Source organism: Cervus elaphus, chromosome 21, assembly GCF_910594005.1.
Source record: "Cervus elaphus chromosome 21, mCerEla1.1, whole genome shotgun sequence".
In the NCBI taxonomy this organism is placed as follows: domain Eukaryota; kingdom Metazoa; phylum Chordata; class Mammalia; order Artiodactyla; family Cervidae; genus Cervus; species Cervus elaphus.
Window position 1 is genome coordinate 46304694 of NC_057835.1, and position 498424 is coordinate 46803117.

The 498424-nt window shown below is 41.1% G+C and overlaps 2 protein-coding genes, 1 long non-coding RNA gene and 1 pseudogene across 6 annotated transcripts; 2 read left to right on the forward strand and 2 right to left on the reverse strand.

The window, feature by feature from the left end:
- Positions 1-26321: 26321 nt before the first annotated feature.
- ZBTB10 (zinc finger and BTB domain containing 10) lies at positions 26322-58212 on the forward strand. Its single transcript, XM_043879529.1, has 6 exons — positions 26322-27929; positions 37436-38324; positions 49328-49426; positions 52498-52674; positions 52876-53048; positions 53287-58212. Exons 1-6 carry the CDS (start codon positions 26979-26981, stop codon positions 53590-53592), a joined length of 2595 nt encoding a protein of 864 aa, XP_043735464.1. The 5' UTR covers positions 26322-26978; the 3' UTR covers positions 53593-58212.
- Positions 58213-143049: 84837 nt separating this feature from the next.
- LOC122679102 lies at positions 143050-144672 on the reverse strand (annotated as a pseudogene).
- Positions 144673-151493: 6821 nt separating this feature from the next.
- LOC122679620 lies at positions 151494-249817 on the forward strand. Of its 3 annotated transcripts, XR_006336460.1 has the most exons (5): positions 151494-151689; positions 220957-221003; positions 239077-239203; positions 246529-246629; positions 249679-249817. It is a non-coding gene; the product is annotated as an uncharacterized LOC122679620 (long non-coding RNA). The 3 variants fall into 3 exon arrangements; XR_006336459.1 differs by lacking the exon at positions 239077-239203; XR_006336461.1 differs by lacking the exon at positions 220957-221003.
- ZNF704 (zinc finger protein 704) lies at positions 176354-423525 on the reverse strand. Of its 2 annotated transcripts, XM_043880467.1 has the most exons (9): positions 422913-423525; positions 368709-368950; positions 231730-231833; positions 226258-226490; positions 210835-210935; positions 202545-202812; positions 200176-200280; positions 189999-190096; positions 176354-189086 (listed from the first exon to the last, which is right to left on the reverse strand). In XM_043880467.1, the coding sequence occupies exons 1-9, from the start codon at positions 423393-423395 to the stop codon at positions 188975-188977; spliced, it is 1746 nt and encodes a 581-aa protein (XP_043736402.1). In that variant the 5' UTR covers positions 423396-423525; the 3' UTR covers positions 176354-188974. The 2 variants fall into 2 exon arrangements, with proteins under 2 accessions (XP_043736402.1, XP_043736403.1); XM_043880468.1 differs by lacking the exons at positions 176354-189086; positions 189999-190096 and adding an exon at positions 198329-199180.
- Between the last annotated feature and the right edge of the window lie 74899 nt (positions 423526-498424).

Below are 498424 nucleotides of genomic sequence, written 5' to 3' on the forward strand. Positions count from 1 at the left end.
GGTCATCTGTCCGTGGGTTTCTCCAGGACAAGAATACTGGAGTGGGTTGCCGTGACTTCCTCCAGGGGATCTTCCCAACCCAGGGATCGAACCCAAGTCTCTTAAGTTTCCTGCATTGGCAGGCACCACCAGGGAAGACATAGCTATCCTAAAGTACAGTCAATTCAAGGAAGTCAAGATAAATCTTTTGACTTTTTTTCTTTATTAGCTAGTGTTCAAGCGAAGAGGAACTAAAGAGCCTCTTGAAGAGAGTGAAAGAGGAAGAGTGAAAAAGTTGGGTTAAAACTCAACATACAAAAAAAAAAAAAAAAAAAACAAATATCATGGCATTCAGTCCCATCACTTCATGGGAAATAGATGGATAAAAAGTGGAAACAGTGATAGACTTTATTTTCCTGGGCTCCAAAATCACTGCAGATAGTGACTGCAGCCACAAAATTAAAAGACACTTGCTCCTTTAAGAAAAGCTATAACAAACTCAAAAGCAGAGACATCACTTTACTGGCAAAGGTCTGTATAGTCAAAACTATGGTTTTTGCAGTAGTCATGTATGGATGTGAGAGCTGGACCATAAAGAAGGCTGAGCACTGAAAAATTGATGTTCTCGAATTGTGGTGCTGGAGAACTCATGAGAGTCCCTTGGGCTGCAAGGATATCAAACAAGTCAATCCTAAAGGAAATCAACCCTGAACATTTATTGGAAAGACTGATGTTGAAACTGAAGCTCCAATACTTCAGCCGCCTGATGCAAAGAGTCGACTCATTGGAAAAGACCCTGAGGCTGTGAAAAATTGAGGGTGAGAGGAAAAGGGGACAACAGAGGATGAGATGGTTGGATGGCATCACTGATTCAATGAACATGAGTTTGAGCAAGCTCTGGGAGATGGTAAAGGGCAGGGGAGCCTGGCGTGCTGCAGTCCATGGGGTCACAAAGAGTCAGACACGACTTGGCAACTGAACAACAAGAAGTTAGTGTTCAAACAATGTCGGTTCTCCAGCAAAAGTAACCAATTAATATTTTTTGGTGTCGTTATGAACTCATGGATTCTAACACTGAACTGCTTCAATCCATCACATTTATTATTTTCATTGATTTTAAATTGTCCATCGCTGGACAGTGGAAGACTCTTCAACCTGAGAGGCCACATTTAGACCATTGTGCTATCACTGGCATGATCCAAATTTTAGTTTACAATCACAATGATTAGGAAGTGATTGACCTTATTTTCTAGATCAGAGGTTCCAAAAATCTGGGATTCATTGGCCCAGATTCTTTCAAGTGCTCACCTCTGTGACTAGCAGCTATATGTGGGAACTTGGAGGCTCTGTTAGAAATTGAGGAAGGGCCTGAACCAGAAGAATGAGCACTTGGTAGACAAAACAATAGATATCCAAAGATAACATATTTAAACTATTACAAAGAAAATTTTAAAGCACATGGTCCTCATGTCATTGATTGGTTATTTTGTTTATATACCTGTTAAGGAGGTATGATACTCATAGAACTGTTGTTCTGACTATAAAAGTTAGTTCAAAGAAACATGAACCTGTGTGAAATTCTTGAATCCTTGAAGATTTTTGACTTTATCAAACTGAAAGAGAGTGAGTGCTAAAAGAAATTTACATCCTTTAGAAAGTAGAACAGAAGGCACAGTTGCACATACTTAAGAAGACAGAGCCTCTTTTTGCTTCATGTGAGTTTAAGGAAGATGTACCTTTTAATCAGACTGTATTTTAGCTATGAAAAGTTTCACCTTAAACAATCTCATCTTAAATTCATCTGTGATAAAATTAAACGGAAAAAAGAAAGAGTTCTAACCAAGCAACTATGGTCTCTCTTAGTGTTTTCTTACTGAAGTCTCAAGGGCACTAACAATGATCGAAAAATCCTACCAATCAACCACAGTGGCAGATAGGTATGTAAGTCATGTTTATATGTTTGCATAATTTTCAGGGAGAAAACATATGAAGAACTTGTTTTCTAGTAAAAAGAGAATGCACAACAACCAAAATATTCAAAGAATGTGTTGTTAAAATTCATCAGGTATTCCAAAACAAGCAAAGAAGTATTTCCATGATTTTCTTTTTAAAGACAAAAATATCAAGAAAGGTATCAAACCTGATGTTTAATGTAGTTATCTTGTCATATTTAAGGTTTTTCAGTAAAATCCTTGCACAAGTACATATGTAGATAATTTAATAAACAAAAACAACTATAAAACATGCTAGTGGGGGAAAAAAAGTAATGAACTTGAGAGAATAAACAAGGAAAGTTATTAGGCAAAGAAAGGCAGAGATTCTGAGACCCACAAATGAGAAATTGTTATCCTGTGCATTTTATATTAGAATCTTGGTTATCAATTTTTTGAGTAGTGGGGTATGAGAAGGCCTAAGAGATAATTTAGAAAAATGAAAATGTTATAGACTATATTTGAATTTTTTCATATAAAATGGAAATAATATAATACTATGGGAAGAAAAAATGTATGCTTTTAGAACTTAAGTGATCTATTTTATTGAAGGAAAGAATGGGGCATAACTAGTCATTCTTTCTATTCTTGTAACACTGATGATTCTAGTAGTCCTGTGCTTTCAATAACAGTAAAAAAAAGTAATTTTTGTGGATTTTCCTTCTAAGAGGGGCTTGCATTTCTCCAAAATATATATGTATATATATTTATTCTTCAAATACATATATATTCTTTTAGTCTAAAAACTTTCATTTAGAAATGTGTTACTTAACAATCCTGATTTGGCTAGCAATGTTTAAATACATTACTTAGTCATTTATGAGAGTTTGGCACTAAAGTTAAGCAATTATACGTATTCATGTTTACTATATTCATTTCAGCATTATAGGCTTCAGTGATTTCTAGGGAACTTGAAAGTACATCGAGAGTTATTGTCCTTGCTTAGTCACTGTATTTTGTATTATCCATTTCAGTTAATCTGTTGCAAATTCAAGGTTATGATATCATTACTTCTACTTGTGTTCTATTGCATGCACTCATAATGATACTGTCATTTTTTTAGTCAACATCTATGGAAAGATTACCAGTGCGAGGCACTATGCTAGTGTGCTATGGATCAAATGAAATTGTGACATGATGTCTTTTTAGAGAGTTCATAGCACAGTGGTACAGACAAATCCATACATAGGCATGTTAATAAAATGTGCTAAGGGCAATGATAGATATGAATTCTAGGTATTACAAAGGCACAAAAATAGGTGTGTGTGTGTGTGTGTGTGTGTGTGTGTAGGAAGGTAGGTAGGTAGGTAGTAGAGAAAGACTTTCTAGGAAGAGGTGATAACTGAAGTTGGTTTTATTAAAGAACAATTAGGAATTAAACAAATGATGAGGAAGAAGGTTGAAATGGGGAAGGTGTTCCACATAGAGACAGAGAAGAAACAGCATGATTGCTAGAGAGGAAAGTAAAAGACAAGACACATAAAGAGATGATGAGGGATAAAGCAGAAAGTTAGATGGGTGCCAGGTCACAAAATTCAAAATGATAAGATATGGACAGAGCTGGAACTGAGACTAGAAGACTATTTTCGAGGCTTTTGCACTGTTCAGGGCGAGAAAGAATTAGGTCAGTGATAGCAGAGGTGGAGAATAGGAAAAGCATTCAAGAACTAACTAGGAAGGTAATTAGAAAGTCTCTGGTGAGTTGAATATGGGAAATACAGAAAATAGAAGAGTTAGTGGCAATTGTGGAGCATAGCATCAATACCAAAGACAATAGCCATTACAGGAGAAGGAGGAGGTTTGACAGGAAGTGATGACTTCAATAATTTGAGACTTGTTGAGTCTGAGGTGTACCAGGAGCATTCTTGTAGCAAACAGTCAGCAGCTCTGGAGAAAGTTCTCGGGTGTAGCTGCAGACTTGGTGTCATTACCAAGTGATACTCAAAATCATGTCAATGGTTCAAGTAACTCAGAAAGAACGTAGAGCTGGTGGAATGTTTCTCAACTCACTGTGAAGTTGCACTTTTATTTTTTAATAAAGGTTGATGTGGACCATTTTTAAAGTCTTTATTAAATTTGTTACAATATTGCTTCTTTTTTTTTTTTTTTAATTGTTTTGGTTTTTTGGCCACAAGGCTTGTGGATCTTAGCTCCACAAACAGGGATCAAACCTCCACCATCTGCACTGGAAGGAGAAGTCTTAACCACTGGATCACCAGGGAAGTCCCTGAAGTTACTCTTTTAGAGCATTTATCTCACTATTAACTGTAGACTTTAGATGCAGTACCTATCACGAGTGGATCAACCAACTTATCATTAATTTAACTATCTTTGGGGTTATTCTCCAAAGTCTTAGACATTGAGGTTCATGTTAAGTGAAGAAGCACAAAACTACAAGGCAAAAAAGCAAATGAACAAAAGCATCTAAAATGGAATGTATTGACAGTTTTTCAGGACCATTTCTTACATTCCAGGGACTGGACAATACCCACAACATACTAATTCTTCAGTTTGCTCCACCTCTTAGGTCAGCTTTTATACCAAACTTTATCCATTTGACAAAGACGTCACTAAAGTTCCAGTGATTGAGTTCTTTGTCTAGTACTACATCTTTTGACAATATGCTGTCAGGGTAATAATTAGCAATAACACTGTAAGATTATTTGTGGAAATTTTTAAGTGGCAGCTGAATTCTTTGATTAACTTAACAAAAATCTCACTCAATCTCTATTATTTTCATTGACTTTTAAGTTAAATCAAAACTATTTTCTGAGCAACTTCCAGGAAAGAATCGTGAACAAAATTCTTGTAATGACATTTCAGAGCCATGTGTGGCAACCATGCAGATTAGCACTGACACAATTTCCAAGAGTTACTAAAAAGAGGTCTTGTGCAATTGGACAAAATGAGTGGGTGCAAAGATTTTTTTAAAAGTAGGGCCACGGCCTGCAAGACTTTCTGTTGTTTTTGCTATGATCCATTAAACGGAAGAAAGTGTTCTTTTCTTTCTTATAGCAATAGTCTATGAGTAGTGTGGGATCGAGGCATTGTCTAGGAATGAAGGCATAGTCTTGTCATTGCTTTTAGTGGCAAATATGAGCTACCCTCACCTCTTCTCCTATGCCTTATGTCCATGGTAAACAGTTTGCTACAGCAATTCACAGTTCTAAGTCCCAACAGTTCCAGTTGGCCACAGCAGTTTTTTTTTTTTTCTGATAGCTGTTATTATGGTTTATTGTTGGCCACAGCAGTTTTTGATGGTCCATGACACTGCTTCAGGGTACTTCTAATCACAAGGCTCAGGAATAAGTAAATTACCTATCAATTTGAGATGACAAGCAAGATGGAAGTCAAGATCCATTGTTGGTCAAGACCTTCCTTTTCTTTTTAAAAAAATTAATTAATGACTGCACTGGGTCTTCTTTGCTGCGTGCAGTCTTTCTCTAGTTGCGGCAAGTGGGGGCCACGCTCTAGTTGTGGTGCTTGGGCTTCTCTGTGCAGTGCCTTCTGTCGTCATAGAGCATGGGTTCTATAGCATGTGGGTTTCAGTAGTTATGGAGCATGGGTTTAGTTGCCCTGTGGCATGTAAAATCTTCCCAGACCAGGGATCAAACCCATGTCCCCTACATTCACAGGCAGATTCTTTAAGCACTGGACCACTAGGGAAGTCTAAGACCTTCCTTTTCTACACTGGATTTAAGGTAGGCATCAAATGTGATTTTCCTTGACATATAAAAGTGGGCTGAGAATATAAAGACAACCAGAATTGGGCTCCTCCTTCAAGGAGCTCACAGTGGAGAGAGGGTGATACACATGGGATAAGAGAAGTAAGCGAGGTTCCTTCACATTTAGAGTTTAATCTGATTTCATCATTTAAACAAGGGGATATGAAAAAGAATATGCTCTTAATTTATGTCATCCTATGCACGTGCATAGCATACAAAGCTTTTACTTTCTGCCCAAACTGATGTCCTTGAGACCAAGGACAGATAAACTATATCATTTGGTCATAGAATGGTATTGAGAATTATCTCTCTGAAACAATACAGTCAAAATGGACTGAGCATTAATAATACAAAAACTTAGCTAGATAGACATAAATAGCAAAAATAAGATGGTTTACTAGAAGTCCTGTATTTCACATCGAGTAGATCCAAGCATAACATTGGGATATATAAAGCTACCATATAAGAAATTTAAGAAGGTTCTTCCATAATTGTCAAAGTGAGTCTTGAAAGTACAAGGTCCAGCCAAGGACTCCAAAGTTAAAGAGGTTTGTGGATAAAGTGGAAGAGATTCAACAGAGAGTCACAGAGATGATTAAAGGGTTGGAAAAATAGGAGCTAGAAATTATTTAGCCTAAGTTAGAGAAGACTACCAGGTTTCTTAATAACAGTATTCAAGCGAAGGAAAGGTTGTTATATACAAGATGATGAACAGCTGCTTTCTATCTCAACTGGAGAGTGGACAGAAGAAGCAGACTTTGATTACAGCATGACAGATATAAGTTCGATATAAAGAAGAACTTTTTGAGAATGATGATTACTGGATGAGAGACATTCTCAAGATCTTCTTCTTGCACTTCTCCCTTAAATGATGTGTTTCACTGGGTTCTTTTTTAATTTTCTATCTCTTCTCACTTTACATGTTCTCCTCAGTTTATTTCATTTATTCTGGCTTTAATTACCCATTCATTATAAGCTGATAATTATTCATCTCTAAATATTTCCAATCTAGACTACTTTCTAAATGTCTCCTGAACATCAGACTCCTTTTACTTGTTCATAACTGATAACCTCTATATCTCCAGTTTCATTCTCTGGTCTATATGATGGTCAACCATTTCTATCTAAAAGCCAGCCTACTGTGTCATTTCTTTGTCTATCGGCTTCTAACGGGCTCCATTACTCACTTGCTTTCCACTATTTAGTCCCTTTACCTTGCCAGTATCATCTCCTGTCCCAAACGTTATTAACCCCAAGATAATTTCACTTCCTTCATCCCACTGTGCTTTTATGTATTTGTGCTTTTTAAAGTCCCTGTACTCTTCACTCCTTCTAGAACACACCTTCCCACTTGTTTTTGTGGTCAACTTCTACACTTCGGTTCCAGGAATTTTTCTCTGACCATACCATGTTGGACTTGTGACCCTCAATAAATGTTCATGAATTTCCATGAAAACTTCCTTTGACTACTTTAATGCTGAAGTTATTATGAATAAGAGGCTTCCAGGGACTTCCCTGGGCTTCCCAGGTGGCGCGAGTGGTAAAGTACCTGCCTGCCAGTGCAGGAGACGTAGGAGACTGAAGCAATTGAGCACACTCACATACAGGGACTTCCCTAGTGGTCTAGTGACTAAGACCCCATGCTCCCAATGCACGTGGCCCAGGTTTGTTCGCAAGTTAGTGGCTCAGATGGTAAAGAATCCGCCTGCAATGTGGGAGACCTGGGTTCGATCCCTGGGTTGTGAAGGTCCCCTGGAGGAAGGCATGGCAATCCATTCCAGTATTCTTGCCTGGAGAATCCCCATGGACAGAGGAGCCTGGTGGGCTACAGTCCATGGGGTCGCAAAGAGTCAGACACAACTGAAGCAACTTAGCATAGGACAACACAGGGAACGAGATCCCACATGCTGCCACTAAAAATTCCACATGCCGAAACCAAGTCTGAAGATCCAGAGTGCTGCAACTAAAAACTGGTGAGACCAAATAAGTAAAATTAAAAAAAAAAAAGCCTTCCAGGCTTCAGATTCAATAACTGATTATTTAGAAAACATCTCAGTGAAGCAGCTCACTAACAGATCTTGTGACCTTCAGATGTGGTATATACACCAGACTATTCACATCACACTGGATACAGGATGCTGCTCCTCTACTACTGCTTGTAGCATCCGCTCAGGCATTTCCCTATTACTCTTCTGGTACTGAACCCAAGACCGTTTCTTTATTTACTCTCTTGTAGCTTAGCACAGTCATTCACATCTACTTAGGTACTTTATGTTCATCATACAAGATTCCTCCGAAGCAGGTTTAGTACGCCCATTTCACAAGTGAAAAAGTCACCACCTATATGATGCAGATGACGTGTAATGCAAGTGTGTGTACATTTACATATACACTTGTTTATGATACATATATATCCCATGTGCTCTAGCCATGAAACATCTCAAAAAAAAAAAGACCTTCTAAATCAAATATCCAAAAGGATGAATTCATAATTTTACCCCTAAACTTTGTTCTTCTGACTAACCATCTTGGGGAATGGCATCAGAAGCCTACAGGTGATCCTCAAAACTTTTTTAAAAAATTTATTCATTTGGCTGCACTGGATCTTAGTTGTGGCACACAGGATTTTCTATCTTTGTTGCAGCACATGGGATCTTTAATTGTGGCATTTGAACTCTCAGTTGCGGCATGTGAGATCTAGTTCCCTGACCAGGGATCCAACTTGGACCCCCTGCATTGGAGAGCATGAAGTCTTAGCCACTGGATCACCAGGGATACCATACTTTGTCCTTTTTTAATCTTTATATTCAATCCATCACCAACTCCCATGAATTATTCCTCCTAAATATCTCTCAAATATGTCCAGTTCTCTTCACCTTTACCATGATCAACGTAGCCCAAACTTTTATCATCTCTTTTTTTTTTTTGGCCATGTCTCATGGCTTGCGGGATCTTAGTTTCTCAACCAGGGATTGAACCCACACCAGTGGAAGCGAGGAGTCCTAACCAATGAACCGCCAGGAAATTCCCTCATCATCTCTTCTAATAGCTTCTATTTCCTCTAGTCCTACTCCTATAGGTTTTCTACAACCAAGATGATCTCAACATCCAAACCTGCTCCTGGAACTTTCATGCTCCTCTTCCCTCCCATCTCATTCAAAAGCCCGTCAGCAGGTTCTCATTGTTCTTATCAAAAGGACAAACTGACAACTGCTACACAATGGATCCCACCCACTTCATCTCAAGCCCACCTTATCTCCCATGCGGCTCTCCCCTCAGCTGCTCCAGCCACTTGGGCTTGCTTTCCAACCTTTGAATCTGTGATGGCCCACCCCTCTGCAAACCTCCACACAGGCTGGAGAACCATCTTCTCCATGTCACGGAGTTAACTCTTCACCGTCCCGCTGTTGGCCGCTCAAGAGACACCTTCCCAGAGAAATTTGCTCAATTGCCCTTGGGAGTCAAGTCAAATTGTTCTATTATAAGTTCCAAAAGCATCATGTTCTCCACCTTCTTGTCTCCACTCTTCTCTTTACTTTTGTTTTCTGGGATTAATTAATTGCCAACCTCCTGCCTTAGATTGTAAGCTTCATGAGAGCAAGAACTGTGTCTGCCCTTGCTTGTCATTTTATCTCCAGTACTGAGTGCAGCACCTGGCATGCAGTAAGAATTTGAACAGTTGAGTAAATTAATCTGTTGGTTGATATTTGCCCCACATTGAGTCAAGTGCTTTACATATATCATCTCATTACATTTGTGAAGCAGATTTATGAGGTTACTACCATTCTATGATTAGCTCCATTTTACAAATGAGTAAATAACAGGATGGGGAGATAATATGTGATCTTCTCAAATTTCACAATATGAACACTGAAGCCCTCTGCAGTAAAACTACATGTATGACCGCTGCCCATCGTTGGTAGATGTCTTTGTAGATGTAAACATATTAACTGAAGGGCCATTACTGAGCAGCAGGTGAGAAGAAAGAAATCTCTGAATCACAAATAGATCATTTATGTGTCTCTTGAGCAAACCTGAAAATCCTGAAACATGTAAGCGTCATCAACAGAATCCCACAGCTGTTAGATCAGGGTACTTAAAAAACAGAAGAAAAAAGTGGGCGGTACCTGAATTGTACTTGTTCAATGAGCCTGATTGTTTCGCTAACCAGTGAGGCATAATAACTTAGCAGACACAGCACTGACTACGACTGGCCTGGGGAAACACATCTCAAAGGGTGAAAAAAATATTATCAAGCCACAGTTTAATAACTTGATAGTCATTGAACCAACAGGAAAAACACTTACCTCGTTTACGCGGACTATCTTCGTACATGCCCAGAACACAACTGAGCCACTGCAGTGTGACAACCTTGAGCAGTCTATCCAAAGGTACTTAGGCATTTTTACTTCCCCACCCACACTGTCTAGTCCAAACCTTTCGAGAACACAGATACAACAGCACAGTTACTCTTAATGGTTCTTGTTTCAAGAGTTATAACTCAAACTTCAGGGCAAATTTTATGTTAGTTGATCACAAATGTTTAAAAGAGTTTCCTCTTCATTCCCGGAAGTTGTGTTAAGGATTTTTTCAAGTATGACATCATCTTTTATGAAATTATTGCCGTTGTGACTGCGGAATTCTCAGTATACCTGAGAGGTAGGAGGCTGATGGGTGTGTAGTCTTCAGGGTACTATAGAGAGGGTTGTTAGAAGTCTTATTAGGCAGGACTTCAAGAGGTGGCAATAACTAGATCTCAATAATACCACCTCAGATCTCCAACTCCAGTATGGGGATCCCTAAACTAGACTTGACTGCTATATTTAAAATCTACTAGGGGGACTTCGATGGTGGTCCAGTGGTTAAGACTCCACACTCCCAATGCAAGGGGAGTGAGTTCGATTCCTGGTTGAGGAGCTAAGATCCCACAGGCTGCAACTAAGACTTGGCACAGCCAAATAAATAGAAATAGCCTTTAAAAATCTATTAGACTTTGGACACTACCTCAAACCAATCAAATTTAGAAGAGACTGACAATTCATCATTTTCAACAGAACATTTATCTGGCAGGATAACCTACCTCTTAAATAAGGAAATATCTTCCTAGTGGATGACTACATAGGAGACCCAGTGAAAAATCAGATTGTTGGATGAGTCAACATTAGGAATTAGATGTTAATTAAGAAATATCTGATTCAGTCATTCTTTGGCTAAAAAATCTTTCATTTCCCCCATTGCTTTCAGGATAAAGTACAAACTCTTTTTTTAATTTTTCCCACTCTTTTCTTTTCAAATCTCAAGTCAGGCATTTTTGTAGTACACACACACATTGAGCTATTTAAAATTTCCTTACTGGTAAGATACATTTTCTTTTGACTACATTCATATCTATATCTCAAAACCCTGCTCAAGGATCCATATTCCCTCAGTTCAGTTCAATTCAGTCCCCCAGTCACATCTGATTCTTTGCAACCCCATGGACTGAGCATGCTAGGATTCCCTGTCCATCACCCAACTCCAGGAGCTTGCTCAAACTCATGCCCATCGAGTCAGTGATGCCATCCAACAATCTCATCCTCTGTTGTCCCCTTCTTCTCCTGCCTTCAATCTTTCCCAGCATCAGGGTCTTTTCAAATGAGTCAGTTCTTCCCATCAGGTGGCCAAAGTATTGGAGCTTCAGTTTCAGCATCATTGAATATTCAGGACTGATTTCTTATAGGACTGACTGGTTTGATCTTCTTGCTGTCAAAGAGACTCTCAAGAGTCTTCTCCAACACGATAGTTTGAAAGCATCAATTCTTTGGAGCTCAGCTTTCTTCGCAGTCCAACTCTCACATCCATACATGACTACTGGAAAAACTATAGCTTTGACTAGATGGACCTTTGTCAGCAAAGTAACATCTTGCTTTTTAATATGTTGTCTAAGTTGGTCAAAGCTTTTCTTCCAATGAGAAAGTGTCTTTTAATTTTGTGGCTGCAGTCACTATCTGCAGTGATTTGGGAGCCCAAGGAAATAAAGTCCTCACTGCTTCCCTTGTTTCCCCATCTATTTGACATGAAGTGATGGGACTGGATGCCATGATCTTAAGTTTTCTGAATGTTGAGTTTTAAGCCAGCTTTTTCACTCTCCTCTTTCACTTTCATCAAGAGGCTCTTTAGTTCTTCACTTTCTGCCATAAGGGTGGTACATCTGCATATCTTAAGTTATGGATATTTCTCCCAGCAATCTTGATTCTGGCTTGTGCTTCATCCAGCCTGGCATTTCGCATGATGTACTCCGCATATACGTTAAATACGCATGGTGATAGTATACAGCCTTGACGTACTCCTTTACCAATTTGGAACCAGTCTGTTGTTCCATGTCCAGTTCTAACTGTTGCTTCTTGACCTGCATACAGGTTTCACAGGAGGCAGGTAAGGTGGTCTGGTATTCCCATCTCTTTAAGAATTTTCCAGTTTGTTGTGATCCACAGTCAAAGGCTTTAACATAGTCAATGAAGCAGAAGTAGATGTGTTTCTGAAATTCTCTTGCTCTATGATCCAGTGCAAGTTGGCAATTTGATCTCTGCTTCCTCTGCCTTTTCTAAATCCAGCTTGAACACCTGTAAGTTCTCTGTTAATGTACTGTTAGAGCGTTACTTGGAGAATTTTGAGCATTACTTTGCTAGCGTATGAGATGAGTGCAATTGTGTGGTAGTTTGAACTTTCTTTGGCATTCCTTTCTTTGGGATTAGAATGAAAACTGAACTTTTCCAGTCCTGTGGCCACTGTTGAGTTTTCCAAATTTACTGGCATGTTGAGCGCAGCATTTTCACAGCATCATCATTTAGGATTTGAAACAGCTCAACTGGAATTTCATCACCTCCACTAGTTTTGTTTGTAGTGATGCTTCCTAAGGTCCACTTGACTTTGTACTCCAGGATGTCTGGCTTTAGGTAAGTGATCACACCATCGTGGTCATCTGGGTCATTAAGATCTTTTTTGCGTAGTTCTTCTGTGTATTCTTGCCATCTCTTCTTAGCAGCTTCTGCTTCTGTTAGGTCCATACCGTTTCTGTCCTTTATTGTGCCCATCTCTGCATGAAATGTTCCCTTGGTATCTTGGATTTTCTTGAAGAGATTTCTAGTCTTTCCCATTCTATTGTTTTCCTCTATTTCTTTGCAATGATCGCTTACGTTCCCTTGTGGCTCAGCTGGTAAAAATCCACCTGCAATGTGGGAGACCTGGGTTGGGAAGATCCCCTGGAGAAGGGAAAGGCTACCCACTCAGGTATTCTGGCCTGGAGAATTCCATGGACTGTATAGTCCATGGGGTCGCAAAGAGTTGGACACAACAGAGCAACTTTCACTTTCATATCTCTCCTTGCTTTTCTTTGGAACTCTGCATTCAAATAGGTATATCTTTCCTTTTCTCCTTTGCCTTTAGCTTCTCTTCTTTTCTCAGCTATATGTAAGCTCTCCTCAGAGAACCATTTTGCCTTTTTGCATGTCTTCTTCTTGGTGATGGTTTTGATCACTGCCTGCTGTATGATATTATGAACCTCCATTCATAGTTCTTCAAGCACTCTATCTATCAGATCTAATCCCATGAACCTATTTGTCACTTCCACTGTATAATTGTAAGGATTTTGATTTAAGTCATATCTGAATGGTCTAATGGTTTTCCCTACTTTCTTCAATTTAAGTCTGAATTTTGCAATAAGGAGTTCATGATCTGAGCCACAGTCAGCTTCCAGTCTTGTTTTTGCTGACTGTATACAGCTTTTCCATCTTGGGCTGCAAAGAATGTAATCAATCAGATTTTGGTATTGACCATCTGGTGATGTCCACGTGTAGAGTCATCTCTTGTGTTGCCGGAAAAGTGTGTTTGTTATGACTAGTGCGTTCTCTTAGCAAAACTCTGTTAGCCTTTGCCCTGCTTCATTTTGTACTCCAAGGCCAAGCTTGCCTGTTACTCCAGGTATCAGGTATCTCCAGGTATTTCTATACTCCTTAGCAATTTAATTTTTCACTCATTCTATCTGCCATGATTCCATAGCAATTTGTATTGATACATATCCCTATTAATACTTAACTGTTATAACCATTAATTCACATATTAATCTCATTCACTGAAATGTGAGTTTTTTGGGAGTTGGGCCAATCTTATTTAGCTTAAATTTCGGTGTTTAGCATGTGTAAAAACTTAAAAAGAAAAAAAAAGCCTTTAAAGTGCTTGCTGGCTATGTCTGTTAAGCTAGGTGGTAAACTGATTGTCTTCATTCCTCAGCAACTCCAAAATACTCTATTTTATAATATATTCCTTTTTACATTCTGCTAACCAGTGGTGATTTTCAGGGTTTTGAATTTTGCAAGGGAGTAAAAATTTTTTTTTAATATTTTGGGTGGCAAAAAAGAGCATTAACAGAAGCTAACATCCATTAACATCTTAATTTCAAAATATATATATATGTTTTATATATATATATATATATCACGGAATATATACAATTTCAGGGTAATAAGCAATCTTAAATTGAACAAATTCAACTTTATGAGACGTTACCTAGATTATCTTTACATTTCATTTCACCACCAACTGGTGAAAAATAGCTTTTAGGAAATGTTAAACGATGTAAGTATTCCTCCCCAAAATAATTGTGAAAATTATGTATCCCTGAAAATATTGACACCAAAAAATAAAATTATATCATCTTAGAAAATCCAATGGAATCTTTATATCATATTTATTTGATATCCACCATCATTCATTTAAAAATACTTGAACATGCTTCCCTGGTGGCTCAGTGGCAAAAAATCTGCCTGCCAATGCAGGGGACATGGGTTCAATCTCTTGTCCTGAAAGATCCCACATACTGTGGAGCAACCAAGCCGGTTCAACACAACTACTGAGCCAGCACTCTAGAGCCTGTGAGCTGCAACTACTGAGCTCACGCACCGAAACTACTGAAGCCTGAATGCCTAGAGCCCATGCTCTGCAACAAGAGAAACCACTGCTATGAGAAACTTGAGGACCGCAATCAGAGAGCAGCTCCTGCTCACAGCAACTAGAGAAAAGCCCAAGAACAGTAACGAAGACCCAGCACAGCCATAAATAAATTAAAAAGTAAAAATGCATGAAAACACAACACAATATTAGCCAATATTTTATAGTAACTATACATGGAGTATAATATTTAACAGCTGTGAATCACTATGTTGTACACTTGAAACATAACAGTACTGTAAATCAACTATACTTCTATTTAAAAAATAAGACTAGTGAAGGAAAAAAGAAAGATAATTTAAAAATATGTGTACAAACAGCTGGAAAATCTACATTATTTCTTTATTTCCGTTCTATTTCCCTACAGTTTTATAATATTTACACTTAGAAACATATTCGTGCTAAGTTGCTTCAGTCATGTCTGACTCTTTGTGACCCTATGGACTGTAGTCAGTCGGGCTCCTTTGTCCATGTGATTCTGCAGGCAAGAATAGTGGAGTGGGTTGCCATTCCCTTCTCCAGGGGATCTTCCTGACCCAGAGATCGAACCCATGTCTCTTACGTGTCCTGCATTGGCAGGCAGGCTCTTTTAAATTTAATTAAAAAAAATATCTATATATGACCCTTAAACGTCGTAAAATATCCTGAAATGAGGTACCATTATAATTATTAGTGTGCACATTTGGTCAAAGTAACATAAATATATTGATATTAAATATAAACATTATTGGGAGAGCATTTATTTTTTTTCTTTTGGAAATACATCTTAATTAACCAAATTTTTTCAATTAATTAATGTACTAATAATTTGTTTCCTAGCTTCCCAGGTAGTGCAGTGGTAAAGAAACTGCCTGCCAATGCAGGAAATATACATTTGATCCCTGGGTCGGGAAGATCCCCTGGAGAAGGAAGTGGCAACCTACTCCAGTATTCTTGCCTGGAAAATTCCATGGACAGAGGAGCCTGGTGGGTTACAGTCCATGAGGTTGCAAAGAGTCAGATATGACTGAGTGGCTGGACACGGAGTGAAAAAGGGTTTGTCATACATTTTATTCCTTTTTTTCTTCTTTTGAATATGTGTTGAGAACATTTATTCACAAAAAAAATTATGGATGATGGGAATAGAAAGAGTTTTAACTACATCACAACATTCTTTAAACTCTTGAACAGTGATGCTGGAGAAGACTCTTGAGAGTCCTGCAAGGAGACCAAGCCAGTCGGTGGTCTAGTGGCTAAGATTCCATGCTCCCAATGCAGGGGGCCCAGGGCCAATCTCTGGTCAGGGAACTAGAGCCCACATGCCACACCAAGAGTTCACATGCAGCAACCAAAGAGCCCACATGCCACAACTAAAAAAAGTCCCTCATACCATAGCTAAGATCAGGCACAACCAAATAAATAATAATTAAAAAGAAAAAAAATTCTAAAGGAAATCAACCCTGAATATTCATTGGAAGGACTAATGCTGAAGCTGAATCTCCAATACTTTGGCCATGTGATTCAAAGATGCGACTCATTGGAAAAGACCCTGATGCTGGGAAAGGCTGAGGGCAGGAGAAGGGGGTGACAGAGTATGAGATGGTTGGATGGCATCACCAGTTCAATGAACATGAACCTGGGCAAACTCCAGAAGATAGTGAGGGACAGGGAGGCCTGGCATGCTGCAGTTCATTGGGTCACAAAGAGTCAGACACGACTGAGCAACTGAACAAGATACATGCAAAAAAAAAAATCCCTGTGATCGATCGTAGGAGATTATTTTTAATGATCAACTGACACTTCAATTAGGGTCTTCTTTAGTTCTGTTGAAAGCAAAAGCTGGAAACTATTAGCACTACAAAAGTGTGGCTACCAAATAATTAGGGATATTCACTTTTTCAGCTTGTCTCTGGTGCTCCTTTTCCATTCTGGGGCAATATAAAATGATACAAGAAGATCAGGGATGAGTAGGTGATTTGCCTCTTTCAGTGCCGTGAAAGAAGGGTGATTGGGCAAAGGCAGGTGGGAAAGGAAAACCAGCTTGAGAGGAAAGATCTCCAACAGCTCAGTTTTGGAAAATGAATGTGTGTGGAAGTTGAAAGCCTGACTTAAGTGCTTACCTGTGCTGAGCTTAGTAGCTCATTGAGTCCAACTCTTTTCGACCCCATGGACTGCAGTCCACCAGGCTCCTCTGTCATGGGGATTCTCCAGGCAAGAATACTGGAGTGGGTTGCCATGCCCTCCTCCAGGGGATCTTCCCAACCCAGGGATCGAACTCAGGTATCCTGCATTGGAGGTGGGTTCTTTACCAACTGAGCAACCAGGGAAGCCCTAAGTGCTTACATATCCCTTGGAAATTCAGTGTATACCTCTAGGGCTAAGCACACCCCAGTTTGAAGGTCACTGGGCTAGACCTGAAAGCATTAGTGTTTTCTCTGAAGTAGTTACATTCCAATCCTGGGATGTACCCTCAATCTTGAAGATACCCTAATCACAGCTTTGGGATGGTATGTTTCTTCTGTAAAAACCGATCTCATGATTGATATTGATTCTCTCTGCTGTAGTTTCAAAGTGTGGTATTTTCTGACCTTGACATTACCTCCAGATTCTGGGAGAAGGGAGTTACCTTATTTGGAATGTAAGACTCCTAAGAGTTGCTGCCTGCAGTGGTGTAGAAAGTCCTGCTTTAGGGTATTTGTTTATGGCATTGTACGTTATGGCCTTGGCATCTTTCTGCTTTCCATGTTTCCTCACCTGACCCTTCTGAAGGTAATTGGTTTGCATTTATAAATTTATGAAAGAGGTGGATTAGTGTGGAATGTATGGCTACTGAACAGAGCCTAGTTATTTAATCAGCCTAGGTCTGTGAACCAAACAGTATCTGTAAACTAAATATTTGGGATGGATCTTCTACAAAATCAGTAATCCATATGTGGTTTTATAATTCAGTTTTCAATAAGTGTCAACCTCCTACCCCACTGTTCTCCTTTGTAGCCTAAAAATTCATATTGTAAAAAGACTTATTTTTTGTACAATTCACATACACTAAAGAGGCATTTTACTTTTTACTTCATCTCTCTGAGATTAGAGTGAACTAACTCCTATCTGTGATTAATTAGAATAAAGACACTACAACCACAAAAGGGTTCAGTTCAGTTCAGTCGCTCAGTTGTGTCTGACTCTTTGCGACCCCATGAATTGCAGCACACCAGGCCTCCCTGTCCATCACCAACTCCCGGAGTTTACTCAAACTCATGTCCATTGAGTCAGTGATGCCAACCAGCCATCTCATCCTCTGTCGTCCCCTTCTCCTCCTGCCCCCAATCCCTCCCAGCATCAGGGTCTTTTCCAATGAGTCAACCCTTCGCATGAGGTGGCCAAAGTATTGGAGTTTCAGCTTCAACATCAAGCCTTCCAATGAATACCCAGGACTGATCTCCTTTAGGATGGACTGGTTGGATCTCCTTGCAGTCCAAGGGACTCTCAAAGAGTCTTCTCCAACACCATAGTTCAAAAGCATCAATTCTTCAGCGCTCAGCTTTCTTCGCAGTCCAACTCTCACATCCATACATGACCACTGGAAAAACCATAGCCTTGACCAGATGGACCTTTGTTGGCAAAGTAATGTCTTTGCTTTTTAATATGCTATCTACGTTGGTCATAACTTTCCTTCCAAGGAGTAAGCGTCTTTTAATTTCATGGCTGCAATCACCATCTGCAGTGATTTTGGAGCCCAGAAAAATAAAGTTTGACACTGTTTCCCCATCTATTTTCCATGAAGTGATGGGACCAGATGCCATGATCTTAGTTTTCTGAATGTTGAGCTCTAAGCCAACTTTTTCACTCTCCTCTTTCACTTTCATTAAGAGGCTTTTTAGTTCCTCTTCGCTTTCTGCCATAAGGGTTAGCTATCATTAAATCTGGGTTTCCCAGTGATACAGAATCTACAAGCCAATGCAGGAGATGCAAGAGACTTGGGTTCCATTCCTGGGTCTGGAAGATCCTCTGGAGAAGGAAATAGCAACCCATACCAGTATTCTTGCCTGTAAAATTCCACTGAGAGAGGAGCTTAGTGGCTACAGTCCATGGGGTCACAAAGGGTCACACAAAACTGAGCACCACCAACCACCATCATTAAACTTAGAATTTAAATTAAAAGCATAACTTCACAGATAAAGTAGTTTTGCATATGTTTTAATGATCTTGTAGCTTAAATTGAAGTTAATACTCACTAGTTTTAATTTTTTTCAATTTCCAAACCTTTCTACAACTGTATATTTTATGGAAATGCCTTGCATTGTGAAACATGCAAATATTACCAACACTTAAAACCGACCATATTTCTGTTCTACCAGCTTATTCAGTAAAAAATCTGTTTTAGTCTTTTGTTGAAAGTTCAAGGTTGTAAGTACCTAGTGCCTGCCAATCTGCACACTGATATACTGTTGATTCATTTGACAAATTCTTCCTGATTCTCTGCTATGTCAGAGTCTCTGCTTTTAGATACTGAACATACAATATTGAGCAAACCCAGAAATGGTCCATGTTCACATGGAGCTATCAGTTTATTGGAGGAGTATGTGATAATCAAATAATTATACACATTTAAAAGCTGCGATTTTGACAACATAGAGCTTCCCTGGTGACTCAGATAGTAAAGAATCTGCTTGCAATGCAGGAGACCCAGGTTCGATCCCTGGGTTGGGAAGATCCCCCACGGAAGGAAATGGCAACCCACTCCAGTATTTTTGCCTGGAAAATTCCACAGACAGAGGAAGGAGCCTGGTGGGCTACAGTCCATGGAGTCACAAAGAGTCAGACACAACTGAGCAACTAACACTTTAAAAACTGCAGTTGTGACAAATGCTGTGAAAAAGAGATGAAAAAGTGCTGGGAGAACCTACAACAGGATATACGAATGTTGGGGAGTGTGGGTGGTCAGGGAAAGCCGCCCTGAGGAAGTGATGTAAGAATGAATGTAGGTTGATGAGAAGGGAAGGAAGAGTGTTTATAGACAGGGAACAGTGCAAAGGCCAGACAGAAATCAAAGCGAACCTGAAGGACAGGAGGAGTCTAGCTTTTGGAAGAGAGAGTTAGAGGAAGAGGTGAGGCTGGAGAAGTGGAAGGCACCCAGACCTTGCTGGGCTCTGCAGGCCTCTCACGTGTTTTGATATGTAGACCAACAGAAAATAGTTAAAGCCTTTTTAGGGTTTTAATGTTGGTGGGGTGATAAAATCAGATTGGCATTTTAAAAAGATTACTGACTTCAGAGTGAGAAGGGATTAGAGGGCAGGGCTAGAAAGTTTGGTGAGATAGAAGCTTCACTGAATGTATATGCATGTAAACACAAGCTTTTCAAAAATAAATCATGTTCTAAAGGGATTTGGAAGTTTTTAAGGAAAGAATCACTGGTTTTTTATCTTTTAACTCTTTGTGTTTATTTTTGGAGGCAGGGTAAAATGGGTTCACAAATAAATGAAGAGAAAGAAGAAAGAACAATATTTTCCAGAGGTCCTGGGGGAAAACATACAGAGGTAACTGTGTTAGCTTTATTTTTCCGATCATATACTCAATATAAATAATAATTTCGGTATATAAGACAGTATGGAGAGTTCATCCTCTTAATCACTTTTCATACTTATAGTCACACACAAACTTACATGTACTCAGCAGCATGGCTTAATAAAGACTAGGTAGGTGTTCAGTAGCTATGAATTGCACTAATTAATCATTCCTATTATATTTGTTAATATACTTATTGCTTTTCACTTAATAATAAGACTTGGGTTACATAACCTTTTTAATAGCTGGTCAATAATTCATTATAGGCATGTGTCATAATGTATGTAAATAACCCCACACTGATGGAAGCTCAAGTTTTTTAGGTTTATAATCCTTGTGATTCAACGAACATCCTAGCACAGACATTCAAATAGTTGCCTGGGGTAAGTCCCTAGAACTGAAGTTGCTGGGTAAAAAGATATATACACATTTTACATTTTGATATATACAGCCAAAAAGCCTACCAGAAAGTTATTCCTACCTCCATTCCCGATTATATTCATTTTCTTATACCTCTGGTGGGTTGAGAAAAATCACACCTCCTGGAGTTTTTTATGCACTTTTCTCTGATACCTGGCCAATTCTGCACATCTCATAAGTTTACTAGTCACTTATATTTCTTCTTACATGATTTTCCAGTAAATGTCCTTTGCACATTCTTTTAATCTTCTACTAGGTATGTTTATCTTATTGACTTAAGACAACCCTTTGGAGATAGTGATATTAAGCCTTTGTCTGTCATATATAGCCTGATCTCTTTTTCCTAGTTTAATAAAAATCTTTATTATGTTTTTGGAAAACAAAAGTTTTACAATTTATATAGTCAGTTCTGACAATCTTTTCCTTTAAGGTTTCTGGCCTTTGTATTCTGCTTAGAATTAAATTTTTCACTCCCCAATATTACAGAAATACCAGCCTAATAACATTTTCTTTTGGTACTTTATTTACAGTTTTGAGAGCATTTCTGGAGGGCAATCAGGTAGCTAGTACAGGACTTTATAAAATGTTGGTTCCCTTTGCCAGAAATTCTTTTAGAATTTATTCTAGAGAAATAAGATGCAAAGCTTTAGTTTCAAGGATATTCACAAAAGAGCTGTTTATAATTGCAAAAAACCCCAAAACTGTAAACAATGAAATGTTCAACAATGGAAGACTGGTTATATCAATTATGGTATATTTATCCCATTAAAATACAAAAACAATTAATCATATTAAAACATATTAAAAACTAAAAGCAAAAAAAGAGGCCAAGTCCAACTCATAAACACCAAAATTTTCTTTTGGCTATGCACAAAAAAAGGAAGCCTGTGTTTACACAATAATCTTTTTCTTTTCTTCTATGACAGTATTTGAATAATAAACACATTTAAATTTTAGTATAGCTTCCAATTATGCAGATACACTGTTAAGTGTACCATTTGTATTTTAGTAGCTAAAGGTGCTTTAGACTACAGGGTTTTTAAAGTCGCTCAGTCGCGTCCGCCTCTTCGTGACCCCATGGAGTGTAGCCTACCAGGCTCCTCTGTCCATGGGATTTTCCAGGCAAGAGTACTCGAGTGGGTTGCCATTTCCTTCTCCAGGGGATCTTCCCGACCCAGGGATCGAACCTGGGTCTCCAGCATTGCAGACAGATGCTTTACTGTCTGAGCCACCAGGGAAGCTAGAGGGTATTACCTTCATATTCAATTTAGGTATGCCTCAGCCAGTAACTTTAAGCAAGTCAATTAACCTTTTCGTTTCCTTATCTGTTGAATGAGAATAATACCTACCCTGATTTAACTCATAAGGAAGTTGTGTAAATTGCAATTCACTGTAGGCAACATAGAAAATGGTGCTAATGTTATTTATCTTGAACTACATTATTATCATTGCTTTTGCTTAAGTTTATTAAGGTATGATTGACACATGAAAAGCAGTACATATTTAAAGTATATAACTTCATGAGTCTGGAGATAAGCATACACTTATGAAACCATTACCACTATCTGTGCCACAAACATTTTCATCATCTTCCAAAGTTTCCTCCTGCCCATTCTATTTGGTTTTTTTTGTGATTTGTTTGTTCAGTTGCCCAGTCATGTCCGACTCTTTGCGAGCCCATGGACTGCAGCACGCCTGACCTTCCTGTCCCTCACCATCTCCCAGAGCTTGCCCAAGTTCATTTTTGTGATAAGGACACTTAAAATCTATTCTCTTTTTGAGTGTACAATACAGGTTAACTACAGACACTACACTATACTAAGTATATATCTCGAAGACTATTCATCTTGTATAACTGAAACAGTAACCTTTGACTAATGTCTCTCATTTCCCTCTCCTTCTGGCCCAGGCACCATTCCACCTTCTGCTTCTGTGAGTTTCACTAGATTCCTCATTCTGGATTTCATTGTATTTTTCCCTTTGTGTCTGGCTTATTTTACTTAACATAATTGTCCTCAAGGTCCACCTATGTTGTTGCAAATGGCTGGACTTCCTTCTTTTTAAGGGCCGAATAATACTCCATTATATGTCATATGATGGTTGTTGTTTTTAATGTAAATGCAATGGAAATAGTGGGTCAATATCTTCAAAAAGAATATTTTTTAGTTATCTAAGGGAAAGAAGACAAAACAAAAGAAAAAGTGGCCTACTAAAACAAATTGTGAGGGAAGATAATTATCCAATAAATATTTACTAATTGCCTACTTTGAGCTGGGTTGGGGTTGGGGTAGGGGAGAGTAAGAGTGAATAAATACACAGTCTCTATTCTCAGGGACTTTATTCTGGTGGATGACACATGTCAGTGCCACATACAGAATCACAGCATATTGTCCCTAGAACCTAAAGAGGCAAAGGGCTGTCGAGGCAAAAATGCCTCTCAAAGGCAACAAATAGTCAAGTTTGATCATCAGAGATCAGCTGAACCAGGTAGAGGAGTTTAACCTCGTCAAAGAGTTACAGGGGAAAGCATTATCAAGGTAACCTGCAGCAGTTCTACACAGCCTAAAGTGAAATTAGGGGACAAATTGGCTGGGGATGCCCCATTCTGGAGGGGTTCCCCTGGTAAGCATGAGGGGGAATCCCCTTGAATATGGTAGAACCCCAACAGCAAATATAGGGGCTTGAGGGGAGAACAGATCCCTGCCTGCTAGTAGGAGACTGGAAGGGGTGGGGGAATTCTTAAAAACTCCATTTACAGAACAGGAGATCCCCTTCTGTTACTCAAAGTTCCCTTGTTCAGGGTATTCTGAGACATTTGTGGATTACTATCCTCTTGAACTTTGTTTCTGATTTGATCTTCCTTCAGGGTTAAGAAGACAACTGAATATATATTTATACACATATAATGATAAAAATATACACACACTCATACATCATACACTCACACTGTTTGGCTGTGAGGTCAGTGACCCTAGCATTTAAGTCATTTATTTGAATCAAGTGTTGTTCATCCCTAATCAGTGCACGTTTAACCAAATCTCCAGACAGAAGATGATGTGAATTTTCCAAAACAGAAGGTAAGCTACATGTCTGAAAAAAATACAGTTTGGACACAACTAACAACTTAGTGGAGTAAAGCATTTTTGGTGATTCTGATGCTACCAGAATCAGGAAAAAAAAAAAAAACTAGCATACTAGCACAGATATATATTGCCTGTTAAGTACTAGGCAAATAAGATGAAAACAACAACAACAACAAAGATATGAGTTTAACAGTTTGGGAATGGAAAAAATCTTTAAAGCCGAAATAAAAAATTCTTAAGAACATTTACTTCCCATCATCTTAACCCTGGATAAGCGATTAACTTCAGTAATTCTTCCCTCTTTTTCTGGAGAAGGGAGTGAGAGTTAAAACTGAATAAATAATGTATTTATTTGCAAGTGCCTGGAATTTTAAAAAAATGCATTAAGGACAAAGCACAGCATTATTATAACATTCTTCCATATAGTACATAATACATACAGCCAAGTGGGCAGAACCCTCTCATTTCTCCAACATACAAATTAGGTCATCAGAGATTCCACTGTCCTAAGTTTTCCAACAACTAAAACAAAGCAGGACACATTTTTTTTTAATCCACAAACTCTACCAATCTAAGGACCTATATTGCAGTTTCAGGCTGTTTATCATTGGTGACCAGGTGACAACATGGATATGTAGCAATCTGATCATTATCAACAAAATAACTGAAAGCCAAAATCTCTTTGTGGCAGGTTAGTACTATCATTCTTTACATTAAAATTACATTTCATCTATAAGGTAGAACTAACAATTTCTGTTTGACATACAACACTGTTCATTCATTACAGATACTAAAATTACAGTGAATTAAGTAAAAGTTGATATGAATAAATCTATACAATATATGGGTATGGCTGTGCATGAGTTTAGTCCATTCAAAAATATTAAGGCAAATAGTATTTTATAATATGTCTGGGATAACCTTTTTTTTAAGGTTAATCTTGAAAAAATACCATATTCCATATTCCACATGATATATTCAAAGTTTAAAATGCTGTTTATTTTAAAAATAGAAATTATTGAAGAGAACAGAATCATAAAACTAGAAAGCCTAAATATTGTAACACATGTTGTAACACATGTTATTAAATACATATAACTTTCCATTAATATATAACATAAAAGATTAAAGCCTCTAACACATGATAATCTATAACCGTAGAGTTGTGTTTTTCTCATTTTTCCCCATGCACATGCTGACATACATTAATGTAAAACGTAACATGTCCTTTTTTTCCCTACTCAATAATTATCTTGAACGTATTTTGAATGTTTGTGATTAACTTTTTAATATACAGTTTCAACTTCTGTAATTTACTGAGTTATTTATTTTTACGGTTACATATACTGTTTCATTTAGTCCTCTTAACATATTTATTAAAAGAGTAAAAAGCTCCTCCATAGTTTGAGAATATCTTTTTTTAATCCGAAATAACTTTGAATAAAAATGATTTGATTTGTTTCACATTACTTTTTTTAAACTTGTTTTTTAAAGTTTATTTCACGTTTCAAAGAGTAAAATGAATCTCAACACTTCAGAATTTGCTAAATTTAGCATATTAAAAAATATTTTAAAATACGAGTATAAGGGCTCCAAATTGGAAAATCTTTTTCTGAACAAGTAGACTACGATTATTATTGTAAGAGTTTCATTTCCAGCTCCATCTGTTCTTCTAATCACTCTAAATTCCATGTGCAGTGTAAACAGTTTAAAAAAAAAAAAAAAAACACCCCAAAGTCTTAAAAATCAATTCTTGCCTTAACACACACGCTCTTCAGAGTCGCACGCAGCGTCTGTGTGAGCCGACTCCTCCCCACTCTCGGGGAAAACCCTGCCTAATATTTATAACGTTCTGACACACTGTAATACTCACAAGGTGGTTGTAGAAGTATAAACACGACTGGAGCTCTCTGATTGGCTGCTGGTGATGTAACACCCATGTCAATACTTCCCACTGAACGCACGTGTTCGACCTTTTATTTAAATTTCCATTTCATCACAGCAATAAGACACTCGGGGCGGTGCATTTTCTGTGAAATGATTATCGCCCAGAGGTGCTGCATCGAATACACAATGCAGCAGACGAGAAGGTGCCCGCGGTTGTAACCTCCTCGCGCGAAAGGTACAGCCTGGTCCAGTCTTTGTGAAGGAACAAAAATAAGTTCACTTCCTCGGGCACCGTTACCCCCCACCCCCACCCACCCCACCTCAGCAAATGACAAGGCTGGAGCGCAGCTCCCACCGCACAGTTATTTCTCAAAGTCCCAGGTGAACTCGTGGCGAGGGAAGGAAAATGTGCGTCCCGGGCGCGGGTAGGTGCGTGCGGGCAGCGGGGAGGCGGCCAGACCTGACACTCGCCAGCTGTTTGTCCTCCGCGGAGCCCGGCCCCGGCCGCACACGCCCGCCCCCTCCCCGAGACCCCCCAGCCCGCCGCCCGGCCTTTTGTCCCCCGCCCCTCGGCCGACTTCCTTCCCCCGCGGCCGCACCCCCGCCCCCAGGCCGGAGGCGCGGCCCGGCCCCTTTCCCGGTCCCCAGGCGCCCCCACCCCACCCCAGCCCAGCCCCAAGCCCAGCCCCCTCCCCCCGCCCGGCCCCCACCCTTTCCCCCTCCAGCGGTTACTGCTACCCCGGTGCATTGTGGGCGCACGGTCCGTTGTTCATTTGCCATTCGACCTCCGCCAGGGCCTGGTCGGACGGAAACGCTCCGCCGGCTTTATTGTCGGTTCGTTATGTGGCGGAGCCCGGCAGTTTAACGTGCCTCTCGCCCTCAGCGCTTCGGAAGCCGGCAGCCGCGTCGGGACTCCTCGGCGCGCCGGAGGAAGGATATCTTGTTTGGAGGGTCGGTGTGTGCGCGCGGCTTTAAAGAGGGGGCAGTGGAGGGTCTCCCCTCACTCCGCCTCTCAACTTCGAAGGCCTCACGCGCGCCGGCTCGCTGCTCACCTCTCCGCCGCCCGCCCCCCCCGTTCTCCGCGCGGGACGCTGCCCGGAGCGCCGCGGGGCGGGGGTGGAGGACGAGGAGGCGGCCGGAGGCGGCGGCCCGGCGGGCGGCGGCGGCGGCGGCGGACGCGTGAGGCAGCCCCGGGGAGCGAGCGCGAGCCGGGCGTCCGGGCGGGAGGGTGAGGCCGAGCCCCGCGAGACCGGAACGCCCGCGGTGGGGGCGGGAGCAAAGCGGAGGGGGAGCGGCGGGGAGCGCGCGGGACGCGGCCCGAGGCCGGGCGCGAGCCGGGGCACCGGGCGGCGGCGGCGGCGCGCGCCATGTCGTTCAGTGAAATGAACCGCAGGACGCTGGCGTTCCGAGGAGGCGGGTTGGTCACCGCCAGCGGCGGCGGCGGCTCCGCGAACAATAACGTTGGCGGGGAGGCCTCGGCTTGGCCCCAGCAGCCCCAGCCAAGACAGCCCCCGCCGCCAGCGCCGCAGCCGCTCAATGGGCGGGGGGCCGACGAGGAAGTGGAATTGGAGGGCCTGGAGACCCAAGACCTGGAGGCCTCCGCCGAGGAAACCAAGGAGTTGCTGCTCCCCCAAGACGCGGGCGGCCCCACCTCGCTGGGCGGCGGTGGCGCCGGGGGCCCCCTGCTAGCGGAAAGGAACCGTCGGACTCTGGCCTTTCGAGGCGGCGGCGGCGGCGGGGGGCTCGGCAACAATGGCAGTAGCCGCGGCCGCCCCGAGACCTCGGCGTGGCCCCTGAGGCATTTCAATGGGCGAGGGCCGGCGGCCGTGGAGCTGGAGCTGGACGCGCTGGAGGGGAAGGAGTTGATGCCGGACGGCGCGTCCCTGAGCGACAGCACTGAAGACGAAGAGGAGGGGGCGAGCCTGGGCGACGGCAGCGGGGCGGAAGGAGGCAGCTGCGGCAGCAGCAGGCGGTCGGGCGGCGATGGCGGGGACGAAGCGGAGGGCAGCGGTGTGGGAGCTGGAGAAGGAGAGACTGTCCAGCACTTCCCGCTCGCGCGGCCCAAGTCCCTAATGCAGAAGCTCCACTGCTCCTTCCAGACCTCCTGGCTCAAAGATTTTCCCTGGCTGCGCTATTCCAAGGATACTGGCCTTATGTCTTGCGGCTGGTGCCAAAAGCCCCCCGAGGACGGAGGAAGCGGGGATCTGCCCCCAGTGGGGCACGACGAGCTTTCGCGAGGGACCCGCAACTACAAGAAAACCCTCCTTCTGAGGCACCACGTCTCTACCGAGCACAAACTCCACGAAGCCAACGCCCAGGTACGATATATGTTGCTCCTGCTTTTTCAGATCTTTGGGGGAAAGGTTTATCAGTTAAAACTCACTCTCCTGGGTGAAGACATCTTTTCTTTTGGGAGAGAGGTGTAGGGAGCTTAGGCGTGGGGGTTCAAAAGCCTGGGAATAAGTTTTCAAAAGTTAACCGGGGGAGTTGGGGGGAGGGGAAGGAATGACAATTTTCTAATCGTAGCGCTGAATTTGATTTAATTTTTTTCATGACTCAGATTTTTTTGCCCGTCAGACTGAATCAGAAGGAAAGTTTAATAAGCGAGATTGAAGGTTTTAACCCCGTAAGGTTGGCTTTGTGGTTAGAATGTTATTAGCTGTGATTTTAGAAAAGCTGCTTTAATGTTGGTAGTCTTTTAACGTGGTGTTGGAAGTCAAATCTGGTAACTTTGAAGAATTAAACTCTTTCCTTAACCTTTGACGCTACCCCTTTTAGGAGAACATCCAACCGAGAAAATTCTTTTTATCATGTCAGAATAACGTGAAATATGAGAGTAGTATGTAAATGTAGAGGAAACTCTTTGGATAAGACTTCGTGAATGATTATACTAAATTCATCTCCTTAAACTTTTTGTTGAACTTCTCTTTCCAAAGGTATGCTTTTGGTAAATTGTGGTAGTTTTTACTTGCTTCCTTCTCTCCAGATTTCTGTGCTGAGATTTTCTGTAATCCCCTTTTTCAAAGAGTTTTCATATAAATGTGGTTTACTTTAAACTTAGGATATTTGAAGTGCTGAATGTAAAGTTATTTCTACCAACTAGTTGATTCGAACTGGTAGAGAATGTATTTACCAAAATCATAAGTTCTTAGTTATAAAACAGGTAAACGGTACTTCAGTTCTTAGATCTTATCTTAGTATTTCTGGACTAAAGATAATAGTCTTATCATTTTGATAATCTCTTTTCAAGCCAAGCAGATGTTAATCAGTCCTCTTAAGACAACCTGTGGTTGTGGTTGGAATTCATTCTTTTGTATCGGTAGCCAGGCGTTGATTTCAGAAAGTCACCTTTGAGATACTAGTCCCTTTGTGTGTTGGACTGATCTTGCTGTTTAGAACACTTTTAGTGGAGTTCATTAGACACTATCTAATAACCCTACAGCCCAGAAATTTCTCAGAAGTTGAGACTTTAACGTTAAAAGCATAGGGTTGTTTTTCTCAGGTGGGTAATGGTAACAGTTTTTGCACAACTTTTAGTTGCCTAAGCCCTACAAGGAAGGTCATTTAAAGATGTAAGGCCCGGAAAGGTTAAGTAAATTGTCCCAAGTCTTACAGTTCTTGGTTATAAATGACACTAGCCTTTATAAGCAATGTTGCAATGGAGGAAGGAAAAAAAAGATTTTGGGTTAAATCTAGGTTCACATCTCAGCTTTCTGCAATTACTAGTTTTGTGAGCTTGGGCATTGGAGTGCCAGACTTGTCTTCTGTATGCCAAACACAGATGTCCCTTATTTTGGCAAGTAATTATTCTGCTCCCATTTTACAGAAGAGAAGTCTAGAGGCTTCAACGCAGTATATATTCCTGAAGTTAAGTAGTGTGATGAGGTGGAGGGCTTGTGAAAATGAAAGTATGCTTTTCTAAGTGATGAGTTGGTTATTTAGAAAAATCCAAAACGACAATCAAACTGAGTTTTCTTAATTCGGTGGACCAGTTACTCCTCTTCTTTGTAGTCTATGTAGGCAGATCTGAATGGGAGTACAGATTATTACAATTAGCTGCTTAGTGAACCTGGAATCAGAGGAAGGGGGAATTAGTTGGATAACCTTATGATAGACTTAGCATGGTGTATTCCTCTCCCCTAGGCATATATCTGGATTAGGGAATTCATCCCTAGGTAAAACCTTTTCTAAACTTAATCCCTGAATTATCCCTCCCTTACCCTTTGCCCCCTTGAAACTCCCTTTTTACAATATAATCTGCAGACCAACTTCTTTCTCTTAGGACATTATTTCATTAGACTGAGAATAATACAATTTAGTAAGTCATTCCTGTTTGTCTAAGGCTATTTATTGGTTCCCTTGATTGGATTTTGGATGATTCCATCAGTTTCCATCAGTTCCACTCTGAACTGATTCTAATCATTTCTATTTTCATTCTAAGATTAGTTTGGGGTATTACCTTGTAGTTGACCCCAGGTACCACCTATCGGATCTTTTTGTCTTGTTAATACATGAGTGACAGGTTGAAGAACTGACTTATTTCTTCCTATGCACAGTTAATCATTTTTTTTACATTGCCCTGCAGCTTTTGATTACCTGCAGGAGGCAGTATAACACAGTCTGTAAGAGCATTCTTGAGCTTAAAAGTAGGGGGACCTGAGTCCTAATCCTCTTTCTTGATAGGCAAATGAGTTAATTTCCAGTCATGTATGCAAAGTGTATATGCCAGCACCTAGTCACTAAGTAAATGATAACCATTATTTATTATCACCATTACTTATTGTCTTTGGAAATAACTATAACTCTGCGGTGGGGGTAGCTGGTACCTCATGTCTCAGTGTTACCAATTTTCTCAGTTTGCAAGCCACTTAATCTCATGGAATCACTCTTGATTCTAGAGAACAAACCAGTTTTTTCCATGCTTTTAGAGACTTTGGCCATTCAGGTTCTTTGAACATTCTCATCGCACTTGCAGTTTTTCTCATCTTCATGAAGAATATCTTGCATGAGTTTTCTCCTGCCTTAAAATTACTGAAATAGTTTTGTAGTTCCTCAGGCAAGAATTAAGTTTGAAGTTGGGACTTAGTTCACTCCCTTTATTCCCCCTCCCCACTTTTTTTCTTTAATTTTAAGGAGTCTGTTTTTTTTGTGAGGAGTTTAGCCACATCTTAGTATGTGAATAAGGGTTATTTTACTTTTTCTTGTGATTTCTGTAAGGGAAAAATCATGGTGGTGGCCAAGAGACTGTGGCGTATTTTTGGGGTGAGGGGGCTGCCTTACTACTTGTGGTTGGGATCCCTGACTAGTGATGGAACCTGTGTCCCCTGCAGTGGAAGTAACCACTGGACTGCCAGGGAATTCCCAGTGGCCCATTCTTAAAACCTTTGATATCCGGTTATTTTGATGTTGATTGTTAAGGATTGCTCATGCAAGAGTCTACAGATGCTCTCAGAATCTGTTCTGTAGCGTTCTCTTTCTGAAAAATCCTTGTAATTTATAAGGATGTAAGGGACAACATATAATTTCTATTTTGAGTAACAACTGACTATATATATCTGCTTCGGTGATTAGCTTATATAAGATTTGACCATCTGGCCCAGAGGACTTTAAAATTGCTTTAACAACATGGATTACCATTGTATCTTGGGTCAGATCACTTTCTACCCAGTTGGGAAATTTTCATTGCTTAAATCACACATTCTGTCAACTCTTTCCAGTTTAGTAAGCCTAAAACATGTGTTCAAGTGTGTTATTGTTACAAACTTAGTTAACCTTTCCAGAAAGTAAATACTTAATTCAGATCAGTGATCTGATTAAAATTACTAATTGGAATATGTTGGTGAGCAGCAAAAGCAAAGGTGAGACAGCGCTCCCAGCCTTCATTGCATTCGGCAAAAATTAAATTGTTTTTTAAGGATTTTGAAAGAAAGACTGAAAACCTTTCACTGGGAAGGAGAAATAGGTATTACAGACAACCACGGAGCCTACGGTCCATTGAATAACCGATTTGTATAATATTTATATAGGTTCTAGCAGTCATTCATTGTGTTTGTAAAAACTGATTCCTTTTCTCTTGTGTTTTTGACTATGCTTTATAATGTGTCTAGGGACTTCTTTCTCTCTCTTAAAATATACCTATTAGGTAGATTCCAAGGCACTGAAGATAAACCTATGTAAATAAGACATTTTTCTGACCTCAAGAAACTTGTATTCTAGTAAGGAGAGAAAGACATTGCAGTAAAATGATAGCTACCATGTTAGAAATATATTCAAGTTACAGTTAAGACGCTAAAGGAAGTCATCATTCTATTTGTGAAGGTTGGGAGAAGCTTGTAGAATTGGCTCCTAACTTGTGTTAAATGAATGAGTAAGTGTTGAAGAGGGGAGGGCATTCTAGGCATTGCAGTTGGAAACAGCTTGAGCATAATGGAAATTGATGCCTTGATGTGTCTGATAAGTAGATGATTTAATTCAGCAGGATGAAAAATTAAGTTTGAGTGGGTAGACTGCAGGTTATGGATGATCCTTTCATGTTGAAATGATTGTATTTTTTCTGTTGGGCAAACCATTTAGCAGTTTTAAGGAGAGGAGAACCACAATGAAATATGTGTAAGTTGATGTGTAGAAGCACCTGTTGGTATGTATGTGGTTTTTGAGGAGAGCTGGTAATAAAGCATATTTTTGGCACATAAAATTGGCTGAAAGTTGTAATCACCTGAAGACATCTACAATCCCAGACCTATAGATCTATAATTTCTGGGGATAGTATTAATAGTTAAATTGCAAGAGAAAATGTCATCACTCAAGAGAAGAGATATTGATTTCAAAGGAGATATTCCTTTCTTTATCTACTGACTTACATAATTTGTCAGTACTACTGGCAGGCATTTGCATCATGCTCACTATGGCCTTGTTTGTCCTCATACTAGAAATGGAGTTTGAGTTTTAGAATTTGGGTTTGTAAATGGACATTGATATTTTTATTCTTTTAGTATACCATTCCAGTGGGTTGCTGCAACAAAAGATTTTTATGTTTTTAATGCTTTTATTTTACACTTTATGTTTGAAATATATTTTTTACCTACTTATCCATTTATCAAAAGGGGACTGGAATTCTAGGTAGGGAAGTAAATACTAAATACTTGATTAGCCAGTAACATTTTCTAATCATTTGTGAATTGACTACAGATAGCTAACTGCAGCTGAATTTCTCTTTCCCCCTGTCCCTCTCAGAAGAATGGGGAGACTGGGTAGTGTGATCTTGGGTTCTCTACAGTAGCAGGTGTTATCCAGTTCTCCCAGCTGGAATGCTGTGAACACCCTATGATCTCCCTCCACACCTCTGCCTTGAAATCTAATTAATCACTCAAGTTTGGATTTTACTTGAGAAATTTTCTGGGCTCTGCCTCACTTCCCGTCCCCCCATGACTGTTACCTGTCTTACCCAGTTAAGGTCCTTGTTTGTTGTAGGTCTGCTGCACACCTAACAGGGGCTTGCCCTGGTCACAGTATTTCCAATGTCATTCCCTAGTAATTATCCTCCACTTTGCTGCCACAGTCATCTCTTTTATCAGTTAATTCAGTCAGATCATTCTTCTGTAGGCACCTATACCCTTGGTCTTTAATCTTGTGCAGGATTCAGATCTCTAGATAATCTGGTGCAAGTTATAGACACTTAGCTCCAAAAACATTAGGAGCATATTTGCATTTCTTGGGCTTTTTTGGATCACCTTGAAGTTCTTCATAAATCTAGAATTGTGAGGATGCTGTAGACATCCTTGGTTTTTTCTCATGCTGTCTGATTTGCTTAGAATCTCATCCTCTCATTCCACTCTTGCATCCTTCAAGGCTCTGCTCAGATCTTTGTTTCAAAAAAAGATCTCACCCAAACCCCTCCAAAAACTGGATTAGGTGCACCACCTCTTTGCTCTCTTAAAGTTCTTGTTGTATTCTTCAGTATCTTAAGAATCCTGCTCAGTAGTAATAACTTCAGGCTGAGAACAAAATCATTTTGGGTTCCCACTATAGAACCTGTCTGATACAGACATTGATTTAATGCTTATTTAATAAGTGAGTAAAGTCAAGATTTTTCAAGCTTTTAGCAGCTTTTTCTCTGATTAAAATATTTACTTTTGGCCTCTCTGGAAATAAATTTGAAGATAATAAACAGGATTTTAACCAAATGTATACTTCTATATTTTCTTAATTTTGGAAGAGTTAATTAAGGTCTCTAAAAATAATTTTACTTATGGGCATCTCCACAGATAAAAATAACAGGAGACTTTTCATATTTATAGAATCTCTGGTGTAACACATTGTCTTTTTTTTTTTTTTAATCTGAATGTCTGTTTCCTTAGTCTCTCCTTGTTTATCTAGTTTAGACTAATGCTTGGCTAAGTTGTGTTTTCCTTTTTGGGAAAGGGAATAGAAATTTTTCCAACTAGTCTTTAAAAAGTTCTGGAAATACTTAAACCTTTTTATCAGTGTATTTTTATCAGTGGTATCTCATGTTTATCAATATACTAAGAATGGACATAGAATGTTAAAGAGGGAACTGGAGAGACAGAGATGACTTGAGTTCTTAGGGACCTGTTATTTTTGTCTTTAGTTACTAGGAATTTATTTGGTTTAGCAAGTAATATTGGCAGTTTATTTTAGTGCTTATCTTGCTTTATTTTACCCATATCCTCAAATAATACTCCCCTTGTAGAGTACATGTACTCTTGACTGGTAAACTCCTTGTGGAGAGCATATATAACATGTGCTACAGAAACATGGCACAGTGCTCTGATCAGTACTGAAGGAGAAATTGCTGGGGCTGTTTGTAGCATGTAACATTACTATTCTGTTTCAGTAGTAATGAAGAAAAATAGTTGTTGAATAGTGTGTTTGGCTTGTATACCTTGTGTCAAAAGTGGAATGGACAAATATTTTGGTGGAAAGGCTTTTCTCTTTATTTTCAAAAATGAGGACATTTGGTGTGATAATGGCAGAGAATTACAGAAATTGGGACTGGCCCAGAAATTTCAGAACACATGGCCTAAAATGACTGCTATGACATAGCCACTTCCTTCTTAAAGTGTTTTGAACTGCTTAATGAATAAACTTAAAGCACTTTTTGACTTGTAAAGGCTAATTCACTGCTTCCACAGACACTTTACAATGTGTTGCCAAATTTTTTGCTCTTACTGTTACTACAGTATCTGTTAGAACTTTGAACCAAATGAGCTTTGCTGGGCAGGTATGACATGCACAGCAAAGCTTACTTTTAAGCCTGCATCGTAGAGCAATGTAGTTTGGAAATTTTCTGTAGTCAGTAGAGAGCATAAGCAAATTAATAATAAAAAGTCTTATTTAGATAGCCTCATAAACAGTATGATAAGTCTATAGAAAATTATAGCAGTGTTCTTTATATAGAGTCCTAAACATTTCCCATCCCTTTACTAAGTAGTTGGAAACTTCACAGCATACTGGTTTTATATACAAGGTATAAAAGTTAAAATATCTTTTTACCTCACTTACTTTCTTCCGGCCCCCAGAAGCAAAAATTTAATCATGGATTACTTGATTACTTTTTCATCTGTGGCTGTTAGCAATTTTTGCTTACGATTGGGTGTCTTTAATAGGAGGAGAAAATAACTGATTTAGAATATGGGCCATTTTGGTATGATAGAGCAAGAATGTGGGGGTGGGGTTAGAGTATAAATGTAATTAATGATGCACTCCCCTGGGAGGCAATAGGGATGCTGCCAAGGGTCAGTTGGAAGTGCAAAGGGAATTCTCTGCTTCCTGTGCTTCATTCTGTAGTGACCATATACTCCAGATTTGCAGGATTATCTGTAATGTTTCATTATTGCTGTGAAATACTGATGTGTCCTGAAATTCTGGCATTTTTATTCTGTTTCAGTTGACTTCTCATACCTGGAAACAGCACGAAAATTCTTAGGTGGATCATGTGATCTGGTTTAGTTTCAGGATTATTATATGCCTGACCCACTGTATTCAGAATTCAGAATGGAACCTAATGTTTGTGTGATTAAGCTATACCCATGATGAGGTTGCTTCCCAGGTTATGCTAGTGGTAAAGAATCATCTGCCTGTAGTGCAGGAGACCCAGGTTCAATCCGTGGGTCAGGAAGATCCCCTGGAGGAAGGCATGGCAACTCACTCCAGTATTCTTGCCTGGAGAATCCCACGGACAAGGGAGCCAGGTGGGCTACCCAGTCCATAAGGTAGAAAAGAGTCGAACATGGAGAGAGTTGACACAGCTGAAGAACCTGAGCACAGAACAGCACACGTGGTGGGGTTGAATGGAGATGTGGGATTGCTTGGAATCTCACCACCATTTGCAATATTCTATGAGAATCTTTTTGCAGTCCTAACAACTTTGTTCCCTACACCCTTCTCCCTGCCCCCATTGTCTATTCCTCTCCAAGCATATCAGTCCTCCCAGCATCCAACAATCGAGTATGTATGTTTTCTCTGTTTTTCTCAGACTCTGTCTACTCCATAGACCTGTATATATGTGTCTTATTATTTTATAGTATCAACTTGTATTTAATATTTTGTGCCAAAGAAAATAATGAATCTTTAACACTTAATATTAGACACCTGCCTAACTTAGGGAGCTTATCCACCTAGTGCCTGGAGAAGGAAATGGCAACCCACTCCAGTATCCTTGCCTGGAGAATCCCATGGACAGAGAAGCTTGGCGGCCTACAATCAATGGGGTTACAAGAGTCAGACACGACTTAGCGACCAAACCACCACCACCCACCTAGTGACTGTGAGTAGGGCCTGAAGTTCTTATTTAGAAACACTCCTAGTACTTACTGCTTTATTAGTTTAAGAAGGGACACACAGTTAATAACTAGTGTAGGCAGCATTCCAAAATCTAGATCACATTCCTTTATTCTTGCTGTCAATACAGGAAATTACGGTAATGTAGTGATGCTAAACTGAGCTGTAATGAATAATTAAGATTGATAAGAGGGAAGATTATAAACATTAAGTATTTTGAGTTCAGGAATTTTACCTGATGGGTAGTATTTATGATCCTAAAGAGATAAGTCATTTTGAAAATTGATTGGGGATGTATATAACTGGGTATTCCTGTAGTTTGAAGCGCATTTTTTTAAGTTAGGGTCTTACCTTACTTTCTCTTTCAGTTCAGTCGCTCAGTCATGTCCGACTCTTTGAGACCCCATGGACTGCATAGTTAGATATGATTAACTTTGTTGACCTAAATTGTCTGACTCAGTATTTGCCAAGACTTTTAAAATTCACTTTTTTAATAATGTTAAATAGAATGAGATACTGAGCATATTTTAATTGAAATATTTTAAGTTCAACCAGAAAAACTACTCTGTTATTAGCAGTTACAGAGATAAGGCAGATTAATTTGATCACTTGACTTGTTGGATCTCAGTTCCCTGACCAGGGATTGAACTTAGGCAATGGCTGTGGAGTCCACCAGGGAATTCCCTGTTTTAATTTTGAATAATTCTCAATCCATGTCTTCAGCTATATTTGGAAAGATAGCATGATATGTGATACACAGTATTCTTTAAATGAAATTCTAGTCCTCAGGATGTTTCTTTTTTTTTTTTTTTTGTATGATAGTGGATTGCAGCAAGCTGTTTACACCCTTTCTCTTAATAGTTAGATGGTGAACACCTCAGTCTCAAAATATGTAATGATTACTAACAGATTAGTGTATTTGATAGTGCTTTTAAAAAGTTACATTGACAATTGTTGTTGTCTTTGTTATGGAAGCTTTAAAAAGTAAATAAAATTTAATGTTAATGTTTTCCATCTATTGCAGGAGTCAGAAATACCATCAGAGGAGGGATACTGTGACTTTAATAGTAGGCCAAATGAGAACTCTTATTGCTATCAACTTCTTCGACAACTAAATGAACAGAGGAAGAAAGGTATTCTTTGTGATGTCAGCATCGTGGTGAGCGGAAAAATCTTTAAAGCTCATAAGAACATCCTGGTTGCAGGCAGCCGTTTCTTTAAGACTTTATATTGCTTTTCAAACAAAGAAAGCCCTAACCAAAACAATACTACCCATTTAGATATTGCTGCAGTTCAAGGTTTTTCAGTCATCTTGGACTTCTTGTATTCTGGTAACCTGGTGCTCACAAGCCAAAATGCCATTGAAGTAATGACAGTGGCCAGCTATCTTCAAATGAGTGAAGTTGTTCAAACTTGCCGAAATTTCATTAAAGATGCCTTAAATATAAGCATTAAATCAGAAGCTCCAGAGTCTGTAGTTGTGGACTATAATAATAGAAAACCAGTTAACAGAGATGGCCTGTCTTCATCACGGGATCAAAAAATTGCCAGTTTTTGGGCAACACGAAATCTTACCAATTTGGCAAGTAACGTAAAAATTGAAAATGATGGTTGTAATGTCGACGAGGGCCAAATAGAAAACTACCAAACGAATGACAGTAGTTGGGTCCAGGATGGTTCACCTGAATTGACAGAAAATGAGTCTCAAGGCCAAACAAAAGTGTTCATTTGGAATAATATGGGCTCCCAGGGGATTCAAGAGACTGGCAAAACAAGGAGAAAAACCCAAGCTACAAAGAGATTTGTTTATAATATACCACCTAATAATGAAACAAATTTAGAAGATTGCTCGGTGATGCAGCCACCTGTTGCCTATCCAGAGGAAGATTTGTCATTCATCAAGGAAGAACCAGGTAAATACTATATTGAATATATACAGAGGTGTGTCAGTTTTTATTCTCATTTTGTTTGGATATAATCTTGTGTGTATTATTAAAGTCATGTACATAAGAAATAGTAAATTTGAGTCTTTGTAATAGAAGGGAAAAAATGACTCGGACAATCACATATCTTATATAATCTTGTATCAAATGTAAGATTTGATATATCTTAGTTTTTTCTCTACACATGTATGTTGTGGGTTTCTCAAAGGTTGTGTTAACTAATCAGGAATTTGCCCATATTTTATGGCATGTGGACTCTATGTGTAGTTCTTTGATTTTCCTGGTCTGTAGCCTCTGCTCACTTTTTGTACCCAGTGCTGGAAAAGATAAAATCTTTGGTTGTAATATGTGATTCGTTTGTCATTTCAGAACGTTTTTGAGATTTAGTTAGCATTCTTTACTCTCAATTTTTTGTAGTTAAATATTTGTCTTACAGAATTTTCCAAAAGTTAATGGGATTCTACTTTGTTTAGAACCACTCACTGTTCTGTTCTTCCCATAAATCTTACAGAAACTGGAATATTTTAAGTTTGTCTCACTGTTTCCTCATTTTCATTCTCATTTGCATTAGTTAAGTAAGAGAGGCCTCTGAGACCTTTCTCTTGACTATAAGAACCTTTACATATCACATCTTATAGTTTTTTTTTTTTTTAAATGAAGTGAGGCGGACCATTGTTGAAGAGTGAAAATAGATTTGAAACTTTAACTTAATTGTCTGTGTGTAGCTTACTTTTATTTGAAGTAGTCCAGTGGCTTTGAGGTTTTCCTTTGTGGACCCCAGATTTGACCATGTCCACCACTGTCGTATATCATTTAGTGCTTGTGTTGCCTCAGAGATCTGTAACTGTTCAGTGTCTGATTTATGTGATGGTGATCACCTGGGGATGGAGTGCTTTCTGTTTAAAAGAATCATTGTTTTTAGTTCCCAAAGGGCAGAATGCCATAATCCTGTGAAATGGTTTCCCTGGCTGTTTAGCTTTGGGTTTAGTTTTCATTGGTAGAAATCATGTGGAAATCAGTATACATGTATAATGAATACTGTTTACTGAGCTTTCCCCTCCAACTTGTCGAGTCTTTAGCAATAAAATCCCAGAGGTGGTTTCTTAAAAGTATTAATGATAGACTTAGCAGCACTTTGTTTTGGCTTAATTTTTAATGTAGAAGATATTGAGTCAGTTCTATCAATGCACTAGGTCTATCATAATTTTTGGTAGTCTAATATGCTTTTTATCTTTGATAGCTTATAAAAGATAATTCTATTATGTCATTGATGCCACCTTAATATCTGATGAACCTTGCTTAACTGAAATTTGATTATATCAGTGATGTGCTACATTCCTGCTGTTAAAACTTTAACAACTTTTTGGTGCCTCTGAATCCAACTTCATTCAGTGGCAGAAAATCCTATAAGAGCTAGAACATGATATGATACAGAGCTAGAAGATTTTTACTGTAAAGCGCCAAGCAGTAAATATTTGGGGGTTTGTTGGTTGTGAAGTCAGTTACTTAACTGTCAGTGTAGTGTGAAAGCAGTTCTAGAAAGTATGTAAACAAATGAACAGGAGTGTGTTCAGGTAAAGCTTTATTGCCAGCCCTTGGTGTAGAGCAGTGGGTCTTAATCATGGCTGCATGTTGGCATTGCTTGGGAACTTTAGCCATCATGATGCCTGACTGTCCCTGCCAGGGATTTTGGTTTATTGGTCTGGAATATGGCCTGGTAGTTAATTTTTGTCAGCTCTACAGGTGATGGTGCTGTGAGTCACTGATAGAAGAAAGAGCCCAAATTGAATCAGGTTTTGTAAATGAGTTCTGCTATTTAACTATGTTACCATAACCAAATTAAGCTAAACACTGGCCCCCAGTTTCCTTCTTCTTGGACTATGCTACTTTTATAGGGTTATTTTGAAAAATGACAAAATATAAAAACATAGCTGTCGTGGTCATCTTAGTCCCCCTTAAAAATTAAGATTTTTTTGAAATCAGTTTTCCAGTGCAGTGTTCTTTGTACCAGATTCTTGATAGGTGGTCTAATAGCCTCAGCTTGACCATTTGTTTTCATGTAGGATGAGTATGATTATAAGGAAGTTACCTTATATTGAGCTAGAATTTGCTTCTCTAATTTTGCCATTTTTAGTAGTATAATCTGAGCCTAACCTCTAATCTCTGATACCTGATAACCTTTCAGGTATTAACATTTAAAAATTTCCCCTGATGTCCCCTTCTTTTAGGCTAAGTGCTGTACCTCCCTCCCGCCTTGTGAATTCCAAACCCTTTTTACCACTTTCTTAACAGTCATAGGCAGTTTGTTGGTGCACAGAATTGACTAGAACTCTCCAGGCAGATTCTGAGCAAGAAAGAAAGAACATAGTGGGTCTGTATTTACCAAGGTCTTTCAGTTACTGAAAATAGAGGCAGGTTCCATCTTTAGGACTGCCCAGCATTAAAACCTTGGCAATTTATAAACTAGTGACCCAGTCTTTTAAAAAATTGAGGCTCATTTAAAACTTATAGAGGTCTACATTACTGGTTAAACTTTCATTTTTATTTATTGAAAAGACAGTGAAAACTTTCAGTGAAGTAATGCTTTTAAATGTTTAATTTAGAATTCTTTACCTAATCATCTGAAAAGTTACGGTGAATTATGCATTTAGTCTACAAGCAGTGCTTGACATGTTTGGATTTGTGGGTCTCTTGTAGGAACTGTGATTTCCCAGATTCTTAAGCCTACTGTTTGTAGGCTATAAATAATGTCTTCTTGCCATATACTGTTGAAGGTGGTATTTGGGTGCTTCATAAAGAAATGTAAGATACTGAGATAGGGTTTATCAGAGGTTATATTCATAATGGTATTTCTTTAAAAATCTTAGGCTGGTATACCTATTAGCTGACTCTGCTGGGATTCCCTTCAAATCATTTTTGATTTGTACATGTAAACCTAAGATTAGAAATTAAATTGTATAGTGGCAAAAAGTAACCAGTGCCTTAATTGTTTTACACAGTGTTTTCATCTATACTGTTGGAACAAGTCAGGTGTTAATCCAATTTTTTATCTACTCTGGACTCATGGAACGTGGGCTTTCTGAATCTGTATTTTTGTATTATTTATGCCAGTCACACTAGAAAGTTGCAGCCATTGTCTTCGTGTAATACATTTGTATGTATATGCATTCAATAAGATTTTGAAATTTCTGACAAGAAACAAATACAAATAAAATTTTTAGCAATAATAAAATGAGCTAGTCAAGAGTATTAATATGGTTAGCCTAATTAAGTTTTTTATTGGCTCTAAGATAATAAGCAGCCCTTCAGAATGAGGAAACAGTGGTTCTACAGGATGACAAACTTTTCTGGTACTGAATTCTGAAAGGAATTCCTCCAGTCGGGTTTTATATAATTGACATCAAGACAGTTTTCTGAAAAGCATTTTCTAGTAAATACAGCAGTAGGTTATAAAATTGATTTTTGTCTTTAATAAAAGCTGGTAAAATTTCATATAGATTGAATTTTTCATAATAATGTACAAATACTCAGATGCACAGTGGTTTTATTTGATCAAAGGATATAATTTAGAGTTTGTAAACAATCTAAAAGCTCCTTTCTCTCATCTGTACTTTTCTTTTTGTTTTGTGGCATTTGTGAATTTTTATTGATCCTTACAAGTAGAGTTGAAATCAGGTTTAAGCTTTAACGTCTTCAATTTGTGTAATTGGGTTTTGATTGAAAAGCATATAATTCAAATGTATAGAAAACAATTTTGAGAGAAGAATGCTCAAACTATATGTCTTTAAGATACCCTAATGAGTCATATTTGAAGTAGTGAATTATTACTTCTACTAAAGTTGTCTAGCAACCAGTACTTAGGCCCCTAATGTATTTTGAGTGACACTTGATACAGGGGATCCCTTCAGAGGTTCCAGAATCTTGAAATGCTTTCTTTCTTTATTTTACTTAATTTGGCTGAGTCAATCTTAGTTGTGTGGGACCCGACTAGGCATGAGGGCTCCAGAACGTGACGGGTTAGTAGCCCTGCAGCATTGGGATCTTAGTTCCCCAACCAGGGATCAAGCTGGTGTCCCCAGGTTATCTGCAAGACAGACACTTTGCTGGACCACCAGGGAAGTTCCTTGAAATGCTTTCTTAATGATCGGGGGTTTTTTGTTTGTTTGAATTTAAAATATTTTTACAGCTTTGAACACTGGCCATCTGATTTGAGACTTTTCCATATTTTGGCCATGCCATATAAAGTTACTGTATGAACTACTTAAAATGTTTAAAAACCATGGAACCTAGACTTAGTAAAGAAGATTTGGACTTGGTTCTGCCACTTAAGTTGGCTTAAGTTTATCATACAGAATGTCTCTATAATTAGAAGGAAAGAAAATTTTATAATTATGAAATCTTGAAGGCTGTAAAAATTAACCAAAGCTTTTAAAAAATCATTTTGGCAACAAAACCTGATATTCAATTGGCAGCAAAACTAGTTTGTATTTTTTGCTTCTTTCCTTAAATGTGAACATCCATATGTTTTGTTGCAGAAATAACGCTTTGATTACAGGATGCCACCCTTGGACCCTTCTGGGGGTATATCATAGTTATTACTTTTCCTAAAATCTGAAAATGTATGTATCCTACATCTTAACCCAAACGTTCCATATAGCAGGTTTATGGGCCTGGGTTTAGTTCTTTCTTAAGGGATTCCAATATGTACTGCCCTATCTTTCAGGCATCCTTTTGAGTATATTATGAAGAACGAGTTTCGAGTGATTTAAGTCACTTTTCTTTAGAAACTGTTACAGTTGGGTAGTCAGTAGTTTGAAGGGCTGATGCTCATTTTGAAAAATAAATGTCCACCATTAGCTAATGGACTGTCAGTTACACTAATATGTAACACTTCAATATTTAATCTTAAAGGATGATAATAAGTAACTGTATGGTAGTAGGAATATTCTGCCATCTTTTTTTCCTTCTCCTTCATTTTCCTCTGCCTAGTGTTCCTTTCCATCCCACTCTGCCATACTTGATCCACGGGGTGGCTGCATTAGTGATTATTCTTTTCAAGTTATAAGCATTAAGGAAACAATTTGTATGGTCAGACTGAAACTGCATGTTGAAGAAGCCTTTTGTGGATCAGTTTTAATGCTTTCTACCTGCTGAGGATGTTAAGTTTTCTAAAGCCTGTTAATGTCAGCCCTTGAGAATTTTTTAAGACTGAATTTTTTATTTCTGATGTAGCCTTAATATTCTGGGGTGACCAGAAGTGTCATAACCAAATACTACTTTTCTGGGACCCCAAAATGACTTTCCACTTCATAAGAGGAAATTTGGTAGTAAAATTTTTGAGTCCACACGAAACTGAGCGAACAGGGTAAATGATATTGCTGTTAAGATTGAGAACTTGTTCACATTAGGATGGCTGTGAGGTAGAAACGTGTCAGTGTAATGTGATAAATGTTAAAATCAGAAGTATGGCAGAGTGCAGTGGGGGAGGTTCCTGATTTCTCATTAAGAGTTGAAGGAAGCTTCACAGAGTTGGATCTTCTTTTGTGTAGGAGTTTGCCAGGAGAGGGTGCAAAGTGGCAAGAAATTGAAGGGAGTAAGTGAATAGAAAGGGGAGTGAGTAGGGATAGTGAGGTGGGGTCAATAGGTTAGGGCCAGGTTGTAATTCTCTGACATGGTAATAAATTGTGAATTTTATTTCACAGACTGTGAGCAATGAGAGGTTCTCAATTAGAGGTGCAATCTTGTTTATTTATTTGCCTTTAACATAAAAGCATTTGGAAGGTGTTATTCGTGGATTAAAGTGGAATAAGTTCTGAAGAGACCTGTTAAGGCCTGGTCATGAAAGAAATAACAACCTTGTTTGAATAGGAGCAAAGAAGAAACAGTGAAGCCTAGTCTGTCACTTGAATCATCACTGAGTTTGGGGGTAAAGGGAGACTACAGTTTGAGTCTCAGCTGCCATAGAACTGTCAAGGGTGCTTTATATAATACGTTTGCAACTGAATTTACTCATCACTGAAAAATGAAAAAAATCTTGACTGCAGTGAACAAAGGGGAAAAAAATCTATAACAGTTTATGAAATAAAATTAGACTTAGTCCTCAGAAGCTGTCTTCAGAGAAATTTATTTGCTAGTATATATTTACAAGAAAACAAAAATTGAGTAGATCTTATTGAGTTTTTGTAGGACGGAGCTGTCATTGTTTCTATAACCTCTATAACCTCTATTTCTGATGTGCTCTCGTATGTCATTCTTTTCAAGAATATTTGTGTTTTAAGAAAATCTGGATTAGTCTGCACCTGCCTCATGTGTGGAATTTTGAGAACCAAAAACAAGCGGTCAGGAAGACCTCCTTCCCAACATAGTTTTGTTGAGCACTTACAGGCAGGTGCTGTGCAAAGCACTGGATGCTTCGGAAGTGACGCTTGTGCCCTCTGTGGTCCAAGAGAAACCTATAACCACATGCCCCAAGATTAACCTCATTTAATGACATCATGATTTATGTTCCACTTTATAATTTGTATGTTATTTTTGTTTACTGATGTTACTTTTCATAGCAACCTTGTGAAGTAGGTAGATACTGCTATTTATTTCCTTGTGGAGAAAAAATAAAGTTATGATTGTTAAAATTTTAGGAGAAGGTAAAGGCTGAGGTTTCTACCGTGTCGTCCTTTCCATTGGTTGATAATCAGGTTTTTAAAAACCCATGAATGAGATGTCAGAGAAGAATGAAAAATGAATTCAGAGGTGGAAGTTGCTTCAAAGAGACAAAAATGTATGTAAAGGACAATGACAGCTTATAGCTAGGTACACTTAAAATTTTGGAGATTTTTTTTTTTTTGAGGGGGGGTTACATTGGATCTTAATTGGTGTGTGCGATTGTAAGCAAGGATTGAACCCCAGGCCTCCTGCACTGGGAGTATGGAGTCTTAGTCTTTGGACCAGCAGGGAAATACCCAGAGATGTTTGTATTAAATAAAGAGATTAATAAAGTGAAGGCTGGTTTGCTGCAGAATGTTGATAGTTTTTTGGTTTTTTATTTTTTGTTTATTTTCTAAATTACAAAAATTTTTTTGGACGTGCCACATGGCATATGGGATCTTTGTTCCCTGACCAGAATCGAAGCTGTTTCCCTTCTTCCCTTCCATTGGAAACACAGTCTTAACCCCCGAGCCACGGGGGACGTCTAGTCCCTGTAGATAGGTTTATTTATTTTAACTTAGCAGTATCACTGAATGGTATTAGTATCACTGGAAAAGTAAGTGAGTATAATTTAAGATGGGTATACTTCTGCACTCTCTCATTTCCAGCATTGCAGTTGTACCTTTTTTAATTGCCTGCTTTCTTGCCAGGTTTGGTGCTCATGTTGTCAGGAGGCAGTGTAATACTGTTAAAGAACAGTGCAGCACTCTGCAGTAACTTTAGTTTCCTCTTAAGGTTGAGGATAAGCATATTCTTACTGCATAAATATGTAGTGAAATTTAATGTGTTGTATAGGAAGATTGCATAAAATCAGGGGTGTGTGCATAAAATCAGGGGTGTATTTTTTGTTTGTTTTGTTTAGGGGGAGGATCACCTATTCACTGGCAAAAATGCATTTGAGAAGGATTTCCATGGGAAGGTCATGGATGTCGTTTATCAGGCTTTATTTTTTAATGTACTTGCTTATGTGTGGCTGCGCTGGGTCTTTGTTGCTGTGCAGGCTTCTCTCTAGTTGCAGGGAGCAGGGGCTCCTCACCCCAGTATGAGGGCGGCTTATTGCAGAGCGCTGGCTTTAGAGCACACGTCGGTAGTTACGGTGCACAGGCGTAGTTGCTTGGTGACACGTGGGATCTTCTGGACCAGGGATCAAACTCATGTTCCTTGCATTGGCAGGTGGATTCTTTACCACTGAGCCACCAGGGAGTTTATTTTTTAACCCTATGCTTTTTTGAGAAAATGATGAATACAAAGAGTTCCTGGCAAAGCAGAATATGATTTCTTACATCAAATGAAAGGTTGGTTGCCTGGTTTCTGTCTTATTCACATCAACTCAGCTGATTACAAATAAGTTTCCAGATGGTTTGAGATAAGATACAGCAGTGATAGCATATATTGATTCCTGAGTTAGGTGTGCTTTTATGAAAGCTATTGTCAACCTGGAGGAGCTCACTTGTTTTGAGATTTATTTTTGATATCAAGAACCAAGTAGTTGATGCCTTTCAAAAGGGTTTTAATATCTGTAGTATGGATATGACTTGTTCTTGTACACAGAAAGAGTTTGTTCAGTCACGAAGTTGTCCCCAACTCTTTGTGCCCCATTGGACCGCAGCACGCCAGGCCTCCCTGTCCCTCACCATCTCCCGGAGTTTGCTCAAACTTGTGTCTGTTTGAGTCAGTGATGCTATCTAACCATCTCATCCTCTGCTGCCCACTTCTCCTCTTGTCTTCAGTCTTTCGCAGCATCAGGATCTTTTCCAGTAAGTTGGCTTTTCACATCAGGTGGCCAGAGGACTGGAGCTTCAACTTCAGCATCAGTCCTTCCAATGAATATTCAGGGTTGATTTTCTTTAGGATTGACTGGTTTGATCTCCTTGCTGTTCAAGGGACCCCCAAGAGTTTTGAGAGTACCACAATCCGAAAGCATTGATTCTTAGTGTTCAGCCTTCTTTATGGTCCAACTCTCACATTCATACATAACTATTGGAAAGACCTCAGAAAGAATTTATTAGCCATCTAGTAAGGTTTTAGGTTGAGGTGAACATTCTGTATTAGTGACCATGTAGGATTAAAGATCACAAACTAAATCCTAATACTTCATAGATAGGGTAGGAGACAGGAAGTGTCCATTAAGAACTAGCTGAGGAAAGTCTTCAACAATTAACTATAGAATGTTATATAAATAGAAACACCCTATATTTACAAACCTACTTGGCAGAATTTTAAGAAATGCCCTGTACACACTTTAGAGTGACTTTTTGAAAGATACTGGGAAGAGTAACATTGTTTGAATGATTTTCAATTTTTTTTGAAGTTTTTTTAGTATTTATTTTTGGCTATTCTGGGTCTCCCTTGCTGTGTGCAGGCTTTCTCTAGTTGCGGTGAGCTGGGGCTATTCTTTCATGTGGTTTGTGGATTTCTCATTGATTGTTGAAATACATTTAACTTACAAAGGAAAGCAGAGTCATTAGATTTCAATTAATTTGTGGTTTATGGATGTTTTAGTATTATTATATACCAGAAAATTGACAAAATTATTCTTTTCTTCCCCTTATATTTTTGCTGTACCATGCAGCTTGTGGAATATTAGTTCTGTGACCAGGGATTGAACCCAGGCCATGGCAGTGAAAGGGCTGAGTTCTATCCACTGGTCTGCCAGGGAGCTCCCGAGATATGTGAAGTTAAAACTTAATAACAGGTTGCAAAGGTCAGACTATTCAAGCCAACAATTAACAGCACCTATTGAAAAAGCCTTTTAAAGTCATGCATTATGATAAATACTGGGAAAATAAAATCCTAGTTAGTATCCCTGCTATCAAGGAACAGGAAAGGATGAGTGTCTGTTTACTGTTCCTTCTTTACACATGAACTACTTGTTTATTCTCCTGACTTCCAACCCTTTTACTCTAGGGAGTAACTTCACATTCTACATTTAATGTTAGAGAAAATAAAAGCCAATAGACATGTAGTTTTTAAGTGTCTGTCCTCAAACCTCTCTGTGTATGTATACTGATTGTCTAATGCTTCTGGATCCCAGACTTTCTAAGAATCTTACAAATTTGATAATTCCTTCTCTTTGCAATATTTCTCTTTGCAGTGTCCTCTCTTTTTCTTAATGACTTCTTCCTTTCAGCATTTAAACATGTTTTAATTTTCACCTTAAAAAACCCAAACTCTTAACCTGTATCTCACTCTATCCCTTTACAGCCAGATTTTTCATTGTCTGTCTTGTGTCTCTAATTCATCTTCTATTCATAACACAAGAGTAGACTGTAGCAGTGGGATGATGCTAGATTCACAAATTATTGTTGTTTAGTCACTAAGTCGTGAGTGACCGACTCTTTTGCTGTCCCATGAACTGTAGCCTGCCAGACTTCTCTGTCTGTGGGATTTTCCAGGCAAGAATACTGGAGTGGATTGCCATTTCCTTCTCCAGGGAATCTTCCCAACCCAGGGATCAAACCTGAATCTCCTGCATTGGCAAAATAGGAACCTGAATATTAGGAAACTTGTATTGTAAATTAAAGAATTGTGAAGATTATCCTAAAAACTGGTCAACCATTGAAGATTTTTAAGTAAAGGAGCACCATAAAACTTGTGTTTTAGGAAGATCTTTCTGGCAATGTTGTGGGAAATGAAGAAAGTATTGTATCTTGGAGCAAGGAGACCAAGAAACTGTTGAAAAGAACTGTTGAAAGAAATCCAGGAGAGTAATGATGAGTTCCTGAATTAAGGCAGTGGTAGAAAAAGATAAAATAGATTCAAGGGAAATAATTACATCTTCCTTTTACAAATGTAGGAATTAATCTTCTTTTACAAATCTAGTATTAATTGATCTTTCCAATTCTGAACCAGTGCAGAAACAGTAATATTTTATACACCTAGCACTTAGTACTAGCAGCTGCAGCTATCTTTTGGATATCAGACACCATACTTGGCTTGCGTTAACTGATTAAATTTCTGTATCAGATCTATGATACAGGTGGATGCATATGAGGCTATTGAGGCATGTGGTCATACAGATGGAGCTAGGGTACCTAATTCACCTTGGCTCTGAGGCTCATTCTAATCCAGTGTGCTGTTACTCCTGTGGCTGAAAAACATGTCTTATGTATGCTTTTCTGCCTTGTAGTGTTAAGCACATAGTAGTTACTCAGTACTTGCAAATAGCCTCTATTTAGTCTGCATAAGAAACATTTCCAAGAAGAGAGGGGTGTTTTGGGTGGTGGCTGTGGTGTGGTTATAAATAACATACTTCTATATCTCCTTTTCAGATCTGGATGGTGCTCTACTCTCAGGGCCAGATTGTGATAGGAATGTCAGTGCAAATTTATTGACTGAAGCCAGCTCTGGTCAAGAAGGAGGTGATGCTGGTAGGTACAGTAGAATTTTAGCAGGAGTACCTTTAAGAGGATTTGAAGTTTGGGAATGTGTATGTGTTTATCAAGGACCTGCAGCAGTTTCTTTTCCTTAAAGGAAAGTGTTAGGTATTAATATAAGCACTTTCAATCTGTGGCAGCTAATGTTGATTATAGAATTTAGAAGACTGGTAAATATATGAATAGGTGTTTCTTTCTCTTTGAAGGAGACATGTTAAAGCTCTTAAATATCAAAAGCAATTAAGTTAATAGATTGTGGCTTCTAGCTAGTGTATAGATGGTGTGAGAATGGTAATTATCAGAATGGTTGACTAGTGTATTTTAACTAACTTTGATGTAAAATAATAGTTTGGTTGTTGATGACTATAGGAAATACCAATTCTAAATAGTGATATTTATAACTGCTTTGTGGAAAGTGTCCTGCACAAGAAGGCAAAGAATCCATGGGTATTCCAAAGAATAATATAGGTACATTAAAAAGGGAGAAAGCTTTCTTTATAGAATGTCATGCTAATAAATATAGAAGAATGATAAAATACATTTTTTTGCAACCTCCGGGGAAGTAGTTCAAAATCATTATTAGATAGTGAGCCACTATTGCTAGGTTCATCCCGTGATGCCTTGGTGAAGGTTTGTAACAGTATATTATTCCATGGTCTCAGTATCATCTATCTTGATTATATCATTGATCCAAAAAAAGAGATATTTGCTTGGAGATAGTTGGAAAAGTGAATATGTAGTATGGTTTAAGTGATATTCCTAAAAAATTCTTGGATGTGATAAAGGCACTATAGTTTATGTAAGAGAAAGTTCTAAAAGATACTGTGTTGAGGGGTAAAGTGATGAAGCAGGCAAGTTGTTTTCAAATAGTACATAAAAGGTGTACATGTGCATCCATAGAGAGACAGCATTTGGCAAAACTAACATTTGTTGAAGAAAGTGATAAAATTTCTATAGCTTTAGAAGTCTTTTAAGCAATTGGGACAACAGTGGTGCTCCTTACAGAAAGCTCTCAGGGGCTTTTGAATGTGCAGTGTGCACGGACCAAAATTAAGCTATAATTCTGAAGAAACTGCCTTAAGGTGGTTTCTCTTAACTGTTGAAAGAAGTTATAAAAAAAAGTCTGTTGTTTTTTTTTTTTTTTAATTGGCTGCTCTGGGCCTTCTTTCCTGGGCACGGGCTTTCTCTAGCTGCTGAGAGTGGGGGCTTCTCATTTTCGTGGCTTCTCTCGTTAGGGAGCAGAGGCTCTGGGTGCATGCTGTGGTGCAGGGGCTTAGCTGCCCCGAGGCATGTGGGGTCTTCTCAGATGAGGGGTCAAACCTGTGTCCCCTGCATTGGCAGGCGGATTCTTAACCAGTGAATCACTGGGGAAGTCACTGAATGGTGTATGTCTTGGACATTAAGAAACACGGAGATGAGTACACAAGCACAGTCCTTGCTCTTAGAGCTTACTTTGTTTTGCTCTGATTTGGACAAGATCTCTGAGTCATAAAACTCACAGCTTTATTTAGAAGTGTGAAACTGAAAATTGATTAACCTTCACAGGCTACTACTCCTAACCTTCCTCCTCCTCACACACACAAATGTGGTGTCTCACTTTACCCCAAAGCAGTGTTACATTATAATTAAAATATGTAATTGTGGGTTCAGAGGACTTTCCTAACATTAAAAAACAGTAAGTGAAAGTAGTCCCGGTACAAAACAGTTTACAGTAGTAGTAATGAATCACAATTTTTAAATACATTAGAGATTTTTTTGTATTGTGGATATTAATACTTTCACTTTTTCCTTAAGAGGGAAATCTTTAAATTCTTTTAATTTTTATAAAAGGCAATGTATTTGGCAAATAGATATAGAAAATTGTATTTTCTATATTTTCTATAAATTCTTAGAAAACCCATTTGGCAGGCATTCTTTTATAAAATTGTGTGTATGGGAGAAAAATTGCTAAATTCCTACACAAGTGTGCTATGCATATATCCTAGAAGGAGTGTTCAGGCAGAGGACGGAGTAAGTGCAAAGTGCAAAGGCTTTGAAGTAGTAGCCATTTTACCAACGTGGAATAACACAGAGGCTAGTGTGGTTGGAATAGAATAACCAAGGGAGTAGTTTGGAAGCAAGGGCTAGATCAGTTAAGGCTTTGTAGTATATTGGTAGTCTTTGGCTTGTACTGTGAGTAAGATTGTTAGTCTTAGCAGACTTTTTAGTTGGAGTAGTATCTGGTTCTGATTTAAAGTTTGGTTGTTTTTTTTTTTACTTTTTTAAAAATTTTTTTCATTTATTTTTATTAGTTGGAGGCTAATTACTTTACAATATTGTAGTTTAAAAAATCTGACTGCTGTGTTGAGAATGAGCTCTCTAGGAATGCACCACAGTGTGAGCTTGGAGACAAACTGATGGCTATTGAAACTAATCCGGAGGCAACAATTGATAATGAGTTAGGATAGGGTGGCAGTAGTTAATGGGGAATTCTGGATATGTTTACATTGCCAAAGGAGTACTTTCCAAATTTTTATTTAAGGATGAAGTTAGATTTTGGTAAACTCCCAAATTCATTGTTACCTTGCCCTCCAACGTGTTTGAAACAACAAACGGGTCTAATAATATAAGAATTTAACTTTCATAATTACCCTATGTTTATACTCATCATCCTTAGCCCACCTTTTCTGTACTGATAGAAGACTATCCCATCCCACAGCTGGACTTCAGGGTGGTATAAGTCTTCAGTGGGAGAAACAGCAACAAGTAAAAGGGTAGTTTCATGTAGTCTCAACATACCATTAAATGGTATTTTTACTCTACTGAATTTTTTTTTCCTGTGTTTAAATTGTATTTTAAACTTTAGTTTGTTATTTATTCTAATACCAGGATATTGTAAATTAGGATAATAAGGTATGAGGCCATCTCAGTTTTAAACTAAAATAGTTTTTAATATATCTATTTTATATTAGGCTGTTGCTCATATCATGATGCTCATAAAATAGTTTTATATCCATCTTTTTAATTCCAGTAAGAGTCATCTTAATTACCATCATTATATCAAAATCACTTTTTAATTGTATTAGGTCCTTCACATGATTTCAAGTATGGCCTGATGCCTGGCCCTTCTAGCGATTTCAAGTATGGATTGATACCAGGTACTTCAAACGATTACAAGTATGGATTGATACCAGGTGCTTCTAACGATTTCAAGTATGGATTATTGCCTGAATCTTGGCCAAAACAAGAAACTTGGGAAAATGGCAAGTATTAGTCAAAACATCTACAGAGCTCTTAATACTGTTTTTATCAATTAATTAAAAGCTTCCACATTCTGGGTTTTAAAAAACTCAGATGGTAGTAGCCATACAATAATCCCTATTCTCAGGAATAGGCAAGCTTTTGACGAGTTTTGTATAATGTATAATAATGAGTGCTTTTTTTGTTGTTTTTAATTCTCAAAGGTGAATCATCTCTAATCATGAACAAGTTAAAATGCCCTCATTGTAGCTATGTAGCCAAATACAGACGAACACTAAAAAGGCATTTGCTCATTCATACGGGAGTCAGATCATTTAGCTGTGATATTTGTGGAAAACTGTTTACTCGAAGAGAACATGTAAAAAGACATTCCCTGGTAAGTAACTTTAAGTGATCATTGAGATAAACTGTGTTTAAGGTATTTTAACACTATTACCTGCAAATTTTTGCTTTAAACAATGAATGTTATTTGTGAAACCAGTACTGAACTTCATACAGAAAGATAATAGTATATTTACGCTTTGTTAGATGGGAGGTTTAATTTGAGTGGTTCAAATGTATTATATTGTCTATACTGTCCTGACATTGGATTTTTTTTTCACCTTTTCAATTAGGTGCATAAAAAGGATAAAAAATACAAATGTATGGTGTGTAAGAAGATCTTCATGTTAGCAGCCAGTGTTGGAATAAGACATGGATCTCGGCGCTATGGTGTTTGTGTAGACTGTGCAGATAAGTCACAACCAGGAGGACAAGAAGGTGTAGATCAGGGACAGGATACAGATTTCCCTCGGGATGAAGAATATGAGGGGAATGGTGGAGGAGAAGCTGATGAAGAGCTGGTTGATGATGGAGAAGATCAGAATGATGCATCTCGATGGGATGAATCAGGAGATGTTTGTATGTCTCTTGATGACTAACTGACCTGCTCTACTCCTCAAGGATGCTGCATTTGGACATAATATGAATCAACAGTTTGGATTGTTGAACTTGAAGGCTTGCAAAATATGGTACATGCTGGATGGTAGTTACATTGCTGTGAAAACTGTAGGGTCAAAGCCTTATAGCAAAAAAAAATTTTTTTTTATATTTGCACAGGACTGTACAGCAAACAACCTTGTGGGTGAATCACATGGAGTTCACACATCTTCAGTCAGTTATCAGAGTAAAAGTATTTTTTATTTATAGGGTATACAGTAAGTATTTGGATCCTCTGAAAATATAGTACCTGTCCTTAAAAAGCTTACATTCATGTGCCACTTTAACATGAATGAAGAAAATTCGTTTATTAAGAGTACAGTGACAGCTGACCTAATTACTCTGTCCATCAAACCACTCAGGCTAGTTTGTACTAGTAGAGTTTTGTTTCTATTTTTATTTTTATTAATTTTATTTTTTTTAATACAGATTTTCAGTGAGGGGCCTTTTCAACCCCATTGGTTCTACTTTTCTGTATTTTTCACTTTATTTTGCTTCATAACTTAAACCAAGTCTCTTCTAGTCTTAGGTATTATTTCTCAATTTGTGCTGATGGGCATGTTTATAAGAACTGGAGAGGTAATTTATTGGAATGAACTAACTGACTTCCTCCATTCCCCCTTTCCTTTCTGACATGAATTTTACTACTTTACAAATGAAGAATGATGTTGCAAAGTACCATGGCGAGGTTGACAAATACCACTAAAATGATTATGATTTAAAAGTAACTTTCTTCTGCTGCTCTAATCTGATAAATGGTTACTATATGACGTTTTCTGACAAGGCATTTGGTTTTGGGTATCTGTTACTTTGGCACTACTCCTGTTTGCTTCTTTTTATTTTTGCCAGTGTACTATACCTCAGTCCTATTTCAAAAGACAGAAGTCTAATTGAAAGAAAAGTCATAGAAATAATAAGTAAAATGATTTGTTTTATAATTTATCCTCCATGTCCAGTTTGGTTAGCTTGTTATGCAATATAAGTGAAATATCAGGTTTTTATTCCTGTGCCCTTTTATCATTAAAATGAACACAAAAAGCGCGTTCTCTTTTGTTTCATACTTATGGGGTATTCAGGGTTTGAAATTATGATAGATAACTAATTTATTTTTCAATTCCTTGAAATCACTACATCTTGATATATATATATAGTCTTTTTAGTAGTCACCATGATTCAACAAATCTGAAAAAGTCTTACAAATAAAATATTACGAGGCTTTACAATTTATTATTCTGTTCACTAAATTCTTCAGGATACAAGGGATGATGTATTAAGTTGAAATCACCAGATTTATTTAGTCTGACAGATGAATTAACTGATTGACTCACAGCAGCATTTCACATAATTGATATGAATATGCACAATGTTTATCAGGAACATACTGTATATTATATAAGATTGAGGGATATCATATTTTCAGCTTTCTTTTAAATAGAAATTGAGTATATTTTCCTATTTTATATCAGGTAACTAAATTATGCTAGTCGTCTGGAAAAAGTACACTTTGACAGACATAATCCTTTTGGTGCTCTATCTGATCAAAGTTGAAAAGACTGGGTTTTTTAAGAGACAGACTTTAACTGTCTCTGATTTCAGTAGAAAGATGGTTTAACATTAGACATTGATGCTTCTGCTTGGATAAATCAAAGATAGAGTACAGTTACATGATGAGATGCATCATTTGTCACCTATACTTCATCATAGTTTCTATAAAACTGAAAAACTGACATGAATAGTTTTGGTTTGGTTTTTGTTTAAGACTGAAGAGTACATCTTTTTCTCAGTGTTCTGGACAAATGAGTAAAATGTAATTCTCGTGGGGTCCAAAGTAGACGTTAGTTGGGCAAAGATACTATGAATGGAAAAGTATTTTAAACGTAAAATGTTCTGCTTTGTGAATATGTAAGTATAGTATAAAGATTTCTTTCATCCCATTTATCCCTCTCCTTTAAAATAAACCATAGTTTACAATTGGTAGATCTGTCTATATATAAATATATATTAAAGAGAAAAGATATATATCTGAAAATCACCTAAATCTGCTTTATTAGACTACAGTTCACTTATTGCATAGAAACTGGACTTGGCTTTACATTCTTAATGTACTTTTACTTTTCCTTAAGATATGAACTTACTCTCTTTAAACTGAATTTTCTTTACTACTTAAATTGTTTATGTATATCTGGTAAATTATGACCAAATTTTTGTTAGATTGCATACAGTAAATTGAAAATACACACTTGGTACACTACGGATTGTTGTGCTTTTGTTTTGGTTTTAGTTGGAAACAAGGTTTGATGTAGATGGCTTGTTACTGTTAATTTAAAATATTCTATAATTATTGTCCATTACCTTCTGTGTTGTGTTGTGACAGATTTGGCTATATTTTTAGTCAACTGAAATAATGATACTTTAAGAATTTGATTTTAGAAAGGTAATCCAAAGGAAAAATGTTTATACTCTTGAATATATTAGCCTCAGCCTATATAAAAATTTCTTCTTTTAAAGTAAACATTTTACCAGAAACAGAATTGACAGATTTTTCTACTTGCTGACTGCCTAACTTATTTTGTTTCGTGATCTTGAAGGGACTGCCTTTTCCCTTCTAGGTCTTTTTTAAAAAAAATAGTTTAGTACTAAGGTATACTACTGGATGTTTCTATTTTTTTAAGTATATTCTTTTTCTGACTTACAGTACAATTTCAGGAAGTTGATAGATACTAAGAACTCATGATTGGTCTCAGAGAAGTAACAGTGGAATACTCATAATTTTGTCCGTGGTGCCCTGGCGGAATTATGTGTTACACACTTGCTGAATTTTTCTCTTGTAACTTATATTTTAAATGAAAAATATTTTAGATCTTTTATTTAATGAAGGGGGAGAGTATAAACTGTTTATTTCCTATTCATTTTGTAGTAACAGACCCTCTCATATAAATCAAGAAATCATGTATTATTTCTTAGGAGTTTCAGAGGCAGTTACTTCCATACAGCCCCTGCTTTTTCATTGTTATTGGCCCTTATTTTTCACATTCACTAGATATTTTGCTAAATTTCAGCACCCTCGCAATTAAGAGCTAAAAAAGAAAAGCATTATAAGGGAAAGCAGAACAGTAATGAATAGTTTTGAAATTTGGGGGAAAGCATGAGCTGGTTTTTTGGTAGAGCCATCCTGCTGAAGAAGAGATGAAGAAGTCTATTCATATATGTAAAGCACTTAGAACACTGCCAGGTGCATAATAGTGACATGACACATCTTAGTTGTTTAAATAATACATGGGAACCAAGGGGGAAAGGGGTGGAGGAATAGAGAACGGGAATGAAAAAATTGGGACTTAGAAATTTGTATTAATACAATGTTTTATAAAAGGCCTGAAGATGACTAGTATAATATTGGGGAAAGTCTGATGGAAGAAGGGTCTTAAAAACCATAAAATTTAAAACCAGTAAGCTTTATTTACATTTTTAGGGTGTTGTCAGCATAGGATGAAAGTTATTTTTCTGAATAATTCCAAAAGCTAGCTTTTTTTTAGTGCCTGCACATGCCATTGCGCTTTACCTTATCAAATCCCCTATAAGTAGGTGCTATTGTCTCCATTTTATAGACAAGGAAAGGCTCCATGAAATTGCCTAATTGAACTAATGTAACAGTCACTACAAGGTAGAGCTGGGTTTTGACCAGGTCTGATTCTGAAGCCCATGCTCTTTTTAGGGGGCTCTCTTGCCCCTACTTTTGTAGGATTTTAGCTCTTTAAAGTGGTCTGTCTATGGAGACATATTTTCCGTATAAAACAGCTATGTTAGGAATTTGAGTGTCTGTCTAATCCCTCCTCCCCCAAATGTCCTTAACTACTCTTGCCTCTTAATACAGCAATTGTTATACCACATGACTGTAAACAAGATACCTTTCAGTGTAGCCCGTGCTATTAATTGGCTGTAGCATTTTCATTTTAAAAGGATGATTTGTAACTGAAGAATTAGACATGAATCCCAGTTTTTGTGCCGTTCAGTCACCCAGATCCTTAAACTTAACTATGGTACATAATATACATGCTTAGAACTAACAGGTATTTTTTCTTAGTCACTTTAGGATTTTAAATGGAAACCTTTTTTTTCCCTGCTGTATCCCTACTTTCAAGTGAAGTTGAGCCATTCAAGGTATTTAGTTTAAAATGTTTTAGGGATAAGCACATTTTAAAAGATCTTTTGTAGCCCTGAATTTTATGACATTGGGTACTTAAAATTTGTGGAGTATGCTGCCTATTAAGAACAAAGTTGGATTAAGGAGAGGGTTGGTTGAGGCCATTATGAGATGGGAGAATCAGCATTTTAAAAACACTGTAAACAAAAGAACACTTTCTGCCTGCTGTTTGTAAAAGCTCTTTGGGAAGATCTTTTACGAAGACCAATTTTTAATGTAATTTACCTACCTAGTATAAGTGTCCTAAGACATGTATGTAAACTTCCACAATGTTTTTTGTTTTTTTTTTTTTTGTCTGTGTATTTAGAAAATACACAAGAATCTTTATCAAACCTAAAAATATAAACTTGTGAGCACTGAACTGCTTCTGGCTTTGTGAATTTTGTTGACTCATATTTAATCCAGATTGCTTTTAACGATAATAATTTAGACTAACTGGGTATGGGAACTCCTTTATAAACTTTAGCTTATGTATAATTCAGATTCCTTTGTATTGTAGAATATTAAGGTTTATCTCTTTTTATGTGAAGTGCATAAAAGACTCAAACTACCTCCTAGTAGTAATTCTTGGAGAGCTGCTTTAATGAATAGAAAGCAGTGATTTATAATTAGCATATCATTTGTCTTTTATCTTCATTACTTTGAAATTCTCTCCAGGTTGTAGAAAACATTGAAATATTTTCCCTGAAAGTACATACTTTGCTTCACTTATATTTATTGCATATATAGCAGATTAGTGGGTTAACAACTTTGAAGTCTTTGAAACTTTAATAATTCAGAAAAGAACATTTTTTTGTGTGGTGATGGTGTTAAAGTAATAGAACAAAGGAAATCATAGAATGACTGGATACCCAGACTTTTAATTATTAAATGACAGTTTTGATTTAGTTTGGAAAGTGAAGAGGGGATGCCCATATTGCATACAATTCCTAGTGTCTTTTAAAGTTCTAAAAGAACTCTCATGTGGCAGTAAGAAACATTCTAATGGTTTGTGTAGATAATCTCTGTGGTTCCAAGGGGTTAAGATTGGGACAAAAGATGAAGTAGGGATTATTTGAGGGAAAAAACCAACCCCTTCACCCCAAATTTCAATTTCAAAATGAATTTTTTGTTTGTGATTTTTCTAGACCATTGTAGTTATCAACTTCTTGTTTTGCTTACAACATTGTTAAAAATTATGTATAAATATCTCATGAAGGACATTTTGACACCAAAATGGAACACAGCTGAAACGTAGAAAGTCATGTTTAGTTTTATGGAAAAAATTGTTACTTGAACTTTTTTCTTTTTCACGAAAAATCCAGACCAATATTTGGAAGATGGTGTAGGAAATTCAATGATTGGATCTGTAATTGGATAAGAAAATTAAAGCTCTTTCGAATTTTAATAACTATCTGAAATAAAGGAAATTTAAAAATGGAATACAGGAAAATTAAAGTGAATAAAAAATAAGTTCTGTAGTTGCATGGTGCCTTACATGCTATTAATATTACCTTTTGAATTTTTCCCCCATCTAACAGTCAGTTTGGCAATAAAGTACTACTCTTCCAAGCATAATTAGGTATGTTTTAGTCTTAGTGAAAGATATGCAAAAGACAGTCTTCTTGAAACATATCCCCAACAGTTGTTGAGAGGACAGTATATAAGATGGTCTCATTAATTATTAAAAAGATTCTTAGAAGTAAAGACACTTTATAAAGTTAACCAATACAGAATCAATTCCCAGGGAGGTCACTACAATGACTTTACAGTCAGTTTTAGATCAGGGCTCTTCAACTTTCAGTATCTTACCTGTAACCAATTCATTCAATAAATATTTAACATTTGTGAAAACTTTTGAAATTAAAGACTACAAATTATATTCAAATAACAGTCCTGGCACTTAGAGCTCAAAGTTATTTCCTAAGTGAATGATTAAAGACGTAAGAAACATTTCTAAGGCTTTTGCCTGCTGGTATCTCACGGCATACAGCTTCCAAGTCAACTTTCTTTGATGGTTTGTGTTGTGCCATGTGTGGGATACATGAGGTCACACTGGGCCCTAGGAGCCCTTCAGTACCACCACCGGTGTCTCTACCCAAAGACATAATAACCAAACCCAACCTTTGGCAAATACTACCATAGAGATCTCAATACAAATAGTGATTTTTTTTTTTAAGCTGCACCATCTCTATAACTTGAGCGACAAGATCAGACACTTGCTGCAAAATTTTAATGACTGGCATAGCCACCACTAACATCTAAATATCTTAATAGTGTATATAAGGAAGATGTGAAGAAACTAGAAAGAAAACCCTATTGGAATTTTTCCTTCATGTAATGTAGGCTGCAACAGTGGTATAGATGTGTGGACCTGATGTTTTAGTTACTGATAGAATTTTTTGTATTTGTGAAGAGGCATATTGGGTGTTAGCATTTGTATTTTACAGTGGGAAAGACAAATATGTTTATCTGTCCCTTGTTCTTAGTTATCTACTCGAATTTTGGTAGCTCCTGGATTCCTAAACAGAGATGGTAGTATTTACATAGAGACATAAGTGATTCCCCAAAGCAGGTTTTACCACACTGAATTTTCAAGTAATTGCCACTTAAATCATTAAGACAATTAGCTCATTCCAAAGAATGACAGTGCAATTGGATCAGCCTCCAAGAGTTCTAACCCAAGGTCTTAGACTTCTCTTCTATGGCAAAGAAAGTGCAAAGAACTTATTTTAAGAATTACTTTGTGTGTGTTAGTTGTTCAGTCATGTCTGACTCCAACCCCATGGACTGTAGCCTGCCATGCTCCTCCATCCTTGGGATTTTCCAGGCAAGAATACTGGAGTGGATTGCCATTTCCTTCTCCTGGTTGGGATCTTGACAACCCAGGGACTGAACCTGGGTCTCCTGCATTGCAGGCAGACTCTTTACTGTCTGAGCCACCAGGGAAGCCCAAGAATTACTTTAGTTCTAGGTGAGCAACTAGAGTTTTATATGTGTAGGTATAATTCAGTTGGTAGTCTTAAATTTGCTTCCTTATAAGATTTTATTATTTCATAGGCTTCGGGGCGTTTACCTTGGAGTCCTGCCTTAGACTTCAGGCCGTTTTTTTGAGCCATTAATCGTCCTAAACTTTTGCTGTGTTCCTGCCTTCTGAACATCACTGACTTCTGGGCACCCTAGTTTGTTTGCTGGCCTTTGTTACTAGTGGTGACCTATATCACACTCACAATGTAAGTTCCCATTTCAGTCAATGGACTCTGTTGTTCTTTGGTCACACATATGTTCAGCAGATATATTCAATACCAGTTTGTGAGAAAGTGATTACCTATGATGGATAATGGGGTCACACTGCATTCACTATTTTACTCTAAACGATTTGGGATGGGAAAAGATGCAAAGTTAGACAATCAGGGAACTTTATCAAAGAGGCCTTTAATTTCAGTGATTTTTAAAAAGTGATTTAGTGGAAGGGTCGAATGGCTGAAAATAGAAAATGGTGCAGATAAAGTTAGTAATGCATACACAGCACTTTGCCTTGTTCCTCTTCAATGTAATAAAAAGCTGAATATTTTCACCTTGAAAATTCACTACTTTCTAGTGCCTCCCAGTTCTCTGTCAGCTTACTGGACAAGTGTATAGTATTAGACAGGTTCTTTTTTTCAGAAGACCTGACTGTACTCAGGGAAACGGACACCTTAGTGTAGAGTTCCCATACTGTTAGGGGGACCTAGATGATGAAATGACTTGACCTAGAGCTTTCTTATCCAATAAAAGTAGTTCACTCATATGCAGGAATTTGGGGCTGATGTTCATTCCACATTTTTTGAATAGGGAAAGAGCATCACCTTTCCTCAAAGGGTGAAATCACTAGCTTCTGTATTCCTCCACGCCCTCCACCCCAAGTTATTAAAGTAGTAATACCCTAAGATTTTTACTCAATTTTGATGTACCTTTTTTTTAAGCATGGCATATTTAAGTGAAGTAAAGTTGCTCAGTCATGTCTGACTCTCTGCGACCCTGTGGACTGTAGCCTGCCAGGCTCCTCCATCCATGGGATTTTCCAGGCAAGAGTACTGGAGTGGGTTGCCATTTCCTTCTCCAGTGGAATCTTCCCAACCCAGGGAAGATTCTGGGTCTCCCACATTGTAGGCAGATGCTTTACCTTCTGAGCCACCAGGGTAGTCTGGCATATTTATGCGTCACTAAAGTTAATCTCACCTCATTCAAAATTCCAATCATCTGATTCACATTGCATGTCTATGTGTGTTGTGTATTTTACAGTTTGCTTTTCAGTCAGGATTCTGATAATCTATAATAGGAGTCAGCAAATATTTTCTGTATAGGGCCAAACAGTAAATCTCATCAATATATATACTAAGGAAGGATGTGCCTCCTTAACATCAATGAATTATTTCCTTTCTAGGATTACAAATCTGGGGTAACAAACAGGATATAACACTTTGATGGCACCATTTTATTTTACAGGTTTTTTTGATGTGGACCTTTTAAAAAAATTTTTTGTTTACTGTGTTTTATTTTCTATTTATTTGTCTTTGGCTGTATTGGGTCTTTGTTGCTTTGCGCAGGCTTTCTGTGGTTGCAGCAAACAGGGGCTTACTCTTAATTGCAGTGCATGGCTTCTCCTTGTGGTAGCTTCTCGTCACAGAGCACAGGGCGTAGGCACGCCAGCTTCATTAGTTGGGCACACAGGCTCAGTAGTTGTGGCTCATGGCCCTGGTGCACAGAGGCTTGGTAGTTGGAATCTTCCCAGACCCGGGATCTAACGTGCATTCCCTGCATTGACAGGTGGATTCTTATCCACTGGGCCACCAGGGAAGTCACAGTGTGGACCATTTTTAAAGTCTTGATTAAATGTGTTACAATATTGCTTATGTTTTCACGTTTTAGCTTTTTTGGCTACTAGGCATGTGGGATCTTAGATCCCCAACTAAGCACTGAACCCACCCTCCGTGCATTGTAAGACAGTCTTAACCTCTGGACTGCCAGTAAAGTCCTCCTGTGCCACAGTTTTAGGTGCCACCTTGGCTGTGATGAAACCAAAAGATTTTAACAGGAAATCAGATAAATATATCCCAGTATACAGTGTCCCCTCCCATTCCCTAGTTGCTAAATGAGAGAAAAGTGAAAGTCGCTCAGTTGTGTCCTACTCTTTGTGACCCCATGGACTGTACAGTCAAGTCTATGGAATTCTCCAGGCCAGAATACTGGAGTAGGTAGCCATTCCCTTCTCCAGGGGATCTTCCCAACCCAGGGATCGAACCCAGGTCTCCCACATTGCAGGCTGATTCATTGTTACCCAAATAAGAGAGAATATGTCAAATTCAGAAATGTATTCAGAACTTTAGGAAGAGATTTTAACTTGCTGATAAAAGTATGTACACTTCTAATTTAGACTTTTTTATTGCCACTTAATCCTACCCTTACCCTTTGTCATAGGATTCTTTAAGTCAGACTTCAACCTTAGTTGAGTACTATGACATTGAGTTTCCATAGCCTTTAGAATATAAGCTAGGAGTCTTTCATTAATACCTACACTTTAAAAAGGTGTACTTGAATCAGTTAGACTTGTGAGTCATCTTGGACACATTTTGAAAATACTAAGCTTGTAAGTAACTGAGCCAAGATATGTGACCTGAAAAACACATTTCTGTCAAGCTGAAGAAGAAAATTTCCCAAACTAAAGACTCTCAAACTGAACCAGAAGCCTGTGTCATTGTTTCAGACACATTTAATTCCCCATTATGGGCCCCACTGAGGATGCTTCTCTTTGTGTTGCTCGGTCTCTTGTAGTAGACTCAAGTACGTGGCAAATGAACAAATACTGAGCACAATTATTAGTCAAAATTTCTCTTCAAGCACGTTTTCAACATTGGTCTAAAGTAGTTCCAAGAGTCTTTCCTCAAGGTTAAAATTAATCACAACAGATGGTCCTATTTTAAGAGATTTGGGGAAAGTTTTGTTGCTCTGTTAATGTGATACTGTCCCATCAAGTGTGTCGGTAGATCTAGAAAGGGCACAGTGATGGAAACTCTGAGAAGAACATAGGCACTTGAGATGACAGCAAGGGTTCTTATCTGGGCATCCCATCCACTCCTCAGCTCACTGCAACCTAGAATGCAAATTCAGTATTTAAAACTGCTTTCTTAAAGGCCACTAATGAAGTTGCCAGAGCCCCACCTCTGCATCATTTCACACTGTTAGTGACTAATTTCCTTCCCACACCTGTCCTCTTACTTGACCCTGTACGCATCAATGTTCTTTTCTTCGCAGGGCACTCTCTCTGTTCTTTCCCATGGGGGGGTGTGTGTGTGCGTGCTCAATTGCTCAGGCATGTCCAACTCTTTGCAGCCCCACGGACTGGAGCCTGCCATGCTCCTCTGCCCGTGGTGTTCTTAATTACAGATGATCACAGTGACTTAAACCTTGGTTGACCTCTGTCTAGAGCTTAGATGTATTTGTTGAAATGACACTGCATTGTTTGATGCACAAGATTTTCAATCACATTCTAATTTGGATCACTGTTCTTCAGTTTCTTGTGGATGACCTCAAGGGTCTTTAGATTTACATTTTTGGTGTATGGAGTCTCATCATGATCATAGCAAAGTTACTTTTAGAAAAATTAATAGCCTTAATTTTTTTTGAAGCTATTCAATGTATGCTAGCCATGTAAACACAATTTGATGAGGTGATGTCTAGCTGACTTGATCATGTCATATCAATATGTATGTATCTCTGTTAACTATGCAGACTAATAAAACCTTCAAACTGAAGGGACCTGAGAAAAACTGTACACGTTTGTTATCCAGTCTCTGCTTGAACTCCTGCCATCAGTGTTCGTCTCCAGCTCATAGAGCATCTGTGTTAGGTTGAGATCCTTCTTTTCTCTAAACTGAGTTGAGCTGAAATTTGCTTATTCCATCTCCCAGTGCCACATGAAATCTACATAATGCTCTATATAACTGTGGAAACTGAAAAGCAAAAGTACGTTATATTTTAGGACTACTTAGGGCCTTAAATTTTTTCTCCTAGAAAACAGTATGTTTTCTGTCCTGTAAGTATAAAGTCAAAAATCCATACTGTTCATTCTTTTCCAGTTTAATGTTTCATTCTTCATTTTTAGAGCTAAGAATCAAATATTTAGTATGAAAAACCAATGCCCAAAAAAAGATTTTAAAGTACCCAGAAATATTTCTTGTAAAGTAGAATATTAATTTGCTGGCACTGGTATATAACACTTAAGATTAAACTTGCTTCTCCAAGATAAGATCAAGTTTGCAGCTTGATATAAAAATTTAAATGTTACTTAATCCTAGGCTTTCAAGAATTCATAATTAATTGATTTCTTAATGCAGTACAATTTTAATGTATAAATTTAATGATTCAACTCCCTTTAGAAAATGTATTACAAGGGAGATATGAGTTATTTTTTCCTTTAATTGCATTTCAGATCATATTCTAAAAACAGTGAGAAATATTTTTATTAAATTTTTATAAAACTACAGGTCCTTCAGGTCCAAGCCATCCCTCTCCCTAAGCAGCAGGACAGATTTACAATTATGGCTAATTTGTTATTTTTATTCTTAGTTTGAAAAATATTATGAATACAGTCCTGGTGCATTTATGTCACGAAGATGGAAGACTGGGAATATTGTCTTTATTAGGTAGCCAGTTTAAGTCCCAAAATTATTGAATGCTCATTGGCATAATACTTCTTCTCAACGTTTGAACCCTAAAAATATATGGATTGGGAATATCCATAAAAATAGTTATCCAGAATGCATTTTGTGAGGTTTACTGCATGCTCTTTGAAAGTTACCATGTATCCATGTCTGAGCACAAAATACAGGAATATAAGCTGAGGATCTGAGGACATTTTGCCTGTGTAGGTAATTAATTTCTTTGCAATTTTTCACCATTTATGGATATGAGAAAGAAAAGAAGGGGGGCATGTTTTCACCTTTTAAGCATTTCTCACTAACATCGTGACAGTTTGTTATAAACTTTTGTGTTTAATGTGAGCAATTTCTTTATAATATCATAACTCTAATCTAGACCTCAGAATGGCAGGAGCTTTTTAGTTTTTTTTGTAAACTAACCTTAAATGATGCAGATGTAATTTGCCGGCAAAAATGAATAAATTTGCATTGGATAGTTTGCCACTGTAAAGGTCCATTTTCTGCATATAATGAAAGTGAAGAGACTTGAAAAATCAGATTTGAGAATGTTTCCAACATATCGTATTGCCATCAATGCCCTGCTTTTTAAATAGAATCTTTTTAAAACATGTTCATTGATTCATTCATTCATCTTCAGCTGTGCTGGGTCTTCGTTGAGGCACGTGTGCCTTCTCTAGCTTCGGTGAAGGGGCTCCTCTCTGTTGCGTTGTGGTTACTTCTCTTGTGGAGCGCAGATTTGGGGAGTGAGGGCTCCCGTAGTTGCAGCTCCCAGGCTCTAGAGCCACAGGCTCAGTAGTTGCGGCACACTCGTTTAGTTGCACTGTGGCATGTGGTATCTTCCTGGCTCTGGGATTGAACCCATGTCTTCTACATTGGCAGAAGATTCTTTACCACTGAGCCATAGAATAAGTCATCAACCATCTTATATTTCCACCTTTATTAGTATATTAGTATAATTAATTGTTGGAAATGAATAATGAGGCAACTGCAAAATCTCGCATTTTGTATTTTCTAAGGACTGTCGGGCCTCCCTAGTGGCTTGGATGGTAAAGAATCTGCCTGTATTGGGGGAGACCTGGATTTGACCCCGGGGCTGGGAAGATCCCCTGGAGGAGGGCATGGCAACCCACTCCAGTATTCTTGCCTGGAGAATCAGAGGAGCCTGACAGGATATAGTCCGTTGGGTCACAAAGAGTCGGACACAACTGAGCGACTTAACACACACACACAGAAAGCAAAACTTATGTTGTTAAAGGAAATTGTAAGCACTTGAAATTGTACTATGTAATTGAGTCCCATCATAATAATTTATGTTCAAAGTATTTTCATTGTAGGATTAATAATTAGACTATGGTATATATTTAAGACCTTTTATAGTTTAGTTTCAGAGTTGAAAGCTTTCCAGAGCTTCTAAAAAGTAAGGGTATAACTCATTTATGTGGCTCTCATTTATGGACATTAGAGAAGGGACGTTTATATAAGTCTTACGAAGCAAAATGTATTGAAAAAGAGTATTCCTTAACAAAAGATTTTATGATCTGTAGACATGATGTAGAAAGGTTTCAGAATAAAATATAGGATTTCATAGGAACTTCACTTGTTTGAGCAGGTAAATTTGGAAACTAAAGAGTGTCTTTCTTTAATAAATCCAGTCTACTTGGTATATTAGATAATTATTATCATTCAGTTCATGTCTGTTTCTTTAGCTTTATTAGAGACCCTTTGTTCTTTCTTTAGTCAACAGTGATCTAAATTATCATATATGCTGCTGTATTCTACAGTGATTAATTAGCATAAACTATTCAAACACACAAAGGCATTTCTATTTTAAAATCCATCCTTGAAGAGAAAATAACACTTTAAGATAATTGCTAGTAACAGTATTCATTTTCTATATATCTATTTAACTTATTTACAATGTGAATTTTAAAAGTGAGTATTTTGTTTGCACATTTCGCTTCCCTGTTTGCATTTTTACTCCACAGTCTCAACTCACTCTTTCCAGTTCCTGCTTTAAGTCCTTGCTTACGTTCATCTGATCTTCGTCTGACTCTTAGGAGTTATTTTTCTCTAGCTAAGTTCTTTTAAGTAAATCTAGCCATGTTTTAGATATAAATACAAAACTATTCAAATTTGAATTTGAATCCTTTTTTTTTTCCAAAATCCAATTTTAAAAAATTTTTATTCTAATGGACAATTTAAAGTTACTGCTTGATTCTGAGTACTTCATCTCCAGGAACCGTTTCTTCTTAGTGAATTTCTCTCTGCCTTAAATTTGGCTATTTTGCCCTGACTGTGACCTTTCTTCTTTCAGCCTAACTGGCTAGCAAATGCAAAGCAAATCTCAAAAGAGGACCATTGTTTTCACTTCTAAATAACCACCTTCAGGGGTTTTCAAGCTATGCTCTGGGATCCTAAGAGTCTTTGAAGATGCCTTCCTGGGAGTAGGGTTAGAGTAGGTGGGAGCCTTGGGCCTTCTGCCAAACAGCTTCACTTTTATCCTGCTATGTTTTCAGGGCCCAGTAATTAAAAAAAAAAAAAACAACTTTTTTTAACCAGCAACTTAATTTAAAAACATTCATGAATGATTCATATTATTAGTAATTAGTAATAGTAGCTTTTGTTTATAGAGGCTTGTCATGTGCCAGACTCCCAAGTATTTTCTAACGTTAATCTATTAATCCTTAACCCTATAAGATTAAGCATTTTTGCTATTCCTATTTTACAAAAGAGGAAACTGAGATTTAAGGGTATCAAATAACTTTCCCAAGGAACCACAGCTACTAAGTGACAGACTCTGACTCAAATCTGGGTGTGCCAGTTAACATCTTAGTTTAAGTCAAGAGTGGCGAATACTAGGTAAGTATGCTCCCACCCTGTGATCCCACACTTGAGGCAGACAGAACTAATAGCTGAAAACAGTGTTTACTGATCACCAACACAGCCTTAGAATCCTTCTCCACAAGGTACTGTGGGCAGTCACTCCTAACCCATTGGTGTTGGCCTTCAAAAGGAGACCCATCTTCTTACCCTATTTTAAGGTATTGGTTGTAGAAAAACACCAAATTATCTTTGATTCTAGATGAAACTATTTGATGAACAAAAATCTGTAATGGTACCATCATCATTCTTGCTAACTTCTAATAGAGGCTGTTTGTAACTTGTATAAATTCATAAGTTAGTTATAAACACTATATAACCCTCAAAATCAGGATACTTAAGGTTCTTTAAGCTCCTCTTTGCCGCCTGCAGGAACAAACACCTAAAGTAAATTTATATTCTTAACCTAATATTTTAGATGTGAGGTGGAGGTGGTGAGGGAGAGGGTGGAGAACTTATGATTGAGGTAAGTCTGCCAGTTTCCATATTGTAGAGTGGAGAATTCAGTGGTTTGAATAACTTTCACTATTTCCACTACCAGCATGCCCTGCCCAGGAATGTCAGAGCCACAGGATTGGGTGAATGCCCAAACATTTATAAAAGGAATACCCATGCCCAACCCCCAGCTGAGTTTTCAGTTGTTCTTGCCAGGAGGTAACCAGTAGTTCCTGTGCTGTGTCCATTCTTACCAGAGAAAGCTAGGTGCAATTTAACTTTTTCCTTTTAGGTCCAAGACTTTTAAAATGACTCATAGTAGTTTCTGCTCAAGACACATTAAGAGAGATCCAAGACTATATTTAGGAACTTGCTATGAAATTACCTGTCAGTTGCAACCAATTTTTCTAATACAGTATATATAGAGAGTCAGTAGCAAGTAATTTATAATTTTCAATACACAAAAATAACTTGTCATTTTTTGTTGTTAACTGGTATCAAAATCTAGATTTCCTTAAATGGATGGACATCCCTTCAGTGAAATTATATAACATTTGTTTAGCATACACATTAGTGTACTGGAATGACCTTCATGTGACCATTATCATGGAACCCATTAACTCCTTGTTCATAAGAATGTTTGAATATGTCTTAAAAGTGTTCTCTATTTGAATAAAGTTTCTTCCTAAAGGCTATTTTTGATGCATTCTCTAATTATTTGTAAAATTATAAATTGCCAGGCAGTGATAAGAAGAGTAAATGACAGTGACCAGGTTTGATTTGACACTTGGATAAAGTGAAAGTGTTAGTCACTCAGTTGAGTCCAGCTCTTTGTTACTCTATGGACTGTAGCCCACCAGGCTCCCCCGTCCATGGAACTTTCCAAGCAAGAATACTGGAGTGGATTGCCATTTCCTTCTCCAGGGGATCTTTCCAACCTAGGAATCGAACCGGGGCCTCCTGAATTGCAAGCAGACTATGTCTGAGTCACCAGGGAAGCCCTATGGTTACTAACTAGGAAGTTATCTGGACTTTAAAAAATCAACCTCCTGCTGATGAGGATGTTGGAAAATTCTATGCGGGTGGTGTATGGCGAGCTCCACGTACCTGGCTTTTACTTTTGTTAAATGAGAGAATAAAGCAGCCAATTGTAAACTGTCCTATTCCTAGGTGATCAGGACTTGCTAAAAAAATAAAAAAGACAACCAAAGCCATTGATTGAATTATGCAAGAGAGTTTTACTTAGGATTAGTAGCCCACATGAAGTGGAGATAGGAAAACTGACCTAAGAATTGTGTGATGCTAAGATTAAGATTTCCAGAAAGGAACATTTTAATTAAGACTAGAGATGATAATAGGGTTATATTAAATGGTGATTGGAAGTAGTTAAGGTTTGGTGAGAAAGGTTTAGCTATGTGTATTTCTTTGAAAATCTTCTTCCACTTCATATTTCTAAGTCATTGTGTATTAAAGCATCAAAGCCTAAACATTAAAAGTTGAATTTTTTTTAAGTGAAAAAACATGCCACTGAGTCACCCAATGCTACCACATACTAACTGCATGAAAAATATTCTACAGAGATTAAAAACCCTTTTGAATGTTAATTTACAAACATGTATCAGTGGCAAATACCATGAGCTATAAACTGACCAGACAAGAATAATGGAGTGGGTTGCCATTTCCCTCTCCAGGTTTTTAGTGATATATGCTGATAAATAACCATATCAGTAATTTACAAATGGTGTTTTGGTGGTTCTGTGTTTATACCTACAGGTGGCAAAATATGTAGACTATCACCCTTTTCCAATCTTTATCAATCCATCAATCTATTGGTTTGATATACATATATATATATATATATATATATAAATTGATATAAAATATTTCTATATTTTTAAACGTGCAGTCATATTATGTGTTCTGTTTTACAATCTGCCCTTGTTTTATTTAACAATATAGTGACTCAGTGGTAAAGAATCCACCTGCCAATGCAGGAGATAGACCCAGGTTTGAACCCTGGGTCCAGAAGATCTCCTAGAGAAGGAAATGGCAACCCAATCCAATATCCTTGCCTGGAGAATCCTATGGACAGAAGAGCCTTGTGAGCAACAGTCCATGGGGTTGCAAAAGAGTCAGACGCAACTTTGTGACTAAACAACAATAAACATCTTTTTATGTTAATAAACATGTGGGTCTACATCGTCTTAACAACCGAATTGTTTTTGATTGTGTGCTTGGCCAAACTTTCTCCACTTCCAAAAACATTAAACTATCCATCCACCCTGCTTTCTGTTTAAGCTTATCTCAAGCACAGTAGTCAGCAAACTTTTTCTATAAAGGGTCAGATAGTAAATACTTTTGATTTTGTGAGCCATACAGAAGGTCTCTACCACAACTACTCAACTCTGCCATTGTAGTGGGAGAGCAGACACTGACAATACTTAAAACTAATGAGTATAGCTATGTTCCACTGAAATTTTATTTGTGCACACTGCAATCTGATTTCACATAATTGTATATGTCCCCTCCCCCAAATAGTTTTCAACCATTCAGAAATGTAAAACCATCCTGCCTCCTCTTAGTCTGCCAGTTCTACAGAAACAGGTGGCACGTCAGCTCTGGGCCGCAGGTGCCTTCCTTCGCAGGTTTCGTCCCCTGCCATGAAGTATATCAGTGTCACACCAAAATTTCTTTCAGTTAGATACTAGCCTTCTTTGAAAGTGTTCTCTTGATGGTACCGAGAATCCCTAAGGAATAAAGCGAAACCACCATACCTCTGACTTAGCTGCCTGTTTCTGTCCAAAGGGCTTCCCTGGTGGCTTAGATGGTAAAGAATCCTCCTGTAATGTGGGAGACCTGGGTTTGATCCCCAGGTTGGGAAGATCCCCTGGAGAAGGGAATGGCTACCTGCTTCAGTATTCTGGCCTGGAGAATTCCATGGACCGTACAGTCCATGGGGTCGCAAAGAATTGGACACGACTGAGTGACTTTGACTTCTGTGCAAAATCTAAAGTCATAAAATTCTGAGGTAAGATGAACACCTTCATTTCTATTTCAGAATAACAACTATTTCACTTTCTCCAGAAACTGTTCATTGAATGTAGTAATATATTTTATAAATTCTCTTTCTTTCCTTGTAAAAGTTTCCCATTGCTTTATAGATTTACTGAGACAAAATTGACTTGATAGTGAAGATCTTATGTGCGTGTTGTCCGGTGGAAGCCATACTCCATTATATATGCTTCTTTTTTATAATTTGTTTTTTAATTGACTGCCACAAAGAAATACTGCATATTAGTAATGACCACATATTTAGAAATGTTTTGTTTGCCATGTACTCTCTCAAGGACCTAATACAAACATTATCTCATTTAATCACCATAGAAACCTTTGTGTAGTAGGTGTTTATGTCATTTCACAGATTTAAAAAATATGGGTCACCCATTTCTCCAAAGAAAACACACAGATGGCTAACAAGCACATGAAAAGATATTCAACATTACTAACTGTTAGAGAAATGCAAATCAAAACTATAATGAAAAAAACTATAATGAGATTTCACCTCATACCAGTCAAAATGGCTATCAAAAACAGTCCTCAAACAATAAATGCTGGAGAGGTGTGGAGAGAAGGGACCCCTCCTACACTGTTGGTGGCAATGTGTTAATAAATTGGTACAGCTACTATGGAGAACAGTATGGAGGTTCCTTGAAAAACTAAAAATAGAGATATCATATGACCCTGCAATCCCACTCCTGGACGTATATCTGGGAAAAAACAAAACAAAAAACCTTGTTTGAAAGGATACATGCACCCCAATGTTAATTGCAGCACTATTTACAATAGCCAATACATGGAAGCAACCTAAATGTCCATCGACAGAGGAATGGATAAAGAAGATGTGGTACATATATACAATGGAATATTACTCAGCTATTAGAATGAAATAAAGTCATTTGCAGCAACATTGATGGACCTAGAAATTGTCATCCTGAATGAAGGAAGTCAGGGAAAGAGAAATATCCTATGACATGGCTTATATTCTGAAATCTTAAAAAAAAAAAAATTGATACAAATGAACTTATTTGCAAAACAGAAATAGACTCGAAGACCCAAAGAAAGAACTCATGGTTACCATAGGGGAAGGAAAGGGAGAAGGGATAGTTAGGGAGTTTGGGATGAACATGTACACACTGCTATATTTAAAATGGATAACCAAAAAATAAATAAATAAATAAAATGGATAACCAACAAGGACCTACTACTATATAGCATGGGGAACGCTGCTCAATGTGATATGGCAGCTAGGATGGGAGGGGAGTTTAGGGGAGAATGGATGCATGTATATGTATGGCTAAGTCCCTCTGCTGTCCACCTGAAACTATCACAACATTGTTAGTTGGCCATACTCCAATATAAAACAAAAAGTTAAAAACAACAGCAACGAAAACTATGGGTCAGAAAGGTAAATAACCTGTCAGCTAGCACGTGCAAGATCAGAACTTAAATCTAGTTTTGTGAGTCTTTAAAGCCATGAATGCCCTTGAGCAGTGCTAGCCTGCATCCTTACAGTTTATTTGCCACCCTGATGAAGTATAATTTTTGATACAAATAAATAAAAATTATTTTAAATATTAAGCCCAACAAACTGAATATTCAAAAAGCCTCTCCCTGAAAAGTCGTATGTTTCTGTTTTACAATAAATATATAAAAACTTTTAAACATTTATTTTATTATCTTACCTGTTTGGTAGATTTTAAAATGTAAATGTATAGATCATTTTTTAACATGGTCAAATAGATCATTTCTGTTTTCTTTATGGTTTCTACCTTCCCCAACTCAAATTTATTAAAATAGTCTCCTGGGACTTCCCTGGTGATCCAGTGGTTAAGACTCCACACTCTCAGTGCCGGGTGCATAGGTTCAATCCCTGGTCAGGGAACTAGGATCCTGAATTGCCCTGAAGCACAGCTAAAGGAAAAAAATAAGACTCCTATTTTCCTTTCAATGTTTTTCAAAAAGTAAACCAATCTCCAAGCCGTTTATAAGATTGCTTAGAGAGTTATTTAGAAGAAATCTATGTCAAAGGATCAAATTTAGTATGCTTTTGCCTTTATTTCAGTCCCAATAATTTAGATAATTTTACAGTGACAGTCTTTTCCCCATTACAAGTCTTGATACCTGAATTTATTAGCTCAAATTTTTAACTTCACTTTTGAACAGATTCAATTACCTTTGAAACTATGTTTCATGCTTATCAGTTGCAGAGAAACCCATGAACTGTGAAAGAGAGCTCCTTTTCCTAGAGATTAAGCTTAGATTACTATCTAAATTCTTAGCTCATATCTTAAATGATTTCTTAAATATTCTTATTAATTCCCCATAAGAGACTAAACTTAATTCAGAAATTGTATCACTTCTCTGACAATGATGATCCATATGTTGTGAAGGAACTGGCTAAAATTAGTTCTTTAGGTATTACTGTAATTGAAATTTATAATCACCAAGTGAGCTTTTTTGGTTTGTAGCTAGGAGCTGGCCATTAGGACTTCATAGTATCTTTTTTTTTTTCCTTCTTTAAATATTTCTTGATTCCACACAGATCCTCTGATTCCACAGCCTTCCTTGTCTCAAGGTGGAATACTACTGAATAATGCATACATTTAATTTTACTTATATTTCTCATGTGTTTTTATGACTAGAAGTACAAAACTGTAAGATTTTAAAGTAAGTGAGAAAGAGGCAGTATATGTAACTATAACTGATAGAGTTTATGGATTTTGTGGGGAAAAGTATACATTATATATATATATATATATAGTTATGACAAACCTAGACAGTGTATTAAAAAGCAGAGACATCACTTTGCCAACAAAGGTCTGTATAGTCAAAGCTATGGTTTTTCCAGTAGTCATGTACAGATGTGTGAGTTGGATCATAAAGAAAGCTGAGCGCCAAAGACTTGGATGTTTTCAAATCGTGGTGCTGGAGAAGACTCTTAAGTGTCCCCTGGACTTTAAGGATATCAAACCAGTCAATCCTAAAGGAAATCAACCCTAAACATTCGCTGGAAGGACTGATGCTGAAGCTGACGCTCCACTATTTCGGCCACCTGATGTGAAGAGTCAACTCATTGGAAAAGACCCTGATTCTGGGGAAGATTGAAGGCAGGAGAAGAGGACGACAGAGGACGAGATGGTTGAATGGCATCACCAACTCAATGGACATGAGTTTGAGCAAGCTCCGGGAGATGGTGAAGGACAGGGAAGCCTGGCATGCTGCAGTCCATGGGGCTGCAAAGAGTCAGACACAAGTTAGCAACTGGACTGAATTGAACTGATATATATATAGTTAGTTAAGTCACTCAGTCGTGTCCAACTCTTTGCGACCCCGTGGACTGTAGCCCACCAGCCTCCTCCGTCCATGGGATTCTCCAGGCAAGAATACTGGAGTGGGTTGCCATTTCCTTCTCCAGGGGATCTTCCCTACCCAGGGATCAAACCCAGGTCTCTCACATTGCAGGCAGACGCTACTGGAAAGATCATAAAGTTTGAAGTGGTTATTCCTGTGTGGTGGGATTAATGTTTATCAGTTTCTTTATACTTACCTTTGTGGTTTCAAACTTTTAACATGAATATTTATTATATTAGAAAATAATTACAGGGTTACCTGTAATCATTTTATTGTACTTCATAGATACTGCATTTTTTGCTAATTGAAGGTTTGTAGCAACCTTGAGTCAAGCAAGTCTGTCAGCACCATTCTTCCAATGGCATTTGGTCACTTCAAGTCTCTGTGTCACATGTGGGTAATTCTTGAAAGAATTCAAACTTTTTCATTATTACTATATTCCTCACAGTGATCTGGGATGGTGATGTTTGATGTTATTACTATTACTTACTGAAAGTTTGGATGATGGTTAGCATTTTCTAGCAATAAAGTAGTTTCAAATTAAGGTATGTAGTACACTACTTTCTGGGCTTCCCAGGTAGTGCAGTGGTGAAGAATCTGTCTGCCAATTCAGGAGTCGCAGGAGACTGGGGTTTCATCCCTGGGTTGGGAAGATCTCCTGGAGTAGGAAATGGAAAACCACTCCAGTATTCTTGCTTGGGAAATCCCAAGTACAGAGGAGCCAGGTGGGCTACAGTCCACGAGGTCACAGAGTCAGACACAATTGAGCACACATACACACACACACACTGTTTTTTAAGACATAATGCTATTACACACTTAATAGGCTACAGAATAGTGTAAATATAAGTTATATATGAACTGGAAAACCACAAAATTTAAATGCCACCCACTTTGTTTCGATATTCATATTTGTTTATTGCATGGTCTGGAACTGAACAAGCAGTATTTCTGAGATATGCCTATATTTGGGGGAAAAAACAACAACATAGGTCTATTACCTTTTACTTAAACATACAGATATTACTTGGCATAGATAGTACTTGGTATAATTCTAAAAACTTTGCTTCTGACTAAAAACATATATGTAAAAAAATACAGCAAAATATAAATAATTACTAAGCCATTGACCTTATTCTATAGCATTGTAGAAAACAAGGACACAAAGAAAACTCCAAAACGTGGGAACTGAAAGCAGGCAGCTGATGGACCAACGGTGGGAAGACATAAAGATTTTGAGGATTCCTTCATATCCTTTTTCTTCTTTTTTCTTTTTCTGAAGGAATATTTCCTAGAATGAGAGAAAAATCATGAAAAGCAAAAGATTTCTACATTTATTATTTAGAAGATTAAATGAACTCTTTAATTACAAGCACTGGTGATTATGATTTATCCATTTTGAGCAAACATTATTGAGTAAGGATATGTAGAAATGAAGAACGTGTCTGCCAGTGAAAGAGACATAAGAGACATGGGTTCAGTCCCTGAGTTGGCAAGATCCCCTGGAGAAGGGCATGGCAACCCTCTCCAGTATTCTTGCCTCCAGAATCCCATGGACAGAGCAACCTGGCAGCCTGCAGTCCATGGGGTCGCACAGAGTCAGACACGACTGAAGTGACTTAGCATACATGTACACATATATAGAAAGAGGCCCTAAAAGGGGCTCAACAAAGCCAATCAAGACCTAAGTGAACAAATACAAAATTCAAACCTTATATTTCATTTCTTGACCTTGGTGATAGTTACATGGGTGTTTCCACTTGGTAAACATCCATCGAACTCTGTATTGGGGTTAAAATGTGTGTGTTTTCCTATATGTGTTACAATTCAATTAAAAATTTTCTACTTAAAACAAATAAACCAACCAACCAACACTTCGCCATAGCTCTGCTTCTGCCTTTCTGAGGTGCATTACTGTGACCCCCGTGCTCGGCTCCCCAGAACGTTTCCTCCACACCCCAGCTCTGGGCCCGGCCAGTCACCACCGCCCATTTCCTGGGCTCAGTGATGGTGGGGATGGCAAGCAGGGCCACAGGTGCCCTTCCTAGGCCGCTCTCTGCAAGTTAGGGGATTGTTTTAAAATATGGAGATAGGGTTGGTATATTTTAATATTTCCCTAGATTTTAAAAATTTATTCAGTCTTTTAAGGATTGGTCTATGTACAAATTTAGCCAGTCTGAGTCAGAACATCATTCCTCACTTTCTCATTCCCTCCTTTTCTCAGTCCTCTGTGGGGTGCAAAGGAAAGCCTTTCATATCCTCACGTTATCAGCGTCTTTTCTTGGTTAAAATGTTAGGTTATTTATTTAACCTGAGAAAAAAGGAAAAGGTCCTCCACGATACCTTTTACTTTATGGGATCCATGTGACACAGGAGTCTTGGACTTCTACAATGCAAAAAAAGGGCAAGACTAAAAAAAGAACACTTTTTTTTCTACTCCTGCATTATCAAGCACTCAAATAACAAACACTATTAGCTATATGTCATCTGTGTTTGTAGGATCATTTGCCTTAGGCAGAATGAAATTAAATAATAGGTCTGAACCAGTTCTGAAGCCTTAGTCCCTCCAACCCAGGCTTTAACCTTTCTGAAGCTTTCATTTCTAACCTTTTAATCCTCTTCACCCTGGGAATGATTTATTCGAGGAGCCCACTGGTCAGGACCATTCAGCTGTGGCACTACCTTCAGGCCTAGAAATAAACTAATTCGTCTATGTTGTTCTTTTGTGTTTTTCTGGATCCTCTTTATATGATCCATACCACATTTAACAATATATGTATCAACCAACACAACACTGTAAAGTAACTATATTCCAATTAATTTTTTATATATGTTTACTGATATATATATATACATACATATAGATAGATATATATCAAACAACACATTATTTACTCAGTTCTGATTGCTATAAGCCAGAGGGCTTAAAGGAGAATAAGAAAAGAAAATAATAGACACAGTGCTACATGTGTCTAATTTTAGTTATCTCAATTGCATTTAATATTATTTCCTCTACACATAAGCACCCTATCTGATATTGGAAAAAATTTTTCATACATTTCTTAATCTTCATTCATATTTCCCTTGTTGTGGTACCTTGAATAAATCATGCAATATTTGTTGATATATTGTGTATTTGCTATTTCCAGGGAAAAGAACATTACATCATCTCTATGAAAAAGAACTGGTTTATTTACGTATTTAAACACCAGAATAGCTGATACATGTAAATAAAAGCAAATTAATAAGTTGAAATTACTAAAAAAACAAGAATTGGGTTGATTTATATATCAGCCTCTACATTAAACATTGAATCCTATAACCAAATATATGGGTGACTTCCTTCATTTCTAGTTTTTCTATACACTATACTTCTATAATATCTATACATGAACCCTCCATGGATAAGGGTCCAAAGTAATTGTGTGTAATATAAATGCTCCCCCCAAATCATTAGGAATGCATGCTGTAAGCATCATTCAAAGAGTATCAGAAATTATTCCATTCACATAAAACTTCTAAATATAAAAGGTCACCATAAAAAGGCAATGATTGCAAATTTATGACATAAAAATTTACTCTTGTTTGTGTGTAAAGAATTCTTTTAAAACCATAAGGAAAATACAAACAGAAAATAGGTATGGGCCATAAACTGGCAATTCACAACAAAAGACGAAAAATATAAATGACCAATAAATGTCTGGAAAATATTCAGCTTCATTAGTGGTTGCAGCATTGCCACATAACAATAGGATGCATTTTTCATGTAAAATCAATGAAATCAAGATTTTTTTTATTAACTAACTACCCATGATATGTAAGGGGCTTCCCTCATGGCTCAGATGGTACAGAATTTGCCTGCAAGGCAGGAGACCCAGATTTGATCCTTGGGTTGGGAAGATCTCCTGGAGAAGGAAATGGCAGCCCACTCCAGTATTCTTGCCTGGAGAATCCCATGGGCAGAGGAGCCTGGCAGGCTACAGTCCATGGGGTCCAAAGAGTCAGACACAACTGAGTGACTAACATATGATGTCTAGGATGCTGGGAAATGAGCACTCCTATATACTGTTAATGTAAGTAAAATGCTGGAAACTGTCAGGAAAACAATTTGACCATGTGCATTGAATTCATACCTTTGACCAAGTGATGAAGCTTCTAGGAATCTCTTCTAAATTATCATAGATTAATTCAAGGATGTATGTACAGATAGAGATCGCAGTATTGTAGACAGTTGTGAAAAATAAAAACAACCTCAATGTCCAACAATTGCAAATAAAGAAAACTCGGGCTAAGAAAGTATTTAAGCAAAATTTCCAAACTCACAGGAAATAAAGTGCAGGGCTGAACTCAAACACAGGTCTATCTGCCTCTAGCTCCCCACCCTGATGTTCCTCAAGCTTGTGGTTTCCCTGAAACTTTCTTTTTTTTTTCTTTCCATTTATTTTTATTAGTTGGAGGCTAATTACTTTACAATATTGCAGTGGTTTTTGCCATACATTGACATGAATCAGCCATGGACCCTGAAACTTTCTTGAGGTGTCTCTCAGATTCTGGCATTTCTATTTTTTCTGAGCTCAGGATTAGATAGTGGTTTCCTGCCTCTCCTGTGGCCCAGCCTCAGTGCTCTGGGGTCCAAGTAAGATTTCTTGGGGTGGGTGTGGGAGGGACGCAGAGTGGAATAATGCTGCTACTTTGACACCCTCCATCACATTGGGTTGAGTCCCATTCTGCACCAGTATGAGAGGCAGAGGGAACCTCTGTCTCCTCAGACCATGCGGCGGCTGAGTCCCAGTGCTGGCAGGCTGGCAGGAAGACACCCTAACCCAGGACTGTGTCATCAAGATGGCACACCTCAGCACATTTACTGCTTTTAGATTGCGATTATCACTCCCCTGCCCCAGGAACCAAGAGCCCCTGCCAGCCTGCCCTGTCCCTCTTTTCTGTTTTATTAACAACAGTGTTTTCTCACTGCAGAAGCAGTACTTCTAAAAGCCTCTACTGTAGTTCCTTTGACAAACACCCTGACAAGGAAAGACCATGGCTAAGGTGCTTCTCACAGTCAAGAATGCACAGGCGGAACTGTCATCTCTAAGTTGGATTTCTGGGTTCCTCAATACCTGAATCAGCTGTTGTAACTGAAAATGCCAAATGTCTTATTTTCCCTGCCCTGATTTAAATGCCAACTAAATTTAATTATCGTAAGCCAGTGATTTTCAAAGATGGCAAGATCACCTGAAACTTGTTAGATATGCAGATTCTTGGGCCCTACTCAGAACCCACTGGGTCCTCTGGAGGGAGTGAGTACAGGAGGGTGGGGTGCCTAAATACAGGTGGTAACAGACCCTCCAGCGGATTCTGATTTCCTCAGGTCAGAACCATTGCTCAAAGCTTCCACCCCTTCCATTCCTCACACCGCTGGACAACTTTAATCACCCCATTCTATGTGGCTCCACTGCGTTGTTATATTACGTTATGATATTCAGCTGTGAGTCTGCATTCCCCCGCCCCCGCCACTGTGAACTCCTTAAATAACAGAACCTAGGTTTTTCGGTGCTCATATTTCTAGGGCAAGCACAGCACCTGGCACTTACTGCTGCGTCACTTCAGTCGTGTCCGACTCTGCGCAACCCCACAGACGGCAGCCCATCAGGCTCCCTGTCCCTGGGATTCTCCAGGCAAGAACACTGGAGTGGGCTGCCATTTCCTTCTCCCGGCACTTATTAAATGTGTGTTAAGTGAATATTGAGTAAATTGAGGCATTAAGAAAAGGAATCTCCTGGTGGCTCAGACAGTAAAGAACCCGCCTGCAATGCGGGAGACCTGGGTTCGATCCCTGGGTTGGGAAGGTCCCCTGGAGAAGGGAAAGGCTACCCACTCCAGTATTCTTGCCTGGGAAATTCCATGCACAGAGCAGCCTGGTGGGCTACAGTCTGTGGGGTTGCATAGAGTCAGACATGACCGAGCAGCTAACACTCCAGTTACCACAGACAAGAGAAAGTCTGAAGCCCGCAGGCGTTAGTGGGAGAAGACTATCCATCCACATAGTGTACAACCACCTACAGTCATGTTCTCAGGTTTCCAAAAGCTGCTTCCCCTATATCATCTTTCATAGGTTTCACTGTATTTCTTACTGCATCTGAATTTTTAGCAACAGTTCCCGTCTGCACAATATCTTGAGCTGAAATTAGTTCCAGTTTTGTCATCTTGATCACATCTTTCACAGAGAGCTTTTTTTTTTTTCATGTTGGAAATCTAAGACATTGTTGAATGTGAAAGTGAAGTGAAAGTGTTTAGTCGTTCAATGTGTCCAACTCTTTGCAACCCCAAGGACTGTAGCTCACCAGGCTCCTCTGTCCATGGAATTCTCAGGCAAGAATACTGGAGTGGGTTGCCATTCCCTTCTTCAGGGGATCTTCCCCACTCAGGGATCAAACGTGGGTCTCCTGCATTGCAGGCAGATTCTTTACCGTCGGAGGTTAGCTAGCATTTTCCTTGGTGGCTCAGAGGGTAAAGCGTCTGCCTGCAATGAGGGAGACCCAAGATCGATCCCTGGGCCGGGAAGATCCCCTGGAGAAGGAAATGGCAACCCACTCCAGTATTATTGCCTGGAGAATCCCATGGATGGAGGAGCCTGGTAGGCTACAGCCCACAGGGTCGCAAAGAGTCGGACACGACTGAGCAACTTCACTTCACTTCACTCATTTATTTAAGAAATATGTATTGAGTGTCTACTACATGCCAAGCATTGTTCCAGGTACACTATGAAATAGAAGAGACAAAAACCTGTGCTCTGTGTCTGGCTCTGGGCTGGGTGTTTTCTACACATATCTTGTTAAATCCCACGTTGTGAAAATTAACTTGCCAAGTGTCATGATGCGCTTTAGCTTAGTGGGGGAAAACGTCTGATTTACATTCACCTCTTTTAACTCTATTTTGAATGGCAAAAGGGGCCATCATATTATCACTAACTATGCCATATCCCTGTATAGATTATAAAATTTACCAAACCCCTTTTGTGGCTCTCAGCTCTTCATTATCGAGCATGGAGTAGGCTCTCATGAAAACTGCACCCTAACCCATGGATTTCATCCAACTCTCCCTGTTTATTGAGTGAGGTGACTAATAGTATTTAGTGCCCGGGCAGCAACTTGAATAAGACCGTTAAAGGTCCTGGGTGCCTGGGTTCTTGTAACTCTTGTTGTTGTTAAGATGACAACCACATGGCATAGGACTTCAAGACTCTTCAATTTGATTTCTAATCCCTGTTTACTCTGGGAACTACTGAAGAGTAATGATGAAATTTTAAATCTAAAAATTTTCCTACTTAAATAGTATTTTTAAAAACACACAGTAAGATATTGTTTTTCTGTGGTTTAAAAAGAAAGATAACATAAAATTTACCATCTGAACCATCTGAAAGTATTCAGTTCAGTAGGGTTGAGAAAAGGTTGTGAAATAGATCTCCAGGACTTTATCATCTTGCAAATCTGAAACTCTTGTACCCATTAAGCAACTCCCCTTAACCTCCCTCCCTGGAATATTCTTACAGGGCTTTCAGATACAGAGTTTATAGAGTTTGACCCTTTTTTCTTGTACAGGTCTCTAAAAGCCCAAGGAGAAAATAGCATAGGCAAAACACTTCTGTGTTTCTCTGTGAGTTATCTCACTCATCTGTAAAAATCAGTGGCTGTTGGAGAGCCCCCTGAATGCCTTCAGGTCTTTAACAGATAACTCTGCCTTTAGTCATGCCAGGAAGTTGAAGTCTTTTGCCTGTTTGTGAGTTTTGGAAGAACATCTAGAAACAGGTTCTAGGAGACAAAAGGGCCTTGCAGCTGTGGGCTCACCCACTGCCTCCCAGTGCTGGCGTTCTCACCCTCACACTGCAGACTACAGCACGTGGCTTGCACTTACATCGTTCCAGTGGCAGAAGTCTCACACCTGAGGCCAGCGCTCCTTCCTTGCCTTTCCTTTACGGTTGCTATAGATTCTGAGAAAATGTCACAAAACTGCTTTCCCACATGCCTGAAAGTATTTGGAATTACCTGTCTGGTCTGATTCTGTGTCTTAACTGCTTCAGGCTTGCTTTCTTTTCTCCTAGATGCAATCAGAAAATACTGAATTTAGGAAATAGTAAAAGAAAATATTTCCAATGAGCAGAATATTAATATGTGACAACTGAGCTTTCCCTATCGGTAGGGTTCATTCATGCATTCGACAGACAGCAATACAAGTAACAGCTTGATGCGGGATAGAACCTAAAAGCTGGGAGACCTACTAGTGGGATACATTTCTTTGTTTGGCTTGGGTTTTTTAAATTTATTATCTTATTTATTTAATTTTCGGCTGCACTGGGTCTTCATTGATGCATGCAGGCTTTCTCCAGTTGAGGCAAGAGGGGGCTTACTCTCTAGTTGCTGTGCTTGCTCGGGCTTCTCTTTGCAGTGGCTTCTCTTGTTGCTGAGCACCGGCTCTAGGGCTCTTGGGCTTCAGTAGTTGCAGCTTGCGGGATTTAGAGTGCGGGCTCAGTAGTCGTGGTACACTGGCTAGGTGCTCTGCAGCATGTGGAATCTTGCCAGACCAGGGATCGAACCTATGTCCCCAGCATTGGCAGGTGAATTCTCAACCACTGAACCACCAGGGAAGTCCTGGTTTGGTTTCTTGTCTTCTCAAAATCTCCAATGACATCCTCCCTCCCATTCTTAGTCCATATGATTCAGGTAAAGTTGCCCCACAACTGCCTTTATAGGCAAGGATGTCATCCCCACCATGGTACTGATGGAAGCCACCGCATTACCCCTCATCCTTGGCTAAGGCTTTGGGAATTGCCTCTTGCGAGATATGGGTTTCCAGAGAAAGACCCAATACTAGGTGCCAGAATGTAAATTTTAAATACAGGATCATGGTCAAAGAGAATCAAAGTGAACAGGTTGCAATGAAGGTCACTGGCTCAATCTGATTGGAAGGATAGCTGGGAAATAATTAGATATACTAAGTAGTATAAAAATAAAAGTGAGATTTTATTAAGAAACTACTAATGGATAAAGAAAATATAAAGGCAGACCTAACCCAGAAAACATTTGTAAAGAATTAAGAATCAAATAGAAGTCTTATATATCTGAAATGTATTGAAACTTTATTTTTTCACACAAGAATGTAACATGCTATTTCCATATTGAGCCCCGTGTGTGTGTTTTGTCTTTTTTTTTTTTTTTTTTTGCAGTGTTGCTACAGTAATACCTTCTATACAGACAGTTGATGTATCCATCGCCTATTTCAAAAAGTATTTGTGGACATTTCAAAGTGAACGGTGCCTCTGAGTTGAAGATTAACTTGTTTAGAAGACTATGTGCTGCCAAAAATACCAAACCAAAAATAATTTAAAAAAAATAAGCAGCTCAAACTTTGCTGATCTTTACGCTAACCTAATCTTTCTTACGGCTATCTACTTTTGAAGCTCCATTAACTCTATCCTGCACAGGCTACTAGGGAAGTAGCTTTCCAGTTTTTTGACCCTGACACACATACAAAATACTTTATATGGAAGTTTAGAATAGACATTTACATGTATACATATGACAGAGAAAAAGTGTTATGAAATACTGCTTTCCTTTACTATTTGCAAGTCACTAATATTTTCTATTCCATTCCCTTCTACTTCATCCTCTTCTATTCCCTCTATTTGTTTTGGTCTAACCTATTTCACTTTAAAATGTCACTTGGGGGGCTTCCTTGGCGGCTCAGTGGATAAGAATCTGCCTGCCCATGCAGGAAACATGGGTTCAATCCCTGATCCAGAAAGACCCCACATGTGCTGAAACTCCTGAAGTCTGAGTTCCTGAAAGCCGGTGCTCCACCAGAGAAGCCACCACACTGAGTAGCCCGTTAACCACAACAGAGAAAAGCCCTGTGCAGCAAGGAATACCCAGCACAGCCAAAGATATAAATGAATGAAAATTAGTTTTTCATGTCATTTTTGACTCACGAAGTTGATTTCACAACTTACTAGTTGATCTTCATGAATAGTTTGAAAAATACTGCCCTAGTCTATGGTGCAGCAAAGGATGAAAACCAGAAAGGTTTTCTCTCTGGACCTGGCTCAAGAACTTTGCCAATATATTTCAGATTATTTCCATACTTCTTTTTCATTCATTCACTTATTCCCTCATTTCACTTATTAGAGGAATAGCTATGAAGTCCCTACCATGAGTTGGGCACTTGAGTCCATTATTAGGAAAACAGTGATGGGCAGGCTAGATTCCAGAGCTCACAGAACTAACCAATTCTAATGAAACTCGAGTCAGAGGAGATCTAAACCCCAAGAGAGGTGCAGTGGTGGTGTGAGGAAGGAGGTCAAATGTGCCCTTACATCACGGCACTGGGGGAATCACTTACTCAACAGTTTCTTGGTGGTAACAATGAATGCAATTTTCAGAAAAGAATGCAAATACAGAAAGCTGTATTTGGTTCTGCTAATAGACGAGGAATGAACACAGTCTCTTCACTGCTGCTAATCTGAAAATGTTGGGTGGGGAACACAAATTATTACAATAGTGCAACAGATTCACATAACCATTTTGAGGTGTAGAGAGTTAAGGGATAGTTACAGAGAAGGCAATGGCGACCCACTCCAGTACTCTTGCCTGGAAAATCCCATGGATGGAGGAGCCTGGTAGGCTGCAGTCCACGGGGTCGCAAAGTGTCGGACACGACTGAGCGACTTCATCTTCATTTTTCACTTTCATGCATTGGAGAAGGAAATGGCAACCCACTCCAGTGTTCTTGCCTGGAGAATCCCAGGGACTGTGGAGCCTGGTGGGCTGCCGTCTATGGGGTCGCACAGAGTCGGACACGACTGAAGCGACCTAGCAGCAGCAGCAAGGGATAGTTAAATACAGGGGAAATGGAGACTGTAAGTAGGAGGAAACGGCAGAAAATGAGGGCAAACATTGGGGAAGGAGCCTGGTTGTGGGCAAATATTTTTGCAGACTAGGAAGAGATTTGAGTATTTTTATCAGGTTGAGGGAAAGGAACCAGTGGAGAGGTCAAGATAGGTTATGATTAATTGATGTAGTAAGGTGTTGGTGGATCTGGGGATAAGGTGAGGAAGGGATAGAGTTCATCTGGGAAAGAGTAACTAGCCTGCTGACCATTTTATGGATAAAACAAAGCATTAACAGTCAAAGTCTGCAATATTATTAAATTTATTACAAAGAGCAAAAAAATATTATTTGATATGGTGGGCATGTTTTCATTAGCTACCTTTTCTCATTTTCTTGAATGACATAGTGGTAGCAAGTTGTCCTGAAATTACTTCTTCAGTTATAAGTCCTCCTGCGTCATCCCTTTATTTCATTGATTTTTTTTTCCTTTGGGCCTGCCAAAATGACATCATCTTTCACGCGTAGCCCTTTATTTTTAAACTTGTACTTGAAGAATAATATATACATAGCAATGTAAAGGAAACAAAAGTGTACAGCTTGATGAATTGTTCACAAAATGAGTACATCTGTGTACAGCATGTAGCCCTTTTAAGAAACAACATTACCAGCACTCCAGAAGATTGACATCTCCAGACCCCTACCAGTTATTCTCTCTCCATCCAAGGGTAACCACTACCCTGACTTCCAACAAGGGGTACACTTCTTTTTAAAGTCTTTATTGAATTTGTTACAATACTGTTTCTGTTATTTATGTTTTGGTCTTTTTTAGCTCCCCGACCAGGGGTCCAACCTGCAACCGCCTGCATCGGAAGACAGAATCTTAACCACTAGACTGCCGGTTAAGTCCCAAGGGGCACACGTTTAGACAAGAAAATAATCTAAGCTCTGTAACAGATAAATAAATCCACGTGCATGAAGGTATTTCTTTAAAAGTTGTCCAAACAAGGAAACTATTTCCAATCTGTTCTCAGTTGTTTACTCAAATGCTTCCCTCACTCCTATATTGTTTGCCCAGTTGGAGTAAAAGTGAAGAGTAGACCAATCAGAAGGCTTTTTCCTGGAAGACTCCCCTTAGAAACAAACATTTTGAAATGCAATGGGAGAAAGAATTGAAACCAAATGTGAACCACCTTTTATATAATAAGTAACCTGTATCTGGCTATCGTATACATCTGCATTTTGGTATCTTTTTCTAAAGCCCAGGATATATTTTCATATTACTTCCAAAATGAAACTCTAAAAACTACAGAAAAGTCAAAACAATCCACAGTTACTACCTAGAGAAACCACTGTTTATAACAGTGAAATACAGGAAACATCTTAATGTCCATGAACAGTAACATTTCAATGCCCATCAATTTGTAAGTGAAAAAAGTGTCAGAACTATTAGGATAAAACTATTTCACTCATGTTAAAAATGCACAGGTGAAAAAAAATTTGGACATTTATTTTTTTAATCCAAAACCACCTTCTTTGATCTCACATAGACATGATTTAAATGTTTTTTTCAGAGTAATTAAGAACACTTTAATACTTTGAGAGACAATGCTATTTGAGAACAATGACAAAGGCTTATTTTTCATTTATTCAATGCACATGTATTAGTAAATAATGCTTTGGAAGCCAACACTCAAATGTCTTGTGGAAACATCAGGTATTTAGATATTACATATAAAATATATTATGTACTAATTCATAATTTTCAGCATGTCATTCTCTTTTGTCATTAAAGTGTTACCAAGCCAAGTGTGACTTATTCAGATATATTATATGAGAAGCTGACCTGGAGATTCAACTAGAGTAGTTACCAGTGAGGAGAAGGGAGTGAAGAAGAGGGAGTGGGGGGGGGAGAGGAGAAAGAGAGAAGGGAGGATCAAGAATGAGATGAAATTTTCTTTCCACATAAGTATCAATATTTACCTGTATTATTGCATTTACACATATAATTGTAATTGTTTACTTCAGGTCTCTTCCACTAGATTACACACTCTTTAAAGGTAAGGATAATGCCTTACTCCCTACCTTCTAGGATACTGCTCAGCACTATACCTGAGCCAACATTTACATAATGGTTCCTAGAAACCCATAGTAGTACCTGAATATTTTCAAAAGCAGGTCCTTTTTTAAAATGGATATTTCCATCTGAATGATTTATTTAGCAACTGTGGAAGATTTTCTTTTCCAAAGATGACCACCAAGATATGTTCCATCCCTCACATCTCCTTGTTTGGTAAGGTGACACTCCTCCCATCAAACAGTGTGGCCAGTGTCCCCACCTCTCAAACCTGGGCCAACCTCTGTGATGGCCTCAATCAATACAATCCAGTGGCGAGTGGTGCCATATGATTTCCAAAGATAGGTCAGAAAACGCCTTGGACTTCTGCCTTGTCCTCTTGGGACACTTGCTCTTGGAAGCCGGCTGTTGTGCAAGGAAGCCAAGCTGGCTTACGGAGAGGCCACATGCAGGTGTTCCAGCCAACAGCCCGAGCTGAAGTCCCAGTTTCAGCCAGCATCCACTGCTAGACGTGGGAGTGAATCTCTGGATGACGCTCCTGGCCCCAAGCTGCTCTCAGCTGATGCTGCGAGGAGAAGGAAAAGGGTGTCCTCCCTGTGCCCTATCCAAATTGTAGATTCAGGAGCATAATAATTGTTTTAAGCCACCTATACATACCTATGGGCTTCCCAGGTGGCGCAGTGGTAAAGAATTCACCTGCCAACGCAGGAGACACAAGAGATGTGGGTTCAATCTCTGGGTCAGAAAGATGCCCTGGAGAAAGAAATGGCAACCCACTTCAGTATTCTTGCCTGGAGAATCCCATGAACAGAGGAGCCTGGCGGGCTACAGTCCACGGGGTCACAAAGAATCAGACACCACTGAACATGCACGCACTACACCCTATACTTCCCTGTACTAACAGGTAGCTCGCTGTGCCGCAGTAAGTGAGCAGAACAGATCCCACTAGTTCACACGCCAATGGAAACGGAGGGAAGGCTCAGGGCCTTCAGAATCCCCCCCAATTCCTTCTCTTTCCTGTTCTTAATCCAGGTGTATTGAGGAGCATCATGGAAATGGAAGTAGGATTAGAAACAGCAGGATGAGCCAAAACTAGGACAAACAGTCCCTGGAAAATTAATTAGAGCCCATTAAATTTCAAACAGAAACACTAAAAATGCATTTGTGATGCCTGGATTTTTTTTTCTTTTTTTCCTGAGGGAGGAGGCAGAAAGCAGTATTTTCAGTGATCACCAAATGATTGTGACAACCTCTTCTAATGTCTTATTGATATGTTAAGAAACATGTTATAGGTATGGGAAGTTTAATTATCTAATGCTGGTATTCTGTGATCTTGTAATGAAGGACCTGTTGACTTGCTGTGGGACGATTTGCCTAAACTAACTGAATAATCAGTGTGGACAGAATGTGGTTACCGACCTCATCAACACCTTTGACACAGTAAATCATATTGTGCTGAAAAAATGACATAGGAGTGAAATGTGCGACACAAGCACGGATGAGTTAACTGGCTGGCTCACGGACATAGGCTGCTTTCTTTCCTGGGAAATTACGTGTGACAGTTAAATTAACCTTAAGGGACTTGGAGGCTGGCAGAGATTTGCATATTTTTTTTCCTATTCTTTATTTATGAACTGCCAAGTTCTTTCTAGAGTACAACAGTGGACTTTTATATTAACAATGAAATACATTATTTGGGAGGAAGCACTGAAAAATGAGATTGAAGAAACCAACTTGGGTCTTATCAACCATTTCAATCTGTGAAAATACCGCAGGGTTTAACCTTGGGTGGAACTGCTTTGGCTTTTCAGTGAAGATAAAATGTAAGCTATTTTTTTTTAATTAAGAACAAAAGGTCTAAATTAGATCCTAATTTTCCTTTTATTCCCATTTAAGTCAAACTACCTATTTTTGACTTTGAAAATGGCAGCTGTCAAGTTCACAAGTAGTCTGACTTTGGCCAACAGGGGTGTACTTTAGTCATCCAACTGAACAAACGTGAGCCTTTCTACTTACTCTCTGGAAGTGGGATACCCGTTCTGATAAAGTTGGAAGAATTGGACATTGAGACCCTCTGCTCCTCCCTCTAATGTTTCCTTCCTGTTTTCTGTCTTCAACTCTGAGTGCAAGCTAATTTAAACAAACTACAAATCTGAATCCTAATCACATTTTTAAAAAGAATGTCAAGAATATTGCATTATGTGGCACTTATATATTATGGTTATAAAGAACATTTAGCAACTAGAGAGATCTTATTGTATAGAACAGTACCCCAAACTGTAAGTAATTGTGATTACAACTACACAAAGAAGTTGATTGGAAACGGAAGGAAACATTTTAAAATGCTAACAATGATTGCATTATGATAGTATATTAATTTTTCCTTATTTTTCTCTACATTCTGTATATATATAAATGATAACGTAATTGCTAAGTTAACTGTACCTGTTAATAAAACTGGAAGAAAAGGAAAGGTGGGGGGAACCAATTGGTAAGTACTTAATGCTTAAATCCAGCAGGAGAGAATAGAGACCATTTTGAGCTACAGGCTAATATTAAGTGACACACCAGGATGGAGAAAGTCTTGACAGAGGTCCTTCCCGTGTCGTATCACTCAGATTCAACAGGCACACACACACAGAGACGACTTCCATCGTAACAGTGGGCACATTCCCCTTACAGATAAACTACTCCCAATCCTAATTTTCCTCAAAAGAGTCTTTGCCTGACTTCTCCAGCTAATACCTCCACATTTTCAACCCTTCACACAAAGTGGAGTTTTAAAAAGGCATTCTGTTTATAAGGAGGTATGAATGATATCCTACTTTTTCATTTAGAAAAGGGCAAATGCAGGGATTGCAAGGCTGTTTTTGAGGAAATGAGAATCAGTCTACATGAAGAGCAATGAAGAATAAATGAAGATGTGATACTGTCAGAGCTAAGTTTGGTTTTGAGAGAAAAAAAAAACTAAAACTAGCATAGGAAAGCCAGTAAGTGGTAGAAGTGGAATTTGCAAAATAGATGTAATTGAACCACAAACTTTAGAGACAAGAGTTGATACAAACAAAAGTTAGGCTTTGAACAAAAATCAAATTAACCTGAAGTGGTTGGGAGAAAGGGGGTATTCTGTGTTTCCCAAGTGGTCTGGAGCTAGGTATCTGCAGCCTTTATGATCTGCTCTTCTCTCACAACAAACTGTGGAAAATTCTTAAAGACACGGGAATACCAGACCACCCTACCTGCTCCTGAGAAATCTGTATGCAGGTCAAGAAGCAACAGTTAGAACTGGACATGGAACAATGGATTGGTTCCAAATTGGGAAAAGAATATGTCAAGGCTGTATACTGTCACCCTGCTTATTTAACTTACATGCAGAGTACATCATGTGAAATGCCAGGCTGGATGAAGCACAAGCTGAAATCAAGACTGCAGAGGCTAGTACAGCCACCATGGAGAATTGTGTGAAGATTCCTTAAAAAACTGGAAATAGAACTGCCATACGACCCAGCAATCCCACTGCTGGGCATACACACCAAGGAAACCAGAATTGAGAGAGACATGTGTACCCCAATGTTCATCACAGCACTGTTTACAATAGCTAAGAAATGGAAGCAACCTAGATGTCCATTGGCAAACAAATGGATAAAAAAGCTGTGGTACATATACACAATGGAATATTACTCAGCTATTAAAAAGAATGCATTTGAATCAGTTCTAATGAGGTAGGTGAAACTGGAGCCTACTATACAGAGTGAAGTAAGTCAGAAAGAAAAACACCAATACAGTATATTAATGCATATATATGGAATTTAGAAAGATGGTAACAATGACCCTATATGCGAGACAGCAAAAGAGACACAGATGTAAAGAACAGACTTTTGGACTCTGTAGGAGAAGGCAAGGGTGGGATGGTTTGAGAGAATAGCATCAAAACATGTATATTACCATATGTGAAAGAGATAGTTAGTCCAGCTTTGATGCGTGAGACAGGGTGCTCAGGGCTGGAGCACTGGAATGACGCTGAGGGATGGGATGGGGAGGGAGGTGGGAGAGGGGTTCAGGATGAGGTACACATGTACACCCATGGCTGATTCATGTCAATGTATGGCAAAAACCACTATAGTATTATAAAGTAATTAGCCTCCAATTAAATTAATTAATTAAGAAAAAAAAAGATTTCAGGGGAAATATCAATAACCTCAGATATGCAGATGACACCACCCTTATGGCAGAAAGTGAAGAAGAACTAAAGAGTCTCTTAATGAAAGTGAGACACAGGAGTGAAAAACCTGGCTTTAAACTCAGCATTCAAAAAACAAAGACCATGGCATCCAGTCCCATCACTTCATGGCAAACAGATGGGAAAACAATGGAAACAGCGACAAACTTTATTTTCTTGAGCTCCAAAATCACTGCAGATGGTGACTACAGCCATAAAATTAAAAGACGTTTGCTCCTTGGAAGAAAAGCTATGACCAACCTAGATAGTATATTAAAAAGCAGAGATATCACTCTGTCGACAAAGATCCGTCTAGTCAAAGCTATGGTTTTTCCAATAGTCATGTATGGATGTGAGAGTTGGACCATAAAGAAAGCTGAGCACCAAAGAAGTGATGCTTTTGAACTGTGGTGTTGGAGAAGACTCTTGAGAGGCCCTTAGACTGCAACTAGATCATACCAGTCCATCCTAAAGGAAATCAGTCCTGAATATTCATTGGAAGGACTGACGCTGAAGCTGCAGCTCCAATACTTTGGCCACCTGATGTGAAGAACTGACTCATTGGAAAAGACCCTGATGCTGGGAAAGATTGAAGGCTGGAGGAGAAGGGGACAACAGAGGATGAGATGGTTGGATGGCATCACCGACTCGATGGACATGAGTTTGATCAAGCTCCAGGAGTTGGTGATGGAGAGGGAAGCCTGGTGTGCTGCAGGCCATGGGGTTGCAAAGAGTCAGACATGACTGAATGACTGAACTGAACTTCTCTCATAAGCATGTTATGAAACTGTAATTTATATGTGTACTTGGAATACAAATTCAGATTTTAGAGATTATCAAAAAGAAGTTCTTTCTCTCCTTGCTTAAGTAAGTTTAATCTTGGATGATTATGGTTTTCCTGTTCAGTATACACTTGCTGAAAAAGATTATTCTGGTTACAAGTAACTAATAATAGGTTAACACAAAATTTATATACAGTGTTGTTTTAAAATGTTCATTTTGCCTCCTACCCTGCATGAATTCAAAATAATTCCATCAAAATCATATTCACTTTCAAATATGAAACCCAGTATTCCTGAAATTCTAGCTGACATCTTTTAAACTTATCGGTATCATTATTTTGGGCATACATTTACTATAAAAACAAAGGACAAATCACACTATCAAGCAATGCCTTGCTTGAAGCCATTTTTTTCCCTGAAAAGTATCATTAAAAAGTATTTTTTTCTTAGCAAATCCATTTCATAGTCCTGATATGTGGCTGTACTAGTTCTTTGTTAATATCAACTGGGTATAACAAATTGTTTATCCATTTCTCATCCCACAGTCATTTCTCTCTGACAAAAAAGTATGGGATAATTGTTTGCAGAATACACCCTGTTAACGCTTTTTAAAAAATGTCCTCTTCTCCTTCTTTAAGTAAACAGTTCTAATCAAATTTTCCTCACCTTCTATGCAACAGTCATTCTTTCCCCTTCAGAAACAGCAGACGTGTTCATCCAGAACTTCCAGTTTTTCCCCATGGAAGTTCCAGGCTCAGGGCTCTATATGTACATGTGTGCATGCTAAGTTGATTCAGTTGTCTCTGTCTCTGCTACCTCATGGACTGTAGCCCACCAGGCTCCTCTGTCCATGGGATTCTCCAGGCAAGAATACCGGAATGGGTTGCCATGCTCTCCTCCAGGAGATCGTCCCAACCCAGGGATCAAATCTGCGTCTCTTAAGTCTCCTGCATTGGCAGGCGGGTTCTTTACCACTAGCACCAGCTGAGAAGCCCGGAGATGTACAGTCTACACCAATTATTTAATGAAGGACTACAGAGAATCTACTGAGTGCATGTCTGTCATTCAACTGTTACACACATTTCAAACACGAGCCAAGTATTTTGGAGATAAATCACACATGAGTCAGGTACTTGACTCACACTTACTTTTGACAGTAATCCTTCTTAATGCTCTAATTTTATGATGTAATTTTAGTGGTGGAATTAACTTGGAACAACTCAAAATTATGTAATTAATTGCATTCAGCTTCAATTGTAATTACTGTTTGATCTCAGCCTGACACCCCAGCAGAAAGCCAGTACACACAGTGGCAGTCATGGTGGAGGGGGGAGGCCTTTCCAGGGGCTGGTTTGTATGGACTCACTAATTATATAAACTATATTTATTTTTGCTAAAAAAAAAAATCTCAGGAACTAATCAAGCATATGCCATTTATTTGGACATAAGGGCTTAGAGAAGTCAAGAGACAGAGAATAAAGGGAAATACTTTCAGCAATTCCTAATTATGTTTCCCTCAATATTCATTTTGAAAGGGTTTAGTTGATGTAATTTTTAAAAGTTTCTGTGGTCACAGAAATTTGGTTTATGCTGGATTAAAAAATTAAATAAGTTTCTTTACTATAGTATTGCTTGGTCTTTAATATGTTAATATATGTTGTGAATCTCCAAGATGTGAGAAGTAAAGTGTTTCTCAAACTGTTTTTAAACAGAGAACACCCTCTCCTTTAAACAACAACTTCACTGAAGTATAATTTGCATGCCATGAAGTTCGCTTGTTTTAGGGTACAACTAAATGACTTTTAGCGAATTTACAGAGTTCTACCACCATCACTAAAATCTAAGTTTCGAACATTTTCACCACCTCAAAAACATCCCTTCTTCCCACATTTGCCATTACTCTGAACTCCCACCCCCAGCTCTAGGCAGTCACTAATTTACCTTCCGTCTACAGATTTGCCTCTTCTGGAAGTTTTATATAAATGGAACCATACAATATTTGGTTTTTGTGTCTAGCTTCTTTCACTAAGCATGGCTTTGAGGCTGATTTATTTTGTAGCATGTATCAGGACTTCATTTCTTTTTACTGACCAACAGTATTCCAAATAGATATACCACATTTTTTTAATCCATTCATGAGTGTATGGAAATTTGGATTGTTTCCAGTTTTTGGATACTGTGAATAATGCTATGGAACATTCATGTAGGAGTCTATGTTTGAACAACTTTTTGTATTTCTCTTGGGTATATACTGCATATTGAAGTTGCAAATCATACGATGAATTTATATTTAACTTTTTAAGAAACTTCCAAACTGTTTTTCCAAAATGGCTGCACTATTTTTTGCATTTCCATCAGCAGTGAGAGTTTTAATTTCCCTACACCCTCACCAGCTAGTCATCCTCGTGGTTGTGTACTGTTATGCAACGGCGGGTTTGATTTGCATTCCCTGATGGCTAATAATGTTGAGCATCCTTTTATGTGTGTATTGGTCATTCATATGTATCTTTGCTCTATTCAAATTTTTTGCCTGTTTTAAAATTGGGTCATTTTCTTGCACCGCAAGAGTTCCTTGGTCTTCTGGATATGATTTGCAAATATTTTCTACCTCTTTATTTTCTTTTGGTGTCTTTTTTTTTTTTTTGGTGTCTTTTTAGGCACACATATTTTAAATTTTGCTGGAGTTCAGCTTATCAACTTTTTTCTTTTACTGCTCGTGATTTTTTTTTTATTTCTAAAGTCATGAAAATCTACTCCTATGTTTTCTTTTTAAAAAGTTTTGTCATTTAGCTCTAACATTTAGATGGAATTTGAATAGGGTGGGATACTTTATTTGAATATATCTTTTTGCACATGGATATCCAATTGTCCCAGTACCCTTTGTTGAAAAGACTACCTTTTTCCTATTGAATTCCCTTGACACCTTTGTTGAAAAGCAATTGAGCATAAATATAAGAGTCTTTAATATGTTAATATATGTTGTGAATCTCCAACAGGGAGGATACAGAATGTTTCCCAAACTGTTTTTAACAAGGAATTCTACCTCCACCCCCCCTGCTATTTCAAACACAGGCTTTCACACCGGTTCTCACTGCTGTCCACAGCACAGACTTTAGGGAATGCTTCTCTAAGGTGCTCAGGGCTCTAACTTTTACTTGCAACTAACCTTGTTGCTTGTTTTTAGAGGCTGGGAGCCCGAGGCTGCAAAACCAAAGACATAATTTCTAGCAATATGCTTACAGTAAGTACTTAAGACAACTCACTATGCAGACATGTATGTAAAGGCTGTTGGAAATATTTGGTATTGAATTAGATTCATATTTTACACATAGAAACAAAATGAGTTTTCTCATAGGCATAATTGATAAAACTTTGGAAGTAGGGAGAATTTTGCAGTTGTGTTTTACATTTTTAGGGCAATGCAGCTTACCTGATCATGACATCTGACAGGAGTAAACATCAGTAATAAGCTGTCATAGTGAAGAAGATCTATTTACATACACTTTATCATATATATACATACACACCTACAAACACGTTATCTGTTGGAAATGTACTTTTTTCTTTTTTCAAACTAGCAGATTTTGTCCTAATGCTTTTATTTAATCAACTATAAGGCACAATGTTGGATAACTGCTTAAATGACTTTGTTAGAATGACAATATTATCACTTTAGCATTGTATTATTCAAACACACACATGTACAAAAATAAAAAGTGGAATTAAAATTACTGTCTTTATCATCCAATATTTATCTGCAGAACAAGAAAAATACAAATAAAAGTCAACAATGAGGGGAGAAAAGATGAACAAAACACTTTCATGGGTAGAATGTGTCATCATAAATGTAGAAAAGCAGACCCAAGGCGCTCTGTCAATGCTCTAAGGACAAAACCTGGTGGATGTCACTGACGGACAGACAGGCAAACTACTCCAGTGAATGCCTGAGGTTCTAGAAACCCACGTAAAACGACAGTATAAACCAAACATGTAGGCGTGCTACCAACATAGGCTGAGGCGCATTCAGTACCCTAACAGCTATGTTGATTTCTCTCACCAAGCCTCTTTCTGTTAGTGATGTACTGTTCTTTTTAAAAGCCTCATTTTCTTTTCTGAAGATTTAAGATGGCATTATCTTGCCTTGTATAAAAGAAATCATTGCATACCTAAGTTTCCAAATACATAATAATATTTTTCTTTTGGATATTCTATTATGCCAAACAAAAATTATAGCAGAAAAATACATTTTCTTGTAAAACTGTAGGCATATTTAGGTCAGGATTCAGAAATGTAAAGCCTTGCCTCCCTCTCGGTCAGGGTTTGTGTTCTATCTAGTTTTGAGCCTTAATAGCCCTTGTCCATTTCTAGTCTCCCTACACTTTTAAAGTAACTTAAGAGTTTATTTTAGTTTAAATCTGAAACCTTTTTCAGATTGGATTTTAGTAATTAGCTATTTTAGGACAATTTACTTGTATTTTAATTTTTTCATTTGTTAGTGAAACCAAGCCCGATGCTTGCTCAGCATTTTAGACTTTTTTCCCCCCAAGCATACTTGGAAATATCCAAGTTCCTTCCCTCTAAAGTGCCACTTACAGATTTTGTATTTATCTGTTTTTGGCCTGTGTGTGTTCTCATTCTTTCTCCTCTTTTAGGTTATGTTAGGCTTACCTACGAGACCCTGCCGTCGAGGGAGAGGCGCTCAGCGTGGACGGTACCAAGTTGAACAGTTTTTACAAGTCTTTCCTCCGTGACCTTGTGAACCTCGGGCTCGCGGTGGGCGGGTGTTGATGACGTCACGGCCCAGATGCTCGGGCCGGCAGTGACCTCCTACGAGCCCCGCGGGTGTGGGTGGGTGGAGCAGGGAGGGAGGGAGTTAGGATTTCACACCGTCGTGGGGCATCCGTGTTTTTGCCCACGGGGTAAGTCTCGTTTTAGCCTGGCCCCCATCCCTGCTCCAGGAGGAAATAAAACTCCCTCCCATGTGCGCCCCTGGACAGTTTCAGAATGAGAGTGGGTAGGAGGGAGATCAGAGCCTGGTGCGAGCAGGAAGTCATTCCCCAGGCGCTGGAAATAAAGGGCAGGAATTCGCCGCCAGCTCCCAAGAGTATCAGTGTACAGGAGATTTTCCTCCCCGAAGTAAGCTACCTTCAGTGGGACTAAAGAGATACCTCGCAAGGAGCACCCTGGAGCCGGCACCCGTGTAGGGACCAGGAGAACTTGGATAATTTGGGGAAACTTCACTCAATTATGGGGATATTCTGTTGCACACCCGGCTAAGATTTTTACGAGAGTAAAGAGGGATAGGAAATAAATCTATTTGTAGTCATATATCAACCAGATAGTTTACAATGTTTGTAGTTCTTACTCTGCAGTGTCGGTTCAATCATTACTACCATCAGTTACTCCTTTTGTTGTCTTTATAAAGCTCTGGTGTAAAGAGCTACCATGTTGTTACGGATACATGTTTGGGCTGGCAAAACTCCCACATCACTCTAAGTGACTAGTAGGCTGTTTTTCTGTCTGTTTACCTCAGTGCTGCACCTAACTAGCACCTGCAATAACAAATACAATGAATGATGACATGAGTGAAAAATGACCAGCAAATGGGTAAAGTAAATTACAGTAAGCTGACAATAGCTTCGCATTTAGTGACTTGCACTCTTCACATCTCCATTCCTTCTGTTTACTTTGGGAAGAGAAAAGCCCTTTGAACCCAAACATTTATTGACCCCAGAACCAGACAAGTCACAGAAGAGGCCAGAGGGAAGGCTACTCTCTCCAGCATCTACTTCTACCCTGAGTAGAATTGCAGGGAGTGACTGCTCAAGGAGAATTTAAGCAAAGTTGGCAGTTTTCCGTGACACAGCTAAAAGAATGGACTTGGAAACCACCCTCATACAGCCAGCTATTGAAAACATAAGTACAATATATTTACTAAATTGAATGTGAGTGATGTTTGAATTGTTCTCACTGCTGTTCTTTCTTGTAGATTCTCTTTAATTACCTGAAATAAATGTATGTATTTTGGTTAAATAAAAAGAAGGAAGGAGGACTTTCCTGGTGATCCAGTGGTTAAGAATCCACCTGCCAGTGCAGGGGACACGGGTTTGATCCCTGGTCTGGGAAGATTCCACATGCCCTGGGACAACTAAACCCATGTACCACCACTACCGAACCCAGGAGATGCAATTACTATAGCCTGAGTTCCTAGAGCCTTGAAAAGAGGCCGTTACAATGAGAAGGCTGAGCACCACAGCTAGAGAGGAGCTCCTGCTGATCACTTGAAAAAGCCCATGTGCAGCGATGAAGACCAAAAATTAATTAATTAATTAATTTTTTAAAAGGAAGGAAGAGGTAGGTTGTGAAATGATCAGAAATAGAGGCACCTATCTTGAAAGTATCCTGATACTCTGAGGTGGAAAAAAGAATTCCCCTACTTATATATAACCTGTTTATTGATGCTTCTTTTATTATCTGTTTTCTAACTTTTAGAAGTGTGGACAGCAATTTGTTTTCAAGGATTACAAAATTTTACACTTGATCTTAGCCAGAATACTGAGAAGCGGTTGATCAGAAAATTTTAAATTAGTCTGAATTTCTCGGAAGTTGGAGAATTTGAGAATATCTACAAAGTGAGGTTCGTGGTGGTAAAACTTGGATTTCAGTGTTGTTTGAAAGGCAAGTAGTATTTCCATGTACTCATGTGTATATTACTCTATAATCACTTACCATCTGTCTGAACCAGCTCTTAACCTCAGTTTTACACTGCTTTGGGGAAACATCATGCTTTTGATACCCAAGAAACTAAAGTTTATTCCAAAAAGTAGTAAATAGGTTTTGAAACTCTCAAAGTATTTGTTCTGCATAGAAAGTGAAAGGAGCTCTTTTGTTTGAGAAACTGTGGTGGATTAAAGATGACTGTAAGTTCTGTCATCACCTCCCTTCCCTCAAAGGTGGAATTTATTTCCCGTTACTTTGACTAGGGACTGACTGTGCATGTGTGTGAGCTCGGTCTCTTGTTGTGTCTGACTCTTTGTGACCCTATGGACTGTAGCCCGCCAGGCTCCTCTGTCCATGGGGTTGTCCAGGCAAGAATAGTGGAGTGAGTTGCCATGCCCTCTTTCAGGGGACCTTTCTGACCCAGCTATCGAACCCAAGTCTCCTTCATCTCCTGCATTGCAGATGGATTCTTTACTGCTGAGTCACTGGGAAAGCCCACGGGCTAATTCTTGGACTACTTAATTAATAGAAGATGGCACAGAGAGGATGTGCCTGGTCTAGGCCTAGGCCTTACGAAGGCCTGGTGATTCCCATTTTGTATTTCCTTTGGGGAGCCCCAACTACCACACAGAGAGACCATATCCCCTGCATGGAGAGAAGAGAGACTCAGCCTGCCTGCCTGCCTCCTGGGGTGAGGGGAGGTCTCCCCATGCCTCCAGTTCCAGCCATCCTTTGGATGACTCCAAAAGAGACCAGCAGAACTGCCAGTTGAACTGTCAACATCTAGAAAGCAATATCTAGGAAGCAAACAAAGTGGTTGCCGTTTTAAGTCACTAAGTTTGGGGTAATTTGTTCTGTAGCATGAAATAACCAAAATAGGAAGCAAGCCATTCACGGTCACCTGTAACTCTTGGCTCATAGGGAGTGGCTTTGCCTTATAGAAAAGACAGCTAGATAGGCTTCTGGCTGATACATTATTGTGAGTTGCAAAGGACTTGGGCAAGAGTTCCCTTAGTTAGGGAGGGTATGGAGATGGACTCAGAAAAGATGGTGCAGAGAGTTCAGTAGCGAGTAGGGGGCAAGAAGTGACCTTCTGGGCCTGGGATTCTGGTGGTAGATATGAGGAACCAAATAAAGAGCTGTAAATGAAACCAATGACCAAGGAAGAGTATAAAAGGTGGGTGGGTGGAGGGGTGAATGATAAAAATCTATGCATGATTATTCACATAAAAAGTTTATTCAGGGGCAGTGGAGAGATAAATTAGGTGTTCGAAATTAATATATACACACTACTATATATAAACTAGGTAAACAACAAGGACCTACTGTATAGCACAAGGAACTATATTCAATATCTTGTAATAACCTATAATGGAAAAGAATCTGAATTAGAATATATATATATATAATAAATATATATATATATCTGAATCACTTTGATATACAGTTGAAAATAACATAACATTGTAAATTAATGATGCACCTCAATAAAAACTTTATTTATATGTTACATTAAATTATTTACCCCACTACAGTTTTGGAAATGCTGCCTAGAAATAACACCCTTTTTATACCTCCTGACTCCTTCTGAAGAATTTCTTCATGAGAAAGTAAATACATTGGGATTTTCTCATTTTTTAAAAGACTGAGATATGTTTTCTTACATAATGAAACTCAGATCTTTCTTCATTGCTCCATGTAGCAGTCACACTTAGCCCCATCAACATGGTTACACAGACACATTCACATACTGAGAAACAACACACACAAACCCAGGCACACACACAGTCCCAAACATACATTCTTAAAATGGATGTTTTTCAAATTGGCAAACAGGAAGAAAATTTATCAATTTTTATACTTACAAAATTTCCTAATATTTGTCAATTTAATAGCAATTTTGAGGGAAATAAGTTTATTCATGTTTTTCAAATATGTCAGCATAAAACTGTATAATTTTAAAAATCATATATATCCTTGATTTGCATAACTGCCTTAACATTTAACTATAAAGTTGAGATTTCATGGCTAGCCTTTTTTGAAAAATCAAAATGAAAGTAGGCTCATTGGAGAAAACAATTTTTCTTGTTTTAAAAAAATTTCAAATTTTCTCATCTCTTGAAACCTTGGGTTATGGACACAGCAGCATGTAATTTTGCCTGAGACATATTAAATAATTCTTTGAATCACACTGTCTTTGCTTGTAAAAACTGTTTTTATCTGCTTCAGAACAGGATCACTGCCATAGGATAATCCATGTTTAAAGAGCTCCGTAAACTACAGAAGAGAATAACTTGGTTAAGTCTTAAAGATTTAACATACAGTGTTTCATTTCATAATTTTAAAATTATTTATTGTTAAGACTGTTTTTTCCTTTACACAGTGGTTACAAGAGCATTTTCTTACAATTCTTAAGCAGTTCATTATTTGGGCTTTGGTTTTTAAATATACTGGATTTTTAAAAATTGCATTTAGTCTGAGTACTATCTACCCCTTTTGCATTTTATTATATGATAGATTTCTCCTATTCTTTTTATATATTTATCATGGATTGGTGGGATTTTAGAACTGTGAGCGGTCATGGCAGTCCCTTAGTTCTTATCCAACCATTTTATTTGGTAATGGTGACCCAGAGAGAGTCATTTTTGCATGTGATTTCTCCAAGATATCTCATTTCTATGATGCAGCAGCTCTTTTAGCAGAGGGAACGTTGTGTCCCAGAGGTGAACCACAGCCCAGACACCATCACTGACCTTTCCTGGAGCAAACCTTCTCCAGAATGCAGAAGATTTAGAAGAACACCACATGTTGAAACCTGATCATCCCAAGTCCTGCCCTTGGAAACATCTGTATGATTGCATGGCACCGTGGCATGATCACCGTGGCAGAGTGAGCCCATCACTAAAGATTGCCCACCCTGAGCTGAGACATGCACTGGTGGTGAAGTTCCTGCTCTTCCTTTTTTGCCCTTTGTCTTGGTCCCTGATACACTTGGGTGGAAAGCAGCTGTTACAACTGAAAAGGCTCTGTACAGAAAGTTCTGCCACCTGTGAGGTGTGTGACCCCAGGCAAGGCACTTAACACCTTTAGTTCTTAATAGACTGGATTGGTATGGCAGGGAGTGAAGAGGAACTAAAAAGCCTCTTGGTGAAAGAGGAGAATGAAAAAGTTGGCTTAAAGCTTAACATTCAGAAAACTAAGATCATGGCATCTGGTCCCATCACCTCATGGGAAATAGATGGGGAGACAGTGGAAACAGTGTCAGACTTTATTTTGGGGGGCTCCAAAATCACTGCGGATGGTGACTGCAGCCATGAAATTAAAAGATGCTTACTCCTTGGAAGGAAAGTTATGACCAACCTAGACAGCATATTAAAAAGCAGAGACATTACTTTGCCAACAAAGGTCCGTCTGGTCAAGGCTATGGTTTTTCCAGTGGTCATGTATGGATGTGAGAGTTGGACTGTGAAGAAAGCTGAGTGCCGAAAAATTGATGCTTTTGAACTGTGGTGTTGGAGAAGACTCTTGAGAGTCCCTTGGACTGCAAGGAGATCCAACCAGTCCATCCTAAAGGAGATCAGTCCTGGGTGTTCATTGGAAGGACTGATGCTGAAGCTGAAACTCCAGTACTTTGGCCACCTCATGCGAAGGGTTGACTCATTGGAAAAGACCCTGATGCTGGGAGGGATTGGGGGCAGGAGGAGAAGGGGGAGACAGAGGATGAGATGGCTAAATGGCCATCATCACCAACTCGATGGGCATGAGTTTGAGTAAACTCCGAGAGTTGTTGATGGACAGGGAGGCCTGGCGTGCTGCGATTCATGGGGTCGCAAGGAGTCGGCCACGACTGAGCGACTGAACTGAACTGAGCTGAACTGAAGATAAATGAGAAAAAAACAACTGAAGCTTGTGTGTGTGTGTCCTCAGTTGTGTCTGACCCTTTGTGACACTGGACTGTAGCCTGCCAGGCTCCTCTGTTCATGGGATTTTCCAGGCAGGAATATCAGAGTGGGTTGCCATTTCCTTCTCTAGGAGATCTTTCCGACCCAGGGATCATCTGTCACTGTTTCCATTGTTTCCCCATTTATTTGCCATGAAGTGATGGGACCGGATGCCATGATCTTAGCTTTCTGAATGTTGAATTTTAAGCCAGCTTTTTCACTCTCCTCTTTCACTTTCATCAAGATGCTCTTTAGTTCCTCTTTGCTTTCTGCCATAAGGGTGATGTCATCTGCATATCTGAGGTTATTGATATGTCTCCCTGCAATCCTGATTCCAGCTTATGCTTCATTCAGCCCACCATTTTGCATGATGTACCCTGTATATAAGTTAAATAAACAGGGTGACGATATACAGCCTTGACATACTCCTTTCCTGATTTGGAACCAGTCCATTTTTCCATGTCCCGTTCTAAAGGTTGCTTCTTGACCTGCATTCAGATTTCTCAGGAGGCAGGTCAGGTGGTCTGGTATTCCCATCTCTTGAAGAATTTTCCACAGTTTATTGTGATCCACACAGTTAAAGGCTTTGGCATAGTCAATACAGCAGAAGTAGATGTTTTTCTGGAACTCTCTTGCTTTTTCTATGAGCCAATGGATGTTGGCAATTTGACCTCTGGTTCTTCTGCCTTTTCTAAATCCAGCTTGAACATCTGGAAATTCTCAGTTGTACTGTTGGAGCCTCCCTTGGAGAATTTTGAGCATTACTTTGCTAGCTTGTGAGATGAGTATAATTGTGCGGTAATTTGAACATTCTTTGGCACTACCTTTCTTTGGGATTGGAATGAAAACTGACCTTTTCCAGTCCTGTGGCCACTGCTGAGTTTTCCAAATTTGCTGGCATATTGAGTGCAGCCCTTTCACAGCATCATCTTTTAGGATTTGAAATAGCTCAATTGGGATTCCATCACCTCCACTAGCTTTGTTTGTAGTGATGCTTCCTAAGGCCCCCTTAACCTCACATTACAGGATGTCTGGCTCTAGGTGAGTGATTAGATCATTGTGGTTATCTGGGTCATTAAGATTCTTTTTGTATGGTTCTTCTGTGTATTCTTGCCACCTCTTCTTAATATCTTCTGCTTCTGTTAGGTCCATACTATTTATGTCCTTTATTGTGCCCATCTTTGTATGAAATGTTCCCATGGTATCTCTAATTTTCTTGAAGAGATCTCTAGTCTTTCCCATTCTATTGTTTCCCTCTATTTATTTGCATTGATCACTGAGAAAGGCTTTTCTTGGGCTCCAAAATCATTGCAGTTGGTGACTGCAGGCATGAAATTACAAGACACTTGCTCCTTGGAAGAAAAACTATGACAAACGTAGACAGCATATTAAAAAGCAGAGACATTACTTTGCCCACAAAGGTCTGTCTAGTCAAAGCTATGGTTTTTCCAGTAGTCATGTATGGATGTAAGAGTTGGACCATAAAGAAAGCTGAGCACCGAAGAATTGATGCTTTGAACTGTGGTGGTGGAGAAGACTCTTGAGAGTCCCTCAGACTGCAAGGAGATCAAACCAGTCAATCCTAAAGGAAATCAATCCTAAATATTCATTGGAAGGACTGATGCTGAAGCTGAAGCTCCAATATTTTGGCCACATGATGAGAAGAATTGACTTATTAGAAAAGACCCCAGTGCTTGGAAAGATTGAAGGCAGGAGGAGAAGGGGACAATAGAGGATAAGATGGTTGGATGGCATCAGAGACTCTATGGACATGAATTTGAGCAAGCTCCAGCAGTTGGTGATGGACAGGGAAGCCTGGCGTGCTGCAGTTCATGGGATCGCAAAAAGTCAGACATGACTGAGTGAACTGAATTATACTTCGTTGCCTTGCCATAATTCAGCCTTCCTTGCTGCCCCTTATGTTGTTCAGTTGCCCAGTCATGTCTGACTCTTTGTGACCCCATGGACTACAGTACACCAGCCTCTCTGTCCCTCACCATCTCCCAAAGTTTACCCAAGTTCGTGTCCATTGCATTAGTGATGCCATCTGGCCATCTCATCCTCTGACGCCCTCTTCTCCTTCTGCCCCTTAAGCCAGAAACAAAAAGAATGGAGGGGGGAATTCATGGAAGATTGTGGTCTATCTCGTGGAAGGATGAAAGTGTTGTGAAGTTGGGGCTATGGAAAGTAGAGAACACATTTATTATTATTTTTAAAATAATGAGAATGAGTAGCAATAAGCATGGAAAAAGGGGAAAAAAGCATATTTTTGAGAAGGAAGTCAAGATATGAGGATTTAAAACATGATGTGGGGATTGTGTAGGAGACTGCCTTTCTATTTCATCTCAAAGCCCTTTCTCAGAGAGGGACCCTCCTCCCTATATGAAATCAACATCCTCAACTCTGGGTGACTGGCTCAGGGGCGGACACGTGACTGAGTTGATCAATCTCATATTTGCCCTCACATTTGGCTATGAGATTCAGTGTGTAGTGTTCCTGGAACTAAAGTGATGTAAATTAAACTCTTCTCTGACTTCACTGATCACATGTTCAGAGGAGCAGCAGAACAGGTCTGCAGAGATGAAAAGGTAAGGGCTCCTGAAGAAAAATAGAAACAAAAGGCAGAAATGGGGAATGCACTCTGTCTCACTCCTGACGACCTTTGAATTTGGAACCAAGTCCTTTCTGGGCCAGGGTGCACCTGCCCTTGGGTGCCATGAAATATGCTTATGGCCCTGAATCCTGACAGTAAACTCCCTGGGTAAACATTGTTAAGGCATCATATAAAAGGGGGCGGGAACATTCTTGTCTAATTTAGGCTAATGGGGAAGATCAGTACAGATAAAACATGTCCTTGGTCTGGAAGTTTGGTTGTTAGACAGCAGAAGAAAGGGTGGAATCCCAGACAAATTGAAGCTGTCAGTTTCACAAGGTCTTTGCAAAAGCTGCCCCAAACCAGCCCCACCCCCCACATCCCCATCTCTCTTCCATCCCAGCTCTGCTCAGGGTTGGCGCCTTCTTAACCAGTGCAAGTGTTAGTCCCTGAGTCCTATCTGACTCTGTGCGACCCTATGGACTGTAATCAGCTGGGCTCCTCTGTCCATGGGATTCTCCAGGCAAGAATACTGGAGTGGGTTGCCATTTCCTTTTCCAGGGGATCTTCCTGGAAGATCCAGAATCAAACCTGGACCCAGGGATCAAACCTAGGTCTCCTGCATTGCAGGTGGATTCTTTACCATCTGAGCCACAGGGAAAGCGCATTAAAGCAGGTGGAAGTCCTGCTAAATAAAGTCAGCACCTCAGGGAGACCTTCCCTCCTCCGTCCCAGTGCTTCTATCCCTGATTTTCCTCAGACCATAAAGAAATACACTAATGATTTCCAAATAAGCACATTCCACAAAATGAGGATCATTTGATTAGATTTAATAATAAACTCATTAACATTGTCCTCCATCCTTATTTCAAGTTTCAGCTAGCAGATTAGCTAAGCATGTTTCTCTCCCATTCTTCTTCAGCTCACTCCTAAGCAGTCATCGCCCCCTCAGTTCTATTAGGTCGAAACTTTGGTTCAGTACTGAAAACTACAGTCAGTCTCCTGGATTTTTCTAAGCATGTCTTGGATGCTCAAGAGATAACCTCTGCTTTCCACTCAAATCTAGGTAAAAGAGATGATATTATCTAAAAACTTCTCTCTGTAAGGAAAGCTAGCAACACCCCCCAGCTCTGATGCCTCCCCCAGTGATAAGAGTAACACAGAGTACAGGACTAGGAGCTCTAAACAGCTGAAAAGTGCTTGTCGAGGTGTTCTTTACCATGGAGGTCTCCATCCACCTCCCCCACCCCCCCAACCCCCCTCCACACACTAATCACTGGGATGGAAGGATGACAAGGGAGAAAGGAGAGGGAATTCCATCTTTGCCACCTCTGTCCTGGGTGTGCTGGGGTCAGTTATTCAGCCTATGCCATCCTCAGGCTCCTCACCCGTACAATGGGTCAGCGTTCGTCCTTCAGTCATCCAACTCTTTGGGACCCCATGGACTGTAGCCTGCAAAGCTCCTCTGTCCATGGGATTTTCCAGGCAAGGATACTAGAGTGGGTAGCCATTCCCTTCTCCAGGGGATCTTCCCAACTCAGGGTTTGAACTGTGGTCTCCCCATTGTGGGCAGATTCTATACTATCTGAGTCACCAGGGAAGTCTATACAATTGTGCAGTAGTAATAATACAGTGGGTGAGAGAGTCTTATAGGGTCAATATGAGGATGGCAAAAAAATAAATATATATAAGGATGGCAGATAATATATGTAACTTTATTGCCCAGCATCTTGCACACACACAAAAAATGCCAGCTATTCTTCTTTTTATCCAAGCAGAGAAGCCCATCTGGACACTCAGTCTATCACTCTTGTCCATTCAGACTTCTCTCCTAACGTAGGCCGCATCCTGAGTCTTATCTTCTGTCTCTGGACAGTATTACAGCTTCCGCTAAATAATGTGTCCTGCCCAATAAAGTTGTTTTCTAGTGTGACAGTGTCCCAAGTCCCATTTTATAAGTTTTTCCTCTTTTCCTCATGGTAATGAGGTCCAGATATAGTGTTGTTGCTTTTATTTTTCTAAGAAAATATATTGCTTCCTTTCTATGTAAATAGCACATGTGCTTAGAATTATTTGGTGATCAATACTAATTAGGTATTCTGTTCAGTGGATGTTTAATGCTTTAATTCTAGACTTTCATCTAGTTAATTTGAATTGGTTAACCCAAACTCTATATGGATTAAATAGTCTTCTTTTTGTTTGATCTCAGCTGTGAGTATAAAAGAAAAAGCAAGGCATGCAATAACGTTATGGCAAAATGTTGTCTATAAATTCAATTAACATGAATTCTATTGAGACAAAACCTAGAATCCTGTGAAAAATTCTTATCATCTCTCTTTCTCTCCCTCCCTCATCCCTTCAATCTTATTTTCTAATAAATGTTATTCAGACTTGAAACTCTACTGGGAAATTTCACTTTTGGTTTTGAGAAATGTCATCTGCCAGTGGTGGGAATATCACAGTTTTTAAGCAGAGATAATAACCTCTCTCACACATGTTAAAAAGAGTCACAGGGCATTCTCCCTCACTGCTAAATTCTGTAAAAGGAAAAAAAAAAAAAAAAAAAAGACTACCCCCTGGACTAAATTAATGAAAAAGTGTTTTCCTAAGAGGAAAATCTTTTTAGAAAATTAAAAGAAGCACAAAGATTTGAAATTGCAGTCACTCAGCAGAAGAACAGAACTGCCCCATAGCATCTGCTTGGGTAGAGCTCATCAGCCCCCTTTCTTTCCTTCCTCCCTTCCCCCTTCCTTGGGACAGGTCATCAGGGAAAATGGCTCTGGCCATGACCAAACATCCTTTTTTCCCCTTCAGTTTCTCAATTCAGTTCAGTTCAGTTCAGTCACTCAGTTGTGTCCAACTCTTTGCGACACCATGAACCGCAGCACGCCAGGCCTCCCAGTCTATCACCAACTCCCGGAATTTACACAAACTCATGTCCACTGAGTTGGTGATGCCATCCAACCATCTCATCCTCTGTTGTCCCCTTCTCCTCCTTCCCTCAATCTTTCCCAGCATCAAGGTCTTTTCAAATGGGTCAGCTCTTTGCATCAGGTGGCCAAAGTATTGGAGCTTCAGCTTCAACATGACTGATCTCCTTTAGGATGGACTGGTTGGATCTCCTTGCAGTCCAAGGGACTCTCAAGAGTCTTCTCCAACACCATAGTTCAAAAGCATCAATTCTTCAGTGCTCAGCTTTCTTTATGGTCCAACTCTCACATCCATATATGACCACTGGGAAAACCATAGCCTTGACTAGACAGACCTTTGTTGACAAAGTATTGTCTCTGCTTTTTAATATGCTGTCTAGGTTGGTCATAACTTTCCTTCCAAGGAGTAAGCGTCTTTTAATTTCATGGCTGCAATCACCATCTGCAGTGATTTTGGAGCCCCCCAAAATAAAGTCAGCCACTGTTTCCACTGTTTCCATGGCATCTATTTGCCATGAAGTGATGTGACTGGATGCCATGATCTTAGTTTCCTGAATGTTGAGCTTTAAGCCAACTTTTTCACTCTCCTCTTTCACTTTCATTAAGAGGCCCTTTAGTTCTTCTTCACTTCCTGCCATAAGGGTGCTGTCATCTGCATATCTGAGGTTATTGATATTTCTCCTAGCAATCTTGATTCTAGCTTGTGCTTCTTCCAGCCCAGTGTTTCTCATGATGTACTCTGCATATATGTTAAATAAGCAGGGTGACAATATACAGCCTTGACATACTCCTTTTCCTATTTGGAACCAGTCTGTTGTTCCATGTGCAGTTATAACTGTTGCTTCCTGACCTGCATACAGGTTTCTCAAGAGGCAGGTCAGGTGGTCTGATATTCCCATCTCTTTCAGAATTTTCCACAGTTTATTGTGTCTAGCAGGAGAAATAAGGAAGAGTAAGTCTGAGTAAGTCCTAGGACTTCCTTGGTGGTCCAGAGGGCTAAGATTTTGTGTTCCCAATGCAGGGAGCCTGGATTTGATCGCTGGTCAAGGAATTTGATCCCTTGCCTCTGGAACTTGAGTTGGAACTCAAGTTCCCGCATGCTGCAAGCAGAGATCCTGCATACGACAACTAAGACCCAGTGCAGCCAAAGAAATAAAAATAAATAAATCTTAAAGAAAAAGAGAATAAGGCCCACCCTCTGAAACTTCCTGGGGGCCTGGCTTCTTGGGCAGACATCTTATCTCACCTCTGGTGAGTCAACCAAAATTCAAGCTTGACTTCTAAGCCAAGCCCAAAAAGAAGCTCTTGCTTCTAGTTAGCCTGAAAATTGGACCTTAGCCTTCTTACTAGTTCTCATCTCATTCCCCATCCCTCCTCCATCCTGAGTCTTGCGCATTTTGAGTCCAGCATTTGCTAAACCAGCACATGAAAAAATCAGGTCTTTGCTTACTTCTGTGGCAAATGTTCCACTTCTGTTTCTTCTGTATTCCTTTCATTTCCTTTTCTTCCTTTGTTTCCTTAGATGGGTCAAGTGAAGACTGGAGAACTGATTCAGATAGGAGAAGAGAAAAGATTTCAGAGGCAAACATTTTAAGGGTGGGTATAGTCTCATTGGGGACTTCCCTGGTGGCGCAGAGGTTAAAGCATCCGCCTGCAATGCGGGAGACGTGTGTTCGATCCCTGGGTCGGGAAGATCCCCTGGAGAAGGAAATGGCAACCCACTCCAGTATTCTTGCCTGGAGAATCCCACGGACTGAGGAGCCTGGTAGGCTACAGTCCACGGGGTCGCAAAGAGTCGGACACAACTGAGCAACTTATTCTCCTATTCTATAGTCTCATTATCTACTGACAGAGGCTAAATTCAGCAGAAGACTGAATGTCTTGGAGTGTGCAGGTGATGCTTATCCATTTCTCCAAATTTGCAGATGACTAAGAATTTAAGAATTTAAGGTTGTTGTCAAATCTTAGATAAAAAAAATAAACAAGTCAGTATAAGTAACAGGACAACCCCAAATGTGGGGAAACTTGCATCCATCCAGGTTCTGGATAAAGAAAGAAACTTAAGGCAAGGGTAATCAAAATAAAACCACCTGTGTGGTCTATAGACCCTTAAGTTTTCCTGGCTTCTATGGCTGTCCCTGGAGTAGGAAATGGCAACCCACTCTAGTATTCTTGCCTGGAGAAAATCCCATGAGGAGCTTGGCAGGCTTCAGTCCATAGGGTCGCCAAGAGTCAGACACAACTGAGCATGATATAACAAGAATGGCTGTCATCTTTCCAGCCCCCAGCCACAGACTCAAACTGGAAATACCAGGGTCACTCATGATTCAAAATTCACTTCCTCTGTTCAGGTGCCTATACCCCTGAATAGAAAATTAAGTGAGAATGAGGCTTTAATCAGCATTCTTTCCTTAACTCTTAAAGATATTGAAGAATTTGCCACTAAAACAAATAAAAATCCCTAGACTGTCTGGCTAAAGTTGTTCTTGATGATAGGATAGCCCTTGATTATCTGTTAGCTGAGCACAGAGGTAACCATCTGTGCTGTGATTGACAGTTACTACATTTCTGGAGAAGTTGAGACCAAGCTACATAAAGTCACTAAGCAAGCCACTTGGTTTAAATAAGTGGCTCCTTCAGCAGACTTTTTCTCTGATCTGCTTGATTTAAGTTGTTTTGGGTCATAGGGACCATGCCTTCAGAGTGCCCTCCAATCATTGGGTATTATTCTGCATATAGTCTTTCTAATCATCTTTCTGGCTTGCTGTATTCTCTCAAAAGCTTTACATGCATGCATGCAGTTGCTGATGACCAGACAAATGATCTCCCTTTGCCTAGAATGCCAAAAATGGGATGAAGAAAGTCAGCTCAGAGAACAAGACTTTGATATTCCAACCTTTTTTTTTTTTCCAGTTGGAGATTCAACCTGACTCCAACATCAACAAGTGGTAGCTCAGAGTGGCACTAATACCTTAAACTTTGACTACGACTGAGAAAATTGATCAAAAGGGGGAACTGATAAAGTTAATTTGAATATTGGCACCCATAAAATGGAGGCCAACTCAGTGGCCCAGCCCATGTCACAAATCTAAACTTACGTCAGCCTGCACTTATGGGAAACCCCTGTCAATGAAACCTAATATATATCTATCATAATCCTCCAACCCAGCTTTAGCTAGCTTAACTTACCCTAGAAAACAGGACTTTCATGCTTTCTAAGGAAATCCCTGATCTCCTAGTTAATCATGCCATGTTTCTATATCACCTCTTTCTAACTCTCTATAAAACTCCCTCTTGTCACAGATTCCTAGAGAGCAGTACTCCTCTGCTTAGGAGGCACAGTACTCCATGATTCATAGATTGTTTTCTCTTGAATAAAGGACATCAAACTCTATTGGAAAAAAAAAGTATAAGCAACAGGGTATAAACAACTAAAAATGTTTGGTTTATCATCGAACTCAGAACATATGCTTTCACATGTTGCCACAATTCTAAGTGCTCATGTGAAACTACATTAACAATTTGTACTTAGTAGGTTTGGGCCTGGTAGGTTGCTGCTTTTTATATTTCTGAAGTTTACAATATAGTACCAAGATTTTTTAGAGGAACACTTAAGAAATAAAAAAAATAATAACTTGTGAATTTACCTGTCTATCTAATGCCAGAAAAACTAGGTGAAATTGAGAAATTCAGTTAACCCATACACATATTAATCCATACATGTATTGATCCATAGTTATATTCAGTATTATTCTAGATGAGATGAAAGAGAAATCCCACCCTTGGGGAATGTGTGGTCAGGGAACACACTGCTCTGTGACAGCTGGCTTGGTGGGTCTTCATCCCAACCTTTCGAACTACAGTTGTCAGGATCTGCACATGTTTTATGCCCTCTCTAAGCCTCAGTTTCTTCATCCATAAAATGGAATAATATTAATATTTACTGTCTATGTAATTGTCTGTGTCTGTATGTCTATGTAAGACTAAATAAAATGCTAATGTCTATAAATTTCTGAGAATAATGCCTGGAATGCAGTGAACTCTCAAAAACTATTACATACCAACTAGTTGGGAAGTAAAGACTAGAAGTCATTCGTTTTATGTCAAAATAAGTTAACATTTAGAACAGACATACTTGGAAGTTTGCCTACGTTTTCATCTTTTCTTTTTGGTCAAAGAGTTGAAACCAGATGGGATATTGTACAATTACAAGCCTACAAATTTTCCTGTTTCTTTTAATTTGATACCTAATTTGGGAATATGTGGGGAAAAGAAACCAAAGAATATTCCTCTGAGTGATACCTGAAAACAAGAGTTACAGATTAGGGTTTTCAGAATAAACAACAAAACCAAAGCCCTGGCTATCTACACAGAAAGTGTTCTTTAAGGCTTGACAGGATTCTTTGACCTTCGTTTTATGAAACATGGACAATCTTACATTTGATTGGTGAATTTTCTGCTGGCTTTTTTTTTTCTTCTTAAACCATGTTCCCTGCCTGCAAAGCTAAACCTATTTATGGTGAGCACTGTTTTTTCAATTAGGTTTATTTTCATTTTCCCATAGGCCAAGTTAGCTGAGAATGTCCCAAAGTTTATTTTCCTTTCCTTTACTTTGTATAATGGTTTTTAAAATTAAAATATACAGCTCTTATAGCTATTGATTTTTTTAAAAATAGTCTAATTTTTTTTTCTTTTTTGCACATTTAATGCTCCGTCATGAGACGTATTATTCAAAATGCTTTTCACTGTTCAAAAATGCTTCTCAAGAGTGTAATGGTGGTCCATTTTTGTGGTCAGCTCTTAGAGAGCAAGGATCAAGTGCATTCCGCCAACTTTGTGAAATGTCTCGTACAAGCTGGTGCTCAGCAGAGTACTTAAGAAAGCTGATGTGTTTGTGACTTGGCTTTTCCCCAAACTTTTCAGCTGGATGTCAGCATTCCATCCAGATTGTCAATTTCTCAAGCTTAACACTGGCAAGACATCCTTTCCAAGAAGCCCCTCTTTTTGGGGGTGTGGGTGGGGATGGGATAGGGAGAAGGACTCTAAGCTCTGCATCAACTTTCTAATAGTTTTGTAACACTATTCTCTGGTGAGAACCCTGGGTGAGAGCGAGTCTTAGCTAAGAACTTTGCTTTCGGGAGAGCGCTTCAGGTTTACAGCCCTTAGGGAAGAGGGTTTGCTCATCCCTGGAAAACTGCGGGCGGCTCTGGGGCCGGGGAGCTGCGGGCGGCTCTCGGGGGCTGGGAAGGTCAGCGCAGCTGGAGAGGGGCCCTCTAGCCTCGGGGGAAGGGGAGAGTCCTCGTTCGCTCCCGGGGCACTCCCCGCGGGCAGGGGTGGGCGGACCCCCGGCCCCCGGAGCTCCTCCCCGCGCGGCCTCCAGCCTGCTGGCCGCGGTCCCCGCCCGCGCCAGCGCTCGGCCGCCGGCTCCCGCCCCTCCTCCCGCCCAGAGGCGCGGGGGCAGGAATTCGGCCGCCGAGCTCCCCGGGGCACCGCGCCCTGGAGGGCTGGGCCGCGCCCTCCTCCCCGGCTCCTTCCCCCCCGAGCTCCCCTCCTCCCGGCCTCCCCCTCCCAGCGCTCTCCCCTCCCCATCCCGGCCGCTCCGGACTCCTCCCGTTCCCCTCCTCCCCGCACTCCTCCCTGCCCCCCACCCACGCTCCCTCTCCCTTCCTTCTTTTCTCGCCTGGGTCCTTCTTCCTGCTCCTCTCTCCTCCCCGCTCCCCTCCTCTCTTCCTCCAGATCCCCATCCGCGCCCATTCCCCACCCTCCCCTCTTCCTCCTCTGCTCCCCCTGCGCGCGCCTTCTCCGAGCCCCCCCCCCCCCCTTTCCTCCTCGGTTCCTCCCTGGACCCCCTCCCTTCTCCGCTCCTCCCCTCTTATTCCTCCTCTGCTCCCCGCCTTCCTCCCGGGCTCCTCTTTCCCGGTTCGCGGAGCTCCCACGCGGTTGCTATGGAGGCGCCCGCGGCTGCTAGCCGCCCGCCGGGAGCTGCCCTGGGGCCCCGGGGACAGAGTGGTGACTCTGCCCGAGTCCGTGGCGCCTCGCCCCCTTGGGGCCCGGGAACAAAGCGCGCCCTCCCCCATCTCGGGAGTGCGCTGCGAGACCTTCAGGCGCCCCGGACCCGGAGGGCGAATCTGCTGGCCCCCAACCTCTGGGGATCGGACCCCAGGGGTCGGGGTGACAGCTGCGTGCTACCGAGCTACCTTGTGGCCCCCCGAAGATCACTCTCGCGCTCCCCATCCCTACCCCCCATCCCGGAGGTGTCTCTGAGGCCGGGGGACGACCAGATGGCCTCATTTAAAAGGATCGTCCCCTTTTGTTGGGGGGCCGAAGCAGCGCCTAGGCCAATTTACATAGGAAAATGGGGTTTGTGTCCCCAATTCAGGGCGGTGCCCCGACAGCTGGTGGTTCTGTCATCGTGTCAGGACCCCACAGCGTGATGTTTAAAATGACTTGATGTGTGCAGATGTTTGCGTGTGAAGAGCAATTGATTGAGAACCGGTAGCTATTAGGTCAGGCTTGGAGAAACTCAGTTCACAGAGAAAATTTTTATCAGCCTGGGCACAACGTAAGATGGTAGAATGGAATTATCCTGCTGAAGACTTTGGATGTTCACTTAGAGAATTTACAGTTTATCAAAATCTAAAAAGCCCAATAGTTGAACCTGAAGAGAATTTTGAAATCCTTACTGTTCATTTTGGTTGTTCCTTGTCAGAGTTGTAAGGTTGAACATAAAGAGGTGAGGAGGACTGCTAGGACTTCAAAATGACCCATGAAAGATCTAATCTAATTCATTTTATTAAAATAACTCAGCCAGCTGCTATAGCCTGTAGCAGACTGAAAGTTGTTGCTAGTTTGAAATCAGTAGTTTAAACATGTATATGTAAATGACAGACTGTTTAGAACAGAGGACCTTCAATTCTTATTTTACCAGTAAGGAATTTGAATCTCAGAGAGGTTAAGTGATTTTCCCAAGATCATAACAACTCTTGGAATATGATCTCAACGAAGGAAAAGGAAACTTTAAGACAGATTTAGGAGCCCTTGAAAATACCTTAATCAGGACGCTCTCAAACCTTTCCACCAGTCCGCTGGAGCCACCAACAGGTAACTCCCTAGAAGACAAGGAATGGAGAGGAATTTTTTTCCCTCTGTCTGCATTCATCAACTTCAGCTCAAGTCTGTTGTTCTTGTTGTTTAGTTGCTAAGTCGTGTGCAACTCTTTTTTGACCCCATAGACTAGCCTGTCTGTCCATGGGATTTCCCAGGGAATACTGGAGTGGGCTGCCATTTCCTTCTCCAGGGGACCTTCCTTACCCAGGAATCAAACCAGCGTCTCCTGCATTGGCACGCAGATTCTGAGCCACCAGGAAAGCCACATGGCTTTGGAGCCAGTTTCAGCCACTAGACTCTTCCTGAACCCTGAACTGAAACTTGTGACTTCATTTCCATCAGAGTGTTCATTTTGTGATGAAATGGAAAGGGACTGGTTAGAATTTGTATGAAATGGGAAATCAAAGCTGGGCAGGAAGCCTTGGTCTCATTTTCAGGAAGAAGGCCAAAGTGATCAGTGGAACCAGTGTTCACCTTACTAGAAGGTAGGATAGCTCATTTGGAAAGGCTTTGTGGTTAAGACTTTATACTCCCAATGCAAGGGGTGTGGATTTGATCCCTGGTTGGGAAACTAACCCTACATGCTCCAAAAAAAACATTGAAAAGAACATTTGAAATGTGGTCTCCTTACTTCAAGGATTGTGTTGGAAGAGTTTTATCCGCTAAACTTGCCAGTAGACTTATATTGGAAAAAACTTCTGCTTTTAAACCTGAAGTAACTGGGAAAAATTAGGAAAGAGTGTTTCTGGGTAAGATTTTAGAAGAGTTGTAGAATGCCACATAAAAGAAGAACATGAGTTCACACACTGTACTTCAAACATGAGAAATACCAAGAAATGTGCAGCTGGGTTGGAACTGGACATGGGTGTTAATTTATGCGCTGCTTCTTCTACCAAACAAAGCAGCGTTTTTTTTTCTGCCTCCTATTTACATGGACCCAAGTGGTACTAAGATGAGAGTGCCAAATATGTGATGAGTATATTAGGTAATGAATATAAGAACCTCTCGATTCTTAGAGAGTACTTTTAGAATAATATGCTATATTTAAAAAATAACTATACTCAAGAAAATTGTTTGAAATGGACTCCCACATTACTACCACATACGTACTCTCTTATCTCTCTTTACTATTTTGACTACCCTTTAGTACTTGGTTAGTTATTGAGGTGTAACAAACAACCCCCCAAAACACCAAAAAACAGCTGTTTGTTAGTATAGCTCATGCACCCATGGGTTAGTAGGAGGTCAGCTCCTCTAGGTAGGGCGCACTGGTGGCCCTGTTAATGCTGGCTCAGCTTAAGCATGCATCTCAAGGTCTCCTGGAGCTCTGCTTTAGACTAGGTTTGGCTGAGGAAGTTTAGCTGAAACAGCTTCACTCCATGTCTTTTATCCTCCTGGCGGACCATCTCAGGCACCTTCTTCCCATGGCGATGACAGAGGAGCAAGAAGGGCATGGGAATCATGGGCTCTGGTGGTCTATATTTTACTAGAGTCAGGAGCTGGCACCCTGCACTTCTGCCTTATTCTACTGGCCAAATCAGGTCACATGGCCAGACTTGATCAAAAAGTCACAACGAAAGAAGGAAGCCTAGCTCACTGCAGAAAACGGGACAGAGGGAATGGGTAGAGGTAGGGTAAAGAATTAGTGCCTTGAATGCAGTCAAACACAGCTCTTGTCAACATCTGCTATAGTATTCATTTTACTTATAAGTTTATTCAGAAGTTTGTTTCTGTTCCTGCTAGAATGTAAGCTCCATATGGGCAGGAATTTTTGTCTGCCTTGTTTGTTGCTAATCCTCAAAATCCAAAACAGTGGCACATTTTAGATGCTTAATAAGCCTTGGATGCATCTTTAAGGAGGTTTACATTAATTATTTGGCTTATATATAAAGCCCAAATTCCCTGGGACAGAATGTAATTTTATTAGTTTTTCTTCATCTTCTGATTTAAATATCATGGTTTGCTCACAATGGAAACTGCTGTCTGTTTGGTATAAACATTATTTCTTAAGTTTTTAAAAAATTTCCAGATCTCAAAGTAATTTAACATTTGTCTAGAACATATAAATAGGTACTATGTAAAAGTTGATTATTAGGTGGGCAGAAAATTTGCAGGAGAGGGAGGATTTTACATATATTTTGGCAAAGAATACGTTGATTCTTCCGATGTGGGAATAATACTGATAAAAATTTCAAACTTTCAGAATTTGAATCTGAAAAATAACCAAGATCTTTGAATTTGAAGTGCTCCAAAATGTGTAGGGTACAGGATAGTTGTTGTCATTGTTCAGTCACCAAGTCGTGTCCGACTCTTTGTGACCCCATGGACTGCAGCATGCCAGGCTTCCCTGTCCCTCACCATCTCCTGGAGTCTGCCCAAGTTCATGTCCGCTGAATCGGTCATGCTATCCAACCATCTCATCCTCTATTGCCCTCTTCTCCTTCTGCCTTCAATCTTACCCAACGTCAGGGTCTTTTCCAATGAGTCAGCTGTTCGCATCAGGTGGCCAAAGTAGGTACAGGATAGTACCTATCCAAATTATCTTTGTTGGCCTTTTGGGGCCATAGAAATTCAATCATTTCTTTCTCCTCTCTACCCCTGTTTACCCTATCCAGAAGACATAGGGCAAAGGAGTTTTCTTAAGGTCATGCATTAAAGGGGAATTCCTGTGCAATATATTTTTTTATTTCCTTGAAATTTGAATTTATGCTGCCACTTTTTGACTGTGGCAGATGATGTGGTAGGAGATAAAGTAGGCGTTAATGCTTAGTTACATAAAGGGGAGCTTTGCAAATGTCCAAACTTAGCAGCAGGTTAATTTGGGACTCCCATGAGAAACCCAGGTCTTGGGCACTGGAGTGAGTGTCTGAATTGTCATCACGTCAGGTGACTAACTCCACAGACACGCAGGTGTTAGTTAGACCTGAAAGCTCGATTCTAGGTGGATCTATAATTTTCGAAAAGACAGGAACCTGGAAAGTTAAGGGCTTAGAGACATCCTGAATTATAGTCATTTCCTTCTCTGTCTCCCTCCCAACCCCCTCCTGTCTCCACCCCTTATTCCCTTCACATCACTCAATCGAGTCCCCACACAATGACTATTGTGTTATAGATCTGTAAGTTGTGAATATTTCTCAGAAAGGTTTTACTTACAAATTTATGATTAGGGGCTTCCCAGGTGGCGCTAGTAGTGATAAAGAATCCGCCTGCCAATATAGGAGATTTAGGAGATGCAGGTTCGATCCCTGGGTCAGGAAGATCCCCCGGAGAAGGAAATGGCCACCCACTCCAGTATTCTTGCCTGGGAAATCCCATGGACAGAGGAACCTGAAAGGGTGCAGCCCATGGGAACGCAAAGAATCGCCTTTTTAGTAGTGAGTCTCTAAAAGCGCACACTTTGTTTTGTTTAACTTTGGTCTTTGGGGTTGCAAATTTGGAATTTAGAGGTTTCTACATTCAGCAAACAGCAGCCTGGTGAGCTACAGTCCATAGGCTGGCAGAGTCAGCCTGGCTGAAGCGACTTAGCACAGCAGAGCACATTCAGCAAACATTCATCAAAGGGCTCCTGGCCGCACTAAACACAGTTAGATGAAGCCCTGGGCCCTGAGAGAGCTCAGAAACTTGGGAAAGATGTGCAGGTTGATGGGCAGTTTCAGCACAGGGGGATAAAGGCTGTGGTTGAGGAAGACTTGGGGTGGGAGCTCAATGGAGACGAAGTAAGCAAGCTAACACTGGTAACTGAATAATGCCTTCCGATTTGCAGAAGTTCTCTTGCATTCATCTCTTTTCATCCTGGCAGTTTCCCTACCTGCAGGCTGGGACAGGGTATTATCCCCATGATGTTCAGAGGAGGAGACAGCGAGAGCCATACTCTTTGTAAGGGGTTAACCAGCCTTCACACTTGCCTCCCCTAAAGCTCTCTTTCCAGGCTCTTTGCATCTTGGTTCTGCTCCTGCTCCCCCTCTCTGCCAGACTTGCATGGTTTCCAGAAGTGTGATCTGGTCCAGGCCTTGCATCCCTCAGGTGTAAAATGAGTACATGGTTCAGAATGATTTCTAAGATCTTGCGTCCCTTTGTTGTTACTGTTCAGTTGCAGCGTCCTGTCCGACTCTTTGAGACCCTGTGGACTGCAGCACACCAGGCTTCCTTGTCCTTTGCTGTCTCACGGAGCTTGCTCAAACTCGAGTCCATTGAGTTGACGATGCCATCCAGTCATCTCATCCTCTGTTGCCCCCTTGTCCTCCTGCCCTCAATCTTTCCCAGCATCAGGGTCTTTTCCAATGAGGGTCCTTTGCACCCCTAACTGTCTCAGATTCCAAGAACGGTTGCTTTTGTAGTCAGTCTGAGGAAGTTTAATGTGAAAGTCCTGTTAAGTTTTTATTCATGTTTTGCAAAACCCTTTGTGGCAGGTTGGTCTTAATTTTTTTAAAAAAGAAATACCTGTTTCAAGATGAAGATATTGAGGAAGTAGCACCTGCCACTTCTCTGTGGCCCCATAGTGTCCTGGCAGGGTCAGCATTCACGCTTCTGGCTCCTGAGTTTCTGATCTCCTATTCTTGTCTGTGAAATGGCTTTCCTCGTAACTCTTAACTTTTATTTTACTTCCTTTTCTAATGGGTAATGTTTAAAACTCTGTTCTGTTATTAAATGTCCTAAGTGGCTTCTTGCTCTGGATGTTTTCAAGTATGTGTGTATGTGTGCCTGCGTCTGTGTCCTCCATAATTTGTTCATTGCTCCAAAGAGAAGCCGCACACTGAAGGTTGGAGAGTCAAACATTTACTTGCAGACATATTTTTGTAAACTTTTTTACTTTATATTGGAGTAGAGCCTATCAACAATGTTGTGATGGTTTCAGATGGACAGCAAGGGAACTCAGTCATGCATATACATGTACCCGTTGTCCCTCAAACTTCCCTCCCATCCAGGCTGTCACATAACACTGAGCGGAGTTCCATATGCCATGCAGTAGGTCCTTGTTGGCTATCCAATTTAAATATAGCAGTGTGTACACGTCCATCCCAAACTCGTCAACTATCTCCTCTCCCCAATCTTCCCCTTGTCAACCATAAGTTCATTCTCTAACAGATAGATTTTAAAATATTGTTTTATTTTGAATAAATTACCCCGAACAATGGTATACATTCCAAAACGACTTGTATAAATATTTTTAAGTTTAAGCTGATATTTAATGATTGCGGAATTTCAAATATAAAAATCTGGGTTTATGACTTTTCATGAAAGTCAGATCTGGCAACTTGGCCCAGATTTCCTATTATGTCACCAATCAGTCTTACCTTCTTTGGGTTAACTGTGGGCTCCTCAGACCTCACCCCCCCCCCCCCCCCCGCCACTCCCAAGTCCTCACCGCTGACAGCTCGGTGAGTCATTTAAATCCCTGGTTGGCCCCTTTAGACATTAGTGGTTGGCCTGCTCACCTCAAGTATTTGTACCTTAGATGTCCCACCAACACACAAGGGAGCCTGGTGGACCTGGGGCTGACCTGCTCTGAGGCAGCTGATGGCGAGGTGTCTTTCACCTGCAATATCAGGATGAAGTGGGTGGAATCAAACAGGAGGCCCAAGAAGAAAATGCCAATCAATCAGGGGGAAAGCTTGGGATTGGCCGGGTTATTTGTCCTTTGGAAAACAAGCAAGAAAACAGCAGTAACAAATAAAATGGGAAGACCAAGGGAGAAAGAAAGGAAGAACAAAATAGGGCCTGTTGAAGGACAAAATGTACCAATGAGAGCAAACTGAAGCAAGACACGAGATGATGAACATGAACAAATTTCTTATCATTATTATTAGGCTCGCAGGATCTCGGTTTCCTGAGCAGTGATTGGACCCCAAGCTGTGGCAGTGAAAGTGTGGAATCCTAACCACCAGGCCACCAGGGACTCTCCATGAACAAATTATTAATTTCCTTAATTCTCAACCACAAAATGGGGTATTTTCCTTAAAGGGTAGTCAAGAAGATAACAGGCAGTGTAATTGAAGACTTGACCGCAATGCCTGGACTTTGACAGATGCTAGACGACTGAGTGATAACTCGTGAGTCTCTGTGTAATGGCTTTACTACATGCTCTAGAGAGTAAAAAAATACATAGCTTTTTCTGGATAAAATTCTATTTTTAAATAAAGCATCTGTACTTTGGGGAGGCTTTGAGAATAAGCTTTTGAATATGGCAGCGTTTCTCTTCCCAGTTTCATGGGGGCCTCCTGGTCCCACAGGTTACACAGGGCCTACAAAACAGGCAGCTACACAGTCAGGGTGACATCTGGAATTCCCAAAGTAAGCTGACCTCACCAGTCTCCTCACCACGGCAAGGTTCTGGCTGAGCCCCAGCCGGGGTTCAGAGTTTGGCTGTGTGTGCCCCTGACAGGGGGTCACCAGCTATTTGAATGGCTTTATTTGATGGCATCAGGCTCTTCACAGCTATTCTGCTTCTCTTCCTTCCAAGCACATGGTAAGATTGTACTTTCCTGTTGTCTTGAGTTTGGGCACACCCGTGACACTTTGGTTGATGAAATGCATTTAGAGGTGATTTGTGTCACATGGAGCAGCTGCTGGGCCACAAAAGCCAGGGGAGCATGTTAAGATGATACTTCCATCAGCTTGGTTTCCTAGGTAACCCAGGTGAGCAGAGAAACCCCCTGACTGCCTGCACTGAACACACAGGAGACTCAATTTATACACTTTTGCTGCTACTCACTGTTAATTTTGGTTTGTTACTGCTGCATAACATGGCCTATCCTTACTAATAGAGTTGGTATTCTAGAGCCTTTTTTTCTTTTTTAACTGAAGGAGGAGAGAGGTTTTTTGTTTGTTTCTCTTTCTTCTTTTATGGAGAGAAAAGGAGGGATGAAAACAAGGATGGTGGAAAGAGATGGCCTTGGTGTGTATCTGTTCTCCATCTAGGCCCTTGACCTAGTTGGAAGGCCCCACTGGAGAAAGAAGTTGAGCTGGAAGCTGAAAGAACCCTTCTTTAGGTGATTTTCAGAGAATCTTGCCATAAGTTTTCAGGCCTGAGTGACAGAGAGGTGCCCTGAAATCAGCAAGAGGCCATGCTTGCCCTTCCCCCACGCCCACCCCCACCCCCACCCCATGACATCTCATGCACTGTGGTTCTGGGAAGATCTTGACATGGCCTTTCTTTGTCCCACACTGGGGAGCAGCAAAGGCAGGTATGACATTCTGAAGGGACAGCAGGAGCAGGGAAACGTGAGTAGATTTGATAGGACGTGCCCTAGGTATCACTCTGAAGGCTCCCAGAAATAAGCGAGGAAGATTTGGGAGAAGCGATAGCATCCTGGCATCACACTGGGGATGCCAAGAGCCACTGTCATTTGAAGTTAATATTAGTAGGACCTCAAATGGATATTCAGGCTTGGGAGGTGTGAGGACAGTGAGTCAGCTGCTTTGGTTCAGCTGGCCCTGAGGTCTGGCTACCCGCTGGTTACTATACACACCTACTGACCTTTCTGACCGCCCACCAGCTTTTTGTTCTGTCATTTTCCCACATAAGCTACTTTTTAAAAAAAACCATTAAAAACTGAAGTATAGTTGATGCACAATATTATGTAAGTTAAGTACACATAGACTACTTTGATTTGACCTTATGGATCAATGTATATTTTCTTCAAAGTCAAATTGATGCATGAAATATTCATTCCTTGACGAAGAAAACCAAGCTGTCTGATATTATTTTAAATACCACTGTAATTTCTAGACTTTGTTACAGGACTAATTTTCCTTTAATTTTCTTTTTTATTAAAAAAAAAAGAATTTCTTTTTAGGCGAGAGTTTGGGAGGCAGTTTGCTAAACTACACTGAAATTTCCTTGTCAAAGAACTACCTTTAGGAAGCCAACATATGCTCCTAAGGGAGATTTAATAATGAGTGAAGAGTGTTTTAGAGGAAGAAATAGAGAAACTGCTATAGAAACAGATATCTGTGTGAGTCTGAATGATGCAAAAAATTAGAGATTATTTTATTATAATCAAACTTAAACTGGGTTGGGGGGAGTTCCATTTTAACACTCTTTACAAATCCACAAATTCAGTCCTACCACCTAGGGAATGTTATTAACAGCTTTCACTCATACTCAGATAACACGGGGGGTTATCTGCCCCCAGGAGGTGACCTAAGAGGATTGACTGCTCCTCTCTCTCTCTCTTAGTTTTATTATCTTTGTCCCTGTCTTTAGGCAGCAGCAAATTTCCTGATGACACCTGCAGTGGTGAAGCTGGCTTTGAGAATCCATTAATTCTTCTCCATCTTCTTGGATCGATGGCCTAGGCAACCCTGGGCATTATGGTCTTGTGCACAGGGAAGCCATCTTCCTCTTGAAATACAGTGCAAAAATCTGGGACAACATCAACATGGAAAATAGTTTTCATTCTCTTTGTGTGTGTATGTGTGCGTGCGCACTCAGTCGTGTCCAACTCTTTACAACTGCATGGACTGTAGCCCGCCAGTCTATATGTGTAATTCTCCAAGCAAGGATACTGGAATGGGTTGCCATTTCCTACTCCAGGGGTCTTCCTGACCCAGGGGTTGAACCAGCATCCCTTGTGTTTTCTGCATTGGTGGGCGGATTCTTTACCACTGCACCACCTGGGAAGCCCTATTCTCTTTATAAGCAGTGGCAAATTTTCGTACTTGTTAATACAGTCACATTTCTTTCAGATATTATAACTTAAAATTTATAGCCATCTTTCAAATACATTAATACAATTTCTCACCCCTAAATGGTGAAGTCCTAAGTCTTTCTCAAGGTCACCAATTAGAAGCAGAAATGGAATTCAGACTCAGGACTTCATGCTCCTTGATTGTCCCCCTCCTCCCTTAGTCTGGGGACATTGGTAAATGATTAAAGGGGTGATGTTTTCTATAATGCTTTTAATGCTTCAACACTGTTATTTTGCTTTTATAGAAAGGATTACAGAAAAAATATTTCTCTTTTGATGTACAGTACAATGGTATGCTACCAGTGCATGAATTGCTATATTTGCCTGAATAAAGCTCTCTTTCTTAAACTGGCAAAACAAGTCTGTGTTTCTATAAACCACCCTACAAATTCATCCAAAAATCTAGTTGCTGAAGAGCATATATAAAGCAGATAGCTAGGATTTGACAATTAAAGAATATTGAGAGAGAAGTAAATAGTTGCCTTTAATTAATCCAAACCCTCCCTTATTAGTTTTAAAGAGAATAATAATAATAGACTGTCAGCAGCAGCCTTACTGAATGACTATTCTGAGGTTAAGTGTGGCACTCAGCCTGATACTCATCTCCTGTCATTTAATGCTCACGATAACCCCTTGACGTCAGTACTATTTTAGCCCCATTTTACTAGTGAGGAACTGAGGTTTATAGAGCTTGTGCAACTTGTCCAGGTTTAACTGCAAGCAAGAAAGCAGCTGAGTGGTATTTAAAACATACCACTGCTTTTTACTCTTCTATCTGAGGAAACCTCATTTCTGGAAAAAGAAATTTTTTCCACACACACATAAACAAATTCAGCCAACAAAGAAATGAGTTGAAGAAGCCAAGAGACCTATGTAACCAATTTCAGCTTCACTTATTGGAACCTGGCTTCAATGGAGACTTATTAATCTTGTCAATTTCCTTGGAAAATTAATTTGCTTTGAAGCAAAGCCTTAGGACTATGTATATTAAATATTGCAATTAAGCTAGACCCAGTCTACATTTAGCCAGGCACAAATTGTATAATTTAGAGGGAAAAAAACAGTAAATTAAGATGAAGCAACATGAAACATTTTTCATTTAAAGAAAAGCTAACAGCTCAATATATTATTTTTTCTAGCTACAGGGGCTTGACCCTTTGGGGATGTTGAAAGGAAAGGAATAATGGAATTGATTGAAGAAAGGGAAAAACAGCAACTTGAAAATGGTTGTGGCAGATTAGATGGCATTATAATGCCTGTCATGACTTCCTCCTGCCAAAATGAGATTCATTAAAGAAAACTCTTAACTAAATGAAAACTCTTCTCACCAATATTCTCCCCTCCAGATGTGGACAGCAGACTGTGGCCTGGTTAACAGGACTGTGGGTAATTGGCGGAAATATTTCATAACATGCTAATAAGAGGAAGACAAGAAACACTGAGAAACATTTTATTTACTTTTAACCCCAAATGACGAAGACAGCTGGTTGACTGATGACTTCTTGTATCAGGAATCCGCAAGGAGACAGCGAGATGTTGTCTCCGTGAGAGGCGATTGCTCAGTGGCGGCCACTCTGCTCTAGCGCCATGCTGTGGTTGTTGCCTGACTTACACACAGGATGAAAAGAGGGTTTAAGAGTGGCAGCGAGGAGGAGCAGTCGGCTCAGAGAGCATCAGTTCCTTGGGTGAATTGTGTTCTGTTCTGGACTTTACTGGGATCATCTATACTGTGGGAAACAGCAACAACTCCTCCTGTGGGCATTTCAGTTTATGGAACGTGGTAGAAAACAGAACTGTCCATGTCAAACAAAATACACTTCCAGTTCTCTTCTATTATTATTATTTAAAATATTTATTTAGTTAGCTGTGCTGGGTCTTACTTGTGGCGTGCAGTATCTCGTTCTCCACTCAGGGATCGAACCTGAGCTTTCTGCGTGGGGAGCGTGGAGTCTTAGCTACTGGACCACCAGGGAAGTCCCTGTTTTACTGTTTTTTTGAGAGAGCTCTCAAAAACTTCCTGGGTGGCTCAGATGGTAAAGAATCTGCCTGCAATGTGGGATACCCAGATTCAATCCTTGGGTTGGGGAGATCCCCTGGAGAGGGAAATGGCAACCCACTCCAGTATTCTTGCCTGGAGAATCCCATGGACCGAGGAGCCTGGCGGGCTACAGTCCGTGGGGTTGCAAAGATTGGACATGACTGAGAGACTAACACCTTCTCTCAAAGGGCACGTTGGATTATTGGAGCTGCTGAAAGATGCAGCTCCCGCGCAGTGTGGCGGGTGGAGTTCTGCTCCCGGAAGAAGATGGCGTAGGTCACGCATCTTGTGTTTCATTTAACTCTGAGGGGGCGGTTTAGGGTTCCTCCCTCTGTCACCTAAATCCCAGGGAATAGGAGTGTCGACGTGAATCAAGGTACTATTTGTTTCCTTGAATCTTGAAGAATTTTTAAAAATTAATTAATTGAATTTTCCTTCAACCTACACTGCGTTGACGTTCAGCACTGTATTTTTTTAAGGTGTACTGCGGAGCGATTCGGCTTACGTGTGTGTGTGTGTGTGTGTGTCGCTTCAGTCATGTCTGACTCTTGGCGACCTTATGGACTCTAGCCCACCAGGCTCCTCTGTCCATGGGATTCTCTAGGCAAGGATACTGGAGTGGATTACTATGCCCTCCTCCAGAGGATCTTCCCAACCCAGGGATCAAACCTGTGTCTTTCATGTCTCCTGCGTTGGCAGGCAGGTTCTTTACCACTAGCGCCACCTGGGAAGCTTGATTTCACTTACAGACACCATGAAATGATTATCACAGTAAGTTTAGTGAACATCTACCATCTCATCTCATGGATGCGAAATTAAGGAAATAGAAAAAAATGTATTCCTTGTAATGGGAACACTCAGGATCTACTCTCTTAACAATCTTCATGTATAACATACAGCAGTGTTAATTATATTTATCCTGTTGTACATTACATCCTATAACTTATTTATCTTATAACTGGAAGTTTGCACCTTTTGACTGCCTTCTTCCAGCCCTCTCCTTTTACCAGGTCGCTGGCCTCTGGTAACCATAAATCTGATCTCTTTTCCTGTGAGTTTGTTTGAAGCTTAATTGACCTATAATATTATGTTAGTTCTATTACACAACATAGTAATTCAGTATTTCTATACATTTCAAAATGATTGCCAGGATAAGTATAGTTACAATCTGTCACCATAAAAAGATACTGCATGGTTATTGACTGCATTCCCCACATGGTACTTGTCATACCCAGGACTCATATATTTAGGAACTGGAAGCTTGTACCTCAACCTTCCCCACATATTTCTTTTCTCTCCCAACCGTCCTGCCCCTCTGGCAACACCTGTTAATTCTCTGTATCTATGAGTCTGTTTTTGTTTTGTTTTTTAGATTCCATATAAATGAAATCATACAGTATTTGTCTTTCTCTGACTTATTTCACTTATCCTCTAGGTCTATCCATGTTATTACAAACGGCAAAATTTCATTCTTTTTTGTGGCTAAGTAATATATATATATATATACACATATATTTATATATCCCATCTTCTTTATTCATCTATTGATGGGCACTTAGGTTGCTTCCCTATCTTGGCTATTATAGATTATGCAGCAATGAACATAGGAGTGCATATATCTTTTCTAATTAGTGTTTTAATTTTATTCAGCTAAATTCCAAGGAATTGAATTGCATAATCATTCTATTTTTAATTTTTGGAGGAATCTCCATACCATTTTCCACAGTGGCTCTGCTGATTTACATTCCCACCAATAGTGCATGTTGTTGTTCAGTCGCTCAGCCATGTCCGACTCTTAGTGACCCCATGGACTGCGGCACGGCAGGCTTCCCCGTCCTTCACTACCACCCAGAATTTGCTCAAACTCATGTCCAGTCAGTTGGTGATGCCATCCAACCATCTTATCCTTTGTCACCCACTTCTCATCCTGCCTTCTCCCTTTTCTCCACATCCTTGCCAACTTTTGTTGCTGTTGTTGTTGTCTTTTTAATAATAGCCATTCTGATAGATGTGAAGTAATTAGTTATGTTGACCATATTTTCATGTGCCTGTTGGCCATATTTGCTTGAATCTTTTGCTAGATCATGAACTCCTTAAAAGCAGGGACACAACTTGTTTAATTATATTCTCAACTTCTAGTTTAGTGCTGGCTCATAATAGGAACATAAATATTTTGAAGGAATGAATGAGTTTAGATCTGACTATAAAATGGAGTTCAGTTCAGTTCAGTTGCTCAGTTGTATCTGACTCTTTGCGACCCCATGGACTGCAGCATGCCAGGCTTCCCTGTCCATCACCAGTTCCCGGAGTTTACTCAAACTCATGTCCATCAAGTTGGTGATGACATCCCACCATCTCATCCTGTGTCGTCCCCTCCTCCCGGCCTCAATCTTTCCCAGCATCAGGGTCTTTTCCAATGAGTTGGTTCTTCACATCAGGTGGCCAAAGTATTGGAGATTGTTTCAGCATCAGTCCTTCCAGTGACTATTCAGGACTGATTTCTTTTAGGATGGACTGGTTTGATCTCATTGCTATCCAAGGGACTCTCAAGAGTCTTCTCCAACACCACAGCTTAAAAGCCTCAAAAGTAAAGTGGAGGAGGCCACTTTGTTCACTATCTTGGAGGATGCTGCACTTAGGCAGGAGGCAGGGGTGCCTTTTGCCAGGGTAGAGTCTCACCCTTAGGAGACAAGTGTGTCCCATGTGTGCACGAGGGGGAACGGAGGTGTGGAAAGGGCTGCTTTGCTCACCCTGTCCAAGAGCTTAGAAAAGGAGATACTTGTGGTTTTAAGTTTATCCTAAAGCCAATCTGGAAGCCATTTGGAATTCTCTATTCTCCCTAAAGCCATTTGGAATTCTCTATTCTTACTGAACTTCAGAAGCTACTAGGAATATTTTTCTTAAAATACAGATGCCTACTCCAGACTACTTAAATCAGAAGCTGGGATGGTGATACCAAAGGGAAAGAAAACTTCAGAAAGTCTCTAATGTGTAGCCAGAGTTGGGCCACAGTTCCGGTTCAGTGGTTCTGAGCCCTGTGGTGTTAGAATCACTGGTGAATGTTCAAAATGTGTAGCTGCTTGGCCCACTTCCAGAGGTGGGATTCAAGTGGTCCACTGGGCTCACACTTCTATATTGACACAGGGTTTGGAAAAACATCAAGGGCTGAGAGAACTCCTTGGCTGATGGTTTCACTGTTCTAAGAACAGTCTGAGGTGCTTGTTGGTGGCTGAGTAATATTCCATGGTGTATATGTACCACAGCTTTCTTATCCATTCATCTGCTGATGGGCATCTAGGTTGCTTCCATGTCCTGGCTATTATAAACAGCGCTGCGATGAACATTGGGGTGCACGTGTCTCTTTCAGATCTGCTTTCCTCAGTGTGTATGCCCAGGAGTGGGATGGCTGGGTCATATGGCAGTTCTATTTCCAGTTTTTTAAGGAATCTCCACACTGTTCTCCATAGTGGCTGTACTAGTTTGCATTCCCACCAACAGTGTAAGAGGGTTCCCTTTTCTCCACACCCTCTCCAGCATTTATTGCTTGTAGACTTTTGGATAGCAGCCATTCTGACTGGTGAGGTGCTTGTTGGGAACACAGATTCTGGGTCCTCCAGCACCTACTGTCTTGACTCTAACAGAGGGGCATGAGTCTCGCTAACTTTAAAGGTGCTCCAGGTGATTCCAATGATTAGGGAAACATCACTCATTTTGTGTTTCTCAAAGTGTGGCTCCCAGACCAGCAGCATCAGTACCACGTGGGAATTTGTTAGAAATACAGGTTCTGGGGCTCCACTTTAGATCCCCCAAATCAGAAACCCTGGGAGGAAAGGCTTCCCTGGTGGTTCAGTTGTTGAGAATTAGCCTTGCAATGTAACAGTTTCAATGCCTGATTCTGGAAGATCACATATGCCTCGGGGCAACTAAGCGTGAGCTTCACAGCTGCTGAGCCCTGGAGCTGCAACTACTGAAGCCTTTGAACCCTAGAGCCTGTGCTCAGCTACGAGAGAAGCCACTCTAAAGAGGAAGCCATGCATAGTAGCTAGAGTAGCCCCTTCACTCACTGCAACTAGAGAAAGCCCACTCGTAGCCAAAAATAAACAAATATTAAAAAAAAAATAAAGAAAGAAACCCTGTGCGTGGGACCCACCTCTCTGTTATCTCACAAGCCCTGCAGGGGATTCCAGCACTTCTAAAACTTGAGAACCACTGCTCTAGTTCCTGTTTCTCAAAGTGTGGGACCCAGACAAAGGCATTAGTATCGCCTGGGAACTTGCTAAAAATGAAGTATCTCAGTATCCCCGCCCCAGACCAAATGAGTCATAATCTACATTTTAAAAAGATCCCTGGTGATTCCTATGCACATTAAAGTTTGAGAAGCCCTCATTATTATCCAGATAAATATCACTTTGCTGTGGAAATAGAAAAATGTAAGCTGCTTTAATAAGAAGCAGAACCAAAATTAGTAATATGTCTCCCTTTAAGAACAGAAGTGACTTTAATTAAAGAGAAATTAGGAGGCAGATCATTTAGAGCTGTATTAATGATAATAAATAAATCCCAGTTTTGTGTTGTTAACTGGGTTAAAGAATTGAAGTAAGATTAAATGTAAAGATATTCTAACTCCTATTTTGTATTATTTCTCTCCATAGTGTTTCTTAATTCAGTATACTACTACTACTACTAAGTCACTTCAGTCGTGTCCGACTCTGTGCGACCACATAGACAGCAGCCCACCAGGCTCCCCCGTCCCTGGGATTCTCCAGGCAAGAACACTGGAGTGGGTTGCCATTTCCTTCTCCAATGCATGAAAGTGAAAAGTGAAAGTGAAGTCGCTCAGTCATGTCCGACTCTTAGTGACCCAATAGACTGCAGCCTACCAGGCTCCTCCATCCATGGGATTTTCCAGGCAAGAGTACTGGAGTGGGGTGCCATTGCCTTCTCTGTAATTCAATATAGGGTCTATCAAATTGTTTTACTCTAGAGTCTGACTCTCTTCCTTTGGAATATAAATTTGTGCTGTGTGTATGTATACATGCACTCATACACACGTATTAATGTGTTAGGGTTCGCCTACAGTTCAAAATCTGTAGGGCAGACTGGCAGCCTAGAAATTTCAGCAAGAATTGACACTGAAGTCTTGTCTTCAGTCTGGAGACAGAATTTCTTCCTTCTTGGAGGATGTTATTCTTTTTCCCTTAAGGCCTTAAACTGCATATATAGAGAATAATTTATGTTAATTAATTAGATTAAATAATTAATCTCCACTTTGTAGAGAGTAATCTATTTTACTCAAAGGCTACTGATTTAAATGTTAATAGCATAAAAAATATCTGCACAGAAACATCCAGATTGGTGTTTGACCAAACTTACTGGGTACCACAGTTGAAGCCAGTAGACACATAAAATTAACCATTTGTATTCATAAAACATATCTTTGAAAGTTCTAGAAAGTCATAAAATACGGCTACAATTAGAGTTAGTGATAATTCACTAGCTTTCGTCATGCATTTTAAATGTAATTGAGCTCTTTGAGTTTTTCTTCTGCCCCCCTCCACCCCAACTTTGCATTAAACTTCTGTTCAGACAGTATAAACTCTTAGTGCAACCTCTCTGCTGTTACACTGGCTCGTACTTTGTTAATAACAAATTTGATTTAAATAAATAATTTATGACAGTTGTAAATTTTTAAAAAATGAAGTATAGTTGATTTACAAAGTTGTGTTAGTTTCAGGTGTATAGCACAGTGATTTAGTCATATATATGTGTGTATATATATATATGTATATATATATTCTTTTTCAGAGACAGTTGTAACTGAAAACAGACTGTGGATAGTCATTTATCGTCCACATTGCTCTCTTTAGGGGTTTAAGTCAACTTAGCCTGAACCCATTTTACAGGTAAAAAGTCCTTCTTACTCTTATTTTGAATTGCCAGTCTAATTGCCTCACTTCTCCATTTGCCTCCACTTCTGTATCCAGGTGTTTAGTTATGGCCCCAGCTGTGCAGAAAGATAAATTTGGTCCAGACAAAGGCAATGAGATAGCCCTCTTGGTGACTGTCATCTATTAATTTTGAGATCTTTTCCATTAGCGTGTTATTTCTTTAATGAGATAAGTGATTTCTGTATGATAGCATGGAGGTAATTTTGTATAACCAAGACTCTGAAGATACTGTGGTTCTGCATGGCCCAAAGAAAGAGAGAAGAGAATGTCTGTGTGTGGTCCCGGGTAGCTTCCTGGATTTGGACTTTGGCTTGTCTGAACTGCTATGCAGATGAGTCAGTCTAGAGGACAACGGAGGTAGGGATGGCTGGTACCAAAATCATGCAAAACTCTGTGCAAATGACAGCGAGTCCACAGATGCCTTTGGCCACCGTTTAAGGTGAATGACTTTCCTGGTGGCTCAGAGGGTAAAGCGTCTGCCTGCAATGCTGGAGAGCCGGGTTCGATCCCTGGGTCGGGAAGATACCCTGGAGAAGGAAATGGCAACCCACTCCAGTATTCGTGCCTGGAGAATCCCATGGACAGAGAAGCCTGGCAGGCTACAGTCCATGGACTCACAAAGAGTCGGACACAACTAAAGCAACTTGGCACACAGCGTGTATGAGGCTGAGAGAAGCTTCAGGCACTCGGGGATGGCTTATCCCTTGTCATCTTCTCAGGCTTTGCTATAAGGTAAGTGGGGCCTGATGCTGACTGAGCTGAGGTCAGGTGAGTGTCACTCATGGTCAAAGAGGGAGCAGGCTTTCTCACCTGCTTCAGCAGAAAAATCTCTGTTGAGGACTTCACTTGGCCCCAGTTGTGTTCCATGCCCATCCCTGAACCAGTCACTAAGGCAGAAAGAGGGTCTTGTGACACTCAAGCTGGGGTCACATGTGTACATTCTTAAGGAAGGGGGTTAGGGTTTGTTTCTAGGGAAAGTGGAGACAAAGTGGGCTGGGCAGATTAAAAACAAAAGCTATTGGGGTTAACCAAGAATTAATTAACTTATTCATGGATTTTAATAGCTCTATTGGAAGCCCCTTCTGTGAGAAAGATCTGCTCTTCTGTAAAAGGGTTTTCAGCGTTTTGTTGTATGCTTCCCAAGGTAGCCATTTTCTCCCATGGAGGGTTTTCACGTCCATCTCATATTTATTTATTTTCCTTGGGGAACTCTTGCTATGATGACAAGATATTTTATTTTGTATACATTGAGGTTCTATTTGATGATGGTATTGCATTATCTGATAGGTGATATAATAGTTATTTTAACGGTTTTGTAAGTAGATACTCTTGTACTTTACTTAGCCAACCCTGTGGGACACCTAAAGTATTTCTACTTTTTTCCTCTTGTAAATGTGGCAGGATGGAGTTATCTTTCACCTTCAAACCTACCTTTCCTTTCTCTCATCATCTTTTGTGAGAGAAGACATTTTGTAGACAGAGTAGAGACAGATTCTGTTGAATAATAACTTCAGAATTTTGCTATGGGAGGTGGCCAATGTGAGGAAGAAAAAGGTTTGTTTTTCCAGTAGAAGTTCTGCTCTAAAGAATATTAAAGTCCAAAACTTCTCCCAAGAAGCATGATGAGAACCTCCTGTGACCCCTCAGGTCGGAGAAACTAAGGACTTTGTGGAAAATGCAAGAAGGAGCAAGTATGATGAGGGGGAAAAAAGGAAATTAAAAAAAATTTTTTTAGCTTTTTATTTTATATTGGAGTATAGCTGATTAACAGTGTTGTGATAGTTTCAGGTGGATGGCAAATGGACTCAGCCACATATATATATATATGCATCTATTCTTCCCCAAACTCCCTTCTCATCCAGGTTGCCACATAACACTGAGCAGAGTTCTCTGTGCTATAAAGTGGGTCCTTGATGGCTATCCATTTTAAATATAGCAAAGGTGGACATGTTGATCCCAAACTCCCTAACTATCCCTTTACTCCTTCCTTCCTAAAAAGGGAAAAATGTTTAAGAAGACAAAGAAGTGGGGAGAACATAGAAAAAAGAGGTTCCTGAAAACTTATCCTTGGAAAAATCTGGAGGGATAGTAAGGGTTACATAAGGTATACACAATAGAAATCAACTATGGATAACTTAAAGATTGGAGAGGTATGGATAAGTCATGGGATTTAAAAATAAATTCATGAACTAGACTCAGAGAGGACACTTGGAAGAGCAGCTCTACCCTGTGAGTAAGTTCTCGCTGGTTACCAAATTTGTATATAGTAATGTGCAAAGTAGTGTCATTTCCCCTGGAGAAGGAAATGACAACCCACTCCAGTATTCTTGCCTGGGAAATCCCATGGACCAAGGAGTCTGGTGGACTACAGTCCATGGGGTTGCAAAGAGTCGGACACAACTGAACGACTGAGCACATACACACACGTGAAAAACCTGTACACTTAAAGAGAAAAGAAAGCATGGGACCAAGGAGAAATGTACAATAACTAGTTTATGTCTTAAAAATGTGAATGCAATCAAATACTTTTATGTAAGGGTGATAATATATTTGATAGCTACAGGTGGAAAGATTTTGCCTTTTAAAGATAGTGAAGATAGTGCAAGATGTTATAAATATAACAGTTTTAAAAAGAAAAATAACCTTATTATATGTAAGAAAAAGAATACATGATCTCGTTGAAATAAAAATATGTATTCAGTGGTTTTACTCTATAATTGAAGCTGTTTAAAACAATAGCCATTAAACTGAAGAAGAAGAAAAAAAAAAGATCAGCTCCAGAGACCTAGGGAGCAGGAACCCATGAACAGTCTTCAGAGCTAGACTCAAGGATAAATTACTGGCTTACCTGGGTGTGGTCCAGGGATTCTTGGAAAGTCACACCAAGTCTTGGCACAGTGGTGCGAAGGTATTTCTCAAAGCAAACTCACAGTGTTTGTACCCGAAGAAAGGGGCATGGATGTTGTCCAGGCAAAAACAACAGTCGAGGAAAACCAGACCCTGAGCAGGGCGCTCATGCCTCACCACTCCTTTGATTTTGCCTGTAAAAGCACCGACCACTCTCCCAGAAAGACGTTCCCTTACTTCCTACTTATATTCCTAAAATTGTTTCAATTGGCAAGTTGGGCCTTTCTTGCCCTTGAGCCCTAATAGAAAATTGCTGATGGGACCTCCTCTGTCAATGCCCACCTGTCTTGGGTTAGACAGATTCAGAGATGGTTTTATGTATATATTTTAGTGAAGTATAGTTGATTTACAATATTGTGTTAATTTATGCTGTATAGCAAAGTGATTCAGTTATACATACATATATACTTTTTAAAAAAATATTCTTTTCCATCATATCATAGGATATTGAGTATAGTTCTCTGGGCTATACAGTAGGAAACTTGTTTATGAGATGGTCCTGTAGCTGAGCTTGAGAAGGTATTGAGGAAACCCTGGACAAGTCTCCGCACGGCAAATCCCAGATGGCCTCAGACTTTCCAAGCTCGCAGAGGTGATTTCCTAACAGCCTGGTTTCTGATTTCCAAGGCCAGCACTTTTATTTTGATGTACCTGGTTGTGATGGTTAATTTTATGTGTCAATTTGACTTGGCCTTGGGATGTCCAGATAACTGGTTAAATATTCTTCTGGGTGCCTATGAGAATGTTTAGGCTTCCCAGGTGGTGTTAGTGGTAAAGAACCTGCCTGCCAATGCAGGAGACAAAAGAGACATGGGTTTGATCTCTGGGTCGGGAAGATCCTCTGGAGGAGGGCATGGCAACCCACACCAGTATTTTTGCCTGGAGAATCCCACAGACAGAGGAGCCTAGTCAGCTACAGTCCATAGGGTCGCAAGGAGTTGGACATGACTGAAGCGACTTAGCATGCAGGCACGTGAGGTTGTTTCCAAGAGAAATACATGATTTGGTGGACTAAGTAAAGCAGATGGCTCTCCCCAGTGTGTGGGGGCATCATCTAATCTCCTGGGGGCCTGAAGAGAATGAAAAGGCAGGGGAAGTTTGAATTGTCTCTCTGCCTGACTGCTGAGCTGGGTCATTGATTTGGGAGCTCCTGGTTCTTGGGCCTTCAGACCTGGACTGGAATCTACACCACTGGTTCTGGCTGTAAGGCATTCCAACTACACCATCAGCTTTCTTGGGTCTCCAGGATGATGGTGTGGGACTTCTTAGCCTCTGTAGTATTATGAGCCAATATCTGATAATAAATAAAGAATGCATGTATATAATCTCCCACTAGTTCTGTTTCTCTGGAATACCCTGACAAGTACACTAGTCATTACAAATTCAGACAGAAGGTTGTGCTCCATGGATGTGTTTTTGCAGAATTTGAGAATCTCTGTGAAAAGTCAAAGAATAATTAAACCAAATAGTTGGAAGGAGAAATATTATTGATGGTAAGGGGGCAAGAATGGGACAGAAACATTTCAAGGGAAGTCTTAGATTTAGAATGTGGCTATTGATGGGACATAAGGCAAGATGCTGCAGGCAAAAAGATGAAGCTCTTTATAACTTAAAAAAGTTGTATATTTATTTTAAAAATTATTTATTTATTTATAATTTTAGCTGTGCTGTGTCTTTGTGGCTACATGCAAGCAGGGGCCACTCGCTGGTTGTGGTGCATGGGTTTCTCATCTCAGAGTACGGCTCTAGGCATTCGGGTTTCAGTAGTTGCAGCATGCAGGCACTAGAGCAAGGGCTGTTGCCCCTTGGCATGTGGGATCTTCCTGGACCAGGAATGGAACCAGTGTCCCCTGCATTACAAGGCAGATTATTAACCACTGGACTACCAGGGAAGCCCGATGGAACTCTTTAATCCTGAGGCCGATTGATATATTACAAGCACAAGATAGAAATCAGTGTCCACAAATCTAAAAATAAATGATACAAATGAACTTACAAAACTGTAAGAAACTCACAGACTTCGAGAAAGAATTTATGGCTGCCAGGGGACAGGATGGTTAGGGAGCTTGGGAAGGTCATATAATCACACTGCTATAGTCAAAATGTATAACCAACAAGGACCTATGGCATAGCATGTGGAACTCTGCTCAATGTTATATGCCAGCTTGGATGGGAGGCAGGTTTAGGGGAGAGTGGATACATGTCTATGTATGGCTGGGTCTTTTTGCTGCTCACCTGAAACTACCACAACATTGCTAATCAGCTATACCCCAATACAAAATTAAAAGTTTAAAGTTTGGAAAAAAAAATCAGTGTCCACAGAGAAAGTTCACTTTTTGATACATATTTTGTTCTCCCAAGATCCATAAAACACTCTGTCGTAGTTCAGAAACAAAGAGTAAGGGGTAACTATAAACACAGATCCTGATAGAAGTGAGGACCAAGAATCATGCAAAGGTAGGCTCAGGCTAAGTGTCTGCATACTCCAGACTCAGGTCATTTCAGGGTGAAACAGGAGGGAAAGACAGATGAATGGGATGCTGTCTAGAAAACAAAGCAGAGAGATTTAAAGGACTATAGCCTGTTGGTTTAGAACCTACATAAAACACAATTAGATGATGTGGCTATCAGACACAGCCAGAAACTACAGTTACACCTGTTCTTTAGTCTTGCAAACTTTGTTTAAAAATGATATGCTGAAAGAGTACAATAGTAAAAAATTTAGTGCTCTCTGTTACAATTCCTTAAATTGAAGTTAAACTCTGAAGTTCTCAAGTTCTGAAAACTAAGGTTAAAATTTTGTTTTCAGTTTTCATAGAGAGAGCAAAGCACAGGTGATTTGGAACAGCTGAAGGGGTGTGCTAGCCTAACTGTGCAGCCACAGAGACCACATAAGAGCCAGGACTACAAAGAATTAGAAAACTTTAGATGTGGATGGTATGTAAAAAGTACTCACAAAATCTGCTCTGAACTGACCTAAAGCTTTTTTTTTTTTTTAACTTTACTTATTTATCCATTTGGCTGTGCTGGGTCTTAGAAGCAGCATGTGGGATCTATCTAGTTCTCTGACTAGGGGTCAAACCTGAGCCCCCTGCACTGGGAGTGCAGAGTCTTAGCCACTGGACTACCACGGAAGTCCTATTTAAAAAAAAAAAAAAATTTTCCCATTTAGTATGATAATTTTTTCTGCTGCAGAGTTAAAAAAATTTTTTATTGCAGTATACTTGATTTATAATTTGTGTTAGTTTCAGGTGGATAGCCAAGTGATTCAGTTATACATCTATATATTGTTTTTCACATTCTTTTCTCTGATAAGTCATTACGAAATACTGAGTATAGTTCTCTGTGCTGTACAGTAAGTCCTTTTTGGTTGTCTATTTTATGTACAGTGCTGTGTACACGCTAATCCCAAACTCCTAATTTATCCCTTCCCTGCCTTTCCCTTTCGGTAGCCATAAGCTTCTTTTCTGTGTCTGCTGATTACAGGCAGCTTTTGGGCTCTCCTTTCACATACATTCTATTGCCCAGGACTTAGGAAATAGTCATTCTGGATACTTCTTAAGGTTTTCTCTTCCTGACCCTTGATTTTGGCCTACAGCAGATGTTTCCATTATCCCAGAGTTGTGTCCCAAGATAGGATGGGAATGGAACAAGTGCCTAATAGGATGAGCAAAAAAGAGCGAGGGTAACTTGCCACGTCTTGATCTTTCCCCACTTGCCTTCTTTTATGATTCTACTTCTTGAGTCTTCGTTTGGAGTTCAGTGGAAAACTCCCAAGTGAGAAGAAGAATTCTTTCCCATCCAGAACTTTTTCCCATCCAGAAATAGTAAATCACTTTCTATCTCTGTTATTAGTACAACTTCGGCATCCCCCGTCACACAAGCTCCCTGCCCATGCCTCCAAGGACTCTTCTTTGCACCTGGAAATTGTTACTTGCCTGAGCCTTGACACGTTCTTCTCCCTAACATGACCTTGTTTGTGAGTACTCTAATATAAGATATGTCCAGATATTAAAATATATAAAGTATATAAAATATATAAAGTATATAGAAAGTGAAAGCGAAGTCGCTCAGTCGTGTCCGACTCTTTGCCACCCCATGGACTATAGCCTAACAGGCTCCTCCTTCCATGGGATTTTCCAGGCAAGAGTACTGGAGTGGGTTGCCATTGCCTTCTCCAGATCTTCCCAACCCAGGGATTGAACCCGGGTCTCCCATGTTGTAGGCAGATGCTTTGCCATCTGAGCCACCAGGGAAGTCCATAAGGTATATAACGCAAGCATAATTAATTTGCACACAATATATTGAATGAGATCATGAAAATAACACATTTCCTGGCATTCTGTTAAGATTCCATACCACATCATCAGGATGAGCATGTTGTTGATGATGACAGTAGTTATGATCTAAAAGCCAGACTCTGCAGCCAGCCTTGTCGTTATACCACACTCATTTCCCTTACTGGTGACCCTGAGCTCATCTTGTACTTTCTGATGCTTGTTGTTTGGGTGAAAGCAAATCAGGTTTTCCCATTTTCTTGGAATCTCAAGGATCCAGCTGAGTTCCAGCCTCTCTAGGTCTTCCTCTGGATTGTATCGTCATCCAGGGAAGTGGCTTGGACAAAATCATCCCAGGACTGATGATTTTGGGTAGCACAAACTTAGAGGTAGAAAAGCCTCTCTGATTTATCCTAGAACCGTGGTTATATTCTCTCTTCATACATCATAACACTACTTACTTCTTTTTTTCTCTCTTTCAAGTAAGCCCACCTTTCCCATCCCACAAGAGAATAACAAATTCTAACTCTGAGGATACCTCCACAAGTTCCAAATCTACTGCCTTCTTGGTGCTTCCAAGAGCAAATTCAAATATTATATATCTTTGCTCTCCCTGGAAAACATATAATCTATGAATTATTTAGCTTCTTAACCCACATAGAGTGTTCATACATTTTATTTCATTATCATATTAATAACCAGTGCTTATTGCAGATGAATTAGAAAATATGCATTTTCTACATATGAAAAAAGGAAAACAAAATTATGTGTAATTTCAACATCCAGGATTTTCTCTGTTAGCATATTAATGTGTGGGCTTCCATATTGCTTCATATGGTCCAGTCCTTGAGATGGGATCATTGCATACATACCATTTTTAACCTGATTTTAAAAATTTTAATTTAATATATTTTGAAAATCTTTACATATTAATAAATCAAATCCAGTGAAAACCCATCATTGAGGTTTGATGATGGCAAAGAGGGGACATATGGTATGTAGCAAACAATCTTACTGATGGTTCATTAGCATCCACATGGAACCCCAAAATACACAAACATCACTATAGCCAAGGCCACCACATGTCTTGCCTTGTTGTTCTTAAGAGCTCTTATCTCTGCTTATTTTTTTTTTATGTGTCATTTGTGGGTTGTCTCTCCTCCCAGAAGAATATAAGCTTTGTTTTATTTATCATCATATTGCTGGCACTAGAACTATATCTGGTACAAAATCTACTACTCAACCCAAATTTGTTGAATAAATTAATGAATAAACCCCACATTAGTTCATTAATTAATTAATAAAATTCATGTCACAATCTGTGATTCCCTCCTTGCTTATTTATCTGGTATCTTGTTTATTGCCTAGGTAAGTGAGAAATAAAACTCTGTGGCAAGGGGGCGGGGGGTTGTTAAGCCACTGATTTTTAGAGTTTTTCTTTTTAGGACTTACTGTAACATTAACCAAGATTATCCTGACTAACACATAGATAAAGCCAGAGCTAGAAATTTGCTCTTTGGCCATGGAATTAAACAAATTCAATTGATATAAACTAGGATTTAGGCCTATGGTTTTCACCTAATGGTCTTATTTTCTTTTTTGTTATTAGAATACTCATCCTGCACTCCTGGCCTAAAAGCAAAAGATATAAACCCTGAAAACATTCTGAATACAAATTAGATTTCTTCAGATATTTGTTGAGCTTGAAATAAAATATTTCAGTTTCGTATGCTATCTAGATTGTCTCTATTGTAAATTCGAATTTACCAAACACCAAACCCATAGTTGTTTATAATACTGAATGGGAACAATTAATTCCCTTAGAGCTGGAGTAAGAAACAAATATTTGTGCTCTTTGTGGTGGGGGGGATCTTATTTTTAGGCTGACAGCTTCAGTGATGGTAAATTTGAGGAAGAGAGAGTGCTGGAGTAAAGTATTTACCTGCTTCAGATTTTCCCAAACTTTCTAGGCTCATGGTTATAGTCAGCTCAGTTATTTATTCATGGGTATATGTATAAGGTTTTAGATTATTAAGTAGTTAGATCCAAAGTAATTTACTGACTGTAATTTGTATGGCACCCAACAAGTGTTCTTGTGTTTTCCTCAAAAGTTTAAAATGTCCTAAAAAAATAAAAAAATAAATAAAATAAAATAAAATGTCCTGCAAGGTTCATCTGATTCATTGCAGTGACCCTGGGTCCCTCAGCTCACATAGTTTGGGAATTACAGATCTCTGACTTGATAGGTGGAAGGATTTGAGGAGCACTATATTTGGAGGAGATCATTGGGGAAGTTCCTAGCTCTGCGTGAGCTTCTGTTTTGTTTTGAGGAGTCTATATTTTATTTATTTAAGTCATTTTTTTAAAGCTCTAATTCACTGAAAATTCTTCAGTTTGTGGTGGCTCAGGTGGTAAAGAATCTGCCTGCCATGCAGGAGACCCCAGTTCGATCCCTGAGTTGGGACGATCCCCTGACCCACTCCATAATCTTGCCTGGAGAATTCCATGGACAGAGGAGCCTGGTGAGCTACAGTTCACGGGGTTGAAGTCAGACACAACTGAGAGACTCTCTCACACACACACACACACACCCCAGGGTGGAATAGGGTGGGGGCTAGGGGTCAGGGGGACAGGCAGTCGTGGGGACAGGGTTGGGGCGAGGCTGAGGCTGCCCCACTCCCACCCCCTCACCGCCCCCCGTCATTCTTCTGCTCTCTCATCTCCATGTCAGCCAGCTGTTATCCTGCAGCCACTGCGGCCTGGGCCTTTTGCTCACCTCCTCAGCCAGCCTCTCAGACATGTTGGCACAGAGCTTCTCCCCTCCAGCTGCTTGTGGATCTGCTGCGGGCACATGGCCAGCTGAACCTTGGCCGCCTTGTTGCTGGGTAGAGCTGCAGGCCCTTCTGCAAGTCAGCCCGGGCGTTCACCGCCAGGTGGGCCTCTCCGTCATGGACGAGGCCCTTCTCATCATTGCTGTCCGCTTCCTGGGCCTTGTTACTGTTTTCACTGGCAGCTGAGAAGACTTGCAGCTTCAGATGACACATGGCCAGGTTGAGGTGGGAGGCCAGCTGAAGGGCCTGCACCTTCTTGTGCGTCCTCCTCAGAGAAGCTCCACTTTTATTCCAGCCAGGACACAATCTTTTTAAAAAAAAATTAGTTATTTATTTATGGCTGTGCTGGGTCTTCCCTGCTGTGTGCAGGCTTTCTCTAGTTGCAGGGAGTGGGGGCCACTCTCTAGTTGGGGGGCACAGACTTCTCACTGCCGTGGGCTCTCCTTGTGGCAGAGCACGGGCTCCAGGGTGCTCGGGCTTTGGCAGTTGGGGCGCACAGGCTCGGCTGCCCCATGGTATATGGGATCTTCCTGGACCAGGGATTGAACCAGTATCCCCTGCGCTGCAAGGCAGGTTCTCAACCATGACCACCAGGGAAGCCCCAGGACACAGTCTTCTTATACTGCAGCACAGCTTGCTTGGACTTGGCCTTCCTTGAAGTTCACAGTACCTCGCTCCTTCACTACGGTCCTCTGCTCCAGCGTCTCGGAACTCATCTCCCAGGACTCAGCCCTCTCAAAAATTCTTGTGCTGTATTTCATACATCAGCTCAGCATTTGGTGGGATCCGGAACTTCTCCTTCCCAGCATTGCTGAAAGCACACAGGTATTAAGATACACAATGGAATGTTCTCTTTTATCCACACACTGAATGGCTTTCTCCAGCCCACAGGGCAAGATGCATGCTCTCTCCCTCACCAACTTCAAAGCTGAGCTCCCGTGGGTCAAAGATCTGGTCCTCGAAGTATCCTTCCAGTGCAGCCTCCAGGGTGGCGCTGTCATTGGACTTGGCGTAGCCCTCCTCATCACCTCTGTATTCTCCTGATGATCCCCTGTGGTCCTCTTTCTTGAACTCCAGCAACTCCACCTCAAACACAAGTGTGGCATTGGGAGCGATCTTGGGAGGGCAGCCTGCTGAGCCCTAGGCATGCTCTGACTTGCAGGTGATGCGGGACACTTCGCCTGCCTTCATGGTCGCTACAGCAACCTCCCAAGCCTTGATGACCTTCCCTCTCCTAAGGTCAAAGGAGAACCTGTCCTTGCGGTCCAGGCTGGAGTGGAACTTGGTACCATCAAGCAGCCAGCCCCTGTAGTGGACAGAGACTCAGTCCCCGATCACGGGCATCTCTGTGCCAGGGCCTTCTCGCTTGATGAACTTAAGCACACCCTCATCCTGCTTGGGGCTGAGGTCCACTCCCTTGAGGGGCTGCGGCACCAACTGCGCCCTACTCTTGGCTGCCTTCATCTCCTTGGTGGTCATTGAACTGTTTCTTGGGCAGCGGTTGTCAGTGGTTGGCCCGGGCTTGTGCCTTTTTTTTTTTTTAAAGTATTTATTTATTTATTTGGCTGCTCTAGGTTTTAGTTGCAGATGTAGGATCTTTCATTGCAGCATGTAGGATCTTTAGTTGAGTGTGTGAACTGAAAGATTTCAAAACCAAGGATCAAACTGGGGTCCTCTGCATTGGGAGTACAGCGTCTTAGGCACTGGACCACCAGGTAAGTCCTTACATTTCATCTTACTTCTTTAAAAACGTTTTCATTTTACATTGGAGTGTAGTTGATTAACAATGAAAAAGTGTTAGTTTTAGGTGTACAGCAAAGTGATTCAGTTACACAAATACATATATTTATTCTTTTTCACGTTCTCTCCCCTTTCAGTTTATTACAAAATATTGAGCAGAGTTCCCTGTACTATATGAGCTTTTTTTTTTTTTTTTTCTTCCGGTAGAGAAATCTGAGTATCTATGGAAAACATATCCAAGGGAAGTAACTTGAGCTTCCAGTGAAATTTGGAGCATTGTTGCCATCACTTTGAATATTCACATTTCACTGAAAGAAGTCACCAGCATAGATGACACCAGGTGAGGTCAGTAGATAAAAGACTAAAGTGGGTGAGCTCGTTCCTGGTGCTTTCAGCCTTTGTTCTCTTGGCTTCCAGAGTCCATGCTCTTGTGGATTTCCTGTGACCTGCTCTGGATAATCCTTCGCAGCTTCTTTGATCAACTAATCCTTGCTATGGAGCTTTTAATTGTTGACATTCTTCGGGTCTTGGTCTTAGATTTCAATTATAGTCTATGAGCAGATGGCTCTCCAAACCTTTAATTTTTTTTTTTCCTTCCTATTGGTGTTTTCCTTTTAAAATCACCCCAGTCCTTTAGTAAAAGAAAATCAACCTTGACAGCCATATGCAGAGACCTTGGGGAGATAGAAAGGCAGGGCAGTCTAGGGGTCCCTCCGTCTAGCCCCACAGAGAGACACGGAACTCTATGAAGGGAACTCAAATATGGAGGTTCAGGGGGTCCCCAGCCATTCAGTAAGGACTCAATGGAGGAGACACATGACACCCACACACAGCGTCTGGGGACCTGACTCCAGAGACATTCAAGAGGCAAAGCTTCCACTTTTCCATGGTATGCTAGATCAAGGGTTCTTCACTCTGGATAAACAACAGAATCACCTGGGGAAATTGCTAAAATGCCAGAGTCCCACCCCGACCAATAAAGTCAGATTTAGAAAGAAAGGCCTGGGTATCGGGGATTTAAAAAAACTCCTGGAGGGATTTCAATGAGTAGTCAGGATTGAGAACCACTTTGCTAGAGGAGGCTGACTTGAAAAACTGGTGGAGACATGATGGAGCAGAGTGAATGTGCACTGCTCCTGGCCCACCAGCAGGTTCAGAGGAGGGGCCTGGGTCTGTGGGCAAACATCTTGCCACCATGTGAAGCATAGGAATTAACCCACCATGGAGGACTATAGAGCCAAGATATGGAGAAGGGCCACATCTTGATGACACCCCTGAAGTTAGCACGGTGTCTGAGAATTTCAGTTTTATTTCTCATGCTTCCCTGGTGGCTCAGTTGGTAAAGAACCTGCCTGCCAATGAAGGAGAAGCAGGTTAGATCCCTGGGTTGGGAAGATCCCCTGGAGAAGGAAATAGCCACCCACTTCAGTACTCTTACCTGGGAAATCCCATGGACAGAGGAGCCTGATATATTTCAGTCCATAGGGTGGCAAGTGTTGGACATAACTTAGCGACAAAACCATCACCACCACCACTCTCTGTTTACTTAAGCCAAAATCCACATGGACAGAGGAGCCTGATGGGTTACAGTCCATGGGGTAGCAAAGAGTCAGACATGACTGAACAATTAGGCACAGCACATAGAGAGACAGCAGAGGGCTGTCACTCCCTGCTCCCCCTCCTCTGCCAACAATCTTCAAGGTACCTTCACATTTTATTTTTCGGCTGTGATGGTCATTGTTGCTGTGCTTGCAGGCTTTCTCTACTTGCGGTGAGAGGGGGCTATTCTCTAGTTTTGGTGCTTGGGCTTCTCATTGCAGTGACTTCTCTTGTTGTAGAACCCTGGGCTCTAGGTGCTTGGGCTTACAGTAGTTGCAGCTCATGGACTTAGCTGCTCTGGGGAATGTGAGATCTTCCTGGACCAAGGATCAAACCCACGTCTCCTGCATTGACAGGTGAATTCTTAACCTCTGGACTACCAGGGAAGTCTGACATTCGCATTTTGGACCTTCTTTAGGTCTTTGTTTTTGCTTTGGTCAGTAGAGACTACTCACTGTGTCCTATTATTTATTTTCCCTTTCTTCCACAGCAAAGTTTTCTAGCTGAACTTCCCAGAGAAATAAAGACTACAATTCTTAGCCTCCATTATAGCTATGGCCATACTAAGTTTTGGCCAGTAGGATGCAGCAGGATAATGTGATTTTATCCAGAATCCTCAAAGCAAGAATAGACCATTTTCTCCATCCTTTCTCCATTTTGCTATCTGAAACATAAATGTTTCTATCTTTGACTTGACGATGAGGCTGTATCTTAGGAATGGGACAGACGGGGAGCTTGAGTCCTGGGAATTCCAGGGGGTGGAGCCACCCCATTGACTCTGGCCTGACACTTCCAGAGTTCATCTGTGTGAATGAGAAATATCAAATTTCTCTCTTATTAAGCCAATGCTATTTTGGGTTTTCTGTCACTCAAAGCTGAATCTAATCCTAACTAATATACCCTATTAAGTTTCACCTTGAGATATTTGGACCATCACTTTGTGTCTTTGGGTACTAATGTCATCATTCAACATCTCTATGCCATCCAGCTCTCTATCATCGGTTAATGAGATGGGCGTGCCATCTGTGCTTCCACCGTCATTACTAAAAATAGGATCAGGAGCGGGTCAAGGACAGCAGTCACCAGTCTACTTTGAAGAGCTCTCTCCTGGTGATCTAGCCACCTTCTCTTTGGACACAGGTGTGAGGTGGTGCGGAGGGAAGCTGAGGGGTGTCATCCACAGATCAGTGGGTCTCAAGCTTTAGTGTGTAGCAGGACCACCTGGAGGGCTTGTTAAAGCACAGATTACTGGGCTTCAGCACCAGAGTTTCTGATTCAGGATGTCTGGAATATGACCCAAGTATTATTTTTTAAATATATTTTATTGAAGCATAGCTGATTTACAATGTTGTATTAATTTCTGCTGTACAGTGAAGTGAGTCATATATAAATGCATATATACACACACATATTCTTTTTCATATTCTTTTCCACTATGATTTATCACAGGATATTGAAGAGCTGATTCATTGGAAAAGACCCTGATGCTGGGAAAGATTGAGGGCAGGAGGAGAAGGGGATGACAGAGGATAAGATGACTGGATGGCATCACTGACTCAATGGACGTGAGTTTGAGCAAACTCCAGGAGACAGGGAAGGACAGGGAACCTTGGCGTGCTGCAGTCCATGGGGTCACAAAGAGTTGGAGATGACTTAGTGACTGAACAACAACAATTGAAAATAATTCCCTGTGCTATACTGTAGGACCTTGTTGTTTATCCACTTTGTATATAATAGTTTGCATCTGCTAATCCCAAACTCCCAGTCCAGCTCTCTCACCGCCCCCCCCCTTCCAAGTATTTGTGTTTCTAACAAATCCCAGGTGATACTGATATTGATGGTCCAGGGACCATACTTTGAGAACCATCATCCTAGCATATCATCTTTCAGTTGGAAGATGATTTATAAAAGAGAAAGAATATTTAAAAGTTGTTTGCGGATGGAAAGCAAGTCTTTGAGGGGACAAAAGGGGTGGACTGCAGAATATCATGGAGGGTTGGATGCTGGCAGGACCAGAGCACTGTCTTGTGGCTTCCAAGAAGACCAGCAAGACAGGGAGCAGGTAAAGGCAGACTGGTCCATTTGCTTTGAGGAGGCTGTAGGAGCTTCTGTCTAGGGTCTTTTGTTTTCTCAGTGAAGAATATACAAGGGCATTAACTGAGGCAAGGGACATTAGCTGAATGAGAAATTTTGAAATACTTTTGGCATATCCAATATCCCAGGGGAGTGTAATATGCACCAGGAAATGATAGGAAGACACAAGCAGGGTTGATAGCTGTTTAACGAGCTAATTAACTAGTTTTTTTGCTTTAGCATATTACTAAGAACATCTAAATGTTAAACCTTAAGCAGTTCCACGGAAGATATGGTACTAAATTCACCAAGATATCTCCAGACCCAGAAAAGTGCTTAGTGAATGTTCAGATCAGATTTAACAGTAAATAAGCAGGTGAAATTCAATTTGTAGTTAAGATTATACCCTTGGGGGAAAAATGACACAAAATGACAGCTCATTACTTTTTCAGTTAATTATTTAATTAATTATTTAGGCTGCACTGACTCTTTGTTGCTTTCTCTAGTTGTGGTGAGCAAGGGTTATTCCTTGTTGAGATACATGGGCTTCTCATTGCAGTGGCTGCTCTTGTTGAGGAGCACAGGCTCTAGGCATGCAGGCTTTAGTAGTTGCAGCCGTGGGCTCTAGAGTACAGGTTCAGTGGGTGTGGCCCAGGGGCTTCATTGCTACATGGTATATGGGATCTTCCTGGACCAGGAATTGAACCTGTGTCCCCTGCATTTGGCAAATTCTTACCTACTGAACCACCAGGGAAGTCCTAATTAGTTTTTACATGGATATATTTTTTGTTACTTCTAATGAATTAAAACAATATTCTGTTTCGTGGCCAGGCATTATATAATGTGTGATTGTCTTAATAGAAATAACACTTTGCACATTGTTGGAGTCTCACATCTTTAAAAAAAAAAAGAAAAAGAAAGACTACAAGTGTACAGCTGCCAAATCCTGAAATGCAATTTTCTTTCTAGAGTTACAAGAAATTCCAACAGGTTCTGCTACATGGAAGCACATTCCAGCTTACTTGTGACACACACGAGCAGTTAGAATCATTAATTTGCTAGGCTTCTCTCTGGGGACATGAGAAGTCAGGTAATAAATCTAGGGACACTTGGAATAGCTTCACACACCTCCACAGAGATGGAGACTGGCTTCAGATTGCCACTGGTTCTGAGAGCAAGAAATTAAGACCAGGAGACATCCAGAGGACAGGTCTGTCACTAGACTGGGTCCTCAGAGAAGAGGGTGGTGACCCACTGTCCCAATTTGCCTGGGTCTTGGGAAATGCCTGGGATGTGGGGTTTTCAGTGCTAAACCTCTGATGGTCTAGGACAAACCAGGCCAAGTTGATCACCCTAGCAGGGGCTGACCATTTTTGGGAAAATTCCCCAATATAGTTAGTACAGCAAGACTGCTGGTTTGATTTATGGTGGCTTATTTAGCTTCAGCAGTGCGCGAATGGTGTAGTGTAGTCACCCAGGGCCGCACCCTCAGAAGGGCCCAGGCTTGGTAGACTAAGTCCCCTACATACCAACCTTCAAGTTGCATACTTTCAGAGGTGGGAATGTGTGTTCCACCAAAGTCGGGTGTTAGCGAAATTGCAGCTTGCCCTCCACCTCATATTGCTGACGATCCTGCAGCTCTACCATCTCCCATCTCCACTTTCTCCTCCAGTCAGTAACTCTTCTTGCTTGTTCACTCGATGGCAGCCCTGTAGGCCAGCTGCTGTATTGAACTAGGGAACTTTTCAAGGTACTGTGATGGAAGCTTTAAAATGCTATCTTTATTTTTTTTTGTATTTGTATGTTTTTGTGTATAATTTGTGTGAAAAGAATTGTAAACATACTATAAACAGAATTATAAGAATTATAAACTGTACTATAAATTATACGCAGTACTATTGTGTTAACTGGATATCCAGGTTAACTTTGTTGGACATACGAACAAATTGGACCCATGAACACACTCTCAGAACGGAACTTGTTGGTATATAGAGGACTCACTGTTTAATACTTTGGTATCGTCACTTGAAAGTCTTAATAACATTTGAAGGAAGTGTTCCTCATTTTTATTTTGTATTAGGTCCTGAAAATTGTGTCGCCATTCTGCAAATTATGTAGGAAGGGAGCTGGGCCTTCTGTTTTTATTTCTTTGTGTCTTTCCTGACGAGAGATGGAGACAGTTTTCTCTCCCCGCCCTGCCTCTCTCCCTCTCTGCTTCTTCTCCTCTTTTTGGTTAAGCCAAACCTACACAGGGTATTTCTTTATCCATTAATTTTTTTAAAAGGCCATGCTATCTTATCACAAATGTTAGTGTCTGAAAAATTAAACTTGGCTCAAATGCAGCCTTTCCACCCTGGATGTGTTTCTGCCAGTAATGAAAAGAGAGCAGGGGAAGGAAGAAGGAAAGTATTTGGAAAAGCTGAAAGTGTGGCAGAAATACCAGCTGGGAGTCTCCACAGCGGGAGAAGCCACACACAACTCTGGATCAAAGGAAGAAACCTCAGGGAAGATGAAAGGGGGTGATAATTGTAAGTGGAGACAGAGTTTCATAATAGAGGTGATAATAACAGGCATTTATCTGTGAACCTGAGGGAGAGTTAAAATTGAGCAGGGTGGGTGTTGGCCTGAGGACGGTCCCTTGACTTACCTCTTCTGTGGAAATTTTCATTCTTTCCAAGTTATGTCTATTTCTCCTCTTGGGTGTTAAAATCAAACTTTTCCCAACAAAAAAATATTTCACTGAGGTATGGACTTCTGCTTTTAAACATGGACCGTAAGGAGGACAGGAGATGGTTAGCTGAGAGAGAGTAAGGAAGGCTGAATTTGGACTGTGAAGCCAGTGGCTGAGCTGAGTGTCAGGCTGTAAAGGTGACCTTCAGGAACTGGCTGAGCTCTGCTGTGTTCTAACCCTGACCGCGTCTCGGAACAGGACCCAGAGGGCGGGTTCACCGTCCTCGTCCCCAGGGATGGGGTGTGCGGGGGCCTCATTCTCCCCTGGCCAGGCCGCCGAGTGACAGTCGTGTTGGCCGTCGTTGCTCTGAGCTGCTCCGGGCAGCAGGGAACCAGACACCGCAGCTTAGAAAGGTAGGTGGAGTAGGGCCTGCTGTGAAAAACACAGGCTCTTGGAGATTTAAAATGTATTTTTCTTTCTGTCTTTGGATGGATAGATGTAAAAGCCGTGTGATAGATGAGGCCCGGGAAGGGGAGTTGTCATCAGATGCAGAGATTCTGCCCCCAGGCGCTGAAAGGATGCTCTGGTCCCTGTCGTCTCTCTACCCCCATCCTTTGCTTGGACGTAATTGGATTAAGAATCACTCTGTGGAGATCTGGACAAATCATTCTGGGCTTCTTAGGGAGGGGAAAGTATTCTGTAAATACAAAGTCTGACCTGGCTGGAAAAGAATAATTTTTAAAGCTTAGAAAACTTGGCAGCATGTGTGTGTTTGGGTCCCGAGTTTTATTAAACTAAGTGATGAATGACTTCCAGGCAATGAGGCAGAGAGGCTAGAGAGAAGTTTCCAAGTAGCTGCCAATATGTCTAGAGCAAGGACACCAAATCCAGGTTCCCCAACTGCTTTTTTGCTCAAATGCCCTTACATTGTAAAAGTTGCTCTTTTTTTCTGTTTTAACAGTATTCAGACTCAGAACAGGGTTGCTGGGATGTGATTTGTAAAATATTGTGCATACACATGGCATCGTTGACACAATGGATGTAAGTCTGAGCAAACTCCAGGACATAGTGAAGGACAGGGAGGCCTGGCAAGGTGCAGTCCATGGGGTCGCAGTCGGACACGACTGAGCAACTCGACAGCAGCAACAACACAGTTCTAGAAGCACCTTGTTATGAAATAGTATGCATTTAAACTTTTTTTGGAGTGTTTGTGAAGTCAACTCAGGTCTGCTTTAGAAAGTAAAACTATATTTATGTGTTAAGGTAAACAATTCTCAGCAAGGCAAATATTTAAAATATTTCAGGAAATGATGACAATATCAGATAGAGGTCATTGTTGTTGGATGGTGGATATTTAAATTCAAAAGACAGATATCAACTCTGTTCTCTCCTTTAAAAAACACATCTGAGCCTTAATTAAACATCTATTTTTAGCAGAAGGTTTTACTAGTGTTCCACTAGAGGGCAGCATTTGATAAGGGTTTGATATATGGATTCACGGTGTGTAGCTATCATAGAAGTTTAATTTGTTATTTAAACAATGATAGTAGTAGAAAGTACTTATCCTGCTTTCACCAGCACAACTAAAGTAAAGAAGCTGTGCTGTGCTTGGTTTGAACATGGGGTAAATAGTCCTTAAAGCAGCGTATCCTGAGTTGAAGAGGGTGTGTTTGTTTTGTAGTTTTCAAGATGAAAAAGCCATCAAAGGAACTAAAAACAATTTAGGTGGTACTTTACAAGGGCTGGATTGATCCCATTGGCTTGCTAAAAAGGAGTTTGGTTGTTTTAATTCAATCTCCAACACACTATTTACCCTCCCTGGGAAACCATCCAAATTTGGCTGCATTCCATATGCTAGAAAAAGCTCGGAGCAGGAGCCAACTGTGGGTTTGACTGAGGTGGCAGAATAGCCCAAGGAGAGGTTGCAAGCTGCTTCCCAGGGGCCAGAAATGTCCTAGCCGCACCCGTGGGGCTGTAGTGACTGGGAAGAGGCAGAGAGGTGTGCCTGGCTCATGGGTGTTAGTCAATAAAGATTGTTTTTCTTTTATTCACTTGCTGTGCAATTGTATCCTGTCTTGTGGTTCTGCTTACCTTATTACAATTTTAAAAATTGAAGAAACTCATGCACATGGTAAACAAGCAATGTAAGATGGAGCATGATTAAAACTGCCTTTCTGAACTCCCAAACCAGACCCACTGTCCAGAGGTAACCACCAGCAATATCATGCAGGAAATGATTCTTACAGAAAGATGCTTATATCATTATATGTGTATGTTATACAAATAGGTGCAAATTATATTATATAGACATTAGTCTATACTTCGTTTTTTCTGTTCCACAATGCATCTTGGAAGGCCTCTATATCTTATGGCTTAGCTTTTCAATTTTATTTCTCTAGTGAGACATACTTCTCAATGGCAGGAACTTCATTTTTTCCCTTTTCCTTTTTTGCCTCATAATGTCAGAGGGACTACTGTCATTAGTCTAGGTGTTTAATAACCATTCTGAGGATAAAGAAGATGTCATGTATGTGTGTGTGTATGTGTGTGTGTGTACGCGTGCATGCATGGTAAGTTGCTTCAGTTTTGTCTGACTTTTTGCGACCCTGTGGACTGTACCCTGCCAGGTTCCTCTCTCCATGGGATTCTCCAGGCAAGAATACTGGAGTGGGTGGCCATGCTCTCCTCCAGGGGAGTCTTACCCACCCAGGAATCAAACCCATATCTCTCACATCTCCTGTATTGGCAGGCAGGTTCTTTACCACTAGCACCACCTGGGAAGCCTATATATATGTGTGTGTGTGTGTGTACAATGGAATTACTCAGGCATAAAAGAGTGAAATAATGACATTTGTTGCAACATGAAGGGAGCTAGAGATGATCTTGTTAGGTGAGGTAAGTCAGAGAAAGATAAATATCATGTGATATCACTTATACGTGGAATCTCAAAAAATGATGCAAATGAACTTATTTACAAGACAGAAACAGACTCACAAACTTGGAAAAACAAACTTAGGGTTACCAGAGGGAAAAGGGGAGGAGGAGGGACAAATTAAGAGGATGGGATCAAAGATAGATACTACAATATATAAAATAGACAAACAACAAAAGCCTACTGTATAGCACACAGAACTCTATCCAATATCCTATCATAACCTGTAGTAGAAAACAACCTGAAAAGCAATGTTTATATATTTTCTCTTATTAATATATATATTCTGAATCACTTTGCTGTATACCTGAAACTTTGTAAATCAACTATACTTCAATAAAAAAAATTAGAAAAACGAAAATAACTATTCTGGGATTGTTAGGCTGGAGTGTTAGTCTGCTCCTGGTGAGAAAGAAGGAGGAAGGTTTATAATCATATTAAGGAGTTTGTTTTGTTCATTTCCAAAAAGCAAAAACTGGAAAGGGTACAGTGGATCATCTTGTCTAGTACTTTACTCAGCTTCTTATGCTTGAAATTGACTGCAAAAGCCTTGCATTATTTTGGTCTGCGGGTTGCCCCAGCTCTTTTCATTTGCCACTCAAGAGTGAGCTGTGCCTTTGAATTGGCAGGTGTTCATAATCTCATTATTATGACTGGATGCCCTGTGCTAACAGGGTATAAAGGGATCCTCAGACCCCAAAGATGGCGTTCATGTGGGTCTAATATTCCCATGCTATAGAGCACTGACGGTGGTCCTTCATCTTAAAGGTTGTGTGTTAGGACAGCTGAAATCGCATGCCAAAATCTTAGTAGTTTTTACATTTTATCCTTTGCTTAGCTTTTATAGCCTTGATTTGAGAAAACTTTCTGTTCCCAAAGGATCTGTGAATCAGATCATTTAGAAATAATCATATCTAGAGACTTGATTGTTGTGTAACCTCTCAATTTTTTCCCCAAGTCCTTGCATAAAGAACTAGAGGGTGTTATGCTAAGTGGCATGTCAGACCGAGAAAGACACTATATGATTTCACTTGTGGGTGGAATCTAAAATACAAAACAGAGGAACAAGTGTAACAAAACAGAAGAGGTGTTATAGATACAGAGAACAAGCAGGTGGTTGCCAAAGGGGAGATGAGTGAGGGGAGGGAAGACATAGGTGAGGGAGACTTAGAGGTACAGGACTCCAGTTGTGAAATGAATGAGCCATGGGTATGAAATGTACAGTGTGGGGAATACAGTCAATAACTCTGTAGTGTCTCTGTAGGGTGACAGATCGTAATTAGACTTGAGCTGATCATTTTGAAATGTACAGAAATGTTAAATCACTACATTGTCTAACAAGAACTAATATAGTATTGTGGGCCAATTATACTTGATAAACAAACTTAGAAAAAGAGATTGGGTTTGTGGTTACCAGAGGTGGGGATGGGGAGAAAGGGATTTGGATGGATGAAGGCAGTCAAAAGGTACAAACTTCCAGTGTTAGATAAGTAAATACTAGGGATGTAACGTACAACATGATAAATACAATTAACAGTGCTATATTATAAGTGGAAGCTGTTAACAGTGTAAATCCTAAGAGCTCTCATAGCAAGCAAAAATATTTTTTCTATTTCTTTACTTTTGTATCTATATGAGTTGATGGATGTTCTCTAACTTATTGTGGTGATCATTCCATGATGTCCATAAGTCAAATCTCTACACAGTATACCTTAAACTCATACAGTGCTGTATGCCAATTATATCTCTATAAAACAGAGGAAAAATAAATAAAAGTATTCTGATACCACTTTGGAAATTAAAATATAAATGGTGAACCACAACCACTTCCTGCTAAATAAAGGCAAAGTCTCTTAATTTGGGGCAAGATCATGGTGAATTTTACATGTCTATTTTCCTCCAAGAACTCATGTGTCAACAAAATGGACTGTTTCCCAAACCTGCTCCCACTTTCTTGCTTCTGGGCCTTTTTTCCCTTGTTTGTCTTTAGACAAGTTTCTTAAGGCACAGTTTTGGTTCTATCATTTGCATTCAAGCCAGCAGACATTGAAGGACCTCTGTGTGCAGAGATGCATCACGGATGCCTGGCTCTGGGGAAGACAGTATAGATAAGGCTCAGTTTCTTTCCTTAGCAGATCTGAGGGTGATGGGGACCACAGCTGTATGGACAGTACTTCAAGGGAGGCTGCAAATGTGCTTCAGGAAGAGACAAAAAGAAGTGATGAGTTCACACTGGGGATGACATTGTGGTTTCGAAGAGGTGATGTTTGAGTTGGTTTTCCAAGGGTTTGAAGGTCTTGGTTGACCAATTACAGTTAGTGGAAAGATCTTCTAGATTTGCAGACACTTTCTAATGATGACACCGTTGAAAATGACAAACAGTCTGTGTCTAGAGGATCGGGTGAGTGGAAGAGGCTAGAGGCAGACCATGTCTACGTTCAGAAGAGCTTTAATTATCATGCTCCAGAATTTGGATGAAAATCCTGGAAGAATGCCATGCAGTGGATGATTGGATGGATGATGATTCTGTTAATCAATACAGGTAACATAGAGAATTCCCTAGTAGTTAGGACCTGGCACTTTCACTGCCATGGACCTGGGTTCGATCCCTGGTTAGGGAACTAATATCCTGCATGCAAGCCACTAGATACCACCAAAGCAAACAAACAAACACAAACCCCCAAACCCAAACAAACCAGGGAACATAGGTGTCCAGGGAGGGAGAAAGGATAGAATTACGTGGGCAGGGTCTTATACATACTGAGTTTAGGGCACATCAGAGACTTTTCATTGATGGTTTCTGATAAGATTTGGGGAGTTCAAGCGGGCCAAGAATGGCAATGCGTGAGTAAAAGATGAACAAAGCATGTTCTTCTTTATGAGAAAAAAACAAAATGGCCTTAGGTTACTTTTCTAGCTCTGCTTGCCTGGCAGTCTGACCGAAATGGATGCTAGCTGTGTTACCAGGCAACACTGCTTCTGGGAAGAATGGCCCATGGTTGGTAAGCTGCATGTGGACTAGGATGTCCGTGAATGAATATAACTGCCTGGTGAGCAGGCACAGCTTTGGGCTTCTCCTCATCGGGAGCAGGAGGCTGTGGCTCAAGGACTGAAGCATGGGGCTGCTCCCCCACCTGCATGTTGCCAGGCTCCCATCTCTGACCTGTGACATACACCCTTACAATTAGCCTCTGGTCAACTGGGAGCATCGCGACTGGGATACTGCTTCCGGTCTGGGATCCCTAGTACAGCCAGCACCAGGTGAAGCTTCTTGGGCCCTGTATGTTCCCTTAGCTGAGCCAAAACTACAAAGAATGGGCATTGCAGGAATAAGTATTGGATGTATTCATATATGACTGGCCAAAAAACTTAATTTCTTCTTTCTGCCCCTGTAAGAATATTCTGGCTTTGTGTGAGCAACGTATTCCTCCACTGAATCCCAACAATGATTCAGGTGTATGTCCTTAGCATCTAGCACAGTCAGGGGTAGTCTCATGGCAGACACTTAGTCAGTAATTGTATAACTAATATCAATAAGTAAATATTACATTCCATATATTTCAAGTACTCTGTTAGTTGCTGGGACACAAATACATGTCAATATAGCCCTTCTCTCAAGATCTTCACATTTTACTAGATGGAAGGTTGTATTTAAACTCTCACATTTTTCTATCTTTCTCTCTATCAGCTTCTCGCTAATTATCCTCCCCCGCATTATCATAGTTTGCACTTACTGAGCACATATCTGCCAGAAACTATGCTTGGGGCTTTATACAGATTATCTAACTAAATCCTCATAACAGCCCTATGAGGTAATTTCTATGCTTCCCCATTTTACAGAGGAGAAAACTAAGTTTGTGGAACCAGGATTCAAACCCCAAAGTGTGACTCTAGAGCCCACTTTGTTTTTTATTGTTCCATTTTTTAAAAGATTGAAGTCTACTTGATTTACAGTGTTGTGCTAGTCTCTGGCATACAGTAAGGTAATTCAGATACATATATATATATACTCTTTTTCAGATTCTTTTCCACTATAGGTTATTACAAGGTATTAAGTATAGCTCCCTGTGCTATGCAGTAAGTCCTTGTTGGTTATTTATTTTATATATACTCATATGTAGCTGTTAATCCCATCCTCCTAATTCATGTTTCCCCTCCCCTCTTTAGTAACCAGAAGTCTGTTTCTGTTTTGTAAATAAGTTCATTTGTATCATTTTTTAGATTCCACATAAAGTGATGTGTATCCCTCTTTCTCTGACTAATTTATTTCAATTAGCATGATAATCTCTAGTTCCATCCATGTTTCTGCAAATGGCATTATTTCATTCTTTTTTATGGTAGATCCCAGCTTCTTCATTACTCCACCATTCTGCTTCTTCCTGCCATCACTTCAGTGATACTTTTGCTAAGTCACTTCCGTCATGTCCGACTCTGTGCGACCCCGTCCCTGGGATTCTCCAGGCAAGAACACTGGAGTGGGTTGCCATTTCCTTCTCCAATGCATAAAAGTGAAAAGTGAAAGTGAAGTCGCTCAGTCATGTCTGACTCTTTGCAACCCCATGGACTGCAGCCTACCAGGCTCCTCCGTCCATGGGATTTTCCAGGCAAGAGTACTGGAGTGGGGTGCCATTGCCTTCTCCGTCAGTGATACTTGGGTGACATATATTTTAGGCATTTATCTGCTTGGGCCATAAGAAGGACAGAACTGCATCTTCTGTATGTCTAGAAGGAAAGCAAAGCCAATTATTCTCTGACGGTTTCATGTGTACAGTGGGTTTAGGACTGATGTCATAAAAATGTCTAGTTCTCATTTACAAAATTGCTAAGTGGGAAATCACTTAAAATCTTGTGTAAGGCTTTAAAAATACACATGAGGCAAAAAACCAAATTATCTAATTTTCAAATGGGCAAAGGACCTGAAGAAACATTTTTCAAATGAAGACAGACAAATGGCTAACAGGTATAAGAAAAGGTATAAACATCACTAATCATCAGGGAAATGTAAGTCAAAACCATAATGAGATATCACCTCACATCTCAAAAAATGAAAACTAGAACTACCATATGATTCAGCAGTCCCACATCTGAAAATGTATCTGAAAGTAAATAAAGTCAGTATTCTGGAGCAATATCTGCAATCCCAAGTTCATTGCAGCTTTCTTCATGACAGCCAAGATATGGAAACAGCCTAAGGGTCCATGGATGGACGAATGGATAAAGGCATGGTAGGTGTATACAGGGGGATATCATTTAGCCACAGGAAAGAAGGAGATTCTACCATTTGTGACAACACGGATGAAGCTGGTGGGCATTACACTAACATGAGATAAGCCAGACAAAGATCAGTACTGTGTGATCTCACTTATGTGTGGAATCTAAAAAAGAAGAAGGAGAAATTTGTTAGAAGAGCAGATCTTGTCTTCTCACCACACACACACACCACACACATAAGGCAAAAACACACATGAACAAAGAAAATGTTGAATTCAAAGTTAGAAATTAATGCCTAATATATTTTAGATAGGGCTTCCCAGGTGGCACAGGTTGTAAAGAACCTGCCTGAGAATGCAGGAGATGTAAGAGACACGGGTTTGATCTCTGGGTTGGGAAGATCCCCAGAGGAGGACTTGGCAACCCACCCCAGTATTCTTGCCTGGAGAATCCCATGGACAGAGGAGCCCGGCAGGCTATAGTCCATAGGGTTGCAAAGAGTCGGACACGACTGAAGTAACTTAGCACACATGCACGCACATCCTTTAGATAAGGCTCAGGCTATAGGACGTTTTGGTTTCACCTTACCTTCCACATGCTGACTTATTTTATTTTATACTGGTGGAAATCTCAGATAATTTTATTTTAAACTTTAGTTATGCCTTGAAGAATTTTTCAAGTGTTGGTATGGGCTTAACTGCTATAGAAGGTTCTACATACTAATACTGAATTTTTTCAAGCACAGGGAACTGGAAAGATTTTAATCTGTCTAATTTTTACTGGTAATGCTTGGAAATGCTGGAGAGACTCTATTTCTCTTTCCTTTTTTCCTTGACAGGCTTTCCTTACTCTGTCTCCCCTCTTCCGTCCTCCTCTAGTTTACTTGGGAAAGACGGTTTGGTCTCACTCCTGTCCCAACCAGGCCCGTGTGAAGGCCCCACCATGTTGTTTGGCTCCTCAGCTCCTGGGTCTGCCTCTCCCTCCCCCAGCTCTTCTAGAGACTTCTGGGGAGAGGAGACAGAAAGTCCAAGTACAGTCCTGTCCCTAAATCACCATGACACTGTGAACACAAGGCTGTGTGCTTAGGTAAGGAGTCCAAACGGGACACTTGTGAGAGTGTTAGCAGTTATACCAGGACGTCATACAGACACAAAATGGCAGTTCCAGGCAAGCTGAGATGAACGGTCACCTTAGTACTGGAGGCATTTCCTGAAGGTTTGTGGACAACAAGAGGGAAACACAGGGCAAGTAACAGCTTGAACTTGACTGTCACTCACTCATGGCCTTCTGGAAAGTTCCTCAGTGTCCCTGCTCTGGGAGCTTCCTGGTTTCCTCAGACTGTACCCTGTTGCTCATGGCTCAGGTTTGGGGAGGAGGAGGGATAGATCTGAGGGGTCCTCTTTTCTGCAACGTCCATTAGGGCAACCACTGGTCACATTTGGAAATTTAAATTTAAACTAAATGAATAAAAAAATTCAGTTCCCTGGTAATATCACCACCTTCCAAGAATTCACAGGCTAACGTGGCTAGTGCCTATCATGTTGGCTGGCATAGATGTAGAGCATTTTCATTATCTCAGAGTCCTGTTGGACAGCACTGTTCTTTCCTCTAATCTCCCCACTTCCATTTCTAGTCCCAGGTCCTTTATCCTTTCCTCCTTCCACACACACACGCACACACACACACACACACACACACATACACAAGTTCAACTGTGCAGATAACATTTGTTTGTTATGTGGGCTTCTCAGATGGTATTAGTGGTAATGAACCTGTCTGCCAATGCAGGAGACGTAAGAGACTCAGGTTTGATCCCTAGGTTGGGGAGAGCCCCTAGAGGAGGGCATAGCAACCCACTCCAGTATTCTTGTCTGGAAAACTCCATGGACAGAGGAGCCTGGCGGGCTACAGTCCATAATGTCACAGAGTCAGACACAATTGAAGCAACTTAGCATGCACATTATGTACAAAAATTGGCTACCCAGTCTTGCCCAAAGTGTCTCTTTTCTTTCTACTAAAAAGGACTATCAGTGTTCCCCGAGGTGTTTTCCTCAAAACTAAAGACCCCTCTAGCTAGATATGTAAGATCCCTCTCTGCCACAAGGCAGAAATATCTACTGTTGGTTCTGGTTTCTCTAAAGTTATGACACTGATTTTCGAACATGACATTTGGAAACATTTTTATTACTTTATCATCATATGGTGAAGAAAGAAGTAGAAGAAGTTCTAAATCAAACACTTTGTTTATTTGGCTATAAAAAGTAAAGAGAAGAAAATGAAAAAGAATTACAGCTCAACCTTCAGCACAACATCAACTTTTAAATAGAAGATATTTGACTTGTACTGGGGAAGAGTCTGCACTGTGTTAAATAATCTTGCCAGATGGCCGTCCAAACAAATGAAGTGAAGCAAAACAGGCCAGATTTACAGTTTCATTGCCGTCAAAAATAACTTTTCTATTATTGTTGCTCAGCCGCTAAGTCTGTCCAACTCTTTGCAACCTCACGGACTGCAACACTCCAGGCTTCCCTGTCCTTCAACATCTCCTGGAGCTTGCTCAAAATCATGTCCATTGTGTTGGTGATGCCACCCAATCATCTCATCCTTTGTCGTTCCCTTCTCCTGCTGGCCTCAATTTTTCCCAGCCTCAGGGTCTTTCCAATGAGTTGGCTCTTTGCATCAGGTGGCCAAAGTATTGGAGCTTCAGCTTCAGCATCAGTTCTTCCGATGAATATTCTGGACTGATTTTCTTTAGGATTGACTGGATGGATCTCCTTGCTATCCAAGGGACTCTCAAGAGTTTTCTATTATTAAATGTAAATAATTTCATGTTAAGGTGTTGCAGTTTGCATAACAATTTGGGGTTGTGAGACATGCTAGAAAATAGCTGTATTGCATGAAATGGTAAACATATGCCCAAGAAAGAGGCTATTCCCTTTGTCTAGGCAGTGCCAGGGGTGTATGCTTATAATCCAGTTTTTCCAAATGATTATCAGATTATTAAACTTCTAGGGTTTAAGCTTCTGTTCAGAAACATTTGTTGCTTGCGTCTTCTTAGAAAACCACCTTCCTTTCATTGCTATCCCCTCAAAAAACAAAACAGAGATGCTGCTCTTCATATTTTCTTTCTTTTTTTTTTTGTAACTCATTGTTTTGAGAGAAGATCTGACTCCATGTGACTGAAGTAGCCTTGCAGTTTTATTCTGTTTATTCATTTAATAAACTTTCAAGTGCATTTTGATGTCTCTTCCTCTCAAGTTTGTTTGGAATTTAGGCTTCCATTTGTGTCTTTGGTAGACTAGATGGACAGAGGCTACGGCATTATGTACAAGGAAAGGGATGTGCCCAATTCACTACTGGAAATTTTGATCAACTGAATGTGATAAACTGAATGTGATAAATTAAGGTGCATGAGTTGGGAAAATAATATATAAGAAAGGATGATCAATATCGAGTACAGTAAATCTCCTACATACAAACCTTGAAGTTGCAAACTTTCAAAGATGTGAACGTGTGTTCTCAAGTCCAGTCACATAAGTAAATTCACTGTTCTGGCACACATTGTCACACACACGCATCTTCTACAGGTTGTTGTGTGCGTTTGTGTATTTTATGGTACAGTACTGTATGGAGTACAGTAGTCCAGGGTCTTTGTTTCAAGCCCAGAATGTCCAGAAGCAAGTGCAAAAACAGTGGTGATGTAGCTAGTAGTGCTAAGAAGGGCCAGCTCTTGTTCTGGACTACTGTACATTTCAAGGTACTGTTCTATAAGATTAGAAATTTTTTCTTTATATCTTGTGTTTGTTTTTTATGTATTATTTGTGTGAGAAGTATTATATAGTACTATATAACTGATTTGGCTTCCCTGGTGGCTTAGCAGTAAAGAATCCACCTGCAATGCAGGAGGCACAGGAGATCTGGGTTCGATCCCTAGGTCGGGAAGATAACCCGGAGGAGGACATGGCAACCCACTCCAGTAATCTTGCTTGGAGAATCCCATGGACAGAGGAGCCTGGCAGGCTACAGTCCATGAGGTCTCAAAGAATCAAACACAACTGAAACGACTTAGCATCCACATATAACTGATTGTGTTATTTGGGTACCTAGACTAAATATGTTGGATTTGACAAATTGGGCTTATGAATGCTCGGTTGGAAGAGATCTTGTTTGTATGTAGGGGTTTTACTGTACAGACAAACACTTTGGGTACCTAAGATTTAGTTCATGTTTCCTACTTGAATCTCCTTCCTTTGTATTCATTCATTCATGACCCATTGTATGCTATGTACTAGAGAAGCAGCAAGTAAGATCAGCATACTCCCTGCCTTTACAGAGCTCCTGGGCTGTGACTAAAAGAATTCTCACCTCTGGCAGGGGTGGAAGGCTTCTCTGAGGAGGTGGTGAGGAATTAGCCAGATGAGGAGATGGGAGTGGAAGTGAGGGCAGGGAAAAGGACAGTAAAATGCAGGGAGAGCTCTCTAGGCAGAGGGAAAAATTAGGACTAACGCGGGATTGGAGACAGAATGTGTGTGTAAGGGGCTGGAGGGTCAGCAGGTGTCATGGGGAGGGTGACTTTGAACATAGCTGAAGTGGGCAGGGATTCATATATGCCAGCCTGGGCAGGATCCAGGTGGCACTAGTGGTAAAGAAGCCATTTGCCAATGCAGGAGATGTAAAAGACTTGGGTTTGATCCCTGGGTTGGGAAGATCCCCCGGAGGAGAGCATGGCAACCCACTCCAGTATTCTTGCCTGGAGAATCCCATGGACAGAGGGGCCTGGCAGGCTATAGTTCATAGGGTCGCAAAGAGTCAGTCACAACTGAAGTGACTTAGCACACACGTGGGTATTGGATCCGGAGTTGTATCCTGAGAGCAAAGGAAATTTGCCAAAGTACACAAAATAGGATTTACACAATCAGATTTCTGTTTTTAAGATCTCTGTGGCTTCTGTGAGGAGAGTGCTTTGAAAGGATGCAAAAGTGGCTGAGGGAGATCTGAGAAAGTACAGGTCGTAAATGATGAGGGCTACCACCTGGATCAGCAGAGGAAACAAAATTGAGTAGATTTAAGGGATATTTGAGAAGGGCATGGCTACCCACCCCGGTATTCTTGCCTGGAGAATCCCATGGACAGAGGAACCTGGCAGGCTACAGTCGATGGGGTCACACAGAGTCGAACATGACTCAAGTGACTTAGCACGCACGCATGAGATATTTAGGAGGTAAAATCCAATGGACTTGGTAATATTCAATAGATTTGCCACAAGAAGAAAAGGAGAAGGTGATGTCAAAAATGTCACTGGGCTGGGAGAAGTATAGGATGCTCTAAGGTGAAGACTAACTGGGGAAGGGAAGGAGGAATTCCAAAGAGGCAGAAAGGACAGTGAGGAGAAAAGTGCTGGCCTGGTCTCACCAGAGGTCCTACAGGAGCGGGAGATGTGAGCGGTACCAGTACATTTAGGGTGGACCTGTATACAGTCGAGTGGGCCTGTGCCCTGATCTCCAGAGGATGCTGCAGACAGTGGCTATCTTGGCACCAGAGAGGCCATGCAAGGGAGGTAGTGTGGCAGCCTTCCAGTCTCCCAGGACTCCAGGAGGGAGGGAGAAGGGTTGAGACAGACCAGGAGGCTGAAAGATTTCTAGAGGGAGTAACATGGGACATTATCAGAAGTTGAACCATGGACTGTGGCCAGCTAGAGACCACAGCAGAGTCATGATGGATGATGAGTCAAGAGTGGATGATGGTCAAAAAGAATGAAATAATGCCATTTAGAAGCTACATGGATGGACCTAGAGAAGATCATACTTAGCAAAGTAAGTCAGAAAGAGAAAGGCAAATATCATATGATATCACTTATATATGGAGTTTAAAATACAACACAAATCAGTGTATCTATAAAACAAAAATAGACTCACTGACATAGAGAACAGACTTGTAGCTGCCAAGGGCTGGTGGGATAGGGATGGGGAGGACTGGGAGTTTGGGATTAGCAGAGGCAAACTATTAAATATAGGGTGGATAAACAACAAGGTCCTACTCTATAGCACAGGAAACTATAGTCAATATCTTATAACTAACTATAATGGAAAAGAATATGAAAAAGAATATCTGTGTTAAAAAAAGAACAGATGATGGGATGGTAGAGACAGGAATCCAAAGACCAGGTGGAATTAATTTCACCTTAGATGAAAATACATGACTTTCTGGGACCAAAGACTGTTTCACATTACCATCTCCATGCCCGAGTGCTTGCTCAGTCGCTCTGTCCTGTCCTACTCTTTTGAGACCCCATGGACTGTAGCCCACCAGGCTTCTCTATCCATGGGATTATCCCAGCAAGAATACTGCAGTGGATTGCCATTTTCTCCTCCCGGGGATCTTCCTGACCCAGGGATAGAACCTGCGCCCCCTGCATTGGCAGGTGGATTCTTTACCACTGAGCCACATGGGAAGCCCTAGCTCCATGCTTGATATCATGTGCAAATGCTCAGAGAAAAAGGAGGCAAGGGTAACTTGGGTTAACTGAGTTTAAACAGGAAAAAAAGAGCCTTGAGAAGATCCATAATTTTATAACAATTCAGTAGCTAATGGTAATCAGTATCTGGAAAATGACTGAGTTAATTGTAAATGAGATTGGGACAATTAGCCAGCTATTTGGGGAGAAAAAATACATTTTAAACCTTACTTATACCAAAATATTCTAGATAGAAAAAAAAGAGCCATAAATAAAACCTGAAAGAAAATAAATATAAGGGAGTATTTCCTGACACTTAAATGTGAGGGGCTCATCTAAGCTATAAGTAAGATGTGAAATTAAAAAAAAAAATTGGCAGACAATGATAAAAAGATTTTAAAATTTGCATGCAAAAATGTCTGATGACTGCATTTAAAATGTACATAAATTGGATACTACTTAGCCATAAAAAATGAAATATTGCTATTTTTAACAATTTGGATGGGCCTAGAGAACATTATGCTTAGTGAAATAAATCAGAGAAAAACAAATACTATAATTACTTATATGTGGAATCTAAAAAATAATACAAATGAATGCATATGTAAAATAGAAACATAAATGCAAAATCAGAAAATAAATTTATGGTTACCAAGGGAAGAAGGAAGTAGGGAGGGACAAAATTAGGTGTATGGGATTAACTTTGCTGGCAGATTCTGTACCACCTGAGCCACCAGAGAAGCCCATATAGAAAACAGATGAGCAAAAAGGATGTACTCTATATCACAGGGAATTGTATCCATTATCTTGTAACAACCTATAACGGAATATAATCTGCAAAACTACTTAATCTCTATGCTGTACATTTGAAATTAACACAATATTGTAAATCAAATATAGCTCAATCAAAAAATGCTCATAAATTGAGATAACTATTATAGCATATAAGGCAGATATTTAAAGCCTAACAATCTAAAGAATACCTACTAATACATAAGGGTAAGCTTTCAAATGATGGATAGGCAAAGGACGTGAAGTGACATGTTGTCAATAGAAATTATAAATGGCTGACCTAGAAAAATGATTAATACCATCAGTTAATATTCAAAAAACATAATTTATTTCTTTAAATTTTGTTTTTTTAATTAAAAAAAATTTTTTTTTGGCCATTCTGTGTGGCATGTGGAATCTTAGTTCCCTAACCTGGGATGGAATCTCTGCTCCTATAGTGGAATCACGGAGTCTTAACAACTGGACCATTACGGAAGTCCAAGAAATATAATTTAAAAGAAGAATGATGTGCTTCTTAATATATATCAACTTAGGAATGATTTTAAAAATGATAACACTCATCTCAGTTGATCATACAGAAAAACATCCATTTTGCTGATGGGAGAGAAAATTGAGCCAGATCATTTGGAGAGTAATTTGGCAATCTGGATTAAGGGTTTAAAAGAGTTTAAATTGGAAATAACCTATGTTTTCCAAGTAGGGTACTATTTTAAGAAATCAGTATATATCTGTATACTGTACTATTACCCAGCCATTAAGATAGAGGCATTTGAAAATATTTAATGATGTGAGAAAATGCACATGCTATAACATTAAGTGGTTAAGAGCAATGTGCTGAATTATATAAACAGTGTGATCACAACTATGCAAATAAATATGCACAGAAATAGTTTGAAAAAAAAAAGTAGCAATCTACCCATGCTTGTTTTTGAGTGTTGTAGTTATCAGTGATTTTATTTTCTTTCTAGTTTTCTGCACTTGTATAGTGTGGAAGAATTCTAAATTGGAAAATATAAAATAATCTTTGTTAGAAGTAAATATATACTTCTAGCTTTTACTGTAACTTAACTAATGGCTCCTTGTTCTAATAGTTTCTGGATGATTTTGTTGACTAATGCGTTTGTCTCAGGGTATTTAAGTGATGACACTGTTGATGACTCATAAACTTTTATGGCCCTCAATCTGTGTCAGGCACAATTTTAAATACTTTACACTTATTAACTCATTTAGAACTCACAGTTCTCATATACGGTAGGTCATATTAATACCCACATTTTATGGAGCAGGAAATTGAAGCACAGATAGGTTAACTAATCTTTCCAAGGACACATTGCTAGTAAATGGTGGAGCTAGAGTTTGAACTCTGGTAGTGTCACTTCAGTGGTCCTACCCTCTTAACTTCACCCTGTTATGTTTAAGAGAATAGATAACCTTGTCTTTCAGAAAGCTAGCCAACAATAAAGGCTTATGAAGACAGGCTAGCATCAGATAACATTGTTGTTGTTCAGTCACTCAATCGCTGGGTCCGACTCTTTGCGATCCCATGGACTGCAGCACGCCAGGCTTTCCTGTCCTTCACTATATCCCAGAGTTTGCTCAAACTCATGTCCATTGTGTTGATGATGCCCCCCAACCATCTCATCCTTTGCTGCCCCCTTCTCTTCCTGCCCTCAGTCTTTCCCAGCATCAGGGTCTTTTCCAATGAGTCGGCTCTTCGCATCAGGTGGCCAGAGAATTGGAGCTTCAGACTCAGCATTAGTCTTTCCAATGAATATTCAGAGTTGGTTTCTTTTAGGATTGACTGGTTGGATCTCCTTGCAGTCCAAGGGACTCTCAAGAGTCTCCTTCAGCACCACATTTCGAAAGCATCAATTCTTCGGCTTTCAGCATTCTTTCAGGTCCAACTCTCACATCCAAACAACATTAATAAATATAAAAGGGTCATGAATCTCTTGGGTCGTGAATCTCATCTATGAAATAAGAGAGTTAAACTAGATGACCTTTAATGTCCCTCAGATGTAAATTCTATAATTATATTTATTAGCAAAAAAAATGGACTTTCATTTCCTATACTAGGAGTGACAGCTATTTTCTCCCTCCCCATCACTGCCTTGCCAACCTCACACTTTTTAATTAGAGATCCTCCCATGTGAATCCTGATACCACTGAGCCCAATTGATTGGAGCAAGGAAAGCTATTTCGTCCAAGCCTGGCCAATGATTCCTGAGTTTGGGACTGGTGATACAAAATTCTAGCACACTTTTGACCACATGTGCTGTGAATTCAGCGTTTGTCTCTTGTGGCCATTTTTCACCTTCTGCCCATTTTTCATCTTGTGCTAGAGAAGTAAAGATAGCAGCTATGTAGAGAGAGAAGAAAAGAAACCTACAGAGAGGAGTCCTTTTTCTGCTACTTCATGGAGGTGAGAGAACAGGACTGGGAAGGTGGGGAGTGTGGCTTTCTTGCTTCCTAATGGCTTTCTCAGTCTTGGTTCTAGGACTCCATGACATCTGGCAACTCTGTCTGACCTTGGATCCTATGAGAGACCCTGTGTCCTCTCAATAAACCCTGCACTTGTGTTTGCTTAATCCAGCTTGAGTGGTTTATTACTCACTTTCAGCCATGTGAGACGCATGGGTGCAGCCGGTCCCCAACATGTCTGGTATGCGTAGCCAAACAGTGAACAACTTTTGCATTGAGCCTTTTTGCAAAATCTGACTTGGGATGTTTTCCTGCAACGATCTGGGCTTTATCATGAAATCAGTTACAGTAAGGGATACACTAAAAACTGGAGTGACAGTAAAGATGGTATTAAAAGAGATGGCGTGGGGGACTTCCCCGGTGGCGCAGTGGATAGGAATCCACCTGCAGGGGATTGGATTTGATCCCTGGTCCTGGAAGATCCCACATGCCACGGAGCAACCAAGCCTGTGGGCCACAACTACCAAGCCTGGATGCTATAACTGCTGAAGCCAGAGCACCTAGAGCCTGTGTTCTGCAACAAGAGAAGCAACTGTAGTGAGAGGTCTGAGCGTTGCAACAAAGAGTAACTCCTGCTCACTGTAACTAGAGAAAGCCTGAGTAAAGCAATGAAGACCCCGGAAAAACAAAAATAAATTATTTTTTATAAGTAAAATTATTAAAAAAAAGAAAAGAGAGAAAGTGATATGGCAAGGGACCTGCTAGCCAGCTTGTTGGCTGAAGGCTTTGGTCTGGGTTTCAGGGTTAGTTGGCAGGTTTAACACGGAGCTGAGGACTTTTGGTTGTTTTCAGTTTACCCAGGGCTTATCGTGCTTTGGAGGGAGTTGATTGTTAGTCAGCCATCTCCTGAGAGACTCTGGGTCAGGCAATAGGACCGCGTCTTGGTGTTCAGGGAGAGAGAGGTGTGTGTTACTCAGAATTTTATCTCTCCACTGTCCTGTGTGCAGGGGCCCCCTTGGAGCAGAGGTGCTGACCTGTGCTGGGCACTTTGCCACCCTTTATGTAGCCTGCAGCATTGTGCGGGACCCTGTCTCTCTTGGTTCTGATACTGTTGATGTCTTGGCCTGGGCTGGTCTTTCTGTTTGCCAGGCAACACTTGCACTGCTGTTGCTGGGTCACTCAATCGTGTCTGACTCTTTGTGACCCCATGAACTGCAGCACACCAGGCTTCCCTGTCCTTTACTCTCTTCTGAAGTTTGCTCAAACTCGTGGCCACTGAGTCAGTGATGACATCTAACCACCTCATCCCCTGTTGCTCTCTTCTCCTCCTGCCCTCAATCTTTCCCAGCATCAGGGTCTTTTCCAGTGAGTCGGCTCTTCATATCAGGTGGCCAAAATATTGGTGCTTTGGCATCAGTCCTTCCAGGGTTGGTTTCCTTTAGGATTGACTGGTTTGATCTTCTTGCTGTCCAGCTGTCCAAGGGACTCTCAAGAGTCTTCTACAGTACGACAGTTTGAAAGCAACAGTTCTTTGGCACTCAGCCTTCTTTATAGTCCAATTCTCACATCCATACATGACTACTGGAAAAACCATAGCTTTGACTATAAGAACCTTTGTTGGTAAAGTGATGCCTGCTTTTTAATATGCTGTTTAGGTTTGTCATTGCTTTTCTTCCAAACAACAAGCGTCTTTTAATTTCATGTCTGCAGTCACCATCTGCAGTGATTTTGGAGCCCAAGAATACATTTTCCCCATCTATTTGTCATGAAGTGATGGGACTGGATGCCATGATCTTACTTTTTTGAAAGTTTTAAGCCAGCTGTTTTACTCTCCTCTTTAACCCTTATCAAGAGGTTCTTTAGTCTCTCTTCACTTTCTGCCATTAGAGTGGTATCATCTGCATCTCTGAGGTTGCTGATATTTCTCCCGGCAATCTTGATTCCAGCTTGTCAGTCTTCCAGTCTGGCTTTTCACATGATGTACTCTGCATATACGGAGAAGGCAATGGCAACCCACTCCAGTACTCTTGCCTGGAGAATCCCACGGATGGAGGAGCTTGGTAGGCTACAGTCCATGGGGTTGCTAAGAGCCGGACATGACTGAGTGACTTCACTTTCACTTTTCACTTTCACGAATTGGAGAAGGAAATGGCAACCCACTCCAGTATTCTTGCCTGGAGAATCCCAGCGACAGGGGAGCCTGGTGGGCTGCTGTCTATGGGGTCGCACAGAGTTGGACACGACTGAAGTGACTTAGCAGCAGCAGCACTCTGCATATAAGTTAAATAAGCAGGGTGACAATATACAGCCTTGATGTAATCCTTTCCCGATTTTGAACCTGTCTGTTGTTCCATGTCTGGTTCTAACTGTTGCTTCTTGACCTGCATACAGATTTCTCAGGAGACAGGTAAGGTGGTCTGGTATTCCCATCTCTTGAAGAATTTTCCACTGCAGTGCAACTTAGCTTGCGCTCCACAACCACTGAGCCCCTGCTCTAGAGCCTGTGAGCCGGAACTACTAAAGCCCGTGTGCCTAAAAAGTCATGCTCCACAACTAGAGAAGTCAGCACAATGAGAAGCCCTCACACCACAACTAGCGGGTAGCTCCCACTCACTGCAACTGGAGAAAGCATGTGCAGAGCAACGAAGACCCAGCACAGCCAAAAAAAAAAAACCCCAAAAAAACCACCAAAGTTGGTGTTACTTCCCACAGTGAAATTTGTACTTATAGAGAGTTGATCTAGAGCCATACCTGGCTGCTTTATCACATACAATCTGAATGGCAGAGTGTATGATACAAATGCGGTTGCTACTAAAACATTTACGTTGAAAAAAAAAGAATTTTCCACAGTTTGTTATTATCCACACAGTCAAGGGCTATAGCATAGTCAATAAAGTAAAAGTAAATTTTTTTTGGAATTCTCTTGCTTTTACTGTGATCCAGCAGATGTTGACAATTTGATCTCTGGTTCTTTTGCCTTTTCTAAACCCAGCTTGTACATCTGGAAGTTCTTGGTTCACAAACTGTTGAAGCCTAGCTTGAAGGAAATTGACCATAATCTTGCTAGCATGTGAAATGAGTGCAGTTGTACGGTAATGTGAACATTCTTTGGCATTGCCCTTCTTTGGGATTGGAATGAAAACTGAGTTTTTCCAGTCCTATGGCCACTACTGAGTTTAACAAATTTGCTGGTATATTGAGTGAAGCACTTTAACAGCATCATCTTTTAGGATTTTAAATAGCTCAGCTGGAATTCCAACACTTGCATATAATTTAGAAAAAATGTAATCAAGTTAAACAGAACTGGCTGCTTCTCAAATTGTGATGAAGGGCGGAAAGGGGATGAGCAGCAGGGCTTCCTTTCATTATAAGCATTTACTGCCCTGATTTTTTTTTTTTTTTTTTACTGTGTACATATATTACCTGGATGTGAGCAATTACTATTATATCCAGATCCTCATCGTAAATAGTGTGTTTATTTTTTAGTGCCAACCTAGGTTCTCTCTCCTCTGTTATTGACTCAAATCTTATTGACCTTCTTCCATTTACTCTGCATGCTTTTAATAGTACAGACCTATGCTGCAATGTATTTCATTTTGAAGCATTCCTTTTTTTTCACTTACTACCTTTATTGAATTCTTGTTATGTGCAAGGAATTTCTACATAAAACCAGTGGGTGTTACTGTACACTTTTTCCTATATTAGATAATTGTTAGGTAATCAACAGTCATTTGGAGTTGGTGATTTTGAGAATACATGTCTTCTAAAGAAACTTTAAAAATGCTGCTTAGACCAAATAAATGTCTATGTGCATGTGTGCTAAATTGCTTCAGTCGTGTCAGACTCTGCACAACCCTATGGACTGCAGCCTGCAGGTTCCTCTGCCATGGGATTCTCCAGGCAAAAATACTGAAGTGGGTTTCTGTGTCCTCCTCCAGGGGATCTTCCCGACCCAGGGATCTAACCTGCGTCTCTTACGTCTAACCTGCATTGGCAGGTGGGTTCTTTACCACTAGCACCACCTGGGACGCCAATAAATGTCTATGCTAGGCTTCAAAATGTTCACTTCCTTCTTCCCTCTTTGCTTTGTTTGGGTCATGGTAGATAGAAAGCAGGGAGCATATCTACAGCCTGAAGAAACGCTCCATCCGAACAGTTTTTCATTCATTTACTTAAAAATTTATTGAGCACCTACTACATGCCCGAGTAAGAAGTGTAAGGTCTTGGAGGGTATTTTTTCCAAGGAAGGTGGCTTTCATTTTTTTTTAATATTAAAATAATTCATTACTGGGACTTCCATAGTGGTCCAATGGTTAAGACCCCATGTTTCCACTGCAGGGGGCAAAGGTTCAGTCTCTGGTTGGGGAACTATGATCCTGCACGCTATGTGGAATGGCCAAAATAAGAAAAGAATCCAATACTTTGTTAGATGTTTGCTGCAGCCTCCCGTCAAATAGTAGGCATTTGGTCAAAACTTGTTTTGCAAATATATGATTGACACATAACTTTGTAGGATGACATCTCCAGTCCAGTTTCTCAATATTTTCTCCTGTCCCCACCTGAGGGCCATGCAGCTTCCTGGCAACTCTCGGGGGAGCAGAGTTTCCTGGGACCTTGGCCAGAGGGCCTGGAAGAAGCAAGAATGTGCGGTTTGAACACCATTCATAGAGGTTGTTACAGCTATCCTTCTCCTTGGCAAGAATTTGGGCATTAAAAGTGAACTGTTTAGCAGTCACCTTTGAGAGCCCTGAGGCCTGAGGATGACGATGCTTTGTGCGGAAGTATATGACATTTGATGTGGCCACAGGCTTGGCAGACATGCTGTGGGAAGCATGGGGAGAAAGAACTCTAACTGACGGATGTGAATACAGGGTCAAGCCTTCCCTGCAGTGGTTTTTTTTTTCTTTTTTTTTTTTTAATGAAATATAGTTAATTTGTTATGATGTATTAGTTTCAAGTTATTTGTGACCCCACAGACTGTAGCCCACCAGTCTCCTCTGCCTATGAGGATTTTTCAGGCAAGAATACTGAAGTGGGTGGCTATGCCCTCCTCCAGGGATCTTTCCGACCCAGGGATCAAACCCAGGTTTCCTGCATTGCAGGCAGATTCTTTACTATCTGAGCCACCAGGGAAGCTCAAGAATACTGGAGTGGGTAGCCTATCCCTTCTCCAGGGGATTTTTTGGACCCAGGAATTAAAACAGGGTCTCTTGCATTGCAGGTAGATTTTTTTTTTTTTGCAGGCAGATTCTTTACCAGCTGAGTTACCAGGGAAGCCCAGTCTCAAATGCACAACAAAGTAATTCATTTTTATGTGTGTCTGTGCGCATTTTCTTTCTCAGATTCTTTTCCATTATAGGTCATTACAAGATATTGAATATAGTTCCCTGTGCTATATAGTAGCTCCTTGTTGTTTTTCTATTTATTTATGTAAAAAATATTTATCTATTTTTGGCTGTGTCAGGTCTTCATTGTGGCATGCAGGATCTTTGCTCATGCGGGATCCTTGCAGCTAAGACTCTCTAATTGTGGCTCTCAGGCTTAGTTGCCCACGTCATGTGGGATCTTTGTTCCACAGCCAGGGATCGAAGCAAAGTCCCCTGCATCGCTAGGCAGATTCTTAACCACTAGACCATCAGGGAAGTCCCCTGTTTTTCTAGCTTATGTATCGTAGTGTGTATCTGTTTCCCTGCTGTAATTTTAGATTATGGGGAGAAACTGGCAAAAGAAGTGATGGGAATGGACAGTGTAAAGAGGAGGATGGGGTGGGGAGAGAAGGCAGCATAGGGTGAAGAGCAGCCCATACCTGGTTCAAAGGAGGAGGAGACCATGAAGCAGAGAGAGGAGAGAGGAGCACTGTCTTTGATTGCTCACAGCAGATACATAGACTGAAAGCCCCTAAAAAAGGAGAAGAACCACTAGGTAGTGTCAGAGGCAGGGGACATCCACGTCTATGTAAGCTCTGTGACCTCAAGACAGTTAGCGAACCTTTATGAAGGTCTTTCATTCTGGATAAAATAGGGTGGTGGTTCCCACACACAGAGCTGCTGTGACAGGCAGTCCACCTGGAAGCCTCCAGTACTTGCTCAGCACAGTGTAGGAGCAAAGTGAGTCTGGTCTCCCGTCCTCCTGCATCACAGGAAAGGTCAAAGGGCTCAGGGTCCCTGTGCCAAACACAAGGGAATCACAGAGGTTCAACGACAAGCAGCTGGGCTGGGGGCTGGGCTGGTGGAAGAAAGCAGTGGGTGTCCAACTGCACAAGCTTCTAGTTATCAAATAGGCTGAGCTTTAAAACTGTTTCTACTGCTGAGGCTATTAATGGATGAAATAATGATGGCCAGGAGTAACCAAGAGAACATTCAGATGTGGTATGTAAGCTATTTACTAAGGTTGGACATTTTTTATTTTAGAAAGAAAATTCATAAATCGAAAAGAAGTTCTGCAGACACTCATGAGTTTCAAGGCACTTATTCCAGATATCTGAGGATTCCAGTATGAGAGTATTGTGGCCTCCATTTGGGAAACAGTTCTCTGTGTATGATGACCTGTTATTCCAGGTAATTCTGACAACAGCTCCATGAGGTAGGAGCTTCTTGGAAGCAGGCAGCAGACCATGAGTCATAGCCCTCCCCACCACAGCTATGGAGGACTAGACTAGATCAAGATTTTGCCTAAGCCAGGCTAATTAGTTTTCATCTCTTCTATTATCATTCCTATGTAAGAACAAGGCTTAAAAGGTTAAATCTCATGTCCAGTTATCTATCTCGCAAGAGGCGAAACTCGGATTTCTGTCCAAATCTGTTGAACTCCAAAGCCTGCTGCCTTGCTGCACAAATACATATGCTTGGTCTTTGGAGGTGAATATGTCAAGTTCTAGCGGACATGGCCATGGCTTCAAGGAGGGTCTCCAGAGTGGCTTGGCACTAGACTAGACATTGAGTTTCCTCTGTCTGCCAGCTTGAGTTCACATGATCTGGGCAACAGGATCAGCAGCACTGGGTGAGAAGTTGATGTATCTGGGCACTCATTGCCAAGGGAATGGGTTTGAGTGGAAATTATCCAGGCTGAACTCTAGACGTGAGATGTACCTACAACATGTTTCTAAAAATAGTCTTGATGGCGAGCAGTTGCTATGGGAAAGAGATCCCTTTGGTTTAAATTTTTTTTTTTTTTAACAACTGTAGGTAAAACCTCAAACCCTCTAACCCCCGAGAACCTTTCTTGGGTACCAGTTGGTTATCCTTTACTCAAATCAACAGCTCCCAAATAGAAGCAGATACACAAAAACTTTTATTAAGTGGAAGTTAGACTTCATGGTAATTAACCAGTTACAAGTGCATTTAAATGCATGTGTGTGGACACCGTAGAAGTCAGAATGGTCTTCCTGAAAGTCCAGTGTTCTGGCTCGGCGCGTGCCAGTGCAACCCAAGGTAGAACCATACACACAGGAAATACAGGGCGACGATGACGTCAGACTAGATTGGCAACACCATATTCATTGTTACAGCTAAGCATTACAGAACGTGAAAGTCCAAAGACCAGAAGACTATTACTAAAATGATTCTTACTATAGACCCTTACTTCTACTTAAATGCTTCCATAGGACCCATGTAGCAAATCCTCAACACTGGGGGGACAGCACCATTTCTTGATTTTACGCTTAAATGGGCCACAGAAACTGTAAACAATCAGGGGTCCTTCTGATGCCCATGACAGGTAGATGCCAGCTGTCCCCTTGGGAAAGTACAGTTTCATTTAACTGGTGTCAACATTTGATACTGTAAATCTTCCATCTGAAAATCTGCCTTCTATTTCAATTAGCACCAGTTTATTTGAAATCGTTTTCCTGGTGTTAAATATTTAGGAAACATTTTTTTTTTAAACCAACACACAAAGTCCCAAACAATGGAAAGCAAAAAACATTCAAAAAGTTGTTTTAGATAACAGCATTTAGAAAAACAGCATCATTTAAACATTCAACAAATCTATGTACAAGGTGCCCAAAGCTGGCAAGGAGCATGGCTGAGGAACAGTCACGTAAAAGGTTTATTAACCTGAACCTCCTCAGGCTGTATTTACAGTCAGATAGGTATTCAGAAATGTAGTATCAGAACATCTGGATTTGGCTAAAAATCATATAAAAAGACACATCCCGGCCCCCAATAACTTCTAAATAGGTAGCAAACATATCCAGTATAACCACAAGTACCAGGTTTAGAAGTATATTTTTCCATATTTTACAAACAAACAGCTGAGAAACTTTCTCAATGGACACAGAAGAGATCCTAAGTGGCAGAGAAATGGAGTTCTTTATGTCAACATTGTCAGATGAAGGAAAGAATTTTATTTTTCATGCTGAGTAACATAGGAAAGTACTGATTGAGGAGCAAGAATAAATTATTAGGGGAAAAGGTTTCATGGGAATACAAAATCCCCAAGAATGCTGAAGACATGTGTGTTTATTTTATATGGACTTTCCAAAAAAATATGGGTGATGATCTCAGTTTAATTTTGAAAAAAAAAAAAAAAAAGCCAATGATTTTTCTTCGCAGGACAATATTTTTATATTCTGTTTATATTTCTATATTCTGTTTTTATATTCTTTAAAACTATATAATCCAAACCCTTTGGAGAAGTGTTTTACCCCCCTTAGATTGCGAATTACACACAATAGACACAGCCTATGCTATATTTATCCAAGGCAATATTCATTAACTTCATGCAGTTTTGTTTGCTTGCTAATCCAGTTACTAGAACATTTACCTCTAAAAAAAACTGGGCCCATTTTGTAACACCCACATTTCCCATTTCTGCTGAAGAAGTAAAATATAAACCATTTCTCCTTTAATCACCTTTGTGGCTGAGATTTGTTTAGAGCCTGAAGTTTCAATGCACTGTCTTTAAAAGTATCAGCTAGAAGTGTATAGCTGGAAGTCCTATATCCCCATGATGATATGCATTCAAGTCTGTTTTGAATAATTTGTAGTTGTGGTAAGTCTCTATGAAAAAAAAAATTGACTTGAATTGGATACAAAATAACATCACCCTTTGAAAATGCATAGCTTGTCACTTTTACATTCATTCACTACTATTAAAGACTTTTATACACAAGTACTTACCTCTAAGTAGTGGTAAGATTGTATTTTGAAAGATTTCTAAAAATTGGAAAGCACTGCCTCATTGTTTTTGAACTAGTGCCTGATTCCAAGTTAACACTGTCATGTTAACACTTGCATCTCACAGGAAGGACTGAGTCTTCTTTCTTTTTTTTTTTTTGTTAGCAGGCACTAAAAAGCAATGCTTTCTACTGACAGCATTTCCACTAAAAACCCCATTTTTAGCTATTTTGTCATTTTATTTGAATAGGTTAGATCTGGTGTAGAAAACAACTTGAAAGATGGCTTAATTCTTAAAAGTAGAATGTTTTAAAATCTTATCATGGATGAAGGGCAACAGAGGTTTTGTGATGACTGTGGTTCTCTCACTCCCCGGCTCCCTCATTCAAAAAAGATGACCACAGGCCACTAGGCAGTTGTATTTGATGATAGTCACGAACCCTTTGGGACCTAGCAATTTTTTCTTATCCTGAGTTCTTCCTCTAAGTATATAGATTTTGATACATGAAACACTTTGGAAACTACACTAATGTCTGGTTATTCCAGAGAGCTTATGTTTCAATGGCTGACTATCGTCCAACCATTAATTATAAAAATAGGAATTTAAGGTCGTGTTGTAGGAAAATATTGATTAATGGCATTTTTTAAAAAACATATATGATCTGCCTGCCTGGGTTATTTTACACCCAGGATATTTTCAGTTATTGAAGTCATGGAACAAGTATATTTGGGGGGTATTGAGTTCTTCCCTAAACATCTAAATCTATTCTAAAGCTTTCTATCAGTGATCACAGAGGTTCCCCAAACAGCTGGGACACTTTGGAAGAAGAAGCTTTGCTATCATCACAGGGCTTGGTCAAATCACAGTCATTGCTTTCCAATTAGCAGAGTGTAAGGGAAAAGGCGTAAAGAGCAAAGCAACGGTTCACAGTCTGCAGTGATGCATCTTTCTCTCCCTCTCTCTTTTTGGCTGCACTGCACAGCATGTGGGATCTTAGTTCCCCAACTAAGGGATGGTACCCGTGTCCCCTGCATTGGAAGCACGGAGTCTTAACCGCTGGACCACCAGGGGGGGCCCCACAGTGACGCATCTTTTTTTAATTTCCCTCGGGTGGGGGTAGTTTGTGATTGCTACACCGTAGATCCCTGAGGGGTAATTCCACTGGCCCCCGAGCTCTGCCTCTTTCCTGTCTTGGTCATCTGTGCCCAAAACATGGGAAGGAAGCTCCACTGGAGTGAGAGACACGTGCTTCACAACACGAGCAGACTGGAAGAGCCTTCTCTTTGCATAAACTTAAAACAAGTATACCCCACAGGAGCCACTTCCTTTTCACATAATAAAGGTCAGTTCCATTTTCACGCTCTGTGATCCTGGGCGGAGGTCAGGGCCCAGACCAACGAACGTGAAGCTCTCTTTCTCTGTCCTGATCACGCCATTGGCTTTGCTCTGGAGGGGGACTCATGGGGGTAGAGGACTTGCAAGGGGGGCTTTGAATCAAAGTGGAAGGACTAGGTATCTGCCTTGCTATTCTTTGTCAGTGAGTCTGACCAGATCTTTTGTGATGAATACGGCAGGTTGTCTGCTGATCAACCTGCTTTCTGAATGGTCATCCCAAACTGTGGAGACAAATGGAAATGTTTCACTGAAGGAAGTGAGGCGCCTCATCGACTCAGCCTAACATGCAAGTCCTGGTAGTGTTTATCCCCTTGGACCTTAATTGAAGAGTGAGAAAGCAAGAGTACAGAAGCGAAAATGTTTAATCCAGGGCTTTGGGAAGCAAACATACATTAAAAACAGCATGGCCGCTGGCTCAGGCAGATTAAGGCAGAGGGGAGACGAACATTTTGCTAGTGAATTCAAGACGGTTGCCAAAAGGGAAAAAGGGACTATTGACTAGAATGGGGACTGTTCTTTCTCTCCCTTAAAGTCTTCTCCCGCTGCTGGTTTTTCCTCTTCAGTCAGGGATGTAAAGAGAATTCAGAAGGAAATAGATGAGAAACTTTTTTTTTTTTTAAAGAAAATTTTGTTCTTTAATGACAGTACTCTTGCCTTTTTCAGGAGTTGCTGCTTGCTCCCCTGGCTAATTTTCTGAATTAAAAATTTAGAGAACTGCCCCTAGTAAGTATGTAAATATAACAGTTAATCAGACATGAGAATTAATTTTTAAAACTTTCATAATATAAATAGCGGGGAGCTTTCCTTTGAAAGCTGGCAGTTAATAATTATGTGGATGGTGCTCAATAGGAAAAGAATATTTTGAAGAAAAAAGGACTATGGCCTAAGTGTTGAAGTCATAATCTCCACCTTCTTTCAAAATCTACAGTTATTTATTTTTTGAATGGTAGCTTTTCTCTTGTTCCCAAGAACTCGGGTCCTTTTAAGTCCTGCCACTGTCTTGGCATTGGGGCTAACCATTGCAAAATGGGCTTCTTTTCCACCAGAATAGGAAAGCTCACAATTTCCTCTTCTAGTACTGTATTGCTTTAGAAACATAATAAAAGTATAATTTATCAAAAAGCAGGTGATGGGCCAAAATGGTTTAGGCCCATCTAGCTCCATGACTAAACTTGTGAGTGACTTTACTCAAAACCTGTGAAACCTGTGAGCTGATGAGAGAAGAGGACCATCCATTCATGGACTGGTCAACCTGTCAATCATATGATGACAGAACCATCAGGCATTGTCAATGTTGTTTAAGTTGCATTCATATTTACCATGTGACATAACAATATTACCAGCTATTTCCAACTTTGAGATGACAGTATTTTTCAATTTAATCCTTACAAATGGTAAATTTGAGCTTATTTTCAAATTTGGGGGCATCAATACAAATTTACATGGATAGCAAAAGCTGACTGTTAGCAGCAAGATAACTTTTTTCAAAGGAGTCAAAAGTTTAACTCAGAACATTGCACTAGCTGGTCATCTCCTATAATTAACCACTTAAATGGCTAGAATTTAGGGGATGGGGGCCTGGAAGGTAGGCAAAAGGGATAAATTTCAGAGTGAGTCTGCATTTGACACTGTGAATGAGAGGGTTCTTTACTTCTATGCTGAAATACTTGGATTGTTAGGATGGGTAAAGAACATGGGTCCCTGGGGTCTTCTCAGGTCTAGAGTCATTCTGGAAGATTGAGGTCTAAGCCAGCTCTTTAACTTGCTCTTTCCCTCCTCCCTGGACGTAGTAATGAGGCTGACTCGGGTTCAAGACGACTTGCACCAGGTTTGGCTTTGGAAGTGGTGGTAGTAATTTTAAATATTCTCATTCTATGCTGAGTACTAGGGAGGGTCAAAGGAAGTCATGTATCTGAAAGAGACATACTTTCTTATATATCTGAAAGGGTTAGTGATTATCCCAATACCATCAGGACTCTGGTGTAAGATACACTCTAAAATTATCTAGTTTATCCAAATGAAGAAAGCAACTTCTAATTTTTTCCATGACACATTTATTCCTACTTTGTCTTTGCCCTCAGGGAAAGATGTTAAGGTTTTCTACATGGAAAAACTCCATTTTGAGGTTAGTGGACACTCTAAAATACCTAAGGACCTACCAGTTATGAAGCAAGGGTTTTGCTGTGTCAGAGGTGGAACAACGGAACTTTTATCCTGGGATGAAAACTCACGAGGCAGGATGGAGTGGGAAGGGATGTGGAGGGGTTGGCAAAGGGCTTTGGCACAAGGAGGCAACGTGTGCTATCTGAAACTGCAGGGGCTCCTGGCTGCCTTCGCTGAAGGCACAAGGCTGCTCTTTGCCAGCCCCTCATCACAGTGGTCACGGCAGTGAAAACAGTAAGGAAGTTAGGATTACAGTCATTCAATGCTTAGGGGCCCGGCCTGGGCAAGCCAGGAGGCAGAGTGAGAGCTGAATAATACTTCGGTATATTTTGATCAGAAGCAAGGCTAGTTTAAGGATGTTGTATTTTAATACTCAAATCTTCCATGAGAGTGATTTTTGGGGAGAACTGACTTCTCTCCATTTTTAAATTTTAGTTGCCCAGATAGTGCCAATGTGTGAGTTGGGGGAGCTGCTGGAAGAACTTGACTTGATGGCTATGGAAGGTGAAATCTGCTTTTTCCCAACAGTTGAAACCAGTGCCCAAAGGCTGTGTCTGTCCATATACAGGTTCTCTTTGGTCTGCACACTGCTGGCCGAGAATCTGAATTTTGATCAACTGTCAGGTAACATTATATTTCCAAGTCAGAAGGTCTAGCGCCCTGGGCCTGATTTCTGCATGGTTCTGATTGTCTACAGCTGGGGTCCCCCTTCAATGGGGACACATGTCCTCTGGTTCACTGTGATCTCTGTCATTCTCTAGTGTCCTTCTTTTGCCTGATCTGAATCATTCGTTTACACAATTTGCCTGTTCTTTCTAACGCATCTGCTATGTACCATTAGGAGGCTTCTATTTAAATATGAAGCAAGACTCATTTGATCAAAAACCATGCAGCAATGAACACTTCTTGGGAAACTGTAATGCCAACATTAGAGACATTCCAAGAGAATGAAGAGAGACATTGGACTGCCTCATCTCAGAGATGAAGCTGTACATGTCTTCCCGTAACCCTGTGCATTTCTAGTCCTCATGTGTGCAGATTCTGAAGCCTGTTTGAAAGCAGAGTCTGAGTGACCCTTTGACCACCTCACAGGGGTTGCCTAATGGGTGTAAGACTGTTCTGTCCTAGCTTTTCTTTTGATGTTATCTGCATACTTGACTAATTAGTCTAGCTTTTGAATTACTAAAATCTTAGAAAGAAAAGATGTTTTCTTGCTTAACAGTGAGTGGGCTAGAAAAAAACTAATGCATTATGAAATGGTTTTGGCAAAGCTCAGAATTATTTGTGTGGTTAATCAACTCTCCATGGTAGCCTTCCTTGTTCCCTGACTCCTGGGAATATAGTGACTTTCTGATCTCAAACTTGCCTGTCTGTGAACTTCTCATGTGAAAAATCAAGCACTTGTTCTGATAAGGAAATGAAAGTTGTTTAGTTAGTGGTGAGCACAAAATTATTTTAAACATCACCAATCAGCTAAGAATTGTATCTTTGGGCTTATACACTATGATTTTAGAAATTACCATCAAATGACACTTGCTAGTCAAATGCAGCTTTGTGGTTCTGGTAGGCTGAGCACTAAGCTTGTCTTTGTGACAGAAATCTATCACAGTACATGACAGAATTTACAAGTTTATTTCTCTCATTGCCTATAAGCATATCTATTAATATTTTAAAGATTTCAGATATATGATTCTTAAAGTGTTTTCTTTTCCCCAAATACTTTGAAAAAACACTGGTAAAGATAAAGGGAGTAGCTGTTGCAATCTTGATTCTCTTGTAATAATCTTTCCATCTGATCTGCATTTCTACTCTTGCTGCAGAGGGTGGATTGAAAAGATATGCATCAAAATGCTTGCTTAAAAGAGGCATAGCCCTTTGTTTGGAGAGCAGGAATTGCTTACAATATTAACACTTCCTGTCTGGTAAAATATTGTATTTTAAAAAATAAGCTACAATGTATAAAACCAAGGTCATTTCCCACAAAATGTTCATGTTCTTTGTGATTACAAAACGCTGCATCTTGTAAAATATTTCCAGTTCTGTTAACTTGAGAAGTTAAGTACTAATGCTTATTATAAAAATGTCACATCTTTCAGAATTGTAGAAGCCTACGCAGTGTATTTCTTGCCTTATTTGAAAAATTAAGTTATAATTATTATTGTATTTAAGATCACATTTTGACACAACACATTACTATTGTGATTCTCAGACTCACAAGAAAAGTTATAAAACATGAGATTGTCTTCAATTAAAAAACAAAAAAGGAACTATTTACAAAACAGGACCAGAAGTAAAATTCCCATTTTGATTTCTAGTCCTATGATAGATACACCTTTTAAAGCACATATATCATTGGATCTGGGCTTTTACAGTTAGTCATGATAAGCAAACCAGTCGGTCTTAAATACATTTTACACTTTCTTGCTCTACTGGTGTGCATTACTTAGTGATCAATTGGTACCTAAAAGTGCTTATAAGCTCATTTCATTTACCAATTTCCAGTTTGACTAGTTACAATGTGAAAGAAGGAAACAGTTCCGCTCTGGAGGAAGCCCCACAGGTATGGGGAACAGAGAGAGCGTGTGTGCTGCTGGTTGGGTGATTTTCTTAGAGAAACGAAAATTCCAGTTGACCCGTGTGCCCAGCACTTTCTCCACAATGATCCGCATCCTCATACATATTCATGAATCCTGCTCTTGTTTCCACTCATTTGTATGCACAAATTCTCCCCTGCGTTCATATAGGTCAGAGCTACAGTTGATGTGGTCAATAGAAATTCTACAGGGTCATGAGAAAAGGCAGCACCTTGTCCACAAAAGTCCATGGAAGTTTGCTCCTTAACCTGTCATTAAAGCAAAATACACAACTTTCACATCCCTCCCCTACAGAATTCTTGCGTACAGCTAATAATCAGTTCTCCAACCAGCCGATTATAAAAAGGAACACCAAGGCGTCATATTCATAATTACATTCAGAAACAGCCTTATATGAGTCTGTGAAAACCCACCAGGGCCTGCGCTGTGGTTCAGACGTCACCCTTCGAATGCAGGTCTAAGAAACAAAGAAACTGCTCCATTTCATAGAGCATTCCTCCACACCTCAAAAAGTTAGTACTGTCCAGTTCATGGAAATTGGTCATGAAATGTTCATTAAAAAACAAACAAAAATTATTCTGACCAGAAAAGATGCTGGAGATAATAAAAAACCTTTCTAGTCTTAAAATTCTCCAGATCCACTTTTCACATACCCTTTAGTTTTCCCTGAGGAAATGATTTTTTTTTTTTTTACAGTATTTTGCTACTATTCTCAAGGTATTCTCTCCCATACGTACAGTTCGTGCCACTTTTCCCTAAACTTTCCCAAGTGAGTGCTGCGTTTTCCTTTTCCAATGAAGTCAGATGGAGGCGGACATGGGTTGAGCAGTGCTGGCCAATTCAGAACTGCTTTTGAGTGTGGCTTAGTGTGACGTCAGTGACAGTAGACTTCAAGTGATCTTGAAATCTGATAGAGAGCATGTTAACTTCAGACACTTTTTACAACATACATGTAACTTTTTTTTTTTTTTTAATCTTTGTTGGAAAGTCCAAGAACTGTAACGTGCATCTTTCTCTATTGAAAAGTTTTCATCTGCAACAAGGTTATGACTGGACAAAGACTCCTCTCATAAAGGGCACCCGCCCTGTTGGTGCATGGAGTTGATGACAGGCACGCACATTCCTGCTCAGAAACCCACTGCCCTCTTCCTGACACTGGCTTTTGCCAAACAATGGAGGGAACTTTTTAGCAAGCGAGGAGGAGAGTAGCACGTGCCCACCGGGGATGTGCGTGGGGCATGCAGCATCCCTGCCCGTGCACTTCCCATGAAGGAGCTGTCTCTTGGCTTTAAGCAGTGGCTCCTCGGATGGGAACATGGCAGCTCCCTCGGAGATGCCCAGGGACAGTCACCACCAGCTGATCCGAACTAGGATGGTGAACCCCAGTCAGGGGTCCAGAGTCCTCCTGTATCCCCTCTCTGGCTTCCCACCCACTTGCTACCGGATGTTTCCTCCAGGTGGTCACACTGCCTCCCACTCATTGGTTGCACATCCTCTGGGAAGGACTAAGGCTTAAAATGACTGCTGTCTGTTGTGCAGCTATCTGGAGAAGCCTGTCCATCACCAGGGAGTGCTTTCTTTGGAGAGAGATGAGAAATCTTTTCTGCAGGAAGGGGCATCGGGGAGAGAAAAGTCAAACGCTACCACATGCCTTCTTTAGAAAGACTCTGGGACCAGAACGCATTGCCTTTGCCGTTCCTTTTGCACACTCTCTGAGCTGCCCACGGTAGGCAGGGCTCCCATTAAGCAGCTCCATGCCCTGGGACTTCCTTCTCACTCATCTCCCTCCTCCCCCTGACAAATGAAGACACAAAAGAACATGGTACCACAAAGAAGGCATAAAATAAATCCTGGGCTTAATTTGGCACATCATTTAGTTCCAAAATATAACAAAATATCTCTACTTTTTTTTTTTTTAATTTTAGCATTTACAATCAGTGTTGTATATTACAATTTGTAGCTCTCTGGGTGGCTTGAAAGAAATTTTATCCCTTTTCTTCAAGGTCAGCCAGGTGAAGCCTGGTGGTCCCCCAGTCATAACATGCCTTGGTGCAGAGAATAGGTGTCTGTGTGCAGGAAGTACTGAGGGTCTGTGCTCACCTTGGAGTTGGAGCAGAGGACACGCAGAGTCCCGGGCTGGCCTGAAGAAAGGAGACCCGCATGGGTCAGAGATGTGGACAGTGTGTGAGAAGAAGGTTTCAGAAAGGAGAAGAAATCCCAGGGAAGCTGCATTCAGGTCTACGCTTCTGCTTACACCCGTGCATCAGCTAATAATCAGGTAAGGACTGAGCTTGGCTCAGCCAGGCCAGAGCCCAGAACTAGTCATGGACTGTCCCTCTGGGGGCAGAATCACAGCGCCGCACGCCAGGACTGTCCATAGCCACCATCTCTCCCAAAGTTCTGGGAGTGGGAGGATAGCTTTAACCCCTTGCCATTTTAATCTCTTTTGATTAGTGATTTAACCCAAGGAGCAAGGGCCATGGAACTTTGCTGGAGAGAAAACCCTCTCCTCCAGGGTTACACCCAACAGCACTGAAGTCCACAGTGAGCCTGCTCATGGCTGACCAGTCTGGGACTCACCAGTGGGCACTGTGGCCGCTGGGCAGTCCAGTCACAGCGCAGGGCTTCCTGGTTCAGGCCAGAGTGTCACCTTCTAGCTGAGATGCCAGTGGGTGAAGCAGCAGGGTACCAGGGAGAAGAAAAGACAGGCTGGGATAGAGGGTCAAATACGTTTCTGTTCTTAAAAAACCCTTTCCTGGCTGACCTTGTCATACACTATAGCTGGTACTGTACTGATTGGTAATCACAATGTGATATTAAAAGAGAAGCTCTTTCTCTGCTCTCTTAAATGTTTTTAAAGAAAAATGAAGGAGGAAAACAGAATCTCATTCAAGGAATAATTCTTCAAATGTCATATGAGAGTTTAAAAAATAAAATCGCCAAAATATATGAACGCACAGATTGTTACACTGTAGAACCTCCTTTTTCCCCTTGTGTATTAAAAAAAAAACAAGGATATCTGTTATGACTAGATGACTTCTTTCTACTCTTTAAAAAAAAGTGTATGTACAACCTCTAAATATATTAAACTTTGCTCTGTGCAATTTCATTCAACATTCCTATGGCTGATCCTAGGCCCCCGTCCCACACGGTGCATCCTATAAGGTGCTCTTGCGTCTTTGCATAGGTACAGGACGAATAACTCGAGCAGGGCGATCAAGAGGAGGGTAGACAGAGAATGAGCTTATTTATAGGGCTTGAGAACTACCCCTGTCCTGGCACCACTCCTAGCAAGACGGACGAACAAACACACACCAGGCTAGAAAGTCTAATAAATGGAACACAGTGCAAGCCCTGGTCCTATTGAATTGAGAGATTCCTATACCAACACGCAATTTCCTTTTGGTGTTTCGTACATTCCCTTCTGAGCGAATTCTTAATGAATAGCTCCAATAATCTGATAAGAAAAATAAAGGTTTGGACCTTCCCTTACCCCATATAATCTTTATAGTGTTCATGAACCCATCTCCCAGGCACGCTAAAGCCTAAAACCTATAAAAGTGCACTCAGGATGGATGTTGACCTCACATGACTTTCTGAACGCATGGAGGCTGTGCTCTGCATGGTCTGAAGCAACCTGCTGGGATGGTCTGAGTTCTCTACCTTTTCTGAAACCAGTCTGCTGTGGCGTTTTGAGGGAAGGCAGGCCTGATGAGCCACTGACCCGGCAACAACTGTCAGATGAGCAGTGATGAACAGATCTGAGCTGGGGTTGGTATCACATCACTGAAGGAAGCTTCGAGGCTTACCCAGATGGTGACACATCAGGTCTTGAGTGCACTGTAGCCAGGAGAAAGTAGGTGGGGCCATCTCTCAGGGTGGGGCTTCTGAGGGAGACTCCTAGATGTTTTCCAACAGTGACGAGGGATGTCCTGAACTCAGCTGGGGCTGAAATCTGCTGGTGATGTCCACTATCAATCTCTTTTCGGGCTTATGCCCTCCAGGGCCCTTCAAGCTAACAGCTCTACCATGGTTCAATTTGGGGCCATTCTTCAAAACAAAACAAAACAAACAAAAAAGACATAGAAAAGATACCCAGAGTGCTGCCACTTCCTGGCAACACATCATGATGTGAACTGCTCCCAGAAGTCCGATGGAGAACAGGGAAAAGACTTCACAATGAAAACAGCTATTGTTCTTTATACAAATGCTACTGAGTAACTTGTAGCTTCTTAAGTGTCAAAAAAAAAAAAAAAAAGATCTCAGAAATGGTATTATTGAGAAAGTTTATCAAAATAGGCCTCCTTTCTAGGAAAAATGGGCTTGGTTGGTTCGATTGCTACAGAAGTCCACAGTTTTCAGACCTAGACCTACAGCAAAAAAAAAAGTTGACTTTTCTTTTTAAGGAAAAGAATAGTTACAGCTGCTCTCAGCTGGGTTCTCAGCAAGAACAGGGAAGGTGGTGACCTTTTTTGTTTTTTTGCTGTGATTTCACCAAGGTTCCTAGAAGTGCTTTCCCTGGGCTTCAAGTCGGTTTGGTACGGAAGGAAAAGCACTTTTCAACACCCTCGGAAGAACACGAGGGCAGGAGTGTCTGGGGCGGGCTAGGGGCCCACGCATCAGTCAATGAAACGCTGGCAGGCCTTCTTCCAGCGGCAGGCTGTGCACCACATATCCCGGTTCTCCATGCCGTACACCTTCCGGCACTTCTTGCCCTCTCCCCTGGGCTTCCTGTAAGACAGGCCAGGAAACGGCGCTCAGTGCGAGGGATTCTAGAGGCATTCTTTGGAGACCTCAAAATCCCTGTAAAGCTCTAGAAAAAGTTCGGCCACACCGCAGGGGGTCTCTCTAGGTACAGAGGTTAACCTGTGTGGGATGTTTTCACCATACTTCATCACTCACCTGCGCGCAGTCTTGTCTGACTCTTTGCAACCCCTTGGGCTGTAGCCAGTCAGGCTGTCCATGGAATTCTCCAGCAAGAATACTGGAGTGGGTTGCCATTTCCTACTCCAGGGGATCTTCCTGACCCAGGGATGAAACCCGTGTCTCCTGCATTGGCAGGCCTATTCTTTACCACTGAGCCAGGTGGGAAGCCCTTCACTGAACTGTTAAAATTCGCTACTTTTAAGAGTACTTATAGCCTTCTTCAGCTTCTACATGTCCATTTAGAGACATGTCCATTGGGACATCTTCATTACACTGAATTACATGAGCAAATACAAGAATTAACAGCAGTGAGCACTACTCTTTCAAGTTTTAAAATATGTACTTTCAAGTGGTGTCTGGCTTCTCAAATGTCTAGCGTTCTGGTCAAGGGAATCCTGGGGAGGTCCTCCTTGATCTGGGTTAAAAACTAAAATTCATATCATACCGAGGTTAATGCAACATGCCTTTAAAGAGACCCAGTAATCAGCATTACCTATTCTGCAAGAGAACTAACCATGAACTGTTGCCCCGGAAAAATGAAAAATCTTTATTAATAGTTAATGGATGGGGGGAACCATGGGAACGAAAGAATGGGTGTTTCACCCATTCCAGGGGAATTTTATGGAAGATTGTATCTCTGGTTTCTCTTTTCCTTGTGGTTCTATTTTTTGGCTAATTCCCTAGAGAGGAGGCATGTGGGGTTTCAAGCACTCATACCTTAGGCTGACCGTCCCTCTTGGGGGGGAGGACAGGACGGTGTGAGTGTGCGGTCTCTGCTCTCCTGTGCCCACCGGGTGACTGTGGGTTGGTGACACCTGTAAATACATGGGAAACAAAGTTGACGGGGCAGGCTCTCCTCGCCATGCATTTCCTTAGCCTTTGCCACATGGGCAATGGTATCTGACCATTAGACACAGAGAGGCAGTGCTTCATTCATAGAGACCACGGGTTAAAATGGATGGGGTGATGCTCCTGGTGGAATTTAAACGCAACCGCCAACAGAAAAGATCTGGCAACAATGAATACTTCAGAAATCTTCATGACTTCACATCCCTGCATTCCAAATTGCTCATTTTCACTTGAATAATATTTTAAACCTTGAAGGATATTCTTCTTCCAAGCTTCAATCATCTCTCTTTTAAAGAAGAAAAGAGGTTGAGAAAGTTTTCTAAAATTATACAGCTACTCAGTGGCAACACACAGTGTGGACCTTGGCCTTCTGTTTATTCAATTAGATTATTCACAGTCAATAACATAAATGGCCTCTTGCATAAGACGTCCACATGGCAGATTCTGGGGTCTGAACAGGAACAAAGGCAAGCAACAAAGAGCCTGAGCAAAGCAAGAATGAATGTCAACCTTGTAGAACTTTTGAGCACCCACTTTGTGCCAGGGTCCCTGACAACAGCTTCACTTTCAACAACTACATGTGATAAGTGTTCATCGTTCCCATTTTACAGATGAGGAACCCAAGCACAGGGAGGTTAAATAACTTGACCAGGGTTGTGGAACCTGTAATGGCCAGAGCTGAGCTCTCCTGATGCCGGACCGTGTGTTTAACCGCCTCATGCTCCTGTCTCTCAGCTGTGATGATGGGAGAGACCCCTTTGCTCTCCCTTCCTCTTGTGTTTCTCACTTATTCTCTTTGCATCACCTGCTCACATAACACTAAATATCTCCCAGCAAATGGGATTCTCAGAAGCTCCAAAAAAAACTAACAAAAGACAAATGCCGTGTCACGTAAATATACAAGATTGCCATACACAAAAGAGCAAACATTTAATAAGCTTAAAAACTTTATCACTGAGAAGCCAGCATGACCACAGGAATACCAGTACCGATCCACAGTCATGGGAACATCCTTACGCACACTTAGCGAACTGAATTTCTCTAGTATAGGGACCTGGACTTTAAATTTTTTTTTTTCAATTAAAAAATTGAATGTAAAAGAATGGACATATAAGTGCTATTTTCCCAGCTATAAATTAAGAAGAATTAAACACGTAAGAAAAAAACTAACATTTTAAACCACCGTTGCTATGTCTGATTTATTCTGTACCATTGGTCTTCACCTTTTCTTTTTTAAAAAACTTTATTTTATTGTAAGAAGAACTAACACTCTTAACAATTTTTTATGTGCACAATACAACACTGCTGACTCTAGATATAATATACAGCAGATCTCTAAAGCTTATTCATCTGGTTTAATGGAAACTTCATGTCCATTGATTAGTAACTCTCATCTATCCCCTCCTCCTAGCCCGCATGGGCTTCCCTGGTGGCTCAGACCATAAAGTATCTGCCGGCAATGCTGGAGACGCAGGTTTGATCCCTGGAGAAGGGAATGGCAACCCACTCCAGTGTTCTTGCCTGAAAGTGAAAGTCGCTCAGTCGTGTCCGACTCTTTGCGACCCCATGATCTATACAGTCCATGCAATTCTCTAGGCCAGAATACTGGAATGGGTAGCCTATCCCTTCTCCAGGGGATCTTCCTGACCCTGAAATCAAACCAGGGTCTCCTGCATTGCAGACAGATTCTTTATCCACTGAGCTATCAGGGAAGCCCCATTCTTCTTGCCTGGAGAATCCCACGGACACAGGAGTCTGGTCGGCTACAGTCCATGGGGTCACAAAGAGTTGGACGCAACTGAGCAACTAACGCTTTTACACTTTCCTAATCCCTAGCAACTACCATTCTACTTTTTGATTTTATGAATCTATTTTAGATATACCATACATTGTAAATGAAATCATACAATATCATATAATATTTGTCTTTTGGTGACTGTTTCATTTCACTTAGCATAATGTCCCTGGTGTTTATCCACATCAACATGTATTTTAGAATTTTCTTCTCTCTCAAGTCTTGAATATTATTTTACTGTGTGGAATATACTAGGTTGCTTTTTAAGCATTCAGATTCATAAGTATCAGTCCAGATGTACTGAGAAAATGTCTTGGGATGGGTTTCAGGAATTTACATTTAAAGTCTTTCCCCAAATTCTCATGAAAGTGAAAGTCACTCAGTCGTGTCTGACTCTTTGCAACCCCATGGACTGTAGCCTGCCAGATTCCTCTGTCCATGGGATTTTCCAGGCAAGAATATTGGAGTACATTGCCATGCCCTCCTCCAGGGGATCTTCCTGACCCAGGGATCGAACCCTGGTCTCCTGCATTGCAGGCTAATTTTTACCACTGGAGCTACCACAGAAGCCAAATTCTCATGCTTATTTACTTTTGAGAACTAATTAACACCATGAGAAATACTCTGCTTGTTGAGATCATTATAAACTCCAGATTTACCTGATACAGTGCAAATAATTACTGGAGGAATAAATGAATATGTTAAATAGTGAAGAGCAAAGATGAAAGGGCATTTCAGAGTTCAAAGCCTACAGCAATGGTGTCCTCAGGGAATGACTAGCGGCCAGTGTATCTGGTTCTGTCTTGTCCTTGAAATACCAGAATATCATTTTTGTTTTCTTTTTCATATCAGGATGAGAATTAATTTTCCATTAAAGAATTAATTAACTGACTCTACTTTTTGCTAAAGCTGGGTGGATTGAGGGCCAACAGAGGTGAGTAACATACATAATTTTTTTATAAAATGAAAGCTTTGGAGTTCAGTGTATGAGTTTGATGTGGATGGGTATGTTCTTCCAGAAGCAGAATCCCCACACATCCCCCATCCCGTTGGGATCAGGATGCATGCCTGTGTGCTCAGTCGCTTCAGTTGCGTCAGACTCTTAGTGACCCCATGGACTGTAGCCCTGTAGGCTTCTCTGTCCATGGGATTCTTCAGGCAAGATTACTGGAGTGGGTTGTCATTTCCTCCTCCAGGGGATCTTCCCAACCTAGGGATCGAACCCCCACCTGTTATGTCTCCTGCATTGCAGGTGGGTTCTTTACCACTAGTGGACCAGGATGCATATTAGCAAACCAGAGGGAGTGAAGGCTTCACTCCACTGTACAGTTTACCCCCACTGTAGATAATCTAGAATATGCTCATATGAATTAAGTGCTCAGGACAATGAAAAAAAAATTTTTTTAATTATTGTGGAACTTGTAGAAAAAAATTTTTTTTAATTATTGTGCAACTTGTAGAATCCCACGAATACCTCCTTGTTCAGTCAGAGAACTGGAAACATTTAGGTGACACACCAGGGACACTATTTCCATCAGTTGGGGATAATGTGGAAGGTTCTAAATTTTGCAAAATGGCCATACCCTTTTTGTGTGGGCTGGTATGAGATGGTAAAATGCTCTTCAGTCAACAAATATTTATTAGGTTCTCACCATGCCCAGGTGGCGCTAGTGGTAAAGAACTTGCCTGCCAGTGCTGGAGACATAGGAGACTAGGGTTCAATCCCTGGGTCGGGAAGATCCCCTGGAGGAGGGCACGACAATCCACTCCAGTATTCTTGCCTGGAGAATCCCATGAAGAGAGGAGTCTGGCAGGCTACCGTTCATGGGTTGCAAAGACTGAAATGACTGAGCATGCACGCATCCACGTCCTAGGCACTGTTGTAGATTGTGGGGATACAGCACTGAACAAGATAAAATCTCTGCCCTCATAGAGCGTAGCTTCTGGTGGGGAGAGAGACAATAAGCACAAAAGAAGTAAGGGCATTTTAGTGATAAGGGCATGAAGAAACTAGAACAGGCTACCAGACCAAGGGTGATGGAAAGCATATTTGTTTAGGGTGGTGAGGGAAGGCCTATTGCACTGGCTACCTTTGATCTACAGGGCACTCTGGGGAAAGGGGAAGGCAAGGGCCAAGACCTCCCAGGTGCAGAGGCCAGTGGGGCTGGAAGATGCTGCATGGGAGGTGGAAGGCAGGAGGATGGGAGGTGGTGGATTCAGGTCAAGCCTTGAAGCTGTGATGAAGAATTTCAGTTCCATTCTAAGTGCGAGGGAAGCCAGTGGAACATTTTAATAAAGTGAAACATCTGATTAATGCTTTAGAATGATCACTCTGGCTCCTTGGAGAATGAATTGGAGACAGCCCTGGACAGGGCTGAAGACTACTTAAGACGCTTTTGCACTAACTTAGTGGGGAAATGCATTGGTGATTTAGATGGGGGTGTGACAGTGATGGGAAGAAGTGCTTGGATTCATATCCTATAGAGACAGACTCTGGGACCTGCTGACAGATGGGCTACAGGACAGGAAATATGAAGACAAATCTTTAGATTAGTCAGGGATGAATTAAGAGGAGTCAAGGATACATCCTAGGTTCTGGCCTGAGAGGATGAAGGGATATGGGTGCCATTTGCTGAAATAAAAAAACCGGTGACCTGGTGGGCTTACGGGAGGATGAGGACCAGGTTTGGACGTACTCCAGGGAGAATCGTTCTCTGTCGTTCTTCTTTCTGCTAATGGCTTCTTTAACTCTGGAGTTGAGGGCACACCTGTTTTGTGCTTAGTCCTGTCAGATGGCAGCCCCTCCCGTTTCACAACAGACCTGGGGTTTCTACAGCCTTCAGTGTAGCAGAAGCCAGGACTCACTTCACATACCAGTGTGTGGCCCAGTTCTATGGGAGGATGAATACAACCTAACTCGTGAGCTTTCCTGGAGACTTTTAAGATCAAGACGATCATGTTTTGGCGTCTTATGTTAACCGGGGCTGAGGGTGGGGAAGTCAAATGGAGAGACTGGCAGAGGAAGTCTGCCAGCATTTATTCAGTGCTTGCAAATGTGAAAGATGGGCCACTGGGTTATTTATAATCTCTTTTAATCTTCACCAAAAAGCCTGAAAAATGAGCAGTACCTGCATTTTGTAGGTAAAATAATTTAGGCTTAGAGCAGGAAATTGGCTTATATGGATCCCAGAGTTAAAAGCAGCAGCAGTAATTTCCTAAGAACTTGTTAAGCTAAATACCTTCCCCCATGTTATCCAATTTAATCCTCATAATGACCCTGCATAAGCAATGCTATCACTTCCACTTTATAGACAAGGAGATGGAGAAGGTAAGGAAGTGGCTGAGGCCATGCAGTTAGTAAACAGTGGGACGCTGGCTGTCTGACACTCAGGGATCTTGGTATTTGGTTCTGAATGGTGCTAATGCCCTGTTTTCTGCTGTCTTCTAACCTGCCTCATAAATGATGACAATAATGAGTGCCCTGGAAAACATGATTTCAACTCTCTTTCCCAATGGCTTCCATATTCTGTATTTATTTGTTTTATATCTTAACTTTTTAAGTTCTATTTGGGGATTTGTTTTATAAAGTATATAGCATACTTGGAGAGAGTACTATGTGGTATTACTTCTAAATTAATAAAATGGGCTACATGCCTATAATTTGTCTCCTGATTAGGTGTGATTTCAGGAGAGTGTAAAGAACTCTAAATTACAGTCTGCAAAAATTATGGCTGATTTCTCCCATATGTTGAGTATATCTGTGATATATGAGTCAATCCCAATAAGGAGAATCCACTTTCTCTGCCCCCTGTTTAATAGTAATGAGATACAACACAGATAATAACACTAGGTAAGTTCTACTCAGCGTCAACCAGTGCCAAGCATTGTGCTTGAAAATACAATACAAGGTGGTGGTTGTACAGCTAAGTTGAAGGCATTGCTTATGAGAGGTCCTGAGACTGACTGGCCAGAGGTCACAGCTTGTAAATGCCAGAGATAGTATTTGCCTCACATCAGATCAGTAACGGGCTTCCCCAGTGGCTCCGTGATAAAGAGTTCGCCTGTAATGCAGGAGATGCAGGTTTGAACCCTGGGTCAGAAAAATCCTCTGGAGAAAGGAAATGGCAACCCACTCCAGTATTCTTGCCTGGAAAATCCCAATCCATGGGGTCGCAAAAGAGTCGGACATGACTGGGCAACTAAACAAAAACAAAAGCAGTAATGCAGATATGTCCTTCTGTGAATATGTTAGAGAAATTTCTTTTCTTTGTGATTTTCTATCTCTCAAATGGAAAAAAGGCCCCTGTCTTGGTTTTAATCTGTTCTAACAAACAATTTTGAATCCTCCATCAAAGTGTTAAAAAAAAAAACAACAACAGCTAACGAGCTAATAAGTACTATTTCAGGTCTGGAGATGATCTCTCTGACCTGAAGCCTCTTGGCATGGCCCTTGGATAGCAGATTGATTAGCTCCTACTTACTTGCATGGGGCCTATTATGGGCCAGATTTTGTGCAGTCCTACCTTCACATGTCGAAGCCCTAATTCTCACTGTGGCTGTATTTGGAGATGGAGCCTTTAAGGAAGTAATCAAAGATATGTGTTCCGTGTGTGCTAAGTTGCTTCAGTCCAACTCCTTGTGACCCTATGGACTGTAGCCCACTAGGCTCCTCTGTCCATGGGATTTTCCAGGCAAGATGCTGGACTGGGTTGCCAAGCCCTCCTCTAGGGGATCTTCCTGACCCAGGGATGGACCCTGCATCTCTTAGGTCTCCTACACTGGCAGACGAGTTCTTTACCACTAACACCACCCAATGAATTAAAAAAGGTGGGACCCTGATCCAATAGGATTAGTGTCCTTATAAGAAGGGACACCAAAGGGCTCTCTCTCCATTTCCTCACCTCCAAAAGAAAAGGTCATGTGGGGACATACTGAGAAGGTGGCCCCTGACAAGTCAGCAGGAGGGCCCTCACTGGGAATTGAGTCAGTTAGCACATTGGTCTGAGATTTCTGGCCTCCAGAACTGTGAGAAAATAAATGTGGGTTGTTTAAGCCACCCAGTCTCCTATTACGGCAGACTAACACAGGGGCCAAGAGCTCTCAGCTTTCTGCCCTGAGAAGATAGCGAAAGAAAGGGAAATAATTAGAAGAAAAGAGGAGTCACTGGGGAAAAACAGGTCAAGAAAGCTGTAATTAACCATGGTCTTCTCCCTACCTTATGCCCATAGCCTTGGGCTAGAAAAGACTGAATCTATAGTTAGTTTGTGAATATGCAGATCGACTTTCTCAGCTATACACCTCTGGGAAGAAGTCTTACCCAGGGAACTTATTAAAGGCCCCAGTTCAGGAAGTCCAGTGTAGGCAAATGAATAAATAAAATTCTGCAAACCTTGGGATTTCACAGAAGGAGATTATTTCTACTTTCTAGGAAGCATATGAAAGCATCTCCTCTTCAACACTAGGTCTCAAAGACAGGGGAGAAAAGGAAATCTTAAATGGGGTTGACAACTTCAGGGTACTTGCTTTTGAGTAAAACAAGAAATGCATTCATTAAAGAGGATTGGCTACCCACTCCAGGATTCTTGCCTGGAGAATTTCATGGACAGAGGGCTACAGTCCATGAGGGTCAGAAAGAGTCAGACATGACTGAGTAACTAACACTTTCACTTTTAATAAAATGGCAACTGCTCTGTTCATCAGTTTGGATAAAGTTGAAGCCACCCCTAATACTAGTGCCTTATCATTTGAAACTTTTAGAGCTTTTGTCTGAAAACCCTATTACACAAATATAGGAGGTGGGGATTCACGTGTTTTCAGAGTCAGCCTGGCTCCCCATCTTCTAAGGGTGGGACTAGCACATGTGGAGAATTCAGGGATGGTTGTTGGCACCCAGTCAGTGGACATGTGAGAGTCCTATGCTAGGAGGTGTGGTGTTGTGAGATCCAGCCCCCAGTGTAAGTGGGCAGACAGCAAGCAGCTACATTTTTACTTTTTTAAAAAAAGACATGCTTGAGAGTAGGATAACATGAACACTTTGAGTAGTAAACCTTCTGTCATCTTTCTAGAATAGAACAAAAGCCTTGGAAAAGGGCAGCATTCCCTACTCCCTTACCTTTATTTTTAAATAGTAATGGCAAGCTTGACTGCTAAAGTCATCTAAAATTAGATAGATTGGGAATTCTCTGGTGAAAGAATAAATTAGTAGCTCACATAGGATTTTAGTGGGAATCTACTTAACTCAGTTATTCTACATACTTTCTGTCAAAGCTCTAGTCCAGGATGTCCCTGGTAACCAACAGTGAAGTGAGGAACTCTGAAAAATCTAGGACCTTGAGAGGAGGGCCGAGATATCCATAGTATCCATAGAGAGAAGAGTCTTAAACTTTTCTTGTTGAGAAATCAACAAGAGGAGGGAACCTGACTGGTGTCCTGCTGTGTCCGCCACTTAGGAGATTCAGGGGACTTAAAACTAGTGAAAAGCCACTCACAGTGACGTCACTTTATTTCAAAAGGAAATGATTTAATTAATAGAACAAAGGGGAAAATATTCCATTTGGGCTAATAAAAAAGGTAACTTGAAAGGAAATCTGAACTGCAATGTTCTGTCTACATGCTGTACTTATTTTTTCATCAGATGAGCAATGTGGGGTATGTTCCTGAAAATTCAGCTCTCATCAAAGACAGGAGTGAACAGAATTCAGAAGAGCAGGTCTCTGTAATTCTATGTTTGGAGCTGCCTCTCTGGGTTAGAGGGGTAGTCTCAAATGTCATATTGAGAGCCACTCAGGTCTTTTTATGTCTGTCCAAAAAAAAAAAAGTTGCCAAAAAGGCTGACACCCACCTCGGGGGAATTATTGTTCTTGCCAGAAGCAAAACTAATACCTCCACATCTAATCTCGTCTTTTTAAATGTTTGTAACAAGGTCATCCATCGTATTCTTGTTCTTTGAGAACAACCAGCAGTTCCCACTCTTCATGAAGCAGGCACCTTTCATAAGTACTCCAGATCCACCATACTGCTTAAACATCCAATTCTAGGAGTATTTTCTGGAAGCCACAGATTTTCAAATTGCAGCCAGCAGGACGCTTTTTTATTGTTGGCTATTCCTCTAAGGAATTTAATAAATATTCTTTGACAGAGCACAGCATAATTGATTGAGCCACTTTCATTTTTATCAGCTCCACAGGAGGCCTTAGTATTTGCTGGAAACCTCTGGGAGTTGCCAGCAGTTGCAATAAGAAGCTTTTGTGAGGTCCTTGGGGAAAGGGGTGGAGAGGAGAAAATAAGGTTAATATCTATTATCATAAGCCACTTTCTGAACCTTATCAGGAGTTGTAAACCCCTGAGCATGAGCAATGTGGAGGTCTATGGATATTCTGTGATAAGCTGTAAAAGACTCCATATCTTCTAAATGAATAGTTAAGAATCAAGTAAATTCATGGTGAGTTTTCAGACAGTAATTATTTAATATGTCAAATCAATTCTAAAATAATCCTTAAATCTGACAGCATATTTCAATACTCATTTATTTGCAAATTACCCATCAGCATGGATTATTTAGGCTTTGGAAGAAAAAAGTTGATTTCAATTTCTACTATCTGAACTTTCAAAATGACATACCCACAAATAATAATTTCAAAGTCAAATTGTATATAGTTGAAAGAAAAATTGAAAGTGTTAGTCTCTCAGTCGTGTCTAACTCTTTGTGACCCCCTGGACTGTAGTTCACCAGGCTCCTCTGTCCATGGAATTCTCCAGGCAAGAATACTGGAGTGAGTAGCCATTCTCTTCTCCAGGGGATCTTTCTGGCCAAGAGACCGAACCCAGGCAGATTGTAGGCAGATTCTTCACCATCTGAGCCACCAGAAAGCTCATAATAATATATGCCATTTACCTGTAGAGTCTCTTTCATCTTTGGGGTCTGAGTTCAACTATTAATTTTATAAAACCTTTAGGAAACATACAAATACACCATCCATACAAAAAAATCTTGATATATTTCCAACAAGTTGTTTATCAACAGATGAAACTGTCTTTTAGTTTCTAAAATTCCAGTCAAAACACCTTTTCACAGAGAAGTTGGGCTAGTCTGGACCACAAGATAGCTTGCTAAGTTTACAAATGTCACTTAAAAAAAAAAATTATTCTGGCATTCCAATTTTTGTCTTTTTCTTGCATGTTTCTACCATTTGTTCTCTAAATGTATGCTTGGCTCTGACCAGATTTCTGGCTTTTTGCTTTTCTACTTACTGGAATGCCTGTGAAGGTAACTGGAGGAGACTGCCAAGAAATGCTGAAGCTGCTGCCATTGGGGGTGAACTTGGCTGCTCCTGGAATGGTCACAGGGGGCGTGGCCTGTCAAATAGAAAACAGAGAAAGTTGTTTTGAAAGAATATTTCTCCTTGGAGTCCTCAGCTGTCATTACCAAAATAAGGCTTCGGAAATAATCTCAGCTTTATTAATGACAAAATTATAATAGGAAGAAATTAAACACGGTTAAAGAAAGTAGCTAGAGGTAAACTTTTTATACATCTAAGCAATCTAAGGTATAGAAGGAGAAAGTTTTTGGCTGCTGATTTCTGAATAGAAATTTGATTATACATACACATACCTATCTTAGGACATCTGTGAGATACAATTCCTTGTTATCAAGTTGAGAGATCAGCTTTTTATAAGTGATGGTAGGTTGTCAATTACATTTTGGGAAGGTAATTTGGCAATACATGTCAAAATTCTTAGTGTTCTGTACACTAGCTATTCCACTTCTAGAATGTATTCTAAAGAAATGGACACAAGGATGTTCATTGCAGAACTATGTATTATATTTTTTTTAAAAAACTGGAAACACATAGGGAAGATGATGCTGAAGAATACTCATTGGCATGGGAAAATGTTCATGAGATCTCAAGTGGAAACAGTGAAGCACAGCGGAAACAGTACTATAATAGATTCCGCTTTTAAAAATGCGCACAAAGAACAGTCCTGAAGGACCTACCAAAAATATGAACCAAGGGGCTTTCTTGTTGTTGGGACTTGGGATGGATTTTCTTTCTTTGCTCATGTTTTTAATATCTTTATGTTGAACACTTATATCTATAAACAGAAAAATCCCAATGCTGTGAATCTATAGTTTGGAAAGGCACTTCTAGATCCCTTAGTGTATGTTCCAACTCTCATTATATACATAAGAAAAATAATTTAAGTTGGTTCAAGCCCATGATTTTGGACCCAAATGCAATACTGACAAATGAGAACTAAGGGATAAATTATTCTTTTTAAATAGAAGAGTCAGGAATGAAAGTTGCTGCATCGATTAATTTAATAATTAGCACTATTCCATTGCTCTTGAGTTGAAGTCTACTTAATAAATGGCTGAATGTCTCCTCTACAAGTTTAGTTTTTCTACTTTTATAAATATATTTGCTAGTGGCAGTGGTTTTCTAACTGGCACCATTGGAAAATATTTTGGCAATACATAGCTGTTCATGCTCTATTCTAAGACTCAATAATTACTCTTCTGGAAATTCAATGGGGAAAAAAAAAAACTACTGGCATGGAAGTGTCCTCAGTAGCCTTATTGATGATAATTAAAAAGTAGATACCTAACATAAGAGAAAGAAACAACTTGGTGTTTTGATTTAATTGAATTCAGTCATATATTCAGTTCTACAGAGTGTTTATAAACAAGAGTGGAAGAATACAAATTACAAATATATACAGGAGAGTTTTCTTTTAAAAAGTTACATAAAGTAGTTGAAAATTATGGGAAAACTTTTTTTTTCATTTGAGCGTATTGAAATTTTATTAAATTGACACTTAAAAGAGTTCAGAATTGCTGGGAGGGTGGGGAAGGAGCTTTTGCTGTGTCCTGTATTTGCAGGATTTGTCTCTAAGGCCTTAACAGACTTTAGAGTGAGGCAGAATCACTGGAGGGTTTGTTAAACAGAGACTGCTCGGCCTCACCCCTCGCTTCTGGTCTGCCGGTCTAGCAATGTAAATTTCTAACAAGTTCCCAGGTGACGCTGACACTGTTGATCTGCTGAACACTGACAACCATGGCTCCAGCCTGAGAGAGTTAGTTACCAATTCAGAGAGGCAGGGCACAAAGTCCTGGATCTGCAGTACAGGATGAGGCTGTCATTGTGCCAACGCTTTTCAAAGTTCATCTTTTCATTTATTTAATTTTTTTATCTAACAAGTACTCACATCATGTACCAGGCACCCTCCTGATAGTGTTACAATATTAAGGATTTTAATCCTCATAACAACTTCTCAGGGATCAGATCTTCAGTCAGTACTGGGAAGTTCAAGAACACCCTAAGGTCCAATCTGCATGAGATTCTGGCTTTAAAAGGAGAAAAAAGGCGAACTCTGCTACTGGGCTCTCCTGGATGCTGTTTTCCCACTGAGCTATCCTTTACTCACCTTGGAATAGGAAATGGCAACTCACTCCAGTATTCTTGCCTGGGGAATCCCATGGATAGAAGAGCCTGATGAGCTACAGTCTATGGGGTTACAAAGAGTCAGACACAATAGTAACAACCCTTAACTCACAGGTCAGAATGCTACTGCTTCTGGTTAGGAGTAAAGTGATGCTCTCACGACCCCTGGCCAGTCACCTGGTAAGCGTGGTCAGTATGCACGAGGTAGAGGGTGGTGGGAGCAGAGCGGCTCAAGGGCGTCATCAGTTTTGTCTCAGTTTTGGCACAAGGAGTTTCTGTTCGGCTGGAATCTGGGATGGGAAAAGTAGGAGGCGAAGCCAGGGATTGGGAAGGTGAAACTGGGGCCAGGCTGCTCAGACCGTCTGCCACGGAGTCCGTGTTGAGCTTGATCTCAGTGTAGTAAAAGTCTTCTTCTCCATCACTGTAGTCAGACTCCCCAACACGCCTAATGCAAAAGAGAGCAAAGCAATCCTACTCACCCACACTGCTTTCTTGCCTTGAGATCTCGTACATGCTGTTCCTTCTGTCTGGAATGCTTGTCCTCTGTCCTGTTTGCTTGGCAAACTTCTACTTATCCTGCAACTGTCCACTTCCGGGGAAGCCTTCCTTGATATCTTAAAGCAATTGACTCAACTAATCAACCAATCAATCAAATATTCAAAAAAAAAATTTACTGAGAGTCTACTATGTCCAGGCACTTTTTTAGGAACCCAGTATTAGAGTGAACAAAACAGATTCTGCCCTGATGGGACATACAGTTTAGTGGGAGAGGCAGACAAGAAACTTGTAACAGAACACATCAAAAATAAATAATAATATCCCTAGGAATAAACCTGCCTAAGGAGGTAAAAGACCTGCACTTGGAAAACTATCTGACACTGATGAAAGAAATTGAAGACAACACAAACAGATGGAAAAATACACCATGTTCTTGGATTAGAAGAATTAACATTGTTAAAATGACCATGCTCTCCAAGGCAATCTACAGAGTCAATGCAATTCCTATTAAAATACTAATGACATTTTTCACTGAACTAGAACAAATAATTTGAAAAGTTGTCTGAAAACACGAAAGACTCCAAATAGCTAAAACAATCTTGAGAAAGGACAGAGCTGGAAGAATCATCTCCCCTGACTTCTGACTATCCTGTAAAATCACAGTGAATGAAACAGTATGGGGCTGGCATAAAGGGCATTCCCAGTGGCTCAGTGGGTAAAGAATCCACCTGCAATGAAGGCGATACAGGAGCCACAGGTTTGATTCCTGAGTCAGGAAGATCCCCTGGATGAGGGCATGGCAATCCACTCCAGCATTTAGTTTGGAAAATCCCATGGACAGAGGAGCATGGCAGGCTACAGTCCATAGGGTCTCAAAGAGTCAGACATGACTGAAGTGACTGAGCATGCATCCACTGGCATAAGAACAGATACATAGATCATTGGGACAGAACAGAGAGCCCAGAAATAGACTTACACACTTACGGTCCATTAATCTATGACAAAGGAGGCGAGAATATACAATGGAGAAAAGGTAGTCTCTTCTACATACGTTGCTGGGAAAACTGGACAGCCACATGTAAATGAATGAAATTAGAACATTCTTTAACACCATATACAAAAATAAACTAAAAATGGATTAAAGAGCTAAATGTAAGACATTACATCACAAAATTGCTAAAAGAAAACATAGGCAGGGCACTCTTTGACATCTATTGTAGCAATATTTTTTTTTTTTTCGAGTCTGTCTCCTAAAGCAAAGAAAATAAAAGCAAAAATAAGGAAATGGGACCTAATTAAACTTAAAAACTTTTGCACAGCAAAGGAAGCTATCAACAAAGTGAAAAGACAAACAACTGAATGGGAGAAAATATTTTCAAATGATATGACTGATAAGGGGTTAATATTCAAGACATATAAATAGCTCATTAACTCAACATTAAAAAAAAAAAACAATTCTATTTAAAAAATGAGCAGAACTAAATAGACTTTTTCCCAAAGAGGACATGAAGTTGGCCAAAAGGCACATTAAAAGATGCTCTACATCACTAATTATCAGGGAAATGGAAATCAAACCAATAATACCAACAATGAAGCGTTACCTTACACCTGTCAGAATGACTATCATCAAAAAGAACACAACAAATATTGGTGAGCATGTGGAGAAAAGACAACTCTCACACACTGTTGGTGGGAAGGTAAACTGGTGCAGTCACTGTGGAAAATAGTACGGAGGTTTCTCAAAAAATTAAAAATAGAACTACCATATGACCTAGCAATTCCACTCCTGGGTATATATCTGAATAAAATAAAAAAAAACAAAAAACCCACCAGAAACATCAATTCGAAAAGACACATGCACTCCAATGTTCATAGCAGTATTATCTATAATTGCCAAGATATGGAAGCAACCTAAGTGTCAATGAACATACGAATAGATGAACATGTTATACGCACACACACTGGTGGCTCAGATAGTAAAGAATTTGCCCACAATGCAAGAGACCTGACTTTGATCCCTGGGTTGGGAAGATCCCTTGGAGAAGGAAATAGCAACCCACTCTAGTATTCTTGCCTGGAGAATTCCATGGACAAAGGAGCCTGGCAGGTTACAGTCCATGGTGTTGTAAACAGTCTGACACGATTGAGCTACTAACACACACACACACACTCATACTACTCAGGCATAAAGAATGAAATTTTGCCATTGTGACAACATGAATGGACTTTGAGGGTATTATGCCAATGAGATAAGTCAGACAAAGACAAATACTATGATATTACTTATATGTGGAATCTAAAAAATACAACAGACTAGTGAATATGACAAAAAAGAAGCAGATATAGAGAACAAACCAATAGTTAAGGAGGGGGAGGGGAAGAACAGGGGTAGAGGAGTAAGAGGTATAAACTATTATGGATAAAATAAACTACAAGGATGTGTGTATGTATGTGAAAATTGCGCAGTTGTGTCCAACTCTTTGCAACCCCATGGCCTATAGCCTGCTGGGCTCCTCTGTCCATGGAATTCTCCAGGCAAGAATACTGGAGTGGGTAGCAATTCCGTTCTCCAGGAGATCTTTTCAACCCAGGGATCAAACCCAGGTCTCCCACATTACAGGCGAATTCTTTACCGTCTGAACCACCAGTGAAGCCCAAGAATACTGGAGTGGGTAGCCTATCCCTTCTCCAGCGGATCTTCCCAACACAGGAATAGAACTGTGGTCTCCTGCATTGCAGGTGGATTACCAGCTAGGCTAAAGGATGTATTATTGTAAAACACAGGGTGTATAGCCAATATTTTACAGTAAATATAAATGGACTATAATCATAAAAAATTGTGAATTACCATACAGTACATGTGCAACTTATATAATACTATTCATCAACCATAAGTCAATTAAAAAAAAGTAAACCCATAAAGAAACAGATATTTAATACATTGCTGCTAAGTCACTTCAGTCATGTCTGACTCTGTGCGACCCCATAGACAGCAGCCCACCAGGCTCCCCCATCCCTGAGATTCTCCAGGCAAGAACACTGGAGTGGGTTGCCATTTCCTTCTCCAATGCATGAAAGTGAAAAGTGAAAGTGAAGTCGCTCAGTTGTGTCTGACTCTTAGTGACCTCATGGACCACAGCCTACCAGGCTCCTCCATCCATGGGATTTTCTAGGCAAGAGTACTGGAGTGGGGTGCCATTGCCTTCTCCATTTAATACATTAGGTAGAGATAAATCCCAGAAAGAAAAATTAAGCAGCATTAAGAGCATCCTTAATCAGGGAAAGTGATGGGGGACATTATTTTAAATAGAGTATTCATAGGAAGACTCTCTGAGGAGATGACATTTGAGCAGAGGTCTCAATGAGGTGAGGGGAAAACCCTTGTGGGAACTATGGGAGAAGAATGCACAGAACCTTGGGGTGGGCTGGCTTGTTGCTTTCTGAGAAGGACCGAGAGGTAGGTGGCTGGTGCTCAGGGTGCCAGGCAATGAGTGATGGGAGAAGAATGGGAAGGAAGGTGGAGACGCAATGGCACAGGGCTGTCAGCCCTGGGGAAAAACTTGGTCTTTTGTTCTGAATATGATGGAAGCCTCTGGGGATTTTGAAGAATCTAGGTTACTTGTTATTTTTGTTTTTTAAAATTGAAGTATAGCAAGTACAGTTAATTTACAATGTTGTGTTAGTTTCAGGTGTACAGCAAAGTGCCACATGCGTGCACGCGTGCGTGTGTGTGCGTGTGTGTGTGTGTGTGCGTGCGTGTGTATGTGTGTGTGTATTCTTTCCCAGGTTTGTTTCCATTGTGGGTTACCACAGGATATTGAGGACAGTTCCCTGCACTATACAGTAAGTCCTTGTGGTTTATCTGTTTTATACATGGTAGTGTGTATTTGCTAATCCCAAGCTCCTAATTTATCTCTCCCCACTCCACCCCTTCCTCTTCTATGCCGTTTGAGAACCATAAATTTGTTCTCTAATGCCATCTAATGCCATTTGCAACATGGCTGGAACTAGGTATTATCACATTAAGTAAAGTAAGATAGAGAAAGACAAATATCATATTCTACCACTTTTATATGGAATCTAAAAATAATGATACCAATGAATTTACCTACAAAACAGAAACAGACATGTTACTTTTAAAGGGCTCACCCTGGCCATTGTCTGGAGAGAGAACAGAGGGCAGGAGGGCGAGAGGAACAGGAGCCAGTGAGCAGGCTGTGGAGCGGCTGGCAGCGGCTGGGCGAGGGGTGGGGGCGCAAGTGGCCTGAGCTCTCAAACTGGGGACTTCGTTTGAGTGACAGGCATCAGGAGTTAGCATCAGTTAAATCCTCTGAGCTCCTTTTGAAGAAGTGGAAGTGAAAGTCTCTCAGCGTGTCTGCTTCTTTGCAATCCCCTGGAATTCTCCAGGCGGTTGCAATGAAGTGGTTGGACGTTCCCTTCTCCAGGGGATCTTCCCAACCCAGGGATCGAACCCAGGTCTCCTGCATTGTAGGCAGATTCTTTACCATCTGAGCCACCAGGGACTTACTCTGAAGTGTGTTCATTTCAATTCACTTTATTTATTTAATGATTTGGTACATTTCTGTAATTTTTTTAAACTTCTGTTGCCTCCCTAAGACAGATTCTTTAGGGCTGTGTCTTGTTCATTTTTGTTTAACAGATACCACATGTTTCAGTGCATCTGGCACACAGTAGGTGCCTGTTAAATGCTGAACGAATGAAAGAAAGAAGCCGATGCTATAGCACAGTGATTACCAACATGAATTCTGGAGTTACATTGGCCAGGTTCAAATCCTGACACCTCCCAGATGCCTTCTGGCAGCCCGTGCCCTTATATACAGTAGGACAGCAGAGCTGGCCTTCCGGGTCCACCGGGAGCCTGCCGAACACAGTGCTTAGAGGTGGAGCGCGCTCACGTGTAATAAGCACTAAATGTTGATTAAATAAAAATAAGGCTGAAGCTAGAAAGACTCAGTGTTTACTACCACCAGGAAAGTATCTTCTGGTGCTTCCACAGGTTCTTCTGAGACACAGAAAATTGTGCTTTTCCAGAGTAAGTTTTGTGTAAAAGAAAATAACTGTCCTGTGTGTGTGTGTGTGTGTGTGTGTGTGTGTGTAGGCGGGGGCTCAGTCATGTCCAACTCTTTGCAATCCCATGAACTGTAGCCTATCAGGCTCCTTTGTCCATGGGATTTTCCAGGCAGGAATACTGGAGTGGGTTGCCATGCCCTCCTCCAGGAGATCTTCCCGACCTAGGGATGGAAGCGGCGTCTCTTGCGTCTCCTGCATTGGTAGGCGGATTTTACCACTGCACCACCTGGGAAGCCTGTCAAATAACTAACATTTGTTGGATTTGAGGATTTCTAGGGAAATGATGCACATTCTTGTACCCGGTTTTATGGGATGGGATCTGTAAATCTTCCTTTCCTGGGGCATCTCCAAGTTTCATGACCATATCTGGCAGCAGCAGGGCACTGACTCAGAATAAACTTTTTTCCCACTGACAATCCCTGTACAGAACCTAAAATACAAATCTCCCTTTCTCCTGGGCCTTTCTGTTCAGGCAGATCAGTGGCTTCTCCCAGCCTGGCTCCGTATCCCCTGAGCTCTCTGGCTGAGGTGTCTAGGGAGGTGTCTGCTCCGTATCAGGTCAGGCAGGGCTTGGCTCTCCTACAAGCAAAGCATCAAAGACCCCAGAGAGTGGGCCGAAGAATGTGCATTTGTTCTATTCCTGTCCCCACTTCCTCTCCAGGAAAGGGTGAGCCGAGTCGCTACCGGCTGCCGAGTGCTACTAATAGACACGCAGGCCTGGGGAAAATGGTGTGTCCTACACGGGGGTAAATCAGGATCAGCCCCTGGTGTGTAAGAACGGAGTGAGAATTCAGAGAAAAACAGTGTACTTCTTATGCTGGCGTGGTGTGCACTGCAGCTCTATCAGACACAAGATAAGTATTTTGGGGCTTGGGGTACGCTCCCTTCTTCTTCACAAGCAATCAACACTCATTAAAAACTGCCCCATCCTCCTATAGCCTCCCAGGCTCATTCCTGGGCCGTGGCTGGCAGAGATGGGGATTCTAACTCATCAAGGCCATGTGAAACATGCAGAGTAAAAAGGGAATCCCAGGGAAGCAAATACAGCACCTGCTGTACTTGAATTTCACCCACCAGGAGAGCATCCTGGAAGCTCAAAAGAAAATCAAGTGATGCTACTCACAGTCTATAAACACATAGATAGGGTATGTGTTTCTGTGTGGTGCTGAATAGGATTTGACTTTTTGGGCCAATGGACTTTAAAACAAAGACCCCCAGCGCCTGATTCTAGCTTCAGGAAGCTCTTTCTAAACGTTCAAATAACTGAGATATTTACACTGTGAGCTGTCCTGATGGTGAGAGGTGAGGGGAGACACTGTGGGGTTTCCTTCCCTGAAGGAGTGGGTTCTGTGTGGGGTTTCTTGGAGGGTGAGGTGGACCCTCTGGCTCGTGGAGCAGAAGCCCTGCTTTGCTGGGCCACGACCACAGTGCTTGGTGATTTTTCACAAGCCATCCTCTAGAAGGGTCTGGCTATGTCCCCGGCATTCCCAGCCTATGGGTGAGGGAGCTGGATTCCTGCTTCTTTCCAGCCATGGCAGGAGCCCATCCACAGGAATCAGCAAAATCACCTTGGAACCCGTTATTGTTTTCTTTTTCTACCACTTTTTACGGATGATGCCTTCCCTATGTTTACCCTTGGTTGGGCAAAGTGATTGTAGTGCTTATTTCTCAGCAGTCATAGCAAGGAGATCCAACCAGTCCATCTTAAAGGAAATCAACCCTGAATATTCATTGGAAGGACTGATGCTGAAGCTGAGGCTACAATTCTTTGGCCACCTGATGCGGAGAGCCAATTCATTGAAGAAGACCCTGATGCTGCGAAATATCAAAGGCAAGAGGAGAAGGGGGTGACAGAGGACGAGATGGTTGGATGGCATCAGTGACTCAATGGACATGAGTTTGAGCCAACTCAGGGAGATTGTGAAGGACAGGGAAGCCTGGTATTCTGCAGTCCATGGGGCTGCAAAGAGACACGACTTAGCGACTGAACAACAACAACAACAACAACATCTTTTCGAAAAGATCCTTCTGTGTCCAGGCATTTGGGGGGCTCGGTCATGTGTTTGGATTTGCCTTGTGCACAGTTTATCACTTACAGCTTCTCAAGATCCCTTCTTAGTTCCACATCCCCGGACAAGAAAGACCCACAGACTAAAGAACAAGAGGCTGTACCATCACAGCCCTTCTGGAGTGGCCCCTAATCCCTGCTGCTCAAAACTTCCTTTTATCTTTCCTTGGAAAGGTTTTTGTATAACACAGGGAAATGTATCTGTTGTACAAATAAAGGACTTATTTGGGCAACAGAAAAGGATAGAGCGGGTCACCAGGCTTCATAAGAATAGAAACACTGATTGTCACTGTGTTTCTTAAACCCTTTTCAGGGTATGTCTGCCTTTGAGGCTCAAAGTCATGAATATACTCCACTGGGGAAAAAACTGCACATATAATTTTACAAACATTTTCAGGGGGTCTAAGGACTCCTTATCCTACCCTACCCCGCTGCTCCATCTTTTACAAATCACTCTCACATACATTTTATTTTCGACCATCACACATGACCCTGCAGGGCTGATAGTCTGAGTTTCCTTTTCAGATGGAACTGGGGCTCCGAGCAGCAGCTTGCTTAATATCACTTAGTGAGTGTATTAGGGAGGCTTCACAGCTCTAAGTTCATATTCTTTCCACTTGTCATACTGGCCTGTATTATCTGCATGGCCATCTCCATATCCATCTCTTGATTAGGAAGACCAAGCAGGCCCAGGCTCTGCTTCTGTGTTCAGAATTTTTAAGGCACAATGTGAAGTGTAATTCCAAGTGCAGGTGGTCCTGGACTGAACTTGATGGAGATACACCCAGATCCAAAGGGAGGGCTCCTTACCCGAGATGAATGGTCCGGATGTGCTTCTGGATACCCACTGCAGTGCTCAGAACCTTCCCACAGTTCTTCCAGAGGCATTTGAACATCACCTTCATGGAGTTCTAATAAGGGAAGACAAGGTTACATTAAGATGAAAACTAACCCATCAACATAATAGCTTCCCATTCTCTTGACTATAACTCAGCACACCATTCTAGGAAACCCCCCAGGCAAGGATCCTAGTGACCTCAAGAGATTTTCTTGCTTCCTTCTTGAATACTGAGCCCTGCTGGAATGTTTAGTTTACTTTTTTAAAAAATTATTTTTAATTGAGGGATAATTGATTTACAATATTGGGCTGGTGTCTGCCATACATCAACATGAATCAGCCACAGGTATATGTATGTCTGCTCCCTCTTGAACCTTCCTCCCACCCCATTAGTTCACTTTTTTTTTTTTAAGGTGGTTACAGTGTCTTTTAGGCATCGTTCTGTGCTTAGTCGCTCAATCATGTCCGACTCTTTGTGATCCCATGGACTGTAGCCCACCAGGCTCCCCTGTCCACGGGGATTCTCCAAGCAAGAATACTAGAATGGGCTGCCATGCCCTTCTCCAGGGAATCTTCCCAACCCAGGGATGGAACTCAGGTGTCCTGCATTCCAGGTGGATTCTTTATCATCTGAGCCACCAAGGAAACCCGGCATTAATGACAGGGAATTTTAGAATATTCATTGAGCACTTAGTATGTGCCAAGTGCTAGTCTAAGAGTTTATCTCATTTAATCCTAAAAGATGGATACTATTATCATCACTGCTTTACAGATTCATGGAAAGCTTCAGTAAAACATGCCTAGTCAAGGGAGCCAGCTTCTAGCAAAACCAGAATATGAATTTTGGAAGTTTGGCTCCTGGAACTACTCTCTCCACCAGGACACAAATCTATCTTCTCCTACAAGGATCTTAGAAGTTTTCCAAAACAGTCCAGCAAAGTGATTGAGAGCACTGATTTTGGACTTACTTTCTCAAGTTCTAGTTTCCTTATTTATCAAATAAGAACAATAGTACCTGTCTCACAGGGTTATTATGATGATTAAATGAGGTTATGAAAGCAAATCGTTTAGCACAATACTGACAGGAGTAATTATTCAACCAATGGCAGCTATTATGGTCTTATGATGATTATACTTCCTGGAGTGAATTTGACAGGGAGTGAGTTTTCTCCCATGTGCTCACCAAGCCCCATCCTTGTTTCCTCCTGGGAACACAGCTAGACTTCATTTCCCAGCCCCCTGTGAAGTTAGGCGAAGTCACGTGACTGAATTAGGGCCAATGGAATAAGGGCAGAAGTGACATACATTCCTTCTAAGCCTCGTCCCTAAATTACTTTTCAATGTCACTCCAGCCTATTTGGCTGATTAGAGGTTGGGGATACTCAGGGACTTAGGGGACAGTAGCGCCACTAGATCAGGGATTTTTTTTTTCAATATTTTAAAAATGGAAGTATAGTTGATTTACAATGTTGTGTTAATTCTGCTGTACAACAAAATGATTCAGCTATACATTCTTTTCTATATTCTTTTCCATTATGGTTTATCATGCGATATTGAATATAGTTCCCTCTGCTATATAGTCAGAACTTATACTTTAGGGATTTTTAATCTTTTGTTGGCCATGAATTCTTTTGGCAGTCTGCTAAATTCTATGAACCCCTTCTTAAAGTAATGTTTTTATTAATAATGTTTAAAATAAAATACACAGGAATAAAAAAACTGTGAGTGTGCTGAAATAGTTATCAAAATACTAAAAAAGTGAAGTGGTAATATATTATACTCTTTAACACATAAACTAATAAGATCTTTAAGTGAATCTAGTAACTACCATAATTTCAAAGTAGTGTTGTGCATAAATGATATTTCATGATATCTGCTAAGATTGTAGGATGATATGGAAATATCCACGTTTCATATTGGTAGTAACGTCACATGAGGCACTAATACTATAGTGGTTTGATGTCTCCAATCATAATTGTAGGAAATGCTAAATTATAGTTAAAACATTAATGACAATAAAGATTACTTTTTCTCCCATCTAATTTCACAGACTCCCTGAATTCTTTCCGCTCCCTTTGCGGGACTTGTGGACTCCAAGTTAAGAATCTCTGCACTGGGAGGAAGGGGTCTGGGTCCCTGGAGAATGTGTAGAGCAGAAACACTCCTTCATCACTTCTGCTGACCTGATTGGATTGTGACATGAGAAATCCTTTATATAGTTAAGCCACTGAAGTTTGGAAATGGGTTGTTTCAACCGTAAGCCTCCCCTAACCAATAAACAATGACACCTTCCCTGAACTGACGGAATTGCTGTAGGTTTGTTTACAAGTCTAGTAGGATTTCTGCTCTCTAGCCCTGTTCTAGAAAGCCATCATTTACACATTTAGAGGATGACTCACTGGCTATTATAATGGAATTAGTACCCTGATTCAGCCAGTCACCCCCACCCAAATCTTTCTCAATTGAAACAAAATACCTAGGAACTTACAGAAGTGAGGAGTATCCTGTGTGTTGGGAATGATCACTTTCGGGGTGGCAAGTGGAAGACACAGCATGGTGGCACATGGCTACAGTCTGTTGCAACAGATAGATTAGTGGCAGCAAGAAGGAGCCCATGCCTCCTGTGAGCTTCATGAGCCCAGGGAACTGGGGGGTCCCAGAGGTCCCAGGTGGCTGGCCTTCCTGACACTGTGACCTAGCTATTCCCACTGCAGCTCCCGGGCACTGTGGACAGCTCGCCCGTGCTTCCTGCTGCAATGAGCAGTACTGAGCTTCAGGAGCTAGCTGCAGCAGCAAAGAGCTGGAGCAGAAACTGAGAGAGGGATGTGAGGGGAGCTGAGAAGCAGAGACAGAATTAGGACACTTTAAAATACACTATCCTGATGAGTTGGTGTTTATTCTAAGGAGACCATTCACAAATTTCAGGCTCCCTGATCTTCTTGAGCCACTGATCCAAATGCATGAAATGGAAGATGAACCAAAGGGGAAGAATTTAAAACCTGCCCTGCCCTCTACTCCAGCCCCAAGGTTCACAAAAAAGAATTGGCTTGATTTTTTTTTTTTTAATTCAGAGCAGATGATGACGATATTAATGAACAAATCCTCACCCTATGAGTGCTTTCTGCTCATTTCTCAAACAATGAAGCTGTTCTATTAAAAAATATCTTCCACTTAAGGGAATTTATGACTCAAACCAAAATTACAGATATCTGAGAGTCCAAATATCCATCTGGAAATGAAGTCATGATAGATGAAAGCACTTTTTGATTCATTCCTAGCCTTCTTGCTGATGGTATTCCTTTATTCATTAAATTAAATAGCTACTTAGCAAGGAATATTCCAGTGGCTGTGATGGAAAGAAAAGAAGCTGTTCTTCAGGAACTTACATTCTAACGGGGGAGAGACAGAAATGATCACAAATGATGATTGTTTCAGGTATGGTAATGTTTCTGGAAATGGGGGTGGGAAACGCTAGGTCAGATGAAGCCTCTAGAAGGTGACTTGTGAGCTGGGACCTGAAGGTTGGAAAAGGAGCCAACCATGCTATGAGCTAGAGTTTTCCAGGTAGAAGGAAGAGTTAATGAGAAGCTGTGAAGATGCAGAAGAGCTTGACATACTGTAGGGCCAGAAAGGAACGGTTAATTTGGAGGGAAAGGAGAGACGGTGTGATCTGTTTGAGATCATGTGGAGAGGCAAGGAGGGCCATGGAGGCAAGGAGGATTACGCAGGGTCTTGTAGGTAAGGGTAAGGAATCTGGGTTTTATTCTAAAATAAAGAAGCTACTGAAGGGGTTGAAGTTGGGGAGTGATATGATATGATTTAGATTTTAAGAAAATATCACTCTTGGACTCCCCTGGTGGTCCAGTGTGGTTAAGACTCCATGTTTCCAACGCAGGGAGTGTGAGTCAGATCCCTGGCTGGGGAACTAAGATCCAACATGCTGTGTGGTATGGCCAAAAAGAAAAGAAAAGATCATTCTGTTCTGTTCTGGGAAGGAAAAATAAGGTCACCAGTGTAGTGCTACTGCGGGTCAGAAAAGATGGCGGCTTGAAGAAGATTTGGGCCATGAGAACAGAGATAAGTAGACACTATCAGGGTCCATTTTGGAGGCAGATCCAGCAGTACCTGTTGTTGGGTTGAGCATGAGGAATGTTAAAAGGGATGGTATTAAAGATGACTTCTGTATCGAGATGAGTTGAGGTTCTCTTTGGGATACATTCATTTTGAGATACCTACTGGCTAGTAGGACAATGGATCTATGAGCCTGAAACTGAGAAGAAGTCAGGTCTAGAGATATACATTTGGAGTCAGGACCTGAAGGAGTTCTTAAAACAGATCTAGATGAGACCATCTAGGGGGATATACAGCTAGAGATAATTAGAAGGCCCAGCATACTGCAGATTCAATATTTCATGTTGGAGACTGAGAAGGAAAAGACAGAGAGACAGGGTGTGGGCAGTAGTGGTAATCAAGATAGGGTGGTATTACCAGCACAAATAGAAGAAAGTGGCTTAAGAAGGAATATGTGACTTATGCAGTATCATTTGATGTTCCCAGGTGGCGCCAGTGGTAAAGAAACTGCCTGCCAATTCAGGAGATGTGAAAGACGCAGGTTTGATCCCTGGGTCTGGAAGATCCCCTGGAGGAGGGCATGGCAACCCACTCCAGTATTCTTGCTTGGAGAACCCCATGGATGGAGGAGCCTGACAGGCTACAGTCCTTAGAGTTGCAAAGAATTGGATACAACTGAAGTGACTTCACATGTGTGCATGTACAACAATTAGTCAGTTATTAATAGATAGTCTTTTGAAATTAATATAATAGTATTACACAACATGCAGAGCCAAATTCCTCCAACACCTTAGGAATTTCTTACGGTCAAATTGGTAACTGTTTTGGGAAATGACAATCACAGTGGTATTTCTGCGCCATAACAAGTATTATTGATAAGACTGCTGTTCCTGGTTCTTGCAATAACACGTCAAGCATTTGCTTCTTGAATTGATTAATAAAGCCTGGTACTAACGATAGAAAAATAAATGTCATTGGTATAACTCCTTTCCTTAGGAGGAAGTAGCTGATACAGAGGTGTCAAACTCCCCAAACACAATGAAGCTGACCAACATCCTCTCTAAATCCCTTGGATTTTGGAGAACTACCAATTACAAGTGTTTGTGTATCATCTCCTCGATTATGTGCTGTATACTTAGTCAGTCATGTCTGACTCTGCCACCCATGGACTATAGCCCGTCAGGCTCCTCTGTCTATGCGGATTCTCCAGGCAAGAATAATGGAGTGGGTTGCCAGGGGATCTTCCCAACCCAGGGATTGAACCCAGGTCTCCCGCATTGCAGGTGGATTCTTTACCAACTGAGCCATCAGGGAAGCCCAAGAATACTGGAGTGGGTAGCCTATCCCCTTTCCAGGGGAATCTTCCTGACCCAGGAATTGAACTGGGGTCTCCTGCATTGCAGGTGGATTCTTTACTCATACCCATAATTTTCTGGGCTCCTACTAAGGGCTCCAAAGAAATCTGTTGTCCAAACAAAAGTAGATAATGGACATGAAGAAAAATGATCAACTTTATTTCTTCTTGCTTTTCTCTTTTGCCCGTGGGGTACTGCATCATCTCTTCTGATTTCTTCCAGCCCTATTTACTCCTTTATAAGAGTTTCTTTATTAAACTCTTCTCAGTTACCCCATCTGAGAACACCACCAACTTCTCCCAGGACCTTGATTGAAATGGGGCAAAAGTAGGTTATAAAAGAACATAAACAACATTATATATTTGGGGGGTTATTTAAGGCAAATAAAAATTGCATGGTGAAAATATTGTATGCTGAAAATTATTGCATGGTGAAAATATTGGGGAAGGGTATCTTAATTTTACATTAATTTCCAAACATAGAAGTTGTGTTGTTGTTCAGTTGCTCCATCGTGTCTGACTCTTTGTGACCCCATGGACTGCAGCACGCCAGGCTCCTCTGGCCTTCACTATCTCCCAGAGCTTGCTCAAAGTCACATCCATTGAGTTGGTGATGCAAAATATAAAAATTACCCTATTTTAAATTAAAATAGAAGTCAACCTGTAATATTAATACTTGCTTGATTAATTTTTAGAGAATACAACTATACTAGCACAAGAACCTCAACTTTAATGCAGTCAAGTGACTTCTTTCTACCTAGGTGAAGGTGTGTCAAACCATAAGGTCTCTTAAATCAGTGGTCCCCAACCTTTCTGGTGGGCTTTCTCAGTGGCTCAGTGGTGAAAAAAAATCTGCCTACAATGCAGGAGATGCAGGAAATGTGGGTTTGATCCCTGGATTTGGAAGATCCCCTGGAGGAGGGCACTGCGACCCACTCCCATACTCCTGGAGGGAAAATCCATGGACAGAGGAGCCTGGCAGGCTACAGTCCACAGGGTATAAAAGAGTCAGACATGACTGAGTGACTAAGCCCTCAAGCAACCTTTTTGGTACCAAAGACCAGTTTCGTGGAAGACAATTTTTTCATGGACTGGGGTCAGGGGATGGTTTGGGGATGATTGAAGTGCATTACACTTACTGTGGACTTTATCTGTATTATTAGTACATCAACTCCAATTCAGATCATTAGGAAATAGATTGTGGAGGTTGGGGACTCCTGCCTTAAATAGTGGTTAAGTACTTTTCAGAGTACCCTGGTTACTTTCAGTGGAGACAAATCCTTTGTCTACAGAACTGCTCCCTGTTATGCTAAAGGAAAGTCTGCCACGGGAGGAGGAGAACAGGAAGACATAGCTAAATAAACAGCACCCAGATTGCCACATGGGTCCAAGCTCGCCCAAAGAAGCCAAACTAAGCAAAGCGGCTGGCAGAGTCGCAGCCGCCAAGCCTGAACGTGACCATCTGTGCCTCAGCCCTGGCTTCTCTTCCCAGCTTCAGCAGATGTTCACCAGGCTGGGATGTCCGAGGTAGGGAGAGGCCACTGTTGGCTGGGAAGCTCAATGAGCTATGGTTCTCCACGCATCTGCCTGGTCTAGCTGAAGCTCCTGGCAGTTGGGCTTCTCAGGTTACTCAGCAGTAAAGAACCTGCTTGTCAATGGAGGAGCCGCAGGTTCCCTACACTGCAGAGAAGGAAATGGCAACCCACTTCACTATTCTTGCCTGGGAAATCCCATGGACAGAGGAGCCTGGCAGGCTACAGTCCATGGGGTTGCAAAAGAGTTGAATGTGACTTAGTAAACAACAGCCTGACAGTTATAAGCCGACTCAAGGAATCTCACACATGCTCAGTGCGACGTTCGCAGCAGCTTCCAGGAGATGCTTCTTTAGAATCACTCAACTTTGGCCTTGGGGCTACTATGGTTGGAGAGAACTTCCTGAAGACTCATCACCTTTGTGGCAGCTCCCAGGATGTCTCGATACCAATTGCTCTGGGGTGATAGGCTGAGATCTTTGGCTAAGCCTTCCTTCATCTTCTCTCTGCTTCCCTCTCCATGGCAAGCCTCCACGCTGGTTTTGACTTGTTTCATACTTAGGATACATGGAGTGGCTTCTATCTTCCTCAGAGAACCCGGACTGGTACACAGGACTGATAAGATGACCACTGAAGTCACCTTCAGATACAAGAGTGCAAACATGGCTGGATTTTGAAATATACAAAATGCCAGGGATAAGTTCAATTACAGCTATATTCCAGAAGGTACATACGTATGATTTTAATCATCACATGACTGGTTTACCAGATAGCAGCCTGGGGTTAATACCAAGTTGCCTTTATTTGGTGATTGGCGTGTTTGTGTGTGTGTGTGTGTGTGTGTGTGTGTGTGAGTGTTGGGATAAAGTGTGGGTTGATATTCATGCATTCAAACTTCCCAGAGAGAAGACAGTCCAGTTATTCTACACAGGTCAATGTGTTGCATTACACACGCTTCCTCAGCCTGTCTCCCGGGAACTTACAGCTTTGGCAAAGCCTCCAGGGGCTCTTTCAGGATCAAGAAGTCCACTCAGACCCTCAGCAGGTTCCAAAAGACTGACAAATACTGTCTTTAAAAAAAAAAATCAATAACTGTTAGAAGTTGAAGGCATTCCAGTTCTTTACTGGGACAACAGCCTTGTACAGGTCACCTCACTAGTTTGGGGTTTGCTTTCTTTGTAAAACAATAAGAGTGAACAAGATTAGTGACCTTGGATCCATGAGGTGTATAGGAAAATTCAGATGTATATCAAGCAGGGATTAAACATTTCCCACCTATTTGTCCCATTTATGGGTGCTGTGTGAATACATAAAATTTAAAAATAGCAAAAAGATTTCTATAAATGGAATAATACAGAATGTATTGTCATGTATCTGGTGTCTTTATCTGAGCATATTTTTTTTTTGAGCTTCACCCCCTGTTTCATACTTCAGTCATTAGTTCCCTTTTACTGTGGTACAGAATTCTGTTGTGTAAATATACCAGAAATTATTTAACCACTTCCCTGTTTATGGAAACAGGTCTCTAGTTTGGAGTAACAATGAATACAACTCTCATGAAACTTGTCTACAAGTGCTTTTGTGGACATGCATTCTTATCTCTTAGGTAAATATCTGAGAGTGGAATTACTGGGTCATATGGTGAGTATATCCTTAACTTTATAAGAAACGGCCAAACTGCTTTACAAAGGGGTTGTACCATTTTACACTTCTAAGAGCAATCAATGAGAGCTCCTGTGGCCCACGCTTGGTACTTAGTATACCAAAAAGCGCACACTGTCTGATTCCATTTACAACAGGCAAAATTAATCTCTGGTGACAGAAGTCAGGGCTGCCTCTCTGGGTTGGGGGTTAGCATTTGACTCCAGAGGACACAAGAACTGCTGGCCTGGATCAGAGTGGTGATTACTCACGTGGAGACATTAGTTAAAACTCACTGAATGATATGTTTAAAGTGGGTTCATTTGACTGTGTGGACATGATACCTAAATACGGAGTCAATTTTAAATGATGTCTAAAACCACAAACTAAAGTATTCCTGAATTAATAGAAATCCCTAATCATTAAATTTTCTCCATCAGTGAATTCTAAAAGTGCATCTCATTTTTGGGGACATCTGCACATGTCCAGACATGATCCAAGCGGTCCTGAAACTTGGAAACGTTGAGCCTGGGCTCGATGATTTTTTAAGTCCTTTGCGCTCCTGGACCACACACTGCCTGGCAGACTATTCTAAGATGCTGTCATTAAATTGCCGAGATCTGTCGTCTTTACCCTGATCCTCCCTGAGGTCAATCAGCTCTCTGACTCTGGCGGGCGATGCTGTGTCATCACCCTGAGATCCACACGGTGTGACCCCGAGTGGCTTTTCTTAGCACTGCCCTCCCCAGCACTTCTAACAGATGGGTCTATTTCTGGAGCAGTTCTTCTTACAGAAGGCACTTCTCTGCTCAAAATTAGTGGGTTAGCAATTAAGTCAGCCTAGAGACTGGCAACAGCCATAACTGTGAGGGCCGTGAGGGTCTCTTGGAGCAGTCATTCACAACTTAAAAGTGACTCACTGCTTTCTGATTCCGAAAGATCGAACACGCAGAGTAGAGCAAATGATTAATTCACTGTTTACTACCGTACAATGATGAGCGAAGTATCTTACGTGAACGGAGCTATTTTTTTTCCCTTCTGACTTGAGATCTCCCCAGTCTACAGGTAAAGTGGTTCATGGTCAAGATGCCTGTGAGATAAATGAAAGTGATGAAGACTGGAATTTTGCGACTGCTTTTGAGTCGTGCTGATGTTTTGAAATGCAGAGTCCTGAGCCAGGTTTCCTCGGGAGACCCCGACTTCTGCCAGTGTCATGGCCTCCTTCACCCCTAACCTCACGTAGGCTGGCCTCTTCCACTAACCCTAAGTAAGCCCAGGGTGACTGAGGTGGCCGAGGGGCCCTGTCCTGAGCTGCAGCAGCCCTGGTCCTATGGGGCCAGAACGGAGGATGGAGGCAGGCAGCCTTCCCTGTCCACACTCACGCTTCTCAAATGCCATTCAGTCCGTTGTCAAGTGGGTAAAAAGGGAAGCAAATATTAGCAGCACCCTCACAACAACTTGACCATTACGGTGCTATCATTTTTCATATTTTACAGATGAGGAAACTGAGCCTTAGAGAGATCAAGTTATTTGCTACGCTCACGTGAGTACTGCGGGCTTCCCTGACGGCTCAGATGGTAAAGAATCTGTCTGCAATGCAGGAGACCCGGGTTCGATCCCTGGGTAGGGAAGATCCCCTGGAGAAGGGAATGGCTACCCACTGCAGCATTCTTGTCTGGAGAATTCCATGGACACAGGGGCCTGAAGCCCTGTGCATCCGCGGGGCTGCAAAGACTCGGACGTCACTGCGACTAGCACTTTCACAGTTTCATGAGTACTGTAGCTGGGGTGCTAATTTCAGAGCCCGAACGGTTTTATCCTGTTTAGGAAAGGACAAATCCCAAATCTGACTGAACTAGGAATCTGACGTGGAAAAAAGCACAGTATTAATTAGTTATGAGCCCTTCTTGATTTTCTAGAGGTCTTCGGGAATTGAATGTTAACTCTTGGCCTTCCATAGAACTGTTTTCTCCCAGACGCCCGGAGCGGCTGTATTTAGGGCCATTGCATCACCTTGTGGTCAGGATAGGAACTGCACCTTCCCGGTAGTCCCGGAGTCCCAGCTCATACTACTAGGCTCTTCTCAACATCTGAGTACACTCAGTCTGAAATTCCAGAGGAAAAATCTGCTAGAACGGGGCTTGAGGCAGTTGGCTGGCTGATTTCCAGAGCCAGGAGAAAGAAGCCTTTCACTTCCCCTCCTCGCGTTCCCACCTACCTTGGCTAAAGAGCCATGTGCCCTTCCCGCAGGAAGCTGTCCGCCCCCACCTCCCTCAGCACAGTGGTCCACAATCCTTTTGGCATGAGGCACCGGTTTCGCGGAGGGGGGATGGTTTCAGGGTGATTCAAGCATGTTACATTTATTGTGTACTTTATTTCTATTATTATTACATCAGCACTACCTCAGATCATCAGGTATTAGATCTCGGAGGTTGGGGACCCATGCCTCAGCAGACAGCCTGGAGTTCCTCTGTCTTTGAGTTCTTTGTAACCCTCTGCACCCCACTCCCACCCTGCCATGCTGTGCTGGCTGTAACTGGGTCTGACTGTTTTCTTTCCATGTTATTTTCTTCTGGGTGCAGAGGGAAATGTGGATTCTTTGAAATTGCCTCAAGAGTTTCATCTTTGCTATTTCAGCTAAGCTGATCTTATTTCTAAGATTATAAGCTACAGGATTTTGGATAATTCACATAACCTCAGTGAGCCTCTTCTGCACAATGCGATTATGACTAGGCCAAAGATGTTCCTGATGATTAAATGACATGCTGCATTTAAAAGTATTTTGTAAACTATAATAAAATATACAAATATAGTTACTTATATATATGTATATATAAATTTGATAATATCAGCAATTGTTTCTTGCTCACCACTGAAAGTAGGCAGCAATAATGTCTTATTTAGGCAATAAATCTCTCTTCCTCTTTACACAAGTGGAATAGGGATCATATAAGAGGTGAGAGTGAGAAAAAGTGTTAAGATAACTTCTGAATAAGTTTTCATGAGGAGGAAGACCAGGGTCTTTGCTTCATAATTAGTATAGGGTATGCCTCTTCCCACTTTGTTTCAGGGTCTTAAAACAGGTCTATTACAAAGTTGCTACATTCTAGTTTTAGAGCTTATAAGCCCTTCCTATACTTATGGTTGGTCACACTTAGTCTTCATGACAGTCCTGAGAGAGGTTTGATAATATCTGTTTGCCTGTTTAACAGACAAAGAAGTAGATGATCAGACAGATGAAGTGTTTTCCTGAAGTTCTCAGGGTAGCAAAGTTGAGTCTAGAATGTGGATTTTTAGATTTCTAATCAGGACACCTTCACTTACCACTTAACATGTTCTCTCTTTATACTAACGAATAGGGGCTTCCAAACGTTTTTGACCATCAGCCACAGTAAGAGACACCATTTGTAAAGTAGACACATAGGTGACAGCTGAAACCAAAGCATCAAGGAACAGTACTCATCCTGATTATGTCCACTGCACCCTATTCTGTCCTGTTCCTTAAAGATGTGCTGTTCACAGTCATTGAAAAGATTCACAGCCCACCAGTGGATTGAGACATGCAGTTTGGAAAATACTGATCTAGAAGGTTCTCAAACAATCCCCACAGGACATATGCCCAATACAAGTCCACGGTCTCAAATGGATATTATAAACCTCAGAGGAATGAAGAGGAAAATAAAATGAATCAGAAAGTGTCCCCCAATTAGAACATATTGTCTATGGATTAGACAGTTAACTCTTGGAAATCGTTTGAGGTATGACTTTAAAAACCAAAATAGCAGCACTGCAGCCACTGTGATTCCACCACATTATGTGCCTGGTAAGTCACTTCAGTTATGCCCAACTCTTTGAGACCCCCGTGGACTGTGGTCTGCCAGGCTCCTCTGTCCATGGGATTCTCCAAGCAAGATTACTGGAGTGGGTTGCCATTTCCTCCTCCTGGGATCTTCTGGACCCAGAGATCAAACCCACAACTCTTATGTCTATCTGCACTGGCAGGCGGGTTCTTTACATTTAGCACCACTGGGGGACCACACTGTGAGCACAGCGTCTATCGCTCATAATTATTATTGCCTTTTTATACATCAGTGTCCACCTGCCGAACTTTCGACCTTGAAGGCTTCCTTGGGCTGCCCCTTGGGCTGCACTTTAATCTCAGGGTATTGAGCATTGTGCCTGTTGGATGCTCAATAAATATTGGTTCATTTGATATACTAAAAAAATGAATTATGAATCGCAACCATCCTACTTTCTTGTTATTACCACTATTCAAAATAACTTTAAGTTCAAAAAGCAATGGCTTGGTCTATGTACGATCCATGCATTAAAAACTAGGGACTACTTGGGACTTCCCTGGGGGTCCAGTGGTTAAGACTTTGTGCTCCCAATGCAGGCGGCGGTGCAGGTTCAATTACTGGTCAAGGAACTACGACCCCACAGCAAAAAAAAAAAAAAAAATAGGGACTACAAGCTTCATCCTTTTGCTATCACCCTGGGGAAATCCAGAGTCTGAATGGAGGGAGAAGTCACAAAGAAAGAGGGAGAAACATGGCTCCCAAACTCCTGAAGAGTGGGTCTGTGCTATTCAAATAAATGCCAGTTTGTAATGATTTTTTTTTTTCATTTGGTGACTTGACTATCTCCTAATTGAGTTGAAGCCTAAAGACTTTACATACAAGTCTGACCGAGGCAACCAAACTGCAATGCAAGAGTATGAATTTTGGCTCGTGGCTATGTTGGAAAGGAAAAGCTGTGATGAGCCTTCCAGCAGGGCACCTTACAAGCACTGGGGAGCTCCCTCTGCTGTGAGTCTTTGCCACAGGCTTGGCTGTGCTTAATGAGAGCCAAGATCACACACTCCGAAGGCCCCAGAGACAAAGTCTGTGCAGCCTGAAGCAACAGGACAGACTCCAGGTCCACACAGCTGTCCTGCCTGTGGGTTCTCACAGATGCAAGTGCAGCCTCTCTCCCCAGGTAGTCAAGACCCAGGGTCTCTGGGGACCCACAGGATGCCTGGACAGCTCCAGGACCCTGCCCGATGGACTGGCGTGTGAAACAGCAACTCTTCATGCCCCAGCCTTTGGGAAGGACCAGAGATGACATCAATGCCCTGTTTGTTCTCTGGGCAGAGAGAGTGCGTGTACCACCAGCACCATTACACATGCTGCCTGATGCTGAGAGAGATGCAGGGACGGATGGTGTTGGATCAGCGCCATCTCTTTGTTTTTCTCTTTGAAATGAACTGGGAAAATAGGTTGCACTGCAGTCCACAGGGTTTTCTTTGGATTTTTGTTTGTGAATAGTCATTAATAATGAAGCTACCAACTGCAAACTAAAAAACTAAAATATATTTTAAAAGTCTATTTACATGGAGATTTAAAAATAATGTTACAACGTTTTCTAGATATTGCAGTAGTATTTCTTTATTCTATGAAACAGAAATGCTTTTTAAAATTGTGAGTGAACATAGTCACTTAAATGTGTATGAAGAGAATGAAAATAATATGAGCTTTCGGTTTAGGCAGACCTGGGTTTGAATGGCAGTGCTGGCCCTTTCTAACCTGCATGCATTCGTGTTAAGCTGCTTCAGTCGTTTCTGACTCTGTGCAACCCTGTGGACTGTAGCTGGCTAGGCTCCTTTGTCCATGGCATTTTCCAGGCAAGAATATTGGAGTGCATTGCCATTCCCTTCTTCAGGGGATCTTCTGGACCCAGGGATCGAGCCCACTTCTCTTAGGTCTCTTGCATTGGCAGGTGGGATCTTTAACCACTAGTGCCACCTGGGAAGCCCTCTAACCTGCGCGACAGGGGTGACATGTATAACTTCCCTGGTCCTCAATTTCCTATTAAGATGGGAAAACAATACCATACAGGACTGCTGTAAGGATTAAATACAAGTGCAGTCAAATTAATTTATTAAATCAGCGAGATCTACTTTTTCACTTCTAATTTAATAAATACATAATTTGGGGCATGTAAATACTACATATGTTTACATGTTAGCTTTCATGTATATTTCACATCTAGTTTTATAAACATAAGTCAGAAAATCTTCTTTCCCACAACCCTTTATAAGTCTGTGAAGCAGAAAAGAGTAAAATATAATTTTATTTTACAGATGAAAAAGTTAATTCCCACGAAGAGAGTGAGTTAATTATCAAACCAAGCCTGAAGTTCAATTTTTTGACTTCCAAATACTGGTAAAGTCCCAGGTGGAAGTGTTGTGAAAGTGTTAGTTGCTCAGTCCTATCCAACTCTGCTACCCCATGGACTATATACAGCCCACTAGGTTCCTCTGTCCATGGGATTCTCCAGGCAACAATACTGGCTGCTGCTGCAGGTCACGTCAGTTGTGTCTGACTCTGTGCGACCCCACAGACAACAGCCCACCAGGCTCCTCTGTCCCTGGGACTCTCCAGGCAAGAATACTAGAGGGGGTTGCATTTCCTGCTCCAGGGGATCTTCCCCACCCAGGGATGGAACCTCAGTCTCCTGTGTTGCAGGCAGATTCTTTTCTAGGTTACCTGATGTTACCAGTGCAGCAATTTACAACCAGGGGAGAAGACGGGATGAGATTGGGGGTGGGGTGGGGATGCATACTTGGAAGAAATATAGTAATATTTTAATCATTTCTATTTGTCTTTAATCATGACCCTTAATTTATTTGAAGACTTCAAAGGACATTAGAGGCGAACACGGGCTGTTTCTGTCGATCAAAAGGGGCGTGTGTTGGAGAAGTGCCAAAATCACCACCCCAGGAAGCGGATTCCCCCCAAATGAAACCTGAAACCAACCTTTCGTTTCCTGGGGATGGGCTCATCAAAGAGCAGGTTGCCGGCCTCCGCCTCGTCGATGCCGTCGTCGGGGGGCGCGGGGCTGCGGAAGGGCTTGAAGCTGTCGGCGGACAGCGGCGGCGACGGCGTGGACGGGTTGGACTGGTCGCTGGGGGCGCTCCAGCTCCAGTAGCCGCTGCTGCTGGTGCTGGAAGGCACGCCGCCCGCCTCCTTCCAGGATCCGCTCAGGCCCTCTGTCGGAGCACACAATCACAGTGTCAGCGCCCAGTCCCCGGCTCCCGGGCGCCCAGGCCGGGGTCAGAGGGGCGGTGGGAGCCGAGATTCCCGGCTGCTGAAAGCACCTGCAGCCCACTCGGTAACCTGCAACAGCTCAGGACGTGCGTTATACTCTATTTATACTTTCCAAAAAGTTGCATGATAGTTTGTTTATAAACATTTGTTTTAGCCATACGTGTGTGCGCGCTAAGTCGCTTCGGGCCTGTGGACTGTAGCCCACCATGCTCCTCTGTCCACAGGATTCTCCTGGCAAGAATACTAAAGTGGGCTGCCATGTCCTCCTCAGGACAGGCCTTTTCTAAGAGTTTTCTGACGGATGTTGCTTTACGCAACACTAGTTCCTTAGGATGATAGTGGAGAATACATGAAAACAAGGAGAAAAAAAGATGTTATGGTTCACTAAGTTTAGGAAGTTTAGGTGTTTATGGACAATGTTATGAGGGAGTAATGATTTGCAGTATTTTTCCAAACCCCATCCCCACATTTTAACATTTTAAAAGGAATTTCTTACAGGGCTGTGATCTTTGGAATACATTTATAGAGTTGATCTAAGACTTAAGAACCTAAGAGAGAGAATTTCTGATTAGTTACCTAAAGCCATTTGCCATTCAGCTAATTAAATAAATAATTGTGCCATGTATTTGGTGTGTGTTTTACATCTTACAAGGGCCTCCTGGTAGCTCAGCTGGTGAAGAATCCGCCTGCAATGCAGGCGACCCCAGTTCGATTCCTGGGTTGGGAAGATCCCCTGGAGAAGGGATCAGCTACCCACTCCAGTATTCTGGCCTGGAGAATTCCATGGACAGAGGAGCCTGGTGGGCTACAGTCCATGTGATCAAAAAGAGTCGGGCACAACTGAGCGACTTTCACTTTTATTTCACTTACATCTTACAAAGCTTATTCACACAATCTGATGCATTCTCATAATATCTATCTTTCAGAGTAAGGATTATTATGCCCATTTTACAGATGAAGTCCCTGAGGCACCAGGAAATTAACTGACTTGCCATGATTAGTACATAACGAGGATGGGCCAGGGGCGCAAATGCTGGTCTACCAGTTGGCCCTGCTTCTCCTTCAGTATATGCAGACCCTGGGTGTGAACATCCTTGTTTCTTTCTGGCAAAACTGAGATCAGAAAAGAACTTATTGGTAATAATTACTGATAAGATTGGTGTTGAATTTTACCTTTCCACTTGTGGGAGAAAACATGATGAAATGCTTGCTAATAGAGATTTTTGCCCAGTTGGAATGTCTTCAGGGGCTCTCTTAATCACTGAAGATTTGCTTTACTTTTCAAAATGCCCAGTCTTAATTAGCATTTGTATAAATTTGACTTTCTTTTGGATAATTTCTCCTCCATATTAACATGCATTTTGAATATATTAAAACTATATCCTAACTACAAGAAGGAAAAAAATCCCAAAATGCCTCATTAAAGAAATGCTATTAACGTCTGTGTAATTAGTAATGAACTGAAGACAAACAACATGCTAGCATTCATCGAAAAATTTCTTGACTATCTTCACCTAATTATAGGTTTCCAGCATATTCCTCAACTATGTCAAGCAAAAAGTTCAGTTAGATGAATGAAGTTTTAAGTGGAATAGCAGAAGTAAACCATCTCATTAAAGCCAAGCTCTAGCAGAATTACAAGGTCTGTTATGCAAGCTCACACCTTGATAACATTAACAAAACCAAACCAGCATCTCACTCCCTGTGGTCTACACAGAGACTGAGATACTCCAGGGACTGGAGTTCCCCCTACTAAATAAGAAAGCTCTTTTCAATACATAACTTCAAGAGCAGTCTAGTGTAAGGCCTTAGGCAATATTACCTGGTGGACAAACTCACTTGGCAGGCCCAGGCGGCTTTAAATATATTGAAGCATACACTTGTATAATAAAACAAGTTCATGGTGCAAGATCTGTAATCATGTTAAGTATGAGGAACTGGCAGGAGGAGAAGGGGACAACAGAGGATGAGATGGTTGCATGGCATCACCGACTCGATGGACATCAGTTTGAGCAAGTTCTGGAAGTTGGTGATGGACAGGGAAGCCTGGCGTGCTGCCAGGCTTGGGGGGTTCCCAGTCCATGGGGTCGCAGTCAGACACGACTGATCAACTGAACTGAACTGATGAGGAACTGAAATAATTTTGAAGCCAACTATTGTTACAGTGTGGTTACACACTGCTTCCTGCCAGTGCCAAGAGTTAATTTATTTGTTTCTCTGTGAATGGCATTTCCTTTAGAAACTCTATTTAATCAGAAGGACAAAGGAATATAGAAATAAATCTTTCAGAAGCCAATTTCTAGTGTTTTTTAGAGAGCAGTGTCTTCTTATCTTAAACAAGCTTTTGCTAAAAATTCAGACAGGCATTTTGCTGGAATCTCCCTCATTTTGGACCCACATCCTAACAAAATGATCCTTTCCTAGCACAGCAGAGGATCACAACAGTTTTCAAAAATTCACTGATATGCAATGATTCTGGAGATAATCTTCATTTCTAAAAAATAGCTTTCATTATCATAAATTGCTTTCCCTTTTTAAGAATTTGCTTCCTTTTGCAGAATAAATGAGAGACATCAGATATTTGGGATTACTATCTGGATAGTTATTTTTTTAAGTCATAATGAACACTCTCTTTATAACTGTGCTAAGAAAAGTTTGTAATGAACACGCAAAAGGCTTATTTTGATCCTAACATTTCAATACAAAGGAATATAAAAATGTTCTTAATTTAAAAATTCCAATGGTAAAAAGAATGAGTACATAAAAATTATGGTTTTCCCCTGAGGATTCCATGAAATTCTGTCATTCTTTTTTCCTAGAATAGGTTTTGGGGATGACTTCAGCCTTGCTTTTCCTATCATCTTTCTTTAGCAGCTTTGCCAGGCTGAGAAGGGTATCAGGAAAGATCAGGCTCATCTCAAGAGCATGGTAGCTACTCTAAGTGAAGTGACATCACCCCAACTTGTGGGGAATCAAGACAGTAGGCACTGCTGATTTCTGGTACTGATCTGAATTCCCAGCATCTTGATCATTCTTCCCACTTCCAAATAGATTGCAGTAAGTTTGGGTGAGGACTTGACGGATGTTCCACAAATTTATTTTAACACCTCCTGTTTATAACCAGATTACAGGGAAACCCTAGCTCTAGCTTGCCAGTGACTAGGCTGGCTTTTGAGAGGAGGTTTTCCCTGGCTGGTAAGTTCTACCCGGCGGCCTCAGAATAACATTTCACTGATCTGCAATGTGGCTTCCGCTCCATGGGTCGTCCACTGTAAATGCTCTTTTCAAAGCCATCACATTCTTCTTGATGCGGAATTGAGTCCTTTTCACCTCGACCTTCTGAAGTCCTTTTCACCTCGACCTTGTTTCAGCTGTTGCTCCCTGAAACAAGCTTTTCCCTTGACTTCCATGAAATCACACTCTCCTGCTCTCCTCTGCTTCTCCAGTTACCCCCTACCTTCCTGGGTTCTTTTCCTTACATAAGGAGGAGGCTCACCACTTCTCACTTAGCCACCTTCTCATTATCCTTTACTTTTCCATAGCTCTCTTAGGGTCAGCTCATCTACGTTCATGGCTTCAAAATGTCACCTTTCAATTCTGCATCAGCCCAGATCTCTCTCCCAGGCTGACCCAGAACCCCATCAGATGCTGTCCTTTGGATGATCCCCAGGTACTCCCTACTAAACGTGTTTCAAGCTGGATCTCTCATCTTCTTCGGCAACCCCAACTCTTGCTCCTAACATTCATCAATAGATCTCTTCCTCTGCCTTTGCTCATCACCACAGGGAATGGACTTCCCAGAAGTCACCCTTGTCACTCCTTCTCCTTTATCTTCTCTGTCTATCACCAAGTCTTGCTGATTCTGCCTTCTTCTTATTTCTCAATTATGCCCTATATGCATCCCCACTGTGACCACCAAGGTTCAGGACACGCACATGGTTTTTTTCTGTTTATTTATTTTTTTGTTTTTGTCTTGTATACTCAATTATAACTTTCCAATGTTTCAATCATCTAATAGCTCTCCTATAGCTCAGAAGAATGTCCAAACTCATAACCAGACAGATATGACTCCTTGATTTCCTGCCAGGCTCTCCAGCTTCATCTCCTACTCCCCTACTGATTTATCATATTGAATTATATGAGTCAATATTATATCACGACTGAGACAGGAGATCTGGAATCAGAATGATATGGAAAGAAGTTCAGCTCTGTTTAAAGTCAGCTAATCCTCAAGTGTCTCAGTGTACTCATCTGTAAAATAGTGATAACATCTCATAGAATTGTGAGAATTACATGAGATAAAGTAAACCTAGTATATGGCACATACTAAGTACTCAATAAATGCTAGCTATTAATACAGCTGTGATAGTTTTTTCCCCCCCAAAAGATTGTACATTACCTAGGAGTATGGACACTGTTTCAATGATATATTCAAACCATCTATTATGGTTGTTGTTCAGTCGCTAAGTCATGTCCGACTTTTTGCAATCCCATGAACTGCAGCACGCCAGGCTGCATCTGTTATGGTACCTAATAAATATATACTGAATAAAAGAATGGATTAAGGAGCCTGGGATAATGCTTTTTCAAGATACTTAATCTTCAGAGTTCTTTGGTCCAACTATCCCTCCAAACAAACAGAAAAAAAAAAAAAAGGCTGGGGAAGTAACTTCATGAGACCAATCTCCACCTACCTGGAGCAATATGGAACACAAGTTCTTAAAGATAAGTTGGAAAGGTGGTGGAGGTCAGTAAATGTACACTCAATGGGTAGACATAGGAGTGAGATGCAGTGGGGTCTTTGGGACGATGAGGAGGAGGCTGGTAGCTCCAGGGTCCATTTCTTTCACATTTCCGCTCACTTCCCACTAGTGGGCGAGGGTCCATTGTGTGTGTCGGGAATGAGTCTGCACGTAAGTGCAAAGACCAGAGTCTGGAAGGATGTGTTCCAAGCTGCTTAGGCGACTGCCTTTGGGGAGGGGCTGGCCCTGGGAGGGTTTGTGCAACACAGGGCTGAATTTTAAAGTACGGGTGTGTTCATGTGCTATGTCATTAAAAAACAACCGGGGAACAAAAAAAGGGAAAAAAGGGGAAGAGAAAGAGGAAAAGAAAAGAGCTTCCTCAAAGAGCAGCTCTGCTCCTGATGTGAGAGGACCCTTCCCTGCGCCCTGGCAGGCTCACCGTTCTGCCGCACAGGAGGGCTCCGAACCAAAGGGCTGGTGGACAAGCTCGTTAGGACCATGGCTGCTGTCACCTTATCCATGTCCAGCTCCTCCGAAGATTTCCTGGAAGACAGGAAGGGACATGGTTAACTGTTCATTCTGCCTCTCTGTGCCATGTTACCACACAGGTTTGCCCCTTTCAATTGTCCCCATGAAAATGCAATGCTTTGTTAGTTTTATTGTACAGATGAGGAAGTCAAAGTCCAGCAGTTAAGTGATTCAGTCAAAATCATACAGTATTGATGGTCCACGGTTAAGACTCCGAGCTTCCACTGCAAAGGTTACAGGTTCAATCCTTGTTCAGGGAACTAAGATCCCACAAGCTGCACAATGTCTCAAAAATTTTATTTGATAAAAAAATCTGATTAAAAATTTTATGTACTATTAGGAGGTGTCAGGTTCATCCATCGGTCATTCATCTAACAGGCATTTATTCAGAGCGCAGTATGGGGCTAGACTCTTCTAGGCATGGGTGATACGTGGTAAACAACACACAAGGCTGGTGAGGAGAAACACAGGATCAGCAAACAACCAAAAAGGGAGAGACTAATTTCTGGTAGTGAAATGTGCTATGTCGGGTACAGACAATTTGACATGACAAGGACCGTGGACAGCTGCATTTAACGGGGTCAGGGAAGGTTCTCTGAGGAGGTGACCTTTCAGCTTAATTGTGAAGGAGGAGGAGGATAAATTGACCCCCAGCAGCAAGACAGCTGTGTGAACGCGAGGCATCAGGAATCAGCGCTGGACATTTGGAGAGTGACCCGCTGGTGTGAGAAGGGGAGAGTGGTGCTGAGCTGGTCATGCGGGGTCTTTTAGCTGTGGGAGGTGCTTCGATTTTATTCCAGGTGGAACAGGACATGACCAGAAGGCTTGAAGCAGGTCTAGTGATGTAAAATGATTGATATTTTAAAAATCACGACCTGAGCTGCTATATGGAGAATGAGTTCTAGGAAAGGTAGCATAGGGGCAGGGAGACTAGTTAGAACATAATTGCTAGGAGTTCAGGCAGGGGGACAGAGTCTCATGGACTAGGGTGGGGGCAGCAGTAGGGGCCTTGGAGGATTGGCCGCTGCTCAGGGTGTGTGGGGTGAGCAGAAGGGAATGTGCCCAGGTGTCTGGCTGGAGCATTAACTGGACTCATTTACTGCGCTGGAGAAGGTGGGAGAAAATGCAGTGAGGGGTGTTAAACTCCAGTGCTGGCTTTTCCACATTCTACAAGAGGAAGGCTAGGGCAGAGAGTAGTTGCTGCGTTAACATGAAGAGCCACTGAGATGAAGAGGTTACTCTGGTTCATTAATTTTGGCCAGCTAACCCTGAATAAAGGCTCATCAGATAATGATCATTGTGAATTGAAACCGGCTTGTTTAAATTCATTTCAATAATGAAGTCAGCATTGAGAGGGAAAAATGTATGCATTAATAGTACCCTGACATTAGATAAATTGTACCGCCTCCTCAGAGAGGAATATTTTATTTCAAACGAGGGAACAACTGAAGGAGCACAGAGGAGGATTAATAAGTCATATCCATAAAGGAACTGACATTTTGACAAAGGTGGTTTTCATCCACAGGTGTGCTGTATAGTTTGTAAAAGCAATGAACTCTTGAGAGACAAACTTTATAGCATCGCTTCAAAACAACAAAGGGAAAAAAGATTCCTGACTTGGAGAAAAATCAAATGGTTCCCAGTTAAGGCAGGTTGGGGAACTGCTCAATCAATTTCATCATGAAATTACAAAAATTATTACAATTTGGCTCTCTGATGTTCACCATAGTGCTGAATTACTAAGCAAAGCTTACTCTTTCAATCTAAGGTACCAAAAGATGGGAATGTTTGAAATTTTCTTCTATAGTCCTTCTCAAAGTTCCTTATGCTCTCTCTTGGCAAATTGATCCATCAAAAGACAAATTACTTGGTTCAGAGAAAAGTACTTCTAGAAAGCAAGCTTGAGAGCACACACAATGAAATTCACTGCACAGAAACTTTCAAGACAGTTTCATACACTTAGGGAAGAAACCACTCACTCATTTGGCATACCATTAAGAGATTTTACAGTATCTACAATTTATAAGATTCTCACACTTGGGAGTAAAGGTGATCCTAATTTTTTTTTTCCAGAAATGAGACCTACTGAAACAGCACCAGGGAAAGAATGTAAAGCATCTTAAAGTAATTCTGAGTGTTTTATGCCTCAGTCTTCCCATGTAGTCATGGCCACAGAGGGAAGGGGTTACTTCGGGGGCGTGAAGCAGAAAAGCTTGCTGTAGAAACGGTTACATACAAATAGATGGTGGGGCGCCTCGCACAGGCGGCTCCGGCCCGAGCTCAGCTGTCAGGACCACTCCAGGCCAGCAGGGGGCGCACCTGAGCAGGCCATGCTGCCATCTCTTCCAGGACTGAAGAATGGGAGCTGCTCATTTCTCTTTCCAATTATCAGCCTTCTCTTTTTTTTGTTAACAAAAGGTTTAAGAACCTGGAAACGAGTTCCATGAGCCTGGCGCAGGGAAATGGCATGACTCTGTAGGGAGAAGGTCCCCTTGCCACTTGCTCCCGTCCCAGGAGGGACCTGCTATACACACAGTCATGGATTTCCCCTCTTCTATCTCTCGGTTTCAGGGACCTTCGTTTTTCCTTCCTCAATCTGCTCTGTGGCTTTTTTGATTTTTCACATCTAACATACACGTTTATGTTTTATAGGTCTCATTGATAATTAACACAAAAGCTGATTTGTGTGTTAAGTATGACGATCAATACAGCATGTATCATTATAAAATATGCATTTATTTTGCATTTCCAAAAGCTGACATTTCAAAATAATTATTGAGTGTCATAAAGCAGACTTCTGATGAGCAAAAAGAGGAATAAACATTAGTATAATCAGGGTGTTTTTGTATTTGGATTACCTTTAAGTTTCCCACCGGTACTGGAAGTTACTAAAAACAACAATTAAAAAATCAAAAGAATACATAGCTAATGATTCAGTTAACCTATATTTCTTGGGAAGCATTGTTATCATGCTACATGAAACATTACCAGATGATATGGCCTTCTGCTGAGTTGTGTTTTTGTTTTTATCATTGTTTAATTCTTTTGGTACAGTACTATCTAATTACTGATTACTTGGTGCTGTAAATTCAAATCCTTATAATTAAACACGAAGAGATGATATACAAAGTAGAATTTGTAACACTTTGAGAAAATCGCTACAAAGGCCCTCTGGTAGATTTAAAGTTGTTGAGGCAGGGGAAAAAAACATTACCGGTAATACTAAATATTCTCTCCTAGTTTGAAGTTGAATTTGAGTCTACTGTAGAAAACCTTACTAATCATATGTTTACAAAAGGTTTTTCAATTTTTCTTTTCTCTCAAACTTAGTTGAGTATTAGAAGACTTAATAATACTTAGAATTATTTTTTTAAAAAATAGTAATATTCATTGTTACTCTAAATGTCAGTGGTCTTGAACCTTCTTGGCACCAGGGGCCAGTTTGGTGGAAGACAATTTTTCCATGGCCTAGGGATGTGGGGAGATGTTTCAGGATGATTCTCACAAGGAGCGAGCAACCTAGATCCCCTGTATGTGTGGTTCACAGTAGGGTTCGAGCTCCTTCAGTTCCATTCAGTTCAGTCACTCAGTCATGTCCAACTCTTTGCAACCCCATGGACTGTGGCACGCCAGGCCTCCCTGTTCATCACCAACTCCTGGAGCTTACTTAAACTCATGTCCATTGAGTCGGTGATGCCATCCAACCATCTCATCCTCTGTCATCCCCTTCTCCTCCTGCCTTCAATCTTTCCCAGCATCAGGGTCTTTTTCAAATGAGTCAGTTCTTTGCATCAGGCAACCAAAGTATTGGAGTTTCAGCTTCAACATCAGTCCTTCCAATGAACATTCAGGACTGATTTCCTTTAGGATGGACTGGTTGGATCTCCTAGCTGTCCGAGGGACTCTATAAGAATCTAATGCTGCCACTGATCTGACAGGAGGCAGAGCTCAGGCGGTAAAGCAAGTGATGGGGAGTGGCTGTAAATATAGATGAAGTCTGATCACACGCTTGCCACTCACCTCCTGTTGTGTGGCCCAGCTCCTAGTAGGCCATGGGTCAATCCCATGGCCCTGGGGTTTGGGGACCCCTGCTCTATGTGATTTGTCCCTCAGGTTGACCTGGCTTACTGAACAGGATGTCAAAGAGGGGAGAAGCACATTTCAGGCAAGGAATTAGGCAAGTCCTTGCCTTGTAATCTGCCTAGGAGTCCTATTAGAAGGATGGGAGATGAGGACACAGAGCCTGGGCCAGTTCTCAGGGCCTCACATGCCAGGCTGAGTGGTTTGTCATGTCCTTGTAAGCAGAGGGAAGTCACTGAACCCTTTTGAACCTGGGGGAGAGATAGATGACCAATCTGTATTTCAGGAACATGTCAAAATGGAACATGTAATGGAAAGGGAAGAAGCTAAAAGTAGGTTGTTTAGCTACTGATAGTTAATCCATAATTCAAACCCCAAGTAATAGACTAAGAGACAACTATTCCTCAATGAACAGATAGTATTTAGTCTTTTAGTACAGACTCCCTATATATCTGCTAAGGAGGTGTCCTGGGCTTCTCTGGGAGAGGCAGTAAAGGTAATGGCTAAGAGCACAGGCTCTGGAATGAGTTAGATCATGTGGCTTCAAATCCACTCTGCCATTACTAGCTGTGTGACCTTGGGTAAATTACTAACATCTCGGAGTCTCTGTTTCTTTATTAGAAAAAGGAAGACAAAACATAGATCTGTTGAGGGGCTTCCTTGCTGATCCAGTGGTAAAGAATCTGCCCGCCAACACAGGAGACACAGGTCAGATCCCTGATCCTGGAAGATCCCACACGCCATGGGTCAACCGAGCCTGTGCGTCACAGCTACTGAGCCTGTGCTCGAGAGCCCGGGTGCCACAACGACCGAGTCCATGCACCTAGACCCTGTGTCTGAACCAAGAGAGGCCACCGCAAGGAGAAGCCCACGCACTGCAACAGACAGTAGCCCCTGCTCACCGCAACTAGAGAAAAGCCCGTATACAGTAATGAAGACTCAGCACAGCCAAAAATAAATAAAGTTCAAAAAGAACAGATCTGCTGAGAAAATTAAATGAAAAAATGTACACGAGTACCAACATACAGCCTCACTAGAATCAGGGTTCCATGGGTGTTAGCCTTTATTAACCTTCAAGTTCATGAACACGCCCATAGCACGTAACCCCCGTGAAAGAGGAAAGTGTTAGGTTTCTTCACTTGCTCTTCTTATTCAGCACCAGCATTAGCAGTTGTTGCTTTTCTTTTTTGGGGTGTGTGTGTGTGTGTGTGTGTGTGGTGGTGGTGGTGATGGTATTATTTTTCATAAAGACACAGTTGTAGCTTCACAAGAAGTGCTCTGTAAGAGGTGGCAACTGTGTAGCGAGGAGCAGCTGCTGGGCTCCTCACTAGTGCCACATGCTCCAGCCTTGGCAAGGATGTGGCTCTTGGCATCATGGCTCTTGAGGTCCCCTCACAAGCAGCCAAAGCCTCCAGTGACCATTTAGATTTTATTTCTGCTCTCAGCCCTCATTCCTGCACTACTAGCTATGTGCTCAGGGCTCTTTTCAGTTCAGTTCAGTTCAGTCGCTCAGTCGTGTCTGACTCTCTGCAACCTCATGGACTGCAGCATGCCAGGCCTCCCTGTCCATCACCAACTCCCGGAGTTTACTCAAACTCGTGTCCGTTGAGTTGGTGATGCCATCCAACTATCTCATCCTCTGTCGTTCCCTTCTCCTCCCACCTTCAATCTTTCCCAGCATCAGGGCCTTTTCAAGTGAGTCAGTTCTTCACATTAGGTGGCCAAAGAGCTCTTATAGTTCCTGGAAATACAGTTTCAAGAAAACTCGGCAGAGACTCTGCCCTCCAGAGCTGTGCTCTGTTGGAGAACCAGACCTTCATCAGACACATAGATAAACATAAATTTAGCTTCTCAGGTGGCTCAGGGGTAAAGAATATGACTGCCATTGCAGGAGACGTGGGTTCGATCCCTGGGTGGGAAAGATCCCCTGGAGAAGGAAATGGCAATCCACTCCAGCGTTTTTGCCTGGAAAATCCCATGGACAGAGGAGCCTGGTGGGCTACAGTCCGTGGGGTCACAAGACTCAGACACGACTCAGTGACTAAACCATCACCCACAGACGTGACAAATGCCAGGTAGGAGTGGCTGGATTGGGGGCTCCTGGCTAAGGGGAGAGCTCCCAGCTCAGGACTGGAAGAGGGCACTGGCCGTAGCCTTGCTGAGGGTGTGGACAAGCCCAGGGCCGGTCAGTACAGGAGCACAGGCCAGACTGCCTTCAGAAGCAAGGCTGAGGGCGGTGGGGAGGGCCAGCTGGGTCTGGCAGCCCTCCCTGGGGAGGGGCAGCTGGGTCAGGCCTGTGGAGTTCTCTAAGGCTCTTATCTTAAAGGCCTGGGAAGCATTGAGGTGTTTCCAGCAGGGTCGGGTGGGGAGGGGTCAGGTCAAGTTGAGGTGATGCTATCAGATTTACTTTTCAAAAAGCTCACCCTGGCCGCCATGTGGAAAATGAGTTTCTGGGGCTTGACAACTGATCTTTTATCTGAGGAACTGATTGCCTGGTGACTGTGGCAGCAGATTGCGGGATGACAGCACCTGTGACACGAAGAGGCAGTCAGGGGGTGAGTGCAGCATCGGCGGCCCCGGCCCCAGGCCCCGGGTCTCCGGCCGGGTGGGTGCGGCCAGCTGGCCCTGAGTGCTTGGCCCTGGCCTGCGCCGACAAGCCCGGCTATTGTTCACGCCTCAAGAAGCGTTTTTCTTCTTTCGAAACACGTCATGCCTGAATGCCATCTGCTCGGAGGGTGTGTACAAACACGGTCTCCCCTGGCTAGCCCACCAGCTAACAGAAAAGTGTTTTACACCCCAGAGAGCCATAAAAGACATTTATCTGCAATTAAAATGCTGTAGTAAGAAAACAGAAATAAAAATGAATACTACATCCCTTAGATTAGAACTAATCTAGTCCCTTAGCAACCACTGAAATCTGCTGTCTAGACTGAGTTCAGTTACTTTTAAAACTTGTGGTAATCTTCAGGCAAGGAATAAAGTTGGAAAATAAACTCTCTCCCACTAGAATGGGCACAGTGACATCTCCAGTCCTGGAATTCTGGGAGAGCTTTCCCTGAGAGTTTGGAAAACTGGATTCAGTCACTGTTAAACGTGATTAAAAAGCACAAAAACTTCATTTTCTTTCTAAAGGGATCTTGTAGCAAAAGTGGTCCATTTTCTTCCAATTTCATTTTAGCTGTTGTTTCCTTGAGACTACAAGGAAGATGAGAGAAGCTGCCTATTGTATTAAGGTGTCCAGTGGCCTTGATCAAACAAGATGGGAAAATGAGAGCAAACACATCATAATACATGAGGCAACACAGGTCAGTACTTCTGAAACTACCTGTGGGGAAGGATAATTTTTAAGAAATTTCTAATCAGTCATGGATCAATACTTTTGTCAAATACAAGGGGGAAAATGACCCATTGAAGATGTGCGTGCTAAGTCGCTTCAGTCGTGTTTGATTTTTTGCAACCCCATGGACTGTAGTCCACCAGGCTCCTCCGTCCATGGGGATTCTCCAGGCAAGAATACTGGAGTGGGTTGCCATACCCTCCTCCGGGGGATCTTCCCAACCCAGGGATTGAACCCGCGTCTCTTATGTCTCTTGCATTGGCAGACGGGTTCTTTACTACTAGCGCCAGTGGAAGATGTGGTCATGTCAAATTGCTATGAGAGTTTCTAAACTGCTGCTTCCTCTCAGTTTCTGTACCCAGCTCACTGTGGGCTGATGACAGAGTGCAGACTAGCACTGGTCCATGGAGCACCCATTGAGTACGTGGCACCAGGCAATTGCTTTCATGTCCATTTCACTTTGCCTGAAAAGTCAACATCCAGTCCCCTCCCTCTTTCCCCCACTTGCTGCTCTGGTCCCCTTGGGTCCTCCCACCACCTTTGTCACTTGGTACCCTGGGGCCCACATTCCATCATCAGTAATTCCTCACCCTCTCCCCTCTACTGTACCTCGGCCCTCCTCTGAATTCTGTCCTCTTTTCCATCAGAGTTTCCTGTCAGTCTCACTGAGGTCAGGTGGGGATGCTCACCTTTGACCTGCCCCCCTAGGGGCAGGTCCCCCTTCACCCTCATGCGAAAACTCCCAGGCTTCTGAGGCTCAGCTGTGCAGCTACCTGCCTCTCTCCTTCTTTCTGTTTGAGCCATCACCTGCCTTTCTAACAGCACCTCTCTCCCCTAACAGTCATCTAATATTTTGGCAAATACATTACAGCCGTTATTTTTAAACAATTTATAATTATAGCTATGATCCTAGGAGACTGATTGAAAGCATCCAATAACCTAACTTCTGTGCCCCTCAGTTCAGTTCAGTTCAGTCGCTCAGTCGTGTCCAACTCTTTGTGACCCCATGAATTGCAGCACGCCAGGCCTCCCTGTCCATCACCAACTCCCAGAGTTTACTCAAACTCATGCCCATCGAGTTGGTGATGCCATCCAGCCATCTCATCCTCTGTTGTCCCCTTCTCCTCCTGCCCCCAATCCCTCCCAGCATCAGGGTCTTTTCCAATGAGTCAACTCTTCGCATGAGGTGGCCAAAGTACTGGAGTTTCAGCTTTAGCATCAGTCCTCCCAATGAACACTCAGGACTGATCTGGATGTTTTTTTTTTTTAGGATGGACTGGTTGGATCTCCTTGTAGTCCAAGGGACTCTCAAGAGTCTTCTCCAACACCACAGTTCAAAAGCATCAATTTTTCGGCGCTCAGCTTTCTTCACAGTTCAACTCTCACATCCATACATGACCACTGGAAAAACCATAGCCTTGACCAGACGGACCTTTGTTGGCAAAGTAATGTCTCTGTTTTTTAATATGCTATCTAGATTGGTCATAACTATCCTTCCAAGGAGTAAGCGTCTTTTAATTTCATGGCTGCAGTCACCATCCACAGTGATTTTGGAGCCCCCCAAAAATGAAGTCTGACACTGTTTCCACTGTCTCCCCATCTATTTCCCATGAGGTGATGGGACCAGATGCCATGATCTTAGTTTTCTGAATGTTAAGCTTTAAGCCAACTTTTTCACTCTCCTCTTTCACTTTCATCTGTGCCCCTAGCCCCCCACTATTCAGCCTAGTGCTGAGCTTAAGGAAAGACCCTGCAGCCAAGTAGACTGAGGGTTAATTCCCAGCAACTCCATTTACTAGATGAGTGATTTTAGGCAAACCTTGTTGCTTTGTGCAGCTTCATTCCTCTTGCATAAAATGGGTACAATAATGATCTCTGAATATGAATATAATGAACCCTGGTCTCACAGGGTTTTGGAAGAATTAAATAATTTATGTAAACTACCTGACCTATACTATGTATGTGAGTGAGCGTGCATAGTCAGGTCCGACTCTTTGTGACCCCATGGACTGCAGCATGCCAGGCTTCCCTGTTCATCAGCAACTCCAGGAGTTTACTCAAACTCATGTCCACTGAGTCAGTGATGCCATGCAACCATCTCATCCTCTGACGTCCCCTTCTCCTGCCTTCAATCTTTCCCAGCATCAGGGTCTTTTCCAATGAATCAGTTCTTCTCATCAGACAGCTAAAGTATTGAAGCTTTGGCAAGCAGCATCAGTCCTTCCAGTGAATATTCAGGACGGATTTCCTTTAGGATTGACAGTCCATGTTGCTGCAAATGGCAAAATTTTATTCTTTTTTTATGGTTGAGTATAGTCCATTCTGGGCTTCCCTGGTGACTCAGATGATAAAGCACCTGTAGCTTAGATGGTAAAGAATCTGCCTGCAATGCAGGAGACCTGGGTCAGGAAGATCTCCTGGAGAAAGGAATGGTAATCCACTTCAGTATTCTTGCCTAGAGAATCCCATGGAGAGAGGAGCCTGGTGGGCTACAGTCCATGGGGTGGCAAAGAGTGAGTGACCAACACTACTACTGTTATATTCCATTGTAATATATACTACATCTTCTTTATCCATTCATCTGTTGATGGACACTTAGGTTGCTTCCAGGTCTTGGCTATTGGGGATAGTGCTACTATGAACATGTTTCATGTATCTTTTTGAATTAGGGCTTTTTGTAAACAGCAGATACTCTAACCTCCTACATTTTACAGTAAATTAAGGCCACCAGGCATGACCTCTCACATTTTGCCTCTTCACCTCCTTTCTCCGGCATCACAAGTAGGTTCAGGTGTTGCTTTTCCTGCTTGAAGCCTTGCTCCAGTGGGCCCATCTTCATTCTCCTCTAAGAGCCTGCTCCTCCTTCTGTGCCCACTAGCTTTTTTCTCCGTCCACTAACATGCTTAAGGGCTTCTTCCCATCTGCACTCGGGGTCACGGAGCAGGAATGGATGGGGTAGAATGGGAATGAGGACAGGGGTTGGAGATCACAAGGGACAAGAGACTCTCAAGGAGGGACAGGCTTATAGTGTCAAAGGCGGTGGAGACCAAGCCCATCAGGACCAAGGGAACCAGCAGCCAGGAAACAGAAGAAACTGTAGTAGGGATGGAAGTGACATTGCTGTGGGTTGAGGAGTGAATGGTTACTAGCAGGTGAGAAATCCAAGGCAGGGATCATAAACGACTTTGGAAAGAAGCTTGGCCATGAAGGGAAGAAGGCTGCTGTTCCTGGAGGGAGTTAGAAGGTATTTGCTTGTCTTCAGATGGACGGGCTCTGTGCTGTCGCTTCAGTCGTGACTCTTTGCGAGACCCTATGGACTGTAGCCCGCCAGGCTCCTCTGTCCATGGGATTCTCCAGGCAAGAATCCTGGAGTGGGTTGCCATGCCCTCCTCCAGGGGATCTTCCTGACTGGGGGATCCAACTCTTGTCTGCCTGTGTCTCCTGCACTTCAGGTGGATTTTTACCCACTGAGCCACCTGGGAAGCCCAAGTGGGAGTCTAGTGCATTTAAATGCTGACAAGAAAGGGCCAGTAGGATGGAGAAGTTGGAGATCCAGGAGAGAAGAGATAACAAATGGACAAGGTCTTTACTAAGGCTGCATAGAGTGGGGTCCCCAGCTCAGGTGGAATTCACTTTATACACAGGCAGGAGCATCGTCCCTATAACGAGCGAGCAGAGCGCTGGTGGCCTGGGCACAGCCACATGTGTAGTGTGGGCTCGGGGACTTGATGACATGTCTTTATGGAGGTTTTCTGCTTTAATTCTTTCCTCAGAAGCAGGCATGGTTCTCTGTGGGGAGTCAGGGACGGGGCCCTGGGCTGAAGGTTTGACATCAGAGTTATGAATAAGGAGAGAGAAAGCTGAACAGGACACCACAAGACAGCCACCAAGAACAGCTCCACTGAGAGGTGGGGGTGGGGGCTTTGAGAGCTGCAGGAGGCGGTAGGGGGGCAGCTGCTGGATTTTCCTGGTGGGGGGGGTTCGATGAAGAGGTGTGCAGAGAGGGCCGTGGGATCTTAGTTTAGGAAATGAGTGAAGGCTGGAGGGGCCGAAAGATGGGGGAGCAAATGCAGAGAAACCAGAGATCTTAATGAGATCTAAATACAAGTGGGTGGGAGCAAGAGAGAGGAAGGGCTGAAAGAACTGGAGGTCATGAGCAGGCGTGGAGTACTGGAGATGGAGATTCGACAGAGAGAGAGGAATCGTGGCAGACAGCAGGGCCAGGGCCTGGCCACAGGAGAAGCGCAGAGGTGGAGGAGGGGTGAAGTCACTGCATCATGAATGGTGAGGCTGCCTATATAATGGTCGCTCATGTCACCCAGGAGAGGAAAGCTGTGAGCAGGTGATGCAAGTCTTTAGTAAAGGGTGAGTGAGCAGGATGTCAGGAGAGTCAAGCCAGGGGAGAAGTGGAGGGGCCTCAAGCAGCAGGAGGGTTATGCGGGAGTGGAGGAGCTGACAGCTTGTTAACAGCCGTGGGGACTGGGAGGCGTTCATTCCTGAGAGGTTCCCCTCCGCCTTCGGGATGAGATTCACACGCCTGCGCAGGAAGCACAGGCAGGAGACGCGTGGCCCTCTCTAGCGGGGTCGCTGTATCTCGCCCCCATTTCAGCCCAGGTGCTCCGCAGGGCTTCCCTGGGGGCTCGGTTGGTAAAGAATCGCCTGCAATGCGAGAGACCCCGGTTCGATCCCTGGGTTGGGAAGATCCCCTGGAGAAGGGAAAGGCTACCCACTCCAGTATTCTGGCCTGGAGAATTCCACGGACTGTATAGTCCATAGGGTCGCAAAGAGTCGGGCACGACTGAGCCACTTTCACGTTCACTTTCCACAGGGCAGCTCCCCAGTGGTAGTCACACCCTCCTCTCCATTCCTGGGCACAAGTTACGCCCTCTGCTTTGGGAGCAAGCTTCCTCTGGGTTCCCCCTGCCCCGCCTGTCTCCCCCTCGCATCGTCAGCTCAGTCCCGCAGGGAGTGGGAGGAGGGAGTGGGAGTCCTCCAGGGAGGAGGCCTGCGGACCCTTGCCCGGCGGGCCAGCAGCCCCCGCGCCTGCGCTGTGTGGTCAGGTGCGCGCTCCCCCTCGCCCCTGGACATCACGACTGTCTGACATCTACTGCCAACATGGAGCACAAAACCTGGCTTAAGGGCAACTCTTCGTGAAGAGTTTGGGAGGAATCAGTGTCAAGTAGAGGCGGTGGGCGGTGGGCAGTGGGCGATGGGCAGTGGGCGACGGGTGGCAAAGAGCAGCACAGGAAGCCCAGCTGAAGATCTTGCGCCGTTTTCTTCCGCTCATTAGACCCGGTAATTCATTCAGTTCCTCAAGTGGAAAGCAATTTCTCAAAAATTCAGCTATTAAATAAATCATTCACATGAATATCTTTTTTACTGGCTCCAAAGAGTGCTGGCCTATCTCTGCAGAATTGACGCGGGACCGGTGTCTAGGGCCCTGCTCCGTATTCACCAAGGCCCGCAGACCCATCAGCGCACTCTGGGATGGCAGCAATAACGTTATTAAATAATAAGTTCCAAATCCCCTGAAAATAATTCTGTGTGATGAGCTGGACTTCTGCACGTGAGCAGGTTGCGGAGTGTCGCCCCGGGAAGCATCGAGAACACCCCTGGTGGCCTTTTTGCTGTGTAGGTTTGTGCTTTTGATTGCAGTCAGTGTGTTCTCCGGGAGCCACGAGGCTGGGCTGAAATCCACAGTTTTCTCTGCACACAAAGCCTTCTATAAATGTGGAAGTGCCCTTCTGGGATGGCCTTTTAGGCAGCAGATGCTGGAAGACCAGAGAAGACATGTCAAATCCTCTCTTGTGACAATGTGTGTGTGTGTGTGTGTGTGTGTGTATCTGTGTTATCTTCATGGCCTCTTTCTTCCTGAACTCTGGATGGCCAGGTTCTTGCTGACTCTCTGTATTCCAGAAGCATCTGCCTGCCTCTCAGCAATGGCCGGGAAAGGTAGACTGTCTGGAAAGGGCCCATGGATGTTTTAGCGGGTTTTTGCTTGGGCTGCTGTCTGTCTTTCCCAGTTGGTGCTAGTGGTAAAGAACCCGCCTGCCAATGCAGGGGACACAAGAGACATCTGTTCGATCTCTAGGTCGAGAAGATCTCCCAGAGAAGGGCATGACAGTCCACTCTGGCATTCTTGCCTGGAGAACCCCCATGGACAGAGGAGCCTGGTGGGCTGCAGTCCATGGGGTCACAAAGAGTTGGACACGACTGAGTGACTTAGGATGCATGCAGTCTGTCTGTCTGGGCAGCCAGCCAGCCAGTCCCTGAGTTCTCGGGAGCACCTGGCTGGGCAGAGCCGGCCATGTGTGCAGAGGCGGTGGGTCCCAGGCCAACGGAGCCGAAGCTCAGGTCATTCAGGTCACCTGCAGGTAACAGGCTGCAGGTCACATGCCACAGCTGTACTCAAGAAGGAAAGTGTGATCACAATCGCATCTCTCACTTTTACTTTCACATCCGAGTCAGGTCATTCCAGACTTTCTGGTGGGGTTAATTACATTGTTGCTCCAAGGCCTGAAATCCATTTAGGCCTCAATGACAGATACGCAACAAGGAATGAAGGTTTACTCTCTAGCACAGGAAACCATAGTCAATATCTTGTAATAACCTATAATAGAAAATAATCTGAAAAATAATAACATGTATATGTTTAACTGAACCACCTTGCTCTGCACCTGAAACATTGTAAGTCAACTATCCTTCAATAATATATATGTATGAAGAAAAAAATTCATAAGTTTAAAGATTAAACAAAAATAATTTCCAGCTACACTGATGGGAATAACAGTTATTTCATGAGGGCAATTGGGAAAAAACCAATCGAGTGTTTTCTAGTTTGCTAATTTAGGAGAAAAGTGATTTTTTTCCTCTAGATATTTATTTTTTAAAGTAAGGTTTAAAAATACTGTTTCTTATTTCTCTTACTTCTCTTTCCTGAGTGGGTATCATTATTATGCTGGCAACAGGCCTAAGTGTGGGTGAGGAGTGGTCATTGTAGCTGTCTTACCTGACTTTTTCCAAAGAGAGAGGCTCCTATTGTTTCTAAGCAAGCCGCCCCAAAAGGCTTCTCGGGAGCAAGAGGAAGCCCCCTCTCGCACCAGGGTAACTGCCCTGCCTCCCAGGAGCGGCCACTTGAGCTAGGCAGATGAAAGCTGTTAGCAGGTCAATGGGCTAGCTCATTCCCCTGCTCTAGGCTGGGGCGGGGCTGGGGGGGGATGTAGGGGGTGGTGGGAGGGTGTGGATATGGAGCTTGTTGTTCTATTTATAAACTTTGGTTTATTTCATCTTTAGCTTGTCTGGGGCCTGCTTGCAGACTTCAGTCACTTCTGGCTACACCTATGGCAGGACTGATGTGTGCACTGTCTCATGCTATTAAAGAAGGGGGCAAACTGGTATGTATGTGAATGAATTAACTCCTTTTTAAACTGCTCATTTTAGATTTGACTTAAAAAAAAGAAAAAAGTCATCTTTTTTTTTCAAAAACATCTTTTTTCTAATAATAGATAATATTTATTGAGCATTCCCAATGCCAAATGCCTATGTACCTTATTTGAAATGGTCCCTTTATTGATATTACTGCCCATTTACAAATGTGGAGACTGTGGTAATTTCCTAAGCGCACTTGGCCAGTCTGCTAGCCCTGCCTTATTCCAGTGGTCCAATGGGAGCTTCACAACATACACAAATGCCATTTTCATGATCTGTTCTGTAACCTTGTTTTAAATTCAAGACATGCTTGTCACCTTCTATAAGTGCAATATATTGGTGAGGTTAGCATGATCTGTTTTAGATTACACATTTTTTCCTACATTACACTTCAAATTATCTTATAATGAAAAGGTTTTCTTTATATATATGGGTGATTCCACATTAATGAGAATACAAAAGTTCAAGTAGACAAAAATAAATTAAATTTTAGGCTTATTATTAATTTTTAAAGGGGTTTGGCTTTCAAAAAGATTCTCTATGGGTTTTCTTTCAATAGAATTCTTATAACATTCTTAAAATGTTTTGAATGATTAAATTTCAATTCAATTCATCCACCCAAATTCTAACCCCTACATAAGTACCTGTTATATACTGTTAAGTTGAACCATATGAAATTGCGATATTCACTCTTTTCTAATATACCAAAGTGGCAGTTTCATAGGCTTCAATCTGATTTCTGCTCTTATCAAACATTTATTTTTAGTTTCAGAGGCTAGAAGTGAACCAGTTTATCCTCAATTTAAATCGATTGTTTGAGATCAATAAGCCAGACAGTGGTTCTTTCCTTAAGTGTGTACTGTGGGTAATTTTATTTCTGGAGTTGGCTTTTATTAAAGATAATCTCCTATTAATATAATTCAAGCAAGCTTCAATTCAATATCTACTATGTGAAAAGCACTTCTTTAGGCAGAACTCCTTGGCCCACACCTCATCAATGTTCTCCATGAGACACTTGGAATGTCCAGATTCTGGGAAATGAGTGCAAGCATCTACATCGCCCTCTAGAGGACTCACATACACACAACATCACTGGCTCTGCTGGCTGAATTCTCTTCTTTATATTTTAACCATGTTAACGATATATATTTCTGTCAATTCATACACCTATTATTTGGTGACAGATCAATTCAAACTGTCAGTTATGAATCTTCTCCCTTGAAAATGGTAATTCTATCATTCTTAAATGTGTTCATAACAGTACAATCTGAGCTCTATGAAATCAAACCTATTTATTGAACACCCAAAGTCTGAACAATTGCACATTTTGCTTTGTATACTCTGTGTATGTGGGAACATGACTTCCCTGAAGGAATAGGCAGGAGAAACTGATATAGTTAGGAACACAATGCCAAGGTTACTGCTGGACATAACAGCAGATCAGTGACACGGCTGGATGGCTACTGGCCAGGGCATATCCAGTTTCCTGTAATAAGAGGTGGATGAATACAGGTTAGGAATGCCATAGAGGGCTTAGGCTGAAGCCAAGAGAGGTCCACAGTGCCAGAGAAGTAAAGCATTGTAGCTACTATTTCACGTTTCTTCTGAAAACAATATAAATGGCTTATAAGGCTAGGATGCTGGAATTAATATTTAATGTAAAAAGCATTACTGAAAACAATTGTATAGCTATCAGGTATAAATAATAATTTCCACCTCTGCTGGTAATTTTTCACTCATTTAGGTTGACACACTAGTGTACCAGCAGTTTATAGGTGCACTTAACTCTAATGGCACATTGATTAAACTATGGCAGAATTACCCATTCAATATATCTTCCCAGTCTGTACTATTATGAAGTTCTAAATATTTCAAATGCAAATAGACCTCTATTAGTCAACAGTTCAGCAGTTACCTGTCTTCCTTCCTTTTTTTGGAATCATTACAAAGGCTTATAAATTTACTTTTCTGCATACTTGTACCAATAATCTTATGATAAGGAATTAACACACATACAGGCTAAGAATCTGGATTTATTTGAAATATGATGAGAAAATGAGCCAATTAAAATGAGTATAAAAATATGGAGGAAAAAACCCTTTGACTATGATACATCACTGACTCCATGAACATTTCTTTTCTCACTTGGTATGCCATATCTATGAAGGTTCATCCAGCACAGACAGAAATAAGCATCTGCTTTCATTTGTAGGCAGGTAAAACTTCTAGAAGTTCAGAGAGGGAGTAATAGCTCTGTGTCAGTCTGAGTGCTTCCAGAAGCAGTCACCAAGACAAGAGCAGCTCTGTAAGTTCACTTATAGAAGACTCCCTGGGAAGAGGCTATGAAAGGAGATGGGCTGGGAGCATGGGAAAGTGGGGGAGCCTGCCCCCATCCCCGAGCCAGGTCTGACACCTGTGAGGAAAGAGTAAGGACAGAAGATTGGGTGCTAAGTCACTTCAGTCGTGTCTGACTCTTTGAAACCCCATGGACTATAGCCCCCTCCCCAGGCTCCTCTGTCCATGGGACTCTCCAGCAAGAATATTGGAGTGGGTTGCCATTTCCTCCTCTAGGGGATCTTCCAGACCCAGGGATCGAACCCACATCTTTTACATCTCCTGTATTGGCAGGCGTGTTCTTTATCACTAGCACCACCTGGGAAGCCTGAGGATTGGGTAGGAAGTACTTGGGAGCAACTCGAAGAAAGTCTCAGCTCAAGCTGATGGGGTCCTGAACCAAGGTTGCCCTTTAGAGGAGCTCCAGGTCAGGCAGAATGGCCCATCTCTAGGAGCCCTGTTGAGCCAGGTCCTTGGAGGAGGGCAGCCCAGGGGAAGCGTGGTTTTACCAGCTGCAGCGGATTCAAAAGAGTGGCCTCAAGAGGCTGGCCAGCAACTGTGTTCCCCACAGCTGCAGCTTCTTTTGAAACGAGATCTGAGTGGTGTACTTCCATCCCCTCCACAAGTACTGTTTCTTTTTGGTGACTATGCAATTTAACACAGGGATCTTGTTTCTTTCAGAGAAAACTCAAAAATCCCCCGGCTGGACATCTTCCTCAGCTTCCTTGGGATACATTCCTGGAGGACCAGCTGTGTGCCTGTGTTTTCCTGATGAGATACGGGTGATATTTGCTGTCGTGGTTCAGAAGGCTGAGCGCTGAAGAACTGATGCTTTTCGAACTGTGGTCCTGATGAAAACCCTTGAGGGTCCCTTGGACTGCCAGGAGATCAAACCAGTCAATCCTAAAGGAAATCAACCCTGAATCCTCTTTGGAAAAACTGATGCTGAAACTGAAGCTACAATTCTTTGGCCACCTGATGCAAAGAGCTGACTCCTTGGAAAAGACCCTGATGCTGGGAAAGTTGGAAGGCAAAAAGAGAAAGCGGGTGACAGAGGATAAGATGGTTGAATGGCATCACCAACTCAATTGACATGAATCTAAGCAAACTCCGGGAGATGGTGAAGGACAGGGGATCCTGGCATGCCGCAGTCCATGGGGTTGCAAAGAGTCAGACGCGAGTTAGCAACTGAACAATAGCAAAACATAGTACAGAAGAAAAAGATAGTCAAGTTAAATAAAACATCTGGAAGGATTTCCTGTCTCCAGAACTGTCCGAAGATCACTCTGACATTTACCCAAGCGTTTCCTTTATTAGGGGCTTCCCTGATAGCTCAGATGGGAAAGAATCCGCCTGCAATGCAGGAGACCCTGGTTCAATTCCTGGATCGGGAAGAACCCCTGGAGAAGGGATAGGCTACCCACTCCAGCATTCTTGAGCTTCCCTTGTGGCTCAGCTGGTTAAGAATCCACCTGCAATGCAGGAGACCTGGGTTCGATCCCTGGGTTGGGAAGATCCCCTGGAGAAGGGAAAGGCTACCTACCCACTCCAGCAAATTCTGGCCTGGAGAATTCCATGGACAGGATCACAAAGAGTCAGACACGACTGAGTGACTTTCATTTTCACCTTCGTTTATTATAACTCCTTTGGATTGTGGTCCTTCTGGGTCAAATCCAGGGTATAACCTACCTCCTTAAATAAATCACAATAGTTAACATTTATGCAGCATTTGCTATATGCCAGCTACTGCTCCAACCTTTACTTTTATAAACTCAGTTAATCCTCAAAATAAGTCTATGAGGCCAATATTATCATTACCTCCATTTTTAGGGATGAGGAAACTGAGGCACAGAGAGGTAATGGAAAGTAAGTAGTGGGTACTGGATTCCCATCCAGGCAGTGGGAGACCACCATATGTGTTTCTGATTGAGTGTCTGTGTCCTCCCCAAATTCAGTGTGATGGTATTAGGAGGTACAGCCTTTGGACTTAATTAGGTTTAGATAAAGTTATAATAGTGGAATTCTCCAGGCAAGAATACTGGATTGGGTAGCCATTCCCTTCTCCAGGGGATCTTCCTGACCCAGGGATCTATATTGCTTATAAATATGATATTCCACAGCCTGAGCTAAGACACTGTTTCTACCCAGTATGCTAGGGAAAGAGACGGGTAAGACCTCAAGTGGATAGGGTGGCAGACATGTGAGTGTAGTTGGCCACAAGCTGGAGCCCAGTGACACGCTCACTGTGCAAGCTGAGCCAGCTTGATAGCAGCGAGGGAAAGGGCCCACCTTGGTGAAATTGGGGTGCATGGCAGCATTGCCAGGCAACGCCCAGAATCTTAGGCCAGGGGGAACACCATTCTTCCTGGTACATAGTGTACTTTTGGCCACAATCCGAATTACTTCACGAGCTGTGTATGTTCCAGCTTCCTAGTGACAGATGTCAGAGACTATAAGCAGCTGGGAAGATGGAAACTGATGACAGTCCTGATGACGGTGACAGTTTTGATAGTAGCAGCAGTGGCAACAGAAGTGAACAGTAGCAAACAACAACAGTCTCATGGTAGTGGGACTAATGATGCTTTGGTCACATACAAAGAAGAATAGAGAAGCCCCCTGTGAGTGGCAGGTCAGGTGTAAAGTTTGAATCAGGCAGGAAAAATGACTATATACATGAGCACAAGATTTTGTATATTATTTCAGTGAATTGATAGATTGCTTGAAATTGATCCACAGCCTCCAGCAGGTTAAAAACTATTTTAAAGAAACTTAAGAGAGAACCTACAGAGCTCAAAACATATAATCTGTCTTTAAATAGCCCTGTGCTAAAGGGCAGAATATAACTAATTTTATAAGGAGTCCCAGGGGATTGTGGAAACCTACAGCTACTGGGGCTCAGATTTTTTATCTTTGATGTTGGTCAAAGTAAAAAAGTGGGGCCACAGACACTGAGCAAATGATATAACTTCTGCAAAAGCAATTTATGGCTGATTGACCCATTATATTGATAAATTCTTGAGGAAAGAAATATGCACGTAGATAGAGGGGAGGCAGTGAAGGTAATAGCTCACAGCCCTCTGTCTTCCCTACTGATGTTTAGTGATAGTGCTGAGTGGGTTAGACCACACACAGCTTCCAAACCACTTCAGACTGCAACAGGAAATACATTGAAGGTAGCTCCTTTAGTCTTTTTCTTTTTTAAAAAAAGCTTTAGTCTTTAAAAATGCCTTTAATACAGTTCTACCTTATAGACTATTTTTAAAAAGTGGAATTACCAGAGGATTGAGGGAGCCTTGTCATGAACAGAGAACCAGTTTGAAACAGGAAACAAGGTGGAAATGAATGGGTACCTCTCTGCATGGAGACATGTTAACAACCACGTTCCTGCGAAGATGCTGCTTGGATCATTTTATAAATGATCTGGACAAGGGCACAGAAAAACGTTTGAATTTGCTGATGATCCTGACTTTTGGTTGATAAGGATAGATTTCAGAAGATATTTTAAGCTCATGTCAAATAGACAAAAACATTGGTACATGTGATTGTGTGAAACTGCAAGTAATAAATGTACTTAGAGGGAAAAAAAAAAAAGTATCACAGACTTCCAGGCATAGGAGAGCTGAGAGATCAGTTACAACCCGCAAGAGTTTCCTGGGATTAGATGATAGGATCCACTCATAGGAAAACTATCTCAGGGTCAGCCAATCTGACCTGTCATTTGAAGCCACCCCTGGCCTTCCGTAGCATCCTGACCACATGAACTCTGACTGCTTGCTCTCACAGTGAGGAACTCCTCATGCTCAGAGAAAACTCTGTCTTCATTGAGACAATTCAGAAATAAAGTTCTCCTTCGTGTTGAGGCAACACCAGCCATTTCCTCAGGCAGCTCAGGGTAACAGAGCCCGGTTCTGATTCCTCTCCCACATAAACACCAGGCAAATTTGAAGAACTGTGTCCTCAGCCTTGTTTGTTTGTTTGTTTTCATTTATTTTTATTAGTTGGAGGCTAATTACTTTACAATATTGTAGTGGGTTTTGTCATACATTGACATGAATCAGCCATGGATTTACATGTATTCCCTATCCCCATCCCCCCTCCCACCTCCCTCTCCACCCGATTCCTCTGGGTCTTCCCAGTGCAGCAGGCCTGAGCACTTGTCTCATGCACCCAACCTGGGCTGGTGATCTGTTTCACCCTAGATAATATACATGTTTCGATGCTGTTCTCTCAGATCATCCCACCCTCACCTTCTCCCACAGAGTCCAAAAGTCTGTTCTGTACATCTGTGTCTCTTTTTCTGTTTTGCATATAGGGTTATCGTTACCATCTTTCTAAATTCCATATATATGTGTTAGTGTACTGTAATTGTCTTTATCTTTCTGGCTTACTTCACTGTGTATAATGGGCTCCAGTTTCATCCATCTCATTAGAACTGATTCAAATGTATTCTTTTTAATGGCTGAGTAATATTCCATGGTGTATATGTACCACAGCTTCCTTATCCATTCGTCTGCTGATGGGCATCTAGGTTGCTTCCATGTCCTGGCTATTATAAACAGTGCTGCGATGAACATTGGGGTGCACGTGTCTCTTTCAGATCTGGTTTCCTCGGTGTGTATGCCCAGAAGTGGGATTGCTGGGTCATATGGCAGTTCTATTTCCAGTTTTTTAAGGAATCTCCACACTGTTCTCCATAGCGGCTGTACTAGTTTGCATTCCCACCAACAGTGTAAGAGGGTTCCCTTTTCTCCACACCCTCTCCAGCATTTATTGCTTGCAGACTTTTGGATAGCAGCCATCCTGACTGGCGTGTAATGGTACCTCATTGTGGTTTTGATTTGCATTTCTCTGTTAATGAGTGATGTTGAGCATCTTTTCATGTGTTTGTTAGCCATCTGTATGTCTTCTTTGGAGAAATGTCTGTTTAGTTCTTTGGCCCATTTTTTGATTGGGTCATTTATTTTTCTGGAATTGAGCTGCAGGAGTTGCTTGTATATTTTTGAGATTAATCCTTCGTCTATTGCTTTGTTTGCTATTATTTTCTCCCAATCTGAGGGCTGTCTTTTCACCTTGCTTATAGTTTCCTTTGTTGTGCAAAAGCTTTTAAGTTTCATTAGGTCCCATTTGTTTATTTTTGCTTTTGTTTCCAATATTCTGGGAGGTGGGTCATAGAGGATCCTGCTGTGATTTATGTCGGAGAGTGTTTTGCCTATGTTCTCCTCTAGGAGTTTTATAGTTTCTGGTCTTACATTTAGATCTTTAATCCATTTTAAGTTTATTTTTGTGTATGGTGTTAGAAAGTGTTTTCGTTTCATTCTTTTACAAGTGGTTGACCAGTTTTCCCATCACCACTTGTTAAAGAGGTTGCCTTTTTTCCATTGTATATTCTTGCCTCCTTTATTGAAGATAAGGTGTCCATAGGTACGTGGATTTAAAAAAAACAAACAAACAGGTTAAGCATCTGATACACCCTCAATGTTCTGCTCAGAACAAGTCTAAATGTCCTAACTATTGAAACTGCTTTCCACTGGTGACACAGTTTTACTTTGCTTCTGTCCCAGGTGCCCAGGACTGAATTCAGTATTTCAGGCAGGAAGTGACAAGTGCTCTGTGAAAGGGACCTTGTTCTGGGGAAGCCTTCCTCATGCCACCGCCCCCCCCCCCCCCTTTTTTAATAATAGCTTTGCATGTGTGCGCGCATGCTGTCACTTTGGTCGTGTCCCACTCTTTGTGACCCTGTGGACTGTAGCCCCCAGGCTCCTCTGTCCATGGGATTCTCCAGGCAAGAATACTGAAGTGGAATGCCATGCCCTCCTCCAGGGGATCCTCCCGACCCAAGAATCAAACCTGAGTCTCTTACGTCTCTAACATCGACAGGAGGGTTTTTTTTTTTATTAACTACTAGTGCCACCTGGGAAGCCCAATAACACCTTTATTAAGGTATAATTTATATATCACAAAACTTGTGCTTTTAAAGTGCAAAATTCAGTATTTTTTTGTGGTTTTTATTATGTCTACAGAGTTATGCAGTTGCTATTGTTCAGTCGCTAAGTCATGTCTGACGCTTTGTGACCCCATGAACTGCAGCACACCAGGCTTCCCTGTCCTTCACTATCCCCTGGAGCTTGCTCAAACTCATGTCCATTGGGTCAGTGATGCCATCCAACCATCCCATCCTCTGTCACCCCCTTCTTCTCCTGCCTTCAACCTTTCCCACATCAGGGTCTTTTCCAATGAGTCAGCTCTTTGCATTAGGTGGCCAAAGTATTAGAGTTTCAGCTTCAGCATCAGTCCTTCCAATGAATATTCAGGGTTGATTTCCTTTAGGATGGACTCCTTGATCTCCTTGCAGTCCAAGGGACTCTCAAGAGTCTTCTCCCACTTCCAGAACATCTGCATCATCCCCCAAAGAAACCTCATACCTATCAGCAGTCTCTGCTTATTTCCCACCTTCTGGCAACCACTGATCTGTTGCCTGTATATACTTGTCTTTCTGGACATTTCACATAAATGGGCCGATGGGTGTGAAATCACTTTGATTTGCCTTACCCTAGTGACTAATGATGCTGAACAAGATGTGACATTTTGTGACTGGCTTCTTTGACTTAGTGTTTTACTTTCATGTTTATATTTTCAAGCTTCATCCGTGTTGTAACCTGTATCAGTACTTCATTGCTTTCTATTGCTGAATAATATTCGATTGTATGGATACATCACATTTTCTTTATCCATTCATCAGTTGATGGACTTCGTGTTCTTTTTAACTTGGGGATATAATGAATAATGTTTTCATGAATATAAAAATAAAAGACATACAAGTGTTTGTGCATGTGTTTTAATTCTCTTTGGTGTATACTTAGGAGTGGAATTGCCAGGTCATACAGTAATTCCATGGTTAACCTTCTGCAGAGCTGACAGAATGTTTTCCACAGTGGCTGCACCATTTTATAATTCTACCAGTAAAATATGAAGGTTCCAATTACTCCACATCCTTTCCAACACTTGTTGTTATCTCTTTGATAACAGCCATCATAGTGGGTACAAAATCACTTTGACTTGCCTTGCCCTAGTGATTACTGATGTCAAATATCTTAACACGTGCTCATTTTCCATTTGCATATCTTTCTTAAAAAGTGTCTATTTAAGTTTTTTTTTTTTTAATTGAGTTGTCTTTTTATATTGAGTTGTCTTTTTATATTGAGTTGTTAGAGCTTTTCTAAATTCTGGATATTAGATCAGTATCAGGTATATGATTTGAAAATATTTTCTCCCATTCTGTGGACTTAGTGTTTAACTTTGATGAAGGCCAATGTATCTAATTTTCTTTTGTCACTTGTGTTTTTGTTGTCATACTTAAGAAACCGTTGCCTAACTCAAGGTTATGGACTTTACCTCTATGTTTTCTTCTAAGAGTTTCATAGTTTTACCTCTTACATTTGATCTTTAACCATTCTGAGTTTAAATTTTTTAATATGATTGAGGTATGGGTCTAACTTCATTCTTCTGCATGTAGACACTTTGTCTTAGCATGATTTGTTGAAAACACAATCCTTGAATTATCTTGGCCCCCTTGTGGCAAATCAACCGACCATAATGGGGGACACATTTATAGTAATGATATTGGCCATTTTCTCTTCATACTATTGACTCACACTGAGTTTATCGTACACAAACTCCTGTAAGTGTTTCATAGGTGTTGCTCTTAAGCCAAGCTTCCGCCATCCTTCTCTTGTGCAGGTGGAAATGGGGGCCCAGATAAGAGACTTCATCTTTATTGCTCTTAAATGTCACCTTGTCAGTTCAGCTGGTCATTCCACTAAGCTGACAGCTTTGGGATATGGAGCCTGATGTCCCTCCCAGGTTTATATCATCTATATCATCAGTTATTCAGCTCAGTCATGGAATATTTAATAAAGTTCTTATCAGGCAACTGGTCTATGTTGGCGAAGAAGACAAGAACCCACCCTCATGGAAGAGGCACAGAGAAGGCAGATAATACAGAAGTAAGCTAACAAACAAGATAATGTCAAATAGTGAGCTTCTTCAGTAATGGATCATTTAGGGAGGATGCATGCATGAGTGCTCAGTCGTGTCCAGCTCTTTGCGAACCCATGGACTGTAGCCCTCCAGCCTCCTCTCTCCATGGGGTTCTACAAGCAAGAATACTGGAGTGGGTTGACACTTCCCACTCCAGGGGATCTTCCTGACCCAGGGGTCGAATCTGTGTCTCCTGCATTGGCAGGCGGATTCTTAACCAATTTCACCACCTGGGAAGCCTGGATCATTTAGGGAAATCTCTTTCATTTACAATTGCTTTGGGTTACAATTATGTTTCCACTATCATCTTAGAAGCCAATTATGTCTAAATGTCATTGCTCAAGGTTCATTGCAGAAAGTCATATACTTTGCGAAGGGCCTTCCTTTCATCTGATGCAGACATGAAGGAGAACTCACCCTCTCTGGTGCCACTCAGAGGGGCACTTGGTAGGGATGGCTGGGCCAAGAGCCTCACTCGGCAGAGTCGGGCTTCAGATTCTAGAAGAATACTCTGCAATCCTAAAATGACTCCTGCAACCCGTTATTATTAGAGAAGGCCTGATAACTCCACTGCCACTTTTTCCTGGATAAATAATTTCTGTCTGGAGTTTTGGTCCAAATTGTTTCACTGGCAGCCACAACAGCACATGCATGTTCTTCCTCTCTGTCAAAAAAGTCACTTTGTGGGAAGTCTGTAGTCAATAGAGAATGACCTTTGACTTCAGAGTCCTACTGCAGCTGATGCAAATGAGAGGCACTGGGGGGGAAAACCTTTTCCTAAACCTCTATCCCCTCTGAGACGAAAGTCTATCAACCCTAAAGGAAAGCAACTTTGTTGCTAGAGCTGAAAACAATGCCTGACAAATCCATCAAATTGTGGTTGAACAAAGGAGGGAGTCAAGGAAAATTTCTGCACAGTTCAAAAGTTTGGCCTCTTCTGTAGGTTCTTGTTCATGGGATATTTTTAAAAATTAATTTTTATTGGAGTGTAGTTGATTTACAATGTTGTACTGTCTGTACCTTAAGGTGAATCAGTTATGCATACATTTACATATATATAAAATCTATCTATCTATCTATCTATATAGAATCTAAAAAAGTAGAGATATATATGTATATATATATAGGTTATGCTAGTGGTAAAGAATCCACCTGTCAATGCAGGAGACATAAGAGACATGGGTTCTATCCCTGAGTTGGAAAGATCCCCTGGAGGAGGGCATGGTAACCCACTCCAGTATTCCTCCCTAGAGAATCCCATGGACTGAGGAGCCTGCTGGGCTACAGCCTAGGGTTGAAAAGAGTGGGATATGACAGAAGCGACTTAGCATGCATGCATATATTTCCCATATAGGTCATTACAGAGTATTGAGTAGAGTTCCCTGTGCTATACAGTAGGATTTTTAAAAAACTTTATTTTGTATTGGGGTATAGCCAGTTAACAATGTTGTGACAGTTTCAGGTGAATAGTGAAGGGATTCCGCCGTACATATACATAAATCCATTCTCCCCCCAAACTCTCCTCAGTAGGTTCTTATTAATTATCTATTATATATATATAATGGTGTGTATATGTCAATCCCAATCTCCCAGTTTATCCTTCCCTCACCCTTTCCCCCTTGTTTTCTATATCTGTGACTCTATTTCTACTTTGTAAATAAGTTCATTTGCATCATTTTTTAAGATTCCACATGTAAGTGATACCATATGATATTTGTCTTTCTCTGTCTGACTTACTTCACTCAATATAACAATCTTTAGGTCCATCTATGTAGGGGCAAATAGCATTATTCTGTTCTTTTTCATGGCTGAGTAGTGTTCCATTGTGTATAGGCACCACATCTTTATCCATTCCTCTGCTGATGAGCATTTAGGTTGCTTCCATGTCCTGGCTATTGTGAATAGTGCTACAATGAACACTGGGGTGCATATATCTTTTTAAATTATGGTTTTCTCTGGATATATGCCCAGAAATGAGATTACTGGATCATATGGTATCTCTATGTTTAGTTTTTTAAGGAACTTCCACACTGTTTTCCATAGAGACTGTACCAATTTACATTCCTACCAACAGTGTAGGAGGGTTCCCATGAGACTGTTTTAAAGTTCACTGAGCATCAAGCTTTTTTTTTTTTCCCCTAATTTCGTTTTTAAATTCCTTCTTGGTTAATGGACCACTGACTACTCCCAAGGGGCTAAGAGGATATTAGTGATTGTCTGGGAGCTCTTGGTATCTTTAGACAATCTCTTTCCATGAAATTATTGGATGCTGTTAATGATCTCCTCTGGTCTCCTCTGGGTACCTTTGATCTTTTTCTTCCTGGCTTCACATATTTACATCAGCAGTTTTCTGCAAGAAAGGAGGGCTCTAGAACTGTGTTTCTCTTATCAACCACTGGTTTCCATTTGATGGATGTCGCCTCATAAAGCACAATTGTGAATAACATACAGTTCCCATTCGAGGTCACATAAAGGGGATGGTGAGAGGAGGCTGAGAGGGCCGGTTCTGTGATATTTCAGTAAGTATATATTTTAACACAAAACCTCTCTATTACCACTGATCTTTCTTTTCTGCCATTTTGCCTCCATGCACACAAGGAGCAGTCAGATTTAATATTCATCAATTCAACAGACTCCATGGAAACAATAGTGATTTGTAAGATGAAAAAGAATTACGGATGCATGCTGATCATATTTCTTGGCTGCAAAGCCCCATATTCTGACTCATCAAATTAAATTACTCATTAAAATACAGGCCAAAAAAGTATACCCTGCATTCAGGTACTCTTGTCTATCAGATAAAACAGAGAATGAGATAATATCATGAAAGAATAATTCACTCCCCTGCTCTCTTGGGCAGAAGTGCAGCACACATTTCTGGGATCGCTATTAATTTATGAAGGCCACACAAGATGTGAATTAAATTGCCCCTGTCCTTTGTTTTCAATAATGTCTAAGGTGCATATTTTTATACTCCTCAAAGTGGACATTTTATTCTTTTTCTCATGAGAGGGGCACTGAGACCCCGTTGCGGCTTCAGAATGGGCTCCTGAGGGCACCGCATTTGGGGACAATATCCCCAGGCAATAACTCACTTAGGGTGGTAACTCTGGTGTTTGAGTTAGGGTGGTGCACTCCTTGGCCCTCTATACTGTGCCTTCAGGCTTCTGTTTTGGGGGATGCAGGGTGACAGGGGGGTATGAGGCCCAGGGAAGGGGTGAGGGCAGAGGTTCCGGAGAGGTTCCACCTTCCAGAGAGGTTCCCCACTTTCCAGTGGCAGAAGACTCTCACCTTATAAAGCCTGGTCTACAGAAACTATAAAACTCTTAGAGGAAAACACAGGCAGAACACTCTCTGACATAAATCGCAGTAAGATCCTCTATGACCCACCTCCCATAGTAGTGGAAATAAAAACAAAAATAGACAAATGGGACCTAATTAAACTTAAAAGCTTTTGCACAACAAAGGAAACTAAAAGCAAGGTGAAAAGGCAGCCTTCAGATTGGGAGAAAATAATAGCAAATGACACAACTGACAAAGAATTAATCTCCAAAATACACAAGCAGCTCATGCAGCTCAATACCAGAAAAATAAACAACCCAATTAAAAACTGGGCCAAAGAACTAAACACATTTCTCCAAAGAAGACATACAGATGGCTAACAAACACATGAAAAGATGATCAACGTCACTCCTTATCAGAGAAGTGCAAATCAAAACCACAATGAGGTACCATCTCATGCCGGTCAGAAAGGCTGCCATCAAGAAGTCTACAAAAAATAAATGCTGGAGAGGGTGTGGAGAAAAGGGGACCCTCTTACACTGTTGGTGGGAATGCAAACTAGTACAGCCACTATGGAGAACAGTGTGGAGAGTCCTCAAAAAACTGGAAATAGAACTGCCATATGACCCAGCAATCCCACTGCTGGGCATACACACTGAAGAAACCAGAATTGAAAGAGACACGTGTACCCCAATGTTTATCACAGCACTGTTTACAATAGTTAGGACATGGAAGCAACCTAGATGTCCATCGGCAAATGAATGGATAAGGAAGTTGTGGTACATATACACAATGGAGTATTACTCAGCTATAAAAAAGAACACATTTGAGTCAGCTCTAATGAGGTGGATGAAACTGGAGCCTATTATACAGAGTGAAATAAGTCAGAAGGAGAAACACCAATACAGTATATTAATGCATATATATGGAATTTAGACAGATGGTAATGATGATCCTATATATGAGACAGTAAAAGAGACACAGATGTAAAGAACAGACTTTTGAAGTCTGTGAGAGAAGGCAAGAGAGGGATGATTTGAGAGAATAGCGCTGACACATGTATATTACCATATGTAAAATAGATGACCAGTGCAAGCTCAATGCATGAAGCAGGGCACTCAAAACTGGTGCTCTGGGACAACTCGGAAGGATGGGGGGGAGGGGGTTTCAGGATAGGGGGACACATGTACACCCATGACTGATTCACATCAATGTATGGCAAAAACCACCACAGTGCTGTAAAGTAATTAGCCTCCAATTAAAATAAATAAATTAATTTTAAAAATAAATAAAGAAAAAAAAAATTGGTCTAATTCTGTATCCCCCTTACCCTACACACATTAGACCTCCTTGTCCAGATGTCCAGCTCCATCCCAAACTAATTAAATCAGAATCTCTAGGGTGGGCCTGGGGCACTGATAGTTTTAAAACTTCCTAGGAGACTCTGATGAATGGCCTATGTTAAGATTTGCTGAGTCTGATTCTGAGGTTAACAGGTGAGGAATCCCTCGTGACAAGGGCCTGGGGACTTCTACCAGCTCCTTTCAAAGGACTTTCTTGATATCACTTAATTTCTTTCCTCTTTATTACATATACCAGGAATAGAGTATTAAACCAAATTTCATACATATTAGAATTAATGGGAGTTTAAGGCTTCCCAGGTGGTGCTAGTGGTAAAGAAGCCACCTGCCAATGCAGGAGACTGAAAGACTTAGGTTTGATCCCTAAGTTGGGAAGATCCCCTAGAGGAGGGCATGGCAACCCACTCCAGTATTCTTGCCTGGAGAATCCCATGGACAGAGGAGCCTGGTGGGCTACAGTCCATAGGGTCGCAAAGAGTCAGACACAACTGAAGCGACTTGGCATGCATGCATAAACTCCAAAGGACTTGTTGGTGTTTGTAGGTCAGAAAACAGGACTGTCTCCAACGCTTAACAGGACCCATCTCCTTCTGCCCATTCTGCTTTCTAAAATACTTCTTTCCCTTGACAGGGTCAAAGGAAATCAGATCACTTAAGAAGAAGTCAGTGACTCACAGAAAACATCTTAGTGCATCTGAGACCCTCTAGCCTTGGCTCACTCAAAGACGTCTTAGCCTTCCAGCTCTGGAGCCAGAGTAATCAAGAAGACCTTGAGCATCCTTAAACACTGCAGCTGATCCTGATTACTCAGAGGAAACTAACTACATCAGGACTTGATCCACAGGAGTTTTAGAATAGACACCTAACTACACGTACAGAAAACTCATTCATTTTGAGTCATTTAGTCTCTTTATGTTCATGTGTGTTAGTCACTCAGTCGTGTCCAACACTCTGCGTGGACTGTGGCCCACCAGACTCCTCTGTCCATGGGATTTTCCAGGCAATAATACTGGAGTGAGTTGCTATTTCCTCCTCCCGGAGATCTTCCCAACCCAGGGATCGGACCTGAGTCTCCCACATTGCAGGCAGATTCTTTACTGTCTGAGCCACTAGGGAAGCCCTATTTTTGTTCATAACTTAACAATTTTAAGCAAAAGAGCTACATTTTGGGTCCTGGTCTCAATAAAAGATTGCACATTTATTCCTTAAATCTGAAAAGAAGAACTCAAGAGTCTATTCAAAGTGGGATTACAATATTCATCAGCTTTATCTACTGAGGGAGCTTTATATTAAATTCTACATGGTAGGCATGTGCTGTCAAGAACAATATCTAAGAGCCAGATCAGCAAGATTTGTTACTGCTATTATTCACTGTCAGCTTCTTCTGCTAGTTTGGTTTATCTGCCTCAGGGAAAACTAAGAAAAGCCAATTAAAACACTGCTTAAACTTTATCACACTTCCATTTGTAAGTTGCAAAGGCATTCCATACTCTTTAAATAGCTCTAGTAGTTAAAGCTTCTCTGAATACTTTGAGGTAATGTAAAAGCCCTCTTGGTAGGAAAAAGTTTAAGTAGAAAACATATATCTGAAATATCTTAAGTCCAACCACAGTCCAATTCTCACCTTCAAGTGAGAAGTGGAAGTGTTTGTTGCTCAATCATGTCTGACTCTTTGCGACCTCACAGACTGTAGCCTGTCCATGGAGATCTCCAGGCAAGAATACTAGAGTGGATTGACATGCCCTCCTCCAGGGGGTCTTCCCGACCCAGGAATCAAACCTGGATCTCCTGCATTGCAGGCAGATTCTTTACTGTCTGAGCCATCAGGGAAGAAAAGAACAGAGCTAACCTTGCACATAAATGTTGAAGTGCGCACAGGTGAATTTTTCTAGGAGGACACTTCAGAGCATCCACAAAGTTGCCATCCCCTAGAGATTTTTCATTCACTTATTAAACTCAGTGTTGTCCATAATGTTCTCAATGGAGTTCACTTTACCTGGAGTACACAACCCCTCAGCTTGGCTAATCCATATCCTACCTGCTCTTTAAGTTCTCTCAAATTCCATGTTCTCCAGAAAGTGAAAACTAATTTCCCCAGCTAACATCAATTACCCTCTATATTATGTCCCCCAACACTTTGAAATTCTATTATATCATTGTGGTAGTTGACATCATTCTTCCCAGTCCCTCACTTTCCCCTGAATCCATGCCCTTTTTGAACTGACACTTTTCTATTCTCTAGAGCAGCGGTCCCCAACCTTTTTGGCACCAGGGACAGGTTTTGTGGAAGATCATTTTTCCGTGGACCAAGGGGGTGGGGATGGTTTGGGGATGATTCAAGTGCATTACATTTATTGTGCACTTTATTTCTATTATTACATCAGCTCCCCCTCAGATCATCAGGCATTAGTTCCTGAAGCATGGGGACTCCTGCTCTAGAGGCTGAGCATTCTTCCTCACCCCATTGTTTTGGGTGTGCCAGTTCTGACCTTAGGCTTCAAGGCGGGGGCATTGCAGGTTTCTGTTCTCCCCTGTGGCCATTTCACCATCACTGTGAGAACATGCTTTGGCTAGCTTGCTGGTCCAAAGAGGAGGAGAGTCATATGGATCAAACCTGAACCCAGCCCTACCAAATCCAGCCTAGATCAATTGACCCCCGACCAGCCTATATGAGTGAGTGAGGATATATAACTGTGGGTTGGTATGCTCTTTCATATTTTTGTGACAGAAGCTAATGGATATAATTTTTGTACAGTATTGTATTTTAGCTTTTCATATACACAGGTCTGTTCCTTCCAGTAAGCAGAAGCCACACTCTTCATCTTTGTATTCTTTAGCGACTTAGTTTCTTTCACTGAGTGGGTATTCTATACATTGCCATTGGTTTCAATCAGATAATAAAAGATTTTTTCAAGGTTTAAAATCAACAGAGGGAGCTCTTGGCTAGTGATGTCTTGATTATCATCAAAGACTACCTCGTGTGCTCTGGATGGCGGTACCAAAACAATTTGACAAGCTTCCATGGAATGCTTCCAGGAAAGATCAAAGTAACAATAACTACTGATTAGTACACAAATAACTCCTAGTTGCTAGGCCAATAATGGCAGGGTTACTCTTTTCACAATGTGACATAGGTCAATTATCACAAAGCTTTAAGGAGATGGGACAAAGGAACCATGACTTGTCTTGTAAATAGCAGATTTGGGGGTCTTTGACATGTGCTCAAAGAGGTTTCCAGTTTCCACAAACCTCTGAGGCTTTTTTCTTCCTTTTCACCAAGCATTTTGGCTAGTTCGTGGCTGTTTAACTCAAAAGAGGTTTGTTTACCACTTTGTTTTTAGGAGCTACATTAGGAGCCGAGGGCTGGGAGAAAGCAGGTCACTGACAGAAGTATTGATAGGTTACCGAGTACATGAGCAATGAGCCAACTCCAGTTGGAGAACTGGGTCTGCCTTCCGGCCTAGAGTGGCTTCCATAGAACAGATTGTTTCAGGAAATCTCTTAGTTTACATGACATGGAAGGAACCATTACTGATGGGATGCAGTCATTGGTCTCATATTCTATACATGCTGTCTCCTTTCATCCTCACAGTAATACCATGGGAAAAGGGAAGAACTTTAAAGATGCTCATTGATCCGAGGCTGCATGTGTATTCGGAGAAGGCAATGTCACCCCACTCCAGTCCTCTTGCCTGGAAAATTCCATGGACGGAGGAGCCTGGTAGGCTGCAGTCCATGGGGTTGCACAGAGTCAGACACAACTGAAGCAGCTTAGCTGCAGCAGCATAGGTATTAATTGATAAAGCTCAGGTTTACTTTCAAGTCTGTCTGTCTGCCACTCAAACTCAAGCTCTTCCTAGGACACCAGTGTCCTCTATTGGTGATCCCTGGTGCCTTCTTCCATCAGCAGATGTGACTTCCTTGGGTATCAGCTTCAGCCCAGGTTGCATCTGGGGTTGTCGAGCCCCCTTCAAGGAGATGTATATTTCTATGTCCCACATCCACTGGAAGTCAGTCCTAAGGCTTTCAGCCCCAGCTGCCAAGCCACTTCTATTTTCTGTCCTTTTTCCTTCCTTCTCTCAAAGTTTCAGTCAAGGTCACACAGGTTATGAGAGAACTCCTGAACTTTCTTTTTATACATGTTTGTACATGAAAGCAAAAATTGCAAGCGAAAGCTGCTCAATCGTGTCCGACTCTTTGCAACCCCCTGGACTATACAGTCTATGGAATTCTCCAGGCCAGAATACTGGAGTGGGTAGCCTTTCCCTTTTCCAGGGGAATCTTCCCAACCTAGGGATCGAACCCAGGTCTCTTGCACTGCAGTCGAATTCTTTACAAGCTGAGCCACAAGGGAAGCCCAAGAATACTACAGTGGGTAGCCTATCCCGTCTCCAGCAGATCTTCCAGACCCAGGAACGGAACCGGGATCTCCTACATTGCAGGCAGATTCTGTACCAACTGAGCTATCAGGAAGTGCTAAAGTATGAAGTGAATTTTCAAGACTAGTTAATAGAGTAGTCTCTGCGTTGTGGCCACAAGAACTTCCTATATAAATTTCCTCCTGTATTATTCCACAATGTTCAATGTTAGTAACTCAGCATGGAGAAGCCTAAGTATCTGGGAAGGAAAGGAGTCGTTCTCCTGCTGCCTATGGTCTTTTCCTTTCAACCATACCTAGCGGCAGCAGTTAGTCGCTCAGTTGTGTCCAACTCTTTGTGACCCAATGGGCTGAAGCCCACCAGGCTCCTCTGTCCAAGGAATTCTCCAGGCAAGAACACTGGAGTGGGTTGCCATTCCCTTCTCCAGGGGATCTTCCCGACCCAGGGATTGAACCCAGGTTTCCTGCATTGCAGGTAGATTTTTTGCTGTCTGAGCCACCAGTGGCCAAAGCCATAAGGGAAGTGGGAACCCAGCAGAAAGTTCATCTCATTTCCCTCAGTGGTAATGTAGGAAATAGAAGGACAGTTCCCATTAGCCCCACTTTCTCATCAAGAAGGGAAAACTTAAAAGCTGGTAAGAAAGCCCTGCAATTATCCATTCAAAGGTTAACCAGCTATTGCCCTTTGTTGAATCTCATCAATCTCAGTCAACCAGCTTACCATCAAGGGAGTTAGTGAAGTCATCAGTCCACCAACCTGGCAATCAGAAGCTCCTGGGCCAGGCAGAGAGGTCAGGCATTTACAACACAAAGGCTGATATTAGATGCCACCTCATCTTCTAGGCTCTGCCAGGGCATCTTTCACAAAGTACATACACTGCCCCACTTGTGTCACTTTTCAAATTTGATTTTGGATTCAGTTGCTCACACCTTCTTCTCAACTATAAGCTCTGTGAGGGACAAAGCATTTTGTATTTTGCTCCTATTCTACTGGACATGGAACAACAGACTGGTTCCAAATCAGGAAAGGAGTACATCAAGACTGTATATCGTCACCCTGCTTATTTAACTTATATGTAGAGTACATCATGCAAAATGCCAGGCTGGATGAAACATAAGCTGGAATCAGGATTGCCAGGAGAAATATCAATAACCTCAGATATGCAGATGACACCACCCTTATGGCAGAAAGCAAAGAAGAACTAAAGCACCTCTTGGTGAAAGTGAAAGAGGAGAGTGAAAAAGCTGGCTTAAAACTCAACATTCAAAAAACTAAGATCATGGCATCTAGTCCCATCACTTCATGGCAAATAGATGGGGAAACAAAGGAAACAGTGACAGACTTTATTTTCTTGAGTTCCAAAATCACTTCAGGTGGTGACTGCAGCCATGAAATTAAAAGATGCTTGCTCCTTGGAAGAAAAGCTATGACCAACCTAGGCAGCATATTAAAAAGCAGAGACATTACTTTGCCAACAAAGGTCTGTCTAGTCAAAGCTATGGTTTTACCAGTAGTCATGTATGGATGCGAGAGTTGGATTATAAAGAAAGCTGAGAGCTGAAGAATTGATGCTTTTGAACTGTGGTGTTGGAGAAGATTCTGGAGAGTCCCTTGGACTGCAAGGAGATCAAATCAGTCAATCCTAAAGGAAATCAGTCCTGAATATTCATTGGAAGGACTGATGCTGCAGCTGAAACTCCCAATACTTTGGCTACCTGATGCGAAGAACTGACTCATTTGAAAAGACCCTGATGCTGGGGAAGATTGAAGGCAGGAGGAGAAGGGGATGACAGAGGATGAGATGGTTGGATGACATCACCAACATGATGAACATGAGTTTGATTAAGCTCTGGGAGTTGGTGATGGACAGGGAAAACTGGCGTGCTGCAGTCCATGGGGTTGCACAGTGTCGAGACACGACTAAACGATTGAACTGAACTGAACTGAACACAGAGTCTGGCCTGTAGGTATTGCTTGAACAGAGATTTGCAAATTAAATGTTAAATTTTGAGAAAGCTAAATTTACTTTGGAATGATGTGACTTTAAGGAAATAGAAAGAGGAAGAAACTTGATGTTCCTTAATATAAAAAGGAAGGATATATGCAAATGTTACAGTCTGAATATCTTAGATGGGCTAAATAAAAGTGGGGAGTTAGGGAAGAATGGAAGGTTCAATAGCAGAGGATAGAACAGCTCAAGGATACTTAGTATTAGAAGTTGCACTGGGGTTTGTCTGTTAAATTAAAATATATTGATATTTACAGTGTTCACAATTCTCTGTGATGTACCTAAAGGGATTCTGAGAACTTTTTAAAAGGCACACTATAATGAGAGAAATACATGCCATTTTTGGCAAAAATTAGGAGAACTTGTTCAGAGCTGCAGAAAACACTTTAATATTCATTTTCACCAGGTATACAATGATTTATTATGTTTTTGTAACCAAACTGGCTAAGCAGCTTTTGAACACTAAGAGGTGCATTGCATCATTCCTGACTTGCTGTTTCTAAAATAATAACCATAGCTTATTATTTAACATTTATAGTCCTGCAGAAAACCTCTTAACATGCTTGCCTGATCAGTTAATCAAAGAAACTTATTAAAGAAGAAAATTATAAAAAAGCTATAGGAGTGTAGTGTTAGTCACTCAGTCGTGTCCAACTCTTTGCGATCCCATGGACTGTAGCCTCCCAGGCTCCTCTGTTCATGGAATTCTCCAGGCAAGAATACTGGAGTGGATTGCTATTCCCTTCTCCAAAAATGCTATATATGGGCCTTATAAATTCTATTTTTAATTCAAAATCATGATCTTTGAGTAGAGGTTTACTTATTAAGAATATAGACTCTGGAGCAAGAGTGCTTGGTTGTGTCATTATTAGATGTGTGATCTCTAGCAGTTACTGTCTCTTCATCTCTGTTTCCTCATCTGTAAAATGGGAATGAAAAGCTATCTACCTCATGGGGTTGTTGTGAGGATTAACTAATGAATACAAACAAATTAGTTAGGTAGGACCATTCCTGGCAAATGGGAACTGTGTTAATTAACCTCTAATAAGTGTTAATTATTGTTGCATAAATCATGCATTGTATAAAATAATTAGTTGTGATTGAAAGTGAAACAAGAATTTAAAGACATTTACCAAGCAAGATAAGTGCCTAACTCAAAGATTTTTCCAGTCTCGTATAATGTTTTATAGCATCTAGCATGTGATTAATTGTTAAAGCAATTTGCCTTTTTCAAAGCAATTAACTTAGTTTTTAATAGAAATGACCTGTTACTACACTCCTTCACTTGTATACACATCTTCTAACAACTGGTCTGAGAATATATTTGCTATCAGACAGGGGGAGTTCTTTCTGTCTGTATCCCAAAGCACCTTGTCCCACTTTATCAAAAAAGGCAACTTTTCATCTATCTGTAAATTACTCTTCCCTGGTAGCTCAACTGGTAAAGATCCACCTGCAATGCAGGGGACCCTGGTTTGATTCCTGGGTTGAAAAGTTTTCCTGGAGAAGCAATAGGCAACACACTCCCGTATTCTTGCCTGGAGAATCCCCATGGACAGAGGAGCCTGGCGGGCTACAGTCCATAGGGTTGCAAATGGTTGGACACGACTGAGTGACTAAGCACAGCACAGCACATAAATTATTCTAGTGCAGTAAGATCTCCAGGGTGGCAACTGGAGTCAATTAGAAAAATTAGTGTTGGTGTCAGAAAAAATGAATGACTCTGAGTATTGGATTTTAAAAGTTCTTTGCAATTTAAGTGGTTTCCAATTCTTTGGTTTCAAGAGAACTGAAGGAGAATCTAATCAAGTCAGATCATTAAAAAGTTTTTGATGACTCAGTACTGTGATATTTGGCATTTATCTCTCTTGAAAGCAATTTCATTAATTGAGTGACTCTGATATAATGGGCTTCCCAGGTGGCTCAGTGGTAAAGAATCCGTCTGCCAATGCAGGAGACACAGGTCTGATTCCTGGGTCAGGAAGATCTCCTGGAGGAGGTCATGGCAACCCACTCCAGTATTCTTGCCTGGAAAATCCCATGGACAGAGGAGCCAAGTGGGCTACAGTCCATGGGGTCACAAAGAATTGGACATGACTATGACTGAGCATGCACGCACAATATAATGAAACTCTCTCTTCCTATTTACCTGTCTATGTGTACAAATTTTTTTTCAGTGCTCACATTAAAAATGAAAAATGGGAATAAAAATGCTGCTGAATAGTGTCTCATTCTCATAATATATAATATTTTCCACAGACAGATAATTAACTTAAAAATCCTATATCTCATTAGAGATGTGGTTTTAATAAAACTGTACTTTATATTCACTTGTTTATCAAAATTTTAGTGTGTTGTGTTGGTCAAATGAGTACTACTAATAATTTTAAATATAGCTTACACCAGAAAAAATGTTAAGTACTCAGAAACATATGGTCATAGGAAATGCAAAATATTTTAATTTAAATTTATAAATATATTTTTCTTGCAGAGAAGTATGGTGGGATGACCAATAAAAATCTTTAAAGCATAAATATATTAGGATAAAGTTCTGTGCACAAAGTGGAATGGATACTGAACTAAAAGGAAAAGGAACAAGTAGAATTTATGCCAGTTAAAAGTTTGTGTATTATAAAAAATGGATGATGGTAGGTATTAAGTCTCTATGGTATTTAGATTCCATTAGATACTTTAGAAGTGATGTTACAGCTTTTTTCATCAAAATATCAATATTATTATTTAAATTACTATTAAATTACTACTTAAATCTACAATGTAAAATTTAAGATGTCAACTTTAAAATGTGTGAGGGAGTGCATGGTTTTCAAAATTCTCTGAATTTTGCTCAGAAATCATGAACAAAAAGTCTCCAATACCCTCATCTAGAGAGTAGCCTGACAGTTTTGAGTTTAAGCTTCAAATGAAAAACACTGGTTAGTCCAGTGCTGTGATAAGTCACTTCAGTCATGTAAGTCACTTCAGACTCTTTGTGACCCCATAGGCTGTAGCCTGCTCCTCTGTCCATGGAATTCTCTAGGCAAGAATTCTAGAGTGTGTTGCCATTTCCTTCTCCAGGGCATCTTACCAACCCAGGGATCGAACCCGTGTCTCTTATGTCTCCTGTACTGGGCACTGGTAGGCAGGTTCTTTACCACTAGTGCCTCCAGGAAGTCAGTTAACAGACATTCTATTGTTCTAAGGTTTCAAAAACCTTTATCATAGCTTAGTTATTAATGAGGGAAATGGTATTTGGTGGTGACTCACACCCCGGCTCTTATCAGCTTCAATTCCAAAGCTATTACAAGCCTTTAGGTAGAAACCTATTATCTTTATGCATGTACATAAAAATAGAACTGCTTTGAAGAGTCTTAAAAGTGATTGCTTTTAAATAATATTTTATCATCATCAATAATTATCTTGTGATTTTGGAATTTCATTTTTTTTCTCTTCCATCTATGCAAATTACTTTGTAGACTGTATTCAATTGGTCTTTAACAAACCTGATGAAATAGGTAGTAGGTGATCAGAAAGGGGTTAAGTGATCTTTCTTTAGGAAGTCAGAGATAGTGTCAACAGTAAATCAAATCAAATGATTGACTCTCCCTTTTTATAAAAACATTCTGGATGTAGAACTGCAAGGCGATATTAATGACTCGTTATTCCCTTTCCAGGCTGATGCTAGGTTTGGGCTCACTCAATCATTGCTGGGAGAAATATCAATAACTTCAGATACACAGATGACACCACCCTCATGGCGAGGGTGAACTCAAAGAAGAACTAAAGAGCCTCTTGATGAAAGTGAAAGAGGAGAGTGAAAAAGTTGACTTAAAACTCAACATTCAAAAAACTAAGATCATGGCATCTGGTCCCATCACATCATGGCAAATAGATGGGGAAACAATGGAAACAGTGACAGACTTTATTTTCTTGAGCTCCAAAATCACTGCAGGTGGTGACTGCAGCCATGAAATTTTTGTGTGTTTTTTTTTGCAGCCATGAAATTAAAAGACGCTTGCTCCTTGGAAGAAAAGCTATGACCAACCTTGGCAGCATGTTAAAAAGCAGAGACATTACTTTGCCAACAAAGGTCTGTCTAGTCAAAGCTATGGTTTTTCCAGTAGTCATGTATGGATATGAGAGTCAGACTATAAAGAAACCTGAGCGCTGAAGAATTGATGCTTTTGAACTGTGGTGTTGGAGAAGACTCTTGAGACTACAAGGAGATCCAACCAGTCAATCCTAAAGGAAATGAGTCCTGAATCTTCATTGGAACACCTGATGTTGAAGCTGAAACACCAATACTTTCACCACCTGATGCGAAGAACTGACTCATTGGAAAAGACCCTGATTCTGGGAAATATGAGAAGGGGACGACAGAGGATGAGATGACTGGATGGCATCACTGACTTGATGGACATGAGTTTGAGTGAGCTCTAGGAGTTGGTGATGGACAGGGAAGCCTGGTGTGCTGCAGGCCACGGGGTCACAAAGAGTCAGACACGACTGAGCGACTGAAATGAACTGAACCATCTGCAGATACATAAATACGACCAATATGTATCTGCAAAACGGCATTTTCCAGGCCCCCTTCTGATTCAATTTTATACTTGCACTCTTTGCTGGCTTCATCTATTATCATGGCTTTAACTCTCAATGATTCCCCCAATGACTCTCTGATGATTCCCCCAAATGTCTTCCTGTCCAGACCTTCTAAAACCGTCCTCCTCCTGTGCTCCGATGCAGTGGTCCCCAACCTTTTCGGCACCAGGGATCCGTTTCATGGAAGACAATTCTTCCACCAACCAGAGTGGGAGCATGAAGGGATGTTCACTTCATTAGCATAATGCTCAGGATGACCCATGAGCATTGTATTTATCGTCCACTTCTGTCATTATTACATCAGCTCCACCTCAGATCATCAGGCATTAGATCCCAGAGGTTGGGCACCCCTTGCCTAATGGAATCTTGTCCAGACGGCTGTAGAACCCATAAACCTGGGAGCTCTCCAGGCCTTGTTCCCTTCTCCCCCGACCCTCAGTCTTGAACTCATACCCAATCAATCCAAATTTTTACTGGTTTTACTTCAGAAACAACCCTAAAATGTTTCTCTCATTTTGATGTTTCATCACCACTGCTTAATACCAGCCCTGGTCCATCCTCCCCAAACAATAGACACTTAACTGGTCTCCCTGGTCTCCACTTCACTTATCCCATTATCCACAATGCCATTCAAGCAACCTCTTCAGAAGTTAAATGAAATTGCCCCATTCCAGACCTGAAAATTTCTGATGTCTCTCCAATGTTAATCATTTGAATTCACATTTCTAAGTGTGCTTTATGAAGCCCTTCATCGTCTGTCCACTGTCTGCTTTTAGAATGACACTGCCCAGCTCGCATTTCTGGTCATTCCAATCTTCTTGCTTTTCCCTGAGTACACCATGTTCCCTTCATTCACTCACGCAACTATTTATCAAGTGCTCCCTCTGTGCCCATCTCAAGTCAAGCATGGGGTCATATCAGTGCAGACAAGATCAAGTTCCTATCCTTATAGAGACCGCATTCTGGGTTTTTTTAGTCCATTCTTTTGTACTTGACAAGCTTTCTTCCTGGAGTGCTCATTTTCTACCCTTCACCTGTCTAGCAAGCTCATACCTTACTCTAGGACTCAGTCTGTTCATGAAAAAATCTTGGAAGGCTTCCTGGAAACTCTCATTCACATCTACCCATTGGATATTGCTTCTTCAGGAAAGGAACTCTGGGGAAACATAGGCTTTCCTTGTACACAGTTGCATGCTCAGGGCCTAGAACACTGCCTGGCATGTATTGAGCTTTTAATAACTATTTATCAAACACATCAGACCTACCAAAATACCTACCTAGTTATGTGTTTCTACTTTGACACCATGAGTTATGTGTTTCTACTCTGACAACATGTGAGCTCCTAACGATCAGAAACTTATCTAATTCATTCTTTACCTCCACTGCTTATCACAGTGAGTGGTACATGGTTAGGAATGAATAACGGTGAATATAGGCCATACAAGTTTATATGGAGAAAACAAAACAAACCCAAAAGCAGTGAGAAAAATACTATGAGGGGTTAATGTTATCCAACCCCTGGAGTGGAAAGAGAGAGTGAGGTGTAAATGCTAAATCTTAGAACTCTAGGCATAAGACACAGTGTTTGTGTATGAAGTGGCAACACATATGACCAGTTAAAAAAATACTAGGGTGTTTTTGTATGTAATTGGAGGTTCCAGCAAAATTCTGTGGTAGCAGAGTGTAGAGAAGGCACTCAGGAAGGCTTCTGGGAGGAAAAGCCAGCCCTTGAAAAGTTTCTTTAGGTTAGCACCATCAGATAAAACCCAGGACTCTCAGTTAAATTTGAATTTCACATAAACAGTGAATAACATTCTTGAATTAGTACAGTATGTCGCATGCAATATCAGGGAAATGCTTATACTAAAAATGTACTCATTGTGTGTCTGAGATTCAAAATTAACTGGGCCTTTTGTAATCTTATGTACTAAATTCAGCAACTCCACCTCAGATATGCGGCATAGCTTGAGAAGAGCAGGGGTGGAAACACATAGAGAATGGCCAGTTGTCTGACACAGCTGGAGTCTCAGGTATATGGGGGATGAGGGAACAAAAAAGTTATGGGGATACTGCTAAGGAAGGAATGAGGCCAGGCCAGAAAGCCTTGGAGTGACCTTGACTTGTCAAAGAAGGATATGATGTCATGATGGGAACTTATGCTCAGAAGTGAGAGACTATATCCTTCATGAAAAATAGAGTGTACATAAGTTTTTTGTGGACATAATCCATGCCTCCCTGGAGACTTACTGTAACACTGATTATATGAATTTAAATACATCAGGATCCGCACAGGGCTTTCCCTTAAATGGGAAAAGATGTATTTTCTGAAAGTTAAATTAAATGTTTACATTTAACCAAGAACAGCTATTGGCAAACTGAATGCTAAAAATTTTTCTAAATAAATTTCTACTGTACAGTGATTTACAGACATTAAATTAAGAGGAAACAAGCTAATGAAAATGCAGCAAAAAGAATAAATTATGATCTTATTTATACACTAAGTGCCAGTTTAAGTAAGATTTAAAGTCATGTTTAGATAATGAGCACATCAAAATATTGGTTATCTGAATCACAAACACAAAACTAATGACTAAAAAATTAACACACATTTATTATTTGTCATTCTAGTCAGTACAGAATCTCTTACTTTAAGACAAATCATTCAGATTAACAATTGACAAAAACAAATTAGTAATCTGTTTTGGTCCTACTGCATAAATATCAATATTTGTGTTTACTAATGTTTGAAATTTAGCTCTGAAAAAGCCAAGAATCCACATATTTAGAAACCCCTTAAAAAGTCTAAGCATATTTTATGTGATTTTTTTTTTAAGGTATAAAAAGACGTTTTTGAACAACTGGGGAAATTTGAATAAGGACTGGACATTACATGATAATAAGGAACTATTTTAACATTGTAGGGTTAAATTAAAAATAAAATCCTTTTCAGTTAAAGTATTACACACTCAAGTATTACAGGTGTGCGTGTGTTCAGTCGCCTCCGACTCTTTGCAACCCCATGAACTGTAGCTGCCAGGCTCCTCTGACCATAGGAGTTCCCAGGCAAGAACAGTGGAGTGGATTGCCATTTCCTCCTCCAGGGGATCTTCCTGAACCAGGGATTGAACCCGAGTCTCCTGCGTCTCCTGCACTGTAGGCAGATTCTTTACCACCAAGCCACTGGGGTCTTCCTTACACACACACACTCAAGTACTACAGGTACAATGATTTAATACTTGGGATTTACCCTTAAAATACTCCTTGAAAAGAAAGGGTGGAGAATAAGTGAAACAAAGCTGCCAAAATGTTGATAATTGTTGAAGTGGCGTGATAGGTATATGGGGGGTTCAGTATTTGATTCTATTTCGGTGTATACTTGAAAATTTCTATAATGAAAGGTTTCTCCTGCAGTGAATGGTCAATAAAGCAGTTGAGCATATATATATTTTATTAATGATCACTCACATGGATTGAGCACATTCCATGAACCAGGCACCGTGCTTAGTGATTATCAGGCAATAGTCATTTAATGTCTGCAGCACTCTTTTGATCTAGGCTTGACTATTATCCCCATTTTAGAGGTAGAGAAATTGAGGCTTGGAGAGGTGACAATTCTCACCATCCTAAAGATACCATATGTGTCTGTGTTGAGATCCAGGCTCAGGATCTCTGAAGCTAAAGTCTGTATGTTTAATCCCTCTTTATACAGTCAGGTAGATTAGCAGGAATGTAAATAAACTCACAATATATGTAAGAAGGAAAAGAATGTGGGAAATGGTTCCCATATTTCTCTCTTGCCCCAGCCACGGCTCAGGACCAGATTCGTGATCCTCTGAGATCTAGCAGAAGACCTGGGTTCGATCCATGGGTCAGGAGGATCCCCTGGAGAAGGAAACAACAACCCACTCCAGTATTCTTACCTGGGAAATCCCGTGGACAGAGGAACCTGACCGGCTACAGTCCACGGGGTCGCAAAGAGTCGGGACCCGACTGAGCGACTAACAGGCACACAACACAGATTCAGCCTGGGTTCAGCCACAGACCAAGCTGTTGTTTGAAGCTTTTAGGGGAAAGGCTGATGGAGACAAAGAGGTGAAGCAAAGACAACCAACACAAGTCTCTTCTCGTTGACAACAGTTCTGCAACCGTGTTTTTGTTTTTTTAATACAAAATAACAACAATGCACGGTTTGCCTTTATTGTGTGCCCTCCGGTGCCTGGCTATATTCTGCAGGACTTCACCTCCGGTTTAAAGCATTCGTCTCGCAGCGCCTCTCCGGCGCAGGCGGCAGGAGGTGGGTGGAGGGGGCCGCGGGGAGAGGCGGCAGGGGGACGCACATCCTACATGTAAGGGGCCCGCGCAGCTGCAGCCCTGCGAGACCCCGCCCCATGAGCTCATCCCCTGGCAGTGCAAATTAGGATGACATAATGCTTCTGGAAAGCTCCTGCAGCCCACCGCAGTGGGAGCGCTCTTGCTTTTCCCGAGCACAGGAAAAATTAGCATCGGTATTTCTAGCTGTTCCTGAGGAAATGGCATTTTATTCAGAGGTGTCGAGGGACACCAAACACCCTGCCTGCGTTAGGATCAGCTTCTGTGGCAAAGGAAGACAGAGCTTATCAGTATAAATAAGTCACTGATTAGACTAGGAAGGTAAGCGGCATTCTTCAAAAATAGACTCCGATTAAAATGGCAAGAGGTAGCCTTCCAGTTTCTTCAAAGTTATTTTAGCCAAAGAGTATTAAAAAAAAAAAAAAAAAGACAACACCATAGGAAAAATATTAAGTAATAGTAACAATCATTACCATTTATTTAGCTCTTGCTGTATGCTAGGAACTATGTTAAATGTTTCACATATTTTATCTAATTTAATCCCGTGTGTGTTGGGGGGGGGGGGGGGCTCAGTCATCTCCAACTCTGCAATCCCATGGACTGTAGCCCGCTAGGTTTCTCTATCCATTAGTTTCTCCAGGCAAGAATACTGCAGTGGGTAGCCGTTCTCTTCTCCAGAGGATCTTTCTTGACCCAGGGATCAAACCCAGGTCTCCTGCATTGCAGGCAGATTCTTTAGTGTCTGAGCCACGAGGGAAGCCCTATTACAAACTTACTAAGTAGGCATAACCCCCCCACCCCACCCCAACACACACTTTAAAAATAACAAAGCTGAGGCCTGGAGAGGTAGGTAATTTCCCAAGGTCAGGAAGCAGCAATTGGCAAAGCCCAGGGATTCGAGTCCAAAGCCGGCATCTTTAATCACTGTGCTGCCCTGCTCTGGAGGCCCTGGGACAGGCCTGTGCACGGTGATGTGTAATAACAACTCAACAAAATATAGACGCGAGAACTGTTTCCATCAAGAACTCACAGGCCAAAGCTTGGCATGCTTGGCATGCCTTACCTGCCATGCTTGGCATTTCTCATCTCATTAGAAACCCCATCTGGTAAAGGGGTGAGGAGGGTAGAGTACTGTTTATTAAGAACCTAAATGGAGTTTCCCTGGTGGCTCGGTGGTAAAGAATCCACCTGCCAATGCAGGAGACGTTGGTTTGATCCCTGGGTCAGGAAGATCCCCTGGAGAAGGGAATGGCTACCCACTCCACTATTCTTGCCTGGAGAATCCTCTGGGGAAAGGAGACTGGCAGGCTACAGTCCATGGGTTTGCAAACAGTTGGATACAACTTATTGACTAAACCACCACCACCTTCCCACATAGTTTGTCCTCTGCATTTCTTCCATCTGTATCCTTTATCTGTTTATTTTTATATACATTTTTAAAAAATATTCTTTTCCATTATGGTTTATTACAGGATACTGAAGATAGTTCTCTGTGCCATGCAGTAGGACCTTGCTGCTTATCCATCCCATATATAAAAGCCTACGTCTGCTACCCCTAGCCTTCCACTTCATCCCTCCCTCATGTCTCCCCTGATCCTTTTATTATAAACCAGCAAAGAGTAGGTAACTTTTCGCTGATGCTGTGAACTACTCTAGCAAATTAGTTGAACCAGAGGAAGGGGTTGTAGGAACCTCTGGTGTGTAGCTAACTGGCCAGAATCCGGGCTTCCTCAGGGGCTCAGCGGTAAAGAATTTACCTGCAATGCAGGAGACACGCGTTTGATCCCTGGGTCAGGAAAATTCCCCTGGAGGAGGGCATGGTAACCCACTCCCGTAGTATTCTGCCCTGGAAAATCCCATGGACAGAGCAGCCTAGCAGGCTACAGTTCATGGGGTTGCCAAAGAGTCAGACATGACTGAGGGACTTGGCACGCACCATAGTTAAACCTAGACTTGTGATTGGTGTTGGCAGTAGGGGGCAGTCTTGTAGGGCTGGGCTCCTTGCCCCATTTCAGATGCCAGTGGAGGAGAAGAAACAGTAGAGAGAGAAGGTGGGATGAAAGCTACCAAAAGGGGAGGAAATGCGATGTGGCATGATGGTTATGTGTGGGGTTCTGGAGTCTGGGGGATTTAACTTTGGGTACAAACTCTGGGTGGCCTTGTGCAATAGACTCAATGGGTTTGAGTCTCAGTTTTCTCATCTGGAAAATGCAGGTGATAATACACTCCTCATGGTGTCATTGTGAAGATCACCTTTGTGGTAACTGAAATCTTGTGTCCTCTTGGCTCACAGAGAGTAACCATGTTTCATTGGATTAAGTGAGAACTGATCACTTTTCTGTGAATTTGGGGGGAAGATTTTCACACCAGAAACCCTTTCACTCCCAGCCCACTGTCTTTTAAGCATTTTGGTTCTAACAGGGGTTGCAGTTGGGGAAGCACCACACAGTTGGCAGATAACTGAGCACTTCCACTCAATTGTAGCGCTGATCACTGATCAGAAATGCAATCACGGTCCTGGGGGATTCCAATTGGGCAGAGAATCTATTCTCTATGTGTGAGATTTCATTAATCTGGGCTTATTAGGTATAATGAAATCTCACCCGTGGAGAAGAGATTTTGATTACTACTAGAAACCCCTGGAGCCAGGATCAAATTTTTGATTAGCTCTACTACAGAGAATCACCTGAATGGCAACTTATTATCTGTGCCTAATATATCTGTCTGTAAAATTACATGCCCAGTTGTTAACACTTATTAAGCTAATAAGGCAGCGTGATTTTAATAGCATCAAAATCTATGCCTTAAGATGCCTGAAACAGAACACTCCTGGGGAGATGCACTAAGAAAGGAACTTTAAGCTTCAGTCACATGGCAAGGAAGTAGACTAAAAAAATGCAATTCCTATGAAAGCAATTTTTGTCTTATGGTTAAAAGGAGAAGTACACATACTTCCAGAAAATATTGTTTGTATACTTCATGACTGTATCTGAAATCAGGCTGTATTGGTTTATCAATCTTTCATAATAGTTATAGATTTAGCTAACTGTGGTTCCAGATGATAAAGCATAATACCTACCAACAGTAAAAAATATGTTTTAATTTCTAATTAAAAGAAATACCAGGCTGGATGAAGCACAAACTGGAATCAAAATTGCCAGGAGAAATATCAGTAACCTCAGATACACAGATGATACCATCCTTATGGCAGAAAGTGAAGAGGAACTAAACAACCTCTTGATGAAAGTGAAAGAGGAGAGTGAAAAAGTTGGCTTAAAACTCAACATTCAGAAAACTAAGACCATGGCATCTGGTCCCATCACTTCATGGCAAATAGACAGGGAAACAATGGAAAAAGTGAGAGACTTTATTTTCTTGGGCTCCAAAATCACTGCAGATGGTGATTGCAGCCATGAAATTAAAAGATGCTTGCTTCTTGGAAGAAAAGCTATGATCAACCTAGACAGCATATTAAAAAGCAGACATTACTTTGCCAACAAAGGTCTGTCTAGTCAAAGCTATGGTTTTTCCAGTAGTCATGTATGGATGCGAGAGTTGGACCATAAAGAAAGCTGAGCACCAAAGAATTGATGCTTTTGAGCTTTGGTGTTGGAGAAGACTCTTGAGAGTCCCTTGGACTGCAAGGAAGTCAAACTAGTCAATCCTAAAGGAAATCAGTCCTGAATATTCACTGGAAGGACTGATGTTGAAGCTGAAACTCCAATACTTTGGCTACCTGATGCGAAGAACTGACTCGCTGTGAAAGATCCTGATGCTGGGAAAGATTGAAGGCAGGAGGAGAAGCGGATGACAGAGGATGAGATGGTTGGATGACATTGCCGACTCAATGGACATGAGTGTGAGCAAGCTCTAGAAGTTGGTGATGGACAGGGAAACCTGGCATGCTGCAGTCCACAGGGTCGCAAAGAGTCAGACATGACTGAGCGACTGAACTGAACTGAAAAGGTTAGATTTCTTTTCTCCAACTGTGGGAGCATCTCCTTCCCCACCATTTTAAACTGGATGTTTGCAAACATGAATTCTGACCTTTGCTCTGGTACAGTGAAGCTGGTGTTTTATACTAGGGGGAAGTTACTCTTTGTAATGAAACCGAAGACCCTCAAACAACATGAGTTGAATTTATTACAAATTGGGAAATGAAAGGTGTGATAAGGATGTCTCATGTGCCCAAGTTTTTATTAAACTTTGAAGAAACACATAGAAACATATAATTTGATGAGTGAGACGTTTTTAAGATATTTACTTTAAGTACTCTCATATTTGGATAAAAATAAGTTCATCTGAGAATTTTTTTGAATGAAAGAGAGGCCAGTCTAAGACATAATGGGTTAAATACTATCTGTTTAAAGTTGCTCCTTATGACAGCCACCGAGTTATTAGTTGCAGCTGAATGGCCATCTGCCCCTACCTGTGATGAACAAGAACCAGATTCTATCTCAAAATGGACAGCATCCTCTAAATAGACAATCCATACCAACATTTTGGGAGCTTTATGCTATTCAATTTATATTGTTAAATTCTTGTCATTACTTTAAATATCTGTCACTTAAAAACAACTAGTAGAAGCAAAATTGGCAGTTTTTCTTTACACAAAAGAGTCAAGTATGAATCAAGTTAAGTCTCATTGATATAGCACGGTGAAGCAATGGTGTTTGTGGTTATTCATACACTCAATTACCAGTGCTACATGGTCGATTTCTAATGAACTGGATTAAATGATGATGTATTGAACCCCCAAATATAACAAATACATCATAATGTAAAAAGACCTCTTCATGGATCACAGCCTTGTCATGCCGAAGGGGCTGTGTAACTCAATGAAGCTATGAGCCATGATGTGCAGGGCTACCTAAGATAGACAGGTCATAGTGAAGAGTTCTGACAATGTGGTCCACTGGAGAAGGAAATGGCAACCCACTCCAGTACTGTTGCCTGGAGAATCCCATGGACAGTACGAAAAAGCAAAAAGATATGAGGCCAGAAAATGAGCATACCTTCCACCCCCTGTAGGAAGATCAAATTGCCAACATTCCTTGGATCATGGAGAAAGCAAGGGAGTTCCAAAAAAAAAAAAAAATCTACTTCTGCTTCATTGACTATGCTAAAGCCTTTGACTGTATGGATCACAACAAACTGTGGAAAATTCTTGAAGAGATGGGAAAACCAGACCACCTTACCTGCCTTCTGAGAAACCTGTATGCTAGTCAAGAAGCAACAATTAGAACCAGACATGGAACAACAGACTGGTTCAAAATTGGGAAAGGAGTATGACAGGGCTGTATTTTGTCACTCTGCTTATTTAACTTCTATGCAGAGTACATCATGTGAAATGCTGGGCTGGATGAATGACAAGCTGAAATCAACACTGCTGGGGAAAATATCAACCTCAGATATGCAGATGATACCACTTTAATGACAGAAAGTGTAGAGGTAAAGAGCCTCTTGATGAAGGTGAAAGAGGAGAGTGAAAAAGCTGGCTTGAAACTCAACATTCAGAAAAATTAAGATTAAGATCATGGTATTCGGTCCCATCTCTCCATGGCAAATAGAAGGGGGAAAAGTGGAAGCAGTGACAGATTTTCTTTTCCTGGGCTCCAACATCACTGTGAATGGTGACTATAGCCATGAAATTAAAAGACGCTTGCTCCTTGGAAGAAAAGCTATGATAAATCTTGACAGTATATTAAAAAGCAGATAAATCACTTTGCCCACATAAGTCTGCATAGTCAAAGCTATGGTTTTTCTAGTAGTCATGTACAGATTTTGTGAGAGCTGGATCATAAAGAAGACTGAGCACCAAAGAATTGATGCTTTTGATTGTGGTGCTGGAGAAGACTCTTGAGTCCTTTGGACTGCAAGGAGATCAAACCAGTCAATTCTAAAGGAAATCAGCCTTGAATATTCATTGGAAGGACTGATGCTGAAGCTGAAGCTCCAGTACTTTGCCTGCCTGAGGTGAAGAGCCAAAAAGACTCTGAAATGACTCACTGGAAAAGACTCCAATGCTGGGAAAGATTGAAGGCAAAAGAAGGGGGCGACAGAGAAAGAGATGGTTAGCTATCATCACCAACTCAATGGATATGAATTTTAGCAAACACCAGGAGATAGTGGACGACAGAGGAGCCTGGTGTGCTGCAGTCCATGATGTTGCAAAGAGCTGGACATGACTTAACAACAACAATGTTAAAAGAAATATTCTGATGATATTTCAAAACTTCAGAGTCATTTTTACAAATTTCAAATGTCACTGCTTTCTATATGTGTGAAAGTACCAGTTAGTAATAACTGAATACTAGACATCTAGATAACATCAAGTTAAAGAGAGCTTTATTCTTTGTTACACTGCACATTTTCCCTTTACATACTTTGGGCTGATCCAAAACCTAGTTACAAAGGACTAGGAACAGTTGAATGAATGAAACACAAACAATATCAAAATTGCACATCACATTAAGGAAGGACTTTTCCAAAATTACAAAAATGAACAACCCCATTCAAACCAGCAACAATGTTTTCAAACAGAGGCTAAAAATATTAAGTAAGCAAAGACCGATTATATGTACACATAGTGCAGGAGAGACAATGATTTTGTAATTTTATCCTGCTTGGAACTCATAGGGCTTCTGGAATTTGTACCTTGAAATCTTTCAACAGTTTTAGCAGAATCACAGTTGTCTCTTCAAATACTGCTTCTGCCTTAATCTCTTGCCTCTGAAAATCCAGTTACATATGATATCCACACCCCCACTTCTGGATTTTCTATCCTTCTGTTTATGCTGTTCTGTGATTCTCTTTCCCTGTTTACGAATTCCTCTACTGTGTCTACTCATGGCAGCCATTATCAGGTGAGCTCCCTGACCTCAATAACCCTTACCATCTAGTTTTCACACCATGAGTAGCTTCCTTTTACGTTAGAGCAGGGTTGATTTGTATGACTGGATAGGTATGACAGAATATCATAGGGTCTACAGAAGTGGTGGTGTGAGACTTCTGAGGCTAGGTCATCAAAAGCATTGTACCTTCTGCCTTATGCTCTTGGATTTCCAGCCCTGAGGAAAACCAGCCACCATGTTATAAGGACACTCAAGCAGCTCCCTAGAGAAGCCCACACTGAAAGGAACCAACTTCCCATCCATGTGAGTGAACCCCGTTTAGATGGTTCCAACCCCAGTTAAGTTTTTAGATGACTGTCCCCCAGCCAATTATCTGATGGCAACTTTATGAAGGACTTTGGGCAATAATCAGCCAAATTAGCCATTCCTGAATTTTTGACTCACAGAAACTATGAGAAAGATTACGTGATTATTGCTGCCTTAAGTTACTAAGTCTTGGGATGATTTGTTACATGGCAATAATTAGCTAATCCACCCATCAATCAAGTTTTAAAATTCAGATCTTGGATATTTCAGGTGGCTCATTTTGAGAGTTTCTCGTTCTTGTCTAAAATTTCCAGTCTTTAAAAAAATCTCACAGAACATATTACGAATATTTTTTGGAAGTCTGTTTGTACTAAATTATGTGGAGCCCCATGTTTCCATTACCTGTTGTTTTTCTTGTTTTTTTCATCCATACTGTTTGCTTTCCTCATGAGCCTATTATTAAAATAGTGGACATGGTATATGAAAATTTGTAGAAATAATATGAGATCTTGATAACATTCTCTTCCTTGAGAGAGATTTTACTTTGCTATCAACAGGTTTAGAAGCCAGCAATCTGAGATCATCTTGATTCAATTTCAAGGATTAAAAATGACTTAAAATTGAGTTTCCGGCTCTGAGAGGATAGTCTATTTACAGTTTAACTTCTGGTGGGTAGATATTTAGTGTCTCAGTTCAAAGTCTGGTATATTTACCAGCCTCACCTCAGCTTTGGTGGTTTCTGGAGTCCAGTTTTATTCATCGAGTCCATGAGGCTGTTAGGAGTCCCGTTCAGTTTCTCAGCCTTTCAGTTACTCAGCATTTCAGTTATGTTTTCTGGGGTCAGCAGACATCTGAGAGAAAAAGTGGCCCCTCATGGCAGGCTCTCTCCTCTAGATTTTCTTATTTCCCACATTTTCCCCATAATTCTGCCTGGTTAGATCTCTCATGTCTCCAAGCAAGTCCAAGTGAGTATATTTCATCCAGGTTTTATTGCTCTCAGTAGGAGGATTGGCCAAAATTTTGACCGTTACAAGAAGTGGAAGTTTTCACATTGTTTTATTAGCTAATCTAGAATACCTCAGACAATAAAAACAAAATATGTACTTTCTTTTTTTTTTTTTGGGGGGCTAAGGGCCTAATGGCATCACTTTTTCAAACCACTTTACATAGTATAGGAATAAGTATTCTTTAAATAAAGTTGTAAACATTTACTACAAGTCAGCCCGTCAGAAGAGTATAAAAAAACTCCTATTGATAGAAATAAACTCTTTCTAGAGAATGTCAAGCCAGTTCCTCCAAGGACAAATCACTAGACAGGCAGGCTGTTGCTCCTCACATTTAGCCTTCAGAAAACGGCACTGGTCTAGCTCTGTGGAGAACCTGGCAATCATGTTGTGAGACACTCAGCACTGTGGAGAGGCCTACAGGCCACTGAGAATATTCCCCACCCATTTCTGGGTTGTTTGATACTGTCATTACACCAGAAAGCATAAAAGTTAGTTACTGAGAAAATAAAAGAAAGAAATATTTCAGACATGTAAAGAAATCTTATTTTTATAGTAATATGACTATTAATAACAATTACACTTCCTGTAAGGGTCAAAATTTAGACCAACTCTCCTACTTAGACTATTAGATCAAACAAGATAAACTAGAACTTAAAACATTTTTGATTAGGAATGGAGGAAACAAATTTCTACACCTAACAAGGTCATTTTAAAAGGAATATTTTAAGTTTGTATTGTAGACAAAACCTTTTTACTGCTGAAATACAGTTTATCTGAAAGAGAAAGCTGAACATTTAATGAAGATGTCTTTGCAAGTTTTATCATGTATCCCAATTGAATTACAGGATTTTATAAGAACTACAGGACTACAGAATCACACTCTTGGTTTATTGATTTGGGACGTGAATGTTCAAAGTAGGTCTTTTTTTTAACTTTTTATTTTTATACTGGAGTAAAATCGATTTACAATGTTGTGTTAGTTTCAGGTGTATAGCACAGTGATTCAGTTGTACACACACATGGAGTTATCTTTTTCAAATCCTTTTTCCATTTAGGTTGTTACATAATATTGAGCAGAGTTCGCTGTGCTGTATAGTAGCTTCTTGGTTTTCTATTTTTAAATATAACAGTGTGTACATGACCATCCCAAACTCTCTGACTATCCTTTCCCTCTCTTTCCTGCCCCCTCCCAACCATAAGTTCTGTTCTCTAAATCTATGAGTCTGTTTCTGTTTTGTAAATAAGTTCATTTGTATCATTTTTTAAAGATGCTGCATGTAAGGGCTATCCTGTGATATTTCTCTTACCTTCTCTGACTTACTTCAATCAGTATGACAATCTCGAGGTCCATCCACATTGCTGCAAATGGCATTATTTCATTCTTTTTAATAGCTAAGTAATAAAATAGAAGTATAGATAAATGGAATGGGATAGAAAGCCCAGAAATAAACTCATGTACCTATGATGAATTAATCTATAGCAAAGGAGGCAAGAATATACAATAGAGAAAAGACAGTTTTTTGAATAAATGATGCTGGGAAATCTGGACAGTTACAGGTAAAAAAATGAAATCAGAACATTTTTTAACATCATACATAAAAATAAACTCAAAATGGATTAAAGACTTAAATTTGAGATTGGATACTATAAAACTCTTAGAGGAAAACATAGGCAGACCATTCTCTGACATAAATCACAGCAATATCTTTTTTTTTTTAATCCATCTTCCAGAGTAATGAAAATAAAAACAAAAATAAACAAATGGGACCTGCTTAAACTCAAAACATTTTGCACAGCAAAGGAAACCATGAATAAAACAAAAAGACAATTCTCAGAATGGGAGAAAATACTTGCAAATGAAGCAACTGACAAGAGATGAATCTCCAAAATATACAAACAGTGCATGCGGCTCTGTATCCAAAAAATGAACAACCCAATCAAAAAACGGGCGGAAAACTTAAATAGGCTTTTCTCCAAAGAAGACATACAGATGGCCAAGAGGTACATGAAAAGATGCTCAACATCACTAATTATTAGAGAAAAGCAAATAGAAACTACAATGAGGTATCACCTCACACCAGTCAGAAAGTCTATTATCAAAAAATCCACAATTAATGCTGGAGAGGGTGTGGAGAAAAGGCCAACCTTCCTGCACTGTTGGTGAGAATGTCAATTAGTACAGCCATTATGGAAAAGAGTATGGAGATGCCTTAAAATAGAACTAAAATAAAACACTAAAAACAGAACTACACTATGATCCTGCAATCCCATTCCTGGAGATTGGAGAAAAACATGGTCTGAAAGGATATATGCACCCCAATGTTCATTACAGCACTGTTTACGATAGCCAAGACATGGAAGCAACCTAGATGTCCATCGGCAGAGAAATGGATGGAGATGTGGTACAAAGTAGGTTATTTGTTGACAGAAAGCCCAGTGTTTTTATCTCCATCACTATCTATTGATGGCGATTGGCCACATGAAGCTGGCCCTCAGATTGAGATGCATCCGCTAAAGGGAGACTACACATCTACTAATAAATAATCATCCAGTTTCTTTATTCATCTCTACCATGTCTGAGATTTGTCTCTCTCTAATTTTCTACTCTTTCTACATCATCCTGCAAATTGCTTGCTCCTCCTACCCTTTCTCCTAAACAGCCCCTGCCCATTTCAAACTGTTCAAGAATCTTCAATGATTTTCTGGGTACTTACCCGGATCTTCAACATTATCTGGTCTTGGTCTCCTTATTCTTTTTCAAATAAACCTCTACTTTATATGTCAGTCATTTCACTACTCCCCACATGATGCTTAGTTTTGCTTTTGTGATTCTTTTCCAGCTTAGATGCTCTCCTTTCTCCTTATTTATTCAAACCATATTCAAGATTGGGTCATTGAATACCAAGGACCTAGCACTCTTATTTATTAGAATCAAATACTACTTTTACCTACATATCTTTTCTATCAAATCTGATCCATGCTTGTAATTCTTTTCATTGAAATTATTTAAAATGCAAAAACTTGAAGTACATTATATGCCAACCTTCATTTTATCAATGGTATTTGCAAACCTGCTGAGTCAGAGGCAAAACCGTCATAGTATTCTAAAGTGCCACTCACAAAATCTTCATTCAACAAATGCCTTTAAATACATTCTACTTAGTGTCCAAATCTAAGTAAGTCTTTCATTGGACCATAATGAGACTGCTTAGCTCAGAATTATCATTTGATTTACTCCTTTGCCAATAAGTTACCCAGATGACAAAATAAAAAGGTCAAAACTCATTTTGATAGAGACCTAATGCCTGGTGGATTATTTCCTTCCTTGGGTTATGCAAGGGGATGAAATGACAGACTCTGCTATGTTAATTATAGATTTCCTATTTCATGGCTCCATATTTTCAGTATGAAATATGCAGACCTTTTTTTTTTGTCAACTAAAGGATATTTAAACAAGTTTGCAATTAATTTTTTCCTAGATGCCTTAAGCAAATCACTCTCTTAGATTCACGTTCAGCAAATGCTTCTTTGATACTTATGCTTGACAGAGAGAAAGAAAATATAAACAGGAAAGAAGGAATTCCAGTTCAGCATATTAACCAAGGAAAACATTAACTGTCCTTCAGAATACAGTCCACAAATAGTCTGTTTCACTGCCGCAAGGTCAACAGAATTATCCTGTGGTCTCTCTGCCTAGCTGATAAACTCTTAGTTAAAGATTGCTTCATTCCTTTCAAAGGAGGCTGGTATAAGGTAATATGCTATTTCAGTGGACAACTTTAAATTTTCTCTTTGTTTGCAATACATTTTCCTTAATGTATAAAGCCTATTTTGATGAATTAGCAAGAAATAGCACTTTATGCTCCTAAAGTCAGAGGTCTTAGAATTTAGTAACCCTTATTTAAATATTAGTGTTTCTATAGCAGTGGTCATTTACCCTGTCTGTCCATGAAAATTACTATGGGAGTTTTTAAAACATTGATTTTTGAGCCCACCCCAGAATTCTTTATTTAATTAATCTAGCCTAAGGCTATAGGCCTTAAGGCTATTTTGTTTGCGGTTTTTCTGATGCTGTGGTTTTTGTTTTTTTAATTTAATGTGCAATAATCGTTAAGAATCACTATTCCAAGTGGAGAGCAAATGGGAGGACCAGAATAACTGGGTAAGAGAAATAAGTTTTGAAACAACTAAAAAAAAAAAAGGCAGGGGGGGTTTCCTTGGTGGTTCAGTGGTAAAGAAGCTGCCTGCCAATGCAGGAGATGCAGGTTCAATCCCTGGGTTGGGAAGATCCTTTGGAGAAGGAAATGGCTACCCACTCCAGTATTCTTGCCTGGAGAAGCCCATGGACAGAGGAGTCTGGCAGGTCTCCATCCATGGGGTCCCAAAAGAGTTGGACATGACTTAGCGACTAAATAACAATAAAAATAAAAACTATAATATATTCAGTACTTATATATGTATACCAGACAGCATGCTAAGCATGTTTCATATTGCATCAGTTATCTATTGCTGCATAACAAATGACCCTAAAGCTTAATGGCTTAAACAAGTGTAGTCTCGTGGTTTCTGTGATCAGAAATTTGGGAGTTACTTAGCTTGGTGTTCTGGTTCAAGGTTTCCCTTGAGTTTGTAGGCAAGATACAAGCCAGGACAGCAATCATCTGAAAGCTTGACTGAGGCTAGACAGACCTCTCACAGAAAGGGTCAATGGCAAGGGGGGAGGCAGGAACAGGTAGTTCTTTGCTGACTGCGGGCAGGAGCGCTCAGCTCTTTACCATGCGGGCCTCTTCACTCAGCTGCTAGAGTGACTTCACAACACGGCAGCTGGCTTCTTCCCAGAGTGACTCCAGAGAGAGCACGGAGGAAGTCATTTGCCTTTTATGACCTCGTCTTGGAAATTATATATCATCAATTGTGCCACATTTTATTCACTAGAAGTGAATCACTAAACACCGTCCACTCTAGGGAAAGGCAGTCAAGTGCCATCTTTTGGTAGTAGGAGTATCCAAGAATTTGTGGAGAGAGAGAGATATATATATATACACATATATGTATACACACACACACACATATATTTAAATAAAGACAAATGTATTAGGTTACAGTTCTGGAAGTCAGAAGTTCAAAGCGGATCATCAGGACTGCATTCCTCCTGGAGATGCTGGGGGAGAAACTGGCTCCTTTCCTTTTCCAGCTTCTGGAGGGAGCCGGCACTCCTTGGCTTATGGCCCCTCCCTCCAGTGAAGCATCTTCCAGTCTCTCTCTATTGCTATTGTCACACTGGCTTTTGACCGACCCTCCCCTCCCCTCTTATAAGGATCTTTATGACTACCTTGAAGTTGAAACTGAATGTCGTACCCAGATATTTCAGAATTGCCTGACAACTCAATATTCTTAAATTAACACATCTTTAAAGTCTCCTTTTCAATGTAAGGTAACATATTTCACATGTTTTAAGGATTAACACATGGACATTTTGGGGGGACCATTATTCTGCCACACTGTCTAAGCTGCTGGGTATAGACACCTTCCAAAATCCATTCCATCTGAGTAAACATGCCAAAATATTTGTAAGTTGTGTTATACAACTAAAACTGAATACAAAAATGTATTCTCATTGTAAAATATGCAAATACTATCATAAAATTGATTTTACTTCACCATCACATTTAATTTCCTTCCCTCTAGGTGACTATTATTATAAATGAGCACCATCTATGTTATGAAGTCTATCTACATATTTGCATAAAATAAATGGACATATATATTTTTTAATTAACTCTTTATTTGGAATAATTTTTCAAATAGATTTATTGAAGAGTTGTATAAAACAATACAGAAGGGGACTTCCCTGGTGGTACAGTGGTTAAGACTTCACACTTTCACTGCAGGGGGTTCAGGTTCAATTCCTGATCAGGGAACTAGATCCCACATGCCTCAATTAAAGATCTTGAGTGCCACAAATTAAGACTTAGCACAATCAAAAAAATGACAAGTATCAAAAAAACAATACAGAGATTTCCTGTATACCCCTAGCTTCATTTTCCCCTAATGTTATCTCACATTACTCTGATATGTTTGTCAAAGTTAAGCCAAAACTAGAACATTATTATTAACTAAACTCCAGACTTTATTCAAATTTCCCAACTTTTTTCATTACTATTCTTTTTTTCTCTTCCAAGATCCATCCAGGATACTACGTTGCATTTAGTTGCCATATTTCCTCTACTGTGTGATGATTTCCAATTTTTCCAAGTTTTTCAAGACTTCAGTTGGTTTTAAGGAGTGCTGGTCATTTATTTTATAAAATGTCCCTCAATTTTGGTTTGTCTGATGTATTTTCTCATGATTAGACTGTGGTTATGTGTTTAGGGAGGGATTACCAACAGAGGTAAAGTGCTTCTCTCATTACCCTGCTGCAGAAGGGAGATCTTATCAACATGATGTTTCTCTCATTATATTTATCTTGACCTTTTACCCTTTAGTGATATCTACCACGCTTCTCCACTATAAATTTAATATTTTTCCTTTTCCAGACTCTTTTCTTTAGAAGTGAATCACTAAGTCTGGTTCATACTGAAAATGAAGGGAGTTAATATCTACCTCCAGGAGGAGGGTATCTACCTAAATTATAAAGGATTTTCCGTAGGGAACATTTGAGTGGACATGTTATTTGAGAGCTGCACACATATAGTCTATCATTTGGTTTTTACAATGACCCCAGAGGACCATTGCTATTCCTACTTTATAGATAAGAAATCTATACTTCAAAAAAGTCAAGTGATATGCCAGAGGTGACACAGCCAGTAAACCCTGGCTTTTAATGTGAGGTTGGTTTGATACCAGAGTCTATATTCTTTTACTGAGCCCCTTGACCTTTGTAGTATTAAGAACCTGTTGTTGGTACTATTCAAATGTATTTTTAATATTCTACAAAATTCTCAAGACCTTGTTAGAAAAGGCAGTACAGGGCTTGTGCTCAGCTGCTGTCAAGTCTGACTCTTGGCAACCCCTTGGACTATAGCCTGCCAGGCTCCTTTGCCCATGAACTTTTCCAGGCAAGAATACTGGAGTGGGTTGCCATTTCCTCTTCCAGTGGATCTTCCCAACACAGGGAATCAAACCTGAGTCTCCTGTGTCTCCTGCATTGGAAGGCAGATTCTTTACCACTGAGCCACCTGGGAAACCCAATTCAGGGCTTGCTTGCTTCTATCTTGTTGTGTACTGTTTCCCTGATGTATGTCTGGCTTTCCAATCAGACTTTGAAAACAGGGACAAGTTTTATACACTCTGCCTCCTCTGAACACCTAATACACAGGTACTTGGAAAATACTTCTTGCCTGAAAAGAAAGTGACTCCCTTTTCTCACAGTTTCCCATACTGTCTTGAGCATCTACCAGGGGACATCTAAACTTACAGTGGTTGATCCCTTCATGCTCAGACCCAGGGCTTAGCCCCAAGATATGACAGGTTCACACCAGAATAACAGGCTAGAACTGCAGGAAAAGCAAGGAATGTTGAGATTTTCCCTCTTTCTACTCTAATGTGCAATTAAGGATCTAATGAGAACAGATACCAATTTGGATTATTTAACAAATGCTCAGCCCAGAAATCCATCAGGCTATGAGTACAGTTTTTGGATTTCTAAAGTAGTGCATTGTTTTCATCCCACCAAAGATTAGGAATCATATTTCTGGGTCATACGTAACAAGTCATTTTCTCCAGATCTTGGGTTATTTGGGAGCCTTGATTCCAGGAAAACCATTAGTCTTTCTGTCAACCTTTCTTCCATGGCAGGTATCCATGTGGCTCAGGTGGGTGTCCCAAGCGTGTGCCTACTAAGTTGCTTCAGTCATGTCCGACTCTCTGTGACCCTATAGGCTATAGCCCACCAGGCTCCTCCATCCATGGGATTCTCCAGGCAAGAATACTGGAGTGGGGGTCATGACCTCCTCTAGGGGATCTTCCCGACTCAGGGATTGAATCCATGTCTCTTATATCTCCTGCATAGGCAGTATTCTTTACCATTAGTGCCATCTGGGAAGCCCACACTTGGGTTTAGTTGAATCACTCTGTCTCCCTGGGATACAGAAGCAAACCTTTCCTCTGGAGAGGAAGGCAGCAAAGTTCCAATCTTCTTTCCCCATCCTTCCTGGCCTTGTCCTATTTGCTGTGTAGTTGGACAAACAGAAGCAGTCCAAGGGAAGGGGCTAGCTCTGGATAAGCACATTTGTCAACATGCTAACAAATTTACGGAGAGTTAACAAAGTTCTCCAATGAAAGATAATAGTGCATCAGATCAGTTACATTGCAAAACATTTTCCTTCTCTTTCAGCCTTTTAGCAAGAAAGTATGTTCAGAAACCATGTCTGGTTTCTCTCTCTCCATTCAAAGCACTGTCTCCTGGAGCAGCCGTAAAGGAGAAGAAGGTTGTTTCCTCACCTACCTCTAGCCTTAAGAGACTCTCAGGTCTAGATCCTTTACTCACAGACTCCAGAGAAAAAGAAAAAGCCTCCTCACCAACCAGTGCAGGGCATAAAGACTCGGCAACATTTACAAATATGCTTAAGGCTGTGTCTCTATGATGGTAGTGAGTAAATATCCTTACATGTCTTAGTAAGTAAATATGAACTAAAATATAAATGTGTTCTGGAAAGAGAAAAACATGGGCGTGGGGATGTTCAGAAAAGCAGGTAGTTTTCAGAGCTAACGTAGCTACTTTTCCAGCTGTGAGGCACCATTGTGCACCTTCTCCATTCCCACCTGATCTCTGAGGGCTCCTGGGAACTCAGTCCAGAAGTCAGCCCGGAGTCCCCTCTCCAGCCCGGAATCCTCTCTCCAGCACATCACTGTCAGCACAGTAACTCTGCCACCTACTACCCACGTGACCTTCCCTGGTGAAACAATCTCTCTAACCTTGACCCTGCCACCTACTACCCACGTGACCTTCCCTGGTGAAACAATCTCTCTAATCTTGATCCTGCCACCTACTACCCACATGACCTTCCCTGGTGAAACAATCTCTCTAATCTTGACCCTGCCACCTACTACCGACATGATCTTTACCAGGTGAATCAATCACTCTGAATCTCTGAATCACTCTAAATACTCAAAGAGTTATCAGTGCCTAGCTGCATAAGGTCACATGAGCGTAAATGAGTTAACTAATTAGTGTAACATGCTTTTAGCACAGTGGATGGTTCAGTCTGTGATGGCTTTTATAATTATTGAAATGTCCATTCCTAATGATCTTAAGACTTCAGGATAGTGAAATGTGGCTCTAAATTAAGGGGAAAAGTTAGGAATTTTCATGACAAAATCAGTGAGTGGCTTCCAGGTGGCAGGATAGGGAGATCTTTCTAGACTTGAAATGAGGCTAGTCTAATTTGAGGTGTGTTGTGAGTGTAAAACAAATGCCAGATTCTGATGACTTATTTTGAAAAAAAAAAACATCTAAAATTATTAATAATTTAAAAGTATTGATTACATGTTGAAATGATACTGTTTCAGACATGTTGGGTTAGATAAAATATAACTTATTAAAGTTAATATCACTTGCTCCTTTTCATTTTTTAAAAATGTGACTATGAGAAAACTTAAAATGACATATGTGTCTTGCAATATATTATTTTTTTGCACTGTGCCATTCTAGAACACTGAAGTAGCACTGAGAGAAATACTCCATTGGATTACACCCTAGGCCATGAAAGAGTTAATGCGTCTCCCCAAGATACTGCTTGAAAGTTACCCAGTTACAATGGAGCATGAAGCCAAATATGTCACAAACTGCTAATCACATCATTAAATATAGTTTCCCCTACTGCATTGTGTAATCACTTATGAGCAAACAGCTTAGGGACTTTCAAATTACAGAAAATTTCAAATAGCCATTTAAGAAATGTTCTTGTCATCCCTGCTACATTTGTCTTGATCTAATCTGGCTGCAATTTAATGCATGGCATTTTTATCACAATCCACAAATGCACTCAACTAGCACAAATACACTTATTTATGCACAGAGCCAGGGAAAGGGTTATCTATGCTTAAAATAATGTGCTTAACTAATGAACTGTCCCTTTAATTGTTGGGGAGGCCAGAGGTAATGGGCAGACACACATGAACTAAACCAATACTAAATCTTCACACAGTTAATTACATGGTTTACATGAACCAGAGGATAAACAGATGCATCTCTGTTTTTTATGGATCCTCAAAACTCAGCACTAGTTCCTAAACTTTTAACTTACCCCTTGTGGTAGTAAATTGCTATAAAAAGGAATCAAAACAATATAAAAGAAACAAAAAGAAACTACCCCTGTATGCACTGATGAACTCTCTTTTAAAGAAATCTACAGTCAATCATTTAAGAAAAACATTTACAATTGAAATGGTCAATTTTTAAAATGTGTAAGTAAATTTAGAATGAAAATTGTGTGTGTGTTTTTAAGAGGAGAACCATCTCTTCCACTCCTATCACATCATGTAACATTTTCCTAAAATATACTTTAAGTATAGGTATCATCCTCTCAACATACTTAATATAAAAAATTTAAAATTCCCAAATTCATAATTAAGGAACTAAATAATTTTACCTCTTTTGAGCCCCTGTGGAATTAAGCAGTGTTACATTATATTTTTCATGGCACCCTTTACTTCTTCAATGTTATTATCTATTATATTAAACTTTAAAGATAATCAAGATTAAAAAAATTTCAATTCAAGGAATCCCTTGAGCACAGAGGGAAATTCCTTAGATACGGTTGATAAGGAGGTGGCAATTATGCAGCTCAGTTCTAGCACCAGAAAAATGTTCTAGAGAAATCTAACTACAGATGGGCATAACAGCTTCCAGGAGAAGTAACGCTCTGTGTTAATAATGTCTGGTATCTTAATGTATTGGCCACCCACTTCAGCCAAAGTTTATTTGAATAGGGGAGATACCCTAAACTTACACTAAATAGAATACTCTAAAAAATTTATATGCAATTTTGCTAGAAAGCATGTATATCATAACAGGAAGGATTCCTATACATTTAAGTGTTTCCATTAAAAAAAAAAAAAAGTACTTTGCAAACTTTGCCAGTCCTCTTTCTGGGCCTGGCCAAATTCCACAGATCAGATTACAGCTGAAAAAACACCATACTTCAAAATGAAGTGGAACACGAGCTTGGAACTAAGCAGATTCTAAAGACAGACAGAGTGTATGAAACAGGAACAAGCAGGCCCTTTGGAAGGATAAGGAAAACATCAAAATCGTCTCAAGTACTCTTAGCTGATTAAATATATTTCTGCCAAGGGAAAGTAGATTTAATTTCCTAGTACAACTCAGACTTTCTCAGGACTCTTGTGAGGACTGCAAAATGGTGCAATCGTTCTGCAGAACTGTGTGACAGTTTCTTATAAAATTAAACAAATATCTACTCTATACCTCTAGGTGTTTACCCAAGAGAAACGTAACCTCACACAGGACTGTTCTAAGGGCTGTTGGAAAGATTAAATGAGATCGTGTGTGTGAAAGTGCACACAGAAGTCGTGCACGTGGTAGGATCTTATGAAATAATACTTTCAATCTCCTTTCATGTATTTGGATATAACAGCATATAGGATTTCAGCAGGGCAGACTCTCATTTATATCCTGGTTCTGCTATTCACCTGTCATATCCATTCATCCAACCTTTTTTGAGTACATACTGTGTGCCAAGCACGCTTCTAGATGTTGCGGATACCATATTGAATGTGATAGCTCCAGTCTTAACTCTCATGGGGTTTACATTCTAGTGCCCTGGGCAGGATGATTAAGTTTTCTTCACTTTCCTTTCCACCTCCATAATTCAATTCAGTTCAGCACCTTTGACGGACTGAGCTGGAGGACAGAGGAATCAACTAGATACAATCCGTGCTTTCAAGTATTTTACAAACAGTGGAGGCAACAGACAATGGAAGCAAATTCAATGGTGAATTTTGGCAGTAGGTGGTATGAGAGGGGTAAGGACTCAGTGCTATGGGGGATGGGCTCTGAACTCTGCTTGCTGGCAAGGAGACTGGTCACAGGAGTGAACCAGTGAAGGCTTCCTGGAGGAAGAGCATTGAAGTGAAATCTGTAGAGTAAACCAGGCAAAACCTACTCACAAATTCACCATATTATCAGAAAGATAAAATGAGAATATAGTTGTAGAGGCACTAATCAGTCCATAAAGTCCTTTATAATTAAAAGCAGGTCTATTTCCACTTTTAGAGCAATAGTATTAAGATGGAAAATTGGTGGGTAGTCTTGAATCCAGTTCATATTCTCTCTGACAGTATGCTTTCTTCCTAACACATGTGCTTAATCTGGGCTTCCCACATCTACCTCCTGGGATCCCAACACTTCGAGCTTTCTGCTTGAAGGGAGGGGGTCATTGAAAAAATTGTAATCATACGGGGCCAATTTTGACTTCCAGTCAAGTTTCTGGATTTGCTAAATTTACAGTCTGTGGTATAGCTCTGTGGTTGGCCACACTGGCCTCTAGCCATGAAACAGGCTTTTGCAACAAAGCAAGATTCTTGCTCTTCAGAAACCCATTGAGTACTTAATAATTTGTGTTTTTCAATTTAATTGAAAGGCTCTGTTTATGGGACTCAAATACAGTTTATATCATAAATAATCAGAACTTTAAAGCCATACAAAAAGCACCAACTCTGCTGGAAAACTTTTGATCTGTGCTTGATGCTTTGTTTTATATGCTACATACACCTCTGGGAAAAAAAAAAGGAAGTAGGAAGTGGGACTGGGGACACTTGTGCAGAAAATTCCTGCTTCCAACTACTGAGGAATTAAAATGAACTTGGAAAAGGATGTCATTAGAGAAATGTAGACTACGTTCAGTACATCCTCAGTTCATGGTGTGACAGGCTGACTGAAGGCCTTCATGATTGCATTAGCAATTAGGATGGAAGTCACTCCAACTACACGAAACTTAAACCATTTCAGTAACTTTAAAAAATATTTAAAACCCCTCATCTTCCTCTTGGGAGGTTGTGATAGTTAATAAAGCAATAATTCTTTCAATGACAAGGGTTTATGTGATATTATAATTCAATGTTTGAGATGTTTTCTGGATTTTCAGGGGGGAAAAAAATGAATTATGATAAAAGATGCCCCTCCCTCAAATAATGGCAAGTAGATACTCAGAAACCAAATCAGTGGTATATCCAATAAAAGTGGGCCCTATGCAAAGTTTAATAGAACCCTCTCCTTAACTAGGGTACACTTGAGCCCTCTCATGTGAGTAGGGAAAGTATTATGATGCAAGATGAAGGAAAGATTTTTTTATTTTGGGGGAAGGACAAGCTGAAACCAAGAAAGGTGCCCAAGGGATCTGAGTCAAGTCCATCAGCCAGTCCTGCCAGCCCTGGCATCAATGCCTTATACTCATACGCAATCAGACTTCTGACTTCAGAGTTCTCACTCTGCCCTGGAAGAATCTCACAGGCTTCCCTCATAGTCTGATGACCCAAACCAATGATTTAGCAACATCCTCTCCTTTTTTAAACCACTATATAAAAACAGTGAAGGACAGGGAGGCCTGGTGTGCTGCAGTCCATGGGATTGCTAAGAGTCGGACACAACTTAGCTACTGAACAACAGCATATAAAAACAAACATCTTAGATGAGTGGAAATAGATGAGGAATGGGCAATGATGGTGGGAAATAGCAGGAGAAAAAGCAACTTGCTTTTGGGTGGGAAGAGGAACGAGCCGGAGAAAGTTCTGGAAAGAAGACTGACTGGAACAAGGGAGACTTGGCTTAGAATCAGAAAAGACAGCACATTTTGGAAACAAAGAAGAGGAAGTTAGCTAGTTTGAAGATGTCTTCAAGTTCTAAGCCTCCAGGAGCCATGTCAGGCCTGGAGAACAGAGAGGAGTACAGAATTTCACCTCAACCATTGTTTATTTAACAAATACATATTCAGCACTTAACTGTCTAATCATTGTTTTTGGTGCTGGGGATTCAGCAATGAACCAACAGAAACAAAACCCCTTGTTCTCATGGAACTTAGGTTCCCTGGGCAGGTCTAAAGCAGCTGGATATCCAGGTTCCTCTTCCAATGTGAGTGAGGGTGCTTTTGAAATTAAGCAGGACCCTATGGTCCTTGCCCCCTGCCCATGTCCTCCGCCTGCCTTTCGCCTGTGGAAAACTTTAGTCAAAGAATAAGTTTAATCAGAGAAGTGAGAAATGCTGAAACAAAGGAAAACAGTCTAAGAAGACTAAACAATAATAGTACAGTCATTAAGCATAGTCAAGGACCTTTAGTTCTTTCTCAAGGGCTACAGATAATATTCTGAGCCATATCCTGTGAGCTGTCTTAAAGATACTGAAACACCAGGTGGAGAAGTTAACTACATTAACAGATGACCAGACTATACCCAGGGCATGAGCTGCCACAATTTTAAGAACTGACTGCAAAAAATGGGAACAAATGGACCCTAGAACTGAAGACTGACTGTAACTAAAACAATGAAGATGGTGCTGGTCAGACCACAAATGACCAACTCAAAGATGACTGTTAGAGATCATGTAGCCTCCTACCACACTGTCTATAAAAGCTCTCACCCACTGCTTGTCAGGTGGGGGAGAGTCAGCCTTTAGACAGATGTCCACTACCCTCCCCACCACCCCTAGATGGCAGCATCTGAAGTAAAGCCAACTTTCCTTTCCACCAACCTGGTCTGTTTATTGGCTTTTGAGCAGTGAGCAGCCAGACCCCCTACACATACCTTTCGGCAATACTTTCAGACCCTCCACCCATAAAAGAGTTCCACCTTCTAATTCCTAAGGCCTGTTCCATTTTCAGCTCAGTTCAGTTCAGTTCAGTCGCTCAGTCGTGTCCAACTCTTTGCAATCCCATGAATCGCAGCACGCCAGGCCTCCCTGTCCATCACCAATTCCCGGAGATTACTCAAACTCATGTCCATCCAGTCAGTGATGCCATCCTGCCATCTCATCCTCTGTCATCCCCTTCTCCTCCTGCCCCCAATCCTTCCCAGCATTAGGGTCTTTCCAATGAGTCAACTCTTCACATGAGGTAGCCAAAGTATTGGAGTTTCAACGTCAGCATCAGTCCTTCCAATGAACACCCAGGACTGATCTCCTTTAGGATGGGCTGGTTGGATCTCCTTGCAGTCCAAGGGACTCTCAAGAATCTTCTCCAACACCATAGTTCAAAAGCATCAGTTCTTCAGCACTCAGCTTTCTTCACAGTCCAACTCTCACATCCATACATGACCACTGGAAAAACCATAGCCTTGACAAGACGGACCTTTGTTGACAAAGTAATGTCTCTGCTTTTTAATATGCTATTTAGGTTGGTCATAACTTTTCTTCCAAGGAGTAAGCATCGTCTAATTTTGTGGCTGCAATCACCATCTGCAGTGATTTTGGAGCCCAAAAAAATAGAGTCTGACACTGTTTCCACTGCTTCCCCATCTATTTGCCACGAAGTGATGCGACCGGATGCCATGATCTTAGTTTTCTAAGGCAACTTTTTCACTCTCCTCTTTCACTTTCATCAAGAGGCTTTTTAGTTCCTCTTCACTTTCTGCCATAAGGGTGGTGTCATCTGCATATCTGAGGTTATTGATATTTCTCCTGGCAATCTTGGTTCCAGCTTGTGCTTCTTCCAGCCCAGCATTTCTCATGATGTACTCTGCATATAAGTTAAATAAGCAGGGTGACAATATACAGCCTTGACATACTCCTTTTCCTATTTGGAACCAGTCTGTTGTTCCATGTCCAGTTCTATCTGTGGCTTCCTGACCTGCATATAGGTTTCTCAAGAGGCAGGTCAGGTGGTCTGGTATTCACATCTCTTTCAGAATTTTCCACAGTTTATTGTGATCCACACAGTCAAAGGCTTTGGCATAGTCAATAAAGCAGAAATAAATGTTTTTCTGGAACTCTCTTGCTTTTTCAATGATCCAGCGGATGTTGGCAATTTGATCTCTGGTTCCTCTGCCTTTTCTAAAACCAGCTTGAACATCTGGAAGTTCACGGTTCATGTATTGCTGAAACCTGGCTTGGAGAATTTTGAGCATTACTTTACTAGTGTGTGAGATGAGTGCAATTGTGCGGTAGTTTGAGCATTCTTTGGCATTGCCTTTCTTTGTGCCATTTTAACCATCTTCAAATGACCAACAGCCTTTACCCTCCTAGTAGATTATAATCCCTTTATAATCCCTTTGACTTGAAAACCGTATCTCTTATTTTATATTTAAAGCACAGAAGGAAACATAGAGCCTGGATCACTTAACACATGTGCAGTTAGCGTTCAGCAAATATCGTCTGAGGGAAACAGTTCCTGAAGAGAGCAGCAAGAAGCAAGCCCCTGGGACCTTGCCCCAGGGTGTCAGTCACCGTTGAAGGATGGACTTGTCCTCCATCCCTTCTTCCTTCCTGCTTTCCTGACGTGACTTTTCAAGCTGGATTTGGTCTGTTTGGGTTTTGTGAGGTGTGCAGATCTTCTCTTGCCAGGGCTGTGCCAACTTCTTCTAGGTGGAGGTACTCACAAAACTTCTTTAAGCTTTGGCCTGAAGTTAGTGCCCAGCAAGCTTCTACTCAATATCCTTCAAGTGGATCAAGAATTCTTCCTGGGTGGGCAAGGAAGCTGAGGCCAGGAGTTTAGAGGATGCTTTCCCACTATGCCCTTAGTCCTCCCCAACACACCCCTCAGGCAGCTGCAACACTGCTCAGGGTTGGTCCAGGAAATCATCCCTTGGGATCACTCAGATCCACCCAGTTTACACTTAGAAGAAGCAATGATCACCAAGTGGTAGAATTAGGGGCCAGCTATCATTCCTCACTCTCACTGACTTGGGGTGGTCAGCGGGGGTCTCCTCCTGTTCTCAGGCACCATTCAGGAAACATCTGTCCAACAGAGACAATGTAAGCTGCTTATGTCATTTCAAATCTTCTAGTAGCCACATTAAAAAAAAGGAAAGGAGGAATTAACTTTAATCATGCCTCTTATTTAGCATAACATATGTAAAATATTGTCATTGCGATTACATTGCAATGACAACTGTGATTACATTGTCAACATGTAATCAACATAAAAGTTACTGAGATATTTTCATCATTTTTTTTCCTTACAAAGTCTTCAGAACCCACTGTGTATTTTAAACTTGGAGCACACAGCTACCTCTTAAAACTCAACATCCACAGAGGCCCATGCGACTAGAGTGGAGAACTCAGCTCAGAGGAGTTCTGTGAACTCTCTCAGGGCATCCTGTTTGAAGACAAATCTTTTCGCATTAATGTCAATTTAGGAAAAATAAAATGTTTAGAATAAAGTGGAAACAGTGACAGACTTTATTTTCTTGGGCCCCAAAATCACTGTGGACGGTGACTGCAGCCATGAAATTAAAAGACACTTGCTCCCTGGAAGAAAAGCTATGACAAATCTAGACAACATGTTAAAAAGCAGAGACATTACTTTGCCGACAAAGGTCCTTATAGTCAAAGCTATGGTTTTTCCGGTATTCATGTACGGATGTGAGAGCTGGACCATAAAGAAGGCTGAGCACTGAAGAATTGATGCTTTGAATTGTTGTGCTGGAAAAGACTCTGAGAACCCCTTGGACTGCAAGGAGATTAAATCAGTCAATCCTAAAGGAAATCATCCCTGAATATTCCTTGGAAGTACTGATGCTAAAGCTCAGACTGATACTTTGGCCACCTGATGTGAAGAGCTGACTCATTAGAAAAGACCCTGATTCTTGGAAAGATTGAAGGCAGGAGAAGGGTGACAGAGGATGAGATGGTTGGATGGTAACATCAACTAAATGGACATGAGTTTGAGCAAACTCTGGAAGATACTGAAGGACAGGGAAGCCTATCATGCTGAAGTCCATGGGGAAGCAGAGAGTTGGACATGACTGAGCAATTGAATAACAACAAAATGTTTACAAAATAATAGCTCTAATAAATTTTGTGTGGAAAAACTTTATTTTTGCAATATTGACTACTAATTTATTTTAGCCAAAGAATGCTATTGTGAAACTTTTGCTCCTTATCAGCCACTAAAATCTGAACATCTGGACACAGTGGAAAAATTATGTGGCAAAGCTGAGGAAGTTTTTAGACTTTCAGCCGGCTCCTCACCGCTGGGGGCATTCTGCCCTGACCAAAGAATGATTCCATGGGTCTGTCCCCTGCTTCTTCCTGGGTCTTTGCTTAGAGTGGCAAGACAAGAGACCTATGAAGAGGCATAGAAATAGATTGCATCTTTGTTTCCAACATGTGGGCCCTGATATTTCTGTAGTCTGCCTGGACACTAACAACTGTCCCTCAGATGAATAATGTTTGCTTCCAAGGTGGTAAAGATTCTGCCTGCCAATGCAGGAGACATAAGAGATATAGGTTTGATCCCTTGGTTGGGAAGATCCCCTGGAGGAGGAAATGGCAACCCACTCTAGTATTCTTGCTTGGAAAACCCCGTGGACAGAGAAGCCTGATAGGCTACAGTCCATGGGGTCACAAAGAGTTGGACACGACTGAGCACTCATGTACTGAATGATGCTTAATTTTCAGTAAAAATTAGTTATTGACTACTAAATATGAGGTGAACATGGTTTCTGGGGCTGCATGTTGTCTCCCACATATCTGTACTATTTCCCAAATCCAGATGGAAGATATTATAATGATAAGATAAAAATCCATGTAAAAGTATTAGTGAATTACTAGTAATTATTGATATCTCTCTCACATTTCCTATAATTAATGGAGCCTAAAAGTACATGTAAGTATTCATGAAACTGCCTGGTTCTAAAGTATGGCCTTTCGGCATCACAAATCACTCTTTATCGGTTGGTTGGCATTAGTTCACAGTTTTGCTCTAGTTCAAGTGGTCCAACTCATTGTCAGCTAGGGTTCTCCTGAGATGGGAACCTCCCCCTGCTTCTCTGTAACTGGGTTTTCTCTGATTAAGAAAACCTGGGTTCAGAACCAACTGTGTGCTGAGATTAATTGCTCAATACTAATACATTCAACATAGATGATTGCATTACATAACACGTACCAGCTACTTTGCAGTATTTCCTTAGGCATAATAAGCTTTTACCAGTAAAAACCAAATCAACATTAATCTGCAAAGCTGTCATTTTATGTCCACTGCCAAGAAAAAAAAAGAAGAAGAAAAACAGAGTGAGATAAAGTAAACCTTATCAAGGAAGTGGACCCAGTTGTCCAATCAGTGCTGTCCATCCCCTTCAGGCAATCTGATTCATATAAACTGAGGTTCCAAAGTATATTTTATTTAATTGCTGAGAGCAAGAGCTTGGTAGGCAGTTTTGAGCTAAGTTGTTTATTGTACTGACCTGCTCTGCTTTTGGGGAAAACTGAAAAGTGATCTTCTAAAGTTAGCATTTCCAAGCTGGTCTACTTTTTCTACGTGCTCTATTTCCTTTCAATTGCATCAAGAGGAAACAGGTAGGAAAGATGAAAAGTCACCCTTGCGAACAAGAGCAAAATAGTCAAGTTTCAAAGCTTCCTGGCAGATAGTAGCTAGCAACACCCTCTCATATTTCCAAGCAAACACAGGCGAAGCCACATTTTTTCCTACCTCCTGTAAACAACTGTGTTGAAACAAGGCATCTACAATGCCTTCACCCTGGTCTCTAAAAGCTGGCCGTTGTTACGTGTTTAATCACATATCTGAATCCTGAAGAGTAAAGAAGCCAGCTAGGTAGGGACTGTTTGATTTACACCTCTTGGCTGGAGACGTGAGTGCCAAGCCCCTGCCGGAGGGCAACTCAGCCAAAGCTGCCCCGTCCCCCTGAAGGGTGGTGGGGAGTATGCAGCACACACCAGTTGCGTTCATGAGGAAACCATCTTCCTGCCCACCCAGCACTATATTTAGAGCCATCTCTTGGTATGCAAACTTATATTTCTGGGCTTTCTGCCACTCAGACGGGGGGAGGCGGGGAAGGACCAGAAAAACTGGTTTGGTTCCAATGCTGAATGCAAACAATAAACGTTGAAAGTGGCCTTCCCCCCGGCTGCATGTCCGTGTCAAAATCACTCCTTTTTCAAAAGCAATGGGCACTGGATGTGGCTCTGCAGAATGCTTTTTTCTTTACGACCCTAATGAGGAAAATGTGTACTACTCTAAAGGAAGCAGTGAAGCAAATTCCTACGGAAAGGACAGATGATGTTTAACTTTTTAATGTAGTATCATCCAGGCTGGGGTTGTCAACTTCCCCAAAGATGTGTTAGCCCCTGAACAAAAGTGAAAAAGTGTTGGTCACCCAGTCATGTCCGACTCTTTGTGACCCCATGGAACTGCAGCCTACCAGGTTCCTCTGTCCATGGAATTCTCCAGGCAAGAATACTAGAGTGGGTTGCCAATCCCTTCTCCAGGGGATCTTCCCAACCCAGGGGTTGAACCTGGGTCTCCCACACTACAGGCAGATTCTTTACCATATGAGCCACCAAAAGTCACTTCCCAAAGCTAGCTCCAAAGCGGATCTAAAAAGAACATGCAATACTAAATTGTTTGGCCTCTCCAAGCCTCTAGTGAAGACCCAACAAGAAATACTCCCGATCATTCTGCCGTTTGGCCACAAGAACATCTGGCATTTGGGAACATCTGAGTTCTTTACCAGGAAGAGAATCAACATAGGAAGGGACCTTGATACACACCCACCCTGAGCCAGTAGCTACAAGTCTTACAAACACCAGTTCCAAACCATGGAGGGCCTGGACATATGAAAAATGAACAAGGCAAATGGCTCTCTTCAACCTAAGGGCCCTTCCCAACTTTTCTCTCCCAGTGTGTTTTTTTCTTACAGTCATATTTACTGAGTTAATTTCAGTAAGTCTTCCTGCTCAGTATCCTGCCATAGCACTCATTGCCTAGAAATATAGTAGTGGGACAGCCCATTTCGCCCATAAACATAGCTTGAGCAGCGCAGCCATTCCGTGGTTTGGGTATTTCCTCCTCATGGGCACATGTCATCAGCTCTAATGACTTTAACAACTATATTGAAGGAAAGAATAAAAATATTCTTTCTGCGGCCATTCCTCCAACCTAAAACTAATAATATGACAAAAAACTAAAACAGTATTAAACAAAACAAAGCCCTCCACAAAATTTCTTGAAAATAGTAAATGATATGCATGCAAAATGGAGTCACTGGACGTGAAGTATGAACACTTCTGAAAGTTACAGTTCTATATAAAACCTCTAAACGCCGGTGGCTCAGTCACAAAGAATCCGCCTGCAATGCAGGAGGCGTGGGTTCAATCTCTGGGCCAGGAAGATCATCTGGTGAAGAAAATGGCAACCCACTCTAGAATTCTTGCCTAAGAAATCCCAAGGACAGAGGAGCCTGGTCAGCTACAGTCCACAGGGGTTGCAAAAGAGTCAGACACAATTTAGCAACTAAACACCACCACTACCAAATGGACAAATACAAAGGAAGCTGACTAGCAGTCAAACAAAAAAACACTCTCAGTGTTTTGGGGACTTCAGGACTGTTCACAAGGCCTCCTTCTTCTAGGCCCAGGTGGAATTCAAGCCCTGCTCCCCTGAAGTTGGGCACAGCCACACAATTTGCTTGAGTGAGAAGAATGTGAGTACAAGTGACCAGTGTCACCTTTCTAATACTGGTGTTCACGTCTCTGTTCTCTTCTGGGCCAGATGCACCTCAGTTCTAGACGGATATGAAGCATAAGCCGGAAATAAACTTTTGTTGTTTGAATCCGATGAGATATGGGGGTTGCTTGTTACCATAGCAAACTAAGCCTAACTGATCAATACAGTAAATTAGTAAAGAATGAACAATAATTAGCAGAAGATAATTGCGTCACAGGTTCCTGTACTGAAAAGGCACCCAAGTCAATCCTTCCAGGGGCTCCCTCCCACCACAGCTTAATAATTGTAGCCAGTCAACTTCTAAGAACTGTGGTGTTGGAGAAGACCCTTGAGAGTCCGTTGGACAGCAAGGAGATCCAGCCAGTCCATCCTAAAGGAAATCAGTCCTGAATATTCATTGAAAGGACTGATGCTGAAGCTGAAACTCCAACACTTTGGCCACCTGATGTGAAGAACTGACTCGTTTGAAAAGACCCTGATGCTGGGAATGATTGAAGGCAGGAGAAGGGGAATACAGAGGATGAGATGGTTGGATGGCATCACCAACTCAATGAACATGAGCTTGAGTAAGCTCCAGAAGTTGGTGATGGAGAGGGAAGCCTGGCGTGCTACAGTCAATGGGGTCACAAAGAATCGGACATGACTGAGAGACTGAACTGAACTGAACTCAACTTCTAAGATATCTCTTAGCAGCTCTATTGAAACCCAAAGCAAATAAAATGTTCAAGAAAAAACAAAACAGAAAGGGTCCAGCTATGAAAACAGACATGACTGGAGAGAAACGAAGTGATCCCAGAATCTCTAAATCGAATGCTCTCAATCCTATGCGGGCCCGGCCCCAAAGATTCAATAGCTTCACTTGGTTTCAGTTAGAATCCAGGCATCTGTACTGCATGGTCTCCCTCTGTGGTTTCAGCGTGCAGCCCAGTTTAAGAACCATGGCTTCATGTGGCTGGGCTCTGTTATTTTCCAAAACTCAGTCCTGAGACATTAAATATTATAGGAAAAAAAGAAATGCCCCCCAAACAGTGTCCTTAACTGGCATGTTCATGTTACAAGAAATGAGTGTTTTCAAGTGCTGAGATTGTCAGTTTTCCCCTGGGCCAGCAGTAGAACATGTTCTCAATCCGTGGTTAGTGGGTCATTTTGTACTCTTAGCATTCCATCCTTGGAGTAGCTCTAATAGTAGCTCTAAAGAGGCAGTAGCTCTAATACCATAGTATGTGACATTCAACAGTCAGGGAGTCAGCTGTCCTATAGAACTCTAAATACAAGTTCAGTATGGATTCAGCATCAGGGCAAGAAGTCAGCTGGGCTAAGGGACACTACAGATGCATGGGATATGTCAGCAGAGAAAGTGTAGCTGAGGACCTGGAGTATCATCGGAGCCCCTCAAAGAACACATTTAGCTACAACAGAAGGCTAAGTCTTTTGGAGACCAGGAGAGACTATTCAAAAGAACTGTATCATCTCTCTTCCCCCTAAGAACATCCAGAGCCTCCCCATGAGGAGGTATTATTCTCATTTCCATTTTAGAAACCAGGCAATTGAGACTACAAGTTTAAGTGACCTGCCCACCATCACACGGCCATGAACATCACTGAGGAGTAAAGAGAACACAGGGGTTCACAATCAGCCCCATGGTGTGGAGTAGAGCTGAGACAGGTGGCTTATAACACTTCTCTACTGCTCTGCCCATTGGCACAATACCTATTTCCTAGGAACTTGGTATAACCGAGAGAGCATGTCTTCATGGTAGACCCATAATGCAGAATTTTGACAAAGACATCCCCGAATAATTATTTCTGTTCAAATGTATTTATTTTAAATTGAAATTTTGATAAAGTGTGGTATCAGTATACATAATTCACTCCCCTAAGGTTAAACATCATTTACTCAACCATCCATGAAGATTTTAGAACCTTCTGAATGTTTCCTACTGCATACATAAGGGGAGCAGGAAAGACACAATCACCACCCCCTCAGAGCTTACAGTCTGGCTAGACACACAGACAATTAAATAGCAAGAAAACTGTGCTAAGGGGTACGAAGGGACAAGTGTTATGAAGTCTTTCAAGGAGTCCATGGAGCCAAGGTGTCCATGGCTTTCCTAGTGGCTCAGATGGTAAAGCATCTGCCTGCAATGCAGGAGACCCAGGTTCGATATCTGGGTCAGGAAGATCCCCTGGAGAAGGAAATGGCAACCCACTCCAGTATTCTTGCCTGGAGAATTTCATGGACAGAGGAGCCTGGTGGGCTATAGTCCATGGAGTCGCAAGAGTCGGACACGACTGAGTGACTAACACACACACACACACACACACACACAGAATGGCCAGCTGTCCTTCTGAACATTTGAAAAGCACTGGGCTTTGCTTCTCATACACGCAGCCAATTTAACACATACCCTCTGTGTCCAGGCTTTGTGCTTCTCTGGTGCTGTCTTAGAGCTCTGCCTTTAAAGCAACTGATATCAATACCACGTCGCTTCAAATAGCTCTTCACTGTCATTGGAAGCATCGCCGGCTTCAAGCATAAAGGCCTTCCTTTGGTTTACTCTGGAGCAATTGCTCAGCCAGTCGCCAAGTCATCAGCTATCACAGGAGCAGGCAACCGAGTGGAGCTGCATTAAAAGCTGGCTTTCAACCTGTTGAGTTACTAAGCATAATTTGGGCCTTTATTCTACCTTCATTTAAGACAAGACTTGTGGGAAGCACGCTTCCCACCAAAAGCCCTTTGTCAAGTGTTACACTTATTAAGCTTTTTGGACAGAGTCATAGCTCTGAGACAGACATTTTGCCAATATCCCACTCCTTATCTGCAAAAATCAACACTGGCTTTGTAGATCTGGTCTGCAACTCAATTTCAGACATTAAAAAAGAAAACAACGTACAATGATTTGCTTTCAGAATTTCCAAGATTACCATTGCTAATGACAATGAAATAGCTAATATTTATTGGGCTCTTACTATTTGAAAAGCACCATTTGCTAGGTGTTTTATGCATGCTATCTCATTTAAACTTTATAAAAACCACATCAGATCAGTACTTGGACAATACATAAATTCTAAAGCACACATTTCCCTCACATTCTATGTTAGTAAATAGGGTACATCTTAGAATAAATCAAGTTATATCACAGTGTAAGACTCGCAGGTATCGAACAGACTTGTGGTTGCCTAGGAGGAGGAGGGTAGGAGACAGATGTATTGGGACTTTGGGGTTAACAGATGCAAACTATTATATATAGAATGGATAAACACCACAGTCCTACTGGATAGCACAGGAAGCTATATAGGATTAAACCATAATAGAAAAGAATATAAAAAAGAAAGTATCTACCTATATGTCTATAACTGAGTCACTTTGCTGCACGGCAGAAATGAATACAACATTATGAATCTACAATACTTCAGTTTTTAAAAGCTATATCTAGTTTAACTGGTAGCAATTTTTCTCTGTGAATTATACATCAAATAATGGTGCACTTTAAAATCCAGGGTGCCTCGGATGGAAAAGATTATGGCATTATTAGCTCCATTTCACAGATGAAGAAACCGAGGCTCTGAAAAATTTAAGTATCTGGCCCACCATCACATAGAAAATAAATGGCAGAACAAGGATGTGATCCCAGGTTTTTCTAGCTCTAAAGTTTGTGCTCTGGACTGGAACATTGTACTGCTTCAAGACAACCTTTAATAAACATTAATTCATTAAGCTCCTAGCATCTGATATGAGTTAGTCACCAAGTTGGGAATGCTGGAGGTACAGGGTAAGACACCTCTTCATAGCACTATTTAAGGACTGTGGGAATCTGAACAATGAATTAGAATGTTAAGCTTCATATACTTTTGATGGACTCCAGTGTAACACCAGATCTAAGCCTGGACTTTCTTTTGGAAGTCTTTTCAGGGTCATTTCCCTGCCCGCCCCCCCCACCCACCCTCACTGAGAGCTGATTTCATTAGCTAAATACCTTACTTCTAGCCTTACACTGGGTAAATATTATGTAAATCAACATTTTAGTATGACAGACAGATGCTGAGTTGCCCATCAGTGGTATTTCCCCGCTACTATTCACACCTTGTGTAATGTCATCCCCATGAGTGTGGGCAGGACCTGTGACTTACTTGTAACCAATTGTCATTGCTCGGTTGCTCAGTCAAGTCTAATTCTTTGTGATCCCATGGACTGCAGCATGCTAGGCCTCTCTGTCCCTCACCATTTCCCGAAGTCTGCCCAAGTTCATGTCCATTGCATCAGTGATGCCATCCAGCCATCTAATCCTCTGACACCCTCTTCTCCTTCTGCCTCAATCTTTCCCAGCATCAGAGACTTTTCCAATGAGTCAGTGGTATATATCAGATGACCAAAATACTGGCTTTTGAGCTTCAGCATCAGTCTTTCCAACAAGTAGTCAGGGTTTATTTCCCTTAAGATCGACTGGTTTGATCTTCTTGCTGTCCAAGAGACTCTCAGGAGTCCTCTCCAGCACCACAGTTTGAAGTCATCAATTCTTCAGCACTCCACCTTTTTTACGGTCCAGCTCTCACAACCGTACACAACCACTGGGAAGACCATAGCCTTGAGTATATGGATTTTTGTCAGCAGAGTAATGTCTCTGCTTTTCAACACACTGTCTATGTTTGTCATAGCTTTCCTGCCAAGAAGCAAACGTCTCTAAGTTTCATGGCTGCAGTCACCATCCACAGTGATTTTAGAGGCCAAGAAGAGGAACTCTGTCACTACTTCCACCTTTTCACCTTCTATTTGCCATGAAATAAGGGGGTCAGGTGCCATGATCTTAGTTTTTTTAATATTCAGTTTTAAGCCAGCTGTTTCATTCTCCTCCTTCACTCTCTTCAAGAGGCTCTTTAGTTCCTCTTCATTTTCTGCCATTAGAGTGATATCATCCACATAGCTGAGAAAGTTGATTGTTCTCCTGCCTCTCTTGATTCCAGCTTGTAAGTCATCCAGCCCGGCATTTCTCATGATGTGCTCCAGTATTTAGTTTAAACAAACAGGGTGACAGCAGACAGCCCTGTCATATTCCTTTCTCAATCTTGAACTAATCAGTTGTTCCATATAGGATTCTAACTGTTGCTTCTCGACCTACATACAGATTTCTTAGGAAACAGTAAGATATGGTCTGGTATTCCCATCTCATTAAGAGGTTTTCACAGTTTATTATGATCCACACAGTCAAAGGCCTTAGCATAAGTGATGAAACAGAGCTAGATGTTTTTCTGGAATTTCCTAGCTTTCTCCATGATCCCGTGAATGTTGGCAATTTGATCTCTGGTTCCTCTTCCTTTTCTAAACCCAGCTTGGACATCTAGAAGTTCTTGGTTCACATAATGCTGAAGCCTAGCATGCAAGATTTTAAGCATGACCTCACTAGTGTGGGAGATGAGTGCAGTTGTCTGATTGTTAGCACATTGTTTAGTACTACCCTTCTTGGGAATTGGGATAAGGATTGACTTTTTCCAGTCCTGTGGCCACTGCTTCCAGATTTGCTGACATATTGAATACAACACCTTGATAACATCACCCTTTAGGATCTTGAATAGTTCTGTGGCAATAGAATATGGCAAAAGTGATGGGTTGTCACTTTTGTGATTAGGCTACATGACTGTGAATTCTATCTCACTAGCAGACTCTCCATCTTACTGCCTTTGGTGAAGCAAGTTGCAGAGACCCACATGGCAAGAAGTTGAGAGATGCCTCTAGACAACAGTCAGCTAGGAACTGCGACCCACAGTCCAGCAATCTTCAAGGAAGTGAATCCTGCAGATATCCATACAGATGAGCTTGAGAGAAGACTCCCTCCCCAACTGAGCCTCTAGATGAGACCTCAGCCCTGGCTGAAAACTTAAATGCAGAGAGACTGATGAGACAGACTTGGAGCTAAGCTGTGCCCAGATTCCTGACCTACAGAAACTATGAAATAAAAAAATGTGTTATTTTGCACTGCCAAATCTGTCATAATTTGTTATGCAGTAATAGCTGAGTGCTGAAGAATTGATTCTTTCAAACTGGTGCTTCAGAAGATTCTGTGAGTCCCTTGGACAGCAAGGAGATCAAACCTGTCAATCCTAAAGGAAATTAACTCTGAATACTCACTGGAAGGACTGATGCTGAAGGTGAAGCTCCAATACTTTGGCCACCTGATGCAAAGAGCCGACTCATTGGAAAAGAGCTTGATGCTGAGAAAGATTGAAGACAGGAGGAGAATGGGCCAACAGAGGGTGAAATGGTTGGATGGCATTATAGACTCAATGGACATGAGTTTGGCAAACTCTGGGAGATAGTGGAGGGAAGCCTGGCATGTTGCAGTCCATGGGGTCACAAAGAACTGGATATAACTTAGCTACTGAACAACAACAATAGCTAATATACTTGGTGAAAAGGCAAATTTCTTTGCCATGGACCTTTATGATGTTCTCAAATAGTTGATACCACAAAATTTCGATTGTGATTTCAGTCTCTTGGTTACATAAAAAAATATATATATATCAGCTGCCACTTACTAAGCATTCTCTGAGTGCCAAGTAAGTTCTAGCATGGTATTAGCGAACCAAGGGCCACAATTACCAAGCAATAGCTCATTAGTGCAGTTAACTGCATATATAAGAAATATTACAAAAAAAAAAAAGAAATATTACATATTCATTTCACAATTAAAAAAAAATGTTCGTGGACTTTATCATTTTTATTGTCTATTCCCCTTCTTTTGGTAAATGTAATCTTTCCTTCTAGAAAATGCTTCTTCCTCTAATTCTAGTCACGTTCTTCTTATCTAACCCACTCACTGCTCAGTGACTGATCCAAGCTTGGGCACCTCATCACACAAGGCTGGGCTAACAAGCATCTTTCTCTAACCCTTCTTGAGTCCTACTGCTGTGAGAGCCCAACGTTGAATTCTCAATGGCCATGCTCCCTGCAATTTGCAGGAAGACATTCTGCAGGAGGAGAGAACAGCCTGATACTCAGAAAGAAGCAGAGACAGACAGGAAGAGCCTGCTTCCTTCCAGTCCTTGCTGATGGAGTCCCCAAAGTCCAGCTGTGCCCCTGCCCTTTCTCCAGGTCACAGAAATCTAACTGTAAACTTACTCTGAGATCCCAGCCAGCATCCATCAAAATTCAGTCACTTTCACTGAAAGAGACTCAGGTAACACATGGACGAAGATTTTTCACTGTTTTAGACTATCCTTTCCTGATCTATGTTACTGACGTTTTGAAATATCTGGGCCCCTCATGTTTGTTTAAAAATAACTGTTCTATTACTGAATTACACCACACCCAGCTGATGGCTGCACCACAGAATGTTAAAGTGGGAGAGACATTAGGGGTTATATGGTCTGACTCTCATTCAAAAAAGAGGAAACTGAATCTAGGAAGGTGAAGCTACTTTCTTTCTGAGATTAAAGTGAGTTTGTGCCACAATTTCCTAAAACTTGACCTTTTGTACCCATTCCAGTGAGTTTTGTCTATCATACAGCTTTATTTTGAAGAATTTATAGAGGCTTAACTTAAAAGAGTTTGATTTTTGTAATAAAGCTCCTTCAAAAACCTCTCATCTCTCAAAGACTTGTAATTAACTTGGCTAATTAATAAATAACATAAAAATTAAGAACTGTTAATTTGACTTCACCCATAAAAGCACTTATTCCTGATTCTAGCCACATGCGAAACAAATGGTCACCAGTTTTCAAATGATTTAAAAATAAGGAACTCCGTTTTTACTAATCTATATTCTGGTTTACTTTAAGCATTTTATTTTGGACTGAGTAGTATTTGCTACACAAATAAGAATAATTAAATTTATTTAATAATCAATAATGCTCTTTCATTTTCTAATTCTGTATGATTTTTTCAATCACAAAATAATACATATTGAAGGAAATATGAAAAGGCAGAAAGAAAACAATGACCTATGACATGTCTGAATTTGATATAAGCAATGACCTTGAATTATGTAATTCTTAGGCTAGTTTTTATAAACTTTTTAATACGGAGTAGTTAAAATCCAATGTCCCAAAGAAACAGATGTTAATATGTTAATCAATACCCTGGGTGTTCACTCATAACCATGTTTAGAAAGAAATTGTCCCACTTCCCTCTACTCAGCTTTTTTGCTGCTTTCAAAATTGCCCTCCTCAAGCCTGTGTCATTAAATCACACTTCCTATAGGTTCCTTTGCTTGCAGCACAAATGTTAAGAATCCAGGTCTACTAAACACCTTGAGCTTTAGAAAATACTAAAGTGGCTTCTCTGAGGTTTTCTTGGACCATTTGGCTGACTTGAAGTCTCTAGAACAACCCAAATACACAGATATCTTTGGAATAGATACACCATGCCAAAGCAAGCAGAGATTGTGGCCAAAGGGCATGTGTGTTGCAACACAAGCTTTGAGTGTAGATTATGTAGCAGCTGCAAGACAGAGTGAAGAGAAAATATTGTCTTTGAAACACTTTTCAGAAACATTCAACAAGACTGAAAACAAGCAGAGGGTAAGGGTGATTAGAAGTGAAGTCTTTAATGCTGAGAAACAAGCCCATAGTACAAAGCCAACAGACTTCTCCTTTTTGGATTCCTTAAAAACAGAAAGTTTTCTATTGTATGTCCTTTTAAGTATATCACCCATAAGTCATCACCCCCAAGAATAAATAAAAAGGCAAATCACGAAAACTTCGGCTACTTCCACTGTGAGTTGGACTTAGTGTAAACCACTGTAATTCACACTTCTCTTAGCTCTCCATGCAGATGTCCTATCCATCATGAAAAAGAATCTGTATTTACCAGCAGTAAGCCATGTTCTTTTTTATTTCTGTTTGCTAGATGGAGATCTTGGATTTATTCTGAGCCAACTATTTACTAATTCTCATTGGATCTCTTAAGCCAATATAATATCCTTGTTGAAGAGACTAGGGAATAACCTGAGGCTCAGTTCTCTTTTTAATTTTAACTGGATGATGAAAGGTTGATATCAGAAAATAAGAGTATATAGTAATACACACTGTCCAACTCTGTTTTGTCCAGCTCATACTGGCTCATGAAGGGTGATCATTAACACCACTTCTGGACTCTGTGTGTAGTTAGACACTGTGAATTGATTGAAAATGACCAAGTAGAAGTATTTACACCAGAGAAATCAGCAAATGATGTGAATCAGCTTTTTTTTTTCCTTCTGGAGAGTTAATTATTAAACATTTACCAAAAAAACCATTCATCCATCCATCCAACAAATTTTTATTGAAATCTAATATGTGCAAGCTAGACCTTGTGATAAAATTTGAGGGTACAAAGACAGTCTGGACAAAGACAATGTCCCCTTCTCCTCCTGCCTTCAACTTCCCCAGCATCAGAGTCTTTCCTGTATTATGACTGATTTTCCATTGAAACCTGGACATTTGTGTACGATGTATGCGATGTAGACGCGGGACGCCATTTAGGCCTCCTGTTTTAACTGACTTTCCTTGACATGCCTCTGGCAGGGAAGGTGGGGAGGTCCTGTCCGGCTACTGCATAGTGGAGGAAGACGTCCAGGTACCCTACCTGGGTCTCCTGACAGCCAAGGTAGGGGGCTCCTGCTGGTTGGTGGGGGAGTTCCAGTTCTCCGCATGGTCTCCACTGAGGGGGCTTCATTACTGCCTGGCGGGGATGAAAATCTAGGCTTCCTACTTGGCCCTTTCTGGAACACCCCAGTGGGTAACTTTTTTTTTTTCATCCCACTCATAGCTTCACAAGGGTGGAGATCTAGGCCCTCCGCTATGCTGTGGATGGGGCTGAGCCCATGGTTTTTCCTGTGGTGTTTGGTTGAAGTAGAATGGTTATTGTCTAAAAGTTTTCTGTCTTCTGAGGTTGCCCCTTTCCTGTCTTTAGACTAACAGACAGCAAGCAGGCTTTTCTGTTGTTAGAGTTTTTTTTGTCTGTGCCATTGGTATTTCCTGACTCCCAGTTTCTTCAACAACAAGTCTGGGATATATGAAGCAAAAAACTCAGCCCCATGTTGTTCCTCTGATCCTGAGGTTTCTAGCCAGTCTACCTTCTCTCCATTTTTCACCTTTATATTTGTTTCATATAAAATGTCCAGAATTTTTAGTTGTTCTTAGGGGAAGGAAATACAGAAAAGTATATTTACTCCATCTTCTGGAAAACTTGTCTTCCACTTCGCTATTTTTTAACTACCTTGTCATCTGAGAGATTAAAAAAAAAAAATCAGTTGATATTCTTGCCATAATTATAAAACATCAAATTCTTGCTTAGATTAACTGCAAGGAATTTACTGCTAATGTGTAGAGAAGATTATGGATTTTGTGATATTTGTTTCATTCCCTGTTTACATGACATAGAATAGTTTTTAAATTAGAATATCAACTTTTCTATCTACAGTAGGATAAAAAGCATGGCTGTCCTCTAAGTCTATGTTTCTAAATTTGTAATAATGGCATCTGAGAGGCCATGGAAAGTGTTTGAAGGTAAAATAATTATAAAGTTGCTTTCAACAAGTTATTTTTCACTGTTTATAGAGTAGATATACTCCATTTTATGGGTAGACCTGTGAGCTCTGTACACAGTTGGGACCAAATCTATGGTAGGCAAAATTTTAGAATAGTAACCTTTAGTTAGTGGAATATCCCAAATATATCATTCTCTGGGAATATCTTCCCTCAGTCTGCTTGTTGATTTACTCACGGTGTGGTAAAAATGATAGGGTAGAAAAATGAGAAAATTATATAGCAAGTACAACAATAAAATACAGTTATTTAAATACTTATCTTTCTGGACAATTCTAGAGAAAAATGGCAAGTGATGAAATTTTGCTCTAAGACATAGATAAATGCTGCCTTTCATAGGAGACTTCACTGAACTATTTTTCTTCCTTGATGGAGGAAAAAAAGATATACTATAAGGAGATAAACTTTGGTAAGATGAGTAGATTTTTATCTTAATGATAAAGAGTCTCTCAGAAAGTTGGCTTTAAGTATATCATTTGTATTATGCATGTAATTTTTCAACATTTTAAAACTTCACATTTCAAAGGAATATTTTTCATGCAATTGCCATAATCATTATTTTAATAGGTGCACAATATTCCTTTGGGCATTATATCATAATTCATTAAATAGTCCATTATTGCTAAACAGTTAACTCACTTGTAACATTTCACTTGTATAAATAATGAGTGATATGTTTTTGTACATAGTTTTCACCCTACCTACTATTTTGGATTATTTTTTTAAGCTAGAGCCTGTGAAACAGAATTACTGAATCGACAGTATGATGATTCTTATGACTCATAACAGGAACCACTAAATTATTTCCCAAAGGACTTGTATGCTTTTATAATGACATCAACAACATCAGAGAACAGGAGCTTAGCATCCTCTCCAGCAAGTCACTGTTACTGAAAAAAAGAAAGTGACTTTAAGGTTGAAATACTAATTGCTTAATTTTAATGATTGAGTTAGCAGTTGTTTACTAGTTTTATTTCTTTTATGAAATATCTGTGGTTGACCTTTGCCATTCATCTTCTCAGATTTGGGGATTATTTTAAATCAATTCGAATGAATTCCTTATAGTAATCAAAATATTAACCTACAGATTATTCTCATATTTTTAATGTGATAAGGTTTTCATTGCTATAGAGTTAAAATTTCCGATTCTTTGTGATTTGTTCAGTTTATTCTAGGTTTAGAATGTCATTCACTATAATTCTGTTTTTCTTTTCCTTTTTAAACCTATGTATATTTTAAACTTTTTATCCAATATAATCTAGCTCAGTGTTTGTTTTGAGCGGATGGGCAAAGTTGATATTTTTTTGAAAACTGCTAAGAATTTATCTCACTATGATTTCATGAATAATCCTACCCTTCACTATTGATTTATCATGTGAGAAATTTTTAGTTATGCCAAGTCTTTTGACTGTCTATTTCAGCTCACTGACCCTTCTTTAACCTTGTGCCATTACTGTTTTAAACACTGCAGGAATATAGAACACAGCACGCAGTCAATGACTACTTGTTCAGTGAGTACAGAATCTGGCAGGGTTACTAACCCTCATTCTAATTTTCTAGAATTTTCCTTAGCATTGTCTCTCATGTGTGTTACTCTCTGCCCCCACATTTTTTTTTTTGACCAATTTAAAATCAACAAAGAAGCTAAAAGAGGGCTACAATTAATACCTATATACTCATCACCTTGATTCAATTACTAACTTTATTTTCTCTATACATATTTGCATACAAAGCACAGACATACAAACTTATTAATTTTTTGAACTCTTTGAAAGTGACCTGAAGACATCATATCTCATTTCTAGATATTTCAGTGTACATCTCTTATGAACACGGCCATTCTCCTTTATAACCACAATACATTATCACAGCCATTATTATTACCCAGTTTAAATTTCCTCAATTCTCCCACAATTAACTTTATCAGTTCAGTTCAGTTGCTCAGTCATGTCCAACTCTTTGTGACCCCATGGATTGCAGCACGCCAGGCTTCCCTGTCCATCAGCAACTCCCGGAGCTTGCTCAAACTCATGTCCATAGAGTCGGTGATGTCATCAAAGCATCTCATCCTCTGTCATCCCCTTCTCTTCCTGCCCTCAATCTTTCCCTGCCTCAATCTTTCCCAATAGAAAAGACCCAATCAGGTTCTTTTCTAATAAGTCAGTTCTTCGAATCAGGTGGGCAAAGTATTGGAGTTTTCACTTTAGCATCAGTTCTTCCAATGAATATTTAGGACTGACTTCTTTAGGATTGACTTGTTTGATCTCTTTGCAGTCCAAGGGACTCAAGAGTCTTTTCCAACACCACAGTTCAAAAGCATCAATTCTTCGGGGCTCAGCTTTCTTTACGGTCCAACTCTCACATCCATACATAACTACTAGAAAAAACCATAGCTTTGACTAGACGGACATTTGTTGGCAAAGTAACGTCTCTGCTTTTTAATATGCTGTCTAGGCTTGTCATAGCTTTTCTTCCAAGAAGCAAATGTCTTTTAATTTCATGGCTGCAGTCACCATCTGCAGTGGTTTCGGAGCCCAAGAAAATAAAGTCTGTCACTGTTTCCATTGTTTCCCCATCTATTTGCCATGAAGTGATGGGACTGGATGCCACGATCTGCTTTTTGAATATTGAATTTTAAGCCACCTTTATATATATATAAATTAACTTTATAGCTTAAAACAAACAAAAAAGATCTAAGAATCACTCATTACATTTAGTTGATGTTATGTCTCTGACCTCTTTTAATACAGGTCATCTGACCACCTTCTCTTTCTCTTTGTCTCACTCTCTGCCCCTCCTCTCCTCTCCTCTCCCTCTTTCTTCCCCTCCTCATCCACCTTCTTGTTCTTTCTCTCTCTCACTCTCACTCCTTGTCTCCATCACTCTCTGTTTCTTCCTCTCTTTTTCACTTTCATGGCATGACATTTTCAAAGGTCCAGGCCAGCTGTTTCACAGAATATTTTAAAATTTGTATATCTCTGAGAGTTTCCTTACTTGTGTATTATTTTAAATACATTTGAATTCTTTTAAGCTTCAGTCTCATGTTTCTCTCTTCACATGTAATTCTACCATCAGAATCCTATTGGAATTTTGATCAGTACTACAAAATATAAATAAAATTGTTCAAGTAGTCCAGAGAAAATTGTACTGGATTTTACAACAAATTTATTAAGAATGGACATTTTTATATTATTTAAAAGAGTGTGTATTTCTTTAAGTCATCTTCTCTTATAACTCAAAATTTTGAAAAATTCTTCATATAGAACATATACTTAGAAATATTATTTTGTAACAGTTACACTATTTTGCAATTGAAAAACTTTTTTGAGAATTTTTTAAAGTTACATTTCCAACTAGAGGGTGATTGCTTTTTTTAAATTGGTCTTATTTGTAGGCAGTTTACTAAACTCTTAAATTCCTTCTACTAATATCTTAATATTTAAATTTTTCTAGTATGTGATCAAAGTACCTGTATATAGTAATAATTTTTATGCCTTTTTTCTCAGCATTTATACATATTATCCTACTAATGTGACCAAAATGTTCTAAAACAGTATTAAATATGAAGATGATAGTGACCATTCTTCTCTTAAAGACACTGAAAAAGATGCTTCTAAAAGAATTCCAAAAATGTTTTTAACAAAAACAGGCTTATTGAAAACCAGGAACTATAATTACTGAATAGTCATATAAGTATTTTAATTTATAACTCATTTGATGGAATACATTTTTGTATTTTTATTGTTTAAAGGTTAGTTTTGGATGCTCTTCATACATCTATTTTAGCCCCAATCCAGCATATTATCTTTTTCAAAGAAACTTTAAAATAAAAGTAATGCATTAACCAAGAAAATAGAAAGTATTTCCTGTTACTTTGTGTCTATAATCAGAAGGATGTACTTACAGACAAAACCCAGGGTGCAGTCAAGTTGCTTATAAAACAAACATTAGCAGTTGCCATCTCTACTTCCACCCCTGCTCCACTCCAGCCCTATTCACCCATCAACATTGCTTCTCCAGAATCCCACACAAGCCATCTCACCTCTCTTCCTTCCATCACCATTTTTTCTCCCTTAGAAAGACCATGTACAAGCCACGTTTTCCCTTTTCAACACTCACAGAACATCAAAATCATCACAAGAGACTTATTCAGGGCATGAGAGTCTTCGCCCACGCTCAGCTTCCCCAGGCTGAATCTCATTCCTACGTGTCTCATGAAAATCACTCTTTACTTCACTAGGACAAGTACCAAGAAGACTGCACTAAGAAATAAAGTGAAATGAGACTTAATATAACTTCAGTTCTTTGAACCTGCCTGTAGACACTCACAAATCTCCACCTATATTCTTACTCTATGTATTCCTCTAATTAAGCTTGCTTTTCTTTCCTTATCAGCATCAAGAGTAAGAAAGCTCATCTTATTGACTTTTTCTGTTATCTTGCTTTGGTTGAATGAAAGGTATTGAACTGGCTCAGCTTCGGTTATCAGCAGGGCTTAGGGACACCACACGATCACCTGAGTGGTATAGTCGGGGCAGAGGGGAACAGATGTGGAGATGGATGAGGGACAAATAGGAGAAGCTGGGGTTCTGGAAAGTCCATGACAAAAGCAGCAGCTCTGGGGAAGGGTCAACATCACCAGTCAAATCCAAGTGAGAGCCAGGGCAACACCAAGACCAATGGCAGCTGCAGATAATACAGTGGGGGCAGTAGAGCATCCCTGGGAGCAGGACGTGGGTACAGCTAATTGCCTGGAGGTCATAAGTGAAAGTGAAAGTCACTCAGTTGTGTCCGACTCTTTGCAACCCCATGGACTATACAGTTCATGGAATTCTCCAGGCCAGGATACTGGAGTGGGTATAGCCTTTCCCTTCTCCAGGGGATCTTCCCAACCCAGGGATTGAACCCAGGTCTCCTGCATTGTAGGCGGATTCTTTACCAGCTGAGTCACAAGGGAAGCCCAAGAATACTGGAGTGGGTAGCCTATCCCTTCTCCAGTGGATCTTTCTGACCCAGGAATCAAACTGGGGTCTCCTGCATTGCAGGTGGATTCTTTACCAGCTGAGCTATCAGGGAAGCCCCTCTTGAAGTCAAAATAGAGTATTATACGGGGAGTACAGTCGTACCTAGAAAAATGCATCTATAAAGCTGCACAGGGAGGAATGAGGGGAGGCCAGGGTCTGGAGCTTAGACGCTGGGGATGGACGGCCTGGGTTGGAATCCTGGATCTCATTTTGTTATCTGTTCGATCTCAGCATCTTCTTAACTTCTCTAGTGCTTTGGTTTCCCTTATCCAGAAAATGGTGATAACAAATCTCATAGAGCTGTAGAGACTAAATGAATCAACATCCGAAAAGTGTTTGGAACCGTATCTGGTATATAGTAAATGTTATAGGTACATTAGTGTTTATTTATAAAATCATTATTATAATTATTCTTCAGAGTTTCCAGATTGAATGAGAAACCCCGCATGCCAGACCTGGATGTAAACTGTGCAAAGGAAACTACCATCTGAGGGTCCCTAAAATCTAGACAGCTTTAGTTTTCAGCCAAAAGACTTCCCAAATCCCAGAACAAAGAGAGAGTTTGAGAGAAAGATGAAAATTATCTACTTGGCTGTTCTGCCCTGGTTTCTGAGGATGAGATTCTTGCCAGGTGGCAACATGCTCCCTGGGGATAGGTAGGGTGGGCAAAGAGGGACAAGTAGTATGCTTTTAAGGATACATTTTATTGTCAATGTATTACATTTTGGCTACATTGTGGGTTAAAGTGGCTTTGTTGTTTTTGTTTCTTTTTTGAATTATCCTTAGAAGTGAGTTTAATAACTTTGCTTCCATGAGGAATATATACATTAAATTCCACAATAAATGACTCATAAAGAAGGAAAATCTATTTGTTGGTGAACTTATGCATGTCTGGAAGAAGTTTATTAACATCTAAAAGGGCCTGCAATAGGATTGCTCAGTAAAATCCCAAAGAACTTCCAAAGAGCAAAATCCTGTGGGACCAGAAAGCCTGACATAAGAACCCAACATCAGGTTAATCAGGTCCCTGCTGTACAAACTGCAGTCTCTGAACAGGGGCAGACTGATCGTGGCAATCCAACTGTATTGCCAAGTTCTATAATTATAGCAACTCCTCCAAAATGTGTTTAAAATATGGTTTTAAGCCAGAGCTCTGCCCACATTCCTTTACTACTTCTGATCAAGATACCCAGAATTGATATTTTGAAGAACATACCTTCAATCCTCTGTAGAACCATGTTCATCAACGAGGCTAAAAGCCTTAAAACCAGCCACCTTCTAAACTCACCCAGCCTCAGAAGTCTGCCTTCAAGGCACCCCCTGAGGCCACCAAGAATGTCCTCTGCCCGGAACCCATGCCCTACAGAAGAGCTTGTCAGATCATGAAGTAAGTGCAGTCTTCTGGGGCCATATTTAGTAGGAGTTGCTACAAGGGCACTCTTCCTTAGGATTGTCACTATAGTCTGAAAAGAAATCTATAAATTACCAGTGACTAGCAGGTATCATGGAGAAGGCAATGGCACCCCACTCCAGTACTCTTGCCTGGAAAATCCCATGGACAGAGGAACCTGGTAGGCTGCAGTCCATGGGGTCGCTAAGAGTCAGACATGACTGAGAGACTTCACTTTCACTTTTCACTTTCATGCATTGGAGAAGGAAATGGCAACCCACTGCAGCGTTCTTGCCTGGAGAATCCCAGGGATGGGGGAGCCTGGTGGGCTGCCGTCTATGGGGTCACACAGAGTCGGACATGACTGAAGTGACTTAGCAGCAGCAGCAGGTATCATAGGCCCATGGCTCCTTTCCTTTTCCTAGGTACTTGCTCCCATCAAAGGACTTCATGAAAGTTCTTTCTCCGTGGTTACTTCAGGCTATTTGGTGTTTGGCTACAAACTAGGTTGTAAGATAGAACTCACCAAAAAATGAAAATCATATTTAACCACCAATTATCCATTTGGTGGCTCAGATGGTAAAGAATCTGCCTGCAATGTAGGAGACCTGAGTTCAGACCCTGGGTCAGGAAGATCTCCTAGAGGAGCACAAGGCAACCCACTTCTAGTATTCTGGTCTGGAGAATCCCATGGACAGAGGAACCTGGTAGACTACAGTCCATGAAGTTGCAAGGAGTCATACACTGCTGAGACATTTTCACTTTCTCTATCCATTTGATGAAGAGAAACAGAGTCAAAAACATTGTGACAGAATTTCTAAGAATACTCATATCCAGCAAAAGACAGAAATTTGGTTTACTTATACTGGTTCTTGCTAAAAACATGTCATACCTAGAGAAGGGTTCCAAACAGAAAACCTCAGGTCACTGTTTCTGGTTTCAGGTTTGAATTGGATCAGTTAAATTCTATACACATGTTTTCAGTACCTACCTAAGGCAGTCCTTGTGTTGGCATCAGGAAATAGAGATAAGACAATAATGACAGCTAAATTTTACATGCTTAGTGTATTCCAGGTACTTTACATGCATTTTCTCATTTAATCCTTAAAATCCCAGAAAGGAGTTATTATTAGTATTGTCCGTATTTATCATGAAAAAACTATAGCAAGGAGACATTAAACAATCTGCTGAAGGATACATAGTACTAAGTGCCTGGAGGTCTACTAGGCAGTCTGACTCCGAGCCTTAGGTCTCAACCACTGAGCAATACTGTATCTCACAGTCCCTGACCTGAGGAGTTTAATCTAGAGGAAGTTTACATCTAAGGCCATGATAATGCAAGTACAGACATTATGACACGAGGTAAGGTAAGGTAAATACCATAAAAGGTGCAGATGGTTCTGAGACTCATATCCAGTGGGAAGAAGTGGTAAAGCTCTCAAGGGGAAACGGAACCTCAGAAGGGCTTCGAAAGATGCTTAGGTCCTAAGTGATGCAAGAGTGGGGATGATGATGGAGGAAGAGCCAGTCCCCTGGTCTTCCAGGAGGAAGGAACAGTGTGGATGAGTTCAGGAAGAGGACAGAAGTGGGGAGGGTGACAGCACAGTGTGAATAGCACAGTGTGGCTGGAAGGCAAGGGACACATAAGGAGGAAGAGTGAGAATGAAACAGAAAACACCACTGGCAACATGACTGCAGAAACTCCTAATTCCAGGCTCAGAAATGGATCCAGAATTTGTAAAGACCAGGTGGTAAAGAACCCACCTGCCAGTGCAGGAGACATAGAGACATGGGTTCAATCCCATAGGTTGGGAAGATTCTCTGGAGAAGGGAGTGGCAATCCACTCCAGTATTCTTGCCTGGAGAACCCAATGGACACAGGAGCCTGGTAGGCTGCAGTCCACAGGGTCGCAAAGAGTTGGACATGACCGAAGTGACTTGGCACACACGCAGGACACCATCATAAATCTCTGTGTCAGGAATTCCTGTTGACAGAATGGAATCATAACAATACTGGAGAGGGAGCGATGGAATCTTGAAGACTCAGAAACTGAATGGACAATGGCATCTGTACTGAGTTGAATGGTGGCATTCCAAGAGGTCCATCCATTCCTAATCTCTGACTTTAATTTGGGAAAAAATGTCTTTGTAGATAAAATCAAGTTGAGGATCTTGAGATGAGATCATCCTGGATTATCTGTGTGGGCCCTCTATCCGATGATAAGCAGCCTTACGAGAGAAAGACAGAGTAAGATTTGAGGAAGAGAGGAAAGCCATAGAGAAGAAGAGGAGGCAATGTGACCATGAAGGCAGAGATTGGAGTGACGAGGCCTCAAGTTAAAGAATGCCAACAGCTACCAGACCCAGCAAGATGCAAAGAAGGAACTCCTCCCTTAGGCCTCCCAGAGAGAACACAGCTTTTCTGGATTTGGGATTTCTGGCTTCTAGAACTGTGGGTGAATACCTTTCTGTCGTTTTAACCAATTTGCCGTGATTTGTTATGGCAGCCTTAGGAAATGAATATAAACATTCTTACTAAAAGATAGACAAGTCTGGATGAGAGCTGATTTTGAGAAGTGCTTAGAAACTGATCGATATAATTTATGCAGTTTCAAGAAAAATTATGGCCCATAGGATAAGGGAGTAAGATGGGCAGAAAAAGAAGGGTAGCATTTCATCCTTCCATGTATCTGGCTCATTATCTCTAGTTTTGTCTTCAGCGTTTGTCTAGGTGTGCACTACACTAGCTTGGGCCCCATCTCCAGGTTCTGATCCCTTTGGTGTGGGGTGGGCTCAGGAAAACAGTTTCAAAAACATCCCAGTGAATCTGATGCAAGTGATCCTTTAACACGTGTGTGCTAAAGTCACTTCAGTCATGTCTAAATCTTTGTGACCCCCACGGACTGCAACCCACCAGGCTCCCCCGTCCATGGAATTTTCTAGGCAACAATACTGGAGTGCGTTGCCATTTCCTCCTCCAGGAGATCTTCCTGATGCAGGGATCGAACCTGCCTCTCTTGTGTCTCCTGCATTGGCAGGTGGGTTCCTTACCAGTAGCACCACCAAACTTTATCTATGAAGGACTAGATAATATTTTAGGATTCATGGGTTGTAAAGTCTCTTGCAAGTACCTGGATCTGCTCTTATGTCACAGAAGCAGCCATTGACAATATGTAGCAAATGAAAGGGACTGCATTCCAATAAATTTTTATTTTGCATACTGAAATTTGAATTTCACAAATTTTCATGTGTCATGCAACATTATTCTTAAAATTATTTTTTTACCCTCAACCATTTAACAATCTACAAAAACAGGTGGTAAGCCAGATTTGGTCCACAGGCCATGGTTTGCCAATCCAAGATTTAACATGCTGCAGTTGGCAAATTGCAGCTTTAAATGTTAGAGCTGCGGTTTTTCTAGCCAGTGGCATGCCATGAAGCAGCAGGAGAGAGAGGAGTGGTGAACATCTGATGCACCAGGATCAGCCTCAGCCTGCTGGCTGCCTCTGCTAACGCAGCAGCCATGACGTGCACCCACCCTGCAAGAGGGCGCCACTCAGGGGAACATGATCCCCCAGGCATACCATGGACTTCAAAATAGATGGAAGGCCATTGTGCTGGAGCAGTGATGGGCAAACCTGGTGTATAGGCCAGAACCTATATGAGAAAACTTGGTTTCCACTGGTTTCATTCCAGTTCTTTCTTTCCCCCTGAAAAGTATCTCAGAGAATAAAAGGGAGTGGGAGGAATGATAAAGATGCTTTCAAATTCACTCTAACTTTTAAGTCTCTGAAAAAATTTCAATTTGTTAAATACAATTAGCAATGGATGACTTTTAGTATACTTTACCTGGGTGCTTCCCAGGTGGTGCCAGAGGTAAAGAAACTACCTGCTAACACAGGAGATGTAAGAGATGTATCTCTGGGTTGGGAAGATCTCCTGGAAGAGGAAATGGCAACCCACTCCAGTATTCTTGCCTGAAGAATCCCATGGACAGAGGAGCCTGGCAGGCTAGAGTCCATGGGGTCACAAAGAGTTGGACACGACTGAAGCGACTTAGCAGCATGTATACTTCACAATGGCAGGTCAAAGTGTGACCTCACACACACACACACACACACACACACACACACACACAAATAGTACAGAATTTCTACTTTGTTAGAGAAGACAGGTTGTCTTCTCCATTGCTGGGCAGTCCTCATTGCTGTCTCCTCCTTGTTCCCCTGTCTTGAGTTAGCCCAGATGGGATAGATTTTTTTGCAAGCTTCCTCTATCTGGGTCATAGACATAAGCAAGTACACATAACAGAAATCCATGACTGAACCAAGATTCAATAAGATCTCAACAGGCTGGAAAATAATAAGATGAAATTTAACTAGGACAAATGTAATTGTCTGCATTTACATTTAAAGAGATTCAATTATAAAAGCACAAGTTGCAGGAGAGACTTTCTGAGCAGCTGTGTGATGTACCAGTTCACAGGATAAAGGCCTCAGGGATGTTTTTAACTACAGTCTCAACAAGAACTACTGAGATAGGGCTGCTAAAGTCCTTAATGCAATTTTTGGCTGCATTAAAGCGATGACAATGTCCAGATGAACACAAGAGTCCACTGTACTCTGAAATAATCAGATGACACATAGAGTCTTTGGCAATTCTGGGCACTAGGTTTTAAGAGGAACATTAAAATAAAATAGTAGGAAAGGTATTTAGTAATAGGAATGTAAGCAGAGGAGGAAGAAAAGAATAAGAGAGAGACTGAAAAATACATTACATTGAGAATATTCAAAGGGGTTGGAGCTGTCAGTGGAGTCTTTGAGGAAGTACTTGGAAATATTTGGCAACGAAGGGAATGTTACATTTTGAAAGTTAAACTACACAATCTAAGCATAAAGGGTGAAGGCCATAAAGGTATAAAGTCTAGACGCTCGGACTCCTGGATAGCAGAGCTGAAGGTACTGGATAGAACAAAATGTGTGCTCCGGCAGAGGTATGGATGTCTATCAAAAGGCAGCAACAAAAGTGAGTCACAGAAGCAGATACTCGTCTTGCCCATCCTCCACTGCACAGGGAGAGAAGGCCTGTCCATCCAAGAAAGATGAGCGCACTCTATTACTGGAGCTTGAAGTCATTTCACAATTTATTACCTATGTTTTTAATAGAATGTACTTAATTTTGCATGTGTATGCTCAGTTGTGTCCAACTCTCTGTGACCCTATGGACTGTAGCCCACCAGGCTCCTCTGTCCCTGGAGATTCTCCAGGCAAGAATACTGGAGTGGGCTGCCATTTCCTTCTCCAGGGCACAATGTAAGTCATACAACATAAGTCTCTTCTTGTTCTTACTCCATGTTCTATCAACCTGGTTAACCCTGGGATAATCTGACCTCCATTCAGCTTGCCTACCAGGAGAGGATGTAATTTAAATTATTTCAAAAAACAGTACACTTAATTTTTTTGAATGGTTTTAGATTCACAGCAAAAGTGAGTGAAAAATCAGAGTGTTCCCACATATGGACAACCCCATCCACTACAGGCATCCTCCACTACAGTGGACCATTTGCTCCAATCAATGAACCAACAATGACACATCATTATTACCCAAAGTCCATAGTTTATTTTAGGGTTCACTCTTGGCCTCGTACATTCCATGGCTTTCCACAACTGCATGACTGCCTGTATCCATCCTTGTAGTATCACAGAGTACAGTTCACTCTGAAAACCCTCTGTGCTTCGCCTATTCATCCCTCCCTTATCCCTGGAAAACCACTGCTCTTCTTACTCTCCCCACAGTTTTGCCTTTTCCAAAATGTCCTGTGGTTGGAATCATACAGAATGTAGCCTTTTCAGACTGGTTTCTTTTGCTTAGTAATATGCATTTCTGTTTCCTCCATGTCTTATCATGGCTTGAGAGCTCATTTCTTTTCAGTGCTGAAAAATATTCCATTGTCTGGATGAATCCCAGTTTCTTTATCCATTCACCTACTGGGTGACATTTTGGCTCCTTCCAAGTTTTGGAAATTATGAATAAAGCTGCTATAAACATCTGTGTGCATCTTTTTGTGTGAACACAAGTTTTAAACTCCTTTGGGTAAATACCAAGGAGTGCGTCTGCTGGTTCACATGGTGAGAGTATGTTTAGTTCTGTAAGAAACTGCCAGGCTGTCTTCTAAAGCGGCTGTATCATTTTGCATTCCCAGCAGTGAATGAGAGTTCCTGTTGCTCCACATCCCTGCCAGCACTTGATGTCACCAGTGTCCCAGATTTGGGCCATTCTAATAGGTGTGTGGTGGTATCCCATAGTTTATTACAAAATTAATTTGCAATTTCCCAATGATATATGATGCTGAACATCTTTTCATATGCTTATTTTCCATCTATGTATCTTTAGTGAGATGTCAGCGAAGGTCTTCTGCTTGTTTTTAAATTAGGTTGTTTGTTTTCTTATCATTGAGTTTTAAAGGTTCCTCGTAAATTTTGGACAGAAGTCCTTTATCAGATGTGTCTTTGGCAAATATTTTCTCCCAGTCCGTGACTTGTCTTCTCATTCTTTTCTCATTGTCTTTCACAGAACTTTTCCATTTGAATGAGGCCCAGCTTATCAATTACTTATATATTGTGCCTTTAGTGCTGTATCTAAAAATGCATCACACACCTAAGGTCTTCCAGGTTTTCTCCTGGGAATCTTTTACTATTTTTTTTCAAATAAATTTTACTTTTTAGAACAGTTTGAGATTTACAGAAAAACTGTAAAGACAGTACAGAGTTCCTCTAAACCCCCTCATCGAGTTTCCCTGATTACAAACTACTTACATTAGTATGATACTTCTGAAACAATTAATAAACTAGCATTGTTGCTGCTGCTGCTTAGCCACTTCAGTCATGTCTGACTCTGTGCTACTCTATGGACTGAAGCCCACCAGGCTCTTCTGTCCACGGGATTCTCCAGGCAAGAGTACTGGAGAGGGTTGCCATGTCCTCCTCCAGGGGACTTTCCAAACCAGGGATCGAACCCAGATCTCCTGCACTGCAGGCAGATTCTCTACCACTGAGCCACCAGGGAAGCCCATCTGGTATTGATACATTATTATTTACTGAAGTCCATAATTTTTATTAGGATTTCCTTAATCTGTCTAATGTCCTTTCTCTGTTACGGATTGATCTAGGATACCAACACTAAATACAGTCAATATATCTCCTTAGGCTTCTCTTGGATATGACAGTTTCTCAGACTTTCCTTGTTTTTGATAACTTACAGTTTAAAGGACTATAGGTCAAGTGTCATAAAAACACCCTCATTTGGGATTTGGATGATGTTTTTTGCATGATTATATTGAAGTCTGTGGTTTGGGGAAGAAGACCACAGAAGTAAACTGTCCTTTTCATCACATCATATCAAGGGTACGCAGTAATAATAGGACTTACCACCACTGATAACCTACATGAACTATATTTGTTAGTCTTCTCCACCAGTTATCGTTTTTTCCTCCTTTCTATACCATACTCTTTAGAAGGAGGTCACCTTCTGAGTAGCTTATACTGACAAAGCAGAGGATTATATTATGCACTATGTCCTTGAGGTGGGAATATTTGTATGAATCCTTTGGAATTCTTCTGCCAAGAAATTTATTTAATTTCTCCCCTATAATTCATCAATTTTATACATATATGTGTATATATACATATATATATTTCATTGTTTACATTGTTTCTGCTTTGGACACTGGAAGCGCTTTCTGTCAAATCTGGGCTCGCTGATGTGCACCCAGCAATGTAGCTTTTTTGTTTGTTTGACTTCTGCTTTGTTCTGCCTTGCTTTCTGGCATGATGAGGTTCTCCAGGCTCATCCTGTGTATTTCCTGCCAAAGTCCTGGCATCAGTCACTTCTCCGACCCTCGGTTCCGAAAACCAAGATCTGAGCGTGAGGTGCACTTGTTGCTGCCTCTTGAGCATCTCAGCTGACAGAAGGAGATATATGTGTGTCTACTCACCCATGTAAACGGACATGTTTATAAATTCTGCCTCTGCACTTAAACCCTCTTCTCATATGAGCTGCCGAGTTGCTGAGTTGCACATAATTATCTGGCCAACTCCAAAGAGCTTCCACTTTGGTGTCTGCCTGAAGCCTACTGGCGTTTACTTGGAAAAAAAAAATGCCCTGCTACAATGTCACACACTACTCCTCCTTTGCCTCAAACACCCATAGGGGTTTTTAGTCTGGAGAAGAAAATATTTAGAAATATTTTAATAGTTGCATTCAAATATGTGAATGTTTCATAAAAGAGAGATAATTTGGGGTTGCTCCATAGGGAAGAGCCAGAACCAACCATTAAATTTTACGGAAGACAATCTGAAGTTAATGTTAAGGAAAAAAATATGTAAAAATCAGAATGTTACTTTAAAAAGGAACGAACTGGTTTTGAAAAGTCATCAACACTGTATAAATAGATGTGCTCTGGGACTGGATCATCATCAGCTTGTCCTGGAGGTTATGATGGAGACCCTTGTACTGGGCATAAATTGGACTCATTGAGAACCATGAGTCTTAAACCAAGAGCTGCTTTTATAAAAATGGTCTTAAATTCTAAGACCATAATCTAACCCGCCAAGACTGAGATTTATTATCAATAAATGAATAAATATGACTCCTGATTATTATTATATTAAAAAACCTATATTTTAATAAGTCTCTTTTAGTTGTTAAATATGGAACTAAAATATACTAAAGAAAAGAAGAGGTTTATTTTTATTGAATAAGTATGAGTGAAGTAGAGGTGGATAGTATACACTTTAATTGCTAAGATTACAGCAAATATTTGAACCATTGCAATAACCTCATGCAGAGAAAAGATTTCAAGCGCTATTTTACATCTGCTGTGAGCTGTGTGCTAGTTCATCTGATGAGATGTTTCTGGGATAACATCCAAGGAAATCAGGCAATTCTGAACACCTTTTTCAGAAACGCTGCCAGATTTTTTTTTTCTCTTTACCTTTCCTTTTCCTTAAAAATTATGCATATGGGAGCACAGATAGGTGCAGGCACACACATACACTTTCACTCTCTTTAAATAAGTGATAAAGATCTATCATGTCACCAACACATCACCAGAAACCCAGATGTTCATACTCAGGAAAAGAATAACACAAGCCCTACAATAGTTAGAAGATGAAAGTGCTTCCTAAGTGAAGCTTTCAAAAACCACAGCCATGGCATCATGTAGAGGGTAATTGTATTTACACAGACAGCTAGCTATGCTCTTATCAACTATGCAGGATGAAGTCATCAGAAATTTAAATGAAAAAAAGAAGTACTTCAACTGAGTCAATGAGAATGGCTGACTCATCTAATTTTCCTCAGTTAAAAAGAAATATTTAACAGCAAGGCAAATTTTTATTACCTTGTGTTCATCCCTTCCCAGTATATTTTCTGGTGACAACAATTACAACTCAGTACTATTCTCCATCTCCCCAAATTCTGGGATCTGAGATCCACCATGGAGCTTTGACTGAAAATGACCCATAGGTGACACCAGTATGTTGTAAAGAGAGAAGACAAAATTATAAAGAAATGTATTTCTTTAAAAAACGACCTTTCATAAAATCTTAACTACAATATATTTTCCATCTAAAAAATGCCCACTGTGCTGAGAGGGGAGAAACAGTTTCTTTGCCATATTGTAGCCATAGTGATTCAGCAGGTTCCTGTTTTCCCATATTAGTGGGATTTCAAGAATATTTGCAAATCTCAAAATCAAAACACCAGGCAGCACGAAATTATGACACATTTTATTTTTATTAAAAAAATTACATGCATGACAAGAATCAGAATTTTGTACAAATGCAGTGACATGATTTTTAAAAAGTGTTGGATTAAGTATGTGAATACTTCTAAAAACATAGAAAAAAGGAAAATCAGTACAGTAAAACTCCACTCAGTTGAACCCAACACATTTATAATTTATAAAAATCTAGCAAATGCCAGTTTTGAGTTAACAACTCTTTTTTTGCTTATATTTTCTTTTGTTTTCCTTTTTTAAAAATTGACTTTTAATGAGGGAATAATTGCTTTATGAGTTAGTAACTCTTTTTAAGATGATAAAATTCTTAAATTTTAGCAACAAATTATGATAGAAAAAGTAAAACGATGAACTAGAATGGTAGACACTGCTAGTTGCCAATTCTACAACCAATCTCCCTTTCTTTCTTATTACCAGGATGTTTGGTTTATTTGAGATGGCAATGTTCCCAGCTAAAAAATGACATTTCCCAAGTTGTAGAAGTGGCCAAGTGACAATTCTGTCCAGTGAGATGTAACTGGAAGGCACAAGGTAGGCTTCGGGAAAGGTAAATTCTGGGAAAGCTCTTCAAAAGGGCAAACTCAACTTGTTACCATTTACTCTTTATCCTTCCTCCTATCTCTGCTTGGAAAAAAAGGTCAACGTTGGAAGCTAAAGAAGGAATCTTGAATCTATGTGGATGACAGTCATGCATGAAGGAAGGTAGAGAGTGAAGTCAAGAAGCATGGGCTTCCTGTGACATCCTGGATGTTATTACATAAACTATGCATATAATAACATAGTTATTATATAAACTATGCAGTGGTTCTTAAAAGATGTCTTGTTACATGAAGGAGGAAAAAAGCTAACTTGTTTAAGCCACTCTTAATAAGGTTTCTACGACATGTTGCCAAACCAATTTTAACTATAAAAATAATGTTGAGCACCCTTAAGTAATTTAAAAACACCCACTTGAAAATAGCTAATAGACTAACCACTACCCAACTGTTCTCACAGCAGATCTCCTGAGGACCTCTACTCTGAAATATGACTGAGCCTGAATAAATATGTGCTCCATCAAGTAATGTACTGTTTTCATCAAGAATACTTTAAAATTAAAATCATCATTGTTTGAGGGATAATGTACGCCGAAGTGTTCAAGTAAAATAAATACTGTTATGTGTACAGTAATTGGTTTCAGTTATTGAGCTTTCCTATACACAATGGCACAATGCTAAGCCCAAGGGAAAACATCAGTAAACATACTCCAAAAACACTCATTAGGAAGAAACCAGAATGATTCGGTGAAAGAAAATGCTGTCTCTCACAGCATTTTTGATGAGAGTTTTAAAGTGAGGAGATGACTAAAAACTGGCCTAAATTTGTGGGGAGTTATGCAGGGGGTACCTCAACATGTGCTTCTGAGAGGGTCTCAGTGTAACTGTGAAAGGCTCTGGTGGGACGGGAACTAACTCTTGATTCTCATGACTAATTTGAGTTATCACACTTAGATTGGTATATCAACAAACAATATATATTGCAGACTTAGATGAAGTCTTGTTATGGGCTAAATTAAATTGCTTGTTAAAGATGGTGAACACCAAGAATAGTCCAAGGATCATAAATACTAACCAAAACAAAGCCCTGTGGTTCAGGTTCAACAATTAATATGGATGAATCAAAAAAAGTAAGTGTCCCCAAGGCTTCTGCCATTCTCCCTAGGTTGTGCTTCTGTTTGATGGGGACAAAGATTATCAGACTCAACAAAGGTTGTCAAGAAGAAAGTTAGAGGAAGGGTAGATCATCTCAAATGTGTTATTTGTATGTTAAAGACAACATGTCAATCAACAGACATTTAGTGATAAGTGTGCACTTCAGCATCCGGTCAGAGAACAAAGGTAAACAAGGTGGGGAAAAATTCCGTGTGGGACTGTGTGGAGCTGGTTATAAATGCGGTAACATTGCTGGCGTGTTGTATCAGCCAGAAGCTGTCATCCTCACTCCTGAGTGCTTATCTCGGTGGGAATACAGAACAAAAACAAAGCCTGAGTCCCATCCAAGAGTTCAGGTTTCAGTTGTTCCAGGACCCAGTCCAGATAAAATATTATTTGAGAAACACCTCAGGTGATGTTGCTGTCAGCCAGGGTTGAAATTCCTGGACTGGAATGATAGGGGATGGGTCTTGAGTTGGACCTTGAGGGTGGACAGCACAATAGATCAGTGGGGAGAAGGAAGATGAGTATCCTAGAGTCTACTAGATCTAACAGATCTAATCTAACAGAATCTAATAGATCCTGGTATCTATTTCCTACCCTAGGAAATAGAAAAGGGATGGAGGAAGGGATAACCAAGGACAAAAGACAGTGATGAATAGTGGAGACAGCATGTTAGAAAGTTCTAGAAAATAAAAAACACATACATATGAGGCATATATACGTAAGATCGGACCAGTTCACAAACATTTTTCAAAACAGGGGTAGGAAGTGGGAAATTCTGGGCAAGGAAGTGACCAGGTAAGGAGAACAGTAGGTCAAGAAGCATAATGGATTAGGGCCAATGCTGAGAAACAGGAGCAGGAAGAGCAGCTAAAGGCAGATGCAGGAGTCCCAGGTGGAATGAGAGGTGCAGGCCTGAGAAGGTCAAGCTAGGCAGAGTGGACAGCCGGGAGGAAAAGCAGCTCTGGGGGCATGGAGCCGAGAGGATATTGGAGGATACTGGGGACATCAAAGGAAAAGGGCGAGGAACAAAATGACAAGAGGTGATACTGAAGGAGCTACAGACAACTAAGAAAGAAGTAACCACAACTCCAAGCTGAGAGAGCCTTGTGAAAGGGAGAAAAGAAGCTGTACACGGCAAGCCCCCTGTGTCAGAGGGGAGAGAGAGTGAATGAAGAAGCAGAGCCCCCACAGTATTCAAAGATGCAGTAGAAGCTTAGCATAGTTTAGTTGCTAAGTTGTGTCCAACTCTTTGTGATCCCATGGACACAGGGGAACCTGCTAGGGATTGCCCAGGCAAGAATACTGGAGTGGGTTGCCATTTCCTACTCCAGGGGATCTTCCCTACCCAGGGGTCAAACCTGTGTCTCCTGCACTGGCAGGTAATTCTTTACCACTGAGTCACCTGGGAAGTCCATTATGAGCTTGGGGGAGGGAAACTCTGGCCAAGAATTACAGGTTGACGTGGGGCTGGTTTGCTAAATGCATCAGTTCATGGAGAGTGAAAAACAATTGTTCTGCTCAATGTATTCAGGTGAAATGAAATTAAAGTGAGAATCCGGAATGTAAAAGAATTTATTTTCCATGTGCAAACTTACTTGCACTTTGGGGTAAGGGGGTAATTAACAAGGACCTCCTGTTCTTGCTCTGCACTCAAGAGAGAGGAGTGTGTACAGGGGTGAAGTGGGATGATGGTGTGTCACTAGCTAAAGCAGTCCTTGTCCCTAGGGAAACTGAAGCAGGAAAAAAAAAAAAGGATTGCAGAATCTTCCCAGAAAACAGTAAAGAAATTTCCGTCTCCAGTCAGAGCAGGTGATAAGTTCAGGATCCGGAGTTACAAACGATCAGAGGCAAGGTCCATCACAGCTGCAGGAAATGAGCTGGGTGGTGGGGCTGGGGGGAATTTGGTGGCCCACCCAGGGGCATTCTTAGTGGGGAGGTGACCACTGAATCTCACCCACGGGAGCCCATGGCTTATCGCTCTTATTAGGAGACTGACTTGTCGGCATACATAGCTCACTGAACTCCCCTACACTGAAAGCGACGCCTACTTACACCTCCAAAACCCTTCGTGACCCTGTGCAGGGAGAATCGGCTGAGGCTGTCACTGCTGAGACTTTTCTGTGTGCTGTGAGTGACCTGGCCTGGCAGTACTGTCAGCAAGAGCGTAGGGGGCAGCCAGGAAGGGAAGTAGCTGTCGCCAGGAGGAAGAGAGGACCAAGCAGGTGATGCATTTGGTTGGAGAGGTTAAGTCTGAGGCATGTCCAGGACATCCAGGTAGGCATAGCTGAAGGTGGCTGCACTATTGGAGCAGAACCCAGGAGACGGCCTGGCTGGACTTCTGCTTGGAAATTCACTCACAGTGGGGTGTGCCTGTCCCACGAGTGGGTGGAGCTTCCTACAGGCACAGCACACTGTCAGCCCTCAAACATCAGCTGAAAGACTGGAGAAAGGAAAACGGGTCTTCAGACTGAGCCTTCAGGCACATCTTATGGGGGGAAGGGGAGTAGAAAGAAGAGTAAAGAAAAGAGATAAAAAGGAGACGGTCAATGGGCAAGAATACTAGAGAGTTCAACACCGCAAAAGTCAAGGGGAGAGATTCAAAGGAGTCCCATTTTTTTCACTTATTAGACTGATAACAACTGTAAACAGAGAGAACTGCTCAGTTTTTTGGAGAGTTCAATTGCTGTTGGGGATGCAAGCTTCAACAACTTCTGCAAAGCGATTTGGCAATAGACATCAAAACTTCCCCCAAAGTACACATAGCTTTTGATCAAGAATTTTTTCCCTTGCGTTTATCAGTTGGAAATATGAATGAATATGCATGAGGCTTAGCTACAAGATAGTTAATATGGCTGGAATGCTCTAAGATGAATCCCAGTGATCCCTGCCTCCTGGTAGTCAGTCACACCCTTGTAAAATACCTTCCGCTTGACTGTGGTCTGTGCTAGTGACTTGCTTCTAACAAACAGAAGGCACTTGTTTGGGTTATGATTAGGTGGCATAAGATTGTGCTTTTGTCTTGCCGTACTCTCCCCGGTATAATAAGCGCATGCTATCATTTTGACATGTCCAGGACGAAAAAGGATTTCTCTTGCTGGCTTTGCTGAAACAAACTGGCATGCTGGGGAGACCCATACGGTAAGGACTGGAGAGCCACCACCAGTCCACACCAGCTGTGAACTGAGGCCCTCACCTCAGCAGCCTTGGAAGAAGTGAACTGTGCAACGGTCATATGAGCCTAGAAGGGCATGTGTCCTTGACTGAGTCTTCAGATGAAATCCAGTTCCAGCTAACACCTTAACTGTACATGTGTAAGACTTCCTGAAGCAGAGGACTTAGCTAAGCCACGGCCAGATTTTTGATCCACAGAAACTGTGTGTTCTCTTAAACCAATAGGTTTGCAGGTAATTTTTTATACAATAATATGCAACCGAGTTAACTACAGTGCTATGTCTAATAAGAAATAAATGGAAACAAACTAAAATGGCCAGGTAATGATTGAAGTAAAAAGTATACAGACATGATATAATCCACCCATTAAAGTTATGCTATAGACAAATATAGATAAATATTTGTGGAATATGCAGTGTATTCATTACAATACATATTTTAAAGTTTAAAATACTCTGTGCTATAAAAACATTATTTGAAATATGTCTTTTTATAAGCAAATATAAAAGGGTGAGTAGAATTATACACAGAAAGGTGCTAACAGTAGTTATCACCAAATCATTGCATTAAGTGTATTTTGGGTTTTTTGGTTTTATTTCTTCTGCTGATCTATACTCACAAATTGTTTAAAATGACTATATACTGCATGATAATAAAAAAGCACAATTAAATGCATGAGTAAAAGAACAACAACAACATAGAATACCATAAGAAATTAAGGAGGTATCATTCATTTTTTTTATCAGTTGCCTTCTATGTGCCAGGATGAAAACTGAGAAGAGTTACATGATTTAATTTGACAGGAAAGAATGTGGAAATGAAAGTGTCTGTCACTCAGTCATGTCCGACTCTGTGACTCCATGGACTGTAGCTCACCAGGCTTCTTTGTCCACAGGATTCTCCAGGCAAGAATACTGGAGTGGGTTGCCATTCCCTTCTCTAGGGGATCTTCCTAGCCCAGGGATCAAACCCAGGTCTCCTGCACTGCAGGAAGATTCTTTACTATCTAAACCACCAGAGAAGTCCCATGCAGGAAAGGAACAACTGGTTAACTACGACAACATGGCATTGCCTCTTCATCAGTGGAAGAAGGGTAAGTGATTCGCTCTGACTGGCTAAATGCACCTGATAGTATACAATATAGATAAAGAAAGGAAAGAATTTCAAAGACTGTTACAAAGACATCATAATTGTTACACATGGATAGGATTAATAGCCAACATCTGAAATTGATGCATGATACAAAAAATAAGAAAATTGAAATCAATTAGACAAAATAGAGGTAAAAAAATTACAAAAATAAGAGGGACTGAGAAGAGTAAACACAAATAGATAATATGTGTACACAGGACAGAGGAAGTGAAAGGTATTACTGCTAAGGAAATCTTTTTCTTTTATTTTTTAATTGAAGGATAATTGCTTTACAGAATTTTGCTGTTTTCTGTCAGACCTCACCGTGAATCAGCCGCAGACATACATATGTCCCCACCCTTTTGAAGCTCCCTCCCTTCTCCTCCCCATCCCGCCCCTCTAGGGTGCTGCAGAGCCCTGTTTGAGTTTCCTGAGCCACACAGCAAATTCCTGTTGGCTATGTATTTCACATGGTCATGTAAGTTTCCATGTTACTCTTTCCATATATCTCACCCTCTCCTCCTCTCTCCCCGTGTCCATAAGTCTATTCTCCATGTCTGTTTCTCCACTGTTGCCCTATAAATAAATTCTTCAGTACCATTCTTCTAGATTCCATATATATGCATTAGAATACAGTATTCTCCTTCTGACTCACTTCACTCTATATAATAGGTTCTAGGTTCATCCACCTCATTAGAACTGACTCAAATGTGTTCCCTTTCATGGCTGAGTAATATTCCATTGTGTATATATACCACAACTTCTTTATCCATTCATCTGTCGATGGACATCTAGGTTGCTTCCATGTTCTAGCTATTGTAAACAGTGCTGCAATGAACAATGGTGCTGGGAAAACTGAACACTTACATTTAAAAGAATGATATTAGAACACTTCCTAACACCATACACAAAGATAAACTCAAAATGGGTTAAAGACCTAAATGTAAGACCAGAAACTATAAAATTCTTAGAGGAAAACATAGGCAGAAGACTCAATGACATAAATCAAAACAAGATCCTCTATGACTCACCTCCTAGAGTAACAGAAATAAAAACAAAAGTAACCAAGTGGGATCTGATTAAACTTAAAAGCTTTTGCACAGTAAAGGAAACTATAAGCAAGGTGAAAAGACAACCCTCAGAATGGGAGAAAATAATAGCAAATGAAACAACTGACAAAGGACTAATTTCCAAAATATACAGGCAGCTCATACAACTCAATGCCAGAAAAACACACAACCCAATCAAAAAGTGGGAAAAAGACCTAAACAGACATTTCTCCAAAGAAGATATACAGATGGCTAACAAACACATGAAAAGATGCTGAACATCACTCATTATTAGAGAAATGCAAATCAAAACTACAATGTGATATTACCTCACACCAGTCAGAATGGCCCTCATCAAAAAGTCTACAAACAATAAATGCTAGAGAGAGTGTGGAGAAAAGGGAACACTATTGCACTGTTGGTGGGAATGTAAATTGATACAGCCACTATGGAAGACAGTAAGGAAATCTTAATATTGTTTTTATGTTTTGTTTTGTTTTTTTTGGCCTGGCTATCTCTTTCTTTAGTATACAGATCATTTTAGGGCAGAAACGAGTTTCTTCAATTCTATTGACCTTATGAAGAAACATACCCGTACGGTAATCAACCAGTTTGATTCTAATGATAATTATGTAAGAAAAATATTAGATCAAGTTAACTATCAAAGGAAACTATCGTTCATTTTGTTGCTCTATATTTCAAAAAGACTACCCAATATAAAAACATTCTTTAGAAGACAAATCAACTATCTGGAGAAGCAAGATATGCTGAAAAAAGCCAAAAAGTTTTTTTTTTTTGCATTAAAAATATTGAAGTATAGTTGATTTACAATGTTTCAGGTATATAGCAAGGTGACTTAGTTATACATACATATATATACATTGGTGTATATATATATTTTTCAGATTATTTTCCCATATAGCTTATTATAAGATATTGAATACCGTTCCCTGTGCTACACAGTAGGTCCTTGTTATCTATTTTATATACAGTACTGTGTATTCAATAATCCCAAACTCCTAATATATACCTTCACCTCTTTCCCCTTTGGTAACCATACGTTTGTTCTCTATGTCAGTAAGTCTATTTCTATTTTGTAAATAAGTTCATTTGTATATATATATTTTTTTTAGATTTCACATATAAGTGATATAATATTTGTCTTTCTCTGTCTGTCTTACTTTACTTGTACGATAATCTCTAGGTCAAGCCATGCTGCGGCACATGGCACTAATTTATTCTTTTTTAATAGCTGAGTATAAAAATTTATTTTAATTTTCCAACATGTCTCCCTTATCCCCAGGGAGAAAGCTATCAACATGAAGCAACAGCTCCTAGATCAAGGAACTCAAACAGTAAAACTACCAAGGTCTTTGCAGACATGTGCAGAGTTACTTACAAATTCTGCTTTTGTTTGGACACACACAAAGCTGTGTCTGGGTACAAACCAACAAATGGATGCTAAAAAGCTTTGAATAAGTGAACCACTGGTGGTAAATGTATAAAATGATGAAACTGAAACTAAACTTGGAGGCTCTGAGTTAGGATTATTTTCCCTGCCTGGTCTCTATGGTTCAATGAGAAGAATTCAAAGGAACTTTTTTCAAGCAAGTTTATAAAAACACATCTGAGGAGCCACAGCATAAATGTTTGGTACATGAAGCCCCAGGTGGCGCTAGTGGTAAAGATCTTGCCTGCCAATACAGGAGAGGTAAGAGACATGGGTTTGATCCTTTGGTCTGGAAGATCCCCTGGAGAAGCAAATGGCAATGCACTCCAGTATTCTTGCCTGGAGAATCCCATGCACAGAGGAGCCTGGAGGGCTACAGTCCACAGGGTCACAGAGTCAGACACAACTGAAGCGATTGAGCACGCACACAACCACACACATGGAGCATCGCGTGGGGATAGAACCACAGAGGGTGAACACAGAACTGAGAAAGCCTGCATTCAAAACCAGAAAATGAATGACATCTTACTTCCTGGATGCAGAGAGGATCCAGCTGTCTCTCCCCCAACCCTCAACACACATGGAGAACCTACATGAATAGCAGCAGAGATAATCAGCTGGGACAGCCAAGAAACGCCAGCACCCCAAAATGTAGACAATTCAAATGAATGACCCTTGGGTTTCTGAATGGAACTTTTTCTTTCTAAAAAATGTTGTTCATTCTGTTTAAATGGCACAGTATAAAAATGGCACTGTAACTTGTAATTTCAAGATATAAAATGTGAAACAGAAAACAAGGGGTTATAAATCAGCAGGAGACCAATTAAAATACTTAGACTGTCATTCAAAAACATTCCACAGAATGTAATAAAATGAGTGGGTGGTTGGTTCTATTTTAATAACTGAAGGCTGCAGGAAGATTTTATTTCTTCAAACTATCAGCCAAATATATCCAGGACTGGCTGGAACATGGAAAACACAGTTTCACATTATGTTAAGCTAAAAAATAAAATGTCTCAGAAGACTGCATCTGAACAGTGTTCTGATTCACAGCAAGGCTCACTTGAGGATAAGCCACCCTTTATATGCAGTATTTTGTGCAGTTAATCTCATAATCAAATTGTATTCAGCTGTTATTCTACAATTTTGTCATAAACATAAAAGCAATCAATGTTTCGCAATGAGGGTGGGCTGATATTTGGGGCACGAGAATTCTTCATTGTGGTGGACTATTTTGCACAACTAAAACTGCCTCTGAGACATTTCCAAAATGAAGCAGGGCAAAGACTAACAGAATTTTGTCAAGAGAACACACTGGTCATAGAAAACATCCTCTTCCAACAACAAAGAGATGACTCTACACACGGACATCACCAGATGGTCCATACCAAAATCAGACTAGTTATATTCTTTGTAGCCAAAGATGGAGAAGCTCTATACAGTTAGCAAAAAAAAGACTGGGAGCTGACTGTGGCTCAGATCATGAACTCCTTATTGCCAAATCCAGACTTGAAGAAAGTAGGGAAAACCACTAGGCCAATCAGGTATGACCTAAATCAAATCCCTTATGATTATACAGAGGAAGTAACAGAAAGATTCAAGCGATTAGATGTGATAGAGTGCCTGAAGAACTATGGGTGGAGGTTTGTAACACTGTACAGCAGGAAGTGATCAAAACCCACCCAAAGGAAAAGAAATGCAAAAAGGCAAAATGGTTGTCTAAGGAGGCCTTACAAATAACTGAGAAAAGACAAGAAGCAAAAGGCAAAGGAGAAAAGGAAAGATATACCCATCTGAATGCAGAGTTCCAAAGAATAGCAAGGAGAGATGAGAAAGCCTACCTAAGTGAACAATGCAAAGAAATACAGGAAAACAATAAAATGGGAAAGACTAGAGATCTCTTCAAGAAAATTGGAGATATCAAGGGCACATTTCATGCAAGGATGGGCATGATAAAGGACAGAAATTGTAAGAATCTAACAGAAGCAGAAGATATTAAGAGGAGGTGGCAAGAATACACTGAAAAACTATACAAAAAAGTCTTAATAACCCAGATCACCACAATGGTATGGTCACTCATGTAGAGCCAGACATCCTGGAGTCAAGTAGGCCTTAGAAAGCATTAATACGAACAAAGCTAGTGAAGGTGATGGAATTCCAGTTGAACTATTTCAAATACTTAAAGATGATGCTGTTAAAGTGCTGCACTCAGTATGTCAGCAAATTTGGAAAACTCAGCAGTGGCCACAGGACTGGCAAAGGTCAGTTTTCATTTCAATCCCAAAGAAGGACAATGCCATAGAATGTTCAAACTACTGCACAATTGTGCTCATTTCACATGCTAGCAAAATTATGCTCCAAATCCTTCAAGCTAGGCTTCAGCTGTACGTGAACTGAGAAAGCTGTATATTGTCACTTACATGCAGAGTACATCATGTGAAATGCTGGGCTGGATGAATCACACACTGGAAGTAAGACTGCTGGAAGAAATATCAACAGCCTCAGATGTGCAGATGATACCACTCTAATGGCAGAAAAATGAAGAGGACTTAAAGAGCCTCTTAACAAGGGTGAAAGAGGAGAGTGAAAAAGCTGGCTTAAAACTCAACATTCAAAAAACTAGCATCATGGCATCTAGTTCCATCACTTCATGGCAAATAGAAGGAGGAGAGGTGGAAACAGTGACAGATTCTATTTTGGGGGGCTCCAAAATCACTGCCAACAGCCATGAAGCCATGAAATTAAAAGACACTTGCTCCTTGGAAGGAAAACTATGACAAACCTAGACAGCATATCAAAAAGCAGAGACATCACTTTGCTGACAAAGTTGATACAGTCAAAGCTATAGTTTTTCCAGTAGTCATGTATGGATGTAAGAGTTGGACCATAAAGAAGGCTGAGCACTGAAGAATAGATGCTTTCAAATTGTGGTGCTGGAGAACTCTTGAGAACCCCTTGGATTGCAAGATCAAACCAGTCCATCCTAAAGGAAATCAATCCAGAATATTCACTGAAAGGACTGACGTCAAAGCTGAAGCTCCAGTACTTTGGCCACCTGATGCCAAGAGCCAACTCACTGGAAAAGACCCTGATGCTGGGAAAGACTGAAGGCAAACAGAAAAGGGAGCAGCAGAGGATGAGATGGCGGGATGGCATCACTGACTCAGCGAACATGAGTCTGAGCGAGCTCCGGGTGGCGGTGAAGGACAGGGAGGCCTGGGTGCTGCAGGCCACGGGGTCACAAGGAGTCGGGCATGACTTAGTAGCTGAACAACAGCACCAAGAGGTCACTAATGTTTTAAATTGCCTACAATTTAAATATGAAAAACAACCTCTCACCTGTGACCATGATGTCATAAAAGAAAAGCCACTCTAACACCAAAAAGTGTAGAACCACACAAAGAACAGCCCGTTAGACTGAAGACTTCATCCTGGCCCAGTGTGTGGAGGCTCCAATATACCGCTTGATTATTTTACCAATTTCTTATTTGTGATCCCCACTGCAGGCATTCAGTCAGTGACTACTAGGTTTATTAGGGCTTTTAAAAATGCTCTTGGGGGAAAACATTGATATTCCTTATGATTTGCATAGCTCTATTCTATTAAGAAAGAATTTTTGAATAGAAATATGATTTTCAAACTATGATACCAAAAAGGAGAAAAGAAATCAACACCCCTGTTACTCTGCCCTATCCCAGTTGAAGGTTAATTCTGATAAGATTTAAGTCATAGATTGAATTCACCTCATCTATGAATAGAAGGAACAGCATTATATTCAGTCATACATGGCATTATAGAAAGATCTTACAGCAAGACTAGTCATTTCATAGGAGGCCATGGGGAGTTATGATTTTAGAAAGACTCTCCCACTAACCAGAAAAAAAGTGCCTTCAGGCTAAGGAATTTGCTCAGTGAAATACACAAAGTGAAAATGCAAATATACCAGGCTGTCATTACATGTTAAGCAAAAAAAAAAAAAAGCTACAGGGACGTAACTATCAGTAGTGTGATTAAACTGTAAACATTAAATAGTTCACCACTGAAATAAGTAAGTTCAGTTCAGTTCAGTCGCTCAGTCATGTCCGACTCTTTGCGATCTCATGGACTGCAGCACACCAGGCCTCCCTGTCCATCACCAACTCCCAGGAAATACGTAAAGCCTAGGTATATAAAACTTCATTCTTCCTCAACAGACTAGTTGCCTGCTGTGGAAGTTTCAAGCTTGGGGGACTACCTTGTCATTTAACGAAACGATCATGATTGCCTTCGAAGCAGTCATCCCATGCTTTTCCTCGGCACTTCTGGCTTTTGATGCTGCAGCTCTGGAGAACATGAAGAACAAAGAGGAACTGGGAATTCCCTGCTCTCTGAGAAGACACTGCTCTGTGTTCCTGTGTCCACAGCCTGAGACCAACACTAACTCAACAGCAGGGTCTTTAATGAAATCATGGGGGACCCAGCCTTGATCTAACATGCCCTCTTAAATAACACAGGGAAGGTTTCCTGGGAGCAATTTCAGTCAACTCAGGGAAAGAAAGCCCCCAAGAGTCAAGGAATGAACTTTAAAACTAGAGTTTGGGATTAACATAAACACACTGCATGCATGCTAAGCCACTTCAGTCATGTCCACCTCCCTGCAAGCCTATGGACTGTAGCCCACCAGGCTCCCCTGTCCATGGGATTCTCCAGGCAAAAACACTGGAGTGGATTACCATGCCCTCCTCAACATTAACACACTACTAGATATAAAATAGATAACCAACAAGGACCTCCTGTATAGCACAGGGAACCATACTCAATATTTTGTAGTAACCTATAAGAAAAAAGAGGGCTTCTCACGTGGCTCAGTGGTAAAGAATCTGCCTGCCAATGCAAGGAGACACAGGAGACACAGGTTCATCCCCCGGGTTGAGAAGATCCCCTGTTAAAGGAAATGGCAACCCACTCCAGTATTCTTGCCTAAAGAATCCCATGGACAGAGGAGTCTGATGGGCTACAGTCCACACGGTCACAGAGTTGGACACTACTGAGCACACACACATGGATAAGAAAAAGGAATCTGAAAGAGAATAGGTTGGATGTATATGTATTATTGAATCACTTTGCTGCACACCTTAAACTAAAACAACATTATAAATCAACTATACTTCAATTTTTTAAAAAAGTAGCTACTCCATCTTTCTTCCTATAGGATGACTAATTTTTGTTTCTTTCTCACTAAGTTTGAAAATTTTTCTTCATTTGTTTTTCATGTCCAAGGGTAAAGGAAAAAGAGAGCAAAGATAAAGGGTTCTATCCATTGCATTAAACATCCATTTTCCCAAATGATCATAATTCTGACTAGAGTAACAGTGGACTTTTTAATATTCCCTAGAACGGTCAGATTTACCTGAAATCATCGCCTGCCTTTGACTTTCAGCTTTCCCCCTTTACTCTAGGATTCTCGCTGGGCTCCTGCACATCTCCACGCAGCAATGCATCACACTGGTTGCACTGATCACCCCCTAAGCTGCCACCTGCTATCACCTCCCACCTTTGATCCTTTGCCATCATCAGTGGAGCCTTCAAACAGCACTGCTGTGTTCTCACTGCAAAAACAAGTGCACTCCTCAGTGGAAAAATACCGCATTCCAGCTTGGTAAAGCAGGTGGTGTGTTTCAGAGGATGGAGCAGAAAGTAGTGTCTCTTCCTTTCAAACACGAAGGAAGATTATTAGCACATCCGCAAATAAAGTCCTGCTCGATGAATTTTAAGTGCTGCCTCACAAATGAAAATGTGGCAAAATCTGAAAACTCAGCTTTTAGCGAGAGTGCTTCAGTCCATTTTACAATCCCAAATTCTGGACTTTCTTTTAAACCAATCTTCCTATCTTTCAAATAATATGGAAAGATTTTCAAGATGCTCATACTTCTTTTTGCTCTGTGAGACAGAAAACCCTGACACTGGCTTAATACAATGACCATCACACCCAGCATTACTCTGGCACACACAGGGCAGATGCCTGACGTGTCTTAGAGGTATTATCCGGATGAAATAGCCTGTTTCATTGCTATCCCAGGAAAGCAGAAGAAAAGGCTTGTGTTTTCGCTTTATTTGGGTAATTAGAATTTATATAATTAAATTACTCAGAGTCTGGGAAACAAAAAGAAAGCAGTGATCATATTTGGATTTTGAAGTTTCAGCTATAGGCTCAGAAAAACTTAGTTTTCTTTTTTTTTTTTTTTTCCATTTCTAGAGGTTTTTCCCCCTCTATTAAGGCTGGTTCCTCTGCAGCCAAATAGGACACATGGAGTTTCAATAACGTGAAGACAAAACCCAATAACCATGAGTGGGAACTGTCCCTCTGCCACTGACAGAACTTTATAAATGCAGGGAATTCTGCCCAGTTTTGATTGGGGCTAATAAAGAAGACACACCAAGCAAAGAGATGTCCTTCATGGCAAACACCTCAGCACTGGGAAAGTACTAGATGTGACAACTGCTGTCCTGGGTCACGCTGTCATCAGACTGACGCCATAGACACACAAATCGTTTTTCATTTTTGCACACAGTTTCACCACACACAATGAAGCAATGGCTGAAGCAGAAGTTACTTTTTTTTTTTTTTTGCCACAGATGCTGGAGCACGCTTGCAAACTGGTGGATTCACATTTGAGATCAAAGGAAGCCAACATCAGACTCAATCAGCTCAGCTGGGCATGATTTCGAAGGAAGTGTAAGCAGCTTTATGACTCCAACATAATAATGTCTCCCTCTATTTACAAGGGTGGTAAGCAGAAGGACTGATTCAGTACATACAGAAAATTCTGAGTCTGGAAACATCAAACATATTAATGAAAAGCTGTGGAAACCTGTTCCTTCTGGACGTGGTGCCCTGGCCCCCTCCTGCTCGTCCAGAGGGTACGCACTAACCTTGTCTCTGGGCGACACATTCAGGTGGCACCAGCGGGGGCTGCTCCGTCACCGCTACATGGAGTTTCTCATGACGTGATGAATGAAGCAGGGACTCCTCACGGCCAAGGATAAAAGCTCATTTAATCAGATTCCTACAGAACACCAACTCACTGGAGAAACGTGTGTGGTTTTCCTTTTTTTAATTGAAACATATTAGTGGATGTATGTTAGTTTTAGGTGTACTCTTTAATGATTTGATATTTGTATATATTATGAAATGATCACCATAGTAAGTCTAGTAACTATCTGTCCCCACACAATGTTATTATATTGAATAGTATTACTGAGCATATTTCTTATGCTGTACAGTACATCCCTGAAGATTATTTATTTTATAACTGGAGGATTGTCCTTCTTAATCCCCTTCACCTATTTTCCTTACTCTCCCAACCCTCCTTTCTGGCAACCAGAGATTTTTTTCTCTGTATCTATGAGTTTATATTTTGTTTTGATGCACATATATGTGAGATTATGTGTATTTGCCTTTGTCGGACATTTCACTTAGTGTAATAACATCTAGATCCATCCACATTGTCACAAAAGGCAAAACTTCATTTTTTTTAATGGCTAATGAAATTCCATTGTGCATATATGCCACATCTTCTTTATCCATTCACCCACCAATGTACACTTAGGTTGCTTTCATATATTTGGCTATCAGAAACAATGCTGCAGTAATGGAATGCATATTATCTTTTCAAAGAGTGCTTTCTTTCTTTTGGGTAAGTACCCGTAAGTGGGATTGCTGGATCATATGGTAGTTCTATTTTTAATTTTTTGAGGCATCTCCATGCTATTTTCCATAGTAGCTGCACCAACTTACATTCCCACCAACAGTGCACATGGGTCCCCCTTTCTCCACATTCTCACCAACACTTGTTCTTTCTTGTCTTTTTGATGACAGTTATTCTGACAGGTGTGAGGTGATATCTCATTGTGGTTTCAATTTGCATTTCTCTAGTGATTAATGATGTTGTATATCTTTTCATGTGCCTGTTGGTCATCTGCACATCCTCTGCCCATTTTTTAACTAGGTTGTTTGGGTTTTTTTGTTGATACTGAGTTGTATGAGCTCTTTGTATATTTTAGATATTAACTCCTTATCAGTTATATTGTTTGCAAACATCTCCCATTCAGTAGGTGGACTTTTTGTTTTGTTGAGAGTTTCCTTTGCTATCCAAAACTTTTTCAGCTTTATGTAATCACATTTGTTTATTTTTACTTTTGTTTCACTTGCCTGAGGACACAGATCCAAAAAAAATATTATGACCACTGATGTTAAAGAGCATACTGCCTGTTTTTTTCTAGAAGTTTTATGATTTCAGGTTTTAGATTTAAGTCTTTAATCCATGTTATTTTTTTCTACATAGTGTAAAAAAGTAGTCCAGTTTGATTCTTTTGCACGTAGCTGTCCAGTTTTCCCAATATCATTATTGAAAAGGCTGTCTTTTCCCCATTGTAGATCCTTACTGCCTTTGTCACAGATAAATTATCCATAGAGTATGGACAACCCAGAGTTTTTTTCTGGGTTCTCTGTTCCATTCCATTGGACTATGTGTCTGTTTTTATGCCAGTACTATACCTGGTTTGTTTTTTGTTTTTGTTTTTTTGTGTGTGTTTTAAAAAATTCATTTTTTTTATTGAAGTATAGTTTTTTCTTTTAAGGTTCTTATTAGTTATCTATTTTAGACATAGTAGCAATACTGTGTATATGTCAATTCCGATCTCCCAATTCATCCCACCCTGCCTTTCCCCTTGGTATCCACACATTTGTTCTCTATGTCTATGTCTCTATTTCTGCTTTGTAAATAAGATCATCTATACTTATTTTTTCAGATTCCACATATATGCATTAATATGTGGTATTTGTTTTTCTCTGACAGGTCTGAGAAAATATGTGAAGTATAGTTGATTTACAATGTTGTGTTAATTTCAGGTGTATAGTAAAGTGATTGGCCTATACTCATTCTTTTTCAGATTCTTTTCCTATAAGGTTCTTATAAAATATTGAGTATAGTTCCCTGTGCTATATAATAGCCTTGTTGATAACCTATTTTACATCTAGTAGTGTGTATATGTTATTCCCCAAATCTTAATTTATCCCTTTCCCCACCTTTCCCTTTGGTATCCAAAAGTTTGTTTTCTATGTCTGTGAGTCTGTTTCTATTTTGCAAATAATTTTATTTGTATCATTGATTTTTAGATTCCCCATATAAGTGATATCATATTTGTCTTTCTCTGACTTCACTTATATGATAATCTCTAGGTCCATCCATGTGGCTGCAAATAGCATTATTTCATTCGTTTTTATGGTTGAGTAGCATTCCATCGTATATATACACCACATCTTCTTTATCCATTCATCTGGCAATGCACATTTAGGTTGTCTCCATACCTTGGCTATTCTAAATAGTGCTGGTATGAACATTTCAGCATATGTATCTTTTCAAATTAAGGTTTCCTCAGGATATACGACCAGGAGTGGGATTGTAGGATCATAAAATAGCTCTCTACTTTTAGTTTTTTGAGGAAACTCCATACTGTTCTCCATGGTGGCTGTACCGATTACATTCCCACCAATCATGTAGGAGGGTTCCCTTTTCCCCACATTCTGTCTAGCAATTTACTATTTGCAGCCTTATTGATGATGGCCATTCTGACTGGCATAAGATGACACGGCACTGCAGTTTTGATCTGCATCTCTCTGATAATTCCTGATGTTGAGCATCCTTTCCTGCGGCACTTGGCCATGTTACCATACTGTTCTGATTACTATAGCTTTGTAGTATACTTTGATATCAGGTTCACGATGCCGTCAGCTTTCTTCGTTCTCAAAATCACTTTGGTATTCAGGGTCTTTTGTGTTTCCATACAAGTTTTTTATTTGTTCTAATTCTCTGAAAAATGTCATTATTATTTTCATAGGAATTGTATTGAATCTATAGATTGTCTTGGAAAGTATGGTCATTTTAGCAATATTAATTCTTTCAATTCATGAGTAAAGTATATCTTTCCAATGTTTGTGTCTTCTTCAATGTCTTTCCTCAATATCTTTTAGTTTTCCAAGTACAAGTCTTTCACCTCCTTGGTTAGATTTATTCCTACATATTTTATTCCTTCTGATGCAATTATACACGGGAGTTTTTCATTTCTCTTTTGGTAGCTCATTGTTACTGTACAGAAACAGAATAGATTTCTGAAACTTTATTATTGAATTCATATATTAGTTCTAATGGGGTTTTTTTTTTTTTTTTGGTGTTGTCATTAAGTTTTTCTATATATAGTATTATGTTATCTGCAAACAGTGACAGTTTTACTTCTTTTACAATTCAAATTCCTCACTTCTTTTTCTTCTCTGATTACCATGGCTAGGATTTCCAATACAATGCTGAATAAAAGTGTTCAGAGTGGACATTCTTATCTTGTTCCTGTTCTTAAAGGAAGTTCTTCCAGCTTTCCACCACTGAATATGATGTTGGTTGTATGTTTGTCATGCTATTGTTGTTCAGTCAGTCAGTTGTGACTGACTCTTTGTGACCCCATGGACATGCCAGTCTTACCTGTCCTTTGCCATCTCCCGGAGTTTGCTCAAACTCATGTCCATTGAGTCATCTGTCATATATGGACTTTATTATGTTGAGGTATGTTTCCTAATACCCAGTTTGTTGAGAGTTTTTAATCATAAATGGATGTTGAATTCTGTCAAAATTTTTTCTGTATTTATGAATGAGTTTTATTATTCAATTTGTTAATGTGGTGTGTCACACTGATTGATTTATGGATACTGAATCATTCTTGCATACCTAGGATAAATCCCACTTGATCATAAGCATGAAAAAACTGAAAGTGTTAGTCTCTCAATCATATCCAAGTCTTTGCAATCCCATGACTAGCCAGGAGTAGCCAGGCTCCTAGAATTTTTTCAGGCAAGAACACTGGAGTGTGTAGCCATTCCCTTCTCCAGATGATCTTCCTGACCCAGGGATAGAAGGTGGGTCTCCTACACTGCAGGCAGATTCTTTACTGTCTGAGTCTCCAGGGAATGTAGTCCTGAATTTGGTTTGCTAATATGTTGAGGATTTAAGCCTTCCTCAGTGATCAACGCAAAGAAATAGAGGAAAACAATAGAACAGGCAAGACTAGAGATCTCTTCAAGACAATTCGAGATACCAAGGGAACATTTCATGCAAAGATGGGCACAATAAAGGACAGAAATTGTATGGACCTAACAGAAGCAGAAGATTTTATGAAGAGGTGGCAAGAATACACTGAAGAACTATCCAAAAAAGATCTTCATGAGCCAGATAACCACAATGGTGTGATCACCCACCTAGAGCCAGACATCCTAGAATGTGAAGTCAAGTGGGCCTTAGGAAGCATCACTATGAACAAAGCTAGTGGAGGTGATGGAATTCCAGTTGAGCTATTTCAAATCCTAAAAGATGATGTTATCAAAGGGCTGCACTCAATATGCCAGCAAATTTGGAAAACTCAGCAGTGGCCACAGGACTGGAAAAGGTCAGTTTTCACTCCAATCCCAAAGAAAGGCAATGCCAAAGGATGTTCAAACTACTGTACAATTGCACTCATTAACATGCTAGCAAACTAATGTTCAAAATTCTCAAGGTAGACCTCAATAGTATGTGAACCAACAACTTCTAGATGTTCAAGTTTGATTTAGAAAAGGCAGAGGAACCAGAGATCAAATTGCCAACATCCATTGCATCATAGGAAAGGCAAGAGAGTTCTAGAAAAACATCTGCTTTATTGACTACACCAAAGCCTCTGATTGTGTGGATCACAACAAACTGGAAAATTCTTAAAAAGTTGGAAATACCAGACCACCTGACCTGCCTCTTGAGAAATCTGTATGCAGGTCAAGAAGCAACAGTTAGAACTGGACATGGAACAACAGACTGGTTCCAAATAGGGAAAGGAGTACGTCAGGCTGTATATTGTCACCCTGCTTATTTAACTTATATGCAGAGTACATCATGCAAAATGCCAGGCTGGATAAAGCACAAGCTGGAATCAAGATTGCCGGGAGAAATATCAATAACCTCAGATATGCACATGACACCACCCTTATGGCAGACAGTGAAGAAGAACTAAAGAGCCTCTTGATGAAAGTAAAAGAGGAGAGTGAAAAAGTTGGCTTAAAACTCAACATTCAGAAAACTAAGATCATGGCATTTGGTCCCATAACTTCATGGCAAATACATGGGGAAACAATGGAAATAGTGTCAGACTTTATTTTCTTGGGCTCCAAAATCACTGCAGATGGTGACTGTAAGCCATTAAGACACTTGCTCCTTGGAAGAAAAGTTATGACCAACCTAGACAGCATATTAAAAAGCAGAGGCATTACTTTGCCTACAAAGGTCCCTGTAGCCAAAGTTATGGTTTTTCCCGTAGTCATGTAAGGATGTGAGAGTTGGATTATAAAGAAAGCTAAGCACCAAAGAATTGATGCTTTTGAATGGTGGTGTTGGAGAAGACTCTTGAGAGTCCCTCGGACTGCAAGGAGATCCAACCATTCCATCCTAAAGGAGATCAGTCCTGGGTGTTCACTGGAAGGACTGATGTTGAAGCTGAAACTCCAATACTTTGGCCACCTGATGGGAAGAACTAACTTATTGGAAAAGACCCTAATGCTGGGAAAAGATTGAAAGCAGGAGAAGGGGACAACAGAGGATGAGATGGTTGGATGGCATCACCAACTCGATGGACATGAGTTTGAGCAAGCTCCAGGAGTTGGTGTTAGACAGGTAAGCCTGGCATGCTGCAGTCCACCGGGTCACAAATAGTCAGACACTACTGAGCAACTGAACTGAACTGAACTTCTCATTTATTTTGAATAAATCAGGGACATTCATTTCTTGTGGTGTCCTTGTCTGGTTTGGTATACAGGTGATGCAGGCCTTGTAGAATGAGTTCTGGAGCATTTCTTCTCCGCAATTTTTTAAAGAGTTTAAGAAGGATAGACGCTAACTCCTTAAATATTTGGTAGAATTCACCTATGAAACCACTTGGTTCTGGACTTTCATTTGCTGGGATTTTAAAATCACTGACTCAATTTAATTACTGGTAATTATTCTGCTCATACTTTATATTTCCTACTGATTCAATCCTGGGAAACTAAGTTTTTAGGAATTTATCCACTTCTAGTTCATCCATTTTATTCATAGTAATCTCTTATGATCCTTCGGATTTCTGTGGTGACAGTTGTAACTTCTTTTTCATTTTTGATTATGTGGGCCATTTCTCATTTTTTCTTTGATGAGTCTGACCAAAGGTTTATCAATTTTCTTTATCTTTTCAAAGAATCAGCTCTTAGTTTCATTGACCTTTTCTATTTATTTTTCAGCCTCTATTTCATCCATTTCTACTTCAATCTTTATGATTTCTTTCCTTCTACTAACTTTGGGTTTTGTTTATATTTTTCTAATTCCTATAGGTGTAAGATTAGAGTGTTTCTTTGAGATTTTCCATAGGTAGGTTTGTATCACTGTAAATTTCCCTTAGAACTCTTTTTACTGCCTCCCACGGATTATAGATTGTTATGTATCCATTTTCGTTTTCTCCAATCCTCTTACATTTTCAAATCCTCTTTGATTTCTTCAGTGACCCATTGGTTGTTTAGTAGCATACTGTAAACATGTGAAAAAGCCTTCATGTGTTTGTGTTTTTGCAGTTTTCTCCTTGCAATTGATTTCTAGTTTCATGCTGCTATAGTTGAAAGAGATGCTTAATATGGTGTCAAAGTTCTCAGATTTACTGAGACTTGTTTTTGTGGTCTATCCTAGAAAAAACAGTGTGCTTTTGCAATAATGAGAAAGAAAGCTTACTTAATTCTATACAGGATAGACCCTGGTACAGCATACTATACATTAAGAGGACACTCAATAAACTTCTAAGTGGTTATCCAAACAGTTGACTCTTGAACAATGCAAGGTTTGGGGCACCAACATCTGTGCAGTTGAAAATTCATGTATAACATTATAGTCAGCCATCAATATGTGTGGTTCCACATTTATGGATTCAACCAACCACCAATTGTGTAGTACTTTAGTACATATTTATTGGAAAAAAAAAAAACCCGTGTATAAGTGTATCCATGCATTTCAAACCCATGCTATGTTGTTTAAGGTCAACTGTAATTGATTTTAATAAAAGTTCTCCAATAGGCAATGAACCAATGTTTTCAGAGGAGAAAGTGTGAGCAACAGAATGTGCTTGTGAGAGAGTCATTTCCTAGGCAGGTTGATAAGAAGTCTAGGGGTCCCCAAGGAGAGAGAGGTCTGGGATATTCAAGGAGGAAGAAAGGACAAATTTTTTTACTTTTTTTCCTCTACATTCCTTAGGATTATATAACAATAATGTATCCTGCCTGAGGACAGTCTTTGGATTAAACCCTCTGGCTAATTCTGTTATCTTAAAACATAAATTATGGGAGTAGGTCTGGTCTTTACAAGGATGTATCCTGCCTGAGGACGATCTTTGGATTAAACCTTCTGGCCAACTCTGTTATCTTAAAATGTAAATTATGGGAGTAGGTCTGGTGAGGTCTTTACAACCTCCAGACATTCTTTGGATTCATTGGAGAGTATATAACTCCATTGCTAACACTAGCAAAGGGGGTACTCTTTTGCCCCCTTCTGATGCCTATGTCAGAAGCTTTCTCTATCTCCTTTATACTTTAATAAAACTTTATTACACAAAAGCTCTGAGCAATCCAGCCTCGTCTCTGGCCCCAGATTGAATTCATCTCCTCTGGAGGCCAAGAATCCCGCGTCTCATCGTTCAGCAACAACCTTTCACTTGTTTAGCTTATAAATATATCAGCTCTGCTTATTGGTCTTTTTGTTTTTATAGAGAAATAGTTGAAGTATAAAAAGTGTAAAGATATATATAATATACCACTGACTGATATACCGAGGAGCACGATGACCCTTTTGCATATTCATTACTTAGTTACAAAAAACTGTTGACGATTTATTTTAGCAAACTAACACTTTGAAATCTTGAGTTGAATATATTCATATTTTTGAAATGGGTTTTTACTTCTTTTTAACCTTAGGATATTGCTGAGTCTTCTAGCTTTGAAGGAGATAATAAAGACCCAAACCTTCTTGGTTTCTATTATCCAGTCTGATTAGATCTATGGGAAGCACAGCCTATTTCACAAGATTTGGACAGTGTTCAGAGAAGGGAAACTCCCTGGCTAGCTCGAGAGAAGCTGAGACACAGCCAGAAAGTAAACCATCCAAGGGGAAGAAGCATGGACAGTGCCTGACCCTGGACACATGGGAGAAGGTCAAAGGACTTCCTAAAGATCAAAAAGCAGCAGAACCCCAAATTCCTCCCTCCTAAACACCAGTTCTATTTTTAAAACTACTTTATCTCTAATATAGAAACATGCTCTTCAAGAATTTCCTTATTCCTTAAAATTATATTTTTCCCCAAAGTGATCTGAAAGTGACAGCAGACTTGTTTTTTACTTTATTTTGTTTACATTGCCTACAGAGAAAGGGACAGTTATTAATTGAATGTGAAGATGAATTTGAGACAACATATTGGTGGAAAATCACAAAAATTCATTACTTCTCAAGTTTTCAGCAGTTTCTCTGCAAATGCAAATGTTAATTTTCACTCTGTGTCATTATCTGTAGATATGTGGAAAATATGACTGCATAGTTTACTCGTTAGGGATGAATCAAAACAGACAAATAAAGCTTGTTTTAGCTCTGAAAAATAAACATGTGCGGGAACACAATTTTTAAATACAGCTTTCCCCAACCTTTTCGGGGGGGGAAAATATAGCTTTCAGCTTTCTGTGAAGATTACAAAGCACAATACAGGCTAAATGCCATGCTCCCCATGCCTCTAACCCTCCTTATAAATGTGGCGCAGCTGTCTGGCACTTTCACCAGTGATAGCTCTGTGTGATCATTAACACTACCTGCTTAGTATTTGTGAAATTACATTGTATGTGCAAAGAATTGAGGTGATATTTTGAAACCCACATGGTTAATACATTTACCAATTTGTGGTTAGAGAGCATGGTTTTTCCAAAAACAGTATTTAAGATTCAAAGTTGTGCTTTATTCAGTGGCTTTGCACAACTTGGTACAGTGGTCACATTCAAGTAACCTCAAAGATTAGAGTTATCCTGATGAAATCAATCCCAGGGAACAAAAATGCTAAGTTTGAAGCTCCAAGACTTTGGCCACCTGATGTGAAAATCTGACTCATTGTAAAAGACCCTGAAGCTGGGAAAGACTGAGAGCAGGAGGAGAAGGGGCAACAGAGGATGAGATGGTTGGATGGCATCACTTATTCAAAGGATAGGAGTTTGAGCAAACTCCGGGAGATGGTGAAGGACAGGGAAGCCTGGCGTGCAGCAGTCCATGGGTTTACAAAGGGCCGGACACGACTTAGCAACTGAACAACAATGTGATTTGATGAAATCTCATGTTCTGAAGATGAAGGCAACATTTTATTTATTTTCTAGTACGTGGTCACACATTGGATATAGAAAATAGCAGATAACCTTATGATATGTTATCCTTAGAAAGGGGCAGAGAAATTAGGCAAATCTATCAAGTGACTGAAACTGATTTAGGAAAGTGACTGAAAGTGATGATTTAGGAAAGGGGAGTGCATGCACTCCATTAAAGAAGCAAATGTTTGTCAAATCTGGTCAAAACAAACCCTGAGCTGAGGAGAGTCATCAAAATCTTTTCTTCATTTAGAGATTAAACTCTATGAGCAGCTCTTGCCTCAAGAAAAGCCAATATATGAATATCAAGATGTGGAGAAATGATAGTTATGTTAAAATAAAATAAACTAGTAAGCACATCTAGTAATGTGTTTACATTATGACTGTGCTTTGCTTCAGTTGGTCTATATGCTATTCTTCATAAATACATTTATTATTCATATGACTTTTGCTCAGCGTACAGGCCTTTGTTACTATAGTTTTATTGTTAAAGGTAATTTGGATTTAACATGTTTAAAACCAAACCCCTTTCCTCCATCTAATCTATTTTCTCTTGTATTACTTCTGAATTACTTTTTTTTTTTTTTAAACAGCATCACCAACCACTTTATTCATCCAGATATGCACAACACAGTTTCTGGAACCATCCCGAGTACTTACTTAAGCTTCCCATCTGCTTTATTTCCCCAAGTTCTGTAGAGTCTGCGCTTCACACTCTTGAACATAGCCCTCTGCTGTGATGCTTCTGTCCTAGTTAAAGGTTCCACAGTGATCTCTTTCAGATTTCTACATCTGCCTCTTATTCTTTCTGCCTTCAGTGTCAGAACTTACACAGATGTCCTCCCTACCTTCTCATCTCCACAGATACCAGACGACTTTTCTGAAATGTCAGTCTATCACTCGAATAACTTAACAGATAAAAATCAAATTCTGAAAGTATTTCAAGTCAAGCCTAACTCTCCAGCCTAACCCCTTATCCCTCTTCCACCCAGAAATCTACATATAGGAGGGGAAAAAACAGGTCAATATTTAAAAGAAGAATAATTAATAGCTTTAAGTTGGAAACAAAGTAAACCATTTGTTCTTTGGAGTCTTTCTAAAAAATGATATATTTGTTGTATTTTCTACTTTACCAGTAGTATGCATTCATTAACTATTTTGTTACTATATTAAAAAAAAACATAAGAAATGCAATAAGTGGGACAAACCAGGTCCAAGCCTAAAGTCTTGACTTGGCCTGTTAGAACTGGTAACAGCTGCTACCGTAGGGAATGTCAGAGTATCTGGTAACAACTAAAGAGCCATTTTCAAACTCTGGAAATGAAACTGCTTTCATATTTTAAAAAAAGCCAGAACTGTGGCTTTATCAATTTAACCTTTCTTTTATTTGGATGGAATTTAAATATGCTCATAGTAATTATAATTGTACAAAAACATTAATTATTCACAACTGGAAAGGAAGGGACATATCTTGGATCTGTGCTGCAGATTTTTTTCTAACTAAATATTCCCTGATCCACAGACGCTGAAATTCTCTCCTTACATGGGCTACTGCTGCGTCGCTCACTAACCCTTAAGAAACACTGTGGTAGAAGGCTACTGTTCCACTGCATCGCTGTGAGTGAGGCATTTTCTTCATGTGTGTCGGAGCAAGAAAAAAAGAGAAACCCCTGTCTTAGGGATAAAGGATAAGCTGGACTGAAAGGTATAATAACCAATGATTTACTCTGAACATGCAAAGTCCAATAGTCATCACAACCTCTGTAGCTACTGATCATTTGAAATGTGCCCAGCCCAAACTGAGCGGTGTTGTAAGAGTAAAATATGCATTGCATTTTTTAGACTTAATATGCAAAAAAGAATGTAAAAATCTCACTGTTGTTTAGTTGCTAAGTCATGTCCCACTATTTGCAACTCCATGAACTGTACTTCTGTTCATGGAATTTTCCAGGTAAGAATATTGGAGTGGATTGCTATTTGTTTCTCCAGGGGATCTTCCTGACCCAGGGGTTGAACTTGTGTCTCCTTCACTGGCAGGCAGATTCTTTATTGCTGAGCCACCAGGGAAGTAACACTTTATATTGATTAAAGGGAGATAATGATATTTGGGATATGTTCAGTTAAATAATACATAGTATTGAAATTATTTTCACCTGTTTCTTTATCCTGCTTTTAATGTAACTATTAGAAATTTTTAAATTACATATGTAGCTCATATGAAAACTCTATTGTACAATGCTGCTCAGACATGATTTGTTTTAAATAAATGACCAACATCTTGTTTAATTATTATTTGCTGTTCTGTAATTAAAGCAGAATACAGAATTTATACTGGCAGGAGGAAGTAGGGAGTGGGAGGTAGTGGGAATCCAATTGTTTCTACTCCCTCCTTTAAATTTTGAACAGAAGTAGGGAGGGGTAAAAAAAGATGTGTAAAATCTAAACCTAATCCAATTTTTCAGAGGCAACCAGTGGCATCAGAAAAGCAGAATAATGGCACTCGTAAGCATTCTGGAATATTCCCATTTACCCAACCTGTGCAACAAAGTCAGCGGTCCACTCAGTACAACAAAGCTACCGGTCCACTAAAAGCTTTGGTATTAAATTTTCTCCATTTTGATGCTAGAAATTATTTTCACAGAAGAGCATTTATTAATTATCTAAGGACTCCCTGGAGGTGATGCCTGCAAATGCTTGAATGTCACACTTCTTAAAAAACTGAAGTAGAGTTGATTTACAATACTGTGTCAGTTTCATGTGTTCAGCACAGTTATTTCATTTTTTTTTTTGCATGATAGGTTATTAAGAAATACAATAATCTTATAATTAACCTTATAATCTTGGGTATAATTCCCTGAGCCATACAGTAAATCCTTGTTGCATATCTCTTTTATATATAGTAGTTTTTATCTGTTAATCCCATACCCCTAATTTTTCCTTCCTCTCCACTCTCCCCTTTGATAACCATACATTTATTTTCTATGTCTGTGAATCCATTCCTTGTTTGTATATAGATTCATTTGTATCATTTTTTTAGATTCCACATATAAATGATATCATATAATTGTGTCTTTCTCTGACTTATTTCAGTAAGCAAAATACTCCCTAGGTTACACTTCCAGTATTTTACTCAGTACTGCCCAACTGATGCAGAGAGAATATCCTTCATTAATAGCAAAGGGACTTAAATTACTTATCATTTAAAAATCCACATTAATATGCAAAATTCAAAATTCACAATGAAGTTATAAACAGGTGGCACATTCTAATTTGCCACTAATGTGGTACTTATAATAAAGAGATATAACACAAAATGACTGTAAATGAGTGAAAAGACCCTGATGCTGGGAAAGACCAGAGCAAGAAGAGAGGGGGGACGACAGAGGATGAGATGATTGAATGGCATCACTGACTCAATGGACATGAGTTTGAGCAAACTCTGGGAGATGGTGGAGGATAGGGAAACCTGGCATGCTGCAGTTCATGGGGTCGCAAAGCGTCAGATATGACTTAGCAACTGAGCAACAACAAATGCCATGTTTAAAGTCAACACAAAAAGTGTGCAAAGTTGTCTCACACATACACAATCTGAGCCAAACTTATATCACAAAACACAAGCTTTCCTAAGTTATCACTAAGAAAATATTGCCAGTCAATGTCATCAGAGTCAGCACAGGAAAGAACCACTGTTTTAGAATTGCTGGTTCCTGACACCTTATTAACAACTTTCATAATTTCATAGATAATTATGAGTAGAGTTGTAGCATACGTGCATTTAGATCATAGAAATTCAGCTATAAGCATTTGGCAGGAGGAGAGAACCTTAAAAAAACACAACAGACAGAAGTCCTACCATTCGGTTCAATGAGATTTTGCGTAGGAAGGGAGAGAATAATTGCCTTTTTTTCAGCTGGTTTCTGATCTCAAGTCTTTCATGGAGGGTGCTGGTCTCACTGGTGATCAAAGACATTGTAAATAATTACTTTGTTTCTACTTAATCTTGATTTATTTGTTGACTTTAAATCCCCAGCAAGATGTGACTTGATGGTGTCCTGATAGCACCTGATAGTGTTTCATTTAGTCCTGATGTCAATTATGTGGGTTCCTAGCAACTTCCTGTCTCTGTCCTCTATCCACATTATTGTACCTGTGCTTTGGGAAGATCATTTTGGCTGCTGTGTAAGAAACAGACTGCAGCAAGAACAGGAACAACAGTTATTTGCTGACCTGAATTACTGAAAGGATAGGAAGGGATGCAAGTGGATACAGCTTTCCTGGAAAAGATGGTCTTAAAAGCTACTTTGTAGAGATTGCTTTGGTTCTTAACAATTACATAGCATTAGTCTTTCTCCAACATAGGCAGGTACATTTATATTGCCCTCCCAAGATACTTTGTTAAAAAGAATATGTTCAGTGAGATTCTTCGAGACCTTTAACAGTTTACTTCTTTTCAGTAGTTTCATGCTGGTTACAGTTTGTGACCGGAAGTGTTTTTATTACATTTAAACATTAAACAGTTGCTCCAGAAACTGGTATGCGTCTGGTGATTCAGAAATAATGATTGCAATCTTGCCTTCTCTCTTACTTCATTCCAGGTTAGACATAAAAGACTTTTCTATCAGTCATACACAGGACATGAAAGACAAAGAAGAAAATGTGGGGAACACCACTGACAGTCCAAATTAGTTCACAAGTTTCCATGTACACATAAGATATTGCTTGTAGCTCAGATCCTTTCCTAACTTTGAACTCAAAGGTTAACAAGCTTCTGAAGTTCTTTTTCAATGATACATAATTCCCAGAGAGGCATTCTATGAGGAGAAGATGACTTCATTTTACCCAGCAAGTGATATATCTGACATCACTATATTTTAAAACCCTGCAAAACAAACAGGGCCGTATGGCTCCATTTTTTTTCCAACAGCAATCTAACAATCTGGAGGATTCTAATAAACTGCTGTTAGGTCTAGGAATATTTGGGGCCAAAATTTTCTTTGTTTCCCTCGTTATAACTAGTTTGCTAATAGATTTCTTTAGCTTTAGAGTTATAATTAGAAGACAGTTACTACTTTGCATAATCACATTGTAATTGTTATTTGGGTGAAATCCAACCAATTTAAGCATCAGTACTTCCAAAAAAACAATGTCTGGCAAAAAGAATAACAAATGCCATGCTCTAATGGGTCCAGGTTATCTAATAATGTTTGCCTAATGGTTTAGTCTTTTTTTTTTTAAGAGGCTCAACAGCAAGTAACATTAGAAATCAATGTATTTTAAGGCATCACAGTTGTAACTGGCAATATGTTAATGTTCTCTGATAAACACTAATGATGATAGTAAGAAACAAAAATTCACATGGGGTCAGAAACCTAGCCACCTTAGATCTGTCATTTGTTAAATTTGTGTTCCAGTGGCTGAATTTATTTCTAGTGCCTGGAGAATTTCCAAACACACACATCTCTTGCTTCAAAACCCAAGAAGCTCAGTGGTAGGCCCCAGTTCTATAGAATGAATGAATACAACTATGTTTCTAGCTGCCCACCCTCGTATCCACTTTTTAAGTTGATTATTCAGCCTTTCTAGAAACTTCATAACTCTTTCAGGAAATTCCATCCTTTGTTCAGCCAGCTCTTTGCTGTTGCTTACAACCAAGAAACCTCACGTCTACTTCAAAAATATACATGCGTCTTCCCACTTCATGTCAGCTGTCATTACTCTAGTCCAAACTCCCATGACATCTCTTCTGTACTAAAGCAGCAGCTTCCTGACTAGTCTTGCTCCATTCTTGTCCCTCTCCCACCCAATCTATGCATGCTAAGTCACTTCAGTTGTGTCCGACGCCGTGACCCCACGGACTGTAGCCCACCAGGCTCCTCTGTCCATGGGATTCTCCAGGTAAGGATACTAGAGTGGGTTGCCATGTCCTCCTCCAGGGGATCTTCCCGATCCAGCGATTGAACCTGCGTCTCTTATGTCTCCTGCATTGGCAGGCGGGTTCTTTACTGCTAGCACCACCTGGGAACCCAGTCTATATGTAACATGATCTAATGTGATCACACCTAAATACAAAAGGAACATTAACCATTCTTTTCTTATCAACCTAAATATATACTTTAAAAATCTTTACCTCAATCAATATAGCTCCACGTGATTTGGCTCCTGCCTGCCTCTCCAACCTCATCTCTGGCCGCTCTCCCCAATTCTCTGTGCTTCAGCCACATAGGCCTTCCTTCTTACCTTAGAGTTTTCATGAATATTCTCCTCTCCCTGGAACACCTTCCTCCCTAGTCAATATAACTCTTTCTCATTCTTTAGGTGTCAGCTAAAACGTAGTTTCCTTAAAGAGAGCTTTCCTTATGCTTCAATATAAGGCTTCTTACTTATGGACTTCATAATGTCCTGTACATTTAATAGATTGAATGTCCTGGACATTATAAATTATATAATTTATAATTATATATTTATATTTGTATTATTTATAATATCTCTCTCCTCAATTCTATGAGAGCAGGAAATATATTTAATTTACTCTACCTTGGATTTCAGTATCTGGTACATAAAAATCCACTTAACTAATAAATATGTTGAATAAATTAAAGAAATGCATATTACTCAGTGAAAGAAGCCAATCTGAAAAGGCTGCATATTGAGATTATTCCAACTACAGACATTCTGAAAAAGACAGCTATGGACACAGTAAAAAGATGACTGGCTTCCAGGAGTTCAGGGTAGGGAAGGTATCAATAAGCAGAATATGGAGTATATTTTAGGCAGCAAAAAAATAAACCCTCTGTATGATACTAAAATGAGGGAAACATGTCCTTATACATTTAATGCACAACACAAACATGTATAGAAGTAAAATTTAGGACAAAAATAATGACAGATGGAAGGGTGCAATGTGTGTGTGGGGACACAGGGTATGTGAGAAATCTCTGTAACTTCCTTTCAATCTTGTTGTGAACCTAGAACTGCTCTGAAAAATAATAAAATCTTTTAAAAAATAAGGTATTGAGGAACAAATCCAAAAGAAAATGAAATAGAATGTATAACTTTATAATCAAGCTAAATGAATTAAACAAAAGGTAGGAAAAAGAAAACATAGTAAATCATCGTTTAAAAAAATTAAGTTGCCAAAATTATCAGTAATTACAATGAATCACATATCAGTAATTATAATGAATGAAATGAGTTAAATATCCTATTTTAAGAATATGCTGTATACTTCTGTGTTCTGGATTGTTTTTCCAACTACAAATAATAAGATGAAAAATGTATCTCTTTACTTTTTAAAAATAAACCTAATTATAACAATCCAATTTTAAAAAAGAAACAACTGAACAAAATTTGGGAAGTACATATAAAGAAGTGATTTCCCAGGAGGCTCAGAGGTAAAGAATCCACCTGCCAATGTGAGATCGGTTCAATCCCTGGGTCAGAAAGATCTCCTGGAGAAGGAAATGGCAACCCACTCCAGTATTCTTGCCAGGGAAATCCTACGGACAGAGGAGGCTGGCGAGCTATAGTCCATGGGGTCACAAGAACTGGACACAATTTAGAGACTAAACAACAACAATATAAAGAAGTGCTTCAAAGGAGTCATAGCATATAACTTATAGTTGTAAAGAAGAAAAGTCTATAGTTAACAATCTAAAACTCTACCTTAAGAAACTAGAAAAAGAGGAGGAATTTAAACTCAAAATAAGCAGAAAGAAAGAAATGATAAAAAATAAATCAGTGAAATAGAGAATGGATAAACAACAAAGTCAATATATGCAAAAGCTGGCTCTTTGAGAATTGCCATAAAAGTGATAAACTGCTAGTAGACTGGTTAAAAAAAAGATAACACACTGACCAATGTCGGAAATGAGAGAGGGAACATTCCTGTAGATTCTCAACATTTTTTTAAAAGGCAATATTCTGAACAGCTACATGCTAACAAATTTAACAATTTATATGTCATGGATAAATTCTTTGAAAGACACAAATTACCAAAATTGACTCAAAAAGAAACGGGAAACCTGAATAGCACTACAGTTGACCCTGGAACAATGTGAGGGTTAATCTGCATATAATTTATAGTCGGCCTTCTGTATCCATGATCCCTCCACATCTGCAGATCCAACCGAGGACCATGTAGTATTATAATATTTACCACTGAAAAAGATCTACATTTAAGTGCAGTTCAAACCTGTGTTGTTCAAGGGTGAACTACATATCAATCTTATAAATTGAATCTGTAATTTAAAAAACACTTCCATAAAGAAAACTCCAGGTCCAGTTGGTTTTACCAGTAGACCTACCTTTTAAGGAAAAAATACCAGTCCTAAAACAAATTCAGAAAACAAAGAGGGGGAAACACTTCCTAAACCATTTTATGAGGCCATCATTAAATTGATATCAGAACCACACAACAATCTCCAAGAAAATAAAATGATAGGTCAGTGGGTGGAAATGAATGAATCTTTAACAGATTTTTAGCATAAATTATGAATTCCAGGTCTCTTAATATATAAAATGGTCTAATGAAAATTTTCCGTAGAGTAAGTTCTGTAGAATTGCAAACTGGCACCAAACTATGTGACAGTGGGAAGTCTAATTCTTGTCCTACAAACTTAGGAAAAAAATAAAACCACAGCTCTTCACATTCAAATTTCATGTCATTCATTTTACCTGTGAGTCAACCAAATAACAGATATGAATTGAAGGGCTTGTCAGGTTCAGGTCATGATAAGACATTTCATAGTGAACTCCCAGTTAAAGGAATTAATCCTAAAGAATTTAGCATGTATTTTATATGAAAAAATTAGACAAGCAAATAATTCCAAGTAGTTAAGCAGAGGTAATGAACATATGAAAAGTTTCAATTAAAAGTTAATGGAAAGAAAGAGGCCTATAATTTTACAAAGTTTGACAAATTTGATAGCAGAATAGAAAAATAGGTAGTTTTTTAAGAGCAGAGACTTATGATTTCATATAAAAAGAAATGAAATTCTAATTACAGGCAGTGAATAGGTAGAAAAGGAATATTTATTCCTTTTCCAAAGATACTATTTTTCTAGTTAGCTGTCAGAAACCACTTGCACAAATGCAGACCTTCTACCAACAACTGCTTATGAAGTTTCATTATAGATGGTTTTTGGTAACAAAATATATTTCACACATTAAAAATTAGCAAGCTTTCATGCAACAGCATTTCCTTTCTTTTCTCCACTCAACAAATATTTACTGAGCCCTTAATATATAATTAAACATGGTCCTAGTGCTAGAAATGCAGCATAAACAAGATGGACTAAAATCACAGCCGACATGGAATTTACTTTCTATCTGAGATACATGAGAGGCCAGAAAATAAGTTAAGTTCTAGCATGTATATTCTACTACTATTCCACTGTCACTCTGCCATAATATTATCCTCTGATTCAGTGCTGTTGAATGCGGTTTAAGTAGAATTACAATGTGATAAAAGCCTTTTGATATTGCAGATAAGCCCTCTTGGCCCAGTTCTAAGCTAGATCTGTCTTAAAAGGATTACCATGATATAAACCAGGAATCACCAAACTTTTCCTGTAATGAGTCACATATAAATATTTTAGGCTCCACAGGCCACCTATGATCTATACTCCATATTCTTCATTTTTTTAATCCTTTAAAAATGTAAAACTGTTCTTATCTGGCACGGAATTCTCCAGGCCAGAATACTGGAGTGAGTAGCCGTTCACCTTCTTCAGGGGATCTCCCCAACCCAGGGATCAAACCCATGTCTCCTGCATTGCAGGTGGATTCTTTACCATCTGACCCACCAGGGCAGCCCTCTTATCTGGCAGGCCAAACAAAAACGGGCCAGGGGCCAAATCTAATCTGCAGCCACAACTCTCCAACTCTTGACCAAAGGATCTCAATATCCTTGCTTGTAAGTGGCTATGCTCAGTCCTACACTTTGTATTTCTTTAAAATTTTTTTTTATATTTTTTCTCTTGCTGTTTGTTGTTTATTTGCCAAAATCTAATAAAACATGCTTTTCTAGAGCTACAGTAGTTCGACTGCTATAGCCTCAAAGTCAGCTCTGAAGAACAGAACCACCTGCTCCATTTCACATAAGCAACAGAAAGATGTTCTCAGCAGAAAAGCCTTCTATGTCTGCGTACTTTAGAGAAATCCAGCAGAGACAGTACCTGCTCTCCACTGACTTCCTGGGGCAGACACATACAAGGTCTAATGGTCCCTTACCTTGCTGGAGGAACATCAATATTGGAAGAAACAACTTTTCGTTTTTGCTCAAGGAGACAGATGGAGCGAGTGTTTTCTTTTTCATGGTCAAGTGCTCGGTTGGCTTTTTTGGTGTCTGCTGTTTTCGCATCTTCCTCCATGGCCAAGGGAAACAAATGTTGATGGGACATTTTTTTACTAGAGTCACGTTTTAAGTCCTCTGTTTGAAACGTGAAGTTCATTTCCCGCTTAATGCTCCCCACCTGTGAAACAAAACACAAAAATTCTCACTCACCCAGCTTTACATGACTATGTAAAAAAAATATCAGTTTTACATGACTATGTGCAGATGGCCAGAAGACAGACCACAGACACTGCTGTCCCTGTTCATCTTGAAGATTTTTTAATTTAAATGGGGGAAATCTAACATGGAAATAAAATAACTGACTTTACAAAGTAAGGTACAGTTGATGTGCTGCCTGTCATAACGCAAGCAACAAGCATCATGAGCACATGAGAAGCCTTTCAGATGGACAAACATTTTGAAGACTTGAAAGCATGAGGCTTCTAAAAAAAATGAGAATTTAAAACATCATTGTTTTCTCTTCTACAACTGAGAAAACTCAAATAAATAAGTTCTTAAATATTTCATGCTGGTTATGCTTAACAGAGGTTCAGTCCCTGGGTTGGGAAGATCCCCTGGAGGAGGGCATGGCAACCCACTCCAGTATTCTTGCCTGGAGAATCCCATGGACAGAGGAGCCTGGCGGGCCACAGCCCATAGTGCTGCAAAGAGTCAGACACCACTGAGTGACTAAGCGCAGCACATGCCTAACAGAAGAGAGCTACACATATAAAAAAATCAAGTCTTAAATCTTTGATTATGAATAATGACCTTAACCCCACTCTTTACCTCATGAAAAATGTTTTTTTTTAATTATCTATAGCAGTTTTGATCTTAAGGAAATCCCTTTATTAGTATGACAATTAAAAAGTCATAACACTGGAACTTCCCTGGAGGTTCAGTGGTTAAGAAGCCACCTTCCAATGCAGGGGACGTGGGTTCGATGCCTAGTTGAAGAACTAGGGCCCCACATGTCACAGGGCAAATAAGCACCCACATGCTGCAACTATGGAGCCCACAAGCTCTGGGGCTCATGTACCACAACTGGTGTGCCCATATGCTGCAAAAGTCATAATAATCTTTATCATTTTTGACTAAATGCAATGTTTAAGACAAATGTAAATTTAAATGTCAAAGGAATTATATCTGGTGATTTCAGAGTTTAGAATTGTGATGGATGAAAAAGGAGACTAAAGTTAAAAAAAGCAGATTTTGTATTTTGTAAGATGACTGGCACTGTTCATGAAGTTTAGAGTGACCCTGTTAAGCCCTGGGCTTCCCAGGTGGCTCAGCTGGTAAAGAATCGGCCTGCAAATCAGGAGACCTGGGTTCAATCCCTGGGTTGGGAAGATCTCCTGGAGAAGGGAATGGCTACCCACTCCAGTATCCTGGCCTGGAGAATTCCAGGACTGTATAGTCCATGGGGTCGCAGAGTGGGACACAACTGAGCAACTTTCACTTTTTACTTTGTTAAAGTTCTAAGTGTACAAAGAAGAGCTGGACTATCTGTCAACCCAGAGCCTCACTAATCAGTGAAGAATGTTTCAAAATGTGCGTGTCTATGAGACATTTCACAGGTCAGAGTCACTCTCTCATGAAGTCCATGTGTAGAGTCAGTAAACCTTCACTCACCCACTTAAATAGAAAGTATGCTCTTTTGTCTCTTTTTGATTTTAGGTAGGAGGAACAGCACAAAGAATATGATCAAGTAGATTTAGAATTTATAGAGCTAAAGCCACAAATATAGGGGAGTTTTCAGAATGAAATGAAAGTATGTGTGTTCAGTGAAGCAGAGACTGGCAAAATATGGTGTGAATGGCTAGAAATTCTCAGACTACGAGAAAACTTGAAGCTCTATGTTTGTTGGAGCCACAGAACCAGCTCTCATATGTATTCTCCTTGAGCCCAGGGGTGACTTGTGAGCCTCAGGATCACCGTGGCTGGAATGTATCTTTCATATGAACCCGGAGCCCTAAATTGAGCTCCCTGCTCTCGTTGGCCTGCACTTGTCAGGCAGAAGAGACTATCTTCCACGGTGTTCCGGCCACACTGAGGCTGTGCGTCACAGGACAATGTCAGTCACTTTGGTACATTTGCAACTCATTAAAAAGTTGCCATATTTCTTAGAATGTATTAATGAATGAACCAAAGTAAGAGTCCAAGAAAAATGAGTGCTTTTAAGAGCAGTTTCAATGACATCAATACTCAACAGAGAGGAATAAGAAACTATTTCATACTTCTAAAATTCAATACATTTTCAATAAAAATGTAGTTTGGAAAACTAATATAATTACAAATGTTTTAAATATCCATCACTAATCACTTTCAGTTCAACTTCTTCTGCCTGGAGGTGGAAGGGAGTAGGAGGCAGTTTTTTCACTTCTATAGCAGCTCATTCCCAACTATGTTACAAAAGGAATACGCCAAACATCAGCCACAAAAGATGAAAACAAAGGCCTGGCTTTGATGCTTATAAATAGTTTCTCCCTAAGTGTTAAGTATCACATTAATTAAATATTTAAGTAGTCATTAGTATTAAGTTGTAGCAATAATTGACATCCATACCTCCCCAGGGACCAATTCATCTGATTAAAAGAATTCAATCCAAAGAGAAGTGGGGTTGAGAGAGAATATTACAGGAAGGTTAGCTTTTAGCTTCAAAACTTTAGGCGAAAAAAACGGCATTTGAAACAAATTAATACAAAGTAAAATAAATTTCCTGTAGAAATGATAGTATAATTGTATATCATGCTCTTAGCTAAGACTTCATAATAAAGTAAGCTATGGTAATATTCAACAATGTAAGCTATAAATCTTCCATAATACATTCTAAACATAAAATTAATCTCTAAATGGTAATCAGGAAAGTTTAGCAATGTGATTAAATTCAAAGACTATTCAGCCCAGACTCCTTTTATAAAAGTGGAGTTAAAATGAGTTAGCTAAGATCAAAGAGGACAAAAAAAAATGCAGAGATGAGCAAGACATTTTTGATACTTTGAGTCATGTGTTCCACTGTTTGTAAGGCTGATGGAAGGAGCGGGTGACAGATGTAGATGTTCATTATATCTCTATGCTTTAAAGTTTACATATATATATATATGCTCTTTTTAATGTTCTTCCACTCATATCAGATACTACATTTTTTCAAATTTTAAAAGGAATAGTCACAGGGGAGAAGAGAGTAGAGAGAGAACATGAAGTCAAATCTTGAGACATGGGCTCAGAAATGGCCCAGAGAAATACGGTGGTGGCTGGAGAGGATGCTGAACCAGGGAGAAGGTTCTAAGACAGAAAGTAACAGAGCATGTCTGAATGCTGAGGCAGGATGGAAAGAAAGGGATGAGTGAGGGTTTGTAGGAGCACTAGAAGGGGGCAGGGCCAACATCTAGCCACCACACCACCAGCAGATCAGCAGAAGAAAGCAGCAAAAGGAAGATATAACCCCAATTCAATTTGAACCCCTATCAGATTAGCAGAGGAGAGCAGCTAAAGGAAGATAGGATCCCACTTACATGAGATTTCCAGAAAAGGCAAAGCTATAAAGACAGAAAGCAGACCGGTGGATTGCCTGGCGCTGGGGTTGATAAGGGAAACTGATTGCAGATGGACACCATAGAACTTTGTGCCGTGATGGACATGTTCTAGAACTAGACTGTACCGATTTGTACCATGCTATGAATTTATAAAAAAAAAAAAAAAAACCTGAACAGTATTCTTACAATGGGATGAACATTATGATATGTAAATTGTACCATAATTTACTGTTGATATAAAAAAAAAAAAAAGAAAAGAAAGAACCAAACCAGGAATAACTGGTGTAGAAAGTATATTTCCCAAGAACCCCCAGACCAGAAATTGGGAACCCATGCTGCAAACAGGCAGCCACGGAGTGCTATGACAACGCAGGCTGCTGCAAGTAGCTGTGCTAATATATCCTGTTCACAAGTAAGGCTGGCTAAAATCCAGTCCCTCCTCAAGCCAGGTCCCCAGGCCTCTTCACCCATAGAAGAGGGACATTTTTCTAATTCATTCATCTGGAGAAGAACTTTTTATCTATTTGCCCAAAGAGGGCACTCTTTCTTGTTTTTGTTCCCAATTTGCACAATGCCCTGGTGACAAAAGGAAACCTTTCTGGTGGTGTGGAGGGCCTGAGCCAAGTTAGCTTCCTTCCTTGAAGCTGATATCAATTAATGATGTGACTCATATGAGCTGATATTTTTAATAATAGAAAGCTAAGGAAATCTGAAAAATCTTTCGTATCATAGCTCACAAGGAGGCAAAGGGTTCAACAATACAAGATACCCAGAGAAAACAAAGAAACTCCCCAAATCTAGAAGAAAAACAGCAAAACTCTTAACTAGGAATTTTAAGAAGAAAACACAAGGCAGAGGTTTAGGAATAATCTTAGTCTAGATTTTTAAAAATTCGTCTCTTGCATGAGGGAGGATTAATCTGATTGTATCCCACAATGACGAGACTGTAAGTTGGAAGGCAGTACTATTTGATTCTGGTCTTCTAATTTCAAGATGGACATTGACAAACCGGAACAAACACAACAGGGTGATCAGGATGACAAAGGATCCTACTGGGAGGAACTGGGAATATTTCATCTAGAAGTCAGAAGGTTTAAGATTCACAGGTAGCAGTAGGGATAGTCACTCAGTCATGTCCAACTCTTTATGACTCCATGGGCTGTAGCCCGCCAGGCTCCTCTGTCCATGGGATTCTCCAGGCAAGAATACTGGAGTAGGTTGCCATTCCCTTTTCTAGGGGATCTTCCCAACTCAGGAGTGGAACCCGGTCTCCTGCATTGCATGTGGATTTTTCACCATCTGAGCCACCAGGGCAGGCCCACATAGCTTCTCTTAAATATGGGTAGAGCCCTCTTGAAGAAGAGGAATTTGAGTACCGTGTTTCTTTGGAATGAGGGTCAATGGCGCCCACTTCTGCTTCCAACTGACTCCATTTTGACCATACGGTTTACCCTCTCTTCCTCTTTTTTCTCACTCTTCCACCACATTGTGAATGAAACATTCTGTATCTATAAAGAAGACTGACTACTTTTCACCTGACTGATTTCATGAACTCATAATCTGTGAAGCAGGCATTATCTTAGAGACTATCTAGTCTCACTTCAATGTTTTCTTTTTCATTGTTCCTGTAGAGCCTGAGTGTACTTTTCATTTTTTTCAAACATTCATTTATTACAAAATATATGCTTGTTGTTAAAATTTCCATAAAAATGTGTGTAAAACAATATGGGGACAGCTTTATATTCCTCCCCTTTCTCCTCCCAACCCTGCCCAGTCAGGTCCAACCCCTAGAAAGAACAGCTTTTAACAATTTACTGCAAAGCCTCCACTTATTTAAAATGCATTAAATTCCTAACTGTGTATATGTCTGTTTGGGGTGTCTAAACATGAATGTACTGCATGTATCATTCTGCAACTTATTTTTTCACTTCACAATAAATCACAGGCATCGTTTCACGTTAGTAGTAAATGTACTATATTTAAGTTTTGAATACAGTAACATTTCGCAAGATCACATGGTTTAGCCTGTCTTTTCCTCCCAGACATTGAGGTACTTTTCAATTTTCCAGACATTGAGGTACTTTTCAATTTCTCATCATTAAACATAATGCCACAATAAATACCATTGTTGTATGTATCCATGTACCTCTATACACTTGTGCAAGTCATTTTTGTATGAAAAATTCCTGGAAGTTAGAATTGCTGAGTCAACCAACCAAAATTTTTCCTTATGGAGGGACAAACTGTGGGATATCCATACAGTGGACATACCACAATGTCACTAAAAAAGAAGAACATCAGAAAAAATCCATGATGTATTATGAGGAACACATTCGCTCGTGATTTACTAAGAGAAACAGGTAAGCTGCAGACTAATATATTAGGCAGGATTTCACTGCTCTTTGAAAGCAAAGTAGTTTGTTAAACAGTTACACACCTTATGGGCCAAGAAGGTTCTACCTCTTTCCTTATATAATTAGATACTGCATACACACACAGACAGACGCACAAACAAGTCAAAGCAGTGAGATTATGGGGACTTTTTAAACTTTTTTTAAGGTTTTCAAATTTAAAAAATTTAAACAAAGATACAATTTTATAGAGATTCACAAAAATTGTGAGGAATAATGCTCTTTGCTGGTCAACATATGAGGGAACTGGCACTCTCAATCGCTGTTGGTGGGAACATACATGTTGGAGGAGGCCAGCATGCAAAAGGCAATGAATTTAATGGTACATCCCTTTGATTCAGCAGTTCTATGTCTATGGAGAAAAAAATATCTAGAAAAGCACACAAGAAGGTTTAGCACAGAATTTCTTATATTACAAATATTATGGGGAATTAAATATGAACAAATAAAATGTATAGTTAAAAACAAAGACATATTTCTGTATTTATTGAAATGGAAAGACATTCAATATACTATTTGAAAAAAGGAAATCCAAATGAGTCTTATGTAATATAATCTTGGGGAGGAGGTATATATATATATATATATATATATATATATATATATATATATATGTAGAGAGAGAGAGAGAGAGAAACAATTCTGAAAGGACATTCCAAAATGTTAAGAATGGTTTTCCTTGGAAGCAGATTTACAGTCTAATTTTGCTTTTTACCCTGTTTGCAATTTTTACAATATTCATGTATAGCTTAGTATTTTAAAACCTATAAAGTTATTTCAAAAAAAATACACATTACTTTTATACAATTAAGTTTCTCAAGAATACAGCATTTACATAATAATTTTTTTTCTTCTACCAGCTTTCAGTTATTAGTATATATGCATATGCATGTGTGCATGCTCGGTCACTCAGTCATGTCCAACTCTTTGCAACACCATAGACTGTAGACTGCCAAGCTGCTTTTGTCCATGGAATTTTTCAGGCAAGAATACTGGAGTGGGTTGACATTTCCTCCTCCAGAGGATTTTCCCGACCCAGGGATCGAACTTGTGTCTCCTGGCGCTCCTCCATTGGCAAGCAGATTCTTTACCACTGAGTCACCTGGGAAGCCCATATTTGCCTATACTAAAGGGGAAAAATTAATTACTTCAAGCTATCCATCCAGTTGCACTATTACTTCCCTTGATCACCAGTACCTCTCAGCTATATCATACTACAATGATTACCACTGAATTCCTTCTTCCTACCCAACACAGAAGCCCTTCAACAGCACATCACAGACACACACTATATTCAGTGCAATTTCTTGCAAGAGAACAAAGCTTCAGTGTTCACTTATATGAGAATACTACCAATTACTAAGTTAACTAACAAATAAAATTCAAAATTTCTATTTTGATGAACAGCTTTTGTTTTCCTAGATAAAGATAAACTATATCTATAAATATGATATACTTGGGGAAATTGCAATTTTTTAAACAAGATGCTAACAGTATGTATTTCCATCTTGACTTTCTCTAAATGGTGTCCTTTGTAAACTGGACTAAAGCTCATTGGCTTTCTTCAATACAAAAACATCTGCTTTCCATAGGAGGACTCTAGCAGCACAACAAAAAAGAGAATGGCTTCTAGCATCAGCCCATTTACTCAATCAATCCTTCCTTCTGTCCACACTCAAGTGCATTCCAGGCTACCTTAAACCCAATACCCTCCCTATGAATATATGATAATAAGGTGCCAAAGTGCATGAGTCAATATTCACTCTCAGAAACTGTCCTCATTTACTCATCCCAACCGAATAAGATTTAAGGAATTGGCGTTGGAGATTAATTGGATTTCCAGGAATAATCTAAAGAAAGTCAACCCATTTGCCTTCTGGAACTTTCTGAATAGTAAGAAAGTAGTAGAGACATTTTAGAAAAGAGAATCACATTCAGGCCACAGCAAAATCCACTTTTGGGGAGCAAGCCACGGGAGACAAGGGAATGGACCACTTGACCAAGCAACTTTTTTCAACTGACTCTTCCATTCACCAGGCAAGCACACAGTCACAAATTTGACACATTATAAGAGAATTTTCCCTATTTCAGATTGTGCTTCCACACCTTAGTATTTATTTTTTTAACTTGCTTTAGAATACATAAATATGTATGTTTAGTGATTGATGACAATGACACATCAACCACAGTGTAGAGCATGTAATCAGACTCCCACATTTTAAAATATGCTACGAAAGAAGCAAAAGTTATATTAATAATAGGAACAATTGATTTTCAAATTAATTTAAAATATTGCAACTAAAGGTCATACTCAAAGAAAGACCAGACTCTTGAGTCAAGTGATAAAGACTGCGTCTAAAAATAGTCAACAGAACTCTGCTCATCACTTCAGATTAAATTCTTCACATTTCATGCTAGATACACAAGAAAATAAGTTGGACAGCAAATCTATCCAGTCCTAGTGATTAGTTGTAGTAGAAACAGTTTAAAAATAACTGCTTCCAATTGCTAGCCCTTTGATTATATTATTCCTTAAGCTCTCTGAAAAGAATGAAGTGGTTTTTTGACTGCTTTAACTTCAAGTTTATAATTTCTCAATACCAACACAGACTAACTGGCTGGTGAAAATCAGCCTGGTTTGGCAGTGTGATGATGGGTGAAAAGTAAAACAGAGTTGAGATCCTGTGATGGCAACCACAGCGCTACACCACTGTAGCCATCGATGTTATTAATGCCGGGATTCCTACAGGGACCTTCACCTCTAATATCTTGACAATTTAATGTTAAACAAACCATGACCTGGCATGCCTAATGACAGATTAGTCAGCCACACATTTAAGAAATTTATTGCAAAAACTTTTGGTGGAAGACAATTTGGCTGAAGTTTCAAACCTTCTATTAATAGTAACATCATGCAAGTGAGAACAAAGTATGTAAGTATTTAAAACACGCTTTCTGAAAAATTCCGAATAGAAATAACCATCCCTATGAAGTTCAATATTAAGGTCAAGCTGGGCTAAAGTCACCCACATATTTTTCCAAACAAATGTAAGGAGAAAGAGGAAACATCAGTATGGGTTGACCTCACTGGATTTAACTTTACTATAGAGAATTTTGAACTTCACACAGTAATTAGATATTCCACTTATTTTATATAAGTCAAAGTTTAATTCAACCAATCACACCCAGTTCAAGTGAAAACTCTGTGGCCTTTACCTTCAGAATATATCCAGAATCCAGTCACTTCTTACCACCTCCACAGTTACCATCTTGGTCAAGCCACCCTCATCTCTTGCCTGGATTGCTACAATAGTTTCTTCCCTGGATCCCCATCTTCTTTCTTGCCCTGCCTTTCCCACACCCCAGTTCCTTCTCAGTAGTAGTAGTAGCCACCTTATCCCACACAAACCAGAGTCAGATCATACGCTTCTTCAGCTGAGAACCTTCCAGGGACTCCCCATTTCATCCAGAATAAAATCCAAACTCCTTGCAATGGCCTCCCAGGCCCTGTTTGTTTTCCCTGCCCCTCGTCCCATACCCTTATTTTCTCCCTCTCCTCTTCTTTCCTCTATCCTTACCTCTCCCTCCCACACTTGCTGGCCTTGATCAGGCCAGGCACACCCCTGCCTCAGGCATTCTCACTGGCTGCCCCATCTTCCAGGAATGTTCTTCATACCTCCCACTGCTGGCTTCCTCACCCGTTCAGTCTTCATTCAAAAGTCTCTTTCTCAGTGAAGCCAACTCTGACCCCTCCTATTTAAATTTCAGTGCTCCTTACCCACTCCTCATCTCCCATAGTCTATTCTACTATTCTTCTACAGCACCTATAACGAAAGGTATAATTTACTATTTCTTATGTCTATTGTCCAGGATGTTTTTGTGTATTGATACTTCCAGTACCGAGAAGAGTATCTGAAACAGAGTGGGCCCTGAATAAGCATTTGGGGAACAAATAAATGAATGAATTTTCAGGTGATTATATGTGCTATATGGTAGCAACTACTAACAAAAGTCTAAGGAGGCTTGATGCCAAGTTGCTGGAGCTGCAAAGAGTAGAGTCATAGTCAAGAGAAATTTCCTAAGCTACCAAGAAAGAAATAGTGAATTGTGCTATAATTTGGAGAATAGGTGGAAAATAATTACAGGAGAGCTACTATATTAATCTTTTCTTTACCAAGTGTTCAGTTTCATTTCATGGAGGATTTTCTCTCCAGGCATACAGTCCTTATTTTATAATAAAATCTACAAAGCTCAGTCGGTAAAGAATCTGCCTGTGGTGCAGGAGATCCAGGTTCGATCCCTGGGTTGGAAAGATCCCTTGGAGAAGGAATGTCAACCCACTCCAGGATTCTTGCCTGGAGAATTTCATGGACAGGAGAGCCTGGCGTACAGTTCATGGGGTCGCAAAGAGTAAGACACAACTGAGTGACTCAACCACCAATAGGGTGGTTTTGCTTTTAAATTAAGGGACTCTGAACCTTTCTTCTACAAATATCACCCAGTTATATCAGGGCACACCTGTTGAGAGATGAGGCAGAATTTCAGAACCAAGTCACAGTTAAAGTTCTCTACTTCTCAGACTCCTTGGCAGGGGAGATTCTATAAGGGGCAGGACCCAGAGCAGCCTGGTCTCCAGGGAGGCCCAGGAATGCTTCCCCCTCCTGTCTGAGGCTCACAGCACAACCAGCCCACTTACTCTCTCTGTGAATTCTAACATCCACAGTCAAGAATAACAATGCTGATAATCACTGTCGTCTTTAATTTCTTCCACATTTGGCTCACAGAGACTATTTTTGCCAATGGGATTTGGGCCCCTCCGGAAGTATTTTCTTAGAAGTTTCTTTCTGAAGAAGAACAGGCAGCTGTGTTGCTGAGGGGCTGCTGACCTATAGAAGACTTGTCCACTCCAGCTGCTGTGACTATGTAGAGCCCAGAACTGAAACTCCTGCAGCCCCTGCCAGGAGGAGCTGGATCCCCAGACACAAGCTTCGCAGTCTCTGACCTCTTCTCACTGCAACTTCGCTCCAGGGGAATCTCACAGTCTCCATTCACGGGAACCTTCCTCAGCCCCTCACACAGAGAGGCTACCCCGGAAACTAATAGCACAGAGCCTTTTCCAAGTCCCTGCTGGGGCCCAAGCCCATGTCCCAGAATTCCTCTCTTCATTCCCACTGAGTGTCTCTGAGCAGCTCTTTCTCCACCTGGCCTGAATCCTAGGCACAAACACACACAGCAAACAAGAAGAGATTCTTGGCAATTCAAGGAGTGCATTAGAGTTCATTTTCTTCAGGGGTTACTGGTTTTTTTGCCATTGACCTGGGACCCAAACCACACGCTAAAATGTGATTTTTCTGACCAAACCACACATTTCTCCAAAGTGGTTAGAAAAGAACTTTTTGTTATCTTGGACAATGTAGTTCTGATACGTATAAATTAACCTTAGTGGCTCAGACAGTAAAGAATCTGCCTGCAACGTAGAAGACCAGGGTTTGAATCCTGGGTCAGGAAGATCCCCTGGAGAGGGGAATGGCAACCCACTCCAGTATCCTTGCCTGGAGAATCCCATGGACAGAGGAGCCTGGCGGGCTACAGTCCTTGGGGTCGCAAAGAGTCGGACAGGACTGAACGACTATCACTTTCACAAAGGGTGAATCAGTTTTCAAAAAGGACAACGCACAATTTCTCTGGGCACAGAGGACCAAGAAAATCCTTTCTTTCAGTAGCCTAGGCTGAGGGACCACAAACTGAGGTCCAGTAGCCGTGGAGGCTTGGAGTGATGGTGTGATCAGGCTGTTAAGGGCATGTGAGAAAGTAGAGGACACCAGGTTAGAGGGAGGAGGAAGGGGGTGCTGCTGGCTTTGGAGAGAAATAGAAACATGGGACGGGGGTGAGGGGGGCGGCTCAGAGAGACGAGGCGTCTGAGAGCTGCCAACACCCCTCCCCAGCCCGTCAGCATCCACACCCAAGCACACTGGTTGCAGGTTGTCTCTGCGCCTGCTCACCTGCCTCTCCCTTCTCATCACCAGAATCCCCACACCACCCACCCACCCTACCTTTCTTTTTTGCAAAAAAAAAAGATTTTTTTATTTTTAGTTTTTATTTTTTGTTTCTTTTTGTTTCAACTTCTTGCAACAAAAACAGTTGGACTAACTAACCCAATGCCTTGAATTCCTTTGGCAATAAGAACTATAAATACGGCTTCTCCAATTCATCAGTGGCTGTCACAGGCTAACACAACTTCTTCAATTTTTCAAGGCAGATTAAGAAGCCATTTTTAAGTAAAAAAGAATGCTGGTTGCTAAGGGTTCCTCCTGAAATAAACATTTTATTTAAATACAATTTGTCCTTCCTTTGAGCAGTAAACAGCAGGTGAAATTAAAAACTGAAGTTGAAAGCTAATGAATTCACATTTTAGCTTGAGTTGTGCTCTTAACTCACAGACAGCCAATTACTTCTACTAGCTGCACAGATGACTAAATAAAATCTGCTAATAAATGCAGCTAGAGTGTATTCAAGAAAGTAAACAGTACATACTAGAATAAATCTGTATATCTGCTTATCATAAATTTAATTCTTTAGAATAAAGGTCCAACAGGTATTTGGGAGAGTGGATGGGAATATGAGAGAGAAATGCCTCCCACTTCAACACAGTCCTTCACAAGAAGGTAGATGGCTCAACAGAAGAACTGGGCTGACCCAGGATAATGAGTGTAGCAGGATCTTAAGATAGAAAAGTGTGCTCGTGGGGTTTCAGTCTGGTCACGATCCTTCCTTCCTGCCTTGCTGCCTGTGGACTTTAGGCTTGCTTAGCCAGCTATAGTAAATATGCAAATATGTGTGTGCATGTATGTATCCATGCATGTATGTAGGAATGAATAAATAGAACACACACACACACCTCCTAGTGGTTCTGCTCCTGCTAGCACTCTGACTGATATAATATAAAACTTGGTATAAAGTAGTCATGCTCCCCCAGCCCTCTCCTCTAGTGTTCCAGATGCTAGTTAGAGGTGGAGAACAAGTTCTACTCAGTTTTGTGTCCCAGACACCTAATGTGTGCATACTTGGCACATTCAGGTGCTTGGTAAATGTTTACTTAATTAATGTAATTAGTGATGATAAGATGGCAATGGGACCAGCTTGTAAGAGCTGAAAGGAAGACTTGTAAATTCAGAAGACAAAATGATTCCATATTCACAATACTCTAAGGTATGCAGAAGACAGTAACAATAAAAATAGTAGTAATAGCAATAATACTAATGGCTATGCTTATGAAGCCTTTCCCTAGAGTAGGAAATGGCAAACCACTTTAGTATTCTTGCCTGGAAAGTTCCATGGACAGACAAGCCTGGTGGGCTAAAGTCCATGGGGTCACAAAGAGTGGGACACGACTGAGCGACTGAGTATGGTAAGCCCTTATTAAGTACTAGACATTGCATTAAAATTTCTTCATGGACATTATTGCACTCCAACCCAAAAAAAAACTCTAAGACGAGGATCTTATTATCTAAATTTGTTAAGGAAACTAAGGCACAGAGTGAGTCAGTTTGTCACTCAGTAGTGTCTGACTTTGAGACCCCATGGACTGTAGCCTGCCAGGCTCCTCCGTCTGTGGAATTCTCCAGGCAAGAATACTGGAGAGGGTTGCCGTTTTCTTCTCCAGGGGATCTTCACAACCCAGGGATCGAACCCAGATCTCCTGCACTGCAGGCAGATTCTTCACCAACAAAGCCACCAGGGAAACCCTAAAGCACAGAGAAATTATGTAACTGACTGAGGTGTCACAGATATTTCCCCTCATCTCTCTCTCCTCTCTTCTTGATACTTCCCATCAGCAATCAAGCATGCTCCACTACCCCTTATCTTTAAAAAAACAAAACAGAACAAAACCTTCTGACCTCTGATGCTGCTCAATTACAGTACCTCTACTATATTCCTGTCACAGTCAAGTTATCAATAGAGACATGTGCATGAGCTGCCTCCATTCCCTACCTACTGTTTACTCTTAAACTTATTGTCACTGATTTCTACTCACTCTGAAACAAACAAACAAACAAAAAAACCCATGCTTTTGCTAGAGTCACAGTGAACTATATATATATATATATATATTTCACTAAATTTAATAAATATACACTTTAAATTTTCCATTATTAATTTAATTTCCATTCTCTCAGTACTAAACACAATTAGCCTCCTTGAAGCTAACAACCAGCCTCTTCTCTCTTTATCTTCTTTTGACTTTATGATAGCAGGACCAGTTGCAATTCTTATTTGCAGAGCAAGACAACAGATTCTCTAAGAAGCCTGGAGGATCAGGCTGGGCTGCTGAACAAGACAACCACACAGAGCCAGGAGGAAGGTCCAAACACACCACAAGCCTGCACTAGCACATGTACACAGCGCTGCCTCCCACCACTCAAATCCCATGACAACAGGCACAGAAAGCTAGACTTCCACGACAGATGCCCCTGCAACTCTAGGAAACCGTGGCACTGTGTTTTGCCAGAAGATCAATTTTGCACACAGCGACCCCTCACTGCCTTCCTTGTGCCTCGTCACATGCCTCACGTGGGTACACTGCTTTGACAGAATCTAAGTCACACAGAATTCTAGCTGCAAGGTATTCCAGGAAGTTCCAGCCACAGAAGTACAGAAATATAATATAGGAAGGGGATGCAGAGGTATTAAATGAACCAATACACAATATTTCCCATGCCACCACCTGTTTCTGGACTTTTTTATTTTCTTCATTTTTTTAATTGGAGGATAATTGCTTTACAATATTGTGTTGGTTTCTGCCATACATCAACATGAACCAACCACAGGTACACACATGTCCCCTCCCTCTTGAACCTCCATCCCACCTCCCACCCCATCTCACCCTTCTAGGGTGTCACAGAGCACTGGGTTGAGCTCCCTGCATCAAACAGCAAAGTCCCACTGGCTATCCATTTTACATATGGACAAGTATATGTTTCCGTGCTATTCTCCCAATTTGTTCAACCTTGGACTTTTTTATTTTTTCCTTGCAGCCTCCTCTGTCTGCTACCCCCTGCTACATATTTTTAATCTATGTATTTTATTTCTATTGCCACCATCAATTTCTTTGGACTACGACAATAACTTCAGGCCTAATCTACCCATTTCTATCCTTAACTCCTCAGAATGTTATTGCGAGAATCAAATAAAAAGGTTTCATAACTTTAACATAGCATATAAAAATTAATGCTAATAAACTAGTGTTTTTAGTTATAACCATTAAATTAAAAAAAAAATCATTTAAGTAGGCAACTATCTATATGATTCAACTTGAAAGTGAAAGTAAGTCTTAGTCGCTCAGTCAGGTCTGACTCTTTGCAACCCCATGGACTAGAGCCCACCAGGCTTCTTCATGGGGTTCTCCAGGCAAGAATACTGGAGTGGGTTGCCATTTCCTTCTCCAGGGCATCTTTCCAACCCAGGGATTGAACCCATGTCTCCTGCATTGGCAGGCAAGTTCTTTGCCATCTGAGCCACCAGGGATAGTGCCATAAAGAGCCCTTGTCGAGATTACATTCCAATAGCTAAGAATCATGCCAGAAATTGTATCAACAGGGTTAAATCATATTTATATCGTTAACCCAGAATCCTTGGTTAAACTGTAAATATCCCAGGAAAAGGAGTCTATGTTTGCTGTGAAATCATATATTACTGGAATCAAATTCCAGCCCTGCCACTTGCTAGGTGGTTGACTGGGGAAAGTTTATTAACCTCTCTGCATTTCAAGGTCTTGTCCTCATCTATAAAATAGGGATGACAGGTTGGTAAGAAGGATCAAAGGGCAATATCCAGTGAAGTAACTGATGCATGGTGAATAGGCAATGAACTGTAACCCTTTCTCTCTGGCAGCACTTACTGAGAATTAGCTTGTGAGAGTAGTTCATATCCAGTTTGCTGATAAAGGAAAGAAAAAATGCTGTAGCAATCCGACATGCATCAAAGGGACCACAGACATACAGAAAGGAGGCTCTGCTGAAAAGAATGGGGCTCTGCTCAGAGAGAACGGATGGGTCACCAGGGGCAGCTAGAGGTACATAAGGCTTCTGGGGACCTTGAGTGATCATAAGGAAAATAAAAATAGCAATAAAACCAGGAAGGGATAAATAACGAAACCCACCTCTTTCTTAAAAGCTTTTGCCTGGAGTGAGCCCAATGGGTGTCATCAACATCTCTCACCATGGTCCAAATCATCCCGCTTCCTGAACTCTAACCTCACTCAAGAAAACATAGGAAATAGAATCCGCAGTGGAAGATGGGCAGGAAGCAGGAAGTGTTCAGTGACAGCACATCATTCCTTGTTTTGCTGTATATCCCAGAGCTTATTCAACAACAGTAACAATCGTCTTCACATCAGTGGGGTCCTGCATGAGTCTCCAAACCAGAGACAGAGGGCAGGCTGCAGACTGGGAAACATGCCAAACAGAGGTGAACCTTCTCACCTGCTGACATCTGCTTTCGTCTTCAACTCAAGAAATGAGCCAAGAGATAACACTGCTTTGGCTGTTGCTAAAATGCACCGGTAGCAGTTTACCACTGCAAATTGTGCAGAAGAAACTACGTTCCACCAATTTTTTTTAAATGTATTTAGCCTCTGGGTTAACTTTAATTTTTGATTTTCTGAAAACAGGAACTCTGTTCTGATATTACCTTTACTAATTTAGTAGGAATTTTGCATTAGTTTGATATTCTAGAATGGTGGCATCTAATTTACTGCTTTCAAAGACAGAATAGTTAGGAGGCTGGGATTCTGCAAGTCATTTAACAGGTTATGTATATTGAAATTCTCCTTATAAACACAACTATGTGGCCCTGACATCCCCAGTATAAGAAATGAAACTTGGCTGGCAGCCAAATAGCACTTATCACAGGACTCTACATAGACCAAATGACTCATATGTGTTTATGAACGTCAACGGGCACACGTTCAGTTTTTTAAAAGTTGAAGTCTTTTGTTCACACGATAGCTATTTAAGGGACATTCTATAAAAAGAAGGTAAAATATGAATAAGCCACAATTTATTCTCTAGCTCCAAAAGGCAAATAAGTTGTTTACAGCCAGAAGCATGTACAGTCTTCCAGGAAAACAGCAGACAAGTGATAGACACTATATAAACACCTTCTGCATCTCTGTGAAACACACAATTTTAAAGTATATGTTAATACATTAATTTCCAACTAAAATGTCTCTTTAATTTTCTTATTTAAAGATCATTTTCTTGCAACTCTTTATAAAAGAGGTTGTATAAAAAGATTTCAAGGGAGATAAAAATTCTAAAGCTTGAATATTTATTCAACCCACACATAAACCAATCTCTTTTTTTTAACCAGTGATAATAAGAAAGGTGTTTTAGTAGACCTTTGAAAAGAGTGTTTGCTTGAAAAGTAGGCATTCATTTAACAAATATTTTTACTAGGTATTGTAGGTATAAGGGTTAAAAGTGATAAATATATATACATATACTAAAAATGTACAAAAGTCCCTACATTCCTACTTGAGATCAGTGGAAAGGAGGGGCATAAATAAGTGAACTATACAAACTTGTGGCTCAGATGGTGAAGAATCTGCCTGCAATGCAGCAGACCTGGATTTGATCCCTAAGTCAGGAATGGCAACCCACTCCAGTATTCTTGCCTAGAGAATTCCATGGCCAGAGAAGCCTGGAGGGTTACAGTCTATGGGGCCTCAGGACAGTGACTGAGTGGAAGTGTTAACTTTCTATGAAAGTCAAAGTCGCTCAGTTGTGCCCGACTCTTTGCGACCCCATGGATGTCCATGGAATTCTCCAGGCCAGAATACTGGAGTGGGTAGTCGTTCCCTTCTCCAGGGGATCTTCCTAACCCAGGGATTGAACCCAGGTCTCCTGCATTGCAGTCAGATTCCTTACCAGATGAGCCACAAAGGAAGCCCAAGAATACTAGAGTGGGTAGCCTATCCCTTCTCCAGCGGATCTTCCAGACCCAGGAATTGAACGGGGGTCTCCTGCATTACAGGTGGATTCTTTACCAACTGAGCTATCAGGAAGCTATTAGGGAAGTATCCACTTCTATACTTCCTCACAAACATAAATAATATAACAACTGCAACAAATACTCCGATTTGAGAAGTATACAGAGAAACTCTGAGCACATGAAAGGGGGAAAGTCAGAGAGGTCTGAGAAGGAAATTCCGAGAAAGTATCTTTGTTGGTTTGGGCTGCCATATCAAGAATACCATCTACTAGATGGCTTAAACAACATTTATTCCTGACAGTCTGGAGGTTAAGTCCAAGGTCAACTCTCTGGCAGGTTTGGTGCCTGGTGAGGGCTGGCTTCCTGGCTCATAGACAGCTGTGTTCCCTGTGGCAGAGAGAGCGCGCGCAGTGGACTGTATGAGGACATCAGTGGGGCTCTACCCACCAAAGACCTCAACCAAATCCAGTTACCTCCCAAAGGTCCCATCTCCAATACCATCACAGGGGGTTTAGACTTCCACATATGAATTTGCAGCTGGGGCCGAGGGACACACACACTCAGTCCATAGCAGGAAGTGATGTTTGGAGTGAGGTCTGATGAGAGATGGTGCTATCTTGGTGAAGAGCAGTTAGGGAAGGAAAGCATAGCAAGTTCAAGAGCTTGAAAGAAAGCCAGTGAGGCTGGTGACCAGAGTAAAGTCTGTTACAGGGCATGAGATGAGGTCAAAGAGATAGAAGGGGCTAGATCATATGTTATGAGCTGAATTGTATCTCCCTACCCTCCTAAATTCATGTGCTGAAACTCTCATTCCTAGTACCTCAGCATGTACCTGTATTTGAAGATAGGGCCTTTAAATAGGTAATTAACACAAAATGAGGTCTTAGCTACTGCTGCTGCTGCTAAGTCACTTCAGTTGTGTCCGACTCTGTGCGACCCCATAGACAGCAGCCCACCAGGCTCCCCTGTCCCTGGGATTCTCCAGGCAAGAACACTGGAGTGGGTTGCCATTTCCTTCTCCAATGCACGAAAGTGAAAAGTGAAAGTGAAGTCGCTCAGTCGTGTCCAACTCTTGGCGACCCCATGGACTGCAGCCTACCAGGCTCCTCCGTCCATGGGATTTTCCAGGCAAGAGGACTGGAGTGGGTTGCCATCGCCTTCTCCTGAGGTCTTAGAGGTGGGCTCTAATCCAGTATGACTGGTGTCCTCATAAGAAAAGAGATTAGGACAGAGATAACACACAAACCAAGGGATGACCATGTGAGGACACAGAGAAAAGGTGACTATCTTCAACTTAAAGAGAGAGAGAATGCTGAAGATACCACACCTGGCCAGGACCTTGATCATTTTGAGGATTTTGAGGATTCAGAAGTGTGAGAATATAAATTTCCGTTGCCTGAGCAACAGAGTCCATAGTACTTATAGCAAAGTATGACAGCCTTAGCAAACTAAGGTTATACAAGGAATGGTAAAAAACTATGGTCTTAATGCTCAGATCATAGAATTCACAGATGGGGCTTTAACCGGGAAGAGGAAGGGTTATAGATCTGGTGTGCCATGTGTCTCTCTGCAGTGTCAAGGTGAACTGAAAGAGGCTGAGTGGATATAAGACACAGTAGGCTGAATGCTGTTGTTGTTTAGTTGCTAAGTCATGTCCAACTCTTTGTGACCCCATGAACTGCAGCATGCCTGGCTTCTCTGTCCATCATTATATCCCTGAGTTTGCTCAAACTCATGAGTCAGTGATGTCATCCAGCCATCTCATCCTCTGCTGTCCCCTTCTCCTTCTGCCCTCAATCTTTCCCAGCATCAGGGTCTTTTCCAAGGAGTCAGCTCTTTGCATCAGGTGGTCAAAGTTTTGGAGCTTCAGCTTCAGCATCAGTCCTTCCAATGAATATTCAGGGTTGATTTCCTTTAGGATTGACTGGTTTGATCTCCTTGCTGCCCAAGGGACTCTCCAGAGTCTTCTCCAGCATTATTCAGTAGGCTGAATAATGGCCTCCAAAGACATCCATGTCCTAATCCCAGGAACCTGACCTTAAATAGCAAAGTGACTCTGCAGATGTGACTAGGTTAAGTGATAGAGAGATTACCCTGAATTATCCAGATGAACCCTAAATGTAACCACAAGAGTCCTCATAAGAGGGAGGCAGAGGGAGATTTCACCATAGAGGAGAGGGGCATGTAACAACAGAAGCAGACAATGGAATAATATGCTTTGAAAATGGAGGAAGAGCCTACAAAACAAGAAACATAGAGGGGGCCATCAGAAGCCAGAGAAGGCAAGGAAATGGATTTGCCCCTAGAGTCTCCAGAAGAAACCACTCCTGCCAACACCTTGACTGTAGCCCAGTGAGTACCTGTGGATCTCTGACCTCCAAATCAGTAAGAGAATACACCTGTGTTGTAAACCAAATTCATGGTACAGTAACCTCTTACAGGGGCAACAGAACCCTAATACACGGGAAAATGAGCCAGGGGTCTGCAAGCAGTAGTCTAATGTAGAGATGCTTGGATAGTGATGGTGGGAAGAACTTGAGAAACAGGAAGTAAAATCAAAAAGAGTGGATGCTGGATTATGTTTGGGGGAAAAGGAAGGGGAGGGAGCCAGTGAGAAGCACTTGTACTCTTCCCTACCACAACCTTCAAATCCAGGCAGGGCAATGACTCTACCATCCCACTTTGGGAGTCATAAATCTGATAAGGCATTTAATGATTTGAAGGCAGGAAACAAAATCTGTTTTCCTGATTTATTAGGTTAGCAAAAAAAAAAAAAAAAGGTAGTTCTGGTTTTTCTGTGTCATAGAAAATCTTGAATGAACTTCTTTGGCCAACCCAATACTTCATCTTGGAGTTTAAATTTTAAGTCTAATATGCTATTAAAATTTTATGTGGGGACAATCAAACCCTTTAGTTTAAAAAGTACTTCTGAATGTGAACTATTTCTTGACTTTGATTTCAAGAAAGCCTGGAGCCCCTGAGGTGCTTACCATAAAGATTCACAAATGGAACGTATAGAGGACCTATTCTCTTCTAGTCGCTTATTATATATTTATGCTCTCCTCAATACACTTTCAGCCTCTTAAGGCCACTGAAACCTAATACACACAGAGGAACACACATTGCTTTGCAATATATAGCCCTACAGCACTCACACCACACCCTTCCTTGCTTTTGTAGTGATTCGGATCCCACGGAGCTCAGGGCAAACACAGTCATCAGCAGGGCCTTCTCGATGCCAGATCCATTGCAGGTCATTTCCTGCACTTGCACTTCAATTTCCTCACACCGGAAGCTGACCTTGCTGATAAGAAGAGTCTTGGCTACACTTAGGAAGTCCATGCACTTGATGATTAAAAGTGGTGCTGATGTGACCTGTACAGTTGCCCTCAATCACACTAACTGCCTAGCTTACATCAGAACAGAAAACAGCTAGTATCCTCCATTTTTCTGCATTCCTCTTTTAAAGGCAGGAGTATTCCACATATCTTAGAAACAAACTTCTACAAATATTATAGAGAATTTGGTAGAACCTCTCAGTGTTGAGAAAGGAACTATCAGTCTTAAAGACTGTGAGCTTTGCTGTAGTAAAGTGGTAAGACTATCCTCAGAACCATGAATTTAGACTTGGCTTTAAAGTAAGATTTTGAAGAAGAAGAGGCACACCCAAGTATCTTTAAACAGAGGAAGAACACAAAAAATCTGCAAAATTATGGCATTTGGGAGCCATTCATTCAGATGTTAATGACTCTGAGTGACATAAGAGTCTCCACATTAAAAGCACAGTATCTGATGTTCTTAAGTTGCTGTGTTCATCCTCAGTGGGGAGAGAAGTATGTGCTTTAATTTTAGAAGATTTTAATAAAAATTGCTCAAGTAAAATGGCTAAGTCCTCAACCTCTGTAACACCAGAAGTTATGTTGCACTATTCATTTATAGTAATACTAAACTAATGAAATAAAGAATCTCCTGTTGGTTTCTATATTGCTGGGTTTATGCAATGAATGTTCAAGATTTTGAAGGGCAGGTTGATGCTATCTTGGGTTGTTACCAGGAAATGCTGTTTGTGAATCATGCATGACTAAATCAGGCTTTTGGTTTTGCAGAGACTTGCATTCCTCTCTAGGATATCCGAGGTCATACTGATCTCACTGACGGACTCAATTCATTGACAATGACTTACATACTCTTCACTGGTGTTTTTTTAGCAGGTGCTCATGAGGGAAATATACATGTAGTTTCTAGCAGCAACTATTTATTTCCTAAGCAGGAACTTTTAAATATAATAGATATTTATCTTGGAGGCTACAAACTAAAAGACATTCCAGACTTACCGAGTAATCCAGCTCTTAAAGTAAAGAGACTTAATACACACACACACACACACACACACACACATTTAAGTCTTGATTCTTCTACTTTGAGAATATGGTTACCAGTACATTTTTAAAGGAATCAAGAGATCTTGGGGCTTTACTAGGGAACTGAATAGATTATCTAAATCAAGCAGTATGTCTTCCAGGAAAAGCTAACTATGGCACTGTCAGAACTCTCAAAGGAGGAGGCATTTTCTAGGCAAGTCTACTAAAGTGGTCCCGTTTGGGTTAGGAAGTTCTTTTGGTTGGACTTGGGCTCCCCTCATAGCTCAGATGGTAAAGAGTCTGCCTACAATGCAGGAGACCTGGGTTCAATCCCTGGGTTGGGAAGATCTCCTGGAGAAGGAAATGGCAACCCACTCTACTATTTTTTCATGGAGAATTCCATGGACAGAGAAGACTGGCAGGTTTTAGTCCATTGGGTCACAAAGAGTCAGACACAACTGAGCAACTAACACACACAACCTGGTTTCTACTCCAGAAAACTTAACTTGGTTTCCACTCATTCCATCTTCACTGCAGATAAAGAATAATTATTCACTGTCCTTTTAGATTTTCCAGAGCTAAAAGGATTCCAAATGTAGCTCACCAAGGTCACAGGATACAAGATGAACAATGCAAGAGACAATCACATTTCTATATATTGCAATACTTATAACAAACACATGGAAACTGAAATTTAAAACATAGTTACACTTACAATCACTCAAAATAAAATTAAACACTTAGGTATAAACCTAGCAAAAACATGCAGAGAATAATCTGTTTCCTGAAAATTCAAAAGACTTCAAAAAGTAGTTTATTTATAATGGTATGTTAGTTTCAGGTGTACGGCAAAGTGATTCAGTTATATATATTTAATATATTTATATAATAAAATGTTCATTTTCAAATCCTTTTCCCTTATAGGTTATGACAAAATATTGAGTACAGTTCCTTGTGCTATACAGTAGGTCCTTGCTGGTTATCTATTTTATACATAGCAATGTGTGTATGTTAATCACAAACTCCTAATTTAGCCCTCCCTCAAACCCCCTTGGTAACCATAAGATTATTTTCTATGTCTGTGGGTCTATTTCTACTTGATATATGAGTTCATTTTTTAAGATTCCACATATAAGTGATATATGATATTAATATTTGTGTTTCTCTGGCTTACTTCACCTAACATGATAATCTCTACAAATGGACATGCTAATTCTAAAATGTATATGGAAAGACATAGAGCCTAAAATAACTGAAACGATTTTGATAAAAAAGAATAAAGTGAGAGTAGTCACTCTACTGTGTATAAAGGTTTATTCTATAACTACTATACTCAAAACAGTGTGACATTTGCACATGGAGAGACACAGAGATCCACAGAACATAACACAGAGCCCAAACAAGACTCGTACAAACTCGCCCGACTGATTTCTACAAAGGTGAAGATGCAATTTAAAGGACGAAAGATAGCTTTCTAACAAACGGTGCAGAAGTGCCGCTCATCCATAAGCATAAACATGCATCCCTCAACTGACACCTCACAAATTTAACTCAAAACACATCACTGGTATGAATGTAAAATGACATAGTCACTACAGGAAAAACTATGGCAGGTTTTTACAAGACTAAACATACATGTTCTTCCTGTAATTGAACCAGCAACTCTACTTTTGGACATTAAGCCTAGAGAAACAAAACTTTATAAAAGTGTGCATTTTTGTACAAAATGTATATATGAATGTTCACAGTAGCTTTATTTATAACAGCCCAGAACAGGAAACAAACCAAATATTCTTCAATTAGTTAAACAAACTGTGATATATCCATACCATGGAATACCACTTGGTAATTAAAAGGAACAAACTACTGATACATGCAACAACTTGGGGTTTGTTCAAAACCTCAGAATCTTCCTGGGCGAAATCTGGAATTGGTCTCCATACATAGAGAGAAACGGAAGAAAGAGGCAGCCACTCCAAGTGGTGGGTGGTAATTTCAATAAGCAAGGGAATTTACATAGGAGGCTTGCCTTGGGCGGCTACCAGATGACTAAATCTCTGCACACCCACCAGAATCTTAACAGCTTATTCTTGTTGTTGTTCAGTCGCTAAGTCATGTCTGACTCTTTATGATCCCATAGACGGCAGTATGTCAGGCTTCCCTGTCCTTCACCATCTCCTGAAGTTAGCTCAAACTCATGTCCATTGAGTCAGTGATGCCATCCAACCACCTCATCCTTTGTTGCCCCCTTCTCCTCCTGCCAGCAATCTTTTCCATCATCAAGGTCTTTTTCAATGAGTCAGCTCTTCACATCAGGTGGCCGAAGTATTGGAGCTTCAGCTTCAGTCCTTCCGATGAATATTCAGGGTTGTCCAGAGGCTGTAACTGAGTTCAGTCATGATCTAATCTTGATGGTCTCAGCAACACCTTACTCTTCTAAGGCTGCTTAGAAACAGCTCCTACTGTGCAAATAGTGGGCAGAATGTACACTCCAAGGACAGGGGAGGGGTTGAGGAGCCTCCCGTTGCCCAGGTCCAACCCTTGGGTCACATCTTCTTGATGACCTCCTCCAACACTTGAGTGGCTCTCAAGGGAATTAGGATAAGGCAATGGCACCCCACTCCAGTACTTTTGCCTGGAAAATCCCATGGAGAGAGGAGCCTGGTAGGCTGCAGTCCATGGGGTTGCCAAGAGTTGGACACGACTGAGCGACTTCACTTTCACTTTTCACTTTCATGCATTGGAGAAGGAAATGGCAACCCACTCCAGTGTTCTTGCCTGGAGAATCCCAGGCACAGCGGAGCCTGGTGGGCTGCCGTCTATGGGGTCGCACAGAGTCGGACACGACTGAAGTGACTTAGCAGCAGCAGCAGCAGCAGCAGCAGAGGTAGGAAAGAGGTAGGTGTGGCTATACGAGGGCAACTTGGGGGACCCTTGTGCTGGGACTGCTCTGTACCTTCAATGTGACATTGGTCACGTGATGCACACATGTGACAGCATTGCACACACACAAGTGCATGTAAAACTGGTAAAATGTGAATAAGGTCAGTGAACTGTATCAATGTCAATTTCCTGGTTGTGATACTGTACTGGAGTTATGCAAGATGTTCTCACTGGAGGCAACTGGGTGAAGTATACACAGGATCTCTCTGTATTAATATTATTTCTTAGAACTGTGGGTGAATTTACAGTGATCTTCTTAAGCTTTTTCAAGTAAAGAAATGTAAAAAAGAAAAATATATAGTCTATGCCCATTTTACAGATGAATGAAGGAACAAGAAGTAAAGAAATTTACACAATATTACACTGTATTCTTTTAGTTAGGAGGTAGGTCAAAAATAAGACTTAGGCCTCTGAATTTCCACTATGCCACAAACCTTAACACAAATAATAAAATAAGCCATCACTACTGTCCCACCCCTACTGGGGGATTAAAATAATAAAGGTATCTTTAAGCAGCTAAAAATGTAGTTTAGATATACAGAATAATATTAAGGGAATAAGTGAGTACTACATTTAAATATTATATGGCTCTAATTTAAATATAATAAGAATACATATAATAAGAACTCAGAGAAAAAAGGTACAGACATTTGTCACACTATTCTACTGCAAATCTGAACAAATCCAAGGCAAGTAACCTCATTTATATATAACACACAGGAAAGAGACTTATTCAGATTTACCTCCAGCTATGTACGCTTAGAATACCGTGTTATGGGCAGAAGATGGACTGCCACAGATGTTAACCACAGGCTACTGGTTACCAGATATCCCTGCGCTACCCTGCCGCCACCCTCCTCGGTGGCAAGTCCAGCAACACAGAACATCCCAGAAAAGAAACACGCCCTTTCGGTCACAGAAATAATCCACATGCAACAAACGAATCCAGCCCATCTGAAGCAGAATTCATTACTTCTCTCAGACTCAAGATTTAAATTTATTACTATAACAATCTGTGGCCCAGAGATGAAGACAAAGGCGTTACCCTGTAACAGAACACTATAAAGAACGGAGGCGTGGTCCCCCTGCACAGGGCGCGGACTAAATTTGCACTGCAGTGAGTTCCAAAAATGACTTTTTAACACTGAAATTCTTTTTAAAAAAATTTTATTTATATATTTGGCTGTGTCAGGCCTTATTTGCAGCATGCACAACCTTTTAGTTGCAACATGCAGGGCATTAGCTGCAGTATGTGAACTCTTAGTTGAGGCTCCTGGGATCTCGTTTGCTAACTTGTTTAGTCGCTAAGTTGTGTCTGACTCTTTTGCGACCCCATGGACTGTAGCCCGCCAGGCTTCTCCGTCCATGGGATTTTCCGGGCAAGAACACTGGAGTGGGTTGCCATGCCCTTCACCAGGGGACCTTCCTGACCCAGGGATCAAACCCTCCTCTCCTGTGTCTCCTGCATTGGGAGGTGGAGTCTTTACCGCTGAGCCCCCTCCCCCTCCCCCGGTGGGGGGTGGGGGGCGGAGCCAGGGATCAAACTCAGCCGCCCGCATTGGAAGTGCGGAGTCAGCCATTGGACCACCAGAAAGTCCCCAATAATGATTTAGATTATGGTAATGATGTGGATTTTCAGCCTCTATTTACCTAGCTCTGAAGGTGATTAACTTTCAAGTTCTCAGGATGAAGATGAAAACTTTTATGATATTTTTGTTACCATTTTGAGAGCTTGTTATATAGCTTAAATGTTCACTGAAATACATTTCTTTTTAGAAATCCATTTTTCTTTCCCAATAAAAGATATGCTTTTATTGTACCATGAGTGGCACACCAGGATTCCATTCCGTTTGTTCTACTACGTTTCACATCAGTTTTTTCCGAAATATTTTTTTGAAAAAATTTTTTGCATTCATATTCAATGGTAACTAGGACTTTTCTCAAATTTTTTTGTAATTTTGCTGATTTTGTACCTTTATATTTGCTTTTCAGTCATGTAGTGGATAAAAATGCATTCTTAGAGACTGACTATTGTTGTGGCTTGCTTTTAAATTACAGCCCCATTATTTGTTTTATATAACATGCATGGCATGGACTTAAACTCAACAGAAAGTTGTCTTTTCTGGTGGTTTGCATTCTCTAAAATAGAAACTTCCCTGTTCACACTTTTTTTTTTTTTTTTTTTTTTTTTCAGAATCAATAGGCCATCACAATCTTTCCACAGCTTATTATTTCTGTATTTATATGAATACATCTTAAAAATCATGTACAACATGCACATGGGACAAAAGTACTTAAGCACCCCTCTCCCGCCCCCCCCCCCACAAAAAAATGTCCTTATAAAACTGAAATGCTTCTCACAGGATGGCATGTCACCAGCAAAGTCAGCAAAACCGATGATGTCTGGCACTAAGGCTGGCCGCCACCAGCCTGTCCTTGCACCAGCCTCCTTCCTGGCCCCTGGTCTCTGCATTTGCTCTGTGCTTCTCACTGTTGTTTTGTTTTGCTTTTTATCTAGGGGTGTCATTCTCCTCCTTCTCTACTTTACAATCTCTTTCTCAGGCTTTAGACTTCGTTCTAACATCATTTACCCCAAAGCCTTTATGAGCTCCCCTGAGCAGTTAACTTCCCCCTTTCTGTGTTCCCGGAACCCATCGGAGCTCATTACTGCAGAACTCAAAAGGCTGGGCTGTGAATGTCACAAACATGTCTGTTTCCCCCATTTGACAGAACACCTCAGGTGGGGACCATGGGAACGCGCCTGACACAGAACAGGTGACAAAGTGAGCAGGCTGGCTTCCTGATCGGCCCCGGCCCTCGGCCTGCTGGTTTGAGCTATTGTTTCATTTTCGGAAAACAGGGGCAAGTTTATTCTCATGATCTAGGGAAAAGGCATGAGCCAAGTACACAGGCTGGGACTTTTTATTTTTCCAGCTGACCCAGGCAGTGATCTCTCAGGACTCCCATTTAGAAGTAAGAGCTGAGACAGAAAATCCATGTTTGCTCAGAATCCTTTATTTTAGGAGCCCTGTGAGGGTAGGACTTGTTTTTCTGGTAGGTGAATCTAGAGGGCAATGCAAGTTGGAAAGCAATATCTAAGGAAAGAATCCAGTGTCCCTGGTCTTGAACACACACTCTGTTATAAGTCTGGTGTACTCTGGACACTAAGGTTAGAATATCATCTCTTGGATCTTTAAGATCTGCCCTTGAGAAGGAAGGGCAGGAAAACGACATGGAGCTTTGAGGACAAGAACCCTCAGACAACTGTTGAGGATGAATAAAGTCATTTGGGGGTGTACTTCCATGCGGTGTACACATAGTAAAAACAGTAAGTCTAACAATGATGGTGCAGCTATGCCACATAAATCAATTTTTAATATAGGAAGTTTCTACTGCTTTGACCAATAAACTTTAACCATTTTTGTTGTATGTTTCTTGGAAATGCATTAGTTACTTTCTTGTTTTTCTACTGAACAAACTTCCCTTGATGGTACAATGTCATAGAAAGACTATAAAAAACTGTAACATGGAGTCATATGCCCTCAGGAACTCCTTGCAACCATATTAAATGACTCTAGAGTTTTAAAACTATTTCATATGCTCACTTGCACAGTGTTTTAAATATAGATTCCATATGTTCCATCAACGTTAGTTATACGCCTGCTGCTCTTAGGACAGTGACTGTTAGTGGAGAGATGTACTGTCTTGCTACTTCCCAGGTTTTCACTGGCTGTGGGCCAAGAAACCTCACAGACTTCCCAGGTGGCTCAGTGGTAAAGAATCCGCCTGCCAACGCAGGATATGCAGAAGACTCAGGGTTGTCGGAGGAGGAAATGGCAATACACTCCAGTATTACTGCCAGGATAATCCCATGGACACAGGAGCCTGGTAGGTTACAGTCCATGGGGTCGCAAAGAGTCAGACATGACTGAAGTGCCTGAACACACACATGCAAGAAACCACATTTTTGGGGGCTGGATGTTAAGACTGAGTAAGGCAACAGGTTCGTGTTTCTCACTGGACTGAATATTCCTAGAAAATAACTAGTCATTGCTACCTTTGAGCCCCCAAAATGTCTAGCATGGTGCTTTTATACCATGGCCCTAAGCAAATGTTTTCTGATTTGAATTAAACAAGTATGAGCTGTGTTTTTTTTACATCTACTTCAGCTCCTCAAGCATTGTTAGCTTAATTTTTTTTTAAGGTAGGTTGCCAAGAACAGAATTTGCAAGATAAGTGATCTCCCTATAAATGATATTATTCTTGTGGTCCAGAAACATAAACACAGCAAGGTGAAGGATCAGTGTAATTCTAGATGATTATTAGTTCCTTCTTTTGTCTTATGGGGACTTTTGAATTATCAGGATAAGAACTGCTCCTATGATGTGAAAAAGTTACATAAAACCAAAGATTATTTTAGAAGTTTAGTGGAAAACAGACTTTAATGAGAAGGGAATGGAAGCAACGAGGATACTACAGGAATGAAGAGAGTGATTTTTAGGGAAGAAAAAAACATGGTAGAAAAAAATAAATATGATCTGGTAATAAATAAATAAGATACAGAGAAGGAAGGTGGTAGAGGAAAAACAGAGAATGTTTGTACAATGGCATGCTTATTCTTTCATTTTCCGAGCATATAAACATTTATTGAGCACCCACTCCTATTCCAATAAGTTTAGTGGGGTCTAGTACCACTAATAATGGAGAAAATCAGAATCAAAGAGTGGTTTCAGAGGAAGGGAAGACAATGATGGCTTGGAAGTTACTGGGAAACAAAATAAGTATCACTAGTTCAACATGGGTAAACAGAAGACTAAGGCAAGAATAAGTCACAGTTGAACATGTCAACATGAAAATCTACAAATATATGGCAGATGAGACAAATATGGGGAGAATCAGAAAGAAAGAATTCGAAGTCATTTATGAAGTCATCTTGAAATAGTCATTTAACCTCTAGCCAGGGTTGCCTTGTGATTTAATTGAAATGATAGTGACTGTCAAAAACATAAGAAATACAAAAGGTACTGTACGTGATATGTACTAAAGAGTACAAAGCACTATGGAGACGTAAGACACAATATATATTTCGACCACAAATGCAAGGGTAAAAAGAAGGACAAATGTATTCATTCCCAATAAATGTTTACTTTCAAAAGTAAAGTCTTCTCTCCCAAGTGAAATGCTCTGAGTCCTATCTTTTTCTCTGCACTTCCCAGCACCTTCCTGTTAATTCTGCTAACTTTGGAAAAAGGACAGAATGCTTAGCAAAGCACAGATGAGAGGGGCCTGCCTAAAAAGAGCTCTCCTTCGCAACTCACTGGGCACTATACAGCAAGAGAATATCCTTAGAGAAACTTACCTAACTTTGATGTTGACATCATAGTTTGAAAAACTAACTTCAAAACAAGGCTTTAAAATGGCAACATTGAAGTGGAATTTATTTAAATAGCTCCAATCCCATTTCTCTTCTTAGTAAACTAGAAGCATGAATACCATTTGCTACTTGATCCTGGCCGCTAAGCTTAAGTTTAAAATTCCACTCCCTTTGCTTGGAACAGAAATTTAAAAAAATAAAAAGGTCGAAGGCAAGAGGGGAATAGGTGTCAGCAAATATGAGCTTAGACTGGCTTTGCAACTTAGCAAATTATTAACCACTGCCCGGTTTCTACATTTGTAAACTAAAACCATAATATGAGTTTTACACTTCCACCATCCTTGCACTTGTCATTTCATATTATAATTATTTATTTGTTTGTCTCTTTCTCCCACTAAATTGAATGTTTCATGGGGACCACACCTTTCTTGTTAAATAGTATATTCTCTGCATTCAGCAAAAGGATTGTGCAGAGTAAACACAAAATGAATGCAATGTTTGGATAGTCTCAGAAAAAAGTAGTAACAGAGGAAATCTATTTAATTATTAACCCAGTCTCTTAATTGTCTTTTGATGGTCATACATATTTAAATTTTATAAAGTCTAATTAATTGTTTTTTCTTTTATATCTCAAAAGTCGTTGCCTACCTTGAGGTTGCAATGATTTTCTCTTCTATTTTCTTCAAGAAGCTTTATAAAGTTTTGGCTTTGATATTTATGTTTATGTTTCATTTTGGAATAATTTTTGGGTATGGTGTAAGGTAGGCGTAGAGATTTTATCTTTTCTTTCTAGGGCCATGAAAAGACTTCGCCACTGAATTTCTTCAGTGACTTTTAAACCATTTCTGTGTGGGTCTATATTTGGCCTCTCCTCTGTTGCATGAATCTACCTTTCTATCTTACAGTACACCTGTAGCACACTATTTGGATAACTCTCACTTTATAGCAAGCCCTGAAATCAAGCAGAGTAAGTATTGCAATTTTCTTCTTATGTTTGTTTCCATAAACATTTTCTATTAGCTTGTGAATTTCTACAAAAATTCCTGCTGAGAATTTCATTGGGATGGCATTGAATCTATAGATCAATATGTGGAGAATTGACATCTTAACCATATTGAATTCTCTAATTGAACATGGCATATCAATTCATTTGTTTAGGTCTTCTTTAATAACTCCCATCAATGTCTAGTAGATCTTGCATATGAAAGTAGTAGTGAAAGTCATTCAGTCCTGTCCAACTCTTTGCGATCCCACGGGCTATACAGTCCATGAAAGTCTCCAGGCCAGCATACTGGAGTGGGTAGCCTTTCCCTTCTCCAGGATCTTCCCAGCCCAGGGATCAAACCCAGGTCTCCCATATTGCAGGTGGATTCTTTACCAGCTGAGCCACAGAGGAAGCCCAGGAATACTGGAGTGGCTAGCCTATCCCTTCTCCAGTGGATATTCCTGACCCAGGAATTGAACTGGGGTCTCCTGCGCTGCAGATGGATTCTTTACCAACTGAGCTATCACTGGGATGGCACTGAATCTATAGATCAATATATGGAGAATTGGCATCTTAACCACATTGAATTTTCTAATTGAACATGGCATATCAATTCATTCGCTTAGGTCTTCTTTAATTACTCCCATCAATGTCTAGTAGATTTCACACATAATTTTTGCACAGTTTCATTAATTTTATTCCCAAGTGTTTAGATTTTGATGCCACCATAAACAGTTTTTTAAATTTCATTTTTCCAGTGCAGTACACACAACTAATTTTTGTAAACTGACCTTGTATACTAAGTTCACTGATTAGTTATGGTAGTTTTGTTAGGATTTTCTCTGAAGATGGATCATATCATCAACACATAGAAACAGTCTTATTTTCTCTTTTTCCCTAATCTCTATGCCTTGCACTTATTTTTCTTCACTTACCACTGGTTAAACCTCCAGCACTATGTTGAATAAAGGAATTAGCACACACATCTTTGTCTTGTTCCTCATAGTGGTGGAGGAAATTATCTTTTGCTATTAAGTGTTAAGATGTTACAGGTTTCTTATATATGCTGTTTATCAATTTGAGACTTTCCATCCTTATTTGTTGAGAGGTTTTTCTTTTTTAAATCATGAATAGGTGTTGAATTTTGTTTTCTCTGCATCTATTAACATAATCATGTGACTTTTTCCTTCCTATCTAATATAGTAAATTATACCAATTGATTTTCAAGTATTTAACCAAAATTACATTTATGAAAGGAAAAAAAAAAACTTTGGTCATAACCTATTTTCCATTTCTATATGACTAGATTTGATTTGCTAACCTTTTGTTTAATATTTTTGTGACATGTATAATAAGAAAGACTAACATGTTATTTATTTATGTTATTGTATGTTTTTAGTATTAGAGTTATATTGACCCCATAAAATTTATTGGGAATATTCAATCTTTTTCTTTTTTGGTAAAGGCTTTTATAAAACTGAAAGTGAAAGTGTAGCCACTCAGTCATGTCCAACTCTTTGCGACCCCATGGACTGTAGCCCACCAGACTCCTCTGTCCATGAGATTCTCCAGGCGAGAATACTGGAGTGGGTTGCCATTCCCTTCTCCAGAGGATCTTCCCAACCCAGAGACTGAACCCGGATGTCCCACATTGCAGGCAGATTCTTTACCATCTGAGCCACCAGGAAATTGTACCTTTGTAAGATTAGTATTGCATATCTCTTCCTTAAATATTTGACAGATTTCACTAGTAAAGCATTCAGGTCTGGAGTTTTCCATGTGCAAAGGTTCTCAATTATAAATTCCATTTCTTTAACAGATGGTAGGTTATTCAAACATCCTGTTACTTTTAGTGGTCAGTTTTGTTAATTTGTGTTTTTCAAGGAATTTACCCATTTCATCCAAGCTGTCAAATGTATTGGCATAAAGTCCTCTACTAACATCAAGTAATATGTCATAATTATTCTTTTAAAGTCTGTAGCTCCGTATGACACCCTGTCTTTCATTCTGGATTGTGCTTTCCCTCTGTGCAAAATCTTTACAAAACTAGGAATTTATCAATTTGATCTGCTCAAAGAATCAGCTCTTGGCTTCATAGATTTTCTCTATTGTTTTCTACTTATTTCACTGATTTCCTACCATATCTTGTTTCTTCCCTCTTCTTTTTCTAGCTTCTTTGGATGGAAGATTAGATCACTGATTTAAAGCAATATATTTCCCTCTAAGCAGTGATTTAAGTTCTGCAAACTTTGATAGGATACATTTTAATTTTAAATTAAAGTTCTTTTCTAATTACCATTGTGATTTCTTCTTTCTTCCAAGTGATTATTTAGAAGAATACTGATTGATTTTCACATATTTTGGGATTTTCTAGTTTTTTTAATTGATTTCCAAATTTAATTCCATTGTGGTCAAAGAATATACTCTGTTCGATTTCAAGCCTTTGAAATTTACTGAGACTTGGCTTTGCCCCCAGGATATACTGTATCTTTGTAAATATTTATCATACAATTAAAGGCAGTATTTATATTTCAGTTATTCAGTGTGGGGGATCTATAAATGTTAATTAGGTTAAATTGGTTGACAGTACTGTTCAAACAGTCTATAGTCTTACATTTTTTTGCTATCAACCATCAATAAATGAGAATTAAATTATTCAGCTATACTTGTAGATTTGTCTATTCCTCTCTCTTTGATTCTATAGACTTTTGCTTCATATATTTTGAAGCTATATTAGGTGTATAAATATTTAGGATTTTATGTCTTCTTAATAAACTGACCCTTAGCAGAGACATTACTTTTCCAACAAAGGTCCATCTAGTCAAAGCTATGGTTTTTCCGATAGTCATGTATGGATGTGAGAGTTGAACTATAAAGAAAGCTAAGTGCTGAAGAATTGATGCCTTTGAACTGTGGTGCTGGAGAAGACTCTTGAGAGCCCCTTGGACTGCAAGGAGATCCAACCAGTCCATCCTAAAGGAAATCAGTCCTGAATATTCATTGGAAGGTCTGATGCTGAAACTCCAATACTTTGGCCACCTGATGCGAAGAGCCAACTCCTTGGAAAAGACCCTGATGCTGGGAAAGAGTGAAGGCAGGAGGAGAAGGGGACAACAGAGGACAAGATGGTTGGATGGCATTACTGACTCAAGGGACATGAGTTTGAGCAAGCTCTGGGAGTTGGTGATTGACAGGGAAGCCTGGTGTGCTGCAGTTCTTGGGGTTGCAAAGAGTCAGACATGACTGAGTGACTGAACTGAACTAACATAATAAGATATTCTTTTTATCTCTGATCACAGGTTCTAGGCTCTAGGGCTAGAAAGTGGCCTGGATAGGACAGCTGTTTTCCTGTTGAAAAGACATGCACACCCCACGCTCAAGTAAGAAGATAAAACATAAGACCAGGTTAATAGGCTCAAGAAGCTACTACTTCGTGCGACAGGACTCTCTCCAGGCAGGGCAGGGCTGTTTCCCTGTCTTGTCTTTCCCATGACCCACTGTTGGTACAGGGTGCTAGGAACAATCACAAGCCACGGGAGATGCTAGCAGGAAAGACAAAAGGGGAGGGATTGGGGTAGTATCTGAAGGCCGGCTGCCTCAGGCACGGTTCATTCCCCTGCCGTTCTGATCTATTACACATTTATTTGCTCATAACTGCAACTTGGGTCCGGCTTCCCTCAGGGTGCTGACAGCACTAGCTATGCAGGAATGACATTCACTGTGTACTGAGGCTTGTCTTCATTTTTCTTAATATAACTCTTCTTTGTATCTTTGAATACATTACTCTGAGAGGCCCTCATGTGCACACCATGCTCTCAGGTGTAGGAGGAATCTCAGGGATAAATAAGTCAGTAGCTCCAGGTGTGGAGAGCAGGACCAACTTTAAAGACCAGCTCTGACTTACCTCTCAGATGTATGACTGGAAGTCAGCCCTGAACAGGAAGTGACACAGAGGTTAGAATAAGTCAGAGTTGGCAAATCGGTGTGAGTGAAAACAAAAAGGCTTGTGTGTGTGTGTGCGTGTGTGTATGTATATGTGTGTGTGTGTGTTTTTAAGAATTCCTGACCAAATATTTAATCCTGGGACACTGATTCACTTTCCATATGAGATCTTACCTTCTGCTGGATCAGGCTGTCTACATTACCCAAAAGTGGGTGTAGGATATGTGTGTGTGTGCACAGCCACACTCACGCTTGCAGTATAAAGATCTCAAGATAGTGTTAGGGAAGCAAAATTTTAAGAATGAAACCTCTGTACTCTCCCATGCTGCCTGGGAGGCATGCCTGGAACAAAATTAGAATCCTTAACCTTTCAAAACTCTGTACTTTTGTATGGCTCCCAGATGATCCTCTAAACAAGAGCTTCTTTGTGATTCCAGGGCCAGTGTCCCCTGCTGCAGTGGAAACAACAGTGCCAGGGTAGCTAATGGAGAAAGGACAAATTAGGAGATCAGCACAGACCTACCGCACCGACCACTGTGTGCTAAAAGATGCCAAATGAAATAGGACACAATGAACAAGGCATATCACCCTGGATGCTAGTTCCCTCCAGTTTCTGGGTTTATATGAGCTTTGCAGGACTTCACAAGTTACCATTTGGTGTGATCTATTTTGTGTGATATTTTATGTGATCCAGTTTGTATAAGTATAATATGCTGGCATTTCTCACGTTGTTTGAGCGTGTTTATTGTTTACAAATTTCTTTATGTATTGAAAGAAAAATAATCAAAGCATTTTTGTGAAAAGATTCTGCACCAGGCAAGATGTGACCTGTGAGGTTGGTGCCACTTTTCACAAAGCGGAGTTCCTCACCCATTCTCTCATTCTTCTCCATCCCTTACTTCCTATTTCGGACAAGTTTTTTTACCCTGAAAACTTGACTCCGTCCCACCTTTAGCCAAAACAAACAATAAGACTCTAAATCCTAAAAGATCTGCATAAAACCTCAACAAACTAGGAACTATCTACCCCCTCTTTCCAATGCCAGAAAGGGGCTTCCACATAGAAACTCAGAGTGGGAGACTGAGAAAGGAAAGAAAGTCTGCCCAATTCATTCAGGGACTTTTCTGCTGATGCCAAGAATCTGATGTTAAAGTAGACATAGGATTACCTAGTAGGATGTAGACTGGATGTAATTCAACTCCATGTTCACTGCTAGAAACCAAGTTTTATCTGGAATTGACAAGAAAGAGAGTGGGGAAGGAAAGTGAGGGCCAGTCTGTGTGCTGTCTCTGATTCCTTCCCCGCTTTTTTTCTGAGCTGTAGGAGACTGGACTCCCTTGAGCTGCGGTGACCCCCTCACTGGGGTATATTCATCAAACGGGTGATTTTGCTGTACTGGCTTTTCTCTTCTCTTCCTCCTCTTCTTGTTTTCTAATATATGTTAACCCTCATCTCCCTCCTGCCTGCTTTCCTTCCTGAAAAAGCACAAGGAATGAATAATGACTTATTGACACTGAAAAACAAAACCAAATGAGTATGCTGCTGCTAAGTCACTTCAGTCGTGTCCGACTCTGTGCGACCCCACAGACAGCAGCCCACCAGGCTCCCCCGTCCCTGGGATTCTCCAGGCAAGAACACTGGAGTGGGTTGTCATTTCCTTCTCCAATGTGTGAAAAGTGAAAGTGAAGTCGTCCAGTCGTGTCCGACTCTTAGCGACCCCATGGACTGCAGCCTACCAGGCTTCTCCATCCATGGGATTTTCCAGGCAAGAGTACTGGAGTGGGGTGCCATTGCCTTCTCCGTCAAATGAGTATAGGTGCATATAAAGGAGAACGGAGTCGTGACTGCTGATGGCTACAGTGTTTCTTTAGGGCTTCCCTGGTGGCTCCGATGGTAAAGAATCCACCTGCAGTGCAGGAGACCAGGGTTTGATCCCTGAGTTGGGAAGATTCCCTAGAGAAGGGAATGGCTACTCACTCTAGTATTCTTTTGGGGGGTGACAAAATGTTCCAAAATTAGGTTGTGGTTGATGGCTGACCAACTCTGCGACAATACTAGAAAGTACTGACTTGTGTACTTTAAAAGGAAGCATTATATGGTCTATACCGTATTATAGGTATACCGTATTATACCGTAATAAAGGTATTGAGAGAGAAACAGACAGAGGAAGCATTACAACTGAAGTGTTCCAGAGCTCCTCACTCCTAGGCACCTTCCCTTCTCTACCCGCACTCTCTCCCTAGAGGTGTTCTCACCGTTCCCTCACTGTAAATATTGTCCACATACCCATGACTTTTGATGTCCATCCCTGCTTGTCTTCTCCACCTACCTCCTGTCTACCTGACATCTTCACACGGGGGTCTAACAGGCATCTCACACTTAACACAGTTAAGACCTTTAACACAGTTAAGGGTGAACTGTTGATTCACCCTTTCTAGCCCAAATCTTCTCTTCCTCCATGCATTCTAAGTTCAGCAATGAACCACCATCCACAAAGTTTACTGTCTGTCTCTCCAGCTAGAATGTGAATAGAAACCCTTCCCAAGTCTTTTTTCTTCTGAGTCCTTGAAGCTGACAAAGAGTATAGCTGTTGAATGAATAACCATGGGATTGAATGAAGTAGTAACCCCCCCACCCTGCAAATTTCTTTAAACAATCAAACCATTAACTTGTCACTGAATTTAAACAAGATCTTCAAGATATCTCAATTTTAACACATAAAAAATAGGCATAGTTTACAAACAATGAAAACTACATCATTTCTATTATGGTTTTTAAAGTATAAAGAATTTTCTCTAATAACCTCTGTGCTAGATTTCAAGAAAATTTCAAGTGACAAAATCAATACAGAGAGTTGAGAGACCTATTTGAATAGAAATCTCTTTTAGAATAAGAATAAAGAGCTGAAAAATATTGCTGTCACCCAACAGATGGCTAAGAGCGCATTTTCAGAACCTCTTAAATACCCACCAAGTACTCACGTAATGGGAAATCCAAATAGCAGTCACTGTTCTCTTTCCATAAACCCTATCTTGGATCATTTCAAACCTTCCAGTGGCTCCTCCATATTATCAACCTCCTCTTTCCCACCTAAGATGATACAGTGTTCAGTGCTTACATAGGCCCAAGGGTCCATTTTCCTCCTTTTTCTGAGACAAGTTTTATTGCAAGTAATATCCGATGGAAAAGATTGTTTTTCCTTCAGTTACTCTTCACATTTTCATTTTCATAAGTCCTAATAGCAAGATCAAACCAGTCAATCCTAAAGGAAATCAACCCAGAAAATTCATTTGAAGGACTGATGCTGAAGCTCCCATACTTAAGCCACCTAATGCAAAGAGCCAACCCACTGGAAAAGACCCTGATGGTGGGAAAGATTGAAGGCAGGAGGAGAAGGGGACAACAGAGGATGAGATGGTTGGATGGCATCACCGACTCAATGGACATGAGTCTGGGAAAACTCCGGGAGTTGGTGAAAGACAGGGAAATTTGGCGTGCTGCTGTCCATGGGGTCGAAAAGAGTCAGACACAACTCAGTCATTGAAGAACTAAAGATCCTTAGGCTAACATTTTGACTATTTTTCTAAGTTTGTTAAACTAGTTCTGAGTTTTAAGTATATGAACTTACTAATTGAAAACACTGTCAAAAGCTTACATTAAAAAACAGAATTGTTAAGCTCAATTTTGGATCCTAACACAAACTGATACAAATTAGTGGTTTGTTCTTCAGCAGGCACTTGTAGGTGAGTTTTAAAGCATAAACAAGCTAAGTGAAAGTGTTTATGACAACCTATGAAACTGTATTTCATGTTGTTTTAATTTAAAATTTATTCCAAAATAAAGTCCTTCTCTCCTTAAATTTCCATTGTTGCTTAGGTAACAATTCCAATTATTTTTTAAATCTGTTGGCCCCAAATGTTTTCTGAAGTGTTTGACAAATATGTCATTTGGTAAAAAAAATTCTATATGTATGTGTATATACACATACATATTGTCCACAAAAACTGCCCCATTGTTCTCCAATACATTTTTCACATCTATAAAATGGAAATAATAAAATCTACCTTCCAAGATTACCAAGGTAGCTATGACTTGTTGTTGTTCAGTTGCTCAGTCCTGTCTGACTCTTTGCAACCCCACGGACTGTAGCACACCAGGCCTCCCTGTCCATCAACATTTCCCAGAGCTTGCTCAAACTCATGTCCATCCAGTCGGTGATGCCATCCAACCATCTTGTCCTCTGTCATCCCCTTCTCTTCCTGCCTTCAGTCTTTCCCAGTATCAGGGTCTTTTCCAATGAGTTAACTCTTTGTATCAGGTGGCCAAAGTACTGGAACTTCAGCTTCAGCATCAGTCCTTCCAATGACTATTCAGGAGTGATTTCCTTTAGGATGGACTGGTTGGATCTCCTTGCAGTCCAAGGGACTCTCAAGAGTCTGCTCCAACACCACAGTTCAAAAACATCAATTCTAAAGCACTCAGCTTTCTTTATAGTACAACTCTCACACCTATACATGACTCCTGGAAAACCCATAGCTTTGACTATACGGACCTCTGTCAGCAAAGTAATGTCTCTGCTTTTTAATATGTTGTCTAGGTTTGTCATAGGTTTTCTTCCAAGAGAGTGATGAGCATCCTCTATAAATTATAATGCATTAAATGCTGGGTAATATTGAAATATTGAACAATAGCCAATAAAGAGTGCAACATAGGGTACGGAGTTTTCATAAATGCTTAACCCCTTTATTTGCAGTAGTCATACTGCTATTGACAGAAAAGGTGTCAATCCTACTGAATGTATATGTTCCTTCTCATTTAAACAACTATGATACTTTCAATCTTGTGAAAACCATATTATTAAATACACCCGCCTTGGTATCAGCACTGTGTGATATTCTGCTCCCTGGGCACCTTGTAATTCTGTCATGATAGCACTTCCCACATTTCCTGTCTCCCCCACTGGACTCATCACAGAGCCTGATTTACCAAGAGAAGTAGGGTTTTCTATCAGGTTTTAAACTTCACACCAAGGAATGGTGTTCACAGATACACAAGTGAAAATTCACTACATAGAACACTCATTTTTTTTTTTTATAGTGAAGAAATTAGCAGCTTTATGAGGAAATATGTTTCAAAGCTTGCAAGACCCACTAACAATATTTTAACCTTGCTCTGTGACAATTTATTTCTCTAATAATGATATTTTAGGAATTTATCCCAAGCATAAGCCACTTATCCATGGATTTCCCATTTAGAAAAAATAATTTTAAATTGGAATTTCCCAAAATGCATCTGAAGGGAAAGGTGTTCTAGAAAAAAAAAGGCTCCAATAAATTTGTAAATGGTCCAATAAATATGTAAATGCCACAATCTATATTCACCTTCTTAGAAATTCAAAATGGCCCTTGTTATCTACAGCGAATAACTTACTCACAGGTATTTGGGTGTTATACTTCTCTTTCAATTTATTTTACATTTAAAACATTTTATAACTTACAAAAAAAAAAAATCTGTATCTTTCTTTTCAACTGAAATTCCCCTAAATTGTTCAATTAGAGTCCTTTTCTCCTCCTTCTAGATATCTTCCGATAGTGGAAGCAAGCAGTTACAAGCATTTAGAAGAATACGTTGAGCTTTGCATCCCCATTTACCCAAAGAACAAAGACTTTACCAAACAAAAGTACAACAGGTCGTAGACACTAATGCAGAGGTTTTCAGCCCCAAGCAAGTTAGAGGTGAGAGGTAACATCATTGGTATTTGTATCACAGGTCTCAGCGACACATAATTCAATGTGTGTTGTAAGACTTTCCCCTCCTGCACGGCTTGTAGCCAGGCTTTTTCCAAAATAAGAGCTATACCTCTGAACAGACTGACTGAACTTGAGAGCAGGAATGTTTTTGTCCTCTTTGCACAAGTAGATAAATGGCTCTCAGCTTCCTGAGATGAAAGGGAAGATTCAAGCTCACCACTGATACAATGGAACACTCAGAGTTCAGATGAACGAAGTCACTTCAGGAAGCAGCTCTCTGAAATACCTTGGGAGTGTGGAACAAGCAGGAGGCTCTAACAGTCAAAATGACTGTAGGATTTTGGGTCCTTGAACAAAGTTCTACAAAAGATTCTTTTCTGGAACCAAAAAGGAAATAAATTGCCATCCATCTCTAATTTCAGGAGGTCTCTGGTCATATTTAATAACAATAGGCAAATTTCTCTGGTGATCCAGTTGTTAAGATTCCGCCTGGGGACACGGGTTTGAACCCTAGTTGGGGAAGATTCCACACAGCATGGAGCAACTGAGGTCATGCACCACAATAAGAGAAGCCACCACAAGGAGTAGCCCCCTGCTTGCCGCAACTAGAGAAAGCCCAGACACAGCAACGAAGACCCACAGCAGCTAAAATATTTTTTTTTAACTTAAAAAAAAAATAACAATAGGCAAGGGCAAAACAGTATTATCCCAATTTTATTTGATAACACTGAAGCACTGAGACATCAAATTACTTGATGAGGCCATGCAACTAGCAGTGGAGAAGCCAGAATTGGAACCCAGAGCCTGTGTTACCTCATTTCCTGGTTTATGAGGAGGAAACAGTGGGGAGGGGGCAGAGGGCAAGGTCATCTGCTCTGACTCAGTCATGTTCCCTCTTGCCTTACTAATGAGCCCACATCACAGATCATACTAATGGACTAAAATTACCCTGCTTACATACAGGTTTTACTGCATGATATTTCAAGGCATGTATCCTTTAAAAAATTGGAGTTAATTTAAAATGTCAAAACACTTTTGACATTCACTTATTTTGACCATCCATCCCCAATTAGTCCTTCATCAGGAGACTTGACTTTCACTCAGCCTTCCAGTATGACAAGAACATAAGGAAAGCAAGTGTGTTACTGTTAAGTGTCGTGTGTAGCCTGGAAAACTCACACTCTTAGTACACATGGAGCTGTGGACAGGCAAAATCCTTATAATTCTTTGCATCTCAAAGCTCCATGGTCTTCTGCAAGATGAATGAACCCCTCCTGTAATGTTACTGCAGATGTGGTAACATTCTCTTACCTTAAAATTACAGACTCTCCTTCAAAACTCTAGTGTGTGTGTGGGTGTGTGTGCACTCAATAATCTCTTGACTCTTTGTGACCCCATGGACTGTAGACCACCAGACTCTTCTGTCCATGGAATTTTCCAGGAAAGAATACTGGAGTGGGTTGCCATGTCCTTCTCTAGGGATTGAACCCACATCTCTTGCACTGCCTGCATTGGCAGGCAGATTCTTTACCACTGCACCACCTGGAAAGGCCCTTGAAGCTCAAGAGTCGAGCCTATTTCCCCCATGTATAAATTTTAACTCCAGATTTTCCAAATAGTATCTTAAATGAAAAGTGAGAACTTAATCACTCTAATTCCACTACACAAATCCCAGAGTTATTACATTCTGTTCCAATTCATCCAGTAAATGAGAGCAACAGAAGTTATTTGTCAAATTTATGGTCTAAACTCATCCTTTGACTAATTACTCAGGAATCACCTCCTGTCCAAATCATATAATCTTCTTCATATAGATTGGCTACAAATGCTTTAGGATACATATCAAAATTTCATCCCAAACTGTAGTAGCCATGCAAGGTCTCTCAACAGATCTAATCTTGATCTTGGGGATAAAGAGGAAAAGAGGCTTTGAACCTCTTTATCGATAACTTGGCAGGAATCTGCCAGGCTGTGGGCTCCCCAGAAGTAGAAATCGGCCTTATCCATTCTTGTTTCCTACATGTATATCAGGAACATGGCATGCAATGGCGTCTAATAAACATCTCCTGAGGGAATGACCAGAAACCTGGAGAGCAAACCCAAAGAAAATCATCTTTATTTCAAAAAGAGATTCAACTATGCTGGAAGGTTGGTTACAAGTGCCTCTGAAAGTGTTACTCACTCACTCACTCATGTCTGACTCTTGTCGACCTCATGGGCTATAGCCCACCAGGCTCCTCTGTCCATGGAATTCTCCAGGCAAGAATACTGGAGTGGGTAGCCATTACCTACTCTAGTGGATCTTCCTGACCCGCAGATCAAACCCGGGTCTCCTGCACTGCAGGCAGATATTTTACTGTCTGAGCCACCCACCAGGGAAGCCCCAAGGGCCTCAGATATTTCAGAAAGTCTAATGGAAACCATGCGTTTACCTTAAAAGAGATGGGACAGGGCAATGAAAGGTCAGGTTTCCTCCGCATTAGCAGACATTGTATCAGGCCATGGTGCAAGACTGGCTGCTCCACGTAGACCAGAAGCTCTGACAGTGTATACTGGGGTGGCGAGGGACAGGCTCCCACACCTCTCCCCTCAGAGCCCCCCTGAGCGGAGAGGGCAGGGTAATGAGACCAGGACAGATTCACTAATGAACAGTGGCCAGGGGCTCTCAGAGGTCAAGGGCATCCTGACTGTATCTCTTGCTCCTTCTCACTAAGCTCAGGTGAGCAGATCCCAGGCAGGGCTGACTTCTCACCTTTCCTCCTCCTTTCCTAACCCTTGTGCTCTGGGACACTGCAGGCTTAACTGGTAAAATCTGGTAGAGGAGGGGAGGCACTGCTTAAGGGCTGAGTATAAACTGTTTTCTAGGCTGGTTTACCAGGTGCTCCACACCAGAAATTAAGGGAATTTGGTTCACAGTAAAATGGGGTTCATCTGCCATTTATTACCATCCACTGGAGGCTCAGTGGTAAAGAATCCGCCTGCCAATGCAGGAGACGTGGGTTCAATCCCTGGATCGGGAAGATCCACTAAAGAAGGGAATAGCAACCCGCTCCAGTATTCTTGCCTGAAAAATCCCATGGACAGAGAAGCCTGGTGGGCTACAGTCCATGGGGTTGCAAAGAGTTGGACACAGTTTAGTGAACAACAACAACAAACAGCAACAAGAAGTCATCCTCTGAGTACACAAGTGCCTTGGGAACTGCACAGAAGGGGGGCTGATACGAACAGGATTCACAGAGGGTCCTGCCCACCTCCCACAGCCACAAGTGAGACAACCTCTTCCTGATGTATTTTAGAAGGCAGAGTGTTCCAAGAATAGAAGTGGATAAACAGTGAGTGGTGGATCATTTCAGGAAACTGATTTTTCTAACTACAACTCCAAGGGAGTAAACGAGGTACAAACAGATCATTCCAGACACAAAGGACTACTAGGCAAGGAGGGTGATAACTTGGCTTTGGCAGACCAGGTGCTAATCCTGGCCCTGCCTAACTAGCTAGTCAGCCCTAACTGGACAAGGCATTTCTGATTTCCCAGCCCCAGTGTCCTGAGCAGTTGAAGGAGGGTGTTGGGTTACCAAATGATCTGTTTCACTTCCACGTCTGGCAGTCGACAATTCAGTGAATGACAACTTTGTCTGGTATCAGAGGCACATGCCTTCCCCTCGAGCCAACGCAGACCGTGTGCAACACATATACTTGTTAATAAATTGAAATTCAGTGCTGGCACACAGTCCCTGCCAAGGGCTTCGTAAAGTCATCTGATAGCCCAGAGATAGTCTGAGAGATATCCCTGCAGAGCCAGCACACATGAAGCAGATTCCTCTTGATTAACATTTATTAAGCACTGAAAGTGGACACTTTGACATATATCATCTCACTTAAATGCCAAAGAATTGATGCTTTCGTACTGTGGTACTGGAGAAAACTGTTGAGAGTCCCCTGGACAGCAAGGAGATCAAACCAGTCAATCCTAAAGGAAATCAGTCCTGAATATTCATTGGAAGGACTGATGCTGAAGCTGAAGCTCCAGTACTTTGGCCACCTGATGCAAGGAGCCAACTCATTGGAAAAGACCTTGATGCTGGGAAAGAATGAAGACAGGAGGAGAAGGGGATGACAGAGGATGAGATGGCTGGATGGCATCATTGTCTCAATGGACATGAGTTTCAGCAAACTTAGGGAGATAGTGAAGGACTGATGGGCTGCAGTCCATGGGGTCGCAAGGAGTCAGACCTTACTGAGTGACTGCTGCTGCTAAGTCACTTCAGTCGTGTCCGACTCTGTGTGACCCCATAGACGGCAGCCCACCAGGCTCCCCCGTCCCTGGGATTCTCCAGGCAAGAACACTGGAGTGGATTGCCATTTCCTTCTCCAGCGCATGAAAGTGAAAAGTGAAAGTGAAGTTGCTCAGTTGTGGCCGACTCTTAGCGACCTCAGGGACTGCAGCCTACCAGGCTCCTCCATCCATGGGATTTTCCAGGCAAGAGCACTGGAGTGGGGTGCCATTGCCTTCTCCTACTGAGTGACTAAACAACAACAATCTCACTTACAAACCTTTCTTCCCAATTTTTCAATAGATGAACTCTTAATAGAACTACCAGCAGTCTTCCAGGTCCAGGTTTCTCCTCGACTTATTATATAACAGTACATGATCAATCTCTTCAGATTCTCTGGCTCTCATTCCTCAGCTAACACACAGCATCACAGAGCAAAGTCTGGCCTTGTTATCTCAGCCCCCTACTGCTTTGCCTTCACTAAGTAACAACTTATACCAGGATCCTTCCTCCGACTGATCGAGTCCTTGTATTTTTTCTTTTATAAAAAATAAAGTTCTGGTTGAAGATATTTACCTGCTATTCATCATTCAAGGACCCAGGAGGTTAGTTTCTTTTGGTTCTGGGGGCTGTGTGGATCTTACCATTGCAGTCAATGTGAAACTTCTTTGATCAGAAATTGACAACTATGTAACACAAAGTTTCTCTTCTTGTCTCATTTAAAGCCCAACTTAGTGTCCATGACAGTAATCAAGCATCTCAGATACTTAGTATCTATTCCTCTAGTCCCTGAGTTGTAGCAAATCCTCAACAATGTAAATGGACATAAACATCGCAAACAAATAGGGAGAGATTAAAAGCACAGGCTCTGGATGTGAACCACAGCTCTGCTGTGACCAACAGCCTCAGGTGTGTTATTCCAGGTCCAAGTCGGTACATTCAGCTGGAGCAGGCGTGCGTGCATGCTCAGTCACTTCAGTCGTGTCCAACTCTTTTCGACCTATGGACTGTAGCCTGCCAGTCTCCTCTGTCCATGGGGATTCTCCAGGCAAGAATACTGGAGTGGACTGCCATGCCCTCCTCCAGGGGATCTTCCCTACCCAAGGACTAAACCTACGTCTCGTGCATTGCAGGTGGATTCTTTACTGCTGAGCCACTGGGGAAGCCCCCAGCTGGAGCATACCAATTCCCAAATCATAATTTCTCAGGAGAGCCTCCTTCATATAAAGTATTTAGCACACTTCCTGGTTTATAAGTATTCAGAAAATATTCATTAACATTATCTTGGAATCCAAACTGTCCTGCATTTCATTCCTATTCTTTTAATGATTTTATTGGTTCCCCTTTGTTTTCTCCAATCCACTGACCCCTAACTTTTTACCAGCCCATGGCCCCTTCCTGTCCTTACTTTTCTTAGGACCCATAGTCCATCATTATAGTCACAGCAGTATCAACTTCATCAACAATATAGTCTGTCTTTCCATTGCTCAACCACCTGGCTAAACTTCATCTCTGCCAAATATAGCTCTCTGCTTTGTCTCCAACAAGAGACATTAAAGTGTAAGGCTTAATGGTACTAGATGTGGAGTTGGACTGCCCAGGGCTCAAACCCCTGATCTGCCACCTAACACCTGTGTATTTTTAAGTAAACTGCTTATCACTTCTGTAAAATGAGGATGATATAATAATGCCTGACAGGGATATGTTATGAAGTTTCAATGAGACTGTACACTTAGACTTGCACTGTGCGTGCATGCTCAGTCATATCTGACTCTTTGAAAACCCACTGGACTATCTCCTGCAAGTCTCCCCTGTCCATGAAATTCTCCAGGCAAGAATACTGGAGTGAGTTGCCACACCCTCCTCTAGGGGATCTTCCCAATCCAGGGATTGAACTGATATCTCCTGTGTCTGCTGCATTGCAGGAAGATGACCTCTGAGCCACAGGGGAAGCCCAGATTTGTGCTAGCATAGTAATTAAATAACTTAACAAACATTAGCTTGGATTCTTTTTGTCATTATTATTCTGTGTCTGAACCAATGGAATGAAGCTGGGAAAATCACACACCCAGACAGAGTCCTTACTCTGTCCATGTAGAAGCACCAACATCAAGCAGATCCTTGATATTACCAGCTGCTCTATTTGATGTCTCTGGTTCATCTGTTCTCCTGCTCGCTCATAGCACTACATCCTGGCTTCAGCTCTTACTTCAAAGCTCCTTCAGTCTCAGCTGATGACCTTCCCTCCTGCTGCAGGGGGAAACAGAAGCCATCAGATGAGTACTACTTCATCTGACCACCATCCAATGCACAACCACCCACATCGGGACCCACTTTCCCTACCTTCTCTCTAACTCAATGGAAGAAGGGTCTTTGCTTCTGTCAAAGGCCAGTATCAATACTTGGCTTCCAGGTCCCCTTTTCCAAGGACCTTCCTCTTGCAGGTGTCCCTCTTTTCTCTGTATCTTCGGCTCCTCCCTAAGGCAACCCATAACAATCCTCACCTCTTGGTATTCATGCCCTTGCATATTTCCTCCCCTCAAGTGTGGGCAGGACCCATGTTTCACTTTTAAGCAATAGACTATGGCAATGATGATGGAGCACTGCTCCTGTGATTACAGTGCCTTATATGAGACTCCGCCTTACCACAGACAGGGGCTTAGATTCTCCTTGCTGACTTGATGAAGTAAGAGGCCATGCTGAGGAAATCATGCAACAAAGCAGTGCAGAAGTGGAGGTGGGGCTGAGGGAAAGGGGCTCCAGGAACTGAGGCCAGCCTACATAGGAATAGGCAGCAAGAAGCTGGATCCTTAGACCTGCAGATGAAAGGGAATGGATTCTTCTAACCAGAGGGAACTGAGAAGTGAATTCTTCCCCAGGCAAGCCTCCCAGTGAGAACACAGGCTACCCAACACTTTGACTACAGCACTGGGAGACTCAACAGCAGACCCAGCTAAGCCTGACCCTGACTCCTAACCCACAGATGTTGGGAGAATGCTTGTAAGCCAAAAAGCCTATGCTACAGTAAATCCCCTACATAGGAAGGAGTTCCATTCTGAGAGTGCTTTAGTAAGTCTAATTTGTTTGTAAGACCAACAATGTTAGCCTAGATACCCAACTAATACAATCGGCTCTACGCTGGGTTCAGTGTTTCTGTGGGCTCAGTCATGTTTGACCCTCTGCGGTCCCATGGACTGCAGCCCACCAGCCCCTCTGTTCATGGAAATTTCCAGGCAAGAACACTGGAGTGGGTTGCCATTTCCTACTCCAGGGATTGAACCTGTGTTTCTTGCATTGGCTGATGGGTTCTTTACCAGTGGCACCACTGGGAGACCTGGGAAACTGTACTCGATAGGTTTATAATACTTTTCACACAAATAATACATTTTAAAAAATAACAAAGACATAATTTTACAGTACCTTGAAAAGTACAGTAGTACAGTATAGCAGCTGGCACAAAAGGGCTGGCATCAAGTGAACAGGCAAGAAGAGCTGCTGACTGGGGGAGAGAGAGGAAGTGGGAGATGGCAGAGCTGAAGGATTATCAGCAATAGGAGATGGAGGGCAGGCTGCAATATCACATTGATGACATCAAGCGTGAGTGACACGCAGCTTGCCCTCCATCGGACAGTCCTGACGTAGACATTCTCTCTACCCAGTGATGTCTGGGTAGTGGCTCCTTTTTCTCATTTTCTTTGTCATCGATGACACAGCAGCACTGGATTGCATTCTGAACAACTGCTGCAACCTTCATGCCCTGCTCTACCTTTGAGTCCTGCAACTCAAAAACTAACAGGCCCTCCTCAGATAAAGAACATCTCCTTGCCATCTCCTGTGCTGTGACACTCATTGGTACTTCAGTAACTTCTGGAAGCATTTCCAGAACTTCCCAGGCAGCTACCATATCTGCACTCGCACTAGCTGCCTCACCACTTACTTTTACATCATGAAGGTTGGCTCTAGCCTTCAACCAATGACACCAGCCATAACTGGCATTAAAAGATGTGCCCTTTGATTCTTCACTGTGTTTCTTCAAGTCTTCATAAAGGCTTTTAGCTTTTTCTCAAGTCAGCAGTAAGCGGAGTGGGACTCTGATCCTGCATCCAAACACTGAGAAGTTTCTCCATCTCCATCACTTTTCTATGCTTCTTCAATATTATTGTGGGCATCACTGGCAGAGCAGACTTTACATGTTCCATGATCTTGTCCTTAGAGTTGTGCTGATGGCTGAGTGATTCATGTTATAGAATAATTGATATCTACCATCTTTTTGCCTCGCTCCACCCTCAATTATTTTCACTTTTGTTTCCATTGTTATTGCTTGGCCCTTCTTAGCAGTACCAGCTACATCACTGCTGCTTTTACACTTGCTTCTGGACATCCTGGGCTTGAAACAAAGACACTGTACTACTGTACTCTATACTGTACCATATAGCAATGCATACAGAAGCACAAACACTTGCAGAGGATGCACACAAGTGACAAAGTACGCCAGACACATGAACTAACTTACACGCTTGGACATGTGAATGCACGTTCGCATGTTTGAAAGTTTGCCACCTGAAGGTTAGTATGTAGGGGGCTTATTGTAGTTTGTTACACAGCAACAGAAAACAAACATACTTCCCATAGAGTAACAGACAATTCCTACTGTGCTACAGTCTCTACATTAGAGCCTACTGTGCATGTGTGCGTGCTAAGTCGCTTCAGTTGTGTCCAACTCTTCGCAACTGTTCGGACTGTAGCCCTCCAGGCTCCTCTGTCCACGGGATTCCCCAGGCAAGAATACTGGAGTGGGCTGCCATGCCCTCCTCCAGGGGATCTTCCTGACCTAGGGATTAAGCCCATGTCTTCCGTGATTCCTGCCTTGCAGGCTTACAGCAGAGTCTACTGTATCCTCTCTTAAAAAAATTCTAGACCATATGTTCTCCAGATTCTCCCCCTTCTCTCTACTTTCCTTTCTAGCAAAGGGCTTTTAAAAGAGTTTGAAAGAGTTTTTCACTGTGTTCTCAACTCTGCTCACTGCTCAGGCCACTCAGGTCACACCGCTGACTTTACATGCTTTGGATAAAGATACCAATGCATTGTGCATTATCTAATCCAAATGAACATGTCTCTGTCCTTGTCTTACTCAGTATCCCAGTGGTATTCAACACAGTTCATTACTCCCTACTTCTAGAACTATATCTTCTCCTGCCTTACTGTACTTTCTATTTTCTAGTTTTCCTCTGACTTGTTTGGTTGCTGCTTCTCAATTGTCATTGCTGGCTTCTCCCTCCATACCCAGACTTAAACAGTGCTGGCCCCAGAGTCTAGCACAAGACTGTCCTCCGGCTCGCTGCGCTTCCTTTCTTGTCCCCAGCTTTACAGGACATCAACACATCTCCCAACCCCAACCTCTCCTCTAAGCTCCACACCTTACAGCCATCTGCCTACTTGCAGTTCCCATGCCTATGTCTAAGCATCATCTCAGGCTTAACATGCCCCAAAGAGAATATTTGATTCTTCCCCTCACAAAAACCTGTTGTTCTCTAGTTTTCCAAATATCAGCAAATGGCACATCTAACCAACCTTTACACTGGGGTCTCATCCCCGATTCCCTTCTGTCTGTCAACCCCCCGCCCCCTGCCACCTAATCCATCAGCAAGTTATCGCAAATGGACCTTCACAATTGATCCTGAATTTGTCCCCTCGTGTCTAACACCACTCTGGTCCAAACTGCCTGGCCTCTCACATGCACTTCAACAATCACCTTCAAACTGGATCCCTGCCCCTCCCTGCTGCCTTCTATACCCTACACAGCATGACCCTATTAAAAATACAAACCATGTATCAACGTAGAGGGGTGGGATGGGGAGGGAGACGGGAGGGAGGTTTGGGAGGGAGAGGACATATGTATACCTATGGACGATTCATGTTGAGGTTTGACAGAAAGCAACAAAATTCTGTAAAGCAATTATCCTTGAATTAAAAAATTAATAAAAATATACAAACCACTTTGTACGCCTTTACTGCTTAAAACCTTGCAAATATTTTTTCTCCACTTTAAAAAGGCCCACCAAGCTCTATGTTGCTGGCCTGTAAGCTAGCTACCTGACATATCTCCTACCTACCAAGCTGCAGCCACACTCAGCCTTTTCTCCTTCCCACCTCAAGACTTTTGCAACTGTTATTCTGGAAGGATCTTCCCAAACTACACGTCTCAAATCTCAGATCAAATGTCCCCTCCTCAGGGAGGCCTTCTCTCTACTAGCTTTCTCCTCTTCCTCCTAGATGGTATCATTTCCCTTATGAGGGGATGCATCACAATCTCAAGCACCAGGCTTCTTTGTTTGTTTGGATGGTTGTTGCTCTGGTTTTTCTTGCAGGATGTGGGCATCTGAAAGGTGCTGTGTTCTAGAATAGTACCTGGCACATAGTAGGTGCTTAATAAATATGTGAATAAATGAATGCCTAAGTATATATAAAATATTGACATTCTTGGGCTTCCCAGGTGGGAAGAATCTGCACTGATAAAGAATCTGCCTGCAAAGTAGGAGAGGTGAGTTCAATCCCTGGGTCGGGAAGATCCCATGAGTATTCTTGCCTGGAGAATTCCAGGGACAGAGGAGCCTGACAGGCTACAGTTCATGGGGTGGCAAAGAGTTGGACATGACTTAGAGACTAAACAACAAATTGACATTCTTAAATGCATTAGAATAAAATGACCCTATTTTATTCATTAGAAAACCTCTTTAGATGCAGTGTCAAGATGACTTTAAAGCAGCAAAGATTATAAAATTATACCTCAAACTATTCAATATATAAATTCCTGAAAAGTTATGGGCAACCCAGAATGTTATAAAATAAGGCCCATTTAGAAAGAATTTAACAGAAATTTTCCTGGAGATGTGAAAATCTTTTTCTGATAATATGAATGATCACATTCTAGTTCTTTGGTTTTTATAAATTTGATTTTTTTTTTTCTATATTGGGTTTGCTTTGATCACAGGACATAAATTATAATTAATTTTTCCATCATAACTTGTGCAACAACTGTCCAAACTACAAGACATCTTTTCAGTATTTCTGGACAAAAATGGTAAGGAGTCACTACTCTTGTTACTTAATGTCACTGATGCCATGTGATTTAATTCCAAACCCAGCTATATCCTGTAGCCATACAATGCAGGCTTTTTATTAGACCATGGTAATGAGGGTGGTCATGGTCTGGATTCCAACAAGCAACTGTCAAAAACTATCATCCCAAATGACCACTTGCTGAAAATTTCTCACCCCCAGAGCTGGTACATCCAGGGTGGTCTAGGAAAGAAAGTTGTGCCCATGTCTACTCTGTGGCTCTTCAAATGCTAATATTTAACATTTCTTTGGAACTGCAATCCGCATGCTTTGAGGAGTAAGACTTTTTTTTCTGGTTCCTTTTTTTTAAAGTTTTTTTTTTTTTTAATAGTCTCTATCTATTAAGCTCATGTGTTTTTCTTCCTGAAATACCAATATCTTGTGAAAACTCCCATCAACAGTGTTATTCAGTGGATTTTAAGCACCACTCTTCAGAAAAATCACTCACTCCATTGCTTACCACTTGCTGCCCTCAAAACTTCTTAGCAACATACACTGTGTATGAACCTCAACGTGGTTTGCTTTATCCAATCACACGCCTGAAAGCCCAGCCAGTCAGTTGTGTAATAATAAACCCCTTATCTCCTGAAGATACACAAACGGAAAGATCTCTCAGTGCTTCAGGACACAAGGGACTTTGCTTGAATTCTCAGCTGAAACTCACGTCCAGGTTAAATGCCAAATGACCCCCACTTCCTCCGGTTTCCTTTTTTTTTTTTTTTTTTCTCATTTGCAATTTTGAGGAGGGGGCGGAAATACCACAAACGCTAAACAATGTCGAGTTTAAACGGGGGTGGGGAGTTGGAGGGTGGCAGGCACTGCCAAAAGCTGCCAGCAAAATGCTTGTAGAAACCCAGGGCTTGGTTTGTGTCCTGTCCTGGGCTTACCGGTTCCCTCACAGGCGCCGGTGATGGAAACTCACCCACAATTGTTCTTGGATGCAGAAGGGGTTGAGAGATTGACAAGAGAAGCAGTTTGCTAGTTTCCACGCGCTAGACTAGTCCTCGGAATAAGGGGAAGGGGGACCCTCGTGCTTCCCGGGGAGGAATATGACCTCACGGCCCCCTACCTCTCCCGTCCCCACCAGGCGCAGACCGGCTCCTACCTCGTCCCGCCTCCAAGTTCCCTCCCTCACCCGGGAGAAGCGTCCTTTGCCCGCAACCCACCCCGGACGAGCACGCCCGGCCGGCCGGCCCTGGAGGAAAGGGGGAGCGGCCGCCCGGGGAAGGTGTGGGGCCCGAGCGTTGAGCTTCATCAGTCCCCTCGCTCGGCCCGCGCGGCCGCCGGACACACCCCTCCCGGGCCGGCCTCTGCGGTCGCCGGTGCCGGCCGCAGCCGGCGCCGCGCCGGAGCCCGGGGCCCGTCCCCTCCCCGCGCCCGAGGGTCCCGCGCGCGCCCCCGCAGCCGGCTCGCACCTTCAAGGCGCCCCGGGCCGGGCCCTTGGGGAGCGCGCGGCCGGGGCCGAGGGCCACGAAGCGCTCGTCGCCGTCCTCGTCGTCGTCGTCGCCGTCCACCACCTCGACGACCACCTCCTCGTCCTCGTCCTCGTCGTCGTCATCCTCCTCCTCCGCGCCCCCTCGGGGCTTCGCCGGCGCCCGCCCGAGCCCCCTCCGCCGCCGGCTCCCGCCCTCTTCGTCCTCGTCTTCCTCCCCCAGAAGCAGCAGCACCGGAGACGAGGCGGCGGCGGCGGCCCCGGCGCGAGGGGGGTCGGTCCCGGCGTTGCGCGGCGGCGGCAGCGGCGGCCTCCAGCTCTCCGGGGCCGGGGCCGGGGCGGGCGGCGGGAGCCCAGGCAGCGCGCCTTCCCGGGCGGGCGCGGGCGCGGTGCCGGGCGGCTGCAGCGCGGCGCTGCCCCGGCGGCTGCCCAGGCTGGAGCGCTTGGCTAGACGCCGCGCCTGCATGCCTGCCCGCGGGCTGCCGGCCGCCGCTCCGAGCCGGAGAGTTGGTCACCTCCCCCTCCTCGTCCTCCTCCCTCTTCCTCCCCGGGCGGCCGCTGTGGTCGCGAGGCGCCCGGGCGCGCGGAGCTGCCGGGGGGCTGCGGGAGCCGCCTCCCCGGGGCCGCCGGCTGCCACTGGCTGCAGAGGCGCGGGCGCCGCCTTCGCTGGACCGGCCCGCGGGGACGCCGGCGGCTACGGCGGGGCGGCGCGGCGGCCGCGGGCGGGGGTGGGTGTGAGCGAGCGGCGCGCTGCCGCCTCCGCCGCCGCCGCCGCCCAGGAGCCGCGGGCCGCGCTGCGCTCCATGCGGCCGGCGGCCGGGCCCGCGCGCTCCGGGCCTACAGCTGCCGTTCCCCGGCGCGAGCTGTTTGTGTTGTGTGTTTTCCACCACCGCCCCCCTCTTCGCGAGCCGTTCCTCGCAGCCCTCCGGTCCCCCTCCCCCGTGCAGACAAAACCCGGACTGGATTTATTTCTCCAACCCGCAGCCTCCGAAAATCGGGTCCCTCAGACCAGTCGGCCCGGCGAGCCGCGGGGGCCCGCGCTAGCCCATGGCAGCTTATTCCCTTCGAAAGGAGGATCGACCGGGCTTCTACAAGTAAGGTTGGCGGTCCAAGTCAGACTTTTGAAGGAAGAGATTTGCCACAAGTCATTTGATGATCTTTACCGGGCAAGGCTTGACTACTCCTGAGCTTGTACGAAATCTCGAGGAAGGTGTACCAACCCGAGAATTGGGGTTAATTGCTAACCTGAATCATTTGGATTTTTGAGATGCTGTTTCTGGACATTGCCCGCCAATCTCTCCGGCTCCTTGAATACACCGTTCTAGGCCCTGTCTTTTGAGTTCTCTTGGCGCTGTGCTTTTTTTTTTTTTTTGCATTTTTTATTTCTGCGTTTTTTACCTTGAGTGCCTGATTTTAACAGCTAAATTGCAAGAAGCTTTTGGCTCTCACCATTCAATATGCAGACTGCTGGCGCTGTCCGGACCTTGAGAGAAGCAAACTGGGGCAAGGGTTCAAGATTACTTGAGTTTGTTGTTGTAAAAATTAATATGAAGTGAGATCAAGTGTGGAAACCAAGCACAGAACCAGTTTGCCACATGACATTGTCACTTTCTAAGGATTGTTAGGTGTGACAAAGAAAAGTCATTTGCTAGTGTTTGGGGTTAAGGTTGTATGGTAAGCCGCGTTGTTTACATTCAAATTATAAGCCAGCTCCACCTTTGTTGCTGAGGGCTCTGGAGGATCTCCAAACACTATGCCGGTGCCTTCAGAAGACCAGTGTAAAACGATGCCTTCGCCCAGCTCCGTTTCACGGTAATGACTGTAGATTTAACATCACATGCCCTGTTAGACTCTCGAAGGCTGCTCATTAAACGCTCACTTATGGTGTCTTCCAACTGTTGAACATTTCCACTGGGATGATGATGAAGATTCTAAAATGAACTTTTTGTTCTCCCTGAATCATATTAGCTTCCTGATAGACCTATTTCAGTAATGACATTCTCATTAGAATCATTCAGGCCCAAAATAGCGGTTATTTTATTCATTCCCTTCTCTACCTTATTCCTAGAGGCAGTTGCCCACAACTCCACTGGTCTTTCTGAAATGTCTCTGGAATCCACTCATTCCCAAGCTCCTACAGAATTTCATGACCATAAAAGTTAGCATTTCTAGCAAGCTTCCTATACCTATTTTCTCAATAACACACCTTCCCCTGACCCTCTCCAAATATAAGCACCAGATTCATCTTCCCCAAACTTCATTCAGATCAAGGCATTTTCTGGTGGAACTTCTCATGTCAATATTCCACTGGAGAATTCAGAGAGAGAGAGAAGGAAATGGTCTGAGCATTTTAAGAGATGGGTGTGCTTGATCAAAGCATCAAACAGCAGAGGCGTCAGCTAAGAAGTAAACTAATCAGTATTAGTGAGTGTGAAGAATGAAGGGTCACAGAAGTGATTTCATCCCAACTGCAAGAAATTTCCCTTGGTTGATTTGGAGAATGATTTTAGAGAAAGACAGCAGAGTCTTTCTCTGACCAGGAAGAATAAAAATCAGAGGCAAGGGGCTGGCTGACAGATACAAGGAGGGTGGTGGAGGGAAACAAAGGTGAGACAAGTGGGCTAGTGGGTAACCACGTGGTCTCAGGAGCTAGAATATCTGGGTCTGAATCCCAGCTCTGAGCTTAACAGCTATATGCCTCTACTCACCCTACCTCTGTGCCTCAGTTTCCTTATCTTTAAAACAGGGATAATAGTAGTGCCTACCCAATATGGCTTCCCAGGTGGCACTGCGGTAAGGAATCCACCTGCAATTCTGGAGACTACCTGCAAGGCAGGAGCTGCGGATTCAATCCCTGGGCCAGGAAGATCCCCTGGAGGAGGAAATGGCAACCCACTCCAGTACTCTTGCCTAGGAAATCCTACGGACAGAAGAACCTGGGGGGCTATAGTCCATGGGGTCACAAAGAATAGGACACAAGAGCACACACACAAACACATACACCCCTAATAGTTAAGTTGTTTTGTGGGATAATGAACTAATATGTATAACATCTAATATGTTATATATTAGATATATATACTAATATATATATATTAGATATATATACTAATATATCTAATATATTAGTATAACATATACTAATATGTATAACATATATAAGAACATCTATATAAGGGCTTCTTATAGTAAATGTATTCATGGTGGTGGATAAACAAGGTGTTTTGGGGGTACTGTCAAAGAATAACAAGGTAACTTTCCTTTAGCAAGTTCAGAACTGTCAGTAACTATAATAACCTGCCTTTAAAGTCCAGCTAGATCTTATCAAGGGGCTGTGGGCAGGCCAAAGATAAGCTTTTTATGTCTGAAACTGTCATAGATAATGGAGAGTATTTTCCTGACAACTGAGAGGAAAGACAGAGTAAAGTGAGTTTGTGATTGGTGTTCGTGGTTTAGTGGAAGAGGTACTAATTTACACCATTGTACCTTCTTTCAAAATTGCTACATGTGTTTTGAAATCAACTGTTCTTTCGCTCAGACCACCTTAATGGAGTCCACATATACGTGTTCCCTGGTCCCACTAGGCCCGAGATGCTCCCCTCGGAGTGGGAGAAAAAGACTGACTTTCGTGTACTGGGACTACTAAGTTGAGGTTAATGTTACAGAAGAGGTTTGTTCTCAGCTGGGCTTTGAGGGAAGAGAAGGATCTAGATGGACAGGGAGAGCAGTATTATCCAGGTAACTGCAGGCTACCGCAGACTAAGCTCATGAAATCAGAGCATATGCAGCAAGAAGTAAAATCAAATTACCTAATTCATCAGGAACCAAGAATTATGTCATAACATGGGCTCATGGCGCACTGCTCATGGCACTCATGGGCTCAGAAGTCAAGAACTATTAATATCTCATGATGCCAGACATGGGTGCCTGACAACTGCTCCCCTCTCCTCTATTCCTTAAACATAACACATTTTTACTTGTAATACTGGGAACACGTGCCATTGAGCATGAGGTGTGCCTCTTAAGTCATGGGATGCAGAAGGCATGTCTCCAGAGAGTCCGGTTTAACATGTCATCATTCATGCCACCATTCATTCAATATGTATTTATTGAGCTCTGCTAAATGCCATGCCTTCTTCTTGGCACCGGTGTGCAATAGCAAACAAAATAACCCTCACTGGAGAGGGAAAATAGATAACCATCAAGGAAAATAAGTGAACTCTATGATTTCATAGATGCCCTAAGTGCTACAGAGGAAAATAAAGCCCGGAGGTAAAGAGTGCTGGAAGTTTAAAAAAAGAAGTAAATATTTATACTTAATATTTATTTAATGTACTTAATTTCTTCTTATTATTTGTAGTTATTTTTAAAGTAATTTTTATTTGCATGTAGTTGCTTTACAGTGTTGTGTTGGCTTCTACTGTACAGTAACAAAACATGTACAGTAAAATGAATCAGCCATGCTCATACATATATCCCCTCCCTTTCGGACTTCCTTCCCATTCAAGTTACCACAGTGCATTAAGTCAAGTTCCCTGAGCTATACAGTAAGTTCTCATTAATTACCTATCTTACACATAGTAGTGTGTATCTGTCAATCCCAATCTCCCAGTTCATCCCACCCCCACCTCCTTTCCCCCTTGATATCCATATGTTTGTTCTCTGTGTCTGTATTTCTATTTCTGCTTTGCGAATAACACCATCTTTCTAAATAAGACCATTTTTCTAAATTCTACATATATGTGACACTTGTTTTTCTCTATTTATTGTAACGATCTATAATTATATTTATTAAAATTTATTATATATTTCTCAGGTAAGTATAGATTTCATATTATATTTAATATAAATAAAAATATTAAAACAAACTGAGAAACAGTACGGTCGTAATGTAAAAGTCGAATGCAGCGAGTGATTTCAAGCATTATAGTGAACTCTGTCTTTTTCCGTGGAACAGGATCAGTTCTCTTATGCATCCTGTAGGCTTTGTCTGAACAACTGGAGAAGGGCTGATGAGGAAGACAGATGATGGACTTAGGAGGAAGTGCTACCCCACAACCAAGGAGCAACTGGCTACCTCGTGCCTGGTTTCTTCTGATCCTAAATGATCCTTAAACCATTGAATTCTGAGTCCCAAAGATACTCAAAGCATTTTTTAAAAACATGTACTAAGAAATTGTACAAAGAAAATCAGGCTCAATTTAACATTTTGTTCAGTTTTTTTAAATCTAAGATTCAGAGAAAGAATAATCACACTCCCCAGATCACAAAGAACTGACTCATTGGAAAAGACCCCGATGCTGGGAAAGATTAAAGGCAAGAGGAGAAGGGGATGACAGAGGATGAGATGGTTGAATGGCATCACCAACTCGATGAATGTGAGTTTGAGCAAGCTCCAGGAGTTGGTGATGGACAGGGAAGCCTGGCGTGCTGTGGTCCATGGGACAGCAAAGAGTCGGACATCACTGAGCAACTGAACTGAACTGAACTGAGATCACAAAGTATAACCATAACCAGGACAGACATGTAACAAATGCTTACCCTCACATGAGAACTCGTTTCCGTCCTTGAGAACCTTAAATAGATGGATTCCTTGAGCATGGCAGCTCCTTTTAAAAATTACTTTAAAACTAAAAGTAAAAATCTGCCCTTTAAACAAGTTATAACAGTATGATTAAGTTAGTTTTTCCACACTTCTGGGAAACTTAAAAATGGTTTCAGATGATGACTGTCATCCCACCGTATGAAAAATAGATTAAGGTTAAGAGAATCACTCATCTATTACACCCTTCAGGCTAAAAGCCTATATAAATCAAGCATAAACCTCCACCCAGATAAATGTTTCTTCCATGAGCGATTAACTCAAACTCTCAACAACACAATGTACTTTCTACACAGTTCTTTAAAATATCTCCCAGAGACTTGGATCTTTTTTCAGTTTTTCAATATTATTATTTTTAGTGAGCATAAAACTGATAGAATTACTTTTTTTATGAGACACACATTTGCTGTTTTGGGGTGGGGTGGGGTGGTATGTAGGGGGTGGGTGGGTGTGTGTGTGTGTGTGTGTGTGTGTGTGTGGAGAGAGAGAGGGGTTTTGTTTGTTTCCTGATCATGTTAGTCATCTTACATTTGCACTTGAAAGGCAATAGAAAGAACACTGGACTGGGATCCCAGAGACATGGGTTTGAATCCTGATCTGAGGATTATTCACTGTATGACTAGTTATGTAATATGCTTAGTCACTCAGTCGTATCCAACTCTTTGCAACCCCATGGACTGTAGTCTCCCAGGCTCCTTTGTCCATGGGGATTCTCCAGGCAAGAATACTGGAGTGGGTAGCCATGCCCTCCTCCAGGGGATCTTCCTGACCCAGGTATTGAATCCAGGTTTCCTGCATTGCAGGCAGATTCTTTACCATCTGAGCCACCAACTGGTTAAGTCCCTTGATTTTGGCAGACTTCACAAAGTAGGATTAATGAGTTGTAGTCTTTAAGGTCTTTCAACTTTTGAGTACTATAATGGAAGATACGGACCTGAAGTATGTTTTAAGTTTAAGATTAAGCCAAATGCCCATTATTCAAATCCACAAGTGGCATCTAGTGTGTAAACCTACAAATGTATGTAGGATTTTTTTTATAGACAACTCCTCTAAGCCAATGTGTTGTGCTGTATCTTAGGACTGCCATCTCAGTTCTGATCACTCTCACCCTTAATTCCATAGCCCCTCCCTGCTTTGCTGGGAACCCAAAATCATGAAAGTGTGCAAACACTTGCTGCCATCTTATTTTACTAGTTATATCTTTGGTGGTAAGATGCCCTAATGACTACAAACCAAGTAGTTACTCCTTTACATTATTTGTATTAACATCTTTTCCCACAAAATGAAGATTGCCTCCACCCAAGATGTATATTTACTTCCTATTAATGATATTCTCATATCTCTGAAGTTTTGCTCTCATCTTTCTTTTCCTTTCGCTTTTTTTAAAAAGTCCAAGATACTTCTGGTACAAGTAACTGAAATCCCCATTTACCCAAAATGAAAAAGAAGGGAAGGGATTTATTCATTTGGGTAACTCAACCACATTTTAAAAATTAAAATTTTAAGACATTAAAAAGCAGAGGCATCACTTTGCTGACAAAGATCCATTTAATCAAAGTTATGGTTTTCCCAGTAGTCACGAATGGATATGTGAGTTGGACCACAGAGAAGGCTGAGAGCTGAAGAATTGATGCTTTTGAACTGTGATACTGGAGAAGACTCTGGAGAGTCCCTTGGACAGCAAGGAGATCAAACCAGTCAATCCTAAAAGAAATCAGTCCTGAACATTTGTTGGAAGGACTGATGAAGTTCCAGTACTTTGGCCGCCTGATGCAAAGAGCCGACTCATTGGAAAAGACCCTGATGCTGGGAAAGATTGAAGGCAAAAGGAAAAGAGGGTGACAGAGGAAGAGATTGTTAGATAGCATCACTGACTCAATGGACAGGAGATTGAGCAAACTCAGGGAGATAGTGAAGGACAGCGAAGCCTGGTGTGCTGCAGTTCATGGGGTCTCAGAGTCAGACATGACTGAGTGACTGGACAACAACAACTCAACCACAGATGAGCCTGGGTTTGGGGAAAATTAGATTCAGGGCTTACGTGGTATTTGGTTGTCTGTCTTTCTCTCTATGTGTTTGTGTGACTTGTTTCATTATCTGGCCAGCTAGAACCAGCTCATAGGCAGCTCTGACCATGCATCTGTCAGTCTTATAACCAGAAGCAAGGGCACTCTCTGCATCTGCAACTGTTAAAGAAATCCTAGCAAAAGACCCTGGAAGGCCCTCTGAGTTGTGAGTCTGTGTCTGTGGCCAAGGGTGGAATGCTGTGATTGGCGGCCTTCACTCTACAACGTGGTTAAAGGGGAAAAGGGTGATTACTGTCCTGAGCAGAAAAAGAACATAAGAGACCACTATATCTTATAAATATAACCAATACTATTTAAAATCTGAAACATGAAAATAGGTCAAGGGAAAAAAAACACATCTAATCTAATCTCCCTACCCGAAGACAACCACTGATATTGTTTTGGTGTGTTTATTTTAATTTGTTTTCTGTGAATGCTTTTTTTGTTTCATATTGCTTTTGCACCTGTTTTTACAATTTAAGCTTTCACTCACAGGTAGCAATATAACTTGTAGATGGATTATGAGCTAGAAGGAAAGAAGTCAGTCAGGAAAATATTACAAGAAAATGTGCATGAATATTTTTTATAAACCCTGGGGAATGACAGCCATTATAAACAGGATATCAGGTCAGAGCCATAGCAAAAGGCTGATAAATTTGACCACAAAAAAAGCCCCTTTAAACTTTATGGTAAAGGTACCATTAAAGAGTTTTAAAAGGCAAAAGATGGTTGACTTTCAACTTAAAATCATTGATTAATATGTAGCCAAATACAAATAATTCAACATTATTAAAGCAGTTATATACAATGCTCACCTACCAGACTGGTAGAAATGTTAAAGCTTTGAAAATATTCAGTGTGACATACAGTATGGATAAACAGGTCCTCATATACAATATATATCATAATTCTAAAATGCACTTGCCATTGGAAACCAGTGATTTCACTTCTGGCTGTGGATCCTAGAGAAACACTGATACATGAGCACAAAGGAGCACAGAGACAGTCCTTGTTGCAGTACTGGTTTTCATAGCAGAATATTGAAAGCAGCATAAATACTCATCAGAAAGAGAATGGTTTAAAAAGAAGCCTTTGACAACATAGGAACCACCATGAAGCAGCTAAAAAGAGTTAGGGAGATCACTGTATACCAAAAGGGAAAAGACTCAAAGTTTTTAAAGGAAAACGCAAGTTGTAAAATTTTGTTGATGCATGCTCTCATTTGCATTTAAAGCAAAACCCCACAGAGTATAATGTTCACGCTACATAGTGTGATTTCAGATGGGAAGGTGGACAGATCAATGGGAAACTGACTAAAGGTACTGCGCAAACTTGGGAGAGGCTAATGGGATTGAAGGAAAAGACAAAGGAGGTCTCTTACTTTCTATATTTTGGGTTTTTAAAAAACTTGAGTTTGTATTCAGATATTGCATGGATCAGGCTTCCCAAGTGGCTCAGTGGTAAAGAAACTCCCTGCCAAGCAGGAGACGTGGGTTTGATCCCTGGGCCAAGAAGATCCACTGGAGAAGGAAGTGACAACCCACTCCAGTATTCTTGCCTGGGAAATCCCAAGGACAGAGGAGCCTGGCAGGCTACATTCCATGGGGTTGCAAAAGAGTGAGACATGATTTAGTGACTAAATCACCACCATTATATCAATCACTTTAAAATAAAGTCAAAACTCTTCACAGAATTATTTTTTGTAAAATATTCTGTCCTGCCATTGTGCCATGATTTCACCATATCTTGCTATTTTCAAGGCCACTTCTGTACAGAAAGTGCTGGACATCTTCTGGATTCCTTCCTTGGGACCAGAGCCAGAAGTGGAATCAGTGGTCCCAGGCTGTGCACATTTTCCTGATAACATTTTACTAGACGGCTTTCTGGAGGAGTTACCGCAATGGACGTTCTGACAACCATGAGAAAGTGGCCCATTTCCTGCACTCTCCCATGCTTTGATCATATCATATCTCATTCTTTCCATCATTTTCCCGCTCTTTGCTGCTTTGATAAATGTTCCATCAAATCTCATTTTGTTTTAATTTCTTTCTTTGATCATTAATGAAGAAAAGTATTTCCCCATGTGTTCAAGTTTTATTTCCCCTTCTGCAAATTCTTTTCTTATCCTTTGCCCATATGCCTACAAGAGTCTGGGTTTTCCTCTCCACTGGTATGAGCTCTCCACATTAAAAGTCCTCTTGTCATAGCTTTTGCAGATACTTTTCTAACTTTGCTATTTCTTTTTAAATTTCTTCACATTTTCTTTCCCAAAGCTTTAGACTTACCTATGAGCCTTTCTTTTCCTTCCTTTGCTGATTTTATTTACAAATTCCTATCTCTGTTTTTCCCTGAGATTTGCACTAATAACATCTGCTAGACTTCATCCCTTATCATTTTCCTGCAATGCTTTTTACTTATTTATTTACCTATTTTTCCTGCAAGGCTTCATTTCAATTTTATTTATATGTTACCCAACATAATTTCCTTATACTGCAGAATATGCTATTATTTATTCTTAAATTTAAGTTTTCAGACTTGATTCTCATTTACTTAGTATTGATCACGTGCCTTCTTGTCTGTAGTTTACTAAATAACTCTCGATTAATAGTTCATTCAAATAAATATATTTTTAAGTTTAAATAATTCTCATCCAAACAATGATATCTGTAATAAATAATGTTTTCAAAAATACCAAAGTTAACCCTTTTAAAGTATTTAATATTAATACAAATATGAACATGCAGATAGTTCATCTGCCAGCACATCCTGTAAAAAAGGAATTGGTCTATAACTGTACTGTCCAATATGGTAGCCACTTGCCACAGGTAGCTCTGGAGCACTTGAAATGTGGCTAGTACAAATGAAGACCCTGAGGCTGGGAAAGACTGAAGGCGGGAGAAGGGGACAACAGAGGATGAGATGGTTAGATGGCATCACCGACTCAATGGACATGCATTTGAGCAAGCTCCAGGAGTTGGTGATGGACAGGGAAGCCTGGAGTGCTGCAGTCCATGGGGTTGCAAAGAGTCAGACATGACTGAGCAACTGAACTGAACTGAACAAATGAAGAACTAAATTTTTAATAGCATTTAACTTTCATGAAGTTAAATAGTCACAGGTAGCTAGTGGCTGTAGGACTGGACAGTGCAGGCTCAGACCTTCCAAGGATCATCTCTGACTTCCCAGATCCATTTTTAGGTGCACCTGACTGAGCTAATTAAAGAAACAGAAACTATACTCCTGATACTTTGCTGCAAATCCAAAATCAAAGCTACCGGAACTATGTTTTCTTATCTACCTGCCCAATTTTTGAAACCTAATGTTTTTTGATTATTAGCTTATATTTCACAATTCTCATTTATTACCTTCATCAGGCTTCCAATTGAGCTATTTTTCAGGTTTGAGGTTGATGAGATGTCAGAAGCACCCAATGTCTCCCCTCTGCCTCCAGAACTATTTTTACCTACCCCATTTTAGTTCCTATGTTTGTTATTTTATTCTGAAGCTATTCTAAAGGAAGAAGTACCTGAGTTAACCCCAGTAACCTATTATAAGAGTCTTGAAAGTCATAAAATATAATGAGACATTAACGCATGCTGATATAAATGCCCCTGGGATTTCTTAAAAGCTAGTTGTAAATTTCTTTTTGTTGACATTATTAAGCCTGAAAGAAAGAGAGACAGACAGAATTTTACAAACTGTCTGAAAATTCCTTGGAGCTCTATACCCTCAATACTAAGATCTAGAATTTCCCCTGAACCAGCATAGCTATAAAGACTGTCCATCTGGTCACATGCCTGGAGTGAAGGAGGGCAGGGGGTAAGGAGCAGCGACCTTGGTCATCTTCAGTTTCTTTCATTAGGGATGCAAAGACTATCTGCAAGTTTTTTCTATCATTTCTTTAAAAGCGATGGTGGTGCTGCATGGCCTCCAATGTATAAACCACTTCCCGTATGTAAACCCCACTAACCACAGAGCTACTGCGTCAGTCATGTCCGACTCTGTGTGACCCCGTAGATGGCAACCCGCCAGGCTCCCGTCCCTGGGATTCTCCAGGCAGGAACACTGGAGTGGGTTGTCCTACTAACCACACAGCCCAACTAAATCCATCTGTTTACCTAGTCACAGCCACCACTGCCACTGAATGATCTACTTCCACATGGCAGACAAGGCGGATTTCCAGGACCTTTGGCCTAGACTGAAATTTCAAATACAACCTGGTACAAATACTATTGTTTCTTGCTCCTTTCCAGAAGTTAAGGGAAGGGAAGAGAAGAAAGAAAAACAGAAAAGGAAGGAGGAAAAAAAAAAGGCAGGGACATGAAGGGTGAACAGCAAAAAATATGACTGTCTTGGATCTTTGATAATTTACTATGCTATATATACACATAAAAGATTTTCTTCTATTTATCCTAAGTGTGTCCTTCAGAAAACTAGGGCTAATTTCCCCTTATTCAATTCTCAGTAAAAAGAAAAAATTACTAGTTATGATCTTGGATATAAAAATAATGATCTTTACTATTTTTTAAAAATCTTTCCCAATTTTCAATATGGCATTTCAGCCACAATGCCAGTCATTTCCCCCATGCTGTCAGATGAAGTTTTTGTTTTTTGTTTTTTACTGCTTCTATATTATTCTACTGTTAGTGATATCATTTTCTTGTTAGCTTTAGACCTCTCTCTCATTCTCACTTCTTGTTCAATTTCCTGTTCTCAGTGACCTCTGTATTCCTTTTAATATCTTCCAACTCATCACTCATTCCCTATCTTTCAGAATCTAAAATCAGAGGTCACCCTAAGTATGTAAACTGCCATCTTTTAGAAGAGCATTCAGCTTGTGTTACTCAGGACTTTAAGATATTACCAGCCGGTACTGGCTGCATAATTTGCAGAGCCTATCTTGGGCTTCTTGCTCCAGATAATTGCACATTTCAAGATGGCAGAGCACTAAACCAAATGTGGGGTCTTCTAAGTGTGAGGCCCCAGGTGACAATCAGCCTATGAAGCAAGCCCCATTTCTAGGTTTATCCATGACTCTCAGAAGGGTGGTTACAATACCCTTATGGTTTCTTCCACTTCCTGTTCTCCAGATTCTTCTCTTTCCTTGGAGAAGAATTCCACATTAGGAACTGAGAGTTATTTTGTGGGATAGGGTGGGGACAGAGTGGGTAGGGGGGTTCAGGATGCGGTGACACAAGTGTACCTGTGGCCAATTCACATTGATGTACGGCAAAAACCATCACAATATTGTAAAGTATTTATTCTTCAACTAAAATAAATTAATTTAAAAAGAAGCAGAAATGCAAAGTCTTAATCTATACCTACTGAATCAGAAAATCTGGGGGTGGGCTTTAAGAGGCCCTCCAAGTGACTCTGATACACTTTAAGGTTTGAAGAGCACTGCCTAGATCATGGCCATCAAAGTGAGATCTGCAGACAAGCAGCTAATTTGAAATGCAGAATTTCAGCCTTCCCTCCCCCAGAATCAGAGTCTGGGTTTTAACAAGATCCCCAAGTGGTTCATAAGCACATTCAGCTAAGAAGCACTGAACTTAGTAGTTTATGCTCTCAAGGGGTATTTATAGATTAGCCAGTGGAGTCTAAATTGGGGGATGACTTTTAATGGAGTAATTTCAGGTTCAATTTAGATGGGAGGGGATATGTCACATTTAGAGGCTAAGTACCCTGCCTGACACCATTTACTTGCACATTTCAAATGACACCACACAGCACACATTCTGTCTTCTTCCATGCCTTATATATGAGAGCAAGATTTGAAAATATGAAACCAAACCAAACAATTGCAACTATGAAGGCCAATCTTTTCGCAAAGATGGTTGAGTGTTTCCTGTGTATGCCAAGGTCTTTGCTAGACTCTGAGATGCCCAGTTTCTGCACTCAGGAACTCCCAGTCTAACAGAGGACATAGTCATGGGCTGACATTATCACAGTGCCTCTGACAAACGCATAGTGATAGTGTTAGTCACCCAGTCATGTCTGACTCTTTGTGACCCCATGGACTGGAGCTCACCAGGCTCCTCTGTTCATGGAATTCTCCAGGCAAGAATACTGGGGTGGGTTGCCATTTTCTTCTCCAGGGGGTCTTTCTGATTTAAGGATCAAATCCAGGTCTCCTGCACATCAGGCAGATTCTTTACTGTCTGAGCCACCAGGGAAGCCTGGCAAACACATAAGCATGGTCTTCAAGAGAATTTGGCAATCTCGGAGAACAGTGAAGCCTGGCTGGCCAGAGTGGGCCAGAGATGGTTTATGGAGTGAGGTCTTGCTGGAGTTGAGTGTTACAGGGTGAGTGGGGATCCACCAGATGATGAAGTGGCAGGAGAGGAGAAGGAGAGCAGAGATGCAGGGACAGCACCAAAAATTCAGGAATTCTGCCCTGGGGATGGGAATACATTTGTGGCAATGCCAGGACACATCTCATTGAAATAACGGTCCTTTTTAATGTTTCCGCTCCAACGTCTATACCGTCTTCCTTCTGAGCACAGCTCATCTTGTGCAGGCATGTGGCTCAGCTGCCTGATGGAAGGATTCAACAATGGCAGCAGCACCGCCATCACTCACTTCAAACAGGAGCCAGCCGTCCAGAGAGCAGGAAATCCAGAAGCGTCAGGTGGTCCGCGGAAGAACCCCTCCATCATCACAGCCTCTCCTCTTCTCAGTCCAGTAACCTGACTTCAGCACCATAGAGAAATGTGAATACACTTGTTGGAAACATTTGACAATCTCTTTTCTCCACCAGGGGCTTCCCTGGTGGCTCAGATGGTAAAGAATATGTGCAATACAGGAGACCTGGGTTCGATCCCTGAGTTGGGAAGAACTTCTGGAGAAGAGAGTGGCAACCCACTCCAGTATTCTTGTCTGGAGAATTCCTTGAACAGAGGAGCCCAGTGAGCTACAGTCAATGGGGTCGCAAAGAGTCGGACACAACTAAATGAGTCACACTTTCTTCACTCATTGTGACTAACAACACCCCAATTTTTACCCAGGACAGGGAATGGGTTCCTCTGTAGACCTTTTTCTCCTCCATCCCAGCTTTAGCTTTAAAATACATCTTACATTTAACCGATCCCACCACCTCCACAGTTATCATACTGATCTAGCTCTCATCATCCCTAAGGTGGACTACTGTGCTAGAACTCCAAGCTAGACTTATTGCTTTCACTTTTATCTTTCTACAGGCAAACCTTCACATAGCAGCCAAATGGCCTTAAGTACAGAGAGCAAAGTACAGCCCTCTCCTGTCCAAGAGCCTCCAATAATTTCCCAGCACATGCAGAAGGAATCGAAACATCCTTGAGAGGCTTAGAAGACCCTGTACTATCCCACCTCTCAATCACCTGGTCTCCTCTCCTTGTCCACTGTCCACCCTGCCTTCTCAGTCTTTCTTGATCAGACCGGCTCTTGATTCAGGCTCACGTCAGGCTGTCTCCTCCCTTCCGCCAGAGTGCCCTCTTGCACGTCACTTGGGCATCTGCTCAAATTTCACGTCCTTAAGAGGCCTTTCTTCACCACCCTGCTAAAAACAGCACTCCAAATCTGATGCTTTTTTTCCATTAGAGCACTAATTACCAGCAGCTAGAAGGTAAGCTCCATGAGGTTGAGACATCATCTGTTTTGCTAGAATAGCACCTAGGATTTGTAGATGCTCAAACATTTCTTTCCTGAATTTAAAGTCATACTCAACTCTTCCATCTCCATTGCTACAAGAATGGTTATCCAGTCTAGTGAGCTGACAAACAAAATTTGCATCTTTTTGTGGCAAGCTTCAGTGGTTCTCAAACTTCCCCTGCCTCAAAATCAGCTAGAGCGCTTATTAAAACACAGATTCAAACAAACATAATGAGTTAGTAATAAGTAAGAGTTGAGACTGGGCCTCTCCAGTGGTGTAGCTGTAAAGAATCTGCCTGCCACTGCAGGAGATGTGGGTTCAATCCCTGGGTCAGGAAGATCCCTAAAGAAGGAAATGACAACCCACTCCAGTGTTCTTGCCTGGGAATCCCAAGGACAGAGGAGCCTGGTGGGCTACAGTCGATTGGGTTGAAAAATAATCAGACACAACAACAACAAGGAAGGTGTTGAGATTAGTAAAACTAGTACTTAATTATACTTGGAACTTTGTATTTCTTTGAATCTCCACATAAAGTATGAATTGTGATTTAATACTCGAAAAAGAAATAGCAAAAAAGAAAAACACACAGGTTAATGGCACACAGCCTCAAAATCTGATTCCAAAATGAGGTTGGGGCTGGAAAATAGCATCACGAACAAGTCACTGGATGCAGCTGATAGTGCTGATGAGGAACCACACTTTTGTAAGAGATCTCTGTGCCAAACATCCCCTGCAGCAGTGTGTCTCCTTCTCTTTTGTCTCTCCCAAGCCCACTACTCTGTTCATAATTGCCAATACAGTGAGTCCCCTACACACGAATCTTCAAAGGTTCAAAGTTGAGAACTTTCCAAGACGGTAATGTGCCTTCGCGCATCCAATCACATGTTAGTTCATGCATGTGACGTACACTGGCATATGTGTACATCCTCAACAACTGTTGTGCTTTTGTGTACTTCACAGTACCATATAGAGTACAGTCGCACAGTATGTTTATTTCAAGTCCAGAATGTCCAGAAACAAGTGTAAGAGCAGCAGTGATATAGTTCATATTACTGTACTTCTCAAGGTATTATAATGTTAGATTTAAAATGTTTTATTTTTTGTGTTTGTTTTTATGTATTATTTGTGTGAAAAGTATTAGAAACCTATTTCTGTACAGTATGATACAGCCAATTGTGTTAGTTGGGTATCTAGGCCAATTTTGGGCTTCCCTGATAGCACAGACAGTGAAGAGTCTGCCTGCAATGCAGGAGACCTGGTTCAATTCCCGGGTGTGGAAGATCCCCTGGAGAAAGGAAAGACTACCCACTCTGTATTTTGGCCTGGAGAATTCCACGGACTGTATAGTCCATGGAGTTGCAAAGAGTTGGACATGTCTGAGCGACTTTCACACTAGGCTAACTTCATCAGGCTGACAAACAGATTGGACTTAAGAATACGCTCTTGGAATGGACTCATGTGTAGGGGCTTGCTGTAGTGTCATAAAGTGAAGGCGAAGGGGAACTAGTGCCTGGGCTCTGCTCCTGGGTAAGAGGGTGTCCTTGTGATATGAAGCACAGAACCTCCACTTCTCACTCTGGAGATCTGGTGTTATTATCAGGCTCTGAAAAAAAAAAGTCTGTGGGGAAAAAAAAATGCTTGTGGAACATTATGCATTCTAATTATGTTAGAATCTGTAAAGGGAATGCTTTTCGCTCTCACAACCTGTCAGGCTATAAGCCAGTGCTTTCTGCGCCTTGTAGAATATGTCAGGGTCACCAGCACTTAAAGTTTGTGGTTGGCCACAGACAATCGAACAGGGCTCTGTGGTGGCGATTGCAAGACTAGGCACTGGCTGGTGGTTTAACTTCTGACCTGTGCTATTCAGAGGGAACAGACCAGAGATTCAGTTCTTGGGCTCCAATAGGGAGACTTCTTATTTATTCCAATAGGTGATTGAGGTGGTGATGAGGGGGAGGTTTCTGAAAGTCACCTCATTTTAAAGATGTGTGCTATGGTCTGAAGGTTCGTGTCCTCCCAAAATTCATACTTTGAAACCTAACCTCCAAGGGGATTGTTAAAAGGAGGTGGGGCCTTTGGGAGGTAAATAGGTCATGAGGGCAGAATCCTCATGAATGGGACTAGTGTCCTAATAAAAGAGGCCAGAGACAGCTCCCTCATCCTTCCTACTACGTGAGGTTGCAAGGAGATGATCATTGTCTGTGAGGAAGTAGGTCCTCAACAGACAATGAATTTGCCAGGACTATGATCTTGCACTTTTCAGTCTGTGGAACTGTGAAAAACAAACCTTTGTTGTTTGTAAGTCACTCAGTCTAGGGCACTTTGTTATATCAAATAGAAACCCAAATGGACTAAGATAGTGTGTATTTGCATGTGTGTGTGTGTGTGTTAATGCTGGCACACTTCTGGTCAATAAGAGTCTTCTGTGTTTCTTTCCCATCTCAACCTTCTTCATGCACATTGAAAGTCCAGTAATAATTCTGAGCCCCATTTTCCTCTGCTTTCTCCCTTGATGTTCTCCTACTACTCAGAGCAAAATTATTGAACCTCTCTGAGAATACAGTGATTTTGGGGGTGTGCTCCATTCAACACTTGTAATCCACTAAACCCTAGCCATGGGCTTCCCAGGTAGTGTTAGTGGTAAAGAATCTGCCCACAAATGCAGGAGACCCAAGAGATGTGGGTTGGATCCCTAGGTCAGGAAGATCCCCTGGAGTGGGAAATGGTACCCACTCCAGCATTCATGCCTTGAAAGAGGAGCCTGGCATGCAGAGTTGGACATGACTGAGCAACTGAACTGAACTGAACTGTAACAGAATTGTTCTGAATCTTGACTGTTGTGGTGATTACACAAGTCTACATGTAATCTACATCTACAGGCTTCAACAGTATACGTGAACCGTGAACTTCCAGATGTTCAAGCTGGATTTAGAAAAGGTACAGGAACCAGAGATCAAATTGCCAACATCCGTTGGATCACTAAGAGAGCAAGAGAGTTCCAGAAAAACACCTACTTCTGCTTTATTGACTACTCCAAAGCCTTTGACTGTGTGGATCACAACAAACTGTGGAAAATTCTTGAAGAGATGGGAATACCAGATCACCTGACCAGCCTCCTGAGAAATCTGTATGCAGGTAAAGAAGCAACAGTTAGAACTGCACATGGAACAACAGACTGGTTCCAAATAGGAAAAGGAGTACGTCAAGGCTGTATATTGTCACCCTGCTTATTTAACTTATATGCAGAGTACATCATAGAAATGTTGGACTGGATGAAGCACAAGCTGGAATCAAGATTGCTGGGAGAAATACCAATAACCTCAGATATGCAGATGACACCACCCTTATGGCAGAAAGTGAAGAAAAACTAAAGAGCTTCTTGATGAAAGTAAAGAGGAGAGTGAAAAAGCTGGCTTAAAACTCGACATTCAGAAAACTAAGATCATGGCATCTGGTCCCATCACTTCATGGCAAATAGATGGGGAAACAATGAAAACAGTGGCAGACTTTATTTTTGAGGGCCCCAAAATCACTACAGGTGGTGACTGTAATCATGAAATTAAAAGATACTTGCTCCTTGGAAGATAGGCTATGACCAACCTAGACAGCATATTAAAAAGCAGAGATATTACTTTGCCAACAAAGGTCTGTCTGGTCAAAGCTATGGTTTTTCCAGTAGTCATGTATGGATGTGAGAGTTGGACTATAAAGAAAACTGAGTGCCAAAGAATTGATGCTTTTGAGTGGTGGTGTTGGAGAAGACTCTTGAGAGTACCTTGAACTGCAAGGAGATCCAACCAGTCCATCCTAAAGGAAATCAGTCCTAAATATTCATTGGAAGGACTGATGCTGAAGCTGAAACTCCAATACTTTGGCAACCTGATGCTAAGAACTGACTTGCTAGAAAAGATCCTGATGCTGGGAAAAATTGAAGGCAGGAGGAGAAGGGGACGACAGAGGATGAGATGGTTGGATGGTATCATTGACTTGATGAACATGAGTTTGAGGAAGCTCCAGGAGTTGGTGCTGGACAGGGAAGCCTGGTGTGCTGCAGCCCATGGGACTGCAAAGAGTCGGGCACAACTGAGCGACTGAGCAACTGAACTGAACTGAATACATAAGACAGGATTGCACAGAAGTAAATTCACACACACATGACTGTATGTAAAACTGGTAAAATATGAATAAGGTAGATTGTATTGATGTTTGTATCCTGGTTATTATATTATACTATCACACTAGATGCTAATATTGGGGGAAACTAGATGAAGGATACACAGGATCTCTCTGTGTTATTTCTTACAACTGCATGTGGATCTACAACGATCTCAAAATAAGCACTTAAAAAAGAAGTGCTGCAGAGAGGACAAGTTAGTTGACATCAGAATGCAGGGTCCTGGGCAGCTGGGGCATTGAAAGGGCAGTCGGCCCAGAGAAAAAGAGAGGACCTATATTTAAAGGGAAGGGAGGCACAGACATAATAGGATATGTACCTAAGAAAAAAATTCCTTCTCCTCCTGTCCTTAAATTATACTGCCAGCAAAATGTAGTCTATCACCAAGCCATCATTTCTAGAATGCCAGCATTTCCATCATATGCTGAAGGTAATAATAATAATAGCTGACACTTAATGGGTGCTGCCAGTAGTGCCAGTGTCTTTCCATGAGTTACCTTATTTGATGCTCTCAACAATCCTATGAGAGAGGTACTATTATTATATCCACCTTACAGATGTGAAAATTAAGGCACAGAGAGATGAAGACATACAACTATAACTGGCAGAGCCAAGATTTCTCTGATCTCAGCAGCAGTACCACCAACAATAACTGGACGCTCATAAGTGCCAGGTATACAGGCCAAAATTCATTTCTCTTCATGAGAAAGAATGTGACTAACATCCTCCCATTATTTCTGGAAAATTCTCCATGATATTTTGGCATTGATTAACCACGTTTGTTTATTATGTGCTAAGTGCCAGCCACTTTACATAATTTATTCCATTAAACCTTCACAGAGAGTCTGGATTATTATCTTCACTTCATTAATAAGAAAATGGAGGCAAGGTCTTGTCCCAAACCACACGACCAACAGACACAGCCCTGGTAGTGGTCGTCAGGTGAGCAGACTCCAGAGCTACTGTTTCGCCTCTGAGCTCTGCTGCCACCAACCTTGAAACTCCAGACTCACCATCATTTAATTTCCCCCCAAAGCTAGATGCTTTTTTTACTCTCCTGGTCTCCACTGACTAGGCATGAATCTGTTTTATTTTGCCTCCTGTGTAACTGATAACAGATCTTGCACATTCATTTTGCAAAGCACATTCTGGGAACTTTCTTTGCTATGTTACTCTATTCGCTGCTCAAAGCTCAAGTTACCAAACCACATAAATAAAAAGAATTTCTGGTTAAGCACACATCAGCAAGAGCAATAGAATGTTTAACAAGCAGCATCATGATGATGGCAATGACATTTTGCTTTGAAGGGTTGCAGGAAGCAATCAACATCTTAAACCTCTAAGCTATCAGCAACTTCAGTTTCTCTCACCCTGCCACTGCAGAGCACCTGTGATGGGGTATTCAGAGCTTAACTGTTCATCTATCAGTCCCCTGCCCCTTACAAGTAAAGAGGACACATTCTGTTACTCTGTGTTAGTCACTCAGTTGCCTCAAACTCTTTGCCACCCCATGGACTGTAGCTCACCAGGCTCCCCTGTCCATGTGGATTCTCCAGGCAAGAATACAGGAGTGGGTAGCCATTCCCCTCTCCTGGAAGTCTTCCCCAACCAGGGGTCCAACCTGTGTCTCCCGCATTGCAGGCAGATTCTTTACTGCCTGAGCCACCAGATAACTCGTGTGTGTGTGTGTGTGTGTGTGTGTGTGTGTGTGTGTGTGTGAGTTGCTTAGTCCTGTCCAACTCATGCAACCCCATGGCCAGTAGTAGCTCACCACTCTCTTCTATCCATGGGATTCTCCAGGAAAGAATACTGGAGCAGGTAGCCATTTCCATCTCCAGGGAATCTTCCCAATGCAGGGATCAAACCAGCGTATCCTGCATTGCAGGCAGATTCTTTATCATTGCTGCTGTTGCTGCTTTACCCTTGAGCCTCCAGGGAAGCCCAGGGAACTCTCTTTTGCCCTATGATCACAGAGATTGTACGCACGGAATCAGAAGGGTTTACCAGGGAAATTTCTTGTAGGAGTTTACCAAATAAGCTCACAGCACCTTGCTGCAGGTCCCGGGTGACCATGTGGCTTCCTAGGGCGGCGGGCCACACACTGGCACTTTTCTCCCGGGGCGCCCGCCCGCTCCGAGCCGGTGACTCCACATCCTGGTTTTCCCCCGGCTTCCTCCCCGGCCGCGGCTGCCTGTAAACACGCGGGGCTGCAGGCAGGGGCGCCGCGATTGGAGGAGCGCAGCCCGGCCTCCCCTCCGCCGGCTGCCGAGCTGTCAGTTACCAGTACGGTGTGAGCTAGATTTTGGCGCCACAGCTGGGGAGTGAGGCTTTTGTTCCATAACAAAAACAAGTGCCTGAATGGCAGGGCTGCCAGCGCCCAGCCCGGCGAGGCAGGCAGAAAGGAACCGCCTGGTGAATGTTTGTGACCTGTCAGTAGAGACAGCTCTCTCTATTTCTAAATGATCTCTTGGAGGCAATGTGGCGTCCCCGCCACGACCCGGCTCAAGCCTCCCTCCCGGGTGAATATAGGGCTCCGTGCTCTAATAACCGGCCTATGAGCTCAGGTGGAAATCCACCTGGGTGGGAACCAACTGCAGTCCCTTCCAGCGCTTTCTGCCTTGTCTGTCAAAGAACTTCTGTTTTCCCTCTGCGACTGAAAGGCCGGCCTTCTGGCTGAGACAAGTTAAATGATGGATTCATTTATTCCAGGAAGAAAAGCGAGGCATTGAATGTCATAACGCAGTTCACGAGATTGTATTCTCTATAAATGCATAGACAATCTCTACTATATGATTTGTTTGCTTTTGGCTAAGTTAGAACACATCCAGATCCAAGCTGCTACCTACTCCGGGAATATTCCAACAGAAGACGCCGGTTTGATCCCTGTGTCGGGAAGGTCCCCTGGAGAAGGGCATGGCAACCCACTCCAGTATTCTTACCTGGAGAATCCCCATGGACAGAGGAGCCTCGTGGGGCTGCAGTCCATGGGGATCGCAAGAAGTCAGACACAGCCGAGTGACTTAGCACACATCCTCATTTCAGGAAGGATTCTTTAAGCTCCAAAAGCATTTAGAAGACTTGAACATTCCACACCCCATCCATGCCACAATCTAGGAAAAAGAAAAAAGGAAAAACAAACCCTCCATCTCAATTAGTGGTGCTGCTATTTAAAGTGTGATGATTAAAAATTTATTCCTTCAGCTGTAGATTCAGTCTTGTTGGAATGAAATGTATTTGAGGAAATTATGAGGTTGAAAGGTAGTCATTTACACCTCAGTGTGAATGAGTTTAATGACTTTGCTTGAGAACAGGTTTTCAAGAAGGGGAGAAACTAGTTGCAACTGAGTTCCTGAAAAGATACAAAGGAAAATATGAGTGGCCATGAAGGCACAGAAAGAGCTTCTGGATGCCTCAGAACATAGATGTTTGTTGTTTCCAATTCTGAGAAAAGTCAGCTTTTTAAAGAGAGCAGGTTTTCTTGGATTTGTTCTTTTGTTTTTGCAGGACTGTCCAATAGAACTTTCTGTGACAATGGGCATGTTCTATATCCACACTGTTCCAATATAGTAGCCACTAGCCACATGGAGCCTTGAAATGTGGTTAATGTGATTGAGGATATGAATTTAAATTTTTGTTTTATTTTGATAGCCCTGTGTGGCTAATGGTTCCCATGTTGAACAGTGCAGTCTCAAAGCATTTTGAAAGTTGAATTTGCCCACAAATCTTTAGGAATAAAGAATTGCATAAAGTTATTGTGGTGGGTAGCCTCTAGGATGACAACCAATGATCCTGCTTCCTGGTAGATCCCCCCCAGAGTGAGTCCCCCCTCATTTGAAGGAGGCTATACCTATAGCTTGCTTCTAAAAATAGAATATAGCAAAAGTGAAAGGATGTTATTTCCAAGATCAGGTTACACAGAGACTGTGACTCTGTCAGGAGCACCCTCGATGACTCTCTTACACCTTTGTTCTGAGGAAAGCCAGCTGCCATGTCATCAGCTTCCCAGTGGAGAGGCCCCTCAGACAAGGAACCCAGCCAGCAAGGACCTGCAGCCCTTCTAAAGTCACTTTTCTAATGGCAGAGTGACTTCTCTGCCATTAGAGCCTTGAAATGACTGCAGGCCTGGCCAACACCTTGACTGTAGCCTTTTAAGTCCTGGAGCTAGAGACACCCAGCTAAGCCATGCTGAATTCCTGACCCCCAGAAAATGTGAGACAATGAATATATGTTGTTTTAAGTCACTACATTTTGAGGAAATTTGTTATATAGCAATGTAATAAATATGATTGTAATATGGTTGTATGTGCTTGTGTGTGTTTAGTCACTCAGTCATGTCTGTCTCTTTTGCAATCCTATGGACTGTAGCCTGCCAGGCTTCTCTGTCCATGGAATTTTCCAGCAAGAATACTGGAGTGGGTTGCCATTTCCCCTTCCAGGGAATTTTCTTGACCCAGGGATTGAACCTGAGTCTCCTGCATCTCCTGCATTGAAGGCAGGTTTTTTACCCACTGAGCCATCCCATTTAAAAGACATTTGTACTAGTTAGGTCCTCACCAGATCCAGAGAAACTGGCAAATATTAATGCCTAATGCAATAAAATTTCCATTCTTTTAATATTCCAGTCTGGGTAGTCTTCTGATGGTGATTCAGGGGCTCAACCCCTTTTTGATTATGGCTTTGCCAACTTTCACTTATGGCTGCTTAGGTCACCAACTAGAAGGTGAAAATTGCAGAGTGGAACCGTGGGGGAGGTGTTCTGGTAGAGGATGAGACCTGGAGATGTTACGTATCATTTCTGCCCAAGTTCTACTGGCTAGAACTCAGTCAAATAGTCCCCTTGAACTGTCAGACTTGAAGATCTTGCCAAACCCCAGGGTCTCACTGGCAAGGCTCTCTTTACAAACAGCAATGATGGTGATGAAAAATGAGAAAGGGACTGACTGTGCTTCCCAGCACAAGAGGGCCACTCACCAAAGTTATCAGAACATTCTATTCCTGTAAGTGCCCATGATTGAGCCCAAAGTTCACCAAATCAGAATTGTTCATAGGAAGGCTTGGGCACAATTTTGGAAATGACTGTGGGAGAATCAGGAAAAGAAGTCTGTGCTTGTTCAAAGGGGACTTGGGAACCACAGAATGGGATCTGGGGTAGAATTCTGTGAGCCAAGGAGGCATCACTCAGATATGAGTCCAAAGGCACTGTCCAAAGTCTGTCATTGCTTCTGAGGCCAACTCGCATTTTCCTGGTGCTGCCCAAATGTCACCATCAGTCCTAGGGTCTAGTTCTTGTTCAGTTGCTAAGTCGTGTCTGGCTCCTTGTGACCCCATGGATGGCAGCATGCCAGGCTTCCCTGTCCTTCACTGTCTCCCAGAATTTGTTCAAACTCATGTCCCTTGAGTCAGAGATGTCATCCAACCATGCCATCCTCTGTCACCACCTTCTTCTCCTGCCATCAATCTTTCCTGGGATCAGGGTCTTTTCCAAAGAGCTGGCTCTTCGCATCAGATGTCCGAAGTATTGGAACTTCAGCTTTAGCATCTGTCCTTCCAATGAATATTCAGGGTTGATTTCCTTTAGGATTGACCTAGTTTGATCTCCTTGCTACCCCAAGGGAGGGACTCTCAATATCTATAGAAAAAGGCAAGGAAATACTGATTTGATCAATTTTTATTGTTTTAAATTGAGGAGCTATCACTCATATATTGATACTCTTTTCATCTCTCTGGGCCTTCCACCCACCTCCCTTCATCTCAAACTGTAACTTGTTCCCAAAAACAAGTCAGTGAAGGTGGGAATGTTTATTTAACTGAGTGTGGATCTGTCAACATGACTTTAAAAAAAACTTTGGCAACATGAAGCAGTCACATAACCAAAAGAGAAAAAATGGAGGAAAGAATGGAGGAAGGGAAGGAATAGAAAGAGAAAACAAAAGAATGAAAGGAAAGAGAATGTTTGGAGTTCACCCAAAGGCAGATTTCCTAGGAGCTAATGTAGCTCAAGCATCAGGGTTCCTCGCTGGCTGGTGCCCCTTCCAAGGTTTTGTGCTCTCCTCCAGAGAGGAGCAAAAGAAGCAGAAGCTCAAGCCTGTGCCTGAGGCCAGGAGAGCTGCCCGAGCCTGGGCTCTGCTTGTATATACATCATTTTAAGAACTTTATTGAGATATCATACACATGACATAAAACACACTTATTTAAACTGTACAATTCAGTGTCCTATAGTACATTCACAAAATTGGGCAACCATCAGCATAATCTAATTTTAGTACACTTTCATCACTCTCTAAAGAAACCCCAGACCCATTAGCAGCCTCTCCCTACTGCTACTCCCACACCCTTAACTCAGACAACCACTACTTTACTTTTTGTTTCTATAGATTTGCCCATTCTGGACATTTCATATAAACAGAATCATATAACATATGCTTTTGTGACTGATTTCTTTCATTTAGCATAAAGTTTTCAAGGTTCACCTATGTTGCAGCATGTATCAGAATTTTGTTTCTTTTTACTGCTAAATAATAGTCCATGGTACAGATAGACCACATTTTCTTTATCTGGCCATCAGCTGATGGGCATTTGGGTTGATTGTATAATCACTTTTGTGTCTATTTCGTATGTGCATGGGGCTTTCCAGGTGGTGCTAGTGGTAAAGAACCTTCCTGCCAAGTCGGGAGATGTAAGAGATGTGGGTTAGACCCCTGGGTTGGGAAGATCCCCCGGAGGAGGGCATGGCAACCACCACTCCAGTATCTTTGCCTGGAGGATCCTATGGCCAGAGGAGCCTGGCAGGCTATAGTCCATGGGGTCGCAAAGAGTCAGACTACCAGCGTCCCAGAGTTGTGGGTGTGGTCGGCAGACTGTCAGCACTATCTTCATGTCCACCTGACCTCTTCTGACAACTTGTCTCTGTCAGTTGTCAGGGAGCATTTGGGCTTTATTTTTGAGCCCCAGACCAAGATCGAACACTGCGCCCTGCCCAGGGTACCTTATGACCCAGACTTCCAAGTGTCTTCCCTCAACCCCAGGACCACACCAACATGGACAGGAGTATGAGGGAGAGGTGAAAGGACCTGACCAAATCTAACTAAGATCCTGGCTGCAGGAGCCACTCCAGCTCTGACAAAGAGCTGGAGTTCTTTGAGGGCTTGCTCTGGTAATAAGCCCTGCCTGAGCAAAACTGGATGAAGTTATAAATGTGGCATTCCTTATGACCACAACACAATTTTCTAATTTTTTTAAAAAAAGTTTAGTCAACTATGCTAAAAGAAAGACTCAATCATCCTTCTACTTTTTCAATAGAAATGCATTGCAAAACTGTTTTTATATGAAGAAATAATAAAAGAGTATCCAGAAAGGAGTGATGTCAGTGAAAATGGAAAAGAATACAAATATTCTGAGTCTCCGTAAAAGGAGAAACCTGGCAAAAGTGGTCAGGATCAACTTCTGCAACCCTGGAAATGAACTAATGGCTTGCAGCAATCAGGGAGTGCTTACTCAAGGAAAACGGGGGAATCTCATTTGAGATTGGCAGCTCTTCATTCTAGCCTTAGACCTGCCCCACATCCCAGCTCAGAGGTAGCCTGGAAAACAGAGCCTACATTTCCAGTACTGGAGGCACAGAATGGATATCATTTGCAAAGAATTGTAATTACTTTCTTTTTATCTGGTGGCTCCTTGGAAGACTAACTCAAAATGCTTGTCTTTATTTGCCCTGTTTGGAACTGGCCCAGTTCAAAAGATACTGGGAGGGAGTGGGGCATTTGTCCAAAGCATTTACTGGCAAGTGTTTTAGCTGCTGCTTCTGGGGCTATAGATAACAGTTGGCATAAACCACAAATCTTGGGAGAAAAGGCTGGGAAATGAGGTGTCCATAAAGGCTTTGACAAGCTCACACACATTCCTGAAAATCTAGAATACTGTGGGTGCTCAGGATCAACATGAGAAGGCTGTAGGATCTGCCATTGGGCTGACTTTAAGGTTCTGCACAAGAAGAAAATGAAGGCTACGGCAGAGTTGTAAACTGTCAGATTGCATGACAAAGGCCTGCCCACCCGCCACAGCCCCCAACAGAGCCCCTTGACCAAAACTTTGAAATATTTTTGGTATCAGTTTTTTAAGGAAATAACCAACTCTTGGAAAATACCCTGATGCTGTGAAAGAGTGAAGGCAGGAGGAGAAAGGGACGAGAGGACAAGAGGATTCGATGGCATCTCAGACTCAATGGATATGAGTTTCAGCAAGCTCTGGGAGAGGGTAAAGGACAGGGAAGCCAGGTGTGCTGCAGTCCATGGGGTCACAAAGAGTCAGACACGGCTGAGAGACTGAACAACAACAAATTTAACAAAATATCTGTTCAATCATCAGTGGACTACTAATGTGAGCACACACAATCTAACAGAACAGTGACTTCAATGGCCACATATGACAAAAAAATACAGTTTTCAGGATTAGTTCATAAAAATCATTAAATAAACAACAATAAGTAAAACAAACAGCAAACAAACAAACAAAAAAACCTTGGAAAGAGGAGAGAACCTGATTTCTAGAGTTGCCACATTATAGTATTCAAAATGTCCAAGTTTCAACTAAAAATTATGAAGTGTGCAAAGACTAAAGAATACACAAACACAGGAAAAACAAAAGTTAATAGAAGCTGTCCCTGAGAACATCCAGACGTTGGATTTACTAGTAAAAGACTTTCTTTTTATTTGTTTATTTTTTTGGCTTCACTGGGTCTAAGATGTTTCGTGCATGTTTTCTTTAGTTGTGGCAAGTGGGAGCTACTCTCTAGCTGCAGTGTGTGGGATTCTCTTTGAGGTGGTTTCTCTTGTGGAGCACAGGCTCTAGGGTATAGAAGCTTGGAGGTTCAGGCACTCAGGCTGTAGAGCCCAGGCTTCAGCAGTTGTGGCACATGGGCTTAGTGGCTCTGGGGCATGTGGGATCTTCCTGGATCAGGGATCACACCTATGTCCCCTGCATTGGCAGGCAGATTCTCAACCACTGGACCACCAGGGAAGTCCTAGTAAAAGACTTTAAATGAGCTACCTGAAATATGTTCAAAGAGCTAAAGCAAACCATGTCTAAAGACCTAAAGTGATGTATCAGAATGATGTCTTACCAAATAAAGAATATTAATAAAAAGAAACTATATTTTTTATACAAGAACCAAATAGAAATTCTAGAACTGAAAAGTGCAGTAACTGAAATAAAAAATTTACTAGAGGAGTTCAACATCAGGTAGAAGAATCTACAACATTCAAACAAATCAACTGAGGTTATCCAGTTTGAGGAACAAAAGCAAAAAATGAATAAAGTTTTAGAAATCTGTGGGACACCATCATATGTATAATGTGAGTCTCAGAAAGAGAGAAAAAAGAGAAAGGAGCAGAAAAATTGTTGAAGAAATATTAAACTAAAATTTCATGAAAAGCATGACCTATACATTCAAGAGTTTCAATAAACTCCAAGTAGGAGAAACTCAAAGAGATTCACAGTGTTGTTCTTATTCAGTCAGCCAGTCACGTCCGACTCTTAGTGAACCCATGGACTACAGCAGGCCAGGCCTTCCCATCCCTCACCATCTCAGGAAATTCGCCCAAGTTCATGTCTGTTGCATTAGGGATGGCATCCAGTCATCTTGTCCTCTGACACCCTCTTCTCCTGCCCTCAAACTTTGCCAGCATCCGGGACTTTTCCGATCAGTCAGTTGTTTGCATCAGGTGACCAAAATACTGAGACCCACAATAAGACACATCATAATTAAACAAATCAAAAGACAAAGACAAAGACTCTTGAGTGCACAAAGAGAAAAATGACTCATCACCTACAATTGCACCTCAACAAGATAAACAGCTGGTTTCTCATCAGAAACCAGGGAGTGAAACCAGGAAGCAGTGGAACAAGGCATTTGAATTGCTCAAAGGAAAAAAGAAGTCAATGAAAAGTTTTATATCTGGCAAACGTATTTTTTAAAAATGAAGAGAAAATAAAATATTCCCAGATAAACAAAAAGAGAGTCTGTTGCTGGCAGACTTATCCTACAAGAAATGCTAAAGAAAGTCCTTTGGGCTGAAAGAAAAGGATGGACACAAGGCGGTAATTTGTAGCCATATGAAGAAATAAGGATTTCTGATAAAGATAATTACATGAGTAAACATAAAAAACAATATGACTGTATGTTTTGTTTGAAATTGTATTTTTTTCTATCTGATTTAAAGACCACTGCATAAAGCAATATTTATCAACATATGTTAATGGGCACACAATGTATAAAAATGTAATTTGTAATAGTAACAACATTAAGTGGGAAAAGAGGCAGAATTGAGCTGTGTAGCAGGAAAGGTTTGGAGTACTAAAATTCAATTGGTGTTAATCTAAATGAGATTGTTATAAATTGAACGGGTTATTGTAATCCCCACCACAACCACTTGGAAAATAACTTTAAAAATTTATAGTGAAAGGAATGACAAGGGAATGAAAACGGCACCCAGAAAATATCTATTTAACATAAAAGAGCATTAATGGAGGAATTGAGAGACAAAAACTATCTAAGACATATGAAAAACAAATGGCAAGATGGCAGAAGTTCTCCTTCATATTCAGTTGATACCTTAAAAGCAAATGAATTAAACTTTCCCATTAAAAGAAAGTGGTAAAATGGATTTTAAAAATCCAATTATATGTCATCCTACAAAAGACACATTTTAGATTCAAAGATTACAAATAGCTTGAAAGTAAAAGGATGGGAAAGGATATTTTGTATAAATGGCAACTAAAAGAGCTCAAGTGAACGTAGCAATACATAAAACAGACTTTGTTACTACAGTAAAGGATATTTTATAATAATAAGATTCTATCCATCAAGAAGATATAACAATTATAAACATGCATACACCTAACAGTGGAACTCTGAAATATTGAAACAAAAGCTAGCAGAATTAAAGGAAGAAATAAACAACTCAATAGTTAATTGTGGGAGACTTCCATGTTCCACTTTCAATAATGGCTACAATTAGAAGATCAGCAAGGAAACAGAAGAATTGATAGTAGCAAAGAACACAATAAAGAACACTTACAACTCAATGACAAACACCCTGATTAAAAATGGGTACAGGATCTGAATACATATTTCTCCAAAGAAGATAAGCAAATGGTCAAAACGTAAACCTAAAGATGCCCAGCATCATTAGCTATTAGGAAAATGCAAGATAAAATAATAATGAGATACCATTTCATACCCACTAGGACGATCATAATAAAAAAACAGAAAACAACAAGTGTTGAGGAGGATACAGAGAAATTATAGTTTTTATACATTCAGGTAAAAGCTAAAATCCCTCAGCTGCTTTGGAAAATGATTTGGCAGTTCTTCAAAAAGTTAACGTAAAATTACCATATGACTCAGTAATTCCACTCCTCGGTATGTAACCCAGATAATTGAAAATGGCTAGTCAAAGAAATCCACATACACATATTTTAGTAGTACTGCTTACAATAGCCAAAAGGCAGAAAAAACATATTTCCATCAGAGTAAGTGTGGATACTTATCATACTGTTCATGGGGTTCTCAAGGCAAGAATACTGAAGTGGTTTGCCATTCCCTTCTCCATGGCAAATAGATGGGGAAACAGTGGAAACAGTGGCAGACTTTATTTTTCTGAGCTCCAAAATCACTGCAGATGGTGACTGCAGCCATGAAATTAAAAGATACTTGCTCCTTGGAAGAAAAGCTATGACCAACTTAGCATATTAAAAAGCAGAGACATTACTTTGCCAACAAAGGTCTGTCTAGTCAAAACTATGGTTTTTTCAGTAGTCATGTATGGATGTGAGAGTTGGACTATAAAGAAAGCTGAGCGCCGAAGAATTGATGCTTTTGAACTGTGTGTGTTGGAGCAGACTCTTGAGAGTCCCTTGGACTGCAAGGAGATCCGACCAGTCCATCCTAAAGGAAATCAGTCCTGAATATTCATTGGAAGGACTGATGCTGAAGCTGAAACTCCAATACTTTGGCCACCTGATGCAAAGAGCTGACTCATTGGAAAAGACTCTGATGCTAGGAAAGATTGAAGGCCAGAGGAGAAGGGGACGACAGAGGATGAGATGGTTGGTTGGCATCACCAACTCAATGGACATGAGTTTGAGTAAACTCCAGGAGTTGGTGATCGACGGGGAGTCCTGGCGTGCTGCAGTCCATGGTGTCACAGAGTCAGACACAACTGAGCAACTGAACTGAACTGAAGAGTGGATAAACAAATTATGATACATTCATACAATGTAATATTACTTAGCCACAGTGGTGGTGGTGGTGGTTTGGTCGCTAAGTCGTATCTGACCCTTGCAACCCCATGGACTCTAGCCTACTAGGCTCCTCTGTCCATGGGATTCTCCAGGCAAGAATACTGGAATGGGTTGCAGTTTAAGCAATAAAGTACCAATATAGTCTACAAAACCTTTTGTGAAATGATAGAAACCAGATACAGACAGTAACATACCATATAATTCCCTTCATGTGAAATAAGTAAATCCATAAAGACAGAGATTAGACTGGTGGTTGCCAGTGGCTGGGGGAGGGGGAAAGGAAATAACTACTTAATGGGTGTGGGGTTTCCTTTAGAGCTGATAAAACTGTTCTGGAACTAGATAGAGGTGATGGTTGTACAACACTGAGAATGTACTAAATTCCACTTGAATTGTTCACTTTAAAATGGTTAATTTCATGTGATATAAATTTTACTTCATTACATTTTTTAAAACATATAAAATCCTCTATAACATGGATGAACCTTAAAAACATTATGCTAAGTGAAAGAAGCCAGACACAAAAGATCAGATACTGTATGATACCATTTCCCTGGAGAAGGAAATTGCAACACATTCCAGTATTCTTGCCTGAAAATTTTCATGGACAGAGAAGCCTGGCGGGCTAAAGTCTATGGGGTTGCAAAGAGTTGGACATGACTTAATGACTAAACAACAACAACATGATACCATTTATATGAAAAGTCCAGAATAGACAAATTTATAATGACAGAAAATAGATTAGTATTCCTAAAGGATAGGGAGTTGGGGGTAGTGTTGGGACTGACTGCCAATAGTGACAGAGATTTGGGGGGCATGATAGAAATGGTTGGTAATTAGATAGTGGTTATGATTCCCTGATAGCTCAGTTGGTAAAGAATTGGTCTGCAATGCAGGAGACCCTAGTTCAATTCCTGGGCTGGGGAGGTCCACCGGGGAAGGGACAAGTTACCCACTCCAGAATTCTTCCGTTTCCCTTATGGCTCAACTGGTAAAGAATCTGCCTTCTACACGGGAGACCTGGGTTCGATCCCTGGTTTGGGAAGATCCCCTGGAGAAGGGAAAGGCTACCCACTCCAATATTCTGGTCTGGAGAATTCCATGGACTGTGTAAGTTCATGGGGTTTCAAGGAGTTGGACATGACTGAGCAACTTTCACTTTCACGTTCATGGTTGTATGACAATGAATATACTAAAAATCCATTGAACTGTACACTTTGAAACAGTGAACTTTATGCTACATGACTATTATGAATAAATGTCCACGCAGTCTCCTGCAAAGAAATTAAAACTCAATTTAAAAACAAATACTCAGAGAAAGGATGTCAGGCTCCTAATTAATAATAATTATAAGAGGGACTTCCCTGGTGGTCCAGTGGTTAAGGTTTTGCATTCCCAGGCAGAGGGTGTGGGTTCAATCTCTCCCTGGTCGGGGAGCTAAGACCCCACATGCCTCAGGAACAAAAAACAAAAAAATATAAAACAGAAGCAATATTGTAACAAATTCAATAAAGACTTTAAAAATGGTCCATATAAAAAAACTTTAAAAATAGTTATAATAAAGTTATGTCATTTTCTTTTTCAGCTTTTTATTTGAGATTTGTTGTAAGTTCCTCTCTCCCTCCAATGAATATTCATTTTTGTACCTATTTTGTATTTTTTTTTTTCCCTAAGAAGGCTCTTAAAGTTAATTAAACTTCAGTTCAGTTCAGTTCAGTTCAGTCGCTCAGTCGTGTCCAACTCTTTGCGACCCCATGAATCGCAGCACACCAGGCCTCCCTGTCCATCACCAACTCCTGGAGTTTACTCAAACTCATGCCCATCGAGTCGGTGATGCCATCCAGCCATCTCATCCTCTGTCGTCCCCTTCTCCTTCTGCCCCCAATCCCTCCCAGCATCAGGGTCTTTTCCAATGAGTCAACTCTTCGCATGAAGTGGCTAAAGTGTTGGAGTTTCAGCTTCAGCATCAGTCCTTCCAATGAACACCCAGGACTGATCTCCTTTAGGATGGATTGGTTGGATCTCCTTGCAGTCCAAGGGACTCTCAGGAGTCTTCTCTAACACCACAGTTCAAAAGCATCAATTCTTCGGTGCTCAGCTTTCTTCACAGTCCAACTCTCACATCCATACATGACCACTGGAAAAACCATAGCCTTGACTAGATGGACCTTTGTTGGCAAAGTAATGTCTCTGTTTTTAAATATGCTATGTAGGTTGGTCATAACTTTCCTTCCAAGGAGGAAGCATCTTTTAATTTCATGGTTGCAATCACCATCTGCAATGATTTTGGAGCCCCCAAAAATAAAGTCTGACACTGTTTCCACTGTCTCCCCATCTATTTCCCATGAAGTGATGGGACCAGATGCCATGATTTTAGTGTTCTGAATGTTGAGCTTTAAGCCAACCTTTTCACTTTCCTACTTCAGGTCATTTAAAACCTGGATGCCAACCCTTTATTAATGGGTGCAGAAACTCAGCCACCCATAGCTCTACAAGATGTAGGAATTCTGTTCCCAAGCAGGCTGTGCAGTTTCAAGAGGACTCACTGCTGACTCCTCCACCCCTCTCTGCCCAGAATCCCAGGTCTCCAGTCCTCCTCTGAGATGGCCAATTCTCAGCCTCACACTGCCACTGCTTCTTCCGGTCTTTATCAGCCTTATCACCTCACTGCTTTACAGTTTCAAAAACCACTTCCTCCAATCATTCTCCAAACTGCTGCCAGGGACAATCTTCCTGAAACACATCTTCTCTCCCTTCTCATACCTACCAAGAAGCCTCCCAAGGCTCTCTATTTGTAGGGTAAAGAACAAATTTCTTAACTAACAGGTCCCAGCTTGTCTTTGCAGACACAACTCCTAGTCTTTGTCTCACTAAAACACATCTCTGCATCACATGTCATGTCCTACTCTTCTCCTAACCTCAGGTTTTCTATGTCTCCCCCTTAGCTTTTGCATGGTTCTTCTCTCACCTTCTCCTCTTCTCCTTGAGGAGTTCTTCATTTGTCAATACCCAACTCAGGTTTTGCTTCTGCAAGTCTTCCCAATCCTCTCTGCAGTGTTTATGATCTCTCATTGTGCTTATTAGTACAGGTAGTTGTGCATTCTATACATTCACATATGTTTACAAATCAACTAAAGATTTTTAACTATTTCCCTGTGTATATAAAAATATATAAAACTCACACACAGATGTATATTATATGAAAAAAAGGGTAAGTGTTAGTCATTCATTCATGTCCAACTTTTTGTGACTCCATGATCTGTAGCTTGCCAAGCTTCTCTGTCCATGGAATTCTCCAGGAAAGAATACTGGAGTGTGTGTGTGTGTGTATATATATATATATATTCTAAAGATTTAGGTGCCTATCAACATACTCAAAGCAAAGACAATGTCATATCTATTCTAAAAATGTTCTCCTTGATAGTTACTATATTTTCTGTACATAGTATGTACTTACCCGTGTTCCAGGCACTGATTGAATCAGAAGTATCTATAGATGTGTGTGTGTGCTGTGTGTGTATATAAGCACTGTTTTCCTTAAGGACTTTATACACTGAATAAAGAAACAAGTACATGAGAGCAATTAAGAATCTCATTATTATAAATAAATGTCCAGTGGACCACTGCAAACCAATTAAATGAGCACTGATGGCTCCCAGAGCAGAGTGCATTGAAATCTACATGCTCTTATACAGTGACCAAACACTCAGATGTTTTAAACAGCCATAACTGGTAGCCTCATACCTTAAGACGGAATAACCATCCTTTGTTTGGCAAATGTATTACTTACCCAGGGCATTCCTGGGCACTAGATATGAGGCACTGTGACAGGTGCTGGGGGCAAGAGCAAGGGTCCCAGATCTCAGCCTGCTCACAGCCTCTGTGGGAGGCAGCCAAATTCACCAACAGGCCTTCACATCCTTGAGTACTTTGCAAAATGTGTTCTGTCTTTAGTTCATTGTATCTCAGCTCTCATATTACAGGCGCTGTGAGAGAGAATACAGAGATAAATGCCTGGACTCTACCCACCCCCAAGGAGTTCAGAGTCTAGGAGGGGAGACAGGCATATCAACAAATATTAACAGTGCAGAGTGATTCATCAACACTGTAAGTATGTGAAAGGTTCACTGGCAGGAAAGAGAAGGGGGTGATTAGTTCCTCCCAGCTCCCCTTCCCCACTGGGACAGAGTAATTGCAGATGCATTTGTGGACGAGGTGACACCTACCTACTCTGGGTTTTGGAAAGCATTCTGAGCAGTGGGTTGGGACACAAAGACATAGAAGGATATTGCTGGAGGGTGAATGGTGGTGGAGGTGAGTGGATGAGAATGTGAGGAAGGCAGCAATGTGAAGGGCTTTAGGTGCTGGTCAAGAGTTAGACAAATGTTGAGGAGCCACAGAAGACCACAAGGAGTAGAGAGATATGGATAATGCAAGCTCCTAGGTAGGATCACGGCACACTGATGAGGTAGGGACCACGCTGGAGGTGGAGAGATGGTCTGAAAGACTATGGCAAGAATCCAGACAAGAGAAGATGAGGGTCATACACAAGTCCATGGCATTGGGGATGAAGTGGAGAGGCTACACTTGAGAAAGTTTCAGGGAAGAATCTGAAGGTTTCGTGACTGGATCTGCAGGAGTAGGACGCAATGAAGAAAAATGTCCAGAATTAAACTCAGGTTTCCACCTCAGAAAAACTGGGTAAATGAGGATGTTACCAGCCAAGAGAAAACATAGAAGGAAGAGGGACAGTGGGAAGAAGAGAGAGAGGGAAATCAGTTGTGTCGGAGATAGTGAAGGAGCGTTTAAGTGGAGATTATCACAAGAAATTTGGGCCTACATGTCTGGAATAGGAGAAAGTAGAACTAAAATATAAATATAAAATCTTCTGGAATTTGGATGTCAGAGCCAAGAGAGAGGTTGAAATCTCCTAAGCAAAGAAGACAGGAGAACCCAAGACAGAATCCAGTCTCTTACAGGATGGGTTCAGTTCAGTTCAGTTTAGTTCAATCGCTCAGTGGTGTCTGACCCTTTGCGACCCCATGGACTGTGGCATGCCAGGCTTCCCTGTCCATCACCAACTCCCGGAGCTTGCTCAGACTCATGTTCATTGAGTTGATGATGCCATCCAGCCTTCTCATCCTCTGTCATCCCCTTTTCCTCCTGCCTTCAATCTTTCCCAGCATCAGGGTCTTTTCCCATCAGTCAGTTCTTTGCATCAGGTGGTGAAAGTATTGGAGCTTCCAGCATTAGTCCTTCCAATGAATATTCAAGGTTGATTTCCTTTAGGATTGACTGGTTTGATCTCCTTGCTGTCCAAAGGACTCCCAGGAGTCTTTTCTAGCATCACAGTTCAAAAGCATCAATTCTTCAGTGCTCAGCCTTCTTTATGGTCCAACTCTCACATCCATACATGACTATTAGAAAAACCATAACTTTGACTAGATGGACCTTTGTCAATAAGGTAATGTCTCTGCTTCTTAATATGCTGTCTAGGTTGGTCATAGCCTATCTTCCAAGGAGAAAGTGTCTTTTAATTTCACAGTGGCAGTCACCATATGCAGTGATTTTGGAGCCCAAGAAAATAAAGTCTCTCACTCTTTCCACTGTTTCCCCATCAATTTCCCATGAAGTGATGGGACCAGATGCCACAATCTTAGTTTTTTGAATATTGAGTTTTAAGTCAGCTTTTTCACTCTCCTCTTTCACTTTCGTCAAGAGGCTTTTTAGTTCCTCTTCACTTTCTGCCATAAGGGTGGTGTCATCTGCATGTCTGAGGTTATTGCTATTTCTCCTGGCAATCTTGATTCCAGCTTGTGTTTCATCCATCCACAGGATGTGTAGATAAAATGATTATGGGAAAGACATTATATAGGAGAGAGTGGAGTTCTTAAAGTGAAGAGGATTTCAAGGAGAAAGTAGACAAAATTATCATTGCTACGGAGTAACTAAGAAAGGCTAGACAGGAATTTGGCAGTTAGGAAACTGCTGGAAATCTCTGGCTGATGTCTTTCCTTGTGTTGTAGGGACTGGGAAACCAGGTACATTCAGGGTGAAGGGGTAAAGGAGTGAAGCTATTAGTAGAGTTTATTCCATCAAGAAACTTGACCTTGAAGGCATGGGGGGAGAAAGGCCAGTAGTTATTAATAGAAGGGGGCATTGGATTTGGGGAAGTGTTTTATGTGTCAGAGTCTTGAATGTATTTATTGATTGAGAGGAAAGAGCCTGTAGAAAAGGAAGCTGAAGAATCAGATGCTCTTAGAGGGACAGAAGGGGGTAGATTCTGAAGCAGAGCTGGAGACATTAATTTTCAAAAAAAAAAGAACAAATCTTCACCTGAAATTGTAAGAATGGCAATGGATGCAAGAAGGTTGTATGTGGGGAAAAAAAGTTTGTAATGTGTGTGTGTGTGTAAGGAAAATTTAGGAACTTCAAGCCTGATGTCCTCTATTACTTAAGAAGTCAGTTTTCATGGCTAAAGAATCAAGAAAGAGAATGGGAACTGGAGGGCACACAATGTTTTTATGTGTCCTGTGGACACTGGAGGAATGAAACTGAAATGAAACTATCTCCTTCCATATTAATAAACAAGAAATATCACAGCCGTCAGTGATTTCTGGCCTCCAAATATGAATCAGGGTTCCCAAAACTGCGATCCAGCAGATGCTGCCACCCCCGATGGTAACTGCTGAGGAGTTGGGGGGAATGCAAGAAGCAACCTTCTGCCACTCCTTAAGATGAACAAGGAAACAGGATTGGCACCAGATAGCTGAGGTGATATGAAAGAAATGAATTCACCAAGCCCAGGGTGTTGCATCTTCCCATACATAGAATGCTAATTCCTTAACCTGATACCTGATCTTTGATGTTCCGGCTGCCTTCTCCCTTTGTTGCAAACTTGTATATAGCCTGACTTCCCCTTCTGCCTCCTTGGAGCAGTTTTCTCAGAGCTACTGAGATGCTGTCTCCTGGGCTCAGAGTCCTAAACATTCCCACCAAAGAAAAGAGCTCTTCACTTTCAGGTTGTGACTATATTTTTCAATTGACAAAACTTACAAAGTGGAACTAACAGGGTGTTGAAACCACTGGAGAGATCATAGGTTAGGGGAAACACTGTCAGCAGTGTAGAGGTTCAAGTGCCTTGCTCATCTCACACTAATAACTCAGGTCTGATACACATTTAAACAGGTTGTGTAATTCCTAGAAGCTCAGGGTTCTTTACCAATGAGCTAAGTATTCAAGTTAATGAATTAATATAAAGCCAGTGTCAGAGAAGGATGGTGAGATCACTGAATCTGTGGACTCAGCCACTGGCGACCAAGGGCAGGTGTTCCAGGGGGAAGAAAATGCTGTCTAGCTGTTTGGTCTTCACTGAAGACAGGACAATAGACAATGGGCTTAAATTGCAGCCAGATGTCAAGAAAGAATAATATTCTAAGAATACAAGAGGGGGACACAGAGCAACCTGCCTTGGTGATCCTTAGAAATAAGTACACCTCAGGTGGTTCTGATTCCAGCCTTGGATGATGGCTTATTTGTATTTTTTACTTTCCCTTTTAGCTCTATGCCAGTCTGATGTTAAGCGAAAAGAATATATAGCAGCACACCCCAAACAATGGAGACAGCAGAGTAGTTTGTTTTTCTTTGCTTTCCTTTTTATCTTACTCTTTTCTCTAATGGGCACATGAGAAACAGCTACTATGTAAAAATAATCTGGACATTAAAGTAAAACAAGTCATATATAATTATTAACTGTGTCATAGTCCAATCAAAAGAGAGAGAGATTTAAACCCCTCAGTCCTCTATCCTGCCTTGTTGGTTATCTCTAGCTTGATTAAAGGGAATGAGACTCATTTGTAAATGCATTTGGCAAACTTACCCTGCTATTGTTTCCATTATTTTGCAAATTACAGACATTGAGATGAAGGCTCTGTAATTTCCTAGCATTCCCTTTATTCCTGCTTGGAAAACTGGTATTGCCCTGGCATACTTCCACTTTGCTGTTATTTCATTTGAATACAGCAAATTCTTTATTATGATTAACAAAGACTTCTGCTCCATCCCTCTTTGAATATCAGTCTGCTCTTGGAGATGAGTTGATTTTGAGCCCTGCTGTCTCCTTGAATCTCTCAAAGATGTTCAAGACAGCAGACACCAGTGTATTCCTAAATGACATGTTTTCTGTGTGTTCCCCCTTTTGAATTTGTTATATGTTTAGTAATTTTACCATCGTCTGGAACTTTTTTTCTCTTCTATCAATTGTCTGATTCTAAATGTCTCCTACTACTTAAAAGGCTGCAAATATGCAAGCAGTTGGGTTTAGTAATCTTGTTATTTTTAAGCTTCTTTCTCTTTTCAGTTTTCCTTTATCCTCATACTTACATTTCTCAAGATTTTACAATGTTTTGTAAGCAGTCTTGGTACCAGGCACTTTGCGTGCGTATATGCTAAGTCACTTCAGTTGTGTCCGACTATTTGCAGCACTGTGGACTGTAGCCTGCCAGACTCCTCTGTCCATGGGATCCTCCAGGTATTAATACTGGAATGGGTTGCCATTTCCTACTCCAGGGGATCTTCTCAATCCAGGGATAGAACCTGCATCTCCTGGGTCTCCTGCATTGACTGGAGGATTCTTTGCTGCATTTCAAATAAATAGATGTTCTCCTGGAGCACTATATGTTTCTAGTCCATTCATTTATCATTGCACTAAAATCACATTCCCCCAAATAAGTCTCTTCCTGCTTAAATGTCCACCAATTTAATACCCCTGTAGCAGTCCTCACACTTAGAGAGTACTAGCTAAATATTCGTCTCCTAAGATCAGTCATATTGTTACCCGAAAGCTGGGTTTGCTGCTTGGTGGATATTGAGCCAAAAAACACAACCAAACCAAAGATTGGGAGATGGAAAGATTTATTGCTTGCAGTAAGTAAGGAGAACATGGAGGATTTTTCCCAAAACAATGTCTCTCCAAGGAGTCAAACTGGGGAAGCTTAAGCTAAGGGTATATGTGTATTCATGAAGGGCCTTGAGCAGAAAAGGAGAATTCAGCAAAGGTTGAGGGCCAGATTATTATTTATATCACTGGAGGAGGAACTAGGACTCTGTTTATTACCAAACTATTGTTTCTTAACTGTTTTTCCTTTGTTCCTGCATTCCCTTACTTCCCTTAAGTAAGAGACCTGTGTAAGGCCTTACTGAGACTTGTGTAAGGGGAAGCATTGTGGCCAGGCTTAGATCACAAAACTTTTGTGTGATCACCAAGTTGTATCTGACTCTTCGCGACCCCATGGACGATAGCACACCAGGCTTCCCTGTACTCCACTGTCTCCTGGAGTCTGCTAAAATTCATGTCCATTGAGTTGATGATGCCATCCAACCATCTCATCTTCTGTTGCCCCCTTCTCCTCCTGCCCTCAATCTTTCCCAGTTCAGGGTCTTTTCCAATGAGTCAGCTCTTTGCATCAGTGGCCAAAGTGTTGGAGCTTCCACATCAGTCCTTCCAATGAATATTCAGGATTGATTTCCTTTAGGATGGATTGGTTTGATCTCCTTGCTGTCCAAGGGAGTTTCAAGAGTCTTCTCCAACGCCACAATTCAAAAGCATCAATCCTTTAGTGCTCAGCCTTCTTTACGGTCCGACTCTCACAACCATACATGACTATTGGAAAAACCATAGCTTTGGCTATATGGACTTTTGTAGGCAAAGCAAGATCTCTACTTGTCAAGAAATCTATGCCTGATTCTCTTTCTCTGTGAGCCCCTATCTTATCTGCACACAAAATTTAGAAAAAGTCACATTCAAAGGATTCTTCTAAACCACAGGGCTTGGTACAAAATGCTGGAGGTGAAACAGGTGCATGATTGTGACTTGGGGGCTCCTCTTCCACAATCAGATATCAGAGCACAAAGTTCTTCTCTTATTCCTCTTTGCCTTCATCTCCTTGTGCCTTATTTTGTCCTCTCCTCCATGATGTCAGCATCTTTAGGAACCAGACATCATTTCTTTAACCTAGTTGGGCCAAATATGTGGAAGAGTATACTGAGGTGAGGGTAGTTTAGCCCCACTTATTCATGTTGGGTAGGTAGCATTGTAGAAATTGAGGATAATACCAGGGGAGTTGGTATGTCTCACACTATTGAGAGCTTATTATATGCCAGGTATTGTTTCATCTGCTGTACGTGTTTCATCTCAGTTCATCTCAACAATAAGCGAGGTGGACCCTCAGGACTCAGAGAGAATGAGGAACATGCCTACAACCCCACAGCTAGCCACTGAGCAGCAGGTGCATGAGAACCTGGAGTGTCTGATGGCAGAGCTAGGACTACACTCTCTCTGTGCAGAGGAAGCACGCAGTGAATTGTTAGCATTTTATGGTGACCATTGTTCAAATATTTCTCTCCCATGTATTGAGAAGTACTGCATGTTAGGCTGTGTTTGACCCTTTCATCTTGTGAACTGAAAAAATAAAATTCACAGAGTAATTTTTGTGAGTTAAGTTTTATCTGGGGCGAGATGAGGACTATAGGCTGGGCGACAGCATCTCAACTCTGAGGAACTGCTCTGAAGAGGGGTTGGGGAAGTCAGTACATGTGTGATTTTGTGAAGGGGAATATGTACAATCAAGCACACATTTTTGCAAAAGGTTGCTGCTAGTCTCCTGATGGTTACTTCTAGTCATGAGGAGCAGATGCCTCCAATAACAATTTTAGTGCCTTTCTAGATGTGAGAGGATGCAAGAATTTGGGCTTATAAAATCTTTTGCAAATATCTAACTATCTGAAAACCCGTTCTGCCAGTTTTTCCCACACCACAGTGTGCCTAAGTTCTGAGCTCCACCCTGAACTCTTTTAGTGTGTGTTGAAGGTCAGCGATTACACTGGCTAGTGACTTAATCCTTGTAGAGGCAGGTGACAAGTGCCAAATTTTAGCTGGCAACCTCATTTAATTTTCACAATAACCCATGGGATTACGGTTTCCATTTAACAATCAAGGAAACTGAATCTCAAAGGCATTCTGTAACTTGCCCAAGATTACTCAGCTAGTGAGAAGGAATGGTCCTGGGTACTCCAACTAGCCCTCACACTCCTTTTATTTCTTTTCAAAGCTCTCTTTGGAGGACATATTGAATTTTTCCTCACTAGGCTCCGGAATCTAATGAGGTCATATTGTGACAGTAATAACCCGGATGTGAATGGCTGGCATTCCCACCTGCATGAGCCCCACTCACACACCTCTCCTCTTGCTGGGAGCTGCTCCTGCTCTGGGGGCGCACTACTGCCTCCATGGGATCCCCCTCTCCCAGGGGCCACATAGTCCAGTGGCCTCTGGCAAATGGAGAAGAAGGACTCACATTAGCCTTCACTCAGGCAGTGCTACTGGGGCCCTGGGGCCCTGATGTTTTAGTGTTTTCTTAAAAATGTAAGCAAACCTATTTTGCTCTGTATTTATAGCCCATCTGCTGTCTGATTCAGCTGTGAGTGCATGGGGAGCCGAGTAGGGATCAGGACCACGAGACAGGTAACATTCTGTGTTCAGAATTATCCTCCTGTTCACTGACTAAGATGTGGGTTTGGACCCAAGAGCCCCTAATTCTTTTCGGGGGGAAATTCCTTTTCCTGAACTATGTGGCCTGGGTGGAAGGCAGTACCTGTCCCCTCTCCTGCAGTCAGGGAGTAAGCACGTGGCCTCGTTTGACCAATCAGTGCTCTCCTCTGAAACAAGCTGAGTGAGTGATACTAAGGAAAAAGGGATGAGGGGTCCTCAGGTGGGTCATCCAGTCCTGAGGCCTGACCCTCACACTCCCCGAATGTCTGTGGTTTTCAGGCCTTTAGCTGATTCTCTGAGCTCTATCCTTTCAATAAGTGGCCTTTCATGTAAAAATACCCAGGGTATATTTCTGTTGTACACCATTAAGGAGCCTGAAATGCACACGGATTTACAAGGTAAATGTCAAGAAAACTTTGTGGTCCTTTTCCCGCTTCTTTTCATCCCCCTCTCTCTTAACTTCTCTTCTGCTCCCAAGTCCCCATGGGTCAGGTTAGCCTTCACTGCTCAGACCCCCTCATGCTGCTAATTTTACTAAGCTTCCCTTTCCAGAATCCAGAGCTCTGGGTTTCCTTCTCCACTTTTTACCACAATCCACGTGACAGCATATCTCAAATTTTCTTCAGCAAGGGCTGCTGTTCAACAGGACTTCATGGTTGTAAAGTGATACCATGAAACCATATATTTTATCTTATTTATTTTCTTTTTATAATTTTATTTATTTATTTTTGGCTGTGCTGGGTCTTCATTGCTGTGTGGGCTTTCTCAAGTTGCAGTGAGCAGCGGCTGCTCTTCACTGCAGTACACGGGCTTCTCGTCGTGGTGGCCTCTTTTGTTGAGAAGCACAGGCTCTAGAGCACGTGGGCTTCGATCACTGTGGCTCCCAGGCTTTAGAACACAGGCTCAATAGTTGTGGTGCACAGGCTTAGATGATCCATGGCATGTGGACTCTTCCCAGATCATAGATCGAACTTGTGTCTCCTGCATTGGCAGGCAGATTCTTTACCCCTGAACCACTAGGGAAGCCCAAAGCCACATAGCTTACCTCACAGAATATTCCTGAAACAAAGTCTTATAGGAGCAATATGTGGACCAAACAAAAGAGCAGCTGCTCTGGCCCCCATTAAGCTTGGAAACACTTGGGAAAAAGTGTTATAAGCCAACCCGTGAATCCTCTCAGCTCCTTGAGAATATTCATAGCTGATAATGGTTCTGAACAGGCAACAGAAAGTATTTGATGGAGCCAACTCCTCCCATCTCTACCACCGACCCAATGTGTAGTATTAAACAAATCATTGGACACTTTTGGGTTTTACTTTTTGAGTTTGGAAAAATAAGGCATTATATTTTCTCTAAGTTTCTTTCAATACTATGATCTGAGTGTTACATATTCCATTAGCTTTTTCATTTTAATAGAAGAATTTTGAAAATGTCAAACTTTTGAGTTCCAAGCACATCATCACTATACTGAAATAAAGCTTTATGACAGGCTAGAAGGAGGAGTAGTTTTGGTTGCTTGTTTGGCGGTGAGAGAGAAGGGAAGAAGAGAGGTGAGGTACCCTCAAATTTTTTGGTTCAGGTTTCCTGGCAATTGCAACTCCACAACCAATTCCTTCTCTCATTAGACTAAGAACGCCAAGAGCTCAACCCTTCCCCCTTCCCCCCACCCCAGCATGGTAGGAAGGCGCTCCCTAACGCACTTCCATATTTGGCCCAAGCTCAAGACAGTTGCTCTCCTGGTATTACTGACTACAGTTCTTGGCCTCCTTAATTAATAGAAATTGCTAAGAGGCCAGACAAGAAATTCAGGCAAGGCTTTATTGGGACTCCTGTTGCAGAGAGGGAGAGAGAACAAGCAACAGGTTCCCTTGCTTCCTTCCTGGTGTGGGGACTTGGGGGGGTGAGCTGCTTTCTTATATGGGTAAGGGTAGGGGTGTATCCAGGGGGTCCAGCTGGAGGGGTGGCTTAGGTCACTTGCCCACCTCTTTGGTGATGTTGTGTGCAGGGGGCATGCTCAGTACCCTGTTTTTGCTCCGGCTCTTCAGAAGCAGCAGTTGGGTTTTTGGTCTTTGTATATCTTGTTGTCCATAACTTTCCCCAACTGGCATACACAGTTATTTATAGTTTCTTTGTATTTTGTTGCTCAAGGAGACGCTGCAAGCACTGCAGCAAAGAGTCCCAGGTTCCAGGTCCCAGCCTGTCTCACTGGTATTAACACTTGTAGAGCATTATCAGTCATCACTCAAATGCAACATTATCAACTCACATTGGAGTGCTTTGGTTCAAAACACAGTAAGTGGATCCACAGTTTCTCCTGGAGGAAACAGAAACCCCCACTTGTCACTCTGCACAGAGCAGGGAAGAGTGAGTTTGGAAAAATCCACAATCCACAATTTCTTTTCTTATGGGTTCGTGTGTGAGTGCTAGGTCTCTTCAGGCATGTCTGAAACTTTGCAACCCCCTGGGTGTAACCCCCCAGGCTCCTCTGTCCATGGGATTCTCCAGGCAAGAATACTGGAGTGGATTACCATGCCCTCCTCCAGGGGATCTTCCTGACCCAAGGGTTGAACCCACATCTCCTGTGTCTCCTGCATTGGCAGGAGGGTTCTTTACCACTAGGGCCACCTGGGAAGCACGTGTCTTTGTATTTCTCTCCCTTGAACTGGGGGGGATACATTCATATTACTACCTCAGTTACAATTCGTACCAATGAATGTTAGCTATGATTACACTGGTAGTATTTACTATCTCTTCAATTTTGCTCTAAAGTTATAATGTTTGTAAATTCTTTAAAAATAGTACCATTTACTTTCAACATTTGTATGGAAGAAATGTACTCTTATCTTTATTGTAGATGAAGAAACCAAGTGATGAAAGTATGGGTAACTTCCCCAAAGTCTCACAAACTGTAGGAGGCAGAACTGGGACTACGAACCAGCGTTGTTGATCTGTCTCCAAGTTATTATTGCTGAAAACAATCTTGAAGGAGAAGGAAAATTTTCCAGAGCTTGGGCAGATCACCTTGGAAATCGGAGGCAGATAAGCACCTATTTAGTCTGTATTCATTTAGACTCAGGGCTCTCTAAAAGCAGGAAGTGGAAGGCGCGAGGGTTTGCCACAATATTTGTCGTTCATAAGTCAGGAATAAGCAATCAGTCCCTTTTCACGTAGGGCACTATAATAAACACTGGCACAGTCCCTGCAATTTGGTTTTGCAAAGAAAACAGGAAACAAGCACATTTTCACTGTGGCTTCAGTCTAAGGAGGGCTGGCATCTGCTGACTGGCGGGCTAGATTTTCTTGTCAATACCCCGTGTTTACTATCCTGGTAACATGAGCAGAGGGAGGAGGGTGAGTCACAGTAACTGACTGCTAAATTAGGAAAATGTAATCCATTTGTTTCTTTTAAATTAGATGCCCCCAAAGCATTTTAAAGCTTTTTTCCTCAGCAACCATAGTCACAACCTAAACAGTTAATGGATTCCTAATTTGTGCTAATCTAGCTATTATAAGTAAATAAATGATCATTTTGTAGCATTCTTTTCCTATGTGAGGGCAAGACTTTGAATATACTGCTTTTCATCTACAAATGCCAAAAGCCTGTAGATTTTCTGTCTTTGCTTTTCTCATGCCCGCCCCTCACTACTTACCTGCAGAGTCATCAAAATACAGTGCATCACTTTGCACGTTACATTGCTAGCAAACATCGCATTTCTCAACCAATATGAGTCACTGATCAGCAGCTCTGCAAGGAATCAAAGGGGGTCACTCGATGTGCTTCTCCATTTTATAGATAAAACTGAGGTCCAGCAAGGTTTAAGGAATTTGATGAACTCCAGGTCTCTGGATGCCTAATTCCCCATTAAAGTCCCTTTCTTTTCCCTGTGGTACACCTGCACTCCGGGAAATCAGTGTCACTCAAGAAACCCTGGTTTGAATGAGTGAAATGTATGATGATCAAAACAATCAGTCCATTGAGCAAATAAAACAGCAGATCCACGCAACAGTCATCATCCCTCAAGAGGAGTACTGGGGTAAAGTCACTGGCCAGGAGCTTTTCATAGAAAGTACTTCAGTTTAATCTCTAGACCTGCACCCATTTTCTTAATTTCCTTTTAAAATTTTCTGACTTGAATCAGAGCCTGGTTTCTGGTTTTACCCAAACTTAGCAATGAGGTCCGAGACATCTGGATTTATTCACACATAAACATGAGGTTGCCTGTTTTGAGCTTTATTTTCATGCTGCAGCTCTTTGAAAAACCTCTGATTGGTGTTTCTCCAAATAAATAGAGCTATGCAGAGCACAGAGCAAGCACAAAATAATTGTTGTCAATGATGGTATTGACCAGGATAAAGTATGGGAGATGATAGAAAGGGTGGAGGTGGGGGGTCAGATAATTCAGGATTGAAAAGGTGGATGAGGGAAAAGAGAGGTTGAGGCTTGGGTAGTAAGGGCAGAAGTGATGAGCACAGGAATTATGTAGGAGGACATGGAACAGGTGATGTGAATTATCCGTGTGTATATTAAATGAGAAGGAGATAGAGCAATTTTTTCATTAAATTCCAAGCAATGGGCTAGTTTATAGTAAGCCATCTTAAAGTCAACGGCATGGTTAATACTATGTGGTGAGAAGACAGTCAATGAATTCAAAGCCAAATGCGTAGCTTTGCAAGCACTGACTTGTGAAGTAATCCACGTTTCAGCTTTAGAGAGAATGTTCACATCAAGGAGCCATGTATTTTAACATTCCTGGGTGCGATAAAGCAAGAATGGTCAGGGCACTTTGGTTAGCATGGATACATTGACCAGGTTTCAGGACATGAGTCTCTAATATTTGGCCCTGCCGCTGTGGAGCAGTAGCTCTGATTACAGTGTTTCCAATAAGCACTTTCGAGGATATGACTCTGGGGAGAAGAATACCAAGCCTGCGATTGTGACTGCAACACAAATTGGCTCTGAGGGTCCTTTAATGAAAAGATTTCCACATCACCTCCATCCGCCTTTACCCTACCTCCACTGCCCCCCCACCACCGCCGCCTCAATATTCTGGCCGTGTTAGAGTGGATGTGAATTCCATAAACTGCATATGAGAAAAAAACCAACAACTGTATTTTTAGTGTCAAAACACAGAAGGGAGAAGGGGGAGGGAATAAGATATAAGTGCTACAGACCCTTGGGACTCACAGCTATCTTGCTCCTTAGAAGTTTCTTTCTGGCAGATGCTCCCTTGAAAGGGGGAAACAGTATTCAGACTTATTGCAGGTAAGGGCTTCCCAAGTGGTTCAGTGGTGAAGAATCCGCCTGCCAATGCCCAAGATGCAGTAGACGCAGGTTCAAGCCTTGGGTCAGGAAGATTACCTGGAGAGGGAAGTGACTTCCCTCTCCAGTATTCTTGCCTGGAGAATCCCATGAACAGAGGAGCCTGGTGGGCTACAGTCCATAGAAGCACAAGGAGTCAGACATGACTGAGCATGCACTCACTTTACAGCAGGTTAGGGTTCGGGAGGACTTGATGGTTGCCATGGGATCTGGGGAAAGGTGGTATCAGTTGTGTTTGCAAGCTCTGCTTCTGTCTTGCAAGTGTGGTAGGTGGAGTTTAATGAGCAAATATTTCCAGTTTCCTCCCTCTCAGGCCCTCATCTCTTCCATGGATTTCTGTGCCTCTCTTCCCATCTACTACATGAGAATCCAGTTAGATTCTTGGATGGTTTATGAACAAAACTTGGGAGAATTGAAGAGGGTAGGCTAGATAAAAAGGGGGTCAGAGAAGTGAGGATTGAAATGGAAAGGTTGGTGGAAGGGGAATGGGATGGGGTAAATTGCTTAGTGTGGTAATGTGAGCATCTTAGTCACTCTATCAAGTCTGACTTTTTGTGACTGCAGGAACTGTAACCTGCCAGGCTCCTCTGTCCATAGGATTGTCCCAGCAAGAATACTGGAGTGGGTTGCCATGTCCTCCTCTGGGGTAGGTAGTATGGCAATGCTGAGCTACCAAAGAAGAGAGGAGAGAAAACAGGGTGGGCTATTCTGGAGAGGGAATATTTTTGCAAATGAGGGACGCAGAAGGAGTGTACAAAACCTGTGAGTGTGAAAGAAGGGGCTTGCCCTCAATTAGAACCTCTGAGAGAGACGAAAATAAAGATTCACGTCTTCTTAAATTGCTACTTGGCAGCTGGGCCAGTCCTCTGAATATAGAGATGAGACCATAGGAGATCTGCTTGTATTTGGATTATACAACAAAGGTGGAGACTTAAATACCCTCTTGTATAAATTGTCTCTGTTTTTCTAAGAAAGAAACCCAGGGAATTCCCTGGTGGCCTAGTGGTTAGGATTCAGGGCTTTCACCGATGGGGCATAGGTTCCATCCTTGGTTAGGGAACTGACATTTGGCAAGCTGTGTGGTGTAGCCATGGCAAAAAAAAAAAAAGGAAAGAAACCCAAATGATGCAGAGATCTTTGACTGCAACAAAGATTGGGGAGAAGCCAATAGCTCTGAGAAGCTGTGCTCAGTCACTTCAGCTGTATCCGACTCTTTGTGACCTATGGACTGTAGCCTGCCAGCCTCCTTTGTTCATGGGATTATCCAGGCAAGAGTACTGGAGTGGGTTGCCATGCCCTTCTCCAGGGGATCTTCCCAACCCAGGAATCGAACCCATATCTCTGGCATCTCCTGCATTATAGGCAGTTGCTTTAACCACTGAGCCTCTTCAGAAGCCCATTAGCACATTAAGACCCCCTAAACCTTGTTCCCATTAGCTCATCATATTAGAATGTGGAGAAGCAAACCTCTTCTCCAGGGGATCTTTCTGTCCCAGGGATCGAACCTGGGTCTCCTGCATCGCAAGCAGATTCTTTATCGTCTGAGCCACAAGGGAAGTCCCTCTGAGTAGCTAAACTCTCCTATTATGAGACATTGGAAACTTGTTTCTATATGATTTAGACTGAGATGCTTAAAGGGGTTGTCTTTGCAGGGCACTGGTTTTCAATGGCTGTATCAGATGGAGCTGTATCTCTGCAAATGTTTCTTGCAGAGAAATTGCCCCTCCTACACCAAGAATGTGAACTGTAAGACATCCTCAGTTACAGAAGCAGGTGATATCCTGGGAAGTTTAAAAGCTGAGAGAACTCTTCAAAGAAATTGAGATCCATTGTTTTGGGAAGATTACATTCCAGAGACATTCATTCAACCAACTACCTCCTTCTTGCTTTCCAAGTTAAATTTCAGGGAAATTGAAGTTTCGGTTATAAACTAGCTGAGAGTTTCATTTAATTTGTTCATCATGACCATCGTTACAAAGGGCTCTGCTCTTTTTAAGGTATCCATTTCTTTTTCTTGTAAGAAAATAAAGAATACCCCTCAGAAAATAGCTCTCTAATTACCGCTTTCAATCTTTCGGAAGGTCCTAGTGTGGTCATCAGAGCCCCCGTTCTGGTCAAATCTTCATTTCTTTGAAGAATACTTCTAGCTGTTGCTTCATCCACTGTGTGACCAAAGGGAATGCTCCTGGGGTACCTGTTTAAAGAATGGGTGGTATAAGAGGGAACCATAAACAGTCCCAGACCAGGGCCTCTTTGCAAGGCTTTGGTATAAAACAATTGCCTGAGTGTAACTGAAAATTCCTATTTATGTATCAGGTAATATTTCTTAAACCTTGGATTTAAAATCAGCCTGGGACATTAAATCTCTCAACCTCCCACTGTCCCCCCCACTTAGTGAACTCTGGGGAACAACTACCAAACCAAACCAAACCAAACCAAACCAAAAACTGTACTTTGAATTCCCTTATGTTTCAAGACATACACGTCAGAGGAAACTGTTTAAAATGACTTACCCCAACACAAACAATTGTGAGGGAGAAGGAAGGAAGAAAAACTTGCCAGTTCACAAGATCACTTTTCCTCTACTTACTGCCTGCTTTTGCTGACCTGACAAATTAAAAATACGTTATTTCCTCAGAGCATTTTAGACATACTTGTAGCAATATTTTGAAAGAGGAAAAAGAGTTCTGTTTGCTTCCACCCTCAGGCCTCTTGGACTTTGGTTCCCTGAGCATGATCTTGGGTTTGGAAGCCCTCCAAGTGAGAGAAAATTGGCGGGTTCCTCATCATTGATTCCTTGCTAGCTCTTTGGGGAGAAGAGTTCTGCTTAGGACTTGGCCGCGTTCTTAGCTTGGCTCCCCAGCCAGTTACTCAAAGTTCAAGGAACTTGACAGACAGAGGCTGTTTGTCTGGCACAACGATGTGAACTGGCCGGGCCGAGCCTGCCATCTCACGCCGGCACCTTCTGTCTCCTTCCAGGGAAGCTTGTTTCCAACCAGGCTCTCAAGGCTGTGCTCTGTGTGACAAGACCTTTGCCCATCATGGGTGGCATTGGCCCTGTGTTGAGGCGAATTTTGGATCTTTCTAGAATCCTAATCCATACAGTCTCATACCACTGCAGGAGCAGTGGTAGTGTGTGTGTGTGCACGCATGTGCACACGTGTGTGTGTGTTTAATCCAAACAGTTAAAAAAAAAGACAGAAGGCTAAGACAGATTTCCAGGAAACAGACTGTGTTAGTCTAGACTAGCAAAATCTAGCCAATTTGATTTCTGAATTTGTGATCATTATTTCCATACTTATTTTGTATTTAATCTCCCTAAGAATGAGTTCAAAAGTGAGGAAAACAATGTTTGTGCACTGAGCTTTCAAATGACCAACCAATTTCAACTAGATGCCATACTGGCATCTAGAGAGCTAAAATTCCAAGAATTAGATTTCTATATTGTTTCTATGAAAAAGAACCTTCTTGTGCATCTTAAAAAGCCTACTGTTTTTTTTTTTTTTAATAGCAAAAGCAACACATGTCATTGTTGAAACTTTAGGAAAAAAATAAGCAAAAAGAAAAAAATTAAAATCATATGTGTTCTCCCTATCCAGATATAAGATAACACTGTTTTGTTAGGTAGGAATTGATTGAATTAGGTAGAACAAAACTTGAATTATGGTTTTAAAGGTATGATTCAGAGCAGGTTCATCTACTTAAGCATTAATTTTCTCTAATTTTCTCTCTGTAAAATGAGAAACCTGTGTTTATAAGAGTGTTGGAAGATTGTGGCAAAGTTCTGGGGCACAAAAATAATTGTTGATTGATAATAGCTGTATTTTACTGCCTAAACTACTCATAGCTTGTTATTAGTTTTGTACCACCTTCCAAACATGAGCTCATTTAATTAGTCTTATGCTTCTTTCCTGTGTTGTGATGACATGAATTTATGGCTCTAGTATTCTGGTTCTTGGGTCTATTACTTAACACTTGGCTGGGAAAAGAAGTATGCAGAGCCGTATTTTGTAGTGAGCAAATCTAGTTTCATCACTCCATTATTTTTGGCAGTAAATGTTGTTGAGGCAAGTCTGAGACCAACTTGATTTTCTTCTTTTTTAAAACAAATTTTATTTACTTACTTGCTTGGCTGCATCAGGTCTTTGTTGTGTCCTATGGGATCTTTCCTTGCAGCTCATGGACTCTCTAGCTGTGACACGCAGGCTCCGGAGCACACAGGCTCAGTAGTTGCAGCTCATGGACGCTAGAGCGTGGGCTCAGTAGTTGTGGCTCACGGGCTCGCTTGCTCCACTGCATGTGGGATCTTTGTTCCCTGATCATGAATCAAACCCGAGTCCCCTGCATTGCAAGGTGGATTCTTAACCACTGAACCACCAGGGAAGTCCTGATTTTTTCTTTAAAGGTGATTTATTTTACCTAGTAGATGCCTGAAGATTTTCTTCAAGTTCAGTGATGTACTCAGGATAAACTTTGATATTGATATTGTAATTTAAAGGTTCCTGGAACATGGTATTCACTTTTCATCTATAGTTTCAGTAGTATCTTAAAATTCAGACAATTCTCTTGTATTATATCTTAGAAAATATCTTCTATTTTGAGGTTTTTCAACTCAAATGTATCAATTATTCTTTTATTGGATTATGTCTATCTACCATATATTGTTTTCTGTATAATTGCCTTGTTTTTTAATTTGTATCCACTGGGTCAGTAATTTAATTTTCAGCAATTTTTATTCTCTTTAAATTTTATTAGCTCTAAAACATTGCTGGTTTGTCTTTCAATGTGTTTACTTCATCTAGAAATCATCTTTTTAAAAATCTCATCTCCTTTCTATTTTATTGATTTGATCTTTTTATTTGATTGTACTATAATGAGAAGGAAGTTGAGTAATGTGCTTCTGTAGCTTGAATTAAAGTTTTATCTAGAATAGAATTTTCATCTTTTGTGTAGTATAATGTCTTTTTCCCCCTTTATTTTCTTCTGCTTAATGCTTTTTTTGTCAGACTTTTTATTTTATTGTATTCTTTTATGTGTTTCTAATTAAACTTTTTACTTTGAGATAATTGCAGTTGCACATACGTTGTAAGAAACAATATAGAGAAGTTTTGGATATTCTTTGTCAATTTCCATCAGTGATAACATCTCATAAAAACTATACTACAATATCACAGCTAGGATATTAGGGTATTGGCATTACTACAACCAATCTTATTCAGATTTCCCAGGTTTACTTGTACAGGCATATCTCAGAACTATTTTGGGTTTGGTTCCAGACCACTGCAAAAAAAGTGAATATTATAATGAAGCAAGAATGGAGCTGGAGGAATCAACTTTCTGGACTTCAGGCCATTCAACAAAGCTACAGTCATCAAGACAGCATGGTACTGGCACAAAACCAGAAGTATAGACCAACGGAACAAGATAGAAAGCCCAGAAATAAACCCACACACCTATGGATACCTTATCTTTGACAAAAGAGGCAAGACTATACAATGGGGCAAAGGCAGCCTTTTCAATAAGTGATGCTGGGAAAACTGGACAGCTACGTGTAAAAGGGTGAAATCAGAACACTTCCTAACACCATACACAAAGATAAACTCAAAATGGATTAAAGACCTAACTGTAAGACCAGAAACAGTTAATTTTTGTATATGGCATAGGTCAGGGGTCCAATTTCATTCTTTCATGTGTTGATATTCAGTTGTTATAGCACCATTTGTTGAAATGACTATTGTTTACTTATTACACTGTCTTGGTATCCTTCCCCAAAATCACTAGACCACAACTACGAAGGGGTTTTCTCCTCTGAACTCTCAGTTCGGTTCCATTGAGCTATATGTCTATTCTCATGGCAATTGTTGATGCCTTCTCCCTAGGCCTGTGTGTGTCCTGTCCCTCTCCCTTTCTCCCCAGTTCACTCATACACATGATTACTTTTAATTTTTTTGGCTGTGCTGGGTCTTCGTTTCCACCTGTGGGCTTTCTCTAGTTGCAGTTGAGTGGGGGCTACTCTTCATTGCAGCCTGTGGGCGTCTCATGTGATGGTTTTTCTTGTTGCAGGCTTTAGGACACACAGGCATCACTAATTGTGGCCCACAGGCTTAGCTGGCCCATGGCATGTGGGATCTTCTCAGACTAGGAAATGAGCCTGTGTGCCCTCCTTTGGCGGGCGGATTCCTAATCACTAGAGCACTAGGGAAGTCTCAAACGTGACTACTTTGAGACTGCCATCATTTCCCTTAGAGTCTCACCTCTGCTGCTTCTCAGGGCCTTGGATGTCTTATTGCAGTCCTCCGCCTGTAATCTCTTGGTTCAGACACCCATGGTCTGCAGTCCTCCTGCGGCTCTCCCCGCGGCCACTGTTTTCAGCCACCTTCAGTTTGATATTCCAATTACACCATGATTCCAGCAGCCCTCTGTGTTAGGCAAGACTGAGACAGTCCCTTATGGAACTCCCAGACAAGCCTGAAGGGTGCAAACAGGTTTCAGTTTTTTCCTTCTGTCCTGAGAAAGGAACTGGGAGTTGGACGGCTGCCTCAGTTCACCACGGTGGGGTGGAGATGGGAAAAGGGTGAACAAAAACACCAGAATGTCCCACCATTCTGAGAGTGACTTCTTGTTTCGGGATGGGCCTGGTTGCTGTAGATCCCAGCCAGTGTCTACAGTCCCCACAAAACTGCTTGGTGTGTGTGCAGCTTACTTGGTGTTTCATGGGAGAACAGAACCGGTAGCTTCCTAGCCCACCGTCGTGCCCATGCCACTGCCCTGTTCCGCCATTTTTAAGTCTCTCACAATTGTATTGCCTCGGCTCTGGCAACCGTGCTTCTCACCCTTGGTTGTCCGATAGATCACCTGGGGAGTTTTAAGAAAAATCCCAATATCCAAACCACACCCCAGACTATTTCAATCAGAACCCACAGAGAATGGACCAGGTCATCAGGATTATTTTCTTTTTTCAGACATTTTTCTTTGGTGGTGAAAATATTTGCCACTTTAACCATTCTTCAGGGTAGAATTCATTAAATCATTCATTTAAGTACACTCATGAGCTTTGCAACCATCATCACCACCCTTCTCTAGAACTTTATTATTTCAAGCAGAAACTTAGTATCCATTGAACACCAACTCTTCCTTCCCCTTTCCTCTCCAACACCTGGTAACCACTATCCTAATTTCTGTCTCTAGGAATTTGTCTATTCTAGACAAGTCCTGGAAGTGGAATCATACACTTGTAAGTGGAATCATACAGTCCTGTTGTGTTTGCCTTATCCATTTAGCATACTGTCTTCAGGTTTTATCCATGTTGTGACATGTGTTAGAATTTCCTCTTTAAGGGTGAACAATATTGCACTGTATGTATATACCACATTTAGTTTATCTGTTCATCTGTTGATGGACACTTGAATTGCTTCTACCTTTGGCTCCTGTGAATATGCTGCTGTGAACTTTGGTATATACATATGTATTTGAGTCCTTGGTTTCAATCCTTTTGTGTGTATACTCAGAAGCCGAACTAAGGGACCATATGGCAATTCTTTAATATTTTGAGGCACCTACATCAGTATGCTTCAAGTTCCCCACGAGACTCCAGGGTGCAGTCGCATTGACTTTCACATTTTAATGAATCTTCCTTATAGCACCTGTTTATTTCTATGTTATGTTATTTATGTTGTTATACATAGTATTTGTGCTAGATGCCAAGTATACAGTGACAAGCACAAGCCCCCCCACCCCAAACTAACTGCTTTCATGAAGCTTGTAATTAATTGGAAGAGACAGATATTAATTACACAATTATATAAATGTATAATTACAAACTGAATTATCTGCTAAAAAAAGAAAGAAACATGGCTCTATTGAGGGCAAATTAAGAAAGAAGCTGACCTAGATTGAAGGTGGGGTTAGGGAGTCTTCCCTAAGGAAGAACTGCTGGAGTTTAACAAAATTATGAGGAGTTATGTCAGCATTTAGTAAGAAGAAAGATCATTCCAGGTAAAATAAACATGAAACATAGTGGATGAAAGGAAGGTCAGTTTGTCTATGATATGGGAAGCCAGGGGCCAATGTTGCAAGAAAAAGTTGACCATTAACAGGGGATGGACCATCTAAGACATTGCAGGTATTTTAATGATTTGGGTCTTTATGTAAGAGCAATAGGGAGCCATTGAAGGGTTTTAAGCATTGAAGGGTTTTTAGGAAAGATCATTCTGCTGATGTGTGGAGAAGGGATTGGATGGGATTAGAGTGATTTTTGAGGAAACCAGGTGATTACAGTGGTCCAGGAGAGATGCTGCTTCCTTGGATGAGGGAGGTAGCGGTGGTGATGGAGAAAAGTGTCAGAGTTGAGAAATACTTAAGATGGATGATCTTTGATGATAGGTTTAATACAAGCAGCCAGGTGAGGGCATTGTCAAGGTTGATGTCTACTTTTCAGACTTTCCCAAAACTTTGAGATTATGACTATACTTGATTAAACTTTGCATATATCCTGAATAGCCTGCACAAAACATATGTTCACTGAAAAATAATCTTCAAATGAATGAATGAGTCAATAAACCAACCATTATATTATATTGGACACACTCATATCAAGCAAACTAATAGTATTATCTTCTAGATTCTTTTTTTTTTTCCTACAGATGGATATTTGCATGATTATCTGAACTGAATTCAATTCAGTTGAATTCATTATAATGAATTGAATTAAATTCAGAATTTTTCTTCTGCTACAGTTAGCATTGTGCTAGGCACTGGAAATACATATATAGGCAGTATATTATCTGGCTATAGATAGTTCCAAATATAGTGGAAAAAGTACACACAAATAAATAGCTACAACAAAGTATAATTATAAAAATTATAAATGCATACTTTAATTGCAGAAGAAGTATAGAGGAGGCAGTGATTGATCTTTTTCCCTAAGATAGAAAGGAAGCTTCCCAAGGCAGAAACGGAAGTGCAACATATTCCAAGCTGAGGGTTTTTTTTTTTTTTTAATGTACTTGCATATGTGGGAGAATAGCTAGCTTATTGTGGTTAGAGCATGGGATACCAGGCAGACAATACCATGAGTGTGGAAAAGGAGCTGAGAAAGATGAAGGAAGAGGGATATTTGATCAGAGGCCAGAGCATCATGATAGCATTGACACTGGAAAGAGTGAAGAGGCCACAGTATACTCCCTAGTACATTGATCTTCAGATATTTTTTTAAATTAAAGGATTTTGTGGTCAGATAACTTTGGTAGACATGGATAATTGCACCTTGGAGATTTGTACGTACACTGGCATATCAAAGGCTCTGCAGGATAGACATTGGTTTAATTGTGTTCGATACAGTATTTCTCAAACTTATTTGACCAGTAAAACCCCTCTTCTCCCATTTAGCATCACACCTATTGACATCCTGCAGGAGATAGCAGTTTGAAATGTGCTGTATTGGGCTATAGATTGAAAATGGTTGTCAACTACAAATTGGCACTTGCCATCCACCTCTACAAAGATTAAATGATGTGCTTCTGCAGCTGCTGATTTTCAACACCCCCTGAAAAGAGTTTGTGGTCGAGAGCAGAAATGAGGTACTCTGTGCTCTGGGAAAAACTGGCAGAATAGGTCTTCAGACAGTTAGATATTTTCAGGAGCTGATGTTATGAGCCCAATTCTTATATCTCCTCATATCAGAAAAGCCCCAGAATCCTTCACGGTGATATTTGCTTCTTGTGACTAGCAGAAACCTTCTGCAAAAAAATATGTGTTTGATTGCATGTACTCCCTCTTCACCAAAACCACATATATATTGACCTTCCCCCCTACTTCTTTGAAGCAGTTTCTCAGAGCTATCTGAAATGCTGTCTCCTGAGGTATAGTCCTCATTTTACCCCAAATAAAACAACTCACAACTTTCACCTTGTGCATTTTTTTTAAGCCAATGGTTTTTTATATGGTTTTGCTGTCATCAGGGTCAAGGTATAAAGTGCATTTTTGCTGCTAATGAGTGTGTATGATGTGACAATAAATCTTTCAAATGGAACCCTGAGCTGAGCAGGATACAATAGAGAGCAGGGTTCAGCTCTCTGCTGGCAGGAGGCAAAAGAAGAAAGACACCAATGGATGTTTACTAAAACACCCAAAATGCCACCCCAAGAGTAGAAAAGACAGGGTGGATAGACTCCTAAACTCTTGTGACCCTGTAAGAAGTGGATTGTTTTATAAGCACTGTGACACATGGTTACATTCTAGTAGTGATGGTGTTGTCATTATTACTGACTTGCTTAGTGTTGTTTTGAGCTTTCACTCCTTCTGAGATTGCTGCCCACGATTCTAATATTTGAAAGGTTCCATGAAAAGAAGAAGTTGAAACTCATTGCTACATCCTTGTCAATGACTGAGGGACACCCTGAGTGTCCGTCCCAATTCTAAGGGACCAGCCATTTGGGCGGGTGTGGGTTCCAGTCAGATGAGCAGAGCTCAGTGGCTGTTATTGTTTTTCTATGTCTGGCATCTATTTCCCCTTTTGGTAAAAACATCCTGATTTTCCTTTCAGGAACAATTTCCTGAAATTTACTTTGGGTAGTTCAGTATAAAAGAGCCATCTTATTCCTATGTGGTAGTACAGCACATTGCTCTTTTCCTCAGGTTTCTATATTACTCTTCTGTTTATAAATTCTTTTGCTACCCAATGGTGCATGGGTTTCTTCTATGATGATTTTGTCCTAGGGAGCAAAATCTTTTTATTTTTTACAGGATCCTTCCTACAGGTCCTAGATCGTACATGTCATATCACTGGGACTAAAAATACAATGAATAAATGATGACTAGATATAGCATAAAATATCTCTTCAATCAGAGACTTGCTAACCCACTTCATTGCAATGTAAGCCATTATAGGGTTCCCAACAGAGCCCACCTAACTCTTATTTTCTCTGAATAATAATTATAACAGGCTTTTCTTTCTTGCTGCTTCAGGACTTACCATAAGTTCAGATCAAATGGCACCCTGGAAGCCTTTATATTTTCCAAGAGAAAAGAAATATTAACTTGGTATTCCACTCACAGAAATTTGCTTTTGCTTTTTTAGGGTTAAAGTTCTTGGTTTGCAACCTTTAGTGTGCTTTCAAGTATTTTTTATTTGATCTCCCTTTTGAAGCTCATGTAGCTCTTCCAAGTCTAGAATAAAACAATTCTTTCTTCTGTCCTTGGATTTCTTTAAAAACAAATAAAAATAAAAGACATCTCATTCTCGATGATTTGGAACTCATCTAAGAAAGTAAGTTTTACCTGAGGAACTTTTGGTCCCAATGTATTCATTTTTCTTGTACAATTGTAGTCTGATCTAAGCTCACTTTAAAGTTCTCTCACTTGGGTGAGACAAGTTTATTCGAAATAATATGAACTTTTATGTGAGTCTCATACATTTTTTCATGGCATCAGATACTAGCATATTAATAGAGTAGCAGGAATAGAACTCGAATAATCCATTGTATATGCGTGTGTGCCCAGGTGCTCAGTCATGCTTATCTGACATGCTCCCTAGGACAGAATAGGACAATTTTTACCACTTCCAGCAGAGGAAATCAGAGCTAGTCTATTGGAATATCAAGGGCTCATTTACATTTCCTTTACATTTTACAAATTTTACAACTGTAAAGGAAATGTAATCGAACCCTTGATCCAATAGAAGAGCTCTGATTTTCACTGCTGGAAGTGGTAAAAATTGTCCTAGGGAGCATGTCAGACAAGCACAGCTTGTTTCAGTAAAACTCACTGGGTTTCAGGAAGGAAAGACCATGACTTTATCCATGTCTGGAAATCTTGAAAGGCTTTAGTGCCAGAGTAAGCAGAAAGTATTAATAGACACAGTTGTCATCTTGGATTTTTTTTAAAGGTGTAAAGAGAAGACTGGGCTTCCCTGGTGGCTAATCCCCAACACAGAAGCTTCCCAGACCAAGACTGGATCAAGTAGGATATTAAAATGATGTACTTTATATGAGAAAACAGGTCTTTGGCGACCCAAAGGAAAATTATAGCATAGCAGGTCCAGTAATATCCCACTGTTCTGAATTCATTAAGGAAAAAGGGAAACGTCACACTGGTAAAATGTCTAGATCATGTCCACTTATTTTCACCCATTCCCAGGTGGCTCAGTGATAAAAGAATCCGCCTGCCAATGCAGGATACGCTGGTTCAATGCCTGGGTTGGAAAGATTCCCTGGAGCAGGAAATGGCAACCTGCTCCAGTATTCTTGCCTGGAAAATCCCATGGACGGAGGAGTCAGGCAGACTACAGTCCATAGTGTCGCACAGAGTCAGACATGACTGAGTATGCACACACTTAAAAAAAAAAAATTGCGAAATTCCTGCTACATACCAGGAACTTTCCTACGTGCTAGAAATAGAGTGTGGAGAGACAGGCCCTGCCCTTGTGTAGTTCACTTTCCAGTGGGAGACAGACAACTTATATATATGAAATTAATAACTTTTTCTTATTGGCAACAATGAGAATGTGAACAGAGAAACAGGATAGAGCATGACTGATAGAGGCCAGAATGAGGTGAGGACTCGATGAGGACCATCTAGGAAACTGAGCTCTCGGAACTAGAGGTTCTGACCTCTCACCACATCAGAACTGGAGCTGATGGATGAGAAAGAGTCAGTCCTGTGAAGGTGGCAGGGGATCATTTTAGACACAAGAACAGCAAAAGCAAAGTTTTTGTTTACCTTTCTCTGTCTCTAGAAAACTGGGTGAAACAGTTATCCGTCCCGTTCTTGAAGGGGTGTCCTAGCATGGGAGAACCGCAATGCAACCCACTTATGCCCGGAGGCTTTGGTGGGGGAGCTGGTTCTCCTGAGAACGCTGGCTGTATTTTCTCCCGAGGCGCACTCACAGCCACAACCTTGATGGAAGGTGGGGCTGGAGTTGGAGGCGCTAGACCTGAGCTGGGGTGCACCTGGGCTTCTCCTAGGCTCCACGGCAGTCACCACCCTGACTACTGGGGGCAGGGATGGGGCCTGACTGGCTGGAGCAGGGGCCCTGAGGTAATAAGGTTTCTCCCGGGAAGGACGGAAGTCTCTTGTGAGCTTGGGGCTGTGCTTCTCTTCTCTTCACGTTGCCCTCTGTTAGCATGCCTTGGCTAGAGACTGGGTCAAGGTCTGAGGAACTGGAGTCACACTCCTAAGCTGGTTTCACTCCCTCCCAAGTACGCTCACAAAGTGCGCCAGCAATGGTGGGCTCAGCCCTGGAGCTGCCCTGCTCCCTCCTGATGTGGGCTAGGGAGAGCTGCCCCCACCCTGGTCAAGGGTGGGCCTGGACCGAGGTGGTTCCTTCTGTCTAAACATATGTTCTCCTGGGCACCTGTGGCCTCTGCCTCACTGGGAGCCTCGCGGGAGCAAGAGGGGCTGGAGCAGGAGCCAGGGTGGGTGCGGGTGCCCTAGGGCGGGCCTGGCAAACTGGCCAGAGGATTAGCGCTTCTCCATCTGCTGCCTCTGTGCTGTGCCCTGGAGCAAGCGAGCCCGCGCTCTTGCTCTTCAAGAGTGGTCTAGGCTTCTCACAGCACTCCAGTAGCTCCCCTGGTTTTCAAACAGGTTAAGGGTGTGCTGGAGGAGTGATCTCATTGGGACTCACATTCGTAGTGGGAGATCCAGAAGAAAAGGGGAATGTCACAGGCTCAGGGAACCTTGCTGAGGAGTAAAGGGTTCAAGCTGTGTACTGGGCAACCCAGTACTGGGGTCCCACGTGGGGAAGATAAGCCCCTGTCTTATTGTTGTTCTTAAGACTCTTGAGAGTCCCTTGGACTGCAAGGAGATAGGACAAGTCCATCCTAAAGGAAATCACCCCTGAATATTCACTGGAAAGACTGATGCTGAAGCTGAAGCTCCAGTATGTTTGTCACCTGATGCGAAGAGCTGACTCTTTGGAAAAGACCCTAATGCTGGAAAAGATTGAGGGCAGGAGGAGAAGAGGGTGACAGAGGATGAGGTGGTTGGATGGCATCATCGACTCAATGGACAGGAGTCTGAGCAAACTCTGGGAGTTGATGGACAGGGAAGTCTGGCGTGGGGTCACAAAGAATCAGACACAGCTGACTGACTAAACAACAATAACAAGGGGGCTTATCTTCCCCGTGTGAGACCCCAGTACTGGGATGCCTAATACACAGCTTGAGCCCCTTGCTTCTCAGCAAGGTTCCCGGAGCCTGTGACATCCTCCTTTTCTTTTGGATCTCCCACTAGGGACATGAGTCCCAGCAAGATCACTTCTCCCTCTGGACCGACTCCACATGGATCTTTCTTTACAGCCTTGTTATTAGGAGAAGCCAGCCTGCTAGTCTTCAAGTGTATTTTGTCAAGAGTTGTTGTGTATATGGTTGTAGTTTTGTTAAGTTCTGAGGGGAGGTGAGCTTACCATCCTCATGCTCCACCATCTTGGTCCTGCCTCACAAAACCTTTTAAGGCAGGTGATCCTCAGTAAGCCATCAGGGATAAAATGTAACCAGAATTTAAACAGACATAGAGGGGTTTTCATTTGTTTCCTCTGTGTGTGCATTTAAGAGAGAGGAAGAGAGAAAAAGAAAAATTAATGAGAATTCAATGATATGGAAGGACTGAAAACTAAGTGGCTGGCAGACGTTCCATATCTCTCTTCTCCCTTTTCCCTAGAAACCCTGTAAGCACCCCCCACACCACAAATGCTTAAATGAAATCTATTCTATTAAAAACTAGAGAGCGTATTTGTTTTTGTTATTGATGTTTAAATAGTTAAATGATATGGTTGAGTGCAGTGGCATGGGCTGAAGCCAACAGTGGTCATGAGAATAAAGGAAAGAATTTGGCAGACTTTGGGCCTCTGCAGGGCACGGAAAAAGAGGTCAAACTGACCTTATCCATCACTCATAGGCCAGGCTGCTCCAACAAACATCTGGAATTCATATGTAGCCACAAAGGCAGCATCTTTCTATCTCGTCTCCTGTCTTCACAGCTGTGTTGGGAAATGTGCATGTTTGCAATTTTGGAGAGGGTTTCTGAGGGTTAGATTGAAGGCAATTCCACAATCCTAGAACCTCACGTTTTCTGGTCTTTTTCTCACCTCCTTGGGGAAGAGCTGCTCTGATAGCCAGTGTAAGGGACCTCGCTCTTCTCTCTGGTCATTTTAGCTCCTATCTGAGACTCCGCCCAGACATTTTGTTCATTAATTCACTCATTAATTTAAAAAAATTTATTGAGAGCCCACTATATACCAGGTATTGTTTTAAATGTTGGGGATTCAGACCAAATAAAACAGATAATAATATTTATCTTCATGGAGTTTAAATGTTAAACCATTTCTTCCACCTTGATTGATACTAATTCTCAGTGTCACACTGAAAAATTGATGCTTTTGAATTGTGGTGCTGGAGAAGACTCTTGAGAGTCCCTTAGACTGCAAGGAGATCAAATCAGTCAGTCCTAAAGGAAATTTTCCTCGAATATTCATTGTAAGGACTGATGCTGAAATTGAAGCTCCAATAATTTGGCCACTTGATGGTAAGAGCCGACTCATTAGAAAAGACCCTGATGCTGGGAAAGATCGAAGACAGAAGGAGAAGAGGGCAAGAGAGAAGGAGATGGTGGGATGGCATCACCAACTCAGTGGACATGAGTTTGAGCAAACTCCAGGAGATAGGGAAGGACAGGGAAGCCTGGTGTGCTGCAGCTCACAGGGGTTGCAAAGAATCAGACGGGACTTAGTGACTAAATAACAAGAACAGCACAGTGTCACTAGAGGGAGGAGAAAATAATCACATGTTATAGAGGCTGACACATGCCCTCATGGAGGAAAGGATTCTCTGGTGGCTTAGACGGTAAAGAATCCACCTGCAATGCAGGAGACCTGGCCTCTATCCCTGGGTTGGGAAGATCCCCTGGAGGCAGGCATGGCAACCCACTCCAGTATTCTTGCCTGGAGAATTCCCATGGACAGACGAGCCTGGTGGATTGCAGTCCATGGGGCTGCAAAGAGTGGGACATGACTGAGCATCTAAGCAGGACACCACTGAGCATCTAAGCACAGCACTGTGGAATTACTGAACCTATCCTAGGGAATCAGCGAGGGTTTCCTGCAGATGGTATCAGCCTTGGGCAGGATGATCATGGAAGGCAGGTAAAAATTTCCACTGTCTTCCTAGGGAGGACTAACATAAAACAATTAACAGGGGAAACACATATAAGTTTTATTTATATGGAGCCAGAAGAAAAGTGAAGACTCAAAGAAATGACTAGGCCTAAGTGTTACTATAGCAAGTTGAACAAAGGATAGCCATTTTTGCCATAGTATAGAAGTAACCAAAACATACGGGTGAGCTAAAGGAAGATAGATGTTTTAACAAAGTCTGCTTGTCCCATTTCTCTAGGCATCTACTCTCTGTCTCTGATGGCGAGAATGTTTCTTTCTCCTGGTAGTGAGAACACTATTCACACTGGAATTTAAGCTCCTATTTTTTGGAAGAAAAAGGAAGGTCAGGGTGCCTTCTTTGCATTTGCAGTTTTTCAAGTGTCTTTTTTTTTTTTTTTTTAATGTGGACCATTTAAAAAGTATTTTATAGAACTTGTTACAGTATTGCTTCTGTTTCATGTTTTGATTTCTTAGCTTCAAGACATATGGGATCTAAGCTCCTCGACCAGGGATCAAACCCACACCCCCTGCACTGGAACGCAAAGTCTTAACCATGGACCACCAGGGAAGTCCCTTTCAAGTGTCCTTAACTCAAAATAATCAGCATGCCAAAGTGACACATTTTGGGGCAGCATGTTCTGAACCCCTTCAAGTAGGAATAGTTAGGTGAGAAAATGGGGCAGGTGTTCCTGGAAGAGGGACAGCAGCCTGGGGGACTAACCCCAGTGTGGCTCTGGTGTGGGGTAGGGAAGGAAGGATTGTATAACCTTAGGATTTGTAGGAAAAAAATAATCTAATTAAGTTTGAGACACACCCCATAGTGTGGAGAAAAGGAAATTAGTTTTTAATCCTGGTTTAAGGCATGACTAACTTTGGAACAAAGGCTAAGTCTTCCTAGAGAATTCCCGTACTTTTCCCAAGAAGAAGGTTTTGCTTAATTTATAAAATGGGGGTGTTGGGCTAGACCATCGCTGAAGTTTTCTCCATCCTGACTTCTCTGATTCTGTGAAAAGGAGATGAGGGTTGTTTGCACCTGATCTAGACTGTGGCTTAAAAGTAAATCAACACTTGACTGAAAAGACCATTGTGCATGTAACCAAAGAGCTCAGGCTGGGTGAGGTACCATCATTTCACCAAACTACAGAAGACTAGAGCAAATGCTTCAAGACAGGGAATGTGAATGACTCTGTGAATCCCTAGAGCTGAGAGACTCTGAAATTCTCTGGATGTTTTCAAAATAAATGTAACCGGTTTTAGTTTCAATTCCTTTAAAGCTCACAGGCAGAAAGAGTAAAGTGAGGAATGGATTCCCATTGTGTCCAAGGAGACTCTTGGTGGCAATCAAGGGGAGCGGCCTCTGTCTTGGGAGTATCTAGAGGACCCAGAGATTGGCTGAGGGGCTGAAGGACCATCAGGGAACAAGGGAGCGTGGAGACCTCGAGACCAACAAGGAGGATGTTGCAGAAATGTTTGGGACATTATGCACCCTTGTTATTTCCAGAGTATCTGACCTTAAATTGTCCCTCCCATCTTTGGGTTAGCAGCTGGAGATTCAAATCCCCAATGGGGATGATTGATCACTTACCCACTCCCTTAGCTGAAGAGGAATAATCCATCCCCTCAGTTTGGCTTCCCAAGTAGCTCCCTATCCATTTGGGAAGAAAAAAGTCAAATTTTTAAGGTGTTACCCTTTGTGTGTCTGGGGGCTTCCCAGGAGGTGCTAGTGGTAAAGAACCTGCCTACCAATCCAGGAGACATTAGAGACACAGGTTTGATCCCTGGGTCGGGAAGATCCCCTGGAGAAAGAAATGACAACCCACTCCAGTATTCTTGCCTGGAAAATCCCATGGACAGAGGAGCCTGGCAGGCTACAGTCCATGGTACTGCAGAGTCAGACATGACCGAAGTGACTTAGCACACATTTTGTGTGTCTAAATGAGAGGCTGGAACCAGCATGCTGGCCAGCAGGAGAGGGGCTGGTGGATCAGGTTTGATGAGTTCATTTCTGTGGCAGTCCCCAGACTGGTTGCAGAGAAGCAGACAGAACAGAACCACTTTTTCTTCTCTCTGTACCATTAGAATGTTGGACATACTCACAGCCAGTGACTTTGCCATGGAAAGCAGCAGTAGCCACGCCTTCAGGAGGATAAGGTGCTTGGGCTCGTGTCTTATCCTTGTCGTGTGTGCTGCAGGGGCTGTTAAACCACCTCTGCCCCCAGTCTCAGGGAGGGAAGAAGTCAAGAGTAGCAATTGGGAAGGTCCATGGCCAGGGTGGGCTGGCCCTTCCCATCGAGGCTGAAGGCTGATGTGTTGCTACCCACCTCAGCACAATCACTGGGGTTGGGGGTGAATGAAGTGAGAGGTCATGGGAGGAACTGACATCACCCCCAAAGACCAGACCTGATCCTAACCTTGACAACCAGAAGCTGGGAGGCTACAAGGAGCTATATGGGAGAGCAGGTGAGGAGAGAGACTGTGCTTGCACTTCTGGGTGGGACAGAGGATGTGGGGATGAGAGGAGGTCACAGGCACCCAAGAGCACCATTCAGAAAGAACCCAGGATTCCCTGGCTGTTCAGTGGTTAAGACTTCACCTTCCAATGCAGAGAGTATGGGTTCATTCCCAGGTCGGGGAGCTATGATCCCACATGCCTCTCGGCCAAAAAACCAAAACATAAAGCAGAAGAAAGAACCCAGCCCTGGAGACCTGCCCATGGGGGCCCTCACTCAGCCTGTGTGGAGTTGCGGGGTAGCACCTGGGGGCAAGAACTGAGGTCGGGGCCAGAGGTTGACTCCAGTGCAGGGTGCATGTCCCCTTTGGCCACCTCTGAAGGTCCCACTGATTCTCCCCCTCAAAGAGACACAATTCGGTTGTCTGCAGTGGCAGAGAGACTGAACAGCTAGGGTAGAGGTCTTTTACTTCTTTTATTTTCACCTTCCGTTCCTATGCTTTCACTCTCCCCAGACCCTGGAGTGGCCTGAAGTAGCCAATAGAGGTAAAGCAAGAGAAGTGAATTCAGGTGAGGAGAGGAAAAGACCAGACTCCCCACCTCCATCACTGCTGAGCCCTGCAGAGAGATACCATCAAGGCAGAGGGCTGCTGGCAAGTTTGAGAGGGAATTAGGTATGAGCTGTTATTCAGTTGGGAAATAGAGGTCTGAGTTATAGAGACTAGTACTTTAACTCAGGTTTTTGAGAAGAGTCATAAAGTGGGATCAAGAGAATATACATTAGTGGGATGAAAATGGTGTCATGTGGCAATTCCATTTCTATTCATTCATTCATTCATTCATTTAACAGATATCAATTGAATGCTTGCCAGAGGACTGCTGCATCTATAGAGCTGGTCTTTCTATATTTAGGGCTTCCCTGATGGCTCAGTCTGTAAAAAATCTGCCTGCAATCCAGGAAGACCTGGGTTCGATTCTTGGGTCAGGAAGATCCCCTGGAGAAGGGAATGGCAACCTACTCCAGTATTCTTGCCTGGAGAATGCCATGGACAGAGGAGCCTGGCAGGCAACAGTACATGGGGTCACAAAGAGTCTGACATGATGGAGTGACTAACACTTTCTGTAGTTAGCACTGAGAGGGCTCAAGCCTTCTACTGAATTTCTATAGCTGTGGATAAGATCCCCCTAGTGGCCCTTTGGAGAAGGAAATGGCAACCCACTCCAGTATTCTTGCCTAGAGACTCCTGTGGACAGAGTACCCTGGTGGGCTGCCGTCCATGGGGTTACACAGAGTCGGACACCACTGGAGCAACTTAGCATGCATGCATGCATTGGAGAAGGAAATGGCAACCCACTCCAGTATTCTCGCCTGGAGAATCCCAGGGACGGAGGAGTCTGGTGGGCTGCCGTCTATGGGGTCGCACAGAGTCGGACATGACCGAAGCGACTTAGCAGCAGCAGCAGCAGTGGCCCTTAGATCCATCTTCCATAACACATTGAAGTTTCCTTTCTTGTTATTACCAGCATTGTTTAATCTAAAACACACCCACATAAATCTGATGAGTGATCCTGGACTGAAGAGGGAATATTTTATTATTGTACTCTGGTAGTTTATTTTCCAAATATTCCGAAATGAGTCAAGTGCCCAGAAATGGAGAATCTGTAATCCTTCTGAATGCTGCCTGGTAGGTTCAGAAGTACCAACGCCACCCACCATTCTGCTTCTGCCTCAGATCCTAGGAGAAGGGGGCTGTTTCTCAGCTCTCTGTCGCTAAATTAGAAGTGAACCGCTTTCTGCAGCTGAATTAGACGTTTGTGCTGCAGCCAAAACACAGTGCGGATTAGACAACTAAAGATGTCTTTTCAAGGAAACAAAGAAATTAATTAAAGCCAGACAGGAAGCGTCTCCGGTGCAGCGTTTGGCATTGTACCCTCTCTCAGGCCTGCGGGAGCCAACAGCGAGGGTGCGATGTGGCAGGTGGTGGTTGGAAACCTTAGCCAGGCCTTGGGGTTAACGGAGAGCCCCTCATGGGACGGGCGGCTGCCACCACTGTGAATGCCGGAGAGCAGGCTGCTGGAGCGTGCCCCCGGCAAGGAGTCGGTGTGTGTGAGTGCACGCGTGTCAGTGTGAGTGCCTGTGTAGGACCTGGGCCGGGGAAGGGAATAGAGCCATTACAAAGTCTCGATGGGGATAAACGGGCACCTTTTCTTTCCAGGGTAAAGGGACAGACAGGTTTCTGAGGGAACAACAGCAAAATGACACGTTAGGAGGAAAAGAAGTCAGGCACGTTCATTAATGCTATTCGATATAGAGTAGGTCCCATATAGGGCTTCCCTATATATGAATCTTCAAGGTGCGAACTTTGAAAGATGCAAGTGTGGGTCTGTGCATCTGGTTCCAGCAGATGCTGTCTCCTGTTGCTGACGGTCCTTCAGCTCTGCCATCTCCCACCTCCTCTCCCTCCTCAGTAAATCTTCTTGCCTGTTCACTCTATGCCCGCCCCTGTATGCCACCTGTTGTGCTGTTCTACTGTCATTTTCAAGGTACTATACTGTAAGATTAAAATTCTGTTTATGTATAATTTGTGTGAAAAGTATTATAACCCATCACAGTGCAGAACTATATTGCCAATTGTGTTATTTGGGCACTTAAGCTGACTTTGTTGGACTTAACAAACTAATTGGACTTAGGAACTCGCACGCTGAACAAAACTCATTTGTATGTGGAGGACTTACTGTAATTCACTGAGGTGAGTGTTGTCCCATTTTTAGAGATGAGCATGGTGAGGTAGACAGGGATCAGTTACCCTGACGATGCTTAAATGGTGAACAAGTGGCATTACTGGGACTTGAATTCTGGTCTTTGCCATCAAGGCAAGGTTGCAGACCCCGTTCCCCATGCTGCCTCTTCTATGACCCCTTCTTGCAATGTTTCCCAAGGGCTGGGTATGGTGGCGACTCACTGAACAGAACTCCAGAGGAAACCCACGTGGCCTCTTGAGGCCTCTGGGCCTCCATGGAGAAAAGAGGAAGATGAATTACTCGAGCTCAAATCTCTTCTGGGGCTTCCCTAGTGGCTCAGACAGTAAAGAATCCACCGGCAATGCAGGAGCTGTGGATTCAATCCCTGGGTTGGGAAGATCCTCTGGAGAAGGGAATAGCTAACCACTCCAGTATTCTTGCCTGGAGAATTCCATGGACAGAGGAGCCTGGTGGAGTGGAGTACTGCCCATGGGGTCACAAAGAGTTGGACTGAGTGACTAACGTTTTCACAAGATCCCTTCTAGCTCTAACATTCTATTTGTAAAGCCTGAAGGATTTTGGGGGTGGGGCAAGATAACCCAGACTCTAGACTAAGCCGATTGTGGTGGAAACCTTACCTTATTGTTGTGTCCCAGATATAAAGGATGGCATTTAGTTTCTCCAGAGAAACTTGGAGTCAGACACTAAGCCCCACTCTCTTCAACTGTAGTTCTACTGCTTTTAGAGGGAAACAGAGTGCCTGACACATTAAATACTCAGTGATTATAGGATGAATGAATGCAAGATTGAATGGAACCCAATGCTCAGTTGGCCCTGAGAGTGGGGGTAGGGATGGGGAGTGAAGGACCTGTGTGCAGAGGTGCATAGAGATGCATTTGGACAAAATAGAACTTAAAATGATATTTACAACCAGAACCATGTGGTGAAGTCTATTTTTTTTTTTTTAAAGCAAACAAAGATGGAGTTTCAGTGGGTTGGTTAAATGACTTTGATGTGGCTACTTTGTAGACGCAGTTAATCAGCTCTGCACAGGCTGTTTGGTAGAAAAAGAAGCCAAATGTTAAAGCCACTGCCTGATTATCTTTGCTGCAAAGAGATAGACCCCGAGTAGATAATCTTTTGTCTCCGGGAGCCCATTAATTAGTCTTGGAACACATCTTGGATGGTCTCCGGCTCTGCTGGGAGTGGAGAATGGAATTGCACAGCATGTTCAAATCAGGAGATAGGGAGGGGGAGCATTGGGAGGAAGAACGGGATGGGTGGGCACCTGTGGTGCAGCCGGGGTGCCTAAAATGTGGTTCTAATTTTTACCTGCAGTGACATCTGTCACCTCAGAAGTGCTTTATGGAAGTGATTTCAAGGGAAATTTGAAAGGTGGGGTCTGGATCCTGGAAGAACAAGAAGGAGAACTGTTGCAGGGGCAAAGGAGAAAGAGAGATGGATGGTCCAATAAGGAATGGTGTGCCCCCAAGGTTCCACACTCCACAGAAACCTCCAGCCACCCTGGGACTTCCCACTAGATATGGGCACCAATTTGTTACATTTCAAAAGAGCATGACCTGACCGTAGCTGACACCGCGCAGCCTGGTCACAGAGTACAGAGTGTGTGGGCATCACCAAGGCGGGGAGAGAGGGCATTTGCCTTTGGAAGCAGTTAAGACGGAGTCCGGCATGCACACGGCTGCTGGATTTCAAGGCTCAGTGGGAAACCACTGGGGCCAAAGGATATGAATATGTAACATTTTCCTAAGGAAATAGTCAATCTGTTGGTTTTACCCTTCCCCGGGTAACAAGATATAGATGATGAGCAAGTGAAAGTCACGGGGGACAATGGAAGGTCATTGAATCCAACTAGTTCTGCAAAAGAATGAAGGGAGAAACACCACAGGATGGAAGCCCACGCAGGAAAAACACAGTAAGAGTAATTGTAATTGACAAGAATCTCTGAACTAAAACCATTTCATTTTCAAAGGCTTCCCAGTCATTAATGAGTAATGAGTAAGAGGAGAGAGTAGGGAATATGTTTGTGGGAAAATTATTTTTACCTCCATTTAAATATTGTCACGTAGAGTTTTATTCCCTGTGTGTTCTGCTTTCCCGCTAACTGCCGGCTGGCTCTCTGTTTCACTGAGCCTCTATTCAGTTACTACGGTAGGCTTCATTCTGGTTGACTGTAGATTCTTTCATCCAGCCCTGGTGGTGGGTAATTAATATATAACCTAACACTTATTCACTGGGGTTAATGTAAACTATTGATGGAAGAGAACTATGAGTTTTCAACAAATTCCTTCTTGAAGCCCTCACATGGAAGGACCCACAGATTCAGATCATATCCATTTAATCATGTTTCGGTGCAGACTCCATAGTTTTCCAATTTATTATGATCAGAGAGTTTACATCTCTGCCCTCTCTTCCCATGGCATCATATTACATACTGGCTTTCACCAGGAAGCTCAATGTAATTTTATTGATTAATTATGAAACCAATAGGTAGAAAGCTAATAAGTATATATTGTACTACTAGCTGTGGAAATGGAGATATGACTATTCAAAGCTCAAACTGAAGTCATTATGTAGCCCCCTTCAAACCTTCTGTCTCCATTTATAGCTCATTAACATTATCATCATCTATCTAGAAACCCAAGAGTTTTCATCTATGCCCCCAATCCCCTCGATCTTGTCAGTTACCAGATTCCTTCTGTTCTACTACCTGCTTATGTCTGCAATGAGCATCGTCGTTTTCCCTGTTCCCTCTGCTCTGTCCAAACCAGTCTCAGCGTCCTATAGTACAAGCTCCGAACTTCCCAACCTGGGATCGAACCTGGGTCTCCCACATTGCAGGCAGATTCTTTACTGTCACCTCCCCACATTCATCATCCACCCTTGCAGTATGTGTTTACTGAGCTCCTACTATGTGCATACACAGTAGTGGAGAAATGAGAATATGGCAATAAATAAAACCGATACTGTTGTCCTTACAAATGTTGCTTCTTACACTGATGCATATATTTAAACTTTTATAAAGAAGTTCTGTAAATTTATGGAGTCAAACATATCGGCCTTTAAAGGTATTATTATTTGTGGTTTTGTGGACAGTTGACCCTTGAGCAACACAGGTTTGAACTGTGTGGATCCACTTACAGGCAGATTTTTCAGTAAATAGGTGCTACAGTATTATTTAATCCACAGTTGGTTGAATTGGGGATGTGGAACCAAGGGTATAGTGGACTGACACTTAATATATATACATACTCAAATTTTTGACTGTGTGTGGGTCAGCTCCGCTAACTTCCCACATTGTTCATGGGTCAACGGCTTCAGAAATCTCTTGCTTCAAAACTATAATAAAAATCTCACATAGACCAATAATGATTAAGAACTCAGGACAGCAGTCAAACTAAGTTTACATCCTATCTTTGTCAATGAAAGCTAGGCAATTTAGTCAACTCTTCTTTACTTCAGTTTGGTCATTTGTACAGCTAAAGATTATTTAAGGGTATTTAACTCATTGCAGCTGTTTTGGAAATCAACTAAAATTAAATGTATATAGAAAGGTGCTGACAAACTGCAAGTTTGTGTTATTATAGCTATCATTTTACCATGTTTTTTATGATTGCCTCTCTAATCCATTTGAAATTTATTTTCATTTATGGTGTAAATTGGGAGTCCCATTTTATGTCATTCTTCATATGGAAGACCAGTTATCCCCTAAATTTGTTTATGGTTTTCCATGGTTTCTCTTTGCTCTTCGACTCAGGATGATTCCTCATCTTCTCCACTGCCTGGGTTCTCGCTCCACCTGCATTTCAGACCTCCCTTTTTACCACTCTCTCCCTCTGTGTTACAGCCACCCTCGCCTCCTTTGTGGTCCTGGGACATCCCATCCTCCCTTCCTCCCCAGGGCCTTTACACTTGCTATTTTCTTTCCTTGGAATGTTTTTCTTCCCACATTTTCTATGGCTGCTCCCAGTCACCCAGGCCTTTCCTATCCACTGAAGATAAAACACAGCATCTCTTCCCGCTCCCCAACCCCTCACCCCCAAACCACTACTTACTCTCTATTTCATCACCATTTTATTTACTTTGTTCCATCTTATTTCATTTGTCACATTTATGATCTGGAATTTGTTTTGAAAATCATTTCTTCCCTTCCCTCCCTGGAAAGTACGTTTAATTGGAACAGCGATTCTTGCCTGTTTTATATACCGTGGTATCTGCAGAATCTGGATTAGTGCCTAGGAAATAGTATTGAAATAATTACCTTATCAGGAAGCCTCTCTTTCTCCGGACCAAACCAAACTTGCTTTTTAGAAGGCTAATCCTGGCGACACTATGGAAGTCGGTTTGTTGCATGTCTGGAACACTCTCTGTCTTATCCTTTCAGTCTTACCTTAATTGTAACTTGCTCACATAAAGAAGTATGAGGATTCAAATCAGATCAGACATTTATTTGGCACTTGCTGTGTGCAGGGAACTGTGGTATATGTCACAGGGAACACTTAAAAGCTAAACTGTGCCTCAGAGGGCAAGGGGGACAGCTGGGAAAGAGTCTCTCCACTCCAGAATGATCACATGTGAGTTGATATCAGGACATGCAGATGGAACAGATCCTGGAAACAGATGTGATTCCTGGTAAACAGTTGGTTCTGGAGCCCCCGAGGTCCAGCCTTGAGATTTTAAGAGTCATCTTAGATGAGAGCAAACACTGAGGATGGTGACTGTAAAGGGACAGTAGTGCTGTCATTAAAAAAAAAAAAAGAATTGAAAAGAATCCTAGTGCAGATCCACAGAGGTAGGAACGTAGACCGATGAATGATTTTTAACAATAACAGAGGAGGGTGGAGTGTGTCTGGCTCAACTTAACAAGAGTCTTGGAATTCTCACTCCCCCTCACAAATGCATGTCCTAGAATTGGCAGCTCATCCCTGGCAGAATTGCCAAGACTCCTCCATTCCCTAGGTGACTGATCATCTACCAAATTGCTGAGCTCCAGAAAGTCTGTTTCCCCAGGTAGCCTAAGTGAGAAACCTGATCCTGTGACCCAAAGATTCAGAGCGAACCTTTAACTGGGAGCTCAGTACACAGGATGGAGTGGGCCAAACAGCTCTGGGGAATGAGGAAATTCCCCTCACGAGGTCAGGAACGAAGCAGGGGTTTGAGACCAAGATGGTCAGGCTCTTCCTGCTTTTGCCATGAGGCTGTCATCATTGCTTTGCATCATGTGCAAGAAAGCAAAACCCCAGGGTGAGCTCAGACTCAGACATGGCGTGTGGGTTTGCAATGTCCATTCTGAGGGCCAAGGGTATGGTAAGGGTGGTGTGGGCTCAAGACTGAGAAGGCAGCAAACCCCTTAAACTGTCAATGTTCTAGGAGTAAGTGGGGAGAGTAACCTGCATAGGGAGGCCCTGGTTCCACAAAAATAAGCAGGTCAGTCCAGGGGAGTTTGGAACAGGGTGAGTGTTTATAATTGCACAGATGGGATGGGGTAGAGGAGGG

Coding starts and splice junctions, on each gene's coding strand:
- ZNF704 (XM_043880467.1), bottom strand. CDS start 423,395: ATGCAGGCGCGGCGTCTAGCCAAGCGCTCCAGCCTGGGCAGCCGCCGG. Junction 202,813..210,834: donor ATCCGGACCATTCATCTCGG/GTAAGGAGCCCT, acceptor CTTTTGCATTAG/GCGTGTTGGGGAGTCTGACT. Junction 200,281..202,544: donor ATACTGACCACGCTTACCAG/GTGACTGGCCAG, acceptor TCTATTTGACAG/GCCACGCCCCCTGTGACCAT.
- ZBTB10 (XM_043879529.1), top strand. CDS start 26,979: ATGTCGTTCAGTGAAATGAACCGCAGGACGCTGGCGTTCCGAGGAGGC. Junction 27,930..37,435: donor TCCACGAAGCCAACGCCCAG/GTACGATATATG, acceptor CATCTATTGCAG/GAGTCAGAAATACCATCAGA. Junction 38,325..49,327: donor ATTCATCAAGGAAGAACCAG/GTAAATACTATA, acceptor TCTCCTTTTCAG/ATCTGGATGGTGCTCTACTC.